Source organism: Aedes aegypti, chromosome 3, assembly GCF_002204515.2.
Source record: "Aedes aegypti strain LVP_AGWG chromosome 3, AaegL5.0 Primary Assembly, whole genome shotgun sequence".
Taxonomy (NCBI): Eukaryota; Metazoa; Arthropoda; class Insecta; order Diptera; family Culicidae; genus Aedes; species Aedes aegypti.
This window is the reverse complement of record NC_035109.1, coordinates 97,073,117-97,649,832: the sequence shown is the minus strand read 5'-3', so window position 1 is coordinate 97,649,832 and position 576,716 is coordinate 97,073,117. Positions and strand designations below refer to the sequence as shown.

Genomic DNA, 576,716 nt, shown 5'->3' with positions numbered 1-576,716 from the left:
AGCTGCGCATTTACCGCTACGGCTATCTGGGCCACGCAAAAACTTATAACGGTCCAGCCTGTTGAGCTTACTTTTTAATTGGGTAGCTTATGCGCCACTCCGAAAGGAGACCACCCAACAGAGATTACGTTGCCCGGCTTGAGACCTTCTTGGGGAAGGGTCACTTCATTAGTGGGTAAGCTGACTGGCTGACTCAAATAGTCCGTCGTACTTCACGTTTCCGAGCGGACACAGCAACTTCAGAAAAGTTCACAAATAAATTCCTCCAATAGACGGCTGAGGACAAGTTTTGAAGGCGGGGTTTTTCCTCACAGGTCCAGTCCAAAACGTTCACCCGTCCCACTCCGCAGAAAACTAAAGAACAGTCCCAAAATAGCATAAAGTCAGTTTCGGGCTGACCACCCAGTAAATAACCCAAAATTACTACAAAAAACTACATACGGACGCGAAGCAACATAGAGACCTTAAAAGACACTAACTAAATACATTCAAAACAAATTGAGCTTTTTCCTCCGTGCATGGAGCAAACAAAATTTTATTGGGGGAACAAAAATACATGGATTGCTCCAAAACTAGTTATACATGCTTTATTTCTCTTGCTCTCCACATTGCCTAGGCCTAGTCTACTCTCTTTCCCACTAACTTCCCTCTAGCTATTTCTGTGTGTGCGGATCAACTTCTCCTGCGGCGCGCACTCGATGCGCGAGATCTTCTGCTGCTCTTCTTCTCTTCAAGCTTCGAACTCCGACATTCGCTCCGGGGAGCTCACACCTCCACCTCTCACTCTCGGGTGAGTTCTATGCTAGCGCCGCCGAATTATGGGCTATGACGGACTAGCGAAATAATGTTGTTGTGCCTCTATTGGGTCACATGGCCATGGACGACACTAACAAACATGCATGCAATAGTACTCACGGTTACCTAGGGTTTTGATGTGGGTGGGGAGACGCTTACGTTGACTGGGGCAGTTTAGCTCACTACCTCCAGCCTGGTACTCTCACCGGGATGGCAATCGAACAGGCGATGCGGTTGGTGGTGTCTCCCTCACCGGTGCGCGGGCTTACGCGTAAGCGCGGTACAAACGCTCGATCCTGCAGTGGCGCGCAAACAAACGTTGAGGCGCCGTCGGCAATTTGCTCCGGTGGCGTGCTGGTTTGTTTGCTACTTTGATGCTCGCTGCAGGGGGGGTTGGTATCCTCTCGACTCTCGCTGATTACCGAATGGGTAGGCTTGCCTGCCAAAGGCGCGAAATTGGCGATGGCGTCCTTCTCCGGCCACGTGTACCCCGGGATCCTTTGAAGCCGTTGCGTGGGGTCAAAAACGGTCGCAAACTGAGAGCGCAGTGTGACGGCTTTGCCTATGCTGCCACGACCTCGAAAACACTGATCAACGCACTACACTGGGACTATCAACAACTAACTGCTTGCGCATAAATGACTAGGCTCAACTTAACAATCACACCACGGCACGGTAACAAAATAGACCGTTCTTGCCTCTTCCACGAAACGGAACAAAGTGCACGATTCGAGGCTGGAGTAATCCTCAGATACCGCAGTTTTTCAACATTGTCCCCAAACTTCGCGAAATTCAACGAAGTTGAATTTTGCGAAACCGAGCATCAAAGGAATTTATCTGCAAAATTTCCCGAAGTCGTGTATCTCATTCCAACTGACTATTCAAACCATCTAGTCAGCTTGCTCGCTAAGCTTCGTGACAAGCGTGGAATGCCGAACAAGGAAAAGGTCAACGCATCCTGAATAGCATAGGCATATGGGTCACTGCCCGTGACCCAAGCGGTTTTTGGGTGGCGTCATGACGCTCGACAGGCTTGCAAAGCCATGCGCTTTCCTGGTAGCTGACCATAGGGAACTCAAGACACTCGTTTTAGGCGTGAGTAACTATGTCGTATATTCTCTATGAGAGCAATTGGCGGTGATTGAATTGGAGATTTAATTTAGAAAAACGAATGGACATGCAAAGTTTAATAAATTAACAAATATTGAATTAACAAATAACAAAATAACATGTAATATTTACAGTCTTAAATTTAACAAAGAATGTATAATAAATAATAAAGCGTACTTGCTACAAACTGAACCCCTTAAATAGAGTAATTTTCAATTTCCGGCTTAGGAATCCATTAACAATTCTCTTAGCTTCACTGTCCAAAAAGAAACATTGTAACTAGAACATTTTGGAGATAATTTAATACACATAAATTATACAGAAGTATTGTAGAATAATTCTATTTTTTCGAAAGAGACTCGTAGTTTAAAATATTAATCCGTCTAACGGCAGCTTCAATTTTTACCACTAAAAATATACAAATCGCGATAACTTTTTTGTTTCTCGATATTTTTGCACCTTTTATTCACATGATCTCAAAAAACTCTTCTACACACTTAAATCAGAATGCCGAGATCAGCTGTGCAAATCTCGGTTAAAGTTCGTTTGCTGATATTTCAGCAAAAGTGACGTTTGATGTCAGCGGCACCCAGAGGTGCTGCTATAAACAAACTTGATTTTTTGCTGAGATATCAGTTAAAATTAGGTTGCTGATCGCTCGGCTGTGCGGATCTCGGTAAAAGAATGAAAATAGCCGAGCTCTACTGAGTGTGTAGTTTAGAAATACGTGTCCCTGTCATTCATTTGTGATCTAGTTTTGAAGATATTTTTTGAAGATGTTCCTTGAGGGACCGACATTCTGCATATAAATTGTCTTTGGCGGGCATTTTGTTTTTGGTCAATTTATTTAAAAAAATAAAATGTGTACTACACACTTAAATCAGAATGCCGAGATCAGCTGTGCAAATCTCGGTTAAAGTTCGTTTGCTGATATCTCAGCAAAAGTGGCGTTTGATGTCAGCGGCACCCAAAGGTGCTGCTATAAACGAACTTGATTTTTTGCTGACATATCAGTTAAAATTATGTTGCTGATCGCTCGGCTGTGCGGATCTCGGTAAAAGAATGAAAATTAGCCGAGCTCAACTGAGTGTGTATATAATTCCACACTGAAATGAATTTTATTGTAGAAACTACTGAATCCATGGTCAAATTAAGAGCTGCACCAACGATTTTCAACCGACTACATTAATCTATTAACTCTACCAAAACATAGTCAACATCACTACACAAGAAAATTTCTTCTGTTGATTTAACCAGAGTTGTAGTATTTTTGACTAGAAACATTCTTGATTTGAGAAGTTTAGCATCATACTTTTGACCACACTGTGTTGTACGGTGGGTGTCACGGATTGAAATACAATGCTTTGTAGTGGATGCTACTATGGACATAGTCAAATATACTGCACTGCTCAGTGATTTTCACCAGATTATAGTAAACTTAACAGATTTTTGTAGTCGGTTGAAAATCGTTGGTGCAGTTCTTAATTCTACCATGGATTCGGTAGATTATACAACAAAATTTGTTTGCGTGCAGGTAATGAGGAGCTACTCTGAAAAAATCATACACTCAAAATAATCCAAACGTCATTGTTACGTGAAAACATACGTGATTTTTTTCCATCGCACTTTTCACGTAGCTCTTACGGGAATCATAGGTAGCCCAGAATGAACGCATGAACTTTTGTCCCTTCCGAAATGTCAGATAGGAACAACCCCGTGTTAAAACTAAAACCCCTGTGGTGCTTTTGTCGACTAAGCGAATGTCAAACATGATCAAAAGTGTAATGAACCTTGACACTGGACCCAATTTTCAAATTAAAGTTTAAACATGATATAGCCGTTATTTGAGCGGGAAAAATTGCTAAAAAAGTTGCAATAACATGCACTTTCGTGTCATTAAATAAAAACAAGATTTAATTAAAAATTTTAGAACCCAATTATCAATATCGTCACATATTCTAACATTATAAGAGTTTTTTGAAACCTGTGAAAAAATGGTACAAAAATATTGAGAAACACAAAAGTTATCGCGATTTGAATATTTTTTAGTGGTAAAAATGAAGCTGCCGGTAGAGGGTTAATTACATTTACTTTTTTTTTTTGACAAACTGAAATCCTGTTATTCTATTTGTGAATATATTTGTATCATCTGTCTAGAACAATTTATATGAAGAAATAACTTTCAATAATATGCTGTCAATTGAAGAATTTCTGTAATTCCCGCATAACCTGTAATCTCGCCCTAAAAGCCATTGGTAACCTAATGTGTAGCTCCTTGGTTCAAAGCAAATGAATGGACCAGGATGAAAACTATCCCCACTGGAAGATAGAAGAGTATCTTCTCTCTATCGTAGCATTATTAAATAACGTGTAAATCCATTCGTTTGTACGATAACAACAAGCTACACACTCGGTTACCAATGGCTTTTAGGGCGAGATCACAAATCATGCGAGAATTGATCTTTTGCTATTCGGCTTGAATAAATCATTAAAAATTGCATTGGAATTTTGCTATTTTATTTTTAATTTTTAATACCAGAGAGACAGTTAAAAACTTACAGACGGAATAATAAAAATTTCGTCTGTTTATTTTGACAAATGTATGCTAGGGATGAAAGAAAGTTATAGAAAAACAACATTCGCGCAGTCTGCAAGTATATGATAATATTTCTTGATTCATTTTGAAATTAATTGATTGTTGTAGTTAATAAGTTTGCTTGTGTTAGTACACGTGAAGTATCAGTTTTGCAGTAGTATCAGTGTGAACGTGAGAATATAGTCTAAAACCAAGGACGAACAGATGTAACACTTAGAGCAAATCACGATCAAAATCATAGTCGCAAAGACTTGTGCACTAGTTACAAAGCTCAGATTCTCGTAGTTCACTTTTTGGTTTGTATTTAGGTCCCATAACAACTGTGAAAAATTTCAGATTTTAGGGATTCAAAACAATTTGCGAAGCTGAAATTACGTTTTTGCAATTTCTCATCGTAATAGGCTCTTTTTCATCACGCCAATCTGTCATGAAATGGCCTACTTTCCTGCACTGAAGTATGCAGTGTGGCAATTGACTGTTTAACGATAAACTTGCGACGATCGACGCGCCACCATATTTCATATAACGGTGGTTATTAGAACTAACTTGGAGGTGATGTTTTGGAGGTTATTTGGCAATTTGGAGGTTAAAATCACCTCCAAACACTAGCGATTTTGCGGTGGGATGTTGACGTTTGATCACGAATAGTCATTACGCAACGCTTTCTCATTACGCAACTGTTTTGAGTTGCGTAATGAATCATTACACAACCATTTTTCAGAAATATTTTACTATTAGTGAATGCATTCAAATATAATATAATTATCCTCGTAGGATAAATTTACGACTCGTGATGTAAAAATCATCACTCAGCAACTTGTTCCGTAAACTACTATTGTTTGTTTCTAATTTATTTTGAAACGGAGTGATTTTTAGTCTAGTATTTTTTTTTAATATTGTTCTATGTCTTGATCTCTCCCTATCTCGATGGTCCCTTCGATATCGAGATGCGGAGAGTTGAATGTGCATCGTCAAATACCTATCGAAATCTGTCTTCAAATTTTTTATAGATGACAATAGGCGACCTCTAGCGATTTTTCTTTGCAATAGTATGATTTTCCATAGTAAATCCCATACGAACTTTAAACGGCTGGCGCTAAAATATAGTTTCACCGATCGAGCTGAAATTTTTCAAAGTTGTTATGGAACCTAAATGCAATCCAAGAAGTGAACTGGGGCGAGAATCTGAAATTTTCATGTAACCTACAGTGAATATATGAGGGTATTCGTTTTATCGTGAACTTCGGGCGTTCGGCACATCACAACACATTTCTCTTCCGACAACAGCTCTACCATTCATCCACGTTTCGAACGAAATTTTGCACCACACCTTGCTAAACTATTTTAGCTATTATCAGCAATATTATGGATCCGGCAAACATTTTTTTCTAATTCATTTTTCTCAATCTCCAAGTTTATCAATATTCTTGCACCAATTTTTCACAAGCTCTCAAAAAAATCTTCTAGTTTAAGAATCGGTGTCGATATTAATCTTGGTGTCTTATGTGGCCATTGGAAGTGGAAGTTTTCAAGATCTTTATTTGGCCAGGGTGGTACCAGAGACCGAAATGTTCATTACATAAAAATGGCTGCACCAAATTGCTTTTTTTTAACATACTCTCATTAATGTATTGTTCCGAACAATGAATTTCCATTTACGATAAAAATTCTGTTGCCTGAGAAATTTACGTGAATTATGGCTACGCGTCGGTCCCCCAAGGAATTTTTGAATAGCTCCAAATCCAGATGACCAATGATCAATATCGACACAAATTCAAAAACTCGAAGAGTTTTCTGAGAACTTGTGAAAAAATGAAGCAAATATATTGAGAAACAAAGATGTTATCGCGATTTTATTGTAAAAAATAAAGAGGGGTTAATATCATTACCGTATGCGTGAAAATGTTTGTACCATTGCGCTGTGTGAAATTTAAAAAAAAATCTGAAAAATTTCGGTTTTTGTTTTTTTATTTATTTAAAGGGGGGATGTTTTTTTTTTGAGTAGTTTAAATGTTAATCATCGATCGAGTTTCCGTTTGCTGCAATTACGGCCTCCACCCACTTTCGGAACGCACGGTAGGTCCTAATAATGTAGCGGGGGTCCATTTCTCTCCAGGTACGGGTCAATGTTTGTCGGAGGCTAGCTGTACTTGGGTGGCGTTTAGAACAGGCCTTGGCCTTCATGACGCGCCATATTGAATAATCCTGCGGATTAAGATCGGGGCTGGAAGTCGGCCACATATCCTTTGCCCAGAACGGCAGATGTTCTTGCAACCACTTCTGAGTGCGGTTTGAGGTGTGGCACGGAGCCCCATCTTGTCGAAACACAACATTTGGATTCGGGCCGTATTGTTCTTTGATCCACGGAAGGACATGCTTACTTAAAATCCCGATGTATACCTCCGTGTTCACCTTGTCGCCTTCTGGAATGAACACCGGGTCCATTTTTTTGCCATCAGAAGCCACCAATCCAAATACCATAACGCTGGCAGGATGCTTGGGCTTCGTGGCCATGCGGTTAGTGTTACCAAGCATTTAGTCGCATCGAGTCATCGAGGTGTGGGTTCGATTCCCACTTCAGTCCGGGAAACTTTTCACCAAAAATGTATTCCGATTGTGTCACTGGGCGTTGCATGCTAGTCCGTTGTCTAGTGTGGTGCTTCCTTCAAAGGGCAAATCGTCCACTGGAAGTATTAACGTGTCGGTGTCTTTTTAAACACGTTTTTATGTTCGTCGGGCACGTCTTTTACCGGGAGAGAACTAATATAGCGGTCGGTTCTGGAATTTGATACGGGATCGACGGTAAACATGCTCTCGTCGGTGAGCAGGATTACCGTTTTTTTTCGCTTGAGGTAGTTCATGCAGTAGCGTAGCTAGGGGGGTGCGGTCCGCACCGGGCCCCGAGCTTCTAGGGGCCCCAAAATCGCAGTACGGATATCTCATAGCATTTAAAGATCGACATAGCTTGTGAAAAACTGGCAATTTGTAAGATCCCAAAAATATGAGCATGACAAGCAGACTTGGATCTGCGATGTTCAGGGGCCCCTTGATTATCCCTTATTTTTAATATTTTAGAGTGGGCTGAGGGCTCCAGGAGGACCGTGACTGGGGCCCCCTAAAATGTGGGGCCCACAGTCACGGTCCTACCGGGGCCCACAGCCCAACCTAAATCTGTCCCACATTTTACACATTTTAGGGATAGAGGAATAGGGATAGAGACGAACCAGCCTCGGGCTGAAAGTCTCTCTAATAAAGAAAATAAAAAACATTTTAGGGACCTCCACGAATATTTGTATTGTAAGTTATTTTTTTTGTTGTTGTTGTTCAATCGATAGCACGCATGAGAAATCCGTGCCTTCTAATAGCTAAACAGGGCCCTGATGTAGATACTTAAGAATATTGAACTACCTATGTTGAAGATGTTGAGTCTAATTACGGCTTTGGATTCATAATTATTTAAATTTATATACCGTGATGAATCAAAATCCGGACGGCACCAATATCCGGAAACTGAAGCAATATTCATGAATTTAACGAGGAAAATCCATGATAATCTGATTATATTTTAATATATCTTTAGATTTAATCTTATTTCATCATTTAACAATAATATGCAATCTAGTAAGCTGCGCAAAAAAATAATAAAAATGAAAACAAATTCGGTACTTCAGTTCGGCACTTTTCCTGCGGCGTGCAAGTTTTAGTTGTGTAGTTCTAGACTGACTTACCCGGTATTGAATCATTTACAAAAGTGTGAATAAATGTTAGTTTTTCTACTTGTTTTGTTAATAATCGTTAATGTGATGGTAGATTATACAGTTAAGTAGGTAAAAAAAGTGATTTAATTTGTAAATTAATTATTTCAAGATCAAAAAGATGCTGTCCGGCTTTGTGAGCCAGTGGTTCTATAGCCGGACATAGAATGATATTATCATATATCCGCAGTGCAAATGAATGTTTGTCAATCATATTTGTGAAAAATTGAAAGTTTAAGCTGAAAATATAATTAATCAGTGATAAGGCAATAGTTCTGCGCAGAAAAACCGATATAAGCCACATTCAATTCAGTAGCTTTACAATTACAGTTTTCGACTCAAACCGCAAGCAAGGAATTGAGTTAAGAAGTCAAATTACATATAAAGTTGTGTTTTTATAGTATACTACATAGCTAACGCATGTACGTCGTTTTCAGAAACACCTTTTTCTAGTTAAATTTAATGTGTTTCGCATAGTTTTGACCAATTTCATTAAAGCTGTCCGGATTTTGATTCATAAGTGTCCGGCATATCGATTCATGTGTCCGGATTTAAGGACAGGACATGCTACAGTATTTCCGCAATTGACATGCTATTTTTGCAATTTTTGCTATAATTTTCGTCGTTTACATGAAGATTTGATCCTAAGCTAATTGTATGAAAACCACACTACAATAAGATGAGACAATAAAGTGGTGAAAATAAAGCTGGAACATTTGTTGCCTCTTAAGCGTCCGGATATTAATGCATCACGGTAATACTTCATGAATCCAATCAAATCTAACCAAGTTTGTAGGCCTCCAAAAATTTCGAGCATTGGTGAAATTTTAACCTGTATATATTTTCTTACAATATTAACCATTCTCATTGTCACTCATTTTAGAAATTTGACAGATACCTTCTCAATAGTATATACATGAGTTAAATGCTAAAGGTGTACATTTTGTTCAAATTTCAATATTTGAGATATTCTCAAAAGCATGAATTTTGTAGAATGAGTAAGCCAACGACCTTAGGTCGACTATTAATTTTCTTTTAAATCCGAGACCACTACGGAGGCCGCGAAAAAATAATAACGTCCAACGCTCCGTCATAGTAATCATCGTGATCATCGAAACTTCAAAAGCAGTTTTTCTGTTCAAAACACGAAATTAATCTATGAAAATGTGTTCACTATGGTTCGGTTGTAGAAAAGAATACAGTAAACACATTTGCCTGATAATATTGTTGATTTTGAACGAAAAAACTGCTTTTGAAAACTCCGAAATCAATGGCGGATCAGGCCCCTAAAAAGGGCATAAACTTGAGTAAAACATATAAAAAACAAAAAGTTTACACAGTTTTGTTTTACAAATTTTAATTTAATTTATTATTTTAAACATTGAATGTATATTGAAATTTTTCAGATTTTATTTTTAAATCATCTAAAAATACCTACCAGAAATCTTCCAAACTTATTCACAAATGACCGTGAATCAGGCATTGCTTAACACATTTCTCCTGGTAATTTATATAAAACTATATAAACCATGGATTTATTTCCAGAGATTCCTTTAAGATTACGTTGAAAAAAAATAACGAGAAAATATTTCCAATTATTCATTTTGGAATTTTTCCAGGATATTTTGCAGAAATTAATTATATTTTCGGAATAAACATAAGCAACAAATCCAGGAAACTTTTTCCAGCGAAACTGTACAGAATATTCTAGACAATGCCAGTAGGACTTTTCTAATAATTTTTGAAAAAAAATACACTATAATATTGCTAGTACCGGGTACCCCCGTTGGTTTGACCACATTTAATCTGAACACTTTTCAATTTGCACCCCGATAATTTGCACGTCGTTCAGATTAAAAATGGTTCAAACGTCATTTAGCTCATGCAACGGAGTAAAGTGGAATGGAACGCTGTGGAACGGAATGCAGAATCAAAATAAAACAGTGATAGAGGTGACCAGAGATCCGTTTTTAGGGTGTCTAAATGTTCAAATTAAAAATGAACCCCGATGGTTTGCATAAGGTACCGTTCAAATTAACGGGGGTGTAGGGTAATGATCTATCTGGCTTTCCTACACACTTAAAAACGATATCGCTGTTCGGTAAATTATTTTACGGTTTTGATCAGTAAATCACAAAAAATACTGAGATTCCAGCATTTCTTGGTAAACATACTGATTTTTCGGTAATATATTACATTTTTTACTGAACACGGTAAACGCTTGTGCTGACAACACCGTGAAATTACAAATTACCAAGAAAATGTGAAAAGTCAGTAAATGTAAGTACTGACTTACCAGTATCAAATATTTTTTACCGAGTTTTCGTTAAAACGCAACGAAAACAAACACACTTAAAAACGATATCGCTGTTCGGTAAATTATTTTACGGTTTTGATCAGTAAATCACAAAAAATACTGAGATTCCAGCATTTCTTGGTAAACATACTGATTTTTCGGTAATATATTACATTTTTTACTGAACACGGTAAACGCTTGTGCTGACAACACCGTGAAATTACAAATTACCAAGAAAATGTGAAAAGTCAGTAAATGTAAGTACTGACTTACCAGTATCAAATATTTTTTACCGAGTTTTCGTTAAAACGCAACGAAAACAAATACCTTACCAAATTGGCAAACTGTCAAGAGGAAATATTCTTTTAGTGAGAAGCTTCTGCAACAGAATGCCTATTGTTGATCATTTTCATGGAATGGACGGACGGAAATTCTATTTTATTAATATTTTAGCCCTATCGCTGCTCACGGTAAGTATTCAAAAATCTTTCGACGGACCAGAAACGCAGTTAAACTCGCACGGCATCACACAAGCTGAAAAGATAGCACATCTGTTATTGTGCAGATTTATTAACTTCCCTGAGAAATAACGCAACACCAACATGTTAGTACATCTTTATAAGCCGTCAATTACATACTTCCGACAGGCCATTCCGATTCCGGTGGAAAGATCTTTTCTTGTATGACTGCGCATTCTAAGCTTCGCGGCAATCCAACTCGTCAGAGGCTGTATAATTGAGCGAACTTCCGACATGCCAGGCGTCGTGAAAATTGAGTTTGTGGGTGCGTTACCAAAGGCACCAGATTCCAATCACGAGCAGTCGACAGAGGCGGAATATGAGAATTATGGAAATATAGTGGAAATTTAGAAAAATATGGTCAAATTTGGGGAAATGCGAATGAGATTGGGGCTGTTGAAAAAAAAAACTGAAAAAATCAGTAATAAAAGTAAACAAAAATAACTTTACCGAAAAATACAGTAACGTTTTGGATAGATTGTTACTGACTTTATCTGTAGTTTTTTGACATCTCAATATTTCATAGTTTGCTGAGTTTTCGGTACTCACAAACTATTACCGACTTATCTCTGCTGTTCAAAAACCCAGTAAAATTTTACCGACTTCGGTAATAAAATCTTAGTGTGTATATGGTTGTAAATTCATTAAGGGATTTTTAATTAAATTGCCACAGAAAATCCAAAAATTTATACCCGGATTTTCTCAAGGATCGTTCAAGAAATCTTACAGAAATCATTCTAGGAATTTATCAAGGTTTAAACCACTAGAGAGATTTCTTGGCGTACCGTTGGCCAAGAAATCCCGTGGTTTTCCTAAGTATTCCTTTACCACTAGCTTCAGGGATTCTTTGTTTTATTTGTTTCAAGAATACTTTCTGAAATTGATTTCAGGATTTTTCATCTGGTATTTATCTTAGAAGTTTGAATTCCTCGGATAATTGGAAATTCTTCTAGATACGTCCCTCATTTTTTCCAGGGAGCACTTCATAGATTCATCCATTACTACAATAAGTCCTTCAAGTTATAAAAGCAGTAATATTCCCAGAAACTTCTAAGCGATTCTACCAGTTTCTTCAAGATTATTTTTATATATTCTAACAAGACTTCTGTTATGAGAAATTCCTCAAAAATAAAAATAAATCCAAAAATTTCAGGAATTTTGACAGAGTTCCAGGAAAATATTTTTACTTCAGCAGAATTCCTGCATGTTTTTTAAGGCATATTTCACCTCAGGATACCTCTATGAGTTTTGCTGGGATTCCTCATAAAATAGTATCAATAATAACATCAAACATTTCATCCTTGATTGCCTCCTAGATCTGCATAAAAAAAAACACAAAAAAAACAATGATTTGCGCAATACTAAAATAGAGCCGTTTCATCAGCTATTTTCCTATGAATTGATATATTTTTACACGAGCCTTTAAAGCGTTCATCTCAGAATAATCGTAAGCAAACTACTAAATACCGTGCATCATACAGAAAGTTATCCAAGAATTCCTTAAATGATCGAAAGAAATTAGCCAGCCTCGGGCTGCAAATCTCTTAAATAAAGATGTCTATCCTTCAACGATCCTTGAAAACAGAAATTTATAGGAACTTCTGCAGCAATTGCTTCACGTTTGCTCACTACTGCCATTTAGTTCACGGTTGGCCAAATGAAGTATTTTTAGCATTGGGCTTTAAGGTTCGCGTGACTATGTTTTAAATTGATAATTATTCCAGCTGTTACGTCTGTTTGTCTGTGCTATTAGTAAACTGTCACATGTGAGATCTTGTTTGCTCCTCAATTGCCCTTTATATTCTCGTAGACTGTACAGTTCCTTTTCTCCCCATCTTCTCGGAAGCTTTCAACCTAGGCGCGCAAACATTCTCCACAGAGAAAGCTCCTACCTGTCCCTTTTTGCCTGCGGTGCGCCAAGAATAAGATTTTTCTCAAACATACACCCCCCGTTAAGAACTCTGAAGATTCATACACGGTTCTATAACATTTCATACGATGTGCTTATCAAATCCAAAGCAAGCCTTGTTTGAAAAATATCATACGTTTTTCTTATGAACCGAGCATCAAATCGAAACAAAATGGCGTTTGAACAAATGAAGCTCGCGAGTTTTTAAGTTCTGGTGAAAACGATGGCTATGTTTAAAGGTAAATAGTAAAAGAATAATATTCAAATTGATTTGTAATATCGATAATTCTATGTAGAGTGGAGCAAATATGGCGGCTTGGGCTAAACTTTGTCTCGTGCAATGGCAACAGAATGGAAATGCGAAGTTTTTTGTTTATTAGGTATAATATTATGTTTCAGTAATTGATAATCGACTATCTTCTTCAGAATCTGTTCAACTTATCAATAGTGACAAAGAAGCTTCCGCGAGTGGTCAAGCTTTTTCCAGTTCTTACAACGGCAATATTCGATTGGATGACAATTTCAAATGGGAGAAAAACTATTGATTTGTTATGAAACAATGATTAAATGTTTCTGGTGAATGGTTATTTTCTCTTTAAATTTTGGTTGTATAAATATGAGAAAACTACGAGAACACCTCTTGTTATAATTAAAATATTACAAAATGCATAATAATATGAAACAAACTACATATGTTTTCATATATGAAACATACTTGAACATACTGAGCTTCATATAAGTACACTTTGATGTTCATAACAAACATCCTTAGATTTCATACGACACTTTTATGAAATCTATACTACTGTACTGCAAAACTCATACCATACCACAAGCTAATTCGTTCATAGCGCCATCGTTTGAAATTTATAATATTTTCTTTTGGTATGGAAATCGAAATATTTTTTTCCTCAGTGTTCGTTTCATAATTGGTCGGCGTTAAGCATGGGGCAGGACACTAGATCCAGTATTATAATATTAATATTTATTAATGATATTAATATTGATATTGAGAATATTATCAAGCATGCATGGAGTTTTGCTGTTTGCCTGTTTCCGGAGTTGCCAAGGCAAATTGATTATTTATATGAAAAAACAAGTTGTGTTTATTGTCAGTTCGTCTCAGATCCATTTGGTCGTGATATTATGATGAATGAATGGATCAGAATTACCTTTTAGCCAAAATAATAGAAAAGTAAACATGTTCCTGTGGAATTCTGAGAATAATCCCGATTGTACAACGATGCAAATACTTACCCGGCGATACGGCTTGGCACGTCTTGCCGGGTCGGTAGTCCACAGGAGAAAGAGGCCGAATTGGGCTGCTGTGTGCATACGTCAGTGGTGTGCGTGTCAACAGTGCATACCTGCTCGGTTGGATGTACGTCAATTGACATCAAACCGAGGGATACATTTTATAGCATATTATCTCACATAATAGGGTATCCCACATCCCACTCCTTCTCTAAAAAAATAAATGCAAGCCCGGGGAAATACCTTCAATTTGGTATATAAGATTGTCAACCTAATGTTCAGCTCCGCTTGATATCTCAACAAAGATATTTATTGCAATGTTGATTGACATGTGGAAATCGACCAAGTTAAAACACCAATATTTTCAAAATGTATTGTGTGTGCCTTCCTAAGATGAATAGGACAAAACAAAACAGAGACTATTCGTATCAGATGAACTACTTTCGAGGTATAAGCGACCGTATGCATGCTATTATTTTTTTTCCGGTTCGGTTTGGTTTTACCTACGTGAGTAATTGCACCTATTAATTTAACTCTTATGTCAATTTCACTTATGAATTTATGAACAAATCAGCAAATTTCAATTTAAGAATACAACTCTATCAATCTTCTGGTGTACTGACTGTACATTACCCATATTTACCACAAACAAGTTATTCAGAGCATGTTACGTCACATGCTCCTCCTCACGTTTCCTTTAAATACTGTCAGTGTTGTGATATGTATATAGAGCATTAACATTCATTCATAACCCAGATCAGTTCGCAGGTCAGCCCGTCTGGTAGACATTGGATTACTAGAAATGTAATTTAATTGAGCAGATACTTGACATTATAGCTTTTTTACTTCAATAACGTTTCAGGGCTTCCATAAAACAGATTCGAGTGGTTACCGAAATATTTTCTATTAAATAACTCTTTCCGGTATTTCAAACTTATGTTACTATTCGCTTTTATTATTTCTGTCAATGCTGTATTGATAGATGGATAATTGTATCGCACTTCGAAAGCCTCCAAGATCCAAACAGTGTCTCCAATTATTCTTTTATATAAGTGAAATTCCTTGAAAGGGATTCAAAACTAAACGATAAAAACAAACAGACTGTTGAGATCACATAATTTCGCTAAAATGTTAACAATCTTCATTGGCGCGATACCATCTCACCAAGCAATCAAAAGTTCGGCTTTACTTAAGCGGTGAGCTCAAAAGCTCATTCTAGTAGATTTTCAGTTCCAAGGAAATTGAATCGCTGAAAATGTAACTCATACACTTTCCAACAACTGGAAAATTCATAACAATTTCGAGTCGAACTTGTTCCCTGCTCTATGGTAAACATCATTCTATTTAACCAACTTTAAGGAACTTTATATGAAATGAAGTTCGGTTGAATACTTTAAAAAAACGAGCTGCATTTCGTAAAAATTGTAAGAATGCAGCGGCGCACTTGACAAATGATTTCAAAACGCGGCGTGTCGTGAGTGAGTTGCGCGCCTTCCGGTTCAATGGCGGTGGCAATACAATATAGGATTTTGTGTTCATCATTGTAAAGGAAGTTTAACCTTTTGAATTTAATTATGAGGTTAGCTCCAAGCTTATTTTTAAAACGCAGTTAAGCAGATTGATTGCAGAATTATTGGGACAGCTCTGGCTAGGCAGATCTCAAAAATAAACGGCGCCCATGTCAAGGTAGGTGTGTACTGATGAACGCGGAATAAAAGTGATGAGAATGACAGCAGTGAATAATAAAAAACATCTTCAAGTCAGTTGGCTAGCAAGGTTACAAGAAGCTTTCTATAACTCGAGACGCTCTAAAGATTTCTAAAAGTTATCCTAGGAGTTACCACACTTGTAATACAACATATATAGACGATCGCCGAAATTGGCATTATTTGACCACAGTCTCTGCTGCCGTCTCCCACATAATCATTTAGTCTTCACGCCTAAGGCCTTTCGATTCCGTAATCTGCCCCAAAACATTTTCTTTCTCCGATGTCGATATTTTGAACACCATTCATAGTGATTACTGTTTCCAGAGGTGTTCCGTGTAAGTATGCGTGCATGGTAGCAATAATAATAGCAGTGGAAAATATAAACAATGGTGTTAAGAGCAAATTTAAATGGGACTACTGCCTACCAGCAAATTTGAGTGAGTGTTCGTTTGCTCAATTGCCGAGCATAGCTATTTCTTACCATTCACTATCAGGAACTTGAACTTCACACAAGATTAATTCCATTTTTTCATAGTATTTCCCACGTCTGAAAACATCTGCACTTACACACACTGGTCCCCTACTAGGGCTGCACGGATTCTTCAAAGCTAAAAGATGTTTTAATATGTAAAGTAAAATCGTTTGTTTCGTATTATTGGCTTCTATCCGATTTAAACCCACCACCAGATAATAGACCATTTCCGTCAGACCTTACCCCCTATTTTTATATTTTTCTTCGAAAGACGATTATTTTTAATGATTATTGACGCTTTCAGATCTAATTTATATGCACTCCTGATTTTATTGTAAATTTTTGAAAATTCGAGAATTTACCACATTTTGAGTAGTGCGGCACAGTTGTTTCAACCCTGTGGGTAAACAAAGTGGAGATTTTCCCACAACTTTCAAAACCCCTGCGCTGAGTGTTTGTAGATATGACGAAATGTCAATGTCAAATCAAGCACACGAGACGACACGACAAAATGGAGAAATCTGAGGTCCGATGGGCAAGCTTCGTTGTAAATGATGCCCATCCTTTACTATTGTACTTATAACAAAAACTTTTACCGTAAGACGACTGCTAATAGACCGTTTTAAGCTTAGCAAGTGATGGAATTCTCCTTGGAAGCAATTCTGCAACGCTGCGGAACGTTTTCTACAAGAGGGGCATATTGGCCGGTTTGATTTGAAACGTCAAGAATTGGACCGTTTGCAGATTTTTCGGGGAGACCTACGAGAGTGGTAAAATGGGGAAGTATGTATAATCCATTGGTCATATGGTTCCGGAACAGTTTGACGACATAAGCAGCAGATATCAAACGGTAGGGTAAACAGGTATAGGCCCCCCTAAGGAAAAACTGCTCTATCGCAGTGGCAAATCCATTACTTATACAGTTTTTGGTGTCAAAGTGTTATTTACTTAGTTAATCATGCTTTGCATGCAACTTTCTCTTGCCAGGTAGCTTCTAAAGCGAGTACAAGACGTTATCTGCAAACGGTCCAATTCTTGACGTTTCAAAACAAACCGGCCAATATGCCCCTCTTGTAGAAAACGTTCCGCAGCGTTGCAGAAATGCTTCTAAGGAGAATTCCATCACTTGCTAAGCTTAAAACGGTCTATTAGCAGTCGTCTTCCGGTAAAAGTTTTTGTTATAAGTACAATAGTAAAGGATGGGCTTCATTTACAACGAGGCTTGCCCATCGGACCTCAGATTTCTCCATTTTGTCGTGTCCGTCGTGTCGTCTCGTGTGCTTGATTTGACATTGACATTTCGTCATATCTACAAACACTCAGCGCAGGGGTTTTGAAAGTTGTGGGAAAATCTCCACTTTGTTTACCCACAGGGTTGAAACAACTGTGCCGCACTACTCAAAATGTGGTAAATTCTCGAATTTTCAAAAATTTATAATAAAATCAGGAGTGCATATAAATTAGATCTGAAAGCGTCAATAATCATTAAAAATAATCGTCTTTCGAAGAAAAATATAAAAATAGGGGGTAAGGTCTGACGGAAATGGTCTATTCTGAACAGTGACTTAAGCTTTCTTCGATGTACAAACGTTGGCAGCTTGAACATCCTTCATATCGTACATAATCATAATAATTGTATTCAAAACATCCCAACAATTGATGGAAACATCCTACATTGTTATACAATATTTTCGTATTCCACAGAACAACCGCTCTCGTGGATGACACAAAATCTCCACCGAGCATCCCGACACGTGGCAGATTCTTAGTGCATTTTACCGAGCGTCCCATCTCGTGTACCAGTCATTTCTAAACCTCCACTAGGCATCCCACCTTAAGGAAGACTTTTCTTGTAATCTTAAAAACGTCCCGTTTCGTGGCAGATGTTAACAAGAAAATGCATTTCGTTGAGTGTCCCACCTCGCAAACGAAACACTTCAAAACTTCCACTGAGCGTCCCACTCTGCGGCTTATTTTTTTCTGTATTCCTCCGAGCGTCCCGACTCGTAGAAGTTTCCTATAATCTGCACTATTCACTGAGCGTCCCGACTCGTGACAGCTTTCTATGATTTACGGCATTCACCAAGCGTCCCGTCTCGTGAAAGAAACCTATCACAACATTAACTCTTCATCAGTTTTCGATTTCCAAAACACGCCGTCTGTCCAACAGCACAGCTCTCTTCATAGGGAAAACAAAATCTATGCCCGCTTGCAACACATAGCACTCATCTTGCGCGTAATTCAGCAACAACAGAAAAGAACAAACACTATTCAGATGCACAACATCCAAGAAAAGAAATAAATGAAACACTTGCTCAAATGCAGCAAAAAACTTCTTCTAACTTTTTTCATCGAAGCCAGCTGCCACTCTCAAGTATTCCACAAGTGTTACTTTCAGCACACAGGACTTTTTCGCTTCTATTTTAGTTTTTCTTTTCGCTCGAGCTCGACAGGTTGTACAATCCTCAATTTGATTATTCTCTCGATTCGATTTCAGTTATTAGCAGCAAATAATTTGCTGCTAACCTGGCAGGATCGCCATTGTGGAATTCTGAGAATAATCCCGATTGTACAACGATGCAAATACTTACCCGGCGATACGGCTTGGCACGTCTTGCCGGGTCGGTAGTCCACAGGAGAAAGAGGCCGAATTGGGCTGCTGTGTGCATACGTCAGTGGTGTGCGTGTCAACAGTGCATACCTGCTCGGTTGGATGTACGTCAATTGACATCAAACCGAGGGATACATTTTATAGCATATTATCTCACATAATAGGGTATCCCACAGTTCCTGAAGCATAATATGTGTTGGAGTAATTTCAGAATCTATACCTGACAGGTCTCTGCAGACCAGGATATTCCCCATACTACCACTGATAAATTCAGTGATTAGAACATCCTCATCTCCATACTCTATATTGAGTAAAATATATGAGAAATACAACATAGACCACACTGTTTGTTTGGCTAGAAAGAGACTGGCACCTTGTACGATGCATCACATTCGGTGAAGCTTCATTGTCATCAATGCCCCACATCTTTCTACGATTTCCGGGCCATTCCGCAACTTGATTCCGAAACAATTTATTTCCTGCGGTATGTCAGATCCGCAAGACATACAATCCACGATCCCTAGCCACTTGTGTATAAGCCCCCTACATTGACTCAAGTTCAAGATACTTCTGTCATATGTCTCCAGGAAAATCGTGGCTATCTCGATGATATCATAAAAATAATATATATTAATCCGTATTAACGGATATTAATACCAATATTAATGAGTGTCTTACCCCATGGCGTTAAGTCAGAATGGACAAAGTGACATTTTTTATATTTTGAGAAAAATGGGTTTAAAGTCTAACGCTCTGTAATTTTTGAACTCGTTTAAATTTTGGTTCAATATTTCTACACATCTTTGTATTACTTTCAAACATGAAGTAATAATTATGAAAAATCATAATCCAAACCTCTGATAGAAAGATTTTTTGATGGATTATGTGTACTTGGTCCACTCTGACTGGACTAAAGACCACCGTTCAGTGAGTTGGTTCACTCTGACTGGGTGTATATCTCTAAGATAAGCAGATTATCAAGACCTTTCGATACCAGTATCGTAAATTCTTCAATAATCCATTCGCCAATACCGAAATCAGTGGCATTACGATAGCTTGAAAATTAAGGTTTTGTAGGGTCAGGGCATTGAAGGCCAGAAAAATTCAAAAATGTGTTCAGTCAGAGTGGACCAAGTGAAAATCTTGAGTACCGACAAGTATACTGGCCCAGTAAGCGGGTTCTAGCACATCCCATACATACACCATAGAACTACCATAAACTTCTATCGAACTCTGAAATTGACAAAAATTGCAATAATCAATCAGTTTATTGCTTTTCAACGCTTAGTCCGCTCTGTCTGCACAGAAATTGTTGCAATTTCTGATCACCCATCCAAATATGGTAAATGGTCAAAAATCAAAATCAAATGCATCGAATTAAGCAATATTTATAAATTTCTGGGTGTCCTACGTTAGGCAGAAACACGAAAGGCGGAAACACATAAGGCGGAATTTCAAAAGGCAGAATTAACAAAAGGCGACTACACCCAAAAGGCGGAATCACGAAAGGCAGAAACACGAAAGGCGGCCGGCCGTTTGCTCTGCTGGTTCAAAAAGTCCGCCTTATTTAAATTAGCCTTATGTGATTCTGTGATTTGCTTTTACAGTAAAACCTCCATGAGTCGATGTTCCATGACTCTATAACGTGTCATGATATCATACTAAACCAAGACCAGTAGAGTAGCCTTCAGATTTGTTGGAACGAATCAAATTTGTTACACGTAAAAGTTGATGAGTGGTCGAATGTCCATGGCGGAATCCGAACTGTTCATTGGCAAAAATTGAATTTTCGTTGATGTGGGCCATCATTCTGTTCAAAATAACCTTTTCAAAAAGTTTACTGATGGAGGAAAGCAAACTGATTGGACGATAGCTAGAAGCTTCTGCTGGATTTTTGTCTGGTTTTAAAATTGGAACAACCTTAGCATTTTTCCATTTGTCAGGAAAATATGCTAATTGAAAACATTTGTTAAATATATCAACTAAAAATGATAAGCTACTTTCTGGAAGTTTCTTGATGAGGATGTAGAAAATTCCATCATCGCCAGGAGCTTTCATGTTTTTGAATTTTTTAATAATAGTTCTCACTTCTTCCAAATCAGTCTCCCAGGCATTTTCGAAAACGTTCTCTTGATTGAGAATATTTTCGAACTCCTGAGTAACTTTATTTTCAATTGGACTAGTAAGTCCTAAATTAAAATTGTGCGCGCTTTCAAACTGCATAGCAAGTTTTTGAGCTTTTTCGCAATTAGTTAGTAATAATTTGTTTTCCTCTTTCAATGCCGGTATTGGCTTCTGAGGTTTTTTCAAGATTTTCGATAATTTCCAAAAGGGCTTAGAGCCAGGGTCCAATTGAGAAATTTTATTTTCAAAATTTTTGTTTCTTAATTGAGCAAAACGTTTCTTGATTTCTTTCTGCAAATCCTGCCATATAATTTTCATAACAGGATCGCGAGTGCGTTGAAATTGCCTTCTCCTCGCGTTTTTAAGACGGATCAAGAGTTTAAGATCATCGTCTATAATCACGGATTCAAATTTTACTTCACATTTTGGAATTGCAATGTTCCGGGCTTCAACAATGGAATTTGTTAAAGTTTCAAGAGCATTGTCAATATCTAGTTTAGTTTCTAAAGAAATGTTAACATCAAGATTGGAGTCAACATACGTTTTATATATATTCCAGTCGGCTCGTAAATAATTGAAAGTGGAGCTGATAGGATTGAGAATCGCTTCTTGGGATATTTGAAATGTAATAGGGACATGATCAGAATCAAAATCAGCATGAGTAATCAGTTGGCTACAAAGATGACTAGAGTCGGTTAAGACCAAATCAATCGTAGATGGATTTCTAGAAGAGGAAAAACATGTGGGGCTATCAGGGTATTGAATTGAGAAATATCCTGAAGAGCACTCATCAAATAAAATTCTGCCGTTGGAATTACTTTGAGAATTATTCCATGACCGATGTTTGGCATTAAAGTCACCAATGACAAAAATTTTTGACTTATTGCGAGTCAATTTTCGCAAGTCAGTTTGAAGCCAATTAACTTGCTGTCCAGAGCATTGAAAAGGCAAATAGGCAGCTATGAAAGTATATTTACCAAACTGTGTTTCAACAGAAACACCTAAAGTTTCAAAAACTTTAGTTTCAAATGATGAAAACAGTTGATGTTTTATACGCCTATGAATGATGATTGCAACTCCCCCACATGCCCCATCAAGTCGATCATTACGATAAACAAAAAAGTTAGGATCTCTTTTGAGTTTAGATCCAGGTTTTAAATACGTTTCGGTAATAACTGCTATATGCACGTTATTAACCGTAAGAAAATTAAGCAGCTCGTCCTCTTTACCATTCAGAGAACGAGCATTCCAATTTAAAATATTTAAATTATTATTTGGATCCATTAGAAAAACGTAATCCAATAACAATTTGATTTGTAAATTTTACACCTACTTGGACTGCTTCAGTCATAGTGGTGGCTTTGAACATTGCATCAATCATTAGATTCAATTGTTCAGTTAGAAAATTAAAATCAGAGGCAGACATGTCATGTGATTTCCCATTGGAATTTCCGGTAGACGAAGAAGCGGAGTTACCTGTGGCGGTAGGGTTTTTTCCATTTGATTTGAAACAAGTAGAATGGGTACCCATGGATCGAACAGGGGAGGAGTTCGAATTTCCTGCTACGATATCGGCAAAGGATTTACCGTGGGTAGATACATTCGAAATAGAAAGATTCGAACGGCTACCCGACGGATTAAAATTAGTTTGTGAATGAGCGTGATTATGATCTTCCTGATGGGTATGATTCATGATCAAGCGATCGTTAACTGAAAAATGAGCATTGTTCGATACTCTACCAGGCAAATTCCGGAAACGACCGTTATCGTAACGGATATTATCTTTCATCTGCCTGGCACGAGCCTCAATGACCTTTTTGCGTGAAGGACAATTCCAAAAATTGGACTTATGGTTAGCCCCGCAATTACAACATATGAATTTGGTGGTATCTTCCTTCACTGGACAGACGTCTTTGGCGTGAGAAGAACCTCCGCAAATCATGCATTTAGCATCCATGCGACAATTTTTTGTACCATGACCCCACTTTTGGCACCGACGGCACTGAGTGGGGTTCTGGTAATTTCCTCCAGGTTTCTGGAAATGTTCCCATGTCACACGGACATCAAACAAAAGTTTTGCTTTTTCTAAAGCTTTAATATTATTTAGTTCTTTTTTGTTAAATTGAACTAAATAAAATTCTTGAGAAAGCCCTTTCCGAACAATGCCAGATTGGGTTCTCTTTTTCATAATGATTACTTGGACTGGGGAAAATCCAAGTATATCATTTATTCCATTTTTGATCTCTTCAGGTGATTTATAGTCACTTGAGAGACCTTTCAAGACAACTTTGAACAAACGTTCAGTTTTGTCGTCATAAGTAAAAAATTTGTGCTTCTTCTCTTCAAGATGTTTGAGAAGAAGCTCACGATCTTTAAGAGTTTCCGGCAAAACGCGACAGTCTCCTTTCTTTGCGATTTGGAAGGAAACCTTGATTCCCCTAATGGAGTTCAAGATCTCCTGCCTAAATCCCGCAAATTCGGAACAACTGACCACGATAGGCGGCACTCTTTGCTTCCTCAGGCTCTTTGGGCTGGAGGCTGCTTCGATTTGGTGTTCGGAAAATTTGTCTAGAGCATCGAACTGATTGCTCATTTCGATACAATTATTCATTTCACCCTTGGAAGAAAGTTCGCATTCCGGGGAAACGTCCTTTCTTCCATTCTTGCCACGTGTAGTGACAGTTTTAAAACCCACTTTTTTGGAAGGAAGTAGTGAATTCAGAGATTCACCCTTCCTTTTGTTTGTTGTTGATACCATGTTTAGTTAATAAACGAAAGAAGACGTGACCTTCGAGAGGTTTTTTCCCAAGACGGTGTCCAAGAAGGATTACCACCGCTAGCTTTCGCCAACGGGTCCAACGAAAAATCGAAGGCACGGGTCCAAACAAGGATCGTAAAGGGATCAATAGTAGAAAAAATAGTACTGAAAAGTACTGTTTTAGTAGCACTGAAAAGTACCGTTTTTAATTTTAGCACTGAAAAGTACTGTTTTTGTAGCACTGAAAAGTACTGTTTTTTTGCTTTAGGTAGTTTTTAAGAAAACTTCCAAGAGCAGAGAGAATTCGTGTACGCACAGCACGAAGGTACGATGCGCACTGCGAACATTTGCGTTAGCGTTAGCGTAGTTACGGTATACTTCGTAGATTGGATACTAGCAACATTTATGTTCCTTTTTGATAATCTCATTCAGACTGCTCTCAAGATCAAGGATGAGGAGTATTCCTTGATCCAATCTTAAACAAGAAGACCAAAACCATAAATTTCGCTATTCCTGGCCACGCCCATCTTTACCGTAACCTGGGATAGGGGAAGGAAATGTTGATGTAGCACTTACTTAATGAGAGGCCACCGACTCAGCAACACCCTCATAAGTGCTACGGAGGTGGGGGTTGGGAGAGGAAAAATAAAGTCAGGATTCGCTTTGAAAGCTAGCGATAGACCAATGGCATGTATTGTTTAAGCGTTTTGAATTTAATCTTTTGAATGCCGGCAATCAAAGAGAAGATATTTGTCGTATTTAAGATATATGATTAATAAGATTCCGCATAGTACTTTCCGTTTTAAATAATTATGTTTGCGACGAATCAAGTGTGGGTATCTGCTTATTAATGATTTAAAAGCAGAACCGATCCCTCAAGGGTCATCGGAGGAAAATAATAGAAGACAAAAAAAAAATTAAAAAAAAAAACGGAAAACCGCTACGCGTATGATCTACAAACCTAGAATTTTTTTTATTTCACTTTTCGGTAATTGAACATTAGAAACGTGTTCAACTTATTTAAAACGAATAGCAGCAATTCAAACAAAAAAAAAACACGCGTATTTTTATGTTCATTGTAAAAAAAAGCTCAAAAATAAACGGAAAAAATGTGGAAATAGTGGCAATTTCAAAATATATTTTGAGCCAATGCGAACATTTGCGAGACAAAGTTTCAAATGAGTAATTGTTCTAGCTGTTACGTCTGTTTTTCTGTGCCATAACATTAAGGTGAAGATGAATCGAAGCCAAGCCTCAAATTTTCAAGAGCACAAATCTGGAGAACCGAATACCCGCTTGAGCTGAAAACTCAGCTAGTGACCAATCGATTAAGTTTTCAGCTCAAACGGATGTTTGGTTTTTCAGATTTGTGCTCCTGGAAATTCGAGGTTTGGCTTCGATTCATCTTCACCTTAACGCGAATATGAGCAGCTTGAATACCACTAGCAGCAATATTAGGTGAAAAAAACAGTATATGTTTCGAAGAAGAATCAATTTCAACTGCACACTCCGAAAAAATCATGTGATTTTACATCTTCTGGATGCTCATAAAAGAAGCGAGCCGAATGACGTGAATTTATGTCACATTTAAAATGCCATAGCGTCTGATTCGGGAAATGCCGATTATAGTGCCATCGTTTTCGTGTCCATTAACGTGCAAAATTACATTTTTTGTTCAATACATCTTCAAGGACACATTTTTGTGTCGTTTTATCATTTACATCATGTGTCATTCAGTCAAACTATGAATTTCGTCCACAGTAATTTCCATTATTTTTAAGAGTGTGGCTCTTTAGTTGCTCGTGGCGCCAAACATATTCAAGGTGATAAGTTCAGAAAGAATAGCCGATGATTAAAAGAAGGAAAAATCCCTGATAATGTATTAGATATTTCTTTCCAAAGAATAGACTATGTCCATCATTCGGGGAATGTTATTTTCTAGCAAGTGTCTTTCGGGCTAGTGACGTAGAATTACACGATATAAGAATGCGAAAATGACAACTTTGACAAAGAAAGCTCTGAGGTAATAACGGTGAATATGCTCATTTAACTCAAGCTGATAAGCAGAGTGTGTCTCAGTGGGGGCGTAGTGCCAAGAAGAAAAAAGCAATGAAATGGGCTAGATTTCTCGAAAATTTAGCGCAAACCTAAGGCTGAACAGTCCACAATAAATAAAAGAAATAGAAACAGGCGACGGATATTTCACTTAACATCAACCTGGTGTGGGAAGATATTTCTTGGTTATAGTGGCTAATACGTACATATAAATTGGAAAACAAAAAAACACCGTTTTTCAAAAATAATTCTAAGTCTGCTTAGAGATTTTGAAAACGTCGATATGAATAGGAACCTAAACAGCTCAGTTTAATTATCGTTTGGAAGCTTGAGTAAGCATTTTAAAATCGTTTTTGAACAATTCAGCCTTTTTAGATTATGCCTTATGTTATTTTCCGCCTTTTGTTACACGTCTAAGTTAGTCTGCCTTTTGAGTTTCCGCCTTTTGTGATTCCGCCTTTCGTGTTTCCGCCTTTCGTTAGGGTCCCGATCATTTATGCTAATATGGTAATAAGTACTTGGTCCACACTGACTGCACACTTTTATCGATTTGTATTGATCATTCAAAGTAAATTTGTTACATATCTCTCACAGTTTACAGCATTTATCAAATCTGGTCAAAATGCAACGGAGGTAAGGTAATTTCGCATCTAATGAGAGAATAATCCGATTTTCCCGAGTTTTGTACTTGGTCCCCTCTGACTTAACGCCGACCAATTATCAGTTCGCTAAACCTAGGCCTAGAAGTAAATTTCGGAATAATCAAACAAACACTAGAAGTTTCAATTCATCACTTGGGAATAAGGACTTATATTAACGTTATGTATGTATGTAATAACAAACACTTTTATCGGTTCATCTTCGGTGAACCCAAATTCACGATGTTTCACAGCAAAATTAACTGCTTGCATAGTGCAAATCCTGTTGAAATAGCACAAAAAGTGATAATAAGAAAGTTACGCGCAAAACTTTAGTTCACCTTCAACTGCTTGGCATCGGGGAAAAACCTCTTCATGACTTGTTCCACGTTCAGCTTCACTCCAACGGGGTTTTCTGCGAGCAGGGTCGCTTTGCGGCCCTTGTATTCAACGTTTCGGAAGGCACAGCTGGGCGCTTTCGCCGGTTTCCACCCGTTGGGTAAACTAGTTCCGTGGGTAATGAAGACGGTCTGCTGGTTAAGCTTGAGATCGACTTGGTCGAGTTGCTTTCCGTCGGCTGTGAGCAGTTTGTATGATTGATCATTCAATCCGAACAGAGAGTGGATCTCGACGTTCAGTTGATTCAGGGTGAGAAGATCGCCTTTGATGTTGGTTAACAGTACGGTTGCCTCTCGCGATGGCTTACCTTGATAGCGTGGAGTGATCTTCTCGTCCAGAACTAGATTCACCCAAGGACTGGTAGGGATGGGTCGATCCTTAGGGGAGCAAATGACAAGATTCAGCTGGACACCTTTTAGCTCCTGGGATTCCTCGATCAACGCTTGCTTGGAGGCAGCTTCCGGTCCGTAGGGCAGGAATGGAGACTTGACAATGTTGACTATGAACTCTTGATGACTTTCTGCAACGCTTTTAATTTCTCCATCCTTGCTGACGGTGTAATAAATAAGAACAGGGTCCGTCGGGATCAGTTTAGCCTTCTTTTTGAGCTTTTGAATGCGGTTTATGATCTCACGGGCCACGCCTTCTTTCATAAGTTCCTCGTTGGGCGTCATATCCAGCAACACCAAGACGTCATTATCACTGTGAGCTTCATAGTTGTGACCTTCCGTCTGCTTCTCATCGAACTGGTAGATCAATCGAAGTTCGTTCAACTCAATACGGTGTCCAAGGACCGTAAAGTGTCCGATCTTAACCTGCTCGTTGATCTGCTCATCGGTCAAAGCCTTTACCGCCTGAATAACTTGCTTAAAGTCGTTCTTCAATCGAATGCCCAGCACTTTGTGATCCGGTTCCGCTCGCAGTTTAACGCCATACTTTTGTTTGTCCGAACTCAAAGTGATCTTCCTCACGTTCAGCTCATCCAAAATGAAGTTTTCCAACGATTTGATGTCGTCCAGATACTCCTTGCTCTGATGGATAACGATGACCTCCGTCAAGGGGTATTTGATCGGGACGGTTCTCCGATCCCGCATTACGCGACCCAATTCGACGACGGCCTGCATCCTCGAAACTGCTCGCTCTATGGGCTCGTTGATGTACTTCTTGTTCGATCCGGGCATCATCTGGAAGTGCACGCTTCCCTCAATCTTTTCCGTGTTCAACAGCCTCAATCGCTGGAACATGTATTCGGTCAAATATGGCGTGAAGGGGGCCATCATTTTAACCATCGCCAGCAGCACGTCGTACAGAGTGTCCAACGCGTGGTAGCAATCCTCAACGCCAAACTCACCCTTGATACGCTTACGGTTCATGCGCACGTACCAATTGGTCAGCTGATCGATGAACTTGGTCAGCCGCGGGACCACCGTGTACAAATGGTAGGCTTTCATTTCCTTGGCGACGAAATCGAGCAGCGACTCCTTGAAGGAAGTGATCCACACGTCCATCACGTTGGTGGACCGGTTCTTGGCATGGCGCACGGCATCATAACGGTAGACGAGTTTTTCCTCCTTCTCGAACCGGTCGATGTTTTGCAGGAGGAATCGGAACGCGTTGTACCACGGCAGGAAAACGTCCTTGACGATGTCTTTGACGCCTTCCTCCTTGAATCTGGAATTGAAGAGAATGGGAAGATATGATAAAAATTATTGACGAAAATTAAGATCCTTAAAATAGGAACTCATGCCTGAAATAAGAAAGCGAGGAAAGACCGAACATGAACCAAGAAAACACACAGATATCAAATTGATCTAAGAGACACGAGTTTTTTCTGAACTCCTTGCAACATTACGATAACTTTTCAGACTTCTTTAAAGCATTTGTTCATCGGATTTTTCAGGGACGAAAGGTGAACTGAAGGGTGATGTGCTAGTATCCATCGTATTAAGCATTGATCAGTGAGAACTGCAATTTTCTCAGTATTGCAGTGAATGATGCTGATACAAACCGATGCCAAACCTAAATCTTGATCTCTTTTTGGAAATAATGCAAAGAAAATACATCTTGCCGTATTCTCAATCCGTCGTATCGTTTTCATTTCTGTCGCAATCAGTTTCCAGATTCGTCTCACAACTTACGACTCACTGTGATGTATTGAGTGGTTAAACACAACATATCAACGCTATAATAAAATGTTTTACTAGAATATATAGATCCACGGGCATATCCCTCCATTCCTTCAGCATGATGGAATATACTAATTTCCTTAAAAATTCATTGTTCGTCATCAAAATTCAGCCCAAACATACATACGTCATCAAAATTCAGCCCAAACATACAATAATTATTATGGTATTTGCTCACAGTGCGGCGAAAACAACACAATCAAAGGAACCGTATTTTTACGCTGAGCATCACGCACACATTGATGCGCAAAAACTGTTTTTTTCTCAGTACGACGGATTGAACTTTGTTTGCATTCTCAATTTTACGCGGTCGGTGAGGAAATTTCATAAAATTTCGTGAATTATAGAAGTTTTACGGCGTGTGATTGGAATGAAATCCTTCAGTGAAGAAGTACAAAGGTTTTCCATAGCGAAAATAAGTGCCTGTCGAAGTAAGCCACACAAGGTGGCAGGAAGAAACTTGTATCATAAAATGGTGTGACTGGTGTCGATCGTTAAGCATTTCTCTCAAATCGTGTTCGTCCATGCGATTTCGGTGAAAAAGTGAAAAGTGGATAATTGAACTAAAGTTAATACAGTAGTTTTATTGCATGATTGGTATACAAGTGTACAAACCATGACAGCTTTCACAGAAATACACTTGGAGAACTAATCCATGTTGCAGGTAAGTTGGAATATCCGCCGTATTGGAACATTTTAAGTTTGATACGACGAATAATAGCGCTTACGACGAAGTAGAACGAAACCCTATTTTAAGAATTTTATTTAGCAAAAAGAAAACCCGTCTAAACATGACGGAATTTTTTACTTTTTTGATTTCCTTCTTCCCTTTCTCCTTCCTACTTCCGCTCGCATCGCGCCAAATCTCCACAAACCTTCGCAGTCTACATCTCCTGTCGTCTGCACCAGTGTAGCCACATATTTTTGGATTCTTATCTGTGTTTTCGGGTTAAAAAATCTTTTTTATCTTAAGTCGACCTCCAAAAATCTTGGTAAAAACCTATGTTGCTCTAAAATCAAAAACTTAACCTTTTTAGATCAAAAAGAACTTTTGCAAAGGTATTATGGCTATTCTTTACATATTAACAATTCCTAATTGGAGCTCATTCTACTAAAAACAAGTAAAAAGCCCATAATTAATTCTAAAAATTTAATACACTTAAGTATTTTAAATAAACTAAACACAGGAATGGCATTTCTGCTTTATATCTTTAAAACCGTGTCGTAAACAGATGTAATTTCCTAAAATCTTAAATTCTTTTTTGTCTCAAAAATCCGTGATCTGTGATCACAGATATCTGTAGGCAAGAACAGGAAAAAATCTGTGTAAAAACAGATAAATCTGCGTATGTGGCATCACTGGTCTGCGCTGGTAACACACTGAGAATATGATTATACTAGAGAAACGCGGAGAGGATTTGACTTTGTTTATAAACAATACTTGCAATAACTATCAACAATTGAGGTCATTCAAACAAAATTGTAGTGTGTGTGTCATCCTGTTCGTCGCCATAAGCAACCAAGCATATCAATGACGTCACTTTCGTATCGCTTTTCACTAACAAACATCCATCGTCTCTTTTGCGTAACAGCTCTTTGAGTCTCATTGAATTTGCTCGATTGGAACCACGTTTGACGGTTCAATTGGAACCTTTGGTATCAGAATCCGCGCTTCTCTATAAAAACAAATTCTCTGGTAACACACAGCAAAAATGATACATTTGATTATGTTTTACACTCTCACAAAAAAATGATTCAAAAACAGAACATTTAATAGTCATTCTTTCCACTTTTAGTTTAACATACTCCCCCGGGTAGGGTCATGCACAAATTACGTCACGCTCCGAGGGGGGTAGGTGGTAAAGCCAAGCGTGACAAGCCTTATAAAAATTTCGGAGGACTCATACAAAAAACGTGACAAAGAGGGGAGGGGGGGGTGTGGTCACAAAAGTTGAAATTTAGTGTGACATAATTTGTGTACCATCCAGGTGAGGCTAAGGTCTCACTTCTCCTCGGGCTTTGCTTGAATCGTGCAGTCATCGATGGGAAGCACAGCGATCTGGGACGTCGGTCACTTGTAGATGCTGTTGCTAGTGCGGATCGTAACCACACGTACAACTCCGTCCTTACCTGGATGCGTTTCAACAATGCGACCCAACTTCCAGGTCTTGGGTGGCATGTTGTCCTCCTTCAGAATCACCAGCAGTTTGCAGCAATCTAGAGTCCTTGTACCATTTGCTGCGCTTCTGAAGACCCGTCAAGTATTCATTTGACCACCGTTGCCAAAAATGCTGCATTCGTTTCTGCACCAGCTGATAGCGTGACAAGCTTGTCTCCTTCAAGTCTTCGTACAGTGGTTCTGCTACCGATGTCAGTTCCCGTCCGACTAGGAAGTGTCCTGGGCTCAGCGCTTCGTAATCGAAGAGATCGTACATCAGCTGCATAAGAGGTCTCGATTTCAATACACCTTCTATTTAGATCAATAAAGTGTTCAACTCTCCATAGGTCAGGTAGCTTTCGTTTAGAGTCTTGTACAAATGGGATTTCATGCATTTGATATTGGCTTTCCAAATACCTCCCTGGTGTGGGGCCTTGGGAGGGTTGAAGCTCCATTTGATTCCTCTAGGCTGGCAGAACTCGTTCACTTTGTCGACCAGAACCTGAGACTTTAGCAGGTTCAACATTCCGGAAAGTTCCCGGTCTGCTCCCCGAAAATTAGTTCCGTTGTCGGAGAACAGCTCAGATGGATTCCTTCGTCGATTAGCAAATCGATGAAGCGCTGCCAGGAAACCATCAGTCGTCAAAGAGCTCACCAGTTCGAGATGTATGGATTTGGTAGACATGCATACGAAAAGACACACGTACACCTTCACCTTAGCTCTCATCCGTCCAACCTTAATGAAGAATGGTCCTGCGAAATCAAGTCCAGTCCTGGCGTTGGGCAGCAATAACTCGGCAGCTCGGAAGATCGCCCATATACTGCTGTACGTCTTTGGGGTTGGTCCGAAAGCAAACAACACATTTTCTCAGGACTCGGTGAATAGTTCGCTTCGTGTTCACTGGCCAAAAATTCTGTCGGACCACCGCAAGTAGTCCATTCAAACCGACATGAAGATGCTCACGATGCAACGCTTCTGTTAGCACCTCCGTGAAGTGGTTATTCTCCGGAAAAATCATCGGGTGCTTCTGGTCTTTCGGCAGGTCGGAATTACTTATGCGACTGCCAACTCGCAGCAGCCTTTCGTTGTCGTTGTACATTGAGTTCAAACTGCGCAGTTTTCCCTTCACTGATTGGTTCGTTTGGATAAAACTAATTTCCTCCTTATAGACCACCTGCTGGACAATGGTCACCATCGCCTTCTGTGCTTCGGTGTAGTCTTCGCTAGTCAGTGCACCACTTCTGCGTGTCGTCTTGTTTCCCTTCAAGCGGCAGTTGTGTAGGAAACGAACCACGTACCCGAAAATATGCTGCAGCTTCCGAAAGCTGCTGTACTTCAGGATCACTCAAGTTGTTTCTTCGGTACTACAGAATCACGTTCGGGTACCAAAGTACCGTGCACCCCCGTTAATTTGAACGGTACCTCATGCAAACCACTTTACTTCGTCCATGAGCTAAATGACGTTTGAACCATTTTTAATCTGAACGATGTGCAATTAGCGGGGTACAGATTAAAAAGTGTTCAGATTAAATGAGGTCAAACCAACGGGGGTACCCGGTAGTTACAATTTGGTAGGCATATTCATCCGATTTCACCACACCACATTCATCGTCTGCAAGAACAGGAATCACACTTGGGCCAAACCATCATTCTTTACACCGCATTAAATCCTCAGGGAATGCACAACGTGACACCAAATCCACTGGGTTGTTCTGAGTCGAAATATGGTGCCATGTGTGCCACGCGGAAAGTTTTCTTATTTACACTACGCGGTTTTGCACGAACACTGGGGTATTTGGCTTCATTTGTTTCAACCAGTTCAACACTATTTTCGAGTCCGACCAAAGCACTACCTTTGCGGTTGTTTAGAGGGCAGGATCCGTCATTGATTTCAAAATTTTCAAAAGCAGTTTTTTCGTTAAAAATAAAAAAAATACAGGAAAATGTGTTCACTGTATTCTATTTTCCAACTGATACCCAGTGAACAGATTTTCATCGAATAATTTTTAGTTTTCAACAGAAAAACTGCTTTTGAAGTTCAGATGATGACGAAGATTACGATGACGGAGCGTTGAACGTTAATGCTAAGGTTTCGCGCACTTGTTTCACTTGTTCAGCCAGCAGCAACGCAGCGCATAACTCCAGCCTCGGGATCGTCATATCATCAGGGGTTGCGTCCATCTTGATTTCTCGTTGTAGTTCTTTCTTTGGGGCAACTCGTGACTTGCCACAAATCAGTCAAACTTCTACAGCACCATCACTCTTCACGCTTCTCATGTAGATGCAACACCCGTACGCCACCTTGGAAGCGTCAGCAAATCCATGCAGCTCAACAGCAACCGTATCGTCAATAGTAATCCGCCGATCGATCCGGAGGGAATTCAAACAGCAAAGTTTGGATTTGAATCGATTCCATATTCGAAGTTGCTCCTTTGGAATCGCATCATCCCATCCTACGTTCTGTTGCCATAGCTGTTGCATTACCAGTTTGGCGATGAGTACCACCGGTGCTAGTAAGTCATGAGGATCGAACAGTTTTGACATATCGGACAGCACTGACCTCTTCGTGGGAACTTCAGAGCCATCGCTAATCGGCTTCACGTGGAACAGGAATTCATCGCTGGAGGGATCCCAAAGAATGCCAAGAGTTTTTATTACTCCGTTGATCTCGCAGTTCTCGAAGTTCATCTGCTCCTCCCTGGCATTTGCTGGAATGTCCTCTAATAACGCCTCATCATTCGCACACCATTTGTGGAGCTGGAATCCACCTCTATCCAATAGTGCGATCAAATCTAGCTGGAGCATGCTTAGGAAAGGCGCTGCAGCTGTGCCGTAAGTAACGGTATTTAACTCCCAACTCCTTCATCGGCTGATTTTTATTTTCTCTCCACAGAACTCGCTGATACTTTCGATAAGCCTCGTGAACCATCACTTGCCGATACATTTTCGGGATGTCGGCGGTGAAGACGAATTCATGCAATCGAAATCTTAATATCACACCGAAGAGTGACTCTTGCACTGTGGGCCCAATTTCCATCACATCGTTCAACGACAAATCTGTACTACTCGCCGAAGCGTCGAACACCACTCTCAGCTTGGTAGTTGAGCTGTCCGGTTTAATCACGCAGTGGTATGGAGGATAGTAGACAGACTCAGGCGTATCGCATTCGGGATCCGTCACAACACGGCAATGACCCAGTGCCAGATATTCGTTGATGAAATCAACATACATTTGCTTCAACTCTGGCACGGAATCCCACTTTGTCATACCTTCTAAGCGACGCTCCAAAGACAAAAATCGTCGCATCGCTTGGTTCCGGGATTATCCGAGCTCTCCAACATTATCGCGGAATGGCAGCTTTACCACGTAACGGTCATCCTTGGTTCTACTGTGCGTCTCCTGGAAACTTATTTCACATCTATCGTCTGGCCTTGGCGACGCATCACCTCCAAACTCGTCCCGCCGCAGCAGTTGGCATAGTTGCTCGTCGGTTTCCTCCGATGTTCCAGCTTCACACACCTTCACAATTCCGATCACCGCAGAGTCGGACACCGGTCCAGAAACGAGTCATCCAAGCTGACTCTCCTGCAACAATGGTAGATTCGGGGCCAATTTGATTTTACCTTTTTGCAGCTGTTGTCCGAATGCCTATTATGGACCCTCCCGGGGTCCATAATAGGAATGTTTACAAATTTGACGTTTCCAATTATGGACCCTCCATTTGATTACCATGTAATCCGGCTCGCTGCCGACGTGCCTATTATGGACTCACCTGGAAATGCGTATTATGGACCCTTTTGTGTGGTTTCATTTACAAAACTGTTCAAATATCTGTGTTTATGCGTCCCAAACCAAATATTTTGCCTGAAACTTCTGACTAACAATGCAATCAAAGTTCCCCCAGTGGATTTTCATAGGAATAAGGTTGCTTCGAGTGTTAATTTTATGTTTTTCTGTAAGAAGTCCATAATACGCAAAGGGTCCATAACCGGCATCGACACCCTAGTAGAGGTTGAAATCTTTCTGGATCTCTGGTAAAGCTTTTCGTTATTACCTATGTTATGATTTTTTATAGCTTAGGTACCTAGTCCACTAATGGCACCGGCACCCTAGTAGTTAAAGCCTCGGCGTTAAGTTTGGTAAAAACAACTGCTTACCCTGTTCAACTAATCAAATTGACTCACCTCAAATTCTCAGCACGAACAACCGGCGAATTGATCAAGTACAGTCGCAGCGCATCCGCACCGTACTTATGGACCACTTCCATCGGATCAGGATAGTTCTTCTTGCGCTTGCTCATCTTCTGCCCATCGCTGGCCAGAACGAGTCCGGTACAGTTCAGATTCTTAAACGGTGGCTTATTGAAAAGAGCAGTCGAAATGACCAGCAGCGTGTAGAACCAACCACGCGTCTGATCGATACCCTCGGCAATAAAGTCGGCCGGGAAGCTGTTGCTCAGGAAGTCCGAAGCATTCTCAAAAGGATAGTGGTTCTGAGCGAAAGGCATAGAACCAGACTCGAACCAACAATCGAACACCTCCGGGACTCGACGGAGGGGAGGATTTCCCGGCACAACCGATGGGATCTCGATGTGATCGATGCTTTCGCGATGCAGATCGTTCACCCGAACTCCGGAGTACTTCTCCAACTCTTCAATGCTTCCGATGCATACAATTTCCTGACCATCGGGCGAAATCCAAAGCGGAATCGGTGTGCCCCAGTAACGATTACGGCTGATGGCCCAATCGCGAGCATCTCGCAACCAATTTCCGAAACGCTTCTCCTTGACGTATTCAGGAACCCAATAGGTTTGAGAACTGCAGCTGAGCAGCTGTTTCGTCATATGCTCGACCCGGACGAACCAAGATGGGACGGCCTTGTAGATCAGCGGAGTGTCCGATCGCCAACAGAATGGATAGTTGTGCTTCACCTGGCTGCTGAACACTAAACGTCCTCTTTCTTTGAGCAACTTGATAATGTGCTTGTCGGCATCCTTCACGTACTGGCCCTTGAAGTCAGAAACCGGATCCATGAATTTTCCACTTGGATCAACAGGGCAAACGATCTCCTGATCACGCGTAATAACTCCGTTGGCCAAACAAACGCGGTAATCGTCCTCGCCAAAGTACGGAGCCTGATGTACCACTCCAGTACCGGATTCCTCGGTGACGTAAGTGTCCACAAGCACACGGAAACCCACTTTGTCATACTTGCTGAAGTAATCGAATAATGGCTCGTACTTTACACCGGCCAGCTTGTTACCCGGGAAGCGATCCAATATTTCGTAATTTTCCGGACCCTTGAACAGCGACTCAATGCGACATTCCATCATAATGTACACCTTTCCAGTTTTGAGTTCCTTCACGCGAGCGTAGATGAGCTCGGGATGCACACAACATGCCATGTTCGACGGCAAGGTCCAAGGGGTGGTCGTCCAGCCAATCAGGGCGGCCTGCAAAATGAAAGACAAATACAAAATGAGTCGAAACAATCAGAAATCGTGTCGGTAATGTTCGATTTTGATTATGTTTATTGTCAACATGAATTCATGAGTTCCTGAAAGTATTCCAGAAGAAACCTCTCTTAACTCTCTAAGAAGAGACTTGCTACCAGTCCTGCAGGTAATAGACACCCTGAAAACACTTATTGTACCATACCGAAAACATGTAAAAATGTTAATCCAAATCGAAGATGGTCCAGCTCAGTGACTAAACAAATTTGCAAGGGATTCGTCGTTACTTACATTATCCTTATCGCCCACAATCGGGAACGAAACGAACACGGCCGGATCGGTCACTTCCTTATAGTTCTGACCGGACTCAAAGTTCGACAGCGCCGTCGTGCACGCCGTCGAGTACGGCATCACCTTAACGCCCTGGTACACCATGCCCTTAACGTACAGCTGCTTAAACACCCACCAGATCGATTCCATGTACCACGGATACAGCGTCTTGTAATCGTTCTTGAAATCGATCCATCGTCCCATCCGACCGATAATCTGCTCCCACTCGTCGGCATAGCGCATCACAATCTTCCGGCACTCGTTGTTGTACGCTTTGATGCCCATTTTGGCCACATCCTCCGGGCCGCGGATGTTCAGCGTTTTGTCGATTTCGTACTCGACGGGCAGCCCGTGGCAATCCCAGCCGAAACGACGTTCGACGTGATAGCCTTGCTGGTGGGCATAGCGAGTGACGATGTCCTTGACCGTTCCCGCCAGGATATGGCCGTAATGGGGCAAGCCGGTCGCAAACGGAGGCCCGTCATAGAAGGTGTACCTGGAATGGAAGAAAGAAGTATTGATTGCAAAATTTAACACTGAATCAAAGAAGATAACGGAAAGTTTAATAATAAAATAATTAATGCAAAATCCTTGACGGTTTCTGTTTTGGTTCCTGGAGGAAATCCAGAAGACATTCCCAAATGAATTCTTTAGGGAGGAGGGATATCTTCAAACACTATTTATAAGGGTTCTCTGAAGCTTCTTCAAGCATTTCTTGATATAATAATAAATCTTCGAGCTGGTTAGTGGCATACCCGGTAGATAGAAATTGGTCATTAAATACTAAAAACTAAGCCATTCTGTGATCACCCATATTTCTGAGTGTAGTACACGACACTGAAGACGGCCTTACAGTTAACCTTCCTTAGTCCCCAACAATTCCTGGGTTATTACGGTGGTTCCGAAGAGCCCAAGTGCTCATTCATCTATAATTGAACTAGAAGAGTCACAGGTATTCAAAATCATGAAGATTGAACTATTGAGTCGTCGCATGTCTACTCTTGGTGCTAAAACTTTGTGGCCCCATATTACGGATTTCCCGGTGGCCATTCCGTTGCTCCAAAAGGTCCAGAATAATCCAAACATAAAAAAGAGTAAAGAATTGGGCACAATTCATTTGCTTTTGGGGCATAAATCTGAGTAATTTCATCGAATTGTCCAGATTGGCCACCTTCCGGGACTCCAAGAACCGATTCCGGATAGACAGAATTTTTCAGTGGATGTGCGCCGGTATTTGGTTCGTTATTACAGAAAAATTGTATGCCAAAATATCCATCAACCGAATAATACCGATGTGAATTACATATACAAAACTGCGATGGAAACTTACTCTTCGGATATTTCGGGTCTTTGGAACCGGGTATGAATAATTAAGCGATTTGAGAATCTCTATTCACAGTCTACGTGAATACCTATTCAACAATATGAGGACTCTTCAGATTACTTGTTTGGTTACGAAACTACAGATTGTCAAAGTAAGGGTCTCTAAAGGGACTTATTCAGGTGTAGCAGATTCCCGGTGGTCACAGTGATCAAATCCGAATCTCGTGGAGGGTTTCTGAAATTATACATGTGTGCCTTTCATTTAAGCCCAACAGAACTGAATTCGGCTAAAACACAGATTTTTGCGAGTAAAAACAAAATTTCCCACAAAAAATAATTGTCAGAAAATATTAAATTGCTAGGTTATTTCAATCAAAAGTTACATTGATTTGAATTTTGAAATGGGTCGAAAAAGTGTTACTATAATGGAGGATCCCATAATTCACCTGATAATCCAACCAGACATTCCAGAATCCAACTCATACGTTATTTCTATTTTTTGTGATTCCTTCTAACATTACCTCACGAATTCTTACATGCAGTTTGCATGATTTTCTCCAGAAATTCTGATAGAATATAACTTCGGTATTTGTTCAGTTTCCATCAGATACTGCATTGCAAATTTCTTCAGGAGTAGAAGAGTATTGAGGACTTCCCAAATAATTGTTTCAATACAGTTAAACCTCCATGAGTCGATGTTCATTTACTCCCCTCAAACGGCGAGTTGTGTTTGATCCTTCGACCTTGACGCTTGCTCCTGCGGGGGCCGGCGATGAGGACAGGATCAAACATGTCGCGCGTCGGTCGAGTGAAAAAGTGGCATGATCCTTTAGTTGTGTTTGATCCTTAGACCTTGACGCTTGCTCCTGCGGGGGTCGGCGATGAGGGCAGGATCAAACATGTCGCGCATCGGTCGAGTAAAGTGAAAAAGTGCCGCGTTCGATTAGTTCTTTTTGATCTTTCGACGTTGACGCTTGCTCCTGGGCAGTGCGTCAAGAAAGCCCGAGCAGTCGGTAGTTGTTTTCCCTCTGGGGTCGCGCGTCTATTTTCTCTGAGTGCTTTTATATAGCCGAGCAAACGAGTGAAGCTGAAAGTGGATTGTTGCTGCTCAAGGATGACGGATCAATTGGTGAGCTCGTTTCATGCAACTATTTCTAATCTATAAAACATGTATGACTGCACCTTTAATCGTTACAACGGTGAGACGTAAATATGATTTTTCAACAATTTTGAAAGGTTTGTCACTGTGAGTTTCGACATAAACTCTGATTCATAAAATATTTATGTCTAATTTTTTTTTTCAAAACTCCTTTTTTTACCTTTATTTTTGTAATTTAAAAAAAAACTTTGAAAGGTTCGACACTACAAGTGTAGACTTGCGAAAGGTTCACTTTATTCAACAAACTTTGAAAGGTTCGTCACCTCAAGTGTCGGCATATTTTTTTCTCTACATAGATATTGTTCATATCAAATGAAAATATTATATATACATATAAGCATGTTTATATCTCACAAATAATTATTTATCATGGTCTAATCGCTTATCAAAATGAATCCTTTGACCCAACGATCCTAGCATAGCATAGCATAGCATAGACTGACTGTACATGTCAATGGTTGCTACTCCGTGATTGATCGGAACTGGTAAGAATTGCACTACGATCCAAATGAATAAGGGATGGGAGTTTCCGCTTACTCTCGAAGTGCAATTTTAGCAGATCTAATATTATTGATCAATAACGGCGCCGGCCAAGTCCTTACAGTCAGTTGGGATGGGGAAAGAATGTTAGGGTGTAATGATTGTTGCTTCTAGAGACCGAGAATACCTCTGCATCTCCACAATCACCACGGGAAGGGTGTTTATTAGTGAGGGAGGAAAAGGGAGTCACCTCTGGTCGGTGATGCGATCCATGGACAAGGGGGAAATATACGACTTGTATTTAAAGCTAGTTTTGTATTTTTGTCTCGATAAGTTTTTGGAAAAAATACGTCAACATCTATAATGTCGAACAACTCAAAAGACATTTTTATTAATGACGAAAACTGAAAATTACATGTATATATTTTAACTTATATGAAACAGGAATAATGCCGACACTTGTAGTGACGAACCATACATAGTTTGTTTGAAAATTACATATGAGTATTACTGTGCATTTTGTCTCGATATGGTAGAAGTTTTAGAAAATACATCAACATTCACAATGTCGAACAATTCAAAAGATATTTTTTAATAATGTCAAAAAGAGAAAAATATATGTATATTCAAATTGTATAAGAAAAAAGCATAATGCCGACACCTATAGTGACAAACCATACAAAGTTTGTTTTAATATTACATAAAAGTTACGCTTTAAAGAAAATATGTGTTATCATAAGCATGAAACGAACTCACCAGTTGGTAATCCATTCTCGACTGAACACAAAACTGACACTGACAGCAAAACTTCTTGGCGTCCCGAAAATAAACCGTCTTGCTTGGGCCTTCCCAAATACGTACCCAGCAAAACGCTCCAAAACAGGGAAAAAAATCTCCGGCGACGAAAACACGCGCGAAACCGTCAGCAAAATCTATCGGACGACGCAAAACCGAACTGTCCTGCTTGGGCTTCACGAAGCACTACCCAGCAGAACGCTCCAAAACAGGAAGAAAAAAAAAATTCTCCGGCAACGAAAACACGCGCGAATCCGTCAGCAAAATCAATCGGACGACGCAAAACCGAACTGTCCTGCTTGGGCTTCACGGAGCACTACTCTGAATCCTTTGACCCAACGATCCTCCCCATTAACAAACATCCCTCCCAGTAACCTTTGTGGAGATGCAGAGGCAAACACGGTCTCCAAATAGCAAAGGTTACACACTAACATTCTTTCCCCCAATCCCACCTGACTGCAAGGACGTGGCCGGCGCCGTTATTGACCATGTATAAATAGAAGCACTGAATTATGCACACTGAAGAAGATTATGGCCAATCCCAGACAAGCTTCTAGTTGATTCTTTGTGCATTTTCACTGACTTCGGTCAATCACGGAATAGCAACCATTGATATGTGTAGTCAGCCTAAGCTAAGCTAAGCTAACTATGATGGTCCCCTCAAACGGCTCTCCATAGCATTGCACTCAGGCAAATGGACTATCGATAAACATAGGAACCCCTTATGAAAATTCGCCACAAGAAATCGGATTGAAATTTATAAATTTGCCTTATGAAACCAGAATTTGAAAACAAAAAACGTTTTCGCGGCAACCTGGAATCGAACCAAGAACCTTGCGATCGATAGGCCCGAGCGTACACCACGCGTCTATCGACGCCTTGATGTGGAGTGAAGCTAAAACGATACATGAAGCGTTCGTATTGCAATAATCGTTCCACCTTTCATAAGGCAAAATGTATGAAATTCGTTAGTCCAGTTCGCTGCGTGTGCTGTTCCATGAGTCGATGGTCCCCTCCCCTTAAGAATACCTTCAAAAATCAAACCAGGACTTTTACAAGGATAATTTCAGAAATTGCAACAGAGATTACAATAGAAATTTTTCAGAGTTTCATTCAGGAACTCGTCTACCATCAGTGCACCAGTATCCGCTCATGCTCCAGTAGCCCGCTCACACTGAAAAAAGATAAGTTTGCACAAAGTAAATTTGAAAACTATAGCCGCTATACGGTTGAAATCAACAAATTGAATCATACTGTGTACATTTTTTATGTATTTACTCAAATTACCTTACTTTTTAAGCTCGTGAGCGGACTACTGGAACATGAGCGGGTACTGGTACGTTGACGGTATACATTCTTACAGATTTTTTACAAAGAAGCCATGCGCACTCCCGGAATTCATCCTGAGATTTCCTCTATGACGTTTGCTTTGAACTTTTTCAAGAAATCAAACAGTAAGTTTTATTAGGATATTTTCTTGGGATTTTTTAGGATATATTATCAAATTTTCATTCTGATTTTTTTGATATTTTAATTTCTCTGAGAATACCTTCAGGAAATATGTACTCCAGTTTTTCCATAAGATTCATTTGGGAGTTTCTCAACAGATTCTTCTTTTTTCCAAGAAGCACTCAAAACAAATATCCACTATTTACTCCAGAAATTTCTGTAAGCATTTTTAAAGGGCATGTTGCCAGCGAAATGGAAGTTTTTATTAAGGTTTTTTTCTTTTCTTCGTCTGGAGAGCCTTTTGATCACTGTTTCCATTATTTAGGCATATTGGGGATAATCATAAAGTAATCACAGATGAAACTCTTGGTGTAAAACATGATAAAATATCGAAGAAGATAACTCCTGCAAAGATGCATTTGGGGAAGTCATGAACGATTGGAGGTTAACATCACCTCCAAACACTAGCGATTTTGCGGTGGGATGTTGACGTTCGATCACGAATATCTAATAAGGTAGTTGACGAATCAAGAATTATTCGAAAATATCCTAAAGAGTACCATGCGCTCACAGTTACGGATCATCCACAGTAATGGATCATTTTGGCGTTCAACATCGGGTAACTCGCTCAAAACATATAAATTTTTGCCAAGTCATACTATGTATTGGTCCTCCATCATTTGTTATGTTCAACATAACATTCAACCGCCAGATAATGGGGTTTTTGACAAAGGATGACACTGCTCACTCGTTTAGATTCAGTATGAATTTATCTTTAGACAATATTATTCTTGATTCTAGATTTTAAATACTGAATGTTAGCAGTTACAGCTAGTGATCCAAAATATGGACCAGGATCTGATTGTTTGTCACAATTATGAATCACTTCCAAAGAAAGTAGATTTGTGCGATTTGAAGCTTTGGTTTAACATTTTTAGGCAATAGCACCAAGGATAAAACACGAACAACATCAAGAGTTTTAAATATCACTTTTAAAGAAATTCAATTTAGCGAAAACCTTGGTCTAGAGCGAAAACAGTTCAATTACAACAGTGCAATATCATGAAAAAGGCTCTAACAAATATTAAATCAGAGCAGCAACATATCTAGAGATTCAAATATGCTTGAAAACAAGGATAATTAGGTTTCATGGTTGAATGGCCAAAGCGTGGTTTCTCGAAAATACCACCCTTGTTTCTGGTTCCAACTGTTCTATTCCTTGCAATAAGATGTGACGCATTGTTAACTTTCACCAGATCACTGCAATAAAGATGCATTGAGAAGAAATCCCTTGATTTTATTCACTGTTCCGTAATATATCACAATTTAATCCATAATATGAAAATTGATCCATAATAGTTTTCAATGTTTATGCAATACTGAGTTGAAAGCTTACTTGACCTTGTAAAAAGTTTAATACTTAAAGGTTATCGTCAAAACATAGGAATACAAATTCGAAAAATATTACACACAAAATAGTTTACTAATCGAAGTTCGAATTTAAAACGACAAGATTCGTGCTTTTATAATTAAATTTTAAGTTTTTTATTTTGTTTTATTGGTTTTAATCTGTTTTAATAGATTGGGTTTGGCACTAATTGATCCATTAAGATTTATTTCAACAATCTCTCAAGATTTTCATAAAATATGATAGATTTCTTCAGGTATCTCCAAGGATTCCACTAGAAAGTGCGTAATTTTCGCAATTTTTTCAAACCATTACCTCTGAAAGCTGTTTAGGACATTTTAAGAAACATCCTAATGGTCTTATCCACTGGTGTACTAAACTGACTCGGTCGAAGAATTTTGACACTAGAGCGGGTCCAGATCACGTGGGGATCATACGGGAGCGTGCCCCGCTCAAGTGTCACAATTCTCAGACCGAGTGAATTTAGTACACCGGTGGATTAGACCATAGGTAATAAATCTTCGAGCTGTTTAGTAGAATACCTATAAGTAGATGAAAAACCCGAATTTAGTACTATACCATTTAATTCCACTAGAGTTTATATCCTTTGACAGATACGCGTATTTCGACCTCAACTGTAAGGCCGTCTTCAGTGTCGTGTACTAGACTCGAGTCGAGTCTAGTACACGACACTGACTGAAGACGGCCTTACAGTTGAGGTCGAAATACGCGTATCTGTCAAAGGATACAAACTCTAGTGGAATTAAATGGTATAGTACTAAATTCGGTTTTTTCATCAACTTATCCAAATAGGCTTCTTAGGGGCCAACTAACGAACTTTAGAAGTCTTTTTAATCATGATTATCTCAGATATCAGTTGCAAATTGAATATGAAATGCTGCTGATGTATTCGGAAAGATTTTGCTAAGGATTTGAGTGTAAAAAGACTAGAAATTTGAATTTCTTCAATCCTGGCAATAGATTGCCAAGGAAGTTTCAATATTTTTTTAGAGGATGTCGTCAGCAAGCTGGCGGATTTTGCCAAGTTTTAAGCTGTTCTCGGAATTGTCTACAAACACCTCTTAGAGCTTAGTCACACTCAAATTTTTACCCGATGTAAAATCTAACTAACATTTCATCGTTTATAAATAAAGTTCATATTACAAAATAGAGACCTCAGGATACCTAACTTTGCTTCCTTAGAGATTTGCACTACGATAGTGACCAATGATTCTCTAGAAAGAAACCTGCTAGATTCCGCACCAGTTAGCAATGCAAATTTTAATACAAATTAATCATTGAATAAAAGGGGATAATGCAAAGTTTAACCATATTGCATCATATCCAATGCAATTAACATCCAGCTGAGTCTCAGCAATACACTGACTGCAGGCAGGAATGCACACAAAAATTAAGGTTAGGGTATTGGAAGTTCTCTTCCGCAGAACGAAGCATCTCATAACATAACATTACAGAAAATCCCATTCCGGATCATTTTCGCACTCACCTCGGCTTTCCCTTGGACTGCTTCAGGCACGCCTCGAACACCTTTTCCTGCTTCCAGTAGGCAAAAACCTTTTCCTCCTCGTTCGGGAAGCTAATGCTTTCCGGCAGCCGGCGTAAATCTTCCACCGTAACGCTATCCATCTCGGGAAATGGCAAATAAATCTCCAACACCACTTATTAAAACCACTTTGCACAAACGTAACCGTTCAGGTTCAGCACTTTTCCAAAATCTTGGAACTTATATTTTCCGGAGATAACGACTTTTTACTTCGATGAAAAATTCCGCCAGCACATTTCGTCAGAAAAGTTCGATCGGAAAGAACGATGAGCAAATCGCGAATGAAGGGAACAGCGAATGACAGCTTGGCAAATGCCAACACGCCGTCACAACGTCACAACTACAAGCGCACGATTCTATTTTGTTTTTTCATTCGCGACATTTTCTTGCCTTTTGTTTTGTTTCGTGGCCCAGTGTTGCAAGACTCGATTCAGAGCATAGAGATCAAATTTGCATTTTTTTTATGTAATGTGATACAATCATCTTTGAGTGTTGTTTTGAAATATAAATACAATATAAATATAATACCATAAATAAAGTTCATTGAAAAATTCCATTAAGTCATAGATGGCCATTTTTGACTTCGGCCCGTCCTCTTGTTACACTGTTTTGCATAAATATTTTTCAAATATTTTAAGAGTTGTAACACAACTTCGGCTTTGACTAAGATTAGTAATGGGAGAAAAACAACACATCAAAATAAAACAAAATAAAATAGATCTAGCACTAGCCTAACTGGCAACGTTTGTTACTTTCGAATGTGTGCGTGAACGTTGAACGTTCCTTTGCTCGGAAAGCTTTCGACGAGAGCTGTCAAACAAAAGAGTGCAAAAATCCGCCACCCCTCAAAGGCAGCATAAAAAGCTCGCTAATTTTATGTTCCGTACACAGTGGGCTCAACCTTATAATTAATTGAATAATATGACGATAGGGAATTACGCATTATCTATTTATTTATTTATTTTACTCATCCATAAACTTAAGACCATGTCTTTTATGTTTCAGTTTGTCTAAGGTAACATGAAGTGCGCCATAAAAAAAAATCAAACTATTAGATTCAATTCAAACAGATTAGATCAAATGTAATTTTTAATTACCTTGCTGTAAAACTGATTTCTTGAAATGCGATGAGGAACCAATTGACTGAAATTCAGCCGGCAAAGAATTCCAATTGTATATACTTCTAACAAGAAGGGAACTAGCATAATATGAAGTTGTAGATCGCGGCATTGAAAATTTAATACCTCTAGGGCTTCTTAATCGAATAAGTTTACGATGCAAGTATGCAGGACATTTTTTGGTTACAATTGTGTGCAGTAAAAACACGGATCTAACTAAGGGAAAATTGTTAAATGAACAACCAATCAACGATTTGTGTAGGTGAGTAACAGGAGCATATCTGTTTAAGTTATATACAAATCTTACTGCGCAGTTGAGAGCTACCTTTAGTTTATGCAGGATGTTTGCAGATAGCTGGGTGGTGACAAAATCACAAAATAAGAAATGTGGATACATCAAACTCTTGAACAATTTTAGTTTTGTATCAGTCTTTAGAAAATCTGTATTATATCGTAATGTGCGTAAAACCGAATAAATCTTTCCACATTGTTTCAAAATGAAACTGTCCCTTTCAAAGTTACTTTGAATAGTTACGCCCAAACTAACAACTTTGTCAGCGTTACTGATTGGTATACCGTTTAAACTTAAGGTCGGTTTGTCATGACTACGGCTCTGGCGTGTTATGTAACACGCTTGAGTTTTTCGAGCATTTAACATCAACAAATTTTCTGAAGCCCATGATGATATTCTTGATAAATTATCATTGATGAAATATGCAGCAGCATCACTAGTCATTCCAGACACATTAACATATATTTGGACGTCGTCTGCAAATAAGTGAATTTGGCATCCGTTAAGCCTCAACGGTAGATCATTAATATAAATGGAAAATAATAAAGGACCTAACACGGATACTTGAGGAACTCCTGATAAAATTGGAAGGTAATTAGAAAAACAATCATTAACAAAAACTGTCTGATTTCTATCTGTAAGATATGTATGAATAAGTCTAACGGCATCATATGAAAATCCAAAATTCTGTTCAAGCTTATTACAAAGTTTAACATGAGAAATGGTGTCGAAGGTTTTGGAGAAGTCGAGCAACAAGAGAACTACTGATCCTCCTTTATTTAAAACAAGACCGATATCATCGCATACTTTTAACATTGCCGTTTTGATGCTATGTAATTTGCGGTAACCTGATTGGTATTGCGATAAAAGATTGTTACCAGAGAGATAACAAGTGATTTGATTTTTTAACAACCGTTCAAAAACCTTTGAAATTGCACTTAAAATGCTGATAGGTCTAAGGTTCTCCAGTGAGTTTTCCGTGGATTTTTTCTTAATGGGTACTATTTTAGAATACTTCCAAATTTTAGGATAGATACCACTTTTGATAATACTATTGAAAATATGTTTTAATGGCTTCATAATTAGTGGAAGTATCATTTTTATAAATTTTATGGGTATATCATCAAGATCTACAGCATTCGACTTCACTTCATAAATTGCGTTTATAATATGATAGTCTTGAATTTCGTTGAATCGGAATAATGTCTCACTCGAGTTAACATTTTGGGTATAAAACGATCGTGTAGGTGAACAAAAACTCTGGGAAAAATGTTTGTTAATATCATCAGGGCTGCAGTTCATTAGAAAACCGTCGTTTTTCCTTGTAATGTTCAAAGATTTTAGGTTCTTCCACATATTTTTAACACTGCCAGAGCCAGCAATTTTAGAATTCCAGTAACGCTGTTTAGCATTCAGAATTGATGAAGTAGCGTAATTTCGTAGCCTTTTAAAATGTTCAAAATCGCTGTCATTGCTTGTTTTTTCCAAGCTAAGTCACGATCAACTATTGCTCTAGATACCTCAGCATTGAACCAGGGATTGCATTTACAATTTATCACATTTGTTTTCACGGGTATAGTGGTATCAAACATTGTTTTCACGTGGTCATTGAAAAAATGCAATAAAATCTCTGGATTATTTGATTGATAAAATTCATCCCAGCTTATTTGATTAAATATAGATATAGCAGTGGAAGGATTGAACCTGCTGTAGTCTCTGTAACTCACTGGATCGGCACTGGATAGCAGAACATCCACATCTAAAGATGCGAACAGTAAATCATGGTTCGACATACATGGAACATCAACTTGGTTAAATCGTAGAACTGATTCTCGTCTATTAGTTATCATGAGATCAATTTGAGAAGAGCCTGTCCTATGAAAGTGTGTTGGTATAGTTCCAAGAGATGAAAATGAAAAATTTTCCATGAATGAAACAAATTTTTTACTTTTGTCACATCGAAGATTGAGTATGTTCGTATTGAAATCACCCATTAACAACACATGTTCGAATTGGAATTCAAAATTAGAAAATTTTTGGGCTAGCAGTTAGAGTAGTAATTTGTGGAGTGCGCATCGTACCTTCGTGCTGTGCGAACACGAATTCTCTCTGCTCTTGGAAGTTTCTTAAAAACTACCTAAAGCAATAAAACAGCACTTTTCAGTGCTACATAACCAGTACTTTTCAGTGCTAAAATTAAAAACGGTACTTTTCAGTGCTACTAAAACAGTACTTTTCAGTACTATTTTCTACTATTGATCCCTTTACGATCCTTGTTTGGACCCGTGCCTTCGATTTTTCGTTGGACCCGTTGGCGAAAGCTAGCGGTGGTAATCCTTCTTGGAAACCGTCTTGGGAAAAAAAAACCTCTCGAAGGTCACGTCTTCTTTCGTTTATTAACTAAACATGGTATCAACAACTAACAAAAGGAAGAATGAATCTCTGAATTCACTACTTCCTTCCAAAAAAGTGGGTTTTAAAACTGTCACTACACGTGACAAGAATGGAAGAAAGGACGCTTCCCCGGAATGCGAAGTTTCTTCCAAGGGTGAAATGAATAATTGTATCGAAATGAGCAACTGATTGCTCTAGACAATTTTCCGAACACCAAATCGAAGCAGCCTCTAGTCCAGGCTCTTTGATTCAAGTGAGGAAGCAAAGAGTGCCGCCTATCGTGGTCAGTTGTTCCGAATTTGGGGGGTTTAGGCAGGAGATCTTGAACTCCATTAGGGGAATCAAGGTTTCCTTCCAAATCGCAAAGAAAGGGCGTTTTGCCGGAAACTCTTAAAGATCTCAGACATCTTGTAAGTAATCATTTTGAAAAATAGAACCCAATCTGGCATTGGTCGAAAAGGGCTTTCTCAAGAATTTTATTTAGTTCACTTTAACAAAAAAGAACTAAATAATATTAAAGCTTTAGAAAAAGCTAAACTTATGTTCGATGTCCGTGTGACGTGGGAACATTTCCAGAAACCTGGAGGAAATTACCAGAACCCCACTCAGTGCCGTCGGTGCCAAAAGTGGGGTCATGGTACAAAAAATTGTCGCATGGATTCTAAATGCATGATTTGCGGAGATTCTTATCACGCCAAGGACGTCTGTCCAGTGAAGGAAGATACCGATAAATTCTTTTGCGTCAATTGCAAGGAAAATCATAAGTCCAATTATTGGTCTTTGTCATTGTGGTTCATCCCAGGCAGATGAAAGATAATATCCGTTACGGTTAACGGTCGTTTCCGGAATTTCCCTGGTAGAGTATCGAACAATACTCGTTTTTCAGTTAACGATCGCTTGATCATGAATCATACCCATCAGGAAGATCATAATCATGCTCATTCACAAACTAATTTTAATCCGTCGGGTAGCCGTTCGAATCTTTTAATTTCGAATGTATCTACCCACGGAAAATCCTTTGCCGATATAGTAGCAGGAAATTTGAACTCCTCCCCTGTTCGTTCCATGAGTACCCATTCCACTTGTTTCAAATCAAATGAAAAAAAAACCCTACCGCCACAGCTCTTCATGATATTTCTCAATTCAATACCCTGATAGCCCTACATTTTTTCCTCTTCTAAAAATCCATCTACGATTGACTTGGTCTTAACCGACTCTAGTCATCTTTGTAGTCAACTGATTACTCATGCTGATTTTGATTCTGATCATGTCCCTGTTACATTTCAAATATACCAAGAAGCGATTCTCAATCCTATCAGCTCCACCTTCAATTATTTTCGAGCCGACTGGAATATATATGAAACATTTATTGACTCTAATCTTGAGTTAATATTCCCTTACAAACAAAACTTGATATTGACAATGCTCTTGAAACTTTAACAAATTCCATTGTTGAAGCCAGGAGCATTGCAATTCCAAAATGTGAAGTAAAATTCCAATCCGTGATTATAGACGATGATCTTAAACTTTTGATCCGTCTTAAAAACGTGAGGAGAAGGCAATTTCAACGCACTCGCGATCCTGCTATGAAAATTATATGGCAAGACTTGCAGAAAGACATCAAGAAACGTTTTTCACAAATAAGAAACAAAAATTTTGAAAATAAAATTTCTCAATTGGACCCTGGTTCTAAGCCCTTTTGCAAATTATCTAAAATTTTGAAAAAAACCTCAGAAGCCTATGACGGCATTGAAAGAGGAAAACAAATTATTACAAACTAATTGCGAAAAAGCTCAAAAACTTGCTATGCAGTTTGAAAGTGCGCACAATTTTAATTTAGGAGTTACTAGTCCAATTGAAAATCAAGTTACTAAAGACTTCGAAAATATTCTCAATCAAGAGAACGTTTTCAAAAATGCCTGGGAGACTGATTTGAATGAAGTGAGAACTATTATTAAAAAATCAAAAATATGAAAGCTCCTGGCTATGATGGAATTGTCTACATCCTCATCAAGAAACTTCCAGAAAGTAGCTTATCATTTTTAGTTGATATATTTAACAAATGTTTTCAATTAGCATATTTTTCTTACAAATGGAAAAATGCTAAGGTTGTTCCAATTTTAAAACCAGACAAAAATCCTGCTGAAGCTTCTAGCTATCGTCCAATCAGTTTGCTTTCCTCCATCAGTAAACTTTTTGAAAAGGTCATTTTGAACAGAATGATGGTCCACATCAACGAAAATTCAATTTTTGCCAATGAACAGTTCGGATTCCACCATGGACATTCGACTACTCATCAACTTTTACGTGTAACAAATTTGATCCGTTTCAACAAGTCTGAAGGCTATTCTACTGGTCTTGCTCTTCTAGACATAGAAAAAGCATTCGACAGTGTTTGGCGTAAATTGTAAAATTGTAAAATTAAAAAAAACTTTAATTTTCCAACATACATTGTTAGAATAATTCAAAGTTATCTGTCAAATCGTACACTTCAGGTTAATTATCAGATCCAGATCTGAAAGACTTCCTGTAAGAGCTGGTGTTCCCCAAGGCAGCATTTTGGGACCAATATTATACAATATGTTCACATCTGACTTACCTGAGTTACCTCAGGGATGTCATAAATCTTTGTTTGCGGATGACACAGGCTCTCCGCCAAAGGACGAAGCTTACGTGTCATCTGTAGTCGATTGCAAAAAAGTTTGGATATTTTTTCTTCATACTTGCAAAAATGGAAGATTTCTCCTAATGCTTTCAAAACTCAACTAATAATATTCCCACATAAACCAAAAGCTCTTTATTTGAAACCTTCAAGTAGACATGTTGTCACGATGAGAGGGGTTCCAATAAATTGGTCAGATGAAGTTAAGTATCTAGGGCTCATGCTAGATAAGAATTTAACTTTCAAAAATCACATTGAGGGCATTCAAGCCAAATGTAATAAATATGTAATATGTCTCTATCCCCTTATTAATAGAAAATCAAAGCTTTGTCTTAGGAACAAGCTTTTGATATTCAAAAAAATTTTCAGGCCAGCCATGTTGTATGCTGTACCAACATGGACTAGCTGTTGTAATACCAGGAAGAAAGCTCTGCAGAGAATTCAAAATAAAATTTTGAAAATGATTCTTAGGCTTCCTCCCTGGTATAGTACCAATGAGTTACATAGAATATCCAATGTTGAAACATTGGAACAAATGTCAAATAAAATAACTAATAATTTCAGGCAATCGTTACAATCTTCTATTGCCACGATTAATGCGTTATATGTTTAGGTTAAGTTAGGTAAAGTATATTCAAAGCGTTTTTTTTCTCTTATAAGCAGGTGAAATCAACTCACTTGTAAAAAATCTGAACTGCTACGGCAAATGAAATGTAATATGTTGTTAACAAAATTTTAATTAAATCTTAAATTTGTTTTACCAAATTAGGATGATAGTGTTGTCTAATAACACAGAACACCTAGATATAAGAAATGAATGTAATGTTTGGAATGATACTAATTAAAAAATTGAAAAAAAGAGTAGTAATTTGTGAATTATAAAAAAACGAACGTAGGGACGATAGGGAATTACAGGGAATTACGCATTAGAGTAGTAATTTGTGAATTATAAAAAAACGGACGTAGTCTTCTTCTTTTTTTTTCTGGCGTTACGTTCCAATTGGCAGCAGTAGTATCGTGGGCGAAGAACTAGCCATTTCAATGTGCTAAAATTCACCTCAAAATATCTATATAAATAAAAATGGAGTGGTGTTTGTATGTAACGAAATGGCTTGAGAACGGGCTAGCGGATTTCGAAAATTCTTCCATTGCTATGTTCCTGAGGTGTTCCGACGTGTTTGTGTATATAGAAAGCCAAGGATATTGAACACAAAAGGCAGAAAACCGGGAGTGAACGGAACTGTCATTTTGTACGGGACGTTTTATGGCGTTTTTCAACAGCCTACTTGATAGCAAAACGAAGTTTGCTGGCTTCACTAGTGTAGAATAAAAAATAAATAATTTGCGATACGTTGATCTTTTTTTGTAACGATGTCCTGGCTGGAAAGATGCCGTCATCCATGTTTATATGCTAGAAAATTCAGAAACCATACTTGCACGCTTGATTAACAAACTAGTTAAATTAATCATTCAACTTCGTGGTATGCATGGTTGGGATGATAACCTTGTGTATATTTGCATGTCTAGATTAAACATGTGGTGACAATGTTTGCATATCGCAACAAAAGATGACGACGCCTTGGCAAAGTTTTAACCCTATGCGATAAGTAGAAATTGAAACTGAGTGATCCTCTGGAGCATTGGTAAATGCGCGATTCAAAGGGTAGACGATATCAGGAGACATTTCAGGCAGTACTGCTATAGGTAGGTACAGTTCGTACAAAACGACGAGCTGATAAGGTTGCAACAGTATTTATTACCAATCACGTTAATCGTGACAATCAACAAATCTTCAGCGAATGAAGATAACTGCGAGTCTGGTTTCGTTTCCCGAACGGTCCAGGGTTCTTTTCATTTTCTGTGAAGCAGGCAGTAATGCCACAAAGAAGGATAATATGTAATTTTTTTTATTAGCGATCAGGAAGGTTATTAATATTTTTTTTAAATGTCAAATATAGGAAGTAAATTAAAAATGCTTCTAAAATGTCAAAAAACCGTACGTGGTCAGATTTTTCATGAGCATTAGAATAAGCAACTTATTGTGAAAAATTATAAAAAACAGAATAATATCAAAAGTTTATTAACAGATTTTAACTAATTATTGTAGTGTGAAGTAATATTTCAAGTCAACAGTCTGGGTAGTAAACTGGAGATCAAATCAGCAGACGGAAACGCTTCATGTCAATTTCAATTCCACTCATAATATTTTAAAATCCGTAACAATGCGAATGCACAGATATAATGAAATTATTAAATTTATGACAATGTTTGGTGAATATTTATATCGCTCATATTTGTGTATCCTGTCTCTTTCCACCCACATGGAACAGCGTTTTCCCTCTCCACCGCCCAATGAGATGATCATATCGGAGCAGCTAGCATAAGGATACGAGTTTCACTTTACCCTTCTGACTGGATGCGACTACAGTAAGGTCTCCTATAAGACGCTGCCACTGGATGATTCTTTTTTTTTTGTTTGTGACTGAGACATAATATGAACTTATTGTCTGCCGAACTTCACTCGAATTGATTAGTCAACAGCTGCGATGGGCCTCATGTAGGGGCAGCATCCAATAGGAGACCCGTCTGTACCTCTGATGGCGTATTGTACATTAGTGTCTTATTCGGCATCGTATTCTGACGCTTTTCGTGTTTGCACGCACTCCACTGTTGACTGATGACTGAAATATATATTTTTAGCAGAAGCGAATGTTTGCCGTACTCCGGGATAAAATGTTGACAGTACCATAAACATAAAGTTAACGGGGTATAGAGCAGCCAACCATCTGCAGCTGGAGCCCGGTTCGGTGCCAGTATTGTGCGGCAGCCTGATGATGAGCTTCGGATTCTGTTTTGGAACGTCTCATGGGAAAGTTTGTAGCTCAGCACCAGTGACTGGAAATGGTTTATGCTAGATAGGTGGGGGTGCGTACACACGATGCGGGACTTAATTAGCGAAAAATATATGTTCCAGAGAAGATGGCAGCCTAAGCGCATTGGTGGATTGCAAGTGATATGTGTGATAAGTGGAACGTTTTAGATTAACAGAATACGTTAGTGATAATGGAAAATTAATAAAAAGCCACATGCAAAAATACTAAAGTTAGTTGATACCAATTTGGCCTTTCAAGATTCATAAAAATCAAAAAGCATAATTGTGTAATTTTGCGATTTCTTGGAGACAATCCAAGTGGCTAACATGGTTTTCAAAGAAATTTTTATGACAAAACTTGCTTTTTCGTATTTTTGTACTATTTTTGCACCCAATTTTTCTGAACCTTTAACACTACATACTCTAAAATGTCTCTTAAACATTTTTTTTCACAGGGTAACAAAATTGATCCGTTCCAACAAATCTGAAGGCTCTTCTACTGGTCTTGCTCTTCTAGACATAGAAAAAGCATTCTACAGTGTTTGGCATGGAGGCTTGATCGTAAAATTAAAAAAACTTTAATTTTCCAACATACACTGTTGGAATCATTCAATGTGACTTCCTGTAAGAGCTGGTGTTCCTCAAGGCAGCATTTTGGGACCAATATTATACAATATTTAGGATATGTGATATATAATAAATGAGTTACCTCAGGGATGTCAAAAATCCTTGTTTGCGGATGACACAGGCCTCTCTGCCAAAGGACGACGCCTGCGTGTCATCTGTAGTCGATTGCAAAAAGTTTGGATATTTTTTCTTCATACTTGCAAAAATGGAAGATTTCTCCTAATGCTTCCAAAACTCAACTAATAATATTCCCACATGAACCAAAAGCTCTTTATTTGAAACCTTCAAGTAGACATGTTGTCACGATGAGAGGGGTTCCAATAAATTGGTCAGATGAAGTTAAGTATCTAGGGCTCATGCTAGATAAGAATTAAACTTTTAAAAAACACATTGAGGGCATTCAAGCCAAATGTAACAAATATGTAAAATGTCTCTATCCCCTTATTAATAGAAAATCGAAACTTTGTCTTAAGTACAAGCTCTTGATATTCAAACAAATTTTCAGGCCAGCCATGTTGTATGCTGTACCAACATGGACTAGCTGTTGTAATACCAAGAAGAAAGCTCTGCGGAGAATTCAAAATAACCTTTTTTTAAATGATTCTGAAGCTTCCTCCCTGGTATAGTACCGTAATTCGGGCGTAGTTGATCAGTGGGGAGAAGTCGACCATTCCCGTAGCTACATGTATAAACTGCCAAGAGAGCTATGATCCGTTTTCAATTATCACAATTTCTGTGATATCGCATTACCTGATAGCTGCTACTGATGTTACGAAATTCGATTCGCCATTCATGATAATTATACCATGGAAAAACAGATTTTTTAGGAAATGCTGATCAACTGTGGAAGGGTTCTACTACAAACATTCGACTATTGCCAAGGCTATATAATGACACCATTTAAATAACCTGTTACATTGAGGATTAAAATTCAGAGTTGCTAATTCCAAAGAAAATTGCATACCTTTAGGCGGTCAATGTGATGTATTCTATAATTTACAACATTCAAATTTAAAATTGACAGGTTTATCAAAAAGTTGTAAGATTTTTTAGACTTGATTCGGGAACAGTGACCCCAAACTTAGTAAATAGCATATCTCTTTATTTTAGGAAACCTATCGTAGTAATTGGTCAACTTCACCCGGGAATAAAAAAATCCATTTTTTGATTTCTAAAAAATGTTTTTGTTATTACGATAACATTTCGTAAGAATTTTGTTTGTATAATTTGATAAACAATCAACCAATACAGGTTTAAAAAATATTTGGCTGGTAATACATGCATTCTACTCGGGATTATACATCAAAATCTCTCTAAAGTGATCAACTTCACCTCATTTTACGGTACCAATAAGTTACATAGAATATCCAATGTTGAAACATTGGAACAAATGTGAAATAAAATAATTCATAATTTCAGGCAAAAATCGTTAAAATCTTCTATTGCCATGAATGATGCGTTATATATTTAGGTTAAGTTAGGTTAAGTAAATTGAAAACATGTTTTTTTTTCTCTTATAAGCAGGTGAAATCAACTCACCTGTAAAAAATCTGAACTGCTACGGCAATTGAAATGTAATATGTTGTTAACAAAATGGTAATAAAATCTTAAATTTGTTTTACCGAATTAGGAAGATAGTGTTGTCTGATAACACAGAACACCTAAATATAAGAAATGAATGTAATGTTTGGAATGATACTAATAAAGAAATATAAAAAAAAATCAAAAATGTTACATTGAAGTTTGTGATTGAGTTCAGTATTTAGTGTTAAGGGTGAGTTCTATTATTAGATCATAATTTCTCGAGATGATTAAATTACAAATCCTTATTTTAATACACGACTCTCAATCCTATTAAAGGCAGCTGACGGCAAACGATGGCCGTCCTTCTCGAAAATTGAAAGTCCAATAACACTAATTAAAACCTTTAAACTACAATATGTGTCGTTAGAAGTCCTGTTCTGTTGACTCGAAATAAAAACCTTCTAATCAAACTCAAATCCAACTCACCAAAAGCAGATAGAGAGAACCAAATGTGTACGAGGAGGACTGCATTTGTATTATAAAAGCAGCAAGTCAACTTCCATATATAGAGAGAGAAGGTCCGCCGCTGGCGTCCGTAGTTTCTGTTTATATGGCATAATTTTAATCGGTTAGATAAACAACCCGGCGGGAGAACAATATACGGCAAACAAGCCCCTCCTGACAGTCAAACCATATGCCCTGCCGGTTGCGTCCTCTCATCATCTACGAAACCCATTGTGCCCGAAGAAGGCGACTAGCCAACGAACCATCAACTGTAAAGCCAAAAGACGAAACGAAAGTGGGAAAATTTGCTTCAAGATTCCGTTATATTTTGGCCCCATCCCAGTCCTTCTATGGTATGCTTTGGAAGGACTCATGCAAACTGGAACTATTGTTGAATTTAGTTTTTCTCTCGCATATATTTAGGAAGTGGCTTTTTGAATAGACACCATGCTATACAAGGATCTTCGTTTTCAATGGTCATTAAATAGTTCTATATATAGATATATAGTTAGACGACACATGATTGTTTTTAATTACAATTATTTGGAAATTGAACGAATTTATCGAAATAAAGCTTATATGTATAAACTATGAACCATAGAAGTATCTCTTCCTTAGCCGAGTGGTTAGAGTCCACGGCTACAAAGCAAAGCCATGCTGAAGATGTCTGGGTTCGATTCCCGCTCGTTCCAGGATCTTTTCGCAATGGAAATTTCCTTGACTTCCCTGAGCATAGAGTATATTCGTACCTACTACATAATATACGAATGCGATAGAAAGCTCTCAGTTAATAACTGTGGAAGTGCTCATAAGAACATTACGCTGAGAAGCAGGCTCTGTCCCAGTGAGAACGTAATTCCAAGAAGAAGAAGAGAAGCAAAGTAGTATCCAGCGGGGACAGAGGGCGTTGATAAATTATGAATAGCATTCATATTCATAAATAAACATGATAAATTTTCTTGGATAATCTTTGGATTTCGATACAAAAATCTAGCTTCAACTAATGAATACCGATAGGTATCCTTGGAAGAATTGAGAAAGTATTATTGGCTGAATGGGTTGGTGAAGGAACCTCTGGAGGAATTTCTAGGGAAATTTTGTAGGAATCTCAAGAGAAATCTTTGTAGAAATAGCTGGAAACTCAGCAAATCAGAGATTATATAAATATGTTAAATTCAAATTGTTTAAATGTGCAGTTTACGTTGGAATTGGATAAGATGCAAAATGTAATTGTTTGAGATTGTTTATGGAGCCAATAATATGATGTGACCTGAATTTGCATCTTATCAAATACGAATTTCATTTGGCAAAATATATAATCTTCAATGTGAGATTAGATATGGGTTCATATGATGCGCATATTGAATCATACAGGGGGAGATTACTCATCGCCGGATCCATCTCAAAACAAGGCATATACCGAAAAAGTGATATTCATGAATAAATTAACAAATATCTAAGTTTTACAGTAATACAATGACATTACTTTGTGTAAGTATCTGTTTAATGCCTTTTAAAATTACTTCATTTTCAGGCGGATGCAGTGGGAGGCGACTGCGGTCACGGTGCTCCCCTGACCGTTATTATCAGAAAAAAATCTCCATCAAATCTGTGCTCACCAGCCGTTTTCTATGGCTAAGTTGCATGTCTGGGCAAAATTTCAAAAAAATCGTAGGGCCCGTTTTGCAGTTACGCCCTTTTGATTGTATAAGTCTACTAATTCAAAGGAAATCTGAGATATTTGAACGGATTTTCAATGGCCGTGATTATCAGAAGAAATATACCATCAAAATTTGGTTCAAAGTTGGTTTGTTTAGTTATTTGTAACCTCTTGGTAGAGTTTTGAATGAGAAAATAGGCGAAATTTGAAGTTACGCCCTTTTTGAGGTGTAACCATTGAAAACACTAATTTTAAAAAGAATAATTATGCATTCTATTACTGTTGAGCATGTTCAAATGTTTTCAATGACACATTGCACTCACATGCCACAAAAGTTTCACTATCAATCGATTTTCCATAGGCTCAAGTGCATCAAGGCATTACAGAGCTAATTTCATCATGTAACCAAATTCCATAACTCGATATTCAAGGGACCATCGACTTATAGAATTATCGAGTTATAGAATACACCAACACAAAAAATCACCAAATCGAAGGGACAAATGTCTGTATTTCCAATACATAAATGATCGCTTCTGTAAGAAAGCTATATTTTTTTGTTGATAGTATTTTACAAACTGTTATTTGAAGACTTTTTCGAAAAATTATGTTAACTAACACTATTGCCATGTTTTTCAACTTTTATTACAACCTGTAAGTATTTATTCAGCTTCAAACATGGATTAGACCTAGTTTCCTCAAATAAGAATGATTTTAAAATATATATCGAGTTTTTGAGAGAAAATTACCTCCCACGTGACATCAACTAGTGGAGATATCGAGTTATAGAAATATCGACTTATGGAGAGCACGATATATGGAAATTTGAACCGAAAAATCCATCGAGTTATAGAGTGTATCGTGTTATAGAATATCGACGTTCTTGTATCACAATATTCTGGAAAGGTTGGTGAACCAATGTACTCACGATTCAGATTATTGTAAATGCTACTGATTGCTACCTATTATATATCAAATTCGAAGCATACGACAAGAAGTACTTAATGAGTTATGTTTTTGGCAATGGGTAGCAGTGTATGGAACAAAATCTCGCGTTGAGTATCATACAGGCGTATCTGCAGTGATCGATTTCTCTTCGTCGATTTTCTCTTTCGGTTAGTACACATAATTCAATCGATTTTCGTTATATTTTACGTCGCAGTATGATCAAATACGATGAGTCCTTCCTACTGAATCAAGAATGGCAGCCGAAAACAGTCACCCGGCCAAGTAATTAGCCAAAGAGAGAATCGATAAAGAGAAATCGATCATTGCAGTTACGCCCTTATGATACTGAACGCGAAAAATAAAATCAAATGGATTCAAAATGGAAGAATATAATGCAAAGTTTAGAACATCCGTTGTTATTTTGTTTAATGGATTTCATAATCGTAGCATTTACAGAGCTTAGTATTAAATGCTTGTCTTTGTCAGTTTGAAAAACTTTGTGTAGCTTCCAAAGTATGATTTTTTTTTTCGTTTGTAAAGGGTCGTAGCAGCTGGTGCGGCTTTGCTTCACAAGCACAGCTCGCGATCAAAAAAATTAAGTTTACATATAAATCTTCAGTTCGTGTAGGATTCAAACCATATTATGGTAGGTTGCAGGTAAGCGACAGGACCACAGAACAATTTACAATTTTCTGGTAATTAAAACTGGAATTTACGTAGAACCCATGAAAAAATATATGCTTATCATATTTAATATATCTTTTTAAAAACATACCCCTTAACTTTGAGATCCATTAGCCCAAATACCTGAAGACCAGCACCGTGAGTTCCAGTTCCAAGAATGGCATTACTTCGAATTCCATTATCACGGGATAATATCGTTAAGGTAATAATATATTCGGGACAATAGCATTCACCGTAACAGTGCGTTCAGTGTAATGAATTTCCGGGAAATGAAATTCGGGGGGTTTAGAATCTTCTTCTTCTTTCTGGCGTTACGTCCCAACTGGGACAAAGCCTGCTTCTCAGATTAGTGTTCTTATGAGCACTTCCACAGTTATTAACTGAGAGCTTTCTTTGCCGATTGACCATTTTTGCATGTGTATATCGTGTGGCAGGTACGAAGATACTCTATGCCCTGGGAATCGAGAAAATTTCCATTAGGAAAAGATCCTTGACCAGTGGGATTTGAACCCACGACCCTCAGCATGGTCATGCTGAATAGCTGCGCGTTTACCGCTACGGCTATCTCTCCCCAATCTTCTGAAGAGAGTTTTGATACATAAGGAAGATATGTAACATTAAGCTCTGCAAGTGTTATGATTTTAAAATCAATTTTCTCTTAAGCGTATTTTAAGTACTGATGCTTTCTCATCACAAGTTGGCCTGAGAATGAGTGAATTGATGTATACATTTCTTTCACTATTGTATTTATCCAGGGCTCTTATGGGTTTGTGTAATCGAAAAAACCGGGAAACCCGAAGGAAAAATTGTAGATTTGTGCAAAATCTACATGTAGTAGTGTATGCTACAAATGTTCACAAAAGTATTGACAGTGGTCTAGAGTTCTATGGTTTAGTCAATAGTCCATTACTAAGCGATTGAAGTTCAAGTTCTAGCGCAGTACAATGTTAGCCGGAACAGTCGAAGGGGTGGCTAGTTGGGCTATAACAATATTTTTTGAATGATAATAATGTCACAAAAATGGCTCCGTAATGCTTTACAGCACTTGAGCCTTTGAAAAATTGATCAATTGTGAAATACTTTAGCGACATGTAGTTGCAATATGTCATTGAAATTATTTGAACATGCTTATCGGTATTATAATGCCTAAATAATCTATTTGAAATTAGTGTTTTCAATGGTTACACCTCAAAAGGCGTAACTTCAAATTTCGCCTATTATATCATTCAAAACTCCAACCAAGAGGTTACAAATAACTAAACAAACCAACTTTGAACCAATTTTTGATGGTATATTTCTTCTGATAATCGCGGACAAAGAAAATCCGTTCAAATATCTCAGATTTCCTTTGAATTAGTAGACTTATACAATAAAAAGGGCGTAACTGCAAAACGGGCCCTACGATTTTTTTGAAATTATGCCCAGACATGCAGCTTAGCTATAGAAAACGATTGGTGAGCACAAATTTGATGGAGATTTTTTTCTGATAATAACGGTCAGGGGAGCACCGTGGCGGTCACTATTCACACCGAATTTGTTCCCCCGTCTTACAGTGCTGTTACAGTTCCATACATACAATCGATGAAAATATAAAATCACACAGGAAAAGACCTTCGCCGTTCCACTGACAAATATTGTAATTGTATCCATTTAAAACTGAGTCAGAAATTTGTGGCTTGTATCACGATTTTTTATTTACGTTTGTTTGCAAAAACTATGTTATATAAACTGTAATACAGTCATACACAAAGTTATAGTAAACGCCAAATCAACTTGTCTCAAGTTGTATTGTACATGATGAGTTGTCTAAGATGTATGCATATGGCCTCCACAGTTGCGCAACTAGAGGGAATGCATAGATTTTTAATAATAATACGTTCAATAATTGCTAATGTATCATTATCACATACGGTACAAATGATTTACTTCAAAACATGAGACTACTGTGTCAAGTATCGGTGTTGATGTAATGGATCAATGCACGCGTTCACTCGTTGACGTTTGAGCGGTGCCGTGTTATTTACGTGACCATGGCAACTAATGAATTCGGCACCGCTCAAATGTCAAATTAGTGAACTCGTGCATTGGTCCATTGGTTGGTTTTATATTTGCCAAATTTTCGTGTAATTTAATAGTCACTGTACGGCGTAGTGGCAGCGTATATGATTAGCGATCTGAAGATCATTGCGTGGAGGCTTACACCTACTTGTTTTACCTTTTTTATTTTTTGTTTGCAAATACAAAGTAATATATAATGAAAAACACAATCATATTCTAAATTATATAAAGCACCAAACACATTCGTCTGAAGATCCATTTACCACACTGAATTTTCTGGAATGAACGTATATGGCCTCCAGATTTGTACACATAGAGGGAATCTACGCATTTTAAACAATCTTCTTTTTCCGAATAAGTGTTCACTTTGCTGAGTTAAACCTCAGTTATGTAAACAAATTTGTTGGCTGGGAAACCCCGGAAAAGTATGTCGGAAAATTTTCAGATCATAGCAAAGTATTTCTAATAAGAATCCACTGCAAGGAGAAGTAAAAAAGTGACTATGAAGACCACTATGGATAAAAAAAAAAAAATTCGAGAGATTTCATTGAAAATAGAGACTTGCTGACTTGCAATAAAATAGATACCAAGTCTCTATAAAGAGACCTGCATAGACCCCTGCTGATGAAATTCCTAGAAGAATCTCTGAAACAAATTTTGGAGGAATCTTTGGTGGAATTCTGGATGAATCCCTGATGGAAAGCCCGGAGAAATCTTTGTTGGTATTCCTGGAAGAATTCTTCTTCTTTCTGGCATTACGGCCCAACTGGGACAAAGCCTGCTTCTCAGATTAGTGATCTTATGAGCACTTCCACAGTTTCCGATTGACCATTTTTGCATGTGTATATCGTGTGGCAGGTACGAAGATACTCTATGCCCTGGGAATCGAGAAAATTTCCTTTACGAAAAGATCCTCGACCAGCGGGATTCGAACCAACGATCCTCAGCATGGTCATACTGAATAGCTGCGCGTTTACCGCTACGGCTATCTGGGCCCCATTCCTGGAAGAATATCCTGTTTGATTCCTGGAACAATCCTTGATTGAAGTACTAAAAGAATCGCTGGTGGAATTTCTGGAAAAATCCCTGAAATTTCTCCTTTCCTTTCCTTGATGGCATTCCTGGAAGAATAATTGGTAGGATTCCTGGAGAATCTTGTTGAAACCCTGGATGAAACATTGGTAGGGTACCCGTCCTATTATGGAGGACTTAAGCACGGTGTTGAAATTTAAATCGTATTTCAGTGTCTAAAACCTAAATATTGTAGTATTTTGCATTTTGAACTGTTAAAACTATCCTTTATCTGGAGTATAGTAAAGTAAAAAAGCAAATTTTGGAATCAAACATACATTTTTTTAACATAAATCTGAAGCTCTTCCTCTGTCCTATTATTGCGGTAGTGCCGTCCTATTATTGCGGTATACCAAAAATCATAGATTTTATTACATTCAGTATACATTCAATGCCACACAATGTGCTAGCATTGAAATTATGATCCCTCCATGTTAATGACACTGCACGGTACTGTCAGCTTGTGTGACTTTGGACGTATATATAAAGAAAACTAATTAATTACTTTATGTCACGATTTGAAAACAAATCAACAGAATCGAATGATTTTCTGCCGGTTTCGTCTCCTCTTCCGTCACTGCTGGACAATGTTAACGCAAATAGACAAGGTTCTTCCATCTAAGACCACTAGTCGCAATATAAGAAATGATTTTTTGACTCAAATATAACCACAATTTTGGTGCTTTTAAAAATATTTTCACTAGTTTTCACCAATCCAATGCAATTTCAAAAAATTGCTTCCTTGCAATCATCTTGTATTTTAGTTTTTCAACGCATTTTTGCCATGTTTTCCGATTTTCAATCAGTTTACGTGATTTTTCGGTAAAACATTGTGTTTATTTGCAATATATTTGTAAAAAAGAGCAACTACAGGGTAAAGATAAACAGATATCTTTTGTTTGACCAAATAAATGTATGAATGACACAAAATTATGTTACAAAATAGTACCCTAATAATAAAATTAATGTTTCCAGCAATTACATTTAAAATGAGTATTGAAATATCGGGTGTTTGAATGTGATTTACAGATACCGCAATAATAGGCAAACAGCTATTTTCATTGTCCTATTATTGCGGTATATGCTTTTTCTCAAAAATATAGAACTTTTATTCAAAATTCAATATCTATCATGTTACTACATCCATACTGAACTGATATACCCACTGCATATAATTGTTTTGGTTCTTAACTTAAAAATTCACGCTTATGAAAACCCGTCCGTAAATAGAGGGACTGGTTAAAAATATAGGCTTTTATTGATGCATCATTTAAAACTGTTCTTCCATCGATCAAAATCGTTTAATTTTCAAAGCATTTATCTGACACAGCTTGGGAACACTATAAGCTTTCATCATCATCAATAATATCCATAGAAAATAGAGTTTTCGATTAATAATGAGTGTTTAATTCTAATACCGCAATAATAGGGAATACCGCAACAATGGGCAAATTACCCTACTATCTTGAAAGACAAACTAGTGAAATTCTTGGACGAATCCCGAAGTGAATTCCAGAAGGTATTCCTAGAGCGCCGTAATCGTTTCCAAAAATCCAGTAACAATAAAAATAAATACTGGTCGACGATTTGAGGTCTGCTCCATGAATCATGAATCTCGGATCATCGAATGATATCTACACTACCCACCATAAGTATGGAATCGTTGCAATACTGAGTATTGCAGCACTTTTAAGTTAAGCATCACCCAAAATCCAGTGATAAAATTTTTTTCAACAAAAATTAAAAATCGCAGGGGCTTAAAAACGTATTTTTTAAGATGACCTCATAAATACATTGATCTAGCACTTCAGAATCACGAGAAAATATTCATTTTAGGTGATGCTAAACTTTTCAAGGTGCTGCAATATTCAGTATGAGTGTTGCAATACGCGATTCCATACTTATGGTGGGTAGTGTATGTGTTATATTATCAAATCATCCTTATTTCAAGGATCAAATCCGAATCTGGGTATCCAGATTATTACACCTTACACCTATTACACCTTTTTCATGTTGGGAGATGAAAAATAATAAATTTTGAGTTGTCAAATGATGGTGAAATATGATATGCAGGAAATGGTCACTCCGGAATGCCCTATCGGAACCGGTTACAAAATATTTTGGATTGGCTAAATCCATCGTGCATACTCTTGTAAATAATGGACTTTTAACAATCATATGAAAACCTGAATATGGTGTAACCCAATTCTTTTTGAAACAAGTTTCAGGCCCCAGGTGTGTCCATAATGTGGTCATTACAAAAAATGTTCAAGATTACATTTCAGAGGTTCTTGTCTTCCGTTTAAGCTAAAAGCATAACATCGATTTAGAAATAGATTTTTTTTAAAGCAAAATTCATACAAGAATTACTCCTTTGAATCTTCCAAAAATTGTTCCAGGAATCAACACGAGCTCCACCAGTGATTTTTCACTGATACCTTTAGGTATGTTTAGGAACCTTTCCATGTACAATTTCAATAGTTCTACGTTAATTCCACCTAGAAATAAGTAAAGCTCAAATTACTCTTGTGAAAGTTACAAATGCATTGAATTGACAATAAAATAATGTTCTTGGAGTGAAAACATTCAATGATATACAAATTTCGAATTCGAGGCATTTCCAGACTGTGTCCGGTATTGGGTGCCACCTTTCAAGATCGATCAATTTGATACTAAAATACATCATCATAATGCAATGTCAAAATTTATATTAACATTTTAAAATTTATTTTTGTACACTATCAAAATGATAATATTTACCATAAATCGGTAACAGGAGCACATAAAACAAATATTTTTCGAATTATGAATTTAGTGGCTTAAGTGTCCGGTACTGGGGGATCTCCCCCTACTCTTAGGATCGCTTCCAACCCCCTGATGGAAATCCTGACTACTCACTTCCCACTAACTACAACTAAAATACTTAAAACTAGTAAAATAAGACTAAAAATAGAATGCAAAAATTCATACACACATGATTTCCATAAATATAATTGCAAACATTATCAATTATCAAATATGTAAAAACAACAATCAGTGAAACATATTATTGATGATTGGTAGGGAAACTACAACTCAAAACACATGACAAACAACAAAACACAACTATTCGTACGCCGTTCGGTTACTCCACTCCATTGGGGTGGCGTGTGCTGTTGTTGGTTTTGATTATTGTGAAAAACTGTCCCTTTTCGGGGAGGTTTTTCACAATTTCCATTTTGCCCATTTCCATTATCTGTAGGCCATTCGAACAAAAGGCAGATTTTAGCAAAACTCCACTCATATTCAAAGCCACGTGCGTGGCAATGGGAAGGGGGAGTGAATAGGGCCATGGAAAGGTTCTCTGTAGTAAGGAAAACACGATTTTCTTCGCGTTCGTTTTCCACTCGTGTTGTTCCCTTCTGAGGGGGGTTGTTTTACATGGTGTTAGCGCATTTCCTTTTTCCGGAAAATTTGGTGCTTTGTACAGTATTTCGGCACAGACGAGGGCTTGGCTGGTGGCAAAGGGTGAATCAGATATGAATAAATTATCACCTGGAGATTTACGGTTGGCGAGTGACTTTTCTTGGCTGCACTTGATCATCTTTTTCCGGGTTGTTGGCGCTGGAAGTGAATCGTGGTGGTACCAGAAGGTTATTTCGTTGTTAATCCCTGCACAGATCTCTGGGCCACAAATCAGGTTATCGGGGTAGCACATAAACAAGAATGGGTAACTTCGTATACGATTCGCGAGTTTCTACATTTAGTTACAGGTAAAAGGAGAGTTTTTCAAGGAACTAGATAACTTTCTGGTTCTTAATTGTATTTATTTTCAAAATGTTTATCTACCAATCAACATTCATGTTCCAATATTATGATAATTATATTATAATAAGCTGTCAACATTAAATCTATGACAAATGGTCGAAAGAAATTTAGTCGAACGAACATTTCGTCGAATGAACATTTGAACGAAAACGTATAATTGCAAGAGAAAGCATATGACTAAGTAGATAAAAAAAACGAAATTAGGGCTATATAGTGGAATAAAATGGTATAGTACTAAAATCGTTTTTTTTCATCTACTTATAGGTATTCCACTAAACAGATTTATTATAAGCATATGACAATTAGTCGGACCAACATTTCACTGAAAGGACATTTGGTCGAGACTAAAAAATATGGAAATAAAGTTTTACGTTTAGTCCGATTATCATAAAGAGTATCATTTTGTTGCTAAAACATAGAGTGATTGAATAATAATAAAAAAAATATTAGTCGCATTACCAATAATCATTTTTATGAATCATATTCTCCCAACATGCTGTTTTTTTTTTTTTTTTTTTTTTTTTCATTCATAAACAAGACTCGACATGAGCATGCCTCAAATGGAAGCAGGCCGACTTTTGTCACCTCAGGCATTCGTCTTACCTTACCCGATATACAAAATAAGCACAATTTTCTTGTTTAGTTATTTTCGATCGAACATCGGTGCTCTCATCGTAACCTGGGAGGGAGGCACAGATACTACACACGAAATATAAAACAAAGTTTTTTTGAACTGCAAGATAACACCAGCTTGCCAAAAACAATCAAGGCAGGCTTGGGGAAAATCGCTAGTTTTCTTTCGTTGTGTACCTTCGATCTTTCCTGACAAACATGAAAAAAGGGCCACAGTTTTCTATGCACTAAATATTCATTTTCATTGAAAAAAGTAAAACGATACGTTTTTCAACGCATTATATTCAATCAGATTAAAAGGTACTTACGTGACATTACTTACATTAGGGTAAAAGCACCGGTTTTGGCCAGCATAAGAGAAAATGTCAATAACAATTATATGGACAGCCCTATTTACACTGTAAATATGTCAAATGCAAGCTTTCAATCCATATTATGTGTGTAAAATATCGAAACTAAGCTAAAATCATCATTTCACTTCGAAAATATCGTTGGTCAATATAGGCCACCAGAACCAGTTTCGGCCAGAGACTTAACTTCGGTTCCTAAATTGGCCAATCACATTGATTTCTTATGAGAGTGGCCAGATTAGGAGTACCCTGGCCAAATTAGGTATATGGGAGTTAAAATTATAAGGAAAATGGATTGTTTTTCTTATGTTTTTAATCAATTTGGACGAGTGAATGAATAACGGTGTATAATTCACTATGGCCACAACTGGAGTATGGCCAAAACCGGTGTTTCTACCCTATGTGCATTAATTGATTTTCATTCGATTTTTGTCACTTTTGATAAAATGCAAAAATGTGTTTTAATCAGTTACGCACTTTTTTCCATGTTAGTCCAATGTTTGAGATCTGGGCTTACAGTGACAGTTCGTGACAGCGGAATCTCGGCTCACTATGACGTACAGAAATTTTGTATCGGTTTCTCCCTCCCAGGTCGTAACCATTCAAAGTTATCACTGCATACTTTGTTATTCACCCGAAGTCATCAAGACCATTAGCAAATCCCTATACATACTTGCTTAAGGAATGTTTTTGAGCTGGAAGTCAGAATAAGATAATTGACCATAAGTAGAGAAACGTGTCGTATTGTCTACACTAAAGATTCACATCGCCATAAAGGTTTTTCAAAAAAATTCACTCACGTCCGTAAGCTTCAAGCCCCAATATACAAAAATCCGAGCACTCTCTCCGAATGCTACTATCAGATGAAGATCAGCAGTTCATTACTAAAAACGATGACATTTTAAGCGAATGAAATGAATAAATAAATAAATAAAATTGTATTCTCATCGTTGAGTAATAAAATAACTTGTAAAGCCGTTTTTAAAGCATGATGAGATTTTAATTTTTAATAGCATGATAACTTCACTCTTATCTTTCCGACAAAAAATGTTGTTATAACAAAAACAAATTTGTTGAACATTACCTCTAATTAAAATCACAATAAAAGGCGTAAGACCTATCTTTCATTCCAAAACTTCAATCCGTAACACTTAGCAATACGAAGCACTAAGCATTCAAAAGAATGCGTAAAGTTTTTGTTCAAATTTCTGTTCGAACAAATGTCATTTGACAAAATGTTCAAAAATATTTCGACAAAATGTGCCTTCGATTAAATGTACTTTTGACCAAATGTCATACGACCAAGTGTCCTAAAGCCGTCCAGATGGCAACTCATATCAAGCTACCATGCGTCTCCATGTTCGTAATAGGGTCCTAAAGCCCTGTCCCAAGTTTAGGCCTTAATTTTTTGATGTTTTTCGTTTGTTTGAGTCCAAAAAAAATGTAAATTTTGTCACCCCTCTTGGCTTAAGCTAAGTTTCTGTTGCTGTTTCGCTCAAGAAAAGTAAAGAAATTCCTTGATTGAAAGGGTCAAGAAATTTCCTACAGAGAGTCCCCTTTGAAGTGACATTTCTTCTCAACTGCGTACTGCGATCAGAAAAATGTGATTTTCTTGACCATTTCTTGGGAGAAATTTTCCACGCATCGAGATAGGCGATTCCTTTTCTTGTCAGTAGCAAACCGGCCTTTGAGCTCAAATTTTTGGGTGTAATTTTGTTTTCCGTACCCCTTCCGAAATGTAACAACCTCAGTGCTAAAACTAAAACCCCTGTGGTGTTTTTGTCGACTAAGCGAACGTCAAACATGATGAGATCGAAGAGTGCCGCGCTTGTGAACGAAAGTGAAGATTGTTGTTCCCGTCAGATTTTCGTCTTTTCTTTTGTTATTTCAAAGATAAGTAAAATCAAATAATTGAAGAAATCGAAAAGATTGCAAAAATGTTTTGCAGACGTTGGTGCATGTAAGAACAGTGCATAATGTTTTTTTTTTCTTATGTAAACTGCGGGAGTATTAAGTAAACGGCGCCAATGACAATGTTCTCCAGTTCATATAACAATCAAGAATTCAAGCGAATAGAGTGGGGCTGATGCCGTAATTGTGACTTCAGTTGACGATGGATTACCAACTTTTGGTGAGTTCGTTTCATGCTTGTGAAAACTCAAATTTATATCGCAATGTTTCATTCATTTAATCGTTAGAGAAACTATGGATGGTTCGTCACTGTAAGTGTCGGCATGTGCCCTTATTCCTGTTTAAAAAACACAAAGATGTGTATGTACTCTTTTATTTATTTGTCGCAATTATTGAAAATAATCTTTATTTTTTTTATTTCTATAATTTTACGGTAAGATACTTTAACAACACTATGTATGATATATTACTATATATTGGGTATTTGGGAGGGGTAGCCTAAGGGAGTTAATTGAACTGTTGACTGGATGAATGTGCGTGGAGTCGCCAGCCTTTTGTCATGAGAAAACAGCCTTAGTGTTGTCTTCCAAAGGTCTTCAAAGATATTAACTAGCCCTGCTACAACAAACCATCAGGTAGATCATACCATCCCGGTATGATTCTGCAGCCATAGGTAATCCTTGCGCTGATGGTGGCTAAATAATCATCATCATCATCATCACTAAGCGAACGTCAAACATGATATTAAGTGTCAAGGTTCATTTATGAACCCAATGTTTAAATGTTTAAGTTGCAGTAACATGCTTTTTAGTGTTATTAAATAAAAACAAGATTCCATTAAACATTTTAGGACCCTATTAAAGCGAACGATACCTCATGCAAACCATCGGAGTTAATTTTTAATTTGAACTTCTTGTCACCCTAAAACCGTGCTTCTGATGACTTTTATGGCTGTTTTGTTTATTTTGATTCTCCAATTCGTTTCACAATATTCTATTTCACTTCATTGCGTTTCATGAGCTATATGACGTTTGAACCACTTTCAATTTGAACGATGTGCAAATTGGCGAAAGTTAAATTGAAAAGTGATCAGCGGTCAAACCAACGAGAGTACCAGGTGGATGCTCATTCTTTACAGCCTAAGTAATGGAAATTTCATCGTCTCGTTTCAATAGATAATTCTTGGTAATGGTAACTCAACTGATATCTTATACACTAAGAACGGTAACATAATCATTCAATCAATGGATCAATTTGTATCAGGTTCTCTGGCAAAGCTTTCTGCCAACCTGGAATTTTCAAGAGCAGAAGTCTAGAGAGCTCCGCGTCGAAAATTTGATCGATTGGTCACCACAAGCAAGTAAGCAATCGATCAAATTTTCAAGACGAACGGTTGCCTGATTCTCCAGACTTATGCACTTGAAAATTCAAAGTTTGGTTTCGTTTTGTGTTCACCTAAACACAATTAGCAGTTGGAAAAGGTTGTATTGGAGTGAATGTTTTAAGATAGGCCTGGTTAACTTGGCTACCTGTCTGCAACGATCATTATTCTCTGGTATTGTAGAATTTGTTCTCATTTGTTTTAGAACAACGATCGAATCAAACGAAGAAAACTATCCCATTTGTAGCGGTATATGATCGGCAAAACAGCGACATTGACAGCGAAAACGATCAGCGCGTAAAGGAATGCGATAAAATGCAAGACATTGCAAGTAATTTGTCAGATTTTTAAGCATCGAATGATTTTTCTTTTCATCACCAAAACTTACTTTGTATTGTCACTGATTTCGTAATTGCAGATATCTATTCTGGAAGAATTTACGATGCTGATGTCGAAAGATTTTGGTAATCGGATTTTCTTAAGGGTATGAACCCAGTTTGACCGTGCATTAAATGAATGTTATTATCCAAGAAATTGTTCAGCCAGTGTGAACCAAATCACTGAGCAGTATTTTTTAGTTCAGTCAGAGTGATTTAAATGCATTCTGCCTACCTAAAAATCGACCTTTAAGAAGTTTGAATTATATTTTTTCCATGCTTATTCCTTCACATTATATTGTTGAAAGCAAAGTGTTAAACTTTAAGCCCATTTTTCTCAAAGTATGAAAAATACCTCTTGATTCACAATCAGAGTGGGACAAGATCCGTAACTGCTGTTGAAGTTTCGATGATGACGATGATAACGACGACGGGTCCCTGAATGTTAACGACCAGTGAATCAAATTATCATCACAATAGACAAATAACAAACAACAAAGCAAGCTCGCTCACAACCGTTTGTCGCAACTGTTGCGGATAAGGACACAATCAAAAGCAAAATTGTCATGACAACCACAGAGCGCAACATTGTTGCAACCTTTTCAACTCGCGATCAATCAGTTATTTTAAACACAAAACCAAATTTGTTTTATGGATGCTGTTCGAGAATGTGTCAATGTTTACCAACACGTAGAAAGTTCTCGAAAATTGCAATGCGAAGCCCAGAAAATCGCTGCGCACGTGGTGATCGATCTTTGTCATATTCTGTGCAAGTGATGATGAACTCATGTTGCGGAATAAAATTGTTGCAACAAGAATAAGAAGTGACAATGTCTTTGTTGTTGCATGTTGGGTGACAATTGATTCACTGAACGTCGAACATTTCTGATTCCCAAATTTATTTTGCTTCTAAAGTAAAGTATGTATATATTAAAACATCAATGAAGTCATGAAAATTGTTGGTTCAAAAATCTATATGGGACAGTTATAATTTTATTTTAGTGTGTAGCTCCTAGGCTGCTCAGTAGGGGATTTGTGGGTTGGGAAATGCTGAGCACAGGGTCGCTTATTCTTAATAGCACCGTTACGCTGGCTAAACCGGTCACTCACCTTTAGCAGGAGCTGGATTCTAACCGCCAGCTGTCAGTTCCGTACGAGGGGAAGGAAACCAACTATTTTCTGGACCAAAGTCAGTAGAATTCAAGGTGAAAATCGTATTTCTCCAGCGGACTACCCAGATCGAGGCGTGAATGCCCCTTTTTGGGCACGGGAAAGCGAGCAAAATATCAAAAGGGTGTATATAAACCAATTGTGGGGTTTTCAAATAGAAAAATAACCACCAAAGTTTCTAACTTACATGCCTACATTTATTTTGCCTCTTTGGGCCCTAAAGAGAGAGACATCATTGATAAGGTGTACTTGCGCTTTTGGATGATGGTGGTTGGTGTTGTACGGTGGCTAGCTTGGTGGTGGGCGGTGGCATGCATGCATCGGAGGGGTGGCTTTCACGGCGGTAACTGGTGGCTTGACTGAAGGGGGGGTTTTTGCGAAGGCTGATCGCTGCCACAGAGAATGCGTTGGGAACCTCTGCGCAGATTGGTGGGGTTGGTGGCATACACGGATGCAGCAATAAAATCTTCGGCGAAACTGGTTGATAGAGAACACGGACGCAGACAAAGCGTTGGGAACTTCTGCGATGGCCGACTCTATCCACAATCCGGCTTACAGGACTGCCGATTCCCAAAATGGTGATAGTGGGGAATGGTCTTCAAAGGAGATCTTCCGTCCGCAATTCCGTAATCCTCCAGATGACGGTGGCTTGGGTCCGGGTATTGTAGTAATGGCTGGCTTAGACCGGTCCAAAAGGCCTTGGGAATTTCTGTGGATGCACAAAAAGAAGTCCTCCGGTTTGGGAACCCGAAGGTCAAAAAGAAAAGGCCCAGAAGTGGACCTTTTCTTTTGAAGTCCTATTCAACTATAGAAATTAATTGAACCTTTTGTTTGGTGGTTCTATTGTTTTAGTTTTAACTATTTATCGTACTTCTTAACACTTGCCGTACTATTAGCTTTAAGTTTTAACTAGCTTTTAAGTTTTAACTAGCTTTTAAGATGTTTTTAAGAATACACGGCGCGCACTACTATTATCTGTGATAGTCACGAACAGAATGAAATACATTTCCCCTGGAATTCTTTGCTTGGACATTAATCAGCAGAAAACATCCGAAGTTTGGCAACTCACCCGAAGTGAGGCCACTCAGATTTAGGTTGGCAACATTTCCGCGCAGGGTTCATGTTAGGCCGACTACATTTAGGTAACTCAAACCGCTGCCAATAAATGACGCAAGTTTCGAGACAACGTAACGTGTGTTACTATAATAACGCCTTTAGCTCTGCAATGACAGCAAAAGGTCCCGCCAGTGAGGCTGTCATTTCAATTTTTGAATCTATGATTTGGAGTGGGAATTGGGAACACACTGGCAGGCGGGTTTAATGTACAGGGATGTTTGAGGAGGAGCCTACAAACTAAAACAAATGGAACCGACGGTTACAAGTGGGTAATGAATTCGAACGAAGAGGATTTGATCGAAAGTTGGAACCGCCGTAAACAAGAATGAGGGTGGTTATTTCTTATTGTATGTCTTCATAATTTCGTAGCTCATTTTTTTACGGTATAAACACAGGAGAACAATAAAATATAGAGTGAAAAAAGATGAAACATCCTTCACTAATACCTATATTGTTTTGATTCATATTACGGACAGCTTCAAATTCTGGACACTCTACTTTGTATGGGAAACATTTCACATGAAATGTTTCAATTTTTGCGTTCAAAAGTTCTCATTTCCTAGGCTCGTTTTAACAAGCATTTTCCATAGATATATCTATGAAAATTTATAATGCCCAACTTCCTTAGGCGTCCCTCTAGTGGTTTACCGATTTCATTTGATGATTTAACTTTTTTATTTATGATTTGTTTGACCTATCCGCAATTCGAATCGAAGTGTCCGGAATATGGGACAAATGTAAGGAAGCGTCCAGAATAAGAATCAAGTAAAGTCCACACATTTCTATTTATTTAAAATTATTCATGTTTCGGAATCGAAATCTTTACTCACCATTATTCGAAAGTTAAGGGGTTTGAAGGTTCAATAACGCGGAAGAATCATACGGAGTGATTTATTTTACATACTTTTTTGTGAGGTTTTATACTTCACTGAGGCCTTAAGTGTCCGTAATATGAATCAAAACGGTACATTATTTGTTTTTCACAAGTTTATGGTTTGACTGTTTCTCTTATCATTGATTTGGAAAAAAATTGATAGTAAGCACATGTTCCTTTTGGCAAATTGTTCATGAAACATTTTGTTCGTGAAAATCTTCGTTTTGTTACATAACTAAACCGCCAATTACCCACAATGTTATTTGCCCATTTACTGTTTCCCAAACTGTAAAAATTGTTGGCTGTAGTGTTGGTGCACCTGGAAAATGCAGTACTCTGGGACGTTCTTTTGAACTTTTGTATAAATGCTTTCACTGGTACAATGAAAGTGATTCATGAATAATATTCAAAAATTTCCAAAACTGCTAAATTCCTCTATCTTTCGATAAAAGTTCATCACGTTATCGAATTCAGAAAACGATTAAATTTATGTTCTCCCAATTGAGTCCTTCTCCGTCTATACCTCGTTAAATTTCATTCGGCTCTGTCGCCAATTGGACACTAATTTCGGTCCCGTAGAAAGAGCCGCCCCTCTGCAACAAGGATGTTTTAGCAAAATTTCGAATCATCCTTCCGCTGAAAACTGCTTTTTTCATCTGGCCCCCTTAACCCCACCGTCAATGTCAAATTTGTATCCAGCCGACGACGCACAAAACTGAAAACAGCTATGTGTTTTATCGGATTTATATTGATTTCCATTAGCTTTTACGAGCTCGTCATCGCTGAATGGGGTCCGCTTGGTTGAGTCTCAGTCATCACCACGATGACGAAGCACGGATCCCATCCACACACCATACAACACATCGATAATAATCTAAGGGAAAAACGGGGTGATATGTGTTCCATAAGGAAAAGCTCTATTTGAACTGTGAATTTCTTCGAAAACTTTATTCTAATTGGGTTTACATGGAAGTCGCCGTTTCACCGGTGGTTTAAGGCAACCGTGTAGTATGGCGCATTTTGTCCCACATTAATAATACCCAAGGCTACACACTTAGATTTTATTACCGGTAGTCGGTAAAATTTTACTGGGTTTTTGAACAGCAGAGTTAAGTCGGTAATATTTTATAAGTACCGAAAACTCCGCAAAGCCAGGAAATGTTGGACTGTCAAAAAAGTACCGACTAAGTCAGTAAACATTTTTGTGAAACGTTACTGTCTTTTTCAGTACAATTATTTTTATTTACTTTTGTTTACTGATTTTTTCGGTTATACGATTTTAGTACTACTGGTTGTTCTCAATATGAATATAATGCTAAACGTTCCCACTTCAATTTCATCATTCCCGTTTTTATGTTCCAGTCCATCCCATGGTTGGAATCTGGTGTCCCAACATTTCCTCGCTACGCTTCCCACACTCGGTTTACATGGCACCCTGGCATGATAGAGACTTGCCCAGTCCATCCACCAGAATCGGAACGGCCTTCCGTAAGTTTGGGATGCAAGGCTCATGTCGCTTCGCAACAAAGCGCTAGTTAAATCATTCAGCTGCAAAAGCATTGGCGGAAGATCGTTGTGATTTTTATTCGTCAACAGACTTTCGATTACTTACCATGAGTTGCGACTTGAGACAATAGAGCTGGATGTGTGTAAATATTAATAAAATTAGAATTTTTATCAAGAAAATGAAAACAAAACATTCGCTTGGCAAATAGCAAACGTGGTTTGGTTGTTTTCATTTTTTATTAACGAAAACTCAGCAAAAAGAATCGATACTGATTAGTCAGTACTATCATTTGACTGACTTTTTGCTTTTTCTCGGTGAATTTGTAATTTTGCTGTCTTATCAGCATAATCGTTTACTGAGTTCAGTAAATTAGGAAAATTATTACTGAAAATTAGTACTTTCAACAAAATGTGCTGAAATCTCAGTATTTTTTGTGATTTACTGATCGAAAACCGTAAAAAAAATTACCAAACAGCGATGTCGTTTTTAAGTGTGTACCCAAATCATTTTTGAATTTTCAAATTTTCCCATATGAAAATATAGGAAATTTTTTTTTCGTGAGTGGAGTTCAAATTGATAGTCAAATCGTATGAGCTGATCTAGTTTGACTAAAATACCCTCCATCTTGAATATATTGTGGTTACGCGTTTTATCTCCATGGCACATTTCACACCTAGTTCCCGTACAGACGACGACTCCGACGGGTGGTTGATGTTGATCCCCGTTGATGCCTTCGTCTCAACGCCACCATCATCACTGCTTTCCACGAAAATGGCTTCTTCTTCGTCATCGCCTCGTTATCGAGTAAAAGCTTAATTTATTTGCCAATCAAATGCTTTTGTTTGCAAATTAATTTGCCAAACATCTAATCTCGATGCAAGCCATACAACCGAACGCGATGAACTGTAATCCATTTTTCTATCATAATAGGACGTGGGAGACACGACGATTGGAAAGCACTCGGTAAGTATCAGTTGCTCGTGAAATTCGATTTTTCACGCACAGGTACCTTGAGCATGGTACTTCTAAAACCCGTTTTTTATTCTTTTATTAGTATAATTTCAAACAATACATTTTTTCAATTTCTTTATTAGTATTATTCCAAACATTATATTCATTTCTTATATCTAGGTGTTCTGTATTATTAGACAACACTATCATCCTAATTCAGTCAAACAAATTTGAGTTTTTATTAACATTTTGTTAACAACATATTACATTTCATTTGCCGTAGCAATTCAGATTTGTTACAGGTGAGTTGATTTCACCTGCTCAGAAGAGAAGAAAAAAACGTTTTGAATATACTTAACCTAATCATATAACGCATTAATCGTGACAATAGAAGAATGTAACGATTTTTGCCTGAAATTATTAATTATCTTATTTGATATTTGTTCCAATGTTTCAACATTGGATATTCTATGTAACTCATTGGTACTATACCAGGGAGGAAGCCTCAGAATCATTTTCAAAATTTTATTTTGAATTCTCTGCAGAGCTTTCTTCCTGGTATTACAACAGCTAGTCCATATTGGTACAGTATACAACAAGGTTGGCCTGAAAATTTGTTTGAATATTAAAAGCTTGTTCTTAAGTGTTGATTTTCTATTAATAAGTGGATAGAGACATTTTAAATATTTGTTACATTTGGCTTGAATGCCCTCAATGTGATTTTTGAAAGTTAAATTCTTATCTAGCATGAGCCCTAGATACTTAACTTCATCTGACCAATTTATTGGAACCCCTCTCATCGTGACAACATGTCTACTTGAAGGTTTCAAATAAAGAGCTCTTGGTTTATGTGGGAATATTATTAGTTAAGTTTTGGAAGCATTAAGAGAAATCTTCCATTTTTGCAAGTATGAAAAAAAATATCAAAACTTTTTTTGCAATCGGCTATAGCTGACGCGCAAACTTCGTCCTTTGGAGAAGAGGCCTGTGTCATCCACAAACAAGGATTTTTTACTTCCCTGAGGTAACTCAGGTAAGTCAAATATGAAAATATTGGTATAATATTGGTCCCAAAATGCTGCCTTGAGGAACACCAGCTCTTACAGGAAGTCTTTCAGATCTGGAGTTCTGATAATTAACCTGAAGTGTACGATTTGACAGATAACTTTGAATTATTCTTACAATGTATGTTGGAAAATTAAAGTTTTTTTAATTTTACAATCAACCCTTCACGCCAACCACTGTCGAATGCTTTTTCTATGTCTAGAAGAGCAAGACCAGTAGAATAGCCTTCAGATTTGTTGGAACGGATCATATTTGTTACACGTAAAACTTGATGAGTGGTCGAACGTCCATGGCGGAATCTGAACTGTTCATTGACAAAAATTGAATTTTCGTTGATGTCGACCATCATTCTGTTCAAAATGACCATTTCAAAAAGTTTACTGATGGAGGAAAGCAAACTGATTGAATGATAGCTAGAAGCTTCTGCAGGATTTTTATCTGGTTTTAAAATTGGAATAACCTTAGCATTTTTCCATTTGTCAGGAAAATATGAGAATATATGTCAGGAATATAAATCATTTTTCAGGAAAATATGCTAATTGAAAACATTTGTTGAATATATCAACTAAGAATGATAAGCTACTTTCTAGAAGTTTCTTTCTGCAAGTTCTTTCTGGAAGGATGTAGAAAATTTCATCACCGCCAGGAGCATTCATATATTTGAATCTTTTAATAATAGTTCTCACTTCTTCCAAATCAGTCTCCCAGGAATTTTCGAAAACGTTCTCTTGATTGAGAATATTTTCGAAGTCCTGAGTAATTTGATTTTCAATTGGACTTACTCCTCAATTAAAATTGTGCGCGCTTTCAAACTGCATAGCAAGTTTTTGAGCTTTTTCGCAATTAGTGAGTAATAATTTGTTTTCTTCTTTCAATGCCTGTATTGGCTTCTGAGGTTTTTCAAAATTTTAGATAATTTCCAAAAGGGCTTAGAGCCAGGGTCCAATTGACAAATTTTATTTTCAAAGTTTTTGTTTCTTAGTTGTGAAAAACGTTTTTTGATTTCTTTCTGCAAATCCTGCCTAACGTTTTTAAGACGTATCAAGTGTTGAGGATCATCGTCTATTTTCACAGAATCAAATTTTGGAATTGCAATGCTCCTGGCTTCAACAATGGAATTTGTTAAAGTTTCAAGAGCATTGTCAATATCAAATTTTATTTGTAAAGAAATGTTAACATCACGATTAGAATCAATATAAGTTTCATATATATGCCAGTCGGCTCGAAAATAATTGAAAATGGAGCTGATAGGATTTAGAATCCCTTCATGGGATATTTGAAATATAGCAGGGACATGATCAGAATCAAAATCAGCATGAGTAACTAATTGGCTACAAATATGACTATAGTCGGTTAAGATCAAATCAATCGTAGATGGGTTTCTAGAAGAGGAAAAACATGTAGGGCTATCAAGGTATTGAATTGAGAAATATCCTGAAGAGCACTAATCAAATAAAATTCTGCCGTTGGAATTACTTTGAGAATTATTCCATGACCGATGTTGGGCATTAAAGTCATCAATGGCAAAAAATGTGGACTTATAGCGAGTCAATTTTCGCAAGCCAGTTTGGAGTGAATTAACTGGCTGTCTAGAGTATTGTAAAGGCAAATAGGCAGCTTTGAAAGTATATTTACCAAGCTGTGTGTCAACAGATACACCTAAAATTTCAAAAACTTTAGTTTCAAATGACGAAAACAGTTGATGTTTTATACGCCTATGAATGATAATTGCAACTCGCCCACATGCCCCATCAAGACGATCATTACGATAAACAAAAAAGTCAGGATTAGTAAATTTTACACCAACTTGGACTGCTTCAGTCATAGTGGTGGCTTTGAACATTGCATCAATCATTAAATTCAATTGTTCAGTTAGAAAATTAAAATCAGAGGCAGACATATCACTTGAAGTGGGTACATTTGATGATTTTCCGTAAGAATTTTCGGTAGACGGAGTAGGAGTTACCTGTGGCGGCAGGGTTTTTTTTTTTTCATTTGATTTGATACAAGTAGAATAGGTACTCATAGTACGAATAAGGGAGGAGTTCAAATTACCAGCTACGATATCGGCAAAGGATTTTCCGTGGGTAGATACATTCGAAATTAAAAGACTCGAACGGCTACCCGACGGATTAAAATTAGTTTGTAAATGAGCATGATTATGATCTTCCTGATGGGTATGATACTTAATCAAGCGAATGTTAACTGAAAAATGAGCATTGTTCGAAACTCTACCAGAGAAATTCCGGAAATGACCGTTATCGTAACGGATATTACCGTTCATCTGCCTGGCTCGAGCTCCGATGACTCGCCTACGCGAAGGGCAATCCCAAAAATTTGACTTATGATTACCTCCGCAAATCGAGCATATACACTTGGTGGCATCTTCCTTCTCTGGACAGATGAAAACAACCTCCGCAAATAATGCATTTAGCATCCATGCGACAATTTTTTGTACCATGACCCCACTTTTGGCACCGACGGCACTGAGTGGGGTTCTGGTAATTTCCTCCAGGTTTCTGGAAATGTTCCCACGTCACACGGACATCGAACATAAGTTTAGCTTTTTCTAAAGCTTCAATATTATTTATATGTTTTTTGTTAAAGTGAACTAAATAATATTCCCTTTCCTAAGAATGCCAGATGTTCTCGTTTTCATAATGATTACTTGGACTGGGGAAAATCCAAGTAAATCATTTATAGTCACTTGAGAGACCTTTCAAGACAACTATGAAAAAACGTTCAGTTTTGTCGTCATAAATAACAACATTGTGCTTCTTCTCTTCAAGATGATTTAGAAGAAGTTCGCGATCTTTAAGAGTTTCCGGCAAAACGCGACAGTCTCCTTTCTTTGCAATTTGGAAGGAAACCTTGATTCCCCTGATGGAGTTCAACATCTCCTGCCTCAATCCCCCAAATTCGGAACAACTGACCACGATAGGCGGCACTCTTTGCTTCCTTATATGAATCAAAGAGCCTGGGCTAGAGACTGCTTCGATTTGGTGTTCGGAAAATTTGTCTAGAGCATCGAACTGATTGCTCATTTCGATGCAATTAAAAATCGAAGGCACGGGTCCAAACAAGGATCAATAGTAGAAAAATAGTACTGTTTTTGTAGCACTGAGAAGCTCTGTTCTATTGCTTTAGGTAGTTTGAAAAAAAAACTTCCAAGAGCAAAGAGAATTTGTTTAGCACAGCACCAAGATACGATGCGCACTGATTTGTTCGGATAGTAATAGTTTTGCGAGCACCGTGTTGATATACTCGAGATCATAGGTGGAGTGGTGGTTGACTTTTGCCCCTGGCGATGGGACAAAAGGCACAATAGTGTAACTGGCGATGAATGCAACAATGACGTCCATTGTTAGTGCAACCTCACCCTGTTCCCCCTTGAGAGGGACTGGTAGCTCTGCTCGCAGTGTTACAATAGCAGGACACCGGAAACCGGATGCAAGCGAGCGTGAATTTCTCGCGAGTGAACTCGACGACGACGATGGCGCTTGTACCGGGCTCCGAACATGGCAAATCACTGCAGTCAAGCACGGTGGTGCTGCCATCCTTGGGGCATAACTTCCGGTCAATTGAGAACCAATCGACCGAGGCAATGAACAAGGTTTGAATGGTGGTGATGAAGCGGTCGATATAGGATAGATTATATAGGTTAGTCGGTAGAGTCACTCTTGGCAGAGGCCGTTCGATTATTGATGGCGAAGGTCACCGGTGTTGGACGGAGGACCGGACAGGATGTAGCCGATTTGTGCGAACTTTGTTCAGACTTCGAAATGGATAGAGAAAAAAAATAAATCGGTTTTTGATGGCGATTTGCTTGTTCAATGTGCGAGGAATGATCAATAAATTCGGAACAAAACCGACACAAATCATACCAGATGACAGATTGTGCTAGTGGATTCAAAAGGATTGCATAGTGTTGAAGTAATATAATCTAGATAGATATATGAAGTTCTGGTTTCCCAACAACCAAAATCTATGTTCGTGGTGGAAGCCGGCAAATTGGTCGTCAAAATATTCAAATTGGTTCGGCATAGTTTGAAAATTATCGCCTTTCAAGTTTTCAAATTCTAACTTTGAATGGCAACAATGCTCGGTAAATGGCAAATACGAAATTTAAGCAAGATAAAAAATAGAATGTTCAGCAAGGTAGGAATACATTTCCAGTTTTAAACATTTTTTTCATGTTGGGTTCAAAATTGTTTGTGTAGCTGACAACACTGCTCAAGTAAACCCAACAAAGTATATACAATATACAATACAATATGCAGTCAAGTCTCCTATTATACACGTTATAGGAGACCCAGGGCTTATTGGGGGTGTTGTTGAATATCTCGTATGCCAAAAGAGATATCACAGTACTGTCTTCAGCGAAGTTTCAGTGCTAAGTACGATCTTCCTTTAGGAGTTCAGGATCATCCTTTTGGTTGAAAACTTGGCCGGTAGGGGCGCTTTTTTGACTTGCACTATATGAACCATGAGGGATAAGAATGCATAATTTTGTAATATATTATATGTCTAGATCCTGATGTTTTGGATGGTTGGTTTCTTCGAAAGAGTTGTTCAGTAGCTCAAGGGCTAACATTCTGATACGGAATTACGCCACCAGGCGGCGCTAGTGGATTTTTTTCCGCATAGCTCAGTAGCCTGACTACTTAAAAGGATGGCGTCTTCGGCAAAGTTGTTCAAACATGGCCGTAGGAAATCCACAGAAGTTCTTTCAGGAAAATCTCCAATGGTTCCTTCAAGTATTCCTCGCGATACATCTTAAAACATTTCTTTCAAAAAGAGACTCTTGCTGATATTTCTCCAGGAATTACTTTGAAGATTTATCAAGGAATTTTACAAGAAATTCCTCCAAGATAATACAGTGATTACTCCGAGCATTCCACTAGGGATGTCGCCTGAGATTCCTACAGGAATTCCTCCGGGAAGAACTTTTGATCACTATGATTTTTTAGATCATAGGCTCCAATAGCCGTAGCGGTAAACGCGCAGCTATTCAGCAAGACCAAGCTGAGGGTCGTGGGTTCGAATCCCACCGGTCAAGGATCTTTTCGGGTTGGAAATTTTCTCGACTTCCCAGGGCGTAGAGTATCTTCGTACCTGCCACACGATATATACATGCAAAGTGGTAATTGGCATAGTAAGCTCTCAGTTAATAACTGTGGAAGTGCTCATAAGAACACTAAGCTGAGAAGCAGGCTCTGTCTCAGTGGGGACGTAATGCCAGAATGAAGAAGAAGGGCTCCAATAATACCTTCAGCAATTCTTTCAGGAGTTCCTACAGGAATTCCTCCAAGGGTTTTTCTAGAAAATTTGCAAAGAGTTTCAGAATGACCCCAGGTTCCTCAAGTAAAATTTTTATAGGAATTCTTCAGGAATTTCTCCAAGGATTCTTCCAGAAATCCTACAAGATATTTCTCCACGAATTCTTCAAGCGATTTATCCTGATATTATTTCAGAGGTTCCTCCAGAGCCTCCACAAGGATTCATCCAGGAAAAATTGATGAAATATCTGAAGTAAACCTTGAAAAGATTGTTCTAGTGTAGTCCCTGGAGAAAAACTTGGAGACATCTCTGCAAGGATTACTCCAAGGATACATTAAGGGATTTTCCCAGATAGTCCTCTTCAGGGCTCCATGGATTCCTTGAAGAATCGCTCCAGAGATACCATCAGGATAATTTCCAAGGATTCCATCAGAAATTTCTTCAAGGATGATTTACTAAACTTTTTTTAATTTGAGAATTACTCCGAGGAATATTCCAGGTAATCTGCCATGGATTACCTCAGAAATTTCATCAGAGATTCGGTTTGACCTTCAACAATGTCTGCTGAGATTTCTTCAACAATTCCTCTAGAAATTTCTCCAAAGATTAACTATGGAATCCAGGAGTTTTATCAAAAACAATCTCTAAGAATTTCTCCAGGGATTACATTAGGGAAAACCCTACCGAGATTTCTCAAGGAAAATCCCTACAAGGATTCCTCCATATATTTCTCCAAGGATTTCTCCAGAAATTTCTCCATGAATTCCTCCAAGGATCATCCACCGATTTCTCCAGAAATGTCTCTGCAGGAAGTTCTTCAGGGATCCCTCCCGCATAACAATCACAGTGACTTTTCCAGAGATCTTCCAAGGATTATTCCAAAAATTTCTCCAGGGATTCCTTCAGCAATTTACCCAGGTAATCTTTCAAAAATTCCTTCATCAATTAACCCAGGTAACCTTTCATTGATTCATTCAACAATTTACCCAGATAGTCATTCAGAGATTTCATCAGGAATATCTCCAGAAATTCATTCAGAGATTTACCCGGAATTTTTTTCAGGAATTTCTCCAAGTATTTCTCCAGAAAAATCTCTGCATGGAATCCTCTAAAAATTGTTCAAGAGATTTCTTCAGGAGTTCCTTCAGAGTAGTCCTCGGGTTTTAATCCATAGACCCTTGTAAGATTTTTTTTAAAGGAGTTTCCAACTAATCTTCTAGGGATTAGGCAAGGATTGCTCAAGGGATTCTCCCATATATTCTTGTAGAGATTACGCTAAGGATTTCTTCCTGTAATAGTACAGCAATTATCCTTCTTTTTATCTTGAGGATATCATCCAGGGATCTCCTGGGATTACTCTAAGGATTTCTTCATGAAATTTTGCTAGAGCTTCCTCTAGATATGGCTCAAAGAACTTCTCCTGTGATTCATCTAGGAATTTATCCAGGGGCTTTTCGATAAATTCTTCAGTGAAGGAGTTCTTAGAGAAAAAAAAAATTTGGGTGGGATCCCTGGAGCGCTCTTAGGGTAAATTCTAATTAAAGTGGAATTTAAACAGAAATTTTCGGAGACAAATAAAGAATCTCTGGAAAAAAAAATCTCGGAGAATTCCTGGAGAATTACTTGGAAAAATCTTTGGAGTTATTAATGTAGCAATTTCCTTGGAGATATCCCTGAGAGAACCCCTGAAGGAAAATCTTGAACTGATTTTTGTAGAATTCGGCGGAACCACTGAAGAAATTCCTGGTGGAATCCCTGGAGGAGACCCGAAATCTCCGGAATAATTCCTGGAGGAATCTCGAGAGGTCTACCTGGGAAAAATTCTGTAAGTATACTTGGAGAAATAGGATAACAAAATAACAGGAGTAATTCTTTAAGATCCATGTAGGAATTCCTGGTTAGAGTCAGGAGTTTTTGTAGAGATTTTTTGGGTAGAATCTTTGGAGGAGTCTCTAGTAAGATTTCTGGATAAAACTCAATAGGAATATCAGGAGAAAACGTTTGAAGAATGTTTGCAGGTATCCCTATAGAAACACCTGACAGAATTCCTGGAGGAATTGCTGAAAGTATTCTTGGAGCCCTTTCGGAATCGGTCTAACAAATCTAATAACGATCAAAAGTTCTTTTTGGAAGAATTCCTAGAGGAATTATTGGAACAAATCCCAGTGGAATTCCTGTAGAAATCACTGTAGGGATCACCTTGATTCGAAAATCCTGGAGAAATCTCTGGAAGAGTGTCTGGAGAAATGGTTGGTGGAAACATTGGAGTTATTTCGGGAGGAACTCTTGATGGAATATCTGGAGATTTTCTGGAAAAAATTCTTGGAGAAATATTTGAACTGGTCTTAGAACATGAATAATGACTTGTTGAATGATGCCGATTTGTTATATTACATTTTCGTTTTCTAAATAGGCCTAACGGAAACGGTTATTGGTATTCCGATATAATAATGTTCAGTTGGCCTCAGCGGTATACATGCAGCTTTTGAGCAAGACCAAGGCTGAGGGACCGAATCCCATCGGTCGAAGATCTTTTCGAGTTGGGATTTTTTTTGCCTTCCCAGAGCATAAAGTATCTTTGTAGCTTCCCCACGATGTACAAATACGAATATGTTTAATAGGCAAAGATAGCTCTCAGTAAATAACTATAGAAGTTCTCATAGAAACACAAAACTGAGATGCGTGCTCTGTCCCGTTTAGGACTTAACGCCAAGAACAAGACGAAGAAATGTATGTTTTGTATTTGGCATGGGCTTCCTTAGCCGAGTGGTTAGAGTCCGCGGCTACAAAGCAAACTCATGCTGAAGGTGTCTGGGTTCGATTCCCGATCGGTCCAGGATCTATTCGTAATGGAAATTCCCTTGAGTTTCCTGGACATAGAGTATAGTATAATCGTACCTGCCACACGAATGCGAAAATGGCAACTTTGGGAAAGAAAGCTCTCATTTAATAATTGTGACAGTGCTCATTGAACAATAAGCTGAGATGTAGGCTCTGCCTCATTGAGCAGTGTTGATAGACTCACACTCAAATCTCAATCAACAAGCTCTCCCGAGAGGCAAACTCACTAGAGATCTGCTTCGCAAATCTCACGCTTGAGATTTTGATGCAAAATCACTCCATCGACTCAAACCGTAAAAAATGATTCAGTCACAAAACCCGTCAAAAACTCGTGAAACCCGAGTATTGTTGTTTACGTTAGAAAGGATTACTATAATTCTACCAGTGCACCAGACACGATTTTTCTATCTCTTATACTTTTTGAGATATATGCCGTTGTATGTGAATGGCACCTAAAAATCATACTTTTCATCATAACATTTTTCCAAGATTTTTAACATTTTTTGTGTTTTCTACAAAGTTGTTTGTCATGAAAAAACCCGTGTTTTTGCTGAACATATCATCACTCTATCTTTTGAAGTAACAAAGTTATTCATGAATTACTCTTTTTTCAAGGGGTAGTTTAGGCCTCTATAACTGGCTTCGGCGCAAAATGGCGCAGACAACTCTTACAAATGATAAAAGTACCATATCTTCCCTTTCGGCATTTGATAAAAACTTTTGTCTATAAGCGTCTTTGCTTGGGTTTTAACAATCAAACAAATAAGCTTTATTAAAACGAATTCGACTGATAATTCTTTTACTTTAAGAGATAGAGAGGTGCGATGTTCAGCAAAAACACGCGTTTTAAGATGTTTAACAACTTTGTAGAAGACACGAAAAATATTAAAAATCTTGTAAAAGATTTACGAATTTTTTAACACAAAGTACACAAATTTGTATGAAAAAACTCGTTCAGAACCATTTTTTCTCATAACTTTTTACTTAAATTTTTAACATTGTTCAGAGTGATAATATGTTCAGCAAAAACACGGGTTTTTTCATGACAAACAACTTTGTAGAAAACACAAAAAATGTTAAAAATCTTGGAAAAATGTTATGATGAAAAGTATGATTTTTAGGGGCCATTCACATACCACGGCATATATCTCAAAAAGTATATGAGATAGAAAAATCGTGTCTTCGACAAAGTTGTTTCAAATTGCTAATTCTATAACTTTGCCGAAGACACCATATGGCTATCTAAATGTTTTGAAAAATTAATTTTTCTATCTCACTGCTAGGTGGATTGATCAAAAAACTTTTTTCGTCAAAAGTTGCGCTTTAATATACCAAGAAACTTCTCCGAACAAACTATATCGCTAAAATCAACGGTTTGGGCGCTATTCAAAAAGCGCATGAAATCGAGAAAATAATACACAGTGCAGTGAGCACGTTATGGAAAGAAGCAAAAGAAACGAACTTGCTCCAAATTTTGCTATTTTGAATCTTGCAATACATTCGATATATCTGAATTAGAATTTGCAATTTTAGCAACTACCAAAGATTGGAGTTTTATCTGGTCGGCGTTAAGCCAGAGTGGACCAAGTGACATTTTTCATATTTTGAGAAAAATCGGTTCAAAGTCTAACGCTCTGTAATTTTTGAACTCGTTTAAAATTTGGTTCAATATTTCTACACATCTTTGTGTTACTTTCAAACAATATAATGTGAAGTGATAATCATGAAAAATCATAATCCAAACCTCTCATAGGACGATTTTCTGATGGACTATATGTACTTGGTCCACTCTGACTGAACAATTTCTAGGAAAATAACAATCATTCAATGCTTGCATGGTCAAAAAGGGTGCATATCTATAAGAAAAACAGATTATCAAGACCCTTCGACACCAATATAGTAAATTCTTTAATAATCCATATCATCAATACCGAAATCAGTGGCATTACGATAGCTTGAAAATTAAGGTTTTGCAGGGTCAGAGTATTAAAGGCCAGAAATATTCATACATGTGTTCAGTCAGAGTGGACCAAGTGAAAATCTTGAGTACCGACCAAAATATACTGGTTTAATAAGCGGCTTCTAGCACATTCCATACATACACCATAGAACAACCATAAACTTCTATCGGACTCTGAAATTGACTCAAAAAATGCAATAATCAATCAGTTTATTGCTTTTCGACACTTGGTTCACTCTGTCTGCACAGAAATTGTTACAATTTCTGATCACCCATCGAAATATGGTAAATGGTCAAAAATTAAAATCGAATGCATCGAATTAAGTAATATTTATAAATTTCTATTGATGGATAAGTAGAAGAATCATTCGATGTCAAGAAATCTGACAAATCTCTTGAAATGTTTTTAATTTCCTCGCATTCCTCAGCGCGCTGATCATTTTCGCTGATATGGTAATAAGCACTTGGTCCGCTCTGACTGCACACTTTTATCGATTTTTATTGATCATCCAAAGTAAATTTGTTACACATCTCTCGCTGTTTACAGCATTCTTAAAATCTGATCAAAGTGAAATGGAGGTAAGATAATTTCGCATATAATGAGAGAATAATCCAATTTTCCCAAGTTTTGTACTTGGTCCCCTCTGACTTAACGCCGACCATCTATAGGAAGCCAGTAAGCTATACACATCTACTTAATGTTTGCTCAGCAAGAATGTGTACTATCTTTCTTCGGATCAGAAATATATAGAATGATTCGATTTCACCTGTACTGTGTTGCCAGACACTTTTTTTTTAATTACATAAAACCTGCATGGCATCTCATTCAAATTTACATTCCCTTATCATTCGAGTTTTACGTCTTGCAGTGGTTTTATATCGAATTGCCAAAAAACTTATACTTTCACGATCACTGTTGTCAGCGTTCTAATAAGCAGTCATATATTTCATTTCATACGACCCCAGCATCATTGAATATTCAAATTTACTATCTTGTTGTGGATCTGATTTATTAAGATATATGTATTTGGATTAAATAGAACGATTATGCCATCTAAAGATGGACATGTGTATCATATATGGCAGCTTACCAAGGTATTCAAGTATTCCTACAAGTTTGCGGAATATCAAGACCGTCTTGAAACGAATTGCCCTTAAAAAACGGTCGTAAAAATGGGATGAAGTGTATTAATTACTGTAATCACGGACATAAACGTTGAATTTCACACTACTGCCGCCATATTTAGGATGAAAGGCATCCCTCATTGAACGTGTAATCCAGTGGCACTGCAGGGCAGATCTCACAATCAGTGTCAAGTGCTCAAACGCGCTGCAACAAGCCAACAAACTAATGCTTTAGAACCCCGTACAAGTCAATCCACTCAACATTGCACACAGCAGCAACATCAACACTCCCACCCATGTAAGGACTGTGACGATCTTAACTTGTTGCATTCAAACAAAGATAACTTTGAAACCAATGATTCAATACATTTCAATCTGAGCACCATCTCAAACTACAATTATATTTGAAGTATACAAATAGAGCTAGGGTAGGTGTACCAGTTATGGACATAATGGTTCCCTATTTCGCCATACGTGATAATTTGAATATCTTCAAATTTTTTATAATTCTGTGTGTTTGAGCAGTTTGATATCAAATATATCTTGATGCTGAAACATTAAAAAATGTTCAAAATGTGAAAGTTTTCGAGAAAATACATATGGCCAAATAGGGATCCACTATGGCCATAACTGGTACACTTTTCCTATTTGAAAATCTATAGGACTCTGAATTTCCCCAAGCTTAGTTCGCCACAGTCCTCAACCACCTACAGCTTCAACTGTGTAGCAGCGCAAAATGACGGGGCGCGTTATAATCAGAAAATGTTACAATTTTCACATCGTCTTGTTGCAGTCAGTTTGTGGTGTGATTTTCCCTGATTCCTCCCGATGCCAAAGAGCAAGCGAGCGACGACGTGGCGAATGAAAATGATGCGGAAAAATGCAAATGAGAAGAATGCTTTTTGCCCCCATTCCTAGAAGAGACCGCAACGTGGCACAATTGAGCGCGGGGTGTTTTTTGCTTCAATCAGAGGCTTACAATTTTTTGTTGGAATTTGGTTGCAGTGTTTTGTGAGATTTCAACATTTCTCTAGAAATTGTTGATAAAATGCAACTTGCGAATCTAAGATTTTATTCAGAGTTCTTTTCGACAATCCTTATTTTTCAGGGGGTTAAGGATTCTGCAAGAACATTTAAAATCACTGTAGGAATCTTTCAAGAACTGTATGTGGAATTCTACTAGGCTTATTACTACCAGGAATTGATTTTACAATATCTTCAACGATTCGTTCAGAAGTTCTTCCATAATTTAATCCAGGAATCCTACAGAATAGTTTTCAAGAATTCCTACCAAAATATATTTAAAGGTTCTCAAATACTCTCCGTAAGTTTCTATAGAAATTCTTTTCCATATCCACTGAAAAGAATACACAAGTTTTTTTTTGGTTATATACTTCTGTTCTCAAATTGATAACCACTGGTGTCGACTATACATAGTTCCTACGATAGACGAACGTAAAATTCGTTGCTGCAGCGTGCAACCAGCCAGTAGCGTATGTCAACAGTGAGTACACGAGAAATGTGCTGTGACATTGAATGGCAGATCGGCTCTGTCTGCTGCTGATGGTTATGTTTTGCTATGTTCGGAACACAATTTATTCTCCTCTTCCGATAAACGATGCTAGCAAAAAATCTCAAGCCAACCTCTTATGCTCTAGAAAACATTTTTGGGCGCTATGTGATTCCATACCAGCAGAACCTCTGGACAAGATACCGATACCGACGCCAGCTCCTGCCAGAACTGTTATGCATAAATCGATTCTCAGCGACAAAAACAAACTCGTAATGCAGCACGCTTTTCGCCTTGCTGGTGCGGCTTGGTGCATATCTAGGTTAGTGTGTGGCACAAAGTTTCGGAAAGTCACACTTTACCCAGTGAACACGCATTCGCTTGCCAAACCAGCTGACAAACGAGACGAGATTACTTTGAGATGTTCCCGTATCCGTAACATTCCTAGCTATTCCAGTGAACCGGTTGGGGGAGATGTGCGCATGTCCACTGGAAGGTTTCCCCTTAATTCGTTTTTAGGGTACCCGAACGAGGATCTCACCGTATATTGTGACGCACATTATGCTGCAACAACGTGGGATAGATAAGTTGGATTGCAAGTGCTACACACAGGATAACCTTTGAACCATGTAACAACTGATGTACAGACATACTTTCAAGAGTAGGTAATGAATGGAACATAGGTTAATAGAAACAGATTCAATTATATTGCAAATTGTTTGGAAAGCTCTATGGTCAAACTCCAAAAATGAAACTTTGGCGAAAACAATTTTTTTAGCTTTGCTTAGACTGACTACACATATCAACCCAAGTAACCACAAGCTCTCTAATTCGCATTTTTGGCCTTATAGGGCTGTATGCGGCTAATATGAGGCATGTCAGCTATTTAATAGCACTATATTAGAACGCACGGCGAATTAAAGTGCTATTTGGTTACTTGGGAATGGTTACTATTCCGCGATTGACCGAAGTCAGTGAAGATGCACAAAGAAGCAACTAGAAGTTCAGCTGGGATTGGCCATAAACTTCTTCAGTTCAAAGTTTGATATTTTTTTCTGATAAGTAGAAATCTTAAGCTTTAATTCCATAAAAAAAAGATTGGAAATCGGTTGAGCTGTTCGAAAAATATGATTTTTTTTTAGAAATAAAAAATCTAATGCCCTGAGACCTACACTGCCGTTATACGCATAATTGTCCCATGTTACTTTTTGTGCATTTTGACTTTTTGTCATTAAACAGTTTATTTTTACGTATAGTTTTAGAAAACACACATAACAAATTAACTTTGTTCGGAAACTCAATGAAAAGCAAGCCAAGTCAATTTGTCCCATTGTTGAATTTCCACGCATAACTGTCCCACTACTGTATTTCTACGCATAACTGTCACACTATACAATTCGCTGCGCTGATCTCGAACAAAATAGTTAGTAGGCAGTTTTGATTTAGCTGGTGTTTGGAAAAATCGTTTTGAACACCTTCTTACGTTGGCTTTACATTCCATGTGGAACACAACCTGTTTTATTTTTTATTTTCGAGTCCATGGCTTGTGACAAATCAACTTCATGATTTAGCAAACCAAGTCTAAAAAAAATAATTCGAATGTTTTTGGATTACTTGGCCACATGCTAGGTTGTTCCGAATACCGGTTCATTGGTGGAAGTGGCCATATTATATTGGCGAATCTGAAACCTGGCTTGCGACATATCAATTTTCATGAATTTGCAAATCAAGTCTAAAGGTGGTTTCAAATGTATTTGAATAACTTGACCACATGTCGGATTGTTCCGAATTCCCGGTTCCCTGTGGGAAATGGCCTCTAAACCATCGGTTCTAAAACCTAGCTGGCAACATCAAACTACATAAATTCCCAAATATAGGCTAAAGAAGGGTAATTCAAAGGTTCTTGGATAACTTGATAACATGCCAAGTTGTTTTGGATACCCTGTTCTCCAGAAGTGGTGGTTATTATATTGGCGATTCTGAGACCTATCTTGCGACACATCAAACTTGATGAAGTCAAGAAGAAGTCAAAGTCATGTCAAAAGAAGAATAGTTTAAGAGGTTTTGGGTGACCTGGCCACATACTGGGTTATTCTGGGTAATTGGTTCTTCGATGCAAGTGGCAAATATGTTGATGGTTCTGAAGCTTTATTTGCGATTTATCAAAAATCATGATTTTGCAAACCAAGTCCAAAGAAATGTCAAATCGTGTGAAGATTTGTGTCGTGAATTTTGAGTTAAATATTTACTCCGCAAAATAACCTTGAATTCGCAGATGAGTTTCTGTCAAGCCTGCAGCTGGAAGAGTCGATATATTAATTTATAACATCTTATAAACTCTCTAACTTACTCATCCACTATTTCTTTCACTAACTCATACATTGTCTAATTATCACACATACAGAAAACTTTACTTTCCATCCCAAACTATAAAATCATATTTCTTCACTTCCCCACACGTGGCTCCGTTTGGCACATGTCACTTGACCCTTCATTAGGTGCCTTAAGATAGTCTTGAGGATATACGTCCGCTACATTCGGTATAATCAATACGTAAGAACGGTCATCTACAGCATTATGCTTTGCACATAATTGGTCACTAATATCAGTGGGACTGTTATGCGTAGAAATTCACCAAAAACCCCGTATTTCTAGGCATAACAGTCCCACTTTGAATTTCGTAGCTAAATTTACTTTATTCCCATAATAAAAACTCTTGACTCTAATGAACACGCTATTCTTCATACGTTGTTAAGATTTTAATTTAATTTACCACACACCTGGTCAATACGAGGCCTAAATGTGTTAAAATCTTTGAACGCGTTTTTCTCGATTGCATATTTTGAAACATGGGACAATTATGCGTATAACGGCAGTACAGTGTGTGCCGATAAAAAATGACTGGTTTTTTATTTTCAAAAAAATATATCTCAAAAACTAAAAACCATACATTGCTGAAAATTTGACAGTAAACGTAAAATTTTCTGAGCTTTCAAGAAAAAATGAGAACAGCAATGGCCCCTTTGGTCCCCAGGCCTTCAAAACACGAAAAAAACGAAAATTATTTAATTTTTTCATGTAAAAAAATATTTTTTTTTGAATTTTATATTTTTCCTGAAAAGTCTAAGTTCTTAGCTTTCATTTCATCCCAAAGGACTGAAAATCGGTCGAACGGTTCAAAAGTTATAATATTTTTAGAAATAAAATTTTTGCAAAATCACGATTTTTCTGGTCACCTTATTTCGGAAATGGTCACCCTAATCGAAAAATCCAAAAACACGTGTATCCTTACTTTGAATAAGGAAAAAATTAGCAAATTTTCACGGAGTTCGGTGACCCACTAGAACGACTTGTCGTGGAATGGCTGAAAACGTATATGTGGGATATACATAGGTTTTATCATTAGCCAGGTATTAGCCAAATTCTAATAGTTTTTATGTTTTGAGCCATGTAAACTTGCTTTAAAGTCTTTTTAGAATGTTCTTTTTCATTAGCTTAATATAATCACAGACAAACATATGTAACACTCAGAACAAATCTCGATAAAAATCATAGTCACGAGGACGTGTACGTAAGAGTGGTTCAAAAAATCGTTTTTGATCCACACCGCTTTTTCGATTCAAGATCAAATTCTAAGTATCCTCACAAAATTTTAACCTATTTCGGATAAAAATGAGACTGCACAAGTCCTTCAAAATGTATATAGGAATTACTATGAGAAAAGCAAGCAAATAATTCAATCGGTCATATTGTTTGCCCATGCGCTCTTGGGGATTAGAGCTACGTTGATATTGTAAGATACATTCATCTTATACAACTTTGCCCAAGACCGATTTCAAATCGGACGTCTCAGTAATTAGTTATTGATTTATATCCAATCGCAAATTCTTCTACAGTGCTCATTTATCTTCTGAACAGGCAACATTGCTGCATCTGGCGCGAAAGATAGCACACATAAATCATGGCTACAATGGTTTACTGCATATATGCAGTGATGCCTGCAGATCAGCCAAATTATTATAACCAAAGTTTTACAACTCATATAAAAATCAATAACTAATTACTTAGGCGTCTGATTTAAAAACGATCTTCGGCAAAGTTGTAGATGATGAATATATCTCACGGTATCAACTCACTATAATCCCCAATAGCACATGAGCAAACATCATAACCGATTGAATGATTTGCTTGCTTTTCCCATAGTAGTTCCCATATAAACTTTGAAGGGCTTGTGCAGACTTTGAAGAGCGGTGTGGAGCAAAAACGATTTCATGAACCACTCTAATGTACGCCCAATGCTAAAATCGATGTGTTTGACCGACATGCCAACAGATGGTGTAATGCGTAAACGTCAAATACGAACAAAAACGATGCGAGCGTTGCGGGTGGCGGATTGGCCGCCTATCATATTTTTTTATCGACCGTTTAAAAGATGGTCGATGAACAATGATAAGAGTGTGAAATAATCTTCGGGCATTCCAGGGGTGACATCAAAATACAGGGTTTCCTCATTCTACGGTGATGTCGGGCATGAATTTTGACTCTTCTCCAAGTAGTTGACAAACTTTGTAAACTCCTGGGGGCAGGACTACTTAGCTTTGCGGAAGAACTTCAACGCACAGTCGCTCACAGCAATTTTTGAAATGCAAGCTTGCGGACCCCCAGCTCTTGCCGACAGAGCATTATTTTCCGCCTCGGAAGCTTTGTCCAAACGAGGGCATTGGCCTGCAAAGCAGGGTCCGGAAGATTCATCTCAGGAACCATGAGCTCTTGCTCGCTATACTCGCTCTGCAAAATCCTGCAAAATTTAGATTGAATGTTTAATATAATATAATAGTTACATTCTGGGAGGGAGGCACCGATACTACACACGAAATTGGATACAATTGTTTTCCAAATTGCAAGATAACTTCAGTTTGCCAACGACAATCAAGGCAGGCTTAGTGAAAATCGCTAGTTTTCAATTGTTATGTGCCTTCGATCTTTCTGGACAAACATTGAAAAAGGGCCACAGTTTTCTATGCGTTTAATTTTCAGTTTTAATGAAAACAGTAAAAAAAGCCTCATTCCAATACGTTACATTAAATAAGAACTAACGGTGCTCTCGTGACGTTTCTTTTGAATGTGCATGCATTGATTCTAATTCAATTTTTGCTACTTATGATGAAATGCAAAAATATACTTAGGCTTATTACGCGCAATTATGATGTTTGTCCATTGTTTAAGATCCGGGCTCACAGTGACAGTTCGTGACAGCAAAATCTCGGCTCACTGTGACGTAGATAAATTTTGTATTGGTTTCTCCCTCCCAGGTAATTACTAATCAATTATAATTAGTTATAATTAAACATTTCTCCATGAAGGTCATCTACCTATTTATTACACACAAATTTCAATTGTTAGTTTAAAATATCATCCAATTGTTCATTAATAATTTGTTTAAGATTTTCTGGAATTACTGAGGATTTCTCCAAGATATATAAGAAGAAATTCTAGGAGTCTCACGGAATTCAAGATCACCAAGCAAAAATTCATTACACATTTTTTTGAGACAGTTCACCAACAATTTTTCCAACTTTGCTTTTGACATTCTCTTTAAAGTTTCTCTTTGGCTTCCTTCAACAAATCTTTAAGAAAATCTTTCGGAAATGTCTGTAAAAAATCATCAAATGATTCTTCCATGTGCTGTTTTAAGGATTACACAAGATTTTCATAAGCAACTGAACAGGATTCAATAGTGCACATTTTCTTAACGATTTCTCAGAGAAGTTCTCCATAGATCCATCAGCATTTTTTATTTTTCACAGAGATATAAATCTTAGATTTCTGTAAACATCATTTAGTTGCTCAAAACTCTCTCAAAAATAATACTTTAAAATTTCTTCAAAAATGCCTACCAAATAAAAATAAAAAAAATCAAACGATTAAAGCAGGGTTTCTCAACCGGTGGTCCGCGGACCCCTAGGGGGCCGTGACGACATCTCAGGGGGTCCGTGAAGCCATTGTAAATTTGGCTTTATAATTAATATAATTGATCCATCCATTTATAAAATCTTTACATTGTTTGATTCGCGTAGAGCATAAGTAGCAGGATTCAGGTTTTATATACTTCAAATATTTAAAAAAAAAAAAGGATTTGTTCAATGAACACAATGACATGATTTTTTGTTTAAGTGTGACAACGTTTTTGGAGGTATCCATAACAAATCGTGACTTAATTTTGGCTTAATCGTTGGCAGAATTTTTCCAGCTTCCTGGCGAGCCCCCTGAAAATATCTTGAAAGTTTTCTCTGCGAAGTAGGGAATTAAAGAAATTTTGAAATTCTTTTATGTTTCTATATTATTTATTATCATAACATTAGTGAGTTTTTTTGACTTACATCTACCGTCATTATCATATAAAGATTTTAGCAAAGATTTTTGATCTGACAAGACTTTTGAAGAATCCCTGGCGAAATTTTAACGAACTCATGCTACGGCCTTCAGCTGGCTTCTCAAAAGCTTATTACAAGATTATGGAATTGGAGGAACTTAACCTTTCATTGGGAAATTTATTGGCGAAAAATTCGAAGATTATGAAGGATAGCTTGAGAATACCCAAAGAAATCTTTCAAATCTAATGAAAATCTTTTGAATTTCGAACAGAACTTTACTGTACTATTGTGACAGTTTTTAAAAAGCCAGCAAGAACTTTTATTGTAAGCATTTCAACTACCTGATTTTCTGTTGATTTTGATAATATCCTTCTCAGAAGTTTATTATCGGACTCTTAGAAAGATGTTTAGTGAACTCTTGACAAGATTCTTAGAAAGTTTAGTGGATTCTAGATAATTTTAGCAGAATTATTGCATTATATGTTTAGTTCTCTGCATCTCTTTTAAGAAGGTGATCATTTACTCACACTTTGCTATTCCTCAGCTTTTGCAAGAACGTATCCAGTTGATGTGTCAATCTTTTGTGAGAGTCAGGGGTTAGTCTCAAATCGCTGACTTAAGTAACGAAAAGGGAAGGGGCAACTTTCATGCAACAGTCTAAAAATTTACCACTTACGAAATCATGCTAATTGCTTAGTTTAAATGTTACTTTTAAATAAAAATTGGGTATACCTGCCAAGGGTATCTGCTGGTTCATAATGAGATCTTTGGAAGACTTCCATAAACTTTCATTTCGAGACCAACCATTTTAGGAGTCCACGAGATGTTTGTAGAACTTCAAAGGGGGTCGCAGCTGCAAAAAGGTTGAGAACCACTGGATTAAAGTTTATAACAGAATACTTTCAACTGTTCCTTCAAAAACTCTTCCGCTTAAATACTCCAAAATTTTACTAGAATTTCTTTAGAGAATTATATTATTGTTTCTCCTAAATGTCCTAGGGTTCTTCCGAAAAAATCAACAGAGATTCACCCAAATATTTTCCAGAGATTTTTTTTTCCAATTTTTTCAAAAGATTCGCTGAAGAATTTTGCAATTCACTTTTGAAGTTCAAAATAAGTTCAAAAATTCCATCAGGTATTCTTTTAAGTTCTAGAAAACCATCCACTCTCCATTTTTGGTTTAAAAGCTACTCCAAGTTTCTTTAGAGATTTTTTTTCGCAAATTACTCTACGAATTACTCCATATCAATAACCAATTTATATTTGACTAGTGGACCCGGCAAACTTCATCTTGTCATCAAATAGGCTGTTGAAAAACGCCATGAAACATCCCATAAAAATGTCAGCTCTTATCACTCTCTTTTTTCCGACTTTCCCGGTGATGATATTCACTTTTTATACACACAAATAAGTCGGAATAGTTCAGGAACTTAACTATAAGGAAATTTTCAAAATCCGATAGCCCGTTCTCGATCCATTTCGTGACATTCAAACACCATTCCATTTTTTATTTATATAGATAGATAGATTTCTAAGGAAACACATTTTAACAAATTTCCTGTCAAAAATTAGAAAACTTACAAGAGAATTTCTGAAACTTGTTGACGTAATTCCAGAATAACCTCACAGAAAATCTTAAGTAGTTTTTGTAAAATTTACTACAAAAAAATTGGTTTTTTATCTACGTCTTTTCTGAATGACAACGATTAGCGTTAAAGAGGATGGAATTTTTACTGGCGATATTTGTTCCTAACATCTTAGGAAATATCCTTTCCATGACAACTGTGGACATGCAGAGGTCTCTAGTAACAAAGGTTGTCGAACTATCTTTCCTTCCCTTCCCCGATGACCGTAAGGACGTGGCCGGCGCCGTTATTGACTTTTAGATTTTGAGCTCTCGATTTGTGCACATTGAAAATGGTAAGCTAATCCCAAGCACCATTCATTAAATCTATGTGCAACTTCGATTGTTCTAGTCAATCACGGAGTAGCAACTACGAATTGTATGCTTATGCTAAAACTGTAGAAGTTGAACGCGAAAATATTGACAGTATTTTAAAGAAATTGCCAAAGATGTCTTATGGTTTAATTCGTAACGTAAGTTTTAACTAAATTTAAATCATGAAGGAAATTTTTGCGTTACCCTGAAAATTTGTTGAGGATTTCCTTATGGATTTTCAGGATTCAGCGGCAGTGCAATTGATGTCATTTTTCAAAACTCCTACAATTTACTTTTCTTTCAGTTTCTGTTGTAGTTGGTTTTAAGAATATTAAAAAAATGTTGTAGTTGGTTTTAAGAATATAAAAAAAATGTTGTGCGTAGTTAATATAGCAAGCGTCTTGCTAAGGAAAGATTTAAAAAACAAATGTTGAAGCAGGTAGAAACAACAGATGGACAACTAAAGATTAGTGATTAGTTAAAATCATTTCTCAAGAGGGGAGAAAATTAAAAGATTATTAAACCCTTTTCAATGGATAAAAAAACAAATTTCAGTTCCATCAGATTACTAATTAGTGTTTATCCTTAAAATCCAGCAGTATTCCGTCCTTGACTTCAGGGTTCCTCAGAGTTCTGCCAGAAAGCCTCTAAGAACTCCGTCCTGGAATTGCACAATAGTTCAATCCAATAATATGGATTTTTGACTATAATTGATAAAACTATTTCGACAGAAATGTTTTATAAAAGATTTATTTTCTTTAGTTTTTAATAATATTTTAAAACAGTTTCCTTTTTCCATTACGTTGTTTTCGGAAGCAAAAGTATTCTTGGGGTTCTCCAACAAATTTCCTCTTAAGATTCGAAGGCAAGAGACATTTTAAAATCACTTCTCGTAGATGATTTATATATAATCTGGGTAACATTATTGGGAGACTTTCGATGAACTTCGCGATAGAATTTTTATTAAAATTTTTGAGCAAACTATTTGAAGGAATTTCTGGTCGAACGTCTGGCAAAACATCTCAGTATAAGATTCGACACAATCAATGAATCACGAGGAAACACTTTGAACTATTGAAAGGTTTATTCAGGTTCCAGAATCAATTTGGGGATAAAAAGTAGGCATAGAAGGAAGTTGTCCTTCAGGAGGAACTCACTTTAAAAGTACGAACAAATCTGACAATACTAATAATAACTAACTTCCAAGAGATTTAAGGTGATTATAAAACGAAGCCAAATTTTGAATTTTCAAGAGCACAAGACTGGAGAATCTGACAACAGTTCGCGTTTAAAATCAATCAAATTACTTGTTTGCTGGTGGTGACCAAGGGGATACATTTTCAACGCGGAGTGCTGTTTGGTTTTCAAGTCTTGTGCTCTTGAAAATTTGAGGTGTGGCTTCGTTCTATAAGCACCTTAAAGCAAGAGTTCTAAAACCATTTTTCGATATTCCTTGGGAAATTAGAATATACTAAAATTTATCAAGGAACATTGAAATGTAGCTTAGCGGAATTTGGGGCAAGTGTGCCACCTTAAGCAAATTTTCTCTAACTTTCCCTAAAGTTTATAAAGTCCACCAATTTAGCCTCATGATATTAGTTTCACATCTTTTCATAACAACTGTGCCATTCAAAAAGAAATTAATTTCAAAAAGTATTTGTTTTGGAGCTTTTTAAATGTCATCCAAAATAACCTATTTTTCGACACTATGGGGCAAGACGGCCACCGAATGAACATCGCATGTAATTCTACTTGTAAAGAAATTTTCTTTATTTCCTATTAATATTACTTATAAAGCAGACGCTAACCGATAATTTAAAAATAATTTTAAGTTTACCGTGATACGGGGATGCTTTATAACAAGGTTCAAAACATGCGTAACTACCTTTTACTCAATTCGAATAACTAAAATAGTTATTTTTGTCTCCTTTGAATACAATATATGTATAACTCTTATATTACGGCGAATATGTGTAATATTAAACTAGATCAGCACTAAATAACGGTAAAATATTGATGTAGATATGTAAAACGGTACTTAATAAGCCGAAAAACATGTTATTATTGAATATTTTGAGAAAAATCACCTTTGGGGGCAAACATGTCAGTTATTCCCCTACTATACTTCTGAAACTACTACTGGTGTCTCATTTTGGTTTATAATTATGATTTTGTTGATGATGTTTACATTTTTATAAATTTCACTCCAACAATTTTTGTTTACCAAATAGGTGGCACACTTGCCCCAATAAGTATACATTTTAACCAAACTGGATTCCGTATGTAAAACTAAATACTTTTTTCGTTCAAATGCCACAATAACTTACACATTTGAATAGTTTCACGATGCACAGTACGTTAGAAAAATCAGGTTATAATTTACCTTTCACCATGCTATTTAGAAACAACGAAATCTTATAAAAATCCACTCAAATTTGGTTGTCTTGTCACAAGTCGATGTAAAAACGTGAAAAATAGAGTAATTTTCATCATATTTGGATCATTGTATTGTGAACTATAAGGGAACATATTGTTAAACTCAAAGAGAAAATATAAATTGTAGTTTTTATAAAAAGCAGGGGTGGCACACTTGCCCCTATGGCACACTTGCCCCAAAGTCCGCTAAATAAGTTTGCTACAAATCTGTCGGAAATAAATCCAACATATTTTGGAATTTCCTGACTATTTCTTAAAAAATTAAAACATATTAAGGTTTCTTGAAACAAAATGTAGTTCAGTGATTCTCCAATGAATTTATTCAAGTAAATTGACTCACAAAATCCATCTGGAGAAAACTTAGCCATGTTAAAATTTCTTGAAGAGATCTGTTATGAGTTAAGACTTGCCTTTCGCCAAAAATTGTCTATTGTGTAAAAAATTCCTTTAGTAATGTTTCCTATTATTTAAATTTTTTTTTTCGTATGTTGTACGAGTTGTGGCATTGGTTAATGCATGGATGTCTGTTGGGAAATCATCATCATCGGACACCTCGAGCAGAGCTTCCCCAAAAGCGTGGGAAATCATAATTTAAAACATCATTACTTGCATAATTACGAATTTTAGAAACCGAATTTCCTGAATGTTGACGCTTTCATGTATCATGGTATTTTTTGCAACGGAGATGTCGAAAAATGGCTCTTATCGCACACAACAAGCTTGATCTAGCGGTAACCAATGGAACGACAGCCAGACGATTGTCGCGTGGTGCACCGAAGTCAGAACCGCCACGCTGATAATGTGTACGGCAAGCGAGGTTTTCCCACTATTCTTGTACAAAATAAGAGAACGTAACTATTGATGAGTTTTTGTTTCATGAATAATAGTCTTGTAAATTAATACAGTTGATTTGTCTTCACGTCAAAATAATGATAACAGTATTTTTTTTCTAATTTTTATATTATTTATCATCCAAAATTCTGGGGAGGGGCCTGGATGAATCTGGGATGGGCCTGACCCCCCAGTCCCCCCCTGTTCCTATGCCAAAGGGGATGTCAAGAATGATGTTTATGTCTATAAGAGTCACAGGTATTCAAAATCATAGCGAAAGAGCCGTCGCATGCCTCGTTTTAGTACAAAAACTGAAATGTCCCACAACACGGGTACCTCCGGTGGACATTCCTGGGTTAGTTCTGTAGTCCAGAAGAGCCAAATTGCTCATTCAACTATAATTGAACTAGAAGAGACACAGGAATTCAAAACCATGAAGATTGAACCGCCACAGTGACCAAATCCGGATCTCCACGAAGGTTTCTGAAGCTAGACATGTATGCCTTTCATTTAAGTCCAACAGAACTGAATTCAATTCCAATCGATTCAAAAACATCGATGAATAAGTAAATGCATCGATTCGGCAACATCGTTGTTATGAACAAATTTGCCCAACGCTAATCACAATATAAATTGAACAGCTACTATTATGACGCTATGTATTTTTTCAAGAAAGGAATCAATTGCGAAAATTGTGATTGCCGTCAATCACTAGCAGCAGAAAATAAAGAAAAATAATACAACGATACATATTTATTGATGCCACGCCGTCGCTGTAGTGAAGCAATAAGGATGAGCATAAAACTGAGACAACGAACACGTACCAAGTTGTTCCAGTCAGGATGTTTGACGGCCAACTTTCATTATCAATTTAGATGTAATTTATCATTTTCAAAAGGCAAAAGTTTCTCCCACCCCATCGTCATGACTGATCCGCTGCAAGGGCAAACATAGCCCACCAAAACATACGTAACCAACAGCTCAGACTGTTTTTCCGAACGCCATGACTGGCGGGGCGGGGGTGAGAACCTGAAGAAAAGCTGTAAGAAGATACTTTCCAAACCGAGGAAAAGTCAGAAGCTCAAAACAGAACCCAGTCGTGTCTGTTGAACTGCGTCGAAGAGAATCAGAGAACGAAAAAAAAAGTTTCATAATTATACGGTGCCGTCGACGGCGAGGAGCAAAACACCAACCAACCAAAAGGACAGCAGACTCGGAGAGCAGGATCAATCCTCCTCACCCATCCTGAAGGCCTGGATCCCCGACCAAAGCAATGCTGGTGTTTTTATTCGGTTCGGCGTTTGGCATGTTGATGGAAAAATCTTATTTTCTCAGATTTTTTTCGCCCAAAACCAACTGCCAGCGATTTCCCAATGGGTGTAGCCAGAAAGGTGCAGGAAGATGCCGTTCTTCCCCTCACTATACATGACTTTCCGTGATTTCGATGGATATTAATTAAAAATTGAGACATTTTTCTAGGAGTTTGCTTTGTGAAATGGTTGAATGTTGAAGATCCCAACCTTGATGACAAATCTTCCCTAAATTTTTCGCATACTTGCATCAAGGGTGCATATTACCCTTACTTCCGAAAACCCTGGGTTATAATTTCAGGATTTTCCTGAAATCACTTCAAAACCTTTACACTTTAAGAGAATTCCTCACAAAATGTATCCACTTTTTTCTGAGAATATCTTTAGTAATTCCTCAAGAACTCTATAAAAATGCATCTAATAATTCTTATGAGATTCTGTTATTTTGCTCCATAATTCAGACTCATATAGATATTTCAGAAATTTATTTGAAAATTACGAAAAATATAGAGGCATCAAGATTCGACCAAAAGATTTGTCATCTAATTTTTCATTCACCGAAAATTTGAAAGGTTTCTTCAAATAATTGAAGTTTATTTGACGACTCACTGGATTTTTTTAAATAAGAATTTTCGCACTTCTAGCAAAGCTAGAAACTTTTACCTACCCCGGCTATCTGGGATGCTAATGGGTTTAGGCTCTGTGGTTTTCACTCAACGGTCTATTACGGATGCACGTCTCGAGTGTGATACAGTGAAAAAAGGGGAAAACGACTCTGTATCACGCCACCTTTATTCCAAGCCAAATAAAGGTGGCGTGATACAGAGTCGTTTTCCCCTTTTTTCACTGTATCACACTCGAGACGTGCATCCGCAATAGACCGTTGAGCTACAAGTTCGATGTCCCCCCATAACTACCAGGGTGCTGAGGGCTTGTTGATGCCTCTACGTCACCTTTGACTCTATTCGCTCTGGCTGCGATTTGTCTCTGCTCCGTAACTTACATTTTGAGACCAGCCTCACGCCTGGGACATGTGAGACTTTTTATGATAGCTGCTCATGTGCTAATTGGTTCTCTGGACTTTACTGCGCTGCTCGTCATGCTCTTCGGGCGGACCGGTTGAATGCCGAGGTCGATCGAGCGATTCCGGTTGAGGACTGACTTCCAGTACGTAAGCGCCCCGACGACCCAAAGCCGGTGATTCGTCGTGATCGATACTATTCGGCGTAGTTCCCAACGGTGAAGCTAGCCTACTCCGATGGAGAGTTCGCTGACGGAGAAATATCTCCCGAACCAGCTATTCGGGCAGATGCCGAGGTCGGTCCTGCGATTCCGGTGGAGAGGAGCTTCCGGTACACAGGTGCCCCGACATCTTCCTTTCTCCGCGCAGTCCCACTCATGGCCATTTTCCGTACGTTTCTGACGTCTCCTCGTTGTTAGCACTCGATATCCTCCGCCAAAGTGATGCAAATGGGGATCATACACCCTATACCGCATACCGCATCTGACTGTATCGTTCTATACACACTACCATCAGCCGAAACGCTCTATTCAGCTTTTCGCGGTTCCGCTTTGGTTCTAGTACCTTGCCCCAAGCAGGAACTCAATACCTCAGTATCGATGACGAGCAGTCATCCCAAACAAACATCAAACACGTTGGGTACTGGTATTTACGTACTCGCTTCGAACCCGGTCCTCGTGTTCCAACCGAAACCACGAACCAGTACCTAAACCCGAACTTATGTTTGGAGTACCAAAGTTCAAACCGATGTTTAGAAACCGGTGCAACCGCAAAGTACACCGTCACGAGTACGCGGCAGCATCAGTGTGTTTTGTTTTGTTTTTTTTTCTCTCGTAGCCCAGTGGGTGGTAAATGACTGAACAATGCGTACCATTGGTGCTTCACGTACCTGCAGGTATAAAATAGACCCCATTTGTGGTCCTTAGCCTCTTGTCCAGTAACTCCTATCCCTACCTCCCCGTGGTGCCGCCTGGGATACGAGTAACCGTAGGGAAGATCGGGTAACCAACCCTGGTGGAACCTTGGTCGTATGCTGACAGGGAAGGGGGGCTCCTCTCTTCTGAGGGTGTAGCTTATCAGAGCGTCTGTTCTCCATGTTAGGGGCGGCTCAAAACAGCGTCTGTTCTCCATGTTAGGAGCGGCTGATCATCGTCCTAGTGCCAGCGTGGGACTCTAAACAGTGCTGTGCACGATGATCCTCCGGCGAGACAGGGGGGTTGGTGCAGGCCTTACAAGCCAGCCGTAAAAATCATCAGTACAGGAAGCATACAATGTAAATTCGGACCGGAACAATCGGCATAGACCCAGGCATCAAAAACGGACTAACGATTGGAAACTTGGATCATGGAACTATAAGTCTCTCAATTTCTTGGGAAGTACCCGCATTCCTTCCGAATTATTGAGGGTCCGCAAGTTCGACATCGTAGCGCTGCAGGAGGTTTGCTGGAAAGGGTCGACGGTACATACGTATAGGGATGGTTATACCATCTACCAGAGCTGCGGCAACAGACATGAGCTGGGCACAGCTTTTATCGTGATGGGCGAAATGCAGAGGCGCGTGATTGGGTGGTGGCCAATCGACAACAGAATGTGCAAGTTGAGGATCAAAGGCCGTTTCTTCAATATCAGCATAATCAACGTGCACAGCCCCCACCTAGCAAGTGACGATGACGATAAGGACGCTTTCTACGCGCAGCTGGAACGTGAATACGACGGCTGCCCAAGCCATGATGTCAAAATCGTTATCGGAGATCTCAACGCTCAGGTTGGCCAGGAGGAGGAATTTAGACCGATTATAGGGAAGTTCAGCGCTCACCAACTTACGAACGAAAACGGCCTTAGACTGATTGATTTCGCCGCCTCCAAAAACATGGCCATACGTAGTACCTACTTCCAGCACAGCCTCCCGTATTGGTACACCTGGACGAGAACAGCTTTCCCGGGAAGCTCACGAGACTGATAAGAGCGACGATGGAAGGTGTGCAAAATTGTGTGAAGGTTTCAGGAGAACACTCCAGTTCGTTTGGATCCCACCGGGGACTACGGCAAGGTGATGGACTTTCGTGCCTGTTGTTCAATATTGCGCTAGAAGGTGTTATGCGGAGAGCCGGGCTTAACAGCCGGGGTACGATTTTTACGAGATCCAGTCAATTTGTTTGCTTCGCGGATGATATGGACATCGTCGGCCGAACATTTGAAAAGGTGGCAGACCTGTACACTCGCCTGAAACGCGAGGCAGCAAAAGTGTGGACTGGTGGTGAATGCGGCCAAGACAAAGTGCATGCTAGCTGGTGGGGCCGAGCGCGACAGGGCTCGCCTAGGTAGCAGTGTTACGATAGACGGGGATACGTTCGAGGTGGTCGACGAGTTCGTCTACCTTGGATCCTTGCTGACGGCTGACAATAACGTTAGCCGTGAAATACGGAGGCGCATCATCAGTGGAAGTCGGGCCTACTATGGCCTCCAGAAGAAGCTGCGGTCAAAAAAGATTCACGCCCGCACCAAATGTACCATGCACAAAACGCTCATAAGGCCGGTAGTCCTCTACGGGCATGAAACGTGGACGATGCTCGAGGAGAGCCTGCAAGCACTTGGAGTCTTTGAACGTCGGGTGCTTAGGACGATCTTCGGCGGTGTGCAGGAGAACGGTGTGTGGCGGCGAAGGATAAACCACGAGCTCGCCCAACTCTACGGCGAACCTAGTATCCAGAAGGTGGCCAAAGCTGGAAGGATACGATGGGCAGGGCATGTTGCAAGAATGCCGGACAGCAACCCTGCAAAGATGGTGTTCGCTTCGGATCCGGTTGGTACAAGAAGGCGTGGAGCGCAGCGAGCTAGGTGGGCGGATCAAGTGCGTATCGATTTGGCGAGCGTGGGGCAGAACCGAGGATGGAGAGATGCGGCCACGAACCGAGTATTGTGGCGTGAAATTGTTGATTCAGTGTTATCTGTATAGATGTTAACTAAATAAATGAATGAATTGGTACACCTGGAGATCACCCCAACAAACAGAATCGCAAATCGACCACGTTTTGATTGATGGAAGACACTTCTCGGACATTATCGACGTCAGAACTTATCGCGGCGCAAACATTGATTCGGACCACTACCTTTTTTTTTTTTTTTTTTTTTTTTTTTTTTTTTTTTTTTTTTTTTCTTTTAAGCAATGGGGGGATAATCTGCTCAACAGACGCCGTGTGGGGTTAGGAACCATTTACTACATGCAAGCAGTAAACAGGACTACACCCCCCGCCAAACCCTTCGTCTCTCCGGGACCACCAAGAAGGCATTGCTTCGGAGAGGGGCTATTGCACATCGCATCCTCCAGGTTAGCTGCGTAGCCATGCAGCAACGAACATCGATGACACGCTTAGGGGGGTCCACCAAGGTAGCATGCTGGCGCTTTGTGACGGTTAAAGTGCGCCAACGACTCTCCGTTGTGAACAACATTCGGTACCGACGCCCGCCACGGTACAATCTGGAACGACTCAAGCTACCCGAAGTCGCAACTGATTACGCGCAAAGCCTTGAAGCAGCGTTGTCGGAAGAGGGAGAGCTCACCGAAGCCCCTCTTGAAGACTGCTGGAGTAGTGTCAAAGCAGCCATAAACAACGCAGCGGATGGTACCATTGGGTTCGTGGAAGCAAATCGACGGAACGGTTGGTTCGACGAGGAGTGTCAGACGGTTTTGGACGAGAAGAATGCAGCGCGGGCGATGATGCTGCAGCAAAGCACCCGTCCAGACGTGGAACGATACAAACAGAAGCGAAGACTGCAAACCCATCTATTCCGGGATAAAAAGCGCCGCCTGGAAGAGTTGGAGTGCGAAGAGATGGAGCAGCTGTATCGTTCTCAAGAAACACGAAAGTTCTACAAGAAACTAAATGCATCCCGCAAAGGCTTTGTGCCGCGAGCCGAAATGTGACCGGGATAAGGATGGAGGTATCTTGACGGACGAACGTGAGGTGATTGAAAGGTGGAAGCAGCACTACGATGAACAGCTAAACGGCGCAGAGGAGGAAGATCAAGACAGCAGGAGGAATGGCTTCATCAGTACGGTGAATGAGGGAGACGTGCCAACTCCCACAATAGGTGAAGTTAAGGATGCTATCAAACAGCACAAGAACAACAAAGCAGCTGGAAAGGATGGTATTGGAGCGGAACTTATTAAAATGGGCCCGGACAGGTTGGCCACTTGTCTGCACCGATTGATAGCCAGGATCTGGGATACAGAACAGCTACCGGAGGAGTGCAAGGAGGGAATAATATACCCAATATACAAAAAGGGTGACAAGTTAGAATGTGAGAACTATCGAGCGATCACCATTCTTAATGCAGCCTATAAAGTGCTTTCCCATATCATCTTCCGCCGTCTATCGTCACTGGCAAGCAGATTTGTGGGAAGTTATCAAGCCGGTTTTGTGGACAAGCGATCGACGACAGATCAAAACTTTATGTTGCGGCAGATCCTCCAAAAGTGTCGCGAATATCAAGTCCCTACGCACCACCTATCGATTTCAAAGCGGCCTATGATACCATTGACCGCGAAGAGCTATGGACGAGAATGGTTTTCCTGGCAAACTGACTAGACTGATCAAAGCAACGATGGATAGTGTACAGTGCTGTGTGATGATATCGGGTGCATTATCGGACCCGTTTGAAACACGCAAAGGACTTCGACAAGGCGATGGTCTTTCCTGCCTCCTGTTCAATATTGCGCTAGAAGGTGTTATGAAACGGGCGGGCTTCAACATGCGGGGCACGATCTTCAATAAATCCAGCCAGTTCATTTGTTTCGCTGACGACGTGGACATTGTCGGAAGAACGTTCCAGGTGGTTGCTGAACAGTATACCATGCTGAAACGTGAAGCAGATCGGGTTGGATTGAAGGTAAATACGTTGAAGACGAAATATCTGCTGGCTGGAGGAACCGAGCGCGATAGAGCTCGCATAGGCAGACGCGTGACGATCGACGGGGATGAGTTCGAGGTGCTGGTAAACTTCACTTCCGTACTAAGTGTATCATGTTCAAGACGCTAAAAAGATCGGTAGTCCTCTACGGGCATGAGACGTGGACAATGCTCGAAGAGGACCTGCAAGCGCTAGGAGTTTTTGAACGACGTGTGCTTAGGACGATCTTCGGCGGAGTATGTGAGAACGGCGTATGGAGGAGAAGAATGAACCACGAGCTTGCGCAACTCTACGGTGAACCCAGTATCACGAAAGTCGCCAAAGCTGGAAGGGTACGATGGGCGGGACATGTTGTTAGAATGCCGGACAACAATCCCGCAAAAATGGTGTTCAACTCAAATCCGGCCGGTACAAGACGAAGGGGAGCGCAACGAGCTAGGTGGTTTGACCCTGAGACGAGACTCGCGAGGACGGTCTTCTTTTTCTGTGATTGCTGAGTTTTTTTCTTATTCCACTTTGTGTTTATACCAATTATGCGCATGCTGTTCAAATCCTCACTTGAACCTCTCAGCAAAAAATGATTGAGTATGCATCACATCGAATCATAAATAGCCGTTTGAGTGAGATTTCATGCCAGCAAACGTAACAGACATTAGAAATAATTAATCTTTTGCTTAGATTTATCAGCAACTTTGGAAAAAACTGCTTCGCCGGCTGAGGTTTTTAATAACAGTTTACTTTGAACACAATACTTTTCACTTTTTCAGCCATAAAAACGGTGGGCTGCATTTGACGTTTCGTGAGAGGGGAATGTGGGCTGCATATGACGTTGATATTTTTCCTCTTCGCGAGTCTCTCTCAGGTTTGACCAAGTGGAGCAGGATCTTGGAAGTGTGGGGCGATCGAGGAATTGGAGGTTAGCAGCCATGGACCGAGTTAGTTGGCGTAACATTGTGGCGCAGGTCATGTCTTGAAGGACGTAGAGAGTAGAAGCATTAACCTAAGAATGCTAATGTCGCTACTGTTCGTGTTACCAACATCTAGTTTGCCACGCGCTGACAGCCTGAGTACCGGGCCTCAAAGTGTCAAATCAATTTTAACAACCAAAACAAATCATTGGCATTTAACAAACAGTGAAAACACATAACTGAAGGTATAAAAAATTAAAAATAAGTTTAATTAGTTTAGCGCCATTAGCGTTCTATTACTAATATTTCCATTACGTAGAGCCAGCAAAAGTAAAAGTAAGTAAGCAACGCCCAGTTTGTTGCTAGTGCTATTTGAGTGTAGTAAGCCTTGCATTCGGCTTTAGTCAGATCGTACGCACGCTTATAATTTTCTACCTAAAGCAATAATCTGTGATCTGGGCCAGATTCTCGTCACGAGCAGTATCATAAAGTTCAAGTTAAATTTTATCAGTGTGCATTTGAACTGCTTTCTTTCGGTTTGTTTTGTACCATGGCTACCATGGTTTGAACCAATGTTTCAAACTTCGGTTCAACCGAAGTTCAAATGTACCGGGTTCATTGTGCAACGCGAGTTTTTTGCTGTTAAACATGAGTAGAAAGATGAGAATCCAAGTTGAACATCGGTAATGTTCATGGGAAGACTGATGACGAGACGTTAGCTAGCAGATACCTCGTACTTCAGCCGATGGTCGATTATTATTCCCAGGTGCTTCAACGCACGCTTCGGTGCACTCACGTATCTTCCGACGTTGACCTCCATCGGCTGCGCCGCCTTGCAGTTGCCGACTAGCAGTACATCTGTTTTGTGGTGAGCTATCTACAGTTTGAGCTCTTCAGGATCTTGCACAGATAGTAGGGAACCTGCATCATGTGCAGTGCTGCAACGATAGCCTCCCAGCTGGCACTGCTGAATGCATTATTAACATCTATCGTGACCACGGCGCAGTATCGATCTCCTCTTCGTTTCTGCTTTGATGCCTTTTCAGCATACTCGAGTACTGCTCGAATTGCGTCTATCATCGATAAGCCTTTGCGGAACCACATACTGCATTTGCGATAACCCGCGCTCACTCTCCGTACACTTTACCAGCGTGTTAAGGATGATTCTTTCCAGGAATTTTCTGAGCGTATCCAGCAGGCAAATGGGCCTAAACGAATCTGGACCTCCCAGTGGTTTTCTTGGCTTTGGCAGCAGTACCAGTTTCTGAATCTTCCATAATCCTGTAAAGTTATCTTCGTCAAGACACCTCTGAACACTTCTGCATATGCCAGGATGGCAGCTTTCAACGCTACGTTCGGTATTCTATCTTTGATTTTAGTCGTTTCGCCGTGTTTACGTCGTTAGACGCGTCTTCACCGTACGGCGATGGTGGCCAGGACGTGGCATCGTGCTTCGGGAAGAGATCCGCACGATCAACTTTAGCTTGTCACTCATTGGTAGACATGATTAACCGTGAAGATGTCTCATAAATACAAATACTTAAATCTTTGATACAGAAGCTATATATTGTACGGTAACACTTATTCTATTAGTAATTTTATGATTAAAAAAACTACAAATTGAACTTTAACACTTCACTTTTGCAAAAAAAAATATACTAAAATCACTTGTAAGGCGAGCAAATACCTTTAAACTCTAATATGTGTGACACATATTAGAGTTTAAAGGTATTTGCTCACCTAACAAGTGATTTTAGTATTTTTTTTTTTTTGCAAAAGTGAAGTGTTAAAGTTCAATTTGTAGTTTAAAACATACTCTAATAATCCCTCCCCTAAATTTTATGATATTATCATCAAATCTGGGTTTAGCATTTCGATATCATTTCCAGCTATCAATGTTATATTTTGCTATTGAAGGCCCTTCTTTACGCTCCGGAGCAATTCTAAAAAGCTGGAAGGATTTCATAGAGAAGTCATTAAAAATTGTGCTTCGAAAATTTCAAAACGTATTTCTGGGATAGATCTTGGGTGAGTAATATGGAAGATATCTGACGAATTTTCGGAAGATTTCTTAATGTCATTCAAACGAACCCCAGAACAAATACTTTGAAGAATCATAGGAAGTATCCTTGCTGTTCAGCTCTACTTTAATGTTTCGCATAACATCTTTCCTTTGTGCGGTTTATATATGTTACAGATATAATTGTTTATATATGATATTTTCAAAAAACAAATATGCATCACAGCTTTGGCTTCACTGTTTCTAATCATGAACACAATACTCGTTGAGCGTTCTGGTAGGAATGTTTAGAACTTGGATGTAGATGCTGATTATTCTAAGAAAATACTATGTAAGTATACCTTGATGAATTTCCTAAAAGTTTTATCCGGTCAATTTTTTTGAAAAATCGTTTTATGCATTTTACCCCAGCAACACACATGTTATAATTGTGTATTATCAACTGATATATGACCAAAATTAGTCATATATTAGTTGATAATACACAATTATAACATGTGTGTTGCTCGGGTAATGAATATCTCCAGAGGGATTTTTTAGGGAAAATTAGGAAATTCGTGGAATAAAATGTTAGACTGTTTCTTGCAAAATCTTTTGGGAGTATCCTATTAATAATAACCAAAAAGATTCCGGGTGTATTTCCTGGAATATATCAAGAAGAAATATATAAAGAAACTTCTATAAGACGTTTTTCCTTAAAATCCTGGAAGAGTAGTCAGAGGAATTATCTTTTGGGAGTTTTGATTATTATTTAACAAATTTACAAAAAACTACTTGTAATTTATTGAGGAATTAGGCTGTAGCTATTGAAAAGCTCATGGGTTACTTCCTGTATTTTAAATAAATCTCGCGAAACATTACTAAAGGACCTATGTATAAATGAGAGGCTCTCTTTTTTTACTTTCGCTTTGATCAATAATTGAGTCACTTAACCACTTCTGTTGCGTTTTTTGTATGAAACGTCAAGGAAATTGCCTTTCGATCTGTTGTGAAAAACTTCCCAAAAGTTTTAGTATTCCACTGTTATAATCTAAAGAGAGCGAGAGAGGAGATAATCTCTCATTTGTACATAGGTCCTTTAATAATGTTTCGCGAGAAATGTATTAGGAGGAGATCCCCAAGTACCAGATACTGAAGCCGCTAAAATTATAATTCAGAAAATATTGGTTTTAAGCAATCTTGTTACCCATAGGGTGATGTGCTAATATCCATCGTATTAAGCTTTGATCAGTGAGAACTTGTTATTTTCCCGGTATAGCAGTGAATGGTGCTGATACAAACCGATGTCAAACAATTCTTTCCCATATCGACTTTCGCATTGCACAGTAAGATTTTGATAAATCTTGATCGATTGAAAATAAAAAATCGTGATACAAGCCGTAAATTTCTGACTCAGTTTTAAATGGATACAATTACAATATTTGTCAGTGGAACGGCGAAGGTCTTTTCCTGTGTGATTTTATATTTAAATCGATTGAACGTATGGAACTGTAACAGCACTGTAAGACGGGGGAACAAATTCGGTGTGAATAGTGACCGCAGTCGCCTCCCACTGCATCCACCTGAAAATGAAGTAATTTTCAAAGGCATTAAACAGATGCTTACACAAAGTAATGCCATTGTATTACTGTAAAACTTAGATATTTGTTAATTTATGCATGAATATCACTTTTTCGGTATATGCCTGGTTTTGAGATGGATCCGGCGATGAGTGATCTCCCCCTGTATGCTTCAATATGCGCATCATATGAACTCATATCTAATCTCACATTGAAGATTATAATAGATTCCAACCAAGTGAAATCGAAATCTTAAGAGGATGATAATTTGAAGTTACATATTTTGCCAAATGAAATTCGAATTTGATGCAAATTCAGGTCACATCATATTATTGGCCCCATAAACAATCTCAAACAATTACATTTTGCATCGTATCGAATTCCAACGTAAACTGCACATTTAAACAATTTGAATTTAACATATTTATATGATCTCTGGTTTGCTGGGCTATTTCTACATTTTTCAACGAAATTCGGTATTGGATGCTGTCCGATTCTGGCTGATTTCCCTTTATTTGTTCCAATAAATAAACTTTGAGAAATTGCTGAAATAATTCCAAGATGAGTCTCAGCTTAAGTACCGTTAGGAATATTTGAAATGTTTCCTGGAGGTATTTCTGCAGGAATCTTGAGGCAAATATCAGAAGGAATTGCTAAGATCTATTTTTTATAAGCATCCTTTGATTTTTTGGTATTTTTTTAAACCTGAAAAAAATGTTTAGTAATTCCTTGAAGACGTTCATCATGGAGATCATTTTAGTGATTTCTTGGAAAAAACTATATATACAGCCATTCCATGAAAAACCGATCTAGTGGGTCTCCGAATTCCGTGAAAATTTGCTATTTTGTTCCATATCCAAAATAAGGATACACGTATTTTTGGATTTTTTGATTAAGGTGACCATTTCCGAAATAGGGCGACCAGAAAAATCGCGATTTTGCAAAAATTTTAGTTTTAAAAAAATTATAACTTTTGAACCGTTCGACCGATTTTCAATCTTTTAGGACGAAATGAAGGCTAAAGATTTTGACTTTTCAAGAAAAATATAGCATTTCACAAAAATTGTGTTTTTTTTTACATGAAAAAACTCAATAGTTTCCGTTTTTTTCGTGTTTTGAAGGCCTCGGGACCAAAGGGGCTATCGCTGTTCTCATTTTTTCTTGAAAGTTCAGAAAATTTTACGTATACTGTCAACTTTTCAGCGATGTATGTTTTTTAGTTTTTGAGATGTATTTTTTTGAAAATAAAAAATCAGTCACTTTTCATCGGCACACACTGTAGATCTCAGCGCATTAGATTTGTAATGTTTAAAAAAACCTTAACTTTTGAACAGCTCAACCGATTTCCAATCTTTTTTATGGAATGAAAGCTTAAGGTCTCAACTTTTCAGAAAAAATAGAAAAAAATAGAAAACTTTGAAAAAAAATTTTTTTTTTTCATTGAAATATATGAAAATTTCTAAAAAAAACTAGAAATTTTTATATTTTTTCACGTTTAAACATATTTTTATCAGATTTTTCAATTTTGTCTGAATAGTTAAAATTTTAAGCTTTCATTCCATTTAAAAAGATTGGAAATCGGTTAAGCTGTTCAAAAGTTATAATTTTTTTAAACATTACAAATCTAATGCGCTGAGACCTACAGTGTGTGCTGATAAAAAATGACTAATTTTTTATTTTCAAAAAAATATATCTTAAAAACTAAAAAACATACATCGCTGAAAATTTGACAGAATACGTAAAATTTTCTGAACTTTCACATAAAAATGAGAACAGCGATAGCCCCTTTGGTCCCGAGGCCTTCAAAACACGAAAAAACGGAAACTATTGAGTTTTTTCATGTAAAAAACACAATTTTTGTGATATGTTATATTTTTCCTGAAAAGTCAAAATCTTTAGCCTTCATTTCGTCCAAAAATATTGAAAATCGGTCAAACGGTTCAAAAGTTAAAATATTTTTAAAAATAAAAATTTTGCAAAATCGCGATTTTTCTGGTCACCCTATTTCGGAAATGGTCACCCTAATCAAAAAATCCAAAAATACGTGTACCCTAATTTCGGATAAGGAACGAAATAGCTAATTTTCACGGAATTCGGAGACCCACTAGATCGGTTTTTCATGGAATGGCTGTACCGTTTTGATTCATATTACGGACAGCTTCAAATTCCGGACACTCTACTTTGTATGCGAAACATTTCACACGAAATGTTTCAATTTTTACCGTTCAAAAGCTCTCACTTTGAGAGCTCGTTTTAATAAGCATTTTCCATAGATATCTATTAAAATGTTTAATGCCCAACTTCCTTAGGCGTCTCTCTAGTGGTTTATCGATTTTATTTGATGATTTGACTTTTCTATTCATGATTTGTTTCCTGAATTCGAATCGAAGTGTCCGGAATATGAGGCAAAAGTAAGTAAGCGTCCGGGATAAGAATCATGAAAAGTACACACACTTCATTCACAATTCGAAAGTCAATGGGTTTAAAGGTTCGATAACGCGGAGGAATCATACGGAGTGATTTAATTTACACACCTTTTGGTGAGTTATACTTCACTGAGGCCTTAAGTGTCCGTAATATGAATCAAAACGGTATATATGTATGATCCAACTATTATAATGTAAAGTCTTGCACAACGAAGAAATCTCAAATTTTCGGTCCTGGCGACGCCCATAGATTTTCCCCTTTCCCCAAAACCCCATTCCACTCCCAATTCCGCAATTGGTATGTATGTTTTATGCTTCTTCCGGTTTTCGCGCTGTTCGGTTCTTGACTTGTCTGCCCCCACAACTTTGGACTTAATCATTGTCAGCAGAGCAAAAGCAAACCAATCACACCAACTAGGTAAACCGAAGCAACTCATCTTCTCCGCGAGGAGCCGTGGTCTTCATCCTCCCGCGCCAAATGTCGAGTCATCATCATCGGTTATCATCATGAGGGAGAAGTACATTGACATCGAACGATGATGGGGGGCATCATCGCTCCGAATGGTAATGGACATGATTGTAATCTGAATTTCAATAAAACTTTGCACAGTTTCCGTTTTCTTGTCTTTTCAGGCTCTCTGGACTTGGTCATAGTTTGGTTGTTCTTTGCGTTCGCTCCCGTTTCCTTACTCTTCCATCGTGATGTTGAACTTCTGGATGGTGAGGATACTTTCCCGCTGATCGTTTTCACAAGGCGGATTGCTGCTTATTGTGTGCATGGAAATGAACCCCATTATTATGATTCCGAAGAAAATTTGTACAAATTTGATGAAGAGTTGAATTTATTTAAATTGTATTTTCCATCTCAAAAGGGTTAAAGTTTTGAGCAAAGGTGTGCATTGAGTGTTTGACTTTGTGCTTTGCCAGATTGGATGGGGTAAAAAATTTCCATCAAATTTGAAGAAAGTAGAATTGCATAGCTTGATTTTTTACAAATGATTAACATTTCTGTCAATGTCTATGCTGCAACTTATTTTATGTTTGATGAATAGGAGATAATGTTTAATTTCTATTAAGGTAAGCAATTTAGAAAGTTATTTATTATTGTTAAGATATTGCATTAGTGCATGGAACCTCTTTGAAGCCCTTATGTTTGATCTAGCTGCTTTTTTTCAGAATCATGTATACTTTCCTTGATTAAAAAAATGCTTGCCAAATCCGTATCATGCCAGAATACCCCTGCAATCTGAAAATAAATTTTTAATATCATTTCGTAAGTAAATTCCTCGCTTTTAACATTCCAACGTTTTGTACTCGGCGTTCCCGAAGCTCATATCCATCTCGATAATGAACCACATCCCAGCAGTAAATAATAAATGCCTCAGCCCTCATTCCACACTCACACATTATTGTCACTCAAAAACACACACTTTTTCGTGGGGACCACCGCTGGGTGCCACCGATGGGATGGGAAAGTAGTGCACCAAAGTGCTGTCATAAAATTTCCCGAATATCAAACTTGACAGGGCTCTGGCGCTGGAGGTAAGTATAAAAAAGCTCCAATTGCAAACCCATCCACGTTATTTCCGCAGTTTTGGGCTCCAGCAGTTTGAAATGAACGCTAGGATGAAGTATTGCAAGCGGCGTGGTTATTGCAAAAAAAAATAAAACAAAACGATTCTCCGCACTTAGGGTGTGCTCAACGACAATAATCTTAAGCTACACTCATCAGATTTGTTAATTTGGACTGCTAGAAGCTTCTGTAAATTTAACAAAACATATCAACACCAAAAAGGCTGAGCGAGCTTGAAGTTTGTATGAAGAAAATCGACCAAACATAAGGGGAAAACTATTCTAATCACAATAGGTGGCGCTGCAGTCGATGATTTTCTTTCATTATTGATTTGTAGTTCTTCAATCAATAATATATAAAAATAATAAACTAGAAGCCTTTCCGTTAAGGAAGGAACAAGTTATACCTATCGAAACATCATGAGAGTTTCAATATTAACATGGTTCAAAACAACTTATTGGATGATGTTTGCTCTCATAATGTATGATCATAACCTCAAAATTTCGTATTTTAGGAAGTTGATTGAGATTTAATACAGTCAGTTGATCTCAACAAGACTATATAATAGCTCTTATCTATGTTCTACAGTACATAACGAAGGTAGATATATCCATAGAACACAAAACTAAGAAGTTTAGAAACGAAATAGTCTTTATTAAAGGTTTATTAAAGTTGTTAAGACTAATAAGTTTCCATATATGTTTCAACGATAGAGTGGTGAACAACAGCTTGTAGTAAATGAATAAAAATGCTACTCAGGACTTATTCCGCACCAGTGCTGGGAATAGTAATAGTAGTAGGCTTGAATTTCGAGAAACTCACGTGGCTTTTCCTAGTACAGTAGTTCAAAAACGTGAATCTCATCAAGCCTATGTTGGGTGCATGAATTTTCCAAAACAGGAGTGTCATTAAGACTAAGCAGCCCGTCATTCGTTTTGGCAGCCATGATGACATAGCAGCTCGCGATTTAAAAGTGAAAAATATCAGTCCTCATAGATCATATTGAACCGGAAAAGTATCACTATATGCGCTGACATGCAGAAAGTATGCTGATACTTTTCCAGATGCATCAGTGCAAACCAAGTGTTTTTTTTTTTTTTTTCAATTCGAAGTTGTGACATGATTTAGCAACAAAAATCAACGACACGTTCCAATGACGGCCTACTTCGCCTTAAAGGCTCTAAATGCGAGAAATGCAACGGTAAATAGAACATTTTTCATTTTGGGTTGCCCTTAGCAACGGGTGTTTTTCTATTTTCAAGGCTGTTTGCCTACAGCAGCGATGGGTGTGAGTTTCACTGGCTTCGCTGACTGTGATTTGCTTTGCTAGGCTATTGTAGAGTGAATTTCAAGATTTTTCCCAACCCTGTTCCGCACAATTTTTGAAGGTTACTTCTGGAAGTCTAGATGAACAAATTTAGGGGGTGCGTCCAAGATTTTTACTAGTTGCATTTTTCCTTATAAAAATGGGCCACCCTATTCCGCACTCATCACAAAATAGGTGATGAGTGAAATGCGTGTAGGAAGCGGCGTGAAGGGTTGCTGTCTATTCACTTAAAACGGTTGCTCTATTGGCGCAATATATCTCTTCACGTGCAAATTCTGCGTATATAGAAGCACACATGGCCTATAGTTCGTGGGTATTGAATGGCTTATACAGTGTGCAGAACAAAAATTAAACTATGAAATTATGTCATAAAAGCCTTAACTGTTCTATGCTAAGAAATGAAATTTTGATTGCTTCAGACTAGTGGAAAAGCACATCTTGACATTTTCCAAACCTGAAAGTACAATTTATTATTTCTATTATAGTACACTGTACTTGCTCAAAAAAGGACGCAAATGGTGCGATAGCATGAATTGTGAGTATGAGAACGCATCATTCTGCTTTTTATTGGATCTTCCATAACCCTTCTCCTCCTAGAAAAAACCGCTTTGTTTGATGTGAATGATTTTCTCCAGCGAAACGAAAAGAGTGTAGCTGTGAAACGAAGGAAATTATTGTCACAGACAACGTCGGTCGCCTGGACTTCCGTATTGTTTGATGCTTTCCACTGTCGAAATAAAAATTCATTAAATTAAGCTTGTTTCAATCGGGTTACTTTCAGCATTCAGGAAGAATGCCAACTCAACACATCTCGCAAATGCTTCAGGCCGCAAAACGATATGTGCAGGAATAAGGACGCTTCCCGCGGGACCATCGTGACAGACAAAAATTATATGATTGAAAGGTAAAAGAAATACTACGATGAACATGTACAGAGCATCAAGAAAACAGATGTGCAAGATTGCTATCAAAGCTGAACTCATAAATATGGAATACGTTTGCCGCTTGCCTACATCGAGTGTTAACACAGATTATCTTCAATTTTCCGTGTGCAAATCTACCAGAATTTCCAAGGATATCATGTTCCTCGCCACCTGTTCATGGATTTCAAGGCAGCATACGATAGTATTGATAATATGTAGATATGTAAAGTCGCCACAGCATACGCCCAGAGTCTCGAACAAACGTTGCCGGAAGAGGTTTCGCTCGCCGAACCCCCTTCCTGTGGACTGCTATAGTACAATATAAGTAAGCAGCCGCTTACTTATATTGTACTATAGCTTCGTGGCCGTGCGGTTAGTGTTACCAAGCATTTAACCGCATCGAGTCAAGGGGTATGGGTTCGATTCCCGCTTCAGTCCGTATCGCGTCGCCAGAGTGCTTATTTTCGGTTTTCGTGCTTTCGCTTAATAGTGATTCGTGATTAACCAAGCAAGCGAGTCCTTTTTTTTTATTTTGCGTCACCGGAGTGCCTATTTTTGTTTGCGGATACATATAGTCAACCGTTTGGGCGATGTGCTCAAAAACTATCCAACTACAAACTGGTGCGATCTTTTCATGGTGGATTATATATGAGTATATTTTTATTATTGCATATATTTTTGGCGGGGACCAGCAGGGCACCCAAATGAAGCGATTCAAACAGCTTGAAAGCATTCCGTGGATTAAGAGCGGGTTCTTCGACCCCATCTATAAGGAGTATTCTGTCAATCGAGGGCTTGATTTTATAGTTGTTCGTGAAAACTTTCTTCTGTAAGGAAATTCTCTTCCCTTGCCGCGGGTTTCGTTCAAGTTTCTCTGCTCATAAACAACAATACAATATTGATAAAATCGCTTTTCAGATTATTCCAGTGCTATAGGCAGATGTCTTGCTGTAAAAGATGGTAGTACCTAATCATCATCATCATCATAAAATGTTTATACAAATAACATTTTTTTGCAATTTCTCATCGTAATAGGCTGTTTTTCATCACGCCAATCTGTCATGAAACGGCCTACTTTCCTGCACTGAAGTATGCAGAGTGGGAATAGTTATAACGCAACTGAAACCAGTGCTGTAATGAATCATTATTCAACGCTTTCTCATTACACAACTGTTTTGAGTTGCGTAATGAATCATAACAACATTTTTTTTCAGAATTTGTTAAAGAATGGTGAATGCTTTCCGATATAATTTCTGATATCCTCAAGTGGTCTTCTACGAAATTGCAAAAAATGTTGTACGTAACTTGTTTCATAATTCGGCAAGCCTCGTAGGATAAATTTACGACTCGTGCTGTACAAATCATCATTCTGCAACTTGTTCCGTAAACTACTATTCGAAAGTAGAAAAAATGTTTTGAAAAGTCATAAGCAGTAGTGAAAATCGGTGATCGAAGTCTGTTTATGCGTTACATAAAAGTGCTACCGCAACGGAGATTCCTTTTGTACGATTGTGTTCTTGCTTTCTTTGTTCACGATCGCCCGAAAACGAACACTGTAGAGAGCATCGCAACATTTCATTTTGATAGGGTGATGTGCTAGCAATGTGATGGATTTTACTAAGGTGGCGCAGATCATTGAAGCGTGCCACTAGTTCTCTCTTTCATTCTCCCGCTGTTCTTACGCAGCGCAAATAGTGACGTCACTATTTGTGCTGCATAAGAACAGCGGGAGAATGAAAGAGAGAACTAGTGGCACGCATCAATGATCTGCGCCACCTTAGTAAAATCCATCACATTGATGTGCTAGTACCCATCGTATTAAGCTTTGATCAGTGAGAACCTGCAATTTTCCCAGTATTGCAGTGAATGATGCCAAACAATTCTTTCCCATAACGACTTTCGCATTGCACAATAAGATTTTGATAAATCTTGATCGATTGTTGGAAGTAATGCAATGAAAGTATTGCTTGCCGTATTCTCTATTCGTCGTATCGTTTTCATTTCTGTCGCAATCAGTTTTCAGATTCGTCTCACAACTAACGGCTCACTGTGGTATAATGAGTGGTCAAAATTCAACATATCAAAGCTATGATAAAATGTTTTACTACAATATATAGGTCTACGGGCAGCTCCCTTCATTCCTTCAGCATGATGAAATATATTAATTTCCTTTCAAATTCATTGTTCGGTATCAAAATTCATCCCAAACAAATAAACACAATTCCTTTTGACCGAACAATTATGACAGTGCAGCGAAAACAACATCAAAACAATCAAAGGAATGGTTTTCGACGCCGAACATTGCGCATACATTGATGCACACAAGCTTTTTTTTCTCAGTACGACGGATTGAACTTTGTTTACATTCTCAATTGTACATGATCGTTGAGAAAATTTCATAAAATTTCGTGAATTACAGAAGTTTTACGGCGTGTGATTGGAACGAAATCCTTCAGTGAAGAAATACGAAGGTTTTCCATAGTGAAAATAAGTGCCCGGTTAAGTAAGTCACACAGGGGGGCGGGAAGAAACTTGTGTCGTGAAGTGGTGTGGCACAGTCGATCGCAAAGCATTTCGCTCGGATCATGTTCGTCCATGCGATTTCGGTGAAAAAGTGCAAAGTGGATAATTGAACTGAAGTTACTTATCGAAATACAGTAGTTTTATTGCATTTGTGGTGTACAAGTGTACGAACTATAACAGCTTTCACCAAATTACACTTGGAAAATGAATCTATGTTACAGGTAAGTTTGAACATCCGCCGTAATGAAACATTTTAAGTTTGATACGACGAATAATAGCGCTTACGACGAAGTAGAACGAAACCCTATACACTCACGCATCAGATTTCGCGTAATATTTCTACGGTGGCACCATATAGGGTGCAGAGCTACTTGGCCACTTCCATGATTCTTTTTGGCATAGGGGGTTTTTCTCGGCCGAATTATCTGAAGCTTTGCAATAAGAAGCACTTCAGTACAACGCATATTGTGGCCAAATATGAGCTCAGTAGCTTAAAAACACTGGCAAAGTGAATCAAAAGTGACAAGAATAGGTTCCAACTTCCTATTGGTCGATTTTCTCAATACTATCGTATAATAGTTTGACATCTGTCTATTTAAATCATAATGTACCCGATGATATGCATAAAAAGGCAATGCATAAGCATAAGCATAGATGACCGTACAATTCGTAGTTGCTACTCCGTGATTGACCAGAACAATCAAAGTTGCACAGAGATTCAATGGATGGGGCTTGGGATTAGCTTACCATTCCTCAATGTGCACAAATCGAGAGCTCAAATTTTAAAAGTCAATAACGGCGCCGGTCACGTCCTTACGGTCAACGGGGAAGGGAAGGAATGTTAGTTCGACAAGCTTTGTTACTAGAGACCGAGATCACCTCTACATCTCCACAGTTGTCATGGAAAGGATATTAGGTTAGAGGGAAAAGGTAGAGATCAGGGAGTCACCAATGTTTGGTGATGCGATCCATGATATAGTCACGTCTAACCGGATTCGCAAAATAATTCTATAATCGCATTATACGCCGAACAAGTGTTCGTCACTCGCCCACGCAAGAGCAAGCGACACGATCAATGGATCAAACACTACTAACAATCCACGGTGCTTTTTCATATCACTGATCGAACGCCACGCGACAAGTTTGATTCTGCCCCCATCACCCGCCCCCGCAGGAGCAAGCGACTAGGTCGAAGTATCGAACACTACTCTATGAACTAATCTACGATTACGTCACGCTGCAACTTCCAGCGGGAAGAAAACGTTTACTGCGGGCCGTGTTTACAAAAAAAATAACAATATCGCTGCACATTCATCCACTCAATGTTCATCCGGTGAACATTCATTCATTGGATGTTGGTCCGGATGTCATTTTATGTAAACACGGCCCGCATTTACAGCGGAAAAGAAAAAGAAAGTCGACAATAAAAGAAGACCGTGGTTAAGTTCATACGCATAAAAAGGCAATGCACGGAAAAAAAAGGCTGCGAACAAACGGCATGATGCTTTCCACCACTGGTCATAAGAAATTTTCTTGATGAATTTTCAGAAGAATCCGTAGAAAAAATCGTCAGAATCCTGAAGCAAATGACAGAATTATAAAATATTTATTTGGAGTCATCTGTAAACGATAAACGATATTTATCGTAAAGAATTTCTCGAACTAATTTGAGGAAAAAATAATTAATTTGAAGAAAAAATATCAAAGCCATACATAAAAAAGTGTTTTTGGAATATTTACAGAAATTTCCATTATTTTGCTCCAAGCTGCAATGCCTACATCCTTGTCCAAGACTATCGTGGTAGAAATTTTGAAGAAGTTTTTGTAGGTATTATAGTAAGGAATAATTAGCGAAAGTACTGAACAATCAACTCACCGACATTTTTCCACAACACAAATTAAGATTTATAAATACTGCTGTAAAACATCATGTAATCATATAAAATGACATACACTATAACCTCAATTTACGAACTAGATCGGGGATGCGTAAATTGAGTTGGCGCGTAAATTGAATCAGTGCGTAAAACGAGGGAGCTCAGTTCGAAAACCAAGGTTTTGCCGTTTGAAGTCTTCTTGTATGAAATTAATTTATATTATTTAGAAAAAAATATGCTTTTTTGGAACCCTTGACATACTATTAATACATTGGGTTCTAAATCAGGCTAGAATGTGTGCAAGTTAAGGTCTTCCAAGAACTCTTTGGAGTGTGGGCATGTGATTCTACATGAGTTAACGGAGATCAATTTATCATTTCTATGTAGAAGAATGTCTCACAATACTGGACCCTAGAAGATCGTTATATTTTTAAGAAGCGTTTTTATTGTCAGATCCAAGTTTTGGCAATTTAGTGAGTACAACAGGTGTTCTAGTTCATCCAAAAACTTCCTGGAATATATACCTGCAATGTACTGGCATATTTAGCGATCCTTTGATGTTTTTTTTATATGGCACAGGCTCTTATCTATTCATAGTAGTAAAATGAGTATTTTTATAATTTGTGCCGATGTCCTAGGTCCTCCAAGGACTCTATTGAATATAGGCCTTGGGATCTACGACCGTAATAAGAGATTAGAGGTTACATTTCAAATACTCCACAGGCCTCTAACCCTTCATGTGAGCAAACGGTGTATTGTAATAATTTGTGCGGACGTCCTAGGTTCTCCAAGGACTCCATTGAATATAGGCCTTGGGATCTACGACCGTAGTAAGATTTTCGTCATCTCCTCATCGTGCTCATTCCGAAAATACCCATATTGTATGGGTTTCCAATGTTTTTCCCAGACCAGAGGTCGCCATCTTCGATTCCAAAATGGCGTCGGACATCGGTTTTCGTCATCCCCTCGTTGTGCCCATTCCAAAAATACCCATATTGAATGGGTTTACAACGGTTTTCCCAAACCAGAGGTCGCCATCTTTGATTCCAAAATGGCGTCGGACATCGGTTTTCGTCATCTCCTCATCGTGCTCATTCCGAAAATACCCATATTGTATGGGTTTCCAATGTTTTTCCCAGACCAGAGGTCGCTATCTTCGATTCCAAAATGGCGTCGGACATCGGTTTTCGTCATCTCCTCATCGTGCTCATTCCAAAAACACCCATATTGTATGGGTTTACAACGGTTTTGCCCAACAGGAGGTCAATAATTTCCCACAGAATTGTCAAAACTCAATTTACGCACTGCGTAAAAAAAGTGACTTAAATTGAGGTAGCGTAAAAAAAGACTTCGTAAATTGAGGTTTTAGTGTATGAGTCTTCTCCCGTTTTCCCGATTATTCCGAAGACTTTTCCAAACTTTTTCATCGCACTATTACGTTGCATTCCTTGTCGAGTGTAACTGTGAAAAAATTACGTCAATCCGTTCATCCGTTCTCAAGTCATTTCATGATATACGATAACTACTCCATTTTTATTAATACATAGATATAGATATAAAAATGAACTATTGTGCAGTTGTATAATGTTATAAATTGATGACCAGTTTTTTTTTTCGATAGAGAAAAACGACTTTTCGTATCATGAAGGAAGAAATCTGCGTCATTATCTCCACTAAAAGTTAACCAACCAGAAACATTCTATGGAATCTATATGAATACTAACATATGCAAGTGGCCCTCTTTCACATGGAAACGACAATTAAAAGCAAAAATAAGAGAAATAATCAACGAATAAAACAATTTCCCTTGACTCGCCGGTTTTTTGCACACGCAAAAACTTCCATTGCCAATTGAGTTTGATTAACAGAGCAGTGGAGCCATTTTATGTCGTTTATAATGGAGTGCGAATGTGCGCCTCACATAAAATGCTCGTGTGAGGGTGCGACACTCCGCGGGCGGTCGAAATTTCCATCCACTTCGGTAAGTGGCAGAAAATTGGCTGGTCCGATTGTTTGATGGATGCTTGGCATAAACCGAGCTCAGAGGGGGCCCCACAATGCACATCCATCATTTAAAAATTAATAAAATACAATAAACTGCAGCAGTGCTTTTTCACTAGTCGGAATGGTCACAAAAGAGGAGCCCCTGAAAAGGGAAATAGGTTTTTGCGACTATAATGGAATTAAAATGCTCCATATAAAATAAAAAAACTAAATTAAACGAAATTGTTCCATATTTTCCATCAGGGAAACCACAAATTTTGAAGTGGAAAATTGTGCCACTAAATTATTTCAAAATACACCATAAATTAAAGTTTTCGGATATTGGTAATGATCAAAGTAATAATTGAGATAAGTACAAGTGGGTAGGGGGCCTTCCTGAGCCGAGTGATTAGAGTCTGCAGCTACAAAGCCTTGTTGAAGGTTTCTGGGTTTGATTCCCGGTCGGTCCAGGATCTATTCATAATGGAAATTTTCTTGACTTCCATGGACATAGAGTATCATCCCCAGATAACAAAAATGTACGTATAACGAAAACACCTGGAGGCTTTGCATGTGCAAAAATTCACTTATAAGATGTCGCGAAAAGGCCTTCTACGTACAAAAATGGAGGCGATATACGTGCATACATTATTTGATGAATAATAGCATACAATGTGAGTGTATAATTTTTTTACCGAACTAACCTGTGATCTTATGCGACTTAACTTATGATAACAAATGTTGATTTGACAGCTGCTACGGATTGATTCGATTTACTTTGTACGAGTGTACGGGACGAAATAAAATGTACAAATGAATTCAGTAAAAAAGCATTTTAGGCGAGGAAATTCATCAATCTGATGATTCTATTCACCGTGTTTTGCGGGTTTGATGTCATTTGTATGAATAAACGTGTTATTGCGTGAACTTGTATGCAACTTCTGATTGTCTGGGTCGTACCTGCCATACGAATATGGTAACTTTGTCAAAAAAAAAGCTCTCAGTTAATAACTGTAGAAGTGGGGGATCCGTAGCCTTGAGGTTACGCTTTCACTTCATAAGCGGAAGGTCATGGGTTCGATTCCCAGCCCCTCCACAAAAAAACCCGTCCAGCCACAAGAAGACGCCGCACGGAGGACCGTGCTTTGGGGAGCACATCCATCCTCCGTCAGTATCAGAAGGTGACTGAGACAAACTGACCCTCTTCGAAGGCAGCTAGCCTCAAACGACTCAGGAACACCATTTTATGACTATGGCTTATGGAAATCGATTGGACTACCCGCAGAGCACTCTCCTACCTGCTCGGTGTAAGAGTAAAAGAGCAGAAGAGAGTGAAAGCAGATGTAAATATAGATTAGTTGAAAATAGATCTGTGTCGATAAAGAAGATACAGATAAACTGATTCCGGCAAAGTAGTGGCCACGAGCACAAAGTACCTTAAAAAAACTGTAGAAGTTCTGATTTTACCCTTGAAATTCGCGTGTTTTTGATAAGTGTTAAATTTTCTCTGGAGCATTTTTATTTTTATTGGTGCTTCAAATAAGCTGCTATGGAAAAGTGGATCTGCATCAGAAAAAAAAACAAGCAGAGTGCGAAATGAGCAAATCATGAGTAAAATGATTGCGGGTGTACTTTACGCATTGGTACACTTCAAAGGCGACGGATGCGAAAAATCAGCGCGAACATATTCCGTTGATTCGTCCGTTGGGAAATTGGCAAATTCGCGCGAACGAGCGTGTCAATGATGTGTGATTGAAGGGCTTTTGGGCATTGCTTTTCTCATACTGGCAATTGCTGTTGAAAGGTTATCACTTCACGTTTTCACCTATCGATAGCAGACTCAGGAATGGAGCTCGTAAATATAGGAAATTTCTGACAGGTTTGCTTGCATTTGTCATTAGAATAATAGCAGTAACAAGCATAAAATAAGAATGAAGGTGTCTTGGTTCGATTCCCGGTCGCTTCAGGATCTTTTCGTCATATAAATTTCTTCGACTTTCCTGGACATAGGTATACACCTTGATGCAAGATGAGGGGTTAAAAAGTCAACGTCATAGCGAGCTGACAAGCAAATTTTCCGAGATATTGTTGCCTTTCGAATTAGTATGACGCTTTGGTGAAGATTATTCTACGCATTCGTAAGCCAAATTTTGTTTTTTTTTTTACAAGGAGATTACGTGCAAAAGTTAACCCGTTCTGGTAAGCCACTTTTTGAATAGCTCGTTGAAACGATTTGCTTTACGATCAGTAAATTGAATTGCTCCTTCAGCGTTCCACTCTGAAATGACTGCTGTGCAAGGGGATGACGACCACAGTGGCAGTACTTTTCTGACAAACTCCCATGCATTTACGCGGCAATGAAGTACCCACTCATTGCGATGAACTTCAGCAGTAGTTTGCTCGTTAGACATCTTCCTTCGTAATGCGGCGGAGGTATTGTAGGCTAAGTGCTGCTCGCTTGCATGCGATTATCCTGTTACCCTGGCGCAAAGCACGAGGCGAGGAAATAGCGTTCCGCTGAAAGCAATTGTAACAATTTCTCGGAAGTGTTTGGATGATAGCTAAAAGCTTCATAATAATGCTGATGAACTTTGCAAGGGTAATGTTTGCCAACGTTTTAAAAAGTGGTTATTACAGATGAGTAAGGCCGCGTTACCACTTTAGCTGTCAGAGTGCTTATGCTTAGTGGTTTCAAATTAAATTTAATAATTTTTATTGAAGCATGATAAATAATTTGTACAGGTAATATGTTAACGGCTTACTGAAAGTTATACTGCCGTGAATCGCAAGTCAGTCCCATCTGCATTTTGGTCAAAACTGAGTTGAGTTCAGTTTTCAGCATATCTTCCAATGCTCTTTCAGCTGTACCAATAAGATTATATGATTTGTTCGAAAACAATAGGAAAAAACAGCAAGTCAAATTGTCCCAGAATGAAAAGTAACCGCATATCAGTCCCACTACAAATTTCCGCACCGGATGACACAAAAACTAACCGTGTTTTGATCATCTTTATATTTTTCTCGGAAAGATATCGTAGTGAAAAGCAAATTGTAAAAGTTTCATTAAGATTTGAACATGTTCCAAATCTCTGGAATTTTTTAAATATTTGTATGGAAAACGAGTTTGGAAACTTCACAGCCCAGTTTCTCAATGCCTACTTTTTACAGATGGGACTTATAGTTTGAAGTAATTCAAAATTCTTTTAAGATAATTTTTTGGTCAAACCACTAATTTTACGACTTTTATTTGAAGATCAAGCTTTATTTGAATGTATCCAAAACAGCTGTTCCACTTCAACACAACCACTCTTGTAAAACGCCTTTAGTCCAAATAAAAGAAATAGGAAGCAAGAGCAACAAAAGTGTGTACATTCAGTCTACTAGCACGCCGCCCACAGAACCGTATGCAACCGAGTTGGTGCTCACGCTTTTGTAGCTCTTAGACAATAAATATCTCGTTATTTATGTCGAAATGTCGGGAATTAATGCGAATAGGGCAAACGCTCCCTTAGTGGAGGTAGCTCCAATAGTGGAGGTAGTGTGTTTTGGCATATTTCGCGCTAATGAATGATTATGTGATATTTTTGTATTATGTACGATGCGAAAATGATACAAGTAATCGAATAATATTCATGAAATTTAACCGTAAAACTATTTAAAACAATTATTTTGCTTAATTTTTTTGCTCCTTTGCACCTATAGTGGTGCATCAGTACCCATAGTGGAGGGTCCCATAAGAAATCAATGGTTTGCGCCACTAAAGGAACCATCCTTAAAATATACCTCCACTAAAGGAACAGTGTTCCTATTATTGGTGCAAGGCTTTTTGCAGGGAAATTTCAAATGAATCGTGATATTTATACATTTGAATGATAGAAGGATTTGAGATCTATCGAATGATACGTTAAAATCATATATTTCATGATCTTAACACCGTGTTTTAGCAGTTTTCCCTTAGGTGCACCACTAATGGTACCCTTGCCCTATATTGAATGGGAAATAAAAAATAATTGGAATTTATATTGCCACTTTATCGCTTGAAGGTGCGGTGTGGCCTACACACCGGAAGCATGGCTACAGAAGAATAGCCCGCAGAGTGGCTGTACTATCAGAAGACCATCAGGAATCTGGTTACATGTCAAACGAGATTAGGGCCAAGGTTTGCCGCTCTGCTAGTGGAATAAAATTGAATTCGATTAGCGTGAGTCTCGATGACAGTTATATGTTTCCCAGCCGCCCATTCTCGTCGTCGTTGTTGGTAACCGTGTGCTTCTCGGAGTGTGGAGCACACCGGTGGCACTAAGGTAGGGGCTATCCTGTCTCATTTGAGGTACAAATCTATTTTTTTTTATTAGTATCATTCCAAACATTACATTCAGTTTTTATTTCTAGGTGTTATGTGTTAGACAACACTATCATCCTAATTTGATATAACAAAATTAAGCTTCTATTAACATTTTCTTAACAACATATTAATTTTCATTTTCCGTAGCAGTTAGGAATTTTAACAGGTGAATTGATTTTTCCTGTTTATAAGAGAAAATCAATTTACTTAACCTAACTAAACCTAAATATATAACGTATTAATCGTTGCAATAGAAGATTGCAACGATTTTTGTCTAAAACTATAAATTATTATATTTGAACAATTCTCGCTGAAACCAGGCCGCCATCGGCACCCATCGTTAGATTTCCAATTTTATATCACTGATCGCTAGTTTTCGATAAAACTTAAGGGTGGTCCTTTCTTTTTTCTCAAATTGGTGGACCCCTCGTACGCCAGCTAGCTGAACAGTTTGCGAAAAAGCCCATTTTTTGATAAATCTTGGACATTTCTTCAAGGGATATGTCTCATATTTCGCTTGGAACACATAGCAAACTTAGTGGCATCGTATAGAGAAAGGATATAGCTTTCATTTAAACTTGAAAAAAATTCGGCGCCCATTTTGAATTTGGCCGCCATCTTGAATTTTGTTAGAAAAATCGATTTTTCACCATTAGCGCACCGCTAGTTTTGAATTCTGAGATCACCACCAGAAAGCTGAGGAAAAATTGCGTAAGATACTAGGTGAGCAATGTTATTTACCCTATCAAATGAACGATTTTCTAAATCATGTTATACGATTTTGACGTATATGGCGAGTGAAATCAATACAAACATCATTTTTTGTACAACAAATAAACAAGTTTTCAACCTTTGGTGTTTTATTCGAGTCGAGTAAAGTATAAGAATATTATTTTTAGTGAAAAAATCTGGCGGCCATCTTGGATTTTGACGCCATCTTGATTTTAGGTAGTAGAATTAATTTTTCACCTTGATAGCACTCAGCATGTCGAATTTAGAGGCTACCAATAAAAAAAGGTTACGTATAGTCTTCTTCTTATTATTCTTCATTTTACTGACGTTACGTCCCTACTGGAACCGAGCCTGATACTCAGCTTAATTAGTTATAAATCCAGGTTATTAAACAGGAATTTTCTTTTTTATTGCGATTTCTGACAACAGAATAATTCATCGTCATATCTTTGAGTTCAGTAATAATGAATAAATAAATTCAATAAATGAAAACCGTCAAAAAACATTGATTGTATTAAACAAACATTTTTTTACCCTATGCATTGTTGTTCATTGTATGAAGTTTATAGATTGCGTGTCGGGACATTAGTAAGCCTTGAGGTAATATAGTTCTAACGTAAAACATTGACAATAGTGCATTAATTTATAATGAAAGTCTTAAATTTTGAAGCAAAAAACATCCTTGATTCTCTAAGCCATAAAGTATCGTTTTTAGTACCGCCCAACATGCATGTGAAAAATAGCGAAATTGAATGATGAGAAGCAGGTTTTGTTCTAATGTGGATGTAATGCCGAAACGCAGGTGTATAATTTCGAGGTTAGAAAAACTAGCGGCCATCTTGGCTTTCGACGCCATCTTGGTTTTTAGCAGTTGCATGATTTTTTACCATCTCAGTGCTCATCATGTTGAATTATAAGGCCTCCGTTAAAAAAAAAAACAATCAGATTCTATCTTTCTTATCTTATCTCAGCTGTTCAACTGATTGTTCATTTGTATCAATGATTTTAGACCAAATAAATGAAAGAAATAATGCTATTTTACAACTCAAAGATATGCAGAACAATCATTCAGGTAGCAAATAAGCGTTAAAAAAATCCTATTTGATAATTTGTTTTTAAAACTAGTTAAGCTGAAGGGCTGGCTCTGTTCCAGTAGGGACGTAACGTGAGGATAAAGAAGAACAAGAAGAAGAATAAATGTAACGGTAGCATTGAAATTCAACATGTTGAGTGCTAACAAGGTGAAAACTCATTCTACTACTTAAAACCAAGATGGCGTCAAAATCCAAGATGGCCGCCAGATTTTTTCACTCAAATTAATACTCCTATTCTTCATCTGTCTCAAATAATACACCAACGATTGAAAACTTGTTTCTTTGTTGTACAAAAAATTATGTTTGCATTGATTGCACTCGCCATATACGTCAAAATAGTAGAACATGATTTAGAAAATCGTTCATATCATAGGGTAAATACCTTTGCTCACCTACTTTTTGTAGCCCATCTTACGCAATTTTTCCTCAGCTTTCTGATGGTGATCTCAGAATTCAAAACTAGCGGTGCGCTAATGGTGAAAAATCGATTTTTCTAACAAAATTCAAGATGGCGGCCAAATTCAAAATGGCCGCCGAATTTTTTTCAAGTTTAAATGAAAGCTATATCTTTTCTCTATACGATGCCACTAAGTTTGCTATGTGTTCCAAGCGAAATATGAGACATATCCCGTGAAGAAATACCCAAGATTTATCAAAAAATGGGCTTTTTCGCAAACTGTTCAGTTAGCTGGCGTACGAGGGGTCCACCAATTTGAGAAAAAAGAAAGGACCACCCTTAAGTTTTATCGAAAACTAGAGATCAGTAACATAAAATTGGAATTCTAACGATGGGTGCCTATAGCGGCCTGGTTTCAGCGAGAATTGCTCATTTGTCATTTGTTCCAATGTTTCAACATTGGATATTCTATGTATCTTTTTAGTACTCTACTGCCGTGAATCGCAAGTCAGTCTCATCTGCATTTTCGTCAAAATTCAGTTGAGCTCACTTTTCAACATATCTATCAATGCTAATAATGCCAGAGAGGAAGCTCTAGAATCCAGGGCAGACAATCGTCACCGTCAAATGGATAAAGTCGGCGACGAAACTAAAAGAAGCATCGTCATCGTCACTCAACCAGCGTCGGATGACGATTTGCCGCAGAGATCCAATCACATAGGCTCGGCGTCATGATGAACAAATGCGATTTCTTCGTTACGGGCGAATCTTCGTTCGGGAGCACTGAGCCGACTAAAAATATGAATCGTGTTTTCGACAGATTGAGAGCATTTTTTGAAAAAATAAAACAAAAGCACAACAACAAAACACGTCTGGAATTGAAAAAACGATCTTCGATTCGTCAACTACAAGCGCTTACCAACAGAGCTATTGTAGTGTCTTGAGGGGAGTGGGTTCACTTGCCAATACAAGCAATTATGTGATGGAATTCGTTAGTTGATACATAGTAAGCTAATATACAGTAAACGCCTTCTTCTTGTGAGTAAATCCCCAAACACAATGTGAACGGCAGCACAGTACAACGGCAAAACGGCAAGCCCAATCTACATTCTACTTATTAAATCCATGTTGAAACAGATTGAGTCGACATTGATTAAAACATTGAAATGTCATTCAAGTCGGTGTTGCCGTTTTGCCGTTCTTTCCGTAATGCCGTTGCATTGTGTTTGACCCTTAAGGGTAGCAAGCGGAATGAAGAAAAATTTGCTCGTTGACGATTTTGGACCGAAGTTAGTCGTACATTCATTCGTCGATGACGAGACGAGACCTGTTAGAGTTATAAAACTGGATGACGATGTCTTTTTTTATTTCGTCACCGCACGATGACGAATCTGACGATTGTGTGCCCTGTTAGAATCATTTTCGAAATTTTATTTTGAATCCTCTGCAGAGCTTTCTTCCTGGTATTACAACAGCTAGTTCATTGGTACAGCATACAACATGGCAGGCCCCCCGGTGGGAGCTTTGGTCGTATGCTGACAGGGAAGGGGGGATTTGCTTTTGCAAACCTGGAGCGTCTGTACTCCACGTTAGGAGCGGCTCACAACAGCGTCTGTTCCCCATGTCAGGGGCGGCTGATCATCGTCCGAGTGCCAGAGAAGGACTCTAAGCTAAACTGCGCACTATGGCCCTCCGAACATTTAGGGGGAATGGTCCTCCGGAAATCTAGGGGGTTGGTGTCAGGCCCTGCAAGCCAACCGTAAAAACACATCAGCACAGGAACGTCAACGAGAGAATACGGACCGGAACAATCGGCAAAGACCACAGCGACGAAAATGGACTAGCGATTGGAAACTCGGTACGTGGAACTGCAAATCTCTCAACTTCATTGGAAGTACTCGCATACTCTCCGATGTACTGAATACCCGCGGTTTCGACATCGTAGCGCTGCAGGAGGTGTGCTGGACAGGAGCATTGGTGCGAACGATTAGAAGTAATCATACCATCTACCAGAGCTGCGGCAACACACGCGAGCTGGGAACAGCTTTCATAGTGATGGGTGATATGCAAAGGCGCGTGATCGGGTGGTGGCCGATCAATGAACGAATGTGCAAGTTAAGAATCAAAGGCCGATTCTTTAACTTCAGCATAATCAACGTGCATAGCCCACACTCCGGAAGCACTGATGATGACAAGGACGCATTTTACGCGCAGCTCGAACGCGAGTACGACCGCTGCCCAAGCCACGACGTCAAGATCATCATAGGAGATTTGAACGCTCAGGTTGGCCAGGAGGAGGAGTTCAGACCGACGATTGGAAAATTCAGCGCCCACCGGCTGACGAACGAGAACGGCCTACGACTGATAGATTTTGCCGCCTCCAAGAACATGGCCATTCGTAGCACCTATTTCCAGCACAGCCTCCCGTATCGGTACACCTGGAGATCACCTCAGCAGACAGAATCGCAAATCGACCACGTTTTGATCGATGGACGGCACTTCTCCGACATAACCGACGTCAGAACCTATCGTGGCGCCAACATTGACTCCGACCACTACCTGGTGATGGTGAAACTGCGCCCAAAACTATCCGTCATCAACAATGTACGGTACCGACGCCCGCCCCGGTACAATCTCGAGCGGCTGAAACAACCGGATGTCGCCAATGCGTACGCGCAGCATCTTGAGGCAGCGTTGCCGGATGAGGGCGAGCTCGATAGGGCCCCTCTTGAGGACTGCTGGAGGACAGTCAAAGCAGCCATTAACGACGCTGCCGAAAGCGTTGTCGGATATGTGGAACGGAGCTCAAGAAACGATTGGTTCGACGAGGAGTGCCAGGAGGTTTTAGAGGAGAAGAATGCAGCGCGGGCTGCAATGCTGCAGCATGGTACGCGGCAAAACGTGGAACGATACAGACAGAAGCGGAAACAGCAAACCCGCCTATTCCGGGATAAAAAGCGCCGCCTAGAAGAGGTGGAATGCCAAGAGATGGAGTTGCTGTACCGTTCTCAAGAAACGCGGAAGTTCTATCAGAAGCTCAACACATCCCGCAAAGGCTTCGTGCCGCGAGCTGAGATGTGCCGGGATAAGGATGGGAGCATCTTGACGGACGGACGCGAGGTGATCGAAAGGTGGAAGCAGCACTACGATGAACACCTGAATGGCGCAGAGAACACAGGCACAGAAGGTCAGGACAGCGAAGGCGATGGCTACGTCAGCACAGCGGACAGCGGAAATCAACCAGCTCCCACGATGGGGGAAGTTAAGGATGCCATTCAACAGCTCAAGAACAAAAAAGCCGCTGGCAAGGATGGTATCGGAGCCGAACTCATCAAGATGGGCCCGGACAGGTTGGCCGCTTGTCTGCATCGGCTGATAGTCAGAATCTGGGAAACGGAACAGCTACCGGAGGAGTGGAAGCAAGGCGTTATATGCCCTATCTACAAAAAGGGCGACAAACTGGAGTGTGAAAATTATCGTGCAATCACCATCCTAAACGCCGCCTATAAAGTGCTATCCCAGATTCTCTACCGTCGTCTATCACCTATAGCAAACGAGTTCGTGGGAAGTTATCAAGCAGGTTTCATCGACGGCCGCTCTACAACGGACCAGATCTTTTCCGTGCGGCAAATCCTCCAGAAATGCCGTGAGTACCAGGTCCCTACGCACCATTTGTTCATCGATTTCAAGGCGGCATACGATAGTATCGACCGCATAGAGCTATGGAAAATCATGGACGAGAACAGCTTTCCCGGGAAGCTCACAAGATTGATCAGAGCAACGATGGACGGTGTGCAAAACTGCGTGAAGATCTCGGGCGAACACTCCAGTTCGTTCGAGTCTCGGCGGGGACTACGACAGGGCGACGGACTTTCGTGCCTGTTGTTCAATATTGCGCGGGGATACCTTCGAGGTGGTGGACGAGTTCGTCTACCTTGGATCCTTGCTGACGGCTGACAACAATGTTAATCGGGAAATACGAAGGCGCATCATCAGCGGAAGTCGTGCCTACTATGGGCTCCAGAAGAAACTGCGGTCAAGAAAGATTCACCCCCGCACCAAATGCACGATGTACAAAACGCTCATAAGACCGGTAGTCCTCTATGGGCATGAGGCGTGGACTATGCTCGAGGAGGACTTGCAAGCTCTTGGGGTTTTCGAACGCCGAGTGCTAAGGGATCTTCGGCGGCGTGCAGGAGAACGGCGTGTGGCGGCGAAGGATGAACCACGAGCTCGCTCAACTCTACGGCGAACCCAGTATCGTGAAGGTAGCTAAAGCTGGAAGGATACGCTGGGCAGGGCATGTTGCAAGAATGCCGGACAACAACCCTGTAAAGATGGTGTTCGCCACGAATCCGGTCGGCACAAGAAGGCGTGGGGCGCAGCGAGCTAGGTGGATTGACCAGGTACACCAGGACCTGGAGAGCGTGGGTCACAGTCGAGGATGGAGAGAAGCGGCCATGAACCGAGGGAATTGGCGAAATATTGTTGGCGAGGCTTTATCAAGATAATTGATGTAAAGCCAAATAAGTAAGTAAGTACAACATGGCAGGCCTGATAATTTGATTGAAGATCAAAAGCTTGTTCTCAAGACAAAGTTTCAATTTTCTGTAACATATCTAATTTAATAGGAGCAAAGCTGAACTGACTTCGAAATTACTTTGATTATGGATCATTTAAATACTTTTCATACTCCCGCATTCGATGTTTGATTTTCAAATGCAAACAGAGCATTGTATACCGTTTTGGTTCATAGTACTTACTTAATACTTGATGGGCAACAATTCTCGCATAACTTGTGATCTCGCCCTAAAAGCCATTGGTAACCGAGTATGTAGCTCCTTGTTTATAGGCAAATGAATGGCCCAGGATAAAAACTATCACCACTGGGAGATAGAGGAGGATCTTCTCTTCATCGTAGCATTGTTGAATGACGTGTAAATCTATTCGTTCGCTCGGTAACAACAAGCTACACACTCGGTTACCAATGGCTTTTAGGGCGAGATCACAGGTTATGCGAGAATTCCTTGTTATTGCGTTGAATCTACGCCGAATGAAGTAGCCTTCTCCATTGGACCCGGTCTCGGGCCAATCGCTTCCAGTCGCTCTGAACATTAGGCGAACTTAAATCCTCATCAACTGCAAAAAGCCATCTGGTGCGCGATCTTCCGCGGAGGCCTCTCGCTGGTTCTCTGCTGAATATTTGTTTAGCTTGACGTTCCTCCAACATGCGAGTTACATGCCCAGCCCGCCGCAGCCTGCCGTGTTTTATACGCTTAACAATATCCATTTCTCTACAGACTTGGTATAACTCGTGATTCTTGTGACGCCGCCAGATGCCATTGTCCAATTTACCGTCGAGTATTGCTCTATCGTTCCCTTCATTCAGTAACGATTCGAAGTGCTCTCTCCACCTGGCTGCCACCATCGTTTTATCTGTTAACAAATTACCTTCACGGTTGTTGCACATGACGGAAGACGGCATTCACTTTCTCCGTACGCCATGGACAGTTTCATAGAATCGTCGCATATCGTTCTGTTCCATACAGTTTTGCGCCTCGGCTATCACATTCTCATCATACTCTTTTTTCTTCAGCCTGGTACCAGACACTAACATCCGACGTTCTTCTCATCCGTCACGCTCTGGCACTTCTCCTCTAATCACTCGCTTCTGGCGTGTCTTTGAGCAGTACCTATCACTTCTCGCGCCGTTTAACTGACCACCTAATAGATTACATCCCATTGATCTCACTTATCCGCTCGTTCAGCTTTTGGTGGTATTCAGCTGTAACACGGTCTGCTGAGAAGCGCTGAATATTGAATCACATTGTTCGCTGTGGTCTTAAATTCGATACAGTTGATAACCGCGCTCGAATTTGACTGACAACGAGGTAGCGATCTGACCCCAGGACTCCTAACATCGATGACATCTGAGAAATGTCGGCCTTCCACCAGAATATGATCTATCTGGTTATTGAGCATTTTACACCTTATTAGACTACAGTGCAGAAAATTTCTGCTATTAATTTTTGCCTCGCTTTCTTGAATTTAATATGTCAAGATTGAAAATAATGTATAATAAAATCTTTACATCTTGCTTTTCAAAACCCTTCACATCACGGAAATAGTGACTTTTTGATGAAAAGACTTTTTAGTGACTAGGTTAAAAATAGTGACCAAATCACAAAAAAGTGACTTGCTACCAGCACTGGATATGTGATACAGAACAGCTACCGGAGGAGTGGAAGCGGGCGGGCTTTAACATGCAGAGGACGATCTTCAATAAACCCAGCCAGTTCATCTGTTTCGCTGACAACGTGGACATTGGAACGTTACTGGTGATTGCTGAGCAGTATAGCAAGCTAAAACGTGAAGCAGCAAAGGTTGGGTTGGAGTTAAATACGTCGAACATGAGGTATCTGTTGGCTGGAGGAACCGAGCGCAATAGTGCTCGCATTGGCAGGAGTGTGATGATCGACGGAGATTAGATCGAGGTGGTAGATGAGCTTGTGTATCTCGGATCATTCATAACGTCGGATAACAACTGCAGCAGAGATATTCAAAGACGTATTATTGCCGGAAATCGTGCTTACTACGAATTCCTCAAGACCTTGCGGTCTGGTAAACCTTCCCCCATACTAGTACCATGTACAAGACGCTGATAAGTTCGGTAGTCCTCTATGGGTATAAAGAAAGAGGAAGACACGTGTGATGGTTAAACTGCGCCCAAAGCTCCGTCATGGATAATTTTCGATACCGACCGCCACCACAGTAAGACATAGAGTGGCCAAAGCAACCGGATATCGGAGCAATCAACGATGCAGCTGAAAGCCACGTCGGGTACCTGGGACGGAGTCGATGCAAACATTGGTACGATGAGGAGTGTAGACATATTCTGAACGAGAAGAACGCTGTGGTCATGCTCCAGTAAGAGACCCAGCAGAATATGGAAGGTTATAGACAAAAACGGCATCATCAGACTTGCCTCTTTCAGGAAAAAAAAAAAACACTGGCTGGAAAAGCGGAATAAGAGGAGTTGGTTCAGCTGTGCCGGTCTAAAAAAACGTGGAAGTTCTACCAGAATCTCAACGGATCCCGCAATGACATCGTGTCGCGAGCCGATAAGTTTATGTTAGAGCATCTTGACAGACGAATGTGAGGCTATTGAAAGGTGAAAGTAGCACTATGATGAACATATGAATGGTGCTAAGAGCGCATGCAAAGGGGGCCGAGACATCGTAGGAAGAGTCTACGTTAGTACTGTGAACGATAGAAACAAACCAGCATCCACTTTGAGGAAGGCTCAGGAAGCCATTTAACTGGTCAACAAAAAGTAGCTGTTAAGGATAGTATTCTTGTTAAGATAAATTGTGGATTCAATGTTATATGTACGGATGTTACTTGAAAATGACAGAACGAATGTATGATGATTTATCACCACCTTTTTTCGAAGCCTGGTGTCGCCCATTGCGTCACATCATTTGACGTCGCAGTGTAATCTGGCAGGGAGTAAAGATGGCCGGAGAGCTAGGATTTTGTTCCGTTTTCGTTGGTGGTCGTTTTATTTGTCACCGGCCATCGCATGCTCCAGCGCTTACCGATGCCAGTCAGTACAGTATGGCATATCGGGTCGTGTGATGTTGCCCAGTTGATGGCACTTTGGCGTGCGTAGTTACAGCTAGATTGGTCGTAACGATTTGTCGCTCTGGTTGTGATGACCACATCAGCGAGCGGCATACGTTTTGATTTGGTCGGTTAGTTCGGTTTATGCGCCTGTCAAAAGTGGGATCAAACCAGTTCATATTTCTGTGGTAACGCAGCCGGATGGTCCTTTCTGTGAATGTTTGCCACAGTGATTTCCACTGGGTATTTTGCACAATTGCAGATCATTAGATTAGAGATTTTCGGTTGATGAGAACAAAATACGCTGACTGGTAATCAAAATTATATAGCAAATTAAAAGAGATGTTTTCATGATTGAAGAAATCTATGAGAATAGTAAATTAGTTTACCATGGTAAAGACTTAGTGAAACTTATTTCCTAGATTAATATTTAGCTCTGTTTTTGGTTTTATGAGTGAGCGAATATTCTATCATGATTTATAATGATACATTTCTACTGTCAATTATTATGATTGTCCAAAAAAGTTAAACAGTCCAAACATAAATCTGTTTTAATAAAAACAAATTAACATAGGGTGATGTGCTAGTATCCATCGTATTGAGCATTAATCAGTGAGAACTGCAATTTTCCCAGTATTTCAGTGAATGATGCTGATACAAACCGATGCCAAACAATTCTTTTTCAAAACGGCTTTTGCATTGTACAATAACATTTTGATAAATCTTGAACTCTTTTTGGAAATAATGCAAAGAAAATGCATCTTACCGTATTCTCAATCCGTCGTATCGTTTTCAACTCCATCGCAATCAGTTTCCAGATTCGTCTCACAACTTATGGCTCACTGTGATATATTGAGTGGTTAAAACACAACATATCAACGCTATAATAAAATGTTGTACTAGAATATATAGATCTACGGGCATCTCCCTCCATTCCTTCAGCATGATGGAATGTACTAATTTCCTTTAAAATTCATTGTTCGTCATCAAAATTCAGCCCAAACATATGAACACAACTCCTTTTGACCGTACAATTATGGCATTTGCTCACAGTACAGCGAAAACAACGCAATCGAAGGAACTGTCATATCTATCAAATCGTGTTCGTCCATGCGGTTTCGGTGAAAAAGTGCAAAGTGGATAATTGAACTGAAGTTATTTACCGAAATACAGTAGTTTTATTGCATTTTTGGTGTACAATTGTACGAACCTTGTACACTTGGATAATGAATCTATGTTGCAGGTAAGCTTAAATATCCGCCATAGTGGAACATTTAAAGTTTCATACGACGAATAATAGTGCTTACGACAAAGTAGAACAAAACCCTATTTTATTTTTTTACGGAACATAGGTAATGTTTGTATTGTTTGTATACAATTATTATATCTAAAGAGATTTTTCTTACAATTAAACCAAAAATTGTATTTTCATGTAATCTATTCAGTATCTTCTGTTAGAACTTAAACAGGTTAAATATTTACCAAAATAAGATCTGTTAAATCGCATTATTGTAGGTCTAAAATACATATATGACATTTCGAACGTTGTTTTTTTTATAGGATACTTGATCACGTTTACAATCAGTAGTTTGCCGACACGAATGCACCCTTCTGGTGTAAAGTGTCGTAAATACACAAACAAAACAAACATGTACTGTTGTTTGAAGTCTTTTTCAGAAACGAACCGCATGATAAGATGGTCAAAGCGAAAAATGTTATCATATGCCTAATTATTTGATAATGCTATTTTGTGAATTTCCTTCTCTTAAATTACGCCAATATGACCCGATCGAAGTGTGTTCTTCCGTTGCACAAAATTTGTATTTCGCCATCATGAACGCCGTTCCGTCATCTAATGAATCTAAATCAATTAGGCTCTCCATTCTCGTCGTCCGGGTCAAATGCTGTGGCCCTGATGGTTGCAACGAGCTCGACGTTTAACCATTAGGAAGCATACACGCGTTGCATAATTACCGTCGTGTTTGATGATTCCGAAGAAACAGTAGTGCGAGGCGCGCAAAGTGTACAACGGTTTGGCAGCCAAATGAATATAAGGTACAACGGGGTAAGTCTGTCCAAAGTTCAGACGAATTGATCTCAAACTCTTGATCCGTCTTAAAACGTGAGGAGAAGTCAATATCAACGCACTGGCGATCCAGCTATGAAAATTATATGGAAGGATCTGTAAAAAGAAATTAACAATTTTGAAAATAAAACTGCATGGTTGGATTGGAAGTACAATTAAAAAAAAGAAAACCTCAAAAGCCATTTTCAGTCTTGAAAGAGGAAAACAAATTATTACTAACTAATTGCAAAAAATCTCAAAAAAAACTTGCTATGCTGTTTTAAAGAGCGCATACTTTCAATTTAGTCTCTAATTGAAAATCAAGTTACTCAGGACTTCTAAAGCATTCTCAATCAAGAGAACGTTTTCGAAAATTCCTGAAAGACTGATTTGGAAAAAATGAGAACTATAATTAAAAAATTCTAAAATATGAAAGCCCCTGGCGATGTAATTTTCTACATCCTCATCAAGAAACTTCCAGAGAGTAGCTTATCATTCTTGTTTGATACATTTAACAAATGTTTGCGGTTGGCATATTTGCCTGACAAATTGAAAAATGCCAAGGGTTTTCCAATTAAAAAAACAGACAAAAATCCCGCAGAAGCTTCTAGCTATCGTCCAAAAAGCTTGCTTTCCTCTGTCAGTAAACTTTTTGTTAAGGTCATTTTAAATAGAATGATGGTCCACATCAACAAAAATACAATTTTTGCCAATGAACAGTTCGGATTCCGACAAGGACATTCGACCACTCATCAACTTTTACGTTCAACAAATTAGATTCGTTCCAACAAATCTTCTAGACATAGAAAAAGCATTCGACAGTGTTTGGCATCAAGGCTTGATGGTGAAATTATAAAACTTCAATCTTTGTTTGCGGATGACACAGGCCTCTACGCCAAAGGACGAAGCCTGCATATGATCTGTAGTAGATTGTAAAAAAGTTTGGATATTTTTTGTTCAGACTTTATACAAAAATGGAAGACTTCTCCTAATGCTTCCAACACTCAATTAATAATGTTCCCACATAAAACAAATCTCCAAATAGACATGCTATCACGATGAGAAGGATTCCAATGAAATGGCAGATGATGTTATGTATTTAGGAATCAGGTTACATAAAAGTATAGTACTAATGAGTTAGAAAGAATATCCGATGTTAAAACATTGAAACAATTGTCGAATAAAATTATGATTATTTTAGTCAACAATCGTTTCAATCTTCCATTGCCACGAATAATGCGTTATATATTTAGGTTAAGCTAGTTCGAGTTGAAAATTCTTGAAAATTTTACCAATAATTAACAAATGCTTGAAACTCTAGCTTTCCCCAGATTCTCACTTGCCCCGGGGGACCTTACTACCCAATCTCTGCTGGAGAAACCGTTGATAATGATTCCAATGCATGTCCTACGATGTATATTCCGCTGACAGTGATAACGATAATGATGACGGATACGGTCGGTGATGGCAAATTGTGTCCTTCGATCTTATGTGCTCATACATTGAGGAAGTAGACGCAACATTTGATACATTTTAAATACAGTTACGTCAAAGTTATGCAGCTAAGTCACCGAATATGTCACTACAAAAATATTCCTCTCAAATTGCATCATACCATTACGAAGTTCATCACCCAATTGGGTCATGTGAAAGAGATGCACCACTTTGTAGTCTGACCGTTCAGCCGTCAACATTGTACAATGTTCCACCGGCCAATCGAGTTCCGGTGATGAAAGTTAGAATCAAATCAATTTAGATTACCAACCTATGTAGGACATCATTGACATTATCTATGTATCGCTGAAGCAGCCTGCTGGCAGCAGGATGCTCTACTTTGATGAAAATGGTATAAGGGTTCTCTAGAGCCATTTGCTAACAAATCTATTGAACAAGGCTTACTTGTATATTCTGCTCATTTATGGATAAGTTAATATGAAATGCTAAATGCATAAATGCTTTTACGTCAGTATCCTTGAAATTTTTCTGGGACTCTTCCAAAAATCCTGTTTGAATTCTTCCGGATATCTTTCTATTCATTCGGAAATCCTTCTGGCATTATTTTGAAAATCTTTATGAGGATCCTTCAAATCCTTCCTACTAGATTTTTTTTGAGGATTCATGCAAAAATTCTTCCCGAATTACCTCTACACGCAAAAAAATCCGTTCTGATATTCGTGAACAAAATATCACACGGAACGGAACGCACATCTTATGCCTATCCGTGATTTAGTTCACATAAGTGTGATTTACCACATCTTACTTTCATGAACTTTTTCACTAGTTTGAGAACAAAACTCTTGTCTTCATATTTTCATCTTAATTTCATAACGCTTCCAATGCCATGATTCTGAAATCACGATATCAAAAGCCCCAATATTCAAATGTGTGATTTGATTCCTGATAGCGAGAACTCTGTTCACGCGCGCTGTCAAGAATAGTAACGCATGCGCAAAACCACGTAGTAAACAAACGAGATCAAAAGTGAAGCAGCCATTCAATTTCTTGCAAACATTTGCTTTTTTTCCAGCTAATTGTTTAGTTTAGGTGGATTTTTATTAAAATGGACCATCAAGTATAACTTATCCAGTCATTGCTTTAGCTGAGAATCAAACTGCTGCTCAAATGGACCAAATTTGCAGCTGATAGCGTATGTGTTTCCCCAAATGCGTAGCTGTTTCTTTACGACGGGTGGACGACGTGGCTTTGACTGTCGCTACTGATGCAGTTTACTGAGCAATTTGTAGAAGTGCAATTTGTGTATCTACAATCAAACCGTAATAAAAAGGTGCCTAAAATGCGTAAATTTTAGAAGAAAATATGGTAAAATTATTCTTCCCCGAATAGGTTCTTAAAATTTGTTATTATAACCACGGACCACCAGAACGCGACGCAGAATATTCGTGATACAATTTCTCGAATACCAGAACAAATATCACGTTTCTGTGATCTCTTTGATCTGCCTGTGCTCAGTTCAGCAGGCGTTATGTATGATTTGTGGAAGTTGGTTCATGAATCCGTGAGTTTAATTCATGGTGTATTTTCGTAAAGCGAAAATCAGCTTCTTCCAGATTTCGTGACTGCTAGTGCTCATTTTTGGGAACGGTTTTATTTGCGTGTAGGATCCAGAAGCATCCTGAATTATTCAAGAAAATTCTATATTCTTTCAAGTATCTTCCTAGGACTCTTTTGTTTTTTTTTTCTGAAAAACTCCATGATTTTTTTTTGTTATCCTGCTGGAAGGCTTCAAAATATCTTCCAAAGATTCTTCTGGAAATTTTGCTGGAATTTTTCAAGAAATTCTGCGCGGATTGTTCCGTAAAACCTGTTGAGATTCATCCAAAAATACGACTGTTATTCTTCCGTATATCATTCAAGCATTCAAGAATTCTACCGGAAGTTAGATTCAACCATAAATCGTTCTGGTATTTTTCCAGAAATTCCATTGATATTCTTCAGGAATTGCTTTGGGATTATAGAAGGATTTCCGGAAGAATCCCAAGTCGGTTTACAGAAGAATCACCAAAATATAATCAGGGTGATTTCTAAAGGAATTATTTAAGGACTATCGTAAATACCTGAAACAATCCCATGAGAATTCCAAATGGATTTTGAAAGTTTTTAACAGTGATATTGAAAAGAATCTTAGAAGTTATTTTGCAAGAATCCCTGAAAGATTTAACGGAAATTCACAGACATCCAAAAGATTTCATGAATATTTTCCAGAATAATTCCGATGTCCAGAAGAACTCCAGAAAGATTCATGGAATTATTTCAAAAGGAATTGCCGGAACCATTTGAAAGTAACTTTCAGAAGATTCTCAAAAAAAGAAATCAGTAACCAAAGAATCTCATAGGTATTTAAAAAAAGTCCCAATGGGCTGTCCTGTGATTTACATTTGAACTCAAGAGGGATTTTCAGTAGTTTCTGCCAAGGATTTTAGAAAATTTCCAAGGAAATGAACTGATAAATCACAAAAAAAATCAAGAACACTTTCTGATGAATTTCCAGAAGAATCAGAGTGTTTTTTTTTTGTTTTCAAAGAATCTTAGAAAAAAATTCTCAAGAATCACGAATAAATTTCCGGAACAGTTCCAAACGGATGTTCAAAATTATCTCATGCAGATTTATTGAAACAATAAATCATGATGTCTGTTAGAATATAAGAAGGATTTATTGAAGAGTGCTAGGAGGGTTTCCAAACAATTTCTGAGGAATTTTTGGATGAATTTCAGAGAAATTTCCTGAAAAAAAAGATTTCCAAAAAAATCCCCGAGAGACATCTGGAAGTTTCTTAACAGGATTTTCGGAAGTATTCCACATGGATTTCTGGAAGAATTCTATTGCAAATTACAAAAGTATCCCAGAGAAATTTCCGAAAGAATCCCAAGAATTTGCAAGAAAGAAAGGGTAGTGAAAAAATAGATTTTTTTATCATAGGCGTCTTTCCAAGAGTATTCTAACTGAATCGGAATAATCTAGGACATGTTTCTGAAAGAATCTCAGAGGGATATTCGAAGAAGTTTCAAGGAGAATCACGGAAGAACTAATGAAGGATTTCGAGGAAAACATCAGAAGGATTAAAATAATAATTTCGGATGGATTTCCAGAAGAAATCCCCATGAGTTTTGTAAGAATCCCAGAATTCAGAAGAAACCCAGATTTTTATGATATAAGCAAGGAAAATACGCTGTTTAGTAAAACTGGCATTGCACAAAAAGATTCCGTTGACAAAATTTTCGTAGGTATTATCAAATCGACAAAATTGACGAATTATTATGAAGAATGTAAAATTTCCTTAGGAAATTGCCTAACTTGATGCGTATTCCGCGGTTCAATATAAACATTTTATTTTAAAATATATAACTCAAAAAGTAAATGACTTGTAGGAATTCTAATGAACATATTTCATTGCGTAAATGTAAATTGGCATGATATGATTTATAAGTAACATCAAATATGGTGCCGTGGAACTACAATATAGAACTTCCGGATCTGATTCTATTTCGGCCATTGAAAGAGTTAATTGGCCTTCCAATGGACATATTTCCTTGCGCAGATGTGAATTGATGTGTAGAGTGGTATTATTTCTAAGTAATATCAAATACGACCTCACAGAATCATAATCCGTAACATCCGAAACCGGTTCCATTGTTGTCATTAAAAGTATAAAGTTTAAGGGGTCTATTTTATAAGTCGAGTCGATCAAAATGACTCGACTGGAGTCACTGTCGACCGAACAATTCGCTCGACTCAGCTCTGTCACTCGAGTTTTTCGACAGTTGTCACTCTATGTGACTGGATTACTATGGCAGTCGACGGGTGACATCTGAAATATGCATGCTTGCTTTGATCGACAATGAATACAGACGAGTCACATGAATCTGCTCGATTTATAAAATAGGCCCCTTAATGTGTCGCAGATATGGTTTCTAAGTACAGTCGCCTCTCCACATCTCGATATCGAAGGGACCATCGAGATAGGGAGAGATCGAGACATAGAACAATTTTTTTACGAATACTAGATTGAAAATCACTCCGTTACCAGGAAAATTAAAAACAAACAGATGTCATTGCGTCTTCGCAAATTCCTTTGAATCTCTAAAATCTATTCTAGTAACTTTCGATAATGGGCATATCGACATACGGAGAGAAAATTGGGAACGAAAATCACATCGAGATATGGAAATATCGAGATAAGGAGGATATCGAGATATGGAGAGTGAAAATTTATGCAGAATGAAGGGACCAAAAAAATCATCGACAAAGGGTGAGATATCGAGATGTGGAGAGTCGACTGTAATATCAAAGATGACACCACGGAACCATAATCCGGAACATTCGGTACCGGTTCCATTGTGTCACATCCTCAAAAAGCAAATCAAACATTCTGTTTTGAAACCCTTTCTAAAATGAGCGTTTTGTTTCAAGAATATTTAAGATAAACAATTTAGAGTTACAATAATACGCTGGTGTTCACACTTTTTCCCTTATTCAGAAATAGGAATGTTTCAGGGCTGAGACGAGACTCGCGGAAACGGTCTTCATTTTCTGCGATTGTTGAGTTTTTTTTTCTTATTCCACTCCGTGTTTATATCAATCTTGCGCAAACCATGCTCTCACATGATCATCTCAGCAAAAAAACTATTGCGTTTGCATCACATAGCATAAGCATAAACGGCATTTTGAGTAAAATTTCATACCAGCAAACGTAGCAGACATTATAAATAACTAATCTTGTGTTTAGAATTATCAGTATCTTTGGAAAAACTGATCCGCTGACTGAGGTTTTACAAAATAGTTTATTTTGAATACAATACTTTTCATTTTTTCAGCCATAAAAACGAAGGGCTGCATTTGACGTTTCGTGACAGCTGTATCTGGGCTGCGTATGACGTTGATATTTTTCCTCTTCACGAGTCTCTCTCAGGTTCAGGGGATATGTCACACCCAAGGATATTAAGGTGAAGATGAATCGAAGCCAAACTTCAAATTTCCAAGAGCACGGATCTGGAGAACCAAACATCCGTTTAAGGTGAAAACTTAATCGATTGGTCACTAGCTGGTGGTGACCAATCGATTAGGTTTTCAGCTCAAACGGATGTTTGGTTCTCCAGATCCGTGCTCTTGAAAATTTGAACTTTGGCTCCGATTTATCTTCACCTTAAGTCCAAATAACCGCATTAATTTTTGAATTTGTTTCAAATTAATTGATCTAGAGGTCTTCAAATTGTGACCATTTGAAAATCGAAGGAACGTCCTGGAACTTTAAGGGTTATTATCAAATGCTATTGTTTGTATTTTTCGGATGCTAACAATAAATTAATCATGCAGTTATTTTTTTCTTTTAGTTGAATCCTTCTTGGGCCACACTCCATGAATATTACCAAAGTTCCCATATAACACATCCTGCATGCCATCATGATTATAAATAGTGATGCTTCTTGTATACCATCCCATCAAACACATAAAATTATAAAATCGTACCGATATCAACCTCCACTGATGAAACAACCTAAAACTAGTACCGAGAACGGCCCGCAGCGAATCGCAAAATCGGAGCAAACATCGGTCCAAAAGGGCCCTAATTGAATTTGATCAATCGCACCGTGCCATACCCCCATCTGACATCATTGTTAAGGTAAAGATGAATCGAAGCCAAACTTCAAATTTTCAAGAGCACGGATCTGGAGAACCAAACATCCGTTTAAGCTGAAAACCTAATCGATTGGTCACTAGCTGGTGGTGACCAATCGATTAGGTTTTCAGCACAAACGGATGTTTGGTTCTCCAGATCCGTGCTCTTGAAAATTTGAAGTTTGGCTTCGATTCATCTTCACCTTAACATAATCAGGCCCCGATGACATGAACTGGAACTGGATACAACCGGACAGGTGTATACACCGTAACTCATCATCATCATCATCAACCCCGAGCCCATGCGGCGGCAATGGCGGTCCAAATCAGTCAATGTCAATGAAGAATGTAAATTTGTTGTTAACCTCATCATCGGTTGGGAAGCCAGCATTTCCACAAAGGGACCTCGTTGAACACACCCGTCGCACATGTAAATCCGCCATGAATAGGATTACCGCCCGGCCAGTGGATTGAGAATACGTCATAAATGTCCACTTCGGAATCATTGGGCCCTCTGCGGAACATCAGACCTATTTCGAGGCTGGTGCTCAAATGTATATTCCAATGAGGCTCAATTCCAGAACGGGGGAAATGAGCTGATGAATAATCTATTCAAAATCTACATTTTGCGGCTCTTATGTGCGGTTGGGAAGGACCTTTCTTTGTTCAGTTGGTAAACGCCCAAATATAAAGCTAGACGACTGGATTCGAATCCCAATGGCAACCACTAATTCAAAAATTGTATCATTCATGAAAAAACTCTCAATTATCGATAGAGTCGTCGCAAATTCTCAAGTGGCTATTTCAAAGGTAAACATTCATATTTAAACAACTTTCAAGTATAGAAGACTTAAATCATAGAAGAATTGATCATTTTGTGAAGAAATTTGAATGCTTTTCTTGAAAAATCTCTATAAAAAGTAAACTGTTCGGAATTTAAGACAAAACAGTATTTTTTCGATTTTTGTCTAAGCCTGAAAAAAATTCAAGCGGATGCTACAATAAGGGCGTAAGTCTCATGATCGATTTCTCTTCATCGATCCTATCTTTTGCGAATAAAGATAACAAGATGCATGTTTGTTGGGCATTTATCTTCTCAGGATTCAAGTCAGCATCGTTGCCGAGCTTCCTAAAGTGAAAAACTGCTAAAAAAAAATCACACATTGTCACCTTTATTCGCAGAAGGGAGGAGCGATGAAGAGAAATCGATCATGTGACTTACGTCCTTATTCTAGCGCACGCTTGATTTCAGGTTTTTGAATCCCCCATTTGAAAATCAAATTTTGAATGAATTTTGTTTTCCGCGTACTTTTTGAAGCGCCAGATAGGAACATTTTGCGTCAAAAGTAAACCCCCTGTAGCGTTTTTGTCGACAAAGTAAACGTCAAGATCGTTCAGTGGTGTCAAGGTTGTAATATGGAACAATTTTTTGAAATTGATATTTAATTATGAATCAGTTATTATTATGAAAATGCTATAGTATCCATGAAAACGCTCCATCATGCAATTGAATACAAACAAAATTTTAGCCTAAAGTTTAGACACTAAGCTTAGCAGCAAGCACTATTTCAGTTGGGATGCCATATCAGGAAGAAGAAGTAGATGTGCGGTCAATGGCATTTAATATTCACTCGATGATTGCATTTGAATCACTGATTTCATGTATCGGTATGTAAAACACCCGTACCCCCTAGAGATACAGGGGATGATATTGGTTCAACTGCCCAGAATTCCCATTCGGTCGCATCGGTGATGATGACAATCCATTGGCACTTTATCAGAAATCTCCCCACTCTGTGACAAAAGGGGAGAGGCACGGTAGGTTTAAAAGTTTGATTGCAAAAATCGAACAACACGGCTCCGCTACGATGGTGAACTTAAATTGGTTGTCAATTTCGGACAGGGGAGAGCCACGTGCAAGTGAAGCCATGCAAACACCATTTCCGGGGTGGAAGGCAAGATAAACATCTGAAAAGCAATCTACGGACGAATCATGCTTAGCTGAGCATAAGACGGCCAGCATATTCTAGAGGCTAGTAATGTTCTTTGTTTGTTTGTGTAATGCCGATGTAATATTATACTTTGGATTTCTAACGATTTTTAGAATAATAATAACTATTTTCGTTAGATTTTTGAAAGTCAAATATAATTTTATGTTACTCCATAGAAAAGGACAACAATTCTCAATGAAAGGTGCTCTAAAATTATTTTGTAGAGATTTTTAATTTTATCAGTAGGTATATTTTTAGAAAAAAACATTTTCTTCCAAACCCTCACGCATGCATAAATTAGGTCTATCGATTAAAGAAGGAAGTAGGACCTTATAGTAACCTCCGCGGCTATAAAGCTTACCTTCACTACTTCATTTAATATTACAATTAACCCTTCCTCACTCGATATTCGGTATCTCGATATTGAGTTAGAGAACCATAGTAAAAGTTGGTTTTCATGGCTACCTCGATGTTCCATTGGATCACATTTGCACTGGTTTTATGTTCTATAACTCGATGGTCCCTTCATTATCGAGTTATGGAGAGTTTTTTTTTTTTTTTTTTGAGGACAGCAGAGACGGTCGGGTTCGGATTTCAAAATTTGAAAATTGTAGAATTCGTTTTTGGGTCGAATTTCTAAGTGCTACCATATTATCGGGTACGGATCGGGTTTGAGTCAGGTTTGGTGATCATTTTGAATAGAACAACAACCTATAGGTTTTCTTATTCGTTCTTCCACGGTTGTTACTCGGGTTTTTCTTCCAAAATTTTTCGGGTTCGGTGTCGGGTCGGGTGTAGTCTTACAGCCTCTGAGACGTAGTAATTCCTGGAAGAATCCAGGAGAAATAACTTAAGGAATCTCTTGCAGAATTCTTGAAGAAAAAACCTCCACACTTAATTTAGAATGCCGAATCTCGGCGAGATCCGCACAGTCGAGTAGTCGGCAAAAAATGTCTGGGATCTCAGGAAATAAAAGTTGAGTATCAGTAAATCATGCTTCGTTGCTGAGCAACCGGACAATTTGTTAGCTGAGTCTCGGTTGATATTGAAATGCAAGATTTGCACAGCCGAGCTCGTGAAAAAAAATCTAAGTGTGTTGATTAGTTCTTGGGGGAGTTTTGAATGAAGTTTTGAATTTTTGAATGAACTACTGGCCAAATTCCTATAGAAATTTCAAGAGGAACCTATGTAGGTACCAATGGTGTAATTTCTGCGTTAATGTTTGGAGGAATCTCTGCAAGATCTCTGGAGAAATTTCAGGATTGATTTCTAGAGAAACTTTGTTACGATAACTGTAGAAACCATTAGAGGAATTTATAGATGAATACCTTAAAGATTTATTGGAAAATTTCCTGCAAATACTTTCCTAATAATTCCTTAAGGTGAAGATGCATCGAAGCCAAACCTCGAATTTTCAAGAGCACAAGTCTAGAAAACCAGACAATTGTTTGTACTGAAAATTTAACTCATTGGTCATCACCAACGAGTGACCAGTTAGTTAAGTTTTCAGCACAAACGGTTATCTGGTTCTCTAGATTTTCCACTTGTAAACTCAAGGTTTGATACATCTTCACCTTAATTTTTCAATATTGATCTAACAGGTGAATATCAGTTAAAACATTACTTTTCTACACGCAGCAATGTGTTTTACAAAAAAAAAATCAATTTGAATTGCAATAACTTTTTTGTTTTTCGATATTTTTGTACATTTTTTTCACAAATTAGGCAAAAACATCTTCTATTTTTAGATGGTGAAGATGAAATGAAGCCAAAACTCAAACCCCCAAGAGCACAATTCGAGAGAACCAAGCTCAAGCTGAAAACTTGATCATTACCAGCGAGTGACCAATCGATCAAGCCCTAAGCCAAATTCGCTGTCCAGCTCTCCATACCCGTGCTCCCGAAAATTTGAGGTCCTGTTTCGATGCTTGGGCTTTAACGGAGGACTGCCCAGTAGAACGCGTGCATAATAAACCGACTTATTTCCACTATAGAAACTTTTTTTCAAAAACTGCACCAGTTGTTTCACCAGCCGAATCTAATAATTTGCGGAAACGATAAAACGTGACAGATCAATTTTCAACACTTACGTTCACGCGAGCTGCCTACTGCGATCTCCTAACTGATACAATACTGACAACTATTTAAGAACTTAAGCCGAAGAACAGAAAAAATCACTGATAAAAATGTTAATTATTATGTATGCCGACAATCACTTTGCAAATGCAACTTTCGAAAGAGTATTCCACAATTAAAAGGGAAAAAAAACTCTTATTGGAAATAGTAATAACGACAAGATGTAATATAAACAAGTTATGCAGGGGCTTGTTTTCAAGGTTGCTCGTGTGAAATCACTGTCAACTTTGAATTTTGCTCAAAACAATTGTGTCAGTCGACTTTATTTATGGCTATCGCTCGAACTTTTACTCAGGCAGTATATCTCAAAAGAACAGCCTATAACTCAAAGAAGGAAAAGTCATTGATTAACAATGGCAACATACTGTCCATATTCGCATAACAGTTCCATGGGTATAGGAAATCCCATAGAACACGGGACTGTTACGTGAATGTGGGCAGTACACAACCTCGAAAGAACAGCCGATGATTGAAAGAATAAAAAAATGGCTGATAGAAATGTTACTATTTTTAACGCCGACAACTATTTTAACACTGCCAGAAAAACCTCGCTCGTCGTACACAGTACGAGGAAGATGGATTTTTAGGCTCAAATTCATGAGCGTCCTTGAAGAATGTCTTGAAGTGCATCACTGACTTCCGGGGAAGTGTGGCATTCGGAAAACTGATTTTCGAGTTAGTTTATCATTCGGGTTAAAAGTTTTCGGGATAATTTGTCATTCTGCGTAACGATGCATTCGAGGTAATGGTTTTCGGGGTAATAGTAAAAGGGAAAGTGCTATAGCCCAGAGAATTTGTTTATATAGAGAAGCGCGGATTCTGAAACCAAAGGTTCCAAATGAACCGTCAAACGTGGTTCCAATCGAGCAAATTCAATGAGACGTAAAGAGATGTTACACAAAAGAGACGGTGGATGTGTGTTAGTAAAAACCGATACGAAAGTGACTTCATTGATAAGCTTGGTTTCTTATGGCAACTGACAGGATGACACGCACACTAAAATATTGTTTGAATGACCTCAATTATTGATAGTCATTGCAAATATTGTTTATAAACAAAGCAAAAATCCTCTTCGCGTTTCTCTAGTATAATCTTATTCTCTGCTATAGCCTATAACTTATAACTTAAAGGACCTAATCCACAGCACGATTATATACACAGCAAAAAAATCTTAAATTTACGTGACACGTAAACTTTTATGGTTATCATGTAAAACGAGTTATGACTGAATATTCAATGACAAATAATGTAAACCTGTCTCATTGCATTCGAAAATGCTTGCAATCTTGAGTGAAACTGAAACATTTCATGATCTTCTATCCAACATTCGCTAATATTGCATGCTTTCTTGCATCTAGAAAGTAAAATTGCAAACAAGAATGCTCTGCTTCTAAGCTGAATATTCTGTCAAAAATAATGCACATGGCTGGATCGACGGCTTGTCATTCCATGTGTATTATTTATGATTGAATTTTCAGTGTGAAAATCATGTAAACCGAGCCGTTTTGCATGCAACATTCATTAAGAGAAGACGTTTCGTGTTCAATATTAAAGATTTTGCTAGCAATGTTGGATATAATAGATGTGTTTGTAGGATATATCATTGAACAATACATGAAAAATAGCTTTGCATGATTAAAGATAAAATTACGTAACGTGTAAATCTAAGATTTTTTTGGTTTGTGTATATATGTACATCCATTCGCCACTACTCGGGAGATTCCAACAAAAATTCAACCGGAAATTTATACCTGTATACCTTGTGTTACACTTTCACTCCAATCATATTTCCAGGGTGCATTTCTAAATAAATCTTCGTGGAAATTAGCGATGGAATTCCTGCTCCTGATGGAAAACGTGGCTGTACTCTCAAATGAAATGAGATAATATAATGTCATTATTTAATTCAAACATTCGACAAAATTCAAATGTCTAAGTCTCAATATCAAAATTTTCATCCTTCCCCAAACATGTAAGAACTGAGAAAAATCAAACAAAGTGACCATATCATTCTCGCGTTGAAAGCCAACCCGGAATGCCGGAAAAAGGGAAGCAATTCAAATTGGACCGGAAAGCAAATAAAACACCGGAATAAAAAAAAAACCGAATACCGACATACTCCAGTGAGCGACAAACGTCGATTTGAAAGAAACCAAAACCAAGGGACATTTTTTATCCACACTTAACCGCACTCGACTTTTATTTTAAGTTTTTGGCTCGCTGGCTCCAGTGCTCACCCTTTTCCAATTTGCCACCACTCGTCTCTTTGGCTGCTAATACTGAGGGAAGCGTTGGGTAGAATGCTCAAGCATGTATTTATTTAGAATGCTTATGCAAGTTACTGTGGGGCCTTCCTTAGCCGAGTGGAAATTTCTTTGACTTCCCTGGGCAAAGAGAATCATCGTAACTGGCACACGATGTACGAATGCGAAAATGGAAGCTTTAGCAAAGAAAGCTCTCAGTTAATAACTGTGGAAGTGCTCATTGAATACTAAGCTGAGAAGCAGGCTCTGTCCCAGTATGGACGTAATGTCAATAAGAAGAAGAAGATGTTACTTTCAAGCTTTTTGCTAAATATTTTCGAATTGACAGTTGCCTGATATATGCTGTACTTGGTCATATGGGGATTTTTTTTATTACCGTACGGGTTTGGGCCGAAGGGTCTCAGATTTTCATGAAACTTTTTCCACAGGCAGGGCTCATGGATATATGAATAAAAAAAATTTGAGAAAAATTCAGGGTCGCCTATTTTTCCGGAAAACTCACGTGGAAATTTTTTGTTTTCCCTTGACACTACTTACTTTGAAAAATCATAACTCAAGAACGAAGCATCGTAGAAACAAAGTTTTTATATGAAAATTTAAGCAAATTTTCTCAAAAATCCAAAAAAAAAATATGAACTGGAAAAAGTTATCCACAAAATTTTTCACCGTTTCGAAAATTTGTAAAGAAAAGCCGGAAAAACTATGCCCGAACTCGTGGAAAATTTTCAAAAAAATATTTTCGAGAAGGTAATTTTATAAGCTTTAATCACTGAAATTTTTGGAATGCACTTTTTTTTCGTTTTTGAGTTATGGCCAATTTTGTGAAAAATGTCCAGATGTGCCATATAAGACTTTTCTTTGAAAAATCATAACTCAAGAACGAAACATTGTAGAAACAAAGTTTTTATATAAAAATTTAAGCAAATTTTCTCAGAAATCCAAAAAAAAATATGAACTGGAAAAAGTTTTCCACAAAATTTTCCACCGTTGGGAAAATTCGTAAAGAAAAGCCTGAAAAACTATGCCCGAAATCGTGGAAAATTTTCAAAAAAATATTTTCGAGAAGGTAATTTTATAAGCTTTAATTACTGAAATTTTTGGAATGTACTTTTTTTTCGTTTTTGAGTTATGGCCAATTTTGTGAAAAATGTCCAGATGTGCCATATAAGACCTTTCTTTGAAAAACCATAACTCAAGAACGAAACATTGTAGAAACAAAGTTTATATATGAAAATTTAAGCTAATTTTCTCAGAAATCAAAAAAAAAATATGAACTGGAAAAAGTTTTCCACAAAATGTTCCACCGTTGAGGAAATTCATAAAGAAAAGCTGGAAAATCTATGCCCGAACTCGCGGAAATTTTTTAATAAAATATTTTTAAGAAAGAAACTTTATAAACTTCAATTCTGGTGACTTTTAGGATGTACTTTTCTTTAGTTCCTGATCTATGGACAATTTTGTAAAAAATGCAAAGATTTGCCATACATGCCTTTTCGTTTAAAAATCATGACTCAAGACTCATCATGACTTGTCGAACCGGATTCAAATTATCTCAAAAATATGAAATTTTTGAAAAGGAATCAGTTTCCCAGGACATTTTTCATTGTTTATGAAAACAAATAATGAAAACCCGATTAGCTATTCCAGCTTTCAAACAAAGTATATTTCAAAAGAGCGATCAATAAGATCCAATCCTACAATATTTTTCAATACATAGAAACAAAGTTTTTTCAATCAGAATGTAGGCAATTTTTTCCTGTTAGGTAACTACAAAATTGACAGTTAAATAAATGGGTAGACAATATGACAAATAGGTATTTACCAATTCAAGTTTAAAGCGTTGAAATGGCTTGAGAAACATAAGTTTACCAAAAACTAACAAAGATCAGTAAGAAAGTGCAAGTGTTGTCTATCAGCTGTATATTCCTCGTTATTATTTTTTGTAAAGTGAAAAAAGTTTTCCCGAAGATGTTGAAATGGACAAAGTTCAATATTACGAATACAATGCTTTATGCTGTAACCCCTTCGGACTGGACGGCCACAAATCAGTAAGGACAAATCTACGATCGATCAGCCAAGGCCTCATCAGTAAGCTTCATTTGAATGGAGTTCGGTGGATTACGGAAAAGATGAAAATTTGCGTGAAGTGCTCCATTACCGGTGACCAGAAGGCACTCGTAACGGATCTTCCAGAAGCAATGACGTTTGAGGAACAAGTTTCACCACTATCTCCGTTGGCGTCGCCAAAGGAAACTCCTTCCTCGGGTGAGTTAGTTGGTTCTATAAATAATGTACAAAAAATACAAGAGCTTGCTAAATTCTTGGAAATTTCTTTTCAAGTAAAATCTTCACGTTTGGATGCTTCTAGTAGTAACTATCGCAATGCTTCTATGGACGAAATGTTCAATCAAATTTTGAGTAAAATAAAGACTTGGTTTCCGCCTAATATTGTCGATGTTACAGAGGATTTTAATTCCGTTTTATTAAATTTGAACTCAGCTGTTACAAAAGCCGAACCTGACAAGCAAATTGAACTATATATATGGGTTTTCAAAGAAAAGGCTAATATGGTTATTTTTCACAAAATTGACCATAACTCAGGAACAAAAAAAATAAGGTACCGCGGGGCAAGTGGGAACTAAAAAAACGGTAGTTCAATCAAATGGTTCAATAAAATTTTCAAATGTCAATATTTTTCAAATCCAACAGCACAATCACATTTTGGCAACATATTTGCTGGTGTGTGCATGAAACCGATCGAATAATTTCGAAATTGTGGAAACCTTGGAGGAAAGTTTTAAAATGAGCCATTTGACGCAGTTACCTCGCTAAACGGGGCAAGTGGGACACATCCAGTTCCATGCGTCAATCCACACCAATAAGTCAACCATTACAATAAAAGGATTGATAAATCATATATTTTTAATTTCGAGTACATTTTTGATGTACATAAGGGATCAACCATAAAATACGTAACGCTTTAGGAAGAAAACGTTTATTTAATAGTATGTCACCTCGCATTTAATATTAACTGAAAATACCTCAACAAAAGCGTAAAAAGGAATTAAACATGTTCAAAATATATCATTTATAAGTTGTTAATTACAAATTAGCCCATAAACCATCAATAATTGCCGGAATTATAAATATGTTTTGTTATTACTTATATGCATAGTAGAAAACCGCTTAATAGGGCGGAATTGTTTTCCGTCACTACTAAATTTGGTAGAAATAACAAATAAAGTTCAAATAAGATAGAAAAATGATCTTTCTCATGATGCATTTCAAATTTCATCTCTGTGATTGTTCAATTTTAACGTCGTATTCCAGAAATAAAAAATACATGAAAAACATATAGAAGAATTACACATTTCTTCTCCCTTTAATGCAATTAAGTAATTTTAGATTTATCTTTTTTGATAAAAATCATTTGTTTGAATGTTTTAGTGCTACTCTCTAGGAAAATGTATAAAACGTGTACGAAAAGTTTTGATTCTGGTTTTTTGTTTTGATAGTTCCCACTTACCCCGCGTACAAAGATATTTTGGGGTATGTTAGACCATCGAAAATTTCATATGAAATGAAGACAAAATACTGGTTTATCGTAAGCAGCTTGTAATAATAATTGAAGTTGTAGCTTGCTGAGGGAAATTCGATTTATAACACATTTATGTTTTGCGAGTCAATGCAAGACGTGAAACGTGTCGCAAATTATCATGCAAGTTGAAAATGGCGCTGAATTGACAACTGTTACATAAACCCCATGGTAATAAAAATAACAATATGTTTTGTACTCAATAATTCCTTGTCATTGTATCTTCGACTTTCTAGAAGAATACCCCCATGAAAAACTTTTCCTAAGTGAGCTATGACGAAACGTCCCACTTACCCCAGATTCTCACTTGCCCCGGGGTACCTTATACATCCTAAAAGTTACTAGAATTGAATTTTATAAAGTTTCCTTCTCAAAAATATTTTAATAAAAATTTTTCGCGAGTTCGGGCATAGATTTTACAGCGTTTCTTTATGAATTTCCCTAACGGTGGAAAATTTTGTGGAAAACTTTTCCCAGTTCATATTTTTTTGGATATTTGAGAAAATTTGCTTAAATTTTCATATAAAAACTTTGTTTCTACAATGTTTCGTTCTTGAGTTATGTTTTTTCAAAGAAAAGTCTTATATGGCACATCTGGACATTTTTCACAAAATTGGCCATAACTCAAAAACGAAAAAAAAGTGCAATCCAAAAATTTCAGTGATTGAAGCTTATAAAATTACCTTCTCGAAAATATTTTTTTGAAAATTTTCCACGAGTTCGGGCATAGTTTTTCCGGCTTTTCTTTACGAATTTTCCCAACGGTGGAAAATTTTGTGGATAACTTTTTCCAGTACATATTTTTTTTTTGGTTTTTGAGAAAATTTGCTTAAATTTTTATATAAAAACTTTGTTTCTACGATGCTTCGTTCTTGAGTTATGATTTTTCAAAGTAAGTAGTGTCAAGGGAAAACAAAAAATTTCCACCTGAGTTTTCCGGAAAAATAGGCGACCCTGAATTTTTCTCAATTTTTTTTATTCATATATCCATGAGCCCTGCCTGTGGAAAAAGTTTCATGAAAATCTGAGACCCTTCGGCCCAATTTGTACGATAATAAAAAAAAATCCCCATATCTAAAGAGCGATTTCACCAGCTGCTTAACTTTTTAGCCGATGACTTTAAAAACTCCAAATATAGTGATAATGAAATCGGCCATAGTTGTTGTTCTCTGTCAAAATTTCATGCTGATTTCTCAATTTATTCTTCTTCTCCTTATTCTCCTTTTCTTTTCCTTCTTCTTCCTCTTCTTCCACTTCTTCTTCTTCCTCAAATGCTGTTTCTCATTCTTAGTCTTCTTGTTCTTCTTTTTATTTGCTAAAGGAGAATCTACAGCCAACCTGTAGGGGAAGACGGGGTAAGAGCGCCCGCCGGGGTAAGACGGACCACATTCAGTTTGGCATGAAAATGGCGGTTTTCTTAAAAGTTCACCAAGCACTTTTCATAAATACAAGTTTTTTGACATTCCGAACCATTTAGGATGGTATTTACATTAAATTTTTCATACCAAATATCAAAAACAAAGATTCTGCTCGTCAATATTGAATTTGATCTAAATTTAACAGATGCTCATTTAAGCATTTCGGAAGGATTTTTTTTTTAAAAAACATAACAAATAACCCGTCTATGCATCAACAGAAATGTGAAACATGCTTCAGTGAAGTGGAATATAAATTGTAAATATTAAGCTTTGAAATGAGGCCATAGTGTAAAACCGACCACTGTTGATGGGGTAAGACCGCCACCCCTATTTTATACCAAATAAAATGTCCAAAGGGGCCCAGATAGCCGTAGCGGTAAACGCGCAGCTATTCAGCAAGACCAAGCTGAGGGTCGTGGGTTCGAATCCCACCGGTCGAGGATCTTTTCGGTTGGAAATTTTCTCGACTTCTCAGGGCATAGAGTATCTTCGTACCTGCCACACGATATACGCATGCAAAAATGGTCATTGGCACAGTAAGCTCTCAGTTAATAACTGTGGAAGTGCTCTAAGCTACTAAGCTGGGAAGCAGGCTCTGTCCCAGTGGGGACGTAATGCCAGAAAGAAGAAGAAGAAAATGTCCAAACTATTTTAAAAGTTGTAACTACGATTTACATTACTATTCAAGTAAAATGAAATCAATTTTGTTATAAAAACAAGCCAAATCCGTATATTTTTCCAAAATATGGGTGTCTCAAGGTAAAAATAAGTAAACAGCTAATTTTTTTTAAATAATTAACCCTAAAAATGTTTCAATATCCCCGTTAATCAATGTAGAATTCATAAAATATTATACTTTTCAGAATCTTTGGGAACTGATATATTTTTTCTCAAAACTGTGTTCGAAAATCGTGGTGGTCGCTTTTGCCCCGTGGGTCGGCGGTCTTACCCCGTCGCTAAAAAATAATCTTGATAAGACATCACTTTTTCAAGCGTAAAGAAATAAATATTTTTTTACAAATATAACACCTGTGATATTTTTTGATCATGCCTAAGGCTTCAAAAAACGACATGCTGCGTCGAAAAAGGATTTATTAATTCTTGATTTTGACATATGAATTAACATGCGGTCTTACCCCGTCTTCCCCTTCAAAGAACTTGTATCAACCTCTACATCAAATAGTTTATTCATACAAAAGCGCATTTTATATAGAATCCCCATGCACAAACACAGTCCATTCATCGCATCAAACGACACTAATATGTGCCAATTGCACAGGGAGTCACTGAGATACGGAGCTTGGCCACCCGAATGCCGGACTCAACGCCGTTTTTATGCATGCTCGTATGTGGTAATTGGGGATCATCCAAATATCACGATGTGAGCTCGTAGAAAAAGGAGTCAAATATTATTAAAATTAATAAGTTTTGGAAATACTTACTCTATCCAAACAAAATTTTACAATAACTTCGATTATGTATATGAGATTCCATAGTTCTTCTTCTTGGCATTAACGTTCTCACTGGGACAGAGCCTGCTTCTCAGCTTAGTGTTCTTATGAGCACTTCCACAGTTATTAACTGAGACCTTTCTTTGCCAAACTTGCCATTTTCGCATTCCTATATCGTGTGACAGGTACGATTATACTCTATGCCCAGGGAAGTCAAGGAAATTTCCATTACGAAAAGATCCTGGACCGGCCGGGAATCGAACTCAGACAGCTTCAGTATGGCTTTGCTTTGTAGCCGCGGACTCTAACCACTCGGCTAAGGAAGGCCCAGAGATTCCATAGTTATTTCAACTGAAAATTACAAAAAAAATATTTGAATAGAATTCTTTCCGATATTTTTGCACAATTTATCACAATTTCTCAGAAAACTTTTTTTTTAGAATTTGTGTCTATTTTGATCATTGGTCACCTAGTTTAGAAAATATTATGATGTTCTTTAGGAGATCCACACTTTCATTTCTTTGACATCCAATTTATATTAGTATTTTTTTTTTTTTTCAAAAAACAACAATGAACTATACAATGTCAGGTATCAACGAAAAAACCTGAAAAAATACAAAACGGTTGGGTTGTATCCAAGAAATATGAATGAGGTACGTGGGTTAAAGGTATGCGTCGGTCGTTCCCCTTCGGAATTTCGAAATATCTATAGAACCAGATGACCAATGATCAAAAAAGACAGAAATTCTAAAACTCGTAGAATTTTTTCAAAACTTGTATACAAAATAAATTAGAATAAATGAAAAAAATGTTTTCGCGGTCGTTTTTTTATGGTAAAAAAATATTGATAACCTCTCATCATAGTTCCGTTCTTATTTTTGGGGATGGATTTCCAAAAGTATGTTCTTCTCGTCTGGTCTAAGCCGCAATTTGTGTTACTCGGCTTAGTGTTCTAGGAGCACTAATGACTGAAAGCTTTCATTGCCAATAGGGTCCTAAAATGTTTAATGAAATCTTGTTTTGATTTAAAAGCACGAAAGAGCATGTTTTTGCACCTACTTAAGCAATTTTCTCCACTCAAAAAATATCAAATTTGAACTTAAATTTTAAAAAATGAGTCCAAATATGAACTTTGACACCTTTGATCATGTTAGACGTTCACTTAGTCGACAAAAACGCCACAGGGGTTTTGGTTTTAACACTGGGGTTGTGCCTATCTGACATTTCGGAAAGGACAATAAAATGTACTCAAAATTTGAGTTTAAAGCAAGAGGTATGATCATACGGCATTCTAGGCCCTGAATGGATATTTTTGTACTTCTGTGTTTCATGATGACCTTCAAATCGATTGTAGATAAAATAGGTTTTAAGGACAAAAGGTCGAAAGACAAAAGGTCGAAAGGACAAAAGGTCGAAAGACAAAAAGTCGAAAGGACAAAAGGTCGAAAGTGATTTGCTTGGTAGAAAATTTTTCCTTCTTTGAAAAAAGATTTTCGACCTTTTGTCCCTTCTTTTTTGTTCTTCGACCTTTTGTCCTTTCGACCTTTTGTCTTTCGACCTTCTGTCCTTTCGACATTTTGTCTTTCGACCTTTTGTCATAGATTCAAAGTATCACGATCTGACCTCAAAAACGTTCTATTTTTCATACGAGTAAAAACAAAAACCTCTGGAATTCATTTTGATTTATCGCCATATAAAATTTACAGTTATTTTTCCTGAACAGAATATAATGAACATCGTATTTGAAGCATCCCGCACGACAGGAAGGCAACTGGAAAATCAAATTACCATTTTTCAATTTGAATAAATTCTTTTCGTTTTTCGACCAACTCCAAATGGTCTCGAATGAATGTGACTGTTTGCGTATGTGTGTTAGTACACTGTGGTTAGTGGGTGATTTTTTCACCCACTGGCTGGATGATACTGGCTAAGTTCCTTTGTTGTGGAGTATAAATATCCACACTCTTTAGAGGGAAAATGTTCCAACATTCCACAACTAGTGACTGGACAAAAATAAAAATTGAATAGTTTTTCCATGTCACGAGCGGGTTAGAGAACATGTCAAGTATTATTATTTATTTTTTCACTGTTGCATTAGTCCAGAGTTCCAAAATATTTGGATGGTCGGAAAGTTCAGGAAAACGTTTGGTATAGTTGTAGAATTGTGAATAATTAAAATGTAATAATGTAAGTTAAAATGATCTCAACTTTTTTTTCGATTCCGTTGCATATCAGCTTGCTTTTTATAAAAACAATGGACAACACTTTTCCCACCAGCAAAAACAGAACTGAAAAAAAAAATCTTCATTAGAAAGATACCTAGATATCGCTAAATTTGCTGAGGTATTTCAGGTTATGATTTGGCCTAGTGTCTCCCACAACGACGGTATCCTAAAATCGCAAGACTAATCACTTCTCCACTCGCCTCACGTTTTCTCGAGCACAAATCCGACGATTTCTAAAACGTATCTTGCCGAAAATGGACCAAGAAGAATATTATCACCACTAGGAGATTGAAGAGTACCTATCTTCTATTCGTTTGCCCAATATGAGAAGCAACACATTTGATTATCAATGGCTTTTAGGGTGAAATAATAAATTAATCTATATTTGCCCCAAAAGTTTCTCCTGCGTCATTGTTGAACACACTGTAGAAATTACTGTACGATTGAGAAATCTCCTATTTTTGGTGAAATTTATGAAAGAATCTCTTGCTGCATTCCTGGAGGACTTCTTGATGCTATTCCTGGAACAATGCCAGGTAGAATTCTCAAAAAAAATTTCTATTGGAATCACTGGGGGAACTCCTGATGACACTAGGGAAGAATTGAAAAAAAAAAACAATGACAGAGTTCTTGCAGCCATCCCCGGTAAAATTACCGAACCAATCCTTGGCACAATTTCTCAAGGAAACCTTGGCAAATTTCCTAGAATATATCCCTGGTGAAATTTTTGAAGGAATACCTGGTAGAATTTATGCAGCAATATTTGATAGAACGTCTGGAGGAATCCCTAGTACAATTGTTAGTGAAATCCTTATGTGAATTGCTGTAGGCATCCTTGAGTGACTTCCTGAAAGAATACCTTGTGGGATTCTTGGAGAAATCTCTGTCAGTTTTCCTGGAAGAATTCGTGAAGGAATTACTGGCGGAATTTCTTGAGGAAAACTGGTGGAATTTCCGAAGGATTTTTATGGTGGTGAAATTTTTGAAAGAACCATGTGTGTAATTTCTGGAAGAATCCATGATAAAAATGCTTGGAAAATTTTTATTGGAGTTCCTGAGGTTATTAGTGGAATTACTAGAGTTATCACTAGTAGGTTTTGGCAAATGATCACGGTTCATACCATTTTCAGCGGAATTCTATGACGAGATTTAAGTGCAATTCTGGAAAGAATATCTGGTAGAATTCTTGGAGAAATTTTTGAAGGAAGCCCTAAAAGAATTCCTGAAAAAATACATTGAGAAACTCTGAGGAAGACCGTTTTCTAGAGGAATAATTGAAGGAATTTCCTGGAGAAATTGTAGAGTGTTTTCTGGTGGAATTACTGGTGAAACTATGTAAGAAACTCCAGGGGTATTACTCGGAGGATCCTCCGTAGGTAGTCCTGGAGGGATTTCTGGAAAGTATCTGAATTTCTTTCTCGGTAAATTTTTTGAAGAAATCTATTAATATTTTATATCAAACACTTGCAGAACTTTCAATTTTGCATATTTTTGCTGAGGTATTTTTTATAGTTATGGAGGTTTTTCGTTTCAAAACATATTATTTTCAAAATTTTGGTATCCACTACAAACAAAAAACTTCCACACAGTTTTTTCACCATAAAGAGATATTAACATTTGAAAATAACCATTTTTTCTAAGAAAATCTGATAACTCTGCAATCGCAATATATAGAACTAAAATTTCTTCAGGCAACCGTTTCGCAATCAAAGGGTCTAAAAGTGCTCGGAACAAAGTTTTTCTGAGAAATTATCGGATAAAAGGGATCAAGAAAACTGATTTTTCAGGACCACCCTGACTTATTTGTTATAAAAAATCATAGCTCGTGAACCATAAGAGATAGAAATTTGGGTTCTTCGACAAAGTTGCTCCTAATCGCTTGTTTTAAAACATTGCAGAACAATTTATAGGTTTGAAGGTTTCAGAAAAAAAAACTTTTATTCTGATCTCGTAACTACCTTAATTTCACATCACTGAAAAAAAAATATCTAAAATAGATGGAGAAACTTTCCCGAAGACACCATATATGATTATTCAGTCTGTGCAGCCAGTGACTGAAGACGATGGAAATTGTCTTCATCGTAACAAATACTTCTTTCAAATTACATTAGTCCATTAAAGATCATTGTTCACTTTCGATTAAGCTTCTTTAAAAAAAAAAACTACGCTATTATGAAACCACTGATTCATGTAGGATGAAATAAGGATAACGAGAATTCCATAAAACTAATTCGCTGTAAAATCAGAGCTTATGACAGAGCCATTGTCGTAAATTCCGGTCTGAGCAGCACAAGAAAACACCGAAAACACATCCGTTCTTACGCAAATTCGTTTCAAAACTGACTCAGCAGAAGCTAATGCTATTGCAGTGAGCTTTTCAAGCTGAGCTTTTTTTTTTACACACTTATCGAAATATGATGGCTTTAATGAATAATAAACTATTTCATTTTTCTGCACACGCCAAGAATAAACACTAAAATGACATATAATTAACCCATTTATGGATATTCCCTACATTCACCCTCTCCTCTACTCTCTCTGAAAATCTATGGTAAAGCATTCTAGAACATTTTTCTCGTTGATCCTAACGGCGTCATCAGTAGCAAGCACAAAGAATATTAAAAAATGTTAGTACCTACATCACATTTTAAATTTGCAACACATTCATTACAGTTCTGTCTGATCTTAATCATGCTATTTTGGATTGAGCTTACCAGGCTCGAAGTATCCCATGAGCAGTAAAGTCAGGGAAAATTCAACAATACTTGGTTTACATTTTCTATCTCACCATCTACTGTTCTGTCTGACCTTAATCATGCTATTTTGGATTGAGCTTACCAGGCTCGAAGGCTATGAGCAGTAAAGTCAGAGAAAATTCAACAATACTTGGTATTACATTTTCTATCTCACCATCTACTGTTCTGTCTGATCTTAATCATGCTATTTTGGATTGAGCTTACCACATGAGCAGTAAAGTCAGAGAAAATTCAACTATACTTGGTATTACATTTTCTATCTCACCATCTACTGTTCTGTCTGATCTTAATCATGCTATTTTGGATTGAGCTTACCAGGCTCGAAGTATCCCATGAGCAGTAAAGTAAGAGAAAATTCAACAATACTTGGTATTACATTTTCTATCTCACCATCTACTGTTCTGTCTGATCTTAATCATGCTATTTTGGATTGAGCTTACCACATGAGCAGTAAAGTCAGAGAAAATTCAACAATACTTGGTATTACATTTTCTATCTCACCATCTACTGTTCTGTCTGATCTTAATCATGCTATTTTGGATTGAGCTTACCAGGCTCGAAGTATCCCATGAGCAGTAAAGTCAGAGAAAATTCAACAATACTTGGTATTACCATTTCTATCTCTCCATCTACTGTTCTGTCTGATCTTAATCATGCTATTTTGGATTGAGCTTACCAGGCTCGAAGTATCCCATGAGCAATAAAGTAAGAGAAAATTCAACAATACTTGGTATTACATTTTCTAACTCACCACCAACAATTCTATCTGATCTTAATTACACTATTTTGGATTGAGCTCACCAGGCTCGAAGTATTACATTTTCTAACTCACCATCTACTATTCTGTCTGATCTTATACATGCTATTTTGGCTTGAGCTTACCAGGCTCGAAGTATCCCATGAGCAGTAAAGTCAGAGAAAATTCATCAATACTTGGTATTACATTTTCTATCTCACCATCTACTGTTCTGTCTGATCTTAATCATGCTATTTTGGATTGAGCTTACCACATGAGCAGTAAAGTCAGAGAAAATTCAACTATACTTGGTATTACATTTTCTATCTCACCATCTACTGTCCTGTCTGATCTTAATCATGCTATTTTGGATTGAGCTTACCAGGCTCGAAGTATCCCATGAGCAATAAAGTAAGAGAAAATTCAACAATACTTGGTATTACATTTTCTATCTCACCATCTACTGTTCTGTCTGATCTTAATCATGCTATTTTGGATTGAGCTTACCACATGAGCAGTAAAGTCAGAGAAAATTCAACAATACTTGGTATTACATTTTCTATCTCACCATCTACTGTTCTGTCTGATCTTAATCATGCTATTTTGGATTGAGCTTACCAGGCTCGAAGTATCCCATGAGCAGTAAAGTCAGAGAAAATTCAACAATACTTGGTATTACCATTTCTATCTCTCCATCTACTGTTGTGTCTGATTTTAGTCATGCTATTTTGGATTGAGCTTACCAGGCTCGAAGTATCCCATGAGCAGTAAAGTCAGAGAAAATTCAACAATACTTGGTATTACAATTTCTATCTCACCATCTACTGTTCTGTCTGATCTTAATCATGCTATTTTGGATTGAGCTTACCAGGCTCGAAGTATCCCATGAGCAATAAAGTAAGAGAAAATTCAACAATACTTGGTATTACATTTTCTAACTCACCACCAACAATTCTATCTGATCTTAATTACACTATTTTGGATTGAGCTCACCAGGCTCGAAGTATTACATTTTCTAACTCACCATCTACTATTCTGTCTGGTCTTATACATGCTATTTTGGCTTGAGCTTACCAGGCTCGAAGCATCCCATGAGCAGTAAAGTAAGAGAAAATTCAACAATACTTGGTATTACATTTTCTATCTCACCATCTACTGTTCTGTCTGATCTTAATCATGCTATTTTGGATTGAGCTTTCCAGGCTCGAAGTATCCCATGAGCAGTAAAGTCAGAGAAAATTCAACAATACTTGGTATTACACTTTCTATCTCTCCATCTACTGTTGTGTCTGATTTTAGTCATGCTATTTTGGATTGAGCTTACCAGGCTCGAAGTATCCCATGAGCAGGTAAGTCAGAGAAAATTCAACAATACTTGGTATTATATTTTCTATCTCACCATCTACTGTTCTGTCTGATCTAATCATGCTATTTTGGATTGAGCTTACCAGGCTCGAAGTATCCCATGAGCAATAAAGTAAGAGAAAATTCAACAATACTTGGTATTACATTTTCTATCTCACCATCTACTGTTCTGTCTGATCTTAATCATGCTATTTTGGATTGAGCTTACCAGGCTCGAAGTATCCCATGAGCAGTAAAGTCAGAGAAAATTCAACAATACTTGGTATTACATTTTCTATCTCACCATCTACTGTTCTGTCTGATCTTAATCATGCTATTTTGGATTGAGCTTACCAGGCTCGAAGTATCCCATGAGCAGTAAAGTCAGAGAAAATTCAACAATACTTGGTATTACATTTTCTATCTCACCATCTACTGTTCTGTCTGATCTTATACATGCTATTTTGGCTTGAGCTTACCAGGCTCGAAGTATCCCATGAGCAGTAAAGTCAGAGAAAATTCAACAATACTTGGTATTACATTTTCTAACTCATCACCTACTCACTCCAGAGTTGGATTTCAATTTTCGTTCAACCAACCCACTCCTGAGCTGAATTTCAAGTTTCATTTGACCGATCTAGGTCCGATGCAGTATTGAATCATCGACCAACCCACTCCAGAGTTGGATTTCAATTTTCGTTCGACCAACCCACTCCAGAGTTGGATTTCAATTTTCGTTCGACCAACCCACTCAAGAGTTGGATTTCAAGTTTCTTTTGACAGATCTAGGTCCGATGCCGCATTAAATCATCGACCAACCCACTCCAGAGTTGGATTTCAATTTTCGTTCGACCAACCCTCTCCAGAGTTGGATTTCAAGTTTCGTTTGACCGATCTAGGTCCGATGCCATATTAAATCATCGACCAACCCACTCCAGAGTTGGATTTCAAGTTTCGTTTGACCGATCTAGGTCCGATGCAGTTTTAAATCATTGACCAACCCACTCCAGAGTCGGTTTTAAATTTTCGTTCGACCAACCCACTCCAGAGTTGGATTTCAAGTTTCGTTTGACCGATCTAGGTCCGATGCCGTATTGAATCATCGACCAACCCACTCCAGAGTTGGATTTCAAGTTTCGTTTGACCGATCTATGTCCGATGCAGCTTTAAATCATCGACCAACCCACTCCAGAGTTGGATCTCAATTTTCGTTCGACCAACCCACTCCAGAGTTGGATTTCAAGTTTCGTTTGACCGATCTAGGTCCGATGCAGTTTTAAATCATCGACCAACCCACTCCAGAGTTGGATTTCAATTTTCGTTCGACCAACCCACTCCAGAGTTGGATTTCAAGTTTCATTTGACCGATCTAGGTCCGATGCCGCATTAAATCATCGACCAACCCACTCCAGAGTTGGATTTCAATTTTCGTTCAACCAACCCACTCCAGAGTTGGATTTCAAGTTTCGTTTGACCGATCTAGGTCCGATGCCGCATTAAATCATCGACCAACCCACTCCAGAGTTGGATTATAAGTTTCGTTTGACCGATCTAGGTCCGATGCAGCTTTAAATCATCGACCAACCCACTCCAGAGTTGGATCTCAATTTTCGTTCGACCAACCCACTCCAGAGTTGGATTTCAAGTTTCGTTTGACCGATCTAGGTCCGATGCCGCATTAAATCATCGACCAACCCACTCCAGAGTTGGATTTCAAGTTTCGTTTGACCGATCTAGGTCCGATGCCGCATTAAATCATCGACCAACCCACTCCAGAGTTGGATTTCAAGTTTCGTTTGACCGATCTAGGTCCGATGCCGCATTAAATCATCGACCAACCCACTCCAGAGTTGGATTTCAAGTTTCGTTTGACCGATCTAGGTCCGATGCAGCTTTAAATCATCGACCAACCCACTCCAGAGTTGGATCTCAATTTTCGTTCGACCAACCCACTCCAGAGTTGGATTTCAAGTTTCGTTTGACCGATCTAGGTCCGATGCCGCATTAAATCATCGACCAACCCACTCCAGAGTTGGATTTCAATTTTCGTTCGACCAACCCACTCCAGAGTTGGATTTCAAGTTTCGTTTGACCGATCTAGGTCCGATGCAGTTTTAGATCATCGACCAACCCACTCCAGAGTTGGATTTCAATTTTCGTTCGACCAACCCACTCCAGAGTTGGATTTCAAGTTTCATTTGACCGATCTAGGTCCGATGCCGCATTAAATCATCGACCAACCCACTCCAGAGTTGGATTTCAATTTTCGTTCGACCAACCCACTCCAGAGTTGGATTTCAAGTTTCGTTTGACCGATCTAGGTCCGATGCCGCATTAAATCATCGACCAACCCACTCCAGAGTTGGATTTCAAGTTTCGTTTGACCGATCTAGGTCCGATGTAGCTTTAAATCATCGACCAACCCACTCCAGAGTTGGATTTCAAGTTTCGTTTGACCGATCTAGGTCCGATGCCGCATTAAATCATCGACCAACCCACTCCAGAGTTGGATTATAAGTTTCGTTTGACCGATCTAGGTCCGATGCAGCTTTAAATCATCGACCAACCCACTCCAGAGTTGGATCTCAATTTTCGTTCGACCAACCCACTCCAGAGTTGGAATTCAAGTTTCGTTTGACCGATCTAGGTCCGATGCCGCATTAAATCATCGACCAACCCACTCCAGAGTTGGATTTCAAGTTTCGTTTGACCGATCTAGGTCCGATGCCGCATTAAATCATCGACCAACCCACTCCAGAGTTGGATTTCAAGTTTCGTTTGACCGATCTAGGTCCGATGCAGCTTTAAATCATCGACCAACCCACTCCAGAGTTGGATCTCAATTTTCGTTCGACCAACCCACTCCAGAGTTGGATTTCAAGTTTCGTTTGACCGATCTAGGTCCGATGCCGCATTAAATCATCGACCAACCCACTCCAGAGTTGGATTTCAATTTTCGTTCGACCAACCCACTCCAGAGTTGGATTTCAAGTTTCGTTTGACCGATCTAGGTCCGATGCAGTTTTAGATCATCGACCAACCCACTCCAGAGTTGGATTTCAATTTTCGTTCGACCAACCCACTCCAGAGTTGGATTTCAAGTTTCATTTGACCGATCTAGGTCCGATGCCGCATTAAATCATCGACCAACCCACTCCAGAGTTGGATTTCAATTTTCGTTCGACCAACCCACTCCAGAGTTGGATTTCAAGTTTCGTTTGACCGATCTAGGTCCGATGCCGCATTAAATCATCGACCAACCCACTCCAGAGTTGGATTTCAAGTTTCGTTTGACCGATCTAGGTCCGATGTAGCTTTAAATCATCGACCAACCCACTCCAGAGTTGGATTTCAAGTTTCGTTTGACCGATCTAGGTCCGATGCCGCATTAAATCATCGACCAACCCACTCCAGAGTTGGATTTTAATTTTCGTTCAAGCAAACCACTCCAGAGTCGAATTTCTAGTTTCGTTTGACCGATCTAGGTCCGATGCAGTTTTGAATCATCGACCAACCCACTCCAGAGTTGGATTTCAATTTTCGTTCGACCAACCCACTCCAGAGTTGGATTTCAAGTTTCGTTTGACCGATCTAGGTCCGATGCCGCATTAAATCATCGACCAACCCACTCCAGAGTTGGATTTCAAGTTTCGTTTGACCGATCTAGGTCCGATGCCGTATTAAATCATCGACCAACCCACTCCAGAGTTGGATTTCAATTTTCGTTCGACCAACCCACTCCAGAGTTGGATTTCTAGTTTCGTTTGACCGATCTAGGTCCGATGCAGTATTAAATCATCGACCAACCCACTCCAGAGTTGGATTTTAATTTTCGTTCAACCAACCCACTCCAGAGCTGAATTTCAAGTTTCGTTTGACCGATCTAGGTCCGATGCAGTATTAAATCATCGACCAACCCACTCCAGAGTTGGATTTCAATATTCGTTCGACAAACCCACTCCAGAGTTGGATATTAACTTTTTTCGTTCAACCAACCCACTCCAGAGTTGGATTTTTCGTTCGACCAACCCACTCCAGAGTTGTGTTTTAAATTTCTTTTGACTCGGCTGAATCCGATAGCATTTGCGATCCATAGAACAACCCAATGCATTTAACGCATTTTAACTTGTATTCATGATTCAGCTAAGTACTGGATTTCATATCCCTAAGGACAATGTTAGTCAACTAATATTAACGAATAATAAATAAGCTTCAATGTTTTATGAACAAATATAGTAAATAAGATCAAAGTTTTCCAAATCAATAGTATTACAGTTCTTGGTTGTTGAGATGACCACAAAAATCTCGCATATTCATATAACCTATCTTATCAAAATCAGTTTGTGGGCATATCGAGGTAAAACATAATTAAATCATTTGTTCCTTGATCGCAGTACACAGTCGAGAAATATGTTATCAATTGGACTTCCTGCAGAATTTTTTTTTCCGCACGTTCCGCAAGGCAACACATATGATGTGAAATATGCTTCACATTCATTACTGATGTTTTAACAATCGATGTTATATACATTGAGTCAGCAATCAAATCTCTTTAAAAAAAAAATTAAAATCTAGAAAATTGAAACAATTACAAGATTACGTCACGTCAGTATCAACTTTGAGATTACATTACCGCATTTTCAGGTATTTCATGGTTTCGCAAAACACTGAATACATTATCAGTAGGTAATACAGGTAAATTTTCCTTCACTCGATATTCCGTATCTCGATATCGAGTTAGAGAACCATAGTAAAAATTGATTTTCATGGCTAACTCGATGGTCCTGTGGATCGCAGTTGCACTGGTTTTGTGTTCTGTAACTTGATACCTCTCTAACTCGATGGTCCCTTCAATATCGAGTTATGGAGAGTTGACTGTACTCTTGTGTACAATCTTAAAAAGTTTTCATCAGCAACGATACTTTTCCTAAAGTCCAAATGGCGAACTTTAATTTGATGCTGCAAAGTCAATACTTTCAACGCGTAACGACAACAACCCTCGATTGATTTCCTTCTGTTTTAAGTTACAACTAGGTCGCGAAAGTTTTTCAAATTGATGCTTTAAATTGCAAAAATCTTGTCAGTTAAATGATTGACCCTTTTTTCAGAGCTATCACTATTACTTTTAATTAAGATGCACTAATCACCATTCTAGAAAAGCGCCATCTACGCATTTTAGCTTTGCGTTAGATCACCAATAGAGCTTAGTGGCATTTGACGACGAATTTTTCTCTTTTTCGCTCTTTAACAAAACTTGAAAACAATAGTTCATTTTACGAAACGACAACACTGATGATATTGCTGTTACTTTCACACGGTCCGACACCGCCTTCCGTCATAATTTCAGTCACAAAACACGCGATCAGCCGTTCAAAAACGTCTTGTAAAATGGACTATGGTGCCAGTACAAGAAAACACCGAAAACACATCCGTTGAGCGTCATACACTCAGGCATATACAACAACTATGCTATACTCACATGAATCCTCCACACCAAAATTTGTCCAATTCACTCATCAGAGGCGATTTTTGAATTCAACAGTCACCCAGCCAACTCATTAGCGCGTGCCAACGAGCCACTGGAGCCACTGTGCTTCCATACCTTTCGTTCGGATACCACCGATACCACCATTCCTACTTTATTCTTCCTCTCACTTAAATATTGAACACTCACCTTCTTTCTCACTGTCTCACAATCACTCTCATTCAGCATCAATAAATATTACCGCCGCAAGCAGTCTGAAAACAACCCCCAAACGGCGGAATCAACGCGCCATCACAGAAACTATAAAAATGGGTCATCGGGAAACCAAAACTTCCGTGGCCGAGCATTTTAAATCAAACAAAAAACACTTTTACAATGAAAAAAACATTAACTTTCAATCCGGGAAGGGAACGTTGTGTCCCCACCGACTGCGACATTGTCGTAAATTCCGGTCTGAGCAGCACAAGAAAACACCGAAAACACATCCGTTCTTACGCAAATTCGTTTCAAAACTGACTCAGCAGAAGCTAATGCTATTGCAGTGAGCTTTTCAAGCTGAGCTTTTTTTTTTTACACACTTATCGAAATATGATGGCTTTAATGAATAATAAACTATTTCATTTTTCTGCACACGCCAAGAATAAACACTAAAATGACATATAATTAACCCATTTATGGATATTCCCTACAATGACGTCCATAAAATCTCCGATCCAGAGTGCTCACATTGATGAATCTTAGTTCATCATGGCCTGTCAGCCGGCACACGGGTGCTACATCAGTTCGTGGCGCACGTTTCATAAAATTTCCGTAATAATTACAGTTTAATTGAATTGTTTTATGGCTTTCCGGACATATTGTTCGGCTCTCAGTAAATATACTTTTCGCATTGTCCAGCCGGCGGATGTGCTGCTGCCACACATGAACATAAAGTGTACGGACAATTTCGTTAAGCTTCCATTCCGAAACCAGCCAGCCATCATCATCGTCGTCGTCGTCCGAAGTATAGCTCCGTCGCACGTGACGTCTACGCTCAAATGGCACCGTCCATTCAGGTGATTTTGATCGTCATAATAAGGTGCAATCGTCATTGTACACAATTGCATTTCTTACAAATAGAGCACCACGAAAATCAAAGTAACATATAATACACGAATATTCCCAAATCTATCAGTTCCACTCTCAATTATTTAAGAGCCAACTGTAATACAAATAAAACATACATCGATAATAATGATCTTGATGTTAACATTTCTTAGCAAACAAAACTTGACATTGGTAATGCTCTCTAAACTTCAACAAATTCCATTGTCCAAGCAAGGGGCATTGCAATGCCAAAATGTAAAGTAAAATGCGAATCCGTGATTATAGACGATGTTCTTAAACTTTTGGCTCGTCTCAAAAATGTGAGGGGAAGTCAATTTCAATGCAATCGCGATCCTGCCATTCAAACTATAAAGCAGGATCTGCAAAAAGAAATTAAAAAACGTTTTTCTCAATTCAGAAACTAATTTATTGAAAATAATGTGTCTTAATTGGACCATGGCTCTAAGCCCTGTTGGTAATCATCTAAATTTTTGAAAAAAAATCCATAAATCAATTCCGGCATTGAATAGGAAACAACTACAGTCAACCCTCGATATTGAAGGGAGCTTCGAATTAGTGAGGTATCAAGTTATAGAACACAAATCTACCGATTTTTTTATGTTCTAGATAATTTTTAGCATTAAAATAATATTTCAAAGAGAACGATACATCATTCAATGAGGTTCACCGTCGTACTTGTTTTCTTACATTCAGTTTTAAGGCAATTACAGAACATCCCACAAAATAAGCATGGAAACCAATAAAAAGCGATCAATTTCACCCAAATTTACGGCTCCCTCCAGCTATACGGTGCCAGGCCATAACTAGCATGCTGTTCCGAACAAATTTGACAAAATGAATTTCTCGTTTAACATACAATGTAAATTTGTCCATCCATAGGAAAAAGTTTGTTCTTTCTAATGAGATAGAAAAATGATGTACACCGGATGGAAAGTTTTCTGCCATGCCCGTTGGTCCCGTTGGCATAGGGTCCGGGCTAGCTAAGGAAAAGGTGCAACTCGGGCAAAACTATTTTGCACGGCTTCCAACTGCGTGTCTCCGATGAGCTGTCAGCTTACAGTCCAAAAGCATACCTAGGTATGCTGGCATTGTATACCGGGCAAAGTGATGAGAGGAGATCCACAATACTAACTTCTGTCGAGCAGTGCTGCATAATGAATTTACAGGGAGATGAGAAAACTTCTATTCGGAGAGCTCCACTTTTCAGTGTACGTTTTGCATTACTTTTATTTTTTTGTTTCAACTTCATCCCTGTAATGCTAATCCACCAGATTCAGTTTCAGACGAACAAGTAGCTTATTTTATTATCTCGAAAAGACATAGAGCTTCTCTAAGAATACTGTTATCGAAAACTTTTGCTAGAAAGCTACATCATGGGTAATTACACCTAGTACGGGTCGATTAACGTTACTCAACAGCAAAATTTTGACAATAAGTTGTTGGCTGGACCTTTTGTAGCTCTGTGGTAAAATGCTCTTCTACAAATCACAATCATGAATGATGTGGAAGAATTGAGAACTATTATTCAAAAAATTAAATAAAGGAAGCCCTTGGCGATGATGAAATTATTTACATCCTTATAAAAAAAACACTTCTGGAAAGATGCAAAAATAACAAATTTCATTTACTACGTTCTGTAGGAACTTCAGGAGGAATTCATTGAAAAATCTCGAAGCAGTTTTTGGGAACATAACTCAAGAAATGCTTTCATAATTTCTAGAGAAATATCCGGATGGTTTATGAAAGTCTACCTTGAAGTTTAATTAGAAATTCTCTGAATAGGAATTCTCAGATAAATATCTTAAGAATCAAGAAAACTCAGGAAGGATTTTTTTCACTGGATAAATTCATGTTACAATTTTTGAAAATTGAAATTTATAACTACGACTGATGGGGGCTTGCCATAGACTAGTGGTAACGCCCGCGGTTATGAAGCAAAGCCATGCCAGAGATCAATTCCCGGTCCATCCATGATTTTTTTGGTAATGGAAATTTCCTTGATTCCGGGCCATAGTGTACACCGCGGGGCAAGTTCTTGTCGCAAGCAATAAAATACCGCTTTCTTCTTCTTCTTCTTGGTATTACGTCCTCACTGGGATAGAACCTACATCTCAGCTTAGTGTTCTTATGAGCACTTACACTTCACTCTATGCTCAGGGATATCAAGAAAATTTATATTACGAAAAGATCCTGGACCGACCGCTAATCGAACCCAGACACCTTCAGTATGGCTTTGCTTCCTATTCGCGAACTCTAATCACTCCACTTAGGAAGGCTCCTACTAAAAAAACGCTTTTTACACAATTTGAGGTCACTGGCATTACGTTCCAACTGGGATAGAGCCTGCTTCCCAGCTTAGTGTTCTTATGAGCACTTCCACAATTATCAACTGAGAGCTTTCGTTGCCAGTTGACCATTTTTACATTCGTACATCGTGTGGCAGATAAGAAGCTGCTCTATGCCCTGGGAAGTCGAGAAAATTTGCAATCCGAAAGAATTCTCGGCCGATGGGGTTCGATGCTAAGACCCTTAGCTTGGAATAGCTGCGCGTTTACGGCTACGGTTATCTGGCCCCCTAGTTAACAAGTTTGTGCGCCGGTTTATGTTGTAATGGAAATAAGATTTTAGGTGCTAAAGAATACGAATGAGTTTTGAATACTTTCGATTTTAAAAGGTACTTTTTGATTGTATTTCAAATATAACGACGAATTTTGCAAGAAGGATGCAAGCATGTTTGAAAATTGTATTGAATCGATATTTATGAAGGATATGAATATCCTATTTTGCATGCTCGGTGGATAGAATAAGCATAAGCATAGATGACCGTACAATTCGCACGCTATGTCTAGGTACATTTTTTTTAGTCAATGATTTGTAGTATTTACGTATGGTTCAAAAGCGGTTTAAAGTTCGTAGTTGACTACTTCTCTTCTTTCACATATTGTGGCGCATTAGTCAGGGAGATTTTTTCATATATGCAACCGGGTATGTGATTCCCCAAGAATCCAAAAGTTCGTCTTCCTACGATGATCTACACTTTCAAGTTTCTTAATGTTCGGAAAAATCCAGAGTGGAACTTTCTAGCTGCTTAAGAGGCGGAAGATACGAAATCATGTTCCGAGAATCATCTTAAGCAAATTTCAAGCTGAAAGAGAGTTCCACTGTGAACTTCTTGGGAACTTCGGGGAGAAGTTCCGAAAACGTTCCATATGAGCTTCTTAAGCAGCTTTAAAGATCACAATAAGTGGGTGAGCTTCGTATGCAGCTTTGTTGAAAAGTATTGATGGGACAATATATCGCTTATATATATATATATATATATATATATATATATATATATATATATATATATATATATATATATATATATATATATATATATATATATATATATGCTTGTGGAAATGAATACTTATGTGAAATCAAGAAAAGCAAGATCAGTGATGAGAAAAGTACTGGAGCAAACATTTACCGCCTCTACATTTACATCTTTCTACCCGACCATCAAAATCCAAAGCAAACCATGACCGTTCAAAACCAAAAAATGTCACGGCTCTTCAAAACTGTAATCTTCTTCTTCCTAACGTTTTTCAACCCCGAATGCGAAATGACTCGAGCACAGTGGTGACACGATTTTTGCGGTTTTCGGGGTTTTGCATTTTTGCTGAACTTGTTTATATGTATCGCAACGGAATGATTGTGCTCTTTCTGTTAGAGCTAATAGATTTCAATTAGTTGAAAACACTAGCGAAATATTAGCGATTGAATGATTTAACACTTTTTCCAATCATTCACCTTGGAATGGCTGCCCGAAAACGGTCATAGTGGAGAGACAAAAACAGTCAAGCAGTGTGTGAACCGTTGGCAGCGCAACGGATGGTATTGATGCTGCTGCTGCTTTGTGTTTTGGTTGAATGGCAGAATCGATGAACTGTGGTGAATTGTGGTCACAGTTCCCAAAACTGAGCAAGATTCGAATCGCCTACGCTGAGTTGAACGAAGCTTCCTCTGACAGCTGCAACTGAGTATCTTTTTTATGAAGACATGCAAAGACACTCGGTGAGAACGATCATTTTATCTTTTATCATTTACCTTTTTTTCGATACACAATATTTGTTAATTAAATAAATAAACAATAAATGGTTCATCGCCCCGTGTATCGGCAAAAACTTTGATAAAACACACTCATCGAATAAAAAAAAAAAAACATTTTTTTTTTAAATAGCTTCAAGAAAAATTGCGCAATTGCTAGTACAAGTTGTGCGCAAAAAAGACAGTAATTTTCGTAGCATAAGATTTAACAGTTCAATTTTATCCAAACCTTTTTAAACTAAACGATTCTTAACTTAGTATGTACCAAAAAAAAACCTACACCAGACAGTTATAGTTCGACAAAACATAGGACAAAGAACGAAAACTATATTGTAAGTTACAACGACAAAAATTTTATAACACAAATAGTATAATAATTAAATTACAGTACCCCCTGAGGAGGACACAATACCCGTGTCGAAACGTCGGGCAAATAAGCACCTCGTTTTATCTTAATAAAAACTGCGTTGCCGTAAAATTAAGAAAAAAAAACAAATGTACATCGGATTTCTGTTCGCTAGAGATCAGTATTTGGCCTATATTTCAAGGCTTTACAATATTCTATCGGTGAAATTTTTTCCATGCATTTTGTATGGGCTGAAATGCACCGAAAAGCGAGATTTTCATGGGTTTTAGTATAAAAAATAACTAAAAAATGAAAAAAAAATCAAAATTTCACCGATGGAATATTTTAATATCATCCGATGATGTAAGTATAAACCAAATACTGAGCTCTAGCAAGAAAAAACTTGACGTATAGCACAGCACTCTAATGTGGGTGCTTGTATCATCGTGCCATTTCATCGGGAGGTGTACGCAAAACAAGCATGTAGCGAACGAAGCCACAACTCAAATTTTCAAGAGCACAAAACTTGAGAACCAAACAGCACTTCGCGATGAAAATCTATCCCATTGGTCACCACCAACAAGCAAGTAATTTGATTGATTTTCAACGCGAACTGTAGTCAGATTCTCCAGTCTTGTGCTTTTGAAAATTCAAAGTTTGGCTTCGTTTTATAAGCACCTTAAAAGCTCTTAACCTTTGTTTTTTTACCCCCTCGACGACTAGAATATGTGAACTAGAGGAAGATGTACCAATGAGCGCACCGTCACATCATCGCTTGCAAATATCAAATCGTGTGCCAGTGATTTCCCCCGGTATACATGGAGAAACATCAAATTGAAGCTCAAGCATGACCACTAATGGAAGTTTCTCGATAAAGTTATAAATGCTTTATTATTCGTTAAATTTTATTACATAGTCTGAAATTAATACGAGTTATATAATTAACTTATTCAGGGTGTTTTTTTACAATTATTCTCAATCATCATGTGCTCTTTATTTGGAAAACACTGATTAAACATTGTGGAAATACGAAAGATTTGATTGGCTGATAAGGAAAAACTCTACCAGATGGATAAATTGAAGACGTACCGATAATAAAATTGAGTTTATTCATGCATTACACTGAAAGAAAGAAAATGGTAGGAAGTGACGGTGAAGGATAAAGGAAAGAAAATTCATAATTGCAATTACGAGCGCACGGAACCAACCGCCTCAGAAGTATAGAAACAAAGTGCAACGCTGGCCATGCTCGATTTGATGAGCAGCAAATGAACAGAACAAAAAATGAATCGCAAATCTCAGAACAGAGCGGACCAATTTTCCGTTCAGCAGACGTTCAATTGATCTCCCCAGTTTTTCGGTTGCTTCGAATCGATTGATGATTGTGAAGCATCTCCCTTTGGCCAGACATACACAGAAACACGATAGTGGGATTCGAGCAGGAAAAAGAAAGGATGTACAACCGAATGCCGTTACACAATTCCCTCCTGAGCTGGTTTTCGTCGTCGCTGTTCATGGTGTGATGGCGATGATAAAGATTCAGTCGATGAAATACGATTTGAATCAATTATCCTGATGGGGCCGCCCTTGGAGCTGGTAGGTTGGCGCGCTTTGTAGTTGTTTTTTGCTCAGTTTCTGTGGATAGTTTGGTGGTGGACGGTGGGTAAAGAGACCATCGCTGCCGATTCCGAAACGGCAGCGCCGGTATTTACTGATGAACGAGGATATTATCCAGATCCTTCTTGTACGGACATCCCTCTGCAACTTCATTAGCAAGGCCTTTGATTAGCGAGTGATGATGGACGACCAATCGACCGAGGGATTCTGTTGGGGACAAAACAAAAAAAAATAGTGTGGCACTAAATGAGTGAAGAGAAAGTCATCTAAAAGAACGTAAGAATTATCTTAGCTTTATGTTTCCAAATCTGGGATATACGAATAATTTCCAAATAACTTTTGTCCATGAAATCTATAAATTCCAATACTGCGGCAAACAATGCAAAAAAGCTCATTTCCTAAAGCCATCAAAAAGCACTTGGTCCGGTCGCACACAAAACCTACCATAAGTTATTTGAGATGTAGACATTTTAACGTTGTTACATACGACATTTTTTCGTTTTTACATACGATTTTCGCTAATTTGCGTTATGACAATGAAGTGGACACTTAATTTTGGCGGCGACTGTAGCAGAGAGGTATAACTCTTGCATACCGAGTCATATACATTTTAGTCGGCAGCGAACAGTCGTAATAAAAAGTGATTTCGATACTGATCCATGTTACGAAAATAATACCTGCAACTTGCACCATTTAACCACCCAGCGGACATCGTCTTACCTAGAATTGCAGCTCGCAGTTTCAATTCGGGGTTTTCCAAATGTAGGAACATGGTGGAGATAATCGGTTTAAGCGTATCCTCCCAGCGGGCACGTGCTGATGAATCGTCGTCATCGCTGTTACCAGCCGATAGCTGCAAACGGCCCAAACATCTGGCTGCCATCTCACGCACCTCGCTGCTTGGATCATCCAAACGGGAAACGACGGCGTACGCAATTAGCTTCAGATTTTCGAAATCAAGTGCACCCATCGCCAGTAGCGTTCTCAAAGCGTAGGCACGTGTTGCAATGCTGTTATCTTCAATCAGGCCAGCAAGCGTTTTCAGTTCCCTGGGTAGCAATGTAATAAACTGGATAAAGAAAGGAAAAACACCTTTTTACGATTATTAGACACTAAATGGTGCATACATTGCACAAAATTAATTCAGAATATGATATGCAATAGTGCTGCTAGTGTTACCACGAGTCACGGCAAATGCAGCTTGAAAATGATCAAATGACTTCCTAACAATCCAATAAAGGGAGCTCAGAACATTGTCACAAACAGCTGCTTCTTGACGAGAGCTCGTGTACATTACATAGTGTAATGGGTTACATCTGCCAGACCCAGTTTACTGCTAGGAATAAGGCACGGGTTTCAACATCGAGCACAGCAAAAGTGTGGACACAAGGATACTTCAATATAAGATTATGGTTATATAAAATCACCGTTATTATTATTATTTTAGGTTCTTAGTCAGCCAATTATCAAAGCTTCACGGAAATATCATTTTAGTTTCTTAATTTTATAAGTAATAATAATTTTATATTAATAATATCATCATAATATTGAAATGGTCATATCCGGCTTCCCTGGGCAAAGGCACAACCTTGTGATCAGCTTGATTGCTGTCAGGTTTCGGGGCTTAAATGTATCTTTACTCTGAAGAGAAAGATGCACACTAGTGGTGCCAATGGTGGTAATAATCAGAAGTGTTTCTAATGAACACTATTGATTAGCATCACCGTGAACCGATACTTTACGTGGTCTATGATGAAGCGGCCCTTGTTTGTTTTTTCTATACGTTTTTTATTTATACTTCCAGACACTCATCCGGAGCATTATTTTATCTATTTTAATGTGCATCAAAACTTCCTAACATTGAAGAAATCGTGCTGAACAGGAACACGCATGGCCGTACAAGGATACAACAGAGCCTTATTAAACCCGTTTCTTATACTAATAATATCACTATTTACTAATTTACTAATTAAATCATTCTCTTCTCGTCAACTAGCGTAAATTCATTCATTAGGTTTTTCATTATAGCATTGAATATATTATAAGAATGCCGTCAGACTAAAAAAACTTGTGACTAATCGCTATCTCTATTTATAGGTACCCGTAACCGTGAATAGGAATAGTAACTCATGAGAAAAATACTAGGATATAAGTGAGTACGAACTAATCACTAACACCCCCAACACTGAAAAGGTAAGCACACATCATATTCGATTACCCTAAAACAGAAATAAAATTATCAGTGATTACTACAATTTTAATAATCTGATAGTGTCGGTTAGAGTTTTCAAACAACGTCAAGAACAAATTTCTTCTTATAACAGATCCTAGCAATGACATATTATCGGCGCGGTAAAAATTAGAAACAGTTAATTCGCCGAGGTTGAATTTTTGTAAGTGTAAGTGATTATAGTATTATCTGTTCTTGTGCGATGCGCTTCATTGTTGCAGGACATGGTTCTTATTATTATACGGCCTTCAGCCTTCGGCGAGATCACCTCAAGAAGATATATGAATAATTCCGTTGCTGGTTTTGATCATGTTACTAAGGAAATAGTGATAATGTGATAATATAGTGAGATGACGTTATTGTGTCGAATAATTTTGTGTGGTTATGTGTGGTTAATGGTAGTAAGCTACTAAGATTGTGATTATTAGCGATGATAGTTTGTGATATTGTGAATATTAGTGATATAAGCAACAAGAATCCTACTTTTATTTTAATGAAGATTGTGATATTGAGTGTTGATGCGGTTTATTTATTACAGTGATTATGTTGAATGAGACGTTCTATACTTTAAACTTGATGAAGCAGTAGTATTGTGTTGTGGCTGGGTTATAAATGTGATGTTAATAACAAAATTGGTACAGCTAATGGTGATGTTAGTAGAAATTCTGTTGATAATTAAGATGGCGATATCAATACCAGTGAATAGTGCTATGAAGTAATCTAATAGTTATCAAGTGAAGTGATAGTGTGAAAAGAACGTTTCCCACCTTCTACCGTAACCTTCTGAGACAGATCGCAACAGTGTCTTCTTGGAAGCCATCTTTCCGTGTACGTCTGGTGAACTGCTTCAGAAGGATTACGTCCTCTTTCCTATCTAAAGTCTAGTTTAGAGCTTAGGACAGTATTCACTGTACGGCTAGCAACATAAAAAAAAAAAAAAAATTTGAAATGATCATATCCGGCTTCTTTTTTTTTATTAACGTGAATTTTAACACATATGGCTAGTTCTTCACTTTATATCCGGTTTCCAGTAATTTGTCCGATTGTCGTTTAGTCGAACGCCATTCGACCGAATGCCATTTGGTTGAAATGCGAACTAAAAATAATCAGATTGCTACAACGCAGATTTATATGTTCGTCCCAATGACCGATCAACTATTAAGTTCGCACATTTTTATGATGTTAACGAACGTCATGTTTGTCAGTATATATATAATAGAGCATCAAGAAAAGGATAAAATCTACTGGTTATCTAAGACAAATCTGTGAATACCACACATTGTGTCGAGACTCATAACTGGTTCGTTTTTAGGTTACTAACAGTATATAAAAATTGGTAATTTTACCTTCTCATTAGCAGCTCTTTGCAGTTATGTTGTTATAAAGATTATTTGTATTGCACTTGCTTACATTTCAATGAGAGATTTTTCATGTTGCTTTTTATCAAAACTTACTTTTCTCACAATTATAGCCATTGAAGCTTATAACACGTTCATAAAAAGACTTCTGCAGAACAAACATTTTCCTTCCGAAATCTGACGTTTTTTAAAATGGCGTAATATATGATGAAATTTTGACTTCTTCCATTTTTTAGCACTGGTTATTTTCTTTAACTTATACTAAAGTGTTCGGTTCCAAACGTCTGAATTTTGTTTTGTCTTGTTTTATTTTTTTTCTCTTTTTGTTATTCCCTGTCATAAAATCTATGTTGATTATTTCCCTTTTCTCCAAAACTCAATAAGAAAAGTAACCATTTGCCCTATTTGTCCCAATTCTCATCATTCCCTTTTTCCCATTGCCTGCCTTGATGGCTACAGCCCATTACTGTTGTCTAATTTCAATACCTTTCCGATATTAGTTATAAGTACAGTAACATCCATCAAACATCAAGAAAGCTTCTCCCGATTAGCTCTCCGTCGTTTTTGTTTCGTTTGTTTCGTCATTTCCATGTAATGGGAGGAGCCTAACACCTGTTAAACGAATGTCACGATAGAGAAAGTGTTAGTATATAAGCAACCCACATTGCGCAGAGCGCATCATCATTCCGAATCGAACTGCCGTTGTGAACGGTTGCGTGTCTTTTTGAGTTGCGAGACAAGTTCGAATTCTCCTCCGTTCGTGTGCGAAGTGCTCTTTTCGCGATTTCCCGCTCCCGCGACTGCTCTCCGGCGCTGACCTACCTCCTTGGGGTGGCTAGCCAAAAGGCATCTCTGCAAGCAGAGCAACCGCGGCCCATAGCGATGGGTCGCAACAGGAAGCAAAAGGCGGACTCCGCCTCGACCCCCGCCCCGCTGGCCGACAGTGGGCAGACCAGCGCGCCGAAACGCGCAAGAAATGAGGATGCCAACCCGGCGGCGTACAGCAGGTTGCTGGCAAACAACCAGTTTGCCTCCCTGCCTGTGGACCAAGCCCCCCCGGGCGCGAAAGTTCCCCCCCTCTTCACGGCGTCGAAGGACCTCTCGGCGCTGCGATCCGAGCTAGCGGCCAACAACATCCGGCCGCTGTTCAAGCTGTGCCATACCGGCACTAAGATCATGTGCGCCTCCGGCGCCGATTACGACAAGGCCGGCAAGCTGCTGAAGGCAAAAGGGGTGGAATTCTACACCCACGATGCCCCCGGCAGCAAGCCGTTGAAAGTTCTCGTCCGAGGGCTGCCGGAGTTCACCCCGGAGGCAATCGTGGACGAAATGCAGGCGGCTGGACTCAAGCCGACGAATGTGTTCCCCATCCGGAGAGCACAAGGAGGACGACATCGGGACCAGCTCTACCTGGCCCACTTGGAGAAGGGGTCCACCACCATGGCGGGACTGACGAGGGTGAGAGCGCTCTTCAACATCGTCGTTGAATGGGAGCGCTACCGCCCGAAGAAACGTGATGTGACGCAGTGTGGCAACTGCCTCGCGTTCGGGCACGGGACGAGGAACTGCCACATGAAGCCTCGCTGTGGCAAATGTGCCGGCGCGCACGCCACGATAACATGCCAGCCAATGGAGGAGGGCATCGAGCCGAAGTGCGCCAACTGTGGCGCCAACCACGAGGGCAGCAGCCGCAACTGCCCCAAACGTGCGGAGTTTCTGGCAATCCGCCAGCAAGCTTCCGCCAAGAAGCTGGGACGGCAACGCCAGCGCCAACCACCCCCACCGCTGACTGAGGAGCACTTCCCGACGCCCCGCTACCAAGTGCCCAATCTGCCACCGCTCCAACCAACCCACCGGCAGGCATCCCGCCAGTCGGCCCCTTCCATTCAGCATCGCCTCGCGGCCGCCGCCGCCGCCCCTCCGGTGCAGAATGCGCCCCCTCCTGGATGGGGGAATCCTGGACGCAGTGTCCCCGGCACTCCTCCCTCCGACGACGGCTCCCTGTACACTCCGGAGCAAATGTTGGAGTACACCAGGGACTTGTTCCAACGGCTGCGCGCCTGCCGTTCCAAGTCGGAGCAGATCAACGCCGCCAACTCGGTGGTATTCGCCTTTCTCGCCAAATATGGCCCGTGAGGCCACCACCAAGATCCTCAACTGGAACGCTTGCTCCCTCCGGAGCAAAAACCGAGAGTTGTCCGCCTTCCTGGACCAAGAAGGCATCGACATAGCCGTGATCACGGAGACGCACCTCAAGCCGGAAGTTAACATCTTCATCCCCGACTTCCGGCTCGTGCGGCTTGACCGGTGCGGATCCGAAGGTGGAGGCGTTGCGTTTGCTCTGCGGAGGAACGTAAACTGCACCCTGCTGCCGAGCTTCCAACTAAAAGTCATCGAGGCCGTAGGTGTTCGGGTGGAAACCTCCATCGGCCCAATCACGATCATCGCGGCGTACTGCCCGAAGCAAACCAACATCAACGACGGAACATCGGCGGCCCTAAAGCAAGACATCGTCAAACTGACACGGCGGCAGGGGCAGTTCATCCTGGCTGGCGATCTGAATGCAAGGCACGAGATCTGGGGAAACCCCCGGCGAAATAGGAACAGCCTCATCCTACAACAGGACCTGGAGGAAGGCCACTACACCATCCTGAGCCCGGATTCACCCACCCGCCTGAGCCGGTCCGGGGCCCATGCGACCATTGATATCTTCCTGACCAACATGGCCGACAACATCTCCCAACCGGTCGTTCACCAGGACCTGAGCTCGGACCACTACCCGGTGGTGGCAGAAGTTGGTTCCCTGGTCAACCGGCATCGGGTCACCCGGCGCAACTACCACCGTGTCGACTGGGGCCAATTCCAGCGGTGTGTCGACGCTAACATCCAGTACGAGGCTCCCCTGGCGTCCGCTGAAGACATCGACCGGCATCTGCAGAGCGTCGAAGAGGCCATCTCCGTGGCCCGAGAACAGCATGTACCAGCATCTGGTCAGGTGAGCAACACCCTTTTTATCGATCGTGTTACCAAAGATCTCATTCGTTTAAGGAACACCAAACGCAGGCAGTACCAACGCTCTGGTCTGCCTGCGTTGAAAAGCGAAGTCAATCGCATATCCAAAATAATCAAGGCCAGAATGGTGGACCTCAGGAACGATGATTTTTCCAACAAGATCCGCTCTCTCCCAGATTGTGCTAGGCCATTCTGGAAGATGACCAAACTTTTGAAATCCAAACCCAGACCTATTCCACCGTTGATCCCATTAGACAACACCGACTCTAAGGATCGCTTGATAACCCCTGCGGAGAAGGCTGCTGAGATAGGTCGGCATTTCGTCAGCTCCCACAATCTAGGGCTAGACATTCCTAGCCCACACGACGCTGCTGTTTCCGAACACGCAGCTAACCTACACCGATCTCCCAACGACTTCTCGGAGGAGTTGGAGATCACTGCTGACGAGTTGCTGGCCTATCTCAAAACATCCAAAAACATGAAGGCCCCAGGTTTCGACAACATCCTGAACTTGGAGCTCAAGCAATTGAGTCTCCAGTTCTACCAACATCTGGCACTGATTTTCAATCAGTGCCTTCGACTTAGCTACTCCCCCTCGTCGTGGAAGTCAGCAAAAGTCATCCCCATTAAGAAACCTGGGAAGGATCCTTCCTCCCCCAAAAGCTATCGACCCATCAGCCTTCTCTCACGGCACCTGGCACGACGGCCTGGTGTACAAGCTGCACCGATACAATCTTCCCACCTATTTGGTGAAAATCATCAAAAACTATCTGTTTAACAGGACGTTCAGGGTTTCCCTTAATGGAGTCAACTCAGACCCTCACAACATCCCCGCAGGTGTCCCACAGGGCAGTATTTTAGGTCCCCTACTATACAACCTGTTCACCTCGGACATGCCTCAGCTCCCTGAAGGCGGCTCTCTGTCACTGTTCGCTGACGACACATCAGTCGTCTACAGCGGCAGATTCACGAGAGCACTAACATCTCGACTCCAGAGAGGCCTGAACGTCTTGTCAGATTATTTGAACAGCTGGAAGATCTGTATCAACGCAGCGAAGACCCAGGTCATCCTCTTCCCCTATTCCAAATCCCCCAGACTTGTTCCGGCTGAGGATTGTAAAATCACCCTCGGTGGATCAACGGTGGAGTGGTCTGATGCAGCCGACTACCTTGGGCTAACGTTAGACAGCAAGCTTCTCTTCAGACAGCAGGTTGACAAAACGGTCACTAAAAGCAACATCTTGCTCAAAGCATTGTACCCCCTGATCAACCGGAAGTCAACTCTGTCTCTGAAGAATAAGCTTGCTGTTTACAAACAGGTCATTCTTCCAGTAATTGAATATGGCGTTCCAATCTGGGAGAGTTGCGCTAAAACCCACCATCTGAGGCTCCAGAGGACCCAAAATAAGTTCCTCCGGATGATCCTCAATAGTCCTCCGAGAACGAGGACAACCGAGGTCCACCGTCTGGCTGAGATCAAAACACTAGAGGAGCGCTTTGGTGACTCGATCGGCAGATTTAGGGCTCGTTGCCATCAATCGGACCAGCAGGTCATCCGGGACCTCGTTCCCCCCTAGGTTATCAAATTTTTCTTGTAGTGTAAATAGTTAGTTAGGTTATCAAATTCTCTTTTTATAAAAACTACCAGAGCCCATAAGGCCAAGAAAAACTAGGGTAACACCACAAAATTAAACCAGCCAAACAAAAACTATGACAAACAAAGTTGAAGGACCCCTTCGGGGTCAAACTCTTAATATGTAAAAATACTTTTGTACCAAAAACCCAAATGAAAAATAAAAATGAATTTAATGAAAAAAAAATGCAGAGCGCATCAGTTTTGTTGTAACCGTCAAACAGTGAAGATCGCGAATAAACAGAATTCGAAGAGAAGCCGAATTTTCATTCTCCAAGGAGCAACGTCCGATTCCATTTCCACTGCCATGACTGCTTTCCGTCGCTGCTGCTGTCATTGGAGAACACTCGGCAAGGCAATACGGATTTGAAGCAGGATTTGACTGCCAGCTGAGAGGCCTTCTCCCGGATTGCCACGTTTTGCAACTGCACAAAAGATCTAGTTATTTGTATACGAATGATGAATTATCCGTCTTTAACCCCTCCACTAGTAGCTTCATTTCTACCGCAAAATATATTATAAATATTTAAATCGCGATAGCTTTTTTGTTTCTCGATATTTTGCACCATTTTTTCACAAGTTCTCAAAAAACTCTCCAAGTTTTATATCTGTGTCGATATTTATCATTGGTCATCTGTATCCGGAGATATTCCAAAATTCCTTGGAGGACCAACGCGTAGCCATAATCCACGTAAACTTTTCAGGCTATAGAATTTTCATCGTATTGTTGTGATAAAATGAAGGAATTTGGTGCAGCCGTTTTTGAGTAATGAGCAATTAGGTTTCTGGTTCCACTATGGACTGTTCTGGCAGCACTGCCGCGTCGATGAGGCGTGAGCAGTGAGCGCCTGTTGACAGCCACAGGTGAGTTGGGAAGAGAAGAGAAGGAGAGATGGCAGGTTTCGCAGAACTGTCATCGGTACGATAGAATTAAATAAAAATAAAACAAAAATCAGAAGTAGTGAAAGCTAAAAAGGTGCGAAAAGTTTGAGCGCGAAGATTTGTTTAGAGAAATTAAATAATATCCTGAAGAGTATTGGTGCACGAATAGTGGTCCGAGAAGTGGTAGACGATTTATACGATAGATTCAAGCAACTGTAAGTAATATACAAATAATAGAGAAAGAACAAACAAAACAAAATACGTTTGTTATCTAGGCAACACATTTGTGGTTAGGTGGGAGTCGAAATTCCGACAGTCAGACGGTACGAGAGACAATCCACAGACAACGAGACATTTAACGGACAGATAACAGACTACGGACACAAGACACTGGACACGAACTACAGCCGGTTTATTGTAAATAGTACTGCCGGAGAACTGTAAGTTTTTGCGATTAGATAGCACGTAAATATTATATGCGTAATTATAATTTGCTAGGAGTTTGTGCAGCATTTGCCTGGAAAAGCGAAAGGAAGCCAAAAATCAAGAAGTCAAACTAAAATTGTAAGTTGGGCTCATTTGATCATGCATGTCACATTCTAAATCTGTACAAACACTAAAACCGAACATTTTGAAATTACAGTTTGATCTTCCTGTTAAAAGGTTGATTCACAAAAATAACGTTTGCATCTCCGATTTGATCCGAACAAAATCAAAAATTTTAGATCGGATTCTTCGAGATGGCTTCCTTCCAAGAACGAGCTATGTTTGTTCTGCTCGATGTCGGAGTCAATGTCTGAGGACGTTGACTGGGTCCAATGTGGGAAGTGTAAACACTGGGCTATTTTTCGTGCGCTGGTGTTGACCAAGGGATTGTCAATAGTCATTGGCTTTGCCCACAGTGTGTCCCTAGTAGTGTTCAGCAGCTGAGAGTTCCTGATGCGGCCGACAAGAAGAGGAGTAAGAAGTCCGGCAAGAAAAGCGATGGAGGGTCCGATCAGGGAGTTGGTTCCGACGTTGATCCAGTTGAGAAGCAGTTGGAAGAGGAACAACTTGCCAAGGAGAAGGCCTTCGCGAAGCAGATGGCGGCACGGAAGAAGTTACTCGCTCGGCAGAAGGCGTGGAAGGAAGAGCAGCTGAAGCAAGAGCGGGAGATGCGTGAGCTGGAACCCCAGGTTCAACGCGAGATGGAGGAGCACCAGTTGCAGCACGAGCAAGAGATGCTAGATGTTCAATTGGCTGCGGAGAGGGATTTTGTGAAGAAGCGGGATGCGATCCGGAAGCAGTTTGCTAGCAGCGTTAATAGGGTCAACGCGTTGAAGGACCAAAAAGACGCTGTTGGTGGAGCTTCGGCAGACAATCCGAAGCAGAAAGTGCACGAGTTGCTGGACGAGCAGACGGAGATTATCAAATTGCCGTCGGCCGCTGATTTTCGGGGAGCGTACCCCAAAGGCAATCCGCTGCGAGCGGAATCAAAGAAAGTCGAGAAGCCGAAACTGATGAAGAAGGTGCGGGAAGTGGTCGAGACCGATTCGGAATCAAGCGACGAAGAAGAAAGCAGCGATTCGTCGGAGGATCGAGTGAGAAGTAGCCGTCATAGCAACAAAGCCGGCAACGGGCCGGGGCGAAGCGTTGGTCGAAGCTCGAGATGTAGCGAAGTTGGCGATAGGTCGGAGCGAGCCGTCGGCCGAATTACGAGAGAGCAGCTGGCCGCTCGAAAAGCGGTGTCGCAGCACCTTCCGAAGTTTCGTGGAGAAGCGGAAGTTTGGCCGCTATTTATCAGCAGCTTCGAACACACTACAGCGGCGTGTGGATTCACGAACTTGGAGAATTTGAAGCGGCTGCAGAACTGTCTGCAAGGAGACGCGCTCGAGGCAGTCAGAAGCCGATTAGTTCTGCCAGATTCAGTTCCGGATGTTATTCGGGACCTTCGAAGCCTGTTCGGGAAGCCCGAGAAGCTGTTGAAGACGCTGCTGACGAAGGTGAGGAACGCTCCAGCGCCGAGAGCTGATCTGCTGGAGACGTTTATAAATTATAGTATCACGGTGAAGCAACTGTGCGACCATTTAGAAGCTGCACGACTAACCGACCACCTCAGTAACCCGATGCTGGTGCAGGAGTTGGTAGACAAGCTGCCGCCAAGTTACAAGCTGGACTGGGTCCGGTACAAGCGGGGCAGAGTGGACAGTCCGCTGAGGATGTTCACGAACTTTGCGACCGACATTGTGTCCGACGTCTCCGAAGTGGCGGAATTCACCACACTGTCGATGAACGACCGGGTGCGGCATGGGAAGGAGAATAATCGGAAGAAGGAGTTCGTGCATGTGCACGAGTCTGAGCCGAAACGAAGTGAAGTCAATCGTAGCGAGGTGGCCAGCCGACCTTGCTGGATTTGCAGGCGAACGGATCATCTGATTCGGAACTGCGAGGAATTCAGGCGAATGAACATCGCAGAGCGTCTGCGAGAAGTCGAGAGGCAGAAACTCTGTGGAGTCTGCCTCAACAAGCATAATGGGAACCACTGTCTTTCCAAAATCCGGTGTGTGATGCGGAATTGTCAGGGAGCTCATCATCCTCTGCTGCACCGGGTAGAAGAATCAGTGCAGCTGCAGAAAGCGAAATCGGACTGCACGGTGATTTTTCGGATGATGCCGGTGACGCTCTACGTCGGCAAGCGACGGTACGATACCGTCGCATTCCTGGACGAAGGATCGTCGGCGACTTTGGTGGACGACGTGGTCGCAAAACGGCTGAAGGCAGAAGGGACACTCGAGCCGTTGATCGTCACGTGGACCGGAAACATCAACCGGTTGGAGAACGAGTCTCGCAGTGTCAAAATGATGATGTCGGCGAAGGGTTCAAGAGAGAAGTTTCCGCTGTTCAACACGCGAACGGTGTCTGAGCTGCAGCTTCCGAAGCAGAATGTTCGGTACGCAGAAGTGGTGCAGCGATACAAGCATCTCGCAGGGGTGCCTACAAAGGACTTTTCGTACGGGGTACCAACGATTCTCATCGGGTTGGACAACCTTCATTTGTTCGCTCCGTTGGAGTCACGTGTCGGGAAACCGAACGAACCAATCGCTGTACGATCGAAGATGGGCTGGACGATCTACGGTTCCGAGAAGCGAAAGCCCACGGTGCAGACGCAGACTTGAATCTGCACTCGGTCGCACCGGTGAGCAACCAGGAGCTTCATGACCTGATGCGGCACCAGTACGTGCTGGACGAAACAGCATGCTCGTCGTTTGCCGTTCCAGAACCAGCGGAAGAGAAGCGGGCTCGAGAAATCCTTGAGACGACGACAAAGCGGATAGGCGATTGTTTTGAAACGGGATTGCTGTGGCGCAAGGACGAGAAAATATTTCCCGATAGCTACCCAATGGCCGTTCGACGGATGAAAGCCCTCGACCGTAAACTGGAACGCAGTCCAGCGCTGAAGGTGAACGTGTGTCGGCAAATCGAAGAGTACCAGATGAAGGGATACGCACACAAAGCAACTGACGCCGAGTTAACGGAGACGCCACAAGCATCTGTGTGGTATCTGCCGCTGAATGTTGTGGTTAATCCACGGAAACCGGGCAAGGTACGCCTGGTCTGGGATGCTGCAGCGCCGGTGAATGGGGTCTCCCTGAATTCGGAGTTGCTCAAGGGTCCGGATATGCTAGTTCCCCTCCCGCGGGTAATTTGCAATTTCCGAGAGCGTCCGGTCGCCTTTGGTGGGGACATACAGGAGATGTACCACCAAATCCGCATCAGAACGGAGGATAAGCAGGCGCAGCGATTCATTTTCCGAGGTAACAGGGACGATGCTCCGCAGGTGTACGTTATGGACGTAGTGACTTTCGGCTCCACGTGCTCGCCCAGTTCAGCACAGTTCGTGAAGAACTTGAACGCCGAGCAGTTTTCGGATCAGTATCCGAAGGCTACGGTAGCGATCGTCAAGCGGCATTACGTCGACGACTACTATGACAGCGTAGACACGGTGGAAGAAGCTGTTCAGCGAGCGAACGAGGTGAAATATATCCACTCCCGCGGAGGTTTCCATATCAGGAACTGGGTGTCCAATTCAGGCGTGTTCCTTGAGAACCTTGGAGAGCGGAGTAGCGATTCGTCGGTGCATTTCAGCCTGGACAAGAGTACCGAGTACGAGCGTGTGCTGGGAATCGTATGGGATACGGTTGAAGACGTTTTCTGCTTCGCCAGCGCATCGAAGTTGGAGTACGCTGAAGTCCTCAGCGGTGATAAGCGTCCGACGAAGCGAATCGTGCTTAGCATCGAGATGGCGCAGTTTGATCCGGTGGGGTACCTAGCGCCCGTCACCATCCTAGGAAAGATGCTGATTCAGGACCTCTGGCGGACAGGGTGTCAATGGGACGAAGTTGTGGATGAAGCATCGTTCGGCAAGTGGAAACGGTGGACGGACATTCTGGCTGACGTTCGAGCTTTCAAGCTGCCACGCAGCTATTTCGGCAGTGCGCGATCAGAAGAGGTCCAGGATGTGCAGTTGTATATATTTGCGGATGCGAGCGAGATGGCGTATGGATGCGTGGCGTACTTTCGAGCCGTAGTACGCGGTGAGGTGATGTGTGCGCTCGTGATGAGCCGAGCGAAGGTAGCGCCGTTGAAACAGCTGTCGATTCCGCGCCTGGAACTTCTGTCAGCCGTGCTCGGCGCACGGATGTCACAGACGGTGTACGAAAACCACAATTTCCACATTACGAAGGTGGTCTTTTGGATCGACGCAGAGGTGGTGTTGTCGTGGATTCGGTCCGATCAGCGCCGCTACAAGCAGTTCGTCGGTTTTCGTATCGGAGAGATCCTGAGCCTAATAAGGATGGCAGACTGGCGATGGGTGCCGACGAAGTTGAACGTGGCGGACCAGCTGACGAAGTGGGGTAAGAACCCGGAAATAGACCCGAACAGCGCGTGGGTACGAGGACAGCAGTTCCTGTACGAGAGTGAGGAGAAATGGCCGAAAAAAAGTTTTCCACCGGCGAACACAATGGAGGAGTTGCGGGTTCACCTACTGCTGCATGATGTGAAGGTTCCAGCGGTACTAGTGGACGTGAACAGATTTTCGAAGTGGACGGTCCTGGTTCGAACGATGGCGTGTGTGATCCGATTCGTTTCGAATTGCAGGCGGAAAAGGGAGAGGCTGCCGATTGAAACGCTGCGAGCAACGAGAAGTCAGCTGAAGGTGCTGATACCAAACGCGGGAGCTTCAGTTCGCCTGTCGCTGAAACAAGACGAGTATGAGAAGGCGGAGCGCTGCTTGCTGAGGATTGCGCAGTCAGAGAGTTTCGTCGACGAACTGAAGGTGTTGTCGAGGAACAAAATTCGACCGGCGAGCCAGTGGATGACGATCGAGAAGTCCAGTCCGCTGTACAAGCTGACTCCGCTAGTTGACGAGCATGGCCTGATTCGAATGGAAGGGCGAGTGAAGCGTGCGGAGTTTCTACCGTTCGACTTGCGGTTTCCGGTGATTCTTCCGGATGACCACCGGATCACGTGGCTGATAGTTCAGCATTACCACGAGAGGAGCGGCCACGGATACCGCCAGGCGGTGAAGAACGAGCTGCGACAGCTGTACTACATTCCCCATGTAGACGCGGTGGTAAGGAAGGTGTCGGCATCCTGCATGTGGTGCAAGGTGCATCGTTGTCGTCCTGAAGCTCCGAGGATGGCCCCGCTTCCAGTGCAGCGAGTAACGCCAAATCTACGTGCATTCAGCTACGTTGGCGTAGATTACCTGGGACCGTACGATGTGACAGTAGGACGTAGGACGGAAAAGAGGTGGATCGCGCTGTTTACCTGCATGGTGACACGCGCGGTACATTTGGAGGTGGCGCACGGGCTGACAACGCAGTCGTGTTTGATGGCGATACACCGGTTCATCGGCCGTCGGGGCTGGCCGATCGAGTTCTTCTCGGACAACGGGACGAATCTGCGAGGAGCCAGCAAGGAAGTAGTGGAGGCTGCGCAGGGCATCAGAGATGACTGCGCAGACCTGTTAACGAACGCGAGAACGAAGTGGACGTTCAACCCTCCAGCCGCACCGCACATGGGAGGCGTCTGGGAGCGGTTGGTCCGCTCAGTAAAGGAGGCGCTTCGGGCGCTCGACGATGGAAGACGGTTGACCGACGAGATTCTGCAGACGGCCATCGTTGAAGCGGAGGACATCATCAACTCCCGTCTGCTGACGTACGTGTCGCAGCAGTCCGACGAAGCAGAAGCACTCACTCCGAACCATTTTCTGAGGGGTGCTTCACCGAACCAGCCATGCGTGGCGCTACCACCTCCCCATCCAGCGTTGGCCTTGCGGGACGCGTTCCAGCGTTCGCAACAATTGGCTAGCGTGATGTGGGAACGGTAGATAAAGGAGTACGTGCCGTTGTTGAACCAGAGGACGAAATGGTTCGGCGAAGCCAGACCGCTACGTGCAGGAGATCTGGTGTACGTAGTCGAGGGTGCCAACCGGAAGTGCTGGGTCCGTGGAGTAGTAGAGGAAGCCATCAAATCTGGCGACGGAAGGGTCCGTCAAGCGTGGGTGCGTACCAGCACCGGAAGGTACAAGCGAGCGACAGTGAAGCTGGCCAGAATGGAGATTGAGGAAGGTAACCCTGAGCCGGATATGGCTTCCGGGACAGCGTTACGGGCCGGGGAATGTTCTGGCAGCACTGCCGCGTCGATGAGGCGTGAGCAGTGAGCGCCCGTTGACAGCCACAGGTGAGTTGGGAAGAGAAGAGAAGGAGAGATGACAGGTTTCGCAGAACTGTCATCGGTACGATAAAAATAAAACAAGAGTCAGAAGTAGTGAAAGCTAAAAAGGTGCGAAAAGTTTGAGCACGAAGATTTGTTTAGAGAAATTAAATAATATCCTGAAGAGTATTGGTGCACGAATAGTGGTCCGAGAAGTGGTAGACGATTTATACGATAGATTCAAGCAACTGTAAGTAATAGACAAATAATAGAGAAAGAACAAACAAAACAAAATACGTTTGTTATCTTGGCAACACATTTGTGGTTAGGTGGGAGTCGAAATTCCGACAGTCAGACGGTACGAGAGACAATCCACAGACAACGAGACATTTAACGGACAGATAACAGACCACGGACACAAGACACTGGACACGAACTACAGCCGGTTTATTGTAAATAGTACTGCGATTAGATAGCACGTAAATATTATATGCGTAATTATAATTTGCTAGGAGTTTGTGCAGCATTTGCCTGGAAAAGCGAAAGGAAGCCAAAAATCAAGAAGTCAAACTAAAATTGTAAGTTGGGCTCATTTGATCATGCATGTCACATTCTAAATCTGTACAAACACTAAAACCGAACATTTTTAAATTACAGTTTGATCTTCCTGTTAAAAGGTTGATTCACAAAAATAACGTTTGCATCTCCGATTTGATCCGAACAATGGACAATTACAGATCTTACAGATCCGATTTGTATGATTTTTTCAGAGTAGCTCCTTATAATCTGGCAGACCAATTTACTATGTTTACGGTACATCCCACCACATTACTGGTACATTTGACAGAAATAATTTACAACAATCTGATTTCGACAACAGACATGGTAAAATCAAGCGCTTTTCTGGTCTGCTGAAAATTGCCGGTGCGAGGGCTTGAGTTAACCCCCTAGAATGGTAGTTTTTACCGCACAATTTTTTTGCATGTAGAGATGTCATCAATTCAAATGAACACGACTGATTTAGAGCTACAGATTCGCCTGCAATTCTTATGGGAAGGTTGCCGAAGAGAATGATACAGCCGACAATAGAGCGCTGCATATGACGAGCCTAACCTCACTTATTTGACAGCTGCTGGTCCTGTTGTTTACGTTTCGGACTTTTTTTCCATCATTTTTTCATCTTCGCATTTCTATCACCAGCATGCTGATGGTGACGATTTTCCACGGTAGGATGATAGAATAATACGATCCGTGGATATCTGCAGTGGATTTGACCTCTCCTCGCAGCAAACTTTCACGAAATTAAGAATGATTCGAAAAAAGTACTAAGTCCAAACTGTAAACAACAGGACCAGTACCTGTCCAAATTGATGCGTGACGTCACAGTGCAGTGGAGTATACACACTGACAAGACATGTTCGCAGCGTTGTAAAAACGTTTGTCGCAGAGTCTATGTACAGAACGTTGCACGAATAGACTTCTTTGAAAGATTGTTCTTCTTCGTCTTCGAAAATATCCCCTATCTGTTCTCGATAGGTAGACGGTTGGACAGTTCGATTGGTAGATTTGGTTTCACTCTTCGCGAATAAATGTAAACAGTCAAACACGTAATTTATCTGCTGGTGTCCGAGAAAATTCCAAAAGAAGCGCGGCATCGACTTAGACTGCCGAGAATACGTAAGTTCCCCTATAACAATTTCAAATCTACTAATTCATGAAACGTATTATTCAGATTTGTTACGCATTGAGCTAATTTGACAATTTTCTTCACTTCACTACAAAATCACAATTTTAGATTCAGATTGAACTACAAAAATTCGAATCTTTTTAACAAAAACCTGTGAAGACCTGTTGTATTTTCGGCAGCTTTATTCTCTTCTTGATTTTCTAGAACCTATTAGACTTAAATGTTACATCAATAGTTTGGCATATTAGCACATCTTACGGCCGAAAAGAGAAAAAATAGAAGCACGAGATGTCTTATACTTACAATTTCGTTTTCCACTCCTTGCGACATAGCACAGAAGCAAGCTGTTGCCATTGCGCGTACCGATTCTGCACTCCGACCAGCGGCCCAAATCAAGTAAGGCGAGATGAGGTCTGAGAGACGAAAAACAAAAGTAAAACAAAAATAAAAAAACAACCGTATTAGTTACTAGATAGTCTGTTGTACGCTTATTGCTCTCCTTCTCATTTTTGATATAACTTGTGCATATGAGTAGTGTACCTGCAGTAATTCTTGGAGAAATTCCTGGATGAATCAAAGAAGAAAAATCTCTATAAAACATCATTCCTTATCCTCCTATGGTGACTTTTGCTTAGATATAATCACCCCTATTCTTGTTTACGTTCGAATGCGCTTTCGATCGAAAACCGTTTCGCATTCTCGTTTACGCCAGCAAAATCAAATGGGCAATGGATTCGAACGAATAGGATTCGATCGAAAGTTGGATCGGCCGTAAACAAGAATGAGGGTGAATATAATAAAAATGTCTGGAGCGTAGAACTTTGTCATGTACACTCCATTCCCAAAAAAGTCCTCGTTATTTTTGGAAGATCCTTTTATTTAGGGCTGGTAGCGCATCAGTCTTAAAAGCAGTAGCTTTAGATATATGAAAAAGAGACCAAACAAATACCAAAACAAAAACCTAACAACATCAAAGCAGCTGGAGATTTACCAGAAATTTCTTCTGAAATTCCTCTATAGATTGTTTCAAAAATTTTTAGTTTTAAGTCACTTAAGTCATTTAAATGCTATTTTGATTACTCCTGTCTTTTACGTAAAATTAGAGTCTTAAGTGTCAATTGGGTCCTAAAATTTTTAATGAAATCTTGTTTTTACTTAATAACACGAAAGAGCATGTTACTGCAACTACTTTAGCATTTTTTCCCGCTCAAATAACGGCTATACCATGTTTGAACTTTAATTTAAAAATTGGGTCCATAAAATTTAAATCATTTAATGAACCTTGACAGTTTTGATCATGTTTGACGTTCGCTTAATCGACAAAAACACCACAGGGGTTTTAGTTTTTACACTGGGGTTGTTCCTATCTGACATTTCGGAAGAGACACGGAAAACAAAACACACCCAAAATTTGAGTTTAAGCCAAGGGGTATGATAAAATCTAAAAAAAAACATAAACAATGTTTTTTGAATTTAAACCATCGAAATCATTAGAAAATTGAGGAAACATGTGATTTTGACCTAAACTTAAGCGTTTGGCACTAAAATTGGGACAGGGCTTTAGGACCCTATTGTCGTCAAGTCTTAGCACATCCATCCTCCGTCAGTATCAGATGGTGACTGAGACAAACTGACCCTCTTCGCAGGCAGCTAGCCTCAATAACAGCAGAGCTCTCTCCTACCTGCTCGGTGTGAGAGTAAAAGAGTAGGAGAGAGTGAAAGTAAGATGTAAATATAGATAAGTTGAAAATAGATCTGTATCGGTAAAGAAGAAGCTACAGATCAACTGATTCCGGCACAGTAGTGGCCACGAGCACAAAATGCCTTAAAAAAAATTGTCGTCAAGTCTTAACAAAATTGGCTGTTTAGTAGTAGTTCTAGTTAATTTCGTTTTTTGTTGTTAAAAGTATTTATTGGTCATTACGTTCATATATCCTAAAAGAAAAAAAAAGTCATTTTCCTGGTCTGTTCAACAATTTCTCGGAACTAGCAAGTGTATCCTAAAGATCGATCTCAGCGTCTTACTTTCTATAGTCATTATTATAGTGAATATTCAAGAGTAAAGTTACCTTAGGCATCTATTACAGTCTCGTACAAGATTCGCTTCTCGGTGGCAAATGCAATGCTACACAAAGCCTTCTTTCTACTTGTAAATTTTGCGAAAATGAAGCTGGAATTAGATTGTTTATACCATTGTTACAAAAAAGATATTCCTTGTTATGGTCATTAGCGTAACTTGAATTCAAATCTAGAGGGGGCTTGACCCATTCGATCACAAATGAATCTAAAGAGAGGCGCATACTTGGCGTGAGCGAATTAATTTTCTAGGGGGGGCTTCAACTTTTCTAGGGGGGGCTAAGACCCCCCCATACCCCCTTAACGGATTCAAATGATTTTTTGACAGTTCACTGGCCCACATATCTAGTTTCTGAAAGTGGCCAGAGGTATTCGGAAATATTCCTGTGGCCGGAGTTATTCCGGTGGGTCACTGGGTCAAGTCGGTTGAAAAAGGGGAGCGGGCCATTTGGCATAAAGCCATTTGGCATAAGGTCATTTGGCATAACGCCATTTGGCATAAAGGACATTTGGCATAACTGTCATTTGGCATAACGGACATTTGGCATAATTTTTAACTAAGTGAAAGATGAGGGTCATTTGGCATAATGGACATTTGGCATAATTTCCATATATTTTCTGTACATACCTAAATTGAAGATTTTAGCATTTTATTACTGTTTTACTTTAGTAACAGCTGAATCTGTTTTATAATAATTTATGTATTCTCTGTAGATACAAGGCACACAAAATATTAAATTTTAAGATGAAAAATTCAAATAAAATGAAAATCATAAGAAATATAACTATGGCAAAGTTGTAGGAAATGATAAGTATTAAATCTTTGTAGAACATAGTAGGCCAATAAATCTAAAAAATAAAACACTCAAGAGCGACGATTTTTTTTTATTAAAAATTACCAATTATCGCGGCTTCTTAGCTATTCGTTTGCAGAGTTGCTCGCTGTCACTATCAACGCCTAAAACTTGCTGATTTGTACAGGCCGACTGCAATACAATACGGATCATTCTATATCACATCAATCATGCTGTCTACTCCATCACCAATGCATTGATAGCGATAGACATGGATATCACTGATGGGTTAAGTTCAATTTAAATTAAGCAAATAAAATGGCAACTTATCAATTGTCACTTCTTCTTCTTGGCATTACATCTTCACTGGAACAGAGCCTGCTTCTCAGGTGAAAGGCTTCTTTGCCAAAGTTACCATTTTTGCATTGGTATATCGCATGGCATATGATACTCTATGTCCAGGGAAGTCAAGGAAATTTCCATGACGAAAAGATTCTGAACCGACCTGGTTTCGGGATTCAGCATGGCTTTGCTTTGTAGCCGCGGACTCTAACCACTCGGCTAAGGAAGGCCCCAGGGAGAAGGAAAATTGTCACTTGATTATAATCTAGAGTGCGATGTCGCATCACTGCTATTGGTTGCCAAATCAAAGTGATATTGATAGCTCGCAACTGATATTAATAGTCAGCCATACGCTGTTATGACTGATATTGAGCAACTCTGACCATTTGCTACAACTTTGCTACAACATACCAACTCACGATTCGTTAAAATAAAGAATTTGGCCTATACTTCACTCTTGTGATCCTCGTAAAAAAAAAATTATGCGTACACTTTGTAGTACTGAAAATTCGGTGTCTGGCCATTTGTTCAAATGCCGTTTGGCTGAACGAGTAATTTGGTCGAATGCCGTTAGGCCGAATCATGAACATAAAAATCAAATTACAACTCTTCTGGTGTGTAGGTTTCATAAGTGTGGCCCGATAACTGATCATCTATTTAATTTGTTGATTTTTTATGATGTGACGGGACGTAATTTTTTGTCACTCTATAAGAGCTCTAAGAGAATGATAAAATCGACCCGTTAATTCAGGACGAAGTTGTGAACTCCTCACATAGTGTCAAGACTCTAAGGTGACGGTTAATTCGCCTCTGGATTACTAAAGGTGTAATAAAGTTTCAAGTGTGTTATTGATTTCATCAGATTTTTTCCTTCTTTTGCACATAGGCTATTATTTCGAGTTATACTGGTTTCATTACTATTGAAAATAGTTCAGCTTATATTTTAATTGGGAATTTTACCTTCTTTAAATCATCGGAAGTTCTTTGTAGTTGTACTGATAAAACTATTATATGCATTACACTAGCCTAAATTTTCATAAGAGATTTTTCCTTCTTTTGATCATAGGCTGTTCTTTCAAGAGTGAAGTATTTCTCATAGTTATTCATATTAAAGCTTATAATAAGGGTATCAGGGGTAATATGCACCCAGAAGTAAAACGACTTTTCGGGGATTCTATAAATATTTTAGAAAAATTTAGACATTTTTATGGAAGTTTAGTGTAAAATCACTAAAATATCCGCTAAATTAGCTTCCTGGACCAGTGTGCACTCTGGTTGATCGAGTTCGTTGGAAAACGAAATGTACAAATCTCGACCAAATGAGCTTCAAATGCGGTAAGACAAAACAATCAAAGGACACCTAGCAACCATTATTTATATCACCGCCAACCTAGCAAAGAAAAGCTATCTTTGGCATCGGGTTACTTATGGAAAATCTTACCGCGTTTGGTGTTCCCGCATTTGATATTTGCATTTCAAACGCACACAGCAATTTTTAAAAGATAATTGTAGCAGCATCATGACCAGTATTGACCAGACTCATTTCCCCGAAATTCGAATTGTGAAGCCATGAACTGTTATAACTGTGCGTTGTATTCCTGAGATGGAGGGGGAGGTGGTTGGGCTTGAGTGTTGCACATGGGATCCGACAGTTTCGATCTCGGTGGGCCGCAATTCAAGTTTCGGTGAAATGATTCGCACTCACTCACTCACTCATTTCATTTCACCGAAACTTGAATTGTGGCTCTCTGGGATCAAAATTGATCGATTTTGTGTGCAGTACTCAAGCTTAACCATCTGCTTTTCTATCTTAGGACGATAGAGCATGGTTGTAGTAGTTCGTGGCTTCGTAGTTCGGAAAATGTTATTTTCGGGGAAATGAGTCTGAACAACACTGATCATGACCTTGTTTTCAATTTTCAATTTCAAATTAAGAAATATTGCGTCACTGCACACCCTAGTTCATCTTCTGTTATCCTGTGTAGTCTTTTTTTTTTGTATGGTATTCAGTTGGAGCTGCCTGACAACTTAACTTGTCAAGGCTGAACCCTCGGTCTGGCTTTTTGCCAAGTTTCTCCTCTACCAGGACCAATACTCAAACGGACTAGGCAATGGCGCCCACATGAACACTGTTTTTTATTAGTATTGTGACTTGGTAGTTTTTTTTTTAAATACCCATATTCCCTTGCTTCTGAGAAAAGGAAGCATTGTGAAAATCAGCAGCTCCATAAGAATTTGTTTGAAATAGTAGTGTAGTAGTGTCATTACTAATACTGTCTAGTCGAGATGGTTTTGAATAATTTGTTTTTAAGTGCTATTCTGATTATTCCTGTCTTTTCGTAAGATTAGAGTCTTAAATGTCAATTGTCGTCAAGTATTAACAAAATTAGGCTGTTTAGTAGTAGTTCTAGTTAATTTCTTTTTTATTGTTAAAAGTATTTATTGGTCATTACGTTCATATATCCTTAAAGAAAAAAGTCACTTTTAGTCAAGTCATTTTATAGTGAATATTTACGAGTAAAGTTACACTAGACTTCTATTACAGTCTCCTACAAGATTCACTTTTCGGTGGCAAATGTATTGCTTCATAACGCCTACTTTCTACTTATAAATTTTGCGAGAATGAAGCTGGAATTAGATTATTTATACCGGTGTTACAAAAGAGGTATTTTTTTATTATGGCAATGTAAAAACCATATTAAAATAAGATTGACGCCGCTTATTTGTACTCAGTGAATCTACTAATCATTTTCCTCAGAGTAATATTCCCTATGTCGTACATGATAACGATGTTTCTAGCTAGCTAATAGTAAGAGTGGCTACGGATCATTCTGGTTAGCAAAAGGCAAACTGAACGTCGCGGATAGTATTAATGTCCACTTCGAATAGATTAATTATTTGAAATGGGCATCAATTCTATCAATGACGCAGAATGTCCGTTGGATCACATCCGAGATATTATTGCGTCTATGCCATATGAATTATGACGCGGCTATAAGCAAAAAATGCCAAAATGTGATACCACCACTACAGGTTACGCCTTTGGTTTCCATCATATGGGCTAATGGATTATGCCCTCCCATCGCGGCAAGGTCGCATAACCAAGGGGAGGGTATCTTCTGTTATCCTGTGTAGTCATGATAATTATCTAGAGATTTACCCTTCTTTTAAACATAAGGTATTCTTTCCAGGGTTATTGCTATAGCGATTCGACGCGTTATTTTTTATGTAGGAATTTGCCCTTCTTTTCAACATGACTTATTCTTTTGCGTAATATTACAACAGTGCTATGTGAAAAAAGGAGCATCTGCATTATTATACCAAATAACCCTTACTTTTCAGATGGTTTGATATTATGCCAAATGTCCGTTATGCCAAATGACCCTCTATTTTCACATTGTAAAAAAATTATGCCAAATGACCGTTATGCCAAATGGCTGTTATGCCAAATGTCCTTTATGCCAAATGGCGTTATGCCAAATGACCTTATGCCAAATGGCTTTATGCCAAATGACCCAGACCCCTAATGGATTATGCCCTCCCATCGTGGCAAGGTCGCATAATCAAGGGGAGGGAAGATCGCTAAACACTACCTAATCATGGGACGGCTTTTTGCTCTATTATTTTAAGTAGATGCTATTGATCTCCCTTTGCTCCTATCCGCAACCCAGTGCACGCACCCTGTTGGGTTTCGAAAACCTCGTAGAAGATTACAAACCGTCAATGGCATTCCCAATTACTACCCCACATTGCACATTCAAGGATCTGATTGTGCTCCAAACCCACCCTCAGTTTGTAATCTTCTCGCCAGCTTGAAATTATATTTCCCGAAGTGAAAGTAATTTTGATGAGTGATAGCCATTCTATGCAGTAGTTTAACCAGAATCTTTAGGTCAGAAGATAAAATCTAAATTTTGTAATAAAAAGGTTGCCATTGCTTAGAAATTCACCCAACATTTAATCAAAACTACTAACAACAGCTATCAATTATCAAAACTCATCGCTCCCTGGAAAATCTAATCCCAAGCCCAGGGATGAAGGATGCCAGTTTGAGTCTTTGTAACTATTTCAGAAGAAATAACTAGAAGAAATGCTGAAGCTTTCATTGAAGAATATGAATATAATTTCCTCTCTCTGGACTCTCTAAACTTTTGCACCAGTTCACTGCAGAGGAAAATACTTTAAGAGACCGTTATTATTAAAAATCATACTTTAGAGATCTTCAATCAAAAATAGAGACTTTCCTTAAAATACAAAGTGATCTGCTAGCATCCTACTTAAAAACAATGAATTATTTTGAAATTCCACCTATAATTGATTGAAAATCTACTAATGAAAATACACCCGATTCTGTTTTTGCACAGATTTTTTTACACGGCCGTGCAAAAAAAGTTTCCATACATTTTTTTTCGCCAAAACCTTTTTTTGCATGAAACGTTTAGAACTGGTGTTACAGTCACCCCACGCAGTTGAATCACCCACAATTTATGAATCAGCTGACTTTAAAAGACAAAATTATTATCAAACTTGTCACAAAACATCACAGAATTATTTTTACTGATAAGAAACTATGTGTAAAAATAATTCTATGATGTTTTGTGACTAGTTTGATAATAATTTTATCTTTTGAAATCAGCTGATTCATAAATTGTGGGTGATTCAACTGCGTGGGATCATTGTACTTTTTTTGCACGGTTCTCGAAATTTTGAACTGAGAACTTTTTTTTGCACGGTACGCATCCCCCGTGCAAAAACAGAATCGGGTGTAACGTGAAAAAAAAAGTAATTTTTATATGTTACTCATTGTACCAAGACTTATAATGGAACTTATCGTTAAACCAGGTCCGTCACACTCGGGCTTAGATTGAGTACCACTTCTAGTACTGCATTTGGTCCCTCGGTAGTGCAAAAGGTACCCAAGTTTGACAGATCGCAGTACACTTTGAACGGCATTCTAGATTACCTTATGAGCCATAAAATTTTGGGCAACTGCAAGGGACATGGGGGTCTTTAATTTGTCTTTGGTTAAACTATCCATATAATCCGCTACCAGCCTTGTTTATAATACAAATCCATCTTTCAAGAAAATCATACTGCCGAAATCATATCCTACTAAAAAATAAGTCAAGCTAAATATTACACATCACTTTTCTTTTCTTACCTGTCATGAATTCCTGCAACAATGGCGTTTGTTCTTCTGGAGAGCCACACATAGTTTCATTCCACCGTAACATTGCCTGGTGTGGAGGAGAAAAAACGTGACACGAAGCGATACGAAAGTTAGACAGCATGATTTATATCACAGAAACAAAAAAAAACGAAAAGATTAAAAGTCCCAATCTGTGCAATCAATTAGCCTTCGCTGGCAGGCGATACTCACGATAGATATCGAACTGAAAAGTTTGATTTTCCCCTGTGGAATCGCGTGCTCGAGGGCCGTTCCCAGTGCTTTGCGAAGCGCATCATCGTACGGCCGGCGGAAACCGCAAACGAACACTATCCCTGCCAACAGTAGAATGCTTTCCGCTGCATCGGAGTTGGATGATTCAAGATTCTCCAGTGAATTGATGACGTCTGCCAGATGATGTTCGTGTAGCTGTTCCGTGTCTGGGTTGAGCTTGGCCAGCACTTGCAATGCCCGGTCTCGGATGGCTTGGGAATCTTCGTAGGCAAAGGCTGCCGACTTTAGAATAACAGTGTAGAGCATTTTTTCTGTGCTTACACGGTCCGATTCGTTGGCGAGTCCTTCGATTTCATTAGCGGTGAACACGCGATGGAAATCGCAGACTAGTGCTTCCGAAAAACTCAATAACTCTTGTTGATAGCTTTCTTTTAGCTGATGGCAAACCTCGGTGTCTGTTAAAAGGCTGACAATTTTTGTTATATCCTTGAATCTCTCCACTCCAGAGGACTGATACATTGCGTTAAGGCACTTCAAGTGACCAAGGGTATAGAATTTTGAGAACTCTGTTAGTGCGTGTTTGCTCCACGTTTCGTAGTCTAACAATATTCCGCAGAGTTGAGCCACTTTCAATGCTTCAGCAGCAACATCTTTGTCCGAATCCATGCATGTTTTACAAAGCACGGGATTTACTTCCATGAACAAAGTGGAAAATGTCTTTTCGGCGTGCAAAACCACTATTTTCAACAGTTTCGTGGCATGCAGCCTTATGTCCTCTTTCCATTCCTCCATTTCATGTAGTACAAGATTGACGATTCTCAGACTACGTTGGACAATCGCTCGGCAAGGTAGTGTAGGGCGATCATACTCGGTTGGGTAGTTGGCAGGGACTTTGTCGATCAGCTTCGCTTTTGCCAATTCAGTCTCATTTTCCTTGTAATATAGTTCACCGGCTTCCTGCCAACGAACAAGAATATCATCGCGAACTTCCGCTGTGTCATCGGTTAAGCTGAAAAATGAAATAGAAATAAGATAATGCATTCTGATATTTCGTTTAGGGCACTGTTTTCACATGGACTAGGTAAAAACTATCAAATGATATATCAAATTCAACATACTTGTTTAGTACATGATAAAGGTCATATTTTTCTTCTATTATTCGCATTTTTTAGCAGTTTAGTAAGCAATATTCATTTATTTTATTTTTTTTTTCATTCTCGTAAGATATTCAATTATTGCGTAAAACCGAATTAAATGGTGAGAAATTCTGTATGACGTAGTGAAATTTTATAGTTGTTGGACATTTCTTAGTCGAAGATTGTTGTTGGGGCAAAGTCAGCACCCCAGTGAGGCATGACAAACAAGTTAAGGTTTGGTAAAACTTAGATATTGTTTAACGTTGTTTTTAATGGATTAAGTCTTTGTTGAACAGTTCACAAAGAGTTGAGAGGATAATTAAAGGATATTAACCCTTAAGGGCATTGATCATACAAGGTTTTGTGTAGACACCGTAATATCGTAAAGTTTGGTTGCATCTTTACAAGAAGTTCCATGATTTCTACCCTTCAATGTTTTGAGTAAAGTGTTTTTCTAAATATTCAGCACGATCTGTTTTTCTCAGATAATTGCGAACCTCGCTAGCACATGGCTTCTTAAAGAGCAGACAAAGATTCAATCACTATTAAAATACTTTTTATGATGATACAATTTAGCTTTTTTGAGGTCCACATCGAATTTATTCCACAATCTTATTTATTTCCGTTTGAAATTTTTAGAGAAGGCAACTTAGAAAAGAAGTAAAGAAACAAGTTATGTTCACTTACCCCACTTACACCGCGGCACCTTATCTCAGAAAAATGATATGCTTTAAACATTCCCAGCGTATATTTATAGTAAATATCCAATACTTTTACATTTTTTTAAATGTTTTTGGTTTGCGAATTCGAAATTCAACCATCTTAAATATTCCAAAATTTGTGTAGTATCAAAAAAAAATATTAGATAAATATGAAAGTTTTATCTTAAATTTCTTCAGAATATCGAGTAAGATTTGTCGGGCTTCGTAGCCGTACGGTTTGCGGCGTCAGTCGTTTAGGCGTATTGTGCCACGAAGAGTGGGTTCGATTCCCGCTCTAGTCGTATAAAAGTAATTGTTATCGTCTTTTATTATACATACTTCACAGACGTTAAATAGTATTGTGGCGCAATGTCCAAATTTGACAAAGCAAGGTGCGAGGCAAATCGAACGATGTGTTATAGATAAAGTCATCTACAGTCGCCTCTCCACATCTCGATATCGAAGGGACCATCGAGATAGGGAGAGATCGAGACAAAGAACATTAATTTAATGAACACTAGATTGAATATCACTCTGTTACTAGGAAAATAATAAACAAACAAACTTAATTTCAAGTTTCCAAATTGTTCTGAATCGCTCAAATTTGGTCTAGTAACCTTAGACATTATCTAATTATTCATATCGACATATGGAAAGAAAATCAACAGAAACACATCGAGATATGGAGATCGAGATAAGGAGGATATCGAGATATGGAAAGAGAAATCGTGTGCAGAATGAAGGGATCGAAGCCATCATCGACATAGGGAGAGCTATCGAGATGTAGAACATCTAGATGTGGAGAGTCGACTGTAATTGGAAAAGTGAACTCGTTCAAAACTACAAAGTTACTATAGCTTACTCGGATAAAATACGCAGAGTAGATCTGGCTCCAAGGCTCCTAAGCCGAGTAGTTAGAGTCCGCGACTACAATGCAAAGCCATGCTGAAGGTGTCTCTGTTCGAATCCCGGTCGGTCCAGGATCTTTTCGTAATGGAAATTTACTTGACTTCCCTGGGCATAGAGTATCATTGTACCTGCCACACGTTATCGAATGCTAAAATGGCAACTTTGGCAAAGAAAGCTCTCAGTTGATAACTGTGGAAGTGCTCATAAGAACACTAAGCTGAGAAGCAGGCTCTGTCCCCGTGAGGACGTTAATGCCAAGAAGAAGAACAAGACGAAGAAGAAGATCTGGTTCCAAAGGAAAACCAGGAATGCGAGCTTGATTTCGTAGAAGATTGAAATGGCAGACAATTAATCGTTCCATAAAAAAATATAAAATTTCCATAAAAAATGCAAAATTTGCCAGTAAAGAAACAAGGGTAAAATCAACAGAAAAGTTACAAATTTCCATAAAAAAATAAAGAAGTGCATAGAAAAAACAAAATTTTCCATAAATAAAAAAATATTGAGCAATAAATAGATTCAAAAGTGCAGTAGAATCGACAATAATCTCACTAAAAAATATCGAATTTTCCATTTAAAAACCTCAAAATGTCCCTATTTTCTTCACAAAAAGCAAGAAATAATTATAAATTTTCCACAAAAAAAGCCAAAATTTGCAATAAATAAATAATAATTCGCCCACAATAAATCAAAAATTTCCATTCAAAAAATCAAAGATAGCAATAGCAGTCAATGCAAAGTTGCAATAAACAAACCCAACTGAGCAATTCAAAATGACAATCAATACATGAAAATGTTGTAGAAGATTCCAATATTTAAGTAAAACTTTCCATAAAAATAACGCAATTTTCCAATAATGAGTAATAATGTGTGTAATGGATTTCATAAATTTTCAGTCAAACTGAAGCATTGTTTTCACAATTGGAGCTAGTTAGTCGTCGTACATATACTATTGGACAAAACATTTGCAACTTTTTCGATTTTCCATACAAAATGACCAACTTTGATAAACTATATCTCAGTTATTTATGGTCCGATTTGAATGAAATTTTCACAGAATATCAGACATAACTTGAACTTTAACATATATTTTTGAGTGTTTTTTCCAATCACAAGTTAAAAAGCAGTAACGGCTATACTAAAGTGAATTTTTTGACGATTTTTCATAATTGACATAACTTAACATATTGAAGGAATAGCTTCATCGTATGTTCAGCAAAGTTGTAGATTTTGACGAGATGAATAAGTTTGCTGAAGACAGTTTTTGTGGAAGGCTATCAGATTTTGAGATAATAAGTTTTGAATTTTTCGTCGAAAATTACACTTTAGTCAAATCGTTATTACTTATAAACTCGTGATTGGAAAAATTATTCAAAAATTTATGTTAAAATTCAAGTTACATCTGATGTTCTGTAAAAGTTTCACTCGAATCGGTCCATAAATAACTGAGATCTAACTTACCAAAGTTGGTCATTTTGTATGGAAAATCGAAAAAGTTGCAAATGTTTTGTCCAATACTGTATGTAGATGTAGAAATTGCATTTTAGAGTTTGATAATTAATTACGTAAGAATTTAGGGGAGGGGAGAGCGGGGAGATTGACCGGGTTTGAAAAAATATTTCTTGCCATATAGAAAAAATTAATGTTTCATACAAAAAATGATACATGGAGGGGAGGCGAGGTTTCGAAAAATCACAAAAAAAAATGTTTTTTAATACACCCCATCGTTAGGCGCTACAATTTTACTTATTTCGGCAAAGTTGAAATGAAACATGGAACATGGGATATCTAATCTTCCAATATTAGGAACACTTATGTCACTGCTTGGGTTATGTCCAACTACATTGATGGTAGAAGCTTATGCTCTCATGCCCCACCAGCTAGGGAACTGGTGTTTACAAACTAAGCATCAGTAAAGTAACTGCCCACAGCAGTTGCAGAAATGTGTATACTTCGATTGATGAGTTTTTTCCTAAATATTTTTTTTTATTTGCATACGAACATAACGCTTTTTAAAGTATCTTCTAATAGGTTCATTTTTAGATCTAGTGGGTTGTCTCAGTACTACAAATATGGTTAAGCATGCTGTAACGCTACTTTTGTACCTCATCACCCACTTCATGTTTCATTTCAACTTTGCCGAAATAATTAAAATTGTAGCGCCTAACGATGGGGTGTATTAAAAAACATTTTTTTGTGATTTTTCGAAACCTCGCCTCCCCTCCATGTATGATTTTTGTATGAAACATTATTTTTTTTCTATATGGCAAGAATTTTTTTTTTTTTTCAAACCCGGCCAATCTCCCCACTCTCCCCTCCCCTAAATTCTTACGTAATTAATTGTCGAACTCTAAAATGCAATTACTACATCTACATACGACGACTAATTAGCTCCAATTGTGAAAACAATGCTTCAGTTTGACTGAAAATTTATGAAATCCATTACACACATTATTACTCATTATTGGAAAATTACGTTATTTTTATGGAAAGTTTTACTTAAATATTGGAATTTTCTACAACATTTTCATGTATTGATTGTCATTTTGAATTGCTCAGTTGGGTTTGTTTATTGCAACTTTGCATTTACTGCTATTGCTATCTTTGATTTTTTGAATGGAAATTTTTGATTTATTGCGGGCGAATTATTATTTATATATTGCAAATTTTGGCTTTTTTTGTGGAAAATTTATAATTATTTCTTGCTTTTTGTGAAGAAAATAGGGACATTTTGAGGTTTTTAAATGGAAAATTCGACATTTTTTAGTGAGATTATTGTCGATTCTACTGCACTTTTGAATCTATTTATTGCTCAAATTTTTTTTATTTATGGAAAATTTTGTTTTTTCTATGCACTTCTTTATTTTTTTATGGAAATTTTAAACTTTTCTGTTGATTTTACCCTTGTTTCTTTACTGGCAAATTTTGCATTTTATATGGAAATTTTATATTTTTTTATGGGACGTTAATATTTTAGCCAGATTGAAATGAACAATCAGTTCGATGATTTAGACAAATTTTCCGAACATCAAATCGAAGCATCATCTGATTCAACTGAGGAAACAAAGAGTGCCGCCAATTGTGGTCAGTTGTTCCGAATTTGGGGGGTTTAGTATAAGATCTTGAACTCCATTCTGTCTAGTCGAAATGGTTTTGAATAATTTGTCATTCAAGTGCTATTATGATTACTCCTGTCTTTTACGTAAGTAAAATTAGGCTGTTTAGTAGTAGTTCTAGGTAATTTCGTTTTCTGTTGTTAAAAGTATTTATTGGTCATTACGTTCATATATCCCTTAAGAAAAAAGTCGCTTTCCTTGTCTGTTCAACAATTTTTCGTAACTAGCAAGTGTACCCTAATGATCGATCTCGGCGTCTTGCTTTCCATAGTCATTTTTATAGTGAATATTGAAGAGTAAAGTTACCTTAGGCTTCTATTACAGTCTCCTACAAGATTCACTTTTCGGTGGCAAATGCAATGCTTCACAACGCCTACTTTCTACTAGTAAATTTTGCGAAAATTAAACTTGAATTAGATTATTTATACCGCTGTTACAAATGAGGTATTTCTTATTATGGCAATGTAAAAACCATATTAAAATAAGATTGTCGCCACTTATTTCTACACAGTGAATCTACTAGTCATTTTCCTAGGAGTTCCTAAGTATTCCCTACGTCGTATATGATAACGATGTGTCTAGCTAGCTAGCGGATCATTCTGGTTAGCAAAAGGCAAACTGAACGTCACCAATAGTATTGATGTCCACTTCGAATAGATTAATTATTTGAAATGGGCATCAATTCTATCAATGACGCAGAATGTCCGTTGGATCACATCCGAGATATTATTGCTTCTATGCCATATGAATTATGACGCGGCTTTAAGCAAAAAATGCCAAAATGTGATACTACCACTACAGGTTACGCCTTTGGTTTCCATCATATGGGCTAATGGATTATGCCCTCCCATCGCGGCAAGGTCGCATAACCAAGAAGAGGGAAGAACAAGCTTTTGATATTCAGGCCAGCCATGGTGTATGCTGTACCAATATGGACTAGCTGTTGTAATACCAGGAAGAAATCTTTGCAAAGAATTCAAAATTAAATTTTGAAAATGATTCTGAAGCTTCCTTCCTGGTATGATACTAATGAGTTGCATATAATATCTAATGGTGAAACATTTAAAGTATTTGAAATTCAATGTATCATCTAATACTTTTTACCAACTTAATGTGACATTGAATCACTCTACTTGAAGTCAATTTCTTACCAGTTCAAAACCAGCGGCAGTATCCGATAAAAGAACGAGTACCGGTCCCGCAGCTTGAGCAGCATCAAACATCCCACGCGGCCACAAGCTCTCCTAACGTACGGAACACCATCCATCAACAGCGGCGATATGTCCACGATGATCTGCACGATCTTCTCCGAGTTTGCGTGAATGTTCAACGCCAGGACACCCAACGCTTCAACGGCTGCAATCCTATTGGCCGAATGACGGTGTTTTAGCACTCCGGATGCTGGGGTTACCAACGCTTCTGCCCGATAATGCATACTAGGCGTGGATTCGGCCAGTAGCTTCACCAGCTCACAACTCTGCTTTTGTGCGGCCGGAAAGGGATCTTTCAGTGTTTTCACCAGAATATCGATCAAATTGTCGTAGGATTTTAGTAACGGATCACCAGAACTTCCATCCGGATCGGCATACTTCCGGACGATTGCTTCTAGCTGTTCCAACAGTTGCAATCGAATTTCCTCACTTTCCTCTACTATTTCCGCCTGGCCAATTCGACGTGCTATCACGGGGACAATGTAGCCCAGATAGAATTCATTAGCCGGTAGTTTTTCCAACAGTTCCCCAACCACAGTTATGGCCAGATTTCGGATTATTTCAAACCGATCCGCATAGCAGCGAAGGATGTGCAGGTAAGTGGCATCGAAAACTGCCGGAGCTTCTTCCCTAGGCAGCTTTCGGTAAACAAAGTCCAGTAAATCCTTTATCGCTCGCTGGCGCACCATACGCTCCGGGTTCTGCACGTTGGCGCAGAATGTTTCCATCTCAGTTTTCAGCTCGTTTTCGGTCATTTTCACTGATTAATTCCACAAAATTCACTTTTGATCACCACTTCCGATGTAGGATGTTTATTACGGATACACTTGGCTACCGTCAGTAGTGTAACCATAGCAACACCCCCTTAGCTCTGCCGGCGTGTCACGTGCTTTTGTTTATGTTTTGATATGGGGTGGCTGCAAACGGAGCGAACGAAAGAAAAACGAAAGGGGTGGGTTGGGTTTTCCAAAATGCGCGGATGCTCCGAAAGCTTTTGTCGGAGTTGGCTGGCAGCTGGAGAAGATATCCGGAGAAAATCGCGAATTTGGCGAAGCTAGCAAAATCTACACAACTTCCCAAATTATTTATTAAACACAATTAATTGTTAAACACTCAGGTCTCCTACAGTGGAGATTCGCCACAATTGGAACACAACTGCTTTGGCCGGTTTGCTATGGGTCACTGCACAAAATCTTCCTCTCTCTTTTTCTCTTACATAAAATTTGTAAACAACAAGGCCAGTAAACGTCAAAATCCCATACAAAATCAAAACAGTGCAGAGCCCAATTGACAAAAAAAGGAATCGCCTATCTCGATGCGTGGAAAATTTCTCCCAAGAAATGGTCAAGAAAATCACTTTTTTCTAATCGCAGTACGCAGTTGAGAAGAAATCTCGAAGACTTATTCAAACAGACTCAAGTCAGAAAAGTTAACAAACTTACTTTATCAATCCTACGTGTTACGCAGACGAAAATCTACACGTTCTGCTCTAAACCAACTCGATTTTTCACTTTTAGAACGTTTAATTTCCGGATTTACAAAACGACGAAAGTAAGATTCTCCACTTTTGCAACCTAACCGCTACTTTCGCCGCTCCGTTGTATGGGAGACAAAGTGACTTAACCACAAATCAAAACAAAACACTACTTGAGTCGATTTTGCACTGGTACAAAAACGTCGTAAGTAACTGATTGAAACGGCTTATCATTTTGTCATACATTTTTTGGGGGAAGTGATAGGAACTACCTAGTGTTTTAACGCGAGCTAATTGCATGCAAAATTTAAGCGATATACACGGTAAAAAAATGTTAAAAAGGGGATTCATTTTAAAACCGTTTTAGAAGAAGGATTGGGATTCTTCTTAATTAACTTTCTCAAAACCGTATGAAAGTTACTTACGTCGATTTGAAAAAGTAATCGAGAAATGTCACTTCAAAGGGGGCTCTCTGTAGGAAATTTCTTGACCCTTTGAGTCAAGGAATTTCTTTACTTTTCTGAAAATGCTCCATACTATGCAAGATTTCTCCTAATACTTCCTCCAACTTACGATACACGGGAAAAAAATCTGTGGTAAAAATAAATATTTTAGCTGACTACGCCCATTCTTGAAACTACCATGGAAATTCAGACCAATTTACTATGTTTACGGTACACCCCATCGCATAACTGGTACATTTGACAGAAATAATTTACAACAATCTGATTCCAACTACAGATAGAATCAAGCGCATTTCTGGTCTGCTGAAAATTTCTGGTGCGAGCTAACTTAAGCGCATGACCAAAGAGCAGTACTAGAAGTGGTACCCAATCTGAGCCCGAGTGTGACGGACCTGGCATGACCCCTAAAATGGTAGTTTTTACCGCACATTTTTTTTGCGTATACTCTTACATAAACCTCAGCTCTTTATTTGAAAACTTCAAGTGACATGTTGTCACGATGAGAGGGGTTTCAATAAATTGGTCAGATGAAGTTAAGTATCTAGGGCTAATGCTAGATAAAAATTAAACTTTCAAAAATCACATTAAAGGCATTCAAGCCAAATGTAACAAATATTGCTGTGTGCGTTTGAAATGCAAATATCAAATGCGGGAACACCAAACGCGGTAAGACTTTTCACAAGAAATGCGATGTCAAAGATAGATTTTTCTTGCTAGGGCGGCGGTGATTTATTTAATCGTTGCTAGGTGCCCTTTGATTGTTTTGTGTTACCGCATTTGGAGGACGTTTAGTCTAGATTTGCATCCCAAATGCAAACAGCAATATATAAAATGTCTGTATCCACTTATTAACAAAAAAAAAAACAAAACTTTGTCTGAACTTTTGATCTTGAAACAAAACTTAAGGCCAGCCATGTTGCATGCTGTACTAGCTGTTGTAATATCAGCAAGAAAGTTGTGCAGGCGATTAAAAATAATGAAAATGATTCTGAAGCTTCCTCCCTTGAATAGTACTAATGATTTACATAGAATATACAGGAATATACAACGTCGAAACATAGGCCTTTTCACAAGACGTATTGCGTTTCTTTTGAAAATTTTCCGTCCTGCGGTAGCCGCCAACTTCTACCGCAGCTGTCAAAGTTCTACCGCAGACTTTGTTGTAATTTTGGACCAGTCTGTTTTATGTTGACGATGTTTATCATCATTGCGTTGCGCCGACCCTGTGATTCGTATGTATGTTGTTGTTTATGTTATGTTATTGTAGTAATAAACCGACCGCCGCGACGAGCAAACGTAACTCTAGTGTTCTTCCCGTTCGCGTACCGAAATTCCCCCGGTGGTTTTGTCGGTACCACTGTGTACCTGGTGGGCATCTCCGTGGTTAAGCACTTCCCACAGTTGAAGAACCGGTGAAATAGTTTGCCTCGGAAAGTCGCGTGTGAAATCGTTTTCGCGAACGATCCTCCTGTGTGGTGCCGGTCGGTGGGAGCGAATTGTTTAATTGCGCTCGTTTTGGCTTGTGGTCCAGCTGCTGTGTGTGTAAAACAGCTGTGATCGGGACTTTTGTGAAAGTGTTTGGTGCTGTTGTTTCCCGTCTGGTAGGAAGCCCAGTACGAGGTGGAAAGTGCCGGTTTGGCTGTTTGCACCATTTTGTCCCGCAAAGCTGAAGATAGAACATTGCCATTTTGTGCCGCGAATTCGTTGCCGTAGCCGTGGTGGTGATCGATTGAAATCGAACAGTAAATCTGTGTGGTGTACCGCCGACGCGTGTGTGTTGTACGGCGGGTACGTTCGATAGTGTTGTTGGCTGTATCTTCGTGAATACAGTGTGCGCCAACAGAAAATCGAAAAATAGAAATGGCAGAGAAAAGTTTTATCGCCCGTTTGGATAATAGAAATTATCAAACGTGGAAGGTGAAGATCGAAATGTTGTTGATCAGTGTCGATCTATGGCATACGGTTTCGGAAGAAAAACCGATGCCAGTGACTGCGGCGTGGTCGAAAGAAGATCAAAAGGCGAGGGCCTTGATCATTCTGAACGTTGAGGACAATCAGTTGACTTTAGTGAAAGACGCAAAATCTGCGGTCGATGTGTGGGAACGGTTGAAGAAGTACCACGAAAAGGCTACGGTGACGTCGCGAGTGTCGCTTCTGAAGAAGCTTTGTAGTTTTAACTATGAAGAGGGTGCGGACATGGAGAAGCACCTGTTCGCGATCGAGGAATTGTTCGATCGGCTGTCGTGTGCGGGGCAGAAACTCGAAAGTTCGCTGCAAGTGGCGATGGTGTATCGCAGTCTGCCGGAGTCGTACAACGGGTTGGTGACGGCTTTGGAAAGCCGGCCAGATGAAGACCAGACTCTGGAATTTGTGAAGCAGCGGCTGATGGACGAGTACCACCGACGGATGGAGAAGCGAGAGGTGTTCGGTGAGCGCAGAGACCGTGCGCTGAAAGCAAATAACGAGGGCAGAGGAAGAAGAAGAGAGCGAGTGTGCTACTACTGCCGGATACCTGGCCACTTCCGCAGGGATTGCCCAGAGCTACGTGAAAGGGAAGAAAAAGGGCCGGAAGTGAAGAAAGCTGTGAAGAAAAATCCCGGAATTTGTTTTGGTGTTGGCGGACAGCGGAAGCGGAACGGCTGGTACGCGGACAGTGGCTGTTCGAGCCACATGACCAGCGACAGGAAGTTCTTCGATAAGATCGACGAAAGTGTGAAGGTTGAAGTGAACTTGGCGGATGGCTCGGTGCTGAGATCCGCCGGTGTAGGAGAAGGCTTCCTGATGTGCGCCACTGACTACGGGGAAGTGAATGAACTTGTGGTGAAAGACGTGCTGTACGTTCCGGAGCTGGACTGTGGATTGCTTTCAGTCCGGAAGCTGGCACAGAAGGGACTGAAAGTGAACTTTGTGAAGTCCAGGTGCCAAATAGTGAGTTCCAGCGGGAAAGTGCAAGCAGTAGCGGATCTTCGTGGAGAGCTGTACGCTTTAGAAGTTGTAGAGAGTGGAAACCGCCGGAAAACTGCAGCTGGGCATCTCGTTGAGGAGGAGTGCCACCAAGAAGAAAAATTTTATGACTGTTATGACGAGGGAATCCGATGCTAAGTGTTACATCGTGGATAGTCTGTGAACTTGGTGAACTTTGTGGTATACTTGACGAAGCAGGAGTGTTTGGTGCAAGAGGAGGAACTTTGTGGAGACTGTGTTGTCCAAGGAGAACTGTTCAAGACTTTGTGACTGTACAGACAAGTGATGAATACATCGAGGAGGAGTGTTGTAATTTTGGACCAATATGTTTTATGTTGACGATGTTTATCATCATTGCCTTGCGCCGACCCTGTGATTCGTATGTATGTTGTTGTTTATTTTATGTTATTGTAGTAATAAACCGACCGCCGCGACGAGCAAACGTAATTCTAGTGTTCTTCCCGTTCGCGTACCGAAATTCCCCCGGTGGTTTTGTCGGTACCACTGTGTACCTGGTGGGCATCTCCGGGGTTAAGCACTTCCCACAGACTTGAGAATCATTGTATCATTGAACGAAACCATCTAATCAAAGTATGCTAGTAAAGTCCACAGCTTTGAAAAACAGCCGAAAACAACAATCATCAGTATGGTTTCCAAGGTATCATAGCAGCCGATCCATGATGCTTTGTGAAAATCAGTAATGTGACAGCTGCGGTAGCTTTCTGTTCAACCGCAGAACGGAAAGTTATCTCTGAAATTGCAATATAAAATTAGCTGATTCGGGAATGTGACTGTTATGCAGTTATGGACAGAGGAGGCCTGAGTACTAATTCGCAGGGTGGGTGTGCGGGTGTCAACTGCGAACAAAGCTCGCCTTACAAACATCTCTCACGCGGGCCGGCCCAAACAGCACAGGTCAAAAACGTGGGCCAAGCTAGGCAGCAAATGCTGATGCTTTTTAACACTCAACAAACAGGATGTCTAGCAGTGTACACTAAAGCTAAGTATGCTGTTTCGCACAAGAAAAGTAAAGAAATTCCTTGACTGAATGGGTCAAGAAATTTTCTACAGAGAGCCCCCTTTGAAGTGACATTTCTTCTCAACTGCGTACTACACTGAACGAAATCTTCCGCCATAGATTGAATGATTTTTGCCTCATCCGAGCCCCATACCTATTTTCAGACACATCCAAGATGATTTTCATCTTCGGTGAAATCATCTGTTTACAAATCGCGCTGTATGAAAATCATCCTTTATTGAGAATATTTTTATCCTTTGAAAAGATGCTTGAATTTGAATGATTCTCATACGTCAATGTAAACAATACAAATTACATGTTTGGTATTAATAAAATTATATACGAATCGACTTTGAACAATAACACAACTTTAATAGTTTTATACACATCATATTTTATTGTTAATTACAACCTCACTAATTTACATTAATCAAAAAAAAATATTGATCTTATCCCATGAGGCCAGTCGCACGCATTGGCATCTGCATGAAGTGGCTGCTGATGTGACTCCAGAATTCGAATGGATGGCCTTGGGATGCACGATTTGCGGTTTTTGGTACACTAGAAAACAAGCTTGAAAGTAACAAATATAATTGATATAGAAATAATTCTGGATTTCTGCAATTACCTGTGAAATCCACGAGGCAAAACTTGAACACCACGCTGCTGCCACCATATTTTATGTAAACATTTCAAGAATAATTTGACGTTTGGGAACGTTAGTTTTCCGTATGATATTTCAGACGATAGTTGAATGATTTTTGATTAGGGGCATGGTAGAAAATAAAACCCGTCAATTATTGCATGTTATTCATTTGTGTTTTCTCAATTCAACTGTCAGCTTGTTGTCATACGAAAATAGAGCAAAAGTTGTTTCAGAATTGGATGATTTTTGTTCAACAGTCGGTGGCTGTATCATATTCCTTAATAGTCATTCAAAATAAGGAATATGAATATTTACAGCCATGTGTATTACAAATCATTCAATCTATGGCGGGAGATTTCGTTCAGTGTACGATCAGAAAAATGAGATTTTCTTGACTATTTCTTGGAAGAAATTTTCCACGCATCGAGATAGGCGATTCCTTTTCTTGTCAGTAGCAAACCAGCCTTAAGGGCTGAAAATCGCACATTCACTGTCATCAAGCGAACACTTTTCACTCCGACAAACATGACAGCTCTGTTTTTACGTTTTCTTTTTATGCTCTCCGCCTCCCACATCTTCTGGGGAGGTCTTTGTTTTGCTTTCGTTTTTGTGATTGTGGTGTATTTTTAGTAGGCAAGCAGCATAAAAAAATCATTGAATATAATTCAGAATTTGTTGGCTTTATCATCAATTTATCGAACAAATAAAGGCATAATTCCTACCAGTTGAATCCAAGCTGACAGTAGCTGTTGTCAATGATTAGTGAAAAACGTAGGGTTCTAGCATGGATATGCCTAATCGTAGCGCACAGGAAGAGTACCCGACTTGGGTGAGTTAAGTGGGCCATTGGTCATAATTATCTGGCTTTTATCTGTTGCCGTTTCAAAAACAATGAATCGTCAGCAAGAGAAGTTCGTTCCTTTGGAATGAATCATCAGCCTGAAGCAGAGTCCATTGATGTGACCTTCTTTCTTTCCACCCGCAGATCGGTTTCGTGTTCATATTCAACCTAATTGTCGGAACGGGGGCACTGACCCTTCCCTCGGCATTCAGCCACGCAGGATGGGTTCTGGGATCCGGCCTAATCGTGGTGCTGGCCTTCGTCAGCTACATTACGGTTACGTTCGTGATTGAAACGATGGCCTGCGCCAATGCCATCCAGAACTGGAAGCGGCTGCAGTTCATTAAGCGCGACCGGGTGATTGAATACGATGAGGACAGCAATGTGGAAACGGTCACACAGCCCTTGATCGCTTCGGGCGTCGATGGTGGCGATGTGACCGATGCCAGCATCGAGCAAACCCCGTTGAATATCATGTATTGTCGGAACCAGTACTACAGCTTGTCGAACAAGATCGAACTGGGCGAGATGGCCAATTTGTTCTTCGGGCGGGTTGGGCGTTTTCTGTTCTATTTCTGTTTGGCCGTTTACCTGTATGGGGATTTGAGCATCTACTCTGCTGCAGTTGCGAAAAGTTTGAGAGACGTGTTGTGGTAAGTGACAATAATTATTCTTTTCATACTCGCATAACAGTCCCAATTGAAATCTCGTCACTTTGGAGTATGCTTCATGAATACCTGGTGTTTATTACAAAGCGTAACAAAAATATCACGTTTGTGTATCTTAAGGAACAAATTATGTGGTTGGTGTTTCCTGTTCGTTAGTATTTTGGATTTGGGAATATTAAACAACAGTATGAACTATATTTCAATTGTTGAACATGTTGATTTTCCTAATGACAATATTGCGAGTATGCTCAGTTTTTTTGTCGGCAAACTACTAATTCCTATTTTTCAGTGCCCACAATCATTCCGCCAACGCAACGGACAACGACGATATTACTCTTCGTTGCTGGGAAGACAGTGCGCTATCTCGATTCGACATCTACAGGCTGTGTCTGGTAGTGTTCATCAGTATTCTTGGGCCGTTCACCTTCTTCAACGTACAGAAAACCAAGTACTTGCAGCTGATAACGGTTATGTTCCGTTGGTTGGCGTTCTCGGTCATGATTAGCATAGCCATTCATCGACTTCTCGCAGAGCAGAATAATCCGCCAATTGTGCCGAAGCGCGCAGACGTAAATGGCATTCCATACCTGATAGGTACCTGTATATATTCGTTTATGTGCCACCACTCACTGCCCAGTCTGCTGACTCCGATCTCGAACAAGCGTCGCATCAAGTCGCTTATATCGATGGACTATCTCCTGATTTGTGGATTCTATCTGTCCCTGGCCCTGACTGGAATTTTCGCTTTCAGCGACATCAAAGACCTGTACACGCTGAACTTTGTTCCCAACTCCGATCAGGATAGCCTGTTCCTCAAAGGAATTGAATACTTCCTGGCACTGTTCCCGGTGTTCACCTTGTCGACCAGCTTCCCCATCATTGCCATAACGCTGCGCAGTAATTTGCAGACGCTCTTCCTAGACACGACCCAGCTGGAGTCGTACAACTTCTTCCTGCGGCGGGTGTTCTTCCCACTGTTGGCCATCCTGCCGCCGATCGTCGTGTGCTTCTTCACCGAGAGTGTTATCTCGCTGGTGGGTTTCACCGGATGCTACGCCGGAACCGGTATCCAGTATTTGATTCCGATCTTCCTGGTGTTCGCGGCGAGGCGAGTTTGCGAAAACATGATTGGCCGCGGTATTGTGAACGACTTCCGCAGTCCGTTCAAGGGCAACTTTTGGCTGCTGGTGATCTTCAGCTGGACCCTGGGCTGCCTGGTGCTGGTCACGATCGATCTCATGAAGTAGGGGGTAAAGGTGAGTGAGTAATGATATGTTTAACTGTTCTTTTTATTTAACGTCTAACGCTCCGTCATCGTGATCATCGTCATCATCGAAACTTCAAAAGCAGTTTTTCTGTTCAAAACTGAAAATTATTCGATGAAAATGTGTTCACTGTGTTTCGGTTGGAGAATAACATACAGTGAACACATTTTCCTGTAAACAATCTTGATTTTGAACGAAAAAAACTGCTTTTGAAAATTCCGAAATCAATGACGGATCCTGCCCCTTAAATATATTATATACCATCAGTGCACCAGCACCCGCTCATGCTCCAGCAGGCTGCTCACACTGAAAAAAGATAGTTTAAACAAAGTTTATTTGAAACCTTAGCCACAAGTCGATACAAATTGACAAATTTAATCATACTGTGGTGGATCTTTTGTAAATTTGCTCAAATTACCGTTCTTTTTAAAGTCGTGAGCAGGTACCGGTACGTTGACGGTATTAACCTATTGAGTAGAGAAACCAAACGGAGTTATCTACCTGTTCGAATTCAATTAGCATATGTAAATTTACCTACAAAACGGTCAACTTTGATAAGGCTGAAGATTGTTCTCTTTTAAACCTTTAACGTGCATGGTGTCTGTAGAGCACCATCACTTTTCGACGAATCCAACTTGATAGCAGATCTGTTTCTACAGAATATTTCTTTATAATAAATCCTCGATCTGTTTAGTGGAATACCTATAAGTAGATGAAAAATCGAATTTAGTAGGGGGAGATCCCCCAGTACCGGACACTTAAGCCACTAAATTCATAATTCGAAATATATTGATTTTATGGGCTCGTGTTACCCATTTATGTTAAATATTATCATTTTTATAGTGTACAAAAATAAATTTGAAAAAATAAATATGAATTTTGACATTGCGTTTCGATGCTGTAATTTAGTACCAAATTGATCGATCTTGAAAGGTGGCACCCAATACCGGACACGATCTGGAAATGCCTCGAATTCTGTAAATTTGAACATCATTGAATGTGTACACTATAGGAATAGTTTATAATTACCAATTCAATACATTTGCAACATTTACAAGAATAATTTGAGTTCTTCTTAGTTTGCAAGATGCCTATCAAAAACCTCTTTCATACATGATGAAAAATAGCACATTTTACGATGTTGTTCTGAATGTTCATTCTTCTTAATTTTATTGCATGTTTGATACCATTATCGTCGGAACCCATGAAAAATGAAAGTATTTTGAGACACTGATGCAATAATTACAAACATATCATATAACAAATCAAGCTGTCCGAAACTGAGGGACAGGAGGTGCTTAACCAAAATTGTAATTTGTCCATATTTACTTCAATTATGGTACAAAATACATTTACACTATCAAATTACAATTATGTTAGATCATGCTTGCGGGATCCAAAGTATTTTTTTTTCATATTCAAAATAATTACTAAATAGGCTCAAATTAAGAAGATACGTCAATTTTATAAAGATTTTCAAACTTTTTTACTATTTTAAAAAGGCATGCATATTTCAAGGATGTGTTATTCTACGCAAACATTAGTCTATATAAAAGCTTTCGTTTTTACTAATACACCATCTTGATTGGACCATGATTTCTCAATGTTTCGACTTTGTCCGGTATTGGGTGCTGTCCGGCACTGGGGGATCTCCTACTATATTATACTATACCTACATACCATTAATACCTACTATACCATTTAATTCTACTAGAGTTTGTATCCTTTGTACGGCTGTCTTCAGTGTCGTGTACTAGGCTCGACTTGAAGAAAACCATCGTATGCACACATTATGTAGGTAGTCGTAATTCCATAGCCCCGGTTTTTCTTGAGAATAAAAGTGTTAAACCATAAGCTTTCAGATAGTGCGTAACTTTGGGGAAATATTGCATTCCTAAATTATAAATTTTGTACTTCATTTTATTGCTACATTTTTAAATTTTTTTGACTTCAGCCGATTTGCCGTCATAAAAGTCATAGAAATTTAAATTTTAGTTCAATTTCAATTAAGGATCATAATAATATAATACATGAGGTATATTTTAAAATGATAAAAAACATAAAAATCTCAAAAAAGTTTTTGGTAGTTTTGGCCGCCCCTTTATGTGCATTGTGATAGCCATGTTTGAATTCCGACATGTTTCACCATAAAGGAAGGAATTCTGGCAAATATCTATGCACAATTTGTGAAATAATAACAGGCAAGTAAGTATTTTAGACTAAATCATTGAAGGGACGTTATTTAGTTAGGGACGTATTGAGAAAATCTAAATAAAACAAACTCAATCATAATCCACTGCGGAATATTTTGTAGAATACTTTAAGCAAGCTTCTAGATTAATTCAGAAAGTTCATTGGGACTCCTTAAAGGTGAGTCTACTCTTAAAATGTTTTCAAAAATTAGGGTCCTAAAGCCCTGTTCCAATGTTAGTACCGTTAATTTGAACGGTACCTCATGCAAACCATCGGGGTTCATTTTTAATTTGAACATCTAGTCACCCTAGAAACGTGTTTCTGGTTACCTCTTTCGTTGTTTTGTTTTGATGTTGCGTTCCGTTCAACAGCGTTCCTTTTCACTTTACTCCGTTCCACGAGGTAAATGACTCGGGGTACAAATTAAAAAGTGTTAAGATTAAATGTGGTCAAACCAACGGGGGTACCCAATACCAAACGCTTAAGTTCAGACTAGAAACACATGTCTACTAAATTTTAAAATGATTTTCGTTCATTTAAGTCCAAAACATTTTTTTACGGTTTTTGAGATTTTGTCCCAACCCTTGGTTTAAATTCAAATTTTGAGTTTATTTTTGTTTTCCGTGTCCCTCCCGAAATGTCAGATAGGATCAACCCCTCTGTGTTAAAATTTAAAGCCCTGTGGCATTTTTGCCGATAAAGTGAACGTCAAACATGATCAAAAGTGTCAAATTTAAAAAAAAAAGTTTAAATATGTTATAGCCGTTATTTGAGCTGGAAAAAATGCTAAGGTAGATGCAAAAACACACTCTTTCGTATTATTAAATAAAAACAAGAATTCATTAAACATTTTTGGGACCCAATTGCAGCACGTAATTGCTTTGAGTCCACTACCTAGTCGAGTTTGGTTCACGACACTGAAGATGGCATTATAGTTGAGGTCGAAATATGCATATCTGTCAAAGGATACAAATTCCAGCTGGAAATGAAGGGTTTAGTGCTCAATCCGATGTTTTATTTACTGTCTTCTTCTTCTTCTTCTTCTTCTTCTTCTTCTTCTTCTTCTTCTTCTTCTTCTTCTTCTTCTTCTTCTTGGCATTTACGTCCTCACGGGAACTTGTTTGATTGTGTGCAACTTTAGTTCAATTTTGTCATGGCTTTCTAAAGATTACTTTATATGGTAACGTTTGTGACAATCATTTAGAAAAATAAATAAAAATATATGCTAAAAATTCACATAATTCCCAAATACACGGTATTGGGCAACACACGGAATTAGAGCAGGTCACGGTAATTCGTAAGATATGTTAAAAATTACCGCAGTTCTCTACATTCTAAACAGTGTTGTTATACTTACACTAAAATCTCAATCATTGAGTTCTCCCGAGAGAGTAAACTCATTTGAGATCTGTATCGCAAAACTCACGCATGATAATTTGATGCAAAATCATTCGCTCACCTTCATACCGTCAAAAATGATTCAATCAAGAAACCCATCGAAAATCTGTCAAAACCCAATGTCGTTGTTTACATTAGAAAGTTTAGTTATATTTTTAGAAAAAAAAAACAAAGAATATATGCTTTGCATACAAAAGCTGTGGTAATACAAGCCAATGAGTCTAACGGATGAGATAACTCATACATGATTTTTTTTTGCTGTTTAGTTGCGTGAGTTACAACTCAAATGTGAAAAATCTCAAGCATGAGAAATGAGAAATTGAGATTTTCGCAACGCTGATTCTAAATTCACCCAATAACACTTTTAATAAGAAGTATTTTAGTGACCAGGTAAAAATAGTGACTACGTCACTAGAAAAGACTAGCTGCCAGCCCTACAAACTAAGCTCATTGTAGAAAAATTCCCCAAGAATTTTAGAATTCATAACAAATCAGTCTTAAGGGAACAAATACGTTTGACAAACTCGACAATTTTGTATGAAAAACGGCATTCTCTGCTATTATTCCAAAAAACACTATTTAACGTGCTCTTTTCTTCTTTTCTTGCAGGATGATGTTTCATCGTCACCGATCGCTATGATCGATATGGATTACTGAATGTAATAGGTATATACCTAATAAAAGTTCGAGACTGAAAGACAAAACTGATGTGAAGACGTAACGCCACTACTGCTTATAAGTTTGTCTCAAAACGTACGAATTTGTGTTTGATGAGGAAATGTTTTGCATTATTTTAACCTTCTATGACTTCTATTTCAAAGCTGTGAAAACCCGTCAAAATTCCTAACATTGCTTCCGATGTGTTAGATTTTAGTTCTCGAATTCAAAAATGTTTTATGTTCTATGTTTTTCTTTTTGCAAATTTCAATCAAACTACTTATCGGTATTAATTATTATAACTATTCCGAATTTACGTTATTCCACTGTTGGGTGATGAGTGCGTGAGTGAAAGCCAACGTCGACGCAGAAAGAAACGAGCAACAAAGCTAGAGAGAAGAATTTATTTTATTTATCAAATAAGCCAACAAACAAACGAGTTTAGAACGGAATGAGATCATTGGTATAGTGCTATCGAGATGAGACAGCGACAAGGCGAGACGTTGGATCCATATATACTTAAAGTAACGGGCTAACTAAACTGCTTCTAAAAAAGAAAACCCCATCTCGATGTTTATTATCATCTGTAGGTATCTTGTATATTAAATGAAACCGACAGGTTTATGAAAAAATCAAATATAGACTTTTTATTCAATGAAGACAGCACTACTATTTCTTGCCTTGGGCTTGCTTTTCCAACTTCTCCTTCTCCATGCTCTGCAACTGTTCGAGCGTTAGCAAAGACACACCTAATTGGTCTTCGCGAGTGAAAGGTTGTGCCATCTGACGGAGCCATCGTTTGGCGAGCTGTTCGAGATAGAAAGAAAGATGTAAGGATTTGTAAGGAAAACCAAGGAATGTGCTATCAAGTAAGTTACCTGCATCGCCTCCTCTGTGCTAAGATTGGTAAGATTGTCAGTGAGATGCTCCTGAATCCATTTGGGAAGTTTACCACGCTTGTCTTGCCGACCGAAGCGCTTATCAGCGAATATCATTATACCGTAATCGGTTTTACCTCTGAAAAATGGGAATGAATAAGCAAAAGTCTCTACATTGAACAGTAATTAATTTTGTCGATATTGGGCGCTTTTTGAATGGAAATTTCTCCGAACAAACCATATCACTAAAATCAACGGTTTAGACGCTGTTCGTAAAGCGAACGAAATTGATAAAACAATACATTGCTCAAGAAATTAATTATGCTTACCGAATGGCCCGACCCACACACTGCGCGGCATGCCTCAAGGCGTCGAACGTGAGAAAGTCGTTCTCCCGGATCTGGAACTGGTCTCGCAGATAGTCCAACCGGGCCTTCAGGATTCTGGACTGCGTGTACACGTAGGGAATGCCAAACATCAGCACTGCCCGCCCCAGATGGTGATCGAAATCTACACCTTCCGAAACGCGACCTCGGGCGACGGCCAGCAGCACAGCACCCCGGCCACACTCGCACGCCTTGACGTAGTTCATCAGCGCGTAGGAAGTTTCGGCGTTGTCCTGAGTTTCAATGAACAGCAACTTGTACCTGAGCAGGGTATCGATGATGCCCTGATCGTACCACGATGCCACCACCGATTCCAGATACAGATAGGACGTGAAGAAGCACACAATTCCATCCGGAACGGTTTTGGCCGTTTCCACCAGCAGTTGGCCGTAGTTTCGAGTGACGGCAGTGTCCTCGCGGGTTTCAAACTTGGACGAAATGGCCACCTGATCGTTTCCTCGCGAGACAATCTGAAAAATAAGAGCGTCGTATGTATTTCCAGGATTGGTAGTAATTAGGAATCTTAAAACTAAGAACTAACAAGAGCCCGAACAGGAATCAAAAGCAGATCTTATCCTTCTGGTTTCTATTTGGATTACTTTTATTTTGCTGGTTCCTGCATGTTCTCTATTTGGTTAATGTTTGTACATTAAATTAAAAGATGCTATGGAACCAAGGAACCAACAAAATGAAAGTAATTCAAATAGGAACCAGGAGATTAGAGTGTACATAACATTGTTTCAATGAATCTGTCCAGACATTTTTCAATGGGTTTTTATGATGTTGTTAATGTAGCGTACCGCGTACGAATCTAATCTAGCGCGTTCGGTAAAACGATCCAACCCCTGTCGTTATACGGCCGAGAAGCCGATCGATTATTAAGTAGGCTAAGAAGCGTATCGAATATAGATCCAGCAGCAGAAGATTCTGTGATCTGGTAGAAACCTGGGAGGGAGAAACCAATTCAAAATTTCTGTACGTCATAGTGAGCCGGGATTCCGCTGTCACGAACTGTCACTGTGAGCCCAGACCTCAAACATTGGACTAACATGGAAAAAGCGCGTAGCTGATTAAAACACATTTTCGCATTTCATCAAAAGTGACAAAAATTGAATGAAAATCAATTCATGCACATAATGCAATTAATGTCACGTGAGCACCTTTCAACTGATTGAATATAAAGTATTGAAGAACGCATGGTTTTACTTTTTCCAATGAAAATTAATATTTGGTGCATAGAAAACTGTGGCCCTTTTTCCATGTTTGTCAGGAAAGATCGAAAGTACACAACAAAAGAAAACTAGCGATTTTTCCCAAGCCTGCCTTGATTGTTGTTGGCAAGCTGGAGTTATCTTGCAGTTCAAACAAACTTTGTTCTATATTTCGTGTGTAGTATCGGTGCCTCCCTCCCAGGTAGAAACCACACGTAGTTTAGTTTTCTCTTCAATATACCGAAAGTTTAAACAAAGAGTGAATCTAAAACCCCAAGTGAAACATAAAAGCTGGCGACGAGGAAAAACAGTGATATTGTGCCTCATACGGAATAACTCCTGTAGCAAGGAAATTCCAGAGTGAGCCGTGTAAGTAGAAAGCAGAGTTTTTGTAGAGGGTGGTATTGACCATTGCACGAATTTTAGATTCTATTGAAATTGTTCATGTGCTAGAGACAATTTGCACACTCACTAACATCAGTAGGCGTATGCCTCGAAAGCTATTTATGACTGTTGGCGCGTTAGCCGTGGCCAACTCCGGTCGGGTCGGGGTGGACTGTATTACGGGGCGGATGAAAGAAAAATACACCACCTTTTCACACTACTACTACACACTACTTTTTATTTTCTCTGCACTTATTCTACTTTACTTTATTTCACTTTTACTTCACTTGCACTTTTACTTTTCACTACGATAAAGATTCCGCGACGGTTGAAATAAAAACTGATTCGCAAGCGATTCCCTCCGTGTATTTATACTCATCTTGAGTACTTCCAGAACGTTCTCACGCAAACGCGACACGTGTTCCAGAATGTTCGCGATGCGCACGCTGCTGCAGTAGTGAGAGCCATGATGATGACGATGAATGACGGCGGGAATCGCTCAACGGCACTCGCGGATGACACTCACAGTCATGGATGTAACTCACACTCTCAGCGGCGTCGTTAGGGTGGGACTCATCGGGGGCTTAAACTGTGTGAGTTCTGCATTTCGGCTATGTTTCCGATTGTTGTTGGTTCTTTTACTGATGCGGGTTGTGCTCCATTGGGTTTTTCTTTTTGTAGGAGTTTCCGCACGTTCCGTACGGAACATACTCCCCCCGGTTGACACGAAGTTCAACAGCTTGTTTGTAGTACTCAACGGTGCTGCTTTTCTAAGGGTAATCTCTGAATCGGTTGTTCGGGTGTCGAAACCTTTGTGACGCATTCGTGGGTAAAAGACCAGGCTTGGATGGCGGCGCATAAAATCCTCATTTCCTCGGGTTTGATTGGTTCGTGACGGCTTGTCTATGGCTGGGTGACACATACTCTTCTTCCGTGCGATGTTTCGGAGAGGTCGTCGGTCGATGTTTGTCGGTTTTCGGGTTGAAATCACATGTACGTTGGGCTCTCTTTTAACGTGTGAGGATGGAGTCGAAATTCTCTTGGGGTTCGGATATCGTTCATCCGATCGGTTGGGACTGTCTACAACAGCGGTGAATGCATGTTGAGCTTCCTCAAGGATAGATCTGTCTCGGAACACACCAGAGACAACCCATCCTAGTCGAGTCTCTCGTAGTTCGGGGTAGTCCTCATCTAGTTTGATGTTTCCTGGTCGCAGAAGGTCGAAGAATAATTCGATGCCCAACAGCATATCTACTTTGGCGGGTTTATGGAATTCTGGATCAGCAAGGCAGACTCCAACTGGAAAGCTCCATGTTGAAACATCAACTGATGTCGACGGAATGTAGCTTGTCACGGTAGGTGCAACTAAACACTCCACTCTAGCTCGGTAGTCGGTTATTCGGGATCGGAATTCTACCATAGCCTTCTCCTGAGTATTGGTTCGGACGTTGCTAATACCTCGAATCGGGATGCTGACACGTTGCCTTTTCTACGCCTAGACGGTTCGCTAAATCGGTCGAGATAAAGTTCACTTGCGAACCACTGTCTAGCAAAACACGGCATGGCAGCGGTCGGCCGTGCTGGTCTATAACATTGACGACTGCGGTTTGTAGAAACACGGTTTTGGAGGAATCGACGTAGTTGCATTGAAGCGATGGTCTTAAGTCTTCACCCGACACTGCTGGACTGGTGGACACTGTGTTCTGGTTCGGGACTAGTCGGGTTTCCATCGTTGGATTGGACACGTTGTTTCTCAGGCTTTGCGTTGGTTCGTCGTTGTGGAGTTGTGTATGGTGCCGCTTCTGGCATTTCTGGCACACCTTTGGAGAAGAGCATTCGCTGGAAGTGTGCCCTTTTTGAAGACAGTTGAAGCAGGCACCAGTTGTCCATACCTTTTCCATCCTCTTAACTATCGGCAGTTTTGCAAGCGTACTGCATTGGTAGTTGCGATGAGCTCCTTGGCAAAAGTCGCAAACACTTCTTCTAGGAGGTTCGTTTGGTTCTGCTCGTAGGGTCGAATCGGATGCAATCGTTTTGGAAGCCTTCGGTGCTGATTGGTTGGGTGAGCGCTCTGTGTCTGGGTTGAATACCATCTCACAGTTCTCCAGCATTTGGAATCGGGTCTGAAGAAATGAGACGGTCTGCGCATACGTCGGCAACTCACCTTTCTTCTGTGTGGCCTCCCATGCCATCCTCGTTGGTTGATCCATCGCGGACGTCAGAATGTGGACCAGGAACAGGTCGGAAACACCCAAGAACTCCTGCTCGAGGTATTTCAGGCTCTCGACATGGCGGGTACAGTCGTCGTAAAGCCGTCGAAGCTCCTTGTAGGATCCTGAAGCCATTTTTTTGATGTCGAATAGGCCACGAATGTGCGTCTCTACGATGATCCTCTTGTTCTCGAATCGTTCGGTGAGGATGGCCCATGCTTGCAGGTAATTCCCTTCGCTTATCACTTTGGCATCGAGAACCCCTGCCGCTTCGCCAACAAGCGCCTTATCAAGGTGATACAGCTTGATGGCATCGGAGTCTCCAGAGTTTGCCATCAAGTCCTGGAATATGGCCTTAAACTTGGGCCAGTTGGCATACGATCCATCGAAGGTGGGGATCGGAACTTTCAATGGTTGCTGCTGTACGATTACTTGTGGCTGTGGCACTGGAGTTCTGACGGAGTTCATCTCGGTTGTTAACATCAGCTCGTCGATGGTCGTGCGGACGTAGTTGTATCGTTCTTCAAACGACACATAAACCTCCTCTTGCTGGCGGAAGGCTTCGTCGGGAATGATGGCGATCAGTTTGCTGTGCACTATGCTGAATTCACTGTAGGCATCGTCGATGTTCTTCAAAAATGTCCTCAACTGGGAAGGACTAACCTGGTTGCGAGCGGCGACAAGTGCCCTTTCCACTCTCGTTAGTTTCAGGCTCACTTGATCACGTTGGCGGGACAGCGACGAAAGCTCCTTCAGTGTCTCAGCATCGGCGGTGACTTCCCAGTTGGAAGCGGCTTCAGCTGCTGCCTTAGCAGCCGATCTGGTCTTCGGGGGTGTCATAGTAGACGATCTTCAGTTGGAACACACAGCGTTGCGGGTAACGACAGCGTGTCGGGTCGGAACGGTGGTGCAGAGTCCTCCTCGGGCAACGGATGCTCGATAATCCACAAACGGTGGCGGCGGCGGTAGCAGTAGTAGCTTCTCCTATCCTCGGGCGGTACACGTTCTGGCTAGGGTGCCACGCAAACGTGTCGGGTAGCGGTGGTGCGTAATCCTTTCCTAAGGGCGGTGGGGCGGCACTGGATCCGGCTCGAAGGACCACTATGTTGGCGCTGTTCACCCGTGGCCAACTCCGGTCGGGTCGGGGTGGACTGTATTACGGGGCGGATGAAAGAAAAATACACCACCTTTTCACACTACTACTACACACTACTTTTTATTTTCTCTGCACTTATTCTACTTTACTTTATTTCACTTTTACTTCACTTGCACTTTTACTTTTCACTACGATAAAGATTCCGCGACGGTTGAAATAAAAACTGATTCGCAAGCGATTCCCTCCGTGTATTTATACTCATCTTGAGTACTTCCAGAACGTTCTCACGCAAACGCGACACGTGTTCCAGAATGTTCGCGATGCGCACGCTGCTGCAGTAGTGAGAGCCATGATGATGACGATGATGACGGCGGGAATCGCTCAACGGCACTCGCGGATGACACTCACAGTCATGGATGTAACTCACACTCTCAGCGGCGTCGTTAGGGTGGGACTCATCGGGGGCTTAAACTGTGTGAGTTCTGCATTTCGGCTATGTTTCCGATTGTTGTTGGTTCTTTTACTGATGCGGGTTGTGCTCCATTGGGTTTTTCTTTTTGTAGGAGTTTCCGCACGTTCCGTACGGAACAATGACGTTTCAAAATAATTCCAAGCAGAGAAATGAAAACTTCTTTTTAGTTATGTTTATTAGAAAGTAATTAGCATTGGTACAGAAAAGTGTCTACTGTATTGCCAGCTACATCCCACAAACAAACTTCATTTCCCTTGTCCCCTTTCCTGGGTCTCAAAATCGCGAGCGGCAGCCAATAGCCAGCATCTGCAATGGGGATGGGCATTTTTTTTTTCTTTGTGAAGATATTATCTGATGATTCATCATCTAAATCGTCTTCGGAATCAGAGCCGTTTCCGCAGATACAGTACGTAATCGATTAGCGATTCAGCACTCCTCCAAGCGGAAGAACTTTTACCAACTTGATTCTCGCCGCTGTCCAACGGCTCATCCAACTATTTCACGTTGAGGATAGAACTTCACTTGTCATCTAGAGGTATACCGGGTATGAATTCTGCACAAGCCATTGTATCTTTCTTTGGGTGGCATTTCTGACAATGTTCGGATTGCATTCCCGGACCGAGTAAATTTATTTCGTCAGTTGAATCGTTTCCCCAAATCAAAACAAACACTTAAAAAGTTAGTATCAAAGCATGCTGTCAAACTCTAAAGTACGTGGTTGTGTAAAGTGTGCAATTGTTCACTGTGCAAATATTTTCTGCACAGTAGTCTAATAAGGTGCGAAATGCTCAATAAGCTCTAGAAAACTTGTGCGAAGACAGTGTGCTTGTGTCAGTTTTGAAGAGGTCAAAACGCCTTGTTCAAGTCAGAGCCATTGTTGAGGAACAAAACATTTAGCGCTTCGTTCGGCGTGTAAATTCATGTGTCTCAAGCATTTGTAATAGCGTATTTATATTGTGAAACTAAAAATTTCATTTTGTGCAACTTTTCACCATTTTATTTCTCCATTATTCACAGTACTCCACCCCGCTCCCACCGATTTGGTCATTTTTGTTCTACCGCGGTACCATTGTTTGCCTCAGCATCAGCAAAAAGAAAGTCGGCGTGCCACCCATTCTACCGACCCACTCACTAACGACGAGCAAGAGTGGTGAGCGTGTGAGCGATCGTGTGGTAGAGCACTTTGCGAGAGAGTGGGAGTACTGTCACTTTGTGAGAACTTGTCACTGTGCTGACTGGTGAGAGTTCTCTGGTTGTGAGCGGTTGTGAGTAGTGAGAAGACTCAACTGACTGTGTCTCATACAGACGTAAACAACAGTGTGATCAACAGTTGCACCAGTGGTGAGAAAAAGTGCATCAAGTAAGTGGATTTTTTGTCCATTTCTGCTGATTGTTGCTATTGCACCATGCCTTCGTTTGGAACGTTAGACCATTATGTGAAGGGTACGTCCTTCACAAATTATATGGAACGTTTGGAGCATCTTAGTTCTTTCAATAATTGGACGGAAGAAAACAAAAAATCGGTGCTGATTGCTCTAACCGGCCCGGTTGTGTATGATGAGCTGAAACTTATATTTCCCACTGTTGAATTAGCAACATTGAATTACGCTGATATGGTGAAAAAGTTGAAGGAAAGGTTCGACAAGGTAGATCCCGACGTGATGCAACGGTTCTATTTTTATAATCGTTTTCAAAAAGCAGATGAATCAGCTGAAAGTTTCATTTTGTCGGTGAAGCTTCAGGCAGAATTGTGCAATTTTCAGCAGTTTAAGGAAACTGCAATCAGGGATCGTTTGATAATGGGACTTCATGATCGGGAGCTGCAAAAGTCTTTGCTAATGTCGGAGACACTGACACTGGACGCAATAGAAAAGAAATTGCTTAGCAGTGAGGTAGCCAACAGACAAACTAAAGCGATGTGTAGCGATACAAGAAGAGATGAAGTGCATTCAGTGAAGAGTAGATTAGGTCAAAAGGTTGGTGAAAGTAGTCGAGACTATGGACGTGACAGATTAGACAGGTCATACAGAGGCAGGAACGTGAATCGGTACGATAGGCGTGTTAGCTTTCGTGGTAGATCACCGTCTGAAGCTAGAAATCGTGGTGCATATGCTAATGCGATATGTAATTACTGCAAAAACGAGGTCATTTGAGAAGAGACTGTTATAGCTTGAAAAATCGAAACTCAGTGCATCATGTTGAGAAGGGTGAAAAAGACACGAGCTACGATTTCAAGCGGTCAGGTGGACATGATAATTCAGACGAAGAAACAGATGGAATGGAGTGTTTAATGATTTCTGCGATTAACAAACTGAATGAACCATGCATGAGTGCAAAGGTGCAATACTGTTGGCTGAAAATGGAAATTGATTCAGGGTCAGCTGTTTCTGTGATCAGTGAGGCCGATTGTAGGAAATTTTTCAAGGCAATTCCGATGCGTAACACCAATAGACAGCTTATTGTTGTTGATGGTGCGCGGCTGAGGATTTTAGGCGAAATTTCTGTGCAAGTAGAGTTGAATGGCTTGATTGCACAACTAAAGTTAGTAGTGCTTAAATGCAATAACAGTTTTGTTCCTTTGATTGGAAGATCATGGCTTGACTGTTTCTTCCCTGGATGGCGATCTGGATTTACGAATACTACTTTGGTGAATAATCTGAATGAGCAGAAAGGTATTGACGACATTGTTTACAGTATGAAACAAAAGTACAAGAAAATTTTTGATAAAGATTTTTCAGAACCTATCGTAGGCTATGAGGGGGAACTGATCCTGAAAAACGAGCAGCCCATTTTCAAGAAGGCGTATACGGTACCCTACAAGCTAAAGGATAAACTAGCGGAACATTTGGAAATGCTGGAGCAGCAGAAGGAAATCACACCCATAAAGGCTAGTGAGTGGGCATCGCCTGTGATAGTGGTAGTTAAAAAAAAAAACAAGATAAACGATTGGTAATAGATTGCAAAGCATCAATCAATAAAGCAATAGTTCCAAATACTTATCCACTACCACTAGCACAGGACATTTTTGCATCACTAGCAGGCTGTAGGGTATTCTGTTGTCTTGATTTAGCGGGGGCGTACACGCAGGTTCCTCTGTCTAAGCGGTCCAAAAAGTTCACTGTAATCAACACCATGAAAGGATTATTCACCTACAACCGACTTCCGCAAGGAGCTTCAAGTTCTGCGGCAATTTTTCAACAAATTATGGATCAGGTCCTAGAGGGTGTTAGTGTATACTTAGATGATGTCCTTATTGCAGCTGAAACATTTGAAAAATGTGTTGAAATATTGGATTCGGTTCTTGAACGACTTTCAAATGCTAATATTAAAGTAAACTTCAAGAAGTGTAAGTTTTTTGTTTCACAATTGCCTTATTTAGGACATCTCATTACTGACAAAGGACTACCGCCATCTCCTGAAAAAGTTTCGACGATAAGTCAAGCTAAAGCGCCGACAAACGTAACAGAACTTAGAGCATTCCTTGGTTTGATTAATTTTTACAATAAGTTCGTTCCCAATCTGTTTTCCAAACTAAGGAGTTTGTACGCTCTGCTAGCAAACGATGCAATTTTTTATTGGACAAATGATTCTGAAGAAGCTTTCCAGTTCAGCAAGGAAGCTCTGTTGAAGGCTGATTTGCTGGAATTCTACGATCCTAAGAAACCTCTAATAGTTGTCTCGGATGCTAGTTCATACGGATTGGGTGGTGTTCTAGCCCATGAAATCAATGGATTAGAAAAACCCATATGTTTTACATCGTTTTCGCTGAATTCTGCACAAAAACGATACCCAATCCTTCATTTAGAAGCATTGGCGTTAGTTTGTACCGTGAAGAAATTCCACAAATTTCTTTTTGGCCAAAAGTTTAAGGTTTATACTGACCACAAACCTTTGGTAGGAATTTTCGGCAAATCCGGTAACAATTCGTTATATGTAACTAGACTCCAGAGATATACAATGGAATTATCCATTTATGATTTCGAAATTGCATACAGAGCATCAACAAACATGGGAAACGCTGATTTTTGCTCGCGTTTTCCACTGGAGCAGTATATTCCCAAGAGTCTTGATATAGGTAATATCAATAGCTTGAACTTTTCGAATGTGTTTCCGTTGGATTACAATTTGATTGCTAGAGAAACTGAAAAAGACTCTTGCTTGGCAGAGGTGTTGCAATTTGTAGAAAGTGAGTGGCCTGATAATGTTCAACGTTCGCTTAAGGACTTGTATTCAATTAGAACGGATCTTGAGGTGGTCCAGAAGTGCCTTCTCTATCAAGACAGAGTTATTATACCTGAAGTCCTACAGGCAGATGTCCTTAAATTATTACATGCGAACCATATCGGCATCGTAAAGATGAAGCAGTTAGCACGTCAAAAAGTTTTTTGGTCAGGTATTAATTTGGACATCGAAAATTTTGTAAAAAGATGTGAAGCCTGTATCAAAATGGGCACGGTACCTGCCAAACCTCCTCATAGTAATTGGATACCAACATCGCGGCCTTTTAGTAGGTTACATGCAGACTTCTTCTATTTTGAACGTAAAACATTTCTGCTCATCGTTGATAGTCACTCAAAGTGGGTGGAGGTAGAGGTCATGTTACATGGAACAGAAGCAAAACGTGTGATAAACTCTCTCATCACAGTTTTTGCCAGGTATGGGCTTCCTGATGTGATGGTAACGGATGGAGGTCCGCCTTTCAATTCAAAGGAGTTTGTAGCGTTCTTAGAAAAACATGGAGTGAGAGTAATGGAAAGCCCTCCATATAATCCAAGCAGCAACGGCCAAGCTGAACGTTTAGTCAGGGTAGTAAAAGATGTGTTCAAAAAGTACCTGTTGGATCCTCAGTTACGAGATTTAGATTTAACTTCTAAAATCAATTATTTTCTCATTAACTATCGCAATCAAATTGCTAGCAAAGAAGGAGTCCCACCGTCACATAAAGTTTTATCGTACAAACCAAAAATACTACTTGATTTGATAAATCCAAAAAAGGGTTACAAACAATTTTTAAAAGAACCTGTTCCCGTGGACATTCCTGTAATAACTCCTCCTAAACCGGATCCTTTTGATAAATTAGTGGAAGGAGATATAATTTACTATAAAAATTACAAGAAAACTGATCCTCAACGGTGGATAGAGGCGAGATTTGTGAAACAACTTTCTAAAAACACCTTTCAAATCTCCCTCCACAGGACGACGATCATGGCTCACAAGAATCAATTGAAGCTGACTCATACTCCGGTTCGAGGATCCAAGTTGCTACTTCCGGAAATGAATCGGAAGCGCGGGCGCGCGGAGTCAGACGAGTACCAAGGTTGTGCCGGATCCGATGCCGAGGAAGAACCATTCCTAGGGTTTCCGGACGTATTGAGTGAACCGATTCCTAAGAGAGCAAGACGTCAGAAAACGAGCGGTAGCCTAATGATGACCAGGAGTCGCGCTCGAGAAATGAAAGATAAAGTTTGACCGGTCTGGTTTTGAGGAAAAATTTGCGCATAGTGCATTCGATTTTAATTAATGAATTTTATTGAAATACGATCTGAATTGTACTATTTAAACCTAAGTTCAAATTATATTTTAAGAAGAATTAGATATACAGTGATACCTCCATGAGTCGATGTTCCATGACTCGATATCGACTCATGGAACCATACTAGAAACAAAATTTCATGGTTACTATGATGGTCCCTAGAAACAGCTTTCCAAAGGATTTCTATTCCATGACTCGATATTTCCATGAGTCGATGGTCCCTTCAATATCGACTCATGGAGGTTTCACTGTAGCAAGGTTCTTGAGAAGGAAGGACTGTAGCGTACCGCGTACGAATCTAATCTAGCGCGTTCGGTAAAACGATCCAACCCCTGTCGTTATACGGCCGAGAAGCCGATCGATTATTAAGTAGGCTAAGAAGCGTATCGAATATAGATCCAGCAGCAGAAGATTCTGTGATCTGGTAGAAACCACACGTAGTTTAGTTTTCTCTTCAATATACCGAAAGTTTAAACAAAGAGTGAATCTACAACCCCAAGTGAAACATAAAAGTTAAGAAATTTACGACACTTGTATTACTGCTCGTTTTCTTCGCGAACTTTTAAGTTTCCATGATATTTACCCAAAGTTTTCTTCACGCATTACTCCGAAGATTTTTTTACTTATTGATTCTTTCACGGCTTTCTCAAGGAATTCCTCTGTAAATTTCGTTCAAGATACCTTCAATAATTCAACCTAAATATTTACGTATAACCCCAGCAGGAATTCCTCAAAGATGTTCTCTCTTTTTTTGTTTCAAGAAAATCCTAGGTCGTCCAGGAGTTTATCCAGTGATTCCTCCATCGATATCTCTAGAATTTCATCCAAGATTTTGGACATCTTCAAGAATTCAAGCATCTTTTTTTCTCCAGATATGTCTCCACTGATTTTTTTACAATTGCATATTATTGTCTTCCAGGATTTTTTTAAAGTTTTCAATCAAGAATTTCTCTATATTCTATTTTTCTCTCTTTCAAAAATTACTTCAGAGATTCATTATCGAAGTCTCATAAGAATTCTTTGAATAATTTCCCAAGGAAGTTCTCAAAGAATATAACCAGAGTTATCTCCATGGTATTGTGAAGGATATTTTTGAAAGTCATTGGAGAAACACTTGAAAAAATTCGGAGGGCATTTTAAAATCAAATCCAATAATCTAATCAGTAGTTTCTTGTGAAACTTCTATAGAATCTCCTGATTAAATCTTGTAAACATCTCTGAAAAAAACTTCATTTTCTAAGGAAGTCCTGGTGTATTTTTTTAATAGATTTGCTGAGATAATTATTGGAATAAATAATCAATCGAATCCCTGGTTAATATTTTGTAAAATTTTCTGAAGGAATTTCTTGATAAACATCGAAGGAATTTGTGTTGGAATGATAAAACTAGTTGCTGTCGTATTTGGTGGTGTAAAACAGTAAATAAAATTTTGAATAATCTATGGAGATTTTACTTGAAATTGGATTAAATTGCCAGAAAGTTGATTTAATTTAGGGGAACTTTAGAAGGAATCCCTGGTTGAGTTTATTGAGGAATTCCTGATAGAGTTTCTGGAAGAATTTGGAGCTATACCCGAATCAAACTGTAGATTAGTTTATAAAGGAAAATTAGCTTAAAGAATAACTGGAAAAATCAACGTCCGAACTGCTTGAGAAATTCTTGTAGGATTTTTGGGAAAACTAGATTAAACCTTTGAGCATTTTCTTACAAAAACTTCTGTAGAAGTATTTGGAAGATCTGGTAGAATAAATACTGGAAAAATCTGTGGAAGAATCGATGGAAAATTCTCTGGGATAACATCAGAATCTGAGATTTTTTTTAATTAAATACCTCACCTGTGGAAATTAATGGATTTTCTGGGTTTACGCCACTTTATGCCGTTTTAAACCATTTCATGCCGTTTGGAGTTGTTCGAAGCAGTTGTTAGGCAATTCAAGTCATTTCAGCAATTTCTAGCCATTTTAACCAATGTTAGCAATTGTAATCCATATTTAGCCATTTCAAATAGTTTTAAGCCATTTAATGTTATTTTAAGTCATTTTGTGCCGTTTTTAGCAATTTCAAATAATTTTAAGCCAATTTCTGCCGTGTTTAACCATCTTTAGCCATTTTAGGTCATTTTAGCCATTTTTAGCCATTTTAAGTCATTTTAGCCATTTTTTGCCATTTTCAGCCAATTTTGGCCATGTTAAGTAGGCCGTCCCTCATTTTTCGAAAATGCTATATGTTATAAGTTCATCATTCATTGTAAAGTGCTCATTTTGGTAAGAAAAACATCAGGTAAAAATATGAAGTCCGTACGTGAACGCTAAGTGGTCCCCCAACGACCCTCCTGAAGGTATTAGGAGTAGATGACCCCGTGGCCAAAATCGAGCTCGCTGCTCTAGTGCACGCAGCATGAGTACGAGAAATCCTACACCTTTAAGGTTGTTGGGAGACTACTTAGGCACTTTAAACAACGAGCACTTTACAATGACGAACTTGTAACATTTCGCATTTTCGAAAAATAAGGGACGGACTAATGTTGAGCCGTTTTAAACCATGCCAAGCCGATTTAAGCCGTCCTATGCTGTTTCAAGCCATGTTAAGCCGATGTAAACCATTTTAGGCTATTTAAGCCATTTCAAGCCGTTTTAAGCCATTTTGAACCATTTCAAGCCATTTTGAACCATTTCAAGCCATTTTGTGCCGTTTCAAGCCATTTTATACCATTTTAGGCAATTTTAATACATTATAAGCCGTTTTAGTCACTTTTATGCTATTTTAAGCCGTTTTAAACAAATTTATGTCATTTTAAGCCATTTCATGGCATTATTAGCCATTTTAAGCTATTTTAAACTTTTTGTGCTGGTTTTAGCCATTTCAAGCCTATTTAAGCCGTCCTATGCTGTTTTGAACCGTTTTAAGGCATTTTTAGCCATTTTGTGCCGTTTTTAGCCATTCTTAGCCATTTTAAGCCATTATACGCCATTTTATGCAGTTTTGAGCCGTTTAAAGCCATTTCAAGCCGTTGTATGCCATGTTATGCCATCTTTAGCCATTCTGTGCCGTTTTAAGCCATTATTAGCCATTTTAACCATTTTAAGCCATTTTAAGTTATTTTGAGCCATGTTAAGCCACATTATGCCATTTTTAGCCATTTTTATCCATTTCAGCCATTTGTAGCCATTTTTAGCCGACTTTACCTATGTGGAGCCGCTTTAAATCATTGCAAGCCATTTAAATCCGTCCTATGCTGTTTTAAGCCATTTAATTCCGTTTTAAGCCATTTTAGTCATTTTTAGCCATTTTTATTCATTTTAAGCCGTTTATATCATTTTTAGTCATTGTACGCCATTTTAAGCCCTTTTTCTGGAGAAATCTCTCTGGAAATCTCTTGAGGAATTACAATTCCTGGGAAAATTCAATATGCTCCAAAAGTATCGTATTACGGAACCCCTAGAAACAAAATTTTGGAGAGAAACTTATTTCAAAAGGTTTTTTTTTAGAAATTTATAGATGAATTCCTGAAGCTTTTTGTTTTGTCAGTAGCGATAGTGGGAGTACTGGCACTTTTAATCTGCCCTAAGCTCCTAAGCCTCTATTGCGTTCATCACACAGACGTTTCTGAGCAATGTTGCTCAAATGGTTACTGTGTACTCAAGCACCAATCAGCCCTTGCCGTAGTTTTGCAGTCTAGTATTCCAGACTACTATAAAATTATGTTAAAACCTGAAATGCTACTAAAGTGGTTGTAGTGAAGAACGAAATAGTTTTATTGAAGGGTACTAATTCCCCATTTCATTTCATCAGTCACTGTCACATTATTACCACACTTTTGTCATCGACACTTTTGTTTTTTGACACTGTCGCTTATATCACCGAATATCACTCATTGGCTTTCGTAATACGCATGATATATGTATACTTTTCATTATATCACTTCACTATCATAGCTACAATTTTTTTTATTAAAATTACATCACACTACATTCATAATAATCCACTTTCATTATCATTTACCATCTGTTATCATTACTAAGGGCCGATTTCTTCACCTTCGCTTAAGCCGTAAACCACGTTTACCGTAAGGCGGGGTGACATTGGTCCATAAGGGTGACTTTGGGCCAATATTTTTACAGCAAGCTAATGCCAGAACAATGAAAACAAAATGTCAAGCTTAAAGAATAAGTGATAAATAGCCAATAGATGGTCATACATTAGTTTTTTGACGTTCCTGCTAGCCATAAGATGCATCGAAAGTGGCGGTCAATGTCACCCCCTAGGCCCAATGTCACCCCGCACGGCGGTACACATATAGTTAAACTAGGTATAGGGCTTAAGCTGTGGTGAAGAAACCGCTTATAAATAATCAAAAGATAATCAAACTACGATTTAACACTACGATCAAGAAAGTTACAGTAGAAAAATCAAATTACTTCGATCAATTCTACTGCACTCGACGTCATTATGAATACTTTTATCATTAATGTGTTACGAACTAGGCAATAGCAATATTCGGAAAAATGATTGCTGAATTTATTATAACCATCATTAAACTAGTAGGGTTCATATTAGTATTATTATGAATGTGTTTTTTACAAAACTTTCACAATCACTTCCAATGCCATTTTTAAATTTTCATCGCCATACATTTTTTCAAATATCATCATTAGCACCCTCACAATCACTAATTTTATAACGACGAGTGTAACGCAGGTTCTTATGTTGCATTATAAAACGATTGATCACACGTTGGCTTCGAAACTTAACCACCATTACTGACTGATTAATACATAGGATGCTACAGCTCGTGTAAACGAACTGAAATATCAACAACCAGCACTGGTTTATAAGCAACTACTGAGCCCTGGCGGTTCCTCCGTTCGAAGAGAACCTGATAGTATGCCGAAACAAGTTAACAGATCCTCCGCCTGAAAGCAACCGTTTCATGATAAATCATGAACCGTTGGAGGTGTGCCAAAGTGTTGGGAAGGTGATATGTTTCACAGACGGGTATTATTATGGTGCACCTTTTACTTTGGCACAATCAAACCCTGTGATCTTGGCCAGATATAAATTTCCCAAGGAAGTTTTCAAAGCATTAATCCAGGAATTGGGTTGTTTAGTGATGAAAAATTCACGGTTTTTTGTAGCTTGATTGAAATAGCACATTTTTCTAAGTGTAACACGATTTTATTGCGCCTTAATAACTTAATTTTGATATAGTAAATGACTAAAAAAGATTTCATTCCGTCAACTCAATGACATTTCAATTTACATAATGACAGCTCGTCCCGAAGTAAAATTTGCCGAGGGGTGATTCAAACGCGATTTCCATACTAAGTTCAAAAGTGTTTTAAAAATAGTTCCAGGGCACGGAAAATTATGAAACTTTGGATTCTGGCTCAGTTTTTAACGTAGAATCATAATATGTAAAAAACAAGATACTCCTAAACAAGCCAATTCAACTTATTATTTTTGTTAGGGTAAACCCAAACTAATAACATAAGAGTCTCTGAAGGTTTCTCTGGAGCCTATATAATTTTATAACACTACAAGGAGAGAATAACAGTGACTTTAGAGATTATTTTGGATAAACCAAAGAGGCTTTAGAACGCTTGGACTCTCGAAGAAGTCATGGAAATTTTCTTCAATAATCGATTTCCTGAATTTTTCTGAAAGATTTCCTTGAAAACATAGAACGGATTTCCTTAGGAGTTTTTAGAAGGAATAACCGCTAAAACACTTTCCGAGAATCAATGAAGATTTTTATTGAATACTTGAGAAATGAGAAACGAACTGCACGAGTAATTCCTAAATGAAACGAAGGAAAAAAAACTAACTCATTGGACACTCTAAATATTCATGGTCAAATTTATTCAGGAATTCCTGGAAGAGTTTCCAATATATTTCTGAAATAATACCTGGATGACTTCTTTAGGGTTTGCTGGAAAAATCCCAACATGAATATCTAGTATTTGAAGATTGGCTTAAACCTTTTGTAAATTTGCTTGGAAGAACTTCTGGAAGATATGGTAGAGTAACAACTGGACGAATCGTTGGAAGAGTAAGTGGAAACATCTCTGTAGGAACAGTATCTGGAAAAAAAATTCAGAGTAATCCCTGTGGAAATTACTAGAGTTACTAGCGTTGAAGTGCTCTAATACTTCCTGGAGCAAATTTTGAAGAAATTTCTCTGAGAGTTCCTTGAAATTCCTCTATTGGATCCAATCCAATCCAAATCCAATGGAGGAATTTCTAGACAAATTCCTGAGAGAATTGACGAATGAATCTCTGGAGGAATTTATAGAGTTATGAGTCCTTGAGAGCATTCCAATATATATTTCTGGAGAAAAAACTTGAAGAATTCCTGTTACTTTAAAGTTTAAAAATCATTCAGTTTAAATAGAGACTTCAGAGATCATCCAATAAAAATATACTTTTTTTAGACTTGCCATTAAATAGTGACCAAGTCTCTTAAAAGAGACCTGTCACCTGCTCTATAATTTCCAAAGCATTCGTTTGATTAGTTTCCTCTATACTTACCATCGGTAGCAGACACGGCCTAGCCAGGGTCATCGTGAAGGAACTCATCACCACTGGTTCAAAGTCTAGAATTTTCGGGTACATATCCATTGGCGACAGCGTTCCCGACGTAATCACCACACTCTGGAAGCGCTGGAAAATCGGCTTCATCGCTATCGAGGAGTCCATACAGCTAAGGTGCAATATCGGATTGGAAACGGTCGGTGTTTTGTCATCGAACGGTTCGATGATGATCGTGAACCCTTTCGTATAGGTCGAAACGAGCGTTGCAAACGAGGTGATCACCGTCAGCGGTCCGAATTCGGTCAGATCCGTAATTTCCAACGTCCGAAGCAACGACGATAATCGTTCGGCGCAGAAACGCAGCGGTTTTCTTTCGATACAGACTTTCTGCTGTATGTCCTTGAGAAATCCGGCAGGGCTTTCCTGAACCACGTGCTGCACTCGCAAGCGCGATTTGATGTATTCGATAAAACGCTTAAGGAAGCTCAGGAAGTGATCTGCGTTTCGTATGTTGCCCGGAACGACCTCTTTGAGAATCTCGGTTGGCAAGACAGGGTTCGCCAGGACCATATCCGTTTCCCGGGCAAATGAGGCATCCTTCAAACCTTGTACCAAGCGGAGGTACTCATCGTTGAGTCGTTTCCGATCGTCTTCCTTCATTCTGAAATATTAGATAAAAAGTTATAATGCATCGTCCGGAATTGAAACTGTAGTTACAAGGCTGGTAACAGGACTCTTTTGGTTTGGTCACTATTTTGATGCAAGTCTCTAAAAAGTCATTTGGAAAACTTAAATGAAGACTTGCATTGAAATAGAAAGAAACCAAAAGCCTAAAAAAGACCTACTATCAACCCTGTTCATTCTGTCTGGCGTTACGTCTCAACTGAAACAGAATCTGCTTCTCAGCTTAGGGTTCTTATGAACAGTTCCATAGTTGTTAACTGAGAGCTATCTATGTAAATTGACCATTTTTGCATTAGTATATCGTGTATCAGGTATAAAGATACTCTATGTCCTAGGAAATCTAGAGTATTTTCATTACGAAATGATCGTCGATTGGCAAGATTCGAACCCACGTCCCTCAAGCTTGGTCTAGCTGAAAACCTGGGCATTTACCATTAATGCTATTTGCCTCCAGTCCTGCTATAACTTCTATTTTGTATATGCTCAAAACCATCCCTGCAGACTGTAGAAAACTTACTCTGCAACGTATTTCTCCAGTGTGTGAACTCCGGTTGTACTTTTCTCGATCAACCGGCGATTGATCTTGACGCTCATCGAATCAACGCAAACATTGTCTACAAAGATAAATATTATCATAAATTTTGAGATTCCTTTTAATCTTATTAAATCTTACCAATATTGTGAGCTTCATCACAAACGACGACCGATTCCTTGGCCAACTCCTTCGACACAACCTCGGCAATTTTGGGATCCAACAAATAGTGATAACTATAGACGACCACGTGAGCTTGATTGATCTGAAAAAAGAAACCACCGATTAAATGCATATCAATTCATCCCCATCCCAACTCCACCTACCGCAAATCTGGACAGAAAGTACGGACACCAGTTCCGCTCCCGCCCGAAATCCTTCAAATCGTCAATCGAATACACTCCCGGTGGCAAGGTACTCTCCTTCCCCTCCGCCTGGAAGCCCTCGTAATACTGGCAAACGGCCACCGAATCGTCCGTGGTCGCCCTCTCCCGCACGTAACTTGCCGTCATGCCGTAGCACTTGGCGTCCACGATCTTCCCGTCCCGTTCCTTGCTGACCTCCGAGTGGATGCACATGTTTTTCCGCGAGCTCAACACCAGCCCGGTAATGTTCGGCATCACGCCTGTCTGCTTCTCGTAGTAGTTCATTAGATGCTTCAACTCGGCAATGACCTTCTCGATCTCCGGAACCGTACGCGAACAGTAGATCAGCTTCCGGACGATGTGCGGATTCTCCATGATGTAGGCCACGATCAGGGACAGCAGAGTGGTGGTCTTCCCTGTCCCGGAGGGCATCTCCAGCAGGCAGTGACCTTTGGCATCGAAGGTTCGCTTCAGTTCCAGCATGTAGGCGTACTGTTCCGGGTAGATGTACTCGTACGGGAAGTACACCAGCAAACCATCCACGCTTATCCTAGCGATTCAGAGAAAATTTACGATTTACACAAGGTTTTCAAATGCTTTTGCATTCTTTAATCATTTCTCACCCTATTTCTTACCTCATTTTGGCTGCTTTTTCCGTATTAATTCATGAAATTCAATATTATTTCTGCGCGCTGAACGGCAAACCACAACCGGAGAAAATGCTTAATTTGTTTACAACTGCTGTTCGTGAAACAGCGTGAAACCCGTGAAACACGCAAAGATTTTGACGCATGACGTGACGTAGCACGCGGAAGTGTGGCCAAAAAGTAGTTCTAAAAATCTATTGTCTGTCGGAGTTACACGTAAGGAAAACTAATGGACGAAAAGCCTGGAAAAAAATCACAAATTTATGGTTTATTCACAAATTTCATAACGCCAAAAATGGCTATTTTCGACACCCACCCACCCCCTCGTACACTGAGAAAAACCTACACGTCAAGGTCGTGTGTTTTACTTATAGATTTGCGCAATGAGGAAAGGATTTCATCAATGATTTCACGGTATAATATTGTATTTTTTGGTAAAATCCAGAATGCGATCGCAGTTCTGTTTAGAGCTGCGAACTTATTTACACAGTTAGAGAAAATTACTCAGAACAAAGTATAAAAACTCTCTTGATTTCTTACACCACATGCATCAAAATAAATGAGACTTCACAAAGATTATCAATATTACTTGCCAAATTATAGTAACACACATCATAATTGATAAAAATAAAACAGTTTTCAGTGAAATTTCGACGTCAGAAATATTAATTCACCAGCTGTATAACATTTCATTGAAGTTCGTCAATAATGACTTAGTGTGTAAGAGGTCAGTTTAGCCGCTTATTTACATCTGTCAAAGCCGCCCGGAGTCGTCACAGCCGCCGTCCCATTGTTTCGACTTTGACATTAGCTTCGCATCCAGAAAACTTCGCATCGCGTGAGCAGGTGCGAATACGGTTTAGTGCTGCGAAGTCAATAACATGTGTATCAACATTAGGTTGTCATGTGAAACAAACATGAATTTCCAAATATTTAATCATGAAAACCAACTGATTTGCTAATTGAATTCGAAATGTAGTAGCTTTAGATAGTCATGTGTGATAGAACATAAATGTCATGGGACTGAAAGAAGAAATTTGGTAGAAGAACTTTTGCTCCCCAAAATATGGATCCGAGGCTCCTCTGCTTGTCGCAAGCTCACTAGATTTTTTTTCAAACCCGTGAGCCAGCAACAAGCGGGGCGCCACAAATCCATAATTTGGGAAGCCAGGGATAAGCATATTCCATTTTTTTCGAAACTGAAAGCCGGGAAAATCTGTTAGTGGAATCCGATTTTTCTACTAAACTATACATTATAATCAATGTTTTCTTATAGAAAGGTAGAATTCTCGTATATCGGTCAACTTCACTAATAAAAGAAAAATCGAATTCACAAATTTTCATCTAAAACTTTCAGCTTCAAAATTTTCTTCTTCTCTTTGGAAGCATGATGATGACTGTCGTTCGACACGAGGTCCAACCGCAATTCAGTACACTATGCATCCCATGGGTTGATCACAAACAATTTAGAAGCTTTGAACATGGAAATCAATAGCATAGCTCATGGATTTCATCATAACAATCTCATTGCGCATATCAATGAATCGACCAACTTGAACATGATGATTATGTCACAAGATAACCATAAGCAAAACACACTGAATACGTGTTGGAGTGATGATCTATGCGTCCATAGGTTGACACATACGAATCTGAAGAGAAAGCTTCGGAAACTTATGTGGAAAAAATATGGAATCCCTGTTGTCGGTTGATGAATCGATCCATGAAGCAAAACAAAGGAATTTAATGTGTAACACACACGAAGTTTGCAAGAAAATCATAGCAAATCGATATGGACGTTCATGAATCGATCCATAATTTTAAACACACAGATCGAGCATGTGGATTTTTATCAGTGTAACGTTTTTTGTATGAAGCTAAGTATGCTGTTCCGCTCAAGAAAAGTAAAAATTTCTGCGGAAAGAAATGCTCAATAAATTTTCTACAGTGAGCTCCATTTAAAATGACATTTCTTTTCAACTGCATACTGCGATCAAAGAAAAATGCTTTTCTTGACCATTTCTTGCAAGAAATTTTCCACGCATCGAGATAGGCGATTACTTTTCTGTTGAAGTGCATACTTCGCTTGAATATTTAACAAATTTTGTACAGTCAGGTCTCCTATTAGACACTACCACCCCCAGTGTTGATAGACTCGCACTCAAATGTCAATCAATTCGCTCTCCCGAGAGAGCAAACTCATTAGATATCTGCTTCGCAGTCTCACGCTTGATATTTTGATGCATAATCAACTCAATCAACTCAAACCGTAAAAAATGATTCAGTCGCAAAACCCGGCCAAAACTCGCGAAACCCGAATATTGTTGTTTACGTTAGAAAAGATTACTATTATTTTACCAGACTAACAAGAAATTATTGCCGTGTGTGAGTAAACTGTGGAAATACGAGACAATGAGTCATAAAGGTGAGCCAACTCATCCATGATTTTTTGACTGCTGAGTTGCGTGATTGACAACTCACGCATGAAAAATTTCAAGCGTGAGTTGTGAGAAATTGAGTTTTTTTACAACACTGACCACCCCCTTTACGCCCACCGCAATTTCTCAGCTGTTGTCCAATCGATTCAGGTGCAATTCGGCAGGTAATAAGTTCATAGTATTGCAATTTCATAGAAAACTTTCCGTTTTACAGTTCAACGGAAAGCTACCGCAGCTGTCACATCACTGATTTGCACTGGTAAATCATCAGTAGACTTCAATGATACCTCGGATACCGTCTTGATGAATGTTGTTTGTTGGTGTTTTTCATAGCGCTTTCTCTTTCAAGCATACTATGATTGAATTGTTTGCTTCAATGATGGAATGATTTCAAAGCCTGTGGTAGAACTTTGACAGCTGCGGTAGAACTCGGCGGCTATCGCAAAACGGAAAATTTTCTTAACAACCGTAATATGTATCGATCATAAACAAAAAAATAGCAACGTAAGCCTGATTTGCTACTGAAAAGGAATCGCTAAAGAAATTTCTCGCCGATTCCTTGCAGAAATTTTCTACAGCGACTCCCATTTGAACTGATAGTTCTTTTCAACTGCATACTGTGATCAGGAAAAAGCGCATTTTCGATCGATTCCTTGCAGAAATTTCCCATGCATCAGGATAGGCCAAGAAATTACTTGTCAGCAGTGAATCAGGCTATACTATTGCAATTTCATAGAAAACTTTCCGTTTAACGGTTCAACAGAAAGCTACCGCAGCTGTCACATCACTGATTTGCACTGGTAAATCATCAGTAGGCTTCAATGATACCTTGGATACCGTCTTGATGATTGTTGTTTGTTGGTGTTTTTCATAGCGCTTTCTCTTTCCAGCATACTATGATTGAATTGTTTGCTTCAATGATAGAATGATTTCGAAGCCTGTGGTAGAACTTTGACAGCTGCGGTAGAACTCGGCGGCTACCGCAAAACGGAAAATTTTCTTAACAACCGTAATATCAAAATCTACTGAGAAATTACCGTGGGAGGAAAGTTGGTGGCAGTGTTTTATAGGAGACCTGACTGTATGAGCCTTAACATTTCGAAGACACCCACCCACCCCCTTCAGCGTTATGAAATTTATGAATGAGCCCTTATATTTAATATAAATTTATTTAGTTTTGAGTTTTTTTTCTTCTGCGAACTGATCAAATCGATTGTAATCAAAATCGTTGTAGGGGCTCATTCACAAATTTCATAACGCTAAAGGGGGTGGGTGGGTGTCCTCATGATGTTACGGCTCATACAAAACTTGTAGAATATTCATACAAAAAGCGTTACGATGGGGTGGGTGGGTGTCAAAATGGCCATTTTCGGCGTTATGAAATAAATGAATGAACCCTAGCTATAGCAGTGGCTTCAACGCAGATATTAAATATTTCACTAAAAGTTTTATTAAATCAAATTATTAAATTATTATTAAATATTATTTTATATTTCATTAAAATTTTTGTCATGTATTATGCAATGCAAGCGCATTCAATTTATTTCCACACAAAGCCGGTGGCAAAAGAGAGGAGAGAGAGAGAAACACACGCTCCGTATTGGGTTATTTTGAAACGGATTTGTTCATTTTTATGAGATATTTGTGATAGTTTCAGATTTTGTGGATTATTATCGATTTAGGGCTCATTCATTTATTTCATAACGCTAATATTGACCATTTTGGACACCCACCCACCCCCTTGTAACGCTTTTTGTATGAACATTATTCAATTTTTGTATGGGCCGTAACATCCTCAGGACACCCACCCACTCCCTCTAGCGTTATGAAATTTGTGAATGGGCTCTTACTGTGAAAACTACACAACAGAAGGCACAACATCAGAAATAAACTTGTAGAAACCCTGAAAATGGATAAAATGTGAAAATCCGATAAATTGAAATATTCTGGAGATAAGGCTGATACGAATGTTAAATTTATTTTATGTCCAAGACCACTTGAAAGGTTTCCCGGTTAAAAAAATATATGCTAAACAGCGTAAAGATCATACTAAAACCATATTTGGTCTATTCACTCCTGGACATGCATATTTCAACATTATGATTTGCTAGTATAAATGACCATTATATATGAGCATGCTTATTATGTAATTATTAACGTCATGCATAAATCGGTATTATTCATCATTTCCATTTGAAAGTTTTGTGTTTATATTATTTATTTATTTTTATTAATAATAAACAAAACGCAAATATGTGATGAATAACCGTGCACACGGAGAAATATTTTTACCTAATTTTTGAGTTTACTTTACCCAAAATTAAGTATATCGATTATAGTTTCAACCCAAAATCTCTCGGTTTTCTCTTTCTCCCACACGAATGTTGTCAAAAATAGAGAGAGCTGCATCTACCCAATGGGGGTAGTTTGGCCCAATAAGCCAAATTTGGGTAAATGCAACTTTTCTTATGTTTGGGTCGAAAGAACTCAATTTTGCGTTAAATCAACCCAAAATTGAGTATATTTTTCTAATGGAATTAAAGCCAAACTACCTAGTGGGGACCTTGGAAATTTAGCCAAAATTGAGTTATTGGGCTCAACTACAGAATTGCGTTGAAACAACCCAAAATTGAGTTGAATTCCGTCTCCGTGCACGTGCACGTCACGAAAAAACATAAACAAAATTCCGACATGGAAACGTCAACCCACCCGCATAATCGCGTTTGGAATTTTTCGTGATCTCACGGCAAACAAGTTGAAGCGGAGTACTGCAGATAAATTTTGTAATTTTAAGTGAATTTGCGTTCAGCAATGGTGATTTAAAAAGCAGCTCCTGTTTTAGTTCTATTTGTGTAATATTGGACACAGAGTATTGGTCGAACAGTTCGGGAAATCGATTGTAATTTAATTAACTAATTATGTAAGTTGCAAACATTCTGTAGTTGGTGAAGAAGAGCAAACAAGCAGCAAGATGCTTCCTCGGATCTGTATAAAGTTCCGGATCAAATATGTGGCTTCGCTTATCCTGGTGCTGCTGGTGCTGGAGTACTTTGGGGCGTTCACCCACATGTTCGAAGCGGATTTCGAAAAGACGTTCGCCTACCCAATGGAGGGCGACATCCTGTCCAATGTGTACCAACTGAGACATGGCCAGCGGCCAGCTGTGGAACCGATCAACGGGTACAACTTTTCGTACATTACGGATTGTCAACACAAGTGCAAGGAGGACGACAGGATGATTGCATCGCGGTTGGTGTTTGTGGTAAAATCGGCCATGGAGAACTTCGACCGGCGGGTGGCCATCCGGAAGTCGTGGGGTTGGGAGAAGCGGTTCTCGGATGTGAAAATCCGGACGGTATTTGTGCTGGGACGGCCGGCCACCGCAAATCGTCGGTTGCAGTCCCTGATTGATTTGGAGTATTCAAATTATCGGGACATTGTCCAGGGGGATTTTGTGGATGCTTACTTCAACAATACGATCAAAACCATGATGGGATTCCGGTGGGCGGTCAGTTACTGTCCACGTGCCAAGTTCTACATGTTTGCAGACGACGATTTCTACATTTCGTCGAAGAATTTGCTCAAGTATGTGCGCAACCCGGTGAACTATCCGGAGTATCTGGAGGAAACAGATGAGGCGCTGAGGAAGCTGGCCCGAAGGCTAAGCCAGACGACTAGCAATAATAATGGATCGGCTTCTGCAGATGAGATCCAAGAGCTCCAGAAGAATTCAAGCCGCGCTCGTTCCAAACGGCAAATCCTGAACATGGATATGGAGCTGCCGCGGGACGTCAAACTGTTTTCCGGGTTTGTGTTCCGTTCGGCTCCTCACCGACATCGGAGCAGCAAGTGGTACGTTTCGTTGGAGGAATACCCTTGGGACATGTGGCCAACGTATGTGACGGCGGGGGCGTTTCTGCTATCGCACGAAGCACTGTTCGAGATGTACTACGTGAGCATGTACACCAAGCATTTCAGGTGAGTTACATTTGCAATATTGCCAATTGTATAATGTTATAATGTAAAGTTGTATAACTATCAGGGATGGTAGCAGGTCTATATTTTAGTCTATTTCAATGGAAGGTTTCTGACGTTTCGAACCAATATGATCACTAAATTCACTATTTTTCCTTTTCCTTCTTATGGACTCCTACCACCAGTGCTGTTAAATGTCAAAATTTTGTAAACATTTAACTGCTTATAGCTCCCTTGCATGCGAAATATCGCATCAGCAAATATTGGCAACCGATAGTAATTCGGAAAAGGTCACTGGGAAAAACATTTTCCGATGACTTTTTCCACTAGGAGCGATGATATTAGCAATATTCAAATGTCAAATTCACGTGAAATTCATGACATTTAACAGCTCTGCCTACGACTATTCTACAGGCTCTTAAGAAATTTCTTAAAGTTTTTGCTTGAAAGTTGATTTGATTTCTAAAGTGGTTTCTTCTAAAATACTTTGATCTCCAGCAATAATACATCTAGAAATTCCTCCAAAAATTTTGCTCCCGAAATTCTTTAGCACTCCAATGTTACATTAAATTCCACTGAAATTTCAAAAATTTCCAAGAAATTATCCCAGGTATTCTTCCAGTTATTATTCGAGTTTTCCAGGTTGTTCAGGAGTTCTACCAAATGTTTAGTGTAGAACTAGCCCTCGTGCGTTAAAATACACTCAAATAAAGATTTAAAAAAAAAAAAAAAGTTCTACCAAAAAAAATCCACTAAAGTTTATGCCAGATTTCTTGAAGAAATTCGTTTACGATTTTTTCTAGGAAACCCAGGAGTTTCAGTCATTCTTTCAGCCTTTCTCATATTAATCTTTTCTTTTTTTTTCCAGGAACTGCTTAAAAAATTCCATAAGAAATTATTCTTTCATGATTGCCCTCAATAAATAAGATGATTCCTTGAGTGAACTTACTTTGTGAATTTCTCTAGCATTTCATGTAGTTACTGCTCCTGCAGTCCTTCCAAGCATTTTTCGAGTGGGTAGTTGCTCTATAGTAAATTCTGCATTATGGGTTCATACAAGCAAATAATGACATTATTCCAGTATTTTTATAGACCATTTCATCAGGAAATTTCCATTTTTTCTTTAGAAATTCCTGCAAGATATTATCCAGGAATTTAAATTATTGTTTTTCCAATAATTTAGCTATTTATCTAGATTTTTTTAGAGATCCTTGCAACAGTTCATCAGAAATTTGAACAAAAATTTCATGTGACATATGTTTAGGATTTTCTTTAGGATCTCGAGGATTTTTTAGAAATTCGCTGGAGACATCGCTTTGAAGCAAACTTAGGATCTCTGGAGTAATTTCTGATGGTATCTATTCTAAGAAATCCGTTGAGTTATCGCTGTAATTTGAAAGTCATTTCTGCGAAAATTACAAATTGATCTCTTGAGACAAAATATTCGAAAAGAAATTCTACGGGAAATTTCCTGCAGAAATCAGGAATTTCAGAAAAAAAATCTTTTTGGAATTTGCTGATGAAATTCTCGCAATATCACTGGAGTAATTTCTGGGATATTCCGAGGCAAAATGTCCACATCGAATTCTTGAATGTATCTTGAACAAAATTCTTAGAGAAATTCCTTACAAAGTTTGTAAAAATCACTGCATGAGCTCCGGAAGAAATTCTCGGTGTGCTATCTTAAGGATGGAAAAGTACCTGAAATAATTTCAGATGAAATTCCTGGTAAAAATCATGAAAAAATATATGCAATCACACGAGCAGTGAGTCTGGTCGTAATTTTACGAGGAATTTTCAAAAATCTGTTAGATACATCATTAGAAAATGTCTGGTCGGATTGTTTGAAAAACTTAATGAAAACACTTTTCTCCAGGTGGCTGTTAGGTTTCTTTTTGTTTTCTTGGTTCCTGTTTGGCCTCTTTTTAATTCCTGTCTGGTCTCTTTTTTCAAGCATGAGGTCTACAAGTTCCTATTTTTAAAACACACAGTAACTACTAGGCCTGCTATTTAGAGTCATGGTCACTATTTCATCAGGATTTTTTCACTAATTTTACATCGATTCGTCCAGTAGAAGCTCAAGTAGATCTTCCAAAGTTTCCTACAGAAGTTTTTTCATGGAAATCCTTAAAATATTTTAATTTTAATTCTTAGATGATTGTGACCTTCACTTGTTTAGTTTTGTTTGTAAATGAAAATCTAAAAAAAAAAAACATTTGAAACAAGGAAAAGTTTTTGCTGAAAAAACTCTTTTTCCTCAAAAGAGCCCATTCGCGATGTGTTGGCGAGCAGTAAATAAAATTACCTATCTTGAGACAAAATTTCATTAGAATAAAAAATGGTCAGTTTTTTTAAAATCAAATTTATATTTTGAAACTCATTTTTCCAGAGTCAATTTGATATGGATTTCTCGATAATTTATAGAAAACTGATTATACAAAATTGACTCGCTTATTGAGTTTCATTGAATTCGGAGATGATTGTGAGTGACTTTCACTTGTTAAGTTTTGTTGGAAAATTACACGCTAAAACAACTCAGGAAAACCGGTAAAAGCCGGGAATCACAAATCGCCGGGAGAAAACCGGGAAATATACGGGAATTTGAATTAACGCCGGGAAAAAGTTGCATACTAGTTGTGGTATTCCAAATACAGAATTAATGAAAAGTAATGATTCTGTACTAACTTATGTTTCGGATTATTCACATTAACATACAATTTCACCAAACACGTCTTACACTTCCAGAGTCACAATTTATTCTGCCCTTTCGTTTCATTGAGAGTCAAAGCCTACTATTTATAATTCAAACTCAGCATAGCACATCTCCCTTTTTATACGAATTATTAAACTATTTACATTACAAAATCTTTGTATTTCTCAGGAACTTTCCGTCCTCTGCGTTGACGTTCGCCATCATCAATGAAACCATGGTTTGGCACTTCTTCATCCTCAATAGGAAATCCAGCAAAGTTGTCCTCTTCATTGATAGATCTATCATCGACCATAGTTTCATCGCAACGCTGTTCTGTCGCAACTCTAGTATCATCATTGATCTTTTTAAGATGCGCGACGTTTCTTTCATACATCGCTCCGGTATCTGTATCTTCAACGGTTGCTCTGGGACCTGAACGATCCACTACTGTATACTTTGTTTTGTTGAAAACTGTTGAAAGTTTATTTTTGGGCATAAGGTTCTTCATCAGTACCGTATCCCCTTCGTCAATATCGGACTGTTTCGCATGACGTCGAATATCTTCACGTTCTTTTCCTTTCTGTTTGCTCAAAAAATCTTGGTCACGGAAGTCGGATGCAGGTGGAATTGATTCTATGTCCTGGATTGCTGGTAATTTGGATCTGATTGTTCTTCCGTAACACAATTCTGTTGGTGTTTTCCCCGTTGTGGAGTGTGGTGTTGTGTAGTACATTATTAGATAATCTTTCAGATCCCTTTTCCAATCTCTGCCAAGGCCGTGACTGATTTGCAATCGTTTCAATAGCGACCGGTTTTGTCGTTCAACTAAACCATTTTCCTGCGGCCAGTACGGGGCAGTATGGTTAAGAGTAATTCCATGGATCTTACAATAATTCTCGAATTCTTTGCCAATAAACTGCTTGGCATTGTCAAGTGTAATGGTTCTAGGATAACCGAGACGTGTAAAAATCTTGCCAAGTCGCTCAACAGTTTCAGAGGCAGTTATGCGATTCATTATTTCAACTTCCTTGTATCTACTAAAGTAATCTATAACTACTAGTAGGTACTCACCAGAAGGAAGAGGACCCATAAAATCAATGGCAACATCAATCCACGGCTTGGTAGGCAGCTCTCTTCTATTCATTGGCTCTGGTCGACTTGGAAAACTTACCAATTGACAACCTTCGCATGATGTACAATGCTCCTTCGTTTCTCGATCCATAGAAGGCCACCACGCCCTATCTCGCAGTCTTCGCTTCATCACGGATTCTCCTGGATGACCTTCGTGTGCAAGTTGCAGCATTCGTTCGCGTAGTTTCTTTGGAACCACTAATTTGTTGCCCCGGATCATGGTGTCACCGATAAATCCTAATTCATTTTGAAAGGGTTCATACGGTTTTGTCAGAGGATTTTTCCATTGCCCTCCTCGAAGGCACTCTTTCACGGCAGCAATCTCTGGATCATCACGCGATGCTTCCTCGATTTCACAAATGTCTACTGCCACAGATTCTTGTATCGCCAAAACCATGAAATGACTATCCTTCTCGAAATCATTTGCGTTGTCCGAACAAACTAATCTGGACAAAGAATCTGCTATGTTTCCGCTTCCTTTACGATATTTTACTGTAAATCTAAACGATTGTAATCGTAAGACCCAGCGTTCGATTCTGGCACAGGGTGTTGATGATGGGCTGAAAATCACTTCAAGTGGTTTATGGTCAGTTTCCAATTCAAACTCTCTACCAATCAAATATTCAGAGAATTTTTCGACTGCCCATACCAATGCTAGTGCCTCTTTCTCAGTTTGGCAATAACGTTTTTCAGTAGTAGTTAAACTCTTGCTGGCATAACTGATTATACGGGGGCAATTGTCAGTATTATCTGCAAATTGTAGCAGAACCGCACCCAATGCGACTGGGGAGGCATCGGCTACAACCCTGGTGCGGAGAGAATTATTGAAAAAGGCAAGAGTGTTTGCATTCGAAATCAATTGTTTCAATTTTTCAAAACTTCTTTGATGTTCATCTGTCCATTTGAATGGGTTAGCACCACAGATTAATTCTCGTAACGGCGCGGTAATTGTTGCCATATCAGGAATAAATTTCCCAACGTAAGTTACTAATCCAAGAAAACTTCTTACTTCGTCCGAAGTGCGAGGTTCACGGAATTTTTGTAACGCTTGAATTTTCTGTTCAGTTGGTCGTACTCCATTAGCTGAGATAACATGTCCAAGGAAATCAAGTTGTTGTGCCTTGAAGATGCATTTATCCTGATTCAACATGATATTGTTTTCTTTCAGCACAGAGAGAACTTTAGCCAAAGCAGTATTATGTTCTTCCTCGGTTTCTCCGAAGATGAAAATGTCGTCGATATAATTAATAACGTTTTCACATCCGGCTAAGATTTGTTCCATTGTTTTTTGAAACATTTCTGGAGCACAAGAAAGGCCAAACATCAGCCTTTTGTATCTATACAGACCTTTATGGCAAATAAAGGTCGTAATATACCGACTTGATTCATCTAATTCAATCTATATTTCGATAATGCATGTTTAGAAAAAAATAGACAATTTAATAAAAAAAATATATTTTCAGGCTACTGTCTTACCTGATGAAATGCATCTTTGATGTCCAGACGACTGAAGTATTTGGCGGACTTCAAACGTGGGAGGAAGCTTTCAAATGTCGGCATCATATGATGTTCTCTTAAGATAGCCTGATTCGCACGTCGCATATCCACACACAGACGAAGATCTCCGTTGTCCTTGACAATGGTTACCAATGGCGAAACCCATGGTGCTGCTCCCGATACAGGTTCGATGATATCCGCCATCAGTAATTGATTCAGCTTCTCTTCAATCCGGCTGAGAAGCGCAATTGGCGGACGTCTGACTCGTTGGGCTATTGGAGTAACATTTTTATTGATCGGAATACTCAGCTGTACGTTCCTCATCTTTGGAAAAGGTCTTTTTCCAGCCGGGACAATGGCGTTCACTGACATGTTCGGCTCCTGGAAACCAATTTTTAATACCCCAAGACGCTTTGCTGTATCTTTTCCAAGTAATGGCTGGGAACCTCCTTCGATGACATAGAAAATAGCTGTTTCCTGTCGCTGGTTATTTCCATTCCCAATCGTAAATGTCGTCTCAAGAACATGTGCTACATCCAAAGGCGTCGCATTTCGGCCGTATGTTCGTAGAACCACGTTCGGCACATGGATTGGCTTCCAACTTCTGACCCCTTGGATAAGCATGTTTCGCCAGGTACAATCATCGATAATATTCTGATTCGTGCCAGAATCAATCAACATTTTGATCAGAACACCCCCGACGTCAACCCATAGAAATTCGTCGCCGTCTCCAATGTTGCAAATGAAGCTTGGGCTGTTTTCGTTTTCTGAACACTTTATCGTTCGCACATTATCGGTTTTTGCCTTCTTACGAGCGGAGTATGGAATATGATCATCATACTTACGTTTCGGCATCGAGCGGCATACTCGAGCAAAATGACCAAACTTACGACATTTTTCGCATTGCTTATTCCGAGCTGGGCATTGCTGGTCGTTTCCGTAATGGGTTTTTTGTCCACATCGGTAACAAGCACCACTTGTTGGTTTACCACTTCCAAATATGCGGTTAACCTTGTCCTGATCTGATGGTTGAGATACCGGTGCCTCGCCAATACCGTTGCCAGCAATTGCTTGAACTTGCTGTTTAATTGATTCGAAAGAATTCACCATTCGGGATACTTGTGCGAGTGTGAGTGTTTCCTCATGCAGTAGTTTTTCCCTCAATTCAACCGGAGCGTGGTAGATGATTTTATCGATTACGCGCAACTCCCGACTTTCCGCTTCTGTTTTACCGAAGTCACATTTCTTCGCTTGTTCGTTGCACCTCATTAAAAACTTCGTCAAAGGCTCACGTGTTCCATCAGATGTTATTGCTGGAACCATTTTACAAAATTCGCTCCTTTCATACGAATCGTGTTGTTTTGGTGTAAACTGTTCATCCAATTTACCAATAGCCGTTTTGAATGGGTCAATCTCCTTTTCAGCATCTTCTTCCACGTCCGCGCCATCAATCGAGTAAAACAAGTCCTGTAGTTCCAGCCCACCCTTCGCTAGTAGTATATTCTTCAATTTGGTTGCATTTTTCTCTTCACTTGCTGCAATGATTACTTCGAAATTTCTCTTCCAACGCAACCATTCCTTTCGAATTTGCGTGTCTGGAAGGTGATTGAATTTAAATGGATTGATGTTCCAATTTTCCATCTTACGCGAACAGTAGGCGCTGGAACGTTAGCTAAAAATATTTGAAATTTTCAATTTGACCTCGTTACCATAGCGACTGTACAACAAGCCCTAGGGTTCGTTTTTTTACCTTTTTATAATTTCTGCAAATTTGTAGCGGCTAATGCCTATTTCTACTCCCGGTAGCGGCTTCTCGCCTTTTTTCTGCCCAAACGCAGCGGCTACACGCCTTGTTTTCTCGAAGCGGCTCGGTGCCTGACCCTGCTCTATGGCAGCGGAAATGATCGGTTTCTGCTCAATACAGCGGCTGTTGCCTGTCCCTGCTCTACGGCAGCGGAAATGGTCACTTTTTTTTGCGTTTTGCAACGGCTTTTGCCTGCCCCACGTGCGCTCACCTTGCAAAAGACACACGTGGATGTTTGTTGTAAGTATTTTATTTTTATTTATTTTTTCTTACCTACTAAATGCAGAGGGTACGTTTCACAAGCTCGTCGCCAGATGTGGTATTCCAAATACAGAATTAATGAAAAGTAATGATTCTGTACTAATTTATGTTTCGGATTATTCACATTAACATACAATTTCACCAAACACGTCTTACACTTCCAGAGTCACAATTTATTCTGCCCTTTCGTTTCATTGAGAGTCAAAGCCTACTATTTATAATTCAAACTCAGCATAGCACACTAGTACTTATGAAACTGTTTAGTGATTTTTCCCAAGCTAGTCAATAAAGTACATTATTATTTCAATCATTTTTAGGAAGCAGGAAAAGAAAGTTTACCTAACTTTTGAAAAATATTATTTCTATAAATTTGATATTTAAATATAGATATAACATAGCTTCTATTAGGAATTTTGAAAAACATCTTTCCAAATATATTTGGAATATTTAAACCTATGATCATGGTAAAAGATTTGATATTCGCTATTTACAATATAAAACAATATTTATAACCTGGGAGGAGACGTATAATTTAATTTGTCTAATACAGAACAATGGGCAACGATTGGAGTTTAATTCTGCGTTAAGATGGAAGGTTACTATCCGCCGAAATTTGCCTTGGGAGATCAATGGGAATTGTACCAGGAACGTTTGGAGTAATACTTTGTAGCTGTTGATACGGAAGAGGAGCGTAAATCCGCTGTACTCCTAACATCAATTTCGCTCGAGGTGTACCAGACGGTGAAGAATATTTGTCATCCTGCGAAACCCAATTCTAAGACCTATGATGAGCTGTGTGTGTTGCTGAAAGGAAGATTTTGTCCAACGGTTGTTACGTATCGTAAAAGAGCATTGTTTTATAGAGCCCGCCAAGACCTGGAAGAGAGCGTCCTGGAATGGTATGTGCGGTTGAAGCGCTTGTCGTTGAATTGCGAGTTCGGAGAACATCTGGATCACACGTTGAGAGATATTTTTGTTACGGGACTTCGACCTGGACCGATATTTGAAAGATTATGTGAAGAAGAAGAGTTTGTACCATTGGAGAATTTGATCAAAATAGCATCGAAACGGGAAGCTGCGCTGAAGAACCGAGCGGTATTGGAGGTGCACAAGATAGTTGAGAAGAAAGCTAATTATGTTCCGAAGTTGACGAAGAAACCTGGATCTGCAACTTGCTATGCTTGTGGTAAAGGTAATCATGATTTTCGTAACTGCCAATATCGAAGTTACGTTTGCAAGATTTGTAAAGAAAAAGGACATATTGCTGTTGTTTGCCAAAAGAAAATTAAAGAGAATTTCGGAAGGAAGGAGAAAAACGTTAATCATTTGGAGATCAACAACGTGGCCTATAGCGACCCTTACTATGTGGAAGTTTCTGTGAATGGACGATGTACGAAGTTCGAGGTAGACACTGGATCGCCGATTACTGTTGTTTCAGAAGAATTTTATCAGTCACACTTTAACGAATTTGACCTGCACCCATTTCGAGGAAAACTAGTATTCTACACTGGAAGTGAAGCCACACCTAAAGGTGCATTCGATTTGGTATTGAAATATCAAGGTCGACAAGCGATTGGCGAATTGGTCGTTGTTGAAGGCGGAAGGAATCCGTTGATTGGAAGAGATTTCATTGGTGAGTTACTGAACATTCAATTCAACAAGATCGATACAAAGAAGTCAGAAAAATTTGATGGACAACTGAAAAGCGTTTTGGACAATTATGAAGAGTTGTTCGACGATTCGTTAGGCTGCTATAAGTATTCAAAAGTGAATCTGCAACTGAAGCCCGATGCTGTTCCAAAGTTTGTGAAACCGAGGAAAATTCCGATTTCTTTTCAACCCAAAGTCGAAGAAGAATTGGAGAGGTTGGAGAATACTGTAATAATTTCAAAAGCTGAAAATGCTGATTGGGGGGCACCTTTGGTTCCTGTATTGAAGAAGGACAATTCAATCCGCTTGTGTGCTGATTATCGCGTTACAGTGAATCCATTTCTGGAAGAAATACGGTATCCGATGCCTGTAGTGGAAGATGTGTTTGTCAAACTCAATGGCGGCAAATTTTTTTTCGAAACTGGATTTGAAATCAGCATACAACCAACTAGTACTTGATGAAGAATCGAAGAAGATGTTGGTGTGGAGTACTCATAAAGGAATCTACTATGTGAACAGATTGCCCTTTGGAACCAAACCAGCATGCGCTATTTTTCAAGAGATTTTGGAAAAACTGTTACAAGATTGCACTGGATCTTTCAACTTTTTGGACGATGTTCTAGTTACTGGAATAACAATCAGTGAACACCTCAACAATTTATCGAAAGTATTGGAGAAGCTTTTGGACGTTGGTTTTCGGCTCAACCGAAATAAATGTGAGTTTTTCAAAGAACGATTACAATTTCTGGGACACATTGTGGACGGCGACGGTCTCCATTAGGATCCGGAAAAGGTACGAGCGATAATGGATGTTCCGAGGCCAGCAAACGTAAAACTGTTACGAGAATTTTTGGGAATGGTTACGTACTACTCAAAATTTATTCCGAATGTCTCAGACATATTAAGCCCACTGTACCGGCTGTTAAAGAAAGAAGAAAAATATGAATGGTCTCTGAATGTGAAACTGCTTTCCAGGATATCAAGCTTAAAATTTGTTCAGATAATGTATTAATTCCTTATGACCCTGCTTTACCGGTAGTACTGGTAACGGACGCTTCTGGCAAAGGTATTGGTGCTGCGCTATTTCAAGTTTGTTCCGATGGAAACCTAAGACCGGTGACTTTTATTTTAAGAGTTCTCAAAAACCACGAAAAAGAATACTCTTCGTTAGACATGGAAGCATTGGCAGTATACTATGCAGTACGAAGATTAAGCAGTTACTTACTAGGAAGAAATTTTACCATCTGGACGGATCACCAACCCCTTGTATCACTTTTTGGACGTAAAGGTATCCCTGACATGGTTTTCGGTAAGCTACAGCGATGGGCCGTTTTTTTTTTGGCCAATTATGATTACGAGATTAAATACATCAAAGGAGTTAACAATAAAGTAGCCGATTTCCTGTCGCGATCACCAGTATGACCATGAAGACGATGATATCAACGATGAAGAAGTCATGTTCCTACAGTTTACAGAAGCTGAAACGAAATCATTAGTAGAACGGAAGCAATTGATTGTTGAAACTCGACGAGATCCTGTCGTAAGTCGTGTTGTGAACTATGTCAAGACTGGATGGCCTACCAATGTGTAAGATTCTGAGTTGAAAAAGTTCTTCGTTCGTAGATCAGAGCTGATTGTGGAGGAAGAAGTGCTCCTGTGGGGCTATCGGATAGTAGCGCCTGCAAAACTTCGGCCGTTTTTACTTCAAGAATTGCACTCAACGCACATGGGAATTGTCAAAATGAAATCGTTAGCAAGAAACTATTTCTGGTGGCCTAACATCGATAAAGACATTGAGGACATGGGTAAGCGATGCGAACAGTGTATCCAGTACAGACCAGAATTGGGAAATGTTCCAATATCTCCATGGAAGCTATGTTCTCGGCCATTCGAGCGAGTACACATCGATCACCTGTTTTTGAAAAATAAGAATTTCCTGATTATAATCGATAGCCATACAAAATGGGTAGAAGCATATTTGGTGAGTACATTATCAACAAAGGAAACTATTGAGAAGTTAGAAGATTGTTTCCGACGTTTCGGGAATTGCGATGTTTTGGTGTCCGACAATGGTAGATCGTTTACTGCGGCAGACTTTCAAGAATTTTGCAAGGAGAAAGGAATACGGCATCTCACTTCAGCACCATACAGTCCGTGCTCTAATAGTGCAGCTGAAAATGCAGTGAAGACATTCAAGAATGCACTTAAAAAAAATGCTTGCGGAAAGCTCTAGCCGTGGTAAGTCACTTGCTTCAACGATGAGCCGTTATCTTCAAATGTATCGTGCTACACAACATTGCACAACAAATGAGACACCATTCAAACTTATGTTTGGACGTGAGATGAGGACTAGATTCGATTCGCTCCGGAAGGACAATTTTGTACAACAAACGGTTAAAACATGGAAGCATAATGCGAAAAGGAAGGATACATCTTTCGTTGCGGGTGAGATAGCATATGCAAGAGACTATCGAGATCCCGACAGACAGCGATGGATTAAGACAAAAATTATGAAACGAAAAGGAGAAAATCTGTACGAATGCTATGCAGCTGAAATTGGTACATTTATAAGAAGAACTCATCAACTGCTGAAATATGAATATGACGATTTCGAGGACAATAGAAGTAGCTTTCAAGAAACGATTGTTGGAAATAATACTACCAATGTTCAACTACCAGACGACGAATATCTATCGGCAGAAGATGAGGCTATCGAAGATCCAAGCTCAGTTCAACAGCAGAGAGGATACTATCGAGATGATGGGATATATGTTTCTAGAAGTAACCGAATGGTACGTGCTCCAGAGCGGTTCTAACTTACGGAGGAGATGTGCTGTCGCGTGTTCCACAGCGTTGTTAACGTAGCAAGCCAAGTATCGTTCGGGTAGCAACATCCTTGTAACATAATGGGGACGGGCCTGGTATAGTGGTTAGAACTCACTCCTCTCACGCCGAGGACCTGGGATCGAATCCCATCCCCGAGATAGTCACTCATGACAAAGATGTTATAGTGACGACTTCCTTCGGAAGGGAAGTAAAGCCGTTGGTCCCGAGATGAACTAGCCCAGGGCTAAAAATCTCGTTAATAAAGATAGATAGATATACTTGTAACATAAGTTGTTGATTTACAATAAACTTTATTCTGTATTTTCTCGTCATAAAAGAAAGACGTATTATTTAATTTGTCTAATACAGAACAGAAATAACTTTGTGTCATATTTCGTGTGTAGTATCGGTGCCTCCCTCCCAGTTTATAACTATCTGTGTTATTTTTTCAGAAATAATTGCACTGAGAAAAACTTTCTATGTTTTTGGGGCATATCATATAGTGAATTAGTTTATGAATTTTCATGATGATGAACGAAATTTTCGACAATTTATAAACTCTTTTTAAAGTCTACCAAGGCTGTGTGGCTGTTTTGAATTAAAACTATGGTTTATTCTTCAGTTCAGTTCAGTTCAGATAGCATGTAAGCAGTGGTCAAACTTTTAGTGAAACTAAACATTTTCATAAAAATAATAAATTCCACGGTTAAGTTAGGTTTTCCGTTCCCATCAAGAAAAGTAAAAATTTCTGCGACAGAATTGACCAAAAAATTTTCTACTGCGAGCTCAGTTCGAAATAAAATTTCACCTGCAATGAAAAAAAAAATTGTTTTGGGCATTTCTGAAAAGAAATTTAAAAGTCGCGCCAACAAATCTTATTTTCGGTTTTTTATTTACCCTAATAGTAATGCTTTGGTGTATGGCTAAAAAACTCGTTCTTGAAGTCGTTTGGAATGGTAACAATTCTCGTAATTAACTTTTTTTTGCTTATAATGAAACCGGGAATGTTTTCGAAATTCCGGGAAAAAAAACCGGGAGAAACCCGGGAATTCGAAATTGACATTTCACTGTCCACCCTGAATGGACGGTTGGTATAGTAAACATAATAACAAAATTGAGACAAATTTTTTATTTATATTTTTTAATTTTTGAATAAAAACACTAAAAAAAATCTGATTTGCGGCCTACAAATTAGATTTGTTTAGTATTTTGATTCAAAAATTTAGACAAAACGAGTTATTTAATTTAATTTAATTTAAGACTTTATTGTAGAAGTTGCCATTTTTCGATTAGATTATTTTGCAAAAAATCGGTTAAATTAGTCTAGATAAATTTTGGAAAAACTAAAGTATGCAAAGCGAAATCTGAAAAGGAATCTGATTTTTTTCGTAGCAATAAAATCTTCAAAGCAAGAGATATTAAAAATGACCAGAAGGGATACAGAAATCCATTTTGGAATGGCTGGTAAAGTCAATAATTGGTCAGATCAATTAATTCTCCATAGGATAATCGAGTTATGGAGGTATCCAGTTACAAAACACAAAATCAGTGCAATTGCGATGCAAGGGACTATAGGATTAGCCATATAAATTTTTACTATGGTTCTCTAACTGGATACCGAGATATGCAATGTCGAGTAAATAAGAGTAGACTGTATTAAAGAGCCTAGGATTCATGCAATAAATATATCAATTTCAAATTGACGCTTATATTAAGCTGTTCGGTAATCCAATCCACATGGTTACACAGCGTAACAAAAATGACATGTTTGCGTGTCTCAAGAACCAAATTATGTGTCTCTAGTAGATTTGGGGCTGCTGAATCTGATGCCGTTCTCAGAAATGTTCCAGCACGTCACAATTTTTAGCTACATGTCGCCAAAGTTGTACAAAACACTGCTTTTATTAATGTTCACATGAAATTTAAAGTACAATTTATCATACTTTTTTGTAATCTAATCCACCAAACATGCAAAATAGAACTTGAACTTTCATTTCAGACATAATTTGATTGAAATTGCGCGATTAAATTTCGATTAAACCGATTTTTTCAACATGCTTGCAGTCTCCATACAAAACTCTTCGTTTCTTCTATATGGCAAAATACAACAATTCTCTAAACCATCAAAAAATAACTTTTCCGTATCGAAAATAATACAAACTTTGATTATAAGTATTGTTATACACATAAAGTTTGAATTCAGTGGCAAATTAAGCCAATATATTACCTTACAAGCTGGGAAACTTGCATGCAAGTTGGCTGAAATAGTCTTTTTTGCATTTTCAACAGTCAATATCTCAAAAACTGGACGTGCTATGATATTTCTGGAAACGGCAATGGATTCAGCAACCCTTAATTAAGTGAATAGCGGTATTTTGGTGCTGGAGACAAAAACGTGTTCCGCAGTGTTATTAAATTAATTAACTCATTAAGCGAAGTATGCACTTAAACATAAAAGTAATCGCCTATCTCAATGCGTGGGAAATTTCTTGCAAGAAATGCTTAAGAAAAGCATTTTTCTTTGATCGCTGTACGCAGTTGAAAAGAAATGTCAATTCAAATGGAGCTCACTGTAGAAAATTTCTTGACCATTTCTTGAGCAGAAATTTTTACTTTTCTTGAGCGGAACAGCATACCTAGTGGTCTATAGGGATTTGAATTCTAAACTTGTAACAAACTCAGTTATTGGGTCACCAAGTGGCTCGGTAGCTTAGTTAGTAAAGCGCTCGTCTAGCATACAAGAATCCTGAGTTTAAATCTCAGCCGAGCACGTGGATTTTTTTCATAATTTCACCCATAATTTGTCCATCTTTACCACGCGTAATGAGTTAATTAATTTAAATATCAATTTCATTTGCAAAGAAATCATGTTTTATAATTTTAGTACATAGTAATACGAGCAGTAATACCTGTCATAGATAATAAAATGAAATAATAATTGTTTGGATTTTTTTGAGTTTCTTGATTTCTGTATGCTTTTATTTTGCTTCCTGATCGGTCTCTGTTCCATACATGAGGTCCTTAAAGACCCTGATTTTAAAACACTTAGTCGCTACCATTCTTCTAACGATTTGCAACTAAGGATATTCTTGTTTAACTGTATAGTCAACACTTCTAAGTAATATATTTGATTAGCGATTAAAATATTTTCCCCCTTATTTCAGGTTTGACGACATCTACTTAGGCATCGTTGCCCTCAAGGCGGGAATCGAGCCACTCCATTCGGAGGAGTTCTACTTTCACAAGGCACCTTTCCTGGGTCCGCAAAGCTACAAATACGTGCTGGCCACCCATGGATACGATGATCCTGAGGAATTAGTTAAAACATGGAACGAGGTGCGGGCGGCAGGATATGCCTAACTTCCGAGACGCGTCTTCTAGTCATACTGCTGAGTATTGCAGTCATTTTCCGAGGCCAAAAGAGAATTGAAACACCTGTCTGCCCCAAGAAAAGGGACGACAGAATCATCCCACTGATAACAAACAGGTCAAATGTATAGACCAAACCCCAAAAGTAGGTTCTTTACATACTTAACGTAAGCATTTCAGTAGCATCCAACGAAGGTAATTGAAGATCAATTGAAATAGGATTAGAATTAGTAGGATTAGCGACATCGATTGAATGACGTTAACCTTTTTTAGACAACGAGTACTCTCTTAGAAAACAACAGGATAGAACTTAGAAATTTATTTCTTTTTATATAGGAGAGCATTTCAACAGCATTCATACTTCGATCGAAAGTCGGTTTTCAGACTTTTCTTAGACTGATTGTGATAAAACAAGGTTGCATGTTGTAGATGAAGCATGGGAACATACGCTATGTCCAAAAGGGGGTTTTTATGCAATTTTCGCGTACATCAGATATTCTTTCATAGGAAGTTGCTCTTGATCATAAGAAACAAGCTAGTGAAAATCGCAGAGAAATCTACATTTGAAGTTTTTTCATAGTGGTCTGTAGAAGATATAAACTACCCGCATAAAGTTTGGAAAGTTGCATAAAAACCCCTTTTGCACATAGCGAGGAACATTTATTTATTTAACATGAATAAAACATCGTTTTTGTAATGTCGTAATACAATTATTCTTTATAATATATTTAATGTCAAATGTTCATCATATTGGTCATCCCTATTTTAATTACCTAGAATTTAAAATTAAGTTCCTTGTTCATCCAGAATTCGAGATGCATTAACGGAATTACAAAAATACACACTCAATTCAAAATCTAGCTAGTGGTCTCTTTTTTGGTCGATCTCGACGGGCAACCGAATTCCTTGTCGTCCTTTTTAACCGACATCAGCAGAACATGCATCGTGTCCACAAGTTTGTTGTATCCCGCTTCGGTGTCCGTTAGCCGCGTGTCCTGTTCCTCGAGCTTGCGGCGGTTTGTTTCCAGGGATTCATCTAGTGTGGCCAGCTGTTGGCGCAGTTTTCGGATTTCCTGTTCCACCAGGGCTTTCTCCTGTTCCTGGCAAGCGACTCGGTCGGCTAGCTTCTGGCGCTGCGTCCGTAACTGACTGATGCACTTGACCATTTCCTGGTTGTGTGCCTGGAGCCGTGCCGCTGCTTCGAACATTTTTACGAGATTGTTTCAAGGAGAAATTAAGCGAATTAGACTCAAAACTGAACTAAAAGACTTTTTTTAACTGAAAAAATGTTGCAGGACAAACAAAACAAACGAACGAACGCCGAGAAAGACAAATGCTGTCAATGTGACATCGAGTACTAAGTACTAAAATGTGTCGGACTCAAAACTGTTAGTTAGACTAGGGATGTCCACAATCTTTAAAAAATAATCAAATAAAACAGATTTAAGGGGATTAGGGACATAATGGACACATTAAGAAAATTCTTATTTTAAGACCTTAAATGTCAATATTTTGCAGTTACCCTCGGCTGGTTTACAAGTTCGTAACCAGTACGACGTGCTGCATTCATTCATGGTGAGACAAATCATCAAATATCAGAACAACGAGAAAGAAGCAAATCCCAAGTTATACTCCATATTTCAATGCGATATATTACTATCCAGGTTTTTACGAGCGATAATGGCTGCCGCAATAAGGCTCGCTTTCAGGTAGGGATCAGTCGATTTGACGTTTGGTCACGAGGACATGTACGCCCAATGCTAAAATTAGTGTGTTTGGCCGATGAACCAACAGATGGCGTTAGTGTGTAAACGTCAAACGCGAACAAAAACGATGTGAGCGCTGCGAATGGTGGATTGGCCACCTACCATATTTTTGAATCGATCGTTAAAAAGGTGGTCGATGGACAATGATGAGAGTGTGACGTCTGTTTGTCTGTGTTGGGTCCATAAATGAACCTTGACATTTTTGATTGTGTTTGACGTTCGCTTAGGGGTTTTAGTTTTAACACTGATGTTGTTTCTATCTGGAATTTCGGAAGGGACATGGAAAACAAAATACACCCAAAATTTGAGTTTGGCTTCATTCACATACTTCATGACGCTAAAAATGGCCATTTTTGATACCCACCCACCCCTTCGTAACGCTTTTTGTATGAATATTTCACAACATTTGTATGAGCCGTAACATCAAGAAGACACCCATCCACCCCCTTCAGCGAAATGAACTTTATGAATAAGCCCTTTAAGCCAAGGGATGTGACAAAATCTAAAACAATTTAGAAAAATGATTTTTGGACTTGAAGAAACCAAAAATATTAAAAAAAAAATGAATAAACATGTGTTTAAACAAATCTTAAGCGTTTGGCACTAAAATTGGGACAGGGCTTTACGGCCCTAATCTATCCAGCTTTTTACGCTAGCTTGCCATTAACTTTGAATTACCCCTTTCTGACATTTCTTGCCTATACTATAATTTTTATGGTTTGATCGTAGTAAGCTATTCAAGGGTGAAAATTTATTATGTTGACAAAAGAATGTCAAAAATTTGCGTTCTTGTTCAGAAAAAATAAAAATCGGTAAATTCCATAACTTTCTTTTTAATATTAAAGCTCTGACTATTTAAGGTTTGTTAAAATAAGTCGCCGAGGTAATGATTCCAATTAATACTGAAGAAAAATGGGAGATACTAGTCCTACTAGACTTAGCCACGAAATGCATACGGAAGCAATTGAGCAAACTGATGACAACGAAGAAAGATTAGTGGACATTCTATTTAAATTTAACAGCGCAAGGAATGTGTTTCATCCAGGGTTGACCAGGCCCTCGTTGTGATTTGAATTTGTGGTTCCGAAGGGGCAGACGAAATGACGAACGACGACTTTCACGCTAACTGATTTGTTACCCACAACCGAGGGGCAGTGCTGCTGCCCTGTGGGGATACGCTTCTGTTACAGTTGACAACTTACAACTCGTTTACATACAGACACGGTGCCTCTTTTATATGCTAGAGATAGTACAGATAGATATTGCATTACAAAGGTGTGAACGCCAACAGGCTAGCATCACGCAGCCCAATGCAAGAGCATCAAAGCAATTGGGCTGCTTGCTGCTAGCTGGGGGAGAAAGCAGAGAAAATCGAATACACTGCTGCGCTGCTACTGTGGCTGAGTGCGCCTAGCATATAATGAATAGGGGATATCGTTGCGGTGTGACCGAACAGAATAATCATTGTTATTTTTGGATAGTTATCTATTTTGAACCATTGCTTTTTTGTGGAATTACGTTAACTGCCGTTCCAGGAAATCAATAAAATAGTGTTACTTCTATCTCACTCGTTTAACATATATCAAATACATAAAATGTCGCTCACAAATGATGAGAAATATTTGGACAACTCCATACCCGTATATGCTTCACATCAGCATAGTGAAAGCATTATACATATCTTATTAGAAGACTCTTGTCGTTAACTATATACATTTCGACAAAAATGTGAACGTCTCATACCGGCTCTTTTCTTATATGCTAATAAATTGAACACAAATTTGAGCCAGCCCCATTTTCACAAAATGTACACCTTGGCAAGGAATAGTTCTTCTCAAATAATCCCAGCCAACTCTCATGAACAAAACTATGATTAATCTTAGATTTTCAAATTTATTTCCAATCCGTATTGGTCTAGCCCGTAACTGTTTGTTCATACAGTTTTGCTGTCTTCTGGTGCCTAAAAAGATAAAAAAGAATGTAATCACTGCAAAATACATTAATCTTTCCAATTTTGATATACAAAACAGCTGAAAACAAATGAAGTGAAAATTATTGACAAGCGAATAAACAATCTAACATCACTGCCTACTAAGAACGAACTATAAAATCTGTAGACATGAAATGCCAAAATTGAATAACCCCTCGCATTTTTATAGCTAGCGTAAAAAGCTGGATATATAGAGGTCTACAAGTAAACTGCCACAAACACCAACGCACGACCTATCTTACACAAGTCGATTTCCTAAGCATAAAAATGTATCAATGTTTGTTTGACGTCATTTGAGCTTTCGGTCAACGTCTGTCCTTCAAGGAAGTGAATGCTCGGCAGCCATTATGTTTATGTTTGCTTTCTCACAGCAAATAAAAGCAATGTTGTTACAGTTCTCACAGCAAACAAAGAAAATTTTGTCAACATTGCACTACTACGCAGGCAATTGGATTGGTCTATTTTTCAGCTTCATCAATTCACTAAAACTCGAAGATTGCTTTTGCAAAGTTTTAGTCAAGGCTGGTTTATTGTACTCTGTAGCCAGTGTAAGGTTATATAACTTGGTGAAAGTGGCTAGGAGGCCATCTTTAACTTGCTGGCCGTTTTGTTTACAAACATTACTGCCTGGCCTGGATAACGCTCAAACTGAAACTAACCGTGCTGCCAATAGTGCGAACGAAATAGTTAAAAAGAGAGATAAAAGTAGAGTACGCTACGCGCAGATGCGGCTGCATTAGAATAATTTCTGACACAACTTTTTTTCCAACCAATCAGAAGTCAGCCTGGCTCGCGAGATGCTGAAATTGAAACTAACCGTGCAGCCATAAGTGTGGACGAAATTGTTGAAAAGAGAGAAAGAAGTATAGAGCACACATGGAGCAGGTGCGACCGTATTAGAATAATTCTTAATAACACTGTTTCTCAAATCAATCAGAAGTCAATTGTCCGACTACCTGTCTCAGATGTTTGTAAACAAAACGGCCATCTCTTCCTCATCTACCGTTCCAGGTTTTCTCCACAAAGTGAGCATGGAGGAGCTGAACCCGCCTTGATTTTGATGATAATTGTTAGAGAGAGACAAAATATAGGTCTCGTTAGCCGAGTGGTTGGAATCCGCGACTACAAAGCAAAGCCATGCTGAAGGGGTCTGGGTTCGATTCCCGGTCGGTCCAGGATCTTTTCGTTATGGAAATTTCCTTGACTTCCATGGGCATAGAGTATAATCGTACCTGCTACACGATATACGAATGCAAAATGGCTACTTTGAAGCTCTCAGTTAATAACTGTAGAAGTGCTCATAAGAACACTAAGCTGAGAAGCAGGCTCTGTCCCAGTGAGGACTTTAATGCCAAGAAGAAGAAGAACACGGTCTCCCGGGTTACCTTAACACAAATAAAATTTTACGGCAGCTAAGTCTAAATCATTTTTCACCAGCTGTTAGTCCTCTCAACTAACGGGTGGGGTTCGCTACACACGCGGTCTACACACGATTTGCTTGTTCGGTACATTTTTATACTGTGTATGATTATGATGTGCATATGAAGTTCAGACTCATTTCGACCCTAATATTAATTTGTCTTTGCTAATATTGCAACTTTACCGAACTGGCCGAAAACTCAGTAAAAAGAATTACCAATTATTCAGTAGTTTGATTATTTTACTGACTTGTCGTCAAAATCAAATGAAAACAAACTGAGGCGCATGCGGGAATGTATCAATCGAGAATCTCCTGCTGTAGAATCATCCGGCATCAGGAGACACGTCTGTGGCGGCCAAACTTTTCTTGTACCTATTTTGCGCTTTCTCGTGGTATGCACTGTCAAATTTAGTTCGTTGCACTAAACCTGTAGCCCACTTAGTGAAAGACTTTCACTAATCAGGCTGAGTTTCAAGTTGTCAAATAACATAGAACAAAAGAAATTCAGAGCTACCAACATTGATAAATTGGGTCTTATGTCAGAAAATGACGTTTGCATTCGTTTTAGGTGGGCTATAGCCTATAGGGCTATAGCGATTTATTGATTTGCTTCTCGGAAATACAGAGATTTCATTAGGATATCCAGCACATTTTATATGCACTTTTGAACTGACTTCTATTCATTGATTTTTTTGTGTAAAATATCTCAAAATTAGCACTTTGATCAGAGACTCCAATAATTGTTTTAGCATTTCAAAAATAGATAAAAATTCTTTAACAATTCTGACAAGACTTAGCTATTTTTTTATTTTCCTTTGCAAGACCAGTTATGAATTACGGTATCCCGTAGATATCTTTTGAAAACAATGTATTTGCACTGTCCTAACTGTTCAAAACTTTGTTTAGCGTTTGAATTTGACGTCACATTTTATCAATGATCTACGAATTCCTTATTAACCCCAGCAATCTCATTTTTTACCATAAAAGGGTTTATTCACAAATTTCATAATGCCGTAAATGATAATTTGTGATACCCACCCACCCCCACGTAACGCATTTTGTATGAATGTTGTTCGAATTTTGTATGAGCTGTAACATCCCTGGGACACCCATCCACCCCCTCCAGCGTTATGAAATTTGCGAATGAGCCCAACAATATTCAAATCCTGATAACTTTTTTTGTTTCTCCATATTTTGCACCATCTTTATACAAGTTATTTAAAAACTTTTTTTTTCTCAAAATCTGCATCATTGCTGGGTTTTAAGATAATCCGAATTTTCCGGGGGATTGAAATTTCTTTGGCCGACATTTTGCTTTAGTCAATGGATCATTAAAATAACCAAAACGGCCGCTATGGAAAACATAGATAGCGCCACCGTAACCTTGTGTGTTTGACAGAACAGCGCCTTTGTTTTGATGCGGTGAGCACTGACAAAAACTACCTTCAATGACCTATTTATAAAAAAAAAACGAAAATTAGATGTGGGCTATACAATGCCAAGAGCTTCTCTTCATAAATCATACAAATCGGTTGAGGTGTCCTCAAGAAATTTTCAAACTACTATATGATTACTTTTTACTATTTTTTCATTACCGACTTCCATCAAATTATTGTTTCGAGAAGCGAATAACCGAACTGGAGCAAAAGCGAGCAAACTGAAAAAAAAAAAAATGATTTCGGAAAATTTCGAAAAATCTACGGAAAGATTATCAATAATCAAAATCGAGTTCAAAAGTCTTTTGAGAAATTGTGAAAAAATGATACACAAATAATTTTTTTTAGATAATCTCAGAAAAAATACGATTTAAATTTTTTGTTATTTTAAAATAAATGGTCCTGCTAGTAGAGAGGTTAATCGAAAAAGTTGACATTTTGTCAGACATTCAGATACTTTTGCCCTTTTCGACGTTACGACATTCGATGTTTTCGCATTCGACATTTTGTCTTTCGACGTTTTATCCTTTCGACGTTTCGTTCCTTCGACGTTTTGTCCTTCTGACATTTTAGCTTTCGACATTTTGGCATTCGACATTTTTAGTCACCCAAACTCGTAAAATGGCTCATATCCAAAAATGTTGTATGCATATTATGTTCCGTGTATGTATATCGGCAAGCCTCTTGAGCACCCCTAAGTACACTTTTCAGCTTTTTCTGCTGCTTGCTCGAAGTAAACTCGCGGATCGCCGTCGCGAATTTCGGAAAACTTTTGTTTCGATTGTTGATGTTGCAATTTCCCCTCTATCGTTGCCGTAATTGTTTTTTATTAATTTATTATGTTTATTACATTGTACCGTTGTATTTGGGAAAGAAAACCCCGTGAATTGTGTTAGAAACTTGTGTTATTTTGTGCAACTTTCGTGATCTTCTGGAAGTTCATCGAACCCATCTTCTTCGTGCTTCTCACAAGAGGTGCTGAGGAAGTGACAGCATTTTTCGTGGAGGAACGTCAAACGACTGACAGCACAAATCCGTGGACGCCATGTTCGAATGATTGTCGGTCGGGTCGCGGACGGAAGACGACGACGTTTTGTTGATTTTTGTGTGCCGTCGCGAAAATATTTTGTGATCCAATAATAATTTATCAGTGGTTCGATATCTCCCAACACAAATTCGGAGCTGAGGTGTTTGCTCAATGTGTGAAGACCGGTCGTTCTGAACGACAGTGCTTGCCTTCCGTTGCGATAAGTGTTCTGTGTGGTCTGATAAAAAAGAAGTCCGGGACCGATTCCCGTTAGCTTTTTTGCTTGGTCTTGAGAGGAAAATTTTTCTCCCATCGCAAGTTCCAGTTGGATACCAGCCAGGAATTGTTTGCGTAACGACAGCCGGAGCCACCAGCAGAGGATGGATCCCAGCGATCGAGGTGAGTTTTCCGGATGTCCCGAGTGGGATTCTATTTTAAGGCATCCAGAGAGACATGGTTGGGTTTTGGGTGACACCAATTTTTGTGTACTCGCACTAGTCTAGAGGTATGTCGGCTTGCGTTTCTTCGCGTTGAAGAGCAGAAGCGGCCGACAAAACAGAGCTTAGTAGTATGTAGAATGAAGCATAACAAGATGCCGCGAAGAAGACACGGGTTTGACCTCGTTCGTCTCTCGGAAGCGAAATGCGACGAGTTTTAGCTTGTGGCGTTTTGGAGGTTTGATGGGTTCGGATAAAGGTGATAGCTACCACCTACATATTGGCATATTATTGGGCTACACATTATGAGTCATTGATGGATCCAATTGAATGTAGTTTTCTAACTTAGTCATATTTTTATATTTTAAAGCGTATTATAAGTTCCTAGTGTCTTTAATAAAAACACAGTTCAATCAATCAATGTTATTTTTAATAAGTAATTAACGAAATATACAATAATAAATTATAGACTAGTGAACTTTTAGTCCATAATTTAGTGTAAGTAAGACAGCGAGATGGAAACAGTTTAGATCTACTTACGCACAATTCTCAACCATCGTGTTAAAGAGGGCGACATAGCATAATCCGTCTAAGTACAGTCGACTCTCCACAACTCGATATTCTATAACTCGATATACTCTATAACTCGATGGATTTTTCGGTCCATTCAAATTTCCATACATCGAGCTCTCCATAAGTCGATGTTTCTATAACTCGATATCTCCACTAGTCGATGTCACATGAGAGGAAAATTTCCCTCCATAACTATCCATAATATCCATTTTGAAATCCTTCTTATTCGGAGAAACTTGAACTAATTCTTGTTTGGAAGTGAATAAATACTTGCAAATTGTAATAAATGTCGAATAACAAAAATTAAAAAAAAAATATTGTCAGTAAAAATAATGAGATTCTTCGAACTTTTTTCGAAATAAGTTTTAAAATAACAGTTTGTAAAATAAGATCAACAATATATTATTCCCTCCCCTTGGTTATGCGACCTTGCCGCGATGGGAGGGCATAATCCATTAGCCCATATGATGGAAACCAAAGGCGTAACCTGTAGTGGTGGTATCACATTTTGGCACTTTTTGCTTAAAGCCGCGTCATAATTCATATGGCATAGACGCAATAATATCTCGGATGTGATCCAACGGACATTCTGCGTCATTGATAGAATTGATGCCCATTTCAAATAATTAATCTACCATGCCTGACGTAAAACATATTTTTCCCATGTTATACTATTTGTCTTCTACCATTTGTAATGTTAAGCACAACATTCAACCGCTAAATAAAGGTGTTTTTGACAAATGTTTAGTTGGTACCACACAGCTATCATTATATGGTCGTTTTCTGTAAGAAGTACCGCCAGCATTCATAAGCTCCCACAGGTTGTAAATTTCAAATGTTATAGCATGTTTTATGCTCGTTCGCTTCGATTTAGTATGAATTCATCTTTGAAAAACATTTTACTTGAATTTTTATTCAAAATACCGAATATTAGCACTTCTAACTAGTGATCCATAATATGGCCCAGGAAATGATTGTTTACCACGGTTATGGATCACTTCCAAAGAATGTAGATTTCTGCTATTTTATGCATTGGATTCGACATTTTTAGACAACAGCACTAAGGATAAAACTAATAAAACATCAAGGTTTGTAAATTTCATATTTTAGCAAACAAAAATGGGTGGAAAACTTGGTGTGGAGCGGAAACAGTTCATGTCTCAGTTACTACAATGCAGTATCACAATAAAAAGGGCATTTTGCCCTTGTTTCCAGCTCTAACACTGCTATTTTTGCAGTAATATATGAAACATTGTTCACTTTCGCCATACCATGCAATACAGATGCATTGAGTTGAAAATCTCTTGATTTTGTGCACTGATCCGTAATAAGTCACAATTTGATCCATAATATGAAAATTGATCCATAATATGGTTTTCAGGAACCGACACAATTTATAATTTTTATGCAATCCTATGTAAATATTACACCCAAAACAGTTTACTAACCGAAGTTCCAATTTGAAACGATTCGATTCGTGCTTTTAAATTACAATTTTACGTTTTTCATGTCATTTTATTGAATTTTATAGGTTGGACTCCACACTATTTGATCCATAACTGTGGGGTCATGGTATTCGAAGTGGACATTAATACTATTGGTGACGTTCAGTTTGCCTTTTGCTAACCAGAATGATCCGCTAGCTAGCTAGACACATCGTTATCATATACGACGTAGGGAATACTTAGGAACTCCTAGGAAAATGACTAGTAGATTCACTGTGTAGAAATAAGTGGTGACAATCTTATTTTAATATGGTTTTTACATTGCCATAATAAGAAATACCTCTTTTGTAACAGCGGTATAAATAATCTAATTCCAGCTTCATTTTCGCAGAATTTACAAGTAGAAAGTAGGCGTTGTGAAGCATTGCATTTGCCACCGAAAAGTGAATCTTGTAGGAGACTGTAATAGAAGCCTAAGGCAACTTTACTCTTCAATATTCACTATAAAATGACTATGGAAAGTAAGACGCTGAGATCGATCATTAGGGTACACTTGCTAGTTTCGAAAAATTGTTGAACAGACAAGGAAAGCGACTTTTTTCTTTAAGGATATATGAACGTAATGACCAATAAACACTTTTAACAACAAAAAATAAAATTAACTAGAACTACTACTAAACAGCCTAATTTTGTTAAAACTTGACGACAATTGACATTTAAGACTCTAATCTTACGTAAAAGACAGGAGTAATCAGAATAGCACTTGAATGACAAATTATTCAAAACCATTTCGACTAGACAGTATTAGTAATGACACTACTACACAACTATTTCAAACAAATTCTGATGGTGCTGCTGATTTTCACAATGCTTCCTTTTCTCAGAAGCAAGGGAATATGGGCACTTTTCAAAAACTACCACGTCACAATTACTAATAAAAAAACAGTGTTCATGTGGGCGCCATTGCCTAGTCCGTCTGAGTATTGGTCCTGGTAGAGGGGAAACTTGGCAAAAGCCAGACCGAGGGTTCAGCCTTGACAAGTTAAGCTGTCAGGCAGCTCCAACTGAATACCATACAAAAAAAAAAAAAAGTTTTAAAATAACAGTTTGTAAAATAAGATCAACAATATATTATTGCTTTCTCACACAAGAAATCATATATGTATTGGAAATACAGAAAATTGTTCCTTCGATTTTGGGATTTTTTGCGTCGGTATATTCTATAACTAGATAATTCTATAAGGCGATGTTCCCTTGAATATCGAGTTATGGAAAGTCGACTTTATTGGCAAAAGTAGAGGTCAAATTTGCAAGGAATGGGTCTTTTTTTAATTTCTTAATTACATACAGTCAAACCTCCATGAGTCGATATTGAAGGGACCATCGACTCATGGAACAGCTATTCGTTGGAAAGCTGTTTGAAGGGACCATCATAGTAACCATAATTTTATGTTTTTAGTATGATTCCATGAGTCGATATCGAGTAATGGAACATCGACTCATGGAGGGATGACTGTAGTATCATTTCAAACATTACACTCATTTCTTATATCAAGATGTTCTGTTAGGCAACACTATCATTCTAATTTGGCGCAACTAAATTAAGCCAACATTTCATTTACCGTAGCAGTTCAACATTTTTACAGGTGAGTTAATTTATCCTGCTTATAAGACAAAAAACGCTTTCAATTAACTGAACCTAACTTACCGGAGATTTTGGACATCCCTGAGGTAACTCAGGTAAGTCAGATGTGATAATATTGTTTAATATTGGTCCCAAATTGTTACCTTGAGGAACACAAGCTCTTACAGGAAGTCTTCCTGACTTGGAGTTCTGATAATTAACCTGAAGTAAATCAAATCAAATCAACTTGAAGTGTACGATTCGATAGATAACTTTGGATTATTATAACAATGTATGTTTAAAATTTGAGTTTTTTTTTCATTTTACAATTAAGCCTTCATGCCAAACACTGTCGAATGCTTTTTTAATTTCTAGAAGAACAAGACCAGTATAATAGACTACAGTTTTTTTTTTGTATGGTATACAGTTGGAGCTGCCTGACAGCTTAACTAGTCAAGGCTGAACCCTCGGTCTGGCTTTTGCCAAGTTTCCCCTCTACCAGGACCAATTCGTCATCAAGCGTCAACATCTCACCGCAAAATCGCTAGTGTTTGGAGGGGATTTTAACCTCCAAATTGTCAAATAACCTCCAAATCATCACCTCCAAATTAGTTCTAATATCCTCCGTTATATGAAATATGTTGGCGCGTCGTCGCAAGTTTATCGTTAAACAGTCAATACTCAGATGGACTAGGCTATGGTGCCCACATGAACACTGTTTTTTATTCGTATTGTGAGGTGATAGTTTTTGAAAAATACCCATATTTCCTTGCTTCTGAAAAAAGGAAGCATTGTGAAAATCAGCAGCTCCATCAGAATTTGTTTGAAATAGTAGTGTAGTAGTGTCATTACTAATACTGTCTAGTCAAAATGGTTTTGAATAATTTGTCATTTAAGTGCCAATCTAATTTTTTACGTTAGATTAGAGGCTTAAATGTGAATTGTCGTGAAGTCTTAACAAAATTAGGCTGTTTAGTAGTAGTTCTAGTTAATTTCATTTCTTGTTAAAAGTATTTATTGGTCATTACGTTCATATATTCTAAAAAAAAAGGTAACTTTCCTTGTCTGTTCAACAATTTCTTGAACCTAGTAAGTGAACCCTAATGATCGATCTCAGCGTCTTACTTTCCATAGTCATTTTTATAGTGAATATTTAAGAGTAAAGTTACCTTAGGCTTCTTCAGTCTCCTACAAGATTCACTTTTCGGTGGCAAATGCAATGCTTCACAACAAGGGTTACCATATTTTCTCTAACTGGAAAGAGTACATTTTTTCGTACTCTTCAAAAGAGTACTGAAGAGTAGACTTAGCCCAAGCTTACAATTTTGAAAATGCTCTTTTTACTAACGTGTTTTTCTGGATTGTTTTGATCATTTTTGTATTATTTTTTAAAATCAAGTAGTCGCTCACATTAACTTCAATGACATTGATTCTAAGTGGAAAGATTTGTTCAGTCATTTTTTTTTATAATGACGTATTTCATAGAGAAAGCCGTTCGAATTTTTGCAATACTATAGTCGATTGATTATTTTTTTAGTACTTAGCAAGACTGTTCTATATCAGGAAACTAGAACTTAGAAGACCGCTTTTCCTAACCATGGATCTGAAAAGAATCTCGAGTTTTGTCATTAAATTAAGTTTTTCCAGAGAATTGTTGAAGCAATATAGAAGACGATTAGTTTAATAGTTTATCTTCATCTTTTAGGCACTATATTTTAAAGTTAAATCCTTCCATTACCACAGCTGCGTTCACCATTGGATTATTGGAAACGACGTTCTAATAAAAGTGCCTGAGCAAAAGTTTTTTTTTGTCGGTAGCGATAGAGGTAGTACTGGCACTCTTAATCTGCCCTAAGCTCCTTCCCTGCTTTTTTATTTATTTATTTATTTTAACAAAAAATTTTGGAAGAGGGAAAAACCCCTTTGAGTGATTTCGTTATGAAATCTTTTTCAAAGAGGCACAAAACCTCTTCATCTTTTCATATAACGTTACAAAACAAATTAAAAAAGAACTTAAAACTAAAGGCTCATACGGCAAAAATATGACCATAGCAGAGCCACAAACTGAAACATGGATCCATTGTTAAATGAAGTATGGGTTGACTTCCAAAACAGGATGAGGGAGAGGGTCTGTCAAAAAAGAATCCATCTTCATCTGCAAATAAAAATAAAAAACACACACAAAGCACGAGTATCAAACAAAATATGAGATTTCATTCAAAAAACTAAATACGAGTTTAAGTATATGATAACATCTTGTACCCAGTATATCTCGAATAGATACAGGAATTGAATGACCATAATTTATTATATTATTAAATAGTTTATTCCTCGGTAAAATGAACCTAGAACATTGAAGTACAATATGATCAATGTCTTCATAAGATTCACCACATTCACATAAATTTGAATCCACAATATTAATACGATATAAATGATTGTTACAAATGTAATGATTTGAAATCAATCGCGAAAATGAACAAATAAAGTTTCTGGTTCCTGGTATATTTTTAAACCAAGGAAAATGACTAACTTTTGGGCAAATTGAATGACACCATCTTCCTTTATTACTGGAGTTCCAACAAGATTGCTAATTATCAAGGGAATGTTTTTTTTCATTTAGTATAATGTTCAGAAGGAAAAATATCACGATCATAAGTTATACCCCGAACAACACCAAGTTTAGCCAATGAATCAGCCTGCTCATTACCGTATATTCTACAATGAGCAGGGATCCACACAAATTTAATGATAAATCCTTGACTATGCAAATTAAATAATATTTTTTTCATCATGAATAAAATATGATGAGTTTTGAAATTGAAAGAGATGGTACTCAAAGCACGAAGACAACTCAAGCTGTCAGAACATACAATGTAAACAACATTTGCTTTTATAAGCCTCTATTACGTTCATCACACAGACGTTCCTAAGCAATGTTGCTCAAATGGTCACTGTGTACCCTAGCAGCAATCAGCCCTTATCGTAGTTTTGCAGTCTAGTAGTTTAGACTACTATCAAACTATGATAAGGCCTGAAATGCTACTAGAGTGGTTAAAGTGAAGAACGAAATAGTTTTATTAAAAGGTCCTCATTCCCCATTTCATTTCTAAGGTCACTTTTATTTTCGACACTATCACGTTTATCACCGATTATCACTCATCAACTTTCACACAATAACAATAATACAATAATACACAGTAATACACTTCAGGTATACTTTCCATTACATCACTTTTCACATCACACCATTTTCATATAAATTCATTGTTACCGTGTGGGACCGAAATCCGTACACCTAAGCACGAAGCCAAATAAAAGCCTATGATTAAAATATGTGGGTTTGTATAGAGAATCGATCAGCCTTTTTTTCTGTTACCTTAACATCTTTTTAGATGTAAATAATCACATCAAGATCTAAAAGTTGAGTAGAAATCATTAAAAAATAGGAATTAAAATGACTTCCCTTGAATCGAAATCCGTACACCTGAAAAAGGTTGAATCAAAATCCGTACACCTGTGATTCGAAATCCGTACAGCTACTTAAAATTCAAAACCTGGATGCTAAAAATGGCATTTTTATCCTTTTCTCTCTTTTACTGGCATTACGTACCAAATTGGACAACGCCTCATTTTCAGCTTTGTGTTCTAAGAGCACTTTAATAGTTCGTAATTCTTCGCCAAATAGCATATTTTGCATTAGTATATCGTATACCGTCGATGGGGGTGACAATGTGTCTAGGGGGTGAGATTGGGTCAAAACGGAAAAATATGTTTTATGAAATATTTCAGCTAATAACGTTGATATTACTCAAATTAATAATTCACATGTTAGGAAACATATTATTACACATAATTCATCACAATATACATTCTTAGAAATAGTAGTTTTTGTTTACTATATCAATAAACTTGTATGTTGAAACTAGATAAAATTTACAACATTTAATTTCTCCTGTGCAAAGTACCACGCATGAACTTTAACCTCTATCGTTATATTAGTAGAAGGTTGGAAGTCTTTTCATTGCACTTCACACGTATTTTCCGGAATCTAATTGATTCTTCCACAAAAATTTCATTTTTTTCGGTACGGTGTCCAAAACATTAGTAATGGGGGTGAGATTGGGTCAAGCAAGAACGATAGTAAATGAAATTGCAAGCCCACTTTTTCGACATTATACGGTGCCGGGTGTTCTCTTTTTTCATTAAGATGTGTTTATTCTTTTTAAATACAGCATATCTGTAACATTAAACAAGTCTACTTGAGGATTCCTTGCATTGAATGACAATGCAACGCATTTTGACAACTTCCCAAACCAGCAAATGTGTTTCGTGCGCAGCAACATCGTGAAATTTTATCAAATGAATTGTTTTTTTTTAATTCAATTATTTATCAGTGTTTTCATATTATAGAAACTTCTCACAGAAGTACAAATGAGTTGGATCGCTGAAATACCGGGATAATAACGTCAACATTTGCCAAACATGTATCGATCGTGGAATGACGCACCGAAATTTCAATATTTTCGAAGATTTAAAATAATCGCTGTTCCAGTACACCTTTGGGGAAACTGAATAGGCTTTATGGTAATGGGGATGATACTTTGAAGACAATTTTAGGGAAATAAGAAGAAAATTATTGTAAACTCTACGATAAATTCTGGGTTTACATATTTTTCTCATAGCTCTTCAATTTTTTGGTGTAATCGTTCTTTTAAGTGGGTTTATCATACTTGTGAAACATCTTAGATATCTTTTCGTCTTGTTTGCATCGTATTCCATCAATATTTTTCAGCTGTGAATGGTTTTGCAATCATATTCTCAAAAACAAGTTTTTTCAATTACAGTGACCCAGTTATTCCATAAATAAATCGTACGTATCCCTTTTTGACCCATTGTCACCCCCAACGACGGTACTGTGAATTGTATGTGAATAACAGTAGTGAATATAGAATATTTTGAAAATACTAATTACCAGAGCAAGTTAAAGTAGAGGATCTATGTGTATACATTTAAGCAAGGAGATTTCGACTGATGTGGGAGAATAGGAGCTACTAGTTTCGGTTTTTTTTTACTTATGAACATACACACTAAACCCATTAAACAATATTTTGATTACCTGAAGTGTTCAGTATACCAAAATACTGAATATCGATTGCAAGTTCAAGAAATTCAGGAAATCAATATTGATAATCAGCATATTTTGCTCAAAAAATTAAGCAAGGCAAAATTACAAAAATAAAACTGCAGAATTCAAGGTGAATATTGTGCATCATATCATGGGAGTGTAATTGAAGCGATTTTATTATTGAATCATTATGAAAAATGCAAATGGTTTTCGTTTATTATCGAATGAATAATCCTATAATCTACCAATGTGAGATATGTTCACTTGACTAGTTGGAATTAAATTAAAGTTAGTTTCTCCTGCTGCATCATCTTCTTCTTCCCACGTTCCGTTAATTTTCTTTTCTTTTCTTCCTCACGGATTGCCTTTTTCTCTTCTCTTTCGGATATTCTCCTTTGCTCTTCTTGCTCCCGCATTTCTTTTTTCTTTTGACGTTCTGCTGATTTCCTACGATCTTCATCCATCTTTCTCTTTTCTCGATCCGCTAATTTGTTCTGCTTCTCTTCCTCACGTTCCATCCGTTTTCTTTCGCGTTCCGCTTGTTTCCTTAGCTCTTCTTCTTCTCGCATCAACTTTTGCATTTCACGTTCCGCTAATTTTATTTTCTCTTCTTTCTCGCGCATCAATCGTTTTTCTTCACGTTCTTCAATTCTTCGCCTTTTTGCTTCTTCTTTCTCAATTTTGTCTTGCTCTGCCTTTCTGAAAATTTCTCCCCACTCTTCACTTGTTGCTACGGATGGATAGGCTCGTTTCGTTCGTTTGATGGCGTCTTTCGAAATGTTGCTCAATTTTTTCAGTACCGATTTTGTGACCTCGAACTGTCTTACAGTCAGTGCTACATATATAATTAGTTCAAATTATACAGTATACACATTAAAAATAAAAATACAGTGATTGTTACCTTCTTCCACAATTTCATTTGCATTGGATGCCTCTGGTGTAGCGCACCGTGTATGCAAATTTGAATCGCTTTGAAGGCCAATCTCACACGCTAAGCCTGTGAATAACAAAAACAGTTAAATGTTACAAACCGTATATTCTGTAAAACTTTCTACTTACTGTCATGGGAATTCGTTGCATCTTCAGGTATAACAACAGAATCGCTGTTGAACTGATTTCCTGCGTCACAAATTGTTACAAATGGAGAATCAATAAACATAAATTCCGGCGGTCCTTCGATTTCATCCATTGTATTACGCCAAAGATAAAACAAATTAGTGTCTTCAGCAGGTCCTGACCAAAGCAGTTTATTACGATGCTCTTGAAATTGGGCAAGTTGACTAGGTAACAATTTTTCGTTCAGAATGCGTAACCATTTTGAGGGATCCTCCGATTCTGGAAGTGAAACAGCCTTGTCCTGGAGTTCTTCATTTTCCTCGGGTAGTATTGGAGCAGGTTCTGCAGAATTTCCTATCGAACTTCCATCAGGACTTGGAAATGATTTATAATCAATGGCATTGGCGTCGAATGGATGTAGGCCACATTTACGAAATCCATTGATGAGCGAAGATTCCTTGTTTTCCATACTGTCTATCGTTGTTTCCAACAGAGGTGCAAAATCGCTGCGGGATATCATTGCACCATCATTTTCAAAACGCCACTTTTGAAGCTCCTTCTGCCATGCTGCTTTTAAAGGAGCGAAGAATGCTACATCTAGTGGTTGCATCACATGTGTTGAGTTTGGAAACAGAGAAACCAACACTATATGTTTTGATTTACAAAACTCCACTGTTTCATATGTGGCATGAGATGAATGACCATCGACGAAAAGAATGATAGGAAATTGTACTTTTGTCTTAACGGCCCAGGGGTAGAAAACTTTGGATATGAACTCAAAAAAAGTGTCAGAATTCATCCATCCAGAATCCGAGCGGCCTACAGCCCATCCTTTCGGAACACTGCTCGCTACACTAGCAGGAATTCTACTTTTGTAAGGAAAAAGTATTAATGGCGGAGCAAGAGCACCAGCTGCAGAAGCTGAAATGAGAACCGTATAGTTCTCCTTATCGCTGTTCGCTGACAAGGCTTGAACGTTTTTTGACTCTTTTGCAGCGATGACTCTTTGCTTTCGAGGTACCAAAAAGAAAGCAGTCTCATCCATGTTGAAAATTCTCGCAGGGTCAGACAAAATGTCGTCATATCCGTTTTTAATCAGGTAGTTGTGAATATTGTCAAACCAGTTCCTGATGCTTGCCTCCGTTATGACTCTCTTCTTAGCAAGATTATTCGCGGTTCTCTTTGCCAATTCTGGGTGGCGTTTTAAAAAGCGTCTGAGCCAGCCACGAGTTGGATTTCCATCTTTAAAGATAGATTCCTTTTTTTGAGCTTTTGCGAGGCTCCCGACGTACGAAATTACCTGTACATTAATGCATAAATGAACAGACGTCACCAAAATCGATAGAGAACATACCGGCTTTTCACCAACCGGCAATCCTGCTGCGGCCGTTGAAAGGATCCAGTTCACTATTCCGGCTTCCTCATCGGTTGTGAAAACTGTGGGAGCTCCTTTTTTTTGGGCGTACCGATTTATAACAGCATCTCTGACAGTGGTCTTCGGTATACCAAAAGCATCCGCAGCTTTCCGGAATGATTGGCCATTGCGCACTGCTTCAACGGCTTTTTCCAAATCTCCAGCGGTATATTTGGGCTTCATTGTATCGTGTGTTTTGGCTAGAACATGATGAAATATGTTAAACTTTTCCTGTGTACGGATTTAGATTCAAATTGAAAATATGAATCAAAATCCGTACAGTACAATAAACCTCAAAAATAGTTATTGCACTGGTCAAAAACAGAGTGTCGTATTTCTCATGTATACCTAAATGAGCTAGTGTGCCATGCGATATCCCATATCGCAGCTCACAGATTATGTGAGACACGAGATGCAGATACGTACAAAATATATCTTAGTGAGCGAGTCTCATGAGACATCTCGTGAGGCTCGTCGCATGCGCTTACTTGGAGTACTTTTTTTGCAGTTATGTTTGCCTAGTACAACAGCTCCACGGAAGCATACGGCTTCGGTCTATGTCTATGCTTCTTTGGTGGCCAGCACAAGTTTTTCAATTCAAATGCTAGAATCTTAAGGGGACACGGGAGACCGTGTTATTTTCCCTATCTTTCGTCTCACTCTAACAATAATCATCAAAACTTTGTGGAAGCAAATCTCGAGTTTTAGTGAACCGATGAAGCTGAAAATTTATCGGGTTGTGCACTACATATATAAAATCATAGTGATACATTTTCGCATCTATATATGGAGTGGTTCTTGGGATTTGCTTCTTGAAATGGATAGGGTGATTATGATGACATCCCGTGCGGCCTTAACCGCGTTGAACCGCGTCAGTGCTTACAGGCAGTTTAATCCATGATTTGATCCCTTTCCCTTGCTTTTGGAACCTTTGGCAGCGAGTCTCAAATGCACTGTCACATTGAGATTTTCTCATGAGACGGCACATGAGCCAGTGCAGATGTGATCGTTTGAGCTAGTACATTGCTACATGATATCTAAAAAAATGTGTCTCACCATAGCACGTGCTCAAGCGCGCGGTTATTTTTGTGCGCTCATGGCAAGCTGATCTCAAGCTCTTGATGTGAAGCGCGTATACATGATGTCTGGTCAAAAACGGCATATACTGCATTGGAATAACAAATACTTACTATTCGAAGACATCGTGATAAGCAGCGGCCTCGGAAAATTAGGAATTTCACTATTAACCTGTTGAAAACTATATCCTCTCCTGTTAGCAAATCGCTAAGAAGGCAAACAAACCACACAGCACAATGGCAAGCGATCACGTTTTGATTTTTATAATTTTAAAATCATGGCCTACTCATATACAGTTGGCATTACCAGCAACTTATAACTTATTGTGATTAGATGTGTCCATTTAATACTGCATATTTAGCTATTTAAATAGCAAAATAATGATAATTAGGTCAAGTGTACGGATTTCGGTGCTGTACGGATTTCGGTCCCTCACGGTATTACCATTTACCATCTGTTAGTTTTACTAAGTAATTAAAAGATATTCAATTTAAATGTTTCATTATTTTTGTTGCTGTAGAGGCATTACTATTCAAACTACAATTTAGCACTGTCAACAAAGTTACAGTAAAACAAAATCACTTCGATCCATTCTTCTGCACTCGCTGTCATTATTAACACTTTTATCATGCATGTTTGAAGAACTAGGCAATAATGTTTATATTCAGAGAAATGATTGCAAAATGTATTATGGCCTTTATTAAATTAGTAGAGTTCACATCATTATACATCATCATTATTATATTTTTAACAAAATTATCAGAATCACTTCCAATTTCATTTTCAAAATTTCATCACCATAGATTTTATTATAAATCATGAACCGTTAGCCTGAGCAAAAGTGGTTCAAAACTAAATCAAATTATTTAACAATATTTTTACCTTTAACTCACTTATATCTATAGTTAGTGAGATATATGAGCTTATGAATACTCATTATTGAGCTAATCGTACCAATTCGAATCAGCTATACTTAATTTAATGAAAATCTTTGGATCTCTGTTTTCATGGTAAATATCTGTTTCTTCAAAATATTATTTGTTTGGTTCGGCAATCGTCAGTAATAACTAGAAAAGAGTACAATTGAGCCCATTTAGCAAAAAGAATAGTACACAAATTAGCAAAAGGCAAACTGATCGTCACCAATAGTATTAATGTCCACTTCGAATAGATTAATTAGTGGCCCAGATAGCCGTAGCGGTAAACGCGCAGCTATTCAGCAAGACCAAGCTAAGGGTCGTGGGTTCGAATCCCACAGAACGAGGATCTTTTCGGGTTGGAAATTTTCTCGACTTCCCAGGGCATAGAGTATCTTCGTACCTGCCACACGATATACACATGCAAAAATATTCAATTTGCATAGAAAGCTTTCCAAATAACTGTGGAAGTACTCATAAGAACACTAAGCTGAGAAGCAGGCTTTGTCCCAGTTGGGACGTAAAAGATAAATTTTGCGTTGACCATCATTCTGTTCAAAATTATTTTTTCAAAAACATTTCTGATGGAGGAAAGCAAATTTTTTGAACGACTTTTCCACAAATACTTTCGAAATATCTTTTCAGATTCTTCGAGGAGAAGCTTAAGGGATTCTTGAGTAATTTTTCGTGAGATTTATAATGAAATACTTTCAGAAACTCCTCATTGATCCGTCTAGCAATTTCTTCACCTATGCTCCTAGAATAACAGTTAATTCTTAAGCATTCCAAAGCTCCCACCTACAGCAATTTACATAAAGATTACTCTGAATGTATTTCCAGGGTTTTCTCCAGAAACTTGTCCACTAATCCTTCCATCGATTTCTCCAGTCGTTATTCTAGAAGTAGTTTTTAGAGATTTTTACAGTAGTTCTACCAAGAAAATCAAGAAATGTTTATTCAAAAGTAATTAAAACAAATAGAGTGACGATTTTTACATTATTTTTTCTATCTTTATTACTAGATTTTTAGCCCTAGGCTAGATCATCTCGGGATCAACGGCTAAACTTCCCTTCAGAAGGAAGTCGTCATTTTATATTGCGTCATAAGTGACTATTCCGGGGATGGGATTCGATCTCAGGTCCTCAGCGTGTGAGGCGTGTGTTCTAATCACTACATCAGGAGGTCCGTCCCCCTCCTACAGGAGTTCCTATTTTGGGTTTTGCAGTTTCTCCAAGAACAAGAATTCAACCACACATTCTCCCAGAAGTTACTCTAAAAATTCCTGCAGAGATTATTCCAGGAAATCTATTTGGACTTCATAAATAAATTGGACCAAAACTTCTTCATGAGGTGCCGACGGAAGTTTTTCGAGGTATTTCTCCACCATTTCATTCTGGTATTACACATTTTTCCCGAGTATTTTTTTAAGTAAAATCTTTTTGAATTGCTCAAATGTTCATTTAAGGTTTCACACTAGCAAATACTATGGCATTAAGGAGCCGGATGCTTTTCTTGGAACTTTAGATTTACTTCGGCAGTTTTTTTTTAGTTTCTGAGTGACGTACTGAAATAGAAGCATTGCAAATTTTCAGCCAATTCGGCCAAGAAAAACCCTCTTGCTAAGGTATATAATGGACGTACCCAATTAGTTCTTTAGAATATTCTAGTTATTCCTCCGATCAAAAATTTATTCACGAAATGCGTCCTATGTTTTTCAAAGAATTCGTTCGATACGATTTTTTTTACACTACCCACCATAAGTATGGAATTGCATCACGTAGTATTGCAACACCCCAGTTGAATATTGCAGCACCCCGAAAAGTTTAGCATCACCTAAACCTGTATGATGCAGAATCTCTAAATACTTACTATCTACAAAATTGCAGATTCAGCAGCCTTATAGCGTTCATTAGGTGAAATTTTAAATGCGGAATTTTGCCGCTAGTGTACATGTAATTTAGTCTTATTCTAGCAGGCTCTTGCTAATGATCCCGACCACTTGAAAGTTTGTGTCTTCAGCAAAGTTGTTCAGAAGCTTTTCTACACTTTTAACGATGAAGCATCACCAGATAAGAAATTTACGATGAAATGCCTCAAAACCTTTATAATTTGCAATGTTCTGGTTTTCAACAAACTTGACCAGAAATGTTTATTTGATTAAAAAGTATCTTGTATAATTTTATCGCTTTTCAAGCTGTTTTATGTTATGATCCTTAGCACCTAGATCTAGAAGAATAGTTTCTGCATCATACAGTCGCCTCTCCACATCTCGATATCGAAAGGACAGAGATCGAGCAAAGAACACATTTTTGATGAATACTAAATTGAAAAACACTCCGTTGCCAAGAAAGTAATACACAAACAAACGTCATTTTGCGCTCCTAATTTGTTGTGAATCCCAAAACTTTGGTCAAAATATTGGTCATATCGACATACGGAGAGAAAATTGAGAACGAAAAATCAACAGAAACACATCGAGATATGGAGATATCGAGATAAGGAGGATTTCGATAAATGAAGAGTGAAAATGTATGCAGACTGAAGGGACTTATGAAATCATCTACATAGGGAGAGATATCGAGATGTGGAGAGTCGACTGCAGTTGCTCAGAATACCGACAGCAAATCAAAGTTGCGCGATTGGTCTTAAAATTATAATAATGCAAAATTAAGTAAACTATAGCTGATTTTCATACGAAATGGTCAAGTATCTCGGGGATTCCACTGTGATAATTATAATCTATTATTAACGTTTCATACAAATTTATTGTGCCTTTCTCAAGGAATCTGTGGACAATGTCCGTTAACGCAATAAGGCTTTTGAATAATTTTGCTGAAGACCGCAACTTTTCTCAATAAACAACTGAACAAAACTACAAACTCTACAAGTAATTTCATACTCCTGCAGTCTCCTTCCTTCCATCTCCAGAATCTTTTTTTTATTTCAAAATGAGAGCACATGGACTTTTTTACAAACATTGGGTACACTGTAGAGTTTGACAAGCTCGTGGATGATCCTTCGCCTTCATATACTGTGCTCCTGCGAATCGGCAGCAGCAGAGCTTACAGGTCTTCCTCGAGCATAGTTCACGTTTCATGCCCGAAAAGGACTACCGGTCTTCTAAGCGTTTTAGGATGTGAATCTGTTTTGATCGCAGCTCGATTGTCTATTGTATTTTTTCCATAATTCTTTGAATCTGGACATTTCAAAACAATCTATGTAACAATGAGAGATTTTCTCATCTCTTGCTCTCTTTCGATTATAACAGTGCAATCAAGCTTTTGAGAAGTTTTTCAGTACAGATCGAAAGACAATGTGCTTGGCTAGCGTTTTACAAAACAGGTTGATATGACTCAGTTATTGATTAAAGAAAAAGTACAAAGAGAGCCTCGCAATGTTAGATAGGTTCTTTTGAAAAGCTACGCGAGAAATAATCTATCTAAAAAGGGACCAATTCCACAGGCGCACTGATTTGAGAGAGTGCAATTGACATTGCCTTCCCATCGTCGTCATCAACTTCGTCGTCGGTAACATCCTTGACACATTTCCTGAATTTCCCTCTGGGCCTCTCCATAACTCGCCCCACTACCATATCAAGGAACATCATTAGATAACGTCGTTGCTCAGCCATTGAAAACGAGTGAGTGAGCTTTTGGATTGGAGTGGGAGTTTGTCCTTCTCCATGTGGATTGCGCTTTACTGAAAATCTCTGCAAATAGGCGCTTTCTTTGTTGGAGTAACTGCAGTTGGCGGACATGCTGCAGGGGAAGTTCTTCAGAAGTTTACGACGTCATCATTCAAGCTTGGGCTCTTGTTTGCGTTGGCACAGTGCAAGTAGTACGGTATTGCAACGTGCACAGTACAAAATAACCTTGTTGATATCAGGGCTGGAAGCAGGTTTTTTAGATTTGCTCATTATTTGTATACAAGTCTCTAATTAGTTTTGATAGAAGGATTCTAAATTATCTATTTTAACCATAATGGTCTATGAATGCTGTTTTTTCTTTATTATGTTGCAAAATTCTAGAGGCTCAAGAGAATCTTTCAAAGACTATTACGCGAATTTTACCTGTGTAATAGTCAGGAATTTCTTCTTAGATTATTCGAGGAAAAGCTTCAGCAATTTTAGTGACTTCCAGGGGGTTCTCTTTAATATTTTTTAGACATTTCTCCACCAATTCTCCCGGAAATTCCATAGCGATTTTCCAAGGGAGGAGATTGTTCCAGTATGTGCTCTAGGAAATCCTTGAGCACTCCTCCAATTTTTCACGAAACTATCACTAGGCTAGCAGTTCTTACTATAGTAGATTTTCCAATAATTCCTACATAAGTTCTTCCAAGAAGATCAATAAAGTTTTATCCCAGAGTGTTTGAAGAAATTCGTTTAAGCATTTTCCGAGAAACCCTACAATACTTGCTATGCTGATTTATCAGGCAGGCATGTTTATATGGGTTTCTCCAAAAAATAATTTACGATTACTTGGAGGAACTGCTCCAAGAATTCATCTTCTTCTTTTTCCTGGCATTACGTTCTCACTGGGACAGGGCATGCTGCTCAGCTTAGTATTCGATAAGCACTTCCACAGTTATTAACTAAGAGCTTTCTTTACCAAAGTTGCCATTTTCGCAATCATATATTGTGTGGCAAGTATGATGATTCTCTATGCTCAGGGAAGTCAAAGAAATTTCGATTATGAAAACATCCTGGACAGACCAGGAATCGAACCCAGATACCTTCAGAAGTCATCCAGGGGTTATTGAAGAAATTCAGGAATTCTTCATTATACACTTACTTGGGAAACTTCTCAAAGCATGATTCCTGCAATTCTTAGTGAACTTTGCGGTTAAAATTTTTAAGAATAAATGTCCTAAGTGACAAATTTGTAGGAAAATTTAAGAAATCCCTGGAAGCACCTCTGGAGAAATTACTGGTTGAATTCTGGGAGATGTTCTAAACGAGAGCAAGTCCTAAGGCAATCGATGGAAAAATCACTGGATAAATTACTGGAGGACTTATGAATTCTTGGAGGAATTCTTTAGTCCATAAACAAATCATAGACAATCCTGCAGACATCTTTAAAGTAATAATTTAATTTCTCTTTAAGCCAGAGGTCTCTATATAGTTCTTGTTTTCAAGACATTCTCAGAGTCGCTACCAACCCTGTGATATGTAGATGGGTGACATTCTTATGCATACGTGGTTTGCATAACTATTCGATTGATGGTTGTCTTGTTCATTCCATTTCGTATTCTTATTGATCGTCATTTTGAATTTTCACACAATTCTCCATTCATTCTTGACGTATTTATTATGTACAGAGCATTTATACTTTAGTAAAGTTATACACATGCTACATAATTTTATTTTGCTTTATTTAATTTCATATTTTATTCAGGTTTATTTTAAATATTGAGAGCAACATTGTTACTAAAGCTAAATGTCTCTATTTCAAATGCAACCAAGCATTTAATTAATAACGAGGAAGCATCATCTTGCAAGCAGCGACGAACCTTCTTCCCAAAAGCTTCGGACAATCATAAATCAGCGAACTTAAATGTAAAAGAGGAATCTCTCACAAATCTGTTTTGGTGTAAATCTGGTGTCCAGACTTCGATACAAAACTTTCATCGTCACTGTGTAGGTGAATCACTGCAGCATCATACGGGATGTCGAGTAATTCCAAATGCGGAAATGCTGTTCGTGAGAACTCAAACTAGCACCAACAACGTCCCCAAGTATACCCGAGAATTTCTTCAATAGGCATGGTAGCGATGCGCAGTGTTTCTTTTGCTGACGGACATGTGTTGTAGAGCCAGCGCACCACCATGGCAGCAACTGTTTCTGCGCTGGGTTACCATCGACACCACCACAGTTGCATTCCGCTAAGCACACGATCAACCAGCTACCTTTCCAGAATAATAACGACTAGCTGCGGATTTGAGGTGGCCCATTTTAAATGGAAGAAATCAAATCTAATCAATTTGAGGAGTGAAATTTGCTTTCTTCAACTTTAATAGGTGTTCAAACAAAATTTGTACGAAGAAAATCGATCAATTATATGGAAAACATTTTCTATCATGGAGGCCGATGAATTATTTTTTTTTTGTTTTTTTTAACAAAAATAATTTTGTTTAGGTGCAGTCCACATTGATTGGAGCATATTCAAATCAATAATGAAAGGAATAACTTATTGACTACAGCGGTACATATGGTCGAAAATGTAATCAATACCGTTTTCTCCATATATTTGATAAACTTTCTCCATACAAAAATCAAGCTTGTTTAGCCCCCCTCAGAGTTGACGGATTCCAATCAAAACTTTTCAGTAGTTTCTGGGGGTCCAAATGAACACATTTATGGAATGTATCTTAAGATTTTTGTAGATTGATCATTATTGGCCATCCTACTGTGGATGCACACCAATCGAAGCATTTCTTCGCTCCTCAATGGCCAGCGATGCTCCTCTTCTCCTCTTCATCGGGTGAGATTTTTCAAGGTTAACCTGGTCTTGCGATCGGGTAGTTTCGCGTGCACCACCAATACTTTGCCCCACTCCTCGCTCGTTGTTAAGCATTATTGCTGACGGTGATGATGCTGTTGAAGATTGGGTTCCATGTGAAAGGTGGCCACCACACGCCCGTTTTGGCTGCTTTTGGCAGATCAAGCGAATACGATAATGGAACGTGTAGTGGAATGACGTAGTTCTGCGATCAATTACTTTCAAAATTATCGCTGTGATTGTGGTGGATTCACGCGCAACTTCCGAACACGACGCACGTCGATAAAGCGACAGCCCAAAACGAAAGCCCGCATCCATGCCATTAGCATATGTTTAAACTTCAAGGTCAACCGGTTTGCCGGAGTGCAGTTTTTCTCCCATTCAACCGAAGGAATGGCCATTGAAGAGCGTAAAGCTCATTGAGGGCTTGATTTATTCCTCAATCTTGAACCTGTATTACGCGGCTCCTGTGACTTTATCGTTGAAGTTTCTCCGCGGTTGAAAGCGTTGGGCAGGGCTGGTAGCACTTTGATCTCTCGACTTGTACGCTTTGAGAATCTTTGAGAAGCCCCATTCATTAAACCTTTGTGCAACTTCGATTGTTCTGGTCAATCACGGAGCGTAACTACAAAGCGATTATCTATGCTCATCAGGGATGCCAGGTGATTTTTGAACTTGTCTAAAAATTTTGAATTATACAGTCAACTGTATCCAAGGATCTAATAGAGTTCAAATGTTGGGTCAAGAAGACAGACAATTCAGTTTTCCTTAGGTAAGATTGCAGTTAATATAAATTTCACATTATTGTTCAGTCAGCAATTCCGATACATGGCTGGTAATTTCAAAAACGATTTCGAAACTACAATTTCGATGAAGGCTCTAGATTCCGGAAGAATATGATCAAAAGGAATTGCAATTTCTAGAAAATAAACGGAAATTAAAATTAAATAAGAAAACATTAATTGTTGCAAAAGTTATTCAGGCATTTAAAAATGAAACATTTCTCCGGGACTCCTTTAACACTATAAAATGATACAGTCAGATAAAAAATATATCAAAATATCGTAAGAGAGAAGGCTGCGTAAAATCCTGGAGAAATTACTTTATGGACCTTCTTGGAAAAAATCCTTGAATATACGAGATGGAATTTCTGGATTTTTTGGAATGCCAGGAATTGGCTCAAAAGTTTATTTTGGAAAAATCTTCAGGAATGCTTTAATTTATTTTCTTTTTTCAATTACTCCAGCATATGCCCCATAAGATTGCTGCAGAAAATCGCCAGGAATTGTACTTAAATTTTTCAAGTATCCTTTTTCGGGTTTTTCCTAGCGTTGGAAATTTCTTGCTTGAAATCTTACGGAAAAGACGAAGTAATTCCGTGGAAAATACACTAGTTGGAGAAACCCCAGAAAGAATTGCGAACCCCTGAACGAATCTCTGGAGAAATTCGTAAACGAGTCCCGGAAAATAATCTATAAAGACCTGATCATATAATTATACTATGCTCTAAATAATCTTTGTCAATATTTTAACAATATTTGTTTTTTTTTCTCTTTTTTCAGGTATACATCACATCAACGTTCATTATATGGTAAACTTTATCAATGTGGATTCACTACAGAGAATATTTGGGTAAACTTGTCATGTATAGATTTTCATAACATTTCGATCTCTGAAGAAGGAGTCAACTCTTACAAAAAATCGTCCAGATATTCCACCAACGATTTCGAAGGAGTTCTTCAACCTATTGCTCAAGAATTTGCTCCAGGAAATCCTTGGGCACTCCAACGCTACTATCTCCAGTGATTTCCACAGATATTACTCTGAAAACTTTCCCAGGGTGTCCATTTCAAGATTTCCTCCAGAGATTTTTTTCCACTAACTCTTCCGTTAATTCCTCCAGTTACACTACGAGATCTTCCAAAAATACCTACACAGGAAAATACACAAACTTCACAATCCAGAGCTTATTGCAAGAATTCCAGGAATTTTTATAAGAGTTTCATCATATGTTAATTCAGGATGCTTATCAGAAAATAATTTTCCTGAAATTATTGGATTCTACGACAAGTCCTGAAGGTGTCTGGGTTCGATTCCCAGTCGGTCCAGGATCTTTTCGTAAAGGAAATTTCCTTGACTTCCCTGGGCATAGAGTATCATCGTACCTGCAACACGATACACGAATGCGAAAATGGCAGCTTTGGCAAAGAAAGTTGAAAAGCAGGCTATGTCCCAGTGAGAACGTAATGCCAAGGAGAAGAAGATAAGTCCTTATGAATGAATGAATACCCATAACTCCTGATTCCTTTTGGTTTGTTTTTGTGTTCCTCGTTCCTGTTTGGTCTCATTTTGATTCATGCTTGGTTTTTTTAGACATGAGGTCTCTAAAGTTTCTATTTTTCAGCCACTCGGTCGCTCCCAGCCCTGGGTTGCACTTAACGAGATAACAACCAGAGCTTAAGTACTGGATTTATGGAAATTGCTACCGGTTCGTACGAGATATGGTTTCGCTTATTTTTCTATGCAAAACCATTATCACCATCTACGAAACGGAGCAATCATGCTGGTTAGAACGGGTAACAGAGTTGCTACTTGTTCATATTAAGTCGTATCAGTAATCCGGTATGCATTTATTCAGGAACCGCCTCCACAATGGCCGTCACGTCACCCCGGGATAACTACATTTGTCACCTGTTCGTGCCAAGGAGGTTATAATTAAAAAAAGCAATTCACCCACGCACCGCGCGCTGGGGGGTTATTAGCGGGTGATTCCATTTCAATAATCTCACGCTATCCAATCTAGGTATGGAGGAATGAAAGTTGACGTTGCATTCCGTTTCCGTTCCCCTCGGTCATTATGACGAATTCAATTCTGGTGGTAATGCAGTGGCTGCCCAAGCAGAGAATGAAAACTGATTGAAAACAAATTTTGATGTTGCGATATCAAGGACTGCATTTGTACAGTCAAACATTTATGAGTCGCTGTAGCAAAAACGCATGAAAATATCTAGTTATGATACAGATTACTTTGCTTTGCGGGTCTCCAGTTAGCCTAGTGGTTAAGGCTTTGGATCGCCAATCCGGAGACGGCGGGTTCGATTCCCGGTCCGGTCGGGAAATTTTCTCGACTCCCTGGGCATAGAGTATTGTTGTGCTTGCCACACAATGTACAAATCATGCAAAGGCAGGCAAATAAAGCCGATCAATTGATAACTGTTAAAGCGCTCTACTACTGTAAAAGTACTCTCTACACAAGTTGAAGAGGCAGGCCAAGTTCCAGTAAGGAACGTCGAGCCAGTAAGAACAGATTACTTTTGAAAAGCAGTTTGAGTGGGCCTCCATAGTATTGAAGACATTTATGTAAAATATGCTTTCATGAGTTTTGGGATATCGACTCATAGAAAACCCTATTATAATAATTTCATATATTTTTTTTTGTGAGATTTGATAATCTTGATGATAGAGTTTGAATTCAGGAATGTCAACATGACACCAAATATTGGTGAGATTAAGGTCTACAAAATGATCATCAAAAACTGTAATCAATAAGTATGAATAGGGTAGAAGTACCAATTATGGCTATAGTACCAATTATGGCATTAGTGGGAACAATTCTTATTTTTCTTATTGTTTCACTAGACTCAGAGGCGTCGCGTGGTCTAATTATCAACCTGTGCACTTCAAATTTAGTGTCATATTATTTTTGTAATATTGGGTTCAAACCAATAAAACAAAAAATAATAAAAATGTGTATCCATTGGCTATTAACCTTCGTTTTCAATTTTTTTTCGATCTCTCAGTTGATTCAAAATATTTAAGATTTTATGTGCTAATCGGGTTGTTTAGTTTGATTTATCAACTCAACCAACACTTTCTCAATTTTAATGATTAGTCTTTATTATGGGCAAATTGTAAAATTAAATATTACAAATTTGTGGGTCATCAGTGACGATTTATAAAACACTGGATTCTAGCTAATATTGCAATACTACAATCATAGCTTACATATCCTTACATATAATTAATCAAGATCGGTAGCATCGTGTAGTGCACACCTTTTAAAAAATGCTCGCTTTTGAAATACACCACAAGCGTCAAAATGTTGACGATGACGGAGGGCCCGACCGCTCTTGTGTTTATTTTTTGGTTTTCATTTAACTGACCATTGCAAGTACCTCCGCGCTGTATGTGAAAAGCGAGATTTTGAACCAATACCTATTGTTCAAAAAACAGCTTCCTAGTAGGAAGTTCCTGCTGTCAGCCGCCCGAAAAATCCACCTGACTTTACACCACAAGCTTGGTGATGCTGAAGGCGCCAATGTCAAAAAGAGAGCAAGCAAATAGATCTCTTCCGTAGACTGATTTCTCTCTTATTTCTCCCATTCGCACGCTAGCACCGATCGAAATGGTAATGTAGCAAAACTGTGCACCGGCCAGAGTTGCCGCTTTGGCTACTAACACACTCGCATTTGTAGTTCAAAAAGCTTCCTACCACATATACAGAATTGCGTGTACGATACAAGGCAGCGCGTTTCCCGATGAGAGTGCACGCGTTGGTCTTCATCGTCACAGCAGCGAAGTGTAGCGTGGATCAAATTGTTGCGTAGGATGTAGCATGCTGAGCGCGTAGAGAAAATGTGGTCACAAATCGCGCGTCGCACCAAACAGCTTTTGCATAGGAAAAATTTTCCAACATATTTTGTCAGATGGAAATTGCGTTGCAAGCTATCAATAATAGAGATAACGAAATGGGCTAAATTCAATATTATTAAGAGAATTATTGAATTGTACTTCAAAGGCAGTACATATTGTAGGTGGTTAGGATGAACAAGTTGCCACCTGTGCAGTGCACATGTTGCACATGTGGACGCGACGCCTCTGACTAGACTATAATGGCTTATATTCACAGGAATGATTAAACAATTTGTTTTTGATGGTAACTAAACCTTGAAAAGAACATTCGTGCAATAAGCTTCGAAAAATGAACATTTGAAAATTTTGCCTCACATATATGTCACCTTCTTAGCAGTTGGCTAAGGGACCTCCGTTACGAAATGTATGTTTTCATCCGGATAAACTGTTTCAACCGATGAATGTATGTTACCTAGTGAGAACAAATGAATAAATTTAGCTGGTATGCAATCAATTCTACTGTTTTAAGTTGGAAATCGTGTTATTTCCACTATGTCGATAACTGGTACAGAGAGTGTATGAGAGCCCAATTATGGCAATACTCTGGAGGCGGTTTGTTTACATTTTTTGATCAGTAAAATAAAAGAAGTAAAGCTATTTTACGGGTGACTTCCACGACGGGACGGTTCGGTAAGGCATTATCTTCATGTTTTGTACTCAATTACTAAGATTTTTCAATCACACGTTCGAAAACGTTCACGAGCGGAAGATGCTTATTTCATGATAGAGAGGAGTTTTCAGCGACACTCGATTTTTGAATTTTTCCTCTTTTTTCGTTAAAAATTGGCACTGGAAAGGTAATGTGAGATCATTAATGCTGTTTTGTATCATAATTTGCATTTACACTACATTTTGACTTCTTTTTCGAAAATTAATTTCCTCCCATGAACCCAATGCAAAAAAATGATTTAACATCTATTTAACCCAAAATTTTTGGAAAATTTTATAAACGATATCTTCATTACATATTAGCGTTGCATTATCATTCGCTCTTTATGGCGTTTGAGTTCATTTCGTGCAAATATTCGATAGTCCATAATTGGTACACTTTTATGTCGAATGCTAGGAACGCTATTGCCATAATTGGTACAAAGACATCGCTTTTTAAAATCCATTTTTAGAATTAAAGTCAATTTAGTACTAAAACTGTTTAAATCAACAGATTCACAAGGCTTTAAACTAGTAATTGACACCAACAAATCATGCTTGCGTTTTAGAAACGCGGTTACAACTTAATTTTTATTACTACTGTTGACATATTGCATCCATAATTGGTACACCTACCCTACCAAAATATAATATCATTGTGATAATATTTCGAGATCAGATTCTGCTCGGGTGACTATAGTTTTCAGTAAATGCTTTTCCTGAACGACGGCATACCTAAAGCATAATGGTATGTGCCAGCTAAATTCCTGCCAACCAACAATGATTGGGTATCGATTGGAGAAACGTACGGCGATGCACGAAAAAGTGTATTATTTTAATGACCTATGTACTGTTGCAACATTGTTCGATGCATGCTGTTCGATCGAAACCGACTTCGAATTGCCCCTAATGCAGAAGGCGATAATGAACGGAATTAGAAAATAAAAGCTGCTCGTGAATAGCAGGTGGAAGTCGAAGCGAGCATTCTTATCATGTGGTGTCTTGAGGAATTCCTTTTCCAGCTGAGCAGAATGTCGTAGCGTAGTTAATGTCGACTGGATAAAAGTCAAATGATAAAATTTGTTTGTGAGTAGTGTAAAGTACACTGAGCCAACTCTCTCATTCATTGTTATATGTCAAGCATATAATTTTGCGCTATTGGAATTTCTAATAGGTTTTACTATGGCGTGAAAATCTCTGACATGAAGTAGGGGAAAGTGGGGCAGTTTGGCCACCTTAAGGAAAAGTCGATAAAACTGCTGAAAATATTATGAATTTTTCGAATGTTTGCATGATTTCCAACAATTTTTAGATGAATACAATAGATCCGCATGATTCCCTTTGTCTTATTTAATTTCACGGATGAATGATTGATTTTTCAAAATTTCTCATTTTTCGAGTCGATTTTTTAATGATGGGGTGATATGAGCACCCCATTTTTGATTGCAAAATAATCTCATATAATCTAAAAATTCAATTATTTTGTTACTACACTTGAAAGTTATTAGTATTTATAAATACTCCGTGCAAGAAGATATAATTTTTTTAAAACATTCTAACAGTCAAACATCATCATTCTGAAATGATGAAATTTGAAAGAGTAATTCGGGGCGATATGGGCAGTTTTTTCGAACATCATTTATTTATTTTTATTTGAGTTTTGAACATTGACTTATAACATGCCTATTGCTTAATTTCCTTATCAGCTTTGAGGTTGCATGTTATTTCAGATGAAATTTAAAGGATTTATGCAGTTTTAAGGGGGTGCTCATTCCACCCCATTGGCCAAACCGCCCCGACTACCCCTATGTATGTAAGTGCAAATGATATGAGTCTCCTCTTGCCATATTATTGTTATATTGAAAACATTAATTTCTTACGTCCGGGTAGTGCATTATAACTTCATTGGCTTTTTCTATACAAAAGGATTTTGTTTGTTGAATAAAAGCTGTTAAATCTATATGAATGTCATATGTGTACGGTTTGTACTGGTTATATGAAATATGGGATATCGCATTAATAATTATGATAACATGAATCTACAAATATATGTTTATTCAAATTTTATTTTTATCAACGCTATACGAATATTCTGCTATAAACACATAATATTTGGTCATTTCCAGTACGCATTGAAAATTTGATTGTGTTGTAGTTGTTTGGATCCGAAATGAAATCTACAAGCACCTGGACGGAGCTGGACTGGACTCAAATTCACAAGCACCTGGACGGAGCTTCCAAGATACAGTTTATACGTAGCAAAAACCATTAACCATTGAGGACTTTCTGCAGAAAATATGTCGATTTTATTAATATTAATTTTTATTCAAATTAATTTCGAATGAACTGTTTTATTTACCAGATTCAAACCGCGGCACGAAGAAAGCCAAAATCTGGAACATCTATTTTTTACCTTCTTTCAAAGTGAAACCCACACAAGAGATGGTTTCTATATCTTTCCTGGGCTGCCGTTTCTTGTAGCAAACAGTCACGCTGTAAAGATATAGATTCTATCAATAAAACTTCTCATCCGATCAAATTCCATTCTATAAGCTTTCTTACCATAAAAAAATGTCAAAGCACAGAAATGCTAAGTCTGGCACTTTCGTTTTTCATCATTTTTATAATTTACTTCCACTGCTGTAGTGCTGAAATCATACTATTGCTATGACGAATATGCATATAACAATCACAATAGATTCGGATCGGCCAAAGTTATATGCAAAGCTTGTACTGAACTGAAGCTTAAGCACGGAAGTGTTGTTATATGAAATTTCCAATAAAATAGCCTCATTGATTTATTTCAGTGTAGTGAGTAGAGGGCCCAGATAGCCGTAGCGGTAAACGCGCAGCTATTCAGCATGACCATGCTGAGGGTCGTGGGGTCGATCCCGGTGGTCGAGGATCTTTTCGTAAAGGAAATTTTCTCGATTTCCAGGGCATAGAGTATCTTCGTACCTGCCACACGATATACACATGCAAAAATGGTCACTCGGCAAAGAAAGCTCTCAGTTAATAACTGTCGAAGTGCTCAGAAGAACACTTATCTGAGAAGCAGGCTTTGTCCCAGTTGGGACGTAACGCCAGAAAGAAGAAGAAGAGTAGTGTCTCAAATCTTCTTCTCATCTGTCTTCTTTACTTGTCTCCAATGCTCGATCATGATGATTATCACATATTGTCTATCTCATGTATCCATACCAGAACTTGCACGCAAGTTCTACCATTCTACCAATCTTGCAGGCAATTATTATAGATTGATAGATTAGTAAATAGACTATTGCCAGAAAGAAGGAGAAGAATGAACAAGCCTAGCAGTAATGTTGTAGCGAAAAGAGCATGCAACCCTGTGTTAAGTTTTGTCCAGCAGTAAATAAAGACAGTGAAATTGATCAAGCAATTTACTATTCATAGGCAGCCACATCAACAATTCATAGTACACCATTTTGGTATAAATTATTCTACGGATCAAAACGGCACTAATCATTCTAGCACAGACAAATAAACGTCACACTTTCGACATCATTCATCTATATCACCTTTTCAAACCGTTGGTTCGCTGTTGCTCAAATATTGTGATTTTTGCATAGTTCTCACGACTAGTATATTGATCATCGCGGTTCGTACTAAATGTTACCTCTGTTCGGCTGTGATTCTATTGTCTTCATCGTCGGTTGATATTGTGAAGAGTCACTTGAAACATTTATTATTGAACATGGAAAGTTCCATAATTTTACCACTTCTACTTCAAATTTAATGGATTCATCACACTTTCAGCACTAAACAGATAAAAAAGTTTTCCAATCGCATTTTAGCCTTATTAAGCTGCAACAAGCTGTTCCGAACAACACTCATAATTTTTGAACGGTTTCATTACAATACAAGTCAACATGGTTTGGATCGAAGCCGACCGGAGCAGTTCCTTGGAATATGATTCCTTCTTTCGGCTGCCAAAAATCTTCGGCCTTCTTAACGGCGTGGTTTACAACGACGAGAAGCCTAGCTCTAAGTGGTCCAAAGCAAAAAACGTCTATTTCTGGATTTCCCTAATGCACAGCATTCTAGTGGCTGTTTTGGAATTGGTATACCTGGCCAAATCTGTTGAACAAAATGCCGATTTTGTTTTCATCATGAGCCTGGTTCCACTGGTGGGACACGGTATACTGGCTATTGTCAAGCTATCCGTCCAGAAATATTACCACAAGGAAATAAACAGCATTCTGATTAGCCTGAAGGGCATCTATCCTAGCACGCTGGACGATACTATCACCAAGGATTATTCCAAGAAAATTCTTTATATGAAACTGTTCGTGATCTTCTACCTAGTTACGTTGATCTTTTTCAATATAGTCCCTTTCGCACCGGTACTGCATACGTATTTCACTACGGGAGTTTTCGAAAAAACGTTACCATTTTTCATCTACTATTGGTACGATTGGCGCAGACCCATCCTCTACGAATTGACGTTCATCGAGCAAATTTGGGTATCGACCGCTTCCGTGGTAGCGAACATGAACATCGACCTGATGCTCTGCTCCTTGATTCTGCAGATCAGCATGCATTTCGATGTGCTGAGCGATCGACTTTCAGTGCTTCAGCATAACGACCACAAAGAATTGGCCAAATGCGTGGAGAGACATTCAGTATTGCTGGATTTGTGCTTGCGAGTCGAGAACATCTTCTCGCGATCGATGTTGGCCAGCTTCTTGCTGAGCTCTGTGATCATTTGTCTCACCGGGTTCCAAGTGTTTGCTCAGGACAGTATCAACAAAGCAATACCGTATGCGACTTTCTTATTCCTTCATATGGTGGACGTTTATTTGCTGTGCTATTACGGAAATCTGATGATGGAAAAAGTTTGAATTAAGTCTTTATTTTTTGGAAGTTTTCAGTAAGATAGAATCAATTGTTTTGCAGAGCCTTGCTGTGTCCAATTACGCCTACGAGTCGTTGTGGTACTTGGGAAACCGCCCGTTCCAGAAGTCAATACTGATAATCCTTGAGCGTGGACAACGGGCTCAAAAACTGACAGCGATGAAGTTTATCGATATTAACTTGACGTGCTTCAAAACGGTAATGCAATGTATTCCCAAGTGACCACTAGCCCGCTAATTCGGCTTTTTGAACATATAGGGATATTATACGGCTAATATAGGGCATTTCAACCCTATAATCGCACTACATTAGCACGCAGGGCGAATTAAAGTGCTGTATGGTTACTTGGGTTGTAGTAATTGTTTAGATTGAATATTTTTCCAAAATATACCCTTTTGTAGATTCTCAGCACATCATTCTCCTACTTCACCTTGCTAAAGGTGCTAAACGAGCCGATGGAGTAATAAATCGCACGAGGCAAGGCATGACGGCTCTGTGATGATTGTGTTGCACATGTTAAGCTAATAAAGAATTTTGGAACAACATTCCGCTTACTTACTCTTTTGAAATTGCTCTCTGATTAACCTAGTGGAGGATTTTTTTTATAAAAGTGATTAGTTCCAAGGGTTCCCCTAAATAACCCAGGTATCCTTTCATTGATTCATTCAGCAATTTACCCTGGTAATCCTTCAGAGATCCCTACAGGAATCTCTCCAGGGATTCTTCCAGAGATTTACCCAGCAATTTGTCCATGAAAGAGAATCCAAAAGTTGTTTGAGTATTGCGCCTTTTAATTCCTAGTTGCATTATATTTTGACAGATACTCGTATTTCGACTACCACTTGTAGCCTTCTTCAGTGTCAGTTAATCGTATCCACAGGATGTCACTGAGATTCTCCTTATTGAGATTCTGCTTATAGAGTTTGAATAGGTTAAAGGATTTCTTCACGAATGTTTCCAAGAATTACTTCAGAAAAATCTTTGCATGGCTTCCTTTAAAAATTGTTCCAGAGATTTCTTCAGGAATTCCTCCAGAGATATCCTCGGGTATTCATCCAGAGACTCCTGCAAGATTTTTTTTTCTCAGGATTCTCTAAATAATCTTCCAGGGATTAGGCAAGGATTCGTCAAGGGAGTCTCCCAGATATTCTTCTAGAGTTTACTTCTTCATGTAATAATACAGAGATTTCTCCAAATTTTCCAGAAATCTCTAGGAATCACTCTGAGGATTGCTTCATAGAAATTTCCTAGTTGTTCCTCCAGGGTTGACTCAAACAATTTCTCCAGCGATTGCTCCAGGAATTTATCCAGGGACTTTTCAAAATCTTCTTAAGTAAAGGAGTTCCTCGATCAATTACTGAAAAAATTCTGTATGAATCTCTTGAGGCGCTCTTAGGTTAAATTCGTACAGGAAGTTTCGGAGGCCAATAACGAATCTCTGAAAAAAAAAAATCCCTGGAGGAATTCCTAGCGGAACATCTGAAGAAATCCCTGGTGTAATCCCTGAAGAAATCACAGGAATAATTCCTGCAGGAATCTCGAGAGGTCTACCTGGGGAAATTTCTGCAAGTATGCTTGGAGAAATTTATGCAGGAATCACAGGAGTAATTCTTTAAGATCCCTGGAGGAACTCCTGGATATAGCCAAGAATTTTTGTACAGATTTTCCTGGTGGAATCCTTGAAGGAGTCTCTGGTAAGATTTCTGGAGGAAGCTCTATAGAAATATCAAGAGGAAACGTATGAAGAATTCCTGAATAAATCTCTGTAGGAAGCCCTGAAATAATAGCTTGAAAATTTCCCGGAAATATCCTTTGAGAAATTCCTTGAGGAATCTCACTAAAGATTACACTGTAGGAATCGCTCGCAAAATCTCTAGAAGAATCCTTGTATTTTCCTGCAGAAATCCGTGGAATAATATTTGGAGGAATCCCTAGAGGAACACCTGACAGAATTACTGGAGGATTTGCTGAAGGTAATCCTGAAGCCCTGTCGGAACCGGTCTAAAAAAATCTAGTAATGATCAAAAATTCTCCTAGAAAGAATTCCTAGAGGAATTCTCGGAGAAATCTCTGACGAAACTACTAGTAGAATTCCTGAAAAATCACTGTAACGATTACGATAGAGGTTCTTCTTCGTCTTCTTCTTCTTCTTCTTGGCAATACGTCCTTACTGAGACAGAGCCTGCTTCTTTAAGCAGGTTTAAGAATGAAAAATTTCACTACCTACTAAATGTGGGTCTCCTGAATCTGAAAATGATGTAAAAATTCTTACAACTCGAGTATTTGATCAAGTTATTGCAAAATTAAACTTTAAAAATCTGTCTAATACGCCTACCGTTTTGATTCATATTACGGACAGCTTCAAATTCCGGACACTCTACTTTGTATGGGAAACGTTTCACACGAAATGTTTCAATTTTTGCCGTTGAAAAGTTCTCAATTTCGAAGCTCGTTTTAGTAAGCTTTTTCCAAAAATATCTTCGAAAATTTATAATGCCCAACTACCTTAGATGACTCTTTAGTGGTTTGACGATTTCAATTCATGATTTGACTGTTCCATTAATGACTAAGAATAAGATAATAAGAATCATGAAAAGGCCACACATTTTGATTTATTTAAAATTATTCAAGTTGTGGAAACGTATTCTTTACCATTCGAAAGATAAGGGCTTCCTACGCTCGATAGCGCTAAGGAATCATACAGAATTATTTATTTTGTATACTCTATGCTGGGTTATACTTCACTGAGTCCTTAAGTGTCCGTAATATGAATCAAAACGGTAAATGTAGGCAATTTCCTTCGAAATAAGCACATTATTTTAGAATAAACGGTTTTATGAGCAAAAAACTAAACTTGCTATGCTGTATGATATCAAAAATGAGTTCAGTAGTTCATATTTAAGCCCACACAACATTTTGATCACTCAAAGTTGACATGTTGGCTTAGAACCAGTGGATTGTTTACTACCGACATTTCCAACTGTATTGCTTACGCCTTCAAAAAATGTGAATGCAATACTGACCCTAATAAAAATGAAATAGTTGAAACTCATCATTAGACATCTATAAAATGGAAAACATGGAATGTCTGTGGAGCCAACGACACCTACAGCATTCTTGGGAGGAAATGGTTTTTTGTTACTGACCTTATAAAATTCGCCCCAGTGCTCAATTTGCCCCCGGATTACGGTAACAAATTTACTGAGATGACTGGTCAAATACTCTGATAAACAGCATGGTTATTTTTCTTGGTTTCTGTTTGGATTTTGATCATGTTTTGGTTCCTATTCAAGCTGAACAAACGAAGACATAAGGTCTCTGAAGTTCCTATTTTTGGGACGCTTAATCGCCACCAGCTCTGTTCTCGTCCTCGGACAAATGGAATAGCGCCGGAATCATTCATTTGTCTGCAAATTATGCAATAATGCAATTTGGCAAAAGTTCTAGTGGGGCAAAAGTTTGTAGCGCAATTAACCCGTATCCGACCGGGTTAAGAAAAAAAATTCAAAAAATTCTCGTGAAGCTATTTTCTATCCGATTTGCAAACTTCTTTCACTATATGAAATCCAAACTCTTCTATTTTCCTATGCTGGAGAAAGTGGTCCAAAATTTTGCCTGTGGCCGGAGTTATTCCGGTGTCCTCCTGGGTCAAGTCGGGTGAAAAAATGATCAACTTCCTTTCCTGAACAGTTTTATAATACTAAACTGTCATTTAACTACTTAAGTTTTGTAGGAACAGTCAATCGTGCAACATGAAAGATATTCAAATGATTTAAGGAGTCACTTTCATGGAAGTTTCCTTGAAAAACTGGAAGATCCGGAACATCCGTAAAAGTGGTCAAATCGTTAAAAATGACTTGGAAAGCCGCGGTTTTTGTCAATCTCACTAGTTTTCAACATACATGGACATAAACGATGCTTTGAGTGCATAAGACCCTGTATGGCCATTGGGGAGCTCACCGGAAGATCCGGAACATCCGGTAAAGTGGTCAAATCGTTAAAAATGACTTGGAAAGCCGCGGTTTTTTTTTTCAATTTCACTAGTTTTTAACATACATGGACATAACCAATGCTTTGAGTGCATAAGAGTGCAAAAACCCAGTATGGCCATTGGGGGGCTCATCGGACGATCCGAAATATCCGGAAAAGTGGACAATTAACGTGACTTACCCTACAACACTACAATTTTTTGAAAATTTATTGTTTTCAGTATTTAGGCCACCATGTGACTCTAGTTGGCTACTGATTGGTCCCCCGAACGATCCGGAACATCCGTAAAACTGGCCTTATTATAGAAGATGTCTCGGAAATTCTCGTTGTTTTTTATTGCACTAGTTTTCTACATTCAAGGACGAAATTAATAAATAGAACGTTTTATGATCAGCTATGGCCACTTGGGGGGTTTCAATGTATCAGGTATCAGAAGGCCGGCTCCAAAGGCACGTTCCCCACCAGTTGGGAGATTTGTGCCATCGCCATATTTGAGCCTATTTCATCATCTACCCGATGGGAGAGGAAAGGGAAGGGAAAGATGGGAGGAAATAGGAGTGAGGTCCCTTGAAGAGGGAAGATCGCATAAGCGAAATGAGAGCATGTAGCTCCATACCACAATGGGTTCGAACAGCGCCCTAAAAAGGGCACTGCAAAACGCATGAGCGTAAAGAGAGCCTATAGCTCATTACCACAGCGGGTTAAGAATAACAGGATGTCCTGAAGATTCAGGCTTCTGTATTCAGTTTCACTTAATAAGTGCTTACCAAGTAATTGGAATCGCATTTGCGCAAAAACTGGACAGTTACATATCAGGTGATACGAAGTTCCATAATCGGAGTCACAACTATCACACACAAATGAGTCAGCACGCTGAATATTTGCCATGTGATAGTTGAGTCGGCAGTGGCCTGTCAACACTCTGACCAAGAGACTGCAATTCTGCTTTGACAGATTTGTTAAATACTTCGCCACCTTTGGAGATGGCTCAGTAATATACAATTTTGTTTGACGACACGACTCCAAACTATTCCAATATTGCTTGTGCTGAGTTGCCGCCCAAGAGTTTATCTGAAGCTTCACCCAGCACTTCGAAATTGGAATAGCCGGCTCAGGGCCAATGAAGTCATGCGATGCTCCATCGCGAGCTAGCTCATCAGCCAATTCATTTCCAGCGATGGAAGAATGGCCAGGTACCCATACAAGGTTTACAGAGTTGACTGAATTCAGTTCCTCAATTTGAGTTCGACATGCGATAACAAGCTTCGACCTTGAGTTGGCCGAAGCGAGAGCTTTTATAGCAGCTTGACTATCTGAACAGAAGTATATGACTTTACCCATTACGCGCTGTTGAAGTGCTGATTGCACTCCACACATAAGGGCAAATATTTCCGCCTGAAAAACGGTGCAGTTTCTACCAAGTGAGTAAAACTGATTCAGCCTTAGCTCACGAGAATATACTCCTGCACCAGCTCTACCTTCAAGAAGGGAGCCATCAGTGTAACATACTATATTGTTTGATATACTTCTTTCCAAATAGCCAGACGTCCACTCTTCCCGTGAAGGGAATTGTGTGGTAAATGTCCTGTAAGGAAAGTTACAAGCAATTGTGAGATCACTGGGAGCAAGGACAATTTTGTCCCAATTCACCAAAAGTGGAAACAACGAAGTGTGTGTAGATCTACGATTCACTGGATTTTTCTCCAGTAGATCCAGTACCCATAAACGGTAAGAGCAAGAAAGTGCTTCTTGTTTAAGATATATGTGTAGTGGCGCAACGTCGAAAAGGGCCTCGAGCGCTGCTGTGGGAGTTGTAGAGAACGCACCAGACATCGCCATCAAGCACATCCTTTGGAGATGGCCCAATTTTGATTGGATTGTTCTCACTTCGCCCTTTTGCCACCACACAAGACATCCATATGCCAATATTGGTCGAACAACTGTTGTGTAAATCCATTTGATATATTTGGGTTTGAGGCCCCAAGTTTTACCAAAGGTTCGCCGGCATTGACCGAAGGCCATACAAGCTTTTTTGACTCTGAAATCAATGTGAGCTGTCCATAAAAGTTTGGAATCTAGAATGACTCCGACATACTTTACTTGATCAGTCACATTAACCCTCTAATACCCAAATTTTTGTTTTCGATCTAAATATTATTTTTCGTTATCTAAAATCATTCTAAACACGGTTTTGGCAATGATTTATTTTTCTTCGCAAATTTATGAATTTTGCTTTTTGATTTTTATTATTTTTATTTTTGAACATCCCTATCCTTTCAAATTTTTTCTTGAAGCCTCTTCTGGTTACTGATCTTTGACAATAATAAAAATTTGAGTTTTTACTATACTCTTGAAAATATGATTTTTTTAATTTTTTTCTGGAACATTTTTTATTTTCCGTGTAACTAACGGAAAAACAGATTTGGAATCATTTCAATATCATCAGGCTCCTCTTCTGTGATAGGTTGATCGTAGAAAAATATAAAAGGTACGATTTTTTACAATACACGTTAAATGAATCCCAGGCATTTGTAGGTTGTATAAGAATACAATTTTTCAAACAATTTTCAATAATACAAAAAAGTTTCAAAAATCATAAAAAACTTTTCTTATATGCGTGTTATGAGTCAAGGTTTAAGCCAAAAATAAAATAATTTTAATTTCCGAGCTACGAAAAAATACACAAAATTCCAAAGTGTACCCCGTCTAAAGGCGGGGTTGGGTATTAGAGGGTTAATCTCAGTGCCAAAAAGACGTAAAGGTCGAATTCCATCGCGGTTTCGTCTTTCCGTAAAAAGAACAATAGATGTTTTATTCGGGTTAACCGAAAGGCCATATTGGCGACACCAACTCTCGACTATCTGAAGAGCACTTTGCATCAGGTCGAATAGGGTGCTTATGCACATACCAACTATTAGAGCTAGATAGTCGTCGGCAAATCCATAAGTTGGAAAACCGCAATTATTGAGTTGCCTCAATAGCGTATCTGCTACGAGATTCCACAAAAGTGGTGACAAGACTCCCCCTTGGGGGCATCCGCAAACACTCAATTTTCGAATCGCTGCTTGACGCAATGTCGAGAAGAGATGTCGGTTTTTGAGCATTTGATGAATCCAATTGGTAATCATTGTAGGTAGCCCATGGTTTCGTGCGGCTTCCAATATGGCATCAAAAGACACGTTGTCAAAGGCACCCTCAATATCCAAGAAAACACCCAAGCACGATTGCTTCTGAGCGAATGCTTTCTCGATATCGTATACAACTTTGTGTAAAAGAGTCACAGTGGACTTTCCAGATTGGTAAGCATGTTGATTCACATGAAGAGGCATGTTTGCCAAATAAACATCACGGATGTGATGATCGATAATGCGTTCCAGACATTTCAGAAGAAAAGAGGTTAGACTGATTGGTCTAAAACTCTTCGCTTCCTCATACGACGCACGTCCTCCTTTTGGGATAAACTTTACAGTAATATCACGCCAGGATTTGGGAATGTACCCGGTAGCAAAACTGCTTACAAGTAGCTTTTTCAAAACATGTTTGATAGACTCAAATCCCTTTTGGAGCAGAACAGGATGTATGGCCATTGGGGGCTCATCGGAAGATCCGGAACATCCGTAAATGTGATAAAATCGTTAAAAATGACTTGGAAAGCCGCGGTTTTTTTTTCAATTTCACTAGTTTTTAACATACATGGACATAACCAATGCTTTGAGTGCATAAGAGTGCAAAAACCCAGTATGGCCATTGGGGGGCTCATCGGACGATCCGAAATATCCGGAAAAGTGGACAATTAACGTGACTTACCCTACAACACTACAATTTTTTGAAAATTTATTGTTTTCAGTATTTAGGCCACCATGTGACTCTAGTTGGCTACTGATTGGTCCCCCGAACGATCCGGAACATCCGTAAAACTGGCCTTATTATAGAAGATGTCTCGGAAATTCTCGTTGTTTTTTATTGCACTAGTTTTCTACATTCAAGGACGAAATTAATAAATAGAACGTTTTATGATCAGCTATGGCCACTTGGGGGGTTTCAATGTATGTTGAAAACTAGTGAGATTGAAAAAAAAAACCGCGGCTTTCCAAGTCATTTTTAACGATTTGACCACTTTTACGGATGTTGCGGATCTTCCGGTGAGCCCCCCGATGGTCATACAGGGTCTTATGCACTCGAAGCATTGTTTATGTCCATGTATGTTGAAAACAAGTGAGATTGAAAAAAAACCGCGGCTTTCCAAGTCATTTTTAACGATTTGACCACTTTCACGGATGTTCCGGATCTTCCAGTGAGCCCCCCAATGGCCATACAGGGTCTTATGCACTCAAAGCATTATTTATGTCCATGTATGCTAAAAACTAGTGAGATTGAAAAAAAACCGCGGCTTTCCAAGTCATTTTTAACGATTTGACCACTTTACCGGATGTTCCGGATTTTCCGGTGAGCCCCCCGATGGCCATACAGGGTCTTATGCACTCAAAGCATCGTTTATGTCCATGTATGCTGAAAACTAGTGAGATTGAAAAAAAAAAAACCGCGGCTTTCCAAGTCATTTTTAACGATTTGACCACTTTACCGGATGTTCCGGATCTTCCGGTGAGCCCCTCAATGGCCATACAGAGTCTTATGCACTCGAAGCATTGTTTATGTCCATGTATGTTAAAAACAAGTGAGATGAAAAAAAACCGCGGCTTCCCAAGTCATTTTTAACGATTTGACCGCTTTTACGGATGTTCCGGATTTTCCAGTGAGCCCCCCAATGGCCATACAGGGTCTTATGCACTCAAAGCATTATTTATGTCCATGTATGCTAAAAACTAGTGAGATTGAAAAAAAAACGCGGCTTCACAAGTCATTTTTAACGATTTGACCACTTTACCGGATGTTCCGGATCTTCCGGAGAGCCCCCGATGGCCATACAGGGTCTTATGCACTCAAAGCATCGTTTATGTCCATGTATGCTGAAAACTAGTGAGATTGAAAAAAAAAAACCGCGGCTTTCCAAGTCATTTTTAACGATTTGACCACTTTACCGGATGTTCCGGATCTTCCGGTGAGCCCCTCAATTGCCATACAGAGTCTTATGCACTCGAAGCATTGTTTATGTCCATGTATGTTGAAAACAAGTGAGATTGAAAAAAACCGCGGCTTTCCAAGTCATTTTTAACGATTTGACCACTTTTACGGATGTTCCGGATTTTCCAGTGAGCCCCCCAATGGCCATACAGGGTCTTATGCACTCAAAGCATCGTTTATGTCCATGTATGCTGAAAACTAGTGAGATTGAAAAAAAAAAAAAACCGCGGCTTTCCAAGTCATTTTTAACGATTTGACCACTTTACCGGATGTTCCGGATCTTCCGGTGAGCCCCTCAATGGCCATACAGAGTCTTATGCACTCGAAGCATTGTTTATGTCCATGTATGTTAAAAACAAGTGAGATGAAAAAAAACCGCGGCTTCCCAAGTCATTTTTAACGATTTGACCGCTTTTACGGATGTTCCGGATTTTCCAGTGAGCCCCCCAATGGCCATACAGGGTCTTATGCACTCAAAGCATTATTTATGTCCATGTATGCTAAAAACTAGTGAGATTGAAAAAAAAACGCGGCTTCACAAGTCATTTTTAACGATTTGACCACTTTACCGGATGTTCCGGATCTTCCGGAGAGCCCCCGATGGCCATACAGGGTCTTATGCACTCAAAGCATCGTTTATGTCCATGTATGCTGAAAACTAGTGAGATTGAAAAAAAAAAACCGCGGCTTTCCAAGTCATTTTTAACGATTTGACCACTTTACCGGATGTTCCGGATCTTCCGGTGAGCCCCTCAATTGCCATACAGAGTCTTATGCACTCGAAGCATTGTTTATGTCCATGTATGTTGAAAACAAGTGAGATTGAAAAAAACCGCGGCTTTCCAAGTCATTTTTAACGATTTGACCACTTTTACGGATGTTCCGGATTTTCCAGTGAGCCCCCCAATGGCCATACAGGGTCTTATGCACTCAAAGCATTATTTATGTCCATGTATGCTGAAAACTAGTGAGATTGAAAAAAACCGCGGCTTTCCAAGTCATTTTTAACGATTTGACCACTTTACCGGATGTTCCGGATCTTCCGGTGAGCCCCCCAATGGCCATACAGGGTCTTATGCACTCAAAGCATCGTTTATGTCCATGTATGCTGAAAACTAGTGAGATTGAAAACAAAAAAACCGCGGCTTTCCAAGTCATTTTTAACGATTTGACCACTTTTACGGATGTTCCGGATCTTCCGGAAGGCATATTTCAGTTTTTCAAGGAAACTTCCATGAAAGTGACTCCTTAAATCACTTGAATATCTTTCATGTTGCACGATTGACTGTTTCTACAAAACTTGAGTAGTTAAATGACTGTTAAGTATTATAAAACTGTTCAGAAAAGGAAGTTGATCATTTTTTCACCCGACTTGACCCAGGAGGACACCGGAATAATTCCGGCCACAGGCAAAATTTTGGACCACTTTCCCTAGCATAGAAAAATAGAAGAGTTTGGATTTCATATAGTGAAAGAAGTTTGCAAATCGGATAGAAAATAGCTTCACGAGATTTTTTTGAATTTTTTTTCTTAACCCGGTCGGATACGGGTTAAAAACAAATGTTATGAATGTCATAGTGGTTCGAATGCTATTGAAGTTAGAGCCGTTCACTTCAATTATTATAGAAATCGATTAGATTGGGAAAAAATATGGCTATCTGTTGGTTTTAGATGTGAAAATTGTAATTTTTGATCGAACTTCCACGGACAAAAGCGGGAAAAAGACGGGAATTGCAATCCATCGGGAGAAATACGGGAAAACGGGAATTAGGGATGGTCAACAGGAAAATCATTTTGAACGAACTTATTCTACAAAATCTACAAAAGGCCAAAAATAAGTTGAGTTAGAAAGTTGTTATGATATTGCCGTTAGTCATCTGTTATTTTTGTACAAATAACTTTCAAACATGAATGATCTAATTTCTTGTAAAAATTGTCTACTTTGCTACACTATAGTTCTTAGAAACCCAAGAAATAATGCTGCTCAAGGTGCATATAAGCCAACTTTACCGTAGAAGTACAATTGAAGTTGATTTAAAGTGGGAAAGGTACCTACAAAAGTCAAGTTAATGTTACTAATTATAGTTTCATTATGGCTCTAGTGCGGCCCTTTTCCACTTTACATCAACTTTAATTGTACTTATACAGTAATGCTTGGTTTATATACACCGTTTATATGATTAAATTGCAGCTTGGACGCCATGGTTACTTGGGAATATTTTGCATTTTTCATTTTTTCTCTCAATATTGGGGCTTGAACTTTTCTCTAACTTATCTGAGTCACAGTTTTAAATCAGAGTTTCAAAACTTCTTGCAGAGAGTTTAAGTACAAAATATATTGGATACAAAATGTTCTTTAGTTACTGAATAATAAATCAATAAATCCGAGAGTCATTAGTTGTCTAATCGACTAAGAATTGAATATATAAGGTGAGATACATGTTTCTACATGTAAGGGTTTGTTTAATTCTTACCTTAAATGTGTTTGCTTTGAAAAACTACGAAGAAAAAAATAATGAAACATTAGGAATTGAAATACATTCAATGAGGGTAAAGAATTATTTGCGCACCTCGTTGATTTACTTTGGCTTCTGAGATGTTTTTCGGCCACATTGTCTAAAAGTCGGTAGTAAGATGCACAAAAGGAGCATTTCGTTGATAAATATAGGCTTGGTACCATTCAAAACAAACCCCTGTCGATGTTAATCAAAAGTGCCAAAAATATGAACCATCCTATTATCACAATTGAAAACCTGCAAAATTTTGAAAATTATACCGGGAGAACAGCGGGAATATCAAAATGGATATTCAGTGGCCACCCTGTATAAGTTCACTGTGTGATATTTGTTTTTTTTTTTTTCAAAGGTCAGTCTATGCTATGCTATGCTATGCTATGCTTCAAAGGTTATAGTTTTTCTGAAAATATTTTTTATTCCACTAAGGTCGAACATTTGCCCCACCTTACACTATTTGTAGTATAATTTTCCTTTTCAAAACATTCGATTAGTAATGCGATTAAAAGTTTTTACCTTACAGTGGTAACTGCATAAATTAACTAGAGCAAATGCCTTTGTTCACTATCACTATTGCATAATTCATCATCTACCAAAACAATCCTTCCGATTTCGATGGAACACAGGCATCCATCAGATGCTTCATCTACCTGGTTTATATTGTTCTCTTAATTCAGCTCGACATTTTTCTCACATGTCAATAACCACATTGTTGAAACCACACATCCACACCACACACACAGACTAAGCGGTATAATGGAGAGGTCAATTTCCGAACCAATTTTGCTAATTGAAACCTAACCCTCATGACCTACCGCAAGCACACCGCGTTCTATCGCGGAACGTGGAGGTGAGCAAACTAACCACATAACACAAATCCCAAATGGTGCACCTTTCCCGGGTAGAGGAGAATGACAAATGAGTAATAAATTTCAGTGATTGCCGTGGACGTTCAAATGTCAAAATTTGTTATTTTTTTGTTTGAAATGAAAGTAAAATAACAAAAATAATAAGTTTGAATGGCATAAAAACTCAAAAATAACTCAATTTGCCATTACAGTTACGAACCGTTAACATAAATATTAACAAAAACAGTTAGCATTGAAATATTTATTACAAAACAATAACTAAATCAGTTTTTTCACGTGGGGATGATGATAAGGGTAAAATTTGCTGTTTAATTTCTAATTCTGTAATTTACTTTGATCATTAGAGTTCGTTAACAAATTGTCATTTTTACATTCAATTATTTTTCTTTAGTGGTTAAATTACATTTTTGCTGTATCACAATAATGTTGTATTTGGTGCTTCAAACTATCTATAATAGTTTTTTTAAGGATAACGCGCCCTGTCTAGTGAACAGGGAGTCGTGAGTTCGATTTTCACCGAGAAGACGTGTAACTTTTTCGCAAACTTCACATCAATTTGTCCATTTAATCCAATTTCAAAGTACATGTAATGTTTAGTTTTCCGGTAGTTGTTATATATAATAGGTTATTCAAACGTATTATTTTCCTACAGTAATTATTGGATATCAAAATAATAGCACATTTTACTATGATGGCAAAGTTTGTTTCTCTAATGATGTTTTATGTTATTTAGTATTTTTGCTTGTGTAACAAATTTTATCATGACTTTATTTTTTGTTACCCGACAATGATAACGCAACAACTTTTTTTTTGTTCTGATTGCAAATTTTCTAAAGATCTGATATTAAGTGTCAAATAAATAACATAATGAACTTGATACGATTGCAAAATTTGCTCTTAATCCATCGTTATTTTGTTATTTACCTGTACCCGGGTTCCTACCAAATGGCCCCGGCCCCCTGTCGGATATCAGACACATTACGATTATGATATCAAAAACAATCAAGCATCACCGCTCCGACGAAAAGCAGAGTAGGTAACCGAGCAAATATGTTTGGGATTATGTACTACTTTGGTCGCTTGGAGCTTCGCGGAGCATTCGAGTCGTCCAGGGTGCCATGACCTAGCCCAAGTGAATTTTTGGCAGCCCCGTCACTGACGGTTTGCCCGAATTAGAATTTATTGCATCATGCTTTCTCTTTCGAAAACGGACGGACGGCGGGACCACATCGTACAACGTTCCAGACTACGAAACGACGTGGGTCACGTCGCGGGCGTAATATGTAGCTCACGAGTGGCAAATTGAAAGATCGGGGAAAAAAAGTTGGGAAATTCATCCACTTTTTGGGGGATGGATTTTTCTTATGAAAATGTGTAATAGATTATTATTAAAACAGAAGCCCAAAATCAAAAAAGCTAAATTTGAGCTATAGTTTTCCTAGACTACGTTTTGAAAAGGGTCTACCAAAGAAAATAAATTTTGTAATGTGATTCCTAAAGGGATGTGATTTCTTCAGGAATACAGATAGGGAAACCTTCAGAGCTCCCTCTATGTTCTTACAACAGATCTTCAGAGATTATAATATAGGGCTTGTCAGGCGTCTAATAGCACTATATTAGCACGCAGGGCGAAATAAAGCGCTTGGTTACTTGGGTTAGCTTTGATCAGTGAGATTTCAGTGCAATTTTTCCAGTATTGCTGTGAAAGATGCTGAGTCAAACCGATGCCAAACAATTCTTTCCCAAGACGGTTTTCGAATTTTGCAATAAGATTCTATTCTTCATATCCGTTTTCATTTCGGTCGCAATCAGTTTTCAGATTCGTCTCACAACTAACGGCTCACTGTGATATAGTGAGTGGTCAAAATACAACACTTCAGCATGATGAGATATATGGATTTCTTATAAAAAATCATTGGCGCCATCAAGATACAGAACAAACAGATAACCACAATTCCTTATGACCTAACAATCATGACAGCTTCTCACAGTGTAGCGAAAACACCACAGCCAAAGAAACCCTTTTCTTCACGCACACATTGATGCGCACAAGTTTTTTCTCAGTCCGGAGGAATGAAAAACTTTGTTTACGTTCTCAAGTATATGCGGTCGTTGAGGGAAATTCTTAAAATTTCTTAAATTATGGAAGTTTTAGGGAATGTGATTGAAATGAAATCTTTCAGTGAAGATGAGGTTTTCCATAGTGTAAATGAGAGTTACCGGACTGAGTCACACAGGAGGACGGGAAGAAATGTGAATAGCGTTGTTACCAGTCCTGCTTCGATATAGTAGAATGTGATGTCGGCTCTAAATCTTTATAATCAAGAAAGCTTCCTCAATGAAAATTTGCCTCTATCACAATTGCGATGAAAACCTGTTCATGATTTCAAAAATGTTATCCCTTTTCGAAAGTTTGTTGTTAGTTTTGAAGAAAATTTAGTTGTTCTAAATAAGTTGTTGTATAAAAATATATATAGAAGAATATTCCAAATTTATTCACTTTTGGATACTGTCAATCATGCACTTCATAAATAGTATTTTTTTTAATCAAATTGTTATGATTATGGATCAGTCGATAACATAGGTATTGTTTGTTTACACTTTAAAGTTAGGCCTTCTGGAATCAAGAATTATGGGATCCATTTCGCATAAAGACATTTCGCATAAGAACGTTTTGCATAAAGCAGTTTCATACAAGAATAGGTTACATTTTTAAGAAGACATATTATTCTTATTATGCCACATGTTTATTATGCCTTTTGTGAAATTTCCCACCGCTATATTTAAATTATGATTCCCCATGATAAAAATTACTACACTTTCCATGAGAAAAGTAAACCACCAAGTATGTACAGATGTTTGGAACCCGTATCAAGTGGAAGGATTCGCCAACTAACGGGTGGCGCGTACGGTGCTGCTCTAGGGTAAATAGAAATTGAATAAATTTTTGATGTTGTGTATATTACGGCAGTCTATACCGAAGAGGAGAGCGATACTACAGATGAGGAGGGAACGGCTGTCCGTCCTTTCTTCCTTCGGTGCTGCCGTGTACGACGAGTGCGCCTGAATATATGTATAGCACCAGCTACCAGCAATCTGACCTGATCTTCTCCAACAAAGCAGCAGTGGGAAGGAAACCCAAAAGGTATTTGAACGTGCGCGCTGCTGGTTGAAAGGTTCTTGCGCTATTGTGCCCAAAAAGTGCCGTGAAGTTCTACGAACTCCCAATCCGATGCCATCGACATCTTTCGGTGGATCCTTGGATGTGGGTTCCTTCTTCGATATAGAGTGCCCCAGAAAAATAAAACTTTGTTTGAAAAGGCATGGTGCTCAACCCTAGATTGAAAGATATGCTTATAGAATTTTTGTAGAATTAATCAACGCTTTATAAAAACCGATTCGATGTTTCGAAAGATCGATTTTTGTAAAATGGTCGTGTTTGATGATAATTGTCACATTTCGATGTTTTTTTGCAGATGTTTTCAAAGTCTACTGTTTTCCTTTCTTGTCTGCAGAACTTTTCAAAGATGTATAAATCAAATTTTCAAGTCACTTTTTATCAGTACTCAATTTAAGATAGATGTACGAAGTTTATTCCAAAACCTTAAAACCCTTTCCTATAGTATAGTATTGTCGTTTTCGTGAATGTTTTTTATGTTTCCATTCATCATGGTTTTAGCCATGGAGACACCACAGAATTTGTTTAATGTTTCTAATTATCAAGGTTTTAGCCATGAAGACACCACACAGGTATCAAGTATCAAATGTCTGGCAGAACCATGAAATATTTTTTTAGAAAGTTGGTTTGTTCTACAAAAATGCCGTAAATAAGCATATCTTTCATTCTAGGGTAGAGCACCATTACTCTTCAAACATTGATTTTTTTTCTGGAACACCCTAATAGCCGCACACGTACACACCAATCCGAACAACGCAACGGTTGACGACCCCTATTGCAAGAGGGAGTTATGTGTTCATCCCACTCAGCATCACCGCAGCAAGAGCACGCCACCCAAACTCCCAAAACCGAACCCGAAACCTACCTCAATGCGCTATCGAGTGAGGGGCGAGATATACTATATTATGTTGTACAAATTGAAATAGACACCGCGCCGGGAGATTGACATAAATCAAACAGAGTTGGGAAGTTTTTTCAACTTTGGAAGAGAAAAACTGAAAAAGCTTTCGAAATTTTGCTCTGTTTACGCTAGACGAGGGCATCCGTTTTCGTTCATGGAAAACATGGCAGGTGTCATCGATTGTGATGCAACTTATTGGTGTTCAATTCATAGGACTGATACATTCAAAATTGTAAATGGATCTGTCGCACAATAATGTCTGCAGGATGTTCCGAATGAATGAAATTTTTGCAAATCAATCTTCAAACCTCAAGTTTATCGTTATGTGGTTATGTTCGTGCATTTACCAAAGAAGTCCTATCAATAATTTCTCGCAGTGTCTTCCTTCAGTATGTTCTCTAGGCTTTTTTTATCTTTTTCGAAGGAATTGTTCAAAATTTTTACTCATAAAATTCCTTGCTGTTTATAGTTTAAACATATTTTTCTTCAGGTTCCCCATTTTTTTAAGAGTAGCTTTTTATATTTCTCTTGTACAGTTGTATATATAACTATGATCTCGCCCTAAAAGTCATTGGTAACCGAGTGTGTTACTTTGGGAGTAGTTTTTGATCTTTTGAATGGGAATCTGGTTATGTGTGAATACATCATAAATGTTGTTTTGAAAAATGAATGTCTATTGAAGTCATATTTTGTACCTCAAATCAACTCATGTTTTCAATGGAGATTATTATTAGATTGAGACAGAGGATAAGATAGAGTGCAATATGCATATAATCGTATTTAATACTTTGCACTTTTAATTCACTTCGGCAGAAGGGTTTTCATACAGCTGTTTGGCTCAAATTTGGTCACAGTGTGCGTCATTGTTTGCGTTATATCTTATTGGAAAGAGACAATGCTACTGAGACAATCATTTATGATAAAGTAAATAATGAAAGCATAATGAAGTATTGTTTTACTCTATTATCTTTCTATTTCATGTAAAATACGTATCTTACTTATATATTTTTTCTTCTTTTCAGGTTAGTATCACTCTCGATAATTGTAAATTAGTAAGTACAGAACACCATGCAAACTATATACATGTGTCAATTTTCAAATAAAGATGATTTAACGATACTGACAACAATGGATCATAACATTGACTTCTTTTGTGATTATTGCAACAATCGTAGACCGCAACAACAGATTGCTCTAACTTGAACGGTACATCAAATGGTCGTAGATCTACGCATTGCGATTTTCGACAATTTGACAATTTGACTACGAAGAATCGAACAATTTTTATGTTTTGTGTTCATGATAAATGATTATTCACGAGTTTAAAAGTTCGCAACAATGTTGCTTCCGGTTTTTGTCATGATAATTATTCTTGGGATTGTATCCTAATCTACCAAAGTTGAAGATGAAATTAGAAAATTTTACCTATAACATTGAAAGAGTTTATTTCGTAAGGGCATTTGAAACAAACTTTGCAGGAGTGTTTTGAAAATTTTCTTAAAATATCAAAAAGGAAAAAAAATTGAAATGCCAAACTAAATGTTTGAATGGAAATTTCTAAAAAAAAACTATTGATAAATGAAGAAATAATTTCTGCAAGAATTCGTGGAAGAATGCTGGTGTAAACCCAAGAAGCTCCAAAATATCATACAAATCTTTTCCATAGATACGTCTGGAATTCCTACACTGATTCCTCAAAGTGATGCGGATTTCTTCCAGTGATTTCTTCAATAATACAGTCAGACTCCTCCAGACATCCCACCCCACAAATTCCAGCTGTTTTTCAAAACATTCTCTAGAATTTCTTTCAGTAGTCGACTCAGTAATTTCAGCAGGGCTTATCCTTAATATTCCTTCTGGGATTCTGTCCGGATTTCCATCAGAAATCTATTCAAAGATCTTCTTTTACATGAACTCTTCCAGGATTTTTTTCACTATTCCAGGAATATTTTTTTCATAGATTCTTCCTAGACTGCCCATAAACGCATAATTGTCCCATGTACATAGGAAATCCAGCAAACATGGGACTGACATGCATTTATGGGCAGTAGAGATCATTGGAGGTGCACACAATTTTCCAAGACTCTCTAGCTCTTTATCTTGGAAATACTCCAGACTCCAGCATACTCTTTTAAAGATTCAATTAGTAAATTTTCCATACATTTTTCAAAAATATTACTTGGAGTTTTCATCAGGGCTTTTTGTTACTTTTCCCCGAATATTGTTACCCTAAATGCCAGATCCCCGAATATGCCGTTTTCCTAGAATAGTCCACTTCTCCGAAAAGCTTAGGGCACTAATAATTGTCAGGATGGTGAACGAACTGGTCATCTGGTATGTACTACTTTTCATGGAACTGACGATTCTGGTAAAAGTAGCACAATCGATCTCAATTGTGGTCTTTGTGTCCATGCAAAAAGCGGCGATAAACGTTTAGGAATATCTTTGGAACCATATGACCACAAACCGCAATCAGTGCACTCTTAAATTATTTTACCGTAATTCGTGAATTTAACCGTAATCTCTACAGTTAACAGTGCGGTACAATAAAACACCGTATTTCCGTCGAAATTCAACGAATTTTGGTGAAATTTTTACCGAAAACTGCAAAAATTTACCGTGCTCCTTTAATTTATTTCACCGAACTTTTCAGCTGTTGAGATTACGGTGAAATTTACGATTCCTGAAAATAATTTAAGTGTGTGCAGATTTTGAAACTATAAGCTTTTTTAAGGTGAAGATGAATCGAAGCCAAAGTTCTAATTTTCAAGTGCACGGATCTGGAGCTTTTATTGGTCTGTTTATTTAAAATACTTGTAATAACAAAATGTAAAAAAACATACGAATTGCTTCTTAGCCTATATACGCCCAGCAATTGGCAAAAAAGTTCAAATTGTTCTAAGGAAGTCTCATAAATAACCGAATAAATACCCAAGGCCAAAGCTGGTCTCAATGTCTAATTAAGTTCTCCAATAAAGTCCGTAGCCGAAACTATAAGAATACGTTGATTTGAGGTCAGATTTCTACTAATAAGTTGAGTAAAAGTTGATTGAAAAGGAAGTTGGGGTCAGTTTTACTCGACTTGACCCAGTGCATTGCAGTGACCCACCGGAATAACTCTGAACCCATGGACGTTTCCAAAAATTCCAATGATGATCGAAACACTACACTCAGGCTAATGGACTATCGATAAACATAGGAACCCCTTATGAAAATTCGCCACAAGAAATCGGATTGAAATTCATAAATTTGCCTTATGAAACCAGAATTTGAAAACAAAAAACGTTTTCGCGGCAACCTCGAATCGAACCAAGAACCGTGCGATCGATAGGCCCGAGCGTACACCACGCGCCATGATGTGGAGTGATGCTAAAACGATACATAAAGCGTTCGTATTGCAATATTCGTTCCACCTTTCATAAGGCAAAATGTATGAAATTCGATAGTCCAGTTCGCTGCGTGTAGACATCCAGGCGATTCCAATTGAACAACGAAGACAATCCGTCAAGAATTACCGAAATAGCAGCAATTTGAACTTTTTTCCATTTGCTGGGCGGATACGAGTTAACCTTTAAAGTGCTGGGTGACGACATCACAGTTTCGAAATTATGTACCGTTTTGATTCATATTACGGACACTTAAGGCCTCAGTGAAGTATGACCCAGCTTAGACCGTACAAAATAAATCATTCTGTATGATTTTTTAGCGTTATCGAGCGTCGGAAGCCCTTAACTTTCGGATGGTGGGTAAAGAATACGCGTCCGCAACTTGAATAATTTTAAATAAATCAAAACGTGTGGCCTTTTCATGATTCTTATTCCGGACACTCCCTCACTTTTGCCTCATATTCCGGACGCTTTGATTCGAATTACGGACAGCTCATGATAATCATTAAAGGAACAGTCAAATCATCAATTGAAATCGTTCAACCACTTAAGAGACGTCTAAGGTAGATGGGCATTATAAATTTGCAATGATATTTATGAAAAAAACCTAATAAAACGAGCATCGAAAATGAGAACTTTTGGACGGCGAAAATTGAAACATTTCGTGTGAAATGTTTCCCATACAAACGAGAATGTCCGGAATTTGAAGCTGTCCGTAATATGAATCAAAACGGTATCTTCATCATCGTTCGATCGATTTTGATGAGATTTTTAGGAAAAATCACAAATCAGTTGTATTTTTGAATCGTGCACTAAAACTTTTAAATACGGTGATGGTTTCGGATTGATGTCTGAATTTTTTGGGGTACCTAAGGTTTTAAAAAAAGAAAATTATCTATTTAATAGAATAAAATATTTCCTTCATTCTTTCTGTTTGAAAACTACCGCATAACTATTCTTGGCACCTTTAATTCACTTCGGCAGTGGGGTTTTTTGGAAAGCTATTGAGCTTTTATTTGGCTACAATATGCGTCGAATTGAATTGCTTCTTCTTTCAAAGTTTCAGATAATTTGACCGAGAAAAAAACCCCATGCCAAAGCGAATCATGGATGTGCCCAAGTAGCTCTGCACCCTATTAGACGCCTCGTCTTTCCAAGTAAATGACTAAGGGTGCCACGATCTTATAAAGTATAGGAATTTTAATTGCATGTTATAGGAATATCATTTCATTTTATTATTTATTTCTTTGTTTCTTCATCATACGCCATCGATTGTGGACGTCCTCGAGAAGGAATGTAATCCAACCCAACCTCGCCCCATATTGAACCACGCATATCCTTTTTTATATGTGGAACCAGATGGAAGGCTGCAGTTATACCCATAATCCTAAAATATCCACAACGTCATGCCGTAAGGATGAGAAAACAAAATTCATTACTCACGGGACGTCAATAATGCGATCCAATAGCAACAGTGCATAGATGAAAAGTGATATAGAAATGAATATAAGTTGGTGTACCATTTCCACTTGCGCAAAGGTCCAAAGGCAAATTCAAGAAGAAATGAGAACATGAATCTTCGCTGTGTATCTTTATTTACATGGAGGTCAGCTCCCAATATTAATGTGATAGAGAAGAATCAACAGTGCAACAATGTTTTTTTTTCAATGATAGTATTAGCTATCAATGAGCTTTTTGCCTCTTTGTAAAAGTAAGTCTCTAGTTGACTGGTTGAGCTGCAAGAGTTCTGTTCCAATTTTGAGGTATTTTTTGTCCAGTCCCTGTGTTTTGTACTTCTGTAAGTGTATTAAGGTCTTGAAAGCTCAAGAGGACGCATCTAAAGAACTAGACGACAGATCATGTTGAAAATTTGATCGGTTTGTTTCTCGCCAATTGATCCAATTTTCAGCACAGGAAATTTTTTTACTCGATAGACTTGTTTTTCTTCATTTAAAAACTGAAGATTGATAATGATTGAAATTATGTAATATTGTCTTTTGTTACTTTTTTGATCACAATTATCAGAACAACAAATGTGTAGTAGAAAATGATCAAAATTATCAAAGAAATTTCCTAAAATCTTAAAAAGTTTTTTAAAGTCTAATCAGGACGACAATGCATCATAATACACACTTAAATTATTTTACTAATTCCTGTAAAATCTCAACAGCTGAACAGTTCGGTGAAATAAATTAAAGGAGTACGGTAATTTTTTTCAGTATTCGGTGAAAAATCGCCGGAATCCGTAAAATTTCAACGGAATTACGGTGTTTTATTTCACCGAACTGTTAAGCTGTAGAGATTACGGTAAAATTCACCGTATGAGCTTAGTGTGTACGTTCCCAATCTTTTGTCTTGCACTGTTAAATCGCAAACACCTTTCGAGATGCTCTCTCGCACTATTTCCAAACTGCATCTCCAATACATCCCGTTTATAGCCACCTTCACCAGACTAAACATTCTCTCTCTTGACCATCTGCATCGCTTTAAAGTCTACGCCGTACCGTTTCACGGTCAGAGTAGTAATTCCAATGATGGTAGTGCTCGACCAAAAAGAGCTGCAACTCAAAAGCACTAGTACAGTCAGGTCTCCTATTAGACACATGGTTGGGGGGCGTAATAGGAATCTACGTTATAGGAGACCCAGGGCTTATGGGATTTCATCACTTTGGGGGTGTCGTTGAATATCTCGTATGCCAAAAGAGATAGTACAGTACTGTCTTCGGCGGAGTTTCAGTACTAAGTACGATCTACCTTTAGGAGTTGAGGATCATCCTTTTAGTTGAGAACTTGGCCGGTAGGGGCGCTTTTTCTGATTTGCACTATATGAACCATGAGGGATAAGAATGCAAAATTTTGTAACATATGATATCTCTGAATCCTGATGTTTTGGAAGGTTGGTGTCTTCGGAAGAGTTGTTCAGTAGCTCAAGGGCTGACATGTGGTGGCCATTCTAATACGGAATTACGCCACCAGGCGGCGCTAGTGGGCATGGAAATTTTGTTTTGCGCATAGCTCAGTTGCCTGACCACTTAGAAAGATGGCGTCTTCGGCAAAGTTGCTCAGTATCACAAGGGCTAACATTATTTGAGCCGAAAGTTTCGAAATTTTGCCACTAGGCGGCGCTAGTGAGCCAAGAGTTTTTTGTTTTGCGCATTGCTCAGTAGCCTGACCACTTAGAAAGATGGCGTCTTCGGCAAAGTTGCTCAGTATCACAAGGGCTAACATCATTTGAGCCGAAAGTTTCGAAATTTTGCCACTAGGCGGCGCTAGTGAGCAAAGAATTTTTGTTTTTCGCATAGCTCAGTTGCCGGACCACTTAGAAAGATGGCGTCTTCGGCAAAGTTGATCAGTATCACAAGGGCTAACATTATTTGAGCCGAAAGTTTTGAAATTGTGCCACTAGGCGGCGCTAGTGAGCCAAGAGTTTTTGTTTTGCTCATAGCTCAGTATCCTGACCACTTAGAACGATGGCGTCTTCGGCAAAGTTGATCAGTATCACAAGGGCTAACATTATTTGAGCCGAAAGTTTAGAAATTTTGCCACTAGGCGGCGCTAGTGAGCCAAGAGTTTTTGTTTTGCTCATAGCTCAGTAGCCTGACCACTTAGAACGATGGCGTCTTCGGCAAAGTTGCTCTGTATCACAAGGGCTAACATTATTTGAGCCGAAAGTTTCGAAATTTTGCCACTAGGCGGCGCTAGTGAGCCAAGAGTTTTTGTTTTGCGCATTGCTCAGTAGCCTGACCACTTAGAAAGATGGCGTCTTCGGCAAAGTTGATCAGTATCACAAGGGCTAACATTATTTGAGCCGAAAGTTTTGAAATTTTGCCACTAGGCGGCGCTAGTGAGCCAAGAGTTTTTGTTTTGCTCATAGCTCAGTAGCCTGACCACTTAGAAAGATGGCGTCTTCGGCAAAGTTGCTCAGTATCACAAGGGCTAACATCATTTGAGCCGAAAGTTTCGAAATTTTGCCACTAGGCGGCGCTAGTGAGCAAAGAATTTTTGTTTTTCGCATAGCTCAGTTGCCGGACCACTTAGAAAGATGGCGTCTTCGGCAAAGTTGATCAGTATCACAAGGGCTAACATTATTTGAGCCGAAAGTTTTGAAATTTTGCCACTAGGCGGCGCTAGTGAGCAAAGAATTTTTGTTTTTCGCATAGCTCAGTTGCCGGACCACTTAGAAAGATGGCGTCTTCGGCAAAGTTGATCAGTATCACAAGGGCTAACATTATTTGAGCCGAAAGTTTAGAAATTTTGCCACTAGGCGGCGCTAGTGAGCCAAGAGTTTTTGTTTTGCTCATAGCTCAGTAGCCTGACCACTTAGAACGATGGCGTCTTCGGCAAAGTTGCTCTGTATCACAAGGGCTAACATTATTTGAGCCGAAAGTTTCGAAATTTTGCCACTAGGCGGCGCTAGTGAGCCAAGAGTTTTTGTTTTGCGCATTGCTCAGTAGCCTGACCACTTAGAAAGATGGCGTCTTCGGCAAAGTTGATCAGTATCACAAGGGCTAACATTATTTGAGCCGAAAGTTTTGAAATTTTGCCACTAGGCGGCGCTAGTGAGCCAAGAGTTTTTGTTTTGCTCATAGCTCAGTAGCCTGACCACTTAGAAAGATGGCGTCTTCGGCAAAGTTGCTCAGTATCACAAGGGCTAACATTATTTGAGCCGAAAGTTTTGAAATTTTGCCACTAGGCGGCGCTAGTGAGGCAAGAGTTTTTGTTTTGCGCATAGCTCAGTAGCCTGACCACTTAGAACGATGGCGTCTTCGGCAAAGTTGCTCTGTATCACAAGGGCTAACATTATTTGAGCCGAAAGTTTCGAAATTTTGCCACGAGGCGGCGCTAGTGAGCAAAGAATTTTTGTTTTGCGCATAGCTCAGTAGCCTGACCACTTAGAAAGATGGCGTCTTCGGCAAAGTTGCTCAGTATCACAAGGGCTAACATTATTTGAGCCGAAAGTTTCGAAATTTTGCCACTAGGCGGCGCTAGTGAGCAAAGAATTTTTGTTTTTCGCATAGCTCAGTTGCCGGACCACTTAGAAAGATGGCGTCTTCGGCAAAGTTGATCAGTATCACAAGGGCTAACATTATTTGAGCCGAAAGTTTCGAAATTTTGCCACTAGGCGGCGCTAGTGAGCAAAGAATTTTTGTTTTTCGCATAGCTCAGTTGCCTGACCACTTAGAAAGATGGCGTCTTCGGCAAAGTTGCTCTGTATCACAAGGGCTAACATTATTTGAGCCGAAAATTTCGAAATTTTGACACAAGGCGGCGCTAGTGAGCAAAGAATTTTTGTTTTGTGGATAGCTCAGTAGCCTGACCAAAGTTATTCAATATGACACTAGGCTATCGATTTTCATCGCATTGTCACGTTTAAGTAAAAGTGCCTGGAGAAAAATATATACATTACTTTTACAATCGGATAAAAGTATGGCTAGTATCCTAGTATTTTCGACGGATTGGAAGAATTTTTGATCAATAATTTGATATGAGAATGAGTGAGGATCCGTTTACTACTCAAATATGTGATCGTTAGCTTTTCATATAAACCAGAGAAAAAAATATGTATGTTTATTTTTATTTCGTCATTGCATGAACTTTATTTCTTGGACATTTTCCAAGGTATGTGTTGGATAGAAATGAAGTTAGGTTGGAATGTCAGTCATTACTAATAAATTGGGAAATCCATTCGCTAACAATCTTAATGAGATAACAATGACTGGCCTTATCTTTTAGTTACACGACACTCTTGTTTGAATATTTTTAAAATATAAACCTTCTTTTTCATAACGATAATTCAATCTTATAAAAAAAACTTTTTCTCCCGATTTCTACGTATATAAAAAATCTCGAAACTTTCGGCTCATATAATGTTAGCCCTTGTGATACTGAGCAACTTTGCCGAAGACGCCATCTTTCTAAGTGGTCAGACCACTGAGCTATTCGCAAAACAAAAATTCCATGCTCACTAGCGCCGCCTAGTGGCAAAATTTCGAAACTTTCGGCCCAAATAATGTTAGCCTTTGTGATACTGAGCAACTTTGCCGAAGACGCCATTATTGTAAGTGGTCAGGCTACTGAGCTATGCGCAAAAAAAAAATTGCTTCCTAGTGCCGCCTAGTGGCAAAATGTCGAAATTTTCGGCTCAAATAGTGTTAGCCCTTGTGATACAGAGCCACTTTGCCGAAGACGCCATCTTTCTAAGTGGTCAGGCTACTGAGCTATGCGCAAAACAAAAATTACTTGCTCACTAGCGCCACCTAGTGGCAAAATTTCGAAATTTTCGGCTCAAATAATGTTAGCCCTTGTGATACTGAGCAACTTTGCCAAAGACGCCATCGTTCTAAGTGGTCAGGCTACTGAGCTATGCGCAAAACAAAAACTCTTGGCTCACTAGCGCCGCCTAGTGGCAAAATTTCGAAATTTTCGGCTCAAATAATGTTAGCCCTTGTGATACTGAGCAACTTTGCCGAAGACGCCATCTTTCTAAGTGGTCAGGCTACTGAGCAATGCGAAAAACAAAAATTCTTTGCTCACTAGCGCCGCCTAGTGGCAAAATTTCGAAACTTTCGGCTCAAATAATGTTAGCCCTTGTGATACTGAGCAACTTTGCCGAAGACGCCATCTTTCTAAGTGGTCAGGCAACTGAGCTATGCGAAAAACAAAAATTCTTTGCTCACTAGCGCCGCCTAGTGGCAAAATTTCGAAACTTTTGGCTCAAATAATGTTAGCCCTTGTGATACAGAGCAACTTTGCCGAAGACGCCATCTTTCTAAGTGGTCAGGCTACTGAGCTATGCGCAAAACAAAAATTCTTCGCTCACTAGCGCCACCTAGTGGCAAAATTTCGAAATTTTCGGCTCAAATAATGTTAGCCCTTGTGATACTGAGCAACTTTGCCGAAGACGCCATCGTTCTAAGTGGTCAGGCTACTGAGCTATGCGCAAAACAAAAACTCTTGGCTCACTAGCGCCGCCTAGTGGCAAAATTTCGAAATTTTCGGCTCAAATAATGTTAGCCCTTGTGATACAGAGCAACTTTGCCGAAGACGCCATCGTTCTAAGTGGTCAGGCTACTGAGCTATGCGCAAAACAAAAATTCTTTGCTCACTAGCGCCGCCTAGTGGCAAAATTTCGAAACTTTTGGCTCAAGTAATGTTAGCCCTTGTGATACAGAGCAACTTTGCCGAAGACGCCATCTTTCTAAGTGGTCAGGCTACTGAGCTATGCGCAAAACAAAAATTCTTCGCTCACTAGCGCCACCTAGTGGCAAAATTTCGAAATTTTCGGCTCAAATAATGTTAGCCCTTGTGAAACTGAGCAACTTTGCCGAAGACGCCATCGTTCTAAGTGGTCAGGCTACTGAGCTATGCGCAAAACAAAAACTCTTGGCTCACTAGCGCCGCCTAGTGGCAAAATTTCGAAATTTTCGGCTCAAATAATGTTAGCCCTTGTGATACTGACCAACTTTGCCGAAGACGCCATCTTTCTAAGTGGTCAGGCAACTGAGCTATGCGAAAAACAAAAATTCTTTGCTCACTAGCGCCGCCTAGTGGCAAAATTTCGAAACTTTTGGCTCAAGTAATGTTAGCCCTTGTGATACAGAGCAACTTTGCCGAAGACGCCATCTTTCTAAGTGGTCAGGCTACTGAGCTATGCGCAAAACAAAAACTCTTGGCTCACTAGCGCCGCCTAGTGGCAAAATTTCGAAATTTTCGGCTCAAATAATGTTAGCCCTTGTGATACTGAGCAACTTTGCCGAAGACGCCATCTTTCTAAGTGGTCAGGCAACTGAGCTATGCGAAAAACAAAAATTCTTTGCTCACTAGCGCCGCCTAGTGGCAAAATTCCGAAACTTTTGGCTCAAGTAATGTTAGCCCTTGTGATACAGAGCAACTTTGCCGAAGACGCCATCTTTCTAAGTGGTCAGGCTACTGAGCTATGCGCAAAACAAAAACTCTTGGCTCACTAGCGCCGCCTAGTGGCAAAATTTCGAAATTTTCGGCTCAAATAATGTTAGCCCTTGTGATACTGACCAACTTTGCCGAAGACGCCATCTTTCTAAGTGGTCAGGCAACTGAGCTATGCGAAAAACAAAAATTCTTTGCTCACTAGCGCCGCCTAGTGGCAAAATTTCGAAACTTTTGGCTCAAGTAATGTTAGCCCTTGTGATACAGAGCAACTTTGCCGAAGACGCCATCTTTCTAAGTGGTCAGGCTACTGAGCTATGCGCAAAACAAAAATTCTTCGCTCACTAGCGCCACCTAGTGGCAAAATTTCGAAACTTTCGGCTCAAATAATGTTAGCCCTTGTGATACTGAGCAACTTTGCCGAAGACGCCATCGTTCTAAGTGGTCAGGCTACTGAGCTATGCGCAAAACAAAAACTCTTGGCTCACTAGCGCCGCCTAGTGGCAAAATTTCGAAATTTTCGGCTCAAATAATGTTAGCCCTTGTGATACTGACCAACTTTGCCGAAGACGCCATCTTTCTAAGTGGTCAGGCAACTGAGCTATGCGAAAAACAAAAATTCTTTGCTCACTAGCGCCGCCTAGTGGCAAAATTTCGAAACTTTCGGCTCAAATAATGTTAGCCCTTGTGATACTGAGCAACTTTGCCGAAGACGCCATCTTTCTAAGTGGTCAGGCAACTGAGCTATGCGCAAAACAAAAATTCCATGCCCACTAGCGCCGCCTGGTGGCGTAATTCCGTATTAGAATGGCCACCACATGTCAGCCCTTGAGCTACTGAACAACTCTTCCGAAGACACCAACCTTCCAAAACAGCAGGATTCAGAGATATCATATGTTACAAAATTTTGCATTATTATCCCTCATGGTTCATATAGTGCAAATCAGAAAAAGCGCCCCTACCGGCCAAGTTCTCAACTAAAAGGATGATCCTCAACTCCTAAAGGTAGATCGTACTTAGTACTGAAACTTCGCCGAAGACAGTACTGTACTATCTCTTTTGGCATACGAGATATTCAACGACACCCCCAAAGTGATGAAATCCCATAAGCCCTGGGTCTCCTATAACGTCCTGGTGTGTCTTATAGGAGTGAGCGTAATAGGAGTGCACGTTATAGGAATGCGTTTAATAGGAGACCCGACTGTAGTTGGCAACAGTCATCACACCAACTAGTGCAATGCAATGTGCTTCTGTGAAGGAATTGCATATATAGTAAACGCTCTTGCTTGTGGTCGAGCGTCCGTATGTTATACACCAGGCTCAGACCGAACCCACACACTCCCACAGTGCTCCCCAGACCGTTACTATCAGAAAAAAAACCCTCCATCAAATCTGTGCTTCTCACCAATCGATTTCTTTGGCCAAACTGGTGCTTGAGACAAACAAGTGTTGCACAGCGTTTTTGATTGTTCTGATTGGGCCTTACTCCGGTTTACAGTGAAATTGAATTTTATTAGCATTGTTATTGGAACTCAATCTCACAGTTCGTAGAACTTCTGAATTCTACTTTACAAAGATATGAAAGAGTTTTTGGAAGATATGTTAAATTAACAGATGTCAACATAAATAAGGAGACTCGAAAGTCGCCCTCTGCACGGTTCCATTCATAGCGTATAGTTCATACCATTTCAGAAGAGATATGAGCTTCACATCTTGTTTCTGACATGCTATTTATAGTTTCCCATTTGTGTCATTTTTCGGCTAAATGGCATTCAGCAAAATGACCCTTTCGGCCAAATGATCTGGAACCAACAGAACACTGGGAATATACGCGGGCTGTATATATGTAGTACCTGACTTTTTTTTAATGCTTCCAGTGGGCGATTTGCCCTTTGAAGGAAGCACCACACTAGACAACGGACTAGCATGCCACGCCGAGTGGCACAGTCGAAATACAATTCTGGCGAAAAGTTTTCTGGACTGAAGCGGGAATCGAACCCACACCTTGACTTGATGCGGCTAAATGCTTGGTAACACTAACCGCATGGCCACGAGGCCCACAAATACTTATGCCATGGGAAAGGCGTGACATCAAGACGGGTCCTACGAATTTTTGAAACTTTTCGTAGACATGCAGCTAGTCATAGAAATAGATTGTCCAGCACATTTTTTTCCCGGTAATAACGGTCTGAGGAGCACCGCGATTCCCCCTCACAGGAGCCGTGTAGGAGCAGCGCTTGAACCCCCTCCCCCCTTGAGGGGAGCTTCTTCCTTGCCGGTATGTTTTGATGCCATTGCGACGAGCTTGTTCGCTCCGCTCTCTCGCTAGTCGCTATCTCCGGTGGCGCGGAGTCCCTCTCGCGGTATTCTGCTGCGCTCTGCTGCTGCGGTAGCTTCTATATTGTTTTTATTGTTTTCGTTCATAGCCGTGGTGCTGTGACGCTTCGTACGACGACGACGAGCGAATTTGCAATTCTGGTCTACCTTGTTCAAAGTCAACTCCCGTCCGTCGTCACAGTCAGTCCATTTCCAGCCGATTCGCTAAACGGTTGCACTTCGGTTTGTCGGTCGGTTGGTCGATCCAATTTGGGCGCCAATTTTCATCTCTAGTCCCTTTTCTAGATTATATCTGGGTTTTGATTTGCGTTTAGCAAAGGGGAAGTGATCGCGGGATATTATGAAGTGTTCGACGATCAGGACATACCACAAGTGCATAAGGATAACTGATTAGTGAATGTCGTGAAAGACCCAAGAAATTTGGCTCATCGCATATGTATCAGAAGATTGTGTACATTTTTTAATTCGCAAAAGTGCATCAAACACCGCAAGGAAAAGCTAATGAATGGAAGAGATGCAAAATGGAAAATTGAAAATTTCACGCTGACTAGTTTTCACTATCACTGAAAAATAGTGCAAGTGCAACAGCAACGATGTGAAGAAGAAAAAGAAGACCAACAACAAGAAAGATCACCATACAGAAGCGAGGGAAAATAGTGTAATTTTTTTATCATATCATATCGTTCCGGAGATGTGGGGTGTTATCGTCGTTGGTGCCATTTAGGTTGGTGGAGTATGCGAAAATTTCGCTTTCATCTGCACTGCACTGCCAGGCAGGCTTGGCCGAGCAATAATTGCAGTGTGATGACGACGATTGTTGCGGTTTTGGTGCAACTTTGTGTGGAGATTCTGCAGTGGCGGTGATGGACTTGAGTCGCGGTGTAAATGTCAAGCAACGTTGGATGTAGCTGAAATTATTAAGAATACTAGCATTACCTTTTGTTTCTTTCGAAGATTATGATTTTGAGTGATGTTGATGGTGAATCCCATAGCAACTGTTGAGATTTCTTTTGAAGGTCTAACTCATCAAACTCAGATTCCTTTGAACCGATACAACTTTGATTTTGGTTTGTCAACTTAATTCCTCCCTTTCTTTGAAATTTCCAGGTCAAATTTTGACGGGACAGTCAAAAAATTTACATTCAAGTTTTTAAGTTTCTATACAAACCCATAAAATATCCGACGAATTATATTTTCTTCATATTGCTTATTTTTTATAATCTTATCTCGACCAGCCGAAAGACGGTGGTAGCAAATTGAATAAATGAAATAATGCGTACTAGCGTCCTCAGAAGTTCTTTCACGATCTGCATGCGAAAACATTTATTTTTGAAACCCTTCGCAACCATTTTTGTACGACTATTCCAATATTTTTCAAAGAATAATATGAGCTCATCCATTCCTAGCTTTCTCTTTCACATTGGACAAAATAAAATCCAAAACGCGACTTGATAAAATTTCTTGTCCATTAAACGGCAAAGACCATTACTGTATGAATCAAGTCGTAGGATTACCTTTTTTATTTTAACCTTAAGGATTCACCGAGAGATGCGTACACACTTTTCCAAGAAATCCTCGAAAATTCATATAGGATATGAATTTTTGGAAATCGACCTAGCTTGTCGTCATCGACTTCATATAGATATAAGTGTTCTTAAAGCTGTTATTTGTTATTTATGTGGTAACATATTTTATAATTCGTTGGGAAGATTACGATATTGTATTTGAATAAATATCCAATATTCCAGAAAACCTTTTAAAAATGGGCTTTTTAACATTGTCAAAATGTCTGTAAGAATTAATTCAGGTGCTTTAACCCGTATCAACCCACCAAATGGGAAAAAGTTGAAATTGCTGCCATTTTGGCTGTTCTTGATGGACTACCTTATTTCGATTGAAATCGCCTGGATGTCTAGTTTTTTTATGATCCTTGTAGTTTTCGGAAATTTCTGCCGGTTCGGAGTTATTCCGGTGGGTCACTGGATCAAGTAGGGTAAAAATGACCCTAACTTCCTTTTCAATAAATTTTTACCTCACTTATTAACATAAATCTGACAATTTTGTTTTTCTTCATAACTGTCAAAATTTATATTAGGGAGTGCTTCGTGAAGCCCAAGCAGGACAGTTCGGTTTTGCGTCGTCCGATTGATTTTGCTTACGGTTTCGCGCGTGTTTTCGTTGCCGGAGAATTTTTTTTCGTACAGTCCAAACGGTTCACTACAACTTCTCCATAGAATTAGTTTTGATTCATATTACGGACACTTAAGGCTTCAGTAAAGTACAACTAATCGAAACACATATACCGTTCTAATTCAAATTCCGGACAGCTTCAAATTTCGGACACTCTACTTTGTATGGGAAAGGTTCAAAATTTTCTGTTCAAAAGTTTACAACTTCCAGGCACGTTTTAATATGAATTTACCATAGTAATCCATGAAATTTAATTATGCGCGATTAGTTTTGACGTTGCTCTAACGAATGATAAAGTTTAATTTTTAAATAAATCGAAATGTTCAGTCTCTTCATGATTTTTATTACGGACACAATTAGACTTTTGCTTCATATTCCGGACACTTTGATTCGAATTCCTGACAGCACTAGAAAGATGTCAAAACTAGTTAAGCATTGTAAATTTCCATGGCTTGCTATAGAAAATGTTTATTAAAATCATCTTTCAAATTGGGAACTTTTTCAAAGCAAATTTTGAAATATTTCGAGTAAAATCTTTCCCATACAAAGTAGAGTTTCCGAAATTTGGAACTGTCCGAAATTCGAATCAAAACGGTATTTTTCTCTAAAAATAACAGTTTCGGAGTTGAAATTTGTCAAATAAGTTGCATGCAAAAATTTATAGGCCATTTTCAAAAGATATTCTTGAGTCAAAATGATCGATTTGGCTACGGAAATCACTTATTCTACCATACCATGTCCACAATTTAATCCAAATCCAAGTTTACCGAGCACGATTTTCATTATTTCGACTCAGTCTGGATGGAATTCGTCTGGGTCGAAAATTTGTGCTTTTCCTATCTGTAGAAATCCTTCAATGTAAATTCTAAAAAAATCAGAACAATTTTTTAAGTAACTTCCTAGAGAGTTATTATACTAGTACCTAGACAATTATTTTGATGATTGTATGGTAGCATTTTATCAAGAATTTCTAGCGATAATTCTTGAATTTATTTTTTTAAAGGAATTAATGAGGAGATCATCAAGGCATCATCTAAGGCCATCATCATCAAGGAAATTATCTAAAGTCATCATCATCAAGGAAATTATCTAAAGCCATTTCCAAAGAAGTATCTTGCACCTTGTACAATTTTCACGATTTTTTTTTAAAGATTCGTTAGAAAAATATGTTATAAAATTATTGGAGAATGGGGACGGGTCTGTTGTAGTGGTTAGAATTCACGCTGATGATCTGGGATCGAATTCCATCCCCGAGATAGTCACTTATGACGTTAAGGTTATGGTGAAACCATTGATCCCGAGATGAACTAGCCCAGGGCTAAAAATCTCATGATAAAGATGAGAAAAAATGAAGAAATTACATAAAAATTCAAGGATGAACTTCCTTAAAGTATTCTTAAAGTGATTCTCTATCAAATACTCTGAGTTGTAGCTGGTGGTTCTAATGTGTGGAGGTATCCTTCTTCAAAAAATTCCTACATGAATATGTTTTTTTAATAATTAGTTGTTTTGGCTGCAATATATTTTTCAGAAACCTTTCGACACCTAGAAAATTTGGTAAATCAATACGAAAAAAATTTATGAAATCCCAATTATAGGATAAAGGACAATGTTCTTTTATTGGGACGCAACCAAATACCCATGTGTACTATTTAGAATTGGCCACGTTCAATTAAAAAGATTGACATTAATAAGCATGCCAAAAAACAGCCAATCAAGCCAAACAAAATTATTTGCTTAGCTCGCGATTGCTGAAAAAACATCGCCCGCGCTCGCGTTTGATTTTAATTTTGCATACAATTTTGGACGGAAAGTAAGTCGCGTCGCGTCTTCCGAATCACCTCAACCTGACGAAGACGGCGACGACACACATGGAAACAATCAAGGCGCCGACGCATGGAGGTTTAGATTTTAAAAATCATGGCAAATATTACACATTTCTAATATTCTACATGTTTTCATCATGCCAAGTGTTTTGGAACATGTTTTAGGGAGACAAACCCTTTTTGGGCATAGTCTCCATTTTTATGAAAGCCAACATAGAGCCAAATTTTATAATAATTGATGTTTTTCATACATTTAGAGGCTCCCGACTGTTCCAAAAATCTAATGTTTAGGCAAAGTTAAGTAGCAGTTAAGTTGATTCTTCTTTAATCGATTTCTTAGATCTTAAAACATTTGATCAAGTTATCTTCGCAGGGAGTGATGATAATGAAGAACGTTTGATTTTGATTCTCTACTAAAAAAAATGTTCGAAAATTGGATTTTTGACACCTTTCTAGAAAACTGGACCTCTGTGCGACGATGTCAATTTTTTTGCCGCTACCAGCCCTCGAATGCAAACTAATTGGGTGAACGTCACACGAGACGCGTATTTTTTTTATTTTGCCCTGTTCTGTTTTGCTGATGCCGAAGATTACTTTTATTGTTGTTGATTCATCGCTTGTTTCACAACCAACTATTCGCGACCACTTCACAGAAATTGGGCAAATTAATGCGGATCATTAAGGGTAATGTTTTCCTTTGTACTTGTAGCAAAGTTCGGACCATGCAGAATTTTATTGCTTTCGGTGCAGTTTCAGTTTCGAATGCGAAATCTGGATGGCTGTCTTGTTTTTTTTTTGCAAACACATTTGAATAAGAAGCACACATGCAAAGTGGAATGTAATGTGAACTCGGAGCAGATAAATGTGTCACTTTCCTCTTTATTCTACTCGCGTGAGCAGAGTCAGCAAAAAATCGGTTTGGCTGCTGCTGCAGTTGCACATCAGTTTTAATTTTTATTGCACCGTTTTGTGGCGCTGGTTTTGGGCGGACAGTCAATTCCAGAGTCTGTCGTGTTACTGTGCTTTTGATATAGTAGTATATTTGTTGTAGTATCTCGAATGGTTGCAAAGGTCAGATTCACTGTAACTTATAATTTCTCGCCCCTCAGTCATGTAGCTTAGATTAATTTGTGACTGGTAAACTCTATATGTCTTGTTCATAATATTCATATATTAGGATTACCAGAACAAGTCATGCTTGGAAACGTAACAGTTTTCGTTTTTAAATAAAAGGCGAGGTGGATAGTCTAAAGTCAATCACTTCTGCTTGCTAAGCAGGAGGTCATGGGTTCAATCACAAGCCTGTCTATCAAATATTTGTAACCACCTTCCTAGTGTATTTTTTTTATTTCTTTATCAGTATATTTTCAAACATTCTATTCATTTCTTATATTATCTGTGTGTTCGCCTAAACTGTGAAAGGTTTTTTTTAACTTTTCCATATATAATAATATGACAAAGACTTGGTAGTCTAAATACGAACGATTGGCTATTTTCATTGTAAATCCCATGTAAACTTTAAATGGCGTGTGTAACGCAACATTTAATCCAAATCATGTTGAACTTAGGGAGGATGATATTCCTCATAATTGACATCGTTTAAGTAAATCTTCAACCAAATCAAAATAGACAAATAAACCATACAATTCTACTTATTGTTTATGGCAACCAAGTGGGATAGAGCCTGTTCTTCAACTTGGGAATTTTTATAGTTTTTTTTTTACTGAGAACTTATTTAGCTGATTGACTATTTTTGCATGTATAGGGGGATTAGGGGAATAATGAACATACGGGGCGAAATGGACACCCCCTCAATATCTGAGAATATGCATACTTCATCAAAAGTTCATACACTGCATGAAATCTGTAATGCATTTGAAATGTTTGACGGTATAAACGTTTATTTTTGCTTCAATTGCCCTTCAACATTTGACTTAAAGTTTTTCTCAGTTTCAAATTGGCACATAAGCAAGGCCGTGGAAAAATCAAATGGTTGAGCAAAGTAACGAGCCCAGAAAGGTTCTTTTAAGCTATTATGTTTGAGGGAGAGCCCATTTACATATCGGAACGATTGACAGCCTTTAAATATATTGTAATCATTAAATTTAATGCAAGTGTTTATTTCGCCCCGATACCTTTTTACCAGCCTTGTTTTCGACCTAATTTTTTATCTCGCTTTTCTGACATATGATATGATTTTTATCATCATGAATGAATGTAGCACGTCGTTCTAACATTAAACTTGAAAACTAGCCGAGGGTAAATTAACCTTCCAGTCGTCGCGTGGTTGACCACCGTCAGAACCACCACGCTGCTGTTGTGATCGAAAAGCGAGGTTTTTTACCAGTGTTGTACAAAATACAACAGCGCGACGACTGAAGTGTTAGAAACATTGCCATTTTATGGTCTTAAAACGAACATTTGCTTAACGTGTCCATTATGCCCCTAATTCCCCTATATCGTGATCTTGTAGCAGGTACGAAGATACGCTATGCTTACGCGGTAAGTCGAGAACATTTCCTAGCCAAAAAGATCCTAGACCGGTGGTGTTTGAATCCATGCTCCTCAGCTTGGTTTTGCTAAAAAGCTGCGCGTTTATTGCTACCAAACATAAAATTATCATACTCGAATACCATTTTCTTGACGGCCAAATTAGATAGAAGAACAGCAATCACAATTTTGGGACCAGTTCAAATGGGACTCCAGTAAATCCTACAGGAAAATATCCAGATGTTCCTTCAATAATTTCTCTCGAAATATTCCAGAGACTCTTCCAGAGATTTACCGAGGATTTTTTTCGAAGATTCCTCCAGGGATTTTACCAGAAATTCGTCCAAGATAATCTCCACCGTAATCCCTACAGTAATTTCTCCGGGGATTCCACTTGCGGTTTTGCAAGAGATTCCTCCAAGAAGACTTTTGTTCGTTACTAGCTTTTCTGGACCGGTTCCGATAGGGCTCCAGAAATATCTTCGGCAATTCGTTCAGGAATTTTGCCAAGAGTTCTTACAGGGATTCCTTCAAGGGTTATTCCTGGAATTTTTGCAGGAATATTTCTACAGAAATCCCTCTAGAAATATTGCCAGAAGTTTCTACCGGAATGCCTTCAGTGATTCCTCCATAGATTCTTCCAGTAAAATATTCACTGGGATTTGTCCAATAATATATACAAGGATTTCTTAGGAAACGTTCATCAATCAATCCATAGAGTAATCTATAAAGGAATTCCCGGTTGAATTCCTGGAAGAATTTCTGGACCAATTCATGCAGGATCCTTTGGAAGGATTCACGAGGAAATCTCTAGAGGAATTCCTGAAGAATTCCCTGGAATATCAAATATCCTTTTCGGCTACGCAGACTTTATTTCTTAACATTTTTTTTTAATCAAGAACGCGTAGATAAAAAGTGGATTCAAAATTCAAAACGCTTAGACAAAAAGCGTAGTCGATTCTCTACCAGCTCGTCCCTGGAACAATTTCAAGAGGAAATTATGTTGAGATATTTCTGGAGCAATCCTTGGAGAAATTCCTGAAGAAAAAACTGGAGAGACCTCTGCAGGAATGCCTGTAGAAAATTTCCTAGAAAAATCTCTGAACGAGTCTCTGGAGAAACTCTTGTAGAAATCTCTAAAAGATTATCTAATCTAATTACCGAAGGACTCCTGGAGACATATCTGGAGGAATCTTTTGAGGTATCCCAGGAAAAATCACTGTACAGACTTCCTAGTGGATTCCTCAGAGAAATTCCTGGAAAAAAACTTTTTTTTTTCTGGAGAAAACCATTCTCTGAAAAATCCTCATTAAAAACAGTACAATTGCCATCGGAACTACACATCGTTAATTGAATTAAAGTAATTTCGCGTCTGTTTTCCATCCCACAAAAAATACGCGAATAGCAACAGCCAATCAGAGTATGATTTGTGTTTTTGCTGTATAAAGGTACGATTTTCAAGGTCGCCACCAGCAGAAGTAACAGCAGCAGCACCACCCCACAATCCCATCATCAGCCGTTCGTGGCTGCGCTGCGGATCACAAAGAAGAAAGGAACGAAACGAAGCAAAAAACAACAACAATGAAAGAGAGATCATTTGGTGGACACCCCCTTCCGCCCCCTCATCTACTTGTGGTTGGGGGTAAACCCCCTGCACAGTGGTCGCATTCCATATAAAATATGGCCAAAAGCACAAATTTTGCGCAAATCGTTTAATTCATCAACAAATTTATTACAGAAACAGTGGTTTTAGTGAAAAATATCCACGAACTTTCCTGGAAAATTCAAAAGAATCAATCTTAACAAACATTTGTACAGTTAATCTGATGTGCAAAATCTAAATATACACCAAACTATATCAACATTTGAGTTTAGAGTCGTTCATATTCAATATTATGAAAGCAAGAAAAAAATACCAGTGAAAGAACTTGAAAACATATTTTTGACTTTTGACCAGCTTTGAGCCACCGTGCCCGGAGATGATACATTGAATGGTGGTAGATCGTGTGTGTGTGCTTCGTACACATGTCGATGGATTTATTCCACCCAGAAGACCGGGGAGGCGTCGCGATCGCGCTGAATTATTGCTGTGAGGAACGCAATACCTTTTGGAATGTGAACGAGACTCCAGATTTTTTTCTGCCGTGGAATCTACCTTATGACGACGCAATATTTTTGAAGCATTCGTACGATGCAGTTGTTTTGATTTATAAAATATTTCCATGATAACTTATTAACGCACGTCTCCAGAATACCCAGGTTTTGTCGCGACTCATGAGTCATGACTCGGCTCATTTGCTATTCAAATGAGCCGGCCGTTAATCTTCTAATCCCTACGGATAGCGAGACGCAAATGGGAACCTTTCAATGCGAAATCCACTTGACATTTTCATCCGCCGCCGGTCGAACGAGTGTTGCATTTCCATACATCAATGTGATTCCTGGTTTGCAACGTCAACTCTCCCGGCGGCGCACAGTGGGAAAGAATGGACCCGTGATAAATGAGTTTTAATCACAAAATATATTATATTTGTTTTATTGGGAGTAGTCAAAAGAAATAAAACGGAATTATACAGAGTTTGTTTTTTTTATTAAATACAATTGATCTCGCACCAAACCACTTATGAGAAAATCAACTCCGTCTAACAATCCGATGGGTTTTTTATGGTTGGAAAGATATCTCAATAATATTTCATTTCTTATTTGGTCAAAGCCAATCTTAACAGGTGTCTGGAAAGCGTCAATATTATGCTCATGAAAAAAAAGTCGCGGTTTGTTTTTATCATGCATTATTATTTTTATTATTGCTATATATCCTAAAACGTAGTATCTGCACATGAATATTTACACTATTTTTGGGCTTTACTGAATAAATTGAATAGTTTTGGTTCATCCTCTGAATTGGTATACCGTCTGGCTATATGATATTTTTGGGTACCGTAATCTGGGGGCAAATTGATCATTTTTTCACAACTTTTTGTTATGTTATCCTTTGGAATTCAAATATTGACAAATTTATTTCGGTAAAATCAGTACTTCATTGATCTCTATCAGTTTATGTAATCGTTTTTTTTATTAAATAAAATTTAACATATCATAAAATTAGTTTTAATATCAAAAATTCAAAACGACACATTGGGGTGAAATTGATCACTATATAATAAAGCATATTTTAGAATGTAAAATTATACGCCTAAATGTATGCAATGTCCCTTGATATAAGCACGTAACTCAACAATAAACGGCTTTATGACCAAAAATCTTTTCTTGTAATGCTATACGATTTCAAAAATGAGTTCAATAGTTCACACTAAAGCCAACACAACATTTTTAACACCCAAAGTTTGCATGCAGGCTTATCACCAGCAGATTGTTTAGTACCGACATTTCCAACAGTATTGTACCTTCAAAAACTGTGAATATTTCTATGTAAAACTGACCATAATAAAAATAAAATAGTTTAAAATTATCATTAGACATCTATAAACTAGGAAACTTTGAATACCTGTGATGCCAACGAAGTATTAAGCATCCTTGAAAGGAAATGCTATTTGGTACCAACTTGATCAAATTCACCCCACTGATCAATTTGCCCCCGGATTACAGTACCAGGGACTGTTTTAACCTTATCAAACAATTCCACCAATTCCTCTGACATTTTGTTTATATTATTTACATATATTGTTTATTAGATATATAACAGAAATTGAATTTGGTGATACATGTATCAGTTTGTTTCACTGCCCAGTCGAATAGTTTTCGCGGAGTTGCAATTGTGTTTCCATAGTATTTTGCAAGACTTGCTCTTTTTGCCATTCGCTTGAGAGTAGGGAGCCGGATCCTATTCTTGGCACTTTTGATTCACTTCGGCAGTGGGGTTTTTTGAAAGCTTCAAAGCTCATATTTGGCTACAACATGCGTCGTATGAAAACGCTTCTTATTGCAAAGTTTTACACATTTTGGCCGAGAAAAACCCCCCATGCCAAAGTGAATCATGGAAGTGCCCAAGTAGCTCTGCACCCTACCACCAATAGCGTCACAGGGACCTTTGCCGTGCGATGTGGCAAAAAAGTGCCACTCTGCTTCCAATCCATGTATTTTCTTGAAATTACATAAGCTGGCATTTTTTTTATTTTTATAATGAACTGCAGCTCTATCTGACATAAAAATAACTTTTGAGAAATTTATTTTTTGTTCAACAAAATTTATCAATTTTGAAATAAATGTGTCACGGGTCAACACTTCTGATATTATAATAAAACTAATGTTTTCCAATATATTTTCTGTTTTATGATAAATCTCGAATGGGTTTATCGTTGCTTGGGAATTATTACAGTGATATCCTTGAGCAGCATTTTGTGTGATTAAACAATAATTTTCAGAATTTTTTTCAGTTGTTGTGGAAGCGATGTAGGTATGATAGGCAAACAGTTTCAACACTTAATAAATCGCACTCGCTCTATCCGCGTGTGTAGTAACATGAGATGGATGGATATGGGTTATGAAAGGGGTCCGCGTGGTCTGTAGGGATTTGAATTCTAAACTTGTAATTAACTCAGTTATTGGGTCACCAAGTGGCTCGGTAGCTTAGTTGGTAAAGCGCTCGTCTAGCATACAAGAGTCCTGGGTTCAAATCCCAGCCGAGCACGTGGAATTTTTTTTCATAATTTCACCCATAATTTGTCCATCTTTACCACGCGTAATGAGTTAATTAATTTAATAACCATGCGGATTCGATTACCGAACAGCTCAATATAAGCGTCAATTTATATTAGAGTGTTACTTCCTCTCTGTAGTAGTCATGTCGTCACTTGAGTGAGAACGACACGTTGATAGCCTTCCCACATCTTTACTCTTCCACAATACAGTTGTTGTGAAAGCGATGTAGGTACGATAGGCAAACAGTTTCAACACTAAATAAATCGCACTCGCTCTTTCCGCGTATGTTGTAACATGAGATGGATGGATATGGGTTATGAAAGGGGTCCACGTGGTCTGTAGGGATTGGAATTCTAAACTTGTAACCAACTTAGTTATTGGGTCACCAAGTGGCTCGGTAGCTTAGTTGGTAAAGCGCTCGTCTAGCATACAAGAGTCCTGGGTTCAAATCATAATTTCACCCATAATTTGTTCATTTTTAACACGCGTAATGAGTTAATTAATTTAATTTGAAAAATTCGTTGTAAGAAAAACTATTTTTTTCCCTTAAATATGACCAATTTCCAATGTATGGACGACTTTTAGTAAACTTAATTGCGAAACTTTTTGCCTGAGAACGATCAAAATCTGAAATGACCGTTTTTTTAATCGATTTTATAATTTTGAATCATTGTTTTTTTTTGTGTAGAAAATGTTTTTTTTATTTTTTCAGTATATTTTTTTTAAATTCGGGAAATTTTACGACAGTCCCCCATACAACACTTTTTTGTAGGTCTTACCGTTTTTGAGTTATACGGGTTTATAATAAATGTTAAAAATAAACTTTGACTCTTTCCAAATGTTAGTCTAGATCGATTTAAAAAAAAAAAAACAAAGTATGTAAAGTATCTTAGTTTCACAGAGTCTTCACACCCAGAAAGTTTCATTGAATTCTGAAGGAGTGCTGCCAATCGCGTGTCGAGTGATCGGCGTGAAATCCGTCGTTTGTGGAAAATTTGGCAAAATTGGCCTTTTTTAGTCACATATATCGATTGAAATATGGTCCATTTTTACTTCCAGATGATTCTCCATCAGAAAAGCATTATTTAAACTACCGGAGATTGCATTTCAAAAATTTATTTTTTAGGGCAAAAAAGGTGCTTAGTACTACTGGCAGTCTGACACTAAATGTAGTGTACTCCTTTTTATTGATCAAATTATTTTTTTACCAGTAAAAATATATTTAATAAACCCTAAGCAGTTACAACTGGGCTTTCTTTCCCAGAAAAACAGCATAACGGGCAATACGGGCTAACTCACGATTCTGATTCATCATTCGATTCCTAGATTTTTTCCCTTGGATTATGAAGGTTTACGAGAGCTGAATTGCCCATAAAGGCATAACTGTCCCATATAAGGCAAAAAAAAAAAAGGAAATAGCGCTCAAAGTTTGAATTTCGTCTGCTCATACAAATGTTTTTAATTTTATAGTACATTTATGCTTGCCATATTAATTTGGCACCACCCCTGAGTAGCTCATTTTGCTTCTATTGATCAGCAAAAAATACAAACTTGAACACAATTCACGTTTTTCAGTTGCTATTTGGGTTGATGGTTCATATAGACATATAGAGACTGTTATCTCTTTATTTTTAAATATGGGACGTCACCAACTTCATTTTTTCCAGAACATTCTCAAACAAAGTATACTAATTGTTATTTGTTGGTTGTTGGTTTTCAAATCCATATTTATGCTTTTATGGACATGCTGCAATCAATAGCGGGAACCAGGTGCCCGTTTTGAGTCCAGTTTGTTCCCACTGTGCGGCGGCCGGCGGCGTTCTGCACTGTAATATACATGGAAAGAGAGTTACATTGCTGAACGACAATAACAATAATATTAATTACCCGACGACCGGCCGCAGCGAGCGCAGCGCTGGATGACCTTGGCATGTAAATGCGTTGCGGCGGCGGCCGTTCGGTGGCCTGGATCCCGTTCCATTTCCCCAACCCATCGCTCAATGCAAGTTCAGTACCTGCCAGAATCTTGCTCCGTGAATGTCGTTTACCAAAGATCTACTACGGAGTCCTGCATCTGCATATCGAAGCCTTTCGTTAGCTACCATTCCCTTGTGTAGATACTGGAAGTTGAATAGTTGTTTTCGCATTTCCCGCTATTGACGATTATTAATATCCACACAGTTAATGCACGTCTACCGGACAAATGCCTATTTTTGATTAATGAACGTGTGGGGGTGGAAGTCATAAAATATGTATTGATTTGACAGATGATCTTTTGTCAGGTTTATGGGCCCTATTCACCGGGTGCAAGCTGGGTAAAACTGTAAGGGCTTTGCAGGGCAATAATTCTTTTGCTCCGTCATGTGCAACAGAGGTTAACTGCTGGATGCTGGGCGACACGTGTTTTCAAGGTGTTTCGGTTTTATGGGAGCAAGATTCTTGTTGTTGACCGGGCAACTATCTCAGGGTACCATTCCAGTGGGTATTAAAAACAGTGTTTCTTAGTATGAATAAAGGAGCTTGGAGTAAAGGAATAGGCATAAGTAGAACCCTGGTTGTTGTATTTTGAAATAGTCTTGGGTGATCTGTTGTTGCAGACAATCCCAGAACGCATTGTATGGCGCTGCTGACATATTCTTTGGTAGATGTCTAATGAACGCTCTATGTGCAACTAACTGTCCTAATTATTATAAAGCTAATAAGGCTATATGACTGAATTTAGGTCATATTGTGTCATGTCAATTAAGTCTCGTGCAATTCTCCCAGACCTAGAGATAAAGCTCGACGATTTTATTTCCGTATTTAACACTTTTGCTATCGCTCCCTTATCATTCAGGACTTAATCATCACCTGGATCACTCCTCTTTGTTATTTCCGTCCACTTGCTCTCTTTATGTTATTGCACAATTAGCCCGATGGTTCGTCATCAGTAGGGTGACCCATGTCTGTATGAAAATAAACAAGCTGTAAAAATCTAAGTTGGACCACTATTTATTTGGACTCCTAGAAGATACTGCGAAAGTTTGAGCAGAATTCGTCAACTCTACGGAACGCTAAACGAACATGAAGATTGTTTGTTCCTCCAAAAGAGTCGCGAATATCAAATTCCTACGCACCAACTATTCATCGATTTCAAAGCGACCTATGATACCATGATTGACCACGAAGAACTATGCAACATTATGGAAGAGTACGGTTTTGCCGGGAAACGATGGATACTGTACAATGCTGTATGAAGATATCTGGTGTGTTAGTAGACTGGTTTGAAACACACAAAGAACTTCAATAAGGCGATAGTATCTCCTGCCTCATGTTCAGTCGTGCTTACTACGGACTCCATACAGTGGAGCAAACTTCAACCCCGTACTAAGTGTATCATGTACAAGACCTGTAGTCCTGTACTAGCATGTGACGTGAGCAATCCTCCAAGATCCTCCTGCAAGCACTAGGAGTTTTTGAACGACGTGTGATAAAAAGGATCTTTGGCAGAGTATGTGAAAACGGCGTATAGAGAAGAAGAATGAATCACGAGCTTACGCAACTCTACGGTGAACCCAGTATTCAGAAAGTCGCCAAAGCTGGAAGCGTATGATGCGCGTGGCACGTTGTGAGAATGCCGGACAACAATCCCGCAAAAATGGTGTTCACCTCGAATCCGGCCGATACAAGGCCAATAGGGACGGTTTGACTAAGTGGAGAAGTATTTTGTAAGTGTAGAAACTGGAGACAAGCAACCATGAACCGAGTTTGCTGGCGTAATATCGCGGTGCTGGTCATGTCTTGAAATACGTAGCGGTATACAAAAAATGTTAATCATTCTGGACCACCCTAGTCATCAGGCAGCAAGCGACGCTAGACTCCGTTGTTCCGCTGATAACAATATGATGGGAGTTGATGCGGTTGCCCGACGGGGGAACCTGCTAAAATCCTGTGCAAACTACCGAGTATAATCCGCAAAAGTGGAGGGAAGCCCCGACCCTTCTCACTCCCCATCTATCCCCAGCGCATCACCGAACTGATGAACCATGATATGGGTGATGCAGTTCCCCTGTTTTCCATACGCTTCGGTGGGGTGTTAATTAGTTCAGTACGCCCGCCGGCACCCGACTATAAAAGCGGCAAGTGCCAACAAGCACAGAAGCGTCGTCATCATTCGTCTCAGGGTCACCACATCAGTTAACCCAATTCCGGGAGTAGCTGTATGTGCACCAGCACCGCGGTGCATTTCTCTGTTTATTTTTTTTTGTTCCGCATCCCGAAGGTTGTCTGCAAAGTGCAATCTGTTTCGTTGTGTTGTAGGTTGGTTATCGTCTCTTCCCTACTCTCTCTCGGTGCTACTGGTGCACTGTGTGCAGTAACGTCTTTAAGGGATGGGTAATAATTATGGGAAAACGATGACAGCTTTGATATTTCGAAAGGTATTTTGAGCTTTCCGTAGAGATTCTGATATTTTGAAAAGAATTTTGAGATTCCGATAAGATTACCATATAAATTTGGAATTTCTTTGTAAATTCCGGCATAACGATAATTATGTTGTTTCTTAGGAATCCTCAGATGTCGGATGGAATTAAGCTATTTATAAAATAATTCTGAATTTTACGAGAGAGTTCTGAAATTCCAGATTTTCTTCTTTCCTTTTGAATTCAGGAATCCCTGTAGGAATTATGGGATTCCTATAGGTTATCTAGACTTGTTATAGTAAATCTGAGATTTTGGAAGCCATTCTGGGACTCTTGTAAGAATATTAGAAATCCGGTATTTGATCTGGTTATTTGGATATATTTAACACGGTTTTTCTGTAGAAATCTATGAACTTTTAGTGGGATTCCAAATTCTGGTCCGAATCTTTGGAATTCTTGTATTTTATTTTTGAGATTCCGTTCATTTCCACTTCCGCTGGGATTTCAAATGAAATCTTTAATTCTAGTATAATTCTTTTGAATGTCGGTAAAAAATGCTTCCTTAATTCAACCGCTATGCTGAGAATTTATTTTTCTTTCTAAAAATTTCATGGATACCTTATTTTGATAACGAGAATTCCACAGAAATTTTTAAAATCTCATATCCATCCTCACCAATTCAACAGAATCTCAGTACTGGAATCTAAAAAAATGCAAGGAACTTTATTATTTAATGATTGCTGCAATCTCAAGATTCCTTCATAGGATACAGATTTCTAGCTCAAATTCCAAAAGTAGGGGGAGGTCCCCCAGTGCCGGACAGCACCCAATACTGTACAAAGTCGAAAAATTGAGAAATCATGGTACAATTAAGATGGTGTATTAGTAGAAAAGGAAGCTATTATGGAGACTAATGTTTGCGTAGAATAACACATCCTTGAAATATGCATGCCTTTTTAAAAAAGTAAAAAAGTTTGAAAATTTTGAAAAATTTGACGTTTTGCCTTAATTTTAAGCCTATTTAGTAATTATTTAAGATATGAAAAAATAATTTGAATCACGCAAGCATGTTCAAACCTAATCCTTATTTGTTAGTATGAATGTATTTTGTACCAAAATTGAACTAAATATGGACAAATTACAATTTTGGTTGAACGCTTCCTGTCCCCCAGTTTCGGACAGCTTGATTTGTTATATAATATCTTTGTAATTATTGCACCAGTGTCTCAAAATACATTCATTTTTCATGGATTTCGTCGATCCTGGTATCGAACATGCAATAAAATTAAGAAGAATGATTATTCAGAACGACATCGTAAAATGTGTTATTTTTTCATCATATATGGAAGAGGTTTTTGATAGGCATCTTGCAAACTAAGAAAGACTCAAATTATTCTTGTAAATGTTGCATATGCATTGAATTGGTAACTATAAACTATTCCTATAGTGTACACATTCAATGATGTTCAAATTTTCAGAAATCGAGGCATTTCCAGATCGTGTCCGGTATTGGGTGCCACCTTTCGAGATCGATCAATTTGGTACTAAAATACATCATCAAAATGCAATGTCAAAATTCATATGTATATTATCAAATTTATTTTTGTACACTATAAAAATGATAATATTTATCATAAACGGGTAACACGAGCACATGTAACCAATATTTTTCGAATTATGAATTTAGTGGCTTAAGTGTCCGGTACTGGGGGATCTCCCCCTACACGAGTTGACGAAGACAGAAAATCACTTAGAAAAATCTATGATGTCAAGCCTTCATCAAATACTGCACATAAAGGAATGCAGTAAGTAAGTGCGCAAGTAACACCCAGTGGCGTAGTCGGAAAAATCCTAACAAATAGTTTCCAGTGTAGCGCGGAAATCGCACACTCTATAGCACTATGCACATAATGCCCGACAACACTTAACAGAAGGCTACGAAGCCTTAAAAGTTTTTCAAAAAGAACTCAGAAATAACTTAATATTATTATTGTTTATCTAGAACCTAGGTAGTGCTTAAAAAATCTATAATCCAAAACCATCTCGAATAAGATAATAGTTCCAATTTCCAAGCATTTCACTAATGTGATCGAACGAATTTTGAAAATACCAACCCCCGTATTCACATTAATAAATATTTGCCCTAATTTTTCTACCAATTTTACCAAATTTCGAGATTAGTCACTTTTAGTGATACTCCGTGACTTACGAAATATACTCCTTAACTTTTACACTGCAAGTTTACTTCACGGAACAACCCAAAATTATTTAAAAATATATTACTGCGTGAATCATAAAAGTTAGTAACTTTGAAAAATTACAATAGATAATCCTTTAACACCCCACTTATTTTTCAAACGAGACTTTTTTCATAAACATTTTTAAAAATCGAAACCTAGATAGAATTTTCAAAAGTTTTTGTTTGTGCTATGATCTCAATTAAATATACTTATCTTCTACGTTACTCGCATATTTTTCTCAAAAATGTATCATAGTTCTGTAGATGAATGTATTGAGCCCATAAAATTCGAACAAAAATGTTTTAAAACGTTTTCAATATCTAGCGACCAATATACTTCATATTAATCAACAGCTCCTATCGCACATTGCAGCTCACAATTCTCCGAACAAATCAAGCATTTGAGATGACTTTTATATCGACTTTCGACATTTGTGTGATTTGTCGAACTTGATTGAGAAGTTAAATCCCTTTAAACCCCATGTGTCCTTAACCTTCTTTTTACGGTACCTGATAGTCGAACTATATTTTTTTGTTTGTCTTGTATAAAAGTTTGATTATCTTGTGTTTTTTCTCTAGTTTTGTTGTGTGTTTTGTCCCCTTTGTGTTGGATTGAAGATTCTGACTATTCAGCAGACGAATATCAGCGAGAAATTAGTATAAACCTACAGCATAATACGATAATCGAGCTACAAAGTTATACTTCTCAGATGAGTTGCAAAGAGACCTGTAACAAATTTCCTTTGGCTTTCTTATACCCAAATTGTTATTTTCTATCTAAATATATTATTTTGCTATCCCTACTCGGTCTGGGCACGTTTTGGACAATGAATAAATCATTATTATGGGTGGATATCAACAGTGGGATATCCCTTATATAACTTTACTTGGTATGCCCTTCATAGAGTCTCCGAAGGGGCTCAAATAGCCGTAGCGGCAAACGCGCAGTTACTCAGAAAGTCCAAATTTAGGGTCGTGGGTTTGAATCCCACTGATCGAGGATGTTTTTGTAAATTGTGATTTTTTTTTTCCGAAATTCCAGGTCATAGAATATTCTGTATCTGCCACACGATATACACTAAGTTTGTGTTTTTTACGTCGGTCGACGTGTGACTCCAAAAAATTACTTATAAGGAAACAGCGTTTCCTAAAAAACAAAAAACCGCGTTATTTAAAAAAAAACGACGTGAAAAAGACTTCGTTTTTTCGTATTCCATGACCATTCAATTTTTTTATACGTCGGTTTTTGAAATACAGCTCGAACTCGATAATCGAACTCGATTATCAGGAGACTCGATTATCCGGGATTCTATTATCCGGAATTTTAGACTCGATTATCCGAAATTTGTTTTTTGATGTTATTTTTTTTTTCAATTTTTATGCATAAATCTGTGATAACTAGGTATTGCAATATACAATATTAATGGTTTTGCAGTTTTGAACGTATTTAAGAAAGGGTAGGGTTTGAAAAGTGATTTTTGTGTATGCTGATCAATTTTTGTTTTTTTCTTGTAAAGACCCCTACTGTTCCTAAAAATAATTTCTGGCTACGCCACCGCATCATATAAATGAAACAATGAAAAAAGATAGGGGGGTCCGTAGCCTTGAGGTTACGCTTTCGCTTCATAAGCGGAAGGTCATGGATTCAATTCCCAGCCCCTCCAAAAAATAACCCGTCCAGCCACCAGAAGACGCCGCACGGAGGACCGTGCTTAGGGGAACACATCCATCCTCCGTCAGTATCAGATGATGGCTGAGACAAACTGACCCACTTCGCAGGCAGCTAGCCTCAAACGACTCTGGAACACGGCAAAACGAACCACCGCAAGAGCAATGGACTATGGCTTATGGAAATCGATTGGACCAACAGCAGAGCACTCTCCTACCTGCTCGGTGTGAGAGCAAAAGAGCAGAAGAGAGTGAAGGCAGATGTAAATATAGATTAGGGACTGTCCATTAATTACGTAAGGGGTTATGGGGGGAGGAGGGGTTTGAGATTTCTTACGCGCCATACAATTTATTTTGGATTTTCATACAAAAAATCTTATCATGGGGGAGGGGGGGGTTGAAAAATCCCGAAAATTGTCTCACGTAATTAATGGACCGCCCCTTAGTTAAAAATAGAACTGTATCGGTAAGGAAGATGCAGATAAACTGATTCCGGCACAGTAGTGGCCACAAGCACGGAGTGCCTTAAAAAAAAAAATGAAATGTTTGTGTTCTTTTATCGAAGATTTCAATTTATTTCTTAGTGATTCGATTATCCGGAGTGAAAAAAATCGATACTCCGGATAATCAAGTCCGACCTGTAACGCGTTTTTTACGTCGTTTTTTAAAATAAACGTAAAATAAAAACCGCGTAAAAAACTTCACAGGGTGTCTACTACCTGGAAAAACCTGGAAAACCTGGAATTATCAGGGAATTTCATTCAACCTGGAAAAAACCTGGAATTCTCAGGGAATTTTGGCTATAATCAGGGAAATTATTTTGCATCTGTAATACAAGGTAGAAAATGTCCTTTTTATGACTGAACATCTTTTCAATCATAAAAATTTTCGGCTGCGCCGCTATCAAGACGCTGCTAGAAATATCAAGTCCTTATTTTTTATTAACGATTTTTATTTATCCAACATTAAACATAAATTTATGATTGGAAAGTTGGTAAAGACAAGTACAGTTCCCATTTACAGTTGGGTGTCGTTCATGAGCATATGAAACTTGGTGGAAAATATTTACAAAAATGTTTTTCGACTATTCTACAACTTCTGGAACAAATTTTAAGGAATGCTTCAGATATTCTAGTGATTCTTTCTGGAATACCATTACTTCTCTAAGGATGCTGTCAGTATTATTTCAAGGGATGCTTTAATGAATTCCTGCACAAATTTTGTTAAGAAAATTGTAGAGCAACATCAATACCTCCAGTAATTTTCACATAGATAACTCTGAAAAAAAAAAAAAATGACAGCGGTTAGCCTAGGATTTCCTCCAAATGTTTTTCCACTGATTCATTCACCGATTTTCCCAGTTGTTAGTTATAGGAGATTCACCACATATTTCTTCTTTGCACAAACCTTCATTCCATAGTTTCGATATTTTTGCAAGAAATCCTACAATAATTCCCACGTCGTTTTTTTTTTTCATTTTTCACGTGGATTCTTTAAAAAATTATCCACGATTACTTCCAGAAATTGCTCCGAAAATTTCCTCAGGCCTTACTCCGATGAAATCTTTTATGAACTTTTCCAAGAATTCCTCAAAAAATTCATCCTGGAATTCCTCATTTTCTCCAGAAATTTCTCTCAGAATATCTCCAGCATTTCGTCAAAATGTTATTGCGGTGGTTCAAACCTTTATCTAACAATTTTTCAAATAATAATTCCCAACCTCTTGGGTTCTTCAAAACTTCATTCAAGGTTCCACATAAGATAGCTATTCTAACAGATTTTTCTTTCATACTTATATTTCTATTATGTCGAATTTCTTGTAGGACAGTATTCAGAGATACGGGTTTTTTCAGCTAAGCTTTTTTGCAAAGAAGAATTTCATCAAGAATGCAGAAGTTATTTCAGAGATCCTCGGAGGAATTCATCAAGGCATATTAGAACTCACACAGAAATTTTCTTTAGAAATTCCACGCGGATTTTTCTCTAAATTTCTTTCGTTGTAGGTTATGGCCCTCAGTCTATTGTGCTCAAAAACGGATTTTAAGTTTTCATCCGACGTTTAGGACACATTTATTGTGCATGAAACGTCGGATGAAAACTTAAAATCCGTTTTTGAGCATAATAGACTGAAGGCCATAACCTACAACATAATCATCACAGTCGTATCCCCGAGTAAACTTCTTTCTAAATCCTTGACATTTCCCTGGAGTGGAGACATCTTTAAAAGAACGACTAGTTTTTTTTTTATTTCTTTGGAAAATTAAAAAAATACAGAAATTTCTTTAAGGTATCAAAAACTAAATCCTTGGAAGAATGTCTTATAAAGTTCTTGAAAAATCACAAAATAAACTGAAGAGATCGTTGGAGTAATATGTGAAAGATATCCACGGTAAATCGAGCATTAATACTTGTCGTGTTGTCAAGGGACTCCGACAAGTCTTAGAATTATCTTTAGAGAAATGTCTGTTCAAATGAGGAACTAAAATTTCATGACGTGGTTCATGGTGTTTTTTTATATTCATAATCGTCTCATCTCTATTTTGTTTTTATTTTTTATTTTTTTTTTTCATGTGAAAGGTATCTTAAATTCTTATTTCTAAGACTATCAAACGCTAGCAAACCCGATATTATATTGAAAAAAAAAAAAAAAAAAAAAAACAGTACAAAATGCCCTCTAAAGAAATTGGGTGTATCGCTAATGTCCATGATTTCGAATCCCATTTTAGGGGTTCTATGTAAATTTGAGTATTTTTTGTTTAAGTGATTTGAAACACTTAAAAACTTTGAAACACACCAAAAACTTATTTATTTTTAGTCATGTAAAATGAACTATTCATCAATCATTTATGTTTTTGGAGAATTTCCAGAATGTGGATTTTTTAAATCTGGAAAAACCTGGAAATCTCAGGGAATTTCATTTCTGTAAATGAGTAGACACCCTGCTTCAGTATACATGCAAAAATAGTCAACATGCAACGAAAGCTCTCAGTTAATAACAGTAAAAGTGCTCATAAGAACACTGCGCTGGAGAGCAGGCTCTGTCCCAGTTGGAAAGTACCGCCACAGCGAAGAAGAGTGTCCGAAGAAAGTTTAGCTAAAATTGTACGTTTAAATATTCTATTTGGCTTCAAAAAATAACATGCAACAAATTATGCGGCAGTATAAGCACGCTCTTCATGCTAACTGTTTCAATACGCCACCCCATTAGGCGCTCTCTGGGTACGCCCATGGTCGCCGACCATATTCGTTCCCTGGATCGAGTAATCGAGCGCGATAATAATAAATAAAGCAATTTATGCAATTGAGTGCGCTGCAAGTGTCGGGACGCAACAGGAAGTCCCAGTTTCTTTCGACGGGATTCAAGGCCATCACTGCAGTCAGGAATCTCTTTCACACACAATCGATTGTGATATATGGACCACCTGAATTAACGCTCATTTTATATAAATCCAGGCCAAACACGGGGATATCCCACCATGATCATACGTGACAACGTGTCCGAGCGATTCAAATAAAAAAACTAGTGAAATTCCACGGTTATTGATGGTAAAGTGAACAACGCGTGAATGTGTTAATTCCCCTTGAGTGAGTGAACAACAACAGAGTTCAGTATAGACGACGCTTCGCGACGCGACGGACGCGGTACGAATACAGCGTCAGCGTAGATTTGGTTCGAAGCGAAGTTAGTTTTTGTTTTGGGTTCGATCGTTTATACGGTTTGCTGAAATCTGTTGAGTCTGAGTCATTCAATCTTCATTGTCGACGGGGTTTCGGTGTGGAGCGCCCGGTTCCCGTTGGTGCGTTTGCTGATTTCGCATTCGGAACCCACCGCGAAGAATGCTGAAGAAGGAAAAACCGATGCTGAGTGTAGCGGCGATCATCCAGGCTCAGGGACGGTGGGATCGAACACTACCTCTGGCAGGATTGGCAGGTACATTGATGATCGTTTGGGGAATGTAAATAGGTTCATTATTATCATATTCCATTAAGAGGAATATAACCATCATCGTTTTACAAATATTCAAAACCAGTTTTTTTTTCTCAAAACCGAAGCAATGTTCAAGAAAATCTATCATTGTATTGCACTTGCTATCTGAAATACGATGAAAGATTTGCATAAGGATTGATTGAAATTTGGACGAAAAAACTGGTTTTTAATTTTTGATGATTGCTGATGATTGAATGATGGATTCTTGAGCCTTAAAAACTCAGATTTATTATCATTTGCTTTAGTTAGATTTTGAGCAAATAGTATTAAATCAATTCTTCCAGGGATTCAAAGCTAACCAATTATTCTTAATATGCTTAAGAAACACTTCAATAATTCCCAAATTAAATAATTACTGACAACTAAAACAACACTAAGCTCTCAGTAAATTAGAAGATTAATTTGAAAATACTTTATTTGGTTCTCTTTCCAGGTATGCATCCCACAAACATTGATAAATTGTTCATATATCAAGGCAGATTCACTGGTAAGCGTATTTTGGCAAACTGTTGAAATGTAAAAGAACACCTCGTGTACCACTTGCATAAGGTTCAAGGTCAACTCATCCAACACAAGCTAGGCCTCTCCCGGCAGGCATTTCCACCCCCTTAACTTGCTCCAATTTTCAGCTGCACTGTTACTGCTCTGCCAAGCACAGCTCTGCAGCCGACGGCTGCAGTTACATTGTACCTTCTTCTTGACTGCAGCCCCACACCAACCATGCACAACAACAGCATTCCATCGGAGAAAAGGAAAAGAAGCCGCGAGATGGGGGCGGCTCCTTGTCGGCTCGTGGTACTAATAATGATGTAGAATAAAAAAAACTACTGGCAAACATCGCTACAACGTCTCGCTGCAACGAAACGGTATTGTTCATGAAGAAAAGTGAAATCACAACAATGAAGGAAATGCATTGTTGTTTTGCTTTGGATGAGGTACGTCATCTGCTGAATGCTGTAGTAGCTACTGATAAAAACACCTGCAAGGGGTGTTTATCTGTAGCGTGGGCACAGCGCACGAATGCTGATGATAACTCGAAAAAGCTTGAGCTGGTCATGGATAGCAGCAGACCGACTCAGCCTACCTTTGTCGCTTCAGTTATGCTGACAGAACACCCTCTCTTATCAGACTGAGTGCAGTCCAAAAAGCATGTTATATCACTGGCTTAAATTATTTCTCTCGTGCTCTTTGAGGAGTAGATGCTCCATAACGATCCAGAAGGATAAAATGGTTTGAAGTGGAAATTTTTGATTTTTAATAAAAAAAATTTCATGACATTTTTGCAATGTTTGAGAGCTAATTATAACTTGATGAAGCTAGGGCATAACAGAGCCAAAATCTTTTTTTTTTTCATTATTTACATTTTAAAATATGTATTTATTTTAAAAACTCTGTTAGTTGGGGGAAGTTTCAAGGTTAGGGAATACATTGAAACAACAGGAAAGGAAAGGATTTTTCGGGATTTCTTAAGCTACTAGGTCTACTAAGCTGATGAAGCTTGATGGGAAAGGATGTCCAGATCTGTAACGAAAGTAAACAGAAGCGGTTTGTGGGAGACACGACAATTTGTAGGGGAAAATACATATGTTTTATCATGAATAAATTCTATTTAAAGCTGAAATGCGATATCTTCTCCACCGAAGCTTTCTCATTAGTAGGCAAACTGTACACATGTAGGGAATAAAAGTTAAGACTAAGCTGTACAAACCATTGCGCTTCAGTAAATACAGTTGCACCAGAGGTTCGTCTGGATTGTGTGGTTGATTTAGAAGTTATATGGTAGAAACAATAATTGAAAGTGAGAGTTTAGGCATATGTCATGCAATGGCTAAAAAAAAACACATGAATCTTTGAATTATATTTACTGATATAACTTTATTGAGAAATGAGATATTTCTCGAAATATAAGAGATGATGCTGCTTGAAATCTTGGAGAACATAAAGTATTCAATATATTAAATATAATTAAAGTGTATATTTTAATGGAAGGTCTCCAGTAAAGCCTATATTTTAATAAAAATGATCTTTAAATTCAAGTTATTCCAAGGGGTGCTTAGAGATATTTTCCTAGAACTTGCTTCAGAAAAAAAAAATCATTTTAAAGAATTTGCTGTATTTTATTCAGGAATTCAATCCTGAGAGAAATAAGAGAATCTCTCACTTATCGCCCTCTGCAACAATCATGTTTGCAGCACGCCATGAGAGCCTGTGTATCGTATACTGCTTCAGCTCCTATTTGATTTAAGCCTCTGAACAAGCTCCAAACCCGGGCACACTATTGCTGCATACCAGTGGATGTTCGTGGATTTCTTACAGTGACTTACAGTAAAATAAAACGCCTACCGTATAACGGGATATCTTTGATGATGCGGTAACTTTGATAGTGGGGGACTCACATTCCCAGCAACACACATATTATAGTTGAGTATTATAAACTGATATATAATCAAATTTAGTCGTATATAGGTTGAAATACTTAATTATAACATGTGTGTTGCTCGGGATACTAAACGAAATATCGTTATTCCTGTTAATCAGTTAAGCAAACCGAGTGCAAATATAAAGAGTAATAAAATGACACTTCATGTCAGAGCTTTTTACGTTGGAATCGAGTACATTTGAAGCTTTATATTCGAATATTAAAAATCGATGGGATTTTAGCATTTTTGAAACCCTTACAAACAATCGATTCTACCAACATTATTTGATAAAATTATAAAGAGTTTGTCACTTATCACTGACACCTCAGTGATAGTAGAGCATGAATCCGGTATCAAATCTCTTAGCGAACATGATTTTCACAAATTGTGACCGTTTTTGTAATCGAAGTCAGAAATTTACATATAATGTAAAACGCCTAGAAGTATGCAAAGCCCTATTTGCTTTAAGTAATTCATTGGGGTTTGTTCGAAATATAGCTTTTGTTTTTGAAATAATTAATTAAAATAATTTGATTTATGCTTAAACATTGAATATCAGTCGATATATTTTCAGAAATATTATTTTATAGCAACTCATATAAGGTACCCCGGGGCAAGTGAGAATCCGGGGTAAGTGGGACATTTCGTCATAGCTCGTTTAGGAAAAAGTTTTAAAGGGGGTATTCGTCTGAAAAGTTGAAGGTATAATGATAAGGAAAGTATTTAGTATAAAAAATATTGCTATTTTTAATACCATGTGCTCCATGTAACAGTTATCAGCTCAGCACCATTTTCAACCTGAATGATAAATGTTGACACGTTTCACGTTCTGCATTGGCTCGCAAAAAAAAATTGTGCTATAAATCGAATTACCATCGGTAAGCTACAACTTTAAGCTACTTACGATAAACAGGTATTTTGTTTTTATTTCATATGAAAATTTCTATAGTCTAACTTGCCCCAAAATATTTTTATTCACGGGGTAAGTGGGACATACCGAAACAAGCACCAGAATCAAAACTTTTCCTACACGTTTCAAACATTTTCCTAAAGAGTAGCTCCAATACATTCAAACGAATGATTTTTATCAAAGAAAAATAATTTTATATTACGTAATTGTTGAATGGGGAGAAAAAATGAGCAATTTTTCTAAATATTTTTTTCTGTTTTTGTTTTTGAGATATGAATTTAAAATTGAACGAAGACATAGATAAAATTTTAAATACATCATGAGAAAGATTACTATACTATTTTTATTGAACTTTATTTGATATTTCTATCAAATCCAGTAGTTGCGGAAAAACAGTTCCATCCCATTAAGTGGTTTTCCGCCATGCATAACAGTAATAACAAATAATAATAACATATTCAAAAAGTCGTCAATTATTGAAAGTTTAAGTGCTGGATTTCGTTTGATAACTTTTAAACGATATATTTTGAACATGTTTCATATCTCTTTTCGCTTTTAGTGAGGAATTTTCAGTTAAAATTAAATGCGATGTGACATAACCATAATAACATTTAGGTTTTCTTCCTAAAACGTTACGTACTTTATGGTTGATCCCTTATGTACATCAAATATGTACTCAAAATTGAAAATCTATGATTTATCAATTCTTTTATTGCAATGGTTGACTTACTGATGTGATTTGACGCATGAAACTGGATGTGTCCCACTTGCCCCGTTTAGCGAGGTAACTGCGTATAATGGCTCATTGTCCATCTTTCTTCTAATGTTTTCACAATTCCGAATTTATTCGATCACATTCATGCACACACCAGCAAATATGTTGCCACATTGTGACCGTGTTGTTGGATTTGCAAAATATTGACATTTTTAAATTATTTTGAACAATCTGTTTGAACTAACGTTTTTTATGTCCCACTTGCCCCGGGGTACCTTAGACTTATAATAGTGTTTGTCATGCAAATTTGAACTTAAAAACACTTTTGTAGGTGAGCTTATCTTCAAATTCTGTTATTTCATGAACAAAATCTAAATATAATCGTTCTCTTTTCATATTCTTCAATCAAGTCCCAACTAAACAGTAGTTTAGTTGTTGATTTTCATGTGTTTACATACCCATTATTAAAGTTACCCCAAAACCGAAAATAAACTTTCAATTATTTGAAAAATAATCGGTCCACTGAAAATTAATCGTTATGCAGTCTTTCAACTGCAATCGTACCAGTACTTGTTCTAAAAATGTGAAATAAAAATCTTTCAAACTGAATGCAATTTTCTAAGAATTTCTTCCTAAAAGCTATCAAAGTTACACCGTTTTACGGTACCTCCAATGGTAAACAAGCGAGAAAAATTGATTCTATCATTGTTCTACCTCTGGGGCCCTCGTTCGCTGCTGTTATTTATCAAACTTGTTACCACTTGCGTTGCATTGCCGGTCATGGACCGCTACAGATGCGATGTTTTTCTTCGCTTGCTTTGATCGTGCTTCAAAATTAAATAAGGATGAATTCTGCAATCCCTAATTTTAAACTAAACCTCTAAAAAGTTTCTATTTTCAATAGGAGATCTCTTTCTCCTTATTCTGCTTGCTGTACTACAAACTCCAAAGTAGTCTCAAGACGCGACTGTTCGACTGATTCTTCAAGAATTTCTACTCAGATCCTTCGATGAAAAGCTTCATTATTCATCGTAGTGATTTCTTCAGAGGTATTATCAAGAATATTTTTAGGTGCTGCTATTTGAATCTGTAAAAATTCTTCTAGAGATTTCTTTACCAAAACTCCCAAAAATTCTTCTAGCACTCCAAAGCTACTACCTACTTTGAAAGTTTTTCCACAGACTATCAGCATTTTTAAGAAAAACACCGAAACGAATTTCTCATGTATCTTTGATAAGATCTCCTAGAGAACCAACAAGAGAATTCGGTTGAAGGATTACTGAATCCTCCAGATATTTTTTCATTAATCGACTAATCCTATCCTACGTCTTTTCGTCCACGGTTACTCCCAGAAATTGCTCAAAAACTACCTCGAGAGGTTATAACTTTTTCAAGAATTTCTCGAAAAATTTAGCCTGTGATTCATCATTAAATTCCTGTAGTTTTTTTAGGGAATTCTCCAGCTTTTCATCAAAGGATTACTTCTGCAGTTCTTCCCAAAACATACTCAAAGAATGTCTCATAAAAATCCCCATGGAATCTAGACATTTCTAGAGGGGGTGACCCATTTCGTATAAAGACGTGTCGCATAAGGACGTTTCGCATAAGGACGTTTCGCAAACGGACTTATCATGCCAAACGTCCGTATGTGAAACGTCTGTATGCGTAATGTCCCACGCTCTTTCTAGAGAAATGAATGGTTGAATTGTTGAAGATACACTCCCGTGCAAAAGTTTGGGTTCACCCCCTCAAAAACATACAAAAGTGTTCTGTCCATATCTCTGTGATTACACGTCCAATTAAAACTTTTTAAGCCGCATTCGAAAGGCAAAGAGTTATTCTTACTTCGTATGTATTGTTCCAAAAACATTTTTTTGAATTGTGTATACTAAATTTCTACCTAAAGTTGTTACATTTTTCAAAAAACACACTGAAAAATCATATCTTATTTCCTCAGCATTGGGTCGACCAAAATTTTGAATTGGAGTATCATTAGAATCGTTATCTTGTATTCTTCGACGAGACGCCTCGAAATTTCGGCGGTCAGGTCATCGTGCAAAAGTTTGGGTTCACCCCTCAGTATGATGCAAATCGTGCAAAAGTTTGGGTTCATCAGAGCCGCACGCACATAATTTTTGACAATATCTCTGCCATTTTTCAACCGATTTTAAAAGTTTAAAGCTTTTTTGAGCGCAAATAATGGCGCGTACATGATTGGTTTGAGATTTCACAGATTTAAGTAAGTTCCCAACCCAAACCCAAACTTTTGCTCGATTTGCATCATACTGAGGGGTGAACCCAAACTTTTGCACGATGACTTGACTGACTGTTTTATTGATTTTGAATACTTTTCAGATTTTTCCCCAAAAATTTCATGAGTGCTTTTCAAAGAATATAAGATTACGATTCTAATGACACCTTATTTTAAAATTTTGGTCGATCTAATGCTGAGGAAATTAGATATGTTTTTTCAGTGTGTTTTTTGAAAAATGTCACAACTTCAAGTACAAATTTAGTATACAAAGATCAAAGAATGTTATTGGAAAAATACATACGAAGTAAGAATAACTCTTTGCCTTTCGAATGCGGCTTAAAGAGTTTGAATTGGACGTGTAATCACAGAGATATGGATTGATCACTTTTGCATGTTTTTTAGGGGGTGAACCCAAACTTATGCACGGGAGTGTATATTCTGAACGAAAAACTTGAAGGAAGTCCTAGGGATATCGATAGATGAATTACTGGATGAATGACAAGATGATTTGCTGTAATTTTTGAACGAATTTTTGGATAGAAACTGATGAAATCTAGGATGTATTTTTATTGTTAACCTTAGAAATAATCCAGGTTCTTGAAGGTACAGTCGACTCTCCACAACTCGATATTCAAGGGACCATCGACTTAAAGAATTATCGATATGTGGATTATAAAAAACATCTTAAGTCAGAGGAACAAATTTCCGTATTTCCAATACCTTATGATCTCTTCTGTAAGAAAACAATAATATTTTATTGTGGTATTTTAAAAACATTAATTTAAATGCTAAATTTTGTGGCAATCAACATTTGGATTTTCATGTTTTTCAACTTTCATTATAACTTGCAAGTAATTATTCGCTTTAATTTTGTTAAACAAATGGACGTACTTTCTATTCGAGCTTCAATATTTATTTGTAACATTATGATGCTGATTTAATTTTAACAAAGATCAGAAAAGGTTTGTGCCTCTGTGTAAAAGATATGCATACTAAATTAGCCTAACTTTCTTCCAAATTATTGTTAAACAAATCCATAGATCTGTATTATTAATCTTCTGATATCATTTTTAAATAAAAAATAAAAAATGATAGTTTGCTTAACAAGTTTGTTTTAATCTAACATCACTATAAGTTAATAGTAAATACTAGTAAGTTAAGTGCAAAAATGTGTATTGAATCATCCAAAAGCATTTCAACCCACTAATAGGTTGACATAACATGCACAGCGAGGCGACAAAAAATAGTTCATGAAGGTATCCTTTGAAGGATAAAAAAATATCTAGAAAATAAATTGAAAATACTATTTACAGTCAAATAAGAATTTAAAATTATTTCAGAATTGAAATATATTAAACTTGCAGATAAAAGCGGTGAAATTTTGTCAACTTACCATCAAGTTTAAAAGTAAAAAAAAACCTTCATCCTTCCTTTTTAAAGACTAATAAAAACCTAGAGATTCTTACGGATATATAATCAGAAAACTAATGGATACGAAATTACTCGATAAGGATATCATCTGATAGGCCTACCCTTACTTGTGGACGACATCCAAATGAAGTTCAATTTGCGTTGGAATTGCTTTCTACAACATAATTCGGACTCTTATGGACCCGTACACAATTTTTATAATTTTAACACCCCAAATTACATGAAACACATAGATGCTTAATATTGTGGAGCATCTTTATGCCATATGTTTTTCCTAATACAAGAAAAATCAGCGCAGGAGTTACACGATGTGTTGGTTTGGCACAGACGAGCTCGATTTGATGGAAATCGTACCTAATTTTGTTTAAGCGTGTACATCACATTTTCTTGTAATTTGAATTTGTGAAATAAGTGATAGAATTCTTCGATAAATGATCAAATACGTAAAAAAATTCTAAAATTCTTTGTGAAAACTTTTCCTTGAAATTTGTAGGAATATTTCTGTACGCTGAATTTTAAGAGTTACTGGATGTCTTCTTACATAACGTCTAAACGTTATTCATGTTAACTTGTCCTTTTTTCTTCAACATATATCCGTTAGACAAAAATAATGAAAATTGAGGGTCGAAAAAATTTAGGTAGCTTTGATTGAAAAATAACATTTAACAGAAGGTATGTTAAAATTTCCGTTTCATTTGATCGCCATCAGGGCAGTGACCGTTCACTAAAAATTACCTAAACGCTATATCAACACAATTTGCGATACAAAATGTGAACACTGTGTTACTCGCCATAGCCACGCCAATTTCAATTGCAGCATTCATCCAGTATACAGCTGATGCTATTTTTATCCTTCGGAAAGCGCTTCTGCTGCAGTCAAAGCAATCAAATGACGCCTGCCTGTACTTCGAGGATGTCCTGCACCGCCGTAGGGTGGGGTTTTTTCATAGCTCCAACTTCACTTCTTCCATTTATTAACGTAACAAACAACCTTCCAACTAGTTGCGTCAGTTACCCCAACGCAGGACACGCGATTGGGAATGGGGGAACCTTGCAAGAGTCCTTGAGAACATCAACAAGGAGAGCAACTCAATCGAGAAAAAATTGACTAAGGTCATGAAGGTTGTTTGGGATCGATAAAAAAGTATGTATGTACTACTGCTGGTGCGCCTGCATCTATGTGAATTGTACGAACTAGCGAAAATACATATTGGGGGAAGAGAGCAAGTGCAGCTTCGAAGCGAAGCGAGAAAGCATTTGCTCCAATACACACGCGCAGAGAAAGCATTTCTCTGGCTGCAGATCTGGACGAGGATACAACGTGGTGCAGCACGGTGGGGTTACTCTATATACTCCCGGTTTGGTACCACTTTCAGTGGAGAATTTTTCGGGTATAGAGACCGAAAGCGTAAATTTGATGAATAGAAGATATTTACTATGAAGGGGGATTTGGCGCATGCTTTCCTTATCACCGTCGAATCAGTGGTTGAGAAGATGAGAAAGAAAGCGGAGAAGGATGGGGTTGTTGTCAGTCATGATTGTCATCACTTTGTATTTCTGCAGAAGCATTAATATGATATCATTGTTGTATCAGTCAGCTAAGAAGGACTTCAGAAGACTTCAGAATTATGCAAGGTTCGTGGAAAAGTTACAGCACTCTCATGTCTATGAAACCACATAAAATGTACCCACTTTGTCACCCTTCTTGCTTAGATATGCTGCTTCTGGAATGTATTGGTTACACAAATAACAGCAGGACTGATAGCGAATGGATGTCAATAAAATAAAAACTATGGAGACCTAGGACGTTCACAACTTTTTTGCAAATTTAAACAGTTCATCCTAGTTCCATGATAATTCCTCTAATATCTTTATCCATGATTTCTCTAAGAAAGTCAGTAAGTTTGTACACGAATTCATCCATTTGCTTTTCTTTGCATTTTCCTAGATTTCCTTCAAGATTTTTGGTTCCGCATTTCTTTGAGATGTCATTCCGGCATTCCTCGAAGGATAACTTCTTTTGGCTTCCTTCGAGAATTTTCCATAAATTTTCCAATGAACTCTGCAAGTAACTTATTATTATATTATATTATTAACTTCGAGGCCATTCTGAAAACTGTAAAGGAAATTGTTCAGAAATAATTGGTTCTCATAAAAAAGTAACACCAAAGGGACTGAAAGTAATTTCTGGTAGAATTACTGAGGAGCCCCGGAATTGTCTTGTCAACTGTCAATTGAAAATTGAAACTTCCCTAAAAAAGGAACCATCTAGGAAACATGAAAACAAAAATAAACCTAATAGAAATCAGGAGATAGGACTTCGATTGCTAATGGAATCTGATCAGACATTTCTTTAAGAATCTTTCTAAGACATTAATGTGTGTATGTATGTATGTATGTATGTATTTCATCTGAAATTGGTTCATGTGTTTGCTAAAAGCTTTCATAACTCCGAAGATTTCTTCAGAAATTGATACAGTGATTTATACGGCTTCCTGAGGAGAATGAAATAGGTAGTCAACTATCCACAACTCGATATTCTACAACTCCGTGGATTTTTCGATCCCTTCATAATTCCACACACTGTACTCTCCAAAAGTCGATATTTCCATAACTCAAGATATACACTAGTGTTACGTGAGAGGAAAATGTCCTCCTTTCTCGCGTAACAATTCTAAAGGGCCAATGATCAAATTGTAAACAAATCGGGTTTTGATACCATTCCACATTGGTCCCAAAGCCATATCTAGGAAGACAAAAATGATTGCTCCTAATCCGTCAATTTTAGATATATGGTGTCTTCGGCAAAGTTTCTCCATATTTTTCAGACATTTTTTTCAGAGATGTGAATATTGCGGATATTGAAAGTTCTACGATAGTTTTTCATTTATCATGGATACATTGTTGAACTTCTCCGCTATGCAACATATCCCCCCAAAACCCACTCGATTAATAGCCACCGCGTATCGAATTCGCATATTTGCACATTCGCAGATTACCTCGAACAAAAAGCGACCGACCGACCTGACGATGCAGGTTTGGAACGTCATTTCAAACAATTTCTACTTTGTTATTCTAAACATGCCACAACAGCGCACCGTATCGGCAGCAACCAGAAAGGCAAAAAAACGCCGATTAGCAATTTAAATTGCCACCAAATTTTCGTTGTTACCTTGAACTATATCCAGCGAATGAATAAAATAGCATCGCAAAAAGATATCCAATCGAATAGATTACTACTGTTCATCAGTAAGAGTGATAGTGTTGTTGTGATGGCTACAGATCAGCATTTGTAGCGGAAGCAATACAATGTCCAAATTCTCCATTATGAATGCAAATTTATCTTCCGAATGGCGTGATTCCGATTTGTTTTCGATCTCATCGAATGAAAGATGGCACTGAACTGAGGACAATCACACCGTTGCGTTCTATTGTCCAGCTCAAAACAGACGAAACAAACCAGGCACAACAATTATATCGGCAAATTAAATCAGCTTTTAATGACACTAATGACATACACTGGACTTAATTGAATTAATTCCCGCAGGTGATTGCGATAGGGGACGGAGTCGACTGGGAGAATTTGAAGTCGGTTCTATGTCGTTTTTCAGAATTAATTAATAAAATAGCTCGGTAAAACTGTCTTCATAAACCTGAATCTTCCGGACTATCGATTGTTTTGGTTATGGAAATTTGTTTTTATCTTAAAAATTGCAACTATCGAAAAAAAAAACATTTTATGTAGCTAGACCTATCCTAAATATGCTTTGAGGTGTATATAGGGTGCAGAGCTACTTGGGCACTTCCATGATTCACTTTGGCATGGGGGGTTTTTCTCGGCCGAATCATCTGAAACTTTGCAATAAGAAGCACTTCAATACGACGCATATTGTGGCCAAATATGAGCTCAGTGGCTTTCAAAAAACCCCACTGCCGAAGTGCCCAGAATAGGATCCGGCTCCCTATTAGTTTTGTGAATATTTTAAAACCGTTTTTGGGGCAATAGTTCGAAATAGCTGTAGCTGTACTTATTGTCTTTCAATTTGACAAAATTTGCCTGATCGTACGGAAAAAGTTATCAAAATTTAAAGTTTTGCATCAGTTTTGCGAAAAGCTGCTATTTTTAAATATGCAGTAAACTTTTCAATAACTTACTATGGTTCTCTAACTCGATATCGAGATAGAGAGTATCGAGTAAGGGAGACTTGACTGTATTAAAAATTTACCCTATTTTTGGCAAATTGTGTCTTTAAAATTAAGTGTGTGTGTTTTTTTTGTGCAAACATAGCTGTATGGATGGTATAATTTATTCCTGTCACAAAAATTTTAATATTTTGTGTTTTATTCGACGAATTTTTGCACCGCACTTGTTTTGAAATTTTGCCCCCAGTTTATTTAGGACAATCAATTTTAGAACTGCTATAACTAAAAATGAATACATTTTTTGACATAAGTTAGATCAGCAAAATCTTTACCAATAAGTTGAAGGTTCTTTGTGTATTTTACTCTATTAGACTCTTAATTCTGTTTATCATAAGTCAATTTGAGGTTTGAAAAATTGTTTGTTGGCCTGTTTTCGACAGTTTACTAACCCAGATCTCAACAATGAAATTTGACACAATCCAAACAAAAATCGTATATCCAGTAAAACTTTTTACTCAATAAGGATGTATGTGGATATCATGGATTATCTTCAAATTTAATCACGTTAATAATATGCGAGTACATATGCATTTATTGCTCCTCAGCCAGCTTGATTGAGACGAGCAGATGCATACAGCACTCTGTTGCAGCCGATTACCGTTCGTAATTTACACTTCCCACCCTGCAGCCGCTCGGTAACAAACAGCAGCTTGAAACATTGACTTCAAATGCAGCGTAGCAATGTTGCCTCCTAGCATCAGTACCGTCAAACGGGGTAACTTGCAACAGGGGTGAAACTTGCAACACAACGACATGTAACTGGATTGATGTTTTCTAAAGCATTAAGTTCAATTATTCTAATTTGTTATACCGGTTAATGGCCTAAGATATAAATAGAGATGTTTTGGTGAGGTTTTTGGTATTATTTCTACTTTGGTTGGTTCATTGGAGGAGAAAATCATATCACACATTTGATCGTATAAAAACAAGACTTGAAATCGTTCCTAGTACCACACAACCGGGATATAAATATTATTCTAGGTATTTACTATTTGCTACAGTATTCAATGATGTACAAAAGGACTATAAAAAAGTTTTGTTAATTTCACGTTTAAACACTGAAAATAATTAAAAAAGTTTTTGACTACCCTTGTGGGGTAACTTGCAACAGCAATTTTGATCTCAATGGCAAGATGTTTTCTGCCGCTTGTCATCAAAAACACATGAAAAAGCGAGATTGACCATTTATTTGTAGAATTACATTGAAACTGCTGATCCTGAACCAATTTATTACACGTTTGGAATAAAAATCTAGAAAAGTTACATTAATGGCATTATTATTGGAATTTATATTTTTTTCTTCGTGAAAACTATAATTAATTTAAAAAATCTGTTCAAATGTAACTTGCAAATCTGTCATTGTGAACTTTTTACATGAAATATAAAGATAGCTATTTTCAATGACCAACAGGGGCCATTTCAAGACCTGCAATCAATATATGATACGTTACTTTGGTTAAAAAATGAATAAACAATAAGTTATGCGAAGCAAAACCTCAAAACCATTGCAGTTTAATAAAAAAATAGTACTAAAACTTTTGAATGGGTTTCTACTAACCGTCATGACTTGTGATTTGCTATAATTTTCACTTGTGGAACCAATAAAATACGGATAGGGTCAATACTCATAATTCAATCAATAATAATGATTTTTCAAAAAATATGGTACCTAGTTTTTGTTTGTTGATATGCTTTTACTGCGGTTAACTATTTAATGATTTAAAACATGGTATTGATAAAAATTTTGATAGTAAACTTCAGTCAGCATTGTGTGTTGCATGTTACCCCACATCAGGGGTAGCATGAAAAATACATATTTTCAGTCTCTCCTGATTCCAGGAAACCAAATTATAATAAAATAAATACCACATGGCATTCTTTACGTAGCGATTAGGATACCAGATTGTATTTGGTTCATCTAAGTCCTTAAAATTTTCGTCCAACTACATTTGAAGTTGAAAAGTGTTGCAAGTTACCCCGTTTGACGGTACTACATACTTACTTTGTATTATTTAGGAGCGCATTGCAAGATCTTTCCCGTGTACACCCGTCACATTGCGCGTATGGGTATAATAAAAATAAATAATAAACATGTTGTACTGCCCCCTAAGTACGTACAAAGAAACCAGCTGTACGTCTGCTCGCTATACCTAATATTCTAACTGCCCCAGGACCTTCCGAACAACTGACAATCAGACAGACAGACGAAATTATTCTCGGCAATGCAAGTAGACGTTCAGAACTTGTTTCTCGTACTGCGTACTCGATGTGCGTAGTTGGTTACTCGAAGAAAAGCGAGAATGGAAAGCAATTATCCACCGGTTTGCCGGTCAGTAGTAGTAAGTAGACGATGCCTGATGGTAGACGCGCCTTCGGGATTCACCCGGAGATCCAAACATGTTTACCATATGCGCGTGTATCTAAATCTCTTTACGATGCAATTCATTCTTTGTTTGGCTGTCCGGTTTGTAGAGGAGATTACAGTCAGTTGATAAAACGATGGTTAATTTTGAGCGATACATTGAATAGGGAACAATTATCCTGTGATGGATTCAATCATTTTGGATTCAGCATTGTAAAATCGTCATGGGAATATATAATGCATTCTATTCTATTAATTTGACGCACTATGTATACAGGCAGTTTTATTGCTAGAACCAATCAGAAGAATTAATTTGAGCTTATAATATCATAAAAATAAATGCATTTTCCTCATTGTAGCAAAAAATCGAAGAATCATGGTGAGCGTTAGCCAAGAAACAATGGGAGCCAAGAGGGACCGCATTTAGGGAGGGGCGAGGGGACCATGGCCCCCGGGGGCCACATTTTAGGGGCCATATTTATAGTTAAACTTTTACGAATAATTAGAAACAATGCAAAAGTACATACTTTTTGAAGTTGCATTTGAAAGATTTTTTTTTTAATAAATCCGGAAAAAAGGGCGAAATTTATGCAAATGAACTCAAATGAAATAACTAAAATAAAATTTTAGAACATGCAGAATGAGATTTTGTTAACTTCACGAGAAATAGTAAGATATAGAAAAAAAAAACATCCTGAAGGAATTCCTCAAGGAATTTTGTTTTGGATCTCTCAAGAATATAACCTGGATGTTTCCAAGGATAACCATAGAAATTATAATGAATTTCTCCAAAGTTTTTGTTAGATATTTTTCAAGGAAGTCTCAAATCCATCAGGATCCGGTGATTTTGTTAGTATATCCTCCAAGATTTACGTTAAGAACATCAAAAAAAAAAACATTTGAAAGATCTTCTAGAGTTACAACTGGAGAATTCGATTGACGGATTGGTGAAAAAATATCTGAAGTCTTTGAAATTCGGGGTAATCCTTGGGAAAACTACTGGAGGTAGTATCGTTGGCGAGCTCATTTCTGGGGGTAATTGTGGAGAAAATCCTCTAAGTATCCTTTGAAAACCCACTGGAAAAGTTGCTGATAATTGGTAGAGTAATCTGTAGAAGAATTTCTAGAGAGATCCGTTTATAAGTCCCTGAAATTATTCCAGATGAAATCTGATGACAAGTCACTAGAAGATTTTTTTGAGTTTTTCCAGAAGACATGTGAGACAAAATTCTTGAAGAATCTACTGAAAAATCGCTTTAAAGTTTTTGAATTTTTATGTGAAGCCTGTAGCATTTTGTATTAGGATTGACTACAATCAGAATTTTGATTAAAATAGTGACCTTAAAGACTTTCTATTGAAATAGAAACTAAATCTATCGAGAAAGTCCTGCTAGCAGTCCTACACCAATTTCTTCAACTCAAAACTGTTAAGTAAATCTGTATATTTAACCACTTGAGACAAGAATAGAATAAGTATGATTTGAATTGAAGGCATCATCAAATCATATTTTTGTTGACGAATAAACCCCAAAAACATTGAATTTAATCTGTAAACATATAAAGTCTACAAATATATATATGAAATATTAAATATAACATCCCAACAAACATTCTATTGGAATAAGAGTTGAACAAACTACTCTGAAGATTATTTCAACTCAATTAACTGTTGTTCAGCTACTACTGTTACTTGGGATTACATTGATGTAAATTAAAATTATGTTGACGTTCAAAATGAATTTTAAGCATTTTATTAATGTTTAAAATCGTTTGACTTCTGAAAAGCGTACAAAGAACAATAAAAATATCTAGATGTTCTAAAGTATCAAAATGTTTTTTTTTATTCTGGGAAAAGGGCCTCTACAAGACAATGGTCCCTAGGTCCCCACATTTGTAAATCCGGCCCTAGGGGCTACCATTCAACCCGCCAAAAATCTTATGCTTTAAATTCTTCAGAAATTCCAACAAAAATTAAACTGAAATGTCTCTAAGAGTATCGAATTATTACTACTAAAATTTTGTTTAAAACCTATTTTGTAAAATTTATTTACATGGAAAGCAACGGTTTTTTTACTACATCTTCTACTCATACATCTATTCCGATAGTCATAAACTTCACCAGGAATTGTTTTGTAAATTTTATTATAAGCCACCCAAAAATACTTCCAAAATACATCACAAATAGTTCCAGAAATTAGCCTCTAGATTTTTCTGTTAATCCAAGTACATTTCTACAGAAAGAAAATTTAAATGAATTAAAAATGCTCAATGAATCTCTTGAAATTTTCGAAAACCCTGGCGGAAACGTTAGAAGCATCGTTAATGCTATTTAATCCCGCTATCGGCAGCATATTTTTACCACATTTCTTCCCCTAGTGATAACACGTTTTTTTTTCGCATCGTTTTTTTTTCAAAAGTTTTCAAAAAAAAAACTCATATCATAAGAATTTGTGTTATTTTTGAACATTGGTCATCTGTTTCCGGAGATACTCCGAAATTTGTTGGGGGATCAACACGCCATAATAGAGCGATAAATTGTAAAAATAACACCGTTTTACACGGAAAATAAGCATGAAACATTTTTCGCGTTATATTTCTATAAAAAACGGCCAATAATCGATTTTTTTTTTCAAATCATTCAAAATGGCCAATGAACGCCAATGAACGAATCTATCTCCATCAAGTGGGCGTACAATCGAAAAATTTCGCAAACTGTTTGGCCATGGTTATTAGCATGGTGACTCTCTCTTGATCATTCGAAGTTAAGAGAAAGGGCCAAGCCTTGGGCCAATGCAAGCTAACAAAAATCAATTTAGCCTATAAAAAAGGTCAATGCTTGGTTGAAAATCAATAATGGTCCAAGTATTCAAACTTTATTTTTTCCACGTTTATCAGAGACAGCTCAACCGATTTTTGTATTTTTTTAGAGAAGCTTCCTAATACCTAACATTGTCTAGCTCATTTTTTTTTATAAATTGACTACAAGCAAAACTTCGATCAAAGAAAATTTAATTTAATAAGGTTGTTTACGGAAGAGTGTTTGAAAGAGCAGTGAAAGTATTTTGTATGATGTCTAATGTTTTTGAAAGAGGATTTAAAACTAGTGTTTTCAGATAATTTTGAAGAAATCCAAGAGAGTATTATCAACACGAATTGCAAGCTCACAGAACCTTTGTGATGAATTTGAGGAAAAAATCTGAGTAAATAAAGAGATATCTAGAGGAACACTGAAAAATTCGTGAAAAAAAAAAACACGAAGAATAATAGAGCTGATCCTGATGATAAGCTTGGAGAAATCACTAGTATAAGACTCTTAGAATTTCTCGAAGGAAAAAACTAATCTCACTTACTTTACAGCAAATTTCCCGCAGCGCTACGATGTCGAACTTTCGGACCCTCAATAATTCGGAAAGATTGCGGGTACTTCCCAAGAAATTGAGAGACTTACAGTTCTATGATCCGAGTTTCCAATCGTTAGTCCGTTTTCGATGCCTGGGTCTATGCCAATTGTTGCGGTGCGAATTTACGTTGTATGCTTCCTGTACTGATGATTTTTACGGCTGGCTCGTAAGGTCTGCACCAACCCCCTGTCTCGCCGGAGGACCATCGTGCACAGCACTGTTTAGAGTCCCACGCAGGCACTAGGACGATGATCAGCCGCTCCTAACATGGAGAACAGACGCCGTTTTGAGCCGCCCTTAACATGAAACACAGTCGCTCTGATAAGCTACACCCTCAGAAGAGAGGAGCCCCCTTCCTGTCAGCATACGACCAAGATCCCACCCTGGTTGGTTACCCGATCTTTCCTATGATTACTCGTACCCCAGGCGGCACCGCGGGTGAGATAGGAGTTACTGGACAAGAGGCTAAGGACCACAAATGGGGTCTATTTTATACCTGCATGTACGCGAAATACTAATGGTACGCAATGTCCAGTCATTTACCACCCGATAAGCAAAAATCTTTAAAAAATGATTAAACAAAAATTTTGAAATTGCATATAATAAGTAGATCGGAACATTGTCTTAGAAGAATTTATTAAGCAATCTCTAACAGAATTTTTAAAGAAATTTTTTGAAACAATCTTACAGTGTTTAGTAAAAAATGGTAGGAATGGCTGAAGAATCTAAAAAAAATAAAAAAACACAGAATCTATTAACCGTTATCTGCAAAATTTAAGAAGCAATTAGTTGATAACTCGTATAGAAGTTCTAGGATAAATTATACTTCGACGAAATATCTAAACAAACAATCCTTAACAAATATCTGACGAGATCCCTGATGGACTTCCTACGAGAACCTGTGTGTAAGCTCCTCATGAAATTCAAAAAAAAATCTAATCGATTACGAATAAAAGTGAGGTTAAATTTTGCAAAATCTATTTTGAAAACTCAAAATTGGCGTTTGCCAGATAACTTCAGTGTAGCGAAAATGTAGAAAAAAATATTGTTATTAAAATCTTGACAAATTTTAAATCATTTAGGCGATATTGAGTCAGAATTAGCTTATTTAATTTCAAAATTTTCAGAAACATAACCCGACTTTTATTCGTCAATTTCAATCAGCGAAAATGACCATATAACTAGGTGAATATATCGCAATGACCAACTTGCCTAATTCTACCCCCATTCTAACTTGCTCCATCCTACTCTATTCTATCGCCCGCTGTTAAAACAATAAATTGCTTCAACCTCCAACAGCTACCAACCATCCCAAAAGCGGAAAACAGCTTGAAACTGTAACAAAACCTGATCGGAGATGATCCAGCGAGCGCGTTTTATTTCAAGGTCAACCGGCTTTCAGTGCATTCTAAATGATGCTGCCCGGAGACGAGATGCGCTCTGACACACATACACACACACATGTACATCGACAGAAGTTTCTTCCTTCCTCGCGAACTTAACTCTTCTCCAGACGCTAGACGACCAGTGACCAACTGGATGCTGCAACTGCTTGCTACCAGGGTAGATGTATCGGTATTCACCATAGTACCAAAATTGGCCACTCCGGATTGTATACCTTTTTTTACTTAACACCGCTAATAATAATGAGCATGAGCATTAATAAACGTACAATAAGTAGTTGCTACCACGTGATTGATCAGAATAATCCAAATTGCACAGGGAACCAACAGATGTAGCTTGGGAGTAGCATACAATCTACAATGTACATTTTCGAAAACTTCAAACTTAGTAATGTCAAAAAAGTCGTCGGCCACGTCCTTACGGTAATCGGGGAAGGAAAGGAAAGGAATGTTATGGCCTTTTTGATTAATTGCTGGGGCGAACCTAGTTTCGCCCTGGATCCGCTCTAACAGCTGTCAAAACGTTTTTTTATTGGGTCGGGTCGAACCCGGATCCGCCCCAGGTTCGACCCAAACACAACGAGGTTCGCTCTGCCGATATTTTGCTATCCAACCTGAGCTCATGAAACTGTGTGGATGACAGTTCGAATGTAGGTATGATACATTCGATTTGACTCGAACCTGGATCGGTTTTCGTTCGTTTATTGTAAGTCGGGTCAGCTCTGACCCCAGGTTTAAAACCGAAAACGCCATTAGTGTGACGCCCTTTTCTGCTAGAGATCGAGATCACCTTCATTACATATCCATAGTTTTCACATAAAGGAGTTTTGTTGGTGTGAGGGTTCAAAATCACATGATCAGGATTCACCTTGATTAGTGATGCGATTCATGTATTCTCAGTTCAAAAAGTTATCTACCAGTGCGTTGACATTTTTAGTATCGAATTGAATAGTTTATTAGGTTATTTTTAGTAATTCCGACAAGTAATTCAAATAAGTTCTAAACTTTTATAAATCAGTAGTAAAAGCTAATGCCGACACTTGTAGTGACGAACCATCCATAGTTTGTTTGACAATTACACGAATGTAACGATGCCACGATTCGAATGTGTGTTATCACAAGTATAAAACGAGCACACCAGTTGGAAATCCAACCTCGGCTGAAAAGTCACAATCTTGGCATTAATATGCAAAAGCTAAGAAATAAAATCACTCCGGTGCGTGAACATGAACTCGAGTGCTTGGACCTTGGAGCACTCCATTCAATCTCTTTAAAATTATGTGACAAAACTCTCATAAATTGAAAATTTATCGAGACATCGAGAAAAGTTTTTTTTGTCTAAAATGTTTGCTCTTTTGCATCACATATTAAAAGTATTCTTGCAGTTTTTCGACTTATTTAAAAAAAAAAATATTTTTTCTCTTGATGGCGAATACTGGTACACCTACCCTACAACCTACTTATTGGAAGAAAGATGTTCGACGGGATATGGCCCAGATCGAGTCTCGGTAACAATTTGCACAATGAGGGACCCGTCTGTAACGCAGTTTGTTCTGTTTTGCTGCACCCTATCCGGGAGGAATAACACATCGGTGGCACATTTGCCGGGCAATAACTGTTCCGTATGTCGGTGGGAGCTGTTTGGGAGGGATTGTTCAAAAAGTGCACCGGTCTCCGTAGACAGCAGTCAGATCTCTTGTACATACGTTGCAATCAGACCGAGGACGAGTTGACTCGGTCATGAATATGCATCGAGTCAGATTGAGTTTCAAACTTCTTCCTTTTGGTTGAATCTCATGGACTGATGACTTGAGGCTTCTGCCGTCTCAAGGAAGCAGAGATTTTATGGGTGAATGTGGGGGAAGTCATTTGCTACTATTATGCATACAGTGTTGGACGTAATAAAGGATCTTAACCTTGTCCGGACAAGATTATCCATTCAAAAACGTTGGATTCAAGTTTTTGCAATTTGGTTTAGTGTTTTACAAAAACATTTTGATTTTGTCATTTAAATCCACATTTCAACAAATGTAATAATTGTTTTTGTCAGTGATCCTCATCCCAACTGACGCATGGGGCCAGCCTAATGCTTTTTGGATATGTTATCATTCAAGATTGAAGTTAAGAAGGTAGAACTAAACAAAATAGTACACCTTAGTAAAAGTTCTGAGGTCTCCGAATTCTGTAACTAGATTAGAACAGATCTTATGATTGTAAGGTTATAAAATATAAAAAGAATCCTGTGCATAAATACAGTAAAAATCCTGTTCCGACAAAACATAATGTAGCTAATGCGTAAACATGGGAGCGATCCTAGAAAACTGAAAGATTTTAAGGAAATTGCTTGAGGTGGGCCTCATCTCCTTACCGTGCACCCCGTTTATTTGACCGATACCTCATGCAAACCATCGGGGTTCATTTTTATTTTGAACTTCTTTGAGTCACCCCACAACCGTGTTTCTGGTTACCTTCTTGACTAGACTGTTTTGTTTTGATTATTCGTTTCACGATGTTAAATTTAGCTTTTCTCCGTTCCTTACCTGAATGACGTTTAAACCATTTTTAATTTGAACGACGTGCAAATTAACGGGGTGTAAATAAAAAGTGTTTATGAGATCAAATATTATGAAAATTGATGATATAATTCTGTTCTGCAACTGTAACCAGTCTGCAAAGATGAATTTGAAAGCAAAATAGACTCCAATTCGCATATCACACATTTCCCGCTTTTGCATTATCCAGAAAAAAAAACTATGCTTCCAACGGCGATGACGCCATTTGACGCTGAGAAATATTACTTTCGCTATCTGTGTCTGTCCGGTCCCATTCTGAATATGAGCGCAATAATAATAATATGACTTTTATGCACTCCATCGAGATGAAATACAATATCAGAGACACGTTTGTGCCGATTTTCGCTTGGCTAAGATAAAACGATACAATTTGTTCGAGTCGGCTCTCCAACATTAAACACTGAAAACGTTTGCTACATCGGATTAGGTTACATGGATGTTGTTGTATTTTATGCTTCATGTGCATAAATGGTTGGTCTTTTGGAGCGGTGTCGGGAGTCTAATATTGCTTCTGCTTCTTAAGCACAATATCTCGGATAGTTTCCTGACCAATGGACTAATGCCTAGTCTGTACAGGTTTAAAAATCATGTTGCTTCTAGCTATCGTCCGATAAAGTTGCTTTCTCCTGTCAGTAAATTTTTCGAAAAAGTCTGTATCGTTTCCCAAGGCGAATCCTGTTAACCAAAAAACCCTTTCCCATATTCAAACTCCCAATATTTTCTTGTGAAAGTGCACAGAACTCAACGGCTTCCTTATGGCAAGTAACACGTCAACATTTCCTTCCTATAATTAACCTGCACTCGGTCGCAGCTGGCGTCACGTTATTGTTTGTTATAATAATGAGAGCATTGAGGATGGTACTGATCCTAAGGAGCGTATAATACTCATGCTTAACTTCCCCATGAACTCCTTAAGCAATCTGGAAGTAAACTGAAAACTAGAGAGATCCCACACCAATAATTGGTGGAATCTCTGTAAACATTCTTGTGTGTATCACTGACAAAATTACTGGTTCCTCGTAATTTTTGTCTTTGGTAATCTACAGGGGTCTATGAAGGAATTACAGAGAGAATTCTTCAAATAATCTCTAGCAATGTGACATAAGTATTACAGAATAAATCCCAGAAGAAACTAATTTACTGGATCGATTCATAAAAGAATTCTAGAAGGGATCCTAGATGGAATCTTCTGCAAAAGGGGAAAATTCATGAAGCAATGCTAGAGAAATTTTTAGAATAATCTGCAACGAAATTTATGAGAAATATTTCCTAGAAATTCCAAGATAGTTTTTTTTTAGAAATATCTCAATTCAAGTTTAAAAGTGAATTCTGCTACCCAACGATCCTACCCATTCACAAAGATCACTTCCAGTAACATTTGTGGAGATACAGAGTTAAAAGCGGTCTCCAAATAACAATTCACACTGGGCCAGGAACAGAATTTAGCCAGACAAAACCTCTAGCGCTTTAGGAGTGCATTTTTTCGGGTTGGTGTCAAAAGAGACTTACTTTGAATTTATTTGTTCTTTAATTTGATGATAAAAGTTAGTTGGAAATTTCGCCGCATAGGTGGCGTTGCGATGCAAACTTTTTTATTTCGCGCCCTAGAGCTTTTGCGTCTTCGGCAAAGTTTTAAAACGTGTAAAAATAAGACAAATTGTCGAAGACACCCAAGCTCTAGCACTTCAAATAACAAAATTAAAGTAAAAATGTGAAAATCACTTAAATTTTACGGTTTTTATACTTTTTACGTCAAAATCGTAAAATGTTTCATTTCAAACACCATGCGTTACTTATATTCGATAACATGCGTATACTATATGAAAATAAATCTTGTTTTTATTTAAATATTTTAATTTTCGAACGAATTACAACAAAAGTATTATAATTTTTAACATAACTTCACTCAAAAAATTGCAAGTTTTTGGAAAAACTTGTCAATATTCCAAAATAAGCTATATTTCATCTACCAAATGTCAAAGTTTGTCGGATGTATATTTTGATATATTTGATACATCTAAATTTAAAATAATCTGCTTTTTCGTATATCATTAGAATAGGTTTATTGTTGTTTTCTTACATAATCCATTATGAGCATGGGCAACATGGATATATGGGTGAAATTTTTGGCATGTTGCCAAAGTCGAGCAGGCACTGTATTGCAAAATTTGCAACGGATTCTATGAATTGTGATTTAGGTCAGAGAGACGATACAGTGTCATGGTCATAACAGGGAGTAAAACATAAATTGGACTGTTGCTGGGGAAGACACAGGAGGCACACAACAATATGAATATTTCTAGCTACTTTAACACCTGACTAACAAAAATTATTTGATCATCGAATCTGTCAATGTGTCAAAAGTATTAAAGTATAATGGTAAAATTACCAATAAATCTATTTTACTTATATGAAAAAGATGGTTATTTTGTATTCAGATATTTCTAATATATCAAAATATATATCCGGCAAACTTTGACATTTGCGAGACAAAAAATAGCATATTTCGAAACGTTGATGAGTTTTTGCAGAAACTTGCAACTTTTTGGGTGAAGTTATGTTAAAAATTATGATGTTTTTGCAGTAATTTGTTCGAAAACTAAAATCTATATAAATAAAAACAAGATTTTTTTCATACAATGCATGCATGTTATCGAATTTAAGTGACGCCTGGTGTTTGAAATGAAACATTTTACGATTTTGACGTAAAAAGTATAAAAACCGTAAAATTTAAGTGATTTTCACATTTTCTAACAAAATTTTGTTATTTGAAGTCCTAGAGCTTTGGTGTCTTCGGCAATATGTCTTATTTTTAAACGTTTTAAGACTTTGCCGAAGACGCGAAAGCTCTAGGACGTGAAATAAAAAGTTTGTCGCCACCTATGCGGCGAAATTTCCAACTAACTTTTATCATCTAATTAAAGAACAAATAAATTCAAGATAAGTCTTCTTTGACATCAACCCGAAAAAAATGCACTCCTGAAGCGCTAGAGGTTTTGTCTGGCTAAATTCTGTTCCTGGCCCAGTGTGCAATGGTTACACACTAATATTTTCCCCCAATTCCACCTAACTGCAAGTACGTGGCCCGCCCTGTTATTGACCCTGTACAAATAGAGGCACTTAATTATGCACATTGAAGAACATTATGGCCCATTCTAGCCCAGGGTGTCCATCTATCCGGGAAATCCGGGAAATACCTATGGACGAAACTATCTATTTCCAGGGCATGTACGACTGCCTGCAACTCATACTTCGCATCATGACTAACATTTGGTGAGTTGGTAGAGAGAATTAGGATCCTTGAAACATTTCCAGAAGGTTACTTCGGGGTTCCTGGCAATATGCTTGTTAGATTTCCATTTATATTATGACAATACATGGAATCCTAACTAAGACTTCCAACCGTCCTGATTTAGTGGGTCATGTCCTAATTTTAATGAGGTGTCCTGATTTATTTTTCATATTTCAAGTTTTGTCCTGCTTTTTTCTGCTTGCCGACCACCATGGAAAGATAAACTTAATTCGAATTTGTAAGGGTTATCATTCTATCGCTATCAGAATAAAAAAGATCGCTGGAAACAACAATCAAAAAACTAAACATTACGTATGATTTGCAATTGGATTAAATGGACAAATTGATGTGAAATTTGCGAAAAAGTTACACGTCTTCTCGGTGAGAAACGAACTCACGACTTCCTGTTCTCTAGATAGGGCGCATTACCCCTACGCCACGAGAGGACTCATGGGCGCAGAAGTTAACCTGAATTCGATTTCAGATCAATAATCACGTGGTCCTCTTTCGCAAAACACACCTCTTTCGGAAGAATTAGATGCCCATCCAAACACAACGCTTTCTATTTATATCCAATGCCTAGCCCGAGAGCGCATTATTTATTAGGTATTGAAATACCACACTCCACTCGCCAACAACGTGCTGGCTGAGATTTCTATAATGCGGGTTTCCAATGGGTCGCGACGTTCTCAAACGACCTGAAATCGAATTCAGGTTAACTCCTGCGTCCATGAGTCCGCTCGTGGGGTGGAGGTAACGCGCCCTATCTAGAGAACAGGAAGTTGTGAGTTCGATTCTCACCGAGAAGACGAGTAACTTTTTCACAAATTTCACATCAATTTTTCCATTTAATCCAATTGCAAATTATATGTAATGTTTAGTTTTTCGGTAGTTGTTAAACTTCCACTCGGCTGGTTAGCCGTAAACACAATCATAATTAATTAAACAAGTAAAAAAAGGTTAAAGGTTTTTAGCAGATCTTTCGTAAAAACATTATTTGTGGAATCCTAGCGGAATTGCCTTCATCTTAAAAGAAAAATAAAGTGGAATTTCATTAGTTTTTTAACTTACTTGTTTTTTTTAACATTAATTTCCCAGTGATACCTTAATCAATCACAAAGCAGATTTCTTTAAAAAAATCATCGATGAATAGCTAGCAAGATTATTGCAGAATGTCTTTTGATATCTATATTAATGTTTTGAGATCCTTGGAAAATTCTTCAAAGATTTGTGTTGGATACCTGGCGAGATGCTTGATGAAATTTTAGGCGAAAAGATAGCAAACTGTATATTTAATGAAGTTTTTGGCAGGCTTCCAACAATAACATTAGAAAATTCCTTGTCAGGAAGACAGCAAAAAATATTGATTAACTTTTGTCTTCGAAAAATTACGCATTATTTTCATAGCAAAAGGCTAATTATAATTATTAAATAATTTATACTCATACTAGCTAATTAAAAATTTCTCGATATATTCAAAGAAACACGACAAATAATGTTAAGATCTGGAAATGCGTCTTTTTAAATTGTTATTAACAACAAAACACAGTCCTAAAAATAACAAATGAATCATGTGTTTTATATTCGGAATATCAAACATCTTTAAACAGTGATTTCTCAAAGAAAAACACTTACATTTTTCCACATATTTCATATTCGGAACATCAAACATTCATCTTTGGCCAGTGATTTCTCAAAGAAACACACTTAAATTTTTCCACAGAATGATCAATTCCTTCACATCAAAAGTCGTCAACATTAAAAGTTGAAAACAAATCCTTCGAAATCATTGCTGTTCGGAATTTGAGACAAAACGAAACTTATTGGCCAGTTCCTTAAAAGTTCTTTCTGAGAGATCAGCTACATGGTTTTTAAAAGATTGTCAATAAGATTTTCAGTGGATTCTAGAAAATATGCTTGGCTGATTTTGCTTGAAATTCGTAGAGCTTGGCGAAAAGCTAGTCCAAAAAAAATTTGGCATATATTTTGGGCGATCAACTAAAATTTTGGACGGATTCATCAAAAGTTCCGTTTGGTGGATTTCAGGGGTTGTTGATGATACTGATTCTTGATGAAGCCTTGTCTGTATAACTAGTTTGACTAGCCCTTGATCTACGACAAAGTGAGGCCCCTGACGAGATTTTGTATGGATTTCTGCAGATTCACAGCAAATTCTTAAGATCATCCTTAAAAGATTTCATGCCAAGATCTTCGATGAACAAATAAATAGCGCGGTCCTTTAGGTACTCCTAACGAGACTTTTGTTATGTTTTTGACAAAAATCTTGACCAATTTTTTTTAATGATTTCTTGGAAGATGCATTTTTGGATTTATATCATAGGTTTTAGCCAGCTTCACAGAAGAACATTAAAATGTATTTTGAGATATCGTTTCTCTTAAAAAGATCTAATCTTCAAACTTAGCAAAATTCATTGAAATTTACATCATATGTGCCAGACATATTAAAGCAAGCAAAATGACGTAAATTTATGTTACAAAAGACGTAATTTTCCGTCATATTGAACTGAATACTGTTTGGATCACAATCAGAAATCAGTTACATTGGACATAATTTTACAAGAATGACATATTGATGGTATTTGACATCAAATTTACGTCATTTCATTTTTGTCATAAAATATTTCACTTACCATAAAATTTACGTCTGGTTTTTTCTTAGTCCAGTCATGCCTATCACAATGGTCGATTTTTGCCTCTACTCACGATTTCAAATGCACTAATCTGCAAAAATAATGAACGTACGAAGTCAATTTTCTTATTTTAAACTTTCTGCAGATGCACAAAGCTGAAATAAAAATTTCATTGTCGTTCGATGTTTATTTCGCGAGATTTATGCCTCTAATGTTTTGCTACATTATCGAGTTTGGATTCCAAGCTTTTTTTTACCTTAAAGAAGGTATAAAATGATCAATAGATTGACACATGGAGCTTTCTCTTCGCATCACGAAGCACCTCACGAGTGTAAATCAACATGACAGACTAGCGAACAGGCTTAGTGTGAGTAAGTTCGCACTCGCCTGCACGGGAGAACATATCCAAAGAAACAGCAAAAAAAATCGCGAACATTTACTCGCGACTAACTGAACAAGGTGTGATTAATTATAATTTTGACAGATAAATCTATTGTATATCCATCATGTCAGCCTTAAACTACCAGTTTATAGTAACAACCTCTTAGAAAAACCAGAAATCTCGGAGAGGAAACATTTTTTTTTTTTTTTTTTTTTTTTTTAAATCTTTATTTGAGTGTATTTTAACGCACGAGGGCTAGTTCTACACTGGAGAGGAAACAGCTTTTACCCAAGAGCGCATTGGTTTTGAACAGCTTCGAACACGTTTACGAATCACTCTACTCGCGAGCACGACAGATGCGAGTAAATCAGCACTTTGATGTTCGCGAGCATTTTGTTTTGTTTTAATTCCGGTTTATAAGACAAGAAGAAAATTCTGTAAGAAATCTTACAAAAATCACTAAAGGATTAGACTGACTGGATGTATTTTTGGGGAAATTCCTGGAGAAATTTCTGAACAAAGCTCTGAAGAAATTCATGGAGGATTCCATGAAGAGTTCTTGAGTTCATGGTGGAATCTTTGCAAAGAGTGAATTTCTGGAAGCAAATCTGTACTGAGAGTATTCTCTGTCTTAGTGAACGTAACACCAGGAATAAATGAATTTCTAACCTCAAAACAATTATCTAGTAGTGGAAATAGTATTATTTGGTCGGTGTTCAGACAGACCGGACTAAATGATATTTAGGCGTTCTAAAGATAGGTTATGGACTACATAAAATCTTATGCTATTCAAATTCGATGCTATTTTGATACATATATATCGTCAAATAGATAAGTTGCATTATTACAACAAATAACGCAAATGTTTTGATATTTCGAATGCCTGTGGAACGTTTTCCTTGAAGCATGAAAAAATACTTAGTCCAGTCTGTCTGAACATCGACCATTTGGTCTTGAAACTTTATTGATGAAACATTCAAACGAGTACGATGTGAATACATTTTAATTAAAAAAATATCTTTGAAATTCAACTAATTTAGACACACTTTTGTCCATCCCTCTTTATAGGTTTCGATGCCGCCCTCGTTGGTCACATGGGCCCGCTGTCGCCCCAGGACATGAAACCCGATCTCAAACCGGACATATCGCTACTGAATGGCAGTGTGGGCCCGTTTTCGCCGGGCAACAACTGCGGTCCTGCCAGTCCCGGCGCGTTCAACCAACAGGTCGCGGCAGCCCTCCAGCAGCAGCAACAGAATGTCAACAATCTCAACAGTCAGCAGTCCGGCGGCGGCGGTGGAGGCGGGGGAGGGACACCCACTACTCCCACCAACATGAGCCAACAGTATCCGCCAAATCATCCGCTCAGCGGGTCCAAGCATCTGTGTTCGATCTGCGGGGATCGGGCCAGTGGAAAGCATTACGGTGTCTACAGGTAGGTCGTTCAGCGCGGATGCGAAGACGCTCTTGCCTAATTAGATGCAAATTGTGATCTCGGCTCGAACGCCCCCCCGAAGCTTGGCTCAGAGAAAAGGGTTGGTATAAAGGGAAGGATCGCCGTTAGAAATCGCGCTTGCTATTTATGATCTTCGCGTTCGTTCTACACATTCATCACAAGTATACGGCTCTACTAGGAATTACCGGGAAAAGATCGCGAAAATTATTCAGCTGACCTCGACATTTGCTTTGAAAGCGTTAACGCTCCGGATTGACGTTAGGCGAGAATGATGCATAGCCCGGAGGAAGGCAAAGATCAGCACGCTGCAGCATCTAGTAAATTTTATGGGCGCTTTCTGAATCGTGATCATCGATTAATAGGGAACAGGACATTTGCTCATATTGTTCAATCCATTGAATAGGTATCAAAGAAATGAAGTCTCTGAAGTCACTCTGGGTAATGGTCAATATTATTATTTAAATACACTCCGTTTTTTCAGTACGACCGTCGGGAAAAGTATGCAAGATATTCGACAAAGTTAAAGCACAGTATGAGAACTCTCAAATATGTTTTAAAATTCTGGCTTTAGATGGCAACATTGCTTGATTGTATTGAAAAATGCCAATTAGGGAACCGGATCTTGTTCTTGACACATTTAATTCACTTCGACGATTAAATTCATGTTTGGCCACAATATGCGTTGTTTTGAAGTGCTTCTCCCCCCCCCCTTTCCAAAGTGAATCATGGAAGTGCCCAAGTAGCTCTGCACCCTATATGGAGAACGAATCTGTGCTACCTAGTTTCATCTGAAAACCATTGCATGCTTTATTGTTTCCAACACCGCATTACCGTTAGTCACGCCTGGAGTGCAACAATTCGAGCATCATAATTTTGATCAACTATTAATAGAACTCAACTCCATCACGACTGTTTGCTAGATGCTCGCAGCACCCGATACTGCACCGGTCATAATTAATTACTGCCCGCATAGTCTCGGTCTCGGCTATCGTGACATTTAGAATTGGTTCCCATGGTGTTCGGTGATCGCATCTTGCTCTACCAAAGCCAGAAGATCCGCGTGCAATTTGCATCTTTAGAATTGATGGAAATTAATCATAGCAGTGGTCTCATTTGCATTCTAACACGTTAACCTCTGTCGGTTTTTTTTCTCTCTCCTATTTCTGCAGCTGTGAAGGATGCAAAGGATTTTTCAAGCGGACGGTACGGAAAGACTTGTCCTATGCCTGCCGGGAGGACAAGAACTGCACGATAGACAAACGCCAAAGAAACCGCTGCCAGTACTGCCGGTATCAGAAGTGTCTCGCCTGTGGCATGAAGCGGGAAGCCGTCCAAGAGGAGCGGCAACGGAGTTCCAAGTTTTCCATTAAGGTGAGCTTGGGATTGGTCTTCGTATGTCACAAGCCTAAAATGTTATCTGTCCGTTTTTTTTAGAGTGAAGAGATCAACTCGACCAGTTCGGTGCGGGACGTGACCATCGAGCGAATCCATGAGGCTGAACAGTTGAGCGAGCAGAAGAGCGGTGATAATGCAATCCCATACCTTCGGGTTGGATCCAACTCGATGATTCCTCCGGAATATAAGGTAAGGCCAAAAGATGGGATAGTATTAAATAGGCAAAGCTCCTCAAATATAAGATTTGAAACCATTTTTTTTTGAATATGGATATGGGCTTTGTAGTTATGTTTCGTAATGTATTTAGTCGCATTATATCGTGCAGGTATAGCCCTTGGCATGGAATTATATTTTACAGGGAGCTATTTTGGATATTTGATCGCTGTAGTGTTGATTAGAGGTTGCATGAACTTCAAAACAAAGTTTTTATTACAATCAGATTTTTTTTTATTCTGATTTAGTGATCCTATTCAAGCTACTGCATAATACGGTTATCAATAATTGAAATCATTTATACTCCAGGAAAATATAATTTCAAGCTAGTGAGAAGATTACAAACTGAAGGTGGGCTAGGAGCACAATCAGACCCTTGAGTGTGCAATGTGGGTTAGTATATGGGAAATGCTATTGACGGTTTGTAATCCTCTACGTGGTTTTCGAGACCCAATAGGGCGCGTGCACCGGGTTGCGGATATGAGCTAAGGGCGATCAGTAGCATCCACCTAAATAATAAGACAAAATGCCGTTCTTTGACTAAGTGATGTTATGTGATCTCCTATGAGTTTATTCAAATATTACGTTACGCAAAATTTGTCAATTTTAGACCCCTTCCCTCCCCCACGTAACAGCTTTTGTATGGAAAATTTTAAATTTTTGTATGGACCGTAACACTATGTAAGACCCCCTCCCTCTCCCTGCTGCGTTACGTTATATTTGAAAGATCCCTATGGTGATGTAGTACTATAAAGTCTTTTCTGGGAATTCTGGCCTTGATATCAAATTTTTACTTAACCCTCTAATACCCAAATTTTTATTTTCGATACAAGTATTATTTTTCGTTATCTAAAATCGTTCTAAACACGTTTTGGGCATTTATTTATTTTTATTCGCAAATTTTTAAATTTTGGTTTTTTATTTTTATAATTTTTATTTTTGAACATCCCTAGCCTTTTTCATTATTTCTTGAAGCCTTTTCTAGTTGTTGATTTTTGGCAATAATAAAAATTTAAATTGTTACGGTATTTTTAAAAATATTAAATTTTTAATTTTTTTTCGGAGCGTATTTTATTTTCCGTGTAACTAACGGAAAAACAGGTTTGAAATTATTTTAATACCACCAGGCTCTTCTTTTGTGATAGGTTAATCGTAAAAAAATATAAAAGGTACGATTTTTTATATTACACGTTAAATGAAGCCCAGGCATTTATAGGTTATATAAGAATGCAATTTTTCAAACAATTTCAGAAAATACAAAAAAGTTTCAAAAGTCATCAAAAACTTTTCTTATATGCGTGTTATGAGTCAAGGTATAAGCCAAAAATAAAATCATTTTGGTTTCCGAGCTACGAAAAAATACACAAAATTCCAAAGTGTACCCCGTCTAAAGGCGGGGTTGGGTATTAGAGGGTTAATAAATAGAATGAGATAATCATGCTTAATAAGCACAAAGCAAAGTAATAAATCTGATCCATCAATTATCTAAATTTAACAAGGTTTTGAAGAAAATCAATGAGTGAAAGAAGTACTTTTAAATAAGCCACATCAGCTAAGTCCATACTTATACAAATGTTACGTCATAGGGTCATAGCGAGCGTTTGGTATGTATGGTAATAGTTGATTCTTATCTAATAGGGGTATTACAAGACCACGCACACAACTTCGAAACAAATTATTCCTATACATCGATCGTACTAACCGAAAGGCTCAGCTATGCTGTAAAACTATTCCTTAGAAAATACTCATTAGTACCGTCATGTAACAAACGTAACGCAAGAGTGGGTGTGGTTGGGCTCTGCGTTACATTCATTGTTCGCGTTTGACAATGGGGACATTAGGGTCAAGATGAACCGAGGCCGGGTTTCAGTTCTGTGGTAGCACAGATCTGGAGAGTCGAACAGCCTCTCAGATCGCTGGTGAGCAGTCCATCAGGGTTTCGACGTGAGTGGTTGTCTGGTTCTTTAGGATTGTGCTCTTGTAGGATTGAGAATTGACCTCGGTTCATCTTTACCTCAAATTGACTTCAAAAACCTTGGGAGACACAAATCATTTCTGGGGTTCAACAATAGTTATACAGGTAGTTTACTTGATTTTTGACGTAGGACTACGTCTTTGTTTTCTATATTGGGGTGCACTTTAAAAGTACGGAATATGAGACATGTAACGAAATTAGGGGAGATTTTGAACAATAATAACTCAGTTGTTTATGATCTAATTATTTTGATTTTAGTATCATACGATCAGAAATGTATCTACGCATCGTTAGTAATATATCCGGTAAGTGAATTTTGTTGTTAAACTATTGAAAATTTGATAAATGTTGACCTCTTTCTTATCCAACCATCACGTTCGAGCATTTTTCGACGGTATCGCTTCCCACTATAAAAGCAAATGGGTCCCTGCTTCTTCCCTCAGTCTTCTTTTTGCGGTCGGACTGTGAACACTGTCGGGCGAGTCATTCTCGCTTTGCTTTTGCACCCGCGTCACAGTCCAATTTGTGTCGTCGGAAGAGGAAGACGCAAGATTGATTTGCGGCGGCGATCACGATGGCTTGGGCGCTTCTCCTAGCGGCGGACTACTGCCGCACGGAGAAGCGTCCAAGCCATCGTCATCGCCGCCGCAAATTTATCCGCGCCCCCAGATTTCGACTCGTGATAAATTCAGTATCGGTGGTCAAGAAGCAAGCCTGTTAGGAGCCAAATACCAGAAGCCCCCAGAGTTGCTGATCCGAGGAGCTGCTGCTAATCGAGCGTCGGACTAGTGAAATCGCTCAAGATTTCAGGAGTGAGCATCGTTTCCAGATTTCGACTTGTGCTCGGGGATCCAATACCCGTTGCTGTTGTGCGCCATCCACGTCACGAGCCATTCAGCTGGTTCGTCGTATAAGCAAATTCCCCGTTTGACCATGGCAATCAACTGATAACATCCCGTAGTGCTATTTATCTGTGACCGTATCGAGGCTAAGACAACCATCGGCCCTTGTCAGGGCGATCAAATTTGTGGAAAAGAGTTGAAAGAATAATATTTCCGACCTTATTACATCTTATATTCCTCAATCATTCTCTCTTCATCAGCTTCGTACAAAATTTAATTTGTTATGAATAATTGATGGCACGACAATTTGAGACTATTCGTGGACGCTGCTGCTGTGCCGTCGGGGTGAATGCTCAACATTTCACAACGATTGTAAACTAGAGTGGCATTTCCAACAGTGTTTTTGATTTGCCATATTTTATGGGAGCATTTTGATTATAAAAATTATCACATGTAACAAAATTGCGACATATTTAGCATGGTTTTGAAGAGAAATTCTAATTGAACAATTTTATCATTTTGGCACTCATTAATCAGACATTCACCTTCATACTAAAGAAAACTATTGATTATCAATAGCTTACTATAGAATATTTAGTAAATGTCAACCCTTCCATCTATTCATGTGCGATCAATTTCTCACGCATTATTATTTTCCGCAATTTTCAAGTAATTCTAAGCCCAATTAATTATTGGCACATACCCATCTCCCAGATTGATCGACTAGAAGAGAAGAGCACGAATGGGAGGAGCATCATCTGCTAATCTAAGGGCTTAAAGCATGCTTCCTTCGCCGGATTCGGTTTCATTCCATTTTCGCTTTCGAACTAGTAAGAGCTCCTCCGAACCTGCTTAGCGAAGAGCACCTCGTAGCCAGAAGCCTGCTGAGCTGTTGATCAGCATCTGGTTTATGAGATTTCGGCTCGTGATAAACTCATCTGTGGTGTAGTCAAGAATCAAGCCCGTTAGGCACCATTAATTACGTAAGACAAATTTCGGGGTTTTTCAACCCCCCCTCCCCCCATGGTAAGATTTTTTGTATGAAAATTAAAAATAAATTGTATGGCGCGTAAGAATTCTCAGACCCCCCCTCCCCCATAAACCCTCACGTAATTAATGGACGGCCCCATTATTAGACAAATCGAGCGTCCGGCTTGTGGTATCGCTCAAGATTTCAAACTTTAGCTACGTTGTCAGATTTCTACTTCAGCCGTGTGATCTAATACCTGTTGCTGATGTGTGCCATCTACACCATGAAACATTCAACTGGTTCGTCTTATAAGCAGAGAACTTATACAAATTTCTACACTTGCGTTGGGGATTCTTCGTTTAACCATGGCAATCAACTGATAACATCCTGTAGTGCGATTCATCTATGACAGCATCCGAGCTAACAAAGCCTTTGGCTCTTTTCAGAACCACCAAATGTGTGTAAGAGAGTTAATATTTCCGACTTTATTTATCACATTGCCAAGCAATGAATAATATATCTCTCAAACCATAAGTTCAACAAAGCGATGACTGAAGCTTTCATTATAATCCTCGAATAACTTCCTGTAGACACATTGCTGTTAAATATTCTTTAATTAGAATTACTTAGATTTTGCTTCAGCATGCTGAACAAGCCTCAATCACTACCGTTCTTTCCAATGCTACCATATATTTCATAGGAGGTTACTAATATAATTTCAAAATGATCATACAACCTGAAGTGAATTTTCACATTTTCATAGATAAATATGACGAATTTATCGGATAGAGATAATGTATATTTGGGACATGATTAAACGTACACTTGGCTGCTTCGTTATGTGCATAAATATTTAAGAAAGTTTCGAGCACTGAAAACAGTATGACGTCAAAACGAGCAACAAAAACGACATCAAATTCAGTTAAATTAACCATCGTGGTCCTACGTCACCAGTTCGTACAACCCCATAGGGATGTACCCTTATAGTTTTTAGGCATTTAGAAGACATTGAAGATTCTAATTTCTGTAAGACAAATAACAATTAAGATATACATAATCTGACAAATAATTTTTAATTTGGGATTATCATACAAATGACATGACAAAGTACAACAACGATATTCAACAAAACTTGAATACACTTGGTTTCGATGTATAGTTACGTAATTATTGATTTACTACTTGTTTCGCTACATGAGTTGATGTTTTCAATTTAACATCTCTGATGTTGCTATACTAAGTTTATTTTTCACATTTATTAGATTTGATTAGAAGTTTTAATTTTTTTTTCAAAAATTGTTATTTTTCTTACATTTATATTTTTATATGTTAAAAACACTATTTCAATATTGAATCACTTTGTTCGTAGGCTCTAAAATAATTAATATAATTGTTTGACCTACGGATTCATTACATTTTGCAGCATTATTAGCATTATTGTGTCAAGTCTATCCTATTTACCTAACACCCAAGCCAATCCTATTTTCCTTGTCTCATGGCGTTTGCGTGGTCAGCATAGACTATTCAGCCATTACCCCTCCTATCATCGACTTTGGATTGACTTGCGCTCTTATTGTCCCACCAAACGCTGCAAAACGAAAATGAAAATGAAATATCGTGCAGGTATAGGTTCGATGTCCGGAGAATAGTTAGGAAAATTCCGTGGGAGCACGTGGCTGGTAGCAGGTTTCTTCTTAGAAACTTGGTTTTCAAGGCAAGACTTTGCGTCTAATGGAAAATCGTTTTTGTCTTTTCGTCATGCGGTGAATCCTGGTGTAAATTCCAGAGATTTCTTCGAATCTATCACATTGTTTCTTCAGGAATTCGAAATGTATTTCAAATAGGAGGGGTTGAATAAATTTCTTCAGAATTTGCTCTCGGAAGCCTTTCAACAGTCCAACACTGATACCTCCAGTATTATCCACAAGGATAACTTTTTGAAATTCTCCCAGGATTTCCATTAGAGAATACTACTCATTTACCGGTCTACGAAAAGGTAATTTTTAAAACTTTTTGACGATTTGTAAGAACGATAAGTGTTATGTCTTGTCTCCGTCACGTCTCGTGAATGTCATCAGAGATTGCTTTATCAATTTATTCAATCGTTACTCTGGATATCTTCCAGGGTTTACCTCGTTTGGCATTAATACCATATGGAATAATGCCGTTCGACATACAGTCGTTTGACATGATTTGAAAAGGAAGCTACTATAGTGATGTCCTGAACCATAATGTTGGTCGTAGAACTCCCTTTTTGACGTAGGACTACGTCTTTCTTCTCTATACAGTAGTGAAATGGGAATTCCAAAACCAAGAGCATTACGTTGCCATGAACTATTTTAAACGTTTATAACTTTTTGCAGGCCTTACGAAATTGCTTGATTAGCACCTCAATCGAAAGACTAGGCATCAAAGGTTCATGTCAGTTTACTTACTGAATCCCACATACCTGTCCAAATTAATAACTGTTTCAAAAGAGAACGTTGATTTTGAGCAAATATATAAATAATGGTGCTAGAGACAAGTTGACGTCATTTGCTTTTCACTCTCCTCTTAGATCGCATCTCAGCAGGCAGTAGATTGGCTTGCTCTGACCGGGTATGCTTCTCAGGCACAGACATCGATAGCGTCTGTGCTGATAAGAGCTTCGCCGAATCTGCTCAACTCCTCGCTACCTGTGTCACAGAGCTCTTGATCATAAAGCTGCTGTAAATCCAGCGTCCAGATTGTGAAATCGCTCAAGATTTGTAAATTGACTCGCGCTTTGGCCCTGCAGGAATCGGTGCGCTAACGCTTGTTGAAGCACCCATCGTCATCACTGCAAACCTCATCGGGCGAGGAGGATTTCAACCAATGCGCCGTCAAGATATGTCCGTGTTACTCGAATTCAACAATTCAATCGGCCCTTTTCAGGACCAATAAATGTGTACTAAATAGTTATTTGTGTAATATTTCCTAATGTGTATACCACATACTTGCTATAATCTCTTAATTCATCTCGTAGCATCATACAATATCTGATTTATTACGAATACTCGACAATACAGATTGGCCCGTTTTTGTTCCTACTCTACTTAACACTTCAGTCGTCGCGCTGTTGTATTTTGTACAACACAGGTGAAAAAACCTCGCTTTTCGTACACAGCATCAGCGTGCTGCTTATGGCGGTGGTCAACCGCGCGACGACCGGAAGGTTAAATGATTTCAACCTTGTCTTCAAGGGGCCTATTTTGTAAATCGAGCAGATTCATGTGACTCGTCTGTATTCATTGTCGATCAAAGCAAGCATGCATATTTCAGATGTCACCCGTCGACTCCCATAGTAATCCAGTCACATAGAGTGACAACTGTCGAAAAACTCGAGTGACAGAGCTGAGTCGAGCGAATTTTTCGGTCGACAGTGACTCCAGTCGAGTCATTTTGATCGACTCAACTTATAAAATAGACCCCCAAGTGTTTCAAACTTTCTTACACCGATGATTACAAGCTTTACTATGTCATAACATGCGATGAAGATGCCAGGTTTCTTCAGTTAGAACTTGATATGTTAACGAACTGGTGTAAAACAATCAACATGAGTCTGAATGCACTCAATCATATGCTACGAATATTCCATCAATGTACCGAGAGTCTACTATTAAAGAATTAGGGGTTCTGTTAGATCATGTAGCGTACATTACGTCTGTTAGCGCACATATTAGCGTTCATGTAATGATCACTATCGGTCGGGATTTGTTTTATGGAACGATTACGGAACATACTGTGACCAAGGATTCTGGTTGCTTCTTCTTCATAGTAATGACGACTAGAAGTGTAGTATCACACTCGATTTGTTCTTAAGCGAAGTGTATTTCTGACTTGGACGGATAGAAGTTACTTGTACTACGAGTCAAGGACTATTGTGTAAAACTCTCTTCTGTGGCGGATTTATAGGCTTCTTCGTGACATACATTATTAGATGAACAAATATAACAGCAGTCTTGAATATAAAATGATGAAAGGTACAATAGATTCCCAAACAATAGTAGTTTACAGAACAAGTTGCAGAATGATGATTTTTACAGCACGAGTGTTGTAAAAATCGAGTTCTGCAACGAGTCACGTACAACATTTTTTGAAAATTCGTAGAAGACCACTATTATCAGAAATTATATCGGAATACATTCACCATTATTTTACAATTTCTGAAAAATGGATGTGTTATGATTCATTACGCAACTCAAAACAGTTGCGTAATGAGAAGGCGTTGCGTAATGAATAATTACAGCACTGGTTTCAGTTGCGTAATGACTATTCCCGCACTGCATACTTCAGTGCAGGAAAGTAGGCTGTTTAATGACAGATTGTAGTGTGGTCTCCATACTACGATTCTGGCATTCAACTAATCGAAGCACTTCAGCATAAATTTGTTCGTTTTGCTCTTCGTCGTCTTCCTTGTACTGATCCGCATAACTTGCACAGTTATGTGGATCGTTGTAAATTGATCGATCTCGATCTTTTAGAACATTTGCATGGTTTTATTATGTCCGAAGTTCTTCAATCTCATATAGATTGTCCAACCATTTTAGAAATATTAAATGTTGATACTCGTCGTCGTGATCTTCGTTCTAATCAGTTCTTCTGTCTTCCAATATTTCGTACAAACTATGGCTTTAATGAGCCTATAAGTGGTACAACACAAACAAACAATTTTACTGTAACCCTGCGAAATACTAACGAACAGTTCGGTAACAGCATTATTTTCACCGAACTACGGTGATATCACGTGGCAGCCGCTCTGACAGGCCTGAGTTACTTTTCTTTCAGTTTTTGCACACCGCCTATAAGCAGTGAAAGCTGGCTTAGTGGTAGCAAGCCAGTCTGCTTCTTGATCGGTAGGCCGGGAGTTCGAATCCCGGTCGGACTATTTTCGAGTTTTTCTTTATGAGTGATGGAAAAATATCTAAAGGTGATATAAAACGAAGCTAAATCTAAATTTCCAAGTTCATTGATCTTGAGAATCTGACAATCGTTCGTGTTGAAAATTTGATCGATTGGTTGCATGCTGGTGATGATCAAACTTTCTGCTCAAAGCGCTAGGTTAGTGCTATTGAAAATTTGAGGTTTGACTTCGTTTTATAATCATCTAGAAACACCTCTTGAGAAGAGTGCGCGTCTGAAAGCCCAAGCAAGCGAGTTCGGTTTGTACAGTTTTGTTGGCAACATATTGAACAAATTCAGAGCAGTTCTTATGGAACATCTATAAGATCCTTTAAACATTTCTGGAATGGTTACTCAGGAATTCCGGTCGATATTATTGGTGAGAAGCGATAGATTTCCATTTAGACTCATGTCAAATTTTGAATGACGTCTTTGCAGGAATTCTAACGAGAATCGAACTGAAATTTCTTCGAGAGATAGATGAACAGTAGACTGGCCCTTAAACAAAAAAGTTGTAAAACTTAACGGGGCACCCCCTAGATATGAGCCTTAGGGTAAGAAAAACGCTCTCTCAAAATTTCAACTCAATTGGTTGCTCCACCAGCTGGCGCAAACGTTCTGAAGTTTGTTTGGGATATTCGTCTCAAATATATTGAAAATAGACCCTATGTCACTGTTACGTTCCGTATACTAATTGTTCGCGTTCAAATAAGCCCAGAGTGACAAATACACTAGTTGATACCCTAATGAACATAATTGCAGAAGGTTGTATCTGGATTTAATCTCATTTTCATTACTTTTTCAGTTGTTGAAAGTTAGGGTTAGATCAGCACTCCCGTACAGTCACTTATATGCATGCGACATGTGCCTCAGCTCGCCCAGCGTCATAGGTGGCTATGATGCGCTTAGTGGTTACCTCCAAGCTATGTTGAAGAAATACAAGCAGATGATATACTTCAGATGTTTAAAACACCAACTTTATCAATTTTGATCGTGATACAATCTTCTACAATATTCTTCGCTATTATATCAAGTAGTGTTTTTGACATTCTGGGTCCAAATGAACCCGATCATCAATTTTCCTGAACCAAACATTAGATGATGTGCTGTTGCTCATATGTTTGAGCTGAAAATCCCATATTAACTTCAATTCAAATGCGCCAGCTCATGGAACGACCAAATGAGCTGAATTTTTCAGAAAGGCTTCCTCTAACCCCAAGAAATAATCCTGGGGGGTGCCTCGTGGAATCATACAACTTTATTTTTCTTTCATACTGAGCTGGGCCAGTCTAATGAACAGGTTATAAGAAGATTTCTAATAAGGTTTCTAGTGGAAGCTAGGAAAGACCGTTGGCTATTTTTTCTTGAATTTTTTAGCAAATTCGTAGAAATTGGCAAAAAACTGAACCAAAAAAAATGAGAATTTTTTTTTTGAGGGAAATTTTCCAATCCTGGACATATTCATTGATAATTCCGTTTGACAGAATTTCTGGAGTAAGTGATGATACTGATTCATGGTAAAGCCTTATCAGGTTTACTAGTTTAAATAGTCGTATATCTATGGCAAAAGTTACTATGAAATTCATGACAAGATTTGTGCGGATTTACAGTAAATTCTTCCAATCATTTTTTGTAAAATTATTCGTGAATTCATGGAAAGTTCTCCATGGATACATGAGTTTCACCAAAACAAGTATTTCTCCAGAAACCGACCATGGGCCATGTCTAACGCATAATTTGGAAGGCATTCTTAGAACCTAATGAATTCATCTTTGCCCTTTCGTGAAAATATAGTCCAAATATAGATACAAAAAGCAGATATTTGTTCATATAATTCCAAAACCTCTCTTAACTTCCTATGAATTCTAGGAGCTGAAGGATCATTTAGATACATATTCCAACAAATATAAATATAAATCTAGATAGGTATAAAGCTTTTTGTTCCAAACACTTTCGAAATTGTAACCGTTTCAACCTACCTGTATTTTATAAATTTAATCAATACTACGGTCATCTCTCCATAACTCGATATTGCAGGAACCAGTGCAAATGCGATCCAATGGACCATCGAGTTAGCCACGAAAACCAACATTTACTATTGTTATCAAACACTATATCCAGATACAAAATATCGAGTAAGGGAAAGTTGACAGTAATTCATAAATAATTCAGATAAAGTCCACAAAGTTGAACCATTTTGTATAAAAATAAGAAAATATCAAGTCGCATGGATCCTTTTGTCTTCTGATTTTTATTTTTTGGGCATCCGGGTATCCTGGAATTGCAAAACTGATTTTGAATTGGACACCCTGAAATTTGTACGTGAATTTCCTGAAATAACTTAATGATTCTTCATAAAGTTCTTCCAGGAAATTCTTACACAGGTTGCCCCCAGCAGTTAAACCAGAGATCACTTTAACGGCCCTCCAAAGGTAATGGCATAATGTCGTTTGACATACAGTCGTTGACATAATAACTATTTGGCATAAGTGCCATTTGGTATAATAGCCGTTTAGAATAATTTCTAAAACATTGAATTTTATCAAATTGCTTCCATAACTGATAAACTGCTCGTGGCCGTATAATCCATTGTCAAGTATTAATACGCCATACTACTAAAGGATCGTCAAAATTGTCTATTTTTAGCCATCCTCTCCTACATGTCACTTTTTTTTATGAATGCTAGGATTGGAGGCTTCCGATTTTTTGTATAGATCGTCACGTTATCCTAAACTTTTCTCCTCCACGAGAGCATAGCGTAAATTATGAACAATTATCATAAGTGAAGTTAAAAAAATCCAATAAAGCATTTCTGTTTATGAAGCTGTAGGTATCATACCATCCGGGCCATGATGTCCATTATGGCGCATTTTTACAACAATGCGTCTAACAGCTATGATATGTCATGACGACGAACCTAGAATCCCGAACATCATACTGTTCGAATGTAGTAGCTTTCTTTTCAAATTATGCCAAACGACCATTATACCAAATGACTATTATGCCAAACGACTGTTTGCCAAATGGCGTTACGTATCCAGACCTAGGTAAATTGTCCATGAACCACACAAAAAACTATTTAGGGTTGCATTCGTTTCATGACATATTTCCATTTATTTATCGGTACAAATTTCAAGACTTCCTTCAAGGTCAAGAAACTTCTTCAGAGATCCACGCAGGGGCTCATCAGGTATTCTTCAAGGAGTTTCAATAGAGTTTTTTTTTTCGTAGGATTTCCTTTATATTTAAAACTAGTGGTCCCGGCAAACTTCGTCTTGCCATCAAGTAGGCTGTTGAAAACCGCTACGAATCGTCCCATACAAAATGACAGTTCCGTTCAGTCTCATTTTTCCGACATTCCCGGTGAATATAAAGGAACATTTATACACACAAACACGTCGGAACCCTTGACGAACAAAATGGAGAAAGAATCATCCAAATCCGCTGACCCGTTCGTAAGCCATTTCGTGACATACAAACACCATTCCATTTTTATTTATATAGATAGAAGATATCAGTTAATTAACAAAAATTGACTCAGGTTATTTACATCGGTTTTTGAATTAAGACGATTGGATTTTTTAATTGACGAGGTTTTTTACGTTTTTACCGCGTAAAAAAGCGCAACATAAATAACCGAGCAAAAAAAAAACTTCACTGTAAGTGACACGAAGCGTGCTTCCGATTCCGCTCTAGTCGGAGGAAACTCTTCGTCAAAACAAAAAGCTTTACAAGGGAATTGGGTGTTTGTGTTACACGTTACCTCATGTTAATAACTTTTTTCTAAAGACGGTGTGTACTTGCTTTTAAAAAAGAAAAATCTAAGAATCTATAATGCTAAAGTTATTTGTATAAGTACCCCTGGTAAACATCCTGGTTGAATTCTTGAAGGTATCCTGAACGAAGTCAATGGGAAGTTGTGTATGAACTGTCAGTTGTCAGTTGATTAAAAACTGAATAATCTGAACTATTAAACAAGCCATTAGAAAAATACCAGAAGAAAACTAGGAAAATAGCTAAATTACAATATGATTAAATTTTTGCAAATAATACTGAAAAATACATAGAGTATCTAATAATGTACCGAGGAATTTCTTAAAAGTCATCGGAAGACTCTCTGAGAGATGTATGGTCGTATTTTCTGAGGAATACTTATTAGGAGTATTTCTTGGCACTTGTTTAATCTTTTTCCTGTTCTTGTGCAGTATGTTTTTTTGTTTCTTTTTTCAATTTCTCTAAAGTTCCTATTATAAAGACACTTAATCGCTACCATATACAATGTAAATTTGCCGGGACATCTCATTCCCATATGTTACAAGTGTTGCAAGGAATTAGCGCAGCATCAACACCAATGGACATGTCTCTATCTCTATCTGCAACCATGTACTTCGTTTTGGTAGAGTTGTTGATCAAGCCTATCGAGTAGTGTTTGGTCCGTTGAATCTGTTGCTTGCTCCTTTGTGGGCGAGCGACGGAATCCGGATCAATTGTGTCCGGATTGCGTTGCGCTGATGAAAAAAAAAACGAAGTGTGTGGGTGAAAAACAAAACGCGTCAGTAGTGTTTGGTCCGTTGAATTTGTTGCTTGCTCCTTTGTGGACGAGAGACGGAATCCGGATCAATTGTAGTTGGTGTGCGTAGTAACTGCACTATCGGTATCGATCATCCGTGTAAATGTTTTCGTATCCATTTCAAATTATATCTTTATCGTTTACCAAAACGAATCCTTTCCCATATCCAAAATCCCTGTGTTTTCTTGTGGAAGAGCAGAGGACTCCTCGGCTTCTATAAAGCAAGTTACACGTCAACATTTCCCTCCCATCCTCAGATTGACCTGCATTCGGACGCAGCCGGCGCCGGTATTGTTTGTTATAATAATGAGAGCACTAGTACTTACACAATGAAGATGCTACTGATCCCGAGTAAGTACAGCTGTTCTTGCGATAACGGAGTAGCAACTGCGGGCGATCAATCATGCTCATGCCCATGCTCAGTTGTTGGTCAAGCCTATCCTCACTGTTTCTCTCCTCAAGAGAATGAAAGAGTTCTGCCCTGTGATCGATTCCAATTAGCTCAATATCGTCCGCAAAGAAGCGTCCCATTTGGAATAAGGTCATTTCGTGGTTTACTCATGGTTTAATATTTTGTCAAATGATTCTCATTTTTCACGTTGTTCGAAGTTCTATTAAATTTTCATAGGTCGATTGTGTATTAATTGAACTCAAACATATCAAATATTCCGCTGTTCAACTGTTATTGCGCATTGCCCATAATAACGTCTACCTTATTTCGTTCCAGGGAGCCGTCTCACATCTTTGCCAGATGGTGAACAAACAAATCTACCAGCTCATAGACTTTGCCCGCCGTGTGCCCCACTTTATCAACCTCCCTCGGGACGACCAGGTCATGTTGCTGCGATGCGGCTGGAATGAGATGCTGATCGCTGCCGTCGCCTGGAGGAGTATGGAGGTAAGATGAGAGCCATCGCGACGACTTTGAACGCCACAAATAACATTTTTTTAACCGTAGTACATTGAAACGGAACGCTCCTCCGATGGCAGTCGGATAACAGTCCGGCAGCCCCAGTTGATGTGCTTAGGACCAAACTTTACCCTTCACCGGAACAGCGCCCAGCAGGCTGGGGTGGATACGCTGTTCGATCGTATTCTGTGTGAGCTCGGAATCAAAATGAAAAGACTGGATGTAACCCGAGCTGAGCTTGGGGTTCTCAAGGCTATCATACTGTTCAATCCCGGTAAGTATTATTTCCACATCATGTCTGTCTTCGTGGTCTAATGGATAGTTTTTTTTCTGAATACTCAGACATTCGAGGGCTTAAGTGCCAGAAGGAGATCGATGGGATGCGGGAGAAAATCTACGCCTGTTTGGACGAACATTGCAAACAACAGCATCCTTCCGAGGATGGTCGATTCGCTCAGCTATTGCTGCGGTTACCGGCCCTGCGATCGATCAGTCTCAAGTGTCTCGATCACCTGAACTTTATTCGGCTGCTCAGTGATAAACATTTGGACAGTTTTATCGTCGAGATGCTCGACATGCCGATTTAAAGTATCCTAGAACAAGCAACTTGTGGTTAAAATCAAACTAAAAAAATGAAAATAAAATCAAACACGTTCACTGTATTCTTCTCCTCATCACATTATGTTTATGTTTGTTTACTCTTTCTGTAGAATTTACTTTCTGCGGCTGTAGAAAGCTTGGATTTTAGGAATTTTCTCATTTCCAAAAAAGAACAGTAAACCTTATTCTATGAAGTTTTATGCAAGTTGTAGGACTCAGTAACTTATTAAATGATAAATATATTTTAATATATATAAAGTATGAGTTTAAAGTAATGAAAATGGTGCAAATAGATTTTATGAAAAATCGATCTAAGATTACAAAAAAGAAACTATGTTGATACAAAAAAAGATGATGAAATACACACGTTTAACTTTATTCGCAGATAGATAAACTTAGAAATTTTATTGAGTAAGATCCAGAGTATTCATTTGAAAGAAAGCCAAAGCCCTGTATAAAACATTGACTTTTCTGTGGGCACGAAGTGTAGACGTTGGAAGAGGCAAGCCGGAGAGCCTTCGGCATTTTCAATCGTATAGTGCTGCGGACTTCGGTGGGAGACTAGAAAAATAGTGAAGACGGGTGAATCACGACTTCTAGCAAGTATATAAACACATGTGAACATTAATACGTATTTTATTAATTAATCAATGAAATACGACAGACGTCAGTATTGGCCGAAGGGGTCCATTTAATGTTTTGGAAAATTCAACACTGGAAAACGTTTGAAGATTCGATTGGTAGAGCTTCCCTTTATCGGCAATTTCAGCCTAACCTAAGTTATTGAAACGGGATTTCTTACAGCTCCTCCAAGAATTCCCTAGAATAGATTCCACCAGCATTTCTTCCAGGAATATCTCCCGAATTTCTCCAGGCATCTCGCAATCAGTGGTGAAAAAGTTCGCATCACGAAGCAGCTCACGAGTGTATACCAACGCATAACAAACATCACAGACTCGCGACCTGGCTAGGTGTGAGTAAGTCCGCACCCGTCTGCTCGGTAGAATATGTCAAAAGAAGCAGCAGCAAGCTCGGGAACGTTTACTCACGAGTAACCGAACAAAGTGTGAATTATTATGGTTTTGACTGACAAGTTAATTGTATAATCATCAAATAGACAGTAAACTACTGGTTTGTAGTCAAAAGCCCTTGGAAACCATACATCTCGGAGGGGAAACACATTTTTCCCAAAAGCACAATATGACTCTGAACTGCTCCGAACAAGTTCACGAATCACTTTTAGCCTCGGTTACTCGGGAGCACGAAACATGCGAGTAAACCAGCGCTCTGGCGCTCGGGAGCGTTTGGTTTTGTTTTTGTTCCAGTTCAGCAGAACTGTTCGCTAATTTCCATCACTGCTCGCAATTACTCATTTTTGTTTTTGTTCCAGTTCAGCAGAACTGTTCGCTAATTTCCATCACTGCTCGCAATTGCTCATAGGTGTCAAACGGAATACAGCAATTTGTCTAGGTCTAGGGATTCTTATGGAATTTTGTCCATTATTGGTTTTAAGTTTCCCCTCCGAGTAATATGCAATGCAAATTCTTCTGCAGTGCTCATTTATCTTCTGAACAGGCAACATTGCTGCATCTGGCGCGAAAGATAGCACACATAAATCATGGATACTATGTTTTACTGCATATATCCAGTGATGCCTGTAGATCAGCCCAATTATTATAGCCAAAGTTTTACAACTCACATTAAAATCAATAACTAATTACTGAGGCTTCCGATTTGAAAACGGTTTTCGGCAAAGTTGTAGCTGATGAATGTATCTTACATTATCAACGAACCTCCAATCCCCAAGAGCACATGGGCAAACACTATGACGATTTTCAAGCTTTTCCCATAGTAATTCAAGTTTTTCAAGCTTTTCCCATAGTAATTCCCATATAAACTTTGAAGGGCTTGTGCAGTCTCAATTTTCACCGAATGAGCTCAAAATTTGGGAGGACACTCAGAATTTTATCTTGAATCGAATGAGTGGTGTGGAGCAAAAACGATTTTTTGAACCACTCTAATATGCATTCTACAAGGTGTTCTTCCAAAAACTTCTCAATTTATTCTATCAAATTGATAGCTTTAAGGTGATTATAGAATGAAGCCGCACCTCAAATTTTCAAGAGCACAAGATTTGAAAACCAAATAGCGCTTCGCGTTGTGCACATGAAAATTCAAAATTTAGCTTCGTTTTATAATCACCTTAAAAACACAAGACATGAGTTTTTAAGTTTTACATTAACATTTATGACAGAGGTTCCTCCGTAAACTATTCCAATGATTTGTAGCTTTTCCTGAATAGAAACCATATTATACATATATTTTGCTAAGAGTTCAACTAATGATACATCCAATTTCTCAACAAGTGCCTTCAAATATTTCCTCTTGCATTGATTCAGGAGTTCCTCTATGGATTGATTAAGAGACTCTGTCAATGTAATTTTAGGCACTAATTCAATATTTTTTTAATGAACTTTAACAAATATTATCTAACTTCTTTCTTGAGATTTCCTTAGGATATTTCCATATACATTACTACATTCCATCCGTAAAAAATAGGCATTGAGAAAATGGGCTGTGAAGTTGCCCTAATCGTTTTCCATATGAATAAGGAGTGTATCGAAAAGTAGTCGCAAACATTAAAACGATGTATCTCAGAGTATATTTTATGTTTTTAAAAGCTTTTTTTCACGCAAATCTTCATCATGTCATCAAGTATTGAAAAAACTTGAATACGCAGTCTTAAGGCTTTTTGGTGCATCATCACAAAATGGCTTCTTCTAAAATCATTAACATATTGTTATGATAGTATTGGTATTTGCAGCATCGCTGAAATATAATTGCTCATCAGCTGATTTTATGCTTCAGGTGGAACTTGAATATTAAATCACCACTCTCTGGTACAGTATTATCAATTTAGCGACAATAAACATGAGATTTAGATTCTCAAAAAAAAAAAAATCTCCGATCTTATGCCGTATTTCATTGCCTCACACAACTACACTTGTAAATAGAAAGTGCTTACCTTTTCCATTGTAATTCTGCAGCAAGCATTTGTGTTTTGGATTTAATATTGCGTTCACTACACTTAAACTAAACAAATTTCTCATTCACTTTCCTTAAAGGAACACATTTCAAACGGGAATCAAATATTTATAAAGTTTTATTAACCGCAAAACTCAAAACTATTATGGCGGTGGTTTTCATTTGCTGCGAATCGACGCCGCCGCCGCACACTGAGACATGCCTGTGTTGATAGTCTAAGACTTCCAACATTTTTTTTCTGTTGGACTAATTATCAGCTCAGAAGGGTTGGGCAAAGCATAGAAACATAAAACTCATACGCTATTTGTTTGCGATTGACTCAAATTACAGAAACCATCTCTACGAAGCATAAAATTATACCAAGTGTTTATCAATTTGGACCACCCAAAATCATGACAAGCTCCACAGTGCGATGCGTCGGGACGCGTCTATCATGTGTGCACAATCATCGCGATCGTTGAGCGCAGTGAAGTCAGAGTTGCTATCGGTAAAATCATAGCATTTAATGTGAATTGATCACAAAAATCATTAAAATTTTATTAAATCATTGATCTTGAGATGAAACACTATTTGCAAAATGATAAACTTTCATAATATGCAGCAAATGTTCCGAAAAGAAGCATATCACAATTGGTAGAAAAATCTGTCACCAGCCACCTGGCAACACCGTCATCTCTTGCAAACATAAACCGTACCGGTGCATAACAAAAATATGCGATAAATCCAATAAAAAAACAGAGAAATTCCGTTGCCCTTCATTAAATCATAATGATTTCTTTTGATAATTACGATTGAAGAGTATATTATGGTTTCCAATACTCGTCAATCTACTAAATTACTTAAATATGCTAAACACAAATGTTATATATTTTGTTTGTTTTGAAATGCACATGGAGAGGCGACACTACTACTAATACATCAATGATGATTCTAATGATTCTTTGAGTTACACGTTAATAGTTTTAAGTAAGCGTCGTATTTTTCCTCCTTATCCATGGACCGCTTCACAGATTATCCATGCATGACTCCCAGATCTTTTTTCTCCCCCACTATTCGATCCCTTCCCGTTGTGATTGTGGAGATGCAGAAGTGTTTTCGGTCTCTAGAAATATCATTCACACACTAACATTCCTTCCACATCCCAACTGACAAAAAGGACTTGGCCGGCGTCGTTATTGATCAATAATATGTGTACTCCGAGAGTAAGCTGAAAGTCCCATCCCTCATTCATTTGGATCGAAGTGTAATTGTTATCAGTTCTGATCAATCACGTAGTAGCAACCATTGACATGCACAGTAAGTCTATGTTATTCTATGATATAATTCCCAAAGCATCTTTGGAAGAATTTTTGTTAAAATATTTTCAGGAATCCTGAGAGAAATTATTGACTTGCGATACGTGTAAGATATAATTTCTTTCGAAAATCAAATTAAATGTCTTGTGATAATGGTTAACTTTTGGAATTATTTTGCAGAAGATATTCCCCAATGCTTTCATTTTTTTTGGGAATTTTCGAGGAACTTTTCAAGAAGTCTTCAATAGATCTCTAGGAAGAATTCTTAGATTTGTTGGAGACGAACCAGCATGTGGCTTAAAGCCTCACTAATAGAGAAATAAAATAAACTCCGATTAAATTCTTGGTAAAATCTCTGATGGAGTCCCAAAGAATTGTGTGGAGAAGTTTCAGTAGGAATCACCTTTGGATCTTATTATGTCATACGAAGTAGGGGGAGATCCCCCAGTACCGGACACTTAAGCCACTATATTCATAATTCCAAAAATATTGGTTTTATTTGCTCATGTTACCCATTTATGATAAGTATTATCATTTTTATAGTGTACAAAAATAAATTTGAAAATATAAATATGAATTTTGACATTGCATTTTGATGATATATTTTGGTACCAAATTGATCGATCTTGAAAGGTGGCACCCAATACCGGACACGATGTGGAAACGCCTTGAATTCTGTAAATTTGAACATAATTGAATGCTTTTACTTTATCAATAGTATATTAGTGCCAATTCAATGCATTTGCAACATTTACAAGAACAATTCGAGTTTTTATTCGTTTGCAAGATGTCCATCAAAAACCTCTTTCATATATGATGAAAAATAGCACATTTTACGATATTGTTCTGAATGCTTATTCTTCTTAATTTTATCGCATGTTTGATACCATGATCGACGGAATCCATGAAAAATGAATGTATTTTGAGACACTGGTGCAATAATTACAAAGATATCATATAACAAATCAAGCTGTCCGAAACTGGGGGACAGGAGGTTCTTAGCCAAAATTGTAAGTTGTCCATATTTAGTTCAATTATGATACAAAATACATTCATACCATCAAATTAGGAGTAGGTTCGATCATGCTTGCGTGATCCAAAGTATTTTTTCCATGTTCAACATAATTACTAAATAGGCTCAAAATTAAGGCGATACGTCAAATTTGTTAAGATTTTCAAAATTTTCTACTTTTTTAAAAAGGCATACATATTTCAAGGATGTGTTATTCTACGCAAACATTAGTCTCCATAATAGCTTTCTTTTCTTCTAATACACCATCTTGATTGGACCATGATTTCTCAATTTTTCAACTTTGTCCGGTATTGGGTGCTGTCCGGTACTGGGGGATCTCCCCCTAATTCTTAGAAAAATCTGGAAAGGAAATAAAAAAAAACATACCTAAAAACTCAATTATCGAATTCTGCAAGTTCAAAAGGAATTTCTGGGAAACGTTCTAAAATAGTATTTGTGGTACTGTTCTGCTTGACAGTTCAAAAAGCAATGGATTATCTTCTTAAATTCCATGACCAACTCAGCGAGACTACCACATCTCCTTTTCTTTAACAACTAACATAACCTCATAAGAGTGATACAGAAAATTTTTACTTGTCCTCTAAAAGTTAGGGACTATCATTTACTCAGTCTTTTTTATTGCCTTCCCTATCATACTCTTGTCATTTGCTATTCATCGCTACTCATCCTCTTGTCCTCTAGTATTTTACATTGTTCTTTGGCTTTATTCCTTGCCTCTTCCTCTGTTTATCGTTCAACTCTCGCAATTAACGGTAATTTTCCACTATCCGTAGCATTTAATACACTACTAACGTATGTTTTTTCTTCATCTGATAATAGGCTGTCCTATGTGTTGAAATACGTTTATGATTGCGGTTTATTAAACAATTTTCTCCTTGTATTATTTGATTATTTTTTACTTCCACCGGACCCGACAGATTGAATCTGTTGCTTCGGCGCTCCCTTCTAAGGCGACCTTTTTTTACTTCCGCCGGACCCGACAGATCGAATCTGTCGCTTCGGCAGCTCCCTTCTAAGGCGAGCTTTTTTTTAACTTCCGTCGGACCCGACAGATCGAATCTGTCGCTTCGGCAACTCCCTTCTAAGGCGAGCTTTTCTTACTTCCGCCGGACCCGACGGATCGAATCTGTCGCTTCGGCAACCCGTATTCGAACGAGTTTGACATAAACTTACAGTTTTCAAAACTTTTACTAGGGCGTCAAAAGTACTTGATTTTTCCTCCTTTTCTTATTAGTCGAACTGTCCCTCTTCTCTTGCCCCTCTTGCACCTGCTTGGTGGGTTCCGGTTCTGCAGATTTTGGTGTTTCCTCAGGAGCGGCCGCCTCTTCCGGAACTGGTTCTGGTTTGTTGGCCAATTTTCTGGTTTCTTCCGTTGCAGGTTTCTCATCGTAGACTTCCATCTTTTCAGGAGCGCTGCTTCATCAACATTCCAACAGACCAGTCCAATGTATTTTGGTGGCGTAGGTTCTCTCGTCGCCAATGTGGTACTGTTCTGCTTGACAATTCAAAAAGCAATGGATTATCTTCTTAAATTCCATGGCCTCGCTGAGTAGCGAGACTACCACAGTATTCAAAAACTATTTGAGATAAATTACTCTGAAAAATCCCTGGAGCAGTTTCTAGGGGAAACTCTTATGCGAAATATAGCATCAACAAATATTGCTAACCGATAGCATTTCGGAAAAGTTTACCGGGGAAAACTTTTTCCACGGGGATACACAGATATTGTTACGAAAACGTTCAACATTTGAGCTTAGATTTTATGATTGGAACGTTAATAACTACGCTGTCGGCGAAAATTTTTTCCATTCATTTTGTATGGGACAGTTCAAAAGGCAAAATTTGATTTTCTTGAATTTAGTATCGTCGTGCGCCGTGAACCTAGGGGGTGAATAAGGGTGGTCAAAGTCGCTGCATGTCTTGAAACATATAATGATGCGATTCCAATGTTTAAAAAAGGAGAGATTTGCAAAGATGCATTTCCAAAAAAAAAAAAAAAAAGTTTCAGGTAATATTTGGATAAATTCGAGATACTCGGAGAAACTATTTTTGGAATAAACCACTGAGTGATCATTGAAGAAATTCTTTGAAGAACTGCAAAAGCTATCAAATATGTACTTTGACGAATTCCTGGATGAATTCGTGGGCATGTTTCTTTTCGCTCATGTGCTGTCAGTTCAATCGAAGATGGCGACGAAACAGCAAGCACTCAGCGAGCGTGTTGTACGGTTTTACGAAACGCCATACCCGACCAACTTGCCCAAGTGCCGTCCCATTGAGGATTTTCTCGGCTCCCTTAGTGCCCTAGCGTACAAAAATAATTGGCGTTCCAATGGTACGAAGCAGTTGACCACGAGGATCCGGAAGATGGAACCTGTGAGAGCATCGCGTCTAAGTTGCATCGTTCGGCTGATCAGGGTCCGTTCTCCAATATTCATTGATGTTTTATTTTAAGAGTAGACATTATGTTTTCAATAATAAAAAAAGCTTTTTTTTACTATGCCAATAGAAAAATACTCATTTTTTAATGAACACCCGTTACTGCGAATGAAATGTAATATGTTATTAACAAAATAATAATAACAGTTTAATTTAGTTTAACCAAATTAAGATGATAGTGTTAACTAACACAGAACACCTGTAGAAATGATGATGATTTCAATGATGGTTCCTAGTTTGTAGATAGTATTACGAGCATATCGCAGCAACCTAGATTTCAGGTGGTAACTTCAGTTGTAAACTTTTTCAAATATAGACGTGTATTTCTTTGCTCTAAATAGTTTTTTACTTCGCTTCCAAGTTGTACTGCTCAACAGGTTATGAGCCCAGCGAAGTAAAAATTGTGTAAGAAAAAGTTTTTTACTGATTCGGCTGATACATAAATTCAGATCTGGATTCAAGTGGAAGTATCAAAATGGAGATGGAATTGAAGACGGGAGCTTTTCATTTGAATTTTGTAAATTATGATCTGTGAAAAGAAAGGACAAAGCAAATTCTCGTCAGAGAGGGACTGTGGCGTGTTATCGAGAATGATCTTCCCCCGAGATCCGAACGGGCAGAAGCATGGATCGATAAGGATGAGCGTGCTGCAGCTACTATCGGGTATTTGGTTGAAAGTAGTCAGTTGCAATTAATTAAGAACGCTGCAACAGCCAAAGAATCGTGGGACACCCTGAAGCAACCCTGTGGAGCAAACATCGGCAGGTAGAATAGAACTTTTGAAGCGCATGAGCCGTTTGGAATTAGAAGAGGACGGAAATGTCGAAGAGCATCTGATTGCAATGGATGCAATGTTCGACAAGCTGGCGGAAGTTGGCTATGAAATAGCGGACGAGTTGCAGGGTAGTTTTATATTTACAAGCTTGGAATCGTACGACGGTTTCGTCACAGTGATGGAAGGACTGGATGAAGGATATTCTATGAAATCGTTGAAATCGAAGCTATTGAACAAATTCTACAAACGCCAACAGAAATTCATGATTAAGGATGAGAAAGAAATGAAAGCGGAAATGAAAGTGTTTCATCACCAAGGCCGAAGGATGCCAAGTGACCATCGTGTTTGCTTCGAATGTGGTAAGGCTTGCCATATACGAAAAGTGTGCCAAGAATATCTATCAAGATTTGCAAGAGAACAACTAATGGATGAACGATTTAATGGGAAGGTATCGAATGCGAAGGTAGCAGTTCAGGAGGAGACTGGTCGATCGGTTTGTTTTTCTGCAGTTGAGTACACACACGAGGATCATCAATGGATAATAGATTCTGGCGCATCACGTCATATGACATCAGATAGGAAGTTTTTCACAAGTCTCAAGAGCCAGAGGGATGTGATGAAGCTTGTGGACCGAAAAAAGCTGAAGTCATCTGGAATTGGGAATTGTATCATCATTGACGTGGGAGACGCTGGCAAAGCAACCGAAGTCAGACTAAAAACGTCCTTAATGTCCCTGGATTGAACAATAATCTAATTTCTGTTAGTATGATTACAAACTCAGCTGCTAGAGTTGACTGTTTGTTCCAAAAGGTAAAAGGATTGTTCTGGTAGGCACTAAGATAAATGGTGTATACAAACTGAAAGGCAAAGTATTGTAAATTTGAAACATCAAGGAGGAGTGTAGAAATGGTGATGATTTCAATGATGGTTTCTAGTTTGTAGATAGTATTACGAGCATATTGCAGCAACCAACATTTCAGGTGGTAGTCAACCGTTGCTGACTGTTAAAGATTTTTCACTTCAGTTGTAAACCTTTTCCAACATATAGACGTGTATTTCTTTGCTCTTAATAGTTTTTTACTTCGCTTCCAAGTTGTACTGCTCAACAACACCTAGATATAATAAATTAATGTAATGTTTGATATGAGACTAAATAAAAGATTGGTTCACATCAGGAAGATCGTATTGCTGTGATAATTAATGTCTTAAGAGGTGATATAGTTCGTTTCATGAAGAGAAGACCCATTCAGATTATGTCAAAATTGTGGTGTCAATTTGCTACTGAATTATGCTACTGCTGTGGCATATGGATAAATGCTGAGCTGCAACTTTAATGAGGAATTTTCAATTTATGCTTTTCAGTTCAACATTGTAAACTTGGAGATTTTACATGAAATTATCTTATACTGTTGCATAAAAGGGGGATGGATCAGATTTAGTTTTCTTTTTTTCAGAGAGCGAGTAATGGCGCCTTAGCTAAGGCAGAGCCATAACATATGGAAGAAGTACCTCCCATCTCAAATGTCAAATATCCAGGGTTCTGAATTATCGTATCAATGATACGAAATCTACGATTTTTCGCACGTAAGGAGAATGCTTTTTCGCTTCCTCACGTGAATATCTTTTTTCGTTCACACTTATTTTCCCTAGAGTTACGATGGAGGATAACCGAAAATCATTCCACTCCGGGGATAATTTCTTTTTCACCCCATCATATTTTCGCTCACCAACTTCTCCCGAGAATTATCACTATGTGTATAAACAAAAACTGGTGCCGCCGACGGGATTCGAATCTACAACATTGCTAAAAACAGCCGCGATGCGTGCACGCTATCCATGCTACCACATCAACTTGACGATAGCAGCAGTTAATTTGATGCATAAAAGCAACTGCTGCTTGTGGCGATGGACACATGAAAAGTTCTCCATGGAGAGGAGAATGATAAAATAAAATTCTCACAGCTGTGGAGTTGTGCCATTATCTATTTTCGCTTTATTTTGTAGACGGATAATTTCGCAAGGCAGCTTTTCGCTGAAAATTGTGGTGATGGAGAAATCCATTATCGTGAGAGGGAGTGAGAATTCGGAAGCTTGCAAATATCCCATCCCAAGGAAAGAAGTCCGAACAGCACTGGAATGCACCGGCAGCTTAATTTTTTACCGCAATAAAAATATTCAATCCTCGATAACTTTTTTATTTCTCGATATTTTTACACAATTTTTTCACTAGTTTTTTAAATCTCTTCTAGTTTGAGAATCTATCATCATTGGTGATCTGTTTTTAGAGATATTCTGATGTTCCTTGGGGGACCGACATTCTCCATACAAAATGTCTTTGGCGGCCATTTTGTTTTACGTCAATTTATAAAAAAATACAAAGCTTATAAGGAGCTGATAAGGAGCTACCCTGAAAAAATCATACAAATCGGTTAAGTATTCTAGTAGATAGCTGATAATTACGATATGATGTTTTTTTGAAGTTTTCAAGATCTCTATTTGGCCAACGTGGTACCAGACAAATGAATGCTCATTACTCAAACACGACTGCACCGAATTGCTTCATGTTTTCACAGCCTACTCTCATTAATGTATTGTTACGAAAAGTGAATATCCCAATACGATAAACATTTAGTAGCCTGAGATATTTACGTGGGTTATAGCTACGCGTCGGTCCCCCAAGGAATTTCCGAATATCTCAGGATCCAGTTGACCAATATCGAAACAGATTCTAAGACTGCTATATCTTCAATCCCAAGTCCGCACATTAGACCTGATCATTTTAATATTTGTATCATATTAAGGTGACACGGGAGACCGTGTTATTATCCCTATCTTTTGTCTCACTTAAACAATCATCATCAAAACTTTGCTGAAGCAAATCTCGAGTTTTAATGAATAAAATAAGATGAAAATTTAAAGGGGTTGTGCACTACGTTATTGAATTATAGTGGTAAATTTTTCGCATCGATATATGGAGTGGTACTTTCCTTCTTCAAATGGAAAAGGATGATTATGATGACGTCCCGTGCGACCTTAACGATATCCTGCAAATATTAATGCATACAAGAAAATACTGGAATGATTTTCAGTATTTCTAGGATGCTTTTCAATATTGACTGTGCATGCATAGATACATAGACGTTCCGGCGTATGTATCATAAGAACTAGCAACCCTGACTTTGATTGAGTTACCGATATTAAACATATCGTCCTTAGAACAACATCAATACTCAGTTGTATATTTCAGTCATAGCCAGAACAAAACTGTGATTATAAAGCTAAATGATGTATTCAGAATGTCCTGACAGGCGTTTCCAGTATTAGATTTTCCTGATTCATTTCCGGAGCCGGTGGAAACTAATTGAAATTGCTTTTTTGGAGCTTGCACCCACGATGCGAACAGATCCATCCTATGCTTTCATGTATCCTAGAGTGCTTTCAAGTAGACTCGAACGATGTTGTGTAGAATCAGTGAGTGAGTGAATGAGTGGGTGCCCATGTGACTTTAAGTCTAAACACACGTTTTCCAGCTGACGTTGTGTGGGTGTGAATGTCCCGCGTTCATACTCCCATCGGTCGTGGTGAGTGCTCCTGGTGGAAAACCGTCTGCCACCCAGCCAGGATATCCGAAACTGTGGGGATGGATGTCGAAATGAGAGTGCCCTATGTTGTTGTTTGCACGAGATTTGTCAACCAGTAGTGAGCAAAATCGGAGAACATCGGATTGCAAGTTTTCGTTCGGAAACATTTTTAGCACTGATTTTTTCGGTTCCTGTAGTTAATTGAAATTTCACTAACGAGAAACGGAAATTGTGTCTTCCGTGGAAAATGCATGACGGGACAAACATTCATTTCCCGTGCGAATAGTGCCAATATTGATCGAGTGCTAGGTGAAAAATCTTCCGTAGGCTAAGTGAAGTACATTTGCACAGCGAACGGACGCAGACGAAAGTGGCGGAGATGGTGCAGAAATGTGAAAGATAAAGGATTTACTAATAGTGAATGAGCTGAAGCTGAGGAACATCGGTTTTAAATCGAGTCATTGTTTTGTTGATTAGTTTGTTCTTCCTGTTGTGTGCTATCGGTGAATGATTATGTAAGATTCAAGCTCCGTCAGTAATGTAAGTACATAATTACCCTCCCCCTCTCACAAGAAACTGTCGCCAAACGAAATGGGGATACCCATTTGAAAGAAAAGTCAATGACTTTCCCTTCCAATCAGCAATCATTGAGTTTAGTGCCTGGCGAGAGCATTGATAGGACTTCTTTGTTTGGCATTTACGCCTCCGCGCGCGCTCCTTCTGCGAGCGTCTGGCGTTTGGCGTGAATTCATGTCCTTCGCAACAAAAAGAACATGGACTCACGGATGGTGATATGGATGCACAATGAATGATGCTGGTATAGAGGTTCCCAAACTTGTTCAGACCCTGGCATCCTTACCAATTACACTGAGTAATATTTGTTTGTCCTATGTACCAAAATATCGCCATTTACTTAATGTATACCCAGAAAACCAAAATGTACCGTATAACAAAATCACCTGGAGGCTTTGCATGTGCAAAATTTCACTTATAAGATGTCGCGAAAAGGCCTTATACGTACAAAATGAAGGCGATATACGTGCATATATCATGTGATGAATAATAGCATACAATTTTCTACCGAACTAATCTGTGATCTTATGCCACATAACGTATGATAACAAATGTTGATTTGACAGCTGTTACGGATTGATTCGACTTACTTTGTACGAGTGTACGGGACGTAACAAAATGTACAAAGTAACTCAGAAAAAAAAGCATTTTATGCGAGGAAACTCATCAATCTGATCATTTTGTCCACCGTGTTTTGCGGGTTTAATGTAATTTGTATGAATACACGAGTTATTACGTGAAATTTTATGCGACTTCTGGTTGTCTGGGGGGACCTTCCTTAGTCGAGTGATTAGAGTCCGCAGCTACAAAGCAAAGCCATGCTAAAGGTGTCTGGGTTCGATTCCCGGTCGGTCCAGGATCTTTTCGTAATGGAAATTCCCTTGACTTCCCTGGGCATAGAGTATCATCGAACTTGCCACACGATATACGAATGCGAAAATGGCAACTTTGGCAAAGAAAGCTCTCACTTAATAACTGTGCAAGTGCTCACAAGAACACTAAGCTGGTAGCCGGCTCTGTCTCAGTGGAGACGTTAATGCCAAGAAGAAGAAGAAGATATGTAAATATAATATTTTCATTTGATATGAACAATTTATAGGTAGAATAAAATTATGCCGTCACTTGAGGTGACGAGCCATTCAAAGTTTGTTGAACAAATACCTAAATGTAACATTCCTACAGCTGTCAGGACGAAAGCATGTGTTATTATATTTTACTTATTTGAAGAGAAACAAAAAAACTCGATTGGCTGGAAAATCATAGAACACTCTTATTCTTATGCCGACACTTACAGTGGCGAACCATCCAAAGTTTGTTGAATAAAGTGAACCTTTCGCAAGTCTACACTTGTAGTGTCGAACCATTCAAAGTTTTTTTTTTAATTACAAAAATAAAGGTAAAAAGGGCCCAGATAGCCGTAGCGGTAAACACGCAGTTATTCAGCAAGACCAAGCTGAGGGTCGTGGGTTCGAATCCCACCGGTCGAGGATTTTTTCGGGTTGGAAATGTTCTCGACTTCCCTGGGCATAAAGTATCATCGTACCTGCCACACGATATACGCATGCAAAAATGGTCATTGGCATAGTAAGCTCTCAGTTAATAACTGTGAAAGTGCTCATAAGGACACTAAGCTGAGAAGCAGGCTCTGTCCCAGTGGGGACGTAACGCCAGGAAGAAGAAGAAAGGTAAAAAGAAAGTTAATAAAGCCTTATTTGCTGCTGAATAGGAATCGCTGAAGAAATTTTTAGCCGATTCCTTACAGAATTTTTCTACAGCGACTCCCATTTGAACTGACATTTCTTTTCAACTGCGTACTGCGATCAGAAAAAAGCACATTCTTGAGCGATTTCTTGCAGAAATTTCCCTTGCATCAAGATAGGCCGAGAAATTACTTGTCAGCAGCGAATCAAGCTTAACTGTGGAAGTGCTCATAAGAACACTAAGCTGAGAAGCAGGCTTTGTCCTAGTGAGGACGTCATGCCAAGAAGAAAAAGAAGAAGAAGACGTGAGAAATATGGACAAATTCTGATTTAAAGTTACTACAGCAAAGAACATCGCAGAAGAGAACTGACAAAATCGACTCAAACTGTAAGAAATTTTTTAAATAAATCAGCTGTTGAACCGACATTAGCAAAAAAGATCAATCGCTAAACGTCTAACACTTTCCGTCACAAGCGAAAGATTTGAAGTTAAAGGATTTGAACTTTGTTAGGCGAATCTTCAACTAATTTGCCATGTTACAATCAAGTCCTTCACAAATCAATGGCGTTCAGTGATTTCGTAAAGGTATTCCAAAATAACGAGTCGATTTCCAAGTAAAGTGTGAAAGTGCTACGGCGCGCAGTTTGGGAAGTGCTGCCGCAGACTGTTGCTGATAATGACGATGATGATGCTAGAAATCGATTTTCGTGCCATGACTCCCGCTTCGTTGTTTCGGTTGAGTGCAGCAGGTCACATTCCATTATTACATCCTCCCTCGCGTAACACTAGTTTTTTACAGCTGGCGACGACGAAGAGCTGTGGTAGTTGAGATAATATCAGTCAAATTCAATATTTATAGGTCATAGAAGCGATGGTAAGGATAAATGGGGATAGATACATACTAGTAAACTAGGTGGTATGAATATGCGGAGTCGAGACATTGTATGCAAAATTATACGTGATTTAGTTTGTTCACTTCTTCAAGTTTTAGGTGATTTTTCTGTCCCCTATTTTTTTTTGTACGAAAATTAAAAAAAAAGTATGGCGCGTAAGAAATACTCTCCCCCCATGATCCATTACGTAATTATTGGACGGCCCCTTTCTCGATTTGAGCTTTGAAAAACGACTGACGCGCTCCTTCGCATCCATCTTCTCCAACGGAATGTAACGGAGGAGGTGCATGGTTCTTAATAGGTAAATTATGTACAAATAGTGCGCATTGTCTTTCAATGAATAAAGACAAAGCAAAATTGTATCACCCCGTTATAGATTCATTCCAACTATTTTTCCTTTCACTTCTATTGCTTACGGAAATTCAGCTAGACACATAGAAAATTTTCCGCAAAAATCACGTACCAGTAAACGTGGATGCATTATTGATGATCTCTCAGATGGTCAAAGCAGTGAACAGAACATGATTTGCTCAGGTGGCCGTGATGACGGTGTCAAACTGTCTCGAGGGCAACTTTTTTTGGTTTCAGCAGGGGAACCAACCAGAGACATAGCGGTACAATTTGGTAAAAGTTTTTTGCGACTGTAAGAAATTGGATAGAAAATAAAAAAACTGCTCACTGCTTTACTGTAGACAAAATTTCAAGTTATTGTAGTTAGTTCGTCATTCAAATTTCAACAAATTCGGACAACCAGAATCTGAGATGCAGAGCCTCAAACATGGTCATTTTGTATGGTGAAACAGCATTTGGTTACTAACTGTTGTCACTAGCTTTATTTACCATTAAATTTATATCATGTTCCATATACAAACGGAATTTCTTCATGAATTACATCAGTGCTACCGGCAGAAACAAAAATTTCCTAATTTAAAAAAAAAATTGTTTGACTAAATAATTTTAGAAAATATAATAAATAATGTCTATAAAATGTCATTTTATCCTTGAAAAAACAAATTGCACCACCGCTTTCTTTGATCGTGCTTCAATAGTAGTTTACGGAACAAGTTGCAGAATGATGATTTTTACAGCACGAGTCGTAAATTTATCCTACGAGGCTTGCCGAGTAGGATAATTATGACGAGTGCTGTAAAAATCGATTTCTGCAACGAGTTACGTACAACATTCTTTGCAATTTCGTAGAAGACCACTTGAAGGTATTAAAAATTATACCGGAATGCATTCACCATGATTTTACCATTTCTGAAAAATTGTTGTGTTATGATTCATTACGCAACTCAAAACAGTTGCGTAATGAGAAAGCGTTGCGTAATGGATCATTACAGCACTGGTTTCAGTTGCGTAATGACTATTCCCGCACTGCATACTTCAGTACAGGAAAGTAGCCCGTTTCATGACAGATTGGCGTGATGAAAAACAGCCTATTACGATGAGAAATTGCAAAAAATCAATTTTGCAATACCTGCCTAACAGATTATGGGTATTTAGTTGATGTTTGTGGGTCATACTTTCATTATAACAGCGTATTTCGAAATTATTTATTGGTACAATTGATTACTTGATGTAAGAAAATTTGTTGTTTTACCGAAATCACTGAAGTTATAGAGCAGTTTAATTTATTTGTGGAATATGCCAAAAATTTTAATGGTGAATAACTGATTTTATCATGGATGAGTTTTTAATCTTTTTCGGCTTTTTATTGGTGCTTCAAACAGTCTGCCAAACAGTTTGATCTCACTAGATTATCGTCCAAATTGATGGTATTGATTTATGGTGCTGATGGGACGACAATGGCACTGACACAATTGGTGGGTTCCTTTCATGACCGACATCAAGCTGGATGTCTGGAACATGCCTCTTCATGTGAATCAACATGCTTACCAATCTGGAAAGTCCACTGTGACTCTTTTACACAAAGTTGTATACGATATCGAGAAAGCATTCGCTCAGAAGCAATCCTGCTTGGGTGTTTTTTTGGATATTGAGGGTGCCTTTGATAACGTGTCTTTCGATGCCATATTGGAAGCAGCACGAAACCATGGGCAACCTACAATGATTACCAATTGGATTCATCAAATGCTCAAAAACCGACATCTCTTCTCGACATTGCGTCAAGCAGCGAAAATTGAGTGTTTGCGGATGCCCCCAAGGGGGAGTCTTGTCACCACTTTTGTGGAATCTCGTAGCAGATACGCTATTGAGGCAACTCAATAATAGCGGTTTTCCAACATATGGATTTGCCGACGACTATCTAGCTCTGATAGTTGGTATGTGCATAAGCACCCTATTCGACCTGATGCAAAGTGCTCTTCAGGTAGTCGAGAGTTGGTGTCGCCAATATGGCCTTTCGGTTAACCCGAATAAAACATCTATTGTTCTGTTTACGGAAAGACGAAACCGCAATGGAATTCGACCTTTACGTCTTTTTGGCACTAAGATTAATGTGACTGATCAAGTAAAGTATGTCGGAGTCATTCTAGATTTCAAACTTTCATGGACACCTCACATTGATTTCAGAGTCAAAAAAGCTTGCATGGCCTTCGGTCAATGCCGGCGAACCTTTGGTAAAACTTGGGGCCTCAAACCCAAATATATCAAATGGATTTACACTACAGTTGTTCGACCAATATTGGCATATGGATGTCTTGTGTGGTGGCAAAAGGGCGAAGTGAGAACAATCCAATCAAAATTGAGCCATCTCCAAAGGATGTGCTTGATGGCGATGTCCGGTGCGTTCTCTACAACTCCCACAGCAGCGCTCGAGGCCCTTTTCGACGTTGCGCCACTACACATATATCTTAAACAAGAAGCACTTTCTTGCTCTTACCGTTTATGGGTACTGGATCTACTGGAGAGAAATCCAGTGAATCGTAGATCTACACACACTTCGTTGTTTCCACTTTTGGTGAATTGGGACAAAATTGTCCTTGCTCCAAGTGATCTCACAATTGCTTGTAACTTTCCTTACAGGACATTTACCACACAATTCCCTTCACGGGAAGAGTGGACGTCTGGCTATTTGGAAAGAAGTATATCAAACAATATAGTATGTTACACTGATGGCTCCCTTCTTGAAGGTAGAGCTGGTGCAGGAGTATATTCTCGTGAGCTATGGCTGAATCAGTTTTACTCACTTGGTAGAAACTGCACCGTTTTTCAGGCGGAAATATTTGCCCTTATGTGTGGAGTGCAATCAGCACTTCAACAGCGCGTAATGGGTAAAGTCATATACTTCTGTTCAGATAGTCAAGCTGCTATAAAAGCTCTCGCTTCGGCCAACTCAAGGTCGAAGCTTGTTATCGCATGTCGAACTCAAATTGAGGAACTGAATTCAGTCAACTCTGTAAACCTTGTATGGGTACCTGGCCATTCTTCCATCGTTGGAAATGAATTGGCTGATGAGCTAGCTCGCGATGGAGCATCGCATGACTTCATTGGCCCTGAGCCGGCTATTCCAATTTCGAAGTGCTGGGTGAAGCTTCAAATAAATTCTTGGGCGGCAACTCAGCACAAGCAATATTGGAATAGTTTGGAGTCATGTCGTCAAACAAAATTGTACATTACTGAGCCATCTCCAAGGGTGCCGAAATATTTAACAAATCTGTCAAAGCAGAATTGCAGTCTCTTGGTCAGAGCGTTGACAGGCCACTGCCGACTCAACAATCACATGGCAAATATTCAACGTGCTGACTCATTTGTGTGTGATAGTTGTGACTCCGATTATGGAACTTCGTATCACCTGATATGTAACTGTCCAGTTTTTGCGCAAATGCGATTCCAATTACTTGGTAAACACTTATTAAGTGAAACTGAATTCAGAAGCCTGAATCTTCAGGACATTCTGTTATTCTTAACCCGCTGTGGTAATGAGCTATAGGCTCTCTTTACGCTCATGCGTTTTGCAGTGCCCTTTTTAGGGCGCTGTTCGAACCCATTGTGGTGTGGAGATACATGCTCTCATTTCGCTTATGCGATCTTCCCTCTTCAAGGGACCCCACTCCTATTTCCTCCCATCTTTCCCTTCCCTTTCCTCTCCCATCGGGTAGATGATGAAATAGGCTCAAATATGGCGATGGCACAAATCTCCCAACTGGTGGGGAACGTGCCTTTGGAGCCGGCCTTCTGATACCTAATACCTGATATGGTGCTGATGGGACGACAATGGCACTGACACAATTGGTGGGTTCCTTTCATGACCGACATCAAGCTGGATTTAATACGGCGATGGAGACCCGTTATACTTTTTCTTCCGACGGATACTTTTTCCGTGAGAATCATTCTGCTGTTGCATTTCCATAAACACCGGGTATATCTTACAATGTGCATATAGGGCGATGTAGGACTGTAAGGCACTTATAGCAGTAATTAATGGCTTGCGGCGTTATCCAGGATGGCCACTGGCATTCCCAGCGATTGCAGTGTGAAAGGCAACAATCTGGTGCAACTGTAAATGTGGTACATTTCGTCACAAATCACTACTTGTGGTTGTACTGTGATGTTATCCAATGCAAGAGAATCCATTCCGAACAATAAAATTGTACCCGTGGGCGACTATTGTGAAAGAGAAGTGATAGTTTTGTGTCTGATAGAGTAGGACATCAGCAGCAACGTAAGTATTACCGGTCCAAACGGTAGCTTGAAATATATTTCTAGAATTATAAAAACGGATGAAGAAAATTTGTTATTTGTTCATGGAAATAGGAAGCCAAATTTAATACTTTACTAAGTAATGCAACTTTACATTTTTATCCTTTGTGTAATTTGACCTCAACATTTAGACCGTTTTGAGTACCGTGTACTAAATCAAACTTCTTTCAATAAGGCGAAATTATACAATAAGGTCGAATCAGCTATTTGTATTCTTTGTAGACCGTTCAACAAAGTTTCAGATTTTTACAGATTCCAGTTTTTCCTAGAGCAGTGCTGGTAGCAGATCTCTTTATAGAGTCTCAGTCACTACTGTAATATAAGTCTTTATTTTCGATGAAAAGTCTCTAAATCCCTTTCTAAAGTCACTTTTTTCCTGTAGTGAGTCCTTGTGTGGCTCGTGCGGCTCCAAAGATTACTCAAAATTTTCTTCAGGTATCCCTTTTAGTGATGATTTCCTGACATTAAATTTGATTAATAGACCAATAGATTATTTTTTTCTGATTCAGCAACAAATTTGCATTTCCATTTAAGTAGACAATTTCTAAAGAAATGTAATTTCCTTCTGCATGCTTATGTTCTTAATTTAACGAAATTGGGTGGGGCAAAATTTCAACCTTAGCGGAATAATCAATATTTCCAGAAAAACTAAGATCCTTCAACATATTGGCTGCAATTTTACTGAACAAACTTGTGTCAAAATATTTGCTCATTTTAGTTATTACAGTTTTGAAATTGTTTGTCCTAAACAAACTTTTGCCCCACCACACAGTGGGACGGATTGGGGTTTTAGGAGGAAAGATGGAACTCACACATTTAATTGTGATTCTACGTAAAAGTGATGTTCTACAAAGTTTTTTCTATTTTGAAAACATTTTTTTTTTGGTCGGAACGAAAATTAGGGTGACCCCTTGTGAAAAAAGATAATCATCAAAACTATTTTATTTCAAGGAATATCGGTATAGTTTGTTCTACACATTTGAAGATCAGGAAATTTTAGGCTGATTTAACAATTTTTTTTCTAGCTGACTATTTTAGAACATTTTTTGTTAATTCCCATCAAAAATAGGTATTTGTGTTTCATTTTTTTATTTCAAGTTTCTCAGCAAAGTTGTCTTCTTATCACCTTTAGTCCTAATCTGAACGCATATTTCAAGGTGAAGATGAATCGAGGCCAAACCTTAAATTTTCAAGATCACAAATCTGGAGAACCGAACACCCGTATGAGCTGAAAACTTAATCGATTGGTCACATTTTTGCATTCGTTCAGCATTTTTGCATTCGTATATCGTGTGGCAGGTACGAAGATACTCTATACCTGGGAAGACGAGAAAATTTCCAACCCGAAAAGATCCTCGACCGGTGGGATTCGAACCCACGACCCTCAGCTTGGTCTTGCTGAATAGCTGCGCGTTTACCGCTACGGCTATCTGGGCCCCCAGCTAGTGACCAATCGATTAAGTTTTCAGCACAAACGGATGTTTGGTTCACCAGATTTGTACTCTTGAAAGTTAAAGGTTTGGCTTCGATTCGTCTTCACCTTAAGGTGATTATAAAACGAAGCCAAACTTTGAATTTTCAAGTGCACAAGAGGAGAGAATCTGACAACAGTTCGCGTTGAAAACCAATCAAATTGCTTGCTTGCTGGTGGTGACCAATGGGATAGATTTTCAACGCGGAGCGCTGTTTGGTTCTCAAGTCTTGTGCTTTTGAAAATTTGAGGTGTGACTTTGTTCTATAATCACCTTTAGGCCAGTAGATCAATATAACAAACAAAACGATTTTTTTTTTCACATGACAATTATTTTATTTCGGCTTTGAATGTGAATAAGAAACGCTTTTTGTTTATTATTTCAATAAAGTACTTCTGAATTGAGTCAATTAATTCAGTAATAAAAATAAGGATTTTTTTTAAACTCTTCTAAATCTCTCTAAAATTCTCATTACTGCAAATCCGTGTACAAATAATTTGTGTATCGTAGGAAATATAACGCGTATCTTGAACGGTCGATTTCTAAATTATGTTTTTTGATTATGATGCTGACTTTCTAGTCTAGATTAAGCTTGAGCTTGAGCTTGAGCTTGATTGACCGCCCGTGGATGCTACTTCAGTATCGCCAGATCAGCTGCACTTACACAAGGAACCAACCGAATGACTGCTTGGGACCAACAGACACCCTCAGTGTATAAGTGCTAGTGATCTTCTATTTTTAGGCAACAATGGCGCCTGACACGTCAGAGATCGCAGCAGGCTGTGCGCGCAAGCGGCTGCGTTTTCGAATTCGCTGTCACATTTATCTCGGTTTCGTGTTGTTTTCGATTCGGCTGATAAAAGACCAAAATGGCTGATGGCATAGCACTTGATGGCGACACACATTTAGAAGAAAAGTGCTGCTTTGAGAAGTGATTACAGCGTGATCAGTGTGAAGATGGTCAATCAGTTAGGTTTTTAGTAATCGGCAGTGCCATGTGTTGGTATAAGAATGACTTTCAACCTATAATTTTGCGATTGCGGTAGGTGGTTTGGATGGTACTATGCCACCCATATCCGAAGCATTCTTCACAGTGTTTAATGCTTTGGGCCAAATTGTTTATCACGATTGATGTTTGTCTCAGTTTTGCACAGTAATACCGTTTGGGCGTGTGGTTTAGTGATGACCGAATGTCTTTATACTACGTGAAAAGGTGAAGAAAGTGCTTCGAATTGTTGGGTAGACAGCGTCGTAGTCATCTTGGATAAATTTGGTGAGATTGTTCCTATATTTATTGTTACCTTTATAAACTAAATACGTGCCAGTTTCAAAGAGCATATCTTTGGGTTTGGAAGTGTGTTTGTATTATCATTATCCATTTGATAGCGGTAGGCACACATGCGGGGCTTATTGTTGGTGAAAGTGACTTATGAATGGATGTGTCTCTCCAGCCATTCTGAAATGGGTCACTGGATCTGCAATAGAGCTATCACCTTCTAAGTCCTGGACTAAAGCTTTCTGCAAGAGCATCTATAAGCATTTCAGAAAGATTTCTTTCATAATATCACTGCCGGACAGTGGGTGTTAGTTGGATTACACACACACAATGGCGCCTGATACGTCAGAATGCAGACCAATGAGGGGAAGGGGGAAGAATTGATGATGCATTAAACTGGCTCCCACGTAGACCGTGTATACCACTGCGTCTACGCCAGTTCATGCGGAAAGGTGTAGGGCTGGTATTTTTTTTATGGCAGAAAGGCTTGCTGTTTGGTTCGCAGACTGCCTATGTATCAGGCGCAAGGAAAGGTGTGCTATAATTATGGGAAACGGTTTTTTTGTCCTTCTCGGGTTGTAGCTATGAAATGCTATGAACTGTGATAGAGCAACTGTGATATATTAAGAGTAGAAGACAGAAGCAAATGAAAATACAGCTACAAAGTACGAGGAAAGGGACTGGCCTGGGATTGAACCCATGACCTGCTTATGAAGCAGAAGCGGAAACTATTGGACCACCAACCCCTTTACTTTTACGTTCTGAATCTTCAGGAATTCGTGAGAACTTGTCAATGAACGAAAGATAAATTTGGTATCAACGAATATGGTCACTCCAAAGCCTCTGTTACAGGTTGCCTAAACCAAAAAAAGTTATAATGGATTGTCAAAACAATTTAAAATGAGTTCTCTATACATTGTTTTATGTTTTCAACTATAAATATTGTTGGTTTTCTTTTGAAAAGCTTGGTATACTACTGATTCAGAAGTTCATGTTAAAATATTACATATTATTAGTGATGGCGCGATAACCGTGGCCAACTCCGGTCGGGTCGGGGTGGACTGTATTTTCGGAATGAAAGGAACAACACCACTGATTCTGCTAGTCCACAGTACACTTTATTGCACTACACTACACTACACTGTTCACTAGTTACACTTTACTTCACTTGGATCGGTATAAACTTCGCGGCGGTAGAAACAAGACTAACTCCCATGGTGGAGCGGTCGCGTATTTATATCAGTGCATGCCTGTTCTAGAAGTTTCGACGGTTCTCATTCTCGAAGGTACTCATTCTCGAAGCTTCTGGAACAGCACTCACTGACGGAACTCTCGTTGTGGATATAGTCACTCATAGGGAACTCACGGCACTTGGGTTCCTATTGGTCACTCAAATGGTACTCACGCTCTCTGTTGATACTTCTGCACTCAGTGACGTAGTCAGGTTGGGTCGAGAAGGGGCCACATTCAGATGCACTTTGAGTCGCACATGTTTACGGCTCGTTCCGTACGGAACATACTCCCCCCGGTTGACACGTAGTTTCAACAGTATGTTGTTGGGCTTGGGGAGATGTTCTTGTCGCTTCATGATCATTCTTTCGGTGGGCGGAATCTGGGTCGGATAAGTCGGAACTCTTTCGCATCGCTTGTACTAGGTGCATATTGGGCGGGATTCGGTGAGTGGAATTGTTGATCGGAGAGGGTGTCAGCTGAGTAGGCATCCTGTCGACTGGGTCTGGTTTCCTTGGAATTGGTCGGTATCTTCCTTATGGTATGCTGCTCAATCGCTGGAAAGCTCGGGACGCTGTACGGTGGAGTGCGATGTGTTGGCAACTTGGTGGCTCGGTTTCGGTGCATCTTCCTGTCGGTCGTATTGGTAGAAGTCTAACTCGTTACTCTTAGATTGGAATTGTCGCTGCTCTGGACTGTTGTTGCTTGGTGACTGCTGTGTGGTTGTTGAATTCACAATCTGTTGGATGTTCGATTTATCTCCAGTGCGTTGGTCGGTTGGATCGGCTTGAGTATCGTGCTTTCCCTTAATTGGTGGACTTGGATCTGGAACCTGGTATCTATTACAATCCTTTGCTGTTGTTTGGAAGTGCTTCGGGTGTGGATCGGATGACTTTCGTATTGTATGCTCAATCAAATGGCTCCTCGGTTGTACGTGGTTCGCTAGTTCGTGGTTGTCCTGCGGGTTTTCACAATTCATCTTCTTTGGCTTCTCCTGTACTACGGGCGCTAGGAAGTAAAGCTTCGTCCAGTCGGCGCGATATTCATCGACAGCACGGATCGGGTCGTTGAACGGTTGTTGTTGTGGATTCGGACCTCTGGCGGGACTTTTTCCTTGGGCGACTGTCATGTCTTCGATCGTCGTGCGTACAACATTGTATCGGTCTTCGAAATCGGCGAATACTTCCTTCTGTCGTTGGAGAGCGGTGTCTGAGACTATCGTTATCACCTTGCTGTGTATGGCGCAGAACTCGGCGTGAGCGTCCTCAACGTTCTTTAAGTATGTCCTGAGTCGAGGTATGCTCACCTGATCCGTGACGGCAGCAAGTGCGCTTTGCACTCGCTCTAGCTTCAGGCTCACGTGAGTTTGGAGGCGTGATAGCGACGAAAGCTCGTTCAACATGTTCGGATTGACGGTTGTCTTCCAATCGGTGTTTCGGGCGATCATAGCGGCGTCCTGATCGTTCGACTCAGTAGCGGATCTCATTTTCGGCATGCAATTCTGCTGCATAGCGTCTCCTGATGGAATTTGGAAGTCCCTGGCTTTGGGATTCGTGTCGGGTCGAAACAGTCACTCTGAGCAGGGATTCTTCGGCGTTTGGCGGGTGTCGAACAAACACGGTGACGGATGCACGTCCTGGTCCAAGAAAGTGTCACAAAACGTGTCGGTGATTCGTGTTGGGCAGCGGAACGAATGTCTTCTTCCTGGCGATACACGTCTCGGTATGGGTACCGTGCAGACGTGTCGGATTATTGGCGGCTGCGAGACAAATCTACTCTTCTCGGCGAAACACGTGCCGGTATGGGTACCGCGCAAACGTGTCGGATAAATGGGCGGCTTAATTGAATAGCTGGCTCCTCTTGCAGTACACGTTGTGGTCAGGGCACCACGGAAACGTGTCGGATTGGGCGGCAATAGTGAACAACCAACTCCTCTCGAAAATACACGTTTGGGCGCACAGCCAGGCAAACGTGCCGGAAATTCTCGCGATGAGCGGCGGCGTTGGTGGTTGATCACTTCCTCGGGCGGGTGGTACACGTCTTGGTGGGGGCACCAAGCAGACGTGTCGGCTAAACGGTTGGATTCAGTGAACAGCTAGAACACGGCGTGGTACACGCACCACAGAACCGTGTCGGATAGGGCGGCGATAGTGATCCTCTCCTCTCGGAATGCACGTTTGGGTTCACAACCAGGCAAACGTGCCGGAACTACTCGCGGTGAGTAGCGGTGTTGGTAGATGATCACTTCTTCGGGCGGAACGATACACGTCTTGGTGAAGGCACCAAGCAGACGTGTCGGCGACGATGACTAGTAGAATCCTCCTTGAATTACACGCTTTGGTCTGGGTCACCACGCAAGCGTGCCGGAATAGCTCTCGTCAAGCGGCGGATGTGTCGATTCCTTTCCTACGGCGGGTGGCGCTGGATCCGGCTCGAAGGACCACTATGTTGGCGCGTTAACCGTGGCCAACTCCGGTCGGGTCGGGGTGGACTGCATTTTCGGAATGAAAGGAACAACACCACTGATTCTGCTAGTCCACAGTACACTTTATTGCACTACACTACACTACACTGTTCACTAGTTACACTTTACTTCACTTGGATCGGTATAAACTTCGCGGCGGTAGAAACAAGACTAACTCCCATGGTGGAGCGGTCGCGTATTTATATCAGTGCATGCCTGTTCTAGAAGTTTCGACGGTTCTCATTCTCGAAGGTACTCATTCTCGAAGCTTCTGGAACAGCACTCACTGACGGAACTCTCGTTGTGGATATAGTCACTCATAGGGAACTCACGGCTCTTGGGTTCCTATTGGTCACTCAAATGGTACTCACGCTCTCTGTTGATACTTCTGCACTCAGTGACGTAGTCAGGTTGGGTCGAGAAGGGGCCACATTCAGATGCACTTTGAGTCGCACATGTTTACGGCTCGTTCCGTACGGAACATACTCCCCCGGTTGACACGTAGTTTCAACAGTATGTTGTTGGGCTTGGGGAGATGTTCTTGTCGCTTCATGATCATTCTTTTCGGTGGGCGGAATCTGGGTCGGATAAGTCGGAACTCTTTCGCATCGCTTGTACTAGGTGCATATTGGGCGGGATTCGGTGAGTGGAATTTTCGATCGGAGAGGGTGTCAGCTGAGTAGGCATCCTGTCGACTGGTTCTGGTTTCCTTGGAATTGGTCGGTATCTTCCTTATGGTATGCTGCTCAATCGCTGGAAAGCTCGGACGCTGTACGGTGGAGTGCGATGTGTTGGCAACTTGGTGGCTCGGTTTCGGTGCATCTTCCTGTCGGTCGTATGGTAGAAGTCTAACTCGTTACTCTTAGATTGGAATTGTCGCTGCTCTGGACTGTTGTTGCTTGGTGACTGCTGTGTGGTTGTTGAATTCACAATCTGTTGGATGTTCGATTTATCTCCAGTGCGTTGGTCGGTTGGATCGGCTTGAGTATCGTGCTTTCCCTTAATTGGTGGACTTGGATCTGGAACCTGGTATCTATTACAATCCTTTGCTGTTGTTTGGAAGTGCTTCGGGTGTGGATCGGATGACTTTCGTATTGTATGCTCAATCAAATGGCTCCTCGGTTGTACGTGGTTCGCTAGTTCGTGGTTGTCCTGCGGGTTTTCACAATTCATCTTCTTTGGCTTCTCCTGTACTACGGGCGCTAGGAAGTAAAGCTTCGTCCAGTCGGCGCGATATTCATCGACAGCACGGATCGGGTCGTTGAACGGTTGTTGTTGTGGATTCGGACCTCTGGCGGGACTTTTTCCTTGGGCGACTGTCATGTCTTCGATCGTCGTGCGTACAACATTGTATCGGTCTTCGAAATCGGCGAATACTTCCTTCTGTCGTTGGAGAGCGGTGTCTGAGACTATCGTTATCACCTTGCTGTGTATGGCGCAGAACTCGGCGTGAGCGTCCTCAACGTTCTTTAAGTATGTCCTGAGTCGAGGTATGCTCACCTGATCCGTGACGGCAGCAAGTGCGCTTTGCACTCGCTCTAGCTTCAGGCTCACGTGAGTTTGGAGGCGTGATAGCGACGAAAGCTCGTTCAACATGTTCGGATTGACGGTTGTCTTCCAATCGGTGTTTCGGGCGATCATAGCGGCGTCCTGATCGTTCGACTCAGTAGCGGATCTCATTTTCGGCATGCAATTCTGCTGCATAGCGTCTCCTGATGGAATTTGGAAGTCCCTGGCTTTGGGATTCGTGTCGGGTCGAAACAGTCACTCTGAGCAGGGATTCTTCGGCGTTTGGCGGGTGTCGAACAAACACGGTGACGGATGCACGTCCTGGTCCAAGAAAGTGTCACAAAACGTGTCGGTGATTCGTGTTGGGCAGCGGAACGAATGTCTTCTTCCTGGCGATACACGTCTCGGTATGGGTACCGTGCAGACGTGTCGGATTATTGGCGGCTGCGAGACAAATCTACTCTTCTCGGCGAAACACGTGCCGGTATGGGTACCGCGCAAACGTGTCGGATAAATGGGCGGCTTAATTGAATAGCTGGCTCCTCTTGCAGTACACGTTGTGGTCAGGGCACCACGGAAACGTGTCGGATTGGGCGGCAATAGTGAACAACCAACTCCTCTCGAAAATACACGTTTGGGCGCACAGCCAGGCAAACGTGCCGGAAATTCTCGCGATGAGCGGCGGCGTTGGTGGTTGATCACTTCCTCGGGCGGGTGGTACACGTCTTGGTGGGGGCACCAAGCAGACGTGTCGGCTAAACGGTTGGATTCAGTGAACAGCTAGAACACGGCGTGGTACACGCACCACAGAACCGTGTCGGATAGGGCGGCGATAGTGATCCTCTCCTCTCGGAATGCACGTTTGGGTTCACAACCAGGCAAACGTGCCGGAACTACTCGCGGTGAGTAGCGGTGTTGGTAGATGATCACTTCTTCGGGCGGAACGATATGTTGGAGTATGCAATGATTGTGCCTCGTATGCAAAGCGGCAGCACTGGATGTATGTAGCTGTATGAGTGAGGCTGCGACGCATGCGCCAGTAAGGCAGGCGGCGAGCGCGCCAAATAGCAAGGAAGAAAGGGAGAATGGAAAGTTTGCCATTCATCCGTAATGTGATGTTCGATCCGTTCAGACGTGTTTATTAAAGCTTTCTCGTTGCGTACAGTAGTCAAGTTGTAGTTGTTTCTTTCCTACCGAAATCCTGGTTCCGCGTTCCGCTTCGGTGACCCTGTTCTGCGTTGTGGTGTGTCCACCTCTGCCCAACAGGTTATGGGCCCAGCAGTGCCGAAGGGAAGCTTCTGGATTGCATAGGAAAAAGGTTCCGAGAGAGTGAAAGTGATCACGCCGTGTGTGAGTGTGTGTGAGTTGTTTCTCCGCGGTGGTGATTTTGCGAGGACAAAATGGCGGATGTGAACAAGTTTGCGTTTGCCAGGTTGAATAACCAAAACTGGCAAATATGGAAGTTCCGGATGGAGATGCTCCTGACCAGGGAGGAGCTATGGTATGTTGTCGGTGATGCGAGGCCGGCTGTAGTGACCGATCAGTGGACGAAAGACGATAGGAAAGCTCGTGCCACTATCGGACTGTGCATAGACGACAATCAGTTCGGTTTGGTGAAAGAAGCGGACAGTGCGAAAGCTTTCTGGGATGGTTTGAAAGCTTATCACGAGAAGAACATGGTAACGTCACGTGTATCTTTGCTGAAGAAACTGTGCTCGTTAAATCTCGCAGAAGAAGGTGACCTTGAGAGTCATCTGGTGGTGTTGGACGATTTGTTCGACCGTTTGACGAATGCAGGCCAACAGCTAGAGGAGTCGCTGCGGATTGCGATGATCTTGCGTAGCTTGCCTGATTCGTATGGTGGTTTGGTCACGGCGTTGGAGAGTCGTGCCGATGTGGACATCACGATGCAGCTTGTGAAGTCGAAGCTGATCGATGAGTTTGAGCGTCGGAGGGAGCGTTCCGGCGAAATGAGTGTAACGAAAGCTATGAAAAGTGTGGTAGTGCAAAATGAAGTGCAAAGCGTGGGTGGACTCGGCAATAGAGCACCAGTGAGAAGATGCTACTTTTGCGACAAGCCCGGTCATTTGCGTCGCAACTGTCGATTATTTTTGCTAGCGAAGCAGGAGCTAGAACGAGAGTGCGAAGATAAGAAGAAGCCGGACGACAGAGTGCGTGTGCGGCAAAACGCGAGACAAGCGAAGGACGAAAATTGTGGTGCCAGTGTGTGTTTTATGGCTGGAGTGGATCAGCAAAAGTGCTGGTACATTGACAGTGGAGCAAGTCGGCACATGACGAGCGATAGAAACTTTTTCAAATCGCTGAAAGAAAGAAAAGGCCCGAGTGTAGTGTTAGCGAATGGTAAAGTGGTTACCGCTGCTGGTTGTGGCGAAGGTTTTGTGAACGGTGTGGACGGAAACGGAAGCAAAGTGGAGATTAAGCTCACCGATGTGTTGTACGTTCCGTCGTTGAAGAGTGGACTCGTGTCAGTGGACAGACTGACGGCAAAATATTTTTCGGTTAAATTTAAGAAGGATGCATCCGGGAAGAAAGTTGTGATTGGTGAAAAGTCAGGGTCGTTGTATCGGCTGAAGTTGGCGAAAGTTGAGAAGAAAGTGGAGGGCCAGCGGCCGATAATTGGCGAGAAGAAGACAACGAAGGGAAGAAGTTCACCAGTCGGTGTGGTGAGCTGGTATTCGGAGAAGAAGCCGAGTAGAGCCGAAGAACGTGAAGAAGAAGAAGAATACTTCGATGCGGGCACTTCAAGCGAGGAAGTGGAGCCGTTGCAAGTGGCGGAGTCCCACAGTGGAAACTCGGATACGGATGCTGATGACTGGAGGAAAGTTAGACGATCCAGGAGGAGCAATCGTGGAATTCGACCCGACCGGTTGGTTGATTACGTTGTTTGAAGCAGGAGGAGATCAACCCGGCAAAGAAAGGCAGAGAGGATGCGGACGAGTACGAGGACAACATTGAGGAGGAGTGTTGGAGTATGCAATGATTGTGCCTCGTATGCAAAGCGGCAGCACTGGATGTATGTAGCTGTATGAGTGAGGCTGCGACGCATGCGCCAGTAAGGCAGGCGGCGAGCGCGCCAAATAGCAAGGAAGAAAGGGAGAATGGAAAGTTTGCCATTCATCCGTAATGTGATGTTCGATCCGTTCAGACGTGTTTATTAAAGCTTTCTCGTTGCGTACAGTAGTCAAGTTGTAGTTGTTTCTTTCCTACCGAAATCCTGGTTCCGCGTTCCGCTTCGGTGACCCTGTTCTGCGTTGTGGTGTGTCCACCTCTGCCCAACACGATACACGTCTTGGTGAAGGCACCAAGCAGACGTGTCGGCGACGATGACTAGTAGAATCCTCCTTGAATTACACGCTTTGGTCTGGGTCACCACGCAAGCGTGCCGGAATAGCTCTCGTCAAGCGGCGGATGTGTCGATTCCTTTCCTACGGCGGGTGGCGCTGGATCCGGCTCGAAGGACCACTATGTTGGCGCGTTAACCGTGGCCAACTCCGGTCGGGTCGGGGTGGACTGCATTTTCGGAATGAAAGGAACAACACCACTGATTCTGCTAGTCCACAGTACACTTTATTGCACTACACTACACTACACTGTTCACTAGTTACACTTTACTTCACTTGGATCGGTATAAACTTCGCGGCGGTAGAAACAAGACTAACTCCCATGGTGGAGCGGTCGCGTATTTATATCAGTGCATGCCTGTTCTAGAAGTTTCGACGGTTCTCATTCTCGAAGGTACTCATTCTCGAAGCTTCTGGAACAGCACTCACTGACGGAACTCTCGTTGTGGATATAGTCACTCATAGGGAACTCACGGCACTTGGGTTCCTATTGGTCACTCAAATGGTACTCACGCTCTCTGTTGATACTTCTGCACTCAGTGACGTAGTCAGGTTGGGTCGAGAAGGGGCCACATTCAGATGCACTTTGAGTCGCACATGTTTACGGCTCGTTCCGTACGGAACATACTCCCCCCGGTTGACACGTAGTTTCAACAGTATGTTGTTGGGCTTGGGGAGATGTTCTTGTCGCTTCATGATCATTCTTTTCGGTGGGCGGAATCTGGGTCGGATAAGTCGGAACTCTTTCGCATCGCTTGTACTAGGTGCATATTGGGCGGGATTCGGTGAGTGGAATTGTTGATCGGAGAGGGTGTCAGCTGAGTAGGCATCCTGTCGACTGGGTCTGGTTTCCTTGGAATTGGTCGGTATCTTCCTTATGGTATGCTGCTCAATCGCTGGAAAGCTCGGACGCTGTACGGTGGAGTGCGATGTGTTGGCAACTTGGTGGCTCGGTTTCGGTGCATCTTCCTGTCGGTCGTATTGGTAGAAGTCTAACTCGTTACTCTTAGATTGGAATTGTCGCTGCTCTGGACTGTTGTTGCTTGGTGACTGCTGTGTGGTTGTTGAATTCACAATCTGTTGGATGTTCGATTTATCTCCAGTGCGTTGGTCGGTTGGATCGGCTTGAGTATCGTGCTTTCCCTTAATTGGTGGACTTGGATCTGGAACCTGGTATCTATTACAATCCTCTGCTGTTGTTTGGAAGTGCTTCGGGTGTGGATCGGATGACTTTCGTATTGTATGCTCAATCAAATGGCTCCTCGGTTGTACGTGGTTCGCTAGTTCGTGGTTGTCCTGCGGGTTTTCACAATTCATCTTCTTTGGCTTCTCCTGTACTACGGGCGCTAGGAAGTAAAGCTTCGTCCAGTCGGCGCGATATTCATCGACAGCACGGATCGGATCGTTGAACGGTTGTTGTTGTGGATTCGGACCTCTGGCGGGACTTTTTCCTTGGGCGACTGTCATGTCTTCGATCGTCGTGCGTACAACATTGTATCGGTCTTCGAAATCGGCGAATACTTCCTTCTGTCGTTGGAGAGCGGTGTCTGAGACTATCGTTATCACCTTGCTGTGTATGGCGCAGAACTCGGCGTGAGCGTCCTCAACGTTCTTTAAGTATGTCCTGAGTCGAGGTATGCTCACCTGATCCGTGACGGCAGCAAGTGCGCTTTGCACTCGCTCTAGCTTCAGGCTCACGTGAGTTTGGAGGCGTGATAGCGACGAAAGCTCGTTCAACATGTTCGGATTGACGGTTGTCTTCCAATCGGTGTTTCGGGCGATCATAGCGGCGTCCTGATCGTTCGACTCAGTAGCGGATCTCATTTTCGGCATGCAATTCTGCTGCATAGCGTCTCCTGATGGAATTTGGAAGTCCCTGGCTTTGGGATTCGTGTCGGGTCGAAACAGTCACTCTGAGCAGGGATTCTTCGGCGTTTGGCGGGTGTCGAACAAACACGGTGACGGATGCACGTCCTGGTCCAAGAAAGTGTCACAAAACGTGTCGGTGATTCGTGTTGGGCAGCGGAACGAATGTCTTCTTCCTGGCGATACACGTCTCGGTATGGGTACCGTGCAGACGTGTCGGATTATTGGCGGCTGCGAGACAAATCTACTCTTCTCGGCGAAACACGTGCCGGTATGGGTACCGCGCAAACGTGTCGGATAAATGGGCGGCTTAATTGAATAGCTGGCTCCTCTTGCAGTACACGTTGTGGTCAGGGCACCACGGAAACGTGTCGGATTGGGCGGCAATAGTGAACAACCAACTCCTCTCGAAAATACACGTTTGGGCGCACAGCCAGGCAAACGTGCCGGAAATTCTCGCGATGAGCGGCGGCGTTGGTGGTTGATCACTTCCTCGGGCGGGTGGTACACGTCTTGGTGGGGGCACCAAGCAGACGTGTCGGCTAAACGGTTGGATTCAGTGAACAGCTAGAACACGGCGTGGTACACGCACCACAGAACCGTATCGGATAGGGCGGCGATAGTGATCCTCTCCTCTCGGAATGCACGTTTGGGTTCACAACCAGGCAAACGTGCCGGAACTACTCGCGGTGAGTAGCGGTGTTGGTAGATGATCACTTCTTCGGGCGGAACGATACACGTCTTGGTGAAGGCACCAAGCAGACGTGTCGGCGACGATGACTAGTAGAATCCTCCTTGAATTACACGCTTTGGTCTGGGTCACCACGCAAGCGTGCCGGAATAGCTCTCGTCAAGCGGCGGATGTGTCGATTCCTTTCCTACGGCGGGTGGCGCTGGATCCGGCTCGAAGGACCACTATGTTGGCGCGTTAACCGTGGCCAACTCCGGTCGGGTCGGGGTGGACTGCATTTTCGGAATGAAAGGAACAACACCACTGATTCTGCTAGTCCACAGTACACTTTATTGCACTACACTACACTACACTGTTCACTAGTTACACTTTACTTCACTTGGATCGGTATAAACTTCGCGGCGGTAGAAACAAGACTAACTCCCATGGTGGAGCGGTCGCGTATTTATATCAGTGCATGCCTGTTCTAGAAGTTTCGACGGTTCTCATTCTCGAAGGTACTCATTCTCGAAGCTTCTGGAACAGCACTCACTGACGGAACTCTCGTTGTGGATATAGTCACTCATAGGGAACTCACGGCACTTGGGTTCCTATTGGTCACTCAAATGGTACTCACGCTCTCTGTTGATACTTCTGCACTCAGTGACGTAGTCAGGTTGGGTCGAGAAGGGGCCACATTCAGATGCACTTTGAGTCGCACATGTTTACGGCTCGTTCCGTACGGAACAATTAGTATATGAGGTATTTGTAGAGAAACCCTTGCGGATGAAAGATGACATTTCAAACAAATTCCGCATGAGATTTTCGATATTTCTGACTAGTTTATTGTTTAATTTCTGATGATACCTTGACAAATTCTAAGCAACATTATGACTTTGTTACACATGGAATCCCTAAATTCGTAAGGGAGCGTACGAAATTTTTACTTACAGATGTTTGGTCAAATGCGTTGTTCGACAGAATGGACGTTTGGTTGAATTTACTCTTCTTTAATTAATAAATTATTCTGTTTATTTATACTGTTAAAATAAATATTGGCAAACGTCCATATGTCGAAGAGATATCATCATTCATCATTCATGAAAATATAGTAAAACCATCCTCGACAAAGTTGTTTGGGTGATCAAGGGCTGCCATGCAATGATTATTCAGTTTCGGAATTCCACCACCAGGTGGCGCTAGTGTCCATGAAAGTTTAGTTTTGCAAATATCTCAGGAGCCGGCCACATAGAAGATGGCGTCTTCGGCAAAGTTGTTCAGTAGCTCATGGGCTATCATTATTTCAAAATCTCAAGTTTCTTGGCTTGAATAATGATAGCGCTTGAAATTAACATTAGCACTAGCATTAAGCAATTCGTACAAATTCGTAGGTGGTACAGCCCTACACCGTTGTATGAGGGTTGTCTCATTCCCGTCCGTTACCAAAGTCAAAGATTTGGGACTCTTAGACAAGATTGACGCATCCTCCAACAGTTGAGAGCTGTCCTGGCCACGTCCTTGCGAATGCTGAGGAGTAGGAATCATTACATTTACAATTGAATACAGTCGAAGCTCGTTATAACGACCACTTTTATAGTGACAAAAGCTCTTTATAGCGACATTTTTCGTCCCTTGAAAAAGATTTTAATGTTATCACTATTCTCTATAACGACATTTCTCTATTACGACGGTCCCTTGCCATGTCGTTATAACAAGCTTCGACTGTACCTACTTTAGAAAAAAAAAAAAGTGTTCTTATGAGCACTGCCACAGTTATTACTTGAGAGCTTTCTTTGCCTAAGTTGCCATTGTGGCAGAAGGTACTCTATGCCCAAGGGAAGTCAAAGAAATGTCTTTTAAAAAAAGATCCTGGACCGATCGGGAAGCCAGACACCTTCAGCATGACTCTGCTTTGTAGCCGCAGGATATCCAATGTTGAAATACTGAAGCAAGTGTCGAATGAAACTGTCAAAATTGTACGCATAAATCGTTACAATCTTTTAATGTTCAATAAGTCCGATACATTTTAGTTTAAGTTAGGCTAAGCTTGTTTAAAAGCGTGTTTTCATCTTATGAGCAGATGAATTTAATTCACAACATTTAGAAACAACGGCAAATGAAATTTACTATGTTGTTAATAAAATGGTAATAAGAGCTTAATTTAGTTTGACAAAATTAAAATGATGTGCTTGAATGAATGTAATATTTGAAATGCTATTAATAAAAACACAAAAAAAAAAACAAATCTATACTTCTGCTCTCTAATTAAATCATGACATGAAACACAAAATCGTTTTTTATCACTGCAGAGAATTTTTCTATGGCTGTTTAAACAACTTAAAAGAATAAATACAACAAAGGCAGTAGCTTGCGACTTCCATAGTAATAAAAACGCCGCAACTAGCGTTCTTTCAACTTCAAATTCAACCGACACCATTTCGGCTACCAACGCCTAGAAGTAATACAAGGATACAGGAAAAAACTTTACAGCAAAAATAAAAACTGTCAAGAATGGATTCCCGTCACAGTTTTTCCCAGCCATTGTTGAGTTGTGCTGCCATACATTTCATGCCGGAAGAAAGTCAGACACGTTGGGCACGAATAAGAGACAGCCTGACAGATGCAACTCCACGGAACATGATACGGCGCCGCACATACCATATCCTTTTTGTGATCATAAATAATTTGCAATATCATTCGCAACAGTTTTTTTTTTGTTTTATTGGTGTGGCATGATGGAAACATTTTTTTTTCATTCGTTGCATTTTTATTGTCCAAGAAATTTGATTATATTCATATGTTTTACCCATACGTGGGTGACCTCAATTTCAGATTCAGAGTACATTCCGCACAATCCATTCCATTATAGTATATAAATACAATGTAACGTCCCTTTGAGCCTTTCAGAGTATTTCGTCACACAATGTTTACGATTGGCTAGCATTTCGGTCCTAAACATTTATATCAATAACGGTCAATACCCCTCGATTAATACCACACGAACGGAAAGTAGTATGGAACCTTTTTTCCATCCCCAAAAAGCTTATCCCTTATGGTGGCATTCTTTACGAACTTGTGAAAATAATTTTGCCAAAGTTCACCACTTGAGGTAGATTTGCAGTCAGCCCCCGTCCCATTCATCACAACGATCAGCTCTCTTTTCCTCAATGTGACACCACGGCGTCCCCAAGTCGATGAGGACACAAATTTATCGAGGATTTATTTTGTCAAATCCCAAAGGATAATATTATATCATGAAGCCCGACCGAACGACCGGATAACCGCACTGCTACACTGCTTCTGTAACACACTACATCGGGTGAAGAACTACTTGGACACTTTCGTGATACGTTTTGGTATGATGGTTTTTGTCGGTTAGATTATCGCCCAAAGATGCATTTTTATATGAAGAATTTGGTTGCCAATTATGGGCCATAAGTTTCAGAAAACTCCCATAACGAAATGAATCAGTGTGTGCCGAAAATAGGATACGTTTCCCTACACAAGTGTGGAGGCTTAGAAGAGGATGTAAGGAAGGAAGGTCAACTTCCCTTCCAGCCAACTTCGATCCGAAGCTACTCGTTTGTGTACATTTGACTTTTTCCCGCGTCGGTGTTTTATTGAGTGGAAATATATTTTCCGGATTCATATCGGCCAATCGACTAAAGAGAGTTTGCTCCTAGGGATGAGCATGAATATTATACCAGAAAACGTGCGAGCATCGATTTTGATTTAAGTAGGCTATAATTTTTGGATTTGGATTGGATTTGTTTTCGATTTATATGAATTTGAGTGGGTTTTGACTGGATTTCGATTGGATGTGCATTGAATTTTGATTGGATTTGGATTGGATTTGGTTTGGATTGAATTTGGATTAGATTTGGATTGGATTTCGATTTTTTTTTTTTTGGATTTGGATTGGATTTGGATTGGATTTGGATTGGATTGGATGGATTTGGATTGGATTTGGATTGGATTTGGATTGGATTTGGATTGGATTTGGATTGGATTTGGATTTGGATTGGATTTGGATTGGATTTGGATTGGATTTGGATGGATTGGATGATTTTGGATTGGATTTGGATTGGATTTGGATTGGATTTGGATTGGATTTGGATTGGATTTGATTGGATTTGGATTGGATTTGGATTGGATTTGGATTGGATTTGGATTGGATTTGGATTGGATTTGGATTGGATTTGGATTGGATTTGGATTGGATTTGGATTGGATTTGGATTGGATTTGGAATTGGATTTGGATTGGATTTGGATTGGATTTGGATTGGATTTGGATTGGATTTGGATTGGATTTGGATTGGATTTGGATTGGATTTGGATTGGATTTGGATTGGATTTGGATTGGATTTGGATTGGATTTGGATTGGATTTGGATTGGAATTTGGATTGGATTTGGATTGGATTTGGATTGGATTTGGATTGGATTTGGATTGGATTTGGATTGGATTTGGATTGGATTTGGATTGGATTTGGATGGATTTGGATTGGATTTGGATTGGATTTGGATTGGATTTGGATTGGATTTGGATTGGATTTGGATTGGATTTGGATTTGGATTTGGATTGGATTTGGATTGGATTTGGATTGGATTTGGATTGGATTTGGATTGGATTTGGATTGGATTTGGATTGGATTTGGATTGGATTTGGATTGGATTTGGATTGGATTTGGATTGGATTTGGATTGGATTTGGATTTGGATTGGATTGGATTGGATTGGATTGGATTTGGATTGGATTTGGATTGGATTTGGATTGGATTTGGATTGATTTGGATTGGATTTGGATTGGATTTGGATTGGATTGGATTGGATTTGGATGATTGGATTTGGATTTGGATTGGATTTGGATGGATTTGGATTGGATTTGGATTGGATTTGGATTGGATTTGGATTGGATTTGGATTGGATTTGGATTGGATTTGGATTGGATTTGGATTGGATTTGGATTGGATTTGGATTGGATTTGGATTGGATTTGGATTGGATTTGGATTGGATTGGATTGGATTTGGATTGGATTTGGATTGGATTTGGATTGGATTTGGATTGGATTTGGATGGATTTGGATTGGATTTGGATTGGATTTGGATTGGATTTGGATTGGATTTGGATTGGATTTGGATTGGATTTGGATTGGATTTGGATTGGATTTGGATTGGATTTGGATTGGATTTGGATTGGATTTGGATTGGATTTGGATTGGATTGGATTGGATTTGGATTGGATTTGGATTGGATTTGGATTGGATTTGGATTGGATTTGGATTGGATTTGGATTGGATTTGGATTGGATTTGGATTGGATTTGGATTGGATTTGGATTGGATTTGGATTGGATTGGATTTGGATTGGATTTGGATTGGATTTGGATTGGATTTGGATTGGATTTGGATTGGATTTGGATTGGATTTGGATCGGATTTGGATTGGATTTGCATTGGATTTGGATTGGATTTGCATTGGAATTGTATGTGGATTGGATTTGAACTGGATTTGGTCTGGATTTGGATTGAATTTGAAATTGCAATGAAAAACCGCTTAACTGAAGATATATAATTATTGATTATTTGTTGAACATCCCTCTGGGATTCCAACCAAACGATAACGGAAAAATCATGAAGCCAATTCAATACCAGATGCTTTAGGTACACGATATACTGTTGACACCTGGTGTATCCCCAGATTCTCTAACCTATCATATTGCAAGGACGAGCAAATTCTACTCAAATTGGTGACAATTTCTGTACAGTTAATGCACGCCCACAATCGTTGCTAGATAACGAAACACGTGCAAAAAAGAAATTTGGTCCTCCGATGAGTTTCGCAAGATTGCCTTTGTGAGACGAATGATGCACAATAGTGATGATCGTGAATTCACAAAAGCCGGTTTTATTAGGTTTTGAGTAAGGGTGCTCAACAATTTTTTGATGGGTTTCGAACAAAGAGTTTCCAATTTTTCGCAAGTATGTATGTAACTTTATTGCAATCTCTACAGATGACACGTAGGCTTCATGTTTTTGCAAGATTTTTGCCATTCTTAGGTTAGTCAGATATAAAAATATTGTACAATATTGATCCCAGAATGCTGCCTTGAGGAACACCAGCCTTACAGGAAGTCTTTTAGACTTGGAATTCTTATAACTATCGTGAAGTGTACGATTTAACAAGTAATTTTGAATAATTCTAACAATGTATGTTGGATTTTTTTTACAATCAAAGCTTTATGGCAAACACTGTCGAATGCTCATTCTATGTCTAGAAGAGTGAGAACAGTTGAATAGCCTTAAGATTTGTAGGAAAGAATCGAATTCGTTACACGTAAAGGTTGATGTCCAAGATAGCAAGCAAGATAATTGGACGATAGCTAGAACTGGAAGTGTATTTGTTCACATAATCACAAAGCAACGTCACCAGGCATGTCCGATTTCAACGTCATTGTCAGCTTCACTCACAAGGGTGGCTGTTTGACCGTCTTCATTTCTAATTATTACGAACTCCAGGTATCACACTGCGGGACCATGAAGTGGATACCTGCTGATGTGATTCCATCCTTTTGCTGCACGAAATATGATATCTGTGATATTTGCAATATTGCGAGTGTCCATCACACAAGTAGGACACTTGACCAGCACCCTTTATATCATTCGTATCCCAGAAATAGATAGCATTTCAGTTTATTAGCCATCACCACCTGCTGGGAAGTGAAGGTGCTTTCTTTTTCTGAAGAACTGTTATCCTGATGTGTTTGATTATAGGGGAAGGTAAAAAATAATACGTTTGCAATTTTCGTCACATTCAAGCTACAACCTTCTTTGACGTTGAATGACAATCAAAATAGATCATCTAATGACCATTTAATTTCTGCATAAAAACCTTTGCATCGGTTTCCAGCAGTTCCAGCACAAAACACAAATAAAAATGGCATGTTAAGATTGACTAATTTCAATGTAAATGCAACTTTGCACATGTATTAGTAGCTATTCGATATAATATTTCCCATCGAAGTTTTGTAAATTTGAACTACATTAAAGACTACATTTTGAAATGAGCCTACCGTTTTTTTTTATACTTTGAAAAATCACAACTCAGAAATTGTGGGTTTTATTAAAAGGTGTTTTCGAAGAAGTTTCAGTTAATAACAAGAACTATTTAAAAAAACACTACGAGAAAAAATCGTTGTGAATCCACATTGTTTATACATATATAAATCCAACTTTCACAAAACCAAACCCTTCCATTTTTTATATTTTTCTCGCAAAAGCCTTATACAAAATATGACCATATAGCTTAGAATGGTCAAATGCTTTAAAAGATTCTACCCCATAACCCTGAATATCACAAACCCGCTATTGCTATTGCGCCGAATGTACATTTACCTTGAATGACAAAACTCCTCGATAATTGATTTCGGGGTCATGTCGTTCGGGGCCATAAATCGTTCGTGGAATTCGGGCTAATGGCATTCGGGATAATGGGATTCGAGGTTATGGGGTAGAATCGCTTTAAAATATATTTATACGATTTGTTTTATAATTTGCAGGTCGAAAAAGCAAATTATTAGTCAACTCTCACTTACTTCTGGCTAACTCGATGGTCTGTTGGATCGATGTTGCACTTAGAGTTACATACCTATTTCTCAGGAGCAGTCTCCAACCAAACCTTCACGATATGGTCGAAGACTCGCGATCTGAGAGTTACAAATTCGATCCTCGTTGAAAAATGTTGTCATCATTTAAATTATTGTGCTGAATTTTAAACAGCACCTGTGACGGAGTGCATGAGACCGCATTGAGACACATCTCGAGAAAATGAGGCGCGTCAAAAAAGGTCTCACAATGTACAGCGCTCCCGTGCACCTGTAAGCAATGAGGCTCCTGCACTTAAGTCTGCAGCACTTGCACAGTAACTCTAGTAGTTGCACTGGTTTTGTGTTCTGTAAGTCGATAAGGGTTAACTGTAGAAATATTTGATATCAAAAACAGGTTTTACGCGAAATTCCCTATACATTTATTACTGCTTTGATTCAAATTCAGGTCAGCTTCAAATCCCGGACACTCTAGTTTGTATGGAAAACATTTCCAACGAAATGTTTTCAAATTAGCTCTTTACTACGATTCATTATCAACAATCTGTGTTGACACTTACTCATGTCGTGCGAGATCGAAATCCGTACACCTAAGAAATTAATCTATATTCGTCAACTTCATGCAAAATGCCTACTATTTGTATGAAGTGTACGGATTTTGAGCCCCACTGTATAAACTGACAGATAATACATCAATCTAGAATGGACCAATGCACGAGTTCACTATTTGAACGTTTGAGCGGTGCCGTGTTATTTACGTGACCATGGCAACGAGTGAATGTGGCACCGCTCAAACGTCAGATTAGTGAACTCGTGCATTGGTCTATGGACCTATGCAAGGGTTCATTATTTGACGTTTTAGCGGTGCCGTGTTATTTACGTGACCATGGCAACTAGTGAATTCGGCACCGCTCAAACGTCAAATTAGTAAACTCGTGCATTGGTCCATGGACCAGTGTACGAGTTCATCCGTTTACGTTTGAGCGGCGCCATATTATTCACGTGGCCATGGCAACGAGTGAACTCGGCACCGCTCAAACGTCAAGTTAGTGAACTCGTGCATTAGTCCATGGACCTATGCACGAGTTCACTGATTTGACGTTTGAGCGGTGTTGAATTCACTCGTTGCCATGGCCACATAAATAACACAGCACCGCTCAAACGTCAAAGAGTTAACTCGTGCATTGGTCCATAGCATCAAATGAAATCGCAGTACCTTAGCAAAAATTACCACACTAGCTTGGTATCTGCTGAAGATGGGTCTCCAAGAAAAAGAAAACAAGTGTAGCTGTATAACAAGCATGCATTTATATTTAGTGGTGCAGTGGTAATGTGTCAGATTCTAAATCTAAAAATCCCGTGTTCGAAGTAAGGTAAGTATTTTTTTCATTTCCATCAAAAGTTTGTGGAATTAAAAAAACGCCTAAGACGACACACATGTTCAAATTCTTATGCATGAACGTTTTGTTGGAATATTCTTGAAATATTATTGTTCAACACATTCTTACAAACCAAATCTTCATAAAAAGGATGAAATATCCGGTATTAACCATGATTTTTACAAGAAAAGTATTAAAATATTGATGTTTACCTTGTCTTTAAATCCGGACACTGTTGGATCGAAATCTGGATATCTGTGTTAAATCTTGATTTATTTGAATATCGCTTATGAAAATCATGTCAAACTCAATGAAATATTGCTCCTTGACAGAATCGTTGGAAATATTTCTCTCACAATGTTGCACGTTAGTAATATTAATGTTTTGTTTACCTGAACTGGAGCACATGCAGCTTGAACTGAAGTACGTGCGACTTATGTGTCTAAATCACTAAAGATTTACACGGCTTATCTAACATTTGATCGTATTCTGTTATCTCACACTACTTTTCATATATATGTTTTACAATTCTTCTCCAACTTTCCCATAAAAATCACTTTCACTAGTCAAAATCAGGCTTTTAAAATGATGTCCGGATCTAAAACCACTGACTCGTGAACCAGGACAGTCTCTCAACATACCGTAAAATACATATTTACATCATAATCTTCAATAATTGCATTACCGAACATTAAAAAATGCTTTATATAAACAATTATGTTCAAATCACTGCATAAAAAAAGTAGCACACACTTTTTCTGGAACAAATCGTTGATCGGGCTTTGGCTTGCGCGTCAATAGATTCTTGAACTTGCATGAACCGCGACGAAATGGCATTCAACAGAAACTACTATTTTATTATCATTTTTTAACAATTATTTGGCTGTGGTAACCAGTTTTAAAATGATAGTAAAATGATCTACAGTGATAAAAGTAAAGAATTTGAATACAATCCAAATATATTGGCATTCAAATCTAGCTCCATTTAATGAATATTACCAGAGTGTCCGGATATTGGTACCGTCCAGATTTTGATTCATCACAGTACCGTGATGCATCAATATCCGGACGCTTAAGCAAGTGAAAATGTTCAAAGACAGTTTTGAATAAGTTTTCCTCTAGTTAAGTTTAAGCTCAATTGTCTGATAGACAGTTTTATATTAGATCTAAGTAATAATGATGAATTTTACTTTCAAAATTACAATTATAACATGGAAATTGCTGGTATAGTGAGGTATGTTTTGTCCTTAAATCCGGACACCAGCAGTAAGCCTTGTATTTAAATCCGGACACTTTCGAATCAAAATCCGGACAGCTTAATCTAACATGAAAAAATTGTATAAATTGTATGAAAGCATAGCTTTAATCGATTAAATATCTCTTTCATAAGAACTTTAAGCACGAACGAGCTCCATCATACACGGTTGAAGAGAAAATAAACATAATTAAGCTTTGGTTACCTCACCTGAAGCAAAATATATCCTATTCAGCGCACTGGGATCGAATTGTGGCGATGATGATTCAAATCGATTGTTTTTAAGCATTCGAACGGCATTCTGTTCACTAATGACACTTTTTACAATAACATTGTACGAATATTGTAATGATATTATTTAATTACACTCTCGAAAAAATAACAGATACCACTTCAACATAATGTCCGGATTTGAAGACACTTGGCTGTAATTCCGGACAGTCTTTGTTCCCGACATTAAATACATATTTAAACTATATTTTAAGGCTGCGATGTAGCCAAATCCTAGAATATTCATCGCTTTCACTTTTATATTGCAAACACTAATCAAACAATATAATTAAAGCTCGTTTCCGCTGCCTGTATGTTGTGAAACGTTTGTCACAGTTTTGTAAAATTTAACTTGCACTAGCAAAGGAATGACGTCCAACTGGAGGAACGTTTTCGTTTTTATTTTTATTATTTGGCTGGCAATGCTAACTAGATAACAAATGATAGTGAAATGATCAGCAGTGTTAACAGTATAAGTTATGTGTAAAACCAAACAAATTAACATTCAATTTAACTCCTAATTGATATATATTATCAGAGTGTCCGGATATTGATACCGTCCGGATTTTGATTCACCACGGTACATGGCCTCCACTTTGGTGTGTATACCGTGGTGAATCAAAATCCGGACGGTACCAATACCCGGACACACTGGTAATATTCATTAATTAAAGCTTGATTTGAATGCTAATATGTTTGGATTTCATTCCAATTCTTTTCTTTTATCACTGTAGATCATTGTACTTTCATTTTAAATCTAGTTACCACAGCCAAATGATTGATAAAAATAATAACAAAATAGTAGTTTCTGTTGAATGTCATTTCATCGCGGTTCGTGTAAATTCAAGTTCAAACATCTATTGACGCGCACGCCAAAGCACGAACAACGATTTGTTCCAGAAAAAGTGGGAGAGACTTTTTTTATGCAGTCTTTTGAACATAATTGTTTATATAAAGCATTTTTTAATGTTCGGTAACACAATTGTTGAAGATTATGGTGCAAATATGTACCGTGATGCATCAAAATCCGGACGGTACCAATATCCGGACACTCAGATTATAATCGTGGATTTCACTGTTATTTTATTTCAATGTAATATAAATTATATATCTGTCTGATAATATGAATTATAAGGTCTCATATTACCTTTGAAATCAATCTAGTAATCCTTGTAATAAAACAGAAAGTAATAAAAATGACAAGCTTACCCCCTTCAGCAGTCGTTGTTCATCAGTGCAAAAGTGCATATCGGAATCAGTAACTACCGTGTGAACGTACTTTAAACATTAAAATTAAAGAAAAATGTGTCATTTTACGTTGATATTGTGCTCTACTGTATACATAGCAGTAAAAGACTTCGAGGATGTCATAAAAAAATGCAAACTTGTGTAATTTTATGTGTACAATTGGCTGTCCGGGAGTTAGAACCACTGTTTTCAATTCCGGACGAACAGTGATTGCACTCAATGTTCCTAATAAGAAACTGTATACAAATGTAAAACTGATAAGAAAAATAAATACACATTACATGAAGTATAAATAGTGCACTGAAAGGGGAATAAACTAAAATATCTTTGGATTTTCCTCCTATAACGGCAATGCAGTCGCAGTCACATGGCAAAAGAGTCTCAGGTAATTAAAATAAAGTTTAGCGAAGTGGTTAGCGCTCTTTTTTATTTCACCGAGACAGAAATTTCAAGAAAGAGGTTAAATAAGTGTGAATTTGCAGATTGTTGGTTAATATATACTATAAATTCCTTGTAAATAGGCTCGGATTTCGATTCCAGTGTGTCCGGTTATTGAGCCCAAAATTGAACAAGTGTCCGGATTTAAAAACAGGACGAGCAATATAAATTCAACAGTTTTGGTGACTAAATCTTAATAAATACTACAAAATATGTTACATTCATCAAACTTAGATCTCAATTTGTAAGTTTCGAAGCAAAACATTTAAAAAACTGAACTAAAGCATGTTGTAAATTGTGTTTGAGTATATGGCTTGTCTTAAGCGTCCGGGTATTGATGCATCACGGTATTTTACGGTGTGTCGAGAGACTGTTCGGGATTATGAGTCAGTGGTTTTAAATCCGGACATAATTTAAAACGCCTGGTTTTTACTAGTGAAAGTGATTTTTATGAGAAAATTGGAGAAGAATTGTAAAACATATATATGTAAAGTAGTGTGAGAGAACAGAATACGATAAAATGTGAGATGAACCGTGTTAATTGTTAATGAGTACTTCAGTTCAAGCAGCATGCGCTCCACTTTTGGTAACCAAAGCATTAATATTACTTACGTGCAAAATTATAAGGGAAATATTTTCATCGATTCTGTGAAGGAGTGATATTTGATTAAGTTTGACATGATTCTCATAAGCGATATACAAATATATCAAGTTTTAACACAGATGTCCGGATATCGATCCAACAGTGTACGAATTTAAAAACACCTTTTGTAGCCGGTGTCCGGATTTAATGACAAGGTAAGCATCAATATTTTAATAATTTTCTTGTAAAAGTCATGGTTAATAACGGATTTTTTATCACTTTCATGAAGATTTGGTTTGTAAAAATGTGTTGTACAATGATATTTCAAGAATATCCCAACAAAACATACTTACATAAGAGTTTGAACATGTGTGTCGTCTTAAGCGTCCGGGTATTGATTCATCACGGTATAGCCTTTCCATGCGTTTTATACGAGTGAATTGATTGATTTAGAATGATGTTGATTTGGCACTTTGGAGGCTTGTTTTGATAAGCATTTTAAAGAGATATCTATTAGAGATGGTCGGGTTTCACATTTTTCAAACCCGAACCCGACCCGTACCCGACTTATTTTATTCCTTCAAACCCGGACCCGACCCGAACCCGAGACAAAAATTGAAAAGCAAACCCGGACCCGACCCGAACCCGAAAAATTTCCGCTGTTCAAACCCGAACCCGACCCGAAACCCGAAAATATTTTCCAAGAAAAACCCGAATAGAACCCGAGATTGAAAAGATGATAAATTCATCGTTTCTGATACATTGGGATGCTTTTGGGTTGTTACTTTGTGAACAATTCTCACCAAACCCGACCCAAACCCGACTTTTTTCAAGCCCGAACCCGACCCGTACCCGATATTTTTTTAGCGTTCAAACCCGACCCGAACCCGAACCCGAAAAAATAAAAACTTTCAAACCCGAACCCGACCCGAACCCGCCGGGTTCGGGTTCGGGTCGGGTTTCGGGTTTGAAAACCCGAGACCCGACATCTCTAATATCTATGAAAATTTAGGATGCGCAATTGCCTTATAGTTTAATTAATGATTTGAGTTTTCTTATTATGTTCTTCACATTTTTACACTCTATGCTGAGTTATACTTCATTGCTGACATTATTATATCATCGTAGGCTTAGCAAAATATGACCAAGGATTCTTTGTCTAGGTGAAAAAATAAACTCGTATTGAAAACCCTGCATTTCATGTTATCTAACGATTGTACCCCGTTTGGCATAAAGTCATTTGGCATATTGACCGTTTGACATAATGACCGTTTGGCATAATGAGTGTTTTAGAATGAACAGATTCAAAAACAATATATCACACCTTTGAAAATATACAAACTTTTTTCATTGAATATAGCCATTTTTTCAATCTCTTTCAAAAACATGAATATAAGATTACACGCGTTACGTTTTGTTTCTTTCAACTGTAATGAAACCAAAGAAAAAGAAAGAAAACACTTTCAGTATCGTTCTGTCAGTTATAGATTGCAAGCCAAAATTCAAAACTATGATCCTTTCGGGATGTATGCATAGGAAATTGCTTGAATGTTTTCAGGAATGGCATAATTTTTGGAAGGTTTTGCGAGTTTCATGGCGAGAGTGTCGAAAAATTCCTCATAACTCTGGTGGTTATTGGAAAGATCAAACATAGAGAAATTATCCACTGCATCAACCAAAACCGTTCGCAAATATCTGCCGCAGTGATCATTGGTAGATTTCTACAAAAAAATAACGGGTATCTGACAAGGTTTTCGGAGATTTCCTGGCGAAATTTTTGAAAAAAAAAATCCCTCAATAGGTAGTTGGCTCCTAAGAAATTTATTAGAAAATCTCATAAAAAGAATCACAGCAGCTGCTATAGCTGGTTATTTTTGGTGAAATCCTGAGGAATTACCTTGATGAAATTTTTAGCGAACAAAAAAACGTAAGTCGTGAAAGTGCCCAAGATGTTTTTTACTCTATTCTGAAACCGTATAGTACGGCTGACTGCAAGGTTTCAGAAAATGGGATGGAGAATAAAACCGGAATGTTGAAGTGCATGATGGAGGAAGCCAAGCGGTTTATTCTACTTGCCCTGCATGATTTGTTTTTGTTGGTTGAGTATTTAATGGAAGTTCCTTGTCGGACTCTTGGAAAGACACTACTTTCTGGCTCAATTCTCAGTAGAATCCTCCAAAGCATCATGGCAGAGTTCTTGAATTGAAGAGTTCTCTATTAAAATCTGGGGTGAATTACAGACGTGATTTGTAGGGTCCGCGAGATGTTTGTAGAACTTTGAAGGGGGTCGCGGCTCCGCGAAGGTTGGGAAGCACTGCTATAATTATTGCAACATCCAATTAATTACTCCCCCGTTGTAATGCTCAAAATGAGGGCTGCCCAACGTACGGCCCTCGGTTTTATTTTGTGCGGCCTGCGAAGAGTTTGAAGATTCGCCTCGTGACTGGCCCGGTAATTGTTATATTTTCGTGAAGTTAGAATATATCAAATCAAATTGTTTCCCTATTCTTTAATTTTATTATCAAGCTGAACTTACACTTTGAAGTGAATCGTCAGAACTGTTCATCTTAAAAAAAGCTTGAAGATGAAGTTCGTAATGTGAAAGCCCATTAAAATGAATTTCCATAAAACTTTAACAAAACTTGTAGGTCAAAAAATATAGATTCTCACAGAATCATGGGCGTTGAGCAGGATTATCATACATATTTGGAAGATTTCTCACAAAATCATTGACATGATTTTAATGGAAACCTTGAACAGAATCTCTAGCAGTATACTCGATAGAATAAACCGTGAATCTAGAAGATAAATTTCCCAATACCATGGGCGGAAAATTCAAATAGTCGTAGGTGTGATTGGAATCCTATAGAATTCTGAGCAGGATTCATAAAAATACTATAGTTTATAAACAGCAATTTCAAATGAGTTCTACGCAGGCTTGCAAAATAGAGCTTGAGCAAGATTCTGACTTTATTTTCACAAAATCATCGGCAGCTTATTCACAGAATCCATCAGAACTTGGTTCTTGTAGAATCCTGGGCAATGAAAATTTAAGATCCGCACAAAATTCTAAGAAGTTTTCTTATAGATTCTTATAAAATTCTAAAAAAAAAATCTTAGCTAGATGACAATCCTGAGCACAGGTCACACAAAATCCTCAGTAAGGTACGGTAGCAGCAAGTATCTTGTTTCAATTTAACAAAAAAAAAGTTTGACTTTTGTTCGACTTGCGAAACATGAGTTTGTGGATTAAAAAACAAATTGGCCCGCCATCAAATTTTGCTGCTGAGATTTGGCCCGCGGTTCAAAAAGTTGGGCAGGCCGGTTCTAAATGGTCTTAAAAGTTAGGTAGAGAATGGACAATATATACAACAAAATGAAAAAGAAATTTGGCTTAAAATAAAATTTCTTCTTCATATAATGTGGATTCGCCATTGTTTTTCTCGCAGTGTCTTTTTCTTCTTCTTCCTAACGTTAGTTCCCACTGGGACAGGTTTCTTTGTCGATTGGACATTCTTTTTGAATTTGTACATCATGTGGCATAAACAGTAATACTCTATGCCCTGGGAAGTCGAGAAAATTTCCAACCCGAAAAGATCCTCGACCGGTGGGACTCGAACCCTTCGCTTGGAGTTGCTGAATAGTTGCGCGTTCACCACTATGACTATCTGGGCCTCAGTGTATTTTTTTCTCATAGCTCTTGTTATTTACTGCAACATCTTAGGCGACCATTTGAATGAAATTTCTAAGTTATGAATTTTCATATTTAGAAATCGCTTCTATGATAGGCAAGTTTCTAGTCTATGAAAATTAGCAAAATTTTCATTGGAAATGTCATATTGGATAGACTTTGATGCATATGTAAAATTTCATACAATTCGGCAATGTTGGAATTTATGCAGTTTGCGTTTTGGGCGGGAAATTCTCTTTCGCTTAAATCAAAACTTAATAACGTGTCCAGAACCATCGTTAAGATCCTAAAACACGATGCGAATCCTTAATTTCCGGCGTGTCCATTCCACGGTGTACAAAATGCTTCTGCAATTGCTACTGTTGAGTCCTAATTTCGCTACTGTTGATCATGCAAGGGACTCGCGAAAAAATAAAGCATCAAAGAAACCCCCATCCCTCATATTCCGGTAAAGACTTTTGCGGCATTCCTTCCAGGCCTGTCCTCTCGCTAGATTCTTGTTGCAGCATTTTCCAGGATTAGTTCGAGGACACATTTGGTACCTAGCCCCATTTTACTTATGGTTGGAGGAATCTCGGATGCGAAAGCGAAACCACCAGCTAGCAACCGACACTCGGGAAAAAGGAGTAAGTCATGCGAATGGCCGAGTTTTTCCGGGAGTGGGAATGGCAAACGTTTTTCACTTTTCGCATTTCTGTTCATCACTTTGGATGTTTTCATTTTCATTTGTCGTTGCCGTGGTGCAAAGTATACTTCGCGGTGGAGTTGGTAAGATAACAATGTAGGAAAAATGACAGTGCAGAAATGAAGTAGTTTTATCAGGAAGTACAAGTAAAAATGTTAAGCTAAAGCTTTCTGATTTTACTGGAAATGGCTTAAACTGCTCCCTTAGTGGAGGTAGATCTTATCGTCGATATACAGCTTTTTAAAAGCGTTAATGGCTGCCGAAAACAGGCTCGCTTTCTGGTAGGGATCAGTCGATTTGACGTTTAGCTTGGGTAATTTTATATAGAACAGACCCAAGCCAAACTTCATATCAACTGATCCCTACCAGAAAGTGAGCCTTTTTGCGGCAGCCATTAGCGCTCGTAAAAACCTGGATAGCGAGTTTTGACATATTTTGCACTAATAAATGACTATGTGAAACTATACAGGTGACCGGCAAATATTTAAACATTTCGAAGAAAGTAGAGTGTCCGGAATTTAGAGCTGTCTGGAATTCGAATCAGAACTGTACCTTTTGCGCCTGACAGCATTCTTTACGCCTGTCACTCTCTGGCACTCTTCATCGAACCAATGTTCTGCTATTTCTGGAGCGCTCGATAGGCCTCCTGATTTTCATCGTGCTACATCAGGACTGTGGGCCTGTAACTCTGGTTTGTAATAGTTTCAAGATATGTCGGACATGCTGATATAGTGTTACTCGTACGAGGTACCTTTATCATAATGTCGCTCACATTAGTTCATAATTTGTTTATCAGATAAGCAATCATCTGAATCAAATTAGCAACTCTCAAATTCAAACCCACCGTGTTCAGCTCGTTCGCCAAACCGATGATGGTCTTTTCGTCAACCACTATGTAAAACGCAGGCGACCAAATCGTTCTAGCATGGGTAATGAGCAAACTCTCACGAGTGCTATGGCTGATAGCTGCCATACCGATACACCTGCCCTCGCTCAGAATAGTTCTATCAGCTAGTAGTATACTAAACTTTATGTCCAACTAGCCCTTCTCATGTTTGCTTTTCGGTACGCCAGCAAATTGTTCGCTCACTTCTGATGTGGAGGCGATTGGTATTCCTCTACACGGAAAACAATCACTGAATCATCACTCTCTTCGCCCGTGAAGGGGAAGGCGATTCAAATTGCCGCAATGATTTATTGAGGATTTTGCCCTCTAATAGACTCACACCTAAATAATTTTGTCACACCAAAATATTCTCCCACCATATTTGCCATATATTAGATGGCGTCGTAGCTAACAAAACCAACAAGTAACGCTCATGTAACGCATTATGTTGGATGTACATTGAATGCAAGTTGCGTGCTTCTATTAAAGTGCCGTAGAAACTGGCGTGTGAGTATTTATTTTTCCACGTTCAAAATGTGCTTAAGAATCTATTCCTTAACAAAACGAACAATATAAGAAAGTTATACTAAATATATGTTCCTAGCATTAAACTAGGCGGTGAAAATAAGCGGCAGTCTTAAAGGGGTTTTAACTAGAGATGGTCGGGTTTGATATTTTTCAAACCCGAACCCGACCCGTACCCGGCTTATTTTATTTTTTCAAAGCTGGACCTGACCCGAACCCGAGACAACCCGCATAGAAAAACACAATTTATCTAATATTTCAAACAGTAAGATTCTTCTATCTGATAGGGTTAGTGTATCGCAAACGGTTGCTTTTATGTTGAACAATATGAAACCAAAATTTGTATACTATTAAAAGCTATTTGAGTACTGTTCACCAATCAGTGACAGTATATTTTAGAATGTGGAAATTGTTGAACCATAAGAGAATACAAACCCGTGAGAAATAGTATCAATATAAAACAACATTTTGTGAAATAGTAGAATTTTATATATTGACAAAACACTCACACGTTTTCATTTAACTATATGGTACTTTTATTCAACTATTTGGCAAACTGTTGGACGCGTTGATGTTTGTGACGAAGTCAGCGGCATTTATTGTACACACTCAAAAAACTTGGTCTCGGTGTATATTGCATACCATGAACAAAAATAATACGTTTCCCCATGAATTGACCGAAAAAATAAAGCAACATTTACAATTTTCTCTCTTCATATAAACAAACAATTTTTTTCAGCGACAAAAATTGCTTACGTTTCTTGATCGATGTGTGTAGCTTTTTTTAATTTACTGGTGAAACTCGCATAACCGTTCGGATATTTTTTACCGTGTATATATTTGTGTAATCAAAATAAGAAAAACAATGCACATTGGTCCCAAAGCCATATCTAGGAAGACAAAAATGATTGCGCCTAAACCGTCAATTTTAGATGTATGGTGTCTTCGGCAAAGTTTCTCCATATTTTTCAGACATTGTTTTCAGAGATGTGAAATTAGGGTGGCCCACATGGTTTACGAGATCAGCACATAAACTTTTTTTCTGACGCATTTAGGACTACACAATGTTCTACAATGTTTTAGAACAACCGATTTGGAGCAACTTTGCCGAAGAACCCAAATTTCTATCTCTTATGGTTCGCGAGTTATGATTTTTTTTAAACAAAAAAGTTTGGGTGGTACTGAAAAATCAGTTTTTTCTTGATAACTTTTTATATCTTTATCTCGCAAAAACTTTGTTCCGAGCACTTTTAGAACTTTTGATTACGCAACTTTTTGCCGAAGAAACTACTGTTCTATCTCTTATGGTTACGAAGGTATCAGAAATTTTCTTCGAAAAAATTGTTGCTTTCAAATGCCGATATCTCCGAAAGGCGCAAACGGATTTTCAATCTTTTGTCGGCATTAGAAAGATTATTTCTTTCTCTGTTTATGGTGAAAAAACTGTGAGGACGTTTTTTGTTTGAAAAGATTGACAAAATTTTGAAAATGATATGTTTTTCAACCAAAAATTGTCCATAACTTGAAAAATATTCGAGATAGCTCTTTGGTGCCTTCAGCAAAAATGTGCAAAATTGAAGGTTCTGAAAGTGCTTCATACAAAGTATTCATAAAAAATCATTGCTTTGAGATATATTCACCATAAACCGAATTTTATATGGTAAAGAAAGCTAAAAAAAGAGATATTTGCTGGAACAACCGGAATAACTGTATGTAAAGTCATTTAAAATTGAAAATATATGTAATGAAATAAGATCGATCACAGTAAGCGAAATATTTGGAGTTAGGGAAAGTTAGTTGCTGAAGCAGTTTTAACAGTGATCCATGGAACATTAATCCATAAACGGTGTCTTGTTATTTCAAGCGACATAATGTTTGTCCATTAGTTAAGCAGTTAAGGGGGAGGGAGGGGGAGGGCCGCCTTCAAAGGTTCATTCCCCAATTCCATAGTGTCAAAAGTGTCCATATTTGACACCCACCAACTTCCTTGTACGCATTTTGTAAGAATATTTGTCAAATTTTGTACCAGATGAAAGCACTTGAAAACACCCACTCCCTTCCGTGTCATGATTTTTGTGAATTAATGAAAAAGTGTAGGAATGGACCAATGCACGACTTCACTAATTTGACGTTTGAGTGGTGCCGAATTCACACGTTGCCATGGTCACGTAAATAACACGGCACCGCTCAAACGTCAGATAGTGAACTCGTGCATCGGTCCATAATCTGCCCTTCTACGCCTACTTGTCCCATGTTTTAAACCTTATGGACCGCGGGACAAATATGTGTAGAATGGCAGTAATGACTATAAAAAACATTAGGTTGGAATTATAATTATTGACATCGTGCTCATGCAATAGAATATTTTAAGGTGTAAGAGCAATGCTCTAAAAACATGTTTTTAAATATTTTTTAAATTGTTCGTTATTTTTCAATCAGTTGATGCGGAATATTATCAAGAATTACTAAAATAAATTCAGCATACGAGCTAAATTAGGAACCTGGCAGGATCATGTGTTACGGCAGTATATTAAGTATTTAATTTATGAACATTTTTTTAAAGACGCCGTGAGAAAAAAAAGTGCAAAATGTTTCCTCTAATATTAATGGTTTATACACTATTATCATACTTCAGCTTTTTGTATATTGCATTGCAATCTAAGGCAAATCCTGAAATATAGAATGTCATTGAATTAATAATATTTCGAATAAAATGATGTAATTTGTTAATTTGATAGAAAAGAAACAAGTAACATACGTGTAATTTTACGCATTGCGTTTGAAGTATTTTTTGTCTACACGTATTTACTTGTTTCATTGCTTTTTATTTATTATTTTCATCAGATTTTTCCTTACAGTATAAACAAATCAGGACAGTTTAGTATACGGTTAAATTACTATCAAGCACTATAAGCTTACTGTTTCCAATACATTATGCATTTTTATTGAAAGTTTATGGTTCAACTATTTCCAAACCGTTTGCCTTATAACAAATTTTGCGAAAAAATGGATAATATATCTACCTTTCGACAAACTGTCGATGAAAAATTTTGTTCGATAAAATCGACGTTTTTAAATGGTTACATAACTTAACCGCCCATTCCCCACATTGTGATTTTCCTGTTCACAATTTGCCAAACTGTCAAACACTTTGCCGAATGGTGGACATATTGTTATTTGGCATATTAAGTAGAATCATTCAGATACTGTTGCAAATTGTTTTGGACGCTTTGGGAAACAGTACTGGTATGGTTCATGTTTATGCGGGTATGTTGGATTTAATCCAACGGGACTTTTCCGAAACTATAATTCTCAGTTGGAAACGAAATGAAGACGCGTAATCCGATTGTCGTTCGACAGATAGAGAGAGAATATAATTTTCCTGTAGATGATATAATAGTTAAACTTAATAACAACGAACTACTTTAGTCGTATGTTTCGTGAAAGCTGACTTGTGAACCACTGATTCGCAATATCAGGCAGCCCAATTCATATAATAATAGGTTAATGGCAACTTACGTTTAGTTCCCTTTATGTGTGTTCATAGAATGTACAATCACGAGTTTGGTGGACGAATCTAATGATTAAATGTACATATTTAGATTTACCTTTTCGAAGCTATTCTTAAGCCTTTATCTTACCGGTAGTAATATAGTGTAGAATGCTCAGGGCATATATCGAAGGGATGACTATGTAGTGCGATTTAGGTTACCTAGTATAAGATTAGCATTAAGTTTCTTTTTGTACAATATTCATGTAGGTAATCTCACCAGTTCAGCATGTAAATAGTAGATAGTAATACAGTATTTATAATTCACTAGGTTTAGGTTCAAATTCACCGGTATTTGCATTAGATTTTAGCTAAGTTTAGGATGGAATCGTATTCACGCTTTTCCCTTAACACTTGGTCCTTTTGGTTCTTCACTCACCTGGTGACAGGTCGCATACCTGTCACTCCTATGTCATATCACCACAGCCACAGTCTTGCACGCGGGATTGCAAGCAACATAGAGACCATGGTGATAGACGTGCGCGCTGGCCTAATAGGGTAGGCCAACAGTCCCCCAGGGTACGCCAGCTTCCGGTTGGCTTACTGCTCTACGCGCTGAACGTCTAGTACCGCCAACTTTGCTACGGGGCGCTCATAGACTCCGGTGGCCGTCTGTACTGTCACTGATCGGGTCTGTCCGTCTCGGCTGGAAGTCGTAGCGATGACCCGTCCTTTCGGCCAACAGTTCCGTGGTGACTTCGGATCAACGATGATAACTATGTCTCCGGTAGTGATGGGCTTCACAGGCTGAAACCACTTCGACCGTCGAGTGATTTCCGGCAGGTAGTCGGTTACCCAACGTTTCCAGTACCTGTTCGCCAAAACCTGGGAGGTGCACATGTTCTGCTTCAAGATATGACCACTGTCATCCAAGTTGACCAACGGTTTCGAGCCACTGGACGAACCGAGTAGAAAGTGGTTTGGAGTGAGGGCTGGGGCGGAGTCTTCGTCTAGTGGAACGTGCGTAAGAGGACGGGAATTGACGACGTTCTCGATCTCTACGAGCAGATTGCGGAGCACTTCATCTGTAAGAGATTTTGTGGTGCAGACTGCCATCAAATTATTTTTTACGGTGCGTATCAGCCGTTCCCAGCTGCCGCCCATGTGCGGTGCCAGCGGAGGATTGAACACCCACTCGGTCTGCTCCGTTGCGAACTCTCGCATCATTTCGTCGTGATTAATCGCACTCTGAAGCCGCTGTAGTTCGCGATCTGCACCAACGAAGTTGGTGCCACGGTCGCTATATATCTTGCGAGGTTGTCCTCGACGAGCGATGAAATTGCGGATGGCCATGATGCATGAATCGGTGCTGAGTGAGTTGACAACCTCGATGTGTATGGCTCGAGTGGTCAAGCAAGTTGTTAGCATTCCCCAGCGTTTCTCGTGCCTTCTGCCGACAACAACTTCGATGGGGCCGAAATAATCGATGCCTACGTGAGTAAACGGACGGGAAAATGCTTCTAGCCGACCAGGTGGCAGGTCGGCCATAATCGGGATGCTTGGTGTTGCACTTTCGTTCTTGCATTTCTGACAATTTCGTCGAACTTGATTGTAGCATGTCCGTAAGCGAGCAATCTGGTATTTCTGACGCAGCTCATTTATCACCGTTTCGTGGTTCTGATGGTGGTAGCGATTGTGGTAGTGTTGAATTATTAGTGTGGTAATGTGGTGCTTTCTTGGAAGGATTATGGGATTCTTTGCATCCTCGGTGGTGTACTCGCACGCTGCAATGCGTGTCCTCATTCGCATAAGGCCGCGGTCGTCGATCCATGGCAGGAGTTTGTACAAAGCATTTGATTTTGGAAGTAACTTCATTGAGCTTCCGGCTTGTTGTGGTGAACTTTGGAGTATGCGAAGTTCTTCCGGGTATTCTTCTAGTTGAGCAATGCGTACCAGATGCGCTTCAGCTATGCAAATTTCACTTTTGGTAAGAGGTCCGCGGTTGATGGGTTTCTGCTGTATCTTTAGGCGACAGTTTGTAATGAATCGCTGCACAAGCGCCATGACATGTTGTAGCCGTTTCCAGCTGGAGAAGTTTTGAGCGTGAATGATTGGATCTGGGGGTGAGTGATGGACTAGCAAACTTGTCGACAACTCGGTGTCCGTTACCTCAGTGAGAGTGGAAGACGTTGGCCATTTTTCTGCGGTTTGCCAGAGAAAACTTGGGCCTCGAAACCACCTGTCGTCCGTGGAAAGTTCTGGAAGCCCATGCCATTTGGTAGCGTCATCAGCTACGTTCAGCTTGCTTGGCACGTATGTTAGAGATTCTTATGATTGGGAACCACTATTGTCCCCAACCGGGCTTTGTCCTGGGCCTCAGGGTCGTCTATATTGCTCCAAGAAGAAATTGGGGATTTGGGCGGAAAAACTTCCCTTTAAAAAAACTCAAACGTAGTCCTACGTCAAAATCTACGATACCAAAGTGGACAGTCTCTATTATTAAGTGTTATGTGATTTTGTGGAAAAGAGCTCCTCTCCATGGACAAATCATTGCACAAAATCAATCTAACACTTAACAAGAGGAGGGCCACACTGACATTTTTCCTGACCAATTTCCTTTTCAGTGGACAGTCTCTATTATTAAGAGTTACGTGATTTTGTGGAAAAGAGCTCCTCTCCATGGACAAATCATTTCACAAAATCAATCTAACACTTAACAAGAGGAGGGCCACAAAAGTCCTTATACCTAAATTCCCGATCCCAACTTCTCTTTAAAAAAAAAAACGTTTTTTTTTTTATTCTGGAGTGGGGGATGAATGTAACCTCTCAAAATGGTTACATTTGTCTTTTTGTAAATATTCCCTGTAAATAGTTTTTTTTTGTTCATTATTATTCTTATTATTTTGTTATTTTTATTATTATTCTAATTATTACTCTTATTATTATCCTTATCATTATTATTTTTCTTCTTACTACCCTTATTATTATTATCATTTGTATTAAAATTACGGCTGCTTAAAAATAATATGAATTAACATTTGAAATATTTGAAATTGAAATACTTATACCTCAAATAAAATGAAATTAAAAAAAAAAGAATTATACAAAAAAACATCGAAATAATTCCAACATGAACATCCCCATCCCTATTCCAATTCTACTACCATCCCTATTCCCATTCTACTACGACACACCACCGCTACCAGCGACAACTGTCACGACGTTGGTAGCAAATCGAAAGCAGCGATGAAATAAAACCGTTTGTCAACAGACAAACGGTCTCTATTAGGTGAACGAATTTCATCCCGCAAAGTTGTTCGCGAATTTAACTCGCTTCGTTCTACTCCACCAGGGAGCGAAAAGTCTAGTGCTACAGTGAACGGTAGGAGTCCCGGTGTGTCTTCTATTTCGGCCCGGTGGACAAGTGAAGTTCGTCATCAGTGTCGTTTGGCTTGGCCGACAAGTTTCCTCTCCGATGGTCCGGTTGACTAGTGCGACGAGTTGAAGGACAGAAGCCTACGATGTACCAGTCACTCCATTCTGACCCGGCTAGTTAAGTGAGAAAAGAAGAAGCCGCCGGTGTGCCATCCTAGTCATTTGGCCCGGCCGACAAGCGACCTCTCTCCTGAAGACAGCCCTAGTTACCCAAGCCGACGGTGATTCGCCATGTTTCCTGGCCGTCTTCGCGGATAGCACCGAAACCGGAACAGACCAATCCTGAAGCTGTATCATGGTAAAGTAAATCCCAAAATCCATGCTTTCCTTTCCTTTTTATACTTCCGTACATTGAAATGCTCGAATTAAATTAATGAATATCAAACCTGTAAATTGTATTATAGTCTCTTTTAAAATCATTAAGCTAAGCCCTGAATATCCTCCATCTCCTGATTTCGGTTTTGTCCACTTTGGTATCGTAGATTTTGACGTAGGACTACGTTTGAGTTTTTTTAAAGGGAAGTTTTTCCGCCCAAATCCCCAATTTCTTCTTGGAGCAATATAGACGACCCTGAGGCCCAGGACAAAGCCCGGTTGGGGACAATAGTGGTTCCCAATCATAAGAATCTCTAACAATTGGCGCCCAACAAAAATAATAAGAAAAGGTTTCCACTTCACTATTGAAGTGGAACCCTTTTCAGATAAGCTCCGGGAGGAATTGGAATCCTTTATTCCAATTGTTCTTCCATACAGGATTAATTGTATTGAATTGTATCGGGATAAGAAAGGGATAAGTGGAAGTGTTTTCTTTTCGTGGAATCGTTCGGATAATGATAACTGCTGCTGTAAGTCGTTCTTTTCCTTTCAATTCATCTTTACAAATTAGCCTTTTTATCTCATAATGGCTGGAAAATAAAATAATCTGAATAGTAGTGTTAAATAAATATTAAGTGAAATTTATCTTCATTATTACACAGTGGTTCAAAATTATTATTTTTTAATTTTTATTTTATTTATTTTTTTTTTCTTTTTAATTATTTTGTGTCTTTACTTACACAGTGGCTCAAAATTATTATTTTCTAATATTTATTTTATTTAATTTTTTTAATTTTTAAATTTATTAGTGTCGAGTTTAGTGATAAAGCATACATTTATGCTTAATTTATTTGATTTATTTATGCTTTTTGTATATATTTTTTGAATTTTCTAGGTATAAAATTTGATTTATTGTTACTTTTTTTGCATTTTTTAGCAAAAAGTAGCTTTTGATTTAGTTTATGGTAGGTTTAAAATTTTTGTAAATATTTTTTGATTGAATTTTTATTTTTAAGCATTTTTTTCGATTTTGTTGTTTATTCTCAAGTGAGAAATGGCTGAATCACTGGAAATCCAATTCACACACGCTGTTGAAAAGATTCAGGAGTGGTACCACAGCTTAAGGGTGGACCACTTATCACCTGAGGAGTTGGACTTCGAGTTGAAAATTCGCTCGATCGTTATTCGGGATGATCCCACCTACTCTAGAAAGCGTAGGAGTCTTAGGGATCACCTAAAACTGGAGAAAGAAGACAAGAATCAAATAGCAGTAGAATTACAGGTGAACTGGGAGGAGACAATTCAGTTCTGTCGACAAAATTTCGACGAATTATCGGCAGGCCTACAGCAGAATGACAAAAACTTGAGGGTGAGGGGGCAAGCAAAGCTTTTGCATTTCGGTCATCGGATAATCCTTCTTTTGAATCAGGTTAGGGATTCGGGGGAAACAGAAAGCTTCCTCAAGGAAATGCTTGTTGATGTGGTGAACCTTCTGAAGCAGTATTTCCACACTGAAACAACTGAACCTGAATCTCATAATCGAGAGGGACTGGAGGATCAAACCTTAATGGACTTGTTCCGTACTGAGCTTGTTCCTGATGCCCATCCCCGATCGATTACAGATTCAGGTACAGTAGTTTCTGGTGTGAATACTACTTCAGAAAATACTTCGGTGGCCTCCCGGTTTGAAGGCAGTGATTGTGTGCGCTCTTTACTAGCACGCATTAAAGAGTTAGAAGCGGAGATGGCTAGAATGGGAAGACAGTGCGAGGAAGAGTCTCAACGCAGACAATCTGAGCTTCCTGGTGGAAGTCGGCAGCCAGTAGTGAGTTAGCCAGCGGCAAGCTCCTCCAACTATTCATTCCTCTTTCCCCTCTCTTCCGATATACTCGAACCTTTCACAGGGTCAGAGTTCTTCGGGGGCGGTCGATCCTTCTAGGCCGATCACTAGCGTAACCTTCTCGTTACCGCAGAGCCATCTCTCTACACAGCCGCAGCCTCCTTCAACCTGGCATAGCTATCTGCAGAATAATCCTTCCATTCATCCGCAAACCACCAATCCGTGGTTAGGATATCCAACTGCAAGTTCAGTACCATTTTCAAATCCGAGCCTCGGGACTTCGGTCTTGAATAGTGGGCAGTTTTCGAATCCGTGGCTAGGGAATCCGATTCCAAGCGTCAGTCAGCCAGCTTATCCATGGAACAATCCTATAGGGACTTCGGCTTCAACTACAACTGCCTTTCCTTCATCTAGCTTCGTTCCTTTCAATCCAGTTCCGTCTGGCAATCAGGTGCGTCACACCTTGCCGGTGTCCAAGTGGACAATCGCTAAATATGATGGTGAAGATCAAGGGCTGAAGTTGAACCAGTTCCTTGGAATGGTTCATGCGATGGCTGTTGCTGAACATGCTTCGGAAGCTGAACTGTTTGATTCAGCGATTCACCTTTTCAAAGGTCCAGCACTGCAATGGTACATGACCATGCGCGCTACAGGCCGGTTAGTCAACTGGCAGCATTTGGTGCTAGAACTTAGGCGGACGTTTATGCATCCCGACCTAGACACCTTAATAAAAATGAAGGTTTATCAGCGGCAACAAGCACGCCATGAAACCTTCCTTCAATTCTACCACGGTATGGAAGAGCTTTTTGGGACAATGAGTGTTCCTTTGCCGGAACACGAAAAGGTCCAAATCCTTCTTCAGAATATGAGGATTGATTATAAAAAGCAACTTAATTTCATTCCTATTGCTGACCTTCCGACACTTGTGTCTGCAGGCCAGAAAATAGATGCCGTAAACTTCTCAGTCTACAACAAAGTCTTTGGACCTGAGAAGTCGGTTAACACGGTTGAGTTTTCTGAACCGAAAAAGGATACATCTCAGGATAATCCCAACAAGCCACCCACTCCACATCAACAAGCCTCGTCGAGAAATTCGAAGGCCCACACTCCTCCTACACAGACCAATCAGAGTCGTAAGGGTTCCCAAACCGGAACCGATACTCCTCGCGGATCAGCACGGACACCAACCACTTTGGAAGACTTGATCGAGTCTCATCAACCATTATCAAGCCGACATTGCTTCAATTGCGGCAAGTTTGGGCATCGGATGGACCAATGCAGGCTCCCGAGAGGAGTACTGTGCGAAAACTGCGGTTTTCGAGGCTATCCGTCAAACAACTGTCCATACTGCGTAAAAAACGCGTTGGTAGCGAGCCAAAACCGCCGCCCGCTGAACCCAAACTACTAAGCGTAAACTCTTCTTCGTATTTTCAACCGGCTTCGGAGAATCTTTATTCGGAGACTCCGGCGTCGTACACCATTACGTACCCACGTGCGAACGACAACCGTCCTTACATATCGGTTGACATTTATGGGATTACTGTATCTGCCCTTTTAGACAGTGGAAGTAATCTCACACTCATAAATGATGCAGTGTACAAAAGAGTTAAACCCAAAAAACTGTTTCCACTGCCAGACCCACCCAACCTGCGAACGGCGAGCGGAGAAGCGCTCACGGTCCGTGGAAAGGTCTATCTACCATTTTCATGGAACGGTGTGGTTCGGGTTGTGCCAACGCTAGTAATTCCAAACCTAGCTATCAATTGCATTTGCGGAATGGATTTCTGGAAGACCTTCCGGATCCAACCCACAGTTGTAGGGTGCGCTATGGTTGAATATACCGGGGCAGAAATCACTCCGTCTCCGTTGCGTACACCATCTGTCCTCTCTGCTTCCGAGCAGAAGACAATCGACAATATAAAATCCCTTTTTATTCCTGCTCGTCCGGGAAAACTATCCACCACTCCACTGGCGGAGCACAAAATTGAGCTCGCTGAAGAATGGCGGAATAAGCCTCCGGTTAGACAGTTCCCGTACGTCATGTCTCCAAAAACTCAAGGTTTGGTGTCCGTAGAGCTGCAAAGATTGCTCGACGCGGGTATCATCGAACCCAGTAACTCTGATTGGTCACTAAACTGTGTACCAGTCGTCAAACCTCATAAGGTTCGGCTCTGTTTGGATGCGCGCAAGATTAACGAAAGAACTGTTCGTGATGCTTACCCCTTGCCGCACCCCTGTCGAATCTTAGGCCAACTTCCGCAGGCGAAGTACTTATCGACGATTGATTTGTCGGAAGCTTTCCTTCAAGTTCCACTTGAAAAGGCTTCGCGGAAGTATACGGCCTTTAGCGTGCAAGGTAAGGGGTTGTTTCAATACACCCGAATGCCCTTTGGCCTTGTCAATAGTCCGGCCACGTTGGCTAGACTGATGGACCGGGTTCTGGGCCACGGTGTATTGGAGCCTTATGTCTTCGTTTACCTCGACGATATCGTCGTGGTAACGGAGACATTTGAGCATCACGTCCAGCTCCTTCAGGAAATTGCACGCAGATTAAACAGAGCCAACCTAATGATAAACCTGGAGAAGTCTCAGTTTGGGGTGCCGGAAATTCCCTTCCTGGGATATCTTTTGAGTTCGGAGGGTCTTCGTGGGAATCCTGACAAGATTCGACCCATCGTTGAGTACGAAAGGCCCACCACGATCACTAAACTTAGAAGATTCCTAGGGATGGCGAATTATTACCGGCGGTTCATCCCAAACTTCAGCGAGACTTGTGGGCCTTTGTCGGATCTCCTGAAGTCGAAAACCAAAATCATCGGCTGGAATGAAGCCGCAGAGGGGGCGTTCTGTCGCATCAAGGAGCAGCTCATCAGTGCACCGATTCTGGGTAGCCCGGACTTCTCCCGGGAGTTTACTATCCAGACGGATGCTAGCGATGTAGCTGTCGCCGGAGTTCTCACTCAGCAGCAGGAGGATGGTGAGAGGGTGATATCCTACTTCTCCCGGAAGCTCACCACCCCGCAGAAGAACTACCACGCTGCTGAAAAAGAGGCTCTGGCCGCTCTCCTCTCCATCGAAGCATTCCGGGGCTACATCGAGGGCTACCACTTCACCTTGGTGACGGATTCGTCCGCCCTCACCCACATTCTTAAAACGAAGTGGAAGGTCGGTTCTCGATGTAGTCGGTGGAGCTTGGACTTTCAGCAGTTTGACATGACAGTGGTACACCGGAAAGGAAAGGAGAATGTCGTTCCGGATGCCCTGTCGCGTAGCATTGCTGTAGTTCAAGATTCACCAACTTCAGTATGGTACACTTCTCTGAGGGAGAAGGTTACCCGCCGGCCTGACGACTATGTCGATTTCAAGGTCGAAGACGGCAAACTTTACAAGTTTATCGCCGTTAAAAATGTGCCATACGACTCTCGGTTTGAGTGGAAGCAAGTTCTGCCAACCGAGGAAGTTTCCGGAGTGCTTAAACAGGCTCATGATGATAAGTTTCATCCCGGTTTCGACAAAACGCTAGCTCTTGTCCAACAGCGCTATTACTGGCCCAAAATGGCCAAAGATATTAGAGCCTATATACAGGCCTGTTCAACCTGTAAGGAGGTCAAGCCCTCTTACGTACAAACTACCCCGGAAATGGGTAAAATGCGCTGTGCTTCCCGACCGTGGCAGATTATTTCCATGGACTTCATTGGTCCTCTGCCACGTAGTCGTAAGGGGAATCAGCACATCTTAGTCATCTGTGACTACTTCTCTAAGTGGGTAATGATTCAGCCGGTGAAGAAGCTGGATAGTTCAGCCATGTGTGTGATTTTGAAAAATCAGTGGTTCTATAGAAATTCTGTCCCTGAAATCATAATCACAGACAACGGCAGCTCTTTCGTTTCGAAAGAGTTCAAGGAACTTATAGACCACTTCAAGATCACACACTGGCTGAACTCCCGCTACCATTCCCAGTCGAATCCCGTGGAGCGCGTGAACCGCAGTATAAACGCGGCCGTCCGCAGTTACGTCCAAGAGGACCAGCGAATATGGGACACCAAGATCCCGGAGGTGGAGCTGATGCTCAACACTAGTGTTCACTCCTCCACGGGATTCACACCGTATTTCATTACCCACGGACAAGAGCTAGCGGAACAGGGATCCGACCATCGTCTTTCTCGACACGGTGAGGAACTTTCTGCGGAAGACAGGGAGGAAAGACGCAAGCAGATGTTCACCAAAATCCATGAAATTGTTCGCAAGAACCTTGAAAAATCTCATGAGGTTTCCAGGGATCGCTATAACCTGCGAAACCGTACTTTCGCCAAGTCGTTCACGGTAGGTCAGTTGGTTTACCGTAAAAACATGAAGCAGTCTTCGGCTGCTGAAAACTATAATGCCAAATTAGGGCGGCAGTATTTACCCTGTAAAATCAAGGCCAAGATTGGCTCGTCTTCCTACGAGCTGGAAGACCTCAGCGGGAAAAATCTGGGGGTTTGGCCAGCCGTCCATCTCAAACCAGGGTGAACATCTGCATCGCCTTTCTTCCTTGACCTCCAATCTCAAATCCCCTAACCAGGATTCAATAAATCGGTGAAAACATCCGAATACTCACCTGTTTGCTTTGTTTTGTTTCTGATTCATTCATGCCTGTCCGTCGTCGTCGTCAGAACCATAATATTTTGATTGTCCGCCTCGTCGACATAGTTCGCATCATCCACTTCTTTTTCCTTTCTCTTCCGTTCCCCATGTTTACCTTTTTGCCAGGGTCGAACTAAGGGGAATGTTTTCCTTTTTCGTAACGCCTCCCAAGTGGCGAATTTCGATCGATTTGTTCGTCGGTCCAACCGAGGGGTCTACAGCGATTTTTGCTAAGCCTCCTCAAAATGATTTAGAATAGGGTACCCTAGAATCTTAGTTTAGCATATATAGCGTGTGAATGAATTGTATGTTGTCTTGGGAAATCAAGTTTTATCCCAGACAACCGTATGAATGAGATGTATGCATGAATGAATTTGTATGAAAGGTGGGGGGAATGAATGTGTGAATGAATGCGTACTTTTAATCCCGAGAAAATCTCGGTGATGATTATAAGGAAGAGATTTCCGAAAAGTTTATTTTCTCTCCTAATAATAGATTAGTTTTAAAATAGGTTATAATTGAGTTAATTTAAAATAAAAGTTTAATTTATAAAGATTTGATGATGAGAGGATGGATAAGAACGCTTTTATTCTGACGAATCTGTATTCTGGAAGGCTGTATTTTCGAGATTCACTTATTGTTTCGATGCAACTCAATCATTGTCCTCTTATTTCAGCTTATGGTAATTAGAGAGTACAGTGGTCAGGCTCGCTCTGCAATTTTATGTAATTTGAAGGAAAAGAGCCTCCTTTCATGATCAATCATTGTTTCAAATTATCACTTAAATTGCAGGGGAGAGAGCCACTGTAGGAGAACTAGCTTTCAGTGAATCTATCACGAATTCGAGAAGTAGGACTCCTGCTTCTCTAATTTGATCGTGGATCGTGAAAGTTCGCCTCTCCCGGTAATTCCTTCGATCTTAAACAGTGACTACTAATCTCGAAAAGAAGAGCTCCCGCCGAGGAAACAATCACTTTTCCTGATTGGAAGTCACCAACAAGAGAAAAAGGTTTACTGCGAACTAATTACCCTAAGAGGAAATAAGATTCGTAGTTCGGCAGCCAGACTCTATGGCTGAAAGTTAGGTGATTTGGTGGAAAAGAGCTCCTCTCTGCACGGAAAAATCATTCCACTAAATCAAAATAACCTTCAGCTAAAAGAGAGCTGCCAAAATAAGAACTCCTTACTTGACCTTCTCCTTCTAGTGGACAGTCTCTATTATTAAGTGTTATGTGATTTTGTGGAAAAGAGCTCCTCTCCATGGACAAATCATTGCACAAAATCAATCTAACACTTAACAAGAGGAGGGCCACACTGACATTTTTCCTGACCAATTTCCTTTTCAGTGGACAGTCTCTATTATTAAGAGTTACGTGATTTTGTGGAAAAGAGCTCCTCTCCATGGACAAATCATTTCACAAAATCAATCTAACACTTAACAAGAGGAGGGCCACAAAAGTCCTTATACCTAAATTCCCGATCCCAACTTCTCTTTAAAAAAAAAAAAAAAAAAAAAAAAAAAAAAAAAAAAAAAAAAAAAAAAAATATTTACAGGGAATATTTACAAAAAGACAAATGTAACCATTTTGAGAGGTTACACGTATCGCCAATCGTGAGACTCAGTGGACTCTAGTACTTCAGTAACCCGAAAGCCGACGAACTGGCTATAGCGCCTGTGGTCGGAGTTGATCCAACATAGAACATCCCGAGAGTCGGACCAGTAGAGTCGCTTAACTATACGGATCGATAGTGTATCAATCACAGTTCTTGATAGTCTCGTTCCGATGACTGCCGCTTGTAACTCCAGACGAGGGATGGATGTTAGCTTCAGCGGAGCCACTCTAGCCTTCGCTGTTACTAGTGAACAATAGATGTTTTCCCCGGATGAGAATCGCAAGTAGCATGCAGCAGCCATCCCATTTTGTCCTGCATCTACAAAAGTGTGAAGCTGTACATCATCGGCGTCATGGATTATATGCTTAGGCCAAAAACATCTTGGAATTTGCAGCTGCTCAACTTGCGGTAAAACGCTCAGCCAGTCCTGCCACTTCTTGAATTCATCGTCGTTAATTTTCTCGTCCCAGGTGATACCTGATCTCCAGACGTCTTGAAGAAGAACTTTCAAGTAAGCGAGAAAGTGGGCGATTAGTCCAAGCGGGTCGAATATAGTCATTAAGACACGCAGCACTTCCCGTTTTGTGGGACGTCTACCACATCTGATCAGTTCAGGATCATAGCGATTCCAGCCGACTTTAAACGTAAAGGCATCGACTGACGTATTCCACCACATGCCTAGAACTTTCTCGGTTGATAATTCAGTTGACAGGTCTAAACTCTTCTGTTGGTCCGCTTTTTGCCCTTGCAGCGCCTCCACAACATTCCTGGAATTACTTATCCAGTTGCGGATCTCGAATCCGCCTTGAGTGTGCACGTAGCTAACTTCTTTCGCGATGCGGATTGCTTCTTCTTCCGTTTGAACGCTAATTAACATGTCGTCGACATAGTGAGATTTGGTAATCGCTGCGCTTGCTGCAGGAAACTCAGCCTTGAATCGCTCCGCATTAAGGTTTTTGACATACTGCGCACTGCTCGGAGAGCAGCATGCTCCGAAAGTCATCACTGTCATAGTATAAACGACCAGTTCCCCACTTTCATCTGTCCAATAGAAGCATTGATACTGCTGGTCTTCTTGACGTATCTTCACTTGGTGGAACATCTCGCGGATGTCCCCTGTTACTGCAACAGGGTGAAGACGAAAGCGTAGAAGAATGTCAAGAAGAGAACATAATAGATCGGGACCCTTCAAAAGGACAGAGTTCAACGAGACACCGTGGGATTTAGCTGCAGCATCCCAAACTATACGGACTTTCCCAGGTTTGTTCGGGTTCGTTACGGGAAAAACAGGCAAATACCAAAAGTCGCTGGAGAGCTGTTGGACTTCATCTTTGGAAAGCTTGCGTATGTAACCCTTAGCGCTGTAGTCGGCGATCTTCTGTTGTAGTACTTCTGCAAGTTGTGGATCGCTTGCCATGCGTTTTTCTAGGCATCTGTGACGACGCAGGGCCATTGACCGGCTGTCAGGCAGACGGACGTTGTCATAACGCCAGAGCAGGCCAGTCTCGAAGCGGTCGCCAGAGAATCGTGTGAGGGACGTCAGCAATGTCTCAGCTCGTTGATCATCTGCTGATAGAAGTAATTTTGAAGAACTGCCGACTCCTAGGCTGTCTATGGAAAAATAGTCCTTCATTGCTTGGTGCATATCATCATTAGACGGTTCATTCAATGAACATACGTGGAAACTGTAATGAAACATGCTCGGCCCATTTCCTGATCCCAAATTGCCACAGATTGTCCACCCTAACCGAGTCTTGGTTGCGATTGGTTCACCGAATTTACCTTCTCGACTCCTGAGTGTCAGACCCAGCTGCGCATGCTTCGTTCCGATCAGAATGCGAGGTCGAGCATCGGTATACGATTTAATGGGCAAACCTTCTAAATAATGATACGTATGTTTTAGTTCATCGAAATCCAGTGTCTGTCGTGGCAGCAGGAGCTCTTTTACTGTTTGAACATCCTCTAATGTGAACTTCTCCGCTCCAACGTGTTGCCCCGAGACTTGTAGACGAACAATACAAGAGTTTTTCTCACACCGCTCGGTACCACCGGTCCACCGAAGGCATATCGGATTAGGCTTACCATCCAGCTGCAGTGCATCGGCTAGGTCTTGATCAAGAAGCGTTGTTCCTGAGCCTTCATCAAGAAAGGCATAAGTGTGGATACTCTTTTCTGGTCCTGACAGTACCACTGGAAGATAGCGAAAGAGAACAGAGCTAGAAACCGTTTGATGAGTATTGCAGCCGAGCTCAGCTCCGCTCGTGGTTGGCTGAGGATTCTCCGCTGCTGTACCAGAGTTCAGTTGCTTGGGTTTTTGATCGTTATGAAGGAGCTCGTGGTGCCGGAAGGAGCATCCGTCCTTTCCGCATGGATTCGCTTTGCACGATCCTTTGTGTTGACGAAGGCATGTTCGGCAAAGCCTGAACTCTCGAACAACAGCCCACCGGGAATCCCTTGAAAACTCCAGGAACCGCTTACACTTGTCAAGGGTTTTACAGGTGCCTTTACACACAGGACAGGTTTCTCTTGCCGGCCCGGATGTATTTGCTTCTTTCGGCTTTGCAGACAATTTAGTGTCGTTTTTATTCGGAGTTTCTACGTGAGCGTTAATGTACGTTTCTCCTTTTCCTTTCCGACGAAGTTCATTTCGCGTCGATTTCATCTGAAACGACTCGGTTGGAAACGTTACCGAACTAGCTGCTTCGGCAAGCGAATATATCTACTCACTGAAAGTCGCCAGGTTGACGGTCAGCTGTGTCTTCCGGTGTTGCGCCCACGTAAGCTTTATCGATGGTGGAAGCTTTCCAACAAGCTGGTGTAGGAGACTTACATTGTACATGTACTCTTCTAGCCCGCATGAATCAACTGTCGCACAGAAATTCTGTACGCTAACCGCAAAGTCAACCAATGTCTCCAGGCGATCTTCTCGTATCGGCGGCAGAGAGCTTATCTTCCCAATCAATGAATGAACAATGATCTCCGGTTGCCCAAACAGCATTTTCAGCGTGCTCATTACACCCTGTACGTTACCCGGATGCATCAACCTACACTTAACTGACTCGTAAGCTTTTCCCTTCAAGCTTCTTTGCAGCCGCACGAGATTTTCCTCCTCCGTGAATCCACACATAGCTGTCGTGCTGTTGAACATCGATAGAAAAATCGGCCAATCTTCCGGGCTGCCAGAAAATGTTGGTAAATCCTTTGAAACCGCTTGCCTCGCTGCGATTTGGGAGCGGGACAGCTGGAACGGATCGTATTCGTCTAGTTGCATCGCCTGGTTTCGGCTGAAGGCCCCATTGTTGTTCTGCTCTAGGACTGTCGAATTTGCTAGAGATCGGGAAACCTGGTTCAACGCCGGCTGAATTCTCGTAGATTGTGGCTGAACATTGGGATTAAAATACTTCGACATTCGGATGGCTTCTGGCTGACGTGAGTCGAACTCCTGCTGTGCTGGTAGCTGATTTGCTTGGCTCCGCTCTTGCTGTGCTGGCAGTTCGTTTGGCTGTTGCATTGCCTCGGAATGATACCCCTTCTCGATCCAGTTCTCCACACGGTTCCGGGAATAGACGCTACTTGAACACCGACTCGATCCTCGTTCACTGGCTAGCTGTTCCAGTAACTGATATTTTTTATCCAGGAACGCTTTATGTTTCTCCGCTTCTAGCTGTTCAGCAATCCGGCGACGATCTGCTTGTTGCTCTTCGAAGGCCTTTTCCTCTTCTAGCCGCTGTAGCTGCAATTTGGCACGATTACGTGCTGACCTCTGAGATGACGAACACGAGACCTCCGATGATGCTTCGTCCAATCGGATGGCAGGCAGTCCCTCTAATGATGGAACAAACAGCTTTTTTCCAGTCCTATGCGGCTCTTGCGACGAGCGTACTACTGGATCTGATGTAATCGGTGGCACGTGACGGCTACCGCTCGATGATATCTTCTGCCCTCTGGTAGAGCCTGCCTTTTGCGATGAAACACGTTTAGACGAGTGTTCTGTGTTGGCATCCTTCAACGCTGGATTTTTGTCTGATGTTGACGTTCGCTGGTTCCATGTAGCAGTCTTGCAGTTGGCACAACACCAGCTTTGATCGACAACTTCATCTGTGACTCCAACGCACGCAAAATGATGCCATCCATCGCACTGGTCACACTGCACCATATCATCCGAATCGGCTCTTCTACAGGTCTTACAGGTGTATCCATCGATGGTCCTTTCGTTCCCATCCACCACCACTACTACTGGATCCATATCCTCCTCACCGACCACTTCACTAACCACTTCACCTTCCTTGGCCTTCTGCCCACTCTTGCCACTCACTTTGCTACTTCTGCCGTCGGACTTTGCACCACGACTCGACATGCTCGCGAACCGAATTTTTCGTAATAAACGAAAATTATATTTTGTTGGATTTAATCCAACGGGACTTTTCCGAAACTATAATTCTCAGTTGGAAACGAAATGAAGACGCGTAATCCGATTGTCGTTCGACAGATAGAGAGAGAATATAATTTTCCTGTAGATGATATAATAGTTAAACTTAATAACAACGAACTACTTTAGTCGTATGTTTCGTGAAAGCTGACTTGTGAACCACTGATTCGCAATATCAGGCAGCCCAATTCATATAATAATAGGTTAATGGCAACTTACGTTTAGTTCCCTTTATGTGTGTTCATAGAATGTACAATCACGAGTTTGGTGGACGAATCTAATGATTAAATGTACATATTTAGATTTACCTTTTCGAAGCTATTCTTAAGCCTTTATCTTACCGGTAGTAATATAGTGTAGAATGCTCAGGGCATATATCGAAGGGATGACTATGTAGTGCGATTTAGGTTACCTAGTATAAGATTAGCATTAAGTTTCTTTTTGTACAATATTCATGTAGGTAATCTCACCAGTTCAGCATGTAAATAGTAGATAGTAATACAGTATTTATAATTCACTAGGTTTAGGTTCAAATTCACCGGTATTTGCATTAGATTTTAGCTAAGTTTAGGATGGAATCGTATTCACGCTTTTCCCTTAACACTTGGTCCTTTTGGTTCTTCACTCACCTGGTGACAGGTCGCATACCTGTCACTCCTATGTCATATCACCACAGCCACAGTCTTGCACGCGGGATTGCAAGCAACATAGAGACCATGGTGATAGACGTGCGCGCTGGCCTAATAGGGTAGGCCAACAGGGTAATTATTCTAAAGCAAACCCTGACCCGTCCCGAACCCGAAAAATTTTTGCTGTTCAAACCCGAACCCGACCCGAAACCCGAAAATATTTTCCAAGAAAAACCCGAGTTCGAAATGATGATAAATTCATCGTTTCTGATGCATACAAAAGCTTTCAGATTGTTACTCTGTTCATAATTCACATCAAACCCGACCCAAACCCGAATAAACCCGACTTTTTTCAAGCCTGAACCCGATTATTTTGTAGTACTCAAACCCGACCCGAACCCGAACCCGAAATGTTTCAAATTTTCAAACCCGAGATCCGACCATCTCTAGTTTTAACGTCAGGTATATGAAAGTCGTGTGAACGTATATCTATATCTAGTAAACAACAGTCGTTGAATTCCTATTGGGATTTTTAAGGAGATATTCTTATAAATTCTAGATTTTAACGGCTTTTTTAAGATCTTAGGAAAATCTCTGATGTATTCCTTTTTACAGGGGTTTTTAGACTTTTTGCCTCACGGAGCATTTTTTATATTACTTTGTTGGGCGGAGCACCTGCTTAATATTGCGACTACTTTGACCAGCGTAAATCAATCCTATTATTCCAATAAAAATTGGATTCAAATCCTAAAATATGTGAGCTTCTTTATCACAGGCTTAAATTGGAAGAATTTGACATTCGAAGTTGCAAGTTCAAGGAAATGCAACGAAACCCCTTGGATAATTGGGTTTCGTTACATTTCTCGAAAAAAAAGGAAAGGAAAATTTTGCTGAATATTATCCAGGAACAAGGTTGATTTTTTTAATTTTATCAGCAATTTATCTAGAAAATCTACCAAGACTTCCTCAGGATTCCAGGATTTTTTCAAAGATCTTTGCAAGAGTTCATCGGGAATCTCCACAGAAGTTTTACCAGAGATTACTGTAAGATTTCTTTATCAACAATATGCTTAACAATTTCTTGGAATTTTTTTTATAGATGTTTCGTTTGTTAATTTGCCAAATAAATTGTGATTTGATTTGCTTTATTATAGAGTCTTTCAGCCGCAGGCTGGTTCGTCTCTTAAGAATTAAATAATTTCTGGACTCTCCAAAAGAATCTTAGAAGTAATTTCTGAACAATAGAAATTCCTTTACGACAATTTGGATGATGGTTAATATAACTGAAATAATCAGTGGAAATCTTGAGAAAATGACTGGATAAAGAATTTTTTTGATAAAATTTACGAAAGAAATCTTTGGAATCTTATTAGGTTGAATTCATGAAAGCATGTTGAACGAAATTCTTGGTGGAATTCTTCAGGAAGTCCATAAAATAATCAGTAAATACATTCTTTTCAAAGAACAGTAATACTTGTCGGAATGTTACGAGTACTAAGTAGTCGTAAATACAAAAATAACACACTCAGTCCTTGAGGAAATGATTCGTTTGAAATAAATGCGTTTTAAGTTGTAATTGAATATATTTGGAACGCATTTTTGATACACTGTACATTGTTTATTTTCAAATTACATGTTTTAGTTTAAGATTGTTTGGTGTAAGGTTATAAATATTACGAGCTCGCGCAGCACACCTGTTAAACAACTTTTTTATTATATCCCTGACGGAATCATTAGTTGGTGGATAGATATTTGAAGTTTGTAACGAAGAAATTTTTGGAAAATTCGTGGGCAATTATTTGACAAACAGGCAGGAAACAGAAGAAATCGCAATTGGTTCTTTTTCAACATCGTCGGTCGCAACTAGAGTGGATAGAGGGGTCATTGCCCCTCTCTGGCTGACAGAAAAACAAATATAGTAACCTGTTTTGAGAGGAGTAATATTTCATCTTGATTTTTCGAAAATTGTCTCCAGCATTAAAATTAAGAACAATTGTGTAATGATCTACTTCTTTAAGCTCAAGTTCAGGTCAGGTTACTGCCGAAAATCATTAAAAGATTCCTCAATAGGTCTTGTCAAAAAATAATAGTATGAAACTCATCAGAAATCTGCCAAGGATCCCGCCAGCAGAACTACTAATTATTTCAAAACAATTTCATTCAGGTAAGATGAACAATGGAATAATAATAAATCTCTCAATGGGTTCCTTTAAATATTCCTTCAAATGTGTTTTCTAAGATTTTTCCACGAATTCTTCCAAAACCTTCAGCATTTCTCTGATTTTTTTTTTCAGGAAATAATTCAAATATTGTCAGTTGTGTGCTTTTACTGGGTTTCCTCTATTTTTTTTCTAGTAACCCTGGTAAGAAAAAGATACTCCTCTATAAATACTAAACTAAACTAATTTCACTAAACTACTAAACTCAGTTGTGTTTTGAATTACTACATTGCATAAGGACTGTTCATTGTATAAAGTATATACAATATATGCTATATATTTTTCATTTATCAATGAAATCGCAATCGGTTTTCTGTACATCGTTCAACTAATATTGTAAAATGTTGTAGTACTAAAATAATCAGCAAAATAATTGAATTTCATACTTATAAGGAACAACGTTTAGAACGGTAGATTGAAAATTCGACAATCTATATTTTTTATTTTCGAAAATGGCTTGCTCTTTGAGAGTATAATCAATCAAAAGCCTGCTAGAAAATATCAAGTTATTTTTATAGCAGCAATTTTCCAGATATCATAAAATCATTTTTAACATTTTTTTAGAGAATTTTTTTTTTAATTTAAGTGGAACAGATATGAGCCGAATTTTCAAGTATAAAATACGTCCTGACGGAAGTACTAATATAGTATTGAGGTACCGCGGGGCAAGTGAGAATACGGGGTAAGTGGGGCGTTTCGTCATAGCTCAACTAGGAAAAGTTTTTCATGGGGGTATTCTTCTAGAAAGTTGAAGATACAATGACAAGGAATGTATTTAGTACTAAACATATTGTTATTTTTATTACCATGTGGTTCATGTAACAGTTGTCAGTTCAGCGCCATTTTCAACTTGCATGACAAATTGTGACACGTTCCACGTCTTGCATTGACTCGCAAAAAATAAATGTGTTTTAAATCGAATTTCCATCAGTTTGCTATAATTTTAAGTATTATTACAAGCTGCTAACGATAAACCAGTATTTTGTTTTCATTTCATATGAAATTTTCGATGGTCTATCTTACCCCAGAATAAATTTGTACCTGGGGTAAGTGGGACCGATCAAAACAAAAACCACAATCAAAACTTTTCGTACACGTTTCATACATTCTCCTAGAGAGTAGCACTAAAACATTCAAACAAATGATTTTTATCAAAAAAGATCACCCTCAAATTACGTAATTGCATAAGAGGGAGAAGAAAAGTGTTATTATTCTTTATTTTTAAATTTATTTTTTTATTTTTGAAATACGACTTCAAAATTGAACAAACACACAGCTGAACTTTGAAATGCATCATGAGAACGATTACTTTTCTTTTTTTATTTGAACTTTATTTGTTATTTAAACCAAATAAAGTAAAGGTGGAAAACAATTCCACCCCATAAGGTGGTTTTCTGCCATGCATTTAAATAATAACAAAACATATTTATAATTTCGTCAATTATTGATTGTTTATGTTCTATCATTTTCTACATTAACAACTTATAAATGATATATTTTGAACATGTTTAATTCCTCTTTACGCTTTTATTGAGAAATTTTCAGTTAATATTAAATGTGAGGTGACATACTATTAAATAAAGGGTTTCTTCCTAAAACGTAACGTAATTTATGGTTGATCCCTTATGTACATCAAATATGTACTTAAAATTAAAAATCTATGAATTATCAATCCTATTATTGTAATGGTTGACTTACTGATGTGGATTGACGCATGAAACTGGATGTGCCCCACTTGCCCCGTTTAGTGATTCGATTAGTTTCATGCACACACCAGCAAATATGTTGCTAAAACGTGATTGTGTTGTTGAATTTGAAAAATATTGACATTTGAAAATTTGATTGAACAATTTGTTTGAACTATCGTTTTTTTCGTTCCCACTTGCCCCGCGGTACCATAATATGAAAATTAACCTACGCCTTCATAGAGTTGTTTATGCTTTATTTTCTGAAGACATCTCAAAGCACAATGACAATCATCGAAATTGGGAACACTGCTGCAATAAAATCGAATTTGTTTTCCGTGCATTATTTTCATAATGTGTTGTTCTGAGATTACCTATCAAAATATTTGCAGAAAAGCGCTTACACTGAAAATAATCCATACGTTCGATTGTAATTATTTTAAACGTGGATCTGTCGTGTCGAATTGCAAGGTGAAATGACGTGTAAAATTTGTGATTCTGTTAAGAATTTATTTTGATTAGATAGCAAAGCCTTTTACACATGTTTTACACTAGTGTCCATCACTAGTAGAACTAGTTTGCCGATCATGACAAGGACTCATATTTGCCATTCACGCGTGACATGTCAAACATGTTATTTTTGAGAGAACCGGGCGCCCGTAATGGATGTCTGGAATCGGAAAATCACACAACCGCTAATAAATCATTCAGCAAAGTTTTCGATAATTTGTAAATTAACGTGTTTTACATTTAATTTTTGATTGCCGATAGCGACTGGTTTTTCACGTTCGATTGATGGTTTTGCAATTAGTGAAAATTCACGTGTGAAACACATTGATCGAGCTTGTAGAATGTTTTCAGTGTACAGTTTACTGTAGACCGATAAATATGCGTACATGATTTTAAAACTATGAGATATTTTCATAGTACTATCATACAAATATAGTTTCTTTAGTAATTTAAACTAATTCATAATAGCTTTTTACTTTACTTTTTTGCTGGGAATAAAAGGATGGTGTATCAGCAAATTTGGCCATTAAGGATAATTCACTAGAGTGACCTAGGGTCAGAGAATAGTGGCATATTATAGATTTTTCTGAAGCTCTACCTCTAGTAGAATAGTAAAGGATATCAACATACAACTTGTACATAAAAAGGAGGATTTTTGTTAGGCGAAAAAAATGCTTAATTTTGACGAACAGTTTTTCTTAGGAGTTTTTGGAAAAACTATTTAGTTCCTCAGCCATCTTGTTTTGAACATTCACCCATTTCAAATTATTACCCAAAGATCCCAACATATTCAGCATCACCAACCAAAGGTGACTCCCAGATCTTTACTTTTTCCTACTAACCTAATATCCTACCCTACCCTTCCCTTTCACGATGACCGTTAAGACGCGGCTGGCGCCGTTCTTCTTCTTTTTGCCATTACGGCCCTCAGCTAGTCTTGCTGAAATATTCAGCTTTACGATATCTGAAGTAAAACCTCATTTTTTTATTTACTTCTAGTAATTATTCTGGAATCTTGCTTTGACTAACTTCAAGAGTTCTGTTTGTCAAAAAAAAAATCCAAAAAAGTAAATTTCAGCGTCTCTCAAAAAATTCAACCAGGAATACCTTACATGATACATTAGACATAGAAACAGTAAGGCAAATTTCTTTAAATATTTTATATTGGACTCTAATGAATGTTACTTCAAAAATTACTGTGAGGTATTCTAGAGTAATGCTAGAAAACATTTCTAAAGAAAAATCTTTAAAAAACGAGGTTTGTTTGGAAAAAATCATGCAGGGTGCCGGTACCAATGGTTGTAATGTACCAGTAGATTGGACTATGGAATAAAACGTACATTTTTTTATAAAAACGACATGTGCTATTTTTGGTAGATAGATCGCCTCTAGTTTAGTCGATTTGCCAAATTTCAGCTTTTTATTTCATCAAAAAGTCATATAAATAATTAAGTTTACGCAAAAAAATTTCTCCCTTGCACCAATAGTTGCCGTCGTGTTCCAGTAGTGGATCAACGGATGGAAGCAGTTTTTAAAATGGATGTATAAAAATGAAGAACAGTCCCAGAGATGTTCTTAATGCTTCATTCGAAAGATATTAGTTGCTGTTCGAAGGGAAAAATGTTAAACCTGTGTAAAAATTTGCCTTTTTGTTTAAAATTCCTTGTATAATTCCCAAACGTCTACTACTGGAGCACTAGCGCAACTACTGGAACACGTGTACCAATAGTGGCTCAAGCGATTTTTTGTTAAAAAATTAGTTTTATCACTCTTTTTGTATTTTTCCCATATAGTAGAGGTTGAAATCTTTCTATTGACGCCAAAAGATCTCTGCTAAGGCTTTTTGTTATTTTGTTATGATTTTTTATAGCTTAGGTAGTCCACTAATGGCACCGGCACCCTTCAAATCTCAAAATGAACCTATTTTTTTTATTTTTGTGGAAAATACTTTTAGTGTTTTAAAGGAGTTTCTCACCCATTTTTGAAAAAAAAAATCCTGAATAAATTTTTCAATTCTTGATTTCTAGAGTAGTTGTCGGTGTTAATGTTTAAGGTGAAGATAAAACAAAGCCATACGTAGAATGTTCAGGAACACTTATCTGGAGATGAAAATTGTCATTTGCGCTGAAAACTTCGAATGAAATCGATAAAGTTTTTAGCGCATGGAAACAAATGGAGGTCCTATGGGCAATTTATGGTGGAATTCATGTAATTATTTATGACATAATCGCAAAAGAATATTTATTTTTAAATAATATTTAATTTTACATAACATAACATTGCATGAAATGTTACATTACTCGTATTGAAGCCTCACGTTTTTTATATTTTGCGTTATAATATATTTTTTGTATTATGTGTTGTTCTTGGTATAGGAAATTATGAATTTGTATGTACTTTTTTTGTGAATTAAAAACAAATCTACAGGTATCTTGAGTTAAAATTCTGAGAAATTCTTGGTGCTCCGCGTAGCCTTGGCAGGTGCTTTGCGACACGTTTTAAAATTTTAACCAATGCTCCTAAATATATCAACATTTTCCTTGAAAGTACAATATATGTTGTGTAAAAAATGCGTATCATAGCACGTCACGCATAAAATTTTAAAAATCCCAAATGTGTAGTACAATTAATTGTACGCTGACTTTTTGATAGTAATTTAGTAATTTGTCGGCAAATCAATCTATCAAATGTTCATCTTGAACGTTATTAAGTTCTCTAGATTCGTGTTTTTGAAAATTTGAGGAGTGAATCCAACTCATTTTCACCATGTTTTTGTTTTAATAATTATTTATTGGCAATCCACCATAAGATAATGATACACAGTTTTTCACGTGTCGAACATCTGCACTATTTAATTTAAAAAAGTGCTCTGCGAGTCCAAACTGCTGAAAACCTCTGGTTTAGAATAACAGCACACAAAAAAATGCGATTGCAAAAAATATCGAAAATTTTCATTTTGTGAGAAATTGTTTAATATGTAATGCTTTTGAGGCCTTTCCCCTGATGAAATTCCTGGTTTTGCTCATGTCATAGGGTAATTCGCCAACATAGTCTAGTTTCTCGCTTATTGTTGACTATCCTATAAGAAAAGCACTAACTGTTACTATTGAGTAATTGACGAATGATCCTTCTGATTGTATTTTGGTTTAGTAAATTTATAATCAACTTAGATTTATCGTGAGTTACAAATGCAATGTTAGTTTCTGCAATGATTTCCAAAAATATATGCATTTGAGATTATTCCTCAAATGAGACATTTTGCGCCTTCGTTCCCTACCAACCGGGCTTCCCGGTGCAAGCAGAAAGTAACTAACTCTACTGCTGCGATATCGTTGCTCTTTGCTTGCTTGCTAGCTTGCTCATCATCGACATCGTCGTTCTCAGTCGATAGAACGGCGTCGGTCGAAACGGGTGCTCTCGCTATAACTACCGCGCGCGCCCATCGTAGAAGTAAACGTTCCGAACACGCATATGTTTCGCCATCGGTCAGCTGTTTTCCATCGGAAGTTGATCGGGGCGCGCTTTTCCGGAAACTGTCTCTGTAGGATTCCAGCACCGCCGTTCCGAAATCTAGCTATCGGAGCTAGTTTTGTTTGCCCGCCAACGGTTATACGGTGAATGGTGAATCCGTTGGGATATGAAGAATTGCTGTTTCGTCACGAAGATTAAGTGCTAACTGCGAACGACGGACGGATTTATAAGGCCTTGGAATAGCTACGGATGGCCTGTGGTGATGATTACGCAGCGATGTGACGATACAGTTTCGGTTTCATAGTGCGATGGGATCGACGGTGGTTGTTATTCAACGATTAATTTTGTGAAATGTGTCATACAGAGCATGCAGCTTCAGTATAGTTCAGAGAAAACATCTATCTGTTCCCGTAATCAGCCTGACAGTGCTTTGTGTTTGTGCATTAAGGTGGTCCATTTTTATATGAAAAAAGTCAAACATCCGCAAATTTGTTCATTTGGACTCCCATAGGCTACTGTGAAAATTTGAACGGGAACTAAACGAGCTTTAAGTTTATATGAACAAAAATCGACCAAATGTATGGGAAAACTGTTTCAACTACATTTTATAATATAGGGTGCACTGCATTTTGTTTATTGTCTTCGTAAATCAAAATTAATCAAGTTTCTAAACAATTTAGGCTACAAAACTTTAGAATAGATGTATATTTATTACTTCTGGTACATTTTAGAATATTATGTTACATCTAGGAATAAGTATTGAGGGTAGAAATTTACTAATTTCCTTACAATATCACTTCATTTGAAGTATGTTTTTGAATACATTCTTAATCACATTTAAATAAACTTCCCTCATCAAATAACCATGTTTGACTAGTAAAATGAACCTGTACTTTGTTATTTTTTTTCTAAAATATGTAATGATAACAATGTTTATATAAATCATTGCTTACCCATATGTCTGTAACTAACGCAAATGGATATACAAATAATGGAATTAGCATTGTAACTACTTCAATTCGATTTGAACGTTACTTTTGCAACATTGTAAGCTGTGGCCCATTTGGAAATTGAAAGAATTTACATTTAATTCAACAAAAATGAATTCTGTTTGAACTAAAATGTTGCATTGCTTGTAAGCTTCAAAGGAAAAATAATAAAACAAAATATTCATCCCCTTTTATAAGAAATTGTCGGACTTTTCCCGGAATACGATTAATTTATTTGCGCACACTATTTTCATCCATATAAATTTGACAAGTTTATCCCATTTAGTTTACAGTTCGTCGATCTTTTGCCGATACTTTGATTCGCTCTTTGCTTCCGCTTCATAATAGCCCAACATTTTTAATTGGGCTGATTTGGGGTCAATTGGGTGGGTATCTCCTATCATGAAAAAATCCTCAAATTCCGTCAACACTTGATCAAACAACTTCGTTTTACGGAATTTGGCCACATTTCTCTAATTTTGTTCCCAACTTGGTTGTCTTTAATATCCGAAGTCGAATCTATTGCTCGGTACTGCACTGCAAAAAGTTCGGTTTTGGCCAAATCACGGTCTAAAATGTTTGGATTTGAATCAATGGTCCTGATTTTAATCCACAGCTGACGGTGGACAGTAACTGCTCGACGCTTCCTTTGTGGCTTGCGATTTGTCAAAACAGTTACTGCGTACTTATTCAGTACGAGCCACACATTATATATTGAAAAACCTAATAAGTTTGCAATTTCTATTCCTGATCAAGACGGTGTTTTCAAATTTTTGTGCACAATTATTTCCCTTGTCTCTTCTTCCATGTTGAAATTCTCAGAAGTGCGTTCGAATTAAGCTGCGAAAAAAAAATCATGTGATGTTATTATTGTTAACTAGCCGTCCCGGCAAACTTCGTCTTGCCATCAAGTAGGCTGTTGAATACCGGGTACCCCCGTTGGTTTGACCACATTTAATCTGAACACTTTTTAATTTGTACCCCGCTAATTTGAACATCGTTCAGATTAAAAATGGTTCAAACGTCATTTAGCTCATGGAACGGAGTAAAGTGGAATGGAACGCCGCGGAACGGAACGCAGAATCAAAACAAAACAGTGGAAGAGGTTACCAGAAACACGTTTTTAGGGTGACTAGATGTTCAAATTAAAAATGTACCCCGATGGTTTGCATGATGTACCGTTCAAATTAACGGGTGTATACGGTACGCTATAGTTTCGTCCACTCTCGTTTTTCCGACTTTTCCGGTGAATATCCTGGGATTTTTATACACACAAACACGTCGGAACCTCTGACGAACAAAACGGAGAAATAATCGTTTAAATCCGTTAACCCGTTCGTAAGCCATTTCGTGACATACAAACACCATTCCATTTTTATTTATATAGAAGAGCACACGTGGACGGTTGAGCTTCTAAATTGGACCTCTAGAGCATAGTTTCCCAAACTGTGGGTCGCGACCCCCAGGGGGGTCGTGAGCTGGTCTATGGTGGGTCGCGAAAAAATATCTTGATTTGTATTAATTTTCTTATATTTTTTTCTTACATTTTCAAATGTCTCATCAAATCTAGATAAATGGTTTGAAATCGTTCTCATTTATTTATTTCTGCATTTATTTCAGCGTTCCCGACAATCATTAGGTACTGATGATCAAGATACTTGATTTGGCATTTGAAATTTTCTTTCAGATGTCGATTTTTTTTGGTAAAAAACAAACCTTATTTCTCATATCGGAAAAGCTTTACTTGAATCTGGTGAGCTGTTTCACATCAACGTTACTAGACAAGGAGTTTTGGCAGATGTCGAAATTTACATACTACATTTCTGTGTCAAACTTCTGAAACATATACTCAACTTGGTCAAGAATGAAATTTGAATTATTTTTGTTCAAAGAGGTAAATCATAAATACTGGCAGTTCAGTGATTTTTAATTATAAAGAGATCTCTCAATGCTCAAATTTTTGACTCAGAAAAAATTGCTCAATTGTTTTGATTGTTATTGTTGATAAACCAAAAAAACGCACAAATAATTACATTCCAGTTGAGAAATCAAAAAACTTTTTTTCGTGATTCCTGAATTTCTATGTAAAATCCATTGATGGAGAGCCAGATCTTATTCTTGGCACTTTTGATTCCCTTAAATTTGGCCATAATATGCATCGTATTAAAGTGTTTCTAAACGATAATTTTCAGAAAATTGGTCCTAGAAAAACCGCCCATTCCAAAGTGCACAAGTAGCTCTGCACTATACTTCCATCAAAAAAGCGTTGTGGTGAAATATAATATTGCGAATTGAACAATATTGTTTGAACGAGAAGTGACATTGAAATGTTAGCAAAATCGTAAAGTCTGTCATAAACGCGCTTGGTGCATGTCCGTGATCAAATAATGTATCCGGCAAAGAATGTTTTAGTGGAAAACAAATCCCTAAATTTTGTTCATTTGGTGGGTCGCGAGGAATATGCCAGACGGCTAGGTGGGTCGCTTACTCGAAAAGTTTGGGAACCTATGCTCTAGAGTCGTTATAAGAACCTAAGATTTTTGTTCCAATTCTAAGTGAGCCATACCTTATCCTAGTTTGAAAAGTATTTTCAATTTATTAGTAGTAAATATATGAATTATTGATTTAAATGACTTCAAGTATGTACCTTCTTTGGTTTTGGTTGAACATTGAAGTGAAATTGACCTTATCAATAGAAAAATATCACATATTTAGTACTAAATATATACTGCACATCATCAGCATTTAGAAAAGTTCATAATTTGTTTTATGATTATGAATATGTAATGCAATTCGGAGCAGGGAATCTTATTAGGTTGGGACTAATCGTTCTGATTTGTTGCTTTCAGCGTATAGATTTCATGATCTTTTTCAACAAAATCATATACATAAAATCCCAGAGTTGTCTGTATGTCAGTAAAACTTTGAAATGTTTCATCGAAAAGTTTCATTGAGCGCTACAAAAGCCATTTAAGAGCACTAAAACAGTCAATTCGAGTACTAGAGGATTACAACTGCTTATTCAGAGCACTACTACAGCTATATGATAGAATATTCTGGAGTTCTCTTGGAACATTATTTTTCCCAATTCGTAGAATATTCTCGAACTTTCATTATTTTCGTTTTCGTTTTTAGGAACTTGGTAGATGATCAAAACCTAAACAACTCAATTTCAAATACATTGTAGTTCGGTCGGATTTAATTCGGGTTGCGGTTGAATATTTGATTCATAACGGTGTTTGCCAATTTCAACCTAGGTTCAAGGACGAATTCTACATAAGCAAAAGCCAGATAATGAGATGAATGTGCAACAAATTTTCGAGTTTTTTTTTACTTATAGTGAAAATTACATGAGTTGATATTCCATGACTCGATATCGACTCAAGGAAGCATACTGAAACCAAAATGTTATGGCTACAATGATAGTCCCTTAAAACAGATTTCCAGAGCATTCCTATACCATGACTTGATATTTCCATGAGGCGATGGTTACTGCCCCCTAATGGTTCCCTCCCTACTGTGATTTTGAAAAATGAGTATATATTACTGCAATATTCGAGAATTTTCGGTAAGATTATTTTATAATTCATAGTATTTTCTGGAAGTTTTGAAATATTTCACAACATAAGAAACACTACAACAGCATTTAAAGCTATAATTATTTCAGATTAAAGCATTACAATTCCATTAAGGTCACGTGTATGATTTAGTGTGGTCAGAGCAAACATTTAGGCGATTTGGCGAATATTATTATCATGCACTTCAAAAAATTATACATACCTTTTCGCTATACAATTTTGTTGGAACGTGGGGTAAGCTAGTATTTAATGATTTAGTTTATTTTGGACACATATGGATAAATTACACTGCAGAACACGTGTTGGTCACTGTGAACCAAAACCCCACTATTTACTTAATTTTGGGTTGCTTAGTTCAATGCCTTTTTAAAAATACAGAAACACGGAAACACGTCTAGTTTTTGAGAAATTGGCTGTTGAAAATGAAGAATTTGACGTTTTCAGTGACTTTGAACTTCATGTGTTTAACAATACTTGATCAACAAAGTTTATAATATTTTCGATGTTATGGTTTAAAATACCCAAGTAATCAGTAGCCCGCTAATTCGCCTTTTGCCTTATAAGGCTATTATTCGGCTAATATAGGGCATGTCAGTTCTATAATAGCATTATTTTGGTACGCAGGGCGAATTAAAGTGATATTTGATTACTTGGGTAGTATTGTACTTTGCACTATGAGAGAAGCGAAGAATTTTGTATGGAAACGGCAAGCATGTTGAAAAGTCGATTTTATCAAAGTCTAATCGTGTAATTTAAATCATGTTATATCTCAATTGAAAATTTAAGTAATATTCTGCATGCTTAGTGGATAAGATCACTCAAAAGTATGATAGTTCATACTCTAAATTTCATGCAAACATCAATAAAAACAGTATTCCATACAATCTGATAGTATGTTTCATCAGATATTGTATTGAATGATGTATGACCGCTCCGTACAACAAATGGAACCATTGTGCGCTGTAGTTGATGCAATTCTTTCGTTTTATAGTGACTTGAAAATTTTCTAAACAGTAGAGAAGAGACTGCAATAAAACTTTCGTTGAGAAACAAAAAAAAGTTATACCGACATAGTTGGTAGCAACAGAGTGCCTTTGAAATAGAATCTTTAGAAACCTTATGCTTAAAAAAAGGCCAAACCGGAAACAAAAAATAACCAAACAGGAATCAAGAGGTTCAAGTTCGTAGGTTATTTTCAAAAAATCCTGTCAGATAGTTTGCTATGATTATTATTTTTTTCAGGAATTGCAAGTTTTACTGCTAGTATGACTTTTTTCAAATTTTTCTCCAAAAATATCATCATAAAATACCTAATTCAGGAATTTGTTCAAAGAATTCATCAGTTGATTCTCTAACAGTTCTTATGGAATGACTTCTTGAAATTAGTTCAAGATACCTTTAAGAATTCATTCTAATTTTTCAATGATAATTTTTGGGACTCTACCATGAATATCCCTAGGAATTCCTCCAAAGATTCTTACACAAATTTTCAAAGAAAATCCAGTGGTTCTACAATCAATTTCGCTAAGATTTCATCCAAAATCTCCGTCAAGTTTTTAAGAACTGAATCAATTGTTTTCTCAGATATGTGTCCACTAATTTATCAGGATTTCCCTTAGATTTGTCGTTTGGTTCATCCAATATTTCAACCAAGAATTTCTTTTAGAATACCTTTAGAAAATACTCCAGAGTTTCCTCCAGTATTTTTTTCGACAGTTTTGTATAAATTTCTGAACACACTTGCAAGGTTATCTGAAAAACGCCTTAATCTCTGCTGAAGTCTTGGAGGTTTATCAGGGTGTCGACTACCTGGAAAAACCTGGAAAGTCAGGGAATGTCAGGGAATTTGATTTTTGAACTGGAAAGTCAGGGAAAGTCAGGGAATTTCACTAAAGGTCAGGGAAAAATATTCAATACTACAACATCAAACAAGTTGATTGAGAAGATGCTTTTATGCATATGAGAGTGAGCTGTACTTAACTACTTATACGTATTCTTAGAATCCAAAATTTTCTGAAATGAAGAGCATCAACAGTGTTCTCTGAACAATTTCTTCAAAGTTGACGTAGCTTGCTTTATTAATATTTAGTTCTAAAATTTGCTAGATCAAATCATTGTCTTCTCTTCAAAATCTTGAGGAAAACATGGAATCCACTTCATCAAATCATGTCAATCTTTACAAGTTTGCCCAAAATATCCAAGTTAAACTTGTGGTGGTTGCCGCCACAAACAGATAAAACGAAATATAGAGAACAACCTATGAAGATTCTCGTATTTAGGTGAAGATGAAAACCGTATCTCAAAATTTCAAGAGCACAAAACTGCAAGACATAATTTCTGATTTTTTATCATGTCGTTTCTGGAAACAATAAAGATAATACCCCAAAGTGCTCTAATATTGATATTTGTCCATTTTGCTATCTATTTCAATTTAGATTTTTCAATTTAAATTTTCCAGGATTTTATGAAAATATTGTGAATTCCAAGCGTTACTTCAGGATTTGATTCAGGAGCTTACTTACAGATATATCCAGTTTGTTTTTGTTCTGAGAATATACAGGAAATTCCCCAAAAAATATGAAGATTATTATCTAAGATATCTTTGTGAACCCATAAAATCCATGGAAGCAGAACTTGCAGGAATTTAATTTGAAGTACCGTTTTGATTCATATTACGGACAGTTTCAAATTCCGGACAGTCTACTTTGTATGGGAAACTTTTCACACGAAATGTTTCAATTTTTGCCGTTCAAAGGTTCTCACTTTCAAGGCTCGTTTTAACTAGTATTTTCCATAGATATCTATGAATATTTATATTGCCCAACTTCCTTAAGCGTCTTTCTAGTGGTTTAAGGATTTCATTTGATGATTTGATTTTTCTATTTATGATTTGTTTGACCTGTCCGGAATTCGAATCTAAGTGTCCGGAATTTGACGTTTTCAGTGACTTTGAACTTCATGTGTTTAACAATACTTGATCAACAAAGTTTATAATATTTTCGATGTTATGGTTTAAAATACCCAAGTAATCAGTAGCCCGCTAATTCGCCTTTTGCCTTATAAGGCTATTATTCGGCTAATATAGGGCATGTCAGTTCTATAATAGCATTATTTTGGTACGCAGGGCGAATTAAAGTGATATTTGATTACTTGGGTAGTATTGTACTTTGCACTATGAGAGAAGCGAAGAATTTTGTATGGAAACGGCAAGCATGTTGAAAAGTCGATTTTATCAAAGTCTAATCGTGTAATTTAAATCATGTTATATCTCAATTGAAAATTTAAGTAATATTCTGCATGCTTAGTGGATAAGATCACTCAAAAGTATGATAGTTCATACTCTAAATTTCATGCAAACATCAATAAAAACAGTATTCCATACAATCTGATAGTATGTTTCATCAGATATTGTATTGAATGATGTATGACCGCTCCGTACAACAAATGGAACCATTGTGCGCTGTAGTTGATGCAATTCTTTCGTTTTATAGTGACTTGAAAATTTTCTAAACAGTAGAGAAGAGACTGCAATAAAACTTTCGTTGAGAAACAAAAAAAAGTTATACCGACATAGTTGGTAGCAACAGAGTGCCTTTGAAATAGAATCTTTAGAAACCTTATGCTTAAAAAAAGGCCAAACCGGAAACAAAAAATAACCAAACAGGAATCAAGAGGTTCAAGTTCGTAGGTTATTTTCAAAAAATCCTGTCAGATAGTTTGCTATGATTATTATTTTTTTCAGGAATTGCAAGTTTTACTGCTAGTATGACTTTTTTCAAATTTTTCTCCAAAAATATCATCATAAAATACCTAATTCAGGAATTTGTTCAAAGAATTCATCAGTTGATTCTCTAACAGTTCTTATGGAATGACTTCTTGAAATTAGTTCAAGATACCTTTAAGAATTCATTCTAATTTTTCAATGATAATTTTTGGGACTCTACCATGAATATCCCTAGGAATTCCTCCAAAGATTCTTACACAAATTTTCAAAGAAAATCCAGTGGTTCTACAATCAATTTCGCTAAGATTTCATCCAAAATCTCCGTCAAGTTTTTAAGAACTGAATCAATTGTTTTCTCAGATATGTGTCCACTAATTTATCAGGATTTCCCTTAGATTTGTCGTTTGGTTCATCCAATATTTCAACCAAGAATTTCTTTTAGAATACCTTTAGAAAATACTCCAGAGTTTCCTCCAGTATTTTTTTCGACAGTTTTGTATAAATTTCTGAACACACTTGCAAGGTTATCTGAAAAACGCCTTAATCTCTGCTGAAGTCTTGGAGGTTTATCAGGGTGTCGACTACCTGGAAAAACCTGGAAAGTCAGGGAATGTCAGGGAATTTGATTTTTGAACTGGAAAGTCAGGGAAAGTCAGGGAATTTCACTAAAGGTCAGGGAAAAATATTCAATACTACAACATCAAACAAGTTGATTGAGAAGATGCTTTTATGCATATGAGAGTGAGCTGTACTTAACTACTTATACGTATTCTTAGAATCCAAAATTTTCTGAAATGAAGAGCATCAACAGTGTTCTCTGAACAATTTCTTCAAAGTTGACGTAGCTTGCTTTATTAATATTTAGTTCTAAAATTTGCTAGATCAAATCATTGTCTTCTCTTCAAAATCTTGAGGAAAACATGGAATCCACTTCATCAAATCATGTCAATCTTTACAAGTTTGCCCAAAATATCCAAGTTAAACTTGTGGTGGTTGCCGCCACAAACAGATAAAACGAAATATAGAGAACAACCTATGAAGATTCTCGTATTTAGGTGAAGATGAAAACCGTATCTCAAAATTTCAAGAGCACAAAACTGCAAGACATAATTTCTGATTTTTTATCATGTCGTTTCTGGAAACAATAAAGATAATACCCCAAAGTGCTCTAATATTGATATTTGTCCATTTTGCTATCTATTTCAATTTAGATTTTTCAATTTAAATTTTCCAGGATTTTATGAAAATATTGTGAATTCCAAGCGTTACTTCAGGATTTGATTCAGGAGCTTACTTACAGATATATCCAGTTTGTTTTTGTTCTGAGAATATACAGGAAATTCCCCAAAAAATATGAAGATTATTATCTAAGATATCTTTGTGAACCCATAAAATCCATGGAAGCAGAACTTGCAGGAATTTAATTTGAAGTACCGTTTTGATTCATATTACGGACAGTTTCAAATTCCGGACAGTCTACTTTGTATGGGAAACTTTTCACACGAAATGTTTCAATTTTTGCCGTTCAAAGGTTCTCACTTTCAAGGCTCGTTTTAACTAGTATTTTCCATAGATATCTATGAATATTTATATTGCCCAACTTCCTTAAGCGTCTTTCTAGTGGTTTAAGGATTTCATTTGATGATTTGATTTTTCTATTTATGATTTGTTTGACCTGTCCGGAATTCGAATCTAAGTGTCCGGAATATGAGGCAAAAGTAAGGAAGCGTCCGGAATAAGAATCATGTAAAGTCCATACATTTCTATTTATTAAAACTTATTCATGTTTCGGAATCAAAATCTTCACTCACCATTCGAAAGTTAAGGGGTTTGAAGGTTCGATAACGCGGAGGAATCATACGGAGTGATTTATTTTACATGCTTTTTTATTAGTTATACTTCACTGAGGCCTTAAGTGTCCGTAATATGAATCAAAACGGTAATCTGCTCGATAATCCTTTGATAGTTTGTGAGATTACTTTGAAGGCTAATCGAACATCTTCCCGTAGTTGGGCTAGATCGAAACCGGTCGAATAAAAAGGTAAATTTAAATCCTTTTTTAAATTGTGTGTAACAACTTTTCCGCTGAGAGTTCGACTGTATTTTCAATGATTGATGAAATATCGGCAACGCAGTCTTTTCTGTTAAAAACGAGTTTTATTATTTAACCCGACGTTTCGACGCTGGTATGGGGTCTTCTTCAGGGGAAAAATGATACGTTCGTTTTGTGTCTAGGGTTATGGTTAACTTTAGCCATAACCCTAGACACAAAACGAACGTATCATTTTTCCCTGAAGAAGACGCCATACCAGCGTCGAAACGTCGGGTTAAATAATAAAACTCGTTTTTAACAGAAAAGACTGCGTTGCCGATATTTCATCAATCGTTCGTAACAACAATATGTGTTATGTTCGTTGTCGTGTTGCGTTCTGTGAGTGTACATGAAGTTCTTACGTTAGCACAAACCCCCGAAAAAAGTACTTGGAAGATACTCATTGAATACTCATTCTTAGTGTAGTTAAATCAAGGACTGTTGAAGGCACGACACATTAAAATGAACATCTGAAATCTTATTAGCGCGTTATTCAATTCCAGAATTCATTCTGTTAAAAATATTTAGATAAATTTCTGGGTAGAACGGTTGCTTGAATTAAAAAAAATCACATCGGAATTCTAAAAACTAACTAACATAAATTACCTGTAAAGAATCATGGTGAAGAATTTTATGAAAAAATGAATACATTTTGGAAAAAGTATCTATGTGATCCCTAAACTTTTTTTTTCCTGTAATATTCCTATGTTTTTAGTATTTCTGTAATATTCCTATGTTTTCTAAACAAATTTCTAGGAAAAAACATCATGACTGAAATAAATTCTTCAATATTTTTTAGAGATTCCTGTAGGTGAATTCCGGTTAACAATTTCTTCAAAGAGAAGAAACTTTCTTTCATTATTCACCAGCAAGAAAATTTTCTTTTCTTCAAAGAAAATACGCGCCGGAATTCGCCTACTGGAGGTGTAATTATAAAATTCTTAAACTAGTTAACAAATCTTTGGGCTTGTTTTTGGAGGAACAACATAATTCTTTGTGATATTAAAGTCATTAGATAAAACATTTGAGGAGGTTCTGGGAGAAATATTAGAGGAGTTCCTGGAAAAAGAAGTTTTGGAGGAAGACATGGAAAAATACATTTAAGAATTTAAATTGGAATTCCTGAGAATTTTTTGTTGAATTCCTCGTTGAATTTTTCAAAGAAAGTTTCTTGTCAATGGCTGTAATTTTACCTGAAAAAGAAGTAGCCAAATTTCAGGAAGAAAATCCTTCCAACAAAAAAGCATAGTAATGATCTTAATAGAGTGACGTTTTATGAAAAATGGTATAATCAGCTTGCGGTTGGTGTCCAAAATTGTCCTTCATGCCTGAAACTTGTCAAATTATATCTGAGGTAGTTCAATATCCGAATACTTCGTTTTCTATAATTTTAAAAGTAACTTTTGCGCTTGAAGATTTCAATACACACTCAATCTGTTCGGTAAAAATAACTGGGTTTTGGAACTACCGAAAAAGTCAGTAAACTAAAAAAAAAATGTCAGAAATCGAAAAAACAGAGATTTTTCACTAAAATTTTGCAGAGAGCTTTCTTTTTATATCATATATCGATAAAAAATAAAACATGATGAAATTTGCTTTTCAATTACGCGTGGCGACAGTTTTCATTTTACTTACTTTTTCGGTAGTTCCAAAACCCAGTAAAATTTTACCGACCCCAGTAATATAATCTAAGTGTGTATGATCAATAGATGACTCAGAATTTACTTAGCTTCTACTCAGCTTTTACCGCTTTATTAATACGAATTATCAAGTTTGAAAAGTACACACCCAATTGCTCAGTTTTATCATATCAACTTGAAGAAAATAATCGTTAAAACTATTGCTCAGTTTATTCATACGACTTTAAACATAAACTCTACCAAACAAACAAATCAACATGGTCTGGAATTTTTCTGGAAAACGACTAGAAGGTCAGGGAAAGTCAGGGAATTTTATTTTTAAATTTGGGTCGACACCCTGTTTATCTAGACCCAAAGTGGGTGAATTCGCCGCCCTGGGTACGATTTTCAAGCCAAAGGAGGCGAAAATTTGTAAAACTGAACTGGGGGCGAAAAAGCCAGAAAGGGGGCGATTGTGCTAGTATCAATGAAATTGAGAACAATGACACTTGTATAAGAAGCTTATTTTAATGGAAGTTTTTACTCTTATGCAATTTAAATAATATTAGTTAGGTCAATTTTGACGATTGTCAAAGACTTAATATCTATGTAAGGCCTTATTGTTTTGTATCTTAAGTGAGTTTTGAAACATGTCACGGATATTTTCCAATATAAAAACTACAAGCGGAACAAAAACAAATATTTCAAAATTATAAAAAAATGTCTTTCTTACTTTGTTATAGGGAAATTTTAGGACTACGCAGCTACGATTACGGGTTTTTACGCACAATTTTTTTCGACACTGCTAATTTTAAAACTTTTGAAGGAAGGTAGGAAAAATATGAGTTTTTCTGAGTTTTGAAATAAATATCACCTTTTTACGTAATGTTGCAATGAAATAGAATTTCTTTTAAGTTTTGGAAGCAATTAAAAAGCTTCTTCAGGATCGTTCAACATTCATCTAAAGTTTCTGTTATTTAGAATAAAACATTAGCAAATCTATATAAGATTCGAAAAGCAGGAAGTGGACCAAAAGAATATCGATGGTCGCAGTTGAGTGAAAACTGATTCAGAATCAGGTAACAATGGTAAATTAAAGACACGGACACCGTCTTCAGCCATTTAGCTGCACAGACTGTAACTTGACACTAGACAACGGACAAGCATGCTCCAGTGGCACAGCCATGAAACATTCCTTACGGAAAGTTTCAATGGCTGAAGCGGGAATCGAACCCGCATCCCATGACACGATGCGATTAAATGCCTGGCGACACTAACCGCACGGCCACGAAGTCTACAAAAATTACTAACCAGTTGATCATTTTGATTATCGATCATCGTAATTTGAAGAGATATGACGGAAAGTTTTATAGATGATGAAAAATATTAAAAACAATAGATTTGCTGATACTAGAAAGCTTATGAATATAATAGTTAAAAATTCTATGACTCTTTTGTAGATATGCAAATCGAGCACATTTTTTGACGTATACAAACCAGACCAAGTAAAAGTGACCAGATGTCCCGCGTTTCGCGGGACATCGCAATTTTCAACATGATATTACAGCGTCAAATCTATTTGTTTGACTGAAATAAGCATTTAGATCATGATTCAGGCTTGAAATGATTGCAGAGTACATATCCATTACAGAAAATGTTTGATTGGGAACGAGATCTGACAGGGCGTCCCGCGTTTCGCGGGACATATATGGTCGCTTTAGACCAAGTGTTTCTTAGTGATTTCAGGAAAACGTACTCTAAGTATTCATAACAACAAGATACTTGCATTACTTTCTGTTGTATTCGAACTTTTCTATTTGGTAAGCCATCTGTATCAAATTAGCTTCAAAATTTATGGAGCCATTGACATATTTTTACAAGATCATACGATCTTTAAGTCTAGTCTGCCTGAACACAGGCAGAAATTTAAAAATTTGATCAACTTTCGTGGTATTGTAAGATGAAGATCAGAATTTCAACAAAGTATAGAGGTTATTTAATACAAAAATATGTATCAGATATCAGGGAGGCGATTCTAAAATATATTGTTCTCAAAAGGGCAAAAGTCAAAAAAGTTGTTTGGGAAACACTGATATACACAAATTGCAAACATGTGTAGAATAATTGGAGTCACCGTCGACCAAAAATTTCGCTCGACTTGGCTCTGTCACTCGAGTTTATCGACAGTTGTCACTCTATGTGACTGGATTACTATGGGAGTCGACGGCTGACATATGAAATATGCATGATTACTTTGATCGATAATGACTACAGACGAGTCACGTGAATTCGCTCGAATTACAAAATAGACCCCTTAATGATGAAATACTGGTTGAATTTATTCAGGAATTCCTTGATGAGTTCTTAATAGATTTCCTGTTCCTGTAAAAACTCTTAACGAATTTCTCCAAAAGCTCTGGATTGAACCATTGGATATATTCTTGTAAGAACTTCTGAAGTAATCTCTGGAAGATTTGCTAGAATAACTACTGGGGAAATCGGTTGAAAACTAGTATTTGGGGAAAAATCTCAGGAGGAAATTCTGGAATAGCGTTATGAAAAACTTTCAAAGAAATCTCTGTGAAAATTCCACGTTAGATGTTAGACTTTTTAGAAAATTACATTAAAATAGAAACTAATAATCAAAAAAAAGACTTGCTACCAGTCTTGTACCTAGGGAAACTGAAATTCAGTGTCAGCCACTAATTAAAAAAAACATATTTCATCTATCCAATGGGCAAAAATGTAGTTGGAACAGTTTTCCCGTATATTTTTCAATATTCTCCATACAAACCTTTAAGCTTGTTTAGCCCCTTTTACTGTTGACAGATTCCGCACAAACATTCACAATAGCTTCTATAGAGCCTATAGGAGCCTAAATGAACAAATTTATGGGTCTTAACTTTAAATTGTTCTAGTTTGTTCATTATAGACCACCCTATTGTGCATATCATTGAAGCACTCTGAATAACATCAAACAACATCATACGGAGTCTGTTTGTTCTACCGGAGCCTATTGTTTGCTCGATGCGACTGTGTGTGTCAAAGTGTTAGCTCTAGAATCCCAAGAGAAGCGATTAAGGCGCAAGAAAAAATGGCACGAAAGTCAAAACTCAAAAAGCAGTTTTCTCTTTTCAAATAGACAAATCTAAGAAAATAAAAACACACAGCTCTTTGATTTGCCAAATAAAAAGGCTGTGTGTTTTTATTTTCATCAATTTGTTGTTTTAAAATGAGAAAACTGCTTTTTCAATTCTGACATTTGTGCCATTTTTTCTTGCGCCTTAATCTTCATGTGTGATGTGCCATAAATTTGCAATCGGTTTTATTGATACGTTTAACACCAGCCGACAGGGGAGATGCAATAACGTGTGAACGAATCGATGGTAGTGAGTGGTTGGTGATGCACTTTTCTTGTGTGAGGTAATCCAGAAGGCGACAATTAACCTTGAATTTTCGGGTTGAAACTTTTTCTCGCACATCGATTAAGTGCAGCAGAGGGAGGCAGTGTCACACCATTGGCCCGAAGATTTAATTTACGAGAGAAAAAATGTTTTCCTCCTTCCGATTCCCATGCATTATGGCTTAGTGGCAAGGGCGTAGACAGGTTTTCCATCAGGAGGGAGCGAGCGACTTCCAAAGTAGAATCACGAACATTCTTAGAGGCATTCCCATAAATATGCCTTGAGGACTCGCTGGAGAAATTAGGGCTAATACCAGGAACTATTTTTAGAATAAACTTTTGCACGATTTGCATCATACTAAGGGGTGACCCCAAACTTTTGCACGATGACTTGACTGACTGTTTCATTGATTTTGAATACTTTCCAGATTTTTCCGCCAAAATTTCGTCGGGTTCCTTCAAAGAATATATAATTACGATTCTAATGACACTTTGATTTAAAATTTTGGTCGATCCAATGCTGAGGAAATTAGATTAGATTTTTTAGTGTGTTTTTCGAAAAATGGCACAACTTTATATAAAAATTTAGTTTACAAAATTCAAAAAATGTTCTTGGAAAAATACATACTAATAAGAACTAACTCTTTGCCCTTTCGAATGCGGCTTAAAGAGTTTCAATTGGACGTGTAATCACAGAGATATGGACAGAACTCTTTTGTATGTTTTTTTAGGGGGTGAACACAAACTTTTGCACGGGAGTGTATGTGGAGCTATTTCTTATCAAACTATTTGACAAATTTTACGAAGAATTTCAGGACGACCCACCATCCTGGTCCCCCTTGGCTAAGCCCATGCTTAGCGGTATATGCATCTAGATGTAGCTACACTATTTATGTCGCTACCATCAGAGCACGCGAGAGGGTCGTCGGGGAAGCTAATCTCATTACCCACCACGAGTTGGTTGAACGAAATATCCTCCCATGTCCTATGAACTTTCGGAAGTGGAAGTGGCAATGCAATGGCGGCGGATGGTCGACGGTGGACTTCTGTTTGCCAGCCCAGTTTTTCCGCTCATTCTGCAGTTATACACTCTGCACATTTTCTGCTTTTTGTGTTTTTAAGTTTCTTTCCTGGTTCAGGTGATAGGTGTGTTTCTATAAGTTGTTTTATGTTGTTGATTCTAAGCTTTGGAAGGTATTTATGGGGCACAGGCAGGCAGTCCGGTGTTGATTCGTTTTTGTTTTGCTACATCGCTTTATCTTGTGCTTCAGGTCAGAGTGGAGTCACGTGACTGATTAAACGTGAGGTTTTCCAATGAATCTCAGTGTAACTGTGTAATAACTGTGTAGCCTCTTGCATGTGGTTTGTCTATATTCAGGGCTGTAGTCTACTAATTACCTCACCAAATTCGTAATAATTAAAGTACACCTGCATAGCTGAATGTCTTCAGCGCATTTTGTGTCTGAAATCATTCGAATTATAGGGTAACCAATGCAATTTGAACCATATATATTTTGGACATCATTTTCATTAAAAATAAATCTTATTTCATATCAAATTATCAATTTATAGCCATTTGAAATGATAAGACTATATTACACTTGCATTAATTATTTGTTTCCCGAAAAGAACTATCCCATGATCAAAGGTCTCGTTCATAAAGATAAAATAAAAGTTCATTGAAAATGTAGGGCAAACGCAAGCAAGTAGCTTTCATAATTTACTTTGGCATGGGCAGTTTTTCTATTTCAAATTGTTTAAAACTATGCAATAAGAAGTACTTCAATACGGTGCTAATTGTGGCCAAATATATTTAGCTCAGTAGCTTAATAAAAAAAACTCCGCTTGATTTTTTACAAGCTTGAACAAAAACATAATTCAAAATTATTTGCAATTATTTGCGCCAAATTTGTCTTCAAATGAAACTGTAAAATTCCAACATATTTTTAAGGTGTCTAAGGACAATGAGGGGCCTTTTTTTGAGCAATCAGCAAATTTTCCGAACACCAAATCGAAGCAGCCTCTAGCCCAGGCTCTTTGATTCAAGTGAGGAAGCAAAGAGTGCCGCCTATCGTGGTCAGTTGTTCCGAATTTGGGGGATTTAGGCAGGAGATCTTGAACTCCATTAGGGGAATCAAGGTTTCCTTCCAAATCGCAAAGAAAGGAGTCTGTCGCGTTTTGCCGGAAACTCTTAAAGATCGTGAACTTCTTCTCAAACATCTTGAAGAGAAGAAGCACAATTTTTTTTACTTATGACGACAAAACTGAACGTTTGTTCAAAGTTGTCTTGAAAGGTCTCTTAAGTGACTATAAATCACCTGAAGAGATCAAAAATGGAATAAATGATATACTTGGATTTCCCCCAGTCCAAGTAATCATTATGAAAAAGAGAACCCAATCTGGCATTGTTCGGAAAGGGCTTTCTCAAGAATTTTATTTAGTTCACTTTAACAAAAAAGAACTAAATAATATTAAAGCTTTAGAAAAACCAAAACTTTTGTTTGATGTCCGTGTGACATGGGAACATTTCCAGAAACCTGGAGGAAATTACCAGAACCCCACTCAGTGCCGTCGGTGCCAAAAGTGGGGTCATGGTACAAAAAATTGTCGCATGGATGCTAAATGCATGATTTGCGGAGGTTCTTCTCACGCCAAAGACGTCTGTCCAGTGAAGGAAGATACCACCAAATTCATATGCTGTAATTGTGGGGCTAACCATAAGTCCAATTTTTGGAATTGTCCTTCACGCAAAAGGGTCATTGAGGCTCGTGCCAGGCAGATGAAAGATAATATCCGTTACGATAACGGTCGTTTCCGGAATTTGCCTGGTAGAGCATCGAACAATGCTCATTTTTCAGTTAACGATCGTTTGATCATGAATCATACCCATCAGGAAGATCATAATCATGCTCATTCACAAACTAATTTTAATCCGTCGGGTAGCAGTTCGAATCTTTCAATTTCGAATGTATCTACCCACGGTAAATCCTTTGCCGATATCGTAGCAGGAAATTCGAACTCCTCCCCTGTTCGATCCATGGGTACCCATTCTACTTGTTTCAAATCAAATGGAAAAAAACCCTACCGCCATAGGTAATTCCGCATCTTCGTCTACCGGAAATTCTAATGGGAAATCACATGACATGTCTGCCTCTGATTTTAATTTTCTAACTGAACAATTGAATCTAATGATTGATGCAATGTTCAAAGCCACCACTATGACTGAAGCAGTCCAAGTTGGTGTAAAATTTACAAATCAAATTGTTATTGGATTACGTTTTTCTAATGGATCCAAATAATAATTTAAATATTTTAAATTGGAATGCTCGTTCTCTGAATGGTAAAGAGGACGAGCTGTTTAATTTTCTTACGGTTAATAACGTGCATATAGCAGTTATTACCGAAACGTATTTAAAACCTAGATCTAAACTCAAAAGAGATCCTAACTTTTTTGTTTATCGTAATGATCGACTTGATGGGGCATGTGGGGGAGTTGCAATCATCATTCATAGGCGTATAAAACATCAACTGTTTTCATCATTTGAAACTAAAGTTTTTGAAACTTTAGGTGTTTCTGTTGAAACACAGTTTGGTAAATATACTTTCATAGCTGCCTATTTGCCTTTTCAATGCTCTGGGCAGCAAGTTAATTTGCTCCAAACTGACTTGCGTAAATTGACTCGCAATAAGTCAAAAATTTTTGTCATTGGTGACTTTAATGCCAAACATCGGTCATGGAATAATTCTCAAAGTAATTCCAACGGCAGAATTTTATTTGATGAGTGCTCTTCAGGATATTTCTCAATTCAATACCCTGATAGCCCCACATGTTTTTCCTCTTCTAGAAATCCATCTATGATTGATTTGGTCTTAATCGACTCTAGTCTTCTTTGTAGCCAACTGATTACTCATGCTGATTTTGATTCTGATCATGTCCCTGTTACATTTCAAATATCCCAAGAAGCGATTCTCAATCCTATCAGCTCCACATTCAATTATTTACGAGCCGACTGGAATATATATAAAACGTATGTTGACTCTAATCTTGATGTTAACATTTCTTTAGAAACTAAACTTGATATTGACAATGCTCTTGAAACTTTAACAAATTCCATTGTTGAAGCCCGGAGCATTGCAATTCCAAAATGTGAAGTAAAATTTGAATCCGTGATTATAGACGATGATCTTAAACTTTTGATCCGTCTTAAAAACGTGAGGAGAAGGCAATTTCAACGCACTCGCGATCCTGCTATGAAAATTATATGGCAGGATTTGCAGAAAGAAATCAAGAAACGTTTTGCTCAATTAAGAAACAAAAATTTTGAAAATAAAATTTCTCAATTGGACCCTGGCTCTAAGCCCTTTTGGAAATTATCTAAAATCTTGAAAAAACCTCAGAAGCCAATACCGGCATTGAAAGAGGAAAACAAATTATTACTAACTAATTGCGAAAAAGCTCAAAAACTTGCTATGCAGTTTGAAAGTCAATCAAGAGAACGTTTTCGAAAATGCCTGGGAGACTGATTTGGAAGAAGTGAGAACTATTATTAAAAAATTCAAAAACATGAAAGCTCCTGGCGATGATGGAATTTTCTACATCCTCATCAAGAAACTTCCAGATAGTAGCTTATCATTTTTAGTTGATATATTTAACAAATGTTTTCAATTAGCATATTTTCCTGACAAATGGAAAAATGCTAAGGTTGTTCCAATTTTAAAACCAGACAAAAATCCTGCAGAAGCTTCTAGCTATCGTCCAATCAGTTTGCTTTCCTCCATCAGTAAACTTTTTGAAAAGGTTATTTTGAACAGAATGATGGCCCACATCAACGAAAATTCAATTTTTGCCAATGAACAGTTCGGATTCCGCCATGGACATTCGACCACTCATCAACTTTTACGTGTAACAAATTTGATCCGTTCCAACAAATCTGAAGGCTATTCTACTGGTCTTGCTCTTCTAGACATAGAAAAAGCATTCGACAGTGTTTGGCATGAAGGTTTGATTGTAAAATTAAAAAACTTTAATTTTCCAACATACATTGTTAGAATAATTCAAAGTTATCTGTCAAATCGTACACTTCAGGTTAATTATCAGAACTCCAGATCTGAAAGACTTCCTGTAAGAGCTGGTGTTCCTCAAGGCAGCATTTTGGGACCAATATTATACAATATTTTCACATCTGACTTACCTGAGTTACCTCAGGGATGTCTAAAATCCTTGTTTGCGGATGACACAGGCCTCTCCGCCAAAGGACGAAGTCTGCGTGTCATCTGTAGTCGATTGCAAAAAAGTTTGGATATTTTTTCTTCATACTTGCAAAAATGGAAGATTTCTCCTAATGCTTCCAAAACTCAACTAATAATATTCCCACATAAACCAAAAGCTCTTTATTTGAAACCTTCAAGTAGACATGTTGTCACGATGAGAGGGGTTCCAATAAATGGGTCAGATGAAGTTAAGTATCTAGGGCTCATGCTAGATAAGAATTTAACTTTCAAAAATCACATTGAGGGCATTCAAGCCAAATGTAATAAATATGTAAAATGTCTCTATCCCCTTATTAATAGAAAATCAAAACTTTGTCTTAAGAACAATCTTTTGATATTCAAACAAATTTTTAGGCCAGCCATGTTGTATGCTGTACCAATATGGACTAGCTGTTGTAATACCAGGAAGAAAGCTCTGCAGAGAATTCAAAATAAAATTTTGAAAATGATTCTGAGGCTTCCTCGCTGGTATAGTACCAATGAGTTACATAGAATATCCAATGTTGAAACATTGGAACAAATGTCAAATATAATCATTAATAATTTAAGGCAAAAATCGTTACAATCTTCTATTGCCACGATTAATGCGTTATATGTTTAGGTTAAGTTAGGTTAAGTATATAAAAAACGTTTTTTTTTCTCTTATAAGCAGGTGAAATCAACTCACCTGTTAAAAAATTGAACTGCTACGGCAAATGAAATGTAATATGTTGTTAACAAAATGTTAATTAAATCTTAAATTTGTTTTACCAAATTAGGATGATAGTGTTGTCGAATAACACAGAACACCTAGATATAAGAAATGAATGTAATGTTTGGAATGATACTACATGACCACATAAGCGTTTTAAACCTATATGAAAAGTTGGTTCTTACATTACAGCGTTTTAATTATTTAAGCAAAAATCCAAAATCACATCCTGAAAGGCTACCACATTCGACCGTTGTTTTGATTGGTAGCTGAAGGCAGTTTCAAGCTAAAGTTATAAAATAAACTTTGAACGGCCGATACAACCTTTCAAGCAGCCTGCCTAAAAATATTACAATGAAAATCTCCAGGTTGTCAGTCAAAATATTAGTTATCGCAAAATAAATCTATTCAGGAAAAATGTACAATGGATCTGCCATGGAATCTTTTAAGGATCCTTTTTTCCTCTAGGTATTGCTCCAAATGTTTTTCATTATATTTTTTCAGGAAACCTTTCAAAACTATTTCAGCAATTCAATCCGTTCTCATAAATTACTCTTAGTCTTTCCATTAGAGTTACTACAGTCTTTTATGAATCCCACTGACAATATTTAAGAAATTTTACCAAAAATTTCACATTGTATGACTTAAGACACCTCAGAGCTAGAAATTCTGTTTTTTGAGCAATTTCATCAGAAATTACTACAAGGGTTTCTAAAATAAATTTATCCATAGTAAAGATGCTAATACACATCATAAAATAGTTCTGCTTAGTAAAAGTTTTAAACTTTTCACAGCATGTTCTAAAAAAACGTCCTGTAGAAAATCCGTAGATATGTTCAAGAAATCCATCAGAAATTATGTAAAAGAAGTTCAAAGCATTCCTACAGGATTTTCTTAAGGATTTGACCAACTATTTAACCAAGAGCATCAGCAAGCGCTTTTCATGACAGAAATACTCATACAAATACCATAAGTAATTTTGACAAGAATTCCTGGAGTCCTGGAATTTCTGCTAGAATCATTACAGGTATTCTTTCAGGAATTCGGCTTGTTTATTCGTGATTCACTCTAGGCAGTTGATAGGAATCAGGAACTCCAAATTTACTAGAGACACACAGTTAGATCCATACGCCATATTGTTGTTACCCTGTGCTATAGAAATATCGAAGTGATTATAGAAAAAATGTCTGAGGAAACTTCCGGGGAAAATTTTCGAAGGCAAACTTTTAAAGTAATCTTGGCTGCCATGAATCGCAAGTCAGTCCCATCTGAAAAAGTAGGCATTGAGAAAATGGACTGAGAAGTTTAGAAACTTGTTTTTCATACGAATATTCGAAAAAATCCAGCAGATTGAAATATGATTGGAACTGAATGAAACTTTCACAATTTGCTTTTCACTCCAAAAACTTGCCGAGAAAAATATAAAGATGATCAAAACACGATTCATATTAGTATTACACGGTACGGAAATTGGTAGTGGGACTGCGTCACAGCGTAACAAAAATGACATTTTTGTGTATCTCAAGGATCCTATTATGTGTCTCTAGTAGATTTGGGATTGCTGAATCTGATTCCGTTCTCAAACGTGCTGAAACGTCACAATTTTTTGCTACAGGTCGCCAAAGTTGAATAAAACACCGTTTCCATTGATGTTTACATGAAATTCAAAGTATGATTAATCAAACTTTCTTGTGATCTAATCCACCAAACATGCAAAATAAGACTTCAACATTCATTTTAGATATAATTTTGATGAAATTGCACGATTAAATTAAGATTAAATCGATTTTTGCAACATGCTTGGAGTCTCCATACAAAATTCTTCATTTCTCTTATATGGCAAAATACAATACTGGACTGGAACTGGACTATCGAATTTCATACATTTTGCCTTATGAAAGGTGGAACGAATATTGCAATACGAACGCTTTATGTATCGTTTTAGCATCACTCCACATCAAGGCGTCGATAGGCACGTGGTGTACGCTCGGGCCTATCGATCGCAAGGTTCTTGGTTCGATTCCAGGTTGCCGCAAAAGCGTCTTATGTTTTCAAATTTTGGTTTCATAAGGCAAACTTATGAATTTCAATCCGATTTCTTGTGGCGAATTTTCATAAGGGGTTCCTATCAGTGCTGGGAATGTTAATAGTAGTAGGCTTGAATTTCGCGAAAATCACGTGGCTCTCTCACTACAGTAGTTTAAAATTGTGAATCTCATCAAGTAGCCTTTATTGGATACATGAATTTCTCTAAATCAGTAGAGTCATTGAAGTCTCTAAATGCGGGAAATGCAGCGGGAAATAGAACATTTTTCTACAATAATTTTGGGTTGCCCTTAGCAACGGGTTTTTTTTTTGCAATTTTCAAGGCTTTCTGCCTACAGCAGCGATGGGCGTGAGTTTCACTGGCTTCGCTGACTGTGATTGGCTTTGTTTGACTACTGTAGAGTGAATATCAGATTTTTTCCCAACCCTGGGAACCCTATGTTTATCGATAGTCCATTTGCCTGAGTGTGGGCTACTGGGTGTTCCGTGTTGTCCGTTGCCTAATGTTAGTGATCGTTCAGTCTGTGCAGCTTTTGGCTGAAGACACTGTAAATTGTCTTGTTTTGTCTTTTAAAATTGGACTGCTACCTATCAAACTTCAAACAGCTGTATTTCAACGAAATCATAAAAGAATTAAGTTCAATAGGATTCATTTGAAAGCGTAGGCTTAAGCCTTAGATTTGAGTACAATGACATAATTTTTAACACCTTGAGTTATTATTTGAAGCCAAAAATGTTCATCGCAATCTTTCTCAAAAATTTTGATAAATTAGTAAAGCTTCATCCATTTCATGTGAAGTGTTTCGGTAAAATGAGTCACTCACTATGAAGCAGCAAATCATCCATACTTTCTGAGGTGCAACAATTTTTCTTGCCCCTCTTTGCCCCTAGAGGTAAAAATTCAGTTTTAATGTTTTATTATAATTTATGTATTTCATCATTCAAATCAGTACAATTTGCCATAACCCGTTTAAAACTTCACTGAATTTACTAAATGGAATTACAATATGTAACTCTAGTTCAGGTTTATGCACACATTTCTGCATTACAACCCATTTTTTGTAATAAAAGCTTTTTTATTCGATTGGATGAAAAACAAAATAATGTGGACCAATTCACTAGAAAATAGAATTTTCAATTTGACTGTTATTTCCAACGGGATGATATCAGGCATCCCAGATAGATAATAGATTACCATTGTCAAGCGATTTTGGACGTATTTGAGATTTTGTCCGACCTTTGTATGAAGGCCCGCCACTGTGCAGCGTGCTGCCTTTGCCTCTTTGCAAGGGAGCGAAAAAATGCTAAACAGAGAGGCAACGAAAAATGAGCGAGGAAGATGCACCACCAGGGATTGAATCCTGAGAAAATTGAGAGAATCTCTCACGTATCGCTCTCTGTAACTATCATAACATGCTGCACATTATGAGAGACTGTTTATCGTATACTGCTACAAGTTTGATCAGATTGGGGGGATAGTTGGAAGTTCGTGGATTGTTTATCGTGCCAGTAAAGAAAAACACCTATCCCCAACGGTAAACAAGCGAGAAAAATGGATTTTATCATCGCTCTCTCGTTGGGGCTCTCGCTCGCTGCTTCCATTTATCAGACTTGTTACACCTTGCGATACAATGACGATCGTGGACCGCAACAGATGGGATGTTTTTCTTTGCTTGCTTTGATCGTGCTTCATTCTCAAATGAGAGCGAATTCTGCAACGCCTGTGCACCACACAACACAACAGAGTAAAATTCCATCAAAAAAGGGTGCTCTCACAACTTCCCGAGGACTGTCTTGTTCGGGCGGCAGACTCAAGAGTTCTTTGTAAGTGTGAGTAAAGGTGAGCATCGCAACAAGAGAGCGAGAGTACCTGAAAAAATCCTCACATCTTTTTACACTCTCACTCGAATCGCTTGAGGATCTGTGTTGAAAATTTTGAGTTCAGTTTTTTCTCCTCAGAAAAACGACAAAATCGCCTCCTCTTTGCATCGCAGAGGAGTTTGTATCAAGCCTGCATACAAGTTGGCTAAAATAGACAAATTTTGCATTTTCAACAGTCAATATCTCAAAAACTAGACGTGCTATGCTATTTTTGAAAACGGCAATAGATTCAGCAACCCTTAATTCAGTAAATAGCGGTATTATGGTGCTTGAGACAAAAACGTGTTCCGCAGTGTATGCGATTACTTTTCAAGATGGGACAATCCGACTTTGTTTTTTTTTTCGAATTTACCGAACAAAATGTCAAATATATTATATTAAAATAATAAATTAATATATTTGAAAATGTGTTGTCTCGTTAGTCTAGCTGAAAGATTATAGGAAGATATGTTGAAAACTGATGTCAACTCAATTTTGATGAAAATACAGATGGGACTGACTTGTGATTCACGCAAGTAGACATGTCATACAGTTCTGGAACAATCCAAGAATGGAACCCTAATCAAACTCTTGAATGTGTTCTTATCGCTTTTTTTACGAAAAAAAAACACTCTTGAGTGCAGTTCATTGATCATTAATCATTTCTTTTAGAAGGGGTTTCAAGAGTAATGCCCTTTAGACTATCAAGACAAGAATTTAATGAGTTTTTGAAGATATCCTTAAAAAGTCTAAAATTAATTGCTGCAAACATAGGCAGTATCCCTCAAACACTTCATAGCGGAATTCTGGATGTTATTTTTGAGGCATTTCCAGGGGAAATACCAGACAATATCCGTTGAGGAATTTCTGGAAGATTCATTTCTGAGATTCTTGGTTACTCTGTTCAATCCTCATAAAAAATCTGAAGAAATCCTTAAAATAGTTTATGGAGGAATCGTTGAGAAATTTTATTATTATTTATTTTGTCTATATTTTCACTCCTTTGGCTTTAATCGAGATAAGTTGTAACTGGTGATCTAGATCAGCTTTATCTTTTGATAGTAGCAAAAAACTTGCTTCCGCAAAGTTGTTCATAAAGGTATTTTAGAAATTTCTTCCGAACAAACTTATGCTCTATCACTGATGCAGATGTCGCTGTATGGCACTAAAAAAATAATTTTAACGAAATTAAAAAAAATGGTATCAAGTTTTAAAAACTTAACAAAAAAGTAAAATAAATATTCGCGAAATTGGTACTTTGAGCAGAAACAGTCCAGAAACAGTGTTTTACAAAATCCTTCATAACTCATGAAGCGCCAGACGACACAGCTAAATTTTTGATTACGACTTGTCAAGAACATAAACTTTATGGTTGCAAAGAAAGCAGCTTGAATTTTTTATTTGAAATATGGTAAAATACATATAGTCGGTTAGATATTTATAAATTTGTTTTAAAATATAAAAAAAAAGAATTTGGATAAAGCGTGTTTGAAAAATGTAAGCATAAGTTTCAATAAACATTTAAATAAAATTTAAGCTTTATTTTTTATATGAGTATATATACTTGTACCCTACTTTGCTTCCTTCGCGACAGTGAAGATTATATTCTTGACTAATCGTAGCAAAAAAAATAGGTGCCGTCATCTGCCTCTTCATGAGTTATTAATTTAGTAAAACACTGTTTCTGGACTGTTTTCGCTAAAATACCATGTAACCTTAAAGTTTTGCTAGTAATGTTATTATTTCACTTTGTTATTTTTAAGGTTTTGATGCTTGATGTCAACACATTTTTTTGCATTTAGATAGTTCTTAAAAAATGCCATATATTTATGTCAGTGATAGAGCATAAGTCTCTTCGGAAGAAATGTCAAGAATGGCAGAAGAAAGTTTTTTGCCTGGATGATCCTATCAAAAGATATAACTGATCTAGATCAGTTACAACTTATCTAGATTAAATTCGAAGGAATCAACATAGTACAAATTATTCCATAAAACTTTTTCCAAGACACCAAACCTCTAGGATGCATATCCAGATCACTAGGCTGATTTCCAGGACAACTCTTTTGAAGAAATCTTTGCAATATGGCTGCAGAAATTCTGGAGTTATAAAACATTCTACTGGAGATTCTCTTAGGTTGATTTCGGCCACTAGTCTGCGCCGCCGCCATCTTTTCAAATCCAACATGTTTCAAGCAACCGAGTGATACTCAAATGCATTTCAATGCGGATACTCAATTGATCTTGGTTACTGGTAAATCTATTAGGTGGGATTAGAATTGCCATATAACTGATTTTGGCCCTCTAACTGACGAGAGTAGGCACACGCATGACCCAATGAACAGCTAAGATTTTTTTGTTAGAAAGCAACTTTCCTTCAACAAACTTGTCTTTAGTACAAATATCATAATTTTGCTAAAGGCTGTTGCTTCTATCAATAAGAACAATGAGACAATGAGAAACATATTGCTTTATCACATATAATCTTAATTACAAAATTCATTTTATCAAAAGACTACGCAAGTTATTGCTATCATTTTGAAAACGTTTCGATTCTATCTCTTCATTCCATAGTGCGATCAATTAGAATAAGTTAACGAAATTAGCGTTTTTTATTACTGTGAACCTAAGAAAGGACACTTTGAAAGTTTCTTTTTCTCTAGGTTACCGATTGATTAATGGACTTTGCCGTAGAGATACATAATCAAAGGTATAGTCCTTTTTACGGAGTAATAGGATACCATCTATAAATTGTTCATTTGTATATAATGTTCTAAATCACGGTTAAGTTAATAAACCTTCAATTTCAACGGAAATAAGTTGCTTGATAAAATGAAACCTCTACATAGAACCATCATTACGTTATTTGAATGCAAATTACAGCCAAACGATTGCTCCACCATCTACGACTTCATGACTGACAGACGGTAGTAATTTGCAAGGTTTGTGCAAACAATTATTGCATCTTCTAAACATTTTTCCTTGTGATGCTGTGTACACGAGGTCGACAATAGATTTTTCATATTTATGAGTTACACGGAATTTGTGTAAAGCACTTCGTAATGAATAAAGCTTTACGCCAAGCACTGTTAAGCTGTTCTAACTCATTTGTCGTTAACAGTGTAGAATACGCATTCTCTATTTAAACTTCTGTTAAAATAGTTGTCAAACCATGTTTTGTTTCAATTCAACTCAACTTTTGTTCCATTTTTAATCTATGATTGAATCATAGTTTTATTCGATAGAGCTACAATATTTTATCATTCCAATCGAATAGCTTTCATCGGCTTTTCTCATTTCGGCAGTAGTCAAATAGCGTAAAGTAATTCAATGATAGATTCATCAATCAATCTTCCACTCCAAACCCACAACTCTGGTGACATTGAAACAATGGTCTATCCGATTCGCACATTATTGGTGCTGTTTGCGTACCGATTCGAAAACAGTCTCGATCGATTTTGGTCATCGAATCGATCAGATGGCAGATCACGCTTATTTAATACAAACAAAAAAAAAACACTTCCATGTAGCAAATCTCAGTTATTATTTTGCTACCGCTCGTCTCACCCCTTCAGAGTGCTGTTAAAATTCCAACATGCTCCAATATAGTTCCGATCAGAGATAAACATATTAATAACAGATTGATGAAATGCTATATTTAATAGTGGGACAGATATAAACTCCCATGCGATGAATTTTATCTAGAAAAAGGCTTGAGTCGATTGTTAAAACTTTTGAACTTGTGGTTGGAAAAAATGATCATAAATATATGTTTAAATTGAAGTTATGCCAAAAAAAAATTATAAATTCATTCAGATCGATCCATAAATAACTGGTCATTTTTATATGAAAAATCTAAAAAGTCGCAAATTTATTATGCAATACTGTACCAATCAAAGGAACAAAGAAATAATGGTGTCTAAAGAATACCATATTTTTAAAAGAAAGGTATGTTTAGAACTCCAACCAATGGAAAGGTTTCATTTAGTACCAAAAATAAAATGATACAACGGGGGTTATTTTTCCTTTTCAAATTGAAAGTAAAATTCAAACAAAACATGAGTAATTCTCTAAAAATTGTTCTATAAATCGCAAATAAATGAAAACATTTCCAGAACCCCACTAGAGAACATTTTCATTTTAGCACTATCCGAATGGGGAGTTTAAAAATTTCGAGTTGGTGTGTTTTTAAGACATACATTTTTAATACTATGTTTCATAGACATCGTGAATGTTATGTCCAATTGTCTGTGTATAAACCCGTGACGTGACATTATCGGCGGTGGCGACAAGCGTTGAAAAAATCAGTCACGTTTTCTTAACTGCCAGTCAGAATGAGTGTCTCTTTGGGCGATTCCATTGTCCGCTCTGCTTTGCTCTGCTCCCATCGGGGGAACTACTCATAGGAAAATGAAATTGAAATCACTTTTTGCGTGCACGGAGCAAATGATCGGTAACGTGCGCGCGATGAAGGTTCGCGATTTGTTTTATGGTGATTCATTTTAGTTTGCGTGAGTAATTTGCAACCAGCATCAGCATCAGTGATCTCAGATGCATTCTGGTGAATTACATCACTTGAGAACTTGACCAGTTGAAGTCGATCAGTTGCAATTTAAACTGGGGGATACGCGTATGGACTTATCCACGGTCTTCTTTTATCCTCGACTTTCTTTTTCTTTTCTGCTCTAAGGGACGCCCAAGGAACAATTGGTAGCTTTTAAGATACTTACGTGCTTAATACAAGCTGCATAGCAGCAACCATTGCTGAACAAATTTTAAGTTGAATCATTAATTGAATAAAATTAATTTCCGCTTATAGAAAAGCTGTTATTCCACTTGCAGTTTGTGTTTTGCATAAGAGCTGAATAAACCTCCGAAAATGCAAATATAGTAGCTTTTGTTCTACAACACATAAGAAGTTTAACAATTGACTGATTAAAAGCTTCTATAGGTTGTAGCCATCATTTTAGTAGAATATTTAACATTTGATTAACAACAAATCGTACAAAAGTTTCAGTGTCTAATACTTAAAATGTTGACCAGCATGATTAGTAAAACTTGTAAACAATGTGAATAACAGTATATTAGTATGCTCTTATTCAAGCAAAACGCGTTATGTCTTTTTATGTTATTTTCAAATGTTTCAAATGTTTTTCAAATCAAATCCAAGACGTGTATGCGATGGATGGATTAACGTAATGGACGTAATGGCGACGTAATGGATCAACGAGGGTAAAGTTCAAATCACATTGGATTAAAAATATCAAAATTTAATTTTTCCAAATGTAGTGATCATCATCTGCGACGTTATTGATATCGGAAAAAGTTACTAAGCATAACCTTTTTAATGATAATCAAATTATACATAATAATTTAACAATAGTTACATGAAAGTGGTTACCCAACTTACAGTCCAGTGTCACAAATAAACATATACATCGTTAATTATTATTGAATAATGGTGACAGCTGAAAAAATGCCCTACAAAGAGCTGAGAAGATGGTATTTAGATCCAAATTTAAGTCAATGTTCAACATTTTTCATTGGAATGAATAATAGTAGAATCAACACTTATTAAACTTCTCCAAAGAATCTCTGCCGACTTGTCAAGATTGTTTTACTAATGAGTTGAACAAGTCATTTTTCCTTCTATTAAAGAGCCAATATTCCACCAAGCAAATATAATTGTGTAAACAGATGTACAGGAGACGAACTAACGTTTTGGTTGCTTCGCACTTCAGCTGTTTCCATGTTTAACATGAACATGATTAAAAGATGAATAGGTATTTTATAAAATCCTAATACAACATAGATATATCATCCGAGCAGGTCATCCAAAGAAGTCCAAAATAACGATTACTAAACACATTGTTCAGCAACAAAGAAGCCTTACAGAATAGGTCACACCATAGCCAATTTTTTGAAAAATGGACAAAATATCTAAATAATCTAATGTATTGCAATGTTCAACTTACTAATATTATTATTATTTATCTTTATTTGAGTGGCTTTTCGCCCTTGGCGAATTCGTCACTAACTTACTAATATATAAAAACATGTTGGATACAATAATAACTGATGCTTTCTCAATACAATATTCAAATATGTTTAGAAAATATTTTGAATCAGTCTTCTGACATAGGATTATTGATTGAAATATATTTTATATTTGTATAATGTTTAATAGATGGAAAAAAGTGCGACAATTAATTAAAATGTTAACCTAGTAGAAATATCATACATTTAATAAATGAATTTTAGTATAGTTAGATGAACAATTCAATTAAAGTTTTAACAAGTTAAAACTTATTATGAAATTCGATTAATCATTTCAGACTGTTTTTACTTTGTGAATGAACTTTATTTTTGACCAGCATTGTAATAAATTTTCTCACTGTGCGCTATAAATAGCCCTCTGTGTTCAGCTCGCATCAGTACTGAACAGCAGCAGAAGTAATGCGCTTATTCAGTTGTTGATCAGCATAGCACGTGTTGATTAGTTATTGTTGAATAGAAGCTCAAGCATGATCAATAATCAGCTACAAGAGGTTTATATTGCGCACTGGAAGGCTGATATATGAATTCAAGGATGGCGCAGATGGCAAGGTATACCGCTGACGATGGGATGGTCTCGAGTTTGAATCCAGTATTCAGGTAATTATTGAAAGTGTGGTTATTAATTCATGGTAAAGGTGTACACTGCATTTGATGTATACAGTGTTAGCTATTTTTAGTAATTTATTTGTTTTCAATCAATTTTGTGGCAGTTGAATAAAAGCTGAGATGAATGCTTATAAAGCGTTTTTGAAGTTGTAGAATAAAGTCAATATACAACGACACGCTTTATAACTTCTCCAAATTTGTGTGAACAACGCCTGAACAAAGGCTGCACTTGGAAATAATTAAAATGTTGTTAAACATGATGCTGAATTAAACTGCAATAATGTAGTTTGTTAAACTAGCGTTGTTAAATCATCAGTCCTTATTAAGCTAAGTGAAACCTGAATAAACATCATTGCAATATGTGATTACAGTCACTAAATGATAAGAAGCTTAATAATTTCGCCAGATTTGCTTGAACAATGTGTGCATAGCAGCCGCAAAGTAATATAATAAAGCAACTATTCAGTATGTAGTTGTGAAAAATTGCTTAATAAATGATTATAAAATAGGCAAATGTTTCTTGGGCGGTCCATTTATTACGTAAGGCAATTTTCGGGATTTTTCAACCCCCCCTCCCCCCATGATAAGATTTTTTGTATGAAAATTAAAAATAAATTGTATGCCGCGTAAGAAATCCTGTCTACTGCAAATCGCTGCAGTTGATATAGGGAATGTCCATTGCCTGGTTCCATCAGTCAAAATTCTAAGTTGAATTTTAAAAACTTTGAAGACCATTCCGAATTACATTAACGGGAACATTGTCCTACACATAAATCTAATTTGAGAATGTAGATTTAGGGTTCATTATAAAAAAACAAATTTATAAGATTAATCTTGTTAGGATCACAACAAAAATTTCTTACCGTGCCTTAGTAATTGAATAGCAATTTAATTCGCCCTTTGTGCTAATATAGAGCTACTATTGGGGTGACAAGGGAAGGTCACGATGGTGTTACACGGGGTTTTCAACCGGACTATACATGTCAAAATATGAAAAACCTCAAAGCCTTTCGGGTGATGGACCAGTGGTGTAGCCAAGAGGGGATCTGAAAGGGTCGATTTTGTACGAATATAATATTATTCAGTCAATTGAAAGTTTGTCAAAAACATTTTTCTCAGTATTTATAACGATAGTAATGAACAGAATTGACATTAGTATATGTTTGTAATGTATTTTTATGCCATTTGGCGTAACTAACATGGAATATTGACACCAAAACGAATTTGGTTTTATTAGAATAGTATACCAACAGGAAACCCATCCCGATTGCGCCTAAGGCATGGAAAAAAATCTTTTTACGCATACATTAATGTCAATTCTGGTCTCTACCATCACAATAAATACGAAAAAAATATTTTTGTCAAATTTCCAATCAGCTTAATATTATAACAAACGTACAAAATTGCCCCTTTTAGAGCCCTTCGTGGCTGCACCACTGGTCCATCACCCGAAAGGCTTTTGGGCTTTTCATATTTCGACATGTAGAACCTAACAAATTTTTTTAAAAATAGTCCGGTTGAAAACCCCGTGTAACACCATCATGACCTTCCCTTGTGAGTACTGCAATAAGTCGGAAAATTGGGCTTGGTTGACTTCCTTTATATTCGATAATTGATGCCTGAACAAAAGTTATTGTCAAAAAGCAAATGTTCTAACATTATTTCACTGAATCGTATTGTAATATTCTCACAAATTCTCAGAAATGAAGCTTAGCAACATCTGCGAGTGATTTATGCAGAATTTTTGGTAGAATTTTTTAAAAATAAACCACTCATCACGAAATGTTAGACATGATTCTCAATGACATGACTTTCTTGGTAAATATGGTCAAAGTACTCGAGGAATTTTCATTTTCATTTAATTTTCAGTTATATTGCAACCTTACTCAGGATTTTAGAAAATTACTTCAATGCGTAAGGTTGCAATATAAATCTAGGAAAGATTTTCATAGTATCTCAGGTCAATTTATAATAGAACTATGAGAAGGTTTCAGCTGAAATCCCGGACAGCATTCTCAAACGGGTCCATCCCATTATCCCGAACAACGCCACCCCGAATGGGTCATTACCCCAAAAGCCATCACCTTGAACGGGTCATTACTCCGAATATTATGAGATACAGTGCAGTATCTTGTTTTGTGGGCAAAAATATTGACCGTACTGCTATAAAGGATTGATCATTCATGTATGCGTTTCAAATGTAAACTGGTGCGTAAAATTAGTCTGTAGAATGTTCGTCATATATATTCCCTTCTTTCATACGTCATCAATTCTTTCGAAATATCTTGTTGGCAATTAACTGCCATTTTTGACACCACCAGGGGTGGACTACCTTTTGTATGTAAATTCTACAAATTTTGTTTGGGCTGTATCATTTTGGGGACAACCACCCACAACATTTTTCCATTCATATACATGTGGCTCAGTGCCCAGGGATATCATGAAAATTGTCAATGCAATAAGATCCGCCACCGGAGGAATTTGAGCCCATTACTTTCAATATGATCAGCTGCGTGCTCATCGGTGTTTCTTGGTGTTGTTCATATTTCAATTTTGAGATTTCCCTTTCTTATGAATTTAGGTTGTTCCATAGTATCATGTTGTTACAGTCATTATTCACGCCATATCTGCAAGAATTTAACGAGACATATGCATTTTTTTCCTAAATATGCTGTTCTTTTAAGTTTTTGTTTGATAAGCTAAGCACTTATATATTTATAGATATAGACGGGTTTTGCTGGGCAGTGTTTTGGAAAGCCCAAACAAGACGCTTCGTTTTTGGGACGCCGGGAGTTTGGTTTTCGGTTCGCGTGTTGTGCTGGGCAGTGTTTTGGAAAGCCCAAGCAAGACGCTTCGTTTTCGAGACGCCGGGAGTTTGGTTTTCGGTTCGCGTGTTGTGCTGGGCAGTGTTTTGGAAAGCCCAAGCAAGACGCTTCGTTTTCGGGGCGCCGAGAAGTTTTGCTGTTCGCGCTGTGTGAGTGCGAAAAGATATTCGTGTTCAGTCGAGGATGGATTACCAACTGGTGAGCTCGTTTCATGCTTATGATAACACATTTTTTCATGAAAGCGTTAGTTTTTTGTAATATTCAATCAAACTTTGTATGATTCGTCACTACAAGTGTCGGCATTATGCCTGTTTTATACAATTCTAATATACATATAAAATTTTTGACATTGCTAAAATATTTTTTGAATTGTTCGACATTATGAAGGTCGACGTTTATTTTAAAACTTCTACCAAAGACTTTTCTTCTTGAGGCATAAATGTTCAATAACACTTTTATGTAATTTTCAAACAAACTATGTATAATTCGTCACTATAAGTGTCGGCATTATTCCTGTTTCATATAATTTAAAATAAACGCATATATTTTTCTCTTTTCGCCATTAATAAAAACTTCTTTTGAATGGTTCGACATTATAGATGTTGACGTTTATTTTAAATCTTCTACCAAAAACTTTTTGAGACAAAACTAAAAACTAGCTTAAAGTATAAATCGTATTTTTCCTCCTTATCCATGGATCGCATCACCGACCAATGGTGACTCCCAGATCTTTTCCTTTTCCACTAATAAACACCCTTTCCGTGGTGATTGTGGAGAATCTGAAAATGATGTCAAAATTCTTACAACTCGAGTATTTGATAATTTTATTACAAAATTAAACTTTGAAAATCTGCCTAATACGCCTAAATGTAGGCAATTTCCTTCGAAATATGCACATTATTTGAGAGCAAACCGCTTTAATGAGTAAACACTTGCTACGCTGTATGATATCAAAAATGAGTTCAGTAGCTCATACTTAAGCTTACACTACATTTTAAACACTCATAATTGACATGTAGGCATAGCACCAGTGGATTGTTTAGCACCGACATTTCAAAGTGTATTGCTTACATCTTCAAAAAGTGTGAATATTTCTATGAAAAACTGACCCTGATACAAATGATTTTTTTTTCAAAATCATCATTAGACATCTATAAACTAGAAAGCATGGAATCTCTTTGGTGCCAACGAAACCTTAAGCACCCTTGCGAGGAAATGTTTTATGATACCGACCTGGTCAAAATCGCCCCAGTGATCAATTTGACTCCGGATTACGGTAATCATTGAAGTTAATGCTGGTATAATTATAATCATTTTCCCTTCTTTTATCTTCTTGTATTAAAACAGTCATGTCTCTTATGGAACTGCTAACCATTTGAAACACAACTATTTTTTGTGGTTATCTAATCGAAATTCAGCCTAATGATTCCATAAGCTAACGAAAGTGTTAACTGTAGCGGCGATCAGCGGCCGCCGTGTATTTGCATTTCTATGCCACAGCGAAACGATTGTCTATCAGGTTGGTCTTCAAACGAATTCCATAGAACAACACTTGCAACTCTCAGCTTGCAACGATAATATCAGGGTGATCTTCCATTTTAATCGTTTACGAAACAATTTTTTTTAAAAGATGTTGATGGTAGTAGACCAACCACATTGGTCTAGTTTTGAAAAATCATGGCGGAAATTGCGCATTCTCAATTTTCACTATTTTTAGCCATTACAAGTGATTTGGAACATAATTTAGGGTGGAAGACTCTATTTTGGGCATAATCACAATTTATTGGTTGTCATAGGGCAAAATTCAAACAAAAATGCTGTTTATCATACGTTTTTTTTTCTCTAAACTTTTTCTAACAACTATCGTTTAGGCAAACTTAGGCAAGAAGAATCTTCTTCAACCGATACCATAGTCTTAAACGCGCGTTCGAGCAAGATATCTCCGCGGGGAGTGGAGGAGAGCGATTTGTACGGTATAAAGAAGCTCTTCTTTAAATATTTGAAGTACCTACGACAATAAGTATTAATTTAATAAGTTTAACGGCACTTGAATATAAATTTACATCCGAAGATGTTGAAATTATATAAGAATGAGTTATCGACCTGAAAAAAAGTATGCTGAAACCAAAATTTGCACGGGTTTTGGCGAAAATTGATTAGTTGAATTTTGAAGCAAAAATTTAGGATTTTGGACATGTACAGTTATTTAACGTCTGAACATGTAGAAAACATGTTTATTTTTTACTTCTCAACTATCTGATATAGTAGATGAATATTTGACTTTGTTTTTCCACTAAAATGTAGTTTGGAAATGGGTTTTTTGCAGCTATTTGAAAATCTGTACCAATGTGGCGACATCTAAAAAAATAGAGTGAAGGAAGGAAGTGGATAGCAGCGTCCAATAGTCCATAATAAATTCACCCTTCTAAGCTGTTATTGAGAGCATTGCAATGAATCTCATCAAAATCAGAGTACAAATCCGAGGCCCCATTTGCATCTTATAATATTTGAAAAATACATTTTAAACCAAACTCGTTCAAGATTCATAAGGAATCTCCCCACATTCTAATTAGAATTAGTCTCAAAATGTTATGTATCTAGGGTAATGGCGTTCGAGGTAATGACCCATCCGGGGTGATTGCATTCGGAGTAGTGGCGTTCGGGGTAGTGTCATAGAGTCTTCTCAAACATTTCTAGGTAGGATTTTGAAATGAATATTACGTATGATTATAAAGGATTCTTAAGCACAATTCTTGTAACGGCCAAAAAATTCAAAAGCTTGAACATCGCTATTCCCGGTCACGTCCATCTTTACCGTGACTTGGGATAGCGGAAAGAAGCAATTATTCAATGAGAAGCCAACGACTCAGCGACACCATCATATGTGCTACAAATGAGGATGTTGGGAAAGATATAATATCAGGATTTCCCTGGAAAGCTAGCGATTGACGCCAGGGTTTTTTCAGGTGTTTATAATATAATCTTTTGAATATGGGCAATAGCCTGGAACACGGTTATATGAAAAATTTAGATTCTCGCTCCAGGCCACTTTTTGGATTGCATTTAGGTCTCATAACAACTGTGCAAAACTTCAGCTCGATCGGTGAAACTATATTTTAGCGCCAGTCGTTCAAAGTTTGTATGGGATTTACTATGGGAAAACTTACTTTTGCAAAGAAAAATCGCCAGAGGTCGCCCATTGTCCTCTATAAAAGTTCTGAACACAGATCTCGATAGGTATTTCTATGATGGACAACATTGCCCAAGACCGCTAAGCAATCCGATGCTTGTGAAAAAAGTTATTAATTATAGACTATTCGGAAATTGTGCCCGATTTTGTTATTATTGTTATTCCTTTACGTATTAATCAACGTCGCCTTGCCAATAGGTTGTCATTGAATAACTTTTTTTACAAGTGTCGGATTGTTTCGCGGTCTTCGGCAATATTCTTCATCGTAAAAATACCTATCGAGGTCTGTGTTCAGAATTTTAATAGAGGTCAATGGGTGACCTCTGGCGATTTTTCTTAGCAAAAGTATGTTTTCTCATAGTAAATCCCATACAAACTTTGAACAGCTGGCGCAAAAACATAGTTTCTCCGATCGAGCTGAAATTTTGCACAGTTGTTATGGGACCTTAATGCAATACAAAAAGTGGCCTGGAGCGAGAATCTAAATTTTGTCCCACACTAATGGGGAATCAAGATCAATAGAATATGATTGTTGTTTTTATCTTTATCAGGGGTTCAATTCTTAGAAAATTTAGAACATCTCTCACATATCGCTTTCTGTAACTATCATGCTCCGCAACACATCATGAGAGTCAGCTCTGATTAGATTGGGGGATATCTGTGCATGATAAACCCCATCTAAACAGGCTAGAAACCTGAGGAGCACTATTGCTATAGGATGTTCAGGAATTGTTTATGATGTCAGTAAAATAAACACCTACCCGCTACCCCCAATAATAAATAAGCGAGAATAACGAATCGTATCATTACTCTCTCTCTCTCTCTCTTCGGGACTCTCGTTCGCTGTTGTTACTTATCAAGCTGTTGTTGTATCACATGCGAAACATTGCCGACCATGGACGGATACAGATAGTATCCACTGAGAACGAATTCTACAATGCCTGATCTTTATTAACGAGATTTATGCCCTGGGGCCAGACATTTCTTCTATTTAAAATGCCTGGATGATTAGATTTCGCTTAGTACTATTTTATTAAATGATTATGTTAGCGAAGAATGCGTGTTTATCTACTTTATAATAAGTTCTTCAAAAGTTCGACCAAAAATATCCTCTACTAAGAATTTATTTATAGGTTTCTCCGAGAATTCTTATAAAGATTTTTATTCACCTTCATTTGAGTGGTTTCTCGCCCTTGGAGAGTTCTCCACTCCTTACAGAGATTATCATAATATCCTCCCTAATTCTATTCTAATAATCTTTAATAAATTTATTCGCAAATTTCTTCATAAAAACTAAGTTTTTCAGGCAGAATCACAACCGATTCCATTTTTTATTATCTTTTAACTGCTTCAGAATTTCTCCAGGCGCAACTTAAAAGTTTTCTCCGAAATTATTACAGAAATTGCAGCAAACAACAAAAAAGTTTCTTCTGCAGTTCCTGAAGAATTTGTACCAGGATCTCTTCTAAGTAATCCTCCAGAAACATCTTCTAGAAGATTCTCCAGATAGTTATCTAGGGCTTCCTTTACAAACTTCTTGAAATCTCACTGTTTTTCTGCAAGAGAACCTCAAGCAATAATCCAAACAAATAATGGATCGATTTTTTGCCACAGATCGAAATAAAACATACAATTTCAAAGGGTGAAAGTTGCGTCTCTCGGTCAACCTGCTGCAATAAACCGATTACGAAAAAAATATATAACTCTATTTTATCGCCCTGCAATGACACACACAGTCCGTCAGTTGGAATCACAGTCGTACATCATACAAGTGAATAATTTAATAATAGACTGCAAATGCATACTTCGGTCACGCAAAAACTGTGCATTGGCAATTGCATCTCTTACCATACCAAACCACTTACACTTTCAGTAAAACCACGAACAGAAACTGAGTAAATCCTTAAAATACCCAACTAGTGTAAACAGCAACACGTGTCTTGTAGTCTTGCCATTGAGTGACGTATTGTGGCGCCACTGAAATTGCAGTTCGTCATCCAAATCGTAGACTACTCCGTCATGATGCCATCGTCGTCGTCGTCTGGCTACGTAGCCAGTGTAAATGCATTGGACATGTTCGACAAGCTGGGGACGTCTCCGTTTCCTACGGCTCCTTCGGCGACTTCGGCACTGGTCCCATCCTCCCTACCACAGTTTCCAATAATGCCGCCGTCTATGGGTTTCCCGTTTGACGCACTCAATGTGTCTTCGTCCTCCGTTGCAATCGCGTCACCCAGCCAGACGCCCACAGTGGTGACTACCGTCGGTACCGTTTCAGGGACCGAGGATTTCGTCGTACTGCCAGGTAAATCTTTGATTGTAATTCGCAAGGGAAAGTCATTGCTGTTGGAAACTTAATAAGAATGTGTAATTTAAATAATTTATTTGTAAGATTAGATAAATCGATATCTTGTACATAGAGAAAAATACTGTGACGAACAAAAACTTAAAGATCACTCATTCAAAATTATAGTCATTTCATTTCATTACCAAACTTGTCATTCTCGCATTCGTATATCGTGTGTCAGGTACGATGATACTCTATGCCCAGGGAAGTCAAGGAAATTTCCATTACAAAATGATTCTGGACCGACTGGGAATCGAACCCAGACACCTTCAGCATGGCTTTGCTTTCTGGCCGCGGACTCTAACCACTCCACTAAGGAAGACCTCAGTAAAACGAAGTTATAATCGCCAAATTACAATACAAATATGCTATACAGAAATCCTGCGGATATGAAAAGTTGTAGTCAAGTGGTCTTGAAGTTTCGTTCGTCACTGTTTGTCAGTGTGTATAAAATCAGCCATAATCATCAATCATCATTTCTTCACATTTTCACAGGGCCAGAGGACGTCCTGCTGTTCAACAGTTCCAATGGTCTGTACCAGCAGTCGGTGACGCTAACCGCCCGGATGTATCCGATTGAGGCCACCGTGGCAAAGTCAATCTGGGGCCTACCGACGCTGATCTGGGGTATCCTGATCGGGACCATCGTGATACTGATCGTCATCCTAGCGACTTTGTTCTTCTGCTGTTGGCTACAGCCGCGGACGCGCAAATTGCTCAGCTCGAGCTACTACACCGGAAGCAGCGGTTCGTAGAATTCTTTTGTAGATCCTTTTCAGAAAATTGAACATAGAAAATTATTTTTGCAGTATCTCACAATTCGATCGTGCCAAAGTCGCAAACCAGTGATTCGAATCAGCTAGTAATGCCCTTGTCCATTGGCATATGCCCACCACAGTATAGTGCACCTCCTCCCCCGACGAGCAACAGCGGTAACAGCAACAGTAATCAACATCAGCAAAACTGCACGGCAGCAACATCAACCGGAATCCCATGTCATCCTGCTGGAGGCAGTGCCGGTAACACCGGCGGACATCACAGCAAATACGGCAGTTCACCACAGCAGTATTCGCACGCGTATCATCAACAGCAGCAGCAGCAGCAACAATTTCAGCATCATCACCAATGCATTCATCATCAGCAACAACAGCAGCAACAGCAACAACAATATCATGCTCATCATGCCCAACTGCAACATCAGCAGCACCAACAGAGTAGTCAGTACGCCCATCAACAACAAACACTTCAACAATATTACAATCAACAACAGCAACAGTATCAACAGCAGCAGCAACAGCAGCAGCAGCAGCAGCACCAACATCAGCAAATAACACAATACATTCATCCGACGCAGCAACAGGCGCTGCAACAGCAGCAACAAAGGTGAGTGTAGTTTAGCACTAAGTTCAGTTGCTATTATTTTATCAAACAGCAAATTCTCCTCTCGGTCATCACACACTAGCGCCTTTTAATTGTTGCATAAATCCTCTGCATATGGTTCTCGTCCATGCTTTCTCATGCTTCATCTATTGAACTTTCTTCGCAAAAAATCTCTACGAGAACTAATCTTATGATTGAAACTTTCAAAGATTGTCTCCAGCACTCATATTTAGAATTTTTTTGCGCCATTTATGATGAATCAAAAAAAAAACCTTGGTGAACTACAAATTATCTCAATTCAACCTATCTGTAACTTGTGAATCAATAGTTTTCACACAACTTTACCACTGCCCATAACAGAATTTTTGTCGCATTCGACATGTTTGCCAATTTTGAGTTAATACTGTGGAGAGTCATCAAATGATACTTCCGATCAATTTACTGAAATCTGTGAGATAGTTCTAGAAAATTCGAAAAAATTACCAAGTTGTTATTTTACATACAAAGGTATCGATCGTAATAATTATATTTTGAATTTGTTTATCGGCATATCGGCTTTCTTCTGCATGATCCCTCTTACTTCAAGCAAAATGCCGATAAACAAATTCAAAATATAATTACCAAGTTAATTTGTCGCATTGGTAATTGTAACTGCATAACAGTCACATTGAGATTATACATGAGCCTAGTTATGTTACATATAGTAGTAATAATGAAATTCGGATTATTGATTAGTTTTCGAAATTTTAGTGTCGTCCTATACTGCCATAAATGTATATACAGTAAAGACCCGATTTTGTCAGCCCCGTTTTCAAAACTTGTTGAAGCTCTCCTTCAAAAATAAAACAAGTTATCATAATTCGTTCTTCACTATTTTATGCATATTTATAATAACTTTGACTGAGTTGAATAAGATTTGGAGAAAATTTGAAATTCAAACCGTGGGAGCAAAAAGCTCTCCGCAAAAAGGGGCTGACAAAATCGGGTCATTACTGTAATAGTTATCAAAAATTGAGATAATTTGAAATGAAAAGAATCGTTTGAAAAACGGCGAAGATATAGCGCTCTGAAGTGGACCATTTTGTATGGGAAAACGGCTTTGGTGCATTTTATATGTCCGATACTGTATTTCAGGAATTACACTCGGAATAGTTAAGGAATCGCTCTAAAAAGTGTCTTCTTTTAGTCCTTGTTGGATTCATCCATGTTTTTATCCAATAATTTCTCAAAATACAGGTATGTTCCGTTTTTATCAACACGATCGGCGATTTTCAGTTGACAAAAACGGAACCGTGACAAAAATGGAATAATTTTCTTAGACAAAATATTTTACAAATTTAAAATAAAAATTGCAGTTTTGTCAGGATAATACACATTTTCATCATATTAATGCACAGTATTGACGTTTAAGAGCTGTGATTGTTGATTTAGATTGTTTATTATTATAGGCTCGTAATGAAAGTTGATTGCAGATTCCTATCAATCAATATGATTTTGATATAAATCATTAAATGCATCACAAGGTACATCATATATGTAAAAATCACTACAAGGAAGTGAGGCAAGCTGATCATTTTTTATAAAGAAAGATTAAACAAGAAATAACTTCTTTTTCTACTGTTCATCCTCATCCTTCTTCTTCTTCTTTTTCTTCTTCTTTATGGCATTACATCCCAACTGAGAACCCAACTGAGTGTTCTTATATACACTGCCGCAACTATCAACTGAGAGCTTTTTTTGCCAAGGTACGGGGTGTAGTTGATCAGTGGGGAGAAGTTGATCATTCCCGTACCCTCATGTATAAACTGTCAAGAGAGCTATGATCCGATTTCAAATATCACAATTTATGTGATGTCGCTTTACCTGATAGCTGCGCTTGATGTTCCTAAATTCGGTTTGACATTCAAGATAATTATACCATGGAAAACAGAATTTTTAGGAAATGTTTTATGAACTGTATAAAGACAACGTTTAAATAAACTGTTTCATAAATTCCAGATATGTTCAGTGAACCCAGTTTTTAATTAGCATTAAGGATTAAAATTAATTTTCAGAGAAAAACCATGTTCTTTTAGTGAGCGAGTTACTGATTTCGAAAAAATTGCAATTGAATTTAATACTTACACAGAAAGAAAAATCCATGTAAATTTCAGCGTAAAATCATGCACATGAAGGGAATGCCAGAAATGTCGCAAATTTACACGTCACATCGTGTAAAATTACAATAACATCATGTAAGTTTCCGCTAGACATGGACTCTAACCGATTTCGCGACAATTAGCATAAATTTACATGATGTTGGTGTAATTTTACACGATGTGTCATGTAAATTTGCGACAAATCTGGCATTCCTCTTATATGCATTATTTTTTACGCTGAAATTTACATGGATTTTTCTTTCTGCATACGGTTTCCTGAGCTTTGAATTGCCAAATTTAACATTAAAATGATTGTGGTGATCTTTCTTTTAAAGTTATTACTACCAACTTCGACAAGGATGCACTAATCGCCAATCTAGAACAGCATCACCATTGCCTTTTTAGCTTTAAGGCCCAAGCGCAATGATAGCGGAACGGCAACGGAAAGCGGAACCAGTTCGCCAGCATGAACTGTAGCATGCTTGTCGACCCAGACTTGGTTCACTTTCGTTCGTTGACAGCTCAGTTGAGATGGTGTGATTCATGGTGGTGAACCGGTTCCGCTTTCCGTTGCCGTTCCGCTATCATTGCGTTTAGAACTGTACGTAAGATCACACATAGACTGGCAATAAACTAACTTACACTCTTAAAAATAATGAAAATTACTCTGGACGTAATTCTGGTTATGACTGAATGACACATGATGTAAGTGATGGAACGACACAAAAACGTGTCCTTGAAGATGTATTGAACAAAGAATGTAATTTTACATGTCGAAAGACACGAAAACGATTGAACTGGGATCGACATTTCCCGAATCAGACACTAACGTATTTGAAATTGGACACAAATTTACGTCATTCGGCTCGCTTCTTTTATGTGCATCCCAAAAGACGTAAATCACATTATTTTTTGGTACTGTGTAAGTTGTTTTTTGTTGAGTACAAATAATATTAAATAACTGAGAGAGAGAGGAGACAGCTGGCTTAGATTGCGAGCTCCCAAAAGTTAAGGGAACCTGTCACCAACTGTCACTGGAAAACCAACACAGTTATTACAGATAATTTTCCAAATCGTTCCCTTCACTCAAACACGTCAGAACATTTGACCAATGCAAGAGTGAAATAATTATGTATGTCTATCAGCCCGTTCTGGCAACAAAATCTTCTACAGATTGACAACTACTGAAAAACTAAACATTTCATATATTTTGCAATTGGATTAAATGGACAAACACAAAGCATATGTAATGTTTAGTTTTTCGGTAATTGTCAAACTTCCACTCGGCTCATTAGCCGTAAACCACGAATCATAATTAATCAAAAACAAGTATTCTACAAATTGCTTAGTTTTGCTGGACCTCTTCCCCTACCCCTTGGAACAGGATCTAATCAATTGCTGTTTGCTATAATTTGTGCAATGCTATCGAGTTTGAGAGATAGAAGTTAATGTCCAAACTATGACAAAGTCGACAGTCTTATTAAGAATAAAATAAACTTGATCATATCTCTTGCCGTTGTACACAACATTGAGTTCATTCCCAAGTGCATCCCTTATCAAAAAGAGCTGAACATGTATGGGATCGTCCATTAATCATGTAAGCGGTAATGGAGGGAGGCGGGGGATTTGAGGTATCTTAAGTGCCATACAAATTATTTTTTATTTTCATACAAAAATTCATACCACAGGGGGAGTATATATGTCTATCAAATTTACATAGAAAATTCTTTTAAGCCATATTATATAAGAAAAAGGAGAGGTCTCTGCAACTCTTTTAAGTACGTTGTTACTAGGACGTGGCCAGAGCAACATGCTACGTTTGAAAACTCAAATTGAATAATTGCATAAGAAGAAGTCAAACCTTATTAAATCGTATATGACTTGACATCTACCATGTATCGTAGATGCTCAATATTAACAAAATGACGAAAATTCAACTCTGTGGCTATTAAAAAGCATTTCAATTGCTTCAAAATAAGTATTTAGTTTATATTCGAAACATTTTGAGAATTTAAAAAAATCATTTTTTTTGTGTTGATAAAAACGGAATAATTTGTTGACGAAATCGGAACGTGACAAAATCGGAGCGTGACAAAATCGGAACGTGATAACAACGGAACATACCTGTAGTTTTTTCGGGATTCTGTCATGAATAAGTCCATAAATTAAAAAAAAATCCTCCAAGAATCGCTTTTCTTTAATTTTTTTAATTGTTGTAAATAGTAACATGTAATAAAAGGTATTTTTAATGTGTTTAGGCGTTTCTAAGTCATGTGTGTTAGGTTTTAATGTGACACCCGGAAAATCGGTAAATCGGATTCCACACCGAAGGAGGACCTCGATAATGGTATCCAAAATGGATTTATCACCCATCTACAATCTGGTTGAGATCAACGTCCTTCCGGTGGCTTAATTTCCCTACTGTGTTGGAGGTCGGTGGACTAAACCCCAATAGTTTGGAAAAAATCTTGTATTGATTCCTAAAAAATAGCCTAATTGAAACAATTCCTTAAAAATTATAAGTGTTTTTTTTTCGAATGAATTCAAGAGAAAATATTTGAGGAAGTTTGTTGATAAATTCCTTGAAAATTCTTTGTAAAATCTCAAAAAAATATTTAATTGAAATCTTATAAAATACTTAGTGGAATCCAGTTTTTTTTCTTAAATTATTTGGAATAGTTAATGTAAAACTCATTAGCTCTTGCCTTGCGTTTTCGAACTAATACGTTTGATAGAATATTTTATCGAAAATAGGTATTCTGAGTAATTAATGAAAAATCCTGCAGGAATATTTCGAAAAACTACTTGAAGAGATTCTATTATTCCTGAATGAAGTACTTACTTTACTTTTGCTGGCTCTACGTCCTTCAAGACATGACCTGCGCCACAATGTTACGCCAACTAACTCGGTCCATGGCTGCTAACCTCCAATTCCTCGATCGCCCCACACTTCCAAGATCCTGCTCCACTTGGTCAAACCACCTAGCTCGTTGCGCTCCCCTTCGTCTTGTACCGGCCGGATTTGAGCTGAACACCATTTTTGCGGGATTGTTGTTTAGACAACTATCAAACTATGATAAGGCCTGAAATGCTACTAGAGTGGTTAAAGTGAAGAACGAAAAAGTTTTACTAAAAGGTCCTCATTCCCCATTTCATTTCATCACTCACTATCGTCACTTTTATTTTCGACACTATCACGTTTATCACCGATTATCACTCATCAACTTTCGTAATACACTTCAGATATACTTCCCATAATATCACTTCTCACATCACACCATTTTCATATAAATTCATTATTATTACCATTTACCATCTGTTAGCATTACTAAGTAATTAAAAGATATTCAATTTAAATGTTGCATTCTTTTTGTTGCTGTAGAATCATTACTATTCAAACTACAATTTAGTGCTATCAACAAAGTCACAGTAAAACATAATCACTGAGATCCATTCTTCTGCACTCGCTGTCATTATTAACACTTTTATCATGCATGTTTGAAGAACTAGACAATAATGTTTATATTCAGAGAAATTATTGCAAAATGTATTATGGCCTTTATTAAATTAGTATAGTTCACATCATTATGCATCATCATTATTATATTTTTAACAAAACTATCAGAATCACTTCCAATTTCATTTTCAAATTATCATCACCATAGATTTTATTATAAAATCACTATTAGCACCCTCACAATCACTAATTCAAAAACGACGAGTGCAACGCACAGTTCCACCAAACACCCATTCTTATGTTGTATTATAAAACGATTGATCACACGTTAGCTTCGAAACTTAACCACCATTACTGATTAGAACAAAGGATGCAACAGCTCGTGTAAACGAACTGAAACATCAACAACCAGCACTGGTTTAAAAGTAACTACTGAGCCCTGGCGGTCCCTCCGTTCGAAGAGGACCTGATAATATGCCGAAACATATTAACAGATCCTTCGCCTGAATGCAGCCGTTTCATGATAAATCATGAACCGTTAGAGGTGTGCCAAAGTATTGGGAAGGTGATATGTTTCACAGACGGGTATTATTATGGTGCACCTTCTACTTTGGCACCGTCAAACCCTGTGATCGTGGCCAGGGTTGAAAAATGGGTAAACATACATGTATATTGTTAAACTTATATCGCTTAACTAAACTAAAAGCCTACATAATTGACTTTAGATAAATAAAACTCAAAAAAAAATGACATTCTAGGGCAAAATTGATCTATATGGTGATCAATTTCGCCCTAAAGTGTCAAACTTTGTGGGCTTCGTGGCCGTGCGGTTAGTGTTACCAAGCATTTAGCCGCATCGTGTCAAGAAGTGTGGGTTCGATTCCCGCTTCAGTCCGATAACTTTTCGTCAGGAACGTTTTCCGATTGTGCCACTGGGCGTTGCATGCTAGTCCGTTGTCTAGTGTGGTGCTTCCTTCAAAGGACATGACCGTCCACTGGAAGCATTAACGTGTAGGTGTCTTTCTTTAAAAACTCACCTTCTTAATTTTGTCAACTGTTGAAACACTGAACACGGTGTGCTGCAACATACAAGATATCGAACTTGCATGAACCTCCGATCTATTTTCAGTAAAAGTTAGCATTGGTAGTCAAAAAAAAAAGCTTGCGACATGTTAAAAAATCTTTCATCGGCCTATCATGATTATTACAGAGAGCGATTAGTGAGAGATATTATCAATTTTCTCAGAATACATCCCCTGTTCAGCAGAAAACAGTGAAGAAGAATCATCCTTTCGTAGATTCAACGTAGCGAATTGTGACCCATCCAGTATCAAGCAAGACAATACTAATATAAGAAGCAAACACTGTTCCAGTTAGGACGTAAAGCAAGAAAGAAGAAAACAATTCAATCGAGTCGTTTCATCAATCCATTTCAATTAAACCCACAGGCTAGGTGCAAATATAACTCATATTCAATACTTGTTTGGTTTTGAAACACTCCGAAAAACAATCGTTCTTTCTATCTGACCTATCCTATTGGGACAATTTAATGAGGTACCGCGGGGCAAGTGGGTAAATGGGATAAGTGAAAATAATTGGTATATTTTACTGAATATGTGAATAAACGTTTAAAACTCATGCGTAAACCTTTAAGGCCATTGAGAACATTACGATAGGTAAGAGATTTCTGAGATTTTTCAGCCATTATTGCATAATAGTGCGAAAGATTGTTAACCTGTCAACTATCACTCCGTAGTAAGTTGGCGGAGTGCGATCTTATTTTAAAATTTTCAGCGGAAAAAAGTTGTGGAAAATAATTTTCTGTACGACTTCTAAGTTATCCCCTCTGACAATTTTAAACTGCAATAAAAAAGTTGTAGAATCCATTCGACATAGACCTAAAATAACTTAGTTGAAACACCGTCAATTTTCTAATCATGTGGGGCAAGTGAAAAGTTTCATATCAGAGATTGAATTTGTGTTTTCTCTTTAGGTAGCTATAAGTATACAAGGTTCGCAATTATCATAGAACAACAGAACGTGTCGATAATTCAAGAAACATTATTCTCATAGCGTTAAAAGCTTTTATCATGGCCAAATAATGGAACTTCTCTAAAAAAAGGTTGTCAAATATTACGATAATAATATGTTTTCTTCGGACAGCCGATTAAAAGGAAGACGTTGATTAAAATGTTCCAATATAAGAGAACGCAAGGAAAGCTCGTGGAATGTCCATGAAGAGCTAGTTTAAAACATAAAAATTGGATATAGGTCTATCCACATAAAAAAGTTTCTAAATACTTTATTGAAGGATTCCGTTTGATTTCTCCCGAAGAGTTATCCGACGTCATATCCGATTTTCTACAAAAAAAAAAAAGCGGTGGAAAGTAAGAAAACTTTTTTTTAACTTTTTCTGTACTTTTTTCTTCAATTTTACATAGAAATAAATTTCAGCATACTGCTTATATTTGGTGGGAGTCAAGTTAAAAAATATATACGACCTCATTTGTTTTAATTTTAAGTCTCTAGAATTTTAAGAATCCCAACTATGCAAATTCCATTACGCACTTGCCCCACGGTACCTTATGATGTTTTTTCACAATCTCACAGATTCAATGATGTAAACTATCTATTACAGCCTATATGATTTCCTACTAACTGTAGCGTGGGGTGGCGTGGGCATTGAATATTTTTTATTTGAACACGCTGAGCCACATTCTCAATTCTATGAAATCGTTTGTTGCAATGTTACACGCCTCATCAGTGATGCAAAAACACGATGATAGTTTAAAACAGAATGTCCTATATGCACTCATCAAATATTAATTTTCCATCCACATTTTAATGCCACGCGTCCATCGTTGTTCGCTTTTACTTCGCAGGGAGCATCAAATCCAACAGCATCACTTTCATCACCAGCAACAACAGCAGCAGCAAAATCAGCATCGCCACCAACAGCAACATCATCAGCAGGGCCAATTGGTGCATCACAAATCCATGTGGGCCATTAATCCACTCTATGCCTCCAGTGGGGGTGAGTAATAATAATGGACATGAACTATTTACTCACGATCTGGGATTCCGATTCCGGCCCATATTCCACTATATTGTTCAGTTTTAAATTTGATTTTTTTAAAATAAATTGTGCTATTTGATTTTTTCTCTCCATCTATTTTTTTCTCTCTTTGATGCAGTGATAAATGACGGCTCCACGGGCGGTGGTGGCGATGGCACGGACGAAGACTGCGGCAGCACATCCTACCGGACGCGGTCCCTGCCATCGTGGGGTAAAAACAAGCAACGGCCGCTTTCCAATGCCGATGACTTGGAGGAACTGTATGCCAAGGTAAGAATTTTTTTTAATGGTTACAATTTCTGTTGTTTTGAAAAGCAAATTGAAAGGCATCCCCATGTACCCAAATAACTCTTCAACTCATTCTGCGTGCTAATATAGTGCTTTTATACAGTTGGAATGCCATATATTGATCGCATAATAGGTCCAAGAAGGCAATTTAGCGTGCTGTTAATTTCTTGGATCATCAATATTTGCTCTTCATATATAATTGTTAATAAAACCAAACAATTAAGGACTGTTCATTTTATAAAGTGGACGAGACACCTTGTACATGCACTATTTATTAAATTTATTAACCCATATAGGCCTGAGTGAAAGAAAAAACACTAAAACCCTCGCCGCTCAGCGAATACATAACGGATTAAAATATTTTTTGTCAGTAGCCTACATATGTAGTTCCTAAAAGTGACCAAGGGAACTCGCGAATGTTCCTTTGGTCGGAGATATTCTGGTGGGTCACTGGGTCAGGTCGGGTAAAAAGCAGTGCTGGAAAAGATCGCATCACGAAGCAGCTCACGAGTGCATAACAACGCATAACAAACATCACAGACTCGCGAACTGGCTAGGTGTGAGTAAGTCCGCACCCGCCTGCTCGGGAGAACATGTCAAAATAAGTAGCAACAAGCTCGGGAACGTTTACTCGCGAGTAACCGAGCAAGTTGTGATTTATTATGGTTCTGACAGACAAACTAATTTCATAACCATCAAGCCGACAGTAACTACTAGTTTGTAGTCAAAAACTCTTGGAAACCATAAATTTTGGAGGGGAAGCAGCTTTTTTCTCAAAAACACAATTTGACTCTGAACAACCCCGAACACGTTCGCGAATCATTTTCAGCTTCGGTTACTCGGGAGCATGACAAATGCGAGTAAACCAGCGCTCTGACGCTCGGGAGCGTTTGGTTTTGTTTTTGTTCCAGTTCAGCAGGACTGTTCGCCATTTTCCATCACTGGTAAAAAGTGCTATTTTTTGGGACATGCCAATTTGTTTTTATTTATTTGCAATGGCAATCATTTTAATTTGCATAAATCATTCAGATCTGATATTCAACATTATAAATGAAGAGGTAAGCATCGTTTAGAATGTACTGGATGTGGCCACTCGGGCTTAATGCCCTAAAGAACCGGCTATAGATTTGTTGGATACTAAACCGTTTCAATATTCAAACAGTCGAGATCAAACAAAATAATTTACTGAAATACGTTTCCATGGGCTTGACACACATGTTAAGATACAAATTGGCCACTTTCTCGTAAATTTAAGGCATCCTTAGGACCCAAAATGGTTATTTCAAGGGTCAAACCAATGCAGGACACAAGGTTATTCAATCGTTTCTCAAAAGGTTTACGCTGATGCGTTTTTCTTACAATTCCGTGATATAGTGGCCACATTATAGCCGATTCAGGAAATAATCTGTTACTTGAAAATTGCTCACCTCCAGGGGCGCAGAAGCACAGCACACTTTTCAGTCGACCTGACCCAGTAACCCACCTGAACAACTCCGGACACATGAACGTTCCCGAAATCCTTTGGCCACTTTTAGAAACTAGATATCTGTGCCAGTATACTGACAAAAAATAATTTAAATCCGTTAAGTACTCGCTTAGTGGTGGGAGTTATAGTATTTTTTCATTCACTCAGGCCTATAAGGGTTAATAAAATCGCAATCAGCTTTCTGTACATCTTACGACTAATGTTATACAATATTGTTATGATAAAAAAAAGCCACCAGAATTGTTATAAAACAATTTCGAATCTAGGATGACTCGGCCAGATGGGCCTTGTCACCGGGGTACCCCTGACTTCTGGTCACGGCCACGGAAGTCGTCTGGGGCGGGTAACAACCACCTCTTTTCCCAGGGTCGGCTCTTCGCTGTGGTACTGATCAGTGCCCAAAGTAAAACAACACCACTTTATCACTTTAATTAGGTTTTTATTACACTTACTGTGTGGCGTGTATGGTGTAGTGTGAGTTGCTGGCCAGCTTACGGGGTACTCGGGCGATGCGGATGGGTGGGCTCTCGAGGATGAACGGGTGGCGTGGTGTCTCCCAACAAGATGGCCGCCGGTTGGCGTCCTTCCTACTTATAGATGGACCCGGGGAGGGTCTACGTCGAAGTGCCTGGAAATCCGGCTTGGATTTTCCTTGGGCTCAAGCTAAGAAGCAACAATGGGTCCTATTGTGGCACGAATGGGAGGTCTTAGGGCTGGGTCTGACTAATAGCGTTTGAGTATATTCCATACCTGACTTCGCTGGTAATTTATCTCCGAATCCTTTTTAACGAAGGATTTTCATCCACGATAAATAACACAATTTATCTATATAATGCACTTTAGTGACTAACTGGATTTTAATAGTTGTAACAGTTCTTTACACTTTGGTGGTTCAAGTTGGAAAGAACTATCTTATCCATCAGACCCCGTAGCTAACCTCTAAGCCCCTCCCCTCCTCTTCTGAGCCACCCACTTATCCACCACCCTTCTCCTCGATCCATTCCAAACTTCCAATGCCCACCTTATCCTTCTGTCATCCCGGGATATATATTGTCAAGTTGTTTGTGTAATATGTATAGTGTGCTAACAATAATTTCTGACATTCAATTTGGCGGTTGATTGATTGGGAGTGGCTTACCTATAGTATATAATTCAAAAATTAAACTGTTATACACATATTGTTCTACAAATTCATGCCGAACTCTAGTATGGCATACCTCTCTTATCTCCTATCTTATTACTCACTAGCTCTGGATTGGGATTGTAGGGTAAACGTACCAGAATGGTAACAGAATAATTACATTTCACACGAATAAGGTACAACGTTTAAATCGGTCGATTTTTGCAGGTTGTCAAATTCAATGATTATTAGAAATATTCTGGAAAATTCGACAATCTATGACTTTTATTTTCAAAAAAAAAAGCTTGTCCTTCGAAAGCATCATCAATCAAAAGCCTGCTGCAAAATATCAAGTTATTTTTTGAATAACAATTTACCAGATATCATACAATCTTTTTTTCACCAATTTTTTTGAAGAAATGTAGTATTAATAAGGAAAAAACAATGTCATCATAGAGTTGTTTATTTAGTACCCACCTCACATTTAAAGTACAATAGAAGACCAAATATTTTATTTTCAGAAGACCTCTCAAAGCACATTGACAATCATCAAAATGGGAAACACTGCTGTAATGAAATCGAATTTATTTTCCACGTATTATTTTCATAGTATGTTATTCTGTTATTCCCGATCAAAATATTTGGATTCAATTTGCTGTAGATCGATAAATATGCGCAAATGATTTTAAAAGTACGAGATTGTTCAATAAAACGACCATAAAGAGTGAAATTTATTCTTAAGCATGTGGTTAAAACTCACGATTTAGCTCTCATCTATACAAATATAGCTTCTTTAGTAATCTAAACCAATTAAAAAAAAAAGAGTAAAAGGATTGTGTAGCATTAAATTTGGCCATAAAGGATAAATCTCTGGAGTGATGTAATGTCAGAGAATGGTTTTAAGCTCTACCGATATTAGAGTAGTAAAGGATACCAACACACAATTAGGTACAAAAAAAACAAGGAGTATTATTATGCGACAAATAATGCTTAACTTTGATAAACAGTTTTGCTTAGGAAAAAAAAATAGTTCTAAAAGCATTTTGTAAGATTTTATATTTTCATAGCATTGTAGAATCATAGTTGAACGATGCACAGAAAACCGATTACGATTTTATCAATAAATAAAAAAAGATATCGCATAAACAAGGTTTCCACTTTATAAAATGAACAGTCCTTACAGCTCAAAGCTTTCCTTGTAATTATTCTGGACAACTTATTTATTCTATGGAGCCAAAAATTCGATGGTTCAAGGTTTTTGCAACGCAAATACATATGTACATCATACGCTATATTACAAGTTCGCGTGCCTCAAGATGAACTTAAAGATTCCGTGGCAAAACCGTTTTAAACTTCCATCCTTCAAGGATTGCTGCCAGTTAATTATATTGGATACTTTAAATTGCCGAAAATGTGTTACTTGTGCTTTGTGTAGTTCTGATACACTATCTGCGCATATAGATTGTCATGCTATTTTGCGATATTTACCGTTTCAAGCGAGAATCCGTAATTTGTCATACAATTCGTTTTTTAGGGTTCAGTTTATGGTCTGCTGAGAATTTGCAACCGCGTAGCTTCCGTTTTCGATTTCCACTATTCTAGAGCTATTTTTAAGAATTATTTGTCAAACCAATGAAAAAATAGAGATAAACTTGGTAGAATCTACAGGAGACATACCTAAAACACCATAAACTTTCATAGCAACGTCATATGAGCCATGTTACTAGAGACGACCAAATCCATCAATCGTATCGTCCTCGTTCGTCTTTACCAGTGGTTCCCAACCTTTTTGAAGCTTCGTCCACTTTTGGAGTTCTTGAAACATTCTGCGGACCCCTAAAAAGGGCAAGCACACTCAGAAGCCACGTTTGTAATGATAATGTGACATTTCTGATATTATCCCTGGAGTCCGACAAGTCTACTAAAAAATGGCTAGGAGTTTACCAAACATTTTTCTAAGGGGTTGATAAGAAACTCCCAAAAACAAATGTCACCAAAATCCAAAAAAAAAATTTTTTTTGTCAGTTGTTAGGTAGATTCCATATCCGTCAACAATTGGACAAATACGTTAACAAGTAGATTTTTTTCGAGAATATGCTTTAGGGTACCGCGGGGCAAGTGGGTAAATGGGGTAAGTGAAAATAATTGTTATATTTTATTGAATATGTGAATTAACGTTTTAAACTCATGCGTAAACCTTTGCAGCCATTCCATGAAAAACCGCTCTAGTGGGTCACCGAATTCCCTGAAAATTTGCTATTTTGTTCCTTATCCGAAATAAGGATACACGTATTTTTGGATTTTTTGATTAGGGTGACCATTTCCGAAATAGGGTGACCAGAAAAATCGCGATTTTGCAAAAATTTTATTTTTAAAGAAATTATAACTTTTGAACCGTTTGACCGATTTTCAATCTTTTTGGACGAAATGAAGGCTAAGGATTTTGACTTTTCAGGAAAAATATAAAATTTCACAAAAAGTGTGTTTTTTACATAAAAAACTCAATAGTTTCCGTTTTTTTGTGTTTTGAAGGCCTCGGGACCAACGGGGCTATTGCTGTTCTCATTTTTTTTAAAGTTCAGAAAATTTTACGTCTACTGTCAAATTTTATGTTTTTTAGTTTTTGAGATATATTTTTTTGAATATAAAAAAATCAGTCATTTTTCATCGGCACACACTGTAGGTCTCTAGCCTTCATTTCGTCCAAAAAGATTGAAAATCGGTCGAACGGTTCAAAAGTTATAATTATTTTAAAAATATTTTTTTTGCAAAATCGCGATTTTTCTGGTCACCCTATTTTGGAAATGGTCACCCTAATCAAAAAATCCAAAAATACGTGTATCCTTATTTCGTATAAGGAACAAAACAGAAAATTTTCATGGAATTCGGTGACCCACTAGATCGGTTTTTCATGGAATGGCTGTTTGAGGCCAGTGAGAACATTACGATAAGTAAGAGATTTCTGAGATTTTTCAGCCATTATTGCATAATAGAGCAAAATGTTGTTAACCTGTCAACTATCACTCCGTAACAAGTTGGTGGCGTGCAATTTTATTTTAATATTTTCAGTGGATAAAAGTTGAGGAAAATAATTTTTTGCACCACTTCTAAGTTGTCCCCTCTGACAATTTTAAACTGCAATAAAAAAAGTTTTAGAATTCATTCGACGTAGACCTAAAAATAACTCAATTGAAACACCGTCGATTTTCTAATCACGTGGGGCAAGTGAAAAGTTTCTTTTTAGAGATTGAATTTGTGTTTTCTCTTTAGGTCGCTATAATTATACAAGGTTCACAATTATCGTAGAAAAACAGAACGTGCTGATAATTAATTAAACACTATACTCAAAGCGTTAAATGTTATTATCATGGCCAAATCATGGAACTTCTCTAAAAAAAAGGTTGTCAAATATTACGATATTAATATGTTTACTTCGGACAGCCGATTAATAGGAAAACGTTGATTGAAAAGTTCCAATATAAGAGAACGCACGGAAATCTTGTGGAATATTTATGTAATGCTAGTTCAAAACATAGAAAGTGGGGTATAGGTGTATCCACGTAAAAAAATTCCTAAATACTTTATTGAAGGATTCCGTTTGATTTCTCCCAAAGAGTTATCCGACGTCATATCCGATTTTCTTAAAAACAAATAACGAGCGGTGAAAATTCTGCAGAGCAGAAATGCAATTGCTGTCCCATGATGTAAGAACTAAAATTGGAAATGTTGCAGTTATAATGTTGTCAAATCATTTCAACAAACATAACTGAGCAGAAGAAAATTCAAGTGACAAGAATAAAATTTTCTTTGTTTACATATTACTTATATTATTGTTCATTGGGACGCACAGTGGCGCATGGCCGGACAAAACCTAAAAATTCATGTTCTCAAAATCACTTGTTAATATTTTTATAGACTTCTATATCATTCAGTGATGGTCTCTCAAAATTTGAGAGTGATCTGATTTGTTTTCGATTTGGCAGCATCTTAAGTGCGGGAAGTCAGCAATATTGGACTGCTTAAAATTCATCAATTATGGTTTACCTATCAAACTTCAAACAACTGTATCTCAACGAAATCAAAACTAATTTGAGCTCAATAAGTTTCATTTGAAAGCGTAGGCTTTTGCCTTTGATTAGACTATAATTATATAATTTTTAAATAAATTGAGTTGTTAGTTGTAGCAAAAAATGTTCATCGCAATCTTTCTCCAAAATTTTGACAAATTTTTAAAGCTTCGTCCGTTTTATTTGAAGTGTTTCGGTAAAATGAGTCACTCACTATGAAGCAGCAAATCATCCATACTTGTTGAGGTGCAACAGTTTTTCTTGCCCCTCTTTGCCCCTAGAGGTGAAAATTCCATTTTCATTTTTCATTGTAATTTATCTATTTCATCATTCAAATCAGTATAATGTGCCATAACCCGTTTAAAACTTTATTGAATTTACTAAAAGGAACTTAAATATGTATCTCTAGTTCAGGTGTATGAACATATTTCTGCATTACAACCCATTTTTTGTAATAATAGCCATTTCATTCGATTGGATGAAAAAATAATGTGGGAAAATTTCACTAGAAAATCGAATTCTCAATTTGACAATTGTTTTCAGCAGGATGATATCAGGTATCCCAGATAGTTAATAGATTACCATTATCGAGCGATTTTAGACGTATTTGAGGTTTTGTCCGACCTTTGTATGAAGGCCCGCCACTGTGGGTTGCCTTAACAGATGTTAAAGGTAATAGAAATCGTAAATGTAACTGTTAGTTTTGCGATTTATTGTTCAAAGCGATAAACTTACGATAAAGTACGGAGACGTTTTTCAAAAACTTTTTCTGTACTTTTTTCTTCAATTTTACATAAAAATCAATTTCAGTATACTGCTTATATTTGGTGGGAGTCAAGCTAAAAAATATACACGACCTCATTTGTTTTAATTTAAGGTCTCTAGAATTTGAAGAATTCCAACTATGCGAAATCTATTACCCACTTGCCCCACGGTACCTTATATATTAATATGCATTAATATGTTTAGAACTTTGCCAAGAAATTTTGAAATCTCTTTCAGACCATCCATCAAGAAATTTCGGATGAAATCACTGTATCACTGCCACAGAAAATTGTATAAAAAATCTCGCTGATAGATTCAAAATAATTCCGCCAATGGTAGAAACAAATAAGAATTTCAAATTTATTCAATCACTAAGAAAAAACAAATTGGCTGGATCATAAAAAAAACTTATCTTCGGTTGTTGAACCCGACTCTTCTTATGATACAGTTTAGCGCGATCTGGCAGTACCATGCCCACACAGTTACAGATGAGCTTACCAGATGGGAGGACATGACCTATTTTTTTTATCATATATCGTCCTGTCCTCCGTTGTGTATTTAAGAAAAGTCCTCCTATTCATTTATTTCATAACGTTAAAAATGATCATTTTTGACACCCACCCACCCCTCTTAACGCTTTTTGTAAGAATATTCTACAAATTTTGTATGAGCCGTGCCATCATAAGGATACCCACCACTCCCTTTAGCGTTATTAAATTTATGAATAAGCCCTTTTAAAAACGAACTAATATTATATTTCAACTATATTCATTCAACTCTACGGCTCTGTAAAAATTTGCTTGGCTTCCCTGGGCATCAAGTAGCATTGTACCTGTCACACGATATGCGAATGCGAAAATGGCAAGTTTGGCAAAGAAAGCTCTCAGTTAATAGGGGAAGGGGTGGTAAAATGAACACCTTAAGGATATCATCTTTTTTTTTTTTAATGCTTTTTTTATAGAGGTTTTCAGTGCCTAAGGCTGGTTCACCTCGTAAAGGATATCATCTTGTTTCTGATAGAAAAACGAGAAATTTGTATAGTTCTATCTCACAACATCAAAAATAGGGATGTTATCTATGGCAGCGACACGAATTCAGACCGAAATAGCTAAATTTTCACATATTTTTATCGCTAGCAAAAAATGATACATATGCACTCAGTAAAATCTACCTTTAGGAGTTGAGGATCATCCTTTTAGTTGAGAACTTTGCCGATAGAGGCGCTTTTTCTATGCACCATATGAACCATGAGGGAGAAGAACTCAAAATTTGTAACATGACATGATATTTCTAGATCCTGATGTGTTGGAAGGTTGGTGTCTGCGGATGAGTCGTCAGTAGCTCAAGGGCTGACATGAGGTGATCATTCTGACACGGAATTACGCCACCAGGCGGCACTAGTAAGCACGAAATTTTTGTTTAGCGGATAGTTCAGTATCCTGACCTTAAAAAGATGGCGTCTTTGGCAAAGTTGTTCAGTAGCACAAGGGCTAACATTATTTGAGCCAAAAGATTAAAGATTTCGCCACCACTGCAATCCCATAAGCCCTGGGTCTTCTATAACGCGGATTCCTATATCGCCCCCCAACCATGTGTCTAATAGGAGACCTGACTGTATATGCTAAAACTAGAAGGTGGTCGTTTCGGTTTACTTGGTTTAATTGGTGGACCCCTCGTACGCCAGCTAGCTAAATAAACAGTTTGCCAATACGCCTTTTTCCGATAAATCTTAGGTATTCCTTCTCTTGATATGTGTCATGTTTTCCTTGAAACACATGGTAAACTGGCATTGTATAGAACAGAGTTTCCCAACCGGTGGTCCGCGGACCCAAAGGGAGCCATGACGACTTCTCAGGGGGTCCACAAAACCATTGTAAATAGGTGTCGTTTTTGGTTGATGAGGAATCACTTACCTTGCCTGTTATGTAAACCAGTATTGTTATTGGCTTCAATTGATTATTGTTTCGAATATAATGATAATAGATTGTTGAAAGTAAAATTAACATTGTTCCTAGAGGAACTAATATGAAATTCCTGGCATATTTTAGACTAATCCTCGCCAGGAAGCTGGCAAGATCGGATTGCAAACCTTCGGAAAATTTCTTGGTAATAACTTTGAGGATTCTGGTGGAACCCTTGGGTATGCCTGTAGAAATCTTTCAATTTGAAGAAATCTTTAACGTACTTCTGGAAATATATTTAACATATCTCTGTAGTTTTTGTTGGAATCCTCTCAAATACCTGTTTTTGTCTTTAACAGTGTTTGTATTTTGATTCGAATAAGCCTATCAAACCATATTCAGATAGTGTAACAGTTCGTGAACCATAACAATTTGTGACACATCGCATTCGGAGAGCCATATGTATTTCAATATTCACTCTCTCGTTTGGTACGTGGCAAGAGAGCGTTCAAGAGCATAAAATTGGTAATAACTTTCATATTTTCAGGTCATGCAACCGTAAGCAATCTAATTATCATCTATTGGGTCATTCAACACACCTTTGGTTGTGAACAGAGCACAGAAAATGGAAAATATTCGCCTCTGTATCTTAATGACAGAAATGACAGTGCATTAGCGAATGTTGCAAGTGGTGACACACAGTAATCGGTGTGTCTTGTTTTCTTTCGTGGCTCTCGTTATCTTCCACGAACGATAAATTGTCATGCGTGTTGTGTGAATACGGGCGGTTAAATGGGATGAAATTTTGGCTCGTATGTCAATGATCGTTAAATTTTCCAAAGCCTGGACTTTAATCAAGTGAAAAACTCATTTGTTTTTTTGCTGAGAATTGACAAGATCTTTTTTAGAACTTTTATAAGACTCTTGAAAAGTTGTTTGTTAAAATCCTGAAGAGATTCTTAGTGGACTTAAGATCACTATAGCGTAATTGGGTCCTAAAATGTTTAATGAAATCTTGTTTTTATTTAATGACACGAAAGAGCATGTTACTGCAACTATTTTAGCAATTTTTCCCGCTCAAATAACGGCTACATCATATTTAAACTTTAATTTAAAAATTGGGTCCATAAATGAACCTTGACACTTTTGATCATGTTTGACGTTCGCCTAATCGACAAAAACACCACAGGGCTTTTAGTTTTAACACTGGGATTGTTCCTATCTGACATTTTAGAAGGGACACGGAAAGCAAAATACACCCAAAATTTGAGTTTAAGCCAAGGAGTGTGACAAAATCTAAAAAAAATGTTTTTTGAACTTAAACAAAAATATATTAAAAAATTGAGTAAACATGTGTTTTTAGCCTAAACTTAAACGTTTGGCATTAAAATTGGGGCAGGCCTTTAGGACCCTATTCTTGCATTATCTGTGTTGAATTACAGATGTAACTGTTGGGTATGTCTGCCAAGCAGCGTTGGGAAAATATCCAATTTGCATATCTCATGCTTAAGAATATACACGCAAGAGTTGTCATGTGTTTTTGACTTAAACTTAGGCATTTGGCACTAAAATTGGAACAGGGCTTTAGGATTCTATTCATAACGCAAGGGGGTGGATGGGTGTCCTTGTGCTAATACGGCTCATATAAAATGTGTAAAATATTCATACAAAAAGCTTTACAAGGGGGTGTCGAAACTGGTAATTTTTAGCGCTATGAAATTTGTGAATTAATCCAAGTCCCCGGCGTTGTTGGCCGTCGATCGAAAAACATGAAGAATTTGCTCAATCGCAAAAGAAAAACACGGAATATCGCTTCTAACAAACTCGATGTTTCTATTGAAACGGTTTACTTAATACTAAATGTGTACAATAGAGTGATGCAAATGTTGAAGTTTTGGCTCCCCTATGCTTAAACGATTTTGATTATGGTAAACAGCATCCTCTCAAAATTTGAAGTGATTTGGAAGAAATTTGACTGTGCACACGCCATTTGAAGTTTATATGGAGATTACTATGGAAAACGCTCACCTTTTGAGTTCAGACCTATATATAGTCGTTATAATATTTTATGGAAAAATGAACAAACTCTACTCATGCGAAATCTTTGCAGCTACAACTTTCCCGAATACCACATTTCGATTGGACGTCAGGATAAATTGCTATTCATAATGATAAAGTTGGTTTGAATTTTGCATGCTTTATCAACTGCTCGGCAGGCAACAGTGGTGCTCCTGGCGGGTAGAATAGATCAAAGTAATCCAGGCTACTATGTTCTACAGCAAAATAGCAGTGTTGCTCTGAAAGTAATTAAATGATCATCTCAGCATGATTCACACTTTGTTATCAATGATAACAAATTATCCTTACGTCCAATAAAAATGTGGTCTTCGGCAATATTGTAGCTGGGACGAATTCACATGAGCAGAGTATGTTCACTTTTCCGTAGATTATTATTACGAGCAGCTAGAGGACTGAATGCAAAAGGTTTGCCTTTTCCATAGTAATTTCCATATAAACTTCAAATGGCGTGTGCACAACCAAATCTCTTCCAAATCACTTCAAATTTTGGGAGAATGATTTTTATTATAATTGAAATCGTTTAAGCATAGGGGAGCAGAAACTTCAAAATTTGCATCAGTCTAGTGTACAAGATAAAATGACAACACAACATACACTGAGGCAAAAAAACTTGCTAATTCCTTAAGGAATAATTATGATTTGGCGCCACAACGATTATTGTTGAAATTTTTAAGTTTTACTTATGATTTTTGTGAAAAATTTCATTACTAAATTTCATAAGTCAATCAATGAAAATCGGTAATGAAAGCAATGATAATTACTGAAGCGAAATTATCAATTGTTAATAATGTTTGCCTTTTATTTCAGGCATGCCCAAAAATTGACATGTGTTGGTAACATGTGACCTACTTTCGATTAACTTGTACTCAACATCGATAGCGGGGCAGTTCTTTTAGCGATTGCTAGAAAAAATATTTCGAGTGACGGCTTTTAAATAATTCAAAGCTCTCACTTATGAAACTTATGATCCCATATTCGAAATTATTAAGCGTTCAATGAAACCATAATTTGGCTGGTTCATAAGTCATGATTTATGGAAAACCTAAGAATTTTTGCCTCAGTGTACACTCGAAGTGTTTTGGTTCATCAATGACAGTGCTGCCAGTTATGTCGACATTCTAGAAGGGGCGATCACTATTGTTAAGGGGGCAGGATCCGTCATTGATTTCGTAATTTTCAAAAGCAGTTTTTTCGTTCAAAATCAAGATTGTTTACAGGAAAATGTGTTCACTGTATGTTATTCTCCAACCGAAACACAGTGAACACATTTTCATCGAATAATTTTCAGTTTTGAACAGAAAAACTGCTTTTGAAGTTTCGATGATGACGATGATTACGATGACGGAGCGTTGGACGTTAAACTGGCGCCTGATGGTACTATGGGTGTATTCTTTGCTGACTCTCCAGTTCATGTTCCTCATTAGCAACCGGGGGCAAGAGGTTACACCGGTGATGAATTCCCGGCCGTCTCTGTGGAATGTGCTAGCGAGACAGTCGTTGCACAGCCTTACGCTGAAAGGTGCCAAAGCTTTCAGCAGACTATACCCTCTATGTTCCATTTCTATATTATCTTAGCACCATCTTCATAGAGAGCGCTCATGAGAAGTTGTTTCGACATCCCTTAAGTTTTCAATCGCCAAAAGACAGCATTCCTATAGACACGAATTAAACCATCGGTTTGCACACCGTCTCCTGATCTATGTACAACTCTGCTCCCAGAATCATGTTCGTCCTAATGCTCTCTCGCTTCTCGAAATCATGGCTATTTTCCAACAAGCAAAGTTGTCTCTACACAAAACTATTTACATGTGCTGGGCCCATAACCCCTTGTGAGTTAATTAAAGAACGCATTGATATGATTATTTCATTCTATATGATTATTTATAGTAACTAATCACGTTCCATAAAAAAACTATCCTATCTGTGATGTTTTTTGCTCCTTATTTTGCAGGTGAATTTTAGCAAAAAGCGCCGCAATCGAATGCGCAACGACGAGGCGGCCATCATAGCCCTGTGCCGATCACGGTCTCAGAACCTCTCGGCCCTGCCAATGGCCGACCAAGACGCGGTCGTAGTCTACGATGAACGGACGGCCCTCTAGGCAGTTGTTGCAGGAAATATCCAACCAAATCAACTCTAGTCATCTGACTTTTGAAAGAAAATCTCAACTGACAGGAATAGAATGCTGGAATACAATACGGTTTTTCTTTTGATGTAGACATCAACGATCTACAGCTTTTTAGCAAAAGATGAAACAGTTGACTATTTAACATAAATAAATTATTGAATCCTTAGCTTTATTGTGACAGCAATTCATTGCAGCAGAAGTTTGTTCCTTCTTTCACTGAAAAAGTGGATATCCCAAACAACCACCAAGCACCTAACGCTCCAAATCGTCGATATAGTGTTAGTGTTGGACTCATAAGTCGTTAAACAGTTCACTTTTAGCACTATATGCCTGTTTTGGAGAAATATGGGACTCCGCGTGCTTATTTGTTACCTGGGATGGTTAAGATAGGAATACACCGCTAGTTTGTGTTGCAGTTTGTGATTGCTAGCAAGAAAAACGGAAAGCGTTTGGTATAATGTCGCCTAAAACAGCATATAAGATACAAATCAGTTAGAAAAAATAATAATTGTTGGCGTTTGTTCCCCTCAAAATGGGCATAATCAAGTTGTTCTCCCATAATTCAAGCTATTAAAACTTTTGGACGATTTTTGTTTCATGTATTTGCAAACCAAAAACTATCCTAACAATAAAAAAATCAATATCATACGAAAAAGAGAACGAAAATGTATAAATGATGCTATATATACAAGAAATTAAAAAAAAGTATTTCGACTATTGAACCTAATAAACATAAAGTTTACAAAGACTGATAGATTTCCCATTGTAAAGACAACTAAATACTACCGTAGAAGAAAAAAAAATCGGATCCGGTGAATAGAATTTTATGTGACCTAAGCGAGTTAGAAAGCAAACCTATCGACTTCCGCGTATTTTTATAAACTAAAACTCGAGATTTTTAACTTTTCCAATCGCAAATGCTCACGCGTAAAAAAAAAGTCATTCAACCCTCAAATGTACTTATATCATTTACATGATAGTTCCACTCGTCAAAGATCTTTCGATGTTCGTAAAAGCTGACTGCAAGTCGTCTATTTCCTAAGAGGAATTATGGGACTTGTGAGGCGTATCAGTGCGTTGTACATTCTAGGCAACATTCTAGCGTCACATTTTCATTAGGAAGATATGTATTTATATTGTACGTGTAGTAAAATTGGCAACGAATGCATCAAAATCGGTAGCAAAATAAAATTAAAACATTCAACAAATGTTGTTTTTCTCGTTTCGGCCATATTAGTTGATATATCAGTAGGCAAATAAGCGTACCGGCTAATTTAAGCAGCATGTATCATTGGAAATGAGCGACCATTATCTGTAGTAACGCAATTTGGAAACAATCGTAAAACGTAGGTTTTGAGTGGTTTTAATTTGCTGGCAAACGAGACCTAAAAAATGCAAAGCAATTAAGGTAGAAAAGTTTAGGCAGTGCTATGCTCAAAACAGCACCATTGTTGGGATCATTGCATATACGCAGTCATCATGGAGATAGTACAGGAAACTCGAACATAGTTTGTTCAGTGAGATGGCTTTGAAAAGCAGAAAAATGCTAATTAAAGATGGAATAAAAAATAAGTGAATTGACTTTCTGATTGCTCATTTTTGAATTAGACAATCCGAAAAAAAGCCTTGGCGGTTGCGTACATTAAATTCTTTTGATTTGCTTCATGGATTGATTCATCAACCGACAACAGGGATTCCATAATTTTTCCACATAAGTTCTCGAAGCTTTTTCTTCAGATTCCTATGCGTCAATCTACCCGGATAATAACGTATCATTCAGTGAATGGAATAAATTATTAAGGCGAAGTAGGCCGTCATGGAAATTTGTACGCGTCGTTGATGATTGTTGCTAATTCATCTCACGATTACGAATCAAAGAAAATCAGTTGGTTTTGCACTGACACAGCTGAAAAAATATCAGCATACTTTATGTATGTTAGCGTGTACAGTGATACTTTTTCAAGTCAATATACACTATAAAGACTGAGTTTTATCACTTTAAAATGCAAGCTGAAAAGTCATCATTGTTGCTAAAACGAATGACGGGCTACTTAGCCTTAATGTACAATATAACGTAGTGGATACAATACAACGTATTGTAGTTGAATGTCGAAGCAACATCATTCTTGTTTGAATATACAATTCAAAAACAATATAATATATTGTAACAGAACACTGTATTGTTTTTTTATTGATTTTGTACCTTACAATTTTGGTCAAATTCCTATTTTCGCGTAAAACAACTGTTGCTTTTTTCTGTGTAGCTGGGCTAAAAGAAGTAAACAAAAGAAGTTCAGAAAGCACGATATGTGTTGGTGAAAAATATTCAAAAAGTAAAAATAAGAAGTTTTGTAGAGGTCACTTGACATTAGCTGTAACGACGAATGCAACCATGATAAATATCTTTACTTTTATAGGAGTTAAAATTATTTTGCTACTGTTGGCACGAATATCCGGTAAGTTGGGGGACAATACATACAAAATACAAATTCTATACTGTTCACCACTAATAAATACAGTTTATTGAATTGTTTTTGTATTGTACAACAATACACGAATTGCTAATCAAGACAATACATGAACAATATATCATATTGTATTTTCAAAATGTATGTATGAGAAAATATCTATATTACGATACTTAACCACCCATAGATTATATTGCAAAAATCTCATATACCATACAGTGAACTGTTCAAAACAATATGTAATTGTATTGTCATTTTACAATATACTGTATTGTATTTCCAATATATTGAATAGTACTGTTACAATACGTTATATTGTTTTTGTATTGTATTTTTTATCCGGGTGTGGACTCATAGATCATCACCCAACACGGATTCAGTGTGTTTTGGTATTGGTTATCTTGTGTCATAAGCATCATGTTCAAGTTGGTCAATTCTGCACAAACATTTGAAAAGGGCCCAAGAGGTCTTGAGCCTTTTTTCAGCAACGTTGCTGTTGACCCCTTTTTAGCTCGCCCACGCATACTAACACCACTATCAGAAAAATTGGTGTTAGCTCTTCGTGATAGTGGTATTGGTGAGCGTGATCGAGTTGAATTGGGCTCAACAGCGTTTTGCAAAGCCAATGGTTACCAATGTCGATGTGCTCTTCTGCTTGGAGTATCGATGAGCTACAGAACAGGTGGCGCAGTTCCGCATAATAGTGTGTGTGACAGTTGTATAAAGTTGAAAATGACACCTAACACCAATACATCGCTGATCTTGCCTACGTCACTATTTGTGTTTACAATTTAAAATCCCTTGACGCGAAAGCAAAAAGTGCGCGAGTTCGGAAGTTTTCCCACTTTTTGTCGTACAGTTTTAACAAGTTCTGGTAAATGTTGATAGAATGCCGCAGTGTGCGGTCAATGATTGCGACACAGGAAGCGAAGAGCAGTGATATTTGCATGAATTTCCACGCTTTTTCCAAAAAAACCTAGCAAGCGATCGAAATGGGTGAAATTTTGTTGGCTCATCAAAGATCCGGGTACATCGCTTTATGTATGCTCCCAGCATTCCACATCTGACGATTTTGTGTTCAATGCTTCGATCCGGAAATCTTTAACAGGTGCAGGTCGAAATATTCTGGTCCGAGGCGGTAAGATATCTTTGTTTAGTACCAAGTAACGTTATGCCAATTAAAGCTTTTCCAACCATCCGTACTCCGGAATCGTCATGCGTTGAGAGTAGTGGTCGTTCCCAACGTTATCAACGGAACGAGCGGAAGGAACTCGTGGCTAACCTAACATACGTGATTCCAACTCAAATATGAATGTTTTGTTAGAGGCGATTGAGCTGGTTAAGACAAACCCTGTACCGCACGAAGTTCAGACGTTGATAGCATGAACGATTTTGGTTGGGCAGAGTTCGTCAGTCATGATGGGCTCAATTCTACTCATGTTAGAGAAAGTGGTAAGATTGGTAATGCTGAGAACACTACGAACGCTGATCAAACGCAAGCAAGATATATAATCAAGCCAATGGCAACCAAGTATGTATTTTATTGTTTCTGAGCCTTGTTTCACCACAGTGTTGTTCAATAACGTGTTAAGCCTGGTATCCACATCCTAAGTAGCGCGGTCAAGTACAATAGGGTCCTAAAGCCCTGTCCTAATTTTAGTGCCAAACGCTTAAGTTTAGGCCGCAAACACATGTTTACTCAATTTTTTAATGTTTTCTGTTTGTTTAAATCTACAAAACATTTTTTATATTTTTATTAGATATTGTCACACCCCTTGGCTTAAACTCAAATTTTGGGTATATTTTGTTTTCCGTGTCCCTACCAAAATGTCATATAGGAACAACCCCAGTGAAAAAACTATAACCCCTGTGGTGTTTTTGTCGACTAAGGGCCTATTCACAAATTTCATAACGCTTTAGGGGGTGGGTGGGTGTCCGAACGTTGTTACGGCTTATACAAAAATTTTTAAGTATCAATGCAAAAAGCGTGACGAGAGGGTGGGTGGGTGTTCAAAATGGCCAATTCAAGCGTTATGAAATATATGAACAAGCCCTAAGCGAACAACAAACATGATCAAGAGTGTCAAGGTTCATTTAAAGACCCAATTTTTAAATTAAAGTTTAAATATGATATAGCCGTTATTTGAGCGGGAAAACTTGCTAAAGTAGTTACAGTAACATGCTCTTTCGTGTTATTAAATAAAAACAAGATTTCATTCAACATTTTAGGACCCTATTTGTTGCTAATTACCAAAGTAATTTTGACCAGGGCTGGCAAAAGTCATTCGCGTCACATGAAGAAAACGAAAGAAAAAAAGTTATCGTCTTCGATTTCGTTAATGCTTCATGTTTTAGTTATCGTCGTGTTGCCTATGGTCGGTGACGATAGTCATGCAGCCAAAAGTAATGAAGATATCTATGTTGCTCGTCTTCGCAACGTTGGTTAGTTATGACGCAAACAAAAATATTTTGTTTCTTCGGAGAACTTTTAGTCACGCTGAGCTTGTCACGTCGCATGCTGCCCGAAGCGATCGTCTTCTGTCACTTTTAGTCAGTGTGCTTTTATCTGTCGAAGGAGTAAACGAAGTGAAAAACAAAATCCGAAAATGGCCGCGAAAAAACGTAAATTTACTTATTCGTCTCTTATTACGGATTTGATTAAGAAAGAGGACAACAAAGTGTTTTGTGCCATTGACGTAATCTCGGGATGTGCTTATTATCAGGAGAAATATGATGTGACGAACTTCCTACGGCATTTTCGCTCACAACACCCGGAGGAAGCGGCAATCCATGAATTGACGAAGGAGCCTCCCGCAAAAAAAGCGAAGGTAGTTCCGAAGGTCTTAATCGCAATTAACAGGCAAACATTGCTGGAAGCGTGCTTAAAATTGACTGCTATACACCATCTACCATTCTCATGTCTGAAATGGGAAGGACTGAGATTGTTATTGGATCCGATTTCCAAGGCACTAAATATAACACTCAACCGTCGCAACATTAAGGTGCATATCAACGTCGCCGCGGAAAAAATAAAACAAGCAATGAAAATAGAAATGTGTGGGAAATTGCTTCACTTAGCAATTGATTCGGCCTCAAGACATTCCAGACACATACTGGGAATAAATGTGCAGTACGAGAAGCAAGGAGCTGTTGTCATACGCACACTTGGTATAAAATAGCTACTTAATACTAAATTTTGGTTTTATTAACTTTAGTTTCTTAATTTTTAGGAATGATTGAAGTTAAGCAAAGCCAGACCGCCAAATTCCTCAAGGAAAAAATTCTTGAGATCCTGCAATCATGGATACCTCCATCGATCAGATTCTGTCCGTGACATCCGATAATGGGGCCAACATGATTGCTGCCGTGAAACTGCTCCAACAAGCTGCAGCCGTTTTCGGAGTTTCGCCAGAATCTATCTTGGAAGATGAACTACCCCATGCCAGCGAGAAGGAAATCGAGCTATTGGATTCGTTAGCTTCGGAGTTTGAGCCTTTGCTGTGCCTTACTCGGTGCGCAAGTCACACGCTTCAGCTGGCCGTCGGAGATGTGGTGAACGATCCACATATTCGTAGTATTACGGATCTTGTGAAAGAGTCGCCGAAAACAAAGTACACTCTTTTCTTCGAGCATAAGCAAGGCTCCAAGGCTCCTTTTTGGTCACCCACAAGATGGGGAGGAAAGTATGAAATGATTGCATCGATTGTTGAACAAGAGCAATTTTATATTGAGCTGGCTGAAGAATACAAAGAAATCGGTAAGTTATATGATACGAAGGAATCGTGCACTTTTGTATTAAATAATAAATTTACTTATAGAAATCACCGAAGATGACTGGAAGTTTATGAAGGACTTTGTTGAAGCCTTCGCTCCAGTTCATAAATTAACTAATGACCTACAGTTGAAGCACGTCCCTCTCAGTGATTTTTACATGGAATGGTTGCAAGCGATTCGATCTGTTGAGAGCAACAAGGACAACCCTCTTTGTTCCAGCTTGCCACAGGCACTGAAGAATCGACTGAAAAAACTTCAGGAGAACGAGCTTTTTCGTGCCGCCCTACTGCTGGATCCTCGATTCAACTTTCCTGGGTCAAACGTTTTTTCGTCAGCAGACGAAAAAGAATCGGTTCAAGTAAGTCTTCAGACCTGCAACAAAATGTATTTAGTACTTTAAAATGATTAGTAATTAAAACTTTATTATCTTCAGAAATTCGTTCGTAACGTATGGGACAGGATAAACCAAATTCAAAGACCAGCGAATGAACCTCAGCCGTCAACTTCTGCTGGAACCGCAAATGACAGCAACATGTCTGATGAAATGGATGATTACATAACTCAGTTGTTTGGAAGTTCAGGACCAACGACATCAGCAAACATCGCTTCAACATTTCAACAACAACTTCGCCAGCTCAGCTTTGAAAACAGGCAGCCTCATCATTATGACGTCAGGACTCATTGGCTCGCTCGGAAGCACAGCCATCCGGAGCTGTTTGAAGTTGCTATGGTCGTACTGTCTGGGCCATCCAGCCAAATATCCGTTGAACGAGCATTTAGTGCACTTGCACTAATTCTATCCGATTTACGCACAGGAATGTCAGACGAGGCGTTACAAAATGTTTTGTTAATCAAGCTCAACAAAGATATCTTTGAAAAGATCATCCCGACCTTGTACGATTGGAAAACTGCGTTCAATGATGAATCTGAAACTTATGAAGAACAAGTTGATCTTGAAAAGTTTCCTTTTTTGTTTTTATTTTCGTGATGCAAATAAAACCTGAACTGAGATTTGCTGCAAAGCTCTATTATTTTTATTTTATTTTCTAAATTCTAAATTTAATTAATTCTAGACTGCTCATAAAAGCATACCTGTCCCTAATGGAAAAAGTAGGTGTTGAGAAAATAGCGTTCAAAGTTAAACATTTGATTTCTCATACAATTTTGCCAAATTTCCTAGTACCTTTCTAGTATCATTGAACTCACCGCTCAGATAACATGTTGGCTCTATTGATTAGTGAAAAATATAAACTTGAACACAATTCACGTTTTGTAGTTATTATTTGGGTTAAAAGTTCATATTCTGTTAAGCCTTTGTTTTCAATACGGGACTGTACCAACTTCTACACAACATATTCAAACAAAGTATGTTAATTTTTATATGCGTAATAATAGATGAATGTTTCGATGAATAAAGTTGTTGTTTCGAAAATCCATATGGGACAGTTATGCTTTTATGGGCAGTAAACTGAACAACTTTTCGATGATCTACCGTTCACCCAAAGCTTATTTTGAATTATTCTTGTAAACTTACTCCACTACCACGGTTATGATTTAAAATAAGTTTTGTAAGTGTGTAGTTCATGGACGGCCCTTGTACATTAATGACTTAAGACATTTTTGGCAATTTTTAAACCTCTTCCCCTACCCCCATAATTAAATTTTTTGTATGAAAAATATAAATTATTTGTATGACTCGTTAGAAACCACGAAGCCACAGCTCCCCCCATAACCACTACTACAAGTATGCGCAAAATAAAAGAAAATTACCTATCAAAGTACTCCTTGCTCCAAACGAAATGATATATTCTGTCAAATTCTGATGTTTTGTTCTCAAAAAATGTGGCGCACAAAAATACGACATCTGACACGGGTTCTGTAGGTACATATTCTCCTATCTGTGCAATTCGATTCCAGAATTTGACTAATAGTCGGTAACATGGACGCTAACATTGTTTTTTCCTTCCAAGTTCAAATCATCTGTATGTTTAGTTGTCTGAAAAAGTTGGGATTTTGTAGCTGTATAGCTTATATGTAGTCTTATCATATTATTAATGATTATAAATATACTTATGCATAAAATATGAAATTCTTGATATCTTAGGAATGTTTTTCATCGTTGTTGGCAGTTTTAATACGGTTTCCTCACTTGAAATATATGGTTCGGTATAGCTCATACTGGTCAAATATGCAATCTTCGTCTTGATACGTAATGTTAATTTTTGCAATTCCGTTGCGAATCAATCAACTTTTCATTGAGAAGTTGATCAACATAACGGCCTACTTTTCCTACCAAAAGAAACAGTGCTGAAAAGTGCTACTTTTCAGCACTCTTTTCGGTGCTGAAAAGTAGCACTTTTCAGTACTGTTTGGTAGGCGTCAACCGAATAACCCAGTGTCCCAGTCTCTTCATGCCATGCTTATTCTGGGCGGCGTGTGAGTCGAGACGAGTCGTTCTCACCTCGGGTGACGTGAGGCGACTAATGTTAATCAAATGGAAACGAGTCCACATCTCACCGACTCGTCTTGGCTTACATGCCACACAGGATAAGCACAATTGCATCTGATCCTTGAGTTTTTTCTACATCTGGCGTGAGGTGAGGATTGTCGGTGTCCTATAGCAAGGTGATAATTCTCGACTCGAGCGAAGTGACTTTCCATTTGGTTTACACGGCGAGTCACTTCACTAGAGTCGACATTCGTTATGTGATCAGGTTCCGACACAGGTTGGCGATTCTGATGTGGGATCGGATCGTCCAGCATTTTCTTACCTGTTCATTCCTCTAATAGGGAAGATTTGCATGATACCCATAGGAGCGAGAAAATTTGTGACATTCATGGGTACTACTGTCACAGCCTACGTGATTGAAAAATACTGAATTGAAACTACGCATGGCTGTATGCCCATGTGGGTTCTCTTGAAATGTTTGCTTGTGCTTTTAGTGTTCATCCAGTTGAAACGGCATTTTTCGATATAGCAAAAAATGTTGTATGCAACTCGTTGCAAAACTCGATTTTTTCAGCACTCGTTGTATTTATCCAACTCGGCGAGCCTCGTTGGATAAATGTACAACTCGTGCTGAAAAAATCATCATTTTGCAACTTGTTGCATAAATAACTATTGTGTGGCCATTCTTATTTTAGGTTTTATGCGGCTCCAGGTTGTTACACATTTCATATCACCTTCATTTCTAGAATATTGATGTGAGAATGATAAACGATGAAGAGCTTATTAACACGTAGGTACATATACGTTATGAAAGTCAAAATTAATAACATTTTAACTGACATCATTTAGTAGCCAATCCTTGAACTTTGAAGAGCCCAAATCTCAACACCCTAATAGCCGAACAAGCTGAAAACTGGATCACTCGTATGTGGTTACCAAACGAACAAACTTTAGCGGAAGGGTTTTTGGATTGCAACATTTTCGCTTTTTTCCAGTTTAAGCTGTGGCTTCGTTAAATGAAGAAAAACCTCGAATTTTCATAGCGTATAACATATTAATATATACAATACAATATATACGATCTGTGCGCCTTAGACGAAGATGGAGATACATAAATAAATATTAGGTGGCATTTTTCAAATTACGATTACTTAATTTTTACTTGAAGTTGTGTCATTTTTATAATATTACTATGAAAAAAAAAAATGACTGATTTTCTCAGCATTGCGTACACCAAAAGATTAAACGGCATTAGAACTACAATTTCATAATGTTCAATAAGCAATGTCGGAATGTTATGAAAATTTATTTTTTCCTTCTCACTGCTAGGTCGATTTATTAAAAAACTGTTTGCATCAAAAGATGCGATTTGATACGCCAAGAAAGTTTCATAGAAGCTTGTGGAGATCGAAATTTAGGGGGTCTGGCCTGATATACTTGAAGTTGGATTATTGTAGGCCATCATAAGGTACAGTAGTCGTTCAATTTTGGCACATTTTGTTTTTGTCCGTTAAGATTTTAGTAATTTGGAACAGTTAGATTTTGACAATATTCATTGTTGGCACCATGCGAAAACCGAATGGTTTTCCAAACATTGTGTGGTAATAACATTAATCAACAAATTGTACAATTTGACCCAAAATGGGGCCCAGATAGCCGTAGCGGTAAACGCGCAGCTATTCAGCATGATCATGCTGAGGGTCGTGGGTTCGAATCCCGCTGGTCAAGGATCTTTTCGTATAGGAAATTTTCTCGATTCCCAGGGCATAAGAGTATCTCCGTACCTGCCACACGATATACACATGCAAAAATGGTCCATCGGCAAAGAAAGCTCTCAGTTAATAACTGTGGAAGTGCTCATAAGAACACTAATCTGAGAAGCAGGCTTTGTCCCAGTTGGGACGTAACGCCAGAAAGAAGAAGGAGAAGGTGTATGATGAATTTTTAATTTAATTCACTACGAATTATAATACAAAATTGCAATAAAAATACATAATTTGTAAATAAAAAATACAATCAGGTCTGCTATAAGACGCTGACACCCACTTTCTTCCCACGGCAATTTCTAAGCAGTTGCTCAAGAGACGCAGCTGAATTTTTGCATGTTGTTGAGGTGTAGTGCAAACTAATTACCTACCAAATTTCATAAGAATCTATGGGACAGTAGCTGAGAAATTGCGGTGGCCGTAGAGTGGATGGCAGCGTTCAATAGCAGACCTGGCTGTACATATTTCGTAAATACACGTGCCTATTCTGCGCGGCGTGTGAGGTGACACTAGTCGAATGAGGTGACAATTGTCGACTCGCTCCCATTTGATTATCATTAGTCGTCTCACGTCACTCGCGGTGAGAGCGACTCGTCTCGACTCACACGCCGCGCAGAATAAGGACGACAATTGGGTTTATTCTACGACTGGCGTGAGGTGACGATTGTCGGTGTCGTATAGCGAGGTGACAATTGTCGACTCGAGTGAAGTGACTCTCCATTTGATTTACACGGCGAGTCACTTCACTCGAGTCGAGAATTGTCACCTCGCTATACGAGACCGACAATTGTCACCTCACGCCAGTCGTAGAATAAACCCGAATGGCTGTTCGATTATGGCAACATGTAAAAAACTCATGTTGGCAATATCGAACCATGTCAAAATAAAACGTTTGGTTCAATAAAAACTTTTATTAACTTCATAATAACCACGACTTATATTTGCTTTTTTAAAACACGAATAGTCTTAAAAAGTTTTCTGTAGGATCGGTAACTGATACATGATTTTTTTTGTATATGCATTTGTCTGCCCTTCTACGCCTACTTGTGCCATGTTTTATGTAAACCTAATGAATCGTGGGACAAATATGAGTTGAACGGCAGTTTTTGTATTGCATCATAATTTTGCTGCATTGAGTCTAACGAATTAATTATAATATGTCTGTAAATTTATTACAAGGAAACTTTAGAGCAACAAAAAAATATGTGTTGTTAAAATCGAATGGTTTAATTGCCAATATCAAACCGTGCTAAAATCAAATGTGAAGAAAATTGCAAAATAAAATACCGTCCGGTTTTTGCACGGTTCGTTCACTTTACTTTAGGAAAGTGGGCAAAAGTTAGAGTATAGCAAGAGTTTCCTTTCAAGATTTCTAGCTAAATTCAATGGTTCGAATGCTGTTTGAGTAAGAGACTTGCGCTCCAAATATAAAAATCGATTGATATTTGGAAAAGTTATGGCAATTTGTTGTATTTGATCGCGAATATTATTTCCATTTGAAACAAAAAAATATTCGAATCATTTTCGATTTTCTTGTCTAAAGGCGTTGTAGGCCAAGGGGATGCTTAGAGGCATATTAATCTATATAAATAAAAATTGATTGGTGTTTGTATGTCACGAAATAACTTGAGAACAGGACATTCGATTTGAACAATTCTTTCACTGTTGCCTTCTTGAAGGACTCCGACGTGTTCGTATGACGAAAAAGTTTGGGGAAGTTTTCGGAAAATTTGGTAAAACGGGGGAGTACTAATATGTCATTTTCTATAGAAGATACCATGATATTTTCCAACAGCCTACTTGATGACTTGATGGCAAGACGAAGTTTGCCGGGACCACTAGTTTTTACATAAATACTTGGAAACCAATTTTGGCCCATAGTGGGGCAAAAATTTGAGCCATTCGGAGAAATTTGTGCTTTTAGTGTATATTTTTCAGCAAAAATTAGTGTACGGCTGGTTTAAAATATGTATGTCATAAAACTATCGATAGTTAGTGTTTCGGCCAGCAAACTTGTGACCCACACTAGATTCAAACTCAAGCTGCACCAGCGGGGCAAACGTTCATTCAAGACCGTTGCCAACAGAAAAGCTATTATTCTCTTTTTGGCACACTGTGTAAAAAGGTAGAAAAGCTAAAGTTTCTGATTAGTCTGATTTCAATAAAGAATCTCCAGTTTCTTATTTATACATGGAAATTGTTAAGGTTACTGCTTGAAGATATACACAGAACCAAGCTATGCAATGAATTTTGAAGGAGCACAATTTAAGAGAACGAAACTGATATTTTTTCTCGATTAGTCACTTTAGTCAATCGGTTGAACTTTCAGCACAAAGCGCTATCTGATTCTATGTGCCTTTGCTTGGCTTCGATAGCACTTGAAAGCTTGCATATTTGTTTTTTTGATGGAAAAAGGAAGCTTAAGAAAAACTTGAGGAATTCATTTGCGATCGTGGAAAAGTCAATAGATCATTCAAAGAATTTTGAGTTTTACTCCGGATTTGCTTAAAAAATCCTGCCCGAACACAGAACCGATAGATACCTATACCTACCTGCCTTGTATAATGAATTTCATTTGTATGTTCATGATTTTACTCGTTGAATGTGGAACAACTTTGATCTTCGCGGAGCCTCGTCTTTTCATAAAATTTTGTTGAAGGACAGCTGGAATCGATCCTTTAGAGATTTCAAATCGAATTCAACTTTTCTTCAAGAACAGGATACAAAATTGACCTCTTTTCTGGATGTTCAAACAACGAATGTCAAATTGTTATTTTTTTCATGGCTTACTAATAATTGCACGGGTTACTGATTTTGCCAATTTTTAAGTTGCAAACAAAAGTAGGGGGGCTGGGGGCAAGAAGGACACCTTAAGATATATAAGGCCGGTTTGCTACTGACAAGAAAAGGAATCGCCTATCTCGATGCGTGGAAAATTTCTCCCAAGAAATGGTCAAGAAAATCACTTTTTTCTGATCGCAGTACGCTGTTGAGAAGAAATGTCACTTCAAAGGGGGCTCTCTGTAGGAAATTTCTTGACCCTTTCAGTCAAGGAATTTCTTTACTTTTCTTGAGCGAAACAGCATACTTAGCTATAAGCTGAAATCATGGTTGATTAGCACAATTTTTGAAGATTATTCCAGTGTAGGGGTAAGCTCACCTCTTGTTCTAAATTATGTTATAGATAGATTTCAAAAATATAAGAAACACTTGATGATTTGAGATTTTTGAAAATGTGTCTTCTTATGAGGTTTTTAAACGTGGCACGGGGCAAGAGTGCCACTCGTATGGGGTAAGAAGACCACCAGAGCAGAATGCCACAAATTTTGTAAATTATTATTTCCCCGCCTAAACGATTAATTGTAGAGTAATTAAAGATAAAAACTGAGGGATAAAAGTTGACTTATAGTTAAAAAGTAATTTTACGAAATTAATTTAGTTTTCATCTTATTTGACTGTAACAGAAATAGTAAAAATTTTCAGAAACAATTTTGAATGCCCGAGATGGTTTGTTTTGATTCTATTTAGTCGGAAACATTGATTTAATGCAATATTAAACACGAAAAATAAAAGTTCATTTGATTTTATATGAGAAAATTGCGGTGTCCCTCTTGCCCCATAAGACATACTGTTATTATATATGTAAAATTTAATGTAAAAAGGACTATTTCGAAAAAAATTCCTCACAGCTATATTAAACAATTGAAAATCATCAATACTGTGCGGAAAAATCAATATGTTTTGTATTTATTGGGAGTCAATCCTTGTTTTCCAGTCTTACATTCTTATAATATTTCGCATATTTTGCGTTGGTGAGTTAAATACCTTTTTCTATTATTTTGTACTAAACATTTTTAACTGTAATATTTACACAACCCTCAATTAGTACTCAATTTATACTTATCCTGAGTTAAACATCAAAAATTTGATTTGAACTACGTGAAATTAGAGGTGGCACTTTTGCCCCGGGTGTCCTTCTTGCCCCATGTCCCCCTACCTAGACGGAATGGATTTTATTTCTGTTGTGTGCGGATTGTATTCAATGCCTAGTATTATTTTTACGTAACAAACAGTTCAAACTTGAGCAATGTACGGCAGATAGCAATATCGAGAAATTCCTCAAAGTGTGATAGACCGGCCTGTAGGCTGTAAGTCTTCACATGGTTCCGACAAAACAACTATTAGAATATCGTCATTCGTCATGCTTTAAGTGACGAGTGACGAAAACGCATATTTTTGCGTCATACAAAAATTTATCACGTCTCTTCGACAGAGTCCGTAACAAGGCAAAAATATCTTTGTGACGAAGAGCATATTGAAGCGTAGGAATTTGTCAACGTTACAACTCTTCTGTTGCACGACGAAAAGTTTCGTCATGTTGGTCGGAGAAGTTGTGTTGCATATATATGAAGGTCACACGACTCGTTGCTACTGTTGAAGAAAGTGCAATGACGATGACTAATGTCAGGCCTGATTTTGACAGCTGATCCAGAATGAGCGAAGTGTCACTTTTACTTGCGGAATAATGAGCCTCTGTACGTGCTATAAATTCTTTTGTTCGTTTGACTTTTACTGTGCGCCGTGTGTTGGTGCTGTCTCGCTCTCTCTCTCACGGGCAACTTGAAAATATGGCGCACAGTAAAAGTCAAACGTTTTATAGCATGCATAGGCTCATTGAGCGGCACATTTTTCCGTACGGAATTGTGACAGCTCCATTTGATTTGCACGGCAGGCGTTACCAATGTTACGAAATCAGCTCTACTTGTCAACTGGATACAGCTCAAGTAATTTGGACAGCTGAAGTATTTCTTGGCCATTACTTGTCCTATCCTTTTGCACAGTACTTACGAAGTGGATACAACCCATTAATCTATTCATCTGCTTAGGAACAACAAGCTACACAGTTTGGTTACTATAAATTTTAGGGTGTCATCAAAAACTATACACTAGTCATTTATACAGATGAACCTTTTTCGTACTAGGCAAACCCGGATAAAAACGTATCATTCAGTGAATGGAATAAACCATTAATGTACAATATAACGTATTGGATACAATAGGGTCCTAAAGCCCTGTCCCAATTTTAGTGCCAAACGCTTAAGTTTAGGCCACAAACACATGTTTACTCAATTTTTTTTAATGTTTTCTGTTTGTTTAAATCCACAAAACATTTTTTATATTTTTTACTAGTGGTCCCGGCAAACTTCGTCTCGCCATCAAGTAGGCTGTTGAAAAACGCTTTTGATCGTCCCATATAAAATGACAGTTTCATTCGCGCTACTTTTTTCAACTTTCCCGGTGAATATCCTGGTATTTTTATACACACAAACACTTCGGAACACTTGACGAACAAAACGGAAAAATAATCATTCATATCGGTTGACCCGTTTGGAAGCCATTTCGTGACATACAAACACCACTCCATTTTTATTTATATAGATTAGATTTTGTCACACCCCTTGGCTTAAACTCAAATTTTGGTTGTATTTTGTTTTCCGTGTCCCTTCCGAAATGTCATATATCAGCGTATTGTAATTGAATATCGAAGCAACATTATTCTTGTTTGAATATACAATTTAAAAACAGTATAATATATTGTAACAGAACATTGTATTGTTTTTTATTGGTTTTATAGCTTACAATTTTGGTCAAATTCCTATTATCGCGTAAATCAACTGTTGTTTTTTTTCTGTGTAGCTTGGCTGAAAGAAGTAAACAAAACAAGTTCAGAAAGCAAGAAATCAAGACCACTTTTTCAATATGGCGAATGTAACATTATGCTCTCAACGAGAAAATCGATGCTGAAGTTTCGAGCTTTATCTTTAATTCCTATTTACCAACTAAGCCATTAAATGTTAAGTGGATACATTTGGACAATACAAAACAACACCATTTATCATTGTTGCGTATTCTATATGCATTTTCTTATGTTTAAATTATGTTTTTGAATGAAAAACGATTTTAAGTCGTTTTTCCGTTTAGAAACGACAATGCGACCTATCGATAAGTCGTTCTGAAAACTATCTTGTTATTTTCGTCGGGTGCGTTACGACGTGTTACCAAAAGTTATGTTGCTTTCGTCAAGTTTGTTACGACGTTTTGACAACCGATGTGTTGCTTACGTCAGGATGCATACGTCAGCATAAGCATAAAACAACAGATAGGACAGGTGGAATAATGATGACAAAGATCACGAATACGGATGTTTTACGAAGTTCTATGTCACAAAACTGTAAGTATTAACTCGGTATATTTAACATACTAACAACCAAAACATCTTAAAAATTATGTTCACAGATGTTGCCGATTTCATCGAATGCAAGCCCATTGAGGATTGCATTGAGGATATTGTGTGAAAATGCTTTACCTGACATTCTTGCCAATTGACAGCAACAGCAAACGAACGTTGAAATTAATGTACAAAATCGCCAGCCAAGATTGCAGTTTCATAACATCGTTATTAACTCTACGCCACCTCCAGCTCATGGGCACCTTCTTTCTACCTCGCCGGCGACCATCACTCACCTGGCCGTGCTCACTGTGCTCCCGATTCTTATACTGGCCGGATTTGAGGCGACAACCAACTTTGCAAGCTTGTTCGGCATTCTAGCAACATGTATCACCCAACGTATCCTTCTAGCGTTTGTCATTTTTGCATGCTGGGTTCACCGTAGACTTATAACTTGATTATAGGAGGAGTGAAAGCCTCCTTAAGCTTGCCAAATATTTTTATATAGAGTAATTGTAACATAGAAAAAACTACAATCCAATAAACAGTAGATTTCTCAATAAATGTAAAAGAAACGGAAACAAAGGATCTACATATAAAAATAACTTGAAAGAAGTACTTGTGGAAAAATACTTGAATATGTAACTCAATTTGACTGTTATGTTGACGATTTGAGGCTATGTTGTTCAGTCTTGCAGAGACCAGAAAAAAACTGGATTTAACGTGGTGGAAGTTTAAGAACTTGATTCTTGCAAAACTGAAAGCTATAAGCTCAACCCATTTGAAAATATTGTAGTGTACCAGTAGCTGCCATAAAGTGGCCGTTCTTCGTGCCGTTACTGATAGACATATAGGGTGGCTGATCCAGTGATAGTGTGTTGCCCAATAATAGTGGTAGTGTGATTTCAAGCATGTTATAGGTAATTTTTATTTTCGTGTGTATTTATTTAACATGGCCCTTGTTAAAATAATATGAATTTTACTATTGCCTCTATAACTGGTACAGACGCCCTAGCACAATTTGGTCCATTAATTTCATACTTGTCAATGGATAAATGAATGATGTGTGCTGTAATGATCAATATGCAAACAGTTCCACAACGATAACGAACTTTTCTGGGTTAATTTTTGAGTATTATCATCATTTGACTGTAGTCACTGTAGTCGCCGTGAATCAACAGCCACTTCCGCTGATATGTTTGGTGACACTGAAAAAGTATACATGTTGAAGTATACAATAAAATTACCAAAATGTAAAACACTTACCTTTCTGAATTTTACGATCAGCCTTGTGAGATCCGCTTCCATTCAAGGAGATTTTGATCTAGTGATCAACAAGGGTATGTGCGTTGAATCCGTTCAAATGCTGACTTGACCGGTTGTGTGAGGAGCCACTAGAAAAATCCGATCCTACGGCCTGTTTTTGTGCCACGGAAACATTTTTTAGAAGTAAATTTTTGCTCTTAGCATCCTGGAATCCTCGGTGGGAATTTGCGCCGGATGGTGTTCCCTTTGGTTTGGTTTTTGGAGAGTTGGCAATGTTGCGGAGTACTGCACGGTATATCTGGTTCTGTTTTGATCCAGCAGAATCGTTCACGGATGCTGAAAGTCAAGAAATATCTCTTAGAGCTTAAATTACTGAAAAAAAAACACCTAAACTTACCGTTCTCAGTTTCACATGACAGTTTTACTCCTGATCCTTGCAAGGTTCGCGCTTTCTTGGTCGATGCTGATATGTCGGAGGCTGGGCACTGGGGGCTCGAAATGAATTTTCTGAACTCCGCTCCAAACGACCGCGCTGTGGACATATACAGAATGTTTGAAAAAGGTGCACATCATACGAGAAAAATGTACTTACATTTCTGTACAACAGCTGTTTCGTTTGTGTCAACTGATGCCATCGCCGATTGTGAACAATTTCGATGTAAAACCTGATTGATTTAAGTTTAGTGGAGTAAATTTACTTAAATTTTATTACAATAGCAAGCACAAAAAACTGTGTTTACAATTTGGCTCACACGACGTCTAAACCGATTCGTTAAATAATGTTGCTTACGACGTTTGGTCAGTCATTTGACGAAAGCGTATGGCGTTACGAGCGTTACATAAGTCATAACACCGACAAAAAGACGACACTGAAAAAAAAACATTTTCGCTTTGATTGTGACTTAAGTCAATTTTGAAAAACGAATTTTATGAACTGATTAATAATAATTTGAATTTTTCATTTAAAAACCATACAAAGTAGTGCACGATCTATCACTTTGTGGAAACACATGATTTTTGTTGACATTGTTACTTACGTCATATTGAAAAAGGGGTCTTGAAATGTTGGGTGAAAAATATTCAAAAGTAAAAATAAGTATTTTTGTAGAAGTCACTTGACATTAGCTGTAACGACGAATGCAACCATGATAAATATCTTTACTTCTATAGGAATTATGTTGCTACTGTTGGTACGAAAATACAAATTCTATACTTTTCATCACTAATAGGGTCCTAAAATGTTTAATGAAATCTTGTTTTTATTTAATAACACGAAAGAGCATGTTACTGTAACCAGAGTTGGGAAAGGTTCTGAGATTCACACTGCAGTAGGCATGCGTAGCGAATCACAGTCACCGGAGCCAGTGAAACTCACGCGTATCGCTGCTGTAGGCAAAGTGCCTTGAAAATAGCAAAACACCCGTTGCCAAGGGCAACCCAAAACTACTGTAGAAAAATGTTCTATTTCCCGTTGCATTTCCCGCATTTTCAGCCTTCAATGACACTCCTGATTTAGAAAATTCATGTACCCAACATAGACTACTTGATGAGATTCACAATTTTGAACTACTGTATTAGGAGAGCCACGTGATTTTCGCAAAAACTCAAGCCTACTACTATTACCATTCCCAGCACTGACTGTAACTACTTTAGCAAGTTTTCCCTCTCAAATAACGGCTATATCATATTTAAACTTTAATTTAAAAATAATTATTGGGTCTTTAAATGAACCTTGACACTTTTGATCATGTTTGACGTTCGCTTAGTCGACAAAAACACCACAAGGGTTATAGTTTTTTCACTGGGATTGTTCCTATGAGCCATTTTACGAAGCAGGTCAAATGACAGGAGACCTGTGATTTTTCAATCATCGTCGTTAGTTATGGCGATGATGATGGTTGATGACTGTGCGCATTTCAAGCGTAGCTTTTCATACAGGCGAAAACTTAAATGGAGAAAAAATATTAAAATACTAGTGGTCCCGGCAAACTTCGTCTTGCCATCAAGTAGGCTGTTGAAAATCGCTATGAATCGTCCCATACAAAATGACAGTTCTTTTCAGTCCCGTTTCTCCTACTTTCCCGGTGAACATCTTGAAACTTTTATACACACAAACACGTCGGAACCCTTGACGAACAAAATGGGGGAAGAATTATCCAAATCCGTTGCCCCGTTCGTGAGCCATTTCGTGACATACAAACACCATTCCGTTTTTATTTATATAGATTTCTGATCACAAAAATGCCTTTTTATGTGAAATATAGGTGAAAAAGAGGTAGCTGATACAATAACTAGGTGTAAAGTTGCAGTAACAAACATTTTTGGATCTCTTTTTTGTCATTTTCTTCATGTCCTCGTTTGGTAAGATGAGGCGTTGTTAAAAATCACGCTGGATTTAATCCCAGGTCTCCTGTCAATTGACGCCGTTTCGGCGATCAGCTGTTCCGAAACGTCTCGTAAAATGGCTTATAAGACATTTCGGAAGGGACACGAAAAACAAAATACACCCAAAATTTGAGTTTAAGCCAAGGGGTGTGACAAAATCTAATAAAAAATATAAAAAATGTTTTGTGGATTTAAACAAAAAGAAAACATTAAAAAATTGAGTAAACATGTGTTTGTGGCCTAAACTTAAGCGTTTGGCACTAAAATTGGGACAGGGCTTTAGGACCTTATTGAAATACAGTTCGTTGATTTGTTTTTGTATTGTACAACAATACACGAATTGCTAATCAAGACAATACATGAACAATATATCGCATTGTTTTTTCAAAATGTATGTATGCACACACAAAAATTGTGCGGTAAAAACTACCATTTTAGGGGGTTAACTTAAGCGCTCGCACCGGCAATTTTCAGCAGACCAGAAATGCGCTTGATTTTACCATGTCTGTAGTTGGAATCAGATTGTTGTAAATTATTGCTGTCAAATGTACCAGTAATGCGATGGGGTGTACCGTAAACATAGTAAATTGGTCTAAATTTCCATGGTAGTTTTAAGAATGGGCGTAGTCAGCTAAAATAGTTATTTTTACCACAGAATTTTTTCCCGTGTGAGAAAATATCTATATTTGTATTGTTACGATACTTAATCACCCATACATTATATTGCCAAAATCTTATATACCATACAGTGAACTGTTCAAAAAATATATTGTACTGTAATTGTATTGTCATTTTACAATATACTGTATTGTATTTCCAATATATTGAATGGTACTGTTACAATACGTTATATTGTTGTTGTATTGTATTTTTTATCCGGGTTAACCTCGATTAAAAATATGTTATTTTGAATATTATTATTATTTATTATTATTCAACCTAGGCGAAATGACAGTTAGCCTTAAAAATGCACAGCAGAATGAAAGAGAGACAGAGAAAATAGGCATTAATTAATGCATAAACTTTTGGGGCCTTACTTAGCCGAGTGGTTAAAGTCCGCGGCTACAAAGCAAAGCCATGCTGAAGATGTCTGGGTTCAATTCCCGGTCGGTACAGGATCTTTTCGTAATGGAAATTTCCTTGACTTCCCTGGGCATAGTGTATCATCGTACCTGCCAAACGATATACGAATGCGGAAATGGCCACTTCAGCAAAGAAA

General features: G+C 38.3%; 10 protein-coding genes and 1 long non-coding RNA gene across 16 annotated transcripts; 6 read left to right on the top strand and 5 right to left on the bottom strand.

Annotated features, from left to right (window-relative positions):
* Window positions 1–26,742: 26,742 nt before the first annotated feature.
* Window positions 26,743–45,609, bottom strand: LOC5576333 (isoleucine--tRNA ligase, cytoplasmic). The gene is made up of 4 exons (XM_001656021.2): window positions 45,249–45,609; window positions 37,089–37,623; window positions 35,530–36,797; window positions 26,743–28,670 (listed from the first exon to the last, which is right to left on the bottom strand). Exons 1-4 carry the CDS (start codon window positions 45,386–45,388, stop codon window positions 26,933–26,935), a joined length of 3,681 nt encoding a protein of 1,226 aa, XP_001656071.2. The 5' UTR covers window positions 45,389–45,609; the 3' UTR covers window positions 26,743–26,932.
* A 137,110-nt stretch (window positions 45,610–182,719) lies between these two features.
* Window positions 182,720–217,673, bottom strand: LOC5576334 (dynein assembly factor 5, axonemal). The gene is made up of 6 exons (XM_001656022.2): window positions 216,600–217,673; window positions 209,566–210,595; window positions 209,347–209,422; window positions 201,277–201,386; window positions 184,193–184,541; window positions 182,720–183,679 (listed from the first exon to the last, which is right to left on the bottom strand). Exons 1-6 carry the CDS (start codon window positions 217,412–217,414, stop codon window positions 183,564–183,566), a joined length of 2,496 nt encoding a protein of 831 aa, XP_001656072.1. The 5' UTR covers window positions 217,415–217,673; the 3' UTR covers window positions 182,720–183,563.
* A 6,315-nt stretch (window positions 217,674–223,988) lies between these two features.
* LOC5576335 (transmembrane protein 104 homolog) lies at window positions 223,989–230,884 on the top strand. The gene is made up of 4 exons (XM_001656023.2): window positions 223,989–224,054; window positions 224,211–224,719; window positions 225,024–225,990; window positions 230,200–230,884. The coding sequence occupies exons 1-3, from the start codon at window positions 224,010–224,012 to the stop codon at window positions 225,979–225,981; spliced, it is 1,512 nt and encodes a 503-aa protein (XP_001656073.1). The 5' UTR covers window positions 223,989–224,009; the 3' UTR covers window positions 225,982–225,990; window positions 230,200–230,884.
* On the bottom strand, window positions 230,821–251,317 carry LOC110677704 (TFIIH basal transcription factor complex helicase XPD subunit-like). The gene is made up of 8 exons (XM_021848801.1): window positions 251,165–251,317; window positions 250,491–251,079; window positions 250,306–250,429; window positions 250,150–250,246; window positions 248,946–249,609; window positions 231,455–231,981; window positions 231,126–231,264; window positions 230,821–231,054 (listed from the first exon to the last, which is right to left on the bottom strand). Exons 1-8 carry the CDS (start codon window positions 251,167–251,169, stop codon window positions 230,917–230,919), a joined length of 2,283 nt encoding a protein of 760 aa, XP_021704493.1. The 5' UTR covers window positions 251,170–251,317; the 3' UTR covers window positions 230,821–230,916.
* A 4,982-nt stretch (window positions 251,318–256,299) lies between these two features.
* Window positions 256,300–273,679, top strand: LOC5576338 (beta-1,3-galactosyltransferase brn). Its single transcript, XM_021850091.1, has 2 exons — window positions 256,300–257,592; window positions 272,615–273,679. Exons 1-2 carry the CDS (start codon window positions 256,586–256,588, stop codon window positions 272,808–272,810), a joined length of 1,203 nt encoding a protein of 400 aa, XP_021705783.1. The 5' UTR covers window positions 256,300–256,585; the 3' UTR covers window positions 272,811–273,679.
* LOC5576339 (13 kDa deflagellation-inducible protein) lies at window positions 273,677–274,027 on the bottom strand. The gene has a single exon (XM_001656026.2). The coding sequence runs from the start codon at window positions 274,025–274,027 to the stop codon at window positions 273,677–273,679; it is 351 nt and encodes a 116-aa protein (XP_001656076.2).
* Window positions 274,028–280,145: 6,118 nt separating this feature from the next.
* On the top strand, window positions 280,146–410,712 carry LOC5576337 (protein ultraspiracle). 2 transcript variants are annotated; one of them, XM_001656028.3, is made up of 8 exons: window positions 341,162–341,726; window positions 363,928–364,405; window positions 393,528–393,894; window positions 395,085–395,286; window positions 395,350–395,499; window positions 409,528–409,698; window positions 409,759–409,984; window positions 410,053–410,712. In XM_001656028.3, the coding sequence occupies exons 2-8, from the start codon at window positions 364,312–364,314 to the stop codon at window positions 410,295–410,297; spliced, it is 1,455 nt and encodes a 484-aa protein (XP_001656078.2). In that variant the 5' UTR covers window positions 341,162–341,726; window positions 363,928–364,311; the 3' UTR covers window positions 410,298–410,712. The 2 variants fall into 2 exon arrangements, with proteins under 2 accessions (XP_011493175.2, XP_001656078.2); XM_011494873.2 differs by lacking the exons at window positions 341,162–341,726; window positions 363,928–364,405 and adding an exon at window positions 280,146–280,857.
* LOC5576336 (odorant receptor 85c) lies at window positions 309,738–311,373 on the top strand. Its single transcript, XM_021854515.1, has 3 exons — window positions 309,738–310,822; window positions 310,884–311,039; window positions 311,243–311,373. The coding sequence occupies exons 1-3, from the start codon at window positions 309,857–309,859 to the stop codon at window positions 311,303–311,305; spliced, it is 1,185 nt and encodes a 394-aa protein (XP_021710207.1). The 5' UTR covers window positions 309,738–309,856; the 3' UTR covers window positions 311,306–311,373.
* An 80,167-nt stretch (window positions 410,713–490,879) lies between the features above and the next one.
* On the top strand, window positions 490,880–556,741 carry LOC110679692 (probable basic-leucine zipper transcription factor P). Of its 5 annotated transcripts, none has more exons than XM_021855268.1 (7): window positions 490,880–491,258; window positions 530,802–531,233; window positions 531,771–532,022; window positions 532,085–532,658; window positions 541,133–541,284; window positions 541,445–541,596; window positions 554,984–556,741. In XM_021855268.1, the coding sequence occupies exons 2-7, from the start codon at window positions 530,948–530,950 to the stop codon at window positions 555,131–555,133; spliced, it is 1,566 nt and encodes a 521-aa protein (XP_021710960.1). In that variant the 5' UTR covers window positions 490,880–491,258; window positions 530,802–530,947; the 3' UTR covers window positions 555,134–556,741. The 5 variants fall into 5 exon arrangements, with proteins under 5 accessions (XP_021710960.1, XP_021710959.1, XP_021710958.1 ...); XM_021855267.1 differs by having other exon boundaries at window positions 490,880–491,303; XM_021855266.1 differs by having other exon boundaries at window positions 490,880–491,390.
* A 14,620-nt stretch (window positions 556,742–571,361) lies between these two features.
* LOC110679182 lies at window positions 571,362–572,349 on the top strand. Its single transcript, XR_002502284.1, has 2 exons — window positions 571,362–571,849; window positions 571,915–572,349. It is a non-coding gene; the product is annotated as an uncharacterized LOC110679182 (long non-coding RNA).
* Window positions 572,350–572,641: 292 nt separating this feature from the next.
* Window positions 572,642–573,828, bottom strand: LOC110679181. The gene is made up of 4 exons (XM_021853281.1): window positions 573,705–573,828; window positions 573,510–573,644; window positions 573,113–573,448; window positions 572,642–573,054 (listed from the first exon to the last, which is right to left on the bottom strand). Exons 1-3 carry the CDS (start codon window positions 573,745–573,747, stop codon window positions 573,171–573,173), a joined length of 456 nt encoding a protein of 151 aa, XP_021708973.1. The 5' UTR covers window positions 573,748–573,828; the 3' UTR covers window positions 572,642–573,054; window positions 573,113–573,170.
* Between the last annotated feature and the right edge of the window lie 2,888 nt (window positions 573,829–576,716).

Coding starts and splice junctions, on each gene's coding strand:
- LOC5576333 (XM_001656021.2), bottom strand. CDS start 45,388: ATGGATAGCGTTACGGTGGAAGATTTACGCCGGCTGCCGGAAAGCATT. Junction 37,624..45,248: donor CAGTCCAAGGGAAAGCCGAG/GTGAGTGCGAAA, acceptor CTTCCATTCCAG/GTACACCTTCTATGACGGGC. Junction 28,671..35,529: donor GTTCGTGCTGAGAATTTGAG/GTGAGTCAATTT, acceptor CTTCAATTCCAG/ATTCAAGGAGGAAGGCGTCA.
- LOC5576334 (XM_001656022.2), bottom strand. CDS start 217,414: ATGACCGAAAACGAGCTGAAAACTGAGATGGAAACATTCTGCGCCAAC. Junction 210,596..216,599: donor CTGCCGCTGGTTTTGAACTG/GTAAGAAATTGA, acceptor TTCATTTTTCAG/CTTAACCGATGACACAGCGG. Junction 183,680..184,192: donor ACTGCGAGCTGCAATTCTAG/GTAAGACGATGT, acceptor TGTCCCCAACAG/AATCCCTCGGTCGATTGGTC.
- LOC5576335 (XM_001656023.2), top strand. CDS start 224,010: ATGGATATGCCTAATCGTAGCGCACAGGAAGAGTACCCGACTTGG. Junction 224,055..224,210: donor AGGAAGAGTACCCGACTTGG/GTGAGTTAAGTG, acceptor TTCCACCCGCAG/ATCGGTTTCGTGTTCATATT. Junction 224,720..225,023: donor AGTTTGAGAGACGTGTTGTG/GTAAGTGACAAT, acceptor CCTATTTTTCAG/TGCCCACAATCATTCCGCCA.
- LOC110677704 (XM_021848801.1), bottom strand. Junction 250,430..250,490: donor ACTTTCTGTCCAGATTTGCG/GTAGGTGGAGTT, acceptor TTCTTTTTTCAG/ATCAATCAAGCTCACGTGGT. Junction 231,055..231,125: donor GCACAGAGGAGGCGATGCAG/GTAACTTACTTG, acceptor TATCTCGAACAG/CTCGCCAAACGATGGCTCCG.
- LOC5576338 (XM_021850091.1), top strand. CDS start 256,586: ATGCTTCCTCGGATCTGTATAAAGTTCCGGATCAAATATGTGGCTTCG. Junction 257,593..272,614: donor ATGTACACCAAGCATTTCAG/GTGAGTTACATT, acceptor CCCTTATTTCAG/GTTTGACGACATCTACTTAG.
- LOC5576339 (XM_001656026.2), bottom strand. CDS start 274,027: ATGTTCGAAGCAGCGGCACGGCTCCAGGCACACAACCAGGAAATGGTC.
- LOC5576336 (XM_021854515.1), top strand. CDS start 309,857: ATGGTTTGGATCGAAGCCGACCGGAGCAGTTCCTTGGAATATGATTCC. Junction 310,823..310,883: donor GAAATCTGATGATGGAAAAA/GTTTGAATTAAG, acceptor ATTGTTTTGCAG/AGCCTTGCTGTGTCCAATTA. Junction 311,040..311,242: donor ACTTGACGTGCTTCAAAACG/GTAATGCAATGT, acceptor ACCCTTTTGTAG/ATTCTCAGCACATCATTCTC.
- LOC5576337 (XM_001656028.3), top strand. CDS start 364,312: ATGCTGAAGAAGGAAAAACCGATGCTGAGTGTAGCGGCGATCATCCAG. Junction 364,406..393,527: donor ACCTCTGGCAGGATTGGCAG/GTACATTGATGA, acceptor CCCTCTTTATAG/GTTTCGATGCCGCCCTCGTT. Junction 393,895..395,084: donor AAGCATTACGGTGTCTACAG/GTAGGTCGTTCA, acceptor CTATTTCTGCAG/CTGTGAAGGATGCAAAGGAT.
- LOC110679692 (XM_021855268.1), top strand. CDS start 530,948: ATGATGCCATCGTCGTCGTCGTCTGGCTACGTAGCCAGTGTAAATGCA. Junction 531,234..531,770: donor GGATTTCGTCGTACTGCCAG/GTAAATCTTTGA, acceptor ACATTTTCACAG/GGCCAGAGGACGTCCTGCTG. Junction 541,597..554,983: donor TGGAGGAACTGTATGCCAAG/GTAAGAATTTTT, acceptor CTTATTTTGCAG/GTGAATTTTAGCAAAAAGCG.
- LOC110679181 (XM_021853281.1), bottom strand. CDS start 573,747: ATGGCATCAGTTGACACAAACGAAACAGCTGTTGTACAGAAAT. Junction 573,645..573,704: donor AACAGCTGTTGTACAGAAAT/GTAAGTACATTT, acceptor ATATGTCCACAG/CGCGGTCGTTTGGAGCGGAG. Junction 573,449..573,509: donor GTCATGTGAAACTGAGAACG/GTAAGTTTAGGT, acceptor CTTGACTTTCAG/CATCCGTGAACGATTCTGCT.